The 538,536-nt window shown below is 48.6% G+C and overlaps 166 protein-coding genes and 1 non-coding gene across 167 annotated transcripts; 84 read left to right on the top strand and 83 right to left on the bottom strand.

The window, feature by feature from the left end:
• Positions 1–20,240: 20,240 nt before the first annotated feature.
• On the top strand, positions 20,241–20,429 carry CLUP02_14852 (uncharacterized protein; the record flags this gene model as incomplete). The annotated part of the gene is made up of 1 exon (XM_049293778.1): positions 20,241–20,429. The coding sequence occupies one exon, from the start codon at positions 20,241–20,243 to the stop codon at positions 20,427–20,429; it is 189 nt and encodes a 62-aa protein (XP_049150924.1).
• A 26,718-nt stretch (positions 20,430–47,147) lies between these two features.
• Positions 47,148–56,966, bottom strand: CLUP02_14851 (uncharacterized protein; the record flags this gene model as incomplete). The annotated part of the gene is made up of 2 exons (XM_049293777.1): positions 47,148–47,285; positions 56,949–56,966. 2 exons carry the CDS (start codon positions 56,964–56,966, stop codon positions 47,148–47,150), a joined length of 156 nt encoding a protein of 51 aa, XP_049150923.1.
• A 19,193-nt stretch (positions 56,967–76,159) lies between these two features.
• CLUP02_14850 (uncharacterized protein) lies at positions 76,160–76,300 on the bottom strand (the record flags this gene model as incomplete). The annotated part of the gene is made up of 1 exon (XM_049293776.1): positions 76,160–76,300. A coding segment is annotated over one exon (141 nt), but the record flags the coding sequence as incomplete, so codon positions are not given.
• A 2,156-nt stretch (positions 76,301–78,456) lies between these two features.
• Positions 78,457–81,340, top strand: CLUP02_14849 (sodium/hydrogen exchanger family protein; the record flags this gene model as incomplete). The annotated part of the gene is made up of 5 exons (XM_049293775.1): positions 78,457–78,615; positions 78,693–79,109; positions 79,181–79,280; positions 79,340–79,902; positions 79,973–81,340. The coding sequence occupies 5 exons, from the start codon at positions 78,457–78,459 to the stop codon at positions 81,338–81,340; spliced, it is 2,607 nt and encodes an 868-aa protein (XP_049150921.1).
• A 752-nt stretch (positions 81,341–82,092) lies between these two features.
• On the bottom strand, positions 82,093–83,346 carry CLUP02_14848 (uncharacterized protein; the record flags this gene model as incomplete). Its single annotated transcript, XM_049293774.1, has 1 exon — positions 82,093–83,346. The coding sequence occupies one exon, from the start codon at positions 83,344–83,346 to the stop codon at positions 82,093–82,095; it is 1,254 nt and encodes a 417-aa protein (XP_049150920.1).
• A 380-nt stretch (positions 83,347–83,726) lies between these two features.
• CLUP02_14847 (uncharacterized protein) lies at positions 83,727–84,927 on the bottom strand (the record flags this gene model as incomplete). Its single annotated transcript, XM_049293773.1, has 8 exons — positions 83,727–83,784; positions 83,853–83,946; positions 84,014–84,051; positions 84,124–84,270; positions 84,335–84,470; positions 84,524–84,572; positions 84,661–84,790; positions 84,836–84,927. 8 exons carry the CDS (start codon positions 84,925–84,927, stop codon positions 83,727–83,729), a joined length of 744 nt encoding a protein of 247 aa, XP_049150919.1.
• Positions 84,928–85,020: 93 nt separating this feature from the next.
• Positions 85,021–85,358, top strand: CLUP02_14846 (uncharacterized protein; the record flags this gene model as incomplete). The annotated part of the gene is made up of 2 exons (XM_049293772.1): positions 85,021–85,123; positions 85,168–85,358. 2 exons carry the CDS (start codon positions 85,021–85,023, stop codon positions 85,356–85,358), a joined length of 294 nt encoding a protein of 97 aa, XP_049150918.1.
• An 81-nt stretch (positions 85,359–85,439) lies between these two features.
• On the bottom strand, positions 85,440–86,292 carry CLUP02_14845 (uncharacterized protein; the record flags this gene model as incomplete). Its single annotated transcript, XM_049293771.1, has 3 exons — positions 85,440–85,663; positions 85,994–86,151; positions 86,234–86,292. 3 exons carry the CDS (start codon positions 86,290–86,292, stop codon positions 85,440–85,442), a joined length of 441 nt encoding a protein of 146 aa, XP_049150917.1.
• Positions 86,293–88,413: 2,121 nt separating this feature from the next.
• CLUP02_14844 (uncharacterized protein) lies at positions 88,414–89,823 on the bottom strand (the record flags this gene model as incomplete). The annotated part of the gene is made up of 5 exons (XM_049293770.1): positions 88,414–88,523; positions 88,578–88,756; positions 88,794–89,090; positions 89,130–89,243; positions 89,414–89,823. 5 exons carry the CDS (start codon positions 89,821–89,823, stop codon positions 88,414–88,416), a joined length of 1,110 nt encoding a protein of 369 aa, XP_049150916.1.
• A 7,947-nt stretch (positions 89,824–97,770) lies between these two features.
• CLUP02_14843 (permease) lies at positions 97,771–101,407 on the top strand (the record flags this gene model as incomplete). The annotated part of the gene is made up of 5 exons (XM_049293769.1): positions 97,771–97,969; positions 98,372–98,428; positions 99,312–99,375; positions 99,492–99,597; positions 99,737–101,407. The coding sequence occupies 5 exons, from the start codon at positions 97,771–97,773 to the stop codon at positions 101,405–101,407; spliced, it is 2,097 nt and encodes a 698-aa protein (XP_049150915.1).
• Positions 101,408–101,660: 253 nt separating this feature from the next.
• CLUP02_14842 (tRNA-specific adenosine deaminase subunit TAD2) lies at positions 101,661–108,128 on the bottom strand (the record flags this gene model as incomplete). Its single annotated transcript, XM_049293768.1, has 19 exons — positions 101,661–101,845; positions 101,902–102,631; positions 102,697–103,291; positions 103,365–103,430; positions 103,470–103,598; positions 103,672–103,697; positions 103,777–104,002; positions 104,204–104,350; positions 104,460–104,529; positions 104,595–104,633; positions 104,705–105,560; positions 105,612–107,139; positions 107,186–107,203; positions 107,281–107,327; positions 107,387–107,451; positions 107,512–107,606; positions 107,719–107,827; positions 107,985–108,023; positions 108,071–108,128. 19 exons carry the CDS (start codon positions 108,126–108,128, stop codon positions 101,661–101,663), a joined length of 5,028 nt encoding a protein of 1,675 aa, XP_049150914.1.
• A 55-nt stretch (positions 108,129–108,183) lies between these two features.
• Positions 108,184–110,821, top strand: CLUP02_14841 (uncharacterized protein; the record flags this gene model as incomplete). Its single annotated transcript, XM_049293767.1, has 15 exons — positions 108,184–108,261; positions 108,318–108,362; positions 108,534–108,694; positions 108,781–108,848; positions 108,958–109,056; positions 109,148–109,208; positions 109,264–109,303; positions 109,371–109,445; positions 109,594–109,629; positions 109,712–109,765; positions 109,897–110,014; positions 110,102–110,190; positions 110,289–110,442; positions 110,498–110,618; positions 110,785–110,821. The coding sequence occupies 15 exons, from the start codon at positions 108,184–108,186 to the stop codon at positions 110,819–110,821; spliced, it is 1,236 nt and encodes a 411-aa protein (XP_049150913.1).
• A 147-nt stretch (positions 110,822–110,968) lies between these two features.
• Positions 110,969–113,245, bottom strand: CLUP02_14840 (uncharacterized protein; the record flags this gene model as incomplete). The annotated part of the gene is made up of 1 exon (XM_049293766.1): positions 110,969–113,245. One exon carries the CDS (start codon positions 113,243–113,245, stop codon positions 110,969–110,971), a length of 2,277 nt encoding a protein of 758 aa, XP_049150912.1.
• Positions 113,246–114,681: 1,436 nt separating this feature from the next.
• Positions 114,682–116,949, top strand: CLUP02_14839 (SH3 domain-containing protein; the record flags this gene model as incomplete). Its single annotated transcript, XM_049293765.1, has 4 exons — positions 114,682–114,731; positions 115,328–115,505; positions 115,592–116,023; positions 116,080–116,949. 4 exons carry the CDS (start codon positions 114,682–114,684, stop codon positions 116,947–116,949), a joined length of 1,530 nt encoding a protein of 509 aa, XP_049150911.1.
• Positions 116,950–117,530: 581 nt separating this feature from the next.
• CLUP02_14838 (uncharacterized protein) lies at positions 117,531–118,581 on the bottom strand (the record flags this gene model as incomplete). Its single annotated transcript, XM_049293764.1, has 2 exons — positions 117,531–118,350; positions 118,502–118,581. Coding segments are annotated over 2 exons (900 nt in total), but the record flags the coding sequence as incomplete, so codon positions are not given.
• Positions 118,582–121,944: 3,363 nt separating this feature from the next.
• CLUP02_14837 (uncharacterized protein) lies at positions 121,945–123,269 on the top strand (the record flags this gene model as incomplete). The annotated part of the gene is made up of 5 exons (XM_049293763.1): positions 121,945–122,064; positions 122,151–122,402; positions 122,443–122,521; positions 122,586–123,051; positions 123,188–123,269. 5 exons carry the CDS (start codon positions 121,945–121,947, stop codon positions 123,267–123,269), a joined length of 999 nt encoding a protein of 332 aa, XP_049150909.1.
• A 1,679-nt stretch (positions 123,270–124,948) lies between these two features.
• CLUP02_14836 (uncharacterized protein) lies at positions 124,949–125,985 on the bottom strand (the record flags this gene model as incomplete). The annotated part of the gene is made up of 4 exons (XM_049293762.1): positions 124,949–125,122; positions 125,214–125,357; positions 125,444–125,596; positions 125,935–125,985. 4 exons carry the CDS (start codon positions 125,983–125,985, stop codon positions 124,949–124,951), a joined length of 522 nt encoding a protein of 173 aa, XP_049150908.1.
• Positions 125,986–127,055: 1,070 nt separating this feature from the next.
• On the top strand, positions 127,056–128,466 carry CLUP02_14835 (tyrosine phosphatase; the record flags this gene model as incomplete). The annotated part of the gene is made up of 4 exons (XM_049293761.1): positions 127,056–127,076; positions 127,407–127,820; positions 127,891–128,219; positions 128,280–128,466. The coding sequence occupies 4 exons, from the start codon at positions 127,056–127,058 to the stop codon at positions 128,464–128,466; spliced, it is 951 nt and encodes a 316-aa protein (XP_049150907.1).
• Positions 128,467–128,774: 308 nt separating this feature from the next.
• CLUP02_14834 (uncharacterized protein) lies at positions 128,775–129,980 on the bottom strand (the record flags this gene model as incomplete). The annotated part of the gene is made up of 2 exons (XM_049293760.1): positions 128,775–129,320; positions 129,561–129,980. 2 exons carry the CDS (start codon positions 129,978–129,980, stop codon positions 128,775–128,777), a joined length of 966 nt encoding a protein of 321 aa, XP_049150906.1.
• Positions 129,981–130,216: 236 nt separating this feature from the next.
• On the bottom strand, positions 130,217–130,537 carry CLUP02_14833 (uncharacterized protein; the record flags this gene model as incomplete). The annotated part of the gene is made up of 3 exons (XM_049293759.1): positions 130,217–130,277; positions 130,336–130,412; positions 130,463–130,537. The coding sequence occupies 3 exons, from the start codon at positions 130,535–130,537 to the stop codon at positions 130,217–130,219; spliced, it is 213 nt and encodes a 70-aa protein (XP_049150905.1).
• A 371-nt stretch (positions 130,538–130,908) lies between these two features.
• CLUP02_14832 (response regulator receiver domain-containing protein) lies at positions 130,909–134,069 on the bottom strand (the record flags this gene model as incomplete). The annotated part of the gene is made up of 3 exons (XM_049293758.1): positions 130,909–131,100; positions 131,161–133,875; positions 134,034–134,069. 3 exons carry the CDS (start codon positions 134,067–134,069, stop codon positions 130,909–130,911), a joined length of 2,943 nt encoding a protein of 980 aa, XP_049150904.1.
• Positions 134,070–135,400: 1,331 nt separating this feature from the next.
• Positions 135,401–137,412, top strand: CLUP02_14831 (coiled-coil domain-containing protein; the record flags this gene model as incomplete). The annotated part of the gene is made up of 9 exons (XM_049293757.1): positions 135,401–135,450; positions 135,536–135,603; positions 135,677–135,856; positions 135,967–136,342; positions 136,401–136,528; positions 136,645–136,799; positions 136,840–137,010; positions 137,070–137,197; positions 137,256–137,412. The coding sequence occupies 9 exons, from the start codon at positions 135,401–135,403 to the stop codon at positions 137,410–137,412; spliced, it is 1,413 nt and encodes a 470-aa protein (XP_049150903.1).
• Positions 137,413–137,703: 291 nt separating this feature from the next.
• On the top strand, positions 137,704–138,684 carry CLUP02_14830 (glycosyl hydrolase family 43; the record flags this gene model as incomplete). The annotated part of the gene is made up of 1 exon (XM_049293756.1): positions 137,704–138,684. One exon carries the CDS (start codon positions 137,704–137,706, stop codon positions 138,682–138,684), a length of 981 nt encoding a protein of 326 aa, XP_049150902.1.
• A 413-nt stretch (positions 138,685–139,097) lies between these two features.
• Positions 139,098–142,580, bottom strand: CLUP02_14829 (lipase; the record flags this gene model as incomplete). The annotated part of the gene is made up of 1 exon (XM_049293755.1): positions 139,098–142,580. One exon carries the CDS (start codon positions 142,578–142,580, stop codon positions 139,098–139,100), a length of 3,483 nt encoding a protein of 1,160 aa, XP_049150901.1.
• An 818-nt stretch (positions 142,581–143,398) lies between these two features.
• Positions 143,399–143,695, bottom strand: CLUP02_14828 (uncharacterized protein; the record flags this gene model as incomplete). The annotated part of the gene is made up of 1 exon (XM_049293754.1): positions 143,399–143,695. One exon carries the CDS (start codon positions 143,693–143,695, stop codon positions 143,399–143,401), a length of 297 nt encoding a protein of 98 aa, XP_049150900.1.
• A 6,125-nt stretch (positions 143,696–149,820) lies between these two features.
• Positions 149,821–150,404, bottom strand: CLUP02_14827 (uncharacterized protein; the record flags this gene model as incomplete). Its single annotated transcript, XM_049293753.1, has 5 exons — positions 149,821–149,871; positions 149,918–149,988; positions 150,064–150,155; positions 150,215–150,306; positions 150,357–150,404. 5 exons carry the CDS (start codon positions 150,402–150,404, stop codon positions 149,821–149,823), a joined length of 354 nt encoding a protein of 117 aa, XP_049150899.1.
• A 103-nt stretch (positions 150,405–150,507) lies between these two features.
• Positions 150,508–151,792, top strand: CLUP02_14826 (uncharacterized protein; the record flags this gene model as incomplete). Its single annotated transcript, XM_049293752.1, has 9 exons — positions 150,508–150,650; positions 150,680–150,732; positions 150,788–150,837; positions 150,889–150,913; positions 150,986–151,021; positions 151,085–151,096; positions 151,153–151,222; positions 151,285–151,349; positions 151,401–151,792. 9 exons carry the CDS (start codon positions 150,508–150,510, stop codon positions 151,790–151,792), a joined length of 846 nt encoding a protein of 281 aa, XP_049150898.1.
• Positions 151,793–151,820: 28 nt separating this feature from the next.
• CLUP02_14825 (acetyltransferase) lies at positions 151,821–152,699 on the top strand (the record flags this gene model as incomplete). The annotated part of the gene is made up of 4 exons (XM_049293751.1): positions 151,821–152,101; positions 152,174–152,413; positions 152,476–152,509; positions 152,583–152,699. 4 exons carry the CDS (start codon positions 151,821–151,823, stop codon positions 152,697–152,699), a joined length of 672 nt encoding a protein of 223 aa, XP_049150897.1.
• A 1,188-nt stretch (positions 152,700–153,887) lies between these two features.
• Positions 153,888–154,207, top strand: CLUP02_14824 (uncharacterized protein; the record flags this gene model as incomplete). Its single annotated transcript, XM_049293750.1, has 2 exons — positions 153,888–153,946; positions 154,078–154,207. The coding sequence occupies 2 exons, from the start codon at positions 153,888–153,890 to the stop codon at positions 154,205–154,207; spliced, it is 189 nt and encodes a 62-aa protein (XP_049150896.1).
• A 12-nt stretch (positions 154,208–154,219) lies between these two features.
• CLUP02_14823 (uncharacterized protein) lies at positions 154,220–155,699 on the top strand (the record flags this gene model as incomplete). The annotated part of the gene is made up of 5 exons (XM_049293749.1): positions 154,220–154,351; positions 154,408–154,482; positions 154,538–155,286; positions 155,343–155,475; positions 155,535–155,699. 5 exons carry the CDS (start codon positions 154,220–154,222, stop codon positions 155,697–155,699), a joined length of 1,254 nt encoding a protein of 417 aa, XP_049150895.1.
• Positions 155,700–155,727: 28 nt separating this feature from the next.
• Positions 155,728–156,757, bottom strand: CLUP02_14822 (2-deoxy-D-gluconate 3-dehydrogenase; the record flags this gene model as incomplete). Its single annotated transcript, XM_049293748.1, has 3 exons — positions 155,728–155,731; positions 155,946–156,340; positions 156,422–156,757. 3 exons carry the CDS (start codon positions 156,755–156,757, stop codon positions 155,728–155,730), a joined length of 735 nt encoding a protein of 244 aa, XP_049150894.1.
• A 1,239-nt stretch (positions 156,758–157,996) lies between these two features.
• Positions 157,997–160,549, top strand: CLUP02_14821 (alcohol dehydrogenase GroES-like domain-containing protein; the record flags this gene model as incomplete). Its single annotated transcript, XM_049293747.1, has 10 exons — positions 157,997–158,151; positions 158,232–158,401; positions 158,478–158,511; positions 158,555–158,589; positions 158,692–158,879; positions 159,049–159,156; positions 159,193–159,233; positions 159,258–159,689; positions 159,767–160,172; positions 160,247–160,549. 10 exons carry the CDS (start codon positions 157,997–157,999, stop codon positions 160,547–160,549), a joined length of 1,872 nt encoding a protein of 623 aa, XP_049150893.1.
• A 324-nt stretch (positions 160,550–160,873) lies between these two features.
• On the bottom strand, positions 160,874–162,106 carry CLUP02_14820 (aldo/keto reductase; the record flags this gene model as incomplete). Its single annotated transcript, XM_049293746.1, has 3 exons — positions 160,874–161,479; positions 161,547–161,821; positions 161,914–162,106. The coding sequence occupies 3 exons, from the start codon at positions 162,104–162,106 to the stop codon at positions 160,874–160,876; spliced, it is 1,074 nt and encodes a 357-aa protein (XP_049150892.1).
• Positions 162,107–163,319: 1,213 nt separating this feature from the next.
• On the bottom strand, positions 163,320–164,688 carry CLUP02_14819 (SNARE domain-containing protein; the record flags this gene model as incomplete). The annotated part of the gene is made up of 7 exons (XM_049293745.1): positions 163,320–163,344; positions 163,405–163,436; positions 163,520–163,569; positions 163,641–163,746; positions 163,807–164,040; positions 164,105–164,379; positions 164,451–164,688. The coding sequence occupies 7 exons, from the start codon at positions 164,686–164,688 to the stop codon at positions 163,320–163,322; spliced, it is 960 nt and encodes a 319-aa protein (XP_049150891.1).
• Positions 164,689–167,079: 2,391 nt separating this feature from the next.
• CLUP02_14818 (uncharacterized protein) lies at positions 167,080–176,856 on the top strand (the record flags this gene model as incomplete). Its single annotated transcript, XM_049293744.1, has 3 exons — positions 167,080–167,135; positions 167,262–170,607; positions 170,962–176,856. 3 exons carry the CDS (start codon positions 167,080–167,082, stop codon positions 176,854–176,856), a joined length of 9,297 nt encoding a protein of 3,098 aa, XP_049150890.1.
• A 354-nt stretch (positions 176,857–177,210) lies between these two features.
• On the bottom strand, positions 177,211–177,774 carry CLUP02_14817 (uncharacterized protein; the record flags this gene model as incomplete). Its single annotated transcript, XM_049293743.1, has 1 exon — positions 177,211–177,774. One exon carries the CDS (start codon positions 177,772–177,774, stop codon positions 177,211–177,213), a length of 564 nt encoding a protein of 187 aa, XP_049150889.1.
• Positions 177,775–178,212: 438 nt separating this feature from the next.
• On the bottom strand, positions 178,213–184,199 carry CLUP02_14816 (transient receptor potential ion channel; the record flags this gene model as incomplete). The annotated part of the gene is made up of 15 exons (XM_049293742.1): positions 178,213–178,325; positions 178,358–178,380; positions 178,477–178,645; positions 178,870–178,985; positions 179,070–179,154; positions 179,410–179,603; positions 179,735–182,176; positions 182,227–182,281; positions 182,347–182,367; positions 182,419–182,788; positions 182,866–183,081; positions 183,143–183,307; positions 183,366–183,460; positions 183,545–183,668; positions 183,873–184,199. The coding sequence occupies 15 exons, from the start codon at positions 184,197–184,199 to the stop codon at positions 178,213–178,215; spliced, it is 4,515 nt and encodes a 1,504-aa protein (XP_049150888.1).
• Positions 184,200–184,240: 41 nt separating this feature from the next.
• On the top strand, positions 184,241–187,596 carry CLUP02_14815 (uncharacterized protein; the record flags this gene model as incomplete). The annotated part of the gene is made up of 14 exons (XM_049293741.1): positions 184,241–184,427; positions 184,470–184,556; positions 184,610–184,638; positions 184,813–184,985; positions 185,043–185,553; positions 185,692–185,901; positions 185,971–185,983; positions 186,080–186,209; positions 186,271–186,319; positions 186,376–186,548; positions 186,595–186,658; positions 186,727–186,785; positions 186,830–187,159; positions 187,500–187,596. 14 exons carry the CDS (start codon positions 184,241–184,243, stop codon positions 187,594–187,596), a joined length of 2,112 nt encoding a protein of 703 aa, XP_049150887.1.
• A 43-nt stretch (positions 187,597–187,639) lies between these two features.
• CLUP02_14814 (sulfate adenylyltransferase) lies at positions 187,640–191,518 on the top strand (the record flags this gene model as incomplete). The annotated part of the gene is made up of 16 exons (XM_049293740.1): positions 187,640–187,714; positions 187,747–187,797; positions 187,848–187,972; positions 188,022–188,140; positions 188,193–188,217; positions 188,280–188,436; positions 188,496–188,565; positions 188,619–188,833; positions 188,881–188,905; positions 188,982–189,107; positions 189,165–189,279; positions 189,363–189,653; positions 189,744–189,800; positions 189,867–190,049; positions 190,102–190,250; positions 190,323–191,518. The coding sequence occupies 16 exons, from the start codon at positions 187,640–187,642 to the stop codon at positions 191,516–191,518; spliced, it is 2,979 nt and encodes a 992-aa protein (XP_049150886.1).
• Positions 191,519–194,531: 3,013 nt separating this feature from the next.
• Positions 194,532–197,306, top strand: CLUP02_14813 (uncharacterized protein; the record flags this gene model as incomplete). Its single annotated transcript, XM_049293739.1, has 1 exon — positions 194,532–197,306. The coding sequence occupies one exon, from the start codon at positions 194,532–194,534 to the stop codon at positions 197,304–197,306; it is 2,775 nt and encodes a 924-aa protein (XP_049150885.1).
• A 1,143-nt stretch (positions 197,307–198,449) lies between these two features.
• Positions 198,450–200,000, bottom strand: CLUP02_14812 (uncharacterized protein; the record flags this gene model as incomplete). Its single annotated transcript, XM_049293738.1, has 1 exon — positions 198,450–200,000. The coding sequence occupies one exon, from the start codon at positions 199,998–200,000 to the stop codon at positions 198,450–198,452; it is 1,551 nt and encodes a 516-aa protein (XP_049150884.1).
• A 2,306-nt stretch (positions 200,001–202,306) lies between these two features.
• CLUP02_14811 (uncharacterized protein) lies at positions 202,307–203,338 on the top strand (the record flags this gene model as incomplete). Its single annotated transcript, XM_049293737.1, has 4 exons — positions 202,307–202,473; positions 202,556–202,633; positions 202,711–203,098; positions 203,186–203,338. 4 exons carry the CDS (start codon positions 202,307–202,309, stop codon positions 203,336–203,338), a joined length of 786 nt encoding a protein of 261 aa, XP_049150883.1.
• A 931-nt stretch (positions 203,339–204,269) lies between these two features.
• On the bottom strand, positions 204,270–209,096 carry CLUP02_14810 (importin-beta domain-containing protein; the record flags this gene model as incomplete). The annotated part of the gene is made up of 8 exons (XM_049293736.1): positions 204,270–204,442; positions 204,495–206,665; positions 206,723–206,907; positions 206,972–207,438; positions 207,543–207,621; positions 207,971–208,352; positions 208,940–209,007; positions 209,073–209,096. The coding sequence occupies 8 exons, from the start codon at positions 209,094–209,096 to the stop codon at positions 204,270–204,272; spliced, it is 3,549 nt and encodes a 1,182-aa protein (XP_049150882.1).
• A 168-nt stretch (positions 209,097–209,264) lies between these two features.
• On the top strand, positions 209,265–209,811 carry CLUP02_14809 (uncharacterized protein; the record flags this gene model as incomplete). The annotated part of the gene is made up of 5 exons (XM_049293735.1): positions 209,265–209,316; positions 209,352–209,373; positions 209,471–209,573; positions 209,648–209,671; positions 209,749–209,811. The coding sequence occupies 5 exons, from the start codon at positions 209,265–209,267 to the stop codon at positions 209,809–209,811; spliced, it is 264 nt and encodes an 87-aa protein (XP_049150881.1).
• A 5,007-nt stretch (positions 209,812–214,818) lies between these two features.
• Positions 214,819–216,346, bottom strand: CLUP02_14808 (transcription factor RfeG; the record flags this gene model as incomplete). Its single annotated transcript, XM_049293734.1, has 3 exons — positions 214,819–215,606; positions 215,670–215,751; positions 215,819–216,346. Coding segments are annotated over 3 exons (1,398 nt in total), but the record flags the coding sequence as incomplete, so codon positions are not given.
• Positions 216,347–217,137: 791 nt separating this feature from the next.
• CLUP02_14807 (uncharacterized protein) lies at positions 217,138–217,479 on the bottom strand (the record flags this gene model as incomplete). Its single annotated transcript, XM_049293733.1, has 1 exon — positions 217,138–217,479. A coding segment is annotated over one exon (342 nt), but the record flags the coding sequence as incomplete, so codon positions are not given.
• A 1,678-nt stretch (positions 217,480–219,157) lies between these two features.
• CLUP02_14806 (uncharacterized protein) lies at positions 219,158–219,313 on the bottom strand (the record flags this gene model as incomplete). Its single annotated transcript, XM_049293732.1, has 1 exon — positions 219,158–219,313. One exon carries the CDS (start codon positions 219,311–219,313, stop codon positions 219,158–219,160), a length of 156 nt encoding a protein of 51 aa, XP_049150878.1.
• Positions 219,314–220,550: 1,237 nt separating this feature from the next.
• CLUP02_14805 (impB/mucB/samB family protein) lies at positions 220,551–222,568 on the bottom strand (the record flags this gene model as incomplete). Its single annotated transcript, XM_049293731.1, has 2 exons — positions 220,551–222,303; positions 222,351–222,568. The coding sequence occupies 2 exons, from the start codon at positions 222,566–222,568 to the stop codon at positions 220,551–220,553; spliced, it is 1,971 nt and encodes a 656-aa protein (XP_049150877.1).
• A 1,180-nt stretch (positions 222,569–223,748) lies between these two features.
• Positions 223,749–224,789, bottom strand: CLUP02_14804 (uncharacterized protein; the record flags this gene model as incomplete). Its single annotated transcript, XM_049293730.1, has 4 exons — positions 223,749–223,915; positions 224,061–224,124; positions 224,416–224,574; positions 224,763–224,789. The coding sequence occupies 4 exons, from the start codon at positions 224,787–224,789 to the stop codon at positions 223,749–223,751; spliced, it is 417 nt and encodes a 138-aa protein (XP_049150876.1).
• A 911-nt stretch (positions 224,790–225,700) lies between these two features.
• Positions 225,701–226,251, top strand: CLUP02_14803 (uncharacterized protein; the record flags this gene model as incomplete). Its single annotated transcript, XM_049293729.1, has 3 exons — positions 225,701–225,703; positions 225,919–225,989; positions 226,050–226,251. 3 exons carry the CDS (start codon positions 225,701–225,703, stop codon positions 226,249–226,251), a joined length of 276 nt encoding a protein of 91 aa, XP_049150875.1.
• Positions 226,252–227,312: 1,061 nt separating this feature from the next.
• Positions 227,313–228,625, bottom strand: CLUP02_14802 (DHHC zinc finger protein; the record flags this gene model as incomplete). Its single annotated transcript, XM_049293728.1, has 3 exons — positions 227,313–227,968; positions 228,017–228,457; positions 228,511–228,625. 3 exons carry the CDS (start codon positions 228,623–228,625, stop codon positions 227,313–227,315), a joined length of 1,212 nt encoding a protein of 403 aa, XP_049150874.1.
• A 124-nt stretch (positions 228,626–228,749) lies between these two features.
• CLUP02_14801 (uncharacterized protein) lies at positions 228,750–230,743 on the top strand (the record flags this gene model as incomplete). The annotated part of the gene is made up of 12 exons (XM_049293727.1): positions 228,750–228,843; positions 228,921–228,964; positions 228,994–229,101; positions 229,173–229,265; positions 229,352–229,457; positions 229,516–229,561; positions 229,626–229,727; positions 229,843–229,862; positions 229,953–230,098; positions 230,230–230,372; positions 230,432–230,538; positions 230,649–230,743. The coding sequence occupies 12 exons, from the start codon at positions 228,750–228,752 to the stop codon at positions 230,741–230,743; spliced, it is 1,104 nt and encodes a 367-aa protein (XP_049150873.1).
• Positions 230,744–231,208: 465 nt separating this feature from the next.
• On the top strand, positions 231,209–231,993 carry CLUP02_14800 (uncharacterized protein; the record flags this gene model as incomplete). The annotated part of the gene is made up of 2 exons (XM_049293726.1): positions 231,209–231,477; positions 231,540–231,993. 2 exons carry the CDS (start codon positions 231,209–231,211, stop codon positions 231,991–231,993), a joined length of 723 nt encoding a protein of 240 aa, XP_049150872.1.
• A 24-nt stretch (positions 231,994–232,017) lies between these two features.
• Positions 232,018–233,341, bottom strand: CLUP02_14799 (uncharacterized protein; the record flags this gene model as incomplete). The annotated part of the gene is made up of 7 exons (XM_049293725.1): positions 232,018–232,049; positions 232,113–232,301; positions 232,360–232,528; positions 232,711–232,959; positions 233,029–233,116; positions 233,216–233,257; positions 233,328–233,341. 7 exons carry the CDS (start codon positions 233,339–233,341, stop codon positions 232,018–232,020), a joined length of 783 nt encoding a protein of 260 aa, XP_049150871.1.
• A 2,137-nt stretch (positions 233,342–235,478) lies between these two features.
• Positions 235,479–235,783, top strand: CLUP02_14798 (uncharacterized protein; the record flags this gene model as incomplete). Its single annotated transcript, XM_049293724.1, has 2 exons — positions 235,479–235,586; positions 235,661–235,783. 2 exons carry the CDS (start codon positions 235,479–235,481, stop codon positions 235,781–235,783), a joined length of 231 nt encoding a protein of 76 aa, XP_049150870.1.
• A 1,185-nt stretch (positions 235,784–236,968) lies between these two features.
• Positions 236,969–237,396, top strand: CLUP02_14797 (uncharacterized protein; the record flags this gene model as incomplete). Its single annotated transcript, XM_049293723.1, has 3 exons — positions 236,969–237,014; positions 237,081–237,237; positions 237,324–237,396. The coding sequence occupies 3 exons, from the start codon at positions 236,969–236,971 to the stop codon at positions 237,394–237,396; spliced, it is 276 nt and encodes a 91-aa protein (XP_049150869.1).
• Positions 237,397–239,933: 2,537 nt separating this feature from the next.
• Positions 239,934–242,542, bottom strand: CLUP02_14796 (SET domain-containing protein; the record flags this gene model as incomplete). Its single annotated transcript, XM_049293722.1, has 3 exons — positions 239,934–240,881; positions 240,936–241,315; positions 241,366–242,542. 3 exons carry the CDS (start codon positions 242,540–242,542, stop codon positions 239,934–239,936), a joined length of 2,505 nt encoding a protein of 834 aa, XP_049150868.1.
• Positions 242,543–243,611: 1,069 nt separating this feature from the next.
• Positions 243,612–244,052, bottom strand: CLUP02_14795 (uncharacterized protein; the record flags this gene model as incomplete). Its single annotated transcript, XM_049293721.1, has 1 exon — positions 243,612–244,052. One exon carries the CDS (start codon positions 244,050–244,052, stop codon positions 243,612–243,614), a length of 441 nt encoding a protein of 146 aa, XP_049150867.1.
• Positions 244,053–244,137: 85 nt separating this feature from the next.
• CLUP02_14794 (uncharacterized protein) lies at positions 244,138–246,320 on the top strand (the record flags this gene model as incomplete). The annotated part of the gene is made up of 12 exons (XM_049293720.1): positions 244,138–244,175; positions 244,238–244,266; positions 244,323–244,359; positions 244,411–244,803; positions 244,880–244,927; positions 245,045–245,166; positions 245,229–245,303; positions 245,425–245,462; positions 245,517–245,554; positions 245,634–245,735; positions 245,810–245,895; positions 246,106–246,320. The coding sequence occupies 12 exons, from the start codon at positions 244,138–244,140 to the stop codon at positions 246,318–246,320; spliced, it is 1,221 nt and encodes a 406-aa protein (XP_049150866.1).
• A 33-nt stretch (positions 246,321–246,353) lies between these two features.
• Positions 246,354–247,775, bottom strand: CLUP02_14793 (phosphatidylinositol transfer protein sfh5; the record flags this gene model as incomplete). The annotated part of the gene is made up of 2 exons (XM_049293719.1): positions 246,354–247,074; positions 247,147–247,775. The coding sequence occupies 2 exons, from the start codon at positions 247,773–247,775 to the stop codon at positions 246,354–246,356; spliced, it is 1,350 nt and encodes a 449-aa protein (XP_049150865.1).
• A 2,791-nt stretch (positions 247,776–250,566) lies between these two features.
• Positions 250,567–253,279, bottom strand: CLUP02_14792 (uncharacterized protein; the record flags this gene model as incomplete). The annotated part of the gene is made up of 5 exons (XM_049293718.1): positions 250,567–250,812; positions 250,902–251,288; positions 251,342–251,758; positions 251,814–252,914; positions 252,980–253,279. 5 exons carry the CDS (start codon positions 253,277–253,279, stop codon positions 250,567–250,569), a joined length of 2,451 nt encoding a protein of 816 aa, XP_049150864.1.
• A 1,542-nt stretch (positions 253,280–254,821) lies between these two features.
• On the bottom strand, positions 254,822–256,322 carry CLUP02_14791 (ARP2/3 complex 20 kDa subunit; the record flags this gene model as incomplete). Its single annotated transcript, XM_049293717.1, has 7 exons — positions 254,822–254,864; positions 254,972–255,207; positions 255,331–255,375; positions 255,430–255,555; positions 255,665–255,991; positions 256,049–256,134; positions 256,214–256,322. 7 exons carry the CDS (start codon positions 256,320–256,322, stop codon positions 254,822–254,824), a joined length of 972 nt encoding a protein of 323 aa, XP_049150863.1.
• Positions 256,323–256,807: 485 nt separating this feature from the next.
• CLUP02_14790 (ubiquitin carboxyl-terminal hydrolase) lies at positions 256,808–258,564 on the top strand (the record flags this gene model as incomplete). The annotated part of the gene is made up of 2 exons (XM_049293716.1): positions 256,808–256,823; positions 256,880–258,564. 2 exons carry the CDS (start codon positions 256,808–256,810, stop codon positions 258,562–258,564), a joined length of 1,701 nt encoding a protein of 566 aa, XP_049150862.1.
• Positions 258,565–259,004: 440 nt separating this feature from the next.
• CLUP02_14789 (uncharacterized protein) lies at positions 259,005–260,038 on the bottom strand (the record flags this gene model as incomplete). Its single annotated transcript, XM_049293715.1, has 3 exons — positions 259,005–259,163; positions 259,228–259,304; positions 259,468–260,038. The coding sequence occupies 3 exons, from the start codon at positions 260,036–260,038 to the stop codon at positions 259,005–259,007; spliced, it is 807 nt and encodes a 268-aa protein (XP_049150861.1).
• A 1,523-nt stretch (positions 260,039–261,561) lies between these two features.
• Positions 261,562–262,785, top strand: CLUP02_14788 (phosphoglycerate mutase; the record flags this gene model as incomplete). Its single annotated transcript, XM_049293714.1, has 4 exons — positions 261,562–261,740; positions 261,914–262,177; positions 262,404–262,622; positions 262,707–262,785. 4 exons carry the CDS (start codon positions 261,562–261,564, stop codon positions 262,783–262,785), a joined length of 741 nt encoding a protein of 246 aa, XP_049150860.1.
• Positions 262,786–262,917: 132 nt separating this feature from the next.
• Positions 262,918–265,849, bottom strand: CLUP02_14787 (methyltransferase domain-containing protein; the record flags this gene model as incomplete). Its single annotated transcript, XM_049293713.1, has 4 exons — positions 262,918–263,415; positions 264,727–264,852; positions 265,225–265,435; positions 265,806–265,849. The coding sequence occupies 4 exons, from the start codon at positions 265,847–265,849 to the stop codon at positions 262,918–262,920; spliced, it is 879 nt and encodes a 292-aa protein (XP_049150859.1).
• Positions 265,850–267,320: 1,471 nt separating this feature from the next.
• CLUP02_14786 (uncharacterized protein) lies at positions 267,321–267,974 on the bottom strand (the record flags this gene model as incomplete). Its single annotated transcript, XM_049293712.1, has 1 exon — positions 267,321–267,974. The coding sequence occupies one exon, from the start codon at positions 267,972–267,974 to the stop codon at positions 267,321–267,323; it is 654 nt and encodes a 217-aa protein (XP_049150858.1).
• Positions 267,975–269,743: 1,769 nt separating this feature from the next.
• Positions 269,744–269,872, top strand: CLUP02_14785 (uncharacterized protein; the record flags this gene model as incomplete). Its single annotated transcript, XM_049293711.1, has 1 exon — positions 269,744–269,872. The coding sequence occupies one exon, from the start codon at positions 269,744–269,746 to the stop codon at positions 269,870–269,872; it is 129 nt and encodes a 42-aa protein (XP_049150857.1).
• Positions 269,873–270,136: 264 nt separating this feature from the next.
• Positions 270,137–270,337, bottom strand: CLUP02_14784 (uncharacterized protein; the record flags this gene model as incomplete). The annotated part of the gene is made up of 1 exon (XM_049293710.1): positions 270,137–270,337. The coding sequence occupies one exon, from the start codon at positions 270,335–270,337 to the stop codon at positions 270,137–270,139; it is 201 nt and encodes a 66-aa protein (XP_049150856.1).
• Positions 270,338–271,313: 976 nt separating this feature from the next.
• Positions 271,314–272,987, top strand: CLUP02_14783 (uncharacterized protein; the record flags this gene model as incomplete). Its single annotated transcript, XM_049293709.1, has 7 exons — positions 271,314–271,330; positions 271,568–271,654; positions 271,879–272,039; positions 272,088–272,107; positions 272,150–272,695; positions 272,765–272,782; positions 272,880–272,987. The coding sequence occupies 7 exons, from the start codon at positions 271,314–271,316 to the stop codon at positions 272,985–272,987; spliced, it is 957 nt and encodes a 318-aa protein (XP_049150855.1).
• Positions 272,988–273,271: 284 nt separating this feature from the next.
• CLUP02_14782 (uncharacterized protein) lies at positions 273,272–276,782 on the bottom strand (the record flags this gene model as incomplete). The annotated part of the gene is made up of 15 exons (XM_049293708.1): positions 273,272–273,319; positions 273,383–273,466; positions 273,596–273,657; positions 273,717–273,762; positions 273,867–273,998; positions 274,060–274,281; positions 274,320–274,615; positions 274,685–274,974; positions 275,014–275,318; positions 275,385–275,611; positions 275,686–275,900; positions 275,967–276,227; positions 276,289–276,443; positions 276,520–276,628; positions 276,763–276,782. 15 exons carry the CDS (start codon positions 276,780–276,782, stop codon positions 273,272–273,274), a joined length of 2,472 nt encoding a protein of 823 aa, XP_049150854.1.
• Positions 276,783–277,220: 438 nt separating this feature from the next.
• On the top strand, positions 277,221–279,051 carry CLUP02_14781 (uncharacterized protein; the record flags this gene model as incomplete). The annotated part of the gene is made up of 5 exons (XM_049293707.1): positions 277,221–277,255; positions 277,632–277,746; positions 277,856–277,971; positions 278,024–278,253; positions 278,462–279,051. 5 exons carry the CDS (start codon positions 277,221–277,223, stop codon positions 279,049–279,051), a joined length of 1,086 nt encoding a protein of 361 aa, XP_049150853.1.
• A 585-nt stretch (positions 279,052–279,636) lies between these two features.
• On the top strand, positions 279,637–279,951 carry CLUP02_14780 (uncharacterized protein; the record flags this gene model as incomplete). The annotated part of the gene is made up of 2 exons (XM_049293706.1): positions 279,637–279,815; positions 279,876–279,951. Coding segments are annotated over 2 exons (255 nt in total), but the record flags the coding sequence as incomplete, so codon positions are not given.
• A 432-nt stretch (positions 279,952–280,383) lies between these two features.
• Positions 280,384–280,605, bottom strand: CLUP02_14779 (uncharacterized protein; the record flags this gene model as incomplete). The annotated part of the gene is made up of 1 exon (XM_049293705.1): positions 280,384–280,605. A coding segment is annotated over one exon (222 nt), but the record flags the coding sequence as incomplete, so codon positions are not given.
• A 158-nt stretch (positions 280,606–280,763) lies between these two features.
• Positions 280,764–281,299, top strand: CLUP02_14778 (uncharacterized protein; the record flags this gene model as incomplete). Its single annotated transcript, XM_049293704.1, has 3 exons — positions 280,764–280,878; positions 280,981–281,193; positions 281,262–281,299. The coding sequence occupies 3 exons, from the start codon at positions 280,764–280,766 to the stop codon at positions 281,297–281,299; spliced, it is 366 nt and encodes a 121-aa protein (XP_049150850.1).
• A 3,741-nt stretch (positions 281,300–285,040) lies between these two features.
• On the top strand, positions 285,041–285,520 carry CLUP02_14777 (uncharacterized protein; the record flags this gene model as incomplete). The annotated part of the gene is made up of 1 exon (XM_049293703.1): positions 285,041–285,520. One exon carries the CDS (start codon positions 285,041–285,043, stop codon positions 285,518–285,520), a length of 480 nt encoding a protein of 159 aa, XP_049150849.1.
• Positions 285,521–288,394: 2,874 nt separating this feature from the next.
• On the top strand, positions 288,395–290,029 carry CLUP02_14776 (uncharacterized protein; the record flags this gene model as incomplete). Its single annotated transcript, XM_049293702.1, has 3 exons — positions 288,395–288,419; positions 288,565–289,246; positions 289,339–290,029. The coding sequence occupies 3 exons, from the start codon at positions 288,395–288,397 to the stop codon at positions 290,027–290,029; spliced, it is 1,398 nt and encodes a 465-aa protein (XP_049150848.1).
• Positions 290,030–290,912: 883 nt separating this feature from the next.
• CLUP02_14775 (uncharacterized protein) lies at positions 290,913–291,293 on the top strand (the record flags this gene model as incomplete). Its single annotated transcript, XM_049293701.1, has 1 exon — positions 290,913–291,293. The coding sequence occupies one exon, from the start codon at positions 290,913–290,915 to the stop codon at positions 291,291–291,293; it is 381 nt and encodes a 126-aa protein (XP_049150847.1).
• A 1,299-nt stretch (positions 291,294–292,592) lies between these two features.
• Positions 292,593–292,911, top strand: CLUP02_14774 (uncharacterized protein; the record flags this gene model as incomplete). Its single annotated transcript, XM_049293700.1, has 2 exons — positions 292,593–292,717; positions 292,779–292,911. 2 exons carry the CDS (start codon positions 292,593–292,595, stop codon positions 292,909–292,911), a joined length of 258 nt encoding a protein of 85 aa, XP_049150846.1.
• A 287-nt stretch (positions 292,912–293,198) lies between these two features.
• On the bottom strand, positions 293,199–296,893 carry CLUP02_14773 (uncharacterized protein; the record flags this gene model as incomplete). Its single annotated transcript, XM_049293699.1, has 15 exons — positions 293,199–293,313; positions 293,394–293,519; positions 293,752–293,877; positions 293,934–294,091; positions 294,177–294,191; positions 294,233–294,504; positions 294,528–294,752; positions 294,812–295,009; positions 295,086–295,105; positions 295,168–295,350; positions 295,436–295,680; positions 295,806–296,077; positions 296,107–296,547; positions 296,614–296,683; positions 296,783–296,893. The coding sequence occupies 15 exons, from the start codon at positions 296,891–296,893 to the stop codon at positions 293,199–293,201; spliced, it is 2,577 nt and encodes an 858-aa protein (XP_049150845.1).
• A 93-nt stretch (positions 296,894–296,986) lies between these two features.
• CLUP02_14772 (uncharacterized protein) lies at positions 296,987–300,311 on the top strand (the record flags this gene model as incomplete). The annotated part of the gene is made up of 16 exons (XM_049293698.1): positions 296,987–297,053; positions 297,117–297,212; positions 297,263–297,308; positions 297,371–297,430; positions 297,514–297,645; positions 297,715–297,790; positions 297,845–298,091; positions 298,159–298,245; positions 298,278–298,506; positions 298,568–298,649; positions 298,760–298,966; positions 299,043–299,167; positions 299,281–299,448; positions 299,575–299,779; positions 299,838–300,022; positions 300,092–300,311. The coding sequence occupies 16 exons, from the start codon at positions 296,987–296,989 to the stop codon at positions 300,309–300,311; spliced, it is 2,232 nt and encodes a 743-aa protein (XP_049150844.1).
• A 213-nt stretch (positions 300,312–300,524) lies between these two features.
• Positions 300,525–300,889, bottom strand: CLUP02_14771 (uncharacterized protein; the record flags this gene model as incomplete). Its single annotated transcript, XM_049293697.1, has 2 exons — positions 300,525–300,684; positions 300,756–300,889. The coding sequence occupies 2 exons, from the start codon at positions 300,887–300,889 to the stop codon at positions 300,525–300,527; spliced, it is 294 nt and encodes a 97-aa protein (XP_049150843.1).
• A 210-nt stretch (positions 300,890–301,099) lies between these two features.
• Positions 301,100–302,809, bottom strand: CLUP02_14770 (F-box domain-containing protein; the record flags this gene model as incomplete). The annotated part of the gene is made up of 3 exons (XM_049293696.1): positions 301,100–302,327; positions 302,385–302,638; positions 302,720–302,809. 3 exons carry the CDS (start codon positions 302,807–302,809, stop codon positions 301,100–301,102), a joined length of 1,572 nt encoding a protein of 523 aa, XP_049150842.1.
• Positions 302,810–303,328: 519 nt separating this feature from the next.
• Positions 303,329–303,547, top strand: CLUP02_14769 (uncharacterized protein; the record flags this gene model as incomplete). Its single annotated transcript, XM_049293695.1, has 1 exon — positions 303,329–303,547. One exon carries the CDS (start codon positions 303,329–303,331, stop codon positions 303,545–303,547), a length of 219 nt encoding a protein of 72 aa, XP_049150841.1.
• A 1,989-nt stretch (positions 303,548–305,536) lies between these two features.
• Positions 305,537–305,913, bottom strand: CLUP02_14768 (uncharacterized protein; the record flags this gene model as incomplete). The annotated part of the gene is made up of 2 exons (XM_049293694.1): positions 305,537–305,736; positions 305,787–305,913. The coding sequence occupies 2 exons, from the start codon at positions 305,911–305,913 to the stop codon at positions 305,537–305,539; spliced, it is 327 nt and encodes a 108-aa protein (XP_049150840.1).
• A 3,206-nt stretch (positions 305,914–309,119) lies between these two features.
• Positions 309,120–309,620, top strand: CLUP02_14767 (uncharacterized protein; the record flags this gene model as incomplete). Its single annotated transcript, XM_049293693.1, has 1 exon — positions 309,120–309,620. A coding segment is annotated over one exon (501 nt), but the record flags the coding sequence as incomplete, so codon positions are not given.
• Positions 309,621–310,228: 608 nt separating this feature from the next.
• CLUP02_14766 (uncharacterized protein) lies at positions 310,229–313,588 on the bottom strand (the record flags this gene model as incomplete). Its single annotated transcript, XM_049293692.1, has 1 exon — positions 310,229–313,588. The coding sequence occupies one exon, from the start codon at positions 313,586–313,588 to the stop codon at positions 310,229–310,231; it is 3,360 nt and encodes a 1,119-aa protein (XP_049150838.1).
• A 1,230-nt stretch (positions 313,589–314,818) lies between these two features.
• On the bottom strand, positions 314,819–318,042 carry CLUP02_14765 (GAT domain-containing protein; the record flags this gene model as incomplete). The annotated part of the gene is made up of 8 exons (XM_049293691.1): positions 314,819–315,799; positions 315,860–316,234; positions 316,296–316,331; positions 316,387–316,469; positions 316,550–317,028; positions 317,143–317,469; positions 317,591–317,613; positions 317,686–318,042. 8 exons carry the CDS (start codon positions 318,040–318,042, stop codon positions 314,819–314,821), a joined length of 2,661 nt encoding a protein of 886 aa, XP_049150837.1.
• Positions 318,043–318,109: 67 nt separating this feature from the next.
• On the top strand, positions 318,110–319,038 carry CLUP02_14764 (uncharacterized protein; the record flags this gene model as incomplete). The annotated part of the gene is made up of 4 exons (XM_049293690.1): positions 318,110–318,175; positions 318,236–318,305; positions 318,451–318,745; positions 318,903–319,038. The coding sequence occupies 4 exons, from the start codon at positions 318,110–318,112 to the stop codon at positions 319,036–319,038; spliced, it is 567 nt and encodes a 188-aa protein (XP_049150836.1).
• Positions 319,039–319,067: 29 nt separating this feature from the next.
• Positions 319,068–321,158, bottom strand: CLUP02_14763 (UBX domain-containing protein; the record flags this gene model as incomplete). The annotated part of the gene is made up of 3 exons (XM_049293689.1): positions 319,068–320,492; positions 320,554–320,946; positions 321,057–321,158. The coding sequence occupies 3 exons, from the start codon at positions 321,156–321,158 to the stop codon at positions 319,068–319,070; spliced, it is 1,920 nt and encodes a 639-aa protein (XP_049150835.1).
• Positions 321,159–321,529: 371 nt separating this feature from the next.
• Positions 321,530–322,484, top strand: CLUP02_14762 (uncharacterized protein; the record flags this gene model as incomplete). The annotated part of the gene is made up of 3 exons (XM_049293688.1): positions 321,530–321,591; positions 321,774–321,861; positions 321,942–322,484. The coding sequence occupies 3 exons, from the start codon at positions 321,530–321,532 to the stop codon at positions 322,482–322,484; spliced, it is 693 nt and encodes a 230-aa protein (XP_049150834.1).
• Positions 322,485–322,638: 154 nt separating this feature from the next.
• CLUP02_14761 (uncharacterized protein) lies at positions 322,639–322,929 on the top strand (the record flags this gene model as incomplete). Its single annotated transcript, XM_049293687.1, has 2 exons — positions 322,639–322,741; positions 322,793–322,929. The coding sequence occupies 2 exons, from the start codon at positions 322,639–322,641 to the stop codon at positions 322,927–322,929; spliced, it is 240 nt and encodes a 79-aa protein (XP_049150833.1).
• A 328-nt stretch (positions 322,930–323,257) lies between these two features.
• Positions 323,258–325,523, top strand: CLUP02_14760 (uncharacterized protein; the record flags this gene model as incomplete). Its single annotated transcript, XM_049293686.1, has 7 exons — positions 323,258–323,322; positions 323,461–323,618; positions 323,672–323,775; positions 323,825–324,004; positions 324,057–324,201; positions 324,253–324,405; positions 324,454–325,523. The coding sequence occupies 7 exons, from the start codon at positions 323,258–323,260 to the stop codon at positions 325,521–325,523; spliced, it is 1,875 nt and encodes a 624-aa protein (XP_049150832.1).
• An 834-nt stretch (positions 325,524–326,357) lies between these two features.
• CLUP02_14759 (LSM domain-containing protein) lies at positions 326,358–327,208 on the bottom strand (the record flags this gene model as incomplete). Its single annotated transcript, XM_049293685.1, has 3 exons — positions 326,358–326,488; positions 326,758–326,829; positions 326,983–327,208. 3 exons carry the CDS (start codon positions 327,206–327,208, stop codon positions 326,358–326,360), a joined length of 429 nt encoding a protein of 142 aa, XP_049150831.1.
• A 251-nt stretch (positions 327,209–327,459) lies between these two features.
• On the top strand, positions 327,460–327,846 carry CLUP02_14758 (uncharacterized protein; the record flags this gene model as incomplete). Its single annotated transcript, XM_049293684.1, has 1 exon — positions 327,460–327,846. One exon carries the CDS (start codon positions 327,460–327,462, stop codon positions 327,844–327,846), a length of 387 nt encoding a protein of 128 aa, XP_049150830.1.
• Positions 327,847–330,186: 2,340 nt separating this feature from the next.
• CLUP02_14757 (uncharacterized protein) lies at positions 330,187–330,784 on the bottom strand (the record flags this gene model as incomplete). The annotated part of the gene is made up of 2 exons (XM_049293683.1): positions 330,187–330,468; positions 330,563–330,784. 2 exons carry the CDS (start codon positions 330,782–330,784, stop codon positions 330,187–330,189), a joined length of 504 nt encoding a protein of 167 aa, XP_049150829.1.
• A 522-nt stretch (positions 330,785–331,306) lies between these two features.
• On the top strand, positions 331,307–333,972 carry CLUP02_14756 (uncharacterized protein; the record flags this gene model as incomplete). Its single annotated transcript, XM_049293682.1, has 8 exons — positions 331,307–331,453; positions 331,518–331,720; positions 331,777–331,883; positions 331,979–332,091; positions 332,223–332,527; positions 332,603–332,933; positions 333,062–333,381; positions 333,648–333,972. 8 exons carry the CDS (start codon positions 331,307–331,309, stop codon positions 333,970–333,972), a joined length of 1,851 nt encoding a protein of 616 aa, XP_049150828.1.
• A 258-nt stretch (positions 333,973–334,230) lies between these two features.
• On the top strand, positions 334,231–336,434 carry CLUP02_14755 (uncharacterized protein; the record flags this gene model as incomplete). The annotated part of the gene is made up of 4 exons (XM_049293681.1): positions 334,231–334,338; positions 334,414–334,596; positions 334,864–334,915; positions 334,984–336,434. The coding sequence occupies 4 exons, from the start codon at positions 334,231–334,233 to the stop codon at positions 336,432–336,434; spliced, it is 1,794 nt and encodes a 597-aa protein (XP_049150827.1).
• Positions 336,435–337,332: 898 nt separating this feature from the next.
• On the top strand, positions 337,333–339,242 carry CLUP02_14754 (uncharacterized protein; the record flags this gene model as incomplete). Its single annotated transcript, XM_049293680.1, has 6 exons — positions 337,333–337,532; positions 337,697–338,447; positions 338,533–338,759; positions 338,832–338,889; positions 338,978–339,091; positions 339,177–339,242. 6 exons carry the CDS (start codon positions 337,333–337,335, stop codon positions 339,240–339,242), a joined length of 1,416 nt encoding a protein of 471 aa, XP_049150826.1.
• A 995-nt stretch (positions 339,243–340,237) lies between these two features.
• Positions 340,238–340,345, bottom strand: CLUP02_14753 (uncharacterized protein; the record flags this gene model as incomplete). The annotated part of the gene is made up of 1 exon (XM_049293679.1): positions 340,238–340,345. One exon carries the CDS (start codon positions 340,343–340,345, stop codon positions 340,238–340,240), a length of 108 nt encoding a protein of 35 aa, XP_049150825.1.
• Positions 340,346–340,670: 325 nt separating this feature from the next.
• Positions 340,671–344,494, bottom strand: CLUP02_14751 (uncharacterized protein; the record flags this gene model as incomplete). The annotated part of the gene is made up of 10 exons (XM_049293678.1): positions 340,671–341,004; positions 341,084–341,172; positions 341,208–341,442; positions 341,501–341,565; positions 341,630–341,821; positions 341,888–342,158; positions 342,470–342,573; positions 342,662–342,716; positions 342,839–343,145; positions 343,204–344,494. The coding sequence occupies 10 exons, from the start codon at positions 344,492–344,494 to the stop codon at positions 340,671–340,673; spliced, it is 2,943 nt and encodes a 980-aa protein (XP_049150824.1).
• An 83-nt stretch (positions 344,495–344,577) lies between these two features.
• CLUP02_14750 (uncharacterized protein) lies at positions 344,578–344,810 on the bottom strand (the record flags this gene model as incomplete). Its single annotated transcript, XM_049293677.1, has 3 exons — positions 344,578–344,638; positions 344,685–344,736; positions 344,786–344,810. The coding sequence occupies 3 exons, from the start codon at positions 344,808–344,810 to the stop codon at positions 344,578–344,580; spliced, it is 138 nt and encodes a 45-aa protein (XP_049150823.1).
• A 140-nt stretch (positions 344,811–344,950) lies between these two features.
• CLUP02_14749 (uncharacterized protein) lies at positions 344,951–346,277 on the bottom strand (the record flags this gene model as incomplete). Its single annotated transcript, XM_049293676.1, has 7 exons — positions 344,951–345,110; positions 345,176–345,291; positions 345,352–345,476; positions 345,544–345,619; positions 345,693–345,776; positions 346,138–346,179; positions 346,239–346,277. The coding sequence occupies 7 exons, from the start codon at positions 346,275–346,277 to the stop codon at positions 344,951–344,953; spliced, it is 642 nt and encodes a 213-aa protein (XP_049150822.1).
• A 941-nt stretch (positions 346,278–347,218) lies between these two features.
• On the top strand, positions 347,219–350,407 carry CLUP02_14748 (dolichyl-phosphate-mannose-protein mannosyltransferase; the record flags this gene model as incomplete). Its single annotated transcript, XM_049293675.1, has 4 exons — positions 347,219–347,487; positions 347,555–347,844; positions 347,902–349,655; positions 349,865–350,407. The coding sequence occupies 4 exons, from the start codon at positions 347,219–347,221 to the stop codon at positions 350,405–350,407; spliced, it is 2,856 nt and encodes a 951-aa protein (XP_049150821.1).
• Positions 350,408–350,506: 99 nt separating this feature from the next.
• Positions 350,507–351,279, bottom strand: CLUP02_14747 (uncharacterized protein; the record flags this gene model as incomplete). Its single annotated transcript, XM_049293674.1, has 5 exons — positions 350,507–350,618; positions 350,716–350,788; positions 350,845–351,031; positions 351,085–351,120; positions 351,199–351,279. The coding sequence occupies 5 exons, from the start codon at positions 351,277–351,279 to the stop codon at positions 350,507–350,509; spliced, it is 489 nt and encodes a 162-aa protein (XP_049150820.1).
• Positions 351,280–351,384: 105 nt separating this feature from the next.
• Positions 351,385–353,481, bottom strand: CLUP02_14745 (GDP/GTP exchange factor Sec2p; the record flags this gene model as incomplete). The annotated part of the gene is made up of 1 exon (XM_049293672.1): positions 351,385–353,481. The coding sequence occupies one exon, from the start codon at positions 353,479–353,481 to the stop codon at positions 351,385–351,387; it is 2,097 nt and encodes a 698-aa protein (XP_049150819.1).
• An 866-nt stretch (positions 353,482–354,347) lies between these two features.
• Positions 354,348–354,819, top strand: CLUP02_14746 (uncharacterized protein; the record flags this gene model as incomplete). Its single annotated transcript, XM_049293673.1, has 2 exons — positions 354,348–354,438; positions 354,542–354,819. The coding sequence occupies 2 exons, from the start codon at positions 354,348–354,350 to the stop codon at positions 354,817–354,819; spliced, it is 369 nt and encodes a 122-aa protein (XP_049150818.1).
• A 1,065-nt stretch (positions 354,820–355,884) lies between these two features.
• Positions 355,885–357,992, top strand: CLUP02_14744 (uncharacterized protein; the record flags this gene model as incomplete). The annotated part of the gene is made up of 9 exons (XM_049293671.1): positions 355,885–356,034; positions 356,073–356,204; positions 356,262–356,587; positions 356,628–356,790; positions 356,844–357,060; positions 357,123–357,325; positions 357,445–357,590; positions 357,656–357,713; positions 357,771–357,992. 9 exons carry the CDS (start codon positions 355,885–355,887, stop codon positions 357,990–357,992), a joined length of 1,617 nt encoding a protein of 538 aa, XP_049150817.1.
• A 25-nt stretch (positions 357,993–358,017) lies between these two features.
• CLUP02_14743 (uncharacterized protein) lies at positions 358,018–358,880 on the top strand (the record flags this gene model as incomplete). The annotated part of the gene is made up of 5 exons (XM_049293670.1): positions 358,018–358,055; positions 358,108–358,267; positions 358,321–358,693; positions 358,717–358,759; positions 358,835–358,880. The coding sequence occupies 5 exons, from the start codon at positions 358,018–358,020 to the stop codon at positions 358,878–358,880; spliced, it is 660 nt and encodes a 219-aa protein (XP_049150816.1).
• Positions 358,881–360,753: 1,873 nt separating this feature from the next.
• Positions 360,754–360,999, top strand: CLUP02_14742 (uncharacterized protein; the record flags this gene model as incomplete). The annotated part of the gene is made up of 1 exon (XM_049293669.1): positions 360,754–360,999. The coding sequence occupies one exon, from the start codon at positions 360,754–360,756 to the stop codon at positions 360,997–360,999; it is 246 nt and encodes an 81-aa protein (XP_049150815.1).
• A 1,263-nt stretch (positions 361,000–362,262) lies between these two features.
• On the top strand, positions 362,263–363,234 carry CLUP02_14741 (uncharacterized protein; the record flags this gene model as incomplete). Its single annotated transcript, XM_049293668.1, has 3 exons — positions 362,263–362,759; positions 362,834–362,930; positions 362,992–363,234. The coding sequence occupies 3 exons, from the start codon at positions 362,263–362,265 to the stop codon at positions 363,232–363,234; spliced, it is 837 nt and encodes a 278-aa protein (XP_049150814.1).
• A 283-nt stretch (positions 363,235–363,517) lies between these two features.
• CLUP02_14740 (uncharacterized protein) lies at positions 363,518–366,575 on the bottom strand (the record flags this gene model as incomplete). Its single annotated transcript, XM_049293667.1, has 13 exons — positions 363,518–363,530; positions 363,590–363,670; positions 363,736–363,818; positions 363,851–363,947; positions 364,007–364,786; positions 364,841–365,096; positions 365,166–365,429; positions 365,487–365,587; positions 365,667–365,722; positions 365,750–366,179; positions 366,247–366,315; positions 366,393–366,436; positions 366,558–366,575. The coding sequence occupies 13 exons, from the start codon at positions 366,573–366,575 to the stop codon at positions 363,518–363,520; spliced, it is 2,292 nt and encodes a 763-aa protein (XP_049150813.1).
• Positions 366,576–366,725: 150 nt separating this feature from the next.
• CLUP02_14739 (aspartate-semialdehyde dehydrogenase) lies at positions 366,726–368,042 on the bottom strand (the record flags this gene model as incomplete). Its single annotated transcript, XM_049293666.1, has 3 exons — positions 366,726–367,528; positions 367,626–367,880; positions 368,015–368,042. The coding sequence occupies 3 exons, from the start codon at positions 368,040–368,042 to the stop codon at positions 366,726–366,728; spliced, it is 1,086 nt and encodes a 361-aa protein (XP_049150812.1).
• A 684-nt stretch (positions 368,043–368,726) lies between these two features.
• CLUP02_14738 (trichothecene efflux pump) lies at positions 368,727–371,293 on the bottom strand (the record flags this gene model as incomplete). The annotated part of the gene is made up of 7 exons (XM_049293665.1): positions 368,727–369,298; positions 369,361–369,732; positions 370,154–370,389; positions 370,525–370,583; positions 370,639–370,856; positions 371,166–371,194; positions 371,265–371,293. The coding sequence occupies 7 exons, from the start codon at positions 371,291–371,293 to the stop codon at positions 368,727–368,729; spliced, it is 1,515 nt and encodes a 504-aa protein (XP_049150811.1).
• Positions 371,294–372,146: 853 nt separating this feature from the next.
• Positions 372,147–376,220, top strand: CLUP02_14737 (RNA recognition domain-containing protein; the record flags this gene model as incomplete). The annotated part of the gene is made up of 15 exons (XM_049293664.1): positions 372,147–372,198; positions 372,252–372,294; positions 372,357–372,461; positions 372,530–372,578; positions 372,635–372,769; positions 372,885–373,089; positions 373,126–373,211; positions 373,255–373,763; positions 373,816–373,875; positions 373,929–374,201; positions 374,259–374,388; positions 374,445–374,535; positions 374,588–375,010; positions 375,067–375,137; positions 375,192–376,220. 15 exons carry the CDS (start codon positions 372,147–372,149, stop codon positions 376,218–376,220), a joined length of 3,261 nt encoding a protein of 1,086 aa, XP_049150810.1.
• A 2,767-nt stretch (positions 376,221–378,987) lies between these two features.
• CLUP02_14736 (anaphase-promoting complex protein) lies at positions 378,988–381,470 on the top strand (the record flags this gene model as incomplete). The annotated part of the gene is made up of 2 exons (XM_049293663.1): positions 378,988–379,780; positions 380,011–381,470. The coding sequence occupies 2 exons, from the start codon at positions 378,988–378,990 to the stop codon at positions 381,468–381,470; spliced, it is 2,253 nt and encodes a 750-aa protein (XP_049150809.1).
• Positions 381,471–381,723: 253 nt separating this feature from the next.
• CLUP02_14735 (cytochrome c oxidase subunit VIa) lies at positions 381,724–382,587 on the bottom strand (the record flags this gene model as incomplete). The annotated part of the gene is made up of 4 exons (XM_049293662.1): positions 381,724–381,766; positions 381,868–382,035; positions 382,259–382,283; positions 382,440–382,587. The coding sequence occupies 4 exons, from the start codon at positions 382,585–382,587 to the stop codon at positions 381,724–381,726; spliced, it is 384 nt and encodes a 127-aa protein (XP_049150808.1).
• A 798-nt stretch (positions 382,588–383,385) lies between these two features.
• On the top strand, positions 383,386–385,781 carry CLUP02_14734 (DNA lyase; the record flags this gene model as incomplete). Its single annotated transcript, XM_049293661.1, has 6 exons — positions 383,386–383,413; positions 383,475–383,487; positions 383,540–383,585; positions 383,641–383,773; positions 383,827–385,485; positions 385,654–385,781. The coding sequence occupies 6 exons, from the start codon at positions 383,386–383,388 to the stop codon at positions 385,779–385,781; spliced, it is 2,007 nt and encodes a 668-aa protein (XP_049150807.1).
• Positions 385,782–386,006: 225 nt separating this feature from the next.
• Positions 386,007–387,379, bottom strand: CLUP02_14733 (HMG box protein; the record flags this gene model as incomplete). The annotated part of the gene is made up of 6 exons (XM_049293660.1): positions 386,007–386,197; positions 386,300–386,457; positions 386,505–386,550; positions 386,603–386,746; positions 386,799–387,112; positions 387,183–387,379. 6 exons carry the CDS (start codon positions 387,377–387,379, stop codon positions 386,007–386,009), a joined length of 1,050 nt encoding a protein of 349 aa, XP_049150806.1.
• Positions 387,380–389,624: 2,245 nt separating this feature from the next.
• CLUP02_14732 (uncharacterized protein) lies at positions 389,625–390,730 on the top strand (the record flags this gene model as incomplete). Its single annotated transcript, XM_049293659.1, has 2 exons — positions 389,625–390,012; positions 390,063–390,730. The coding sequence occupies 2 exons, from the start codon at positions 389,625–389,627 to the stop codon at positions 390,728–390,730; spliced, it is 1,056 nt and encodes a 351-aa protein (XP_049150805.1).
• A 1,969-nt stretch (positions 390,731–392,699) lies between these two features.
• Positions 392,700–392,840, bottom strand: CLUP02_14731 (uncharacterized protein; the record flags this gene model as incomplete). The annotated part of the gene is made up of 1 exon (XM_049293658.1): positions 392,700–392,840. The coding sequence occupies one exon, from the start codon at positions 392,838–392,840 to the stop codon at positions 392,700–392,702; it is 141 nt and encodes a 46-aa protein (XP_049150804.1).
• A 2,091-nt stretch (positions 392,841–394,931) lies between these two features.
• Positions 394,932–396,162, bottom strand: CLUP02_14730 (uncharacterized protein; the record flags this gene model as incomplete). The annotated part of the gene is made up of 5 exons (XM_049293657.1): positions 394,932–395,194; positions 395,304–395,668; positions 395,726–395,751; positions 395,811–395,910; positions 395,966–396,162. 5 exons carry the CDS (start codon positions 396,160–396,162, stop codon positions 394,932–394,934), a joined length of 951 nt encoding a protein of 316 aa, XP_049150803.1.
• A 1,360-nt stretch (positions 396,163–397,522) lies between these two features.
• CLUP02_14729 (SLA2) lies at positions 397,523–401,051 on the bottom strand (the record flags this gene model as incomplete). The annotated part of the gene is made up of 5 exons (XM_049293656.1): positions 397,523–397,609; positions 397,776–400,186; positions 400,247–400,728; positions 400,791–400,931; positions 401,020–401,051. The coding sequence occupies 5 exons, from the start codon at positions 401,049–401,051 to the stop codon at positions 397,523–397,525; spliced, it is 3,153 nt and encodes a 1,050-aa protein (XP_049150802.1).
• A 595-nt stretch (positions 401,052–401,646) lies between these two features.
• On the top strand, positions 401,647–402,464 carry CLUP02_14728 (uncharacterized protein; the record flags this gene model as incomplete). Its single annotated transcript, XM_049293655.1, has 5 exons — positions 401,647–401,726; positions 401,783–401,820; positions 401,975–402,085; positions 402,163–402,340; positions 402,443–402,464. The coding sequence occupies 5 exons, from the start codon at positions 401,647–401,649 to the stop codon at positions 402,462–402,464; spliced, it is 429 nt and encodes a 142-aa protein (XP_049150801.1).
• Positions 402,465–402,509: 45 nt separating this feature from the next.
• CLUP02_14727 (ribosomal protein L21e) lies at positions 402,510–403,419 on the bottom strand (the record flags this gene model as incomplete). Its single annotated transcript, XM_049293654.1, has 4 exons — positions 402,510–402,840; positions 402,967–403,082; positions 403,148–403,300; positions 403,414–403,419. The coding sequence occupies 4 exons, from the start codon at positions 403,417–403,419 to the stop codon at positions 402,510–402,512; spliced, it is 606 nt and encodes a 201-aa protein (XP_049150800.1).
• A 101-nt stretch (positions 403,420–403,520) lies between these two features.
• CLUP02_14726 (40S ribosomal protein S9) lies at positions 403,521–404,312 on the top strand (the record flags this gene model as incomplete). Its single annotated transcript, XM_049293653.1, has 3 exons — positions 403,521–403,528; positions 403,593–403,649; positions 403,730–404,312. The coding sequence occupies 3 exons, from the start codon at positions 403,521–403,523 to the stop codon at positions 404,310–404,312; spliced, it is 648 nt and encodes a 215-aa protein (XP_049150799.1).
• Positions 404,313–404,605: 293 nt separating this feature from the next.
• Positions 404,606–405,994, bottom strand: CLUP02_14725 (pre-mRNA-splicing factor SLU7; the record flags this gene model as incomplete). Its single annotated transcript, XM_049293652.1, has 1 exon — positions 404,606–405,994. One exon carries the CDS (start codon positions 405,992–405,994, stop codon positions 404,606–404,608), a length of 1,389 nt encoding a protein of 462 aa, XP_049150798.1.
• A 658-nt stretch (positions 405,995–406,652) lies between these two features.
• Positions 406,653–411,851, top strand: CLUP02_14724 (DNA polymerase family B; the record flags this gene model as incomplete). The annotated part of the gene is made up of 2 exons (XM_049293651.1): positions 406,653–406,887; positions 406,936–411,851. The coding sequence occupies 2 exons, from the start codon at positions 406,653–406,655 to the stop codon at positions 411,849–411,851; spliced, it is 5,151 nt and encodes a 1,716-aa protein (XP_049150797.1).
• A 1,443-nt stretch (positions 411,852–413,294) lies between these two features.
• Positions 413,295–416,359, top strand: CLUP02_14723 (uncharacterized protein; the record flags this gene model as incomplete). Its single annotated transcript, XM_049293650.1, has 2 exons — positions 413,295–413,815; positions 413,881–416,359. The coding sequence occupies 2 exons, from the start codon at positions 413,295–413,297 to the stop codon at positions 416,357–416,359; spliced, it is 3,000 nt and encodes a 999-aa protein (XP_049150796.1).
• A 1,335-nt stretch (positions 416,360–417,694) lies between these two features.
• On the bottom strand, positions 417,695–423,856 carry CLUP02_14722 (PH domain-containing protein; the record flags this gene model as incomplete). Its single annotated transcript, XM_049293649.1, has 4 exons — positions 417,695–417,751; positions 417,983–418,104; positions 418,160–423,356; positions 423,413–423,856. 4 exons carry the CDS (start codon positions 423,854–423,856, stop codon positions 417,695–417,697), a joined length of 5,820 nt encoding a protein of 1,939 aa, XP_049150795.1.
• Positions 423,857–427,161: 3,305 nt separating this feature from the next.
• CLUP02_14721 (uncharacterized protein) lies at positions 427,162–427,676 on the top strand (the record flags this gene model as incomplete). The annotated part of the gene is made up of 2 exons (XM_049293648.1): positions 427,162–427,404; positions 427,560–427,676. The coding sequence occupies 2 exons, from the start codon at positions 427,162–427,164 to the stop codon at positions 427,674–427,676; spliced, it is 360 nt and encodes a 119-aa protein (XP_049150794.1).
• Positions 427,677–428,186: 510 nt separating this feature from the next.
• CLUP02_14720 (autophagy-like protein 3) lies at positions 428,187–431,231 on the top strand (the record flags this gene model as incomplete). Its single annotated transcript, XM_049293647.1, has 6 exons — positions 428,187–428,729; positions 428,783–429,226; positions 429,502–429,530; positions 430,055–430,588; positions 430,649–431,120; positions 431,178–431,231. The coding sequence occupies 6 exons, from the start codon at positions 428,187–428,189 to the stop codon at positions 431,229–431,231; spliced, it is 2,076 nt and encodes a 691-aa protein (XP_049150793.1).
• Positions 431,232–434,302: 3,071 nt separating this feature from the next.
• CLUP02_14719 (uncharacterized protein) lies at positions 434,303–434,509 on the bottom strand (the record flags this gene model as incomplete). The annotated part of the gene is made up of 1 exon (XM_049293646.1): positions 434,303–434,509. A coding segment is annotated over one exon (207 nt), but the record flags the coding sequence as incomplete, so codon positions are not given.
• Positions 434,510–441,151: 6,642 nt separating this feature from the next.
• On the bottom strand, positions 441,152–446,387 carry CLUP02_14718 (uncharacterized protein; the record flags this gene model as incomplete). The annotated part of the gene is made up of 19 exons (XM_049293645.1): positions 441,152–441,531; positions 441,589–441,745; positions 441,803–442,228; positions 442,312–442,730; positions 442,894–442,980; positions 443,039–443,119; positions 443,183–443,337; positions 443,390–443,497; positions 443,640–443,979; positions 444,033–444,264; positions 444,335–444,750; positions 444,800–444,834; positions 444,931–444,985; positions 445,049–445,129; positions 445,178–445,662; positions 445,734–445,798; positions 445,852–445,998; positions 446,056–446,209; positions 446,299–446,387. The coding sequence occupies 19 exons, from the start codon at positions 446,385–446,387 to the stop codon at positions 441,152–441,154; spliced, it is 3,912 nt and encodes a 1,303-aa protein (XP_049150791.1).
• Positions 446,388–447,958: 1,571 nt separating this feature from the next.
• On the top strand, positions 447,959–450,265 carry CLUP02_14717 (uncharacterized protein; the record flags this gene model as incomplete). The annotated part of the gene is made up of 2 exons (XM_049293644.1): positions 447,959–448,019; positions 448,155–450,265. 2 exons carry the CDS (start codon positions 447,959–447,961, stop codon positions 450,263–450,265), a joined length of 2,172 nt encoding a protein of 723 aa, XP_049150790.1.
• Positions 450,266–453,135: 2,870 nt separating this feature from the next.
• Positions 453,136–453,798, bottom strand: CLUP02_14716 (uncharacterized protein; the record flags this gene model as incomplete). The annotated part of the gene is made up of 1 exon (XM_049293643.1): positions 453,136–453,798. One exon carries the CDS (start codon positions 453,796–453,798, stop codon positions 453,136–453,138), a length of 663 nt encoding a protein of 220 aa, XP_049150789.1.
• Positions 453,799–461,679: 7,881 nt separating this feature from the next.
• On the bottom strand, positions 461,680–464,115 carry CLUP02_14715 (uncharacterized protein; the record flags this gene model as incomplete). The annotated part of the gene is made up of 12 exons (XM_049293642.1): positions 461,680–461,798; positions 461,875–462,055; positions 462,137–462,376; positions 462,421–462,550; positions 462,637–462,769; positions 462,826–462,889; positions 462,952–462,992; positions 463,052–463,125; positions 463,168–463,248; positions 463,303–463,712; positions 463,828–463,940; positions 464,004–464,115. 12 exons carry the CDS (start codon positions 464,113–464,115, stop codon positions 461,680–461,682), a joined length of 1,698 nt encoding a protein of 565 aa, XP_049150788.1.
• Positions 464,116–466,730: 2,615 nt separating this feature from the next.
• Positions 466,731–468,596, top strand: CLUP02_14714 (uncharacterized protein; the record flags this gene model as incomplete). The annotated part of the gene is made up of 1 exon (XM_049293641.1): positions 466,731–468,596. The coding sequence occupies one exon, from the start codon at positions 466,731–466,733 to the stop codon at positions 468,594–468,596; it is 1,866 nt and encodes a 621-aa protein (XP_049150787.1).
• A 900-nt stretch (positions 468,597–469,496) lies between these two features.
• Positions 469,497–471,599, bottom strand: CLUP02_14713 (IMP-specific 5'-nucleotidase; the record flags this gene model as incomplete). Its single annotated transcript, XM_049293640.1, has 5 exons — positions 469,497–469,603; positions 469,890–470,915; positions 471,062–471,208; positions 471,478–471,513; positions 471,575–471,599. The coding sequence occupies 5 exons, from the start codon at positions 471,597–471,599 to the stop codon at positions 469,497–469,499; spliced, it is 1,341 nt and encodes a 446-aa protein (XP_049150786.1).
• A 1,300-nt stretch (positions 471,600–472,899) lies between these two features.
• Positions 472,900–472,983, top strand: CLUP02_tRNA288. The gene has a single exon. It is a non-coding gene; the product is annotated as a tRNA-Cys (tRNA).
• Positions 472,984–474,138: 1,155 nt separating this feature from the next.
• On the top strand, positions 474,139–475,984 carry CLUP02_14712 (cytochrome P450; the record flags this gene model as incomplete). The annotated part of the gene is made up of 5 exons (XM_049293639.1): positions 474,139–474,213; positions 474,291–475,136; positions 475,189–475,485; positions 475,568–475,734; positions 475,819–475,984. The coding sequence occupies 5 exons, from the start codon at positions 474,139–474,141 to the stop codon at positions 475,982–475,984; spliced, it is 1,551 nt and encodes a 516-aa protein (XP_049150785.1).
• Positions 475,985–479,852: 3,868 nt separating this feature from the next.
• On the bottom strand, positions 479,853–480,221 carry CLUP02_14711 (uncharacterized protein; the record flags this gene model as incomplete). The annotated part of the gene is made up of 2 exons (XM_049293638.1): positions 479,853–480,026; positions 480,117–480,221. The coding sequence occupies 2 exons, from the start codon at positions 480,219–480,221 to the stop codon at positions 479,853–479,855; spliced, it is 279 nt and encodes a 92-aa protein (XP_049150784.1).
• Positions 480,222–480,328: 107 nt separating this feature from the next.
• Positions 480,329–482,870, bottom strand: CLUP02_14710 (beta-chimaerin; the record flags this gene model as incomplete). Its single annotated transcript, XM_049293637.1, has 5 exons — positions 480,329–480,606; positions 480,656–481,819; positions 481,869–482,481; positions 482,543–482,596; positions 482,652–482,870. The coding sequence occupies 5 exons, from the start codon at positions 482,868–482,870 to the stop codon at positions 480,329–480,331; spliced, it is 2,328 nt and encodes a 775-aa protein (XP_049150783.1).
• Positions 482,871–482,957: 87 nt separating this feature from the next.
• On the bottom strand, positions 482,958–483,732 carry CLUP02_14709 (uncharacterized protein; the record flags this gene model as incomplete). Its single annotated transcript, XM_049293636.1, has 3 exons — positions 482,958–483,388; positions 483,432–483,597; positions 483,724–483,732. The coding sequence occupies 3 exons, from the start codon at positions 483,730–483,732 to the stop codon at positions 482,958–482,960; spliced, it is 606 nt and encodes a 201-aa protein (XP_049150782.1).
• A 143-nt stretch (positions 483,733–483,875) lies between these two features.
• Positions 483,876–485,706, top strand: CLUP02_14708 (uncharacterized protein; the record flags this gene model as incomplete). The annotated part of the gene is made up of 10 exons (XM_049293635.1): positions 483,876–483,953; positions 484,011–484,137; positions 484,198–484,238; positions 484,278–484,332; positions 484,412–484,496; positions 484,573–484,716; positions 484,746–484,938; positions 485,020–485,118; positions 485,183–485,515; positions 485,689–485,706. The coding sequence occupies 10 exons, from the start codon at positions 483,876–483,878 to the stop codon at positions 485,704–485,706; spliced, it is 1,173 nt and encodes a 390-aa protein (XP_049150781.1).
• Positions 485,707–486,612: 906 nt separating this feature from the next.
• On the bottom strand, positions 486,613–488,146 carry CLUP02_14707 (uncharacterized protein; the record flags this gene model as incomplete). Its single annotated transcript, XM_049293634.1, has 5 exons — positions 486,613–486,794; positions 486,946–487,051; positions 487,233–487,456; positions 487,599–487,881; positions 488,138–488,146. The coding sequence occupies 5 exons, from the start codon at positions 488,144–488,146 to the stop codon at positions 486,613–486,615; spliced, it is 804 nt and encodes a 267-aa protein (XP_049150780.1).
• Positions 488,147–488,739: 593 nt separating this feature from the next.
• CLUP02_14706 (uncharacterized protein) lies at positions 488,740–489,063 on the top strand (the record flags this gene model as incomplete). Its single annotated transcript, XM_049293633.1, has 2 exons — positions 488,740–488,795; positions 488,835–489,063. The coding sequence occupies 2 exons, from the start codon at positions 488,740–488,742 to the stop codon at positions 489,061–489,063; spliced, it is 285 nt and encodes a 94-aa protein (XP_049150779.1).
• Positions 489,064–489,404: 341 nt separating this feature from the next.
• Positions 489,405–491,378, top strand: CLUP02_14705 (RNA recognition domain-containing protein; the record flags this gene model as incomplete). The annotated part of the gene is made up of 6 exons (XM_049293632.1): positions 489,405–490,050; positions 490,118–490,472; positions 490,498–490,683; positions 490,762–490,810; positions 490,866–490,979; positions 491,040–491,378. 6 exons carry the CDS (start codon positions 489,405–489,407, stop codon positions 491,376–491,378), a joined length of 1,689 nt encoding a protein of 562 aa, XP_049150778.1.
• A 69-nt stretch (positions 491,379–491,447) lies between these two features.
• CLUP02_14704 (Ras family protein) lies at positions 491,448–492,360 on the bottom strand (the record flags this gene model as incomplete). The annotated part of the gene is made up of 6 exons (XM_049293631.1): positions 491,448–491,511; positions 491,565–491,797; positions 491,862–492,042; positions 492,100–492,158; positions 492,215–492,247; positions 492,331–492,360. The coding sequence occupies 6 exons, from the start codon at positions 492,358–492,360 to the stop codon at positions 491,448–491,450; spliced, it is 600 nt and encodes a 199-aa protein (XP_049150777.1).
• Positions 492,361–498,221: 5,861 nt separating this feature from the next.
• Positions 498,222–499,265, bottom strand: CLUP02_14703 (reductase; the record flags this gene model as incomplete). The annotated part of the gene is made up of 1 exon (XM_049293630.1): positions 498,222–499,265. The coding sequence occupies one exon, from the start codon at positions 499,263–499,265 to the stop codon at positions 498,222–498,224; it is 1,044 nt and encodes a 347-aa protein (XP_049150776.1).
• Positions 499,266–500,764: 1,499 nt separating this feature from the next.
• Positions 500,765–501,088, top strand: CLUP02_14702 (uncharacterized protein; the record flags this gene model as incomplete). The annotated part of the gene is made up of 1 exon (XM_049293629.1): positions 500,765–501,088. One exon carries the CDS (start codon positions 500,765–500,767, stop codon positions 501,086–501,088), a length of 324 nt encoding a protein of 107 aa, XP_049150775.1.
• A 579-nt stretch (positions 501,089–501,667) lies between these two features.
• CLUP02_14701 (uncharacterized protein) lies at positions 501,668–503,519 on the top strand (the record flags this gene model as incomplete). The annotated part of the gene is made up of 3 exons (XM_049293628.1): positions 501,668–502,521; positions 502,586–503,197; positions 503,357–503,519. 3 exons carry the CDS (start codon positions 501,668–501,670, stop codon positions 503,517–503,519), a joined length of 1,629 nt encoding a protein of 542 aa, XP_049150774.1.
• A 68-nt stretch (positions 503,520–503,587) lies between these two features.
• CLUP02_14700 (SURF1 family protein) lies at positions 503,588–504,753 on the bottom strand (the record flags this gene model as incomplete). The annotated part of the gene is made up of 3 exons (XM_049293627.1): positions 503,588–503,687; positions 503,769–503,874; positions 503,979–504,753. The coding sequence occupies 3 exons, from the start codon at positions 504,751–504,753 to the stop codon at positions 503,588–503,590; spliced, it is 981 nt and encodes a 326-aa protein (XP_049150773.1).
• A 639-nt stretch (positions 504,754–505,392) lies between these two features.
• Positions 505,393–507,083, top strand: CLUP02_14699 (UBX domain-containing protein; the record flags this gene model as incomplete). Its single annotated transcript, XM_049293626.1, has 4 exons — positions 505,393–505,471; positions 505,532–505,584; positions 505,646–506,965; positions 507,042–507,083. The coding sequence occupies 4 exons, from the start codon at positions 505,393–505,395 to the stop codon at positions 507,081–507,083; spliced, it is 1,494 nt and encodes a 497-aa protein (XP_049150772.1).
• A 335-nt stretch (positions 507,084–507,418) lies between these two features.
• On the bottom strand, positions 507,419–509,503 carry CLUP02_14698 (Sas10/Utp3/C1D family protein; the record flags this gene model as incomplete). The annotated part of the gene is made up of 6 exons (XM_049293625.1): positions 507,419–507,683; positions 507,840–508,438; positions 508,622–508,748; positions 508,845–509,026; positions 509,094–509,260; positions 509,326–509,503. The coding sequence occupies 6 exons, from the start codon at positions 509,501–509,503 to the stop codon at positions 507,419–507,421; spliced, it is 1,518 nt and encodes a 505-aa protein (XP_049150771.1).
• A 49-nt stretch (positions 509,504–509,552) lies between these two features.
• Positions 509,553–511,507, top strand: CLUP02_14697 (uncharacterized protein; the record flags this gene model as incomplete). The annotated part of the gene is made up of 2 exons (XM_049293624.1): positions 509,553–509,611; positions 510,016–511,507. 2 exons carry the CDS (start codon positions 509,553–509,555, stop codon positions 511,505–511,507), a joined length of 1,551 nt encoding a protein of 516 aa, XP_049150770.1.
• Positions 511,508–511,885: 378 nt separating this feature from the next.
• Positions 511,886–512,528, top strand: CLUP02_14696 (uncharacterized protein; the record flags this gene model as incomplete). Its single annotated transcript, XM_049293623.1, has 3 exons — positions 511,886–511,909; positions 511,978–512,081; positions 512,246–512,528. 3 exons carry the CDS (start codon positions 511,886–511,888, stop codon positions 512,526–512,528), a joined length of 411 nt encoding a protein of 136 aa, XP_049150769.1.
• Positions 512,529–512,851: 323 nt separating this feature from the next.
• Positions 512,852–513,733, bottom strand: CLUP02_14695 (coenzyme Q biosynthesis protein Coq4; the record flags this gene model as incomplete). Its single annotated transcript, XM_049293622.1, has 1 exon — positions 512,852–513,733. One exon carries the CDS (start codon positions 513,731–513,733, stop codon positions 512,852–512,854), a length of 882 nt encoding a protein of 293 aa, XP_049150768.1.
• A 40-nt stretch (positions 513,734–513,773) lies between these two features.
• CLUP02_14694 (uncharacterized protein) lies at positions 513,774–514,479 on the top strand (the record flags this gene model as incomplete). The annotated part of the gene is made up of 4 exons (XM_049293621.1): positions 513,774–513,961; positions 514,048–514,097; positions 514,161–514,373; positions 514,436–514,479. The coding sequence occupies 4 exons, from the start codon at positions 513,774–513,776 to the stop codon at positions 514,477–514,479; spliced, it is 495 nt and encodes a 164-aa protein (XP_049150767.1).
• An 84-nt stretch (positions 514,480–514,563) lies between these two features.
• On the top strand, positions 514,564–515,831 carry CLUP02_14693 (SET domain-containing protein; the record flags this gene model as incomplete). Its single annotated transcript, XM_049293620.1, has 2 exons — positions 514,564–514,683; positions 514,749–515,831. The coding sequence occupies 2 exons, from the start codon at positions 514,564–514,566 to the stop codon at positions 515,829–515,831; spliced, it is 1,203 nt and encodes a 400-aa protein (XP_049150766.1).
• Positions 515,832–516,293: 462 nt separating this feature from the next.
• CLUP02_14692 (RRM domain-containing protein) lies at positions 516,294–517,840 on the bottom strand (the record flags this gene model as incomplete). Its single annotated transcript, XM_049293619.1, has 4 exons — positions 516,294–516,403; positions 516,572–516,865; positions 517,226–517,392; positions 517,449–517,840. 4 exons carry the CDS (start codon positions 517,838–517,840, stop codon positions 516,294–516,296), a joined length of 963 nt encoding a protein of 320 aa, XP_049150765.1.
• A 90-nt stretch (positions 517,841–517,930) lies between these two features.
• Positions 517,931–519,128, top strand: CLUP02_14691 (uncharacterized protein; the record flags this gene model as incomplete). The annotated part of the gene is made up of 8 exons (XM_049293618.1): positions 517,931–518,014; positions 518,065–518,146; positions 518,236–518,343; positions 518,371–518,445; positions 518,523–518,581; positions 518,660–518,758; positions 518,831–518,939; positions 519,010–519,128. 8 exons carry the CDS (start codon positions 517,931–517,933, stop codon positions 519,126–519,128), a joined length of 735 nt encoding a protein of 244 aa, XP_049150764.1.
• A 138-nt stretch (positions 519,129–519,266) lies between these two features.
• Positions 519,267–519,540, top strand: CLUP02_14690 (translocase SEC61 complex gamma subunit; the record flags this gene model as incomplete). Its single annotated transcript, XM_049293617.1, has 2 exons — positions 519,267–519,351; positions 519,413–519,540. The coding sequence occupies 2 exons, from the start codon at positions 519,267–519,269 to the stop codon at positions 519,538–519,540; spliced, it is 213 nt and encodes a 70-aa protein (XP_049150763.1).
• Positions 519,541–519,650: 110 nt separating this feature from the next.
• CLUP02_14689 (WD repeat domain-containing protein) lies at positions 519,651–523,040 on the bottom strand (the record flags this gene model as incomplete). Its single annotated transcript, XM_049293616.1, has 9 exons — positions 519,651–519,707; positions 519,895–520,016; positions 520,067–521,536; positions 521,596–521,724; positions 521,777–522,059; positions 522,109–522,124; positions 522,262–522,290; positions 522,359–522,426; positions 523,010–523,040. 9 exons carry the CDS (start codon positions 523,038–523,040, stop codon positions 519,651–519,653), a joined length of 2,205 nt encoding a protein of 734 aa, XP_049150762.1.
• Positions 523,041–523,082: 42 nt separating this feature from the next.
• CLUP02_14688 (uncharacterized protein) lies at positions 523,083–524,746 on the top strand (the record flags this gene model as incomplete). The annotated part of the gene is made up of 3 exons (XM_049293615.1): positions 523,083–523,691; positions 523,749–524,625; positions 524,676–524,746. 3 exons carry the CDS (start codon positions 523,083–523,085, stop codon positions 524,744–524,746), a joined length of 1,557 nt encoding a protein of 518 aa, XP_049150761.1.
• Positions 524,747–525,777: 1,031 nt separating this feature from the next.
• CLUP02_14687 (uncharacterized protein) lies at positions 525,778–528,397 on the top strand (the record flags this gene model as incomplete). The annotated part of the gene is made up of 2 exons (XM_049293614.1): positions 525,778–526,438; positions 526,494–528,397. 2 exons carry the CDS (start codon positions 525,778–525,780, stop codon positions 528,395–528,397), a joined length of 2,565 nt encoding a protein of 854 aa, XP_049150760.1.
• A 429-nt stretch (positions 528,398–528,826) lies between these two features.
• On the top strand, positions 528,827–530,209 carry CLUP02_14686 (uncharacterized protein; the record flags this gene model as incomplete). Its single annotated transcript, XM_049293613.1, has 2 exons — positions 528,827–528,849; positions 528,901–530,209. The coding sequence occupies 2 exons, from the start codon at positions 528,827–528,829 to the stop codon at positions 530,207–530,209; spliced, it is 1,332 nt and encodes a 443-aa protein (XP_049150759.1).
• Between the last annotated feature and the right edge of the window lie 8,327 nt (positions 530,210–538,536).

Below are 538,536 nucleotides of genomic sequence, written 5' to 3'. Positions count from 1 at the left end.
TATTTATATATACTATATAGAAGTTATTTAAGTACTTTATTAATACGTTATTTATATATTTTTAGTACGTCGTTAGCTTATTATAAAGGCTAAATAGTAATACTTTATATTTATATACTCCGTAATAAATACGGAAAGTTATAAAGTTCTCTAAAGTAAGGTCGAGGCGGATATAATAAAAAGCTTATTTAATATTAAGCTTAGTAAAGACTTTAGCCCGGCTTAGTTATAATAGCGTTTTATTAATTAGAGGCAGGGGGTACTAATCTTTTTTTATAAGCTCGTTTAGCTTTTTAAAATTAATATAGAATTATAAGTCCCTTTGGGGTCCGGTCCGCCTCATTAGGGGCTATTTTCGCCTTTACGGGCAAGCTAGTCTATTAGGGTTAATATCGAGTTTTTATTACGTAATAAACTTTATAATTAATAACAGCTGGCCGTAGCTATTAATACTAACTAAACTTAAGATATTAATAACCCCGCCGCTATAGTATATTAATTACCTTTTTAATAACCAAATACTACCCCTTACTTTCTCTCTTTATTTTATTTAATAATAACCTTTTTTTAATATTCCTATTTAATACGCTCGCCTATACTCTTTTGAAGCTCTTAATTATATTATTAAGTTTAGGCTTATTAATACTTTATTATATTAAGAAAGTATTAATAAGAGTAACGCTTATTATAATATATTTATCCGTCTTTTATAAGTTAATATTATTAATATAATATTTATTAAAGCGGTCTCTTTATAGCTTAGGGTCGTTTAGTATAATACTTATAAAATCGAACTTCTAGCTATTAAAGAAGCCCTAAGGATCGATAAGTTAGCGTCTCGGTATTTTAATAAAGTATACTTAAGGTAGATAGTTAAATAGTAATAGTAATAATAATAATAAAAGAAGCGTTTTTAACTTTAATAAAGGAAACGAGGTAATAAATATATATATATATATAAGTTAAAGTTAAAAGTATAGTAAATATCGTAAGGTCGATATTATTTAACGACGGTAACGAGGGTATCTCCGATTCTATACTATTATAAGCTACTATTACTTAAAAGGGTAGCTAACTTAGCTAGATACGTAGGTTTATAAAATAATAGCGTTGGGTGCCTAATATTACTATTAATAATCCGTAATTATAAACTTTATAAGAGGGAAATTAAGGAAAATCTAAAAAAATAGTTTAGTAAGATAGTATAAATATTTACTAATGCCGTATAGTAATACTATAGAAACGATATTAAGAACCGCCCGAGTAGCTAGTAAAGGTAAAAATAAAAAACAAATAAAAAACAAAAATAAATAGAATTATAAGTTACTATTATACTTCTTAATAAATAATATTAGAGAGGCAAAGGGGGCATTACCTAGCTTAATAAATCCCTTATAAAAGTGCTTTAAAAAGTAAGCTCTAATTACCTCTAGCTCGGGTAATAATTATTTATAAAGAGGGTAGTAAATAAGCTTTTTTTAGCTATCTTTTATAAGTTCTATTTTATAATCGTAGCTACGGTATAGTACTAGTATATTACTAATTATTTTACTAAAAATATCGGTTTAAGGCTATAATATTTTTAAAAGCTTCGTAATAATAAAATCTCGGGTCTTTTAATTATTGTTTTTTAAGGGGTCTTTTTATTTTCGCTTATCCCTAATTATACGGTCTAGCTCGTATAGTAATATAAAGCTTAGCTCTACGTCCTTATGCTTTAAGTTAATTTTAAATACTAAGGCGTTAATAAAAGTAATATTTAGTAAAATATTAGATTTTTTTTACTAAGTAGATGTTTACGTAAGCTTAGTTTTTATTAGGGGGGTTAGTAGCGCGCTAGCAAGCGCGCAGTTTATTTTCTAAATATTTTTAGTATTATTAAAATATTATATATATTAGTTTTATATACCGTAAGGTTAATAAAGTATTTTAATAAGCTTTAATAGCGCTCGCTTCTTTTTCTGCTCCTCGTTGTATTATAATATATCTATTTAAATACTTTTTATTATTGTTTAGTATTAATTTAATACTAAATATCGATAACCTTTAGGGTATATAAGTCTTTTATATCCCTAACGATAATAAGAGGGCTATCTTATAATAATAGCTCCTTGGGTTATATAAAGCGCCTATAGCGCACGTTAAGGTTAACCCTATAATACTTAAACTACTTCTATCTTAAGATTAAGTCGTAGCGCTTTATATTAAATTAAAATAGGGGTATTTTTAAAAAGACCCGACGGTTAATATATAAATTAGTAATTTATACTACCCTAGCGTCTTTTAATCGCTTGCTATTAAATCTAATAATAAGAATAGGGCGTAATAATTTACTAAATAAGGCTATGTAAAATTCTTATAATAATACGGTTACGTAATTATTTATAAGTCCGTACTTATTAGCTCTCGTATTAAGTAAGGCTTTTAAGTAAATTCTATATTTATTAAATATTATTATAAGCTCGATTTTTAGAAGCTACCCTCCTATAAGATTATATAAGTTTACTAAATAAATTATTAATTTTCTATTTTTTTTATACTTATCCTCTAGCTAAGAAGTTGCTTATACTAAGGGGCTTAGTTTTTTAAATTTAAAATATATTATTTATTAATAAAGTCTATAGTAACTATAGTAATAGCCGGCTTCTTAGGATAGTTCTAAGAGATATATTTAAATTTATTATAAACGAAGTAGGTATTACTATCCTTAAGCTTTTAGTATAGGGCTTTAGGGATAGTCTTACGGTTAGTTCGGCTACGGGGGTTTTATTTAGTAATATTACTTTTTTTATTTTTAGTAGGGGTTGCGCGGGCGGGTATAGTATCTTTTAGGGCCCTATTATTAATTAATAGGGGCTATATTATATTAATAAGCTAGGTAACGTACTTAGTATATTTCTAAAAAGTAGTATCCTTATCTAAGTACTTAAAAATAGCTTAGTTTTAAAAGTAAATAAGGAGCTTATTATAGAAGTAGCGTTTTTATTAAGACTTTAAAAGCTTATTAATATAAGCGAGCTCTATAAAAATAGAGCGCTTTTAGTAAATATCCTTAAAAATAATAAAGAGGGTATTTAGCTTATAACTAGCGTCGTTTATAATAATAAGATTAGTATAAGCCGATTTAAGCTTATATAATAATTAGTCCGTAATAATAATTTTATTAAATACTAGTATTAAGTAAATAAATTCTACCGTAATATTACTAATTTTATTAACAACGTATTTTAAGTAATATTTATTAGTACTAAAGTTTACGTTCTTAAGGCGCTTTATAATATACTAAAGCTAGTAAGGGAACTTTAGGCCCTTATTATTATTATTATTAATAAAAGTAAGGACGTTAGGTATTTTAAACTTATAAAAAGGCTAGTATATTAAGGCCGGAGTATTTTTATAGCTACTTTATACCTCGAGTTTAGTAAGGTACTACTCTAGTACGTAATAAGTATTACTATTATACTTATTATTACTTATACTAATTATTAAACTATTCTCGAGCTACTTAACGCGCTTACTAAGTATAGTATTAATATAAAAAGCGTAGTTTAACTACTTTTTAATATTCTAAAGCTTTATAATAGCGGTGCGTATAACTTCTATATTTTCCTTAATTATTTTATAGAGCTGCTTGGTATTATTATTTAGTTACTTAATTATAAAGACTAGTACTTACTCGAGCTAATACTAAGTAATACGTATTTTTAACTAGCTCTTAACCTAGGTATAGAGGGTAGTGCCCTTATTTTAATTATATAAGTCCTAAATAAACTTAAAATTAGCGTCGTATTACTTAGTATTATTAAAGAGTCCTTTGTTATAAATTTAAATAGGGGATACGAGTTTATTAATAACGTAGTAAAAGTACTTAAATTAGTTAGCTTATATAATAGAAGGTAAAAGCTATTTTATAAACTAGTTAAAAAGATCGATCTCGGGGTTAAATATAAAGAGCTTAGTATCCTTATTAGTACTTATAATACTTTAGTATTACTTATATAAGTAACGACCTTATTAAAAGTTATTAATACGAAAAAATATTTATACTCCTTAGCTTTTATCTTAGACTATAGTATTTAATAAAAGGGGTATATATTTAGAGGGTATTAATTGCTTTATATAGTGAGTTAGTTATTACTTAGCGTTACGCTTCTTTTTAATAGGGGTAGCTAATTAATATAGTAGATTAATAAGTTAAGATATTATCGTTTTATTTTTAGAAAATAAGGGTTATAAATAACGTTAAGTAGTATTACGAAAGGGAACTTAAAGTAGGTTAAAACGCTACTTATATTAACTTAATAAATATAACTTAATATAAAAAAGGAAAAAGTAGACTAGTAGGCAGAATCTAGGGCGCTAGGCTTTTAGGTCTAGTAGTTTAGTAATTACGTAACTTATAGGGGGTCCGTTAGGTGCCTAAGGCCTAAGCGCCACAGGGCCCAGTGCCTAGTGCCGTGATACTTAGCTAAATTTTATATTATTAAAAAGTACTTTACTAATCCTTAAGTATATTTATATTAATTATAATAGTTATAGCGTTAAGCTAGCTAAAGAGGGCGCTTAGCCCGAGAGGGGTAGACTTATTAATAGGTATTTTTAAAAGGTTCTAGCTTACTAATTATTAACTATATACTAAGAATAAAATAGGTTCTTATTAAGGTAATAGTTTATATATTAATAGGTTTATTTAGTAAATTTATTTAGTAAATTTATTTAGTAAATTTATTTAGTTTAAATAGAGCTTTAAGTGATATTAAAAGTAATAAGGATAAAATAAATCTTTATAAGCTTTAAAAAGTAATAAATATTAGCCTATTTAGCCCTTTTTTAAAAAACCTCTACGTTATTATTAAAGTTTAAAACCTTTATAGTTAAGGAAGGCCGCTTTTAACTATTATAGCTAATTATTATAGCTAACTATTATAGCCGACCTTTACTATCGACCTTTTTAACTAGCGTTACTATATAAAAAATAACTTACTTATCCCAAATTATATAGCGGTTTTTATATTAAAATTATTATATTACGTTAAGCGCGTACTTAGGGCATATTACGCGTATTATATAGTTAAAAAGTATATTATATTATATAATCTTTTTAAAAGCGTAATCTTATTAAGGTCGATCTTTTATACTTATAAAGCCGGAAAAAAAACTACTATATAGTAAATTTATTTAGTAAATTTATTTAATAAATTTATTTAGTTCAAATAGAGCTTTAAGTAATATTAAAAATAATAAGGATAAAAAAGTCTTTACAAGCTTTAATATAAGTAATAAATATTGACTTATTTAGCCCTTTTTTTAAAAACCTCTACGTCGTTATTAAAGTTTAGAACCTCTATAGTTAAGGGCCGTTTTTAATTATTATAACTAACTATTATAGCTAATTATTATAGTTGACCTCTATTATTAACCTTTTTAACTAGCGCTACTATATAAAAAATAGCTTATTTATCTTAAATTATATAGCGGTTTTTATATTAAAATTATTATGTTATATTAAGTACGTACTTAGGGTATATTATATATATTATATAATTAAAAAGTATACTATATTGTATAATTTAAAAGTATACTATATTATATAATTTTCTTTAAAAACGTAATCCCGTTAAGGTTAATCTTTTGTGCTTATAAAGCTAGAAAAAAACTATTATATATATTATCTCGTTTTTTTTCTTAAAATTAAAAGTACTTCCTTTACTATTTATTATTATTATTATATTATTATTATTATTACTATTTAACTATTTATTTTAAGTTTACTTTATTAAAATACTTAGATCTAACTTATTAACCCTTGGGGCTTTTTTAATAACCAGTTATTTAATTTTATAAGTAGTATACTAAATAACTATAAGTTATAAAAAAACTATCCCCCTCACGGAGCAATTTGCCGGGGCCGTACTATATATTACGTATTAAGGAAAACTAAGTATATTGCGCTCTATACCTAATTACTAACTAAAACTCCTTACTTTCCGCTACTTTTAACTATTTAAAGGGCGAGCTATACTTATTTTAATATATATAAAACCTCTTAATACTAACCTATATAAATAGTTAAATCTTATATAGTAGTTTTTTTCCGGCTTTATAAGCGCAAAAGATCGACCTTAATAAGATTATACTTTTAAAAAAAATTATATAATATAATATACTTTTTAATTACATAATATTTGTTTTTTATTTCTACTTTTACTAGCTACTCGGGCGATTCTCGATATTAGCTATATAGTATTAATACACAGTATTAATAAGTACTCTTATTATCTCGTTAAACTATTTTTTTTAGATTTTCTACCTTTTTAAACTTTCCCTCTTATAAAGTTTATAATTACGGATTAACGGCGATGTTGGGCGCTAATTATATAATATATATAATGAACCCTAAGTATATACTTAATATAATATAATAACTTTAATATAAAAACCGCTATATAATTTAAAATAAATAAGCTACCCTCTTTATTATATAATAGCGCTAGCTAAAAAGGTTAATAATAGAAGTTAGCTATAATAATTAGTTATAATAATCGGTTATAATATCAAAAGCGGCCCTTAACTATAGAGGTTTTAAACTTTAATAGTAACATAGAGGGTTTTAAAAAAAAGGGCTAAATAAGTTAATATTTACTACTTAGAAGTTATAAAAACTCTTTTTATTTTTATTATTTTTAATATTACCTAAAGCTCTATTTAAACTAAATAAATCTATTAAATAAATTTACTAAATAAATTTACTAAATAAATTTACTAAATAAACTTACTAAATAAATTTACTAAATAAATTTACTAAATAAATTTATTAAATAATCTAGCACGTATAGCTTCAACAAAGTAATACGGGATATTCTTATAAAAATATAGAAAGTAAATATTTATATAAAGGTAAGAATATATAAATATAGGGGAAATAAGCGTATGTAAAAGAGGGTTTTATAGTAAAAAGAGTAATATAGTTGAATTACTATATAAGAAGTTACTTACTTAACAAAAGGTCTAGGTAAGTAAATATATGCCTATATATAGGTATTAAAACGCCGTCAATCCGTGATTGTAAACTTTATAGGAGGGAAAGTTTAAAAAGGTAGAAAATCTAAAAAAAGAATAGTTTAATAAGATAGTAGGAGTATTTACTAATACTGTGTGTTAATACTAGGTAGCTGATATTAAGAATTGCCCGAGTAGCTAGCAAAGGTAGAAATAAAAAGTAAAAAACAAATAGGTATAAAAACCTCCTATTAGAATATTCTATTGCTTATTAATTATAATATAATTAATAAGCGTATACGTAAGTAAATACGTAATCGTAGTACGTAATTCCGTCTCGAAAGAATTCTAGCTTATTTAGTTACCTTCTAGTACTTTCTATTGCTTACGTAAGCTTATATAGGCAGTATTGCTTATATAATCAATACCCATAATGATCTATAGAAATCGTAGATTAATATAGTGTATAGTTTACTTACGTAATATTGATAATAAGGCGAATAATAAGGTAAACAAAGTTACCTTCGTAATAAATTTTAATAAAAGAAACGAAGTAATAAATATATATATATATCCCTTTGGGGTCCGGCCCGCCTCATTAGGGGCTAACTTTGCCCTTACGGGTATACTAGTCTATTAAAGTTAATACTAAGTTTTTATTACGTAATAAACTTTATAACTAATAATAGCCAGCCGTGGTTATTAATATAGCTTATCTTATTATTAATAATATAATATATTAATAGCCTTCTAAATAGCTAAAACCTACCTCTTATTTTTTAACTTATTTAATAACTTTAAAATATTCTTTTTAATCTCTTTAAACCTCTTATTTTATTATTATAATATTAAAGTATATTAATAATCCATGGTTGTGAACTTTATAAGAGGGAAAGTTGAAAAGGTAGAAAATCTAAAAAAAAATAGTCTATTGAGACAGTGAGAGTATTTATTAATACTATATATTAATACTATATAAACAATATTAAGAACCGCCCGAGCAGCTAGTAAAAGCAGAATATTAAAATAAATAATATTAAAGTATTAATTATACTCTATAGTTAATTAAGTATTTTATTAAGCCTATATTATATAGTAGTTTTTTTCTGGCTTTATAAGCGTAAAAGATCAACCTTAACGGGATTATACTTTTAAAAAAATTTATATAATACGGTATACTCTTTAACTATTTGTTTTGGTATTCTGCCTTTGCTAGCTGCTTAGGCGATTCTCGATATTGGTTACACGGTATTAATATACGGTATCAGTAGATACTCACACTATCTCGCTAGACTATTTTTCTTTTAGATTTTCTAACTTTTTAACTATATAATATATATAATATACCCTAAGTACGCGCTTAACGTAATATAATAATTTTAATATAAAAACCGCTATATAATTTAAAATAAGTAAGCTATTTTATAATAGCGCTAGCTAAAAAAGTTAAAAATAAAGGTTAGTTATATAGTAGTTTTTTTCCGGCTTTATAAGTATAAAAAATCGATCTTAACAGAATCACGCTTTTAAAAGAAATTATATAATATAATATACTTTTTAATTATGTAATATATATAATAAACCCTAAGTATATACTTGATATAATATAATAATTTTAATATAAAAACTGCTATATAATTTAAAATAAATAAGCTACCCTCTTTATTATATAATAGCGCTAGCTAAAAAGGTTAATAATAGAAGTTAGCTATAATAATTAACTATAATAGTTAGCTATAATAGTTAGAAGCGGCCTTTTTTAACTATAGAAGTTCTAAACTTTAATAGCGACGTAGAGGTTTCTAAAGAAAGGGCTAAATAGGCTAATATTTACTACTCTTTAGAGCTTATAAAAATTCTTTTTATCTTTATCGCTTTTAATATCGCCTAAAACTACTCTCTATTTAAACTAAATAAATTTACTAACTAAATTTACTAAATGAATCTATTAAATAAATCTACTAAATAAATCTACTAAACAAATTTACTAAACAAACCTATTAATATATAAACTACTACTTAGATAGCTAGTTAGATAAGTAGTTAAGAGGTTAGCTAGTTAAAATACTACCTTGACGAGAACTTATATAAAAAAATAGATTATACTAGACCTGGCTGCCCACGCGGGCTAGCACTAGGAGGTCCTGTATGCGTTAGAGTGGGTGAAGCTCGCCCTATAGGCAGCTAGAACTTAGGAGGACTACGGCGGAAGGTTAGGAGCTGTTTTAGTTAGTAGTTAGGTATAGAGCGCATTATACCTAGTTTTCCCCAATGCGTAATACACGGTACGGCCCCGGCGGATTGCTCCGTCGGGGGGAAAGGTTAGTTATAAAGGTTAGAATTAGCCCTTAACTACAGAGGTTCTAAACTTTAATAATAATATAGAGGTTTTTAAAAAAAAAGGGCTAAAAGGGCTAATATCTAATATACTAAAGCTCGTAAAAATTCTTTTTTTTCTTTATTATTTCTAATATTACCTAAAGCTACTCTTTATTTAAACTAAATAAATTTACTAAATAAACTTATTAAATAAACTTATTAATATATAAATTATTACTTTATTAAAGATGCCCCTTAATAAGTCCCCCCCTCTAGGGCTTAATACATTAGGCCCCCTCGACGCCCTAATTATTATAACTAACGTAAGTATACTTAAGGAGTAGTATAATACTTTTTAATAATATAAAATCTAGCTAAGTAATAATATAAATACTACATATAACTAAGTTAATACGGACGTTAAGATTTAATATATCGATATTAATTTAGAAATTATATTTTATAAAACTAAAGATGTCTTTAATACGGGCTATATTATAAATATAAGGGAATATATAAAGGGTCTCTTAACCCTTAATAAAAACGAGTATATAATATAAGATCTAACTACTTATATAAGCTAATATTAAGAGGTTTTATATATATTAAAATAAGTATAGCTCGCCCTTTAAACGGGTAGTAAAAGGTTAGGAGCTATTAATAAAAAGAAGATAACGGTTAAGTTAGTTAATTACTATTTTAATTAGTAGTTAGGTATGGAGCGCAATATACCTAGTTTTCCCTAATACGTAATACATAGTACGGCCCCGGCAGATTGCTCCGTCGGGGGGGTAAAATAAGTATATAAGCTATTAATATTTAATTTTAATCTAAAATACTAACTAAGAAAAATGAACTTAGCGGACGGTCTATTTAAAAAGCTAGATTATATAGAGGGGGAAGTATTTTATAAAAACGTCCTCCCCATATTAATTTAAAAACTATATCTTATTAATAAACTACTATTTAATATTTAATCAAGGATAATTAGTTTAAAAAGAAAGAATAATATTCTTAAGGTATATATTTAAGTAATTAAAGCCTTTTTTTACAATTTTAACTAAATATTAATTAGTTTTAGGGATAGGGAATCCTCTTCCTTATATGAATAACGTATTATAAAGTATAGTAATAATTAAAATTATAGTTATTTTTATAATAACTTAAAGTAAAAAAATAAAAGAGTTTTCAATAAACACTCATTAATAGTTTAGTATAGATAAAAAAGGGTTAAATAGAGCTAGGTTTATTATACTAAAATAGTATATTTTATATCCTATTATAAAAAGGCTTATAAAAAGTAAGATAATATTTACTTCTCGTTTTTTATTAAGAACTAAAGAGCTCTTTAGAGAACCATAAATCAAAAACGAGTTTTATATATTATAATTAATAAGACTTTATATTATAACTAGCGAACTAAGAATATATTTACTTAACGAATAAGGTATACTATTTTTTAAAAAAAACTTATTATTTTTTAAATAAAATCTTTTAAAATAAGAATCCTTTATTAATATTATAATAATTGTAAAGTAAGTTATATAAGAATTATAAAACTTCTCGAGTTAATTTGTTAGTTTCATTAAAAAAATATTTAACGAGATATTTAAGAATACGTTAAGAACTATAAGTATTATTTAAAAGTTATAACCTTAAAATATAAGCCGTATAAGTAGCTATAATTTGTTTTTTGTTTCTACTTTTACTAGCTACTCGGGCAATTCTTAATATCGGTTACATAGTATTAATATATAGTATTAGTAAATACTCCCACTATCTCGTTAAACTATTTTTTAAAAAATATTCTTCTACCTTTTTAAACTTTCCCTTTTATAAAGTTTATGATTATAAATTAATAGTAATATTAAGCGTAATATTACTACCTTATAAGCCGTCTACTTAGCTAAGTTTATAGCTCTCTAAGTAATAATAACTTATAATAATAATATTAGAAATACTATCGTTACTATTATTAAGAATAGCTAGCGCCGACCTTTATAAGTCTTATTACTAATATTTACTACGCTTTTAACTTCGACTCGTATATATATACGTACTTATTACCTCGTTTCCTTTATTAAAGTTAAAAAACGCTTCCTTACTATCTATCGCTATTACCCTATTACTATTACTATTAAATTATTTACCTTAAATACACACTATTAAAATACTAAAATACGTAGTTATTATCGACCCCTAGGGCTTTTTTAATAACTAGAAGTTTAATTTTATAAGTATTATACTAAAGGACCCCGAACCATAATACGGCCGTCTAAAGGAATACGGATTAGATATTATTAATTTAAAAATTAAAAAGATAAATATTGATATAAGTATTACCCTTATTAGTACTTAATTAATATAATATAGCCTGAATAAAATACGTAATCGATTATAGAGTATAATTAATACTTTAGTATTAAAATAATAAAATAAGAGGTTTAAAAAAATTAAAAAGGATATTTTAAAATTATTAAATAAGTTAGAAAATAGGAGGTAGGTTTTAGCTATTTAGAGGGTAATTAATATTTATTTTTTATATTCTACTTTTACTAGCTGCTCGGGCGATTCTTAATATTATTTATATAGTATTAATATACAGTATTAGTAAATACTCATACTATCTTACTAGACTATTTTTTTAAAATTTTCCTTAACTTTCCCTCTTATAAAGTTTATAACTACGGATTATTAACGGCGATAATGGGCGCTACTACTTTATAAACCCGCGTACTTAGCTAAGTTAGCTACCTTTCTAAGTAATAGTAGCTTATAATAGTATAATATCGGAAATGCCCTCGTCGCTACCGTTAAGAATAATACCGACCTCTATAAGCACGATATCTACCCTAATACTTTTAACTTTAACTCGTATATATATACATATTTATTACCTCGTTTCTTTTATTACAGTTAAAAACGCTTCCTTTATTATTACTATTGCTATTATTATCTAACCGTTTACCTGAAGTATACTTTATTAAAATACCGAGACGCTAATAGCTTATCGACCCTTAGGGCTTCCTTAATAACTAGAAGTTTAATTTTATAAGTATTATACTAGACGACCCCGAGCTATAAAAAGACCGCCTTAATAAATACTATATCTATAATATTAACTTATAAAAAACGAATAGATATATTATAATAAGTATTACCCTTATTATTACCCTTTTAATATAATGAAGTAATATAAATAAGCCTAGACTTAATAATATAATTAGGAGCTTAAAAAGAGTATAAGCGAGCGTATTAAATAAGAATATTAATAAGGAGAGGTTATTATTAAATAAAATAAAGGGAGAAAGTAAGGGGTAGTATTTAGCTATTTAGAGGGTAATTAATATATTACGGCGGGATCGTTAGTATTTAGTAACGGCTGCGGCCGGCTATAGTTAGTTATAAAGTTTTATTACGTAATAAAAATACTCGATATTAACCCTAATAGACCAGCTTGCCCGTAAAGGCGAAGATGGCCCCTAATGAGGCGGACCGGACCCCAAAGGGAGGGTAATTAATATATTATAATAGGATTATTAGTATTTAATAATAACTACGGCTAGCTATAGTTAATTATAAAGTTTTACTAAAGTACGTAATTAAGACACTTAATATTAACTTTAATAAACTAGCTTACTTATAAAGGCGCAGATGGCCCCTAATGAGGCGGACCGGACCCCAAAGGGGAGTATAGGATATAAATACTATATTTAATAATTAATAAAAGATCCTAAATAGCTTATAGGCTTTATTTAAACCTATTCTTAATATAAAATGATATAAAAACGGTTTTATAAGGTTATTAAGCTCGATAATATATATAAAACTAACTAGTTTAAGATATTACTATTTTAAATAAGAACTGTTATTTAAGAGACCTCTTTATCTCTCTTAGATTTATTTCTTTTTTTAAAGTATATCTGAATACTTTTTAAATTACTAAGATTATTAATATTAGCTCTTTATATAGTGGTTTTTTTCCGGCTTTATAGGCGTAAAAGATCGACCTTAATAGGATTACGCTTTGAAAAGAAATTATATAATATAGTATACTTTTTAATTATATAATATACGTAATATATCCTAAGTACGGGTTTAATATAATATAGTGATTTTAATACGAAAACCGCTATATAATTTAAGATAAGTAAGCTACTCTTTACGTAGCGGCGCTAGTTAAAAAGGTTAATAATAAAGGTCGGCCGTAATAATTAGTTATAATATTTAGCTATAATAGTTAAAAGTAGCCTTCCTTAACTATAGAGGTTCTAAACTTTAATAATAATATAGAGATTTCTAAAGAAAGGGCTAAATAGGCTAATATTTATTATTTTACTATACTAAAGCTTATAAAAATTCTTTTTATTCTTATTCCTTCTAATATTACCTAAAGCTACTCTTTATTTAAACTAAATAAATCTACTACACAAATTTACTAAATAAATCTACTAACCAAGTTTACTAAACAAACCTATTAATATATAAACTACTACTCTAAGTTAGTAATTAATGGGCTAAAGATACCTATTAATAAGTCTACTCCTCTCGGGCTAAGCACCCTCGGCTAGCTTAACGCTATAGCTATTATAATTAATATAAGTATACTTAAGAAGTAGCGAAGTACTTTTTAGTAGTACGGAATCTAGCTAAGTAATAGTATTTATTTTATTTTTTTATATTCTGTCTTTGCTAGCTGCTCGGGCGATTCTCAGTATCGTTTATACAGTATTAATTTATAGTATTAGTATATACTCTTACTATCTCGATAGACTCTAAGTAATAATATAAATACTATAAATAACTGGGCTAATACGGACGTTAAGATTTAGTATCTTAATACTAACTTAGAAATTATATTTTATAAAGTTAGAAATTCCTTTAATATAGGCTAAATTATAAATATAAAGGAATATATAAGGGGTCTTTTAACCCTTAATAAAAAGGAGTATATAATATAAGATCTAGCTACTTATATAGGCTAGTATTAAGAGGTTTTATATATATTAAAATAAGTATAGCTCGCTTACTAAATAGCTAGAAGTAAGGAAAAGTCGGGAGCTATTAATAAAAAGAAAATAACGGTTAAGTTAGTTAACTTTAATTAGTAATTAGGTATAGAGCGTAATATACCTAGTTTTCCTTTATATATAATATATAGTACGGCCCCGGCGGATTGCTCTATTAAGGGGATTAGCTCTTTATATCACTATACTTTCGGCCTTATTTTAATAAAACGCTACGAGGGCTACGACTTTTTTATTAAGTTTATTAAATTTATTTAAGCTAAAATTAAGAGTTCTGCTAGGGGGGCTGTGTTAGTTAGCTGGGCGGGCTATGTCCTACTTTTCCTAAATTATTTATAAGAGATTAGGCTATAAGCACTTAACTAGCGAGGTTATAATATAAGTATAAGTATATTATAAAACTAAAGCTTCTAAAGTCCTTTATATAAGCTCTACTTCTTAAGAAGTTCTTTTGTAATACGATCTATATACTAGTTACTAAGTTATTAGTATCTTATTACTAACCGTATTTTAAATTTATTATAATTACTCCCCCCTTACGTAACTTTAATCCCTAAAGTTATTATATAATATCTTCTTTTAATACTAATAATAAAACTATTAATATTATTATTTATAATAAATTCCCCAAAGTATTAATAATATCCTTTTTTACTTAGGAATAAGGTATTGCTCCTATCTTATTATTTAACGGATACCTTATTATTATTATTTAGTAATAGCGCGCTAACCGGTTATTAAGTTAATAATACGTATTTATAATAAAGTATTTTAATTATTATAATATATAAGAGCCTACTTAACCTCGCGGTTATTATTATCATTAGGCTATTAAGCGTAATAAAAGATTTTCTCTTATTATTAGTTACGTATTTACTTTTTTCTTCCCCCTTTTTATTTAGTAACTATTTTATAAATTCTTTTTTATATAACTATACTTTTCTTTTTATAATATTCTAATTCTATATTGTTTCCTAATTACGATTCTCTTATTATACTATTATTAAGTATTTATTAATATATTTACTATTTCACGTATTTAAGATATACTTAATATAGAGTATAATTTTAAAAAGGGCTTCTATAGTTTCTATAATAGTACTCTCTATATACGCTACTTAGTTAGTATATACTATAATATTAATAAGCTCGTTTATATTACTAATATTTACGTTACTAAGTATATTATTTATTAAGTTAATAAAAAGAAGTGTTTTACTATAAGTTGTTAAGTCCTCGCTAATCCGTTACTAAAATATTAGGCTAACGATATTCCTTAAGTTCTTAAGGAGTTATATAGTACTACTTAGTTTACTTAGAATACCCTTATGAAGTTACGTAATACTAAGAAGTAGGGTAATTTTAATTCTTATAAGCATAGCCGCGTTCTCTATACCTTTAGTTATATTACTAATACGTCAAAAGAAATTACTACTTATATTACTAACTTATTAATAAGTAATATATAAAAAAAAGGTCTACTTTAAATAGGCTACTCTCTAAGAGCTCGCTATTAATTACGAGTATTTAAACTTATTAATCTGAATTATAATAAGTTGTTAGTAATTATTTAGTAAATTTTCTTTTTATTAACTTAGATTTCTTTTTTTAAGCTAGTATTTTTAATATTAATGATAAAGCTAAAATTATCTCTTACCTTAGTTACTTTTAGCTAGCTTATTTTTATAATAATAACTACGTAATTACTTTATAAAATAACCTTAACGCTCTAGCTTAGTATTATAAAAAGACTCCCTAGGGCGTTATTATTATATATATTTAGGAGTTTTTTAATTTCCCTATTTTTTATAAGCGCGTTACTAAGTACTTGGTAAATAAAGTACTTACTTATACTATTACTATATATAATACTACCCCTATTTCCTATAGTCTTAAAACTTAAACTCTTATTAAAAAGCGTACTCTTATTACTAACTATATTCTTAATAATAATAATAATAAATAAAAAGGTTAGTATTACGCTCTTTCCGCTCTAAATAAAAGCTTTATAATAGCTTAATAAAGCTATTATTTATATTAAGGCTAAAACTACGGATTATAATTAGTAATTTAACGTTAACAAGTTTTTTATAAATATTAATATTACTAAGGTCCCTTAGCTTAGTTAAAACTATAATAGCATTGCTTTAGATAATATCCCCCGTCCCTAACTTATTATTAATAATAATAATATTACGCCCCCTACTTTACTTTTTATTCTACCTCTTATTATAACTCCCGTTATACCTCTTATTAAGGCTCCCGTTATACCTCTTATTAAGGCTCCCGTCATACCTCTTATTATAGCTCCTATTATAGCTCCTATTATAACTCCCGTTATACTTCTTATTATAGTTCTTATTATACTTCTTATTATAGCCCTTAGTAATAACTAAGTAATAAACGCTCTACGAATTACTATTATTAATATATATAATACTTTATATAACTTCGACTACCTCCCTCTTACTTATTATAATATTAATAAAGTTGATAGCTTTATTCTAAGTAATTAACTAAGTATATATATAAAGCCTCCCCGCTTCTCGCTTACTAAGCGAACTATTATTATTAACTATTATATTTTAAAAATATATACTAGAGCCGCTACTATTATTATTAATATTATATAAGTTATTCCCCCTATATAACTAGATCTTAATAATCTCTTAGCGACGTATTACTAAGGGTTATAATACTATATCTTTTTTTAAAAAATTATACTAAGCTAAACAAAAAGGGTTTTATAAAGTATTATTAGCCGTCCGTCAATAATCCGTGGTTATGAACTTTGTAAGAGGGAAAGTTAAGGAAAATCTAAAAGAAATTAGTCTACCGAGATAGTATAAGTATTTACTAATACTATATATTAATACCGTATAATCGATATCGAGAACCGCCCGAGCAGCTAGCAAAGGCAGAAATAAAAATAAATAAAGTATTATTAATTAACTTATTTTTAAGAACTTTTTATTATAAACTTAACGTTTATTATCCTATTTTATATATACTCTTTTCCCCTTAACGGAGCAATCCGCCGGGGCCGTACTATATATTACGTATTAAGGAAAACTAAGTATATTACGCTCTATACCTAATTACTAATTAAAATAGCTCCCAACCTTCCCCTACTTATTTAGAGAGCGAGCTATACTTACTCTAATATATATAAAACCTCTTAGTACTAGCTTACATAAGTAGCTAAATCTTATATTATATATTCCTTTTTATTAAAAATTAAAAGGCCCCTTATATATTCCTTTATATTTATAATATAGCCTATATTAAAGAGATTTTTAACTTTATAAAATATAATTTCTAAGTTAATATTAATATACTAAATCTTAATATTTATATTAGCCCGGTTATTTATAACGTTTATACTATTACTTAGCTAAATTCCGTATTATTAAAAAGTACTTCGCTAATCCTTAGACGTACTTACGTTAATTATAATAACTATAGTATCGAGCTAGTTAAAGAGGGCGCCTAGCCCGAGAGGGGTAGACTTATTAATGGGCATTTTTAGTAGAGTAGTAGTTTATATATTAATAAGTTTATTTAGTAAATTTATTTAGTAGATTTATTTAGTTTAAATAGAGCTTTAAGTAATATTAGAAGTAATAAGGATAAAAAGAATCTTTACGAGCTCTATAAATATTAGCCTATTTAGCCCTTTTTTTAAAAACCTCTACGTTACTATTAAAGTTCAAAACCTCTATAGTTAAGGGCTGCCTCTAACTATTACGGCCGATTATTATAACTAATTATTATAACTAACCTCTATTATTAACCTTTTTAACTAGCGCCGCTGCGTAAAGGGTAGCTTACTTATCCTAAATTATATAATAATTTTCGTATTAAAATTACTATATTACGTTAAGTACGTACTTAGGGTATATTACGTATATTATATAATTAAAAAGTATACCGTATTATATAATTTCTTTTAAAAACGTAATCCCGTTAAGGTCGATCTTTTGCGCCTATAAAGCCGGAAAAAAAACCACTATATATATATACCCTTTTTTATAATATTTGAATCTTTTAACTACTTCTACTACCCTTTTAAAATACATAATAAGCTTTTATATATTATACTTAATAAGTTACCTAACTTATTTAATAAGATATTATAAGTTTTTTCTCTTACTTTACTTCGTAATAATTTCTTTAACTTTCTAAACGTCTTACTTATCCTCTAACTCCGGGAGATTTACTATTTAATTACTAACCGTTCGGTAATTTCTTTATAACTTAAGCTAAAAAACTAGGAAAATATTATATATTTTCTAATACTATTTTAGTAAATATACTTAGTAAGCCTATTTCCTTACCTCTTTAGTTATTAGTATTTTAATATATCTTAGTACTAGCTTATTATTCTTAAATCGTATATTCTTTATTAATAAGCTAATAACCTCCTTATAATTAAACTCCTTTAAAATATTTTTTTTATTATAATAAGCTACTTAGCTCTTAGAAGCTTATACTTACGCTTAGATAGCCTAGCCCCTTAGAGCTCTCCCTACTCTTTTTTTTATAAAAGGGGGATATTTAACATAGTTACTCTAATAATAGATATAACCTCTTTTTACCGTCCTTTTATAACTAGTCGCCGCCCTTTTAATAATTTAATAATTATAATTTATTAACTTTATAAACTATATTATATACTCTCTTAATTAAAACCCTATAATAAATTAGATCGTCCTATAACTAAAATAGTAATTTAAAAAAGAACTAATATACCTTTATTTTTAAATTCTTTATATCTTTTGTACTTAAGTTATAATAAATTACTAACTACTTAGTAAAGAACTAAGTAGGGGTCTAGCCTTTTTTTAACCTCTTTATCCTTAGCTCTTTATAATATTCCTATTTTTAAGTCTCGGGGTCTACGTATTATTAATAAACGAACGCTAAGAAGTCGTTTTAAAAAAGGGGATCCTATAGGCTCTTTTTATAATTATATTATTATATTTATGATAATAAGGATATCTCAAATAGGGCCTATTTAATATACTATTTTATAATACTTTTTATATAAAAATTATTACTTACTTCTATAATAATAATCTAATTTATTACCTAAGTACTTATAAACTCTTTTTTAATTAGTTTATAGTTATAAAAAAAAGGCTTTTTATATTCTTATGAACTTAAATATATTACTAACTACTTAGTAAGCTATTAAACGAGCTCTTCGTATCAACGCTATTCTTAGTTTCGATCTTTAATTATTATTTTTATTATTTTATAAAAATAAGTTATTATTAAGCTTATAGGGTTTATTAAACTACCTATTTTAGTACTACTTACGCCTTTATACGCACCTTAACCTCGTATATTTAGTAATTAATTATTAATAAACGCCCCGTTTATAATAAATAAGGTCCTTAGAGTATTAATAAAGTGATTAGTTTATAAAAGTAATCTACTCTAATTATCTTTTTTATCTAGCTTATTTATAAATACTAATATTTAAATAGGACGTATTTTATAATAAGCTCGTTTTTTTAAATAAAATAGGGTTAAGTAGTTAACTCTAAATAGCTATAGCTCGTTAATACTAACGGCTCTTTATTAATAGCTAAGTATCGCTTTATTAACGTTCCGTTCGTTTTTATAATTTATTATTACTTATATTAGTTATTTTATAAAAATAAAAGCTTTAGAATTATAAGAGATTAGGTTATAAATACTTAACTAGCGAGGCTATAATATAAGTATAAGTATATTATAAAACTAAAACTTATAAAGTCCTTTATATAAGCTCTGCTTTTTAAAAAGTTCTTTTATAATACGATCCGTATATTAGTCGCTAAGTTATCGGCGTCTTATTACCGGCCGTATCCCGAATTTATTATATTAATAAGCTCGATATTAATTATAATGAAGAGGTTATTAAAAATAAAGCTTTTTAGAACTTTAATAATAGGGCCCCGGCTAATAAGACCCTTAGCCTCGGCTAGTAACCTTAAGAAATTCCTGATATACTTACTAACTTTTATTAACTATAGGCTTATATTATATATACTAATACTAAGGACGACTTTAATACTACTTATAACTACTTATTAATAAAGTTTACTAACTAAGAACTATTTTTAATGTATATTATAAATACTTCCCCCCGACGGAGCAATCCGCTAGGGCCGTACTATATATTACGTATTAGGGAAAACTAGGTATATTACGCTATATACCTAACTACTAACTAAAATAGCTCCTAACCTTCTACTACTTATTTAAAGGGCGAGCTATACTTATTTTAATATATATAAAACCTCTTAGTACTAGCTTATATAAGTAGCTAGATTTTATATTATATACTCTTTTTTATTAAGAGTTAGAAGACCTTTTATATATTCCCTTATATTTATAATATAGCCTATATTAAAAGGATTTCTAGCTCTATAAAATATAATTTTTAAATTAATATTACTATATTAAATCCTAATATCTATATTAGTATAGCTATTTATAGTATTTATATTATTATTTAGCTAAATTTTATATTATTAAAAAGTAATACGCTACTCCTTAAGTATACTTATATTGATTATAATAGCTAGGGCGTTAAGGGGGCCTAATTTATTAAGCCCTAGAGGGGGGGACCTATTGAGAGGCATCTTTAGCCCGCTAGTTACTAACTATATACTAAGAAAGGCGACAACGATAGCAATAGCGCAATAATACCAAACGGTAAGAGAAGAATCGTTTTTAACTTTAATAAAAGAAATAAGGTAACGAATATATATATATATATATATATATTAATAAGAAGGTTAGTATTATTCTTAACGACGGTACCGAGGGCATCTCTAATATTACCGTTATAAGCTACTATACTCAAAGAAGTAGCTAACTTAGCTAGGTAGGCGGGCTTATAGAGTAGTAGCGTCGGGTACCTAATATTACTATTAATAATCTATAGTTATTAACTTTATAAGAGGGAAAGTTAAAAAAAAAGGAAAATGTAAAAAACAAAAATAGTTTATTAAAATAGTAAGAGTATTTATTAATACTATATGTTAATACTATATAAACGATATTAAGGATCGCCCGAGTAGCTAGTAAAGGCAGAATATCAAAATATATATACTAAGAGAGTAGGTTCTTAATAAGGTAGTAGTTTATATATTAATAAGTTTATTTAATAAGTTTATTTAGTAAATTTATTTAGTTTAAATAAAACTTTAAGTAATATTAAAAATAATAAGGATAAAAATAATTTTTATAAGCTCCAAGTAGCTAAATATTAGCCTTTTTAGCCCTTTTTTTAAAAAGCCTCTATGTTATTATTAAAGTTTAGAACCTTTATAGTTAAGGGCCGCCTCTAACCTTTACGGCCGACCTCTATTATTAACTTTTTTAGCCGGTGCTACTAGGTAAAAAGTAGCTTACTTATCCTGAATTATATAGTAGTTTTTGTATCGAAATTACTATATTATATTAAGTATATACTTAGGGTATCCCTTTGGGGTCCGGTCCGCCTCATTAGGGGCCATTTTTGCCTTTATAAGTAAGCTGGTCTATTAGGGTTAATATCGAGTATCTTTATTACGTACTTTAATAAAACTTTATAACTAACTATAGCTAGCCGTAGTTATTAACACTAACTAAACTTAAGATACTAATAACCCCGCCGCCGTAGTATATTTAATACCTTCTTAATAACTAAATATTACCCCTTATTTTCTCTTTTTATCTTATTTAATAATAACCTCTCCTTATTAATATTCTTATTTAATATACTTACCTATACTCTTTCTAAGCTCCTAATTATATTATTAAATCTAGGCTTATTTATACTCTATTATATTAAAAAGGCACTAATAAGGGTAACGCCTATAATAATATATCTATCTATTTTCTATAAGTCAATATTATTAATATAGTATTTATTAAAGTAGTCTTTTTATAGCTCGGGGTCGTCTAATATAATACTTATAAGATCGAACTTCTAGCTATTAAGGAAGCCCTAAGGGTTAACGAGCTATTAATATTTTAGTATTTTAATAAAATATACTTAAGTAAATAAACGGTTAAATAGTAATAGTAATAGCGCAATAGCAATAGATAGTAAAGGAAGCGTCTTTTACTTTAATAAAAGAAACGAAGTAACGAATATATATATATATATAAATAAAATTAAAAATATAATAAATATCGTAAAGTCGATATTATTTAATAACGGTAACGAGGGCATCTCCGATACTATTATTATAAGCTACTATTACCTAGCGGGCCGTAAACCTAGCTAAATAAGCGGCTTATAAAGTAGTAATATCGGGCGCCTAATATCGCCGTTAATAATCCGTAGTTATAAACTTTATAAGAGGGAAAGTTAAAAAAGTAAAAAATCTAAAAAGAAAATAATCTATTAAAATAGTAAGAGTATTTATTAATACTATATATTAATACTATATGAACGATATTAAGAATCGCCCGAGTAGCTAGTAAAGGTAGAATATTAAAATAAATACTTAGGGTATATTACGTATATTATATTTTTATCTTAATATTCTGCCTTTACTAGCTAGTCGGGCGGTTCTAAATATCGTTTATATAATATTAATATATAGTATTAATAAATACTCCTACTATTTTAATAGACTATTTTTCTTAGATTTTTTATTTTTTTAACTTTCTCTTTTATAAAGTTTATAACTACGGATTATTAATAGTAATATTAGGTACCCGATATTATTACTTTATAAGCCTACGCTTACTTAGCTAAGTTTATAGCCCTCTAAGTAATAATAATTTATAATAATATAGTATTAAAAATGCCCTCGTTACTATTATTAAATAATATCGACCTTACGATATTTACCTTAATACTTTTAACCTTAACTTATATATATATATTTATATTCGTTACTTCGTTTCTTTTATTAAAGTTAAAGACGTTACTTCCCTTGCTATTTATTACTATCTAACTATCTACTTTAAGTATACTTTATTAAGATGCTAAGACGCTAACTCGTCGACCCTTAGGGCTTCTTTAATAACTAAAAGTTATTCAATTTTATAAGTATTATACTAAATAACCCCGAGCTATAGAAAGACCGCTTTAATTAATATTATATCCGTAATATTAACTTATATAGTGGTTTTCTTCTAGCTTTATAGGCGCAAAAGATCGACCTTAACGGGATTATGCTTTTAGAAAGAATTATATAATACAATATACTTTTTAACTATATAATATATATAATATACCCTAAGTATGCGCTTAACATAATTTAGTAATTTCGATATAAAAACTACTATATAATTTTGGATAAGTAAGCTACCCTTTACGTAGCGGCGCTGGCCGGAAAGGTTAATAGTAGAGGTCGGCCGTAATAATTAGTTATAATAATTAACTATAATAGTTAGAGGCGGCCCTTAATTATAAAGGTTCTAAGCTTTAATAGTAATATAGAGGTTTTAAAAAAGGGCTAAATAGGCTAATATCTATTACTCTTTATACTAGAGCTTAAAAAGATTTTTTTTATCCTTATCGCTTCTAATATTACCCAAAGCTCTATTTAAACTAAATAAATTTACTAAATAAATCCCCTAAATAAACCTATTAATATATAAACTACTACTCTATTCTTAGTATATAGTTAGTAATTAGTAAGCTAGAACTCTCTAAAGATGCCCGTTAATAAGTCTACCCCTCTCGGGCTAAGCGCCCTCGGCTAGCTTAATACTATAGCTATTATAGCTAATATAAGTACGCCCGAGGATTAATAAAGTACTTTTAAATAATATAGAATTTAGTTAAGTAATAGTACGAACGCTATAAATAGCTAGGCTAATATAGATATTAAAATTTAGTATATTAATATTAATTTAGAAATTATATTTTATAAAGTTACAAATCCCTTTTATATAAGTTATATTATCCCCCCGACGGAGCAATCTACCGGGGCCGTACTATATATTATATATTAAGGAAAACTAAATATATTACGCTTTATACCTAATTATTAATTAAAACTCCTAACCTTCTCCTACGTAAAGTCCTCTAAGTTCTAGCTATTTAGAGAGCGAGCTATACTTATTTTAATATATATAAAACCTCTTAGTACTAGCCTACGTAAATAACTAGATCTTATATTATATATATCTTTTTATTAAAGATTAGGGAGCCCCTTATATATTCTCTTATATTTATAATATAACCCGTATTAAAAGGATTTTTAACTCCGTAAAATATAATTTCTAAACTAGTATTAATATACTAAATCTTAACGTTCGTATTAGCTTAGCTATTTATAGTATTCGTATTATTATTTAGCTAAATTCCGTACTATTAAAAAGTACTTTACTAATCTTTAGGCGTACTTACGTTAGTTACGATAGCTATAGCGTTAAGCTAGTTAAAAAGGGCGCCTAGCCCAAGAGGGGTAAACTTATTAATAAGTATTTTTAGAGAGTTCTAACTTACTAATTATTAACTATATACTAAGAATAGAATAGGTTCTTATTAAAGTAATAGTTTATATATTAATAAATTTATTTAGTAAATTTATTTAGTAAATTTATTTAGTAAATTTATTTAGTAAATTTATTTAGTAAATTTATTTAGTAAATTTATTTAGTAAATTTATTTAGTAAATTTATTTAGTTTAAATAGAGCTTTAGGTAATATTAAAAGCAATAAGGATAAAAAGAATCTTTACGAGCTTTAGTACGAGTAATAAATATTAGCTTATTTAGCTCTTTCTTTAAAAACCTTTACGTTATTATTAAAATTTAGAACCTCTATGGTTAAGGGCTACTTTTTATTATTATAGCTTACTATTATAGCTAACTATTATAGCCGACCTCTATTATCGACCTTTTTAACTAGCGTTATTACGTAAGTATATTACTTAGCTTATTATTAATAAGTAATAGGGTAGCTTACTTATCCCGAATTATATAGCGGTTTTTATATTAAAATTACTATATTACGTTAAGCGCGTACTTAGGGTATATTATACGTATTATATAGTTAAAAAGTATACCGTATTATATAATTTTTTTTAAAAGCGTCATCCCGTTAAGGTCGATCTTTTATACCTATAAAGCTAGAAAAAAAACTACTACATAGGTTATATTATAAATATAAAGGAATATATAAGGGGCCCCCTAACTCTTAATAAAAAGGAGTATATAATATAGGATTTCGCTACTTATATAGGCTAGTATTAAGAGGTCTTATATATATTAGAGTAAGTATAGCTCGCCCTTTAGATAGTTAGAAGCGGGGGAAGGTCGGGAGTTAATAAAAAAGAGATAATAGTTAAGTTAGTTAACTATTTTAATTAGTAGTTAGGTATAGAGCGCAATATACCTAGTTTTCCTTAATACGTAATATATAGTACGGCCCCGGCGGATTGCTCCGTCGGGGGGGGGGGGGGGGGGGTAATATTAACTCATAAAAAACGGATAAATATATTATAATAAGTATTACCCTTATTAGCGCCTTTTTAATATAATAAAGGAATATAAATAAGCCTAGACTTAATAATATAATTAGTAACTTAAAAAGAGCATAAGTAAGCGTATTAAATAGGAATATTAAGGAGAAGTTATTATTAAATAAAATAACGAGAGAAAGTAAGGGGTAGTATTCGGTTATTAAGAAGGCGATTAATATACTACGGTAGCGGGGTTATTAGTGTTTACTTAGTAACGGCTGCGGCCGGCTATAGTTAATTATAAAGTTTTATCAAGGTATATAATAAAGACTCGATATTAACCCTAATAGACTAGCTTGCCTGTAAAGGCGAAGATGGCCCCCAATGAGGCGGACCAGACCCCAAAGGGATGCATATTATATAGTTAAAAAGTATACCGTATTATATAATTTCTCTTAAAAACGTAATCCCATTAAGGTCGATCTTTTGCGCCTATAAAGCCGGAAAAAAACTGCTATATATCATAAATACTTACCTCCCCCTATAATATTAATAAGCTAACTACTTTTTTTTATAACGTAAGAACTTCGGTATTAAAACTAATAGTCCTATTAAAACTACTTATAAGGACCTAAAGTTTTATATTATTAATAATAACTCTAACTTATATACTACTACTTGGATAATTAAGGAGATATTACGTAATAAGGCCCGTACTTATAGAGAGAGGGTAATATAATAAAGTCTTATACTTATTATAAATAACTCTACTATAACTAGCTTAGAACCGTCTCTAAGGAGGTAAGTTTAAAATACTAAAGTTAATAAATATTTAGTATTAAAGAGCTCTTCCCTTATTACTAACTAACTAAATTCCTTACCCTCTTAATTTATTACTATACCTTAATAGCTTTAGAAACTAGTACCGTCTCTTATATAATTATAAACTATTCGATTTTATTAAAGCGTAAAGAGCTATTTATAAAAATATATATTTACCTTTATTAGCTATTATATTAGTTATTAATAAGTTTATTTTATCGATTTATAAATTATATTAATTTTATTATTAAATTAAAATATTAGAGATACCCTATTTAATATTAAAGACTTTATTATTATTATTACTCTACGTAAGTACTTAAAAAATAAAAATATTACTTATTATAGTACCTTATTAACTCCCCCCTTTTTAAAAATACTTACTTCCTTGATAATACTAGCCCGGCTAATAGTAAGGGTACCTAAATAACCTCGTAAAGCTTAGAACTTAGTACTATAACTAATTAAATAAAATATATATTATATTAAGTTAGTGTTTAAGTATAATAATAACAACGAATTAGCTTTATAAAGTATATAATTAATAATAATACTAAGTAGAGGTTAAGTAATAAGAATAGAAAAAGCTTAGTAATAAATAATAAAAAGATATAATAAATAACTTTAGCCTCTTCTAGCCTTGTTAATATTAATAAAAGCATAACTTTAGCAACTTATTTAGCTAATTAAAGGCCGTAGTTAAAGAAGTTTTAATTAAAATTAATAATAATCGAGATTTATTAAGATTTCTTAATTATAATAATAAAAGCTGAAGTAATTTTCGAATTATATAAATTTATATAGGTAAGTTCCATACGAAGCTAGTAACTAAAAAAATCGCGATTATCCTATTATTTAAAAAAGGTAGGATATAGCCCGCCTAGCTAACTAATATAACCCCCCTAGTAGAACTTATAGTATTTTTTTTATTATAATATTGAAATAAAATAATTAAATAATAGACTAAACTATAAAAAACTTAGAGCTTTCGAAATTACTAAAAAAGTCTTATTAATTAATTATAAACTAAGATTATTAAATACGATATAATATTACCCCCTTTTTTATATTTTATTATTTAAACTTATATAAAAAAGATTATATAGAAAAGATTATGTTATTATTGAACTAAATTAGTTAGAGTTTAAAGTTGAACTATTTATTAACTATAGAGTTAAGAGTTAAATATAAGAGTTCCTTATTAAATAAAAGGGCTATAAATAAAAAGGAAATATATAAGAACTTATTACGAACTTCTAGAACTCTTAAGAATTCTTTTTAAAATACTAAAATTAAAATTAAAATTAAAATTCTTAATTATTATAATATCCTAGTTAATTACTTTAAAAATATTATTAAAATTACGCCTCTTACGTAATAATTAACTTAATCTTATTAATAATATTATAAAGATTAGGAATTACTTTCCTCTTTTTAAATACTATCCTTTTAAAAAAAAAAAAAAAAAGGATTTAATTTTAATAAAAACTTTTTTTTTTTAGCTTATATACGGCGCAAAGCCTTTACTTATTTTCTAAAAAAAAGCTCTTTTATCTCCTCTTTATATTCTAACCTATCGGCTTTAAATAAAAAACAATCTATTATAAACACGATTAATATAAAAAAAACCAAAAAAAAAAACCCTTATAATTATATATAGTATTAGTAGTTATGTTATAAAAATAACTACGACGTATATACTTATAATACCTTAATTTACCTTTAAATATCCTATATTTTCGCCTTAATAAATAATAAAATAAATAAAGTATTACGATTTCGAATCCTCGCTTTTTAATTTTAAAAATAAGCTTTAATTAATAATATATCGAAGATTTAGTAAATATCTTAGTATTTTTAAAAAAACTACTTAACGAGCCATAACCTAGGCTATAATAACTTAGTTATAGGTTTATAAAGCTAAAACCTTTAAAAAAGAGACCTAATATTACGACTTAATATATATAACTAAGACTAGGGCTCGCCCCGTAGGCTTATAATAGCTATAATGTTCTATATATATCCCTTTAAGGTCCGGCCCGCCTTAATAAGGGCTAACTTTACCCTTATAAGCAAGCTAGTCTACTAGGGTTAATACAAAGTTTTTATTATATAATAAACTTTATAATTAATAATACCCTTTAGGGTCCGGTCCGCCTTATTAGGGGCCATTTTTGCCTTTATAGGCAAGCTAGTCTATTAAGGTTAATATTAAGTATCTTTATTACGTATTTTAATAAAACTTTATAACTAACTATAGCCGGCCGTAGCCGTTACTAAGTAGAATAACCCCGCCGTAATATATTAATCGCCCTCTAAATAGCTAAAAACTACTCCCTACTTTTTACTTTTTTTAATAATACTAAATTCTTTTTTAATCCTTTTTAATTTACTTTTATATAGTAATTTTAAAATATTAATAATACTTAGGAATACTCAAATATTTCGAAGCTATTATATTATATAAACTAGGCGCTAATTATAATAATACCTATGTTAATATTTTTAATTTTTAAGTCGATAGTATTTAATCCGTATTCCTTAAGACGATCGTATTATAGTTCGGGGTCCTTTAGTATAATACTTATAAAATCGAACTTTTAGCCCTTAAAATATCCCTATAGATCGATAAGTTAACGTCTTAGTATTTTAGTAATATGTATTTAAAATAGATAATTTAATAGTAATAGTAATCCCTTTAGGGTCCGGTCCGCCTCATTAGGGGCCATCTTCGCCTTTACGGGTAAGCTAGTCTATTAGGGTTAATATTAAGTTTTTATTACGTAATAAGCTTTATAACTAATAATAGCTAGCCGTAGTTATTAATATTAATTAAACTTAAGATACTAATAACCCCGCTACCGTAGTATATTAATTACTTTCTTAATAGCTAAATACTACCCCTTATTTTCTCTTTTTATTTTATTTAATAATAACCTCTCCTTATTAATATTCCTATTTAATACGCTCGCTTACGCTCTTTCTAAGCTCTTAATTATATTCTTAAGTCTAGGCTTATTGATACTTTATTATATTAAAAGGGCACTAATAAGGACGACGCTTATTATAATATATCTATTTATTTTTTATAAATCGATATTACTAATATAGTATTTATTAAGGTAGTCTCTTTATAGCTCGGGGTCGTTTAGTATAATACTCGTAAGATTAAACTTCTAGCTATTAAGGAAGCCCTAAGGGTTAACGAGTTATTAATAATATCTTAGTATTTTAATGAAGTATACTTAAGGTAGACGGTTAGATAGTAATAGCGATAGTAATAGCGAGGGAAGTAGCGTTTTTAATTTTAATAAAAGAAACGAGCTAATAAATATATATATATATATATATATATAGTAAATATTAATAATAAGAAGGTTAGTATTATTCTTAACAATAGTAATAAGGGTATCTCCGATATTACTATTATAAACTATTATATTTAAAAAAGTAGCTAACTTAGCTAGGTGCGCAGGCTTATAAAGTAGTAATATAGGGCGCTTAATATTACCGTCCGTTAATAATCCGTAGTTATAAACTTTATGAGAGGGAAAGTTAAAAAGGTAGAAAATCTAAAAAAAAATAGTTTATTAAGATAGTATAAGTATATACTAATACCGTATATTAATATTATACAATTAATATCGAGAACCGCCCGAGTAGCTAGTAAAGGCAGAATACTAAAACAAATAGTAATAGTAATAGTAATAGTAATAGTAATAATAATAGTAATAATAATAGTAATGGTAATAGTAATAGTAATGGTAATAGTAATGGTAATGGTAATAGTAATAGTAATAGTAATAGTAATAGTAATAGTAATAGTAATAGTAATAATAATAGTAATGGTAATAGTAATAGTAATAGTAATAGTAATGGTAATAGTAATGGTAATAGTAATAGTAATAGTAATAGTAATAGTAATAGTAATGGTAATAGTAATGGTAATAGTAATAGTAATAGTAATAGTAATAGTAATAGTAATAGTAATAGTAATAGTAATAGTAATAGTAATAGTAATAGTAATATTAATAGTAATAGTAATAGTAATAGTAATAGTAATAGTAATAGTAATAGTAATAGTAATAGTAATAGTAATAGTAATAATAATAGTAATAACGTAATAATAATAAATAGCGAGGGAAATAGCGTTTTTTAATTTTAATAAAAGAAACGAGGTAACGAATATTTATTTTTGTATTCTGCCTTTGCTGGCTGCTCGGGCGATTCTCGATGTTGTTTATACGGTATTAATATACGGTATTAGTGGATACTTACACGAGGTAACGAATATATATATATATATATATAAGTAAAGTTAAAAGTATTAGGGTAGATATAAGGTCGATACTAGCTATTCTTAATAATAATAATAATAATACCTCTAATACTACTATTATAAACTATTATTACCTAGAGGGCTGCAAACTTAGCTAAGTAGACGTAAGCTTATAAAGTAATAATATCGTACTTAATATTATTATTAATCCGTAATTATAAGCTTTATAAAAAGGAAAGTTTAAAAAGGTAAAAGAATATTTAAAAAGAAATAGTCTAACGAGATAGTAGGAGTATTTACTAATATTATATATTAATACCATATAACCGATATTAAGAATCGCCCGAGTAGCTAGTAAAGGTAGAAATAAAAAACAAATAATTAATAATAGCCGGCCGTAGTTATTAATACTGACTAAACTTAAAATATTAATAACCTTATTACTATAATATATTAATTACTTTCTTAATAACCGAATACTACCCTTTACTTTCTTTTTTTATTATATTTAATAATAACCTCCCCTTATTAATTTTTTATTTAATATATTTACTTATACTCTTTTTAAGCTCTTAATTATATTATTAAGTATAAGCTTATTTATTTTATTATATTATATTAAAAAGGCGCTAATAAGAGCGATATTTATAATAATATATTTATTTATTGTTTATAAATTAATATTATCAATATAATACTTATTAAGGTAGTCTTTTTATAGCTCGGGGTTATTTAGTATAATACTTCTAAAATCGAACTTCTAGCTATTTAAGAAGCCCTAAGGGTCGACGAGTTATTAGTAACGTCTTAGTATTTTAATAAAGTATATTTAAGAATGAGTTTTGCTATTAGGGTAGTACCGTTTGGCTATTAGGGTAGTAATCCACTTTTATCCAGCCCGTGCGACCAACTAGAGGCTACTAATTCTTTAGCGTACTCTCCCTAACCTACCTCCTATACTTATCACACGGGCCTGAGCTCAAAATACCTATATCAACTTAGTACGTACTACTACCTTAATTTCTAATTATACTTCTACTTACCTAATTACCTACTTACCTACTTTAACCTACTTCTACTTACGACGTCATTACTACTTCTATTTTTAACCTCTATTATTACGTCGTTACCGTTATATGGTTAATTAATAATAAATCTATTATAACTTTTAATATTAGCGGTTAATTTAAAAAACTCTTATAATACTACTAATATTCTTTTATATATTGAAAACTTATTAAAAAACTATATATTTATTAATTTAATTAACGACTTTATAACTAACCTCTAGTCGTTTACTTATAATTACGGCTTTATAATTATTTATTATAACGGATCTAATTAACTACCTTAATAATAAAGCTACTTACTATATTTTATAATATAATTATAATACTATTCATTAAACCGTACTATTAGCCTCTACTAATTAAAAATATCAAAGTCGGCTATCCTTAATAAGGTATAACTATTACTCGTACTTATAATAAAAAAAGTAAATATTTAGAATTAAAATAGGAGATTATAATTACGGCCTATCCCTATACCCGTCGGTTTACCTTACTTATTATTAACTTTCTTTTAACTAAACCACCCTTCTTAATAGCTTATTTTAATATAATACTATTAAGCCTTATAAAATCTCTATAATAATTTATCATTATATACTTAACGTATTATTATTTGTTTTTTGTTTTTACTTTTGCTAGCTGCTCGGGCGATTCTCGATATTAGTTATATAGTATTAATATATAGTATTAATAGATACTTATACTATCTCGTTAGACTATTTTTTTAGATTTTTTACTTTTTTAAACTTTCCTTTTTATAAAGTTTATAATTACGGATTAATAGTAATATTAAGCGCCCGATACTACTACTTTATAAGCCGCCTACTTAGCTAAGTTTATTACCCTTTAGGTAATAGTTATTTATAATAGTATAGTATTAGAGATACCCTTATTACCGTTATTAAGTATAATACTAACCTTATTAATATTTACTATGTTTTTAAGTTTAATTCGTATATATATATATATTTATTACCTCGTTTTTTTTATTAAAATTAAAAAACGCTACTTCCCTTACTATTTATTATTATTATATTATTACTATTACTATTATTATTATTATTATTAAATTATCTATTTTGAATATTTGTTTTTGTTTTTTATTTCTACCTTTGCTGGCTGCTCGGGCGATTCTCGATATCGGTTACACGGTATTAATACACAATATCAGTGGATACTCACACTGTCTCGTTAGACTATCTTTTTAGATTTTCCACCTTTTTGAACTTTCCCTCCTGCAAAGTTTACAATCACGGATTGACGGCGATCTATTTTGAATATATATTATTAAAATACCGAGATACTAACTTATCGATTTATAGGGATACTTTAAGGGCTAGAAGCTCGATTTTATAAGTATTATACTAAAAAGCCCCGAACTATAATAAGGTCGTCTTAAGGAATACGGATTAGATATTATTAATTTAAAAGTCTAAACTACGTATATTAATAAAAGTATTACCCTTATTAATACCTAACTAATATAATATAGTAGCCTCAAAATACTTAACCGACTCTTAAGTATTATTAATATTTTAGAATCGCTACGTAAGAGTAAATTAAGAAGGATTAAAAAAAGAAATCTAGTATTATTAAAAAAAATAGAAAGTAGGGGGTAGTTTTTAGCTATTTAGAGGGTAATTAATATATTACGGTAGTAAGACTATTAGTATTTTAAGTTTAGTTAGTATTAATAATTAGTAATAGCTATAGCTAGCTATAGTTAGTTATAAAGTTTTATTAAAGTACTCAATAAAAATACTTAATATTAACCTTAATAGACTAGCTTACTTATAAAGGCAAAGATAGCCCCTAATAAGGCGGACCGGACCCTAAAGGGTAACGTACTATTATATTTTAAATAAAAAAACGTTTATAATAAGTAATAGAAATAGCGCCTCGACTACCTTGTTAACAAGACCCCTATTTAAATAGTCTTTTATAATATTTAGACCCGCGGCCTCTATTACCGTATTTTATAAAATAGAAAAAAACCCCGACCTACCTAAGGCTATACTATAGACCTACCAATAATATAAATAAATATAATAGCGCTTTCTATCAGTAATTAGCTTCGATAATATATATAAAATAAATAAGTTTAAAATACCTCTTTTTCAGGTTATTAATATTATAAAAACTAGTTCGCTATTTAACTACGCTTTTATTATTATCTTATTAAAATACCGCAAATTATATAACTTTTTTATCCCCCCGACGGAGTAATCTACCGGGGCCGTACCGTATATTACGTATTAAAAAAAACTAGGTATAATACGCTCTATACCTAACTACTAACTAAAACCGTAATAATAATTAACTAACTCGATTATTATCTCCCTTTTATTAATAGCTCCTAACCTTCCGCTACCCGCCTATAGGGCAAGCTTTACTTATTTTAATATATATAAAACCTCTTTATACTAGCCTATATAAGTAGCTAAGTTTAATATAATCTCTTTCTTTATATAAATATTATCGTCGCCCAGGGGGTCCCATAAGAGCTATTTAAAATATTAGCTTATTACTTTAATTTTATATATTTCTAACCTATTTATTATAATTATTATAACTAGGTTAGTATTAATAAACTAGATTTAAATGCGGTTAAGGGCCGCCTCTAACTATCGCAGCCGACTATTATAACTAACTATTACGGCCGACCTCTACTATTAACCTTCTTAACTAGCGCTACTACGTAAGTATATTACTTAGCTTATTATTAATAAGTAATAGGGTAGCTTACTTATCCTAAATTATATAGTAGTTTTTGTATTAAAATTATTATATTACGTTAAGCGCATACTAAGGGCATATTATATATATTATATATATTATATAGTTAAAAGATATACTATATTATATAATTTTCTTCAAAAGCGTAATCCCGTTAAGGTCGACCTTTTGCGCCTATAACGCCGGAAAAAAACTACTATAAAAAAGTTTCAAATAAATTTAATATTAATAAGGGTGAAAAATCTGTTAAAGCTTTTATATTAGCTTATAAAAATAAAAAGCTACTACCGCTACGCTCTTATATAACTTATAAACTACGGTACTTAATAAAATCTTATATACTAATTTATTATTTATTATTTAATAGCTCGAGGTTATTTAGTTCGAGTATATACCTACGGGCTTTTATTAATTATAAATATACGTATTTTATATAAATTCAAAGGTTAATTTGAATACTGCTTGAAAAAGAGTATAAATAGATTTTACTAACTAAAGTTTAGCTCTCTTATACTTAGTTAATACGTATATCCCCCTCTATCATTGATAAGTTTAATACTTTATTAAGAAATATAAGAATTTTAATATATATACAAAGTCGCTTACTAAGACCGCTTATAAAGACCTAAAGTCTTTTATTATTATTAACTATATAAACCTTTATACCGTTTTTTAAGTAATTAATAAAATATTAGTTGATAAAAAAAGGGGGTACGCCGAGGTTATTATTATTAAAAAGTCTTATATTTATTATAAGCATTTTTACTAAGTATAGCTTAGTAATAGAACTAAATAACCCCCCGATAGAGCAATCCGCCGGGGCCGTACCGTGTATTACGTATTAAGGAAAACTAGGTATATTACGCTCTATACCTAACTACTAATTAAAACTCCCGACCTTTTACTACCTATCTAGAGGGCGAGCTATACTTATTCTAACGTATATAAGACCTCTTAGCCCCCTAACGGAGCAATCCGCCGGGGCCGTACTATATATGATATATTAGGGAAAACTAAGTATATTACGCTCTATACCTAATTATTAATTGAAATAGCTCCTAACCTTCCGCTACCTATTTAGAGAGTAAACTATACCCACTTTAACGTATATAAAACCTCTTAATATTAGCCTATATAAGTAGCTTAATCTTATATTATATACTCTTTTTTATTAAAAATTAAAGAACCCCTTATATACTCTTTTATATTTATAATATAACTTATATTAAAAACTTTTTAATTTTATAAAATACAATTTCTAAACTAGTATTAATATACTAAATCTTAACGTCCGTATTAGCCTAGCTATTTACGGTATTTATATTATTACTTAGCTATGTTCTATATTATTAAAAAATATTATGCTACTCCTTAGGTATATTTATATTAATTATAACAGTTAAAGCGTCGAGGGGGCCTAATTAATCGAGCCCTAGAGGGGGGGACTTGTTAAAGGGCATCTTTAGAGTAGGTTCTTAACGAGGTAGTAGTTTATATATTAATAAGTTAGTTTAATAAGTGTATTTAATAAATTTATTTAGTTTAAATAAAAAGTAGCTTTAAGTAATATTAAAAATAATAGGAATAAAAAGAATCTTTACGAGCTCTAGTATAAGTAGCTAGATATTAGCCCTTTTAGCCCTTTCTTTAAAAACCTCTATATTACTATTAAAGTTTAGAACTTCTATAGTTAAAAAGGCTACTTCTAACCTTTACGGCCGACCTCTATTATTAACCTTTTTAACTAGCGTTACTATATAAGTATATTACTTAGCCTATTACTAGTAAATAGTAAAATAGCTTACTTATCTTAAATTATATAGCGGTTTTCGTATTAAAATTATTATATTATATTAAGCACGTACTTAAAGTATATTACGTATATTATATAATTAAAAAGTATGCCGTATTATATAATTTCTTTTAAAAACGTAATCCCGTTAAGGTCGATCTTTTGTGCCTATAAGGCCGGAAAAAGAAACTACTACATAACTAACTAAATAAGATATAAAGCTCTAAATTTTATAACGTATTAATACCGAATTACTTTTATTATAATACTATTACTTATTAATAAGAACTTACTTAGTCTTTGGCCTTATTATAAGTACTTTACGAACTTATATAAACTACTTTATAACTATAAAATCCTCGAGATCTTAAAAATATTTAAAAATTAGTTAAAGAAGTACGATATTTACTTATATTAATAACTTAAGTAGCCTTTAGTATATCGATCTATTTTATTTATATAATATATACTAACTTCCCTAAGATTTAAATAATATTTTAATACGAATTAAAGATCCTTATATTATAACTAGTTTATATAAATAACTATATAATTAAAAAATTATAAATCTAATATTTATATTTATAAATAATATCTCGTTATTAAATAGCCTCTTATTAAGTAGCTTACCCTTCTTAAATTAAAGACTAAAGGGGACCGTTAGTATTTCGAAGTATAAGTTAATTGTTATAATTACGAGCCCTCTACCGACCTTATTACCTATTCTTCTTATTATAAGTACTTAGTTTAATAAAATAAAGAGATTAGTTAGGCCTTCTAAACTATAACTACGGGTAATTATAAAATTATTATTATAATATCTGAGAGGTATTTAGACTACCTATTTAAATATAAAAATATTAAGAACGATATATAAAAAATATAGTTATAGAGCCTTAGTAAGTATACTCTTACTTAGGCCCTTATTATATTATTCTAAGAGCGTAGTATTAAGTATTTTATATAATAGTTTAACGGCTATATTACTAACCTCTTTTAGATCTACTTTTATTACGAGGTTATATAATAGTTTTTTTCCGGCTTTATAGGCGCAAAAGATCGACCTTAACGGGATTACGCTTTTAAAAGAAATTACACAATATAGTACACTTTTTAACTATATAATTCGCATAACGAGACAGTGAGAGTATGTACTGATACTGTGTATTAATACTGTGTAAACGATACTAAGAATCGCCCGAGCAGCCAGCAAAGGCAGAACACAAAAATAAAAATAAATAAGGAGTTTATAAATTACTCAATTAAGTAATACTATAACCTCGGTATTAGGGTAATTTCTTAAATAAAAAGTAGTTATAAGGAGATTAAAAGCTACCTCTTTAACTTAACTATAGATTTAAAGTTCTTTATAAATCGTATATAATAAATAATTGAAAAGTGATTTACGAGGTCGATCTTATTAAGTAAAGCTCTTATTAGCTCGTTAAGTTTAGTATTAATAATTACTAAAAAGCTTAAATAAGTAATATACGTACTTATTACTTAAAGAAGGCGTTAAGATTTATTATGATATAGTATTACTTAATTTATAAAAGGCTAAAAAAGACCGAATCCGACTTATTTTATATAAAATAATTTATTACTTAGTACGGCCTCTCTTATTTATATACTATTTATTGATATTTCGAGCGGAAGAAGCCTCTCTTATATTTTAATTATAACCGCTATTAGTACCTTAGTTACGACCTTATTATTAATAATATCTTATATTAAATTTTAAATTCCCTTGTTATTATATTACGAGGTCGGCTTTATAATAATAAAGTTAATATCTTTATAGCTATTTGTTTTTTATTTTTACCTTTACTAGCTGCTCCGGCGATTCTTAATATTAGTTATATAGTAGTAATATATAGTATTAGTAAATACTTATACTATCTCGTTAGACTATTTTGTTTTAGATTTTTTACTTTTTTTAACTTTCCCTCTTATAAAGTTTATAACTACGAATTATTAATAGCAATATTAAGTACCTAATATTATTACTTTATAAGCCTATGCTTACTTAGCTGAGCTTATAGCCCTCTAAGTAATAATAACTTATAATAGTAGCATCGGAGATGCCCTCGTTACCGTCGTTAAATAATATCGACCTCTATAAGCACAATATCTACTTTTTAACTTTACTCGCACATATAAATACATTCGTTACCTCGTTAAAAGGGCGATTAATATATTATAGCGGCGGGGTCGTTAGTATTTAGTAACGGCTATAGCCGGCTATAATTAATTATAAAGGTTTATAAAGTACGCAATAAAAATATTTAATATTAACCCTAATAAACTAGCTTATTTATAAAGGCAAAGATAGCCCCTAATAAAGCAAACCGGACCCTAAAGGGATAAAAAAGAGTATATAATATAGGATCTAACTACTTATATAGGCTAATACTAAGAGGTTTTATATATATTAAAATAAGTATAGCTCGCTTTTTAAACGAGCGGGGGAAGGTCGGAAGCTATTTTAATTAGTAATCAGGTATAGAGCGTAATATACTTAGGTTTCCTTAATACGTAATATATAGTACGGCCCTAGCAGATTACTCCGTCGGGGGGTTAATTAACGTTATAATTAGTAAGTATTTAATTAGTTTTTTTTTTTTAGTTTGAGTTTTGCTATTGGGGCAGTACTATTTGGCTATTGGGGCAGTTATTACATAAGGTTAGTTATTAACTTTTCATTAATCTTAATAACTTATATAATGAATAAAAAAATATCATTAAACTATTTTATAATAAGCTAAGTAAGTTATTAAGATTCATTGAAAAAAGAAAAGGGACTAAGCTTTAGTAATATTTTAAAAAGGGTAATATATTAAATAATGTATATTTCTTTTAAGAAATAGTATATAAAGTAAAGTATGAGCTATTTAAACTTTTTATTAAAAGGGAGAGGACTATATATTAATAGAAATTAGAAAATAATAAAAGGCTAAAAAGTATCGGTTTTATTAAGGAATTTTTAATTAAAATAGAGGGTAAGTTTTATTTTAATATATCAATATAAATAATAAAATAGTAATTACGTTATTTATAATAGCTTGAATAAAATATTATTTATTAAGTTATTATATATATAAGGATTACTAACTCTATAGAACTAGTTAATATTAATATAGTTTTTATTTAAAATAAGAGACGATAGTATATTATTATTATTGAAGCGTTAGTATTTTATAAAACGGCTTTAATTATTTAGGCTATTAAATTAAGCTTAGTAATATAGGCTCGGTATATAAGCTATTAAAAAAGCTGTTATAAAATATATAAACTAATATAGGTTTTTAAAAAAAAAGACGTAATACGCGTTAATTATAGTTTTATATAGTGGTTTTTTTCCGGCTTTATAAGTATAAAAGATTAACCTTAACGGGATTACGCTTTTAAAAGAAATCATATAATATAGTATACTTTTTAATCATATAATATATATAATATACCCTAAGTACGCGCTTAATATAATATAATAATTTTAATATAAAAACCGCTATATAATTTAGGATAGGTAAGCTGCTTTATAGTAGCGCTAGCTAAAAAAGTTAATAGTAAAGGTCGGCTATAAAAGTTAGAAATAGCCTTTTTTAACTATGGAGGTTCTAAACTTTAATAATAACGTAGAGGTTTTTTAAAAAAGGGCTAAAAGGGCTGATATTTAGTAAAGTTTATAAAGATTTTTTTTATTCTTATTACTTCTAATATTACCTAAAGCTCTATTTAAACTGAATAAATTTACTAAATAAACTTATTAAACGAACTTATTAATATAGAAACTACTACTTTACTAAAAATACCCCTTAATAAGTCCCCCCCTCTAGGGCTTAATAAATCAGGCCCCCTCGATACCTTAGCTATCGTAATTAACGTAAGTACGCTTAAAAAGTAGTATAATACTTTTTAATAGTATAGAATCTAGCTAGGTAATAATACGAACATTATAAATAGCTAGGCTAATATAGATATTAAAGTCTAATATATTAATATTAGTTTAGAAATCATATTTTATAAAATTAGAAATCTTTTTAATACGGGTTATATTATAAATATAAGGGAATATATAAGGGGTTCTTTAACCCTTAATAAAAAACAGTATATAATACGGAATTTAGCTACTTAATAGGCTAGTACTAAGAGGTCTTATATACGTTAGAGTAAGTATAACTTACCCTCTAAATAACTAAAAATAGTAAAAGGTTAAGAGCTATTAATAAAAGGGAGATAATAGTTAAGTAAGTTAATTTTAATTAGTAATTAAGTATAAAGCGCAATATACTTAGTTTTCTTTAATACGTAATATATAGTACGGCCCCGGCGGATTACTCCGTTAGGGGGGATTATAGCTTTATAATAAAGCTTTTTTAAAGTATAAGTATATAAAAAAGATTATCCCCCCGACGGAGTAATCCGCCGGGGCCGTACCGTGTATTACGTATTAGGGAAAACTGGGTATATTGCGCTCTATACCTAACTACTAATTAAAATAGTAGTTAACCGACTCGACCGTTATTTTCTTTTTATTAACAGCTCCCGACCTTCCCCCGCTTCTAGCCGTCTAGAGGGCGAGCTATACTTACTCTAACGTATATAAGACCTCTTAGTACTAGCCCGCGTAAGTAGCTAGATCCCGTATTATATACTCTTTCTTATTAAGGGTTAGGGGGCCCCTTATATATTCCCTTATATTTATAATATAGCCTATATTAAAGGGATTTTTAGCTCCGTAAAATATAAATTTTAAGCTAGTATTAATATACTGAATGTTAACGTCCGTACTAGCCCGGCTATTTACGGCGTTTATATTATTACTTAGCTAAATTCCGTATTACTAAAAGGTACTTTACTAATCCTTAGGCGTACTTATATTAGCTATAATAGTTATAGTATCGAGCTAGCTAAAGAGGGCGCCTAGCCCGAGAGCGGTAGACTGATTAACGGGTATCTTTAGGTTCTCGTTAAGGTAGTATTTTAACTAGCCAACTTCTTAACTAGTTATTTAACTAGCTATTGAAGTAGTAGTTTATATATTAATAGGTTTATTTAGTAAATTTCTTTAGTAAATTTGTTTAGTTTAAATAGAAAGTAGCTTTGGGCGATATTAAAAGCAATAAGGATAAAAAGAATCTTTGCGAGCTCTAAGTAGTAAATATTAGCCTACTTAGCCCTTTTTTTAAAAACCTTTATATTATTATTAAAGTTTAGAACCTCTATAGTTAAGGGCTGCCTCTAACTATTACGGCCGATTATTATAGCTAATCATTATAGCTAACCTTTATTATTAACCTTTCTAACTAGCGCTACTATAGGGTAGCTTACCTATCCCGAATTAAATAACTGTTTTTATATTAAAATTATTATATTACGTTAAGCGCGTACTTAGGATATATTGCGTATATTATATAGTTAAAAAGTATACTATATCGTATAATTCCCTTTAAAAGCGTAATCCCGTTAAGGTCGATCTTTCATACTTATAAAGCCGGAAAAGAACCACTATATAACTATATAATATAATGATATATAGTTATAAATTAACCTTAATATTTATAAATAAAGATTAAATACTATTATTAATAATAGTATATAAAAAACCTATATCTTATTAAGAATAGTAAATAAACTTAACTTACTATAAGTATATAAAAATAAACTATACTAATTATACATAATAAAAAAAGAACGAGTTAACTATAATTATAAATATCTTAATTTTTAAAAACCCGTATGCGTTTTAATATATATTAATAATTAGTAAAAATAATTATAATATAATATTATAAAACTTAGAAATACCGACGTTATCCTAGGACTCTCGTAGTTATAAAAGTATAATTTATAAATAAATTAGATTACTAGCTAAATCCTCTAAAAAAATCTAATTACTAAACGATTTAAAAAAAAAAAAGGGTTAAATAGATTTTTAAGAACTCCTAAAGAACGAAAATAAATATAATATATAGCTTTTATTAAAATAGGAAAAAGTTATAAAAAGTTTATAATTAGTACTAATAATTAAATATCGTAATAACTCTAGACTATACCTAAGGAGTACTAGATATATATAAAACCATTCCTAAAACCTAAAAAAATAGAATTACTAAAACATAGTAATTAAGATATAAAAATTAAACTTAAAAAAAGAATATAACCTAGGTTCTATTTAATATACCTAATAAATTAAAAAGAATAAAAATACTTTAATAAATATATTAATAAAAAACTTAAAAAAGAATATATTTAACTATTAAATTCTCCTATAAGATTCCCCTTATTTTTTATATTAAATAAGAGTAAAGAATTAAAACCTATTATCGACTATAAAAAACTTGATAAAATTATAAAAAAACATTATTACCCCTTATTACTTATTATTAGATTTGAAAATTTATTTTATAAAACCAACTAGTTTACTACTATAGATCTTAAAAAAGTATTTTATTAAATTTAGATTAAAAAATAAATAAATAAAAAACGGCATTTCGAACTTATAAAAAACTCTTTAAATATCTCGTTATACCCTTCGGACTTATTAATACTCCGGTAACTTTTTAAATACTAATTAACTACGTACTCCGGGAGTACGTTAATATTTTTATTATTATTTATATTAATAATATTCTTATTTTCTCCCCTAACCTTAAAATATATAAAAAATATATTTATATAGTATTTTAAAAACTCTAAAACGCAAGTAATATACTAAACCCTCTAAATACGAGTTTTATATAAAAAAAATAAACTTCCTTAAATATACTATTATACTATAATAAATTCATATATAAGTATTAAAAATAAAAATCATTAGGGACTAGCCTATACTATAGAATATTAAGGACGTATAAAGATTTTTAAGATTTATTAATTTTTATTAATAATGTTTTAAAAACTATATTAATATAATTAGACCTTTCCCTTTGGGGTCCGGTCCGCCTCATTAGGGGCTATCTTTGCCTTTACGGGTAAGCTAGTCTATTAAGGTTAATATTAAGTATCTTTATTACGTAATAAACTTCATAACTAACAACAGCCGGCCGCAGCCGTTATTAAATACTAACGATCCTACTATAACACATTAATCGCCCTCTAGATAAAATAAACGAAGTAACGAATATATATATATATATACGAGTTAAAGTTAAAAGCGTATATTAATAAGGTCGGTATTATTTTTAATAATAATAACAAGGGCTTCTTTAATACTATATTATTATAAGTTACTATTACCTAAAGGGTAGTAAACTTAGCTAAGTAGGCGGCTTATAAAGTAATAGTATTGGGCGCTTAATATCGCTATTAATAATCTATAGTTATAAACTTTATAAGAGGGAAAGTTAAAAAGTTAGAAAATTTAAAACAAAATTAGTTTATTAAGATAGTGGGAGTATTTATTAATACTATATATTAATACTATATAATTAATATCAAGAACCGCCCGAGTAACTAGTAAAGGTAAAATAAAAAAACAAATAATTAGACCTTTTAATAACTTAATATAAAAGGATACCCTATTCATTTAGGATCCTAAGTATAAAGAAGTATTCGTTAAAATTAAAAATATAGTCGTTTTTAAACTAGTTATTATAATCCCGGACCCCTAAAAACCTTTCGAAATCGAGACCGACGCCTTAGACTTTATTATAAAAGTAGTTTTAAAATAACGAGATAAATAAAAAAAGCTTTACTTATACTACTTCTATTTTAAAGCATTTTATAAAACAAAATTAAATTAGTAAATTTATAATAAAGAACTAATAATAATTATTAAAGCATTCTAAGAATAGAGACTATAATTATTTAAAACTAAGTACGAAGTTATAATTTATATAAATTATAAGAACCTTATAAACTTTATAATAAATAAGAACATAAATAAATAATAAATTAGATAGAGCGAATTCTTATTTAAATATAATTTCTAAATTATTTATTAAAAAGGATTAGAAAATAGTAGAATAAACGCTCTTAATAAAAGACCTAATTATAAAGTTACGGTCCCTAAAGAAATATAAGTTATTTTTAAATAAGAAAAGGATAGTAGCTTTATACTAACTACGAAACTTCTTATAATAATTAAAAAGATTAATACTAGCTTAATTAAAAAAATAACCCCTAAGCTTATTATAGAAATTTATAATATACTAGTATATAGTTACTAAAGAGTTATTAAAACGTAAAAACGGATTCGCTAGTATTATCATAAATCCGCTATATATATTAAAATTATAAAAGTAATTAAAGACTGCGTAATTTATAAAAAAAATAAAAATAGCTTATATAAGCCTTATAATAAGCTATAATTATTATAACTATTAATAAAAGTATAATATTTAATTATATAGGACTTTATTATTAAATTACTAAAATCTAAGGAACTATTTATTAAAATATAGTATAATAGTATTTTAGCTATAGTTAACCGACTTACTAAGTTTATATATTTTATTTTTTATAAGGAATTAAGTATTATAAAAGACCCAGTATACGTATTTACTAAAGTTATACTTTCGAACTACGGTTTATTAAAAGAAATTATCTTTAATAGAGATAAGCTATTTATTTTAAAGTTTTAGAAATCCCTAATTTTATAACTTAGTATAAACTATAAACTATCGATATTATTTGATTTATAAATTAATGAATAAATAGAAAGGATTAATTAAATCTTCAAGATATACCTTTATTATTATATAAACTACGACTAAAATAATTAAGTAGTACTTTTCTTAATAGCCTAGTTCGTATATAATAATATAGTTAATAAAAATATAAAAAGATCTCTATTTTACCTTAATTACGGATTCTAACTAATAGTATATAAAATAATATAATAAAGACTATAAGCTATAATAACTATAGTAAATATAAATAAATTTAAAAAGATTTATAAGTAAACCTTACTAAACCTCGAGTTTATATAATAATATATATAAAAAAAACGCGGATAGATTAAGGATTAGAGGACTATTTTTTAAAAAGGGAAATAGCGCCTATCTTCTTTATTATAATATTAAAATAAAATAACTAAGTAATAAGTTAGACTATGAAAAACTTAAACCTTTCGAGATTATTAAAAAAGTTTTATTAGTTAATTATAAATTAAGATTATTAAATATAATATAATATTATCCCGTTTTCTATATCTTACTACTTAAACTTATACTAAGAGGTTTATATATAGAAAATCGTATTATTATTAAACTAAACTAACTAAAGTATAAAATCGAACGAATTATTAATTATAGAGTTAAAAATAAAATATAAGAATTTCTAATTAAATAAAAAAGCTACGGATATAAAAGAAATATATAGGAACTTATTATAAACCTTTAGAATTTTTAAAAATCCTTTTTAAAATATTAAAACTAAAATTAAAATTAGAATTCTTAGCTATTATAATATCCTAGTTAATTATCCTAAAGGTACTATTAAACTACGCCTCTTATATAGCGGCCGACTTATCCTCGTTAATAACGTTAAGAAGATTAGGGATTACCTTTCCCTTCTTAAATACTATCGTTTTTTTTTCTAAAAATAATTTAACTTTAATAAAAACTAATCTATTTTAGCCTATATATAATATAAAACCTCCACTTATTTTTTATATTCTAACCTATTAGCTTTGAATAAAAAACGATCTACTATAAATATAATTAATATAAAGAACCAAAAAAAAAAAAACCCCTTATAATCGCATGTAATATTGATAATTAATTATAAAAACGACTACGATATATATATTTATAGTACCTTAAGTTACCCTCTAATATCTTATATCTTTACCTTAGTAAATAATAAAATAAATAAAGCATTTTAACCTCAAATCCTCGCTCCTTAATTTTAAAAATAAGCTTTAACTAATAATATATTAAAAATCTAGCGGATATTTTAGTATTTCTAAAAAACCACTTAACGAGCCCTAACCTAGGCTATAATAACTTACTTATAAGTCTATAAAGATAAGACCTTTAAAAAAGAGACTTAATATTACGACCTAATATATATAACTAAAACTAGGGCCCGCCCTATAGGCTTATAGCGGCTATAGTATATTATATATATAAAAATACGAGGATATAAAGTAACCTTTATAAAACAAAAGAACTATAAATAAGTTATATATAAATAAGAAGTAGTAATTACGTAATAAAATAATTACTATAATTACTCTAAGTAATCGCTTCTTAATATTTACTAAGTAATTACCTAATGAATAAAAGTAATTATTAATAAAAAATATATTTATAAATAAACTTATATATAATATAAACTTAAGTTAGGCTTAAAAATAGACTTTTATAGCTTTTTTAGTAATTAACTTAGTATTAGATCTTATAATCGTTTTTAATTATCTTTACTAAGAACCCCTTTTAATAAGACTATAATTAATTACTAAAGCCTTATTTATTTTATAACTTATAAATATAGCTTTAGGGAAGCTATTTACGACTACGATACTATTTACTTAGTACTCGTAGCCTTAACTTTTATTAATATACTTATTATAACTAACTAACTACATAGTGGTTTTTTTCCGGCTTTATAGGCGCAAAAGATCGACCTTAATGGGATTACGCTTTTAAAGGAAATTACACGATACGGTATACTTTTTAACTATATAATATACGTAATATGCCCTAAGCACGCGCTTAACGTAATATAGTAATTTCGATACGAAAACCGCTATGTAATTCGGGATGGGTAAGCTGCTGCGGCGGCGCCGGCCGGAAAGGTCGACGGCAGAGGTCGGCCGTAATAGTTGGCTATAATAGTCGGCCGCAATGGTCGGAGGCGGCCTTCCTTAACCGCAGAGGTTCTGAACTTTGATGGTGACGTAGAGGTTTCTAGAGAAAGGGCTAAATGGGCTAATATTTACAGAGCTCGCAAAGATTCTTTCTATCCTCATCGCTTCTAACATCGCCCAAAGCTCCATTCAAACTAAACAAATCCACCAAACAAATCCACTAAAACTAACTAACTATAATATTAACCTTTATATAAAACTTACTTAGATTTAATTTAAAATTATAAAAGTAGCTAGTTATTTAGCCCGGATTCGGATTATTTAAAAATAAATAAAAGAACGGTATATTAAGACTGTTACTTAAAGTATATAAGAGTTAAAAAAAGAGGATCGTATTTTTCTTATATTAAATACTTATAAGTAGTAGGTAATAAGCGATCTTCAAATAGCGGGTATTTTTAATAATATTAATTAGACTTCTTTTCAAATTAGTAACGAGTTTACCTCCTTAGGGCCGTTAATATTAAATACTAACGTTCCTAAGTATTATAATAATCTTATAAGAATTCTTAAAAATATTAAAAGTTCGCAATAGGTTCCTATATATTTTCTTTATATCTATAGTTTTCCTATTTAATTAGGAATTCCCGTATTTTATTCTTAACTCTATAATTAATAATTCGTTTAACTTCGTACTCTAGTTAGTTTAATTTAATAAGAATATAATCTTTTATATATAAACCTCTTAATATAGGTTCCAGTAATAAGATATTTATTTTTATATTCTACCTGTGCTAGCTACTCGGGCAATTCTCGATATCGTTTATATAGTTTTAATATATAGTATTAATAAATACTTATACTATCTCGCTAGACTATTTCTTTTTAGATTTTCTTTAACTTTCCCTCTTATAAAGTTTATAACTACGGATTATTAACGGTAATAATAAGCGCCACTACTTTATAAGCCCGCGCACTTAACTAAGTTAGCTACCCTTTTAAGTATAATAGCTCATAATAATAGTATTAGAGATACCTTTATTACCGTTGTTAAATAATATTAACTTTATAATATTTACTTTTTAACTTTACTTATATATATATATATTCGTTATTTTATTTCTTTTATTAAAGTTAAAAAACGCTTCCCTCGCTATTTATTACTATTATACTATCGCTATCGCTATTTAACCGTTTACCTTAAGCACACTTTATTAAAATACCGAGACGCTACTAACGACTCGTCGACCCTTAGGGCTTCTTTAATAATTAGAAGTTCGATCTTATAAATATTATATTAAACAAACCCGAGCTATAAAAAGACCGCTTTAATAAATATTATATTAATAATATTAACTTATAAAAAATAGATAAATATATTATAATAAGCGTCGCTCTTATTAGCGCCTTTTTAATATAATAAAGTATAAATAAGCCTAGATTTAATAATATAATTAGGAGCTTAGAAAGAGCGTAGGCGAGCGTATTAAATAGGAATATTAGGGAGAGGTTATTATTAAATAAGATAGAAAGAGAAAGTAAGGGGTAGTATTTAATTATTTAGAGGGCGATTAATATATTATAGCGGAATCGTTAGTATTCGGTAACGGCTACGGCCGGCTATAGTTAGTTATAAAGTTTTATTAAAATACGTAATAAAAACACTCGATATTAACCCTAATAAACTAGCTTACCTATAAAAGTAAAAATGGCCCCTAATAAGGCGGACCGGACCCTAAAGGGGAGTAATAAGATATAAAAAACGGAATAGTATTATATCGTATTTAGTAATCTTAATTCGTAATTAATTAGTAGGATTTTTTATTAATTTTAAAAAGTCTAAGCTTTTTATAATTTAATTTATTACTTAGTTACTTTATTTTAATATTATAATAAAGAAGATAAGTACTATCCCCCTTTTTTAAAAATAGTCCTCTAATTTTTAATTTATTTGTTTTTTTGAATTCCTACCTTTACTAGCTACTCGGGCGATTCTTAATATTAGCTATACAGTATTAACACACAGTATTAATAAATACTCCCACTATCTCGTTAAACTATTTTCTTCTAGATTTTCTACCTTTTTAAACTTTCCTTCTTATAAAGTTTATAATCACGGATTAATAGCGATCTTTAATGTATTTATATTCTTTTTTATATATTATTATATAAACTCGAGGTTTAATAAGCCTTATTTATAAACTTTTTTAAGTTTACTTACGTTTATTATAGCTTTTATAGCTTATAATCCTTATTATACTTGTTTATTTATTTTAATATTCTACCTTTACTAGCTATTCGGGCGGTTCTTAATATCGTTTATACAATATTAATACACAGTATTAATAGATACTCTTACTATCTCAATAGACTATTTCTTTTAAATTTTCTACCTTTTCAACTTTCCCTCCCATAAAGTTCATAACTACGGATCAATTATACTTTTTTATATATTATTAATTAGAATTTATAATTAAAATAAAACGGAGATTTTTTCGTACTTTCGCTAACTATATTATTATATACGAACTAAGTTATTAATAAAAGTACTACTTGTTTATCTTAGTTATAGTTTATATAATAATAAAGGTATATCTCGAAGATCTAATTAATCCTTTCTATTTATTTATTAGTTTATAAATAAAATAATATCGATAGTTTATAGTCTATACTAAGTTATAAAATTAGGGATTTTTAAAACTTCAAAATAAATAGCTTATTTTTATTAAAAATAATTTCTTTTAGTAAACTATAGTTCGAAAGTATAACTTTAGTAAATATATATACGAAGTCTTTTATAATACTTAATTCCTCATAAAAAATAAAATATACGAACTTAATAAGTCGATTAACTATAACTAAGATATTATTGTACTATTTATTTTATTTTTATATTCTACTTTTACTAGCTGCTCGGGCGGTTCTCGATATTACTTATACGGTATCAATACATAGTATTAGTAAATACTTATACTATTTCTCCAGACTATTCTTTTCAATTTTCCTTAACTTTCCCTCTTATAAAGTTCATAACTACGGATTATTAATAGTAATATTAAGCGCCCAATATTACTACCTTATAAGTCGCCTACTTAGCTAAGTTTGCGGCCCTCTAGGTAATAATAACTTATAATAGTGGCATTAGAGATACCCTCGTCGCCGTTATTAAATAATATTAACCTTACGATGTCTACCCTAATACTTTTAACTTTAACTCGCATATATATATATATTCGTTACCTCGTTTCCTTTATTAAAGTTCGGTAATAGCTACGGCCGGCTATAGTTAGTTATAAAGTTTTATTAAAGTAGGTAATAAAGACACTCGATATTAACCCTAATAAACCAGCTTGCCCGTGAAGGCGAAGATGGCCCCCAATGAGGCGGACCGGACCCCAAAGGGATTATTATACTATATTTTAGTAAATAATTCTCTAAACTTTAGTAATTTAATAATAAAGTTTTATATAATTAATTATTATATTTTATTAGTAATTATAATAATTATAGCTCGTTATAAAGCTTATATAGGCTATTTTGACCCTTTGGGGTCCGGTCTGCCTTATTAGGGGCTATCTTTACTTTTATAAGTAAGCTAGTTTATTAGGGTTAATATCGAGTGTCTTTATTACGTAATAAACTTTATAACTAATAATAGCTGGCCGTAGCCGTTACCGAATATTAACGATCCTACCGTAATATATTAATCGCCCTCCGAATAGCCAAAAACCACTCCTTTTTACTAACGGCGAGGGAAGCGTTTTTCGATTTTAATAAAGGAAACGAGGTAACGAATATATATATATATATACGAGTCGAAGTTAAAAGCGTATATTAATAAGGTCGGTATTATTCTTAATAATAATAACGAGGGTATCTCTAATACTATATTATTATAAGCTACTATTACTTAGAAGGTAATAAACTTAGCTAAGTAACCGTAAGCTTATAAAGTAGTAGCGTTAGGTACTTAATATCGCTATTAATAATCCGTAGTTATAAACTTTATAAGAGGGAAAGTTCAAAAGTTAAAAAATCTATGAAAAAGAAAGAAAAAAAAATAGTCTAGCGAGATAGTATAAGTATCTACTAATACTATATATTAATACTATATAACTAATATCAAGAATTGCCCGAGTAGCTAGTAAAGGTAGAATACTAAAATAAATTAAGTATATTAATAAGAACCTAGGTTATGTTCTTTTTTTAAGTTCGATTTTTATATTCTAATTACTATGTTCTAATAATCCTATTTCTTTAGGTTTTATAAATAGTTTCGTATATATCTAATACTCTTTAAGTATAGTTTAGAGTTATTACGATCCCTAATTATTAGTATTAATTATAAACTTCCTAGAGCTTTTTACTATTTTAATAAAAACTATATATCGTATTTATTCTCATTCTTTAATAGTTTTTAAAAATCCGTTTGAACCCTTTTTTTTTAAGTCGTTTAGTCACTAGATTTTTTTTAAAAACCTAGCTAGTAATTTAATTTATTTATAAATTATACTTTTATAATTACGAGATTCTTAGGATAATATTAACATTTCCGATCTTTATAATATTATACTATGTAAACTTTGCAGGAGGGAAAGTTTAAAAAGGTAGAAAATCTAAAAAAATAGTCTAACGAGATAGTATAAGTATCTACTGATACTGTGTATTAATACCGTATAACCGATATTGAGAATCGCCCGAGCAGCTAGCAAAGGTAAAAATAAAAAACAAATAATATTATACTATAGTTATTTTTATTAATTATTAATATATATCGAGAGGTATATAGTTTTTTTTTTAATATATTTATAGTTATAATTAACTCGTTCTCCTTTTACTATTTATAGTTAATATAAGTTATTTTTTATATTTATAATAAGTTAAGGTTATTTACTATTTTTAGTAAAATATAAGTCTTTTATATACTACTATTAATAATAAGATTTAGTTTTTATTTATAAATATTAAGGTTAACTCGTAAATGTATATTATTATATTATCTAGTTATAAATAAGAACTTTTTTTTTATTCTCGCTTTTCGTTATTCTTTTATAATTAGCTTCTTTAGTTTTTTATTATACGCTTCTTTTATTAAGTACTTTATTTATATAGTTTTTATTATTCTCTTTATACTTTAACTTTTTTAATATAATAGACTTAGTATTAGTCGTATTTATAGTCTTCTTATTCTATATATTTATTATTAAAGTATTTTATAAAGAAATTAGGGTCTAGGCTAAATATTATTTTATTATTATTATTAAAGCTTAGTAATATTTAACTAAGTAGCTAGTCTTCTACATAGATATTTTTAATAAGTTTATTATTATATTTTTATAAATAGAAACGGCTATTTTATTTATATACGAAATATCGAAAGTATTTATTATTTAAGTACTTTAGTTGAAATAATTCCTTATAAAAGGGGTCTTTGGGGTTAAATAAAGAGTAATTTTTATTTATATAAGGGGTTATTATAACCTTTTTATGTTTTTTAGTTCTATAGAACTAAATAGTTTAGTTATTTCTAAATAAATAAATATACTTATACCGTAGTTCGTTATTATCCTCTTTAGAGCTAATATTATTAATACTAAGTAATACTTTATAATTAATCTCTATTTAAATACGTTATTAAATAATATTACGAAGTTCGTCCGAATTATAAAGTAATTCTATTTTATCAAAATAAAAAGAACTAATTCTTATTTTAATAATTGTTTTTAATTTTAAAATCGATTCTCTTTTTATTTATAATTTTAAAGTAAAGAGTTAGTTTTTTAAGTACTTCGATCTTATTTTTACGTACGGGGTCCTTGAGTTATTCTTTAATTTTATAAATAAATTTTCTATTAGTATTTACCCATTATATTATATAAATAGACTTAATTCCCTTTAGGGTCTAGTCCGCCTTATTAGGGGCTATCTTTACCTTTATAAGTAAGCTAGTTTATTAAGGTTAATATCAAGTATCTTTATTATATAATAAACTTTATAATTAATAATAGCCGGCCGTAGCCGTTACTAAATACTAACGATCCTATTATAATATATTAATTACCCTCTAAATAACTAAAAACTACCCCTTACTTTTTACTTTATTTAATAACTCTAAAATATCCCTTTTAGTCTTTCCTAACCTATTCTTATACTACGTTTTTAAAGTATTAATAATACTTTAGAGTTAGTTAAGTATTTTAAAGTTATTATATTATATAAGCTAGGTACTTATTAGAGTAATAGCTATATCAATATATATCTTTTTAATTTTTAAATTAATAATATTTAATCCGTATTCCTTAAGACGGCCGTATTATAGTTCGGGGTCCTTTAGTATAATATTTATAAGATCGAACTTCTAGTTATTAAAAAAGCCCTAGGGGTCGATAATAACTACGTATCTTAGTATTTTAATAATATTTATTTAAAATAGACGATTCGATAGTAATATCGATAGTAATAGTAATAGGGCAATAGTAATAAGGCAATAGTAACAAATAGCAAGGGAAATAGCGTTTTTTAATTTTAATAAAAGAAACGAGGTAACGAATATATATATATATATACGAGTTAAAGTTAAAAGCGTATATTAGTAAGGTCGGTATTATTCTTAACGACAGTAACGAGGGCATCTCTAATACTATACTATTATAAGCTACTATTACCTAGAGCTTATAAAGTAGTAGCGTCGGGTGCTTAATATCGCCGTTAATAATCCGTAGTTATAAACTTTATAAGAGGGAAAGTTAAAAAGTTAAAAAATTTAAAAAAGAAAGTCTATTGAGATGGTAGGAGTATTTATTAATACTATATATTAATACTATATAATCGATATTAAGAACCGCCCGAGTAATTAGTAAAGGCAGAATAAAAAAACAAATAGACTTAATTAGGGTTCTATTTAAATCAAGTTTCTTAAACTTAGTAAGTTATTTTTAGTTTATATAGTTTTATTATATTATATAAACGAAGCTATTTATAATTTCTTTTATATTAGGTCCTCTTTTTTTAAACTTAAGGAGCTATTCCTTTATCTTAGCTAGGAGTCTTTGCTTAATTTATTCTTTAAATAAGTAAAGTATATTTTTTATAATAGGGTCTATTTTGGCTTTTTCTTTTATATTTTTGTAAATCTAAGAGAGCGTAGTAATATACTCGAAATTAATTTTTTTAAGAGTATAGGGCTAATAAGTAAGTATTTCCTTTTTTTATTTTTTTATTATTAAGGTTTTAATAAAAATAAAGTAATATTATACCTAGATTATTTATTATCCTTAGGTTATTTTAAGTATTATCCTATTTATTCTTTACTATGTTAATAAGTAAAATAGTCGTCGTTATAATAAGCTATTTATAAAAGTTATTTATATGGGACTTCCTTATTTATAATATTAACTTATTTTTTTAGAATAGGTTAATATTAAATATACTTAGGTTATTAATAATCTCTAGCTATATATCCTAGCTTATTATAATTATAGTATTTAAAGTCCTTCTTTTACTATAGTTCTTTATGCTTAGTAATACTAAGGTTTATAGGTCCCCTATATTATTTATAAGTAGTACTTTAGTAATTATTATTCTAGTTATTATAAGGTCGCTAGCTTATTTAGAAGCTACGCTAGGGTTACTATTAATACTTACGTCCTATATTAAATTCCTATTTACGTTCTTTTTTTTCTTTTTTTTTAATAAAGTTAATTATTAAGTTTAATAATAAGTTCGCTATACTAGAGGAAGTTATTTAGCTTATTAAGCAGAACTAATTTATTTTTAACTTCGTCCTTATGTCTTTAGTAGAATATAAATATTTTAGTTTTATTTATAAGGTTTAGTTAAGCGCTAAGATATCTAAACTTAATAAAGTATTCTTTTATTAATTTAGTTTATTATAACTATACTAAGTCGTATTTAGCTTATTATTTTTTATTAATATCCTAAAATAGGGACCTAAGAGCTTTTTTGAATTTATTAAAAATATAATAAATATTACGTACTTTAATAGAGTATTCGTTAAGTATTTCTTTATTAAAGTACTCTTTTTAGATTAATTTAAACTATTTGAGGGCTCGTCCCCTAAGGAAGCTAATAGCGTATATAACTTTCTTAGTTTTATTAATAAAATCTTAGTAATAAAAACTTTAATAATTCTTAACTTAAATCAAAAATCCTTTAAGAGTTCTTAGGGTATTATTATAAGTAATAAGTACGTTAAGCTTAAGTTTTTATTATCCTCTTTAAAGAGGGGTTCTAATAATATTAGTAATAGTTCGGAGGGTATTAACCTCTCCCTAAAGAGCCTAGATATTAGTATTTATTTCTTATTTTCTAAGTTAAATAACTTCGTTTTTTAGATCTTAGATATACTAAGGGTTATTCTTAAGTTACTAAATTATAATTTTAAAGTTCTAAAGCTTATTTATAGTTTTGTTATATATAGTCTATATTTTAGTAATATTTATATCTCTTTTTTTAACTCTTTTTTTAAGTTAGTTATAGGGTTTTTTTTAAAGATAATTTCGTTATCGGAGTTAACGCTTATTAGAGCTATTTCTATTTTTTTAACTAGGCTTTAAATAGGTTATTGAGAGGAGGCAGAGGAGCTTAGAGTAGGTAACTTTATAAAGGCGCGGGAAAATATCGTTCGGACTATTTAATTAGTTTTCGTAAAGTAAACTTACTAAATAGGAGTAATTAAAATATTATAACTAGCTAGTTATAATAAGTATATTAGTAAAAGTTAAGGCTATAAGTATTAATTAAATAGTATCGTAGTTATAAATAGCTTTCCTAAAGCTATATTTATAAGTTATAAAATAAATAAGGCTTTAGTAATTAATTATAGTTTTATTAAAAGAGGTTCTTAATAAAAATAGCTAAAAGTAATTATAAAATCTAATACTAAGTTAATTATTAAAAAGCTATAGGAAGTCTGTCCTTAAGCCTAGCTTAAATCTTAATTATATATAAATCTTATTTCTAAATATATCCTTTATTTATATATTATTCTAATAGGCCCCCGTATCCTAAATATACGGGTTTTATATTTTAAAAGGACGGGGTCTATATCCTTAGTATACGGACCTTTTTATTTTTTATTATTATATAACTTATCCTATAGTTCTTTTATTCCGTAAGAGTTACTTTATATTCTTATATTCTTATATATATAGTATACCATAGCTACTATAAGCCTAAGGGGCGGGCCCTAGTCTTAGTTATGTATATTAGGTCGTAATATACTATTTAACCGTTTATTTTAAATATATATTATTAAAATACTAAGATATTAATAGCTCGTTAATCTTTAGGACTTTTTTAATAACTAAAAATTCGATTTTATAAGTATTATACTAAATAACCCCGAGCTATATAAAAACTGTTTTAATATATACTATATCCGTAATATTAACTTATAAAAAATAATTAAATATATTATAATAAGCGTCGCCCTTATTAATACTCTTTTAATATAATAGAATAGTATAAATAAGCCTAGACTTAATAATATAATTAAGAGCTTAAAAAGAGCATAAGTAAGTATATTAAATAAGAATATTAATAAAGAGAGGTTATTATTAAATTGAATAAAAAGAGAAAGTAAGGGGTAGTATTTAGCTATTTAGAAAGCGATTAATGTAATATATTATTAATAATATTACGGTACTAGGCGCTAGGCCCCTGTGCGCTCGGGCCTTAGGTACCGAGCGGACCCCTTACGGGTTACGTAACTACTAAACCGCTAAGCTTAAAACCATAGTAGCCTAGATTTCGCCTACTAGTTTACTTTTTCCCTTTTTATATTAAGTTACGTTTATTAGGTTAATATAAGTAGCGTTTTAACTTATTTTAAGTTCCCTCTCGTAATATTACTTAACGTTTATTATAATTCTTTTTTTAAAAACGGAATAATAATATCTTAACCTATTTAACTTATTATAATAAATAGCTACTTTTATTAAGAAAAAGCGTAATACTAAGTAATAACTAACTAATTAACTACGTAAAGTAATTAATACTTTTTAAATATATATATACCCCCTTTACTAAACGCTATAATCCGAGATAAGAGCTAGGGAGGATAAATATCCCTCTGTATTAATAACTCTTAATAAGGCCGTTACTTATATAAGTAATACTAAAATATTATTAATATTAATAAGAATGCCGAGCTCCCTATATTTAACCCCGAGGTTAACCTCGCTAACTAGCTTATTAAGTAGCTTTTACTTTTTATTATATAGAACGACTATTTTAACTTCCTTTATTATATTATTAATAGATACGCGTCCCTTATTTAGATTCGTAATAAAGGACTCTTTAGTAATACTAAGTAGTACCTCGTTAATTTCAAGTTTATTTAGGAATTATATTAAAAAAATAATAGTACTACCCTCTATACTTAGGTCGAGAGCTAGTTAAAAATACGTATTATTTAGTACTAGCTTAAGTAAGTACTAATCTTTATAATTAGCTAATTAAATAATAATACCGAGCGGCTTTATAAAATAATTAAAAAAATATTAAGGTCTTTAGTAATACTATTATAGAGCTTTAAAGTACTAAGAAGTAGCTAAATAAGGCTCTTTATATTAACGTTATACTTAATAAGCGCGTTTAGTAATTAGAGAACGGTTCTATATTTAATTAGAATAATAGCGAGTATAATAATGATAATAAGGCTTATTACGTACTTAAGTAGCGTCTTACTTAACTCGAGGTATAAGAAAATTATAAGGGTACCCCGGCCTTAACTTACTAGCCCTTTATTAAATTAAATAAAGTACTTAACATCCCTATTTCTATAAGTAATAACGATAATAAGGGCCTAAAGTTCCCCTATTAGCTCTAGCGTATTATAAAGCGTTTTAAAAATACGAACTTTAATATTAATAGCTACTACTTAGAGTATATTATTAATAAGATTAGTAGCTTTATAACCGAGTTTATTTATCTTATACTAGTTATAAGCGAGATTATTATTACTAACTAGCTATTATATAAGCTTAAGTTAGTATATACTAGCTTAATTATTATAAATGATACTAATTAAAAGCTAAACGCCCTCTCTATTACCCTTAAGGATATTTATTAAAAGCGCTCTATTTTTATAAAGCTTACTCGCCTTAATAAGCTTTTAAAATCTTAATAAAACGCCGCTTTTATAATAAGCTCCCTATTTACTTCTAAAACTAAGCTATCTCTAAGTACTTAAATAAGGATACTACTTTTTAAAAGTATACTAAGTACGTTACCTAGCTTATTAATATTATATAGCCCCTAGTAGTTAGTAATAAGGCTTAAAAGAAATACTATACCTACTTATACTACTCTTATTAAGAATAAAAGTAGCGGTATTACTAAGTAAAATACTTATAGCTAAATTACTAACTATAAGACTATTCTTGAGGCCTTATATTAAAAGCTTAAGGATAGTAATATTAATTTTATTTATAATAAGCTTAGTTACGTCTCTTGGGACTACCCTAAAAAGCCTATTACTAATATAGCTATTATAAATATTATTATTAACGAGTAGCGAGCCTTAAACTTAGAAAACTAAGCCCCTTAATATAAGTAACCTCTTCCCCCTGACGGAGTAATTTGCCGGGGCCGTACTATATATTACATATTAGGGAAAACTAGGTATATTACGCTCTATACCTAATTACTAATTAAAATAGCTCCTAACCTTCCCCCGCCCGTCTAGAGGGCGAGCTATACTTATTTTAATATATATAAAACCTTTTAGTACTAACCTACGTAAGTAGCCAGATCTTATATTATATACTTTTTCTTATTAAGGGTTAGGGGCCCCTTATATATTCCTTTATATTTATAATATAGCCCGTATTAAAAGGATTTTTAGCTCTATAGAATATAATTTCTAAGTTAGTATTAATATACTAAATTTTAATATCCGTATTAGCCTAGCTATTTACGGCGTTCGTACTATTACTTAGCTAAATTCTGTATTATTAAAAAGTACTTTACTAATCCTTGGGCGTACTTACGTTAGTTACAATAGCTATAGCGTCGAGCTAGCTAAGGGTACCTAGCCCGAGAGGGGTAGACTTATTAATAAGTATTTTTAAAGTAAGTTCTCGTTAAGGTAATATTTTAACTAGTTAACCTCTTAACTAGTTATTTAACTAGCTATTTAAGTAGTAGTTTATATATTGATAAGTTTATTTAGTAAATTTATTTAATAAATTTATTTAGTTTAAATAGAGAATAGCTTTGGGTAATATTAAAAATAAAAAAAATAATAAAAAATCTTTACGAGCTCTAAAAGGTAATAAATATTAGCTAATTTAGCCCTTTTTTTAAAAACCTCTATATTACTATTAAAATTTAGAACCTTTATAGTTAAAGGCCGCCTCTAATTATTATAGCCGACTATTACGGCTAATTATTATAGCCGACCTCTATTATTAACCTTTCTAGCCGGCGCTACTATAGGGTAGCTTACTTATTCCGAATTATATAGCGGTTTTTATATTAAAATTATTATATTACGTTAAGCGCGTACTTAGGGTATATTATATATATTATATAATTAAAAAGCATATTATATTATATAATTTCCTTTAAAAACGTAATCCCGTTAAAGTTAATTTTTTGCGCTTATAAAGCCGAAAACAAAACTACTATATAAGTAACCTCTTAGCTAGGGGATAAGTATAAAAAAAATTAAAAATTAGTAATTTATTTAGTAAACCTATAAAATCTTATAAAAGGGTAGCCTCTTAAGATCGAGATTATAATAGTATTTAATAAATATAGAATTTACTTAAAAACCTTACTTAATATAGGAGCTAATAAGTATAGATTTATAAATAATTACGTAACCTTATTATTATTTATTTATTTTTTATTTCTACCTTTACTAGCTACTCGGGCGATTCTTAATATTAGCTATATAATATTAATATATAATATTAATAAATACTCTTACTATCTCGTTAGACTATTTTTTTTTAGATTTTTTATTTTTTTAAACTTTCCTTCTTATAAAGTTTATAATTACGGATTAACGGTAATATTAAGTACGATATTACTATTTTATAAGCCTGTGTTTACTTAGCTAAGTTTACGGCCCTCTAAGTAATAATAGCTTATAATAGTAGTATTAGAGATACTATCGTCGCTATTATTAAGAATAGCTAGCGCCGACCTTACGTCTACTTTTTAACTTTACTCGCATATATATATATATTCGTTACCTCGTTTCTTTTATTAGAATTAAAAAGCGCTACTTCCCTCGCTATTTATTATTATTACGCTATCGCTATTATTATTACTATTAAATTATTTACTTACTTTTAAATATATATTATCGAAATACTAAGACGCTAATAACTCGTCGACCTATAAGGATACCTTAGGGGATATACTTAGTAATTTAATTTTATTAATATTATATTAAAAAACCCCGAACTATAATAAGGTCGTTTTAAAAAATACAGATTAAATACTATCGATTTAAAGATACGAAATACGTATATTAATATAAGTATTACCCTTATTAATACCTAACTAATATAATATAGCCTTAATAAAATACCTAATTAACTATAGAGTATAATTAATACCTTAGTATTATAGTAGTAAAATAAGAGGTTTAGAGAGACTAAAAAGGATATTTTAGAGTTATTAAATAAGTTAGAAAATAAGAGGTAGGTTTCGGCTATTTAGAGGGCGATTAATATATTACGACGGGATTATTAATATTTAGTAACGGCTACGGCCGGCTATAGTTAGTTCTAAAGTTTTATTAAAATACGTAATAGAAACTTAATATTAACCCTAATAGACTAGCTTGCCTATAAAGGCAAAGATAGCCCCTAATAAGGCGGACCGGACCCTAAAGGGAACCTTATTATTATAAAATTTCTATATAGCCCTATTTAATAAATTACTATACCCTATCCTTACTACCGAATTTAATAATAAATAATTAGAAAATACTAATATAATATAAACTATTAACCTATATATTAATTATTAAGTTTTTTTAAAAATACCCCTATTCTAACTTAATATAGGGCGCTACGACCTAATCCTTAAGTAAAAATAGTTCGAGTATTATAGAGTTAACTTAAATATATATTATAAGCGCCTAATATAGCCCGAGGATCTACTATTATAAAATACCCCCTTTACTATTATTAAGGATATAAAAGACCTATATACTCTTAAAATTATTAACGTATAATACTAAATTAATACTAAGTAATAGTAAGAGATATTTAAAATAAATATAGTATAGTACGATTAATAATTATAAAAAAAACGGGTACTACCTAAACTTATTAAAATACTTTATTAACTATAGGGCTCGCGAGACTAATATATATAAGAGTTTAATAATACTAAAAATACTTAAAAAATAGATCGCGCGCTTATTAATACATAGTTAATACTTAAAAAAAAAAAAAACCCCCGCGTAGACCTCTATTAAGTATAAGGGCGCCGATATAATATTAAATATCGCCTTTATTAGCGCCCTAGCGTTCGAACTTAACTTAAGGTAAGAAGATATAGAGCTAAGCTCTATATTACTATATAAACTAGACTATATAATTAAAAATAAGTATAAAAAAAACGACCTCTTAAAGGGTAATAACTAAGAGACCTAGGACCTTATTATTATAAAGCTTTTAAAAGTACTAAGGCCTTAGATAAACGTATTTAGTAAAATAATAAGTAATATACTAATACTATATTACAATTACGATTATAAAATAGAGCTCGTAAAGGGGGGCTAGGATTAGCTTACTTATTACCCCCTTTATAAATAATTAGTACCCAAGCTCAAAATAACTAGAGCCTACTTATTAAAGTACTTTTATAAAAGATTTATCGAGCTTAGTAACACACTTTTTATATTATTAATACTATTTATTAAAAAGTACGATAGTAATTTATAATTTTATATCAATTTTAAAAAGCTAAATAAGATTATAAAAAAGGATCGTTATTTTCTATTTCTAATTAATAAGACGTTAACGTAGCTAAGCTAAGCTAAAGTATTTATTAAACTTAATATTAAATAAGCCTTTTACCGTATTTACTTCAACCCTATTTTAAAAAGCCTTACAACCTTCTATACTTATTATAAAATATATAAATATAAAATACTACCCTTTAGTTTTTATAATAAACTAGTTATATATTAATAATATATAAATAACGTATTAATAAAGTATTTAAACGATTTTTATATTACATATATAAAAAATATTTTAATCTTTTTAAATAACTTATTATAATACTACGAGTACGTTACGAAAGTACTAAATCGCTTATAAAAAGCTAAATTATAGGTTAATATTAAGAAGTACGAGTTTGGCGTTATTATTATAAAATACTTAAGGTTTATAATTAGTATTAATAATATATAGCCTAACGAGGATAAGGTCTCTATTATAAAGAACTAAAAGCCGCTTATATTATTTAAAAATATCTAATTATTCCTTAGCTTTTATAATTTCTATAAAAGGTTTATAAAAGACTATAGGTAGCTAGTTAGATTATTAACGAAGCTAATAAGAAAGGGCGTACTTTTTCAATTTAACACTAATTATAATACTACGTTTGAGGTACTAAAGTTAGCTTTTATAATAGCGCTTATATTTTAATACTTTTAGCCCGAGCTACTTACGTACTTAAAAACTAACGTATTTAACTTAATATACGCTAAAGCCTTAGTTTAATAATAATTAAATAATAGCCTATAGTACCCCGTAATATTCTATTTAAAAACTATAAATAATATAGAACTTAATTATACTATATATAATAAAAAAATACTAATAATAGTTATTTACTTAGAGAAATAGTATACGGAGCTAGTTAGTTATTATTAAAAGTTCGATATTATTACGGACTATTAGCCGCTTCTATTTTTTATAATAAAGCGCCTCCTTAACCTATAATAAGCCTACTAAGCTAGCGCCCTAGCTAACTTTAATTTTTAAATTTAGTACTATTTAAAGTAAAAGAATATACTAACTAACGCCCTATTAAAAAAGAACGAGGATATTAAGACTTAATAAGTACTAAAAAAAGCTAACCGAACCTAAGTCTTATTATTACTAGGGCTACTATTACTAAATACTACTACTAAACTACGAACTCTATTAAAAAACATAGTATAGTAGCCCGAACTTATTATTAGGTCCTTTATACTAAAAGACGAGCTCTAAGGGTACTTATTAATTAAAAAAAATACTAAAGCTTAACTATAATATAATAATAATATTACTCGTCCTAATACGAGCGCTAATAACCGAGGGTTACGAGTACTAAAAGATTTAAAATAATGAATTACTTATAATAAATAATAAGCTAATTATACTTCAAGAGGATAATTTATATATTATAATTATTTATAAAGTTTATAAATAAAAGCTCCTCGCGTACTTAGAGCGTAATAAAATAGTTAAAATAATTAAATAATAGTATTACTAGCCCGGCCTTATAGCGAATATATACTAATATATTAAAAATTACTATATATACTATTAATTTTAAAAACCCCGCAATAGGCCCCCGGGAGAACTAAGATTTCTATTTATACTTAACTACTTATAATAATATATCTTAATAAACTTTATAATAATACCCCCCGATAAAAAGGGCTACGATATAATATACGTTATAGTTAATAAACTAAGTAAAAGGGCTATCTTAGTACCTTATTATAAAACCGCTACTACGCAGGATATAAATAAGATATTTTATAAATAAATAAATATTACTAATCCCTTTGGGGTCCGGTCCGCCTTATTAAGGGCTATTTTCGCCTTTATAAGCAAGCTAGTTTATTAAGGTTAATATCGAGTATTTTTATTATATAATAAACTTTATAATTAATAATAGCCGGCTATAGCCGTTACCGAATACTAATAATCCCATTATAATATATTAATTACCCTCTAAATAACTAAAAACTACCCCCTATTTTTTACTTTATTTAATAACTCTAAAATATCCCTTTTAGTCTTTCCTAACCTATTCTTATACTACGTTTTTAAAGTATTAATAATACTTTAGAGTTAGTTAAGTATTTTAAAGTTATTATATTATATAAGCTAGGTACTTATTAGAGTAATAGCTATATTAATATATATCTTTTTAATTTTTAAATTAATAATATTTAATCCGTATTCCTTAAGATGGCCGTATTATAGTTCGGGGTCCTTTAGTATAATATTTATAAAATCGAACTTTTAATTATTAAAAAAGCCCTAGGGGTCGATAATAACTACGTATCTCGGTATTTCGATAGTATATATTTAAACTAAACGACTTAATAATAATAGTAATAGTAATAGTAATAGGGTAATAGTAATAGGGTAATAGCGATAGGGTAATAGTAATAAATAGTAAGAGAAGTAGCGTTTTTTAATTTTAATAAAGGAAACGAAGTAACGAATATATATATATATATATACGAGTTAAAGTTAAAAGCGTATATTAATAAAGTTAGTATTATTTTTAATAACGGTAACGAGGGTATCTTTAATACTATACTATTATAAACTATTATTACTTAGAGAGTAATAAACTTAGCTAAGTAAGCGTAAGTTTATAAAGTAGTAACGTCGGGCGCTTAATATTACCGTTAATAATCCGTAATTATAAACTTTATAAGAGGGAAAGTTAAAAAGTTAGAAAATCTAAAAAAAAATAGTTTATTAAAATAATAGGAGTATTTATTAATACTATATTTGTTTTGGTATTCTGCCTTTGCTAGCTGCTCGGGCGATTCTCAATATCGGTTATACGGTATTAATATACGGTATTAGTAAATATTTACACTATCTCGCTAGACTATTTTTTTAGATTTTCTAACTTTTTAACTTTCCCTCTTGCAAAGTTTATTAATATTATATATTAATATTATATAATCGATATTAAGAACCGCCCGAGCAACCTATAAAGGCAAAAAAAAAAAAAAAAAAAAATTTTAAACAAAATATTACTAATTTTTAGGCTACTTAAAACTATTATTTTTAACTATAGCCCTTAGTTTATATTAAACTTTTAAAAAGAACTATATAGGCTCTATAACGTTAAGTTATAATTATTAATAATAAACTACCCGTAAATAAATAAATAAATAGAAATCTTAAACTAATATATCCTCTAGTAATTACGGCCCTTAATTAACTATTACTAAAATAACTAAAATAATATACTACTCATAATAAACTTTACTTATATAGCTTAATTTAATAAAACTACGGGGCTATTACTCTATAAAATTAAATTCGGCTACTAGCCCTAACTATTTTTTAACTAAGCCGTTAGAACCTAACGCTTTAACTTAACTAAGAAAAGGCTTAATTATATTAAAGTTTAAAAAATAGCCTAAGGTATTTACGAGGCCTAGGAGATTATTAAAGATAATATAGAGGCTATTTAAATTAGATATTAGAAATATACTAATTATTATTAACGTTTTAATAACTTAAAAATTAATAATAGGGTATTTATAAATATATTTTGTTAAAAAACCTAAAACGCTAATAAGCTATAATAGCCCTAGGCTAGCCCCTAGCTAATTATTAGTACTAGCCTAAGTAGTATATAAATTATAAAATTATTTATCAAGAGTAAAGCCTACTTAGGTTTTTATTTAAATAAGTTACGGAAGGCTATAAAAGACCCCTTATTAAAATAGTATTAAAACCCCCCGCTACTAACTTATTATAGTACTAACGAGCCTAAGTACGACGTTTTATAAATAGTTAAATTATAAGTATAGTACGGTAAGTTATAGTACTAAGTTAATTAAAAGGGGTATAATAACGACCTAACGTAATATAATACTAAGAACTTTTATTACGTTTTAATAACGCTATAGGCCTTTTATAAATAATACCCTACGGCCACGGGACCGCTATAAAACCTCTTATTATAAATAAAAATAGTAATTAATAATAACTTAGCTTTATTATAAATTAATAATAATATTATAATAGCCCTTACGATTTTAATAGCTTATAAGAAGGTAATTATAAAGGATTTAGATAGATAATTAAGTACTACGGATAGTGCCTTTTATACTAAGAGGGGGGGGGGGGGGGGTAATATTATAATACTAAGTATTAGGCCCCTATGCGCTCGGGCCTTAGGTACTAAGCGGACCCCCTACAGGTTACGTAACTACTAAACTACTAAGCCTAAAAGCCTAGTAGCCTAAATTTCGCCTACTAGTCTACTTTTTCCCTCTTTACGTTAAGTTACGTTTATTAAGTTAATATAAATAGCGTTTCCCCTTTAGGGTCCGGTTCGCCTCATTAGGGGCTATCTTCGCCTTTATAAGTAAGCTAGTCTATTAGGGTTAATATTAAGTATTTTTATTACGTACTTTAATAAAACTTTATAACTAACTATAGCCGGCCGTAGCCGTTACTAAGTAGCTATTAATACTAACTAAACTTAAAATATTAATAACCCCGCTACCGTAATATATTAATCGCCTTCTTAATAACTAAATACTACCCCTTACTTTTTCCCTTTATCTTATTTAATAATAACCTCTCCTTAATATTCCTATTTAATACGCTCGCCTACGCTCTTTCTAAGCTCTTAATTATATTATTAAATTTAGGCTTATTTATACTACTTTATTATATTAAAAAGGCGCTAATGAAAGTAGTAGTTATTACAATATATTTATTTATTTTTTATAAGTTAATATTACTAATGTAGTATTTATTAAAACGGTCTTTTTATAGCTTAGGGTCGTTTAGTATAATACTTATAAAATCGAACTTCTAGCTTTTAAAGAAGCCCTAAGGGTCGACGAGCTATTAATATCTTAGTATTTTAATAAAGTATACTTAAGGTAGACGGTTAGATAGTAATAATAATAATAATAGTACGATAGTAATAGTATAATAGTAATAAATAATAAGGGAAGCGTCTTTAACTTTAATAAAGGAAACGAGGTAACGAATATATATATATACGAATAAAGTTAAAAGTATTAGGATAGATGTCGTAAGGTCGATATTATTTAATAATAGTAACGAGGGCATTTTTAATACTATATTATTATAAGCTATTATTACTTAAAAAGGTAGCTAACTTAGCTAGGTACGCGGGCTTATAAAGTAGTAGCGCTTATTATTACTATTAATAATCCGTAGTTATAAACTTTATAGAAGGGAAAGTTAAAAAAGTAGAAAATCTAAAAAAATAGTCTATCGAGATAGTAAGAGTATCTATTAATACTATATATTAATATTATATAATTAATATTAAGAACCGCCCGAGTAGTTAATAAAGGTAAAAAATAAAAATAAATAAGTAGCGTTTCGACCTACCTCGAGTTCCCTCTCGTAATAATAATAGTTAATTTAAGTTAGTAATAGCTACGGCCGGCTTAGTTAGTTATAAAGTCTTATTAAAATACGTAATAAAAACTTAATATTAACTTTAATAAACTAGCTTATTTATAAAAGCAAAAATGGCCTCTAATAAAGCAGACCGGACCCTAAGGGGCTAAGCTTATTTATTTATTTTTTATTTCTACCTTTACTAACTACTCGGGCGACTCTCAATATCGGTTATATAATATTAATATATAGTATTAGTAAATACTCCCACTATCTTATTAAACTACTTTTCTTTAAAAATATTCTTTTACTTTTTTAAACTTTCTTTCTTATAAAGTTTATAATTACGGATTAATAATAATATTAAGCGCAATATTACTACTTTTTAAGCTATTTATTTAACTAAGTTTACGGCCCTCTAAATAATAATAGTTTATAATAATAATATTAAAAATACTATTATTATTATTATTATTAAAAATAGCTAGTACTAACCTTACGTCTACTTTTTAACTTTATTTATATATATATATATATATATTCGTTACCTCGTTTTTTTTTATTGAAATCGAAAACCGCTTCTCTTACTATTTATTTTTTATTTTTACCTTTACTAGCTACTCGGGCAATTCTTAATATTAGCTATATAATAATAATATATCCCCCCAATAGAGCAATCCGCCGGGGCCGTACTATATATTACGTATTAAAAAAAACAAGGTATATTACGCTCTATACTTAATTACTAATTAAAATAATAGTTAACTAACTTAACTATTATCTCCTTTTTATTAATAGCTCCCGACCTTTTATTACCTATTTAAAAAGCAAGCTATACTTATTTTAATATATATAAGACTTCTTAGTATTAGCTTATATAAATAGCTAGATCCCGTATTATATACTCCTTCTTATTAAGGGTTAAAGGACCCCTTATATATTCCCTTATATTTATAATATAGCTTATATTAAAGAGATTTCTAGCTTTATAAAATATAATTTCTAAGCTAATATTAATATATTAGATCTTAATATTTATATTAGCCTAGCTATTTATAATATTTATATTATTACTTAGCTAGATTTCGTATTATTAAAAAATATTATACTACTCCTTAAGTATATTTATATTAGTTACGATAGCTAGCGCGTCGAGGGGGCCTAATCTATCGAGCTCTAGAGGGAGGGACCTATCGAGGGGCATTTTTAAAAAGTCCTAGCCCGCTATTTACTAACTATATATTAAGAAGTTCTTAACGAATAATAGTTTATATGTTAATAAGTTCGTTTAATAAGTTTATTTAGTAGATTTATTTAGTTTAAATAAAGCTTTAAGTAATATTAAAAATAATAAGGATAGAAAAAGTCGCCGTCAATTAGTGTTAGTAAACTTTATAAGAGGGAAAGTTTAAAAGGTAGAAGAAAATCAAAAAAATAGTCTAACGAGATAGTGTGAGTTTTTACTAATACTATATATTAATACCGTATAACCGATAACGAGAATCGCCCGAGTAGCTAGTAAAGGTAGAATAGTAAAATAAATATTAAGGATAAAAAAATCTTTACGAGCTCTAGTACGAAAAGTAGCTAAATATTAGCCTTTTTAGCCCTTTTTTTAAAAACCTTTACGTTACTATTAAAGTTTAGAACCTCTATAATTAAGGGCTACTTCCGACTTTTATAACCGATCTCTATTATTAACTTTTTTAGCCGGCGCTACCACGTAAATATATTACTTAGCTTATTATTAGTAAGTAGTAGGGTAGCTTACCTATCCCGATTTATATAATAGTTTTCGTATCGAAATTATTTTTTATTTTTTATTTCTACTTTTACTAGCTACTCGCGCGATTCTTAATATTAGTTATATAGTATCAATATATAGTATTAATAAATACTTATACTATCTTATTAAACTATTCTTCTAGATTTTTTACTTTTTTAAACTTTTCTTTTTATAAACTTTATAATTACGGATTAATAATAATATTAAGCACCCGACGCTATTACTTTATAAGCCTACGCCCACTTAGCTAAGTTTACTGCCCTCTAAATAATAGTAACTTATAATAGTATAGTATCGGAGATACCCTCGTCGCCGTCGTTAAGTATAATACCGACCTCTATAAGTCTTATTATTAATATCTATTACGCTTTTAACTTCGACTTATATATATATATATATATTCGTTACCTCGTTTCCTTTATTAAAATTAAAAAACGCTTCCCTTATTATTTATCGTTATCGTACTATTACTATTACTATTACTATTACTATTATTATTAAATTATTTACTTATTCTCAAACATATATTATTAAAATACCAAGACGCTAATTTATTAATTTATAGAGATACCTTAAGGGCTAGAAGTTCGATCTTATGAATATTATATTAGAGGACCCCGAACTATAATAAGGTCGTCTTAAAAAATACGAATTAAATATTATTAACTTGAAAATCCGAAATATATATATTAATATAAGTATTATTTTTATTAGTACTTAATTAATATAATATAATAGCTTCGAAATACTTAACTAACTCCTAAGTATTATTAATACTCTAAAATTACTATATAGGAGTAAATTACGAAGGATTAAAAAAAGAATCTAGTATTATTAAAAAAAGTAAAAAATAGGGGGTAGTTTTTAGCTATTTAGAGAACGATTAATATATTACAATAGTAGGGTCGTTAGTATTTTAAGTTTAGTTAGTATTAATAGTTAATAACGGCTATAGCTAGTTATAATTAGTTATAAAGTTTTATTAAAATACGTAATAAAAATACTTAATATTAACCCTAATAAACTAGCTTATTTATAAAGGCAAAAATGGCTCTTAATAAGGCGGGCCGGACCCTAAAGGGATCGAAATTATTATATTACGTTAAGCGCGTACTTAGGGTATATTATATATATTATATAGTTAAAAAGTATACCGTATTATATAATTTCCTCTAAAAGCGTAATCCTATTAAAGTCGATCTTTTACGCCTATAAAGCCGGAAAAAAACCACTACATAATATTAATATATAGTATTAGTAAATATTCTTACTATCTCGTTAAACTATTTCTTTTTTAAATTTTCTACCTTTCTAAACTTTCCCTCTTATAAAGTTTATAATTATAGATTAATAAAAATATTAAGCGCAATATTACTACTTTATAAGCTATTTATTTAACTAAGTTTACGGCTTTTTAAATAATAATAGTTTATAATAGTAGTATTAGAAATAATATTATTACTATTATTAAGAATAGCTAGTACCGACCTTACGTTTACTTTTTAACTTTACTTATATATATATATATATATATTTATTACTTCGTTTTTTCAATAAAATTAAAAAACGCTTCTCTCGCTGTTTATTATTATCGTATTATTACTATTACTATCGCTATTACTATTAAATTATTTACTTATTCTTAAATATATACTATTAAGATACTAAGATATTAATAACTTATCGACTTATAGGGATACTTTGAGGGATATACTTAGTAATTCGATCTTATTAATGTTATATTAAAAAACCCCGAATCATAATAAGGTCGTCTTAAGAATATAGATTAAATATTATCAACTTAAAATTTTAAAATATATATATTAATATAAGTCCCGTTGGGGTCCGGTCCGCCTTATTAGGGGCTATCTTCGCCTTTATAAATAAGCTAGTTTATTAGGGTTAATATCGGGTTTTTATTACGTATTTTAATAAGACTTTATAACTAATTATAGCTAGCTATAGCCGTTACTAACTATTAATACTAACTAAACTTAAGATATTAATAACCCTATTACTATAATATATAGTAGTTTTTTCTTTAGCTTTATAAGTATAAAAGATCGACCTTAACGGGATTACGCTTTTAAAAAAATTTATATAATATAGTATACTTTTTAATTATATAATATACGTAATATATCCTAAGTACGCGCTTAACGTAATATAGTAATTTCGATATAAAAACTGCTATTTAATTTAGGATAGGTAAGCTGCCCTATGGCGGCGCTAGTTAGAAAGGTTAATAATAAAGGTCGGCTATAATAATTAGTTATAATAGTTAGTTATAATAGTTAGAGGCGGCTTTTTTTAACTATAGAGGTTCTAAACTTTAATAGCGACGTAGAGGTTTCTAAAGAAAGGGCTAAATAAGCTAATATTTATAGAACTCGTAAAGATTCTTCTTATCCTTATTGCTTTTAATATTACTTAAAGCTACTCTCTATTTAAACTAAGCAAATCTACTAAATAAATTTACTAAACAAATTTATTAAATAAATCTACTAAATAAATCTACTAAACAAACTTATTAATATATAAACTACTACTTAAATAGCTAGTTAAATAACTAATTAAGAGGTTAGCTAGTTAAAATACTACCTCGACGAGAACCTACTCTATATAAAAGAATAGATTATGCTAGACTTAGCTACCCACGCGGGCTGGTACTAGGAGGTCCTGTGCGCGTTAGAGTAGGTAAAGCTCGCCCTATAAGTAGCTAGAAGCGGCGGAAGGTTAGGAGCTGCTTTTGATAAAAGGGAGATAATAGTCGAGTCGGTTGACTATTGTTTTAGTTAGTAGTTAGGTATAGAGCGCATTATACCTAGTTTTCCCTAATACGTAATATATAGTACGGCCCCGGCGGATTGCTCTATCGGGGGGCTACTACTATAATATATTAATTACTTTTTTAATAGCTAAATACTACCCCTTATTTTCTCCTTTTATTTTATTTAATAATAACCTCTCTCTATTACTATTCTTATTTAATATAATTACTTATGCTCTTTTTAAGCTCCTAATTATATTAATAAGTCTAGGCTTATTTATATTTTATTATATTAAAAGGGTACTAATAAGGGCGACGCTTATTATAATATATTTATTTATTTTCTATAAGTTAATATTATTAATATAGTATTTATTAAAGTAGTCTCTTTATAGTTTAGGGTTATTTAGTAAAATACTCGTAGGATTAAATAACTTCTAGTTATTAAAAAAGCCCTAAGAGTCGATAAGTTATTAGTAGCGTCTCAGTATTTTAATAAAGTATACTTAAGGTAAATGGTTAGATAGTAATAACAATAGTAATAGTAATAGCGAGGGAAATAGCGTTTTCGATTTTAATAAAAAAAACGAGGTAACGAATATATTTATATATATATATATAATAAATATTATAAAGTCAGTATTATTTAATAACGGTAACGAGGGTATTTTTAATATTATTATTATAAGCTACTATACTTAGAAAGGTAGCTAATTTAGCTAGGTACGCGGCAAGCTTATAAAGTAGTAATATTAAGCGCTTGATATTACCGTTAATAATCCGTAGTTATAAACTTTATAAGAGGGAAAGTTAAAAAGGTAGAAAATTTAAAAAAAAATAGTCTATTAAGATAGTAGGAGTATTTATTAATACTATATATTAATACTATATAATCGATGTTAAGAATTACCCGAGTAGCTAGTAAAAGTAGAAATAAAAAACAAATAAGAGTAACTATTAATTAATTATAGCCTTTTATTATTATTTAGTTAATTATTATTATCTCTCTTTTTAAAAAATAACTACCCTAGTATTAACTAATTTTTATAAAGTTAATAATTTTAAAAAGTAGCGCGACCTTATTATTAAGTTCTTAGCTAGTATATTATAAAATATACGACTTTTTATAAATAATTACCTTAATATAAAGCTTATATTATATTTTATTTACTATTTCTCTAAGAGAATAATAAAAACCTAGCGGACTACCCTCTTATAACTTTTTTTAAAATATAACCCCTTTTTCTTTAATAAATAGTTTTAATAACCTTTTTATTTTATAATAAAATAGTTTAGTAATACTCTTTAGTTTATTAAATAGGTTATTAGGACTAATTAATAACTAATAATAATACTATTTTAATAATAAGAATATATCCGTTAATAATAATAAATATAGGGTCCTTAAGTTAACTTATTACCCTATTTACCCCTATAGCTATTTTTTATTTAAAATAAAACGTTTTTTTAAACTATAGTTTTTTATTATACTCTAAGTAACCGATTCTCTTTTCTTTTTATAACCTAAATCTTAAACTTACTAATTCTTAATAATTTAGAATAAACTTATAATACCCTCTTTAACTAAGTTAATAACTTTATAAGAGTTAATAAATTTAGTATTATAAAATAGAATAAGTATAAAGCTCGAGGCTAAATTATTTAATATACTTTTTAATATAATTAGTTTAATAAGCTTAGGCCTATATAAATGCTAATATTTAATAATATAAGCTTTATAAATATAATTATAAATAGTAAGTTATTACCGAGGCTTAAAAAGAGGATAAGTAGCTATTACGTTATTATTTAAACCCCTAGTATAATTAGTATAATTATAGCCCTAGCTTTAAAGCCTTTATATACCCTTTATATTATAAGCTTACTAAAGTAATTAAGGATATTATTAAAATTATAAGCCAACGAGTTAAGATTTAGGCTTATAATATACGTATTATTATTTAAAAGTAGTTTTTAAAGTCCTTATTTATTTAGTAAGATATTTATAATACTAAAGCTTATATAAACTAAGAGAAACTAGCTAAATACTCGCTAATTATAGCGTTAATTAAGCTATTTAATAAGCGAGATATCCTATACGTAATAAAATAAGTAAATAACGAGCTAAACCGGCTTATTAACTTTATTTTAACCTTTCCTTACTATTTTTAAATATAAAAGTAATTCCCTAAGGTAATTAGCTTTAATAATACTTATAATATCGCCGTCAATCCGTGATTATAAACTTTGCAGGAGGGAAAGTTCAAAAAGGTAGAAAATCTAAAAAAATAGTCTAACGAGATAGTGTAAGTATCTACTAATACTATATATTAATACTATATAACCGATATCGAGAATCGCCCGAGTAGCTAGCAAAGGTAGAAATAAAAAACAAAAAAAAACAAATATTAACTTATTAATATTATATAAGATATAATTAGTAATTAAAAGCTACGTTTTTATTAAGCCTATATAAAAACAAAGTACTTATAAGCTAAGAGTATATAAATACTCGCTTCAAGTACCTAAGTAAACTTCGAATAATACTTTTTTTAAAATATCTTATTTTAATTAGGATATAAAGCCGGCTTATAAAAAAAGTAATACTATTTAATAAGAGGCTATTCCTAGAACCCCTTAGATCTTATAATCTAAATTATATTATTTTAATTAAGCTAAATATCTTATACTACTATAAGATCTATTTTAAAATATTAAATTTAGCTATTTTAATAAATAAGAAGTATACCCTTAGTAACGTTTTTAAAAAACGTCTTTTTTAAATCTATATTATTAAATCCTTAATTTTAAGATTATTATATCCCTTTATAATAAGCTACAAAATATAATATAACCTATTTTATTATAATTAGCCTTATTTAAAAAAAGCTAGTTAGTTAATTAAGCCTATACTATTTATAATAACTAAGGTACTAATAATAAAAAATAAGGCCGCTTATTTAAAAATAAAAATAAGTTAATACTAACTAGGCTTATAAAAGAGATAAGTTAACTAAGTTAAAGTTAAATATTAAGCTTATTTTAATAATATATAAGGAGCTAGTTTAGCGTTCTTAATAAAGAGAGGATAATAAGGAATTATATAAATAAACGGCTAATATAGCTTAGTATTTAAAAAAAACGGAGTTAGTAAAAAGTAGTTTATAATAATAATAAATTATTATAACTACGTTAAAAGAGGTAATTAAGTAGATATTATTATAATTTACTTTTTATATATTTTAAATATATAATAAAAAAAAGCTTTATTTATTTAAAATTTATAAAAACTTAGATTACTAACTTATTTAAAATTTATAAATTTTAAATAAGTAATATAGTAGTTCTAAACGAGTACGTAAGTTATAGTAATGTTCTTATTTTTAAAAATCTTAAACTAGAGCTTAAGTTAGAGAGAATAGTAAAAATAGTTATATTAATATAGTTACCCTTACTGCTTTTATAAAAAAGTATTATTTTTTTAAACTAATTAAAAAGTAAAATAGCAATACTTATATAAGAGCGACGCCCGTATATTAATTTACGATACCCGTATATTAATTCTTATAATATAATAATAATAAATAATAAGGAAAGTAGCGTTTTTAATTTTAATAAAAAAAAACGAGGTAATAAATATATATATATATATTAATAATAAGAAGGTTAGGATTATTTTTAATAATAACGACGAGGGCATTTCTAATACTATAGTATTATAAGCTATTATTACTTAAAAAAAATAGCTAACTTAGCTAAGTACGTAGGCTTATAAAGTAGTATCGCTAGGTACTTAATATTATTATTAATAATTTATAATTATAACCTTCATAAGAAGGAAAGTTAAAGAAAATTTTAAAAATAATTTAGTAAGATAGTATAAGTATTTACTAATACTACATATTAATATTATTAAAACGATATTAAGAACTGCCCGAATAAATAGTAAATGTAAAATATAAAATTAAATAATTAATATTAAGAACTGCTTAAGTAATTAGTAAAAGAAAAATATAAAAATAAATATTAAATAAAATATTAAAAATAGGTTATTATTAAAAAAATTAGTCTATCGAGATAGTAGGAGTATCTATTGATACTATATATTAATACTATATAATTAATATCGAGAACCGCCCGAGCAGCTAGTAAAGGTAGAATATAAAAACAAATAAATAAATAAGCGATTAAAAATAGTTATACTTTTAATAATAATTTTAAATAAACGTAGTATTAAAGTGAGTTAACGATAAATGTATTATACGTATAGTCTTATCCTTCCTCTGTATTCCTTTATTAACTGCTTTGATAACTTATAAGGTTTTATAGGTGCGGTCAGGGAGATGCTTTCGTTCCTATCTATATGTATGCGCCATTGAGCGTCACAGCCAAGGCAGCCAAGGCAGCCAAGCCACCATAGTCACACCGGCCGATCACAAGGTCCTGTAATGTGAAGCACTACCCTTGCCTGCGGCTCTAGGTTTGAGTGCGATGGCGTACGCCTGACTCTGAATGTGGCACATCGGATAAGAGATTCATCGAGACGGAGAGATGAACTAGACTTAGCTTTCCCACGTTAGCCCCATAACATTGCAGATGGAGATTCATGTCCCGAAGCTCCATTGGCAGCTTGAGTTCTTGGTAGTCGATATTCGGGACAATATCGAGGTGCATATCAGATGGGACCCAAGTCAATGGATTATTTGTAGTTACCGCTATTACCCGCTCTAAACCTTGAGGTGGTGGTGGCTCAACCCAGCCCCCTGGGCTGGGTATGTGTGCAGCTCAGCTCAGTACCTTAGTGTATCGACATGAATATTGGTGGCCCAATCAGCTGATGATCTCTCGACCCCCGCGTCTCCCCACCTTCTCCAATTCCACGGATAAGTTATCTTTACGAGTACTCCATAAAGACCAACCAATGTCTGGGGGGTTCCCCTCATTACTGGAAGGATACTCCGTAGAATACAATACGAACGCCAATTTCCAGGACTTGCTGCTGAAAACCTGTATACGTATCAGTCCAAGGACTGGCTGTAGACTGGCGGTCAGCATGCAGCGCCATGGAGACGGAGAGACAATCAAGGCCAGGCCTGGACCCTGGTTGGAGTCTTGATCCACTGGGCCCTGCACTACCCACAGCGCACTGTCCACGGTCAGGGCAACATCATGTCAGGTGCCATGGAAGTAAGTGCCAGCTGCAAGTGCGCAACCTAGGTAGGTGATCCTTGAGGTGCCAGAACGTTAACATGCCAGATAAACGAGGTGATATTATACCAGTGTCTTCGTCTCTGTCGGTGTGTTCTCTTGATGTTGATGAGGTGCGGTCAAGGATGGGACGACAGGCGGTGGGATGGATGACTCGTAAGCCCTCGGTTAGCGTATCACGCAAACGTTGTTCCTCTTTCATCCTTTCATTGTTATGAACCTTTCCTCTTACGAAGTGGGGGACTTACAAGAAAGTAACAGAGTAGGAACGAAATAGTAAGTTTTGGGGGGGGAATAAATACCTGGTGTAATATGTTGCATCCAGGCATGCACCCTGCCTAGTAGTACCCCAGGCGTTTGACCTCAGCATCGCAATCATTCTACGATTGACGGTGACAGCCCACATCCTTGGGCCTGACTTCAATCTCGTTCTTGTTTGCATTCCCTTCATATCAGGGTAGACCAATAAATCCGTTTCCCACGCCTGTAGGTCCCACCCCAACCCTGCTTAACTACCGCAGTCACGCAGTGAGGCACCTTAGTCTCACACTTTCTCCCTGCCCACCTCCACAAACCGTTGCTCACTCGCACTCCCCGCCCTCCACATTCCCCCCCTCCAAAACATCTTCACGTGTCGCAAACTAAATCCGCCGGGAAGGCAAATGACCAAAGCCCTTAACTTGCTCCAACACCACCATCTGCCACCCTTTTTTGTACAACCAACCAAAGTGGTCGACTACCAACGATTCCAATTCCCGTGGCAGCTGCGGCCAGGGAGAAAGCAACGTAGGCAAAACAACCCGCGCTCACCATGTCAGATTAGTACATGCAAAGCCTACCGATATCACGGGACCGATTGCTGGCTTGGCCATAGTACCTAAGCCTGCTTCCCCTCCACCCATTGCTAGTGTTCACAGCCTGGACGGTGTCCATCTTCTTGGCAATTCCATTTAAGAAGTGGCTCTTCCGTATTGTCTGCCGTTTCGTCTTATCACGAAAGGCCAAATCGATTCAACTCGGAGAGCGCAGTCGAGCGCTTCCAGACGTCTTTGGTCGCCTCGTCATTCCTTGCTTCGGAAAGTAGCCCGTTCACTGGCAAGGACAGGAATTTGAGCCAATCCGCCAACATGTCGTCTATCACATCGATGCTATCGGCGACGGCTACATCGTCTGCCGCGCCTACTAGCACCGGCGGAAACAGAGCTCCCTCGCAGGGTGGTGTTATCGAGGGCGCAAACCCCTCGCATTACAATCCGAAGGATCCCATCACCATATTCATCATCCAGGTTCGTTTCCTCTGGTTTCGCATTCCACCTTCAGCGCTGCCCAATAAGTCCTAATTCGCGTCGCTCGCTGGATTTAGGCCGGACTCATCATTATAGTCTGCCACCTCCTCCACTGGCCTCTGTCCAAGATCCGGCAACCTCGAGTGATAGCCGAAGTCATTGGTGGCATTGTTCTGGGGCCCTCGGTGCTGGGTCGAATTCCCGGCTTTCGCGCTGCCATCTTCCCTACGGAATCGATCCCCAACTTGACGCTGGTAGCCAATCTCGGTCTTGTTCTCTATCTCTTCCTCATTGGTCTTGAGACAGACGTTCGCTTCCTCGTCAGTAATTGGCGAGTCGCTACTTCAGTAGCATTCGCCGGCTTGGCTCTACCCTTTGCGTTCGGTTGCGCCCTCGCATGGGGTCTCTACAATCAATTCTCTGGTGATGAGGGTGTAATGCACATTGACTTCCCAATCTACATGCTGTTCATCGGTGTTGCTATTGCAATCACAGTAAGTCACACTGGAGAAACGACCTACTCCGTAGTGTTTCGATCACCATCCGACTAATACATCGTATCTAGGCTTTCCCGGTTCTGTGCCGTATCCTGACCGAGTTGAAGCTCCTTGATACCTCTGTCGGTGTTATCGTGCTTTCAGCTGGTGTTGCGAACGACGTTGTTGGTGAGTAACGCTTCGGTGCATCTTCAAACGTCAGGCTGAGTTTTGCTAACATCAACAAGGCTGGATCCTCCTTGCCCTATGTGTCGCTCTCGCCAACGCCGGAACGGGTCTTTCAGCCCTCTGGATTCTTCTCGCGTGTGTCGGTTACATGTTATTCCTGTTCTACCTTGTGAGGCCAGCTTTGGTCTGGCTATTACGTCGAACTGGCAACATTGAGAACGGACCTTCGCAGAGCATGATTGCGCTTATTCTGTTGATCGCCCTGACCTCGGCTTTCTTCACTGGTATCATTGGCGTCCACGCAATTTTCGGAGGTTTCATGGTTGGCCTTATCTTGCCCCGCGAGAACGGCTTTGCTATCAAGGTCACTGAAAAGTTGGAAGATTTGATCGGTGCTCTGTTCTTGCCCTTGTATTTCACGCTCTCTGGGCTGAATACCAATCTGGGTCTTCTTGACAGCGGTATCGCCTGGGGCTACGTTATTGCTGTAACGTTCACCGCCTTTTTGACCAAGGTTATTGGCGCCAGTCTCGCTGCTCGGTTGAACGGACTGGTCTGGAGAGAGTCTTTCTCCATCGGGGCTCTGATGAGTTGCAAAGGTCTCGTCGAGTTGATCGTCCTTGTAAGTAGCTCTTGTTTGAGCACAGCTCCGTGATGACATGGAATGGGGGACGGATGCTGATTGAATACAGAACATCGGTCTACAGGCTAGGATTCTGAGCACCAGGACGTTCACCATTTTCGTTGTCATGGCTCTTCTGACCACCTTCGCAACTACTCCTCTAACCTCCTTCCTGTACCCTCGCTGGTACCAGAAGAAGCTCGAGGCTTGGAAGCGTGGTGAGATTGACTGGGACACTGGTGAACCCATCTCGAGCCACGGCGGATCGACCGATGACCATGAGTTTACCAAGCCGACTAATGATCGTGTCCAGCGCCTGTTAGTGTACCTTCGACTGGACAACATGCCTGCGTTGCTCAACTTGGTCTCCCTGTTTGGAAAGCAGTCTGGTTCGGGAGGCCAATTCGTTGAAAGCGACGAGAAGGGCGGTATGACGTCGCCTACTGTGGCGCTGGGCTCTTCCAATGGTATTAAAGCTGTGCGGGCTCATGGCTTCCGCCTACTCCATCTTACGGATCGTGATTCTTCCGTCATGACCGTGTCTCAGGTGGACGATTTTAGTCGCAATGACCCTGTCGTGAACATCTTCCGTACTGTGGGACAATTGATCAGGGTTGCCGTTTCTGGGGAGGTATCGATCATGCCGGAGACTCGCTTTGCCGAAGCTCTCCTTTCCAAATCCTCCGATATCTCCTCTGACCTTCTTCTCGTCCCCTGGAGCGAGAGTGGTAGCCTGGTCGACACCCAGGTCCTGTCGGCAGACGGTTCCAACAAGCTTGGATCAACATATACCGGTTTCGCAAAGTCCATCCTCGACTCCCCGGAACACAACATTGGCATTTTCTTCCCCAAGGGTAGTGCTACTCAACCTACTTCGGACGGCAGTAGCGACCGCAAGAGGCTATCCCGAGCATACTCATTCAGCGACATCCATCATGATATCCCGACGATTCCCGTCACAAACAAGTCGCATCAGATCTTCATGCCATACTTTGGAGGCAACGATGACAAGCTTGCCCTCAAGCTAGTGCTTCAATTGTGCGAGAAGCACAATGCTCAAGCGACCGTGGTACACTTTGTCGGGACGGCCGGGGGAGACTCTCAATCTCACGAGGGTGACTACTTCGGATTCGTGTCAACGCATGTACCTGCCAATATAGCATCGCGCATCAAGTTTGAGACTTCTTCCTCTTCCAATACCCTGGAGGCTGCTTCAAGCTATGCCGCATCAGGCGTCAGGACAGATACACGAGAAGTCACCTGGCACAACCTGGTTGTGCTTGGTCGCAGGAGTGCTGTAAAAGCGACGGAAGGTAAGGCGTCTGCCAAGGTGTCTGAAGATATCAAGGACTGTCTGGGTATTGCTGCGGGTGTTCTGATTACAGCTGGTGTGAAGGCGGATCTGCTTGTCGTTCAAGCTAAATCTTCAGGTAACTAGTCGAAGCTTAGTACCCTAGTTGTTCATTAATACCATCTATTTCATATATATGATTTAAAGCCACGTCAATCCTGCATGGCTAGTGGTAAGCATGAACAAACTTGCTCATCACATGACACTTGCTGCACTGCGGTGTTGGCTATCAGGTTTGCGCGAGGGTTGCGTTCAGGTGGTATGAACACCCAACGCAATACTGGAACTCAAGTAACTCCCATCGCTTCCATCTTACCTCCTCTTCAAACCCGGCGGGAGTGCCAAAGCTGTTACCTGACATCGCCTTGGCATCTTGTCATATAACTTCTATCGTTTTCCCCCCCCAATCTTCAGTTGATGATAGGGTCGAATGCCAGCATGAATTCGGAGAGATGCATTATTGTTGGTACACATTAAGGGCAGAATAGTCCTGTCGGGGGAGATTTGCAACAGGGTGAGCTTTTCTCATCATCCATGGTATTTTCATTTTCATCGTCATTTGATTCATTGAGACTCGTTACTCGTCTACCGTTAACATGCTGCCATGCCATTTCTAAACTAAGGAAAAATCCGGCCGTCTTGATAGCACTTTGTCCGATAACGCCGCCCCCGTAAAACCAGGGAAAAGCCATACGAAAGAAAGCAGAGGAGAGACTTGGTGTGTTTGGGAAGAGATGAGTCGGGAAGATATAGAACAGGGGGATGGGCATCGCGGAACCCAACCACATGTCAAGTAGCATCTCAAATAAGTCGGACAACACATCGATAATTCGATATGATCAGTGTCGTCTTCTCCCACTGCTGCTCTGACCTCCCCCGCTGCCAGTGCCATGGCCGCCCCAACTGCCACTGCGTCGGGTCGCCGTGTTCACAGTAGGTTGGACGACAAAGTTGCGAATGCCCATCTCACATGCCTGACGCAAAGCTTGATGGCGCATGCCACCCTTCATGCCTGTGGCCTTGTGACCGACAAATGTGTCGACGAGGGCGGCGCCCAGAGCAGCCGTGGCGACCCGCGTCCCTTTCTCGCCTATCCACGGGCCGGGCTCACTCTTCATCTGGAGAGCTGCTTGACTTCCCACTCTAAAGGCTGTCTGAGCGGCTTCACCCAGCGCAGCGTAACCGACAGCTGACTTGGCTCGAGGCCGAGCTGTACCAGAGGTGCCACCTGCTGCACCTTTTCTAGGCATGGACCGTCCTCTGGCAGAGCGTTGCTGACCGCCGCCTGGTTGGCCATACCGCTCAGGCGAGTCATTCATGTAGCGACCGCGGCCACCCTGGCTGTGACCGGCATATCCTCTCGGATTTGAACGGGGATCAGCCTCGTAATCTACATGACGACCGCGGTTTGATTCGCTACCGCCGCGGGGGACGCCCTCGTAGTCAGTGTAGCGCGAACGCCGTCTATCACTCTCGCGTGGCCCATCATTCTTGGAACGGCGCGACTCGTTATTATAGGGATCGACATCATCATAGTCGGCATAACGGGAGCGTCTGTCGGGATAACGAGGCTCGGCATCAAAGTCAGCATACTTGGAGCGCCTCGTGTCGCTCGTCCGGGGCGGGTGATAGGCATGCTGACGCTCCCGGCCGCGACGAGAGGCCGGAGCATATGCGTCGAAGGCGTCGTCGTCGGCACGATGGTGAGCATTGGCGGGGGGTTCCCGGGCGGAGCGGCCGTGGCTCCGTGCCCGTGGTTGATAGGCGTCTTCGTCGTAGTATCGGTTCTTGCGACTCTTGCGATCTTCCCTCTGTTCTGGTTGGGGAGCGTAGGATTCCGGGACGGCGTCCCTGCGTGATTTGCGGCTCTCACGGTGTTCCCGTGGCTGTTCTCTAGGCTCTGGTTCGCGTTGATAGTTGTCATAGGCAGCCGGTGGTGCGGCAGGTTCTGATTTATTGCGGCGACGAGGACCAGGACTGCGTCCACGAGATGGATATTGAGCGTAGGGGTCTGCAGCAGTGTCGTAAGAGCGACCGTAAGGCTCGTAAGAGTCCAGGTCGTAGTCAGGGCCTCTGCGATGAGAGCGTCCCATTATTGTTCGAGATCGTCGGTTGGGAGGCCGGAAGGGGCAGAAGGTGTGCGAGGATGTGAGAGGATGTAAAGGTGGCGCGGGAGATGTGTGCTAGCAGGAGAAGGTGGCAAGGTGGGCAGATATCAAAGCCGGGATTGAGCCATATGTCAAGAATCAGGAGGATGGTGGTGTCGAGGGGGGAGGGAAGAAGAAGGGGAGGTCGGATGGTGTATATAATGGTATATAGTCACAAAGGTGGTCATGATGGGTCGAGGCACAGGGCGGGGGGGAAAGGGCGAGGTGGGTGTCAAGGTGGGTGGGTAGGCTAGGTACGTGCTTAGTCTACCTGGTTTGCTGGTAAAGGAGCAGTATAGGAATAAGGTAGAAGCAAAGACAAGCAATCAAAGAGCGTTGGAAAGACGATAGACGAAAGGAACGAACGACAGCGAAGGGGGCGAACTGCAGGCCGTACTCCGTGGGCAGGCCCGAGATGAGACGAGACTCGAGGGGGATTGGGATAGCGTCACACGCCAGAGAGGATCGGCTGACCGCTGGTGTTTTGCGGGGGGGCTATTGCTGGCGCTGGCAAGTTGGGCCCGGTCCAGTCGCGTGCGTCGTCCACTGGGAGGCAGGAGACAGGTTCCATTGGAACGGGATGCGGGAGGAGGGGGGGCCTCTTTCGCCTCACTGGGAGGTGCCAGCTTGCCAGTGTCTGCGTTTGGGCCACTAAGAAAGAGAAGTCAGGAGCACGCGAGACTTGAAGAGTGGACAGTTGAGATGAGGTATCACGGTATGTACCAAAGTAACTGATGGGGCACGAACTGTCCGAGCAAGGCAACGTGGAGAAATGCGCAGCGCATGAGGAGAAAGAAGGTTAGAAGCATGGGAATGGCGGTTTGGCGGCGGTTCATGGCCAACAATCCAAAAGGGCGAACCAACATTGCCCTTGTTGCAGGAAATGACAATTCAAGACGAATGCAGTGGAACCCTGCCCTGGGCTGAACAAAACAGGGTACCATCGCTACTATGTTTGTTACCGGTAGCCAGCCGTTGGACCGTTGAACTTGAACGGGCCTGCCACACGTCGCGGGAATTATCCATTGTCTTGGTATTATACGGGTTACCGAGTAATACGATGAAATGCCCTAGACATGGAAGGTCGGGTTGCTTTTCTTAGTATACACACCCACACACACACTGCGAAATACACTGCGGGCAGAGTTTCCGTAAGGTACCGCAGCTGAAGGCTGTGAGGCATGGGGAAATGGTGCTAAGCAAGAGAAGGGGACCTTGTCTTGTGTTGAAGAATCACCCGGTCCGGAATTCGAAGCACACAGCACCGGTTCCCAGTACCTCCCAGGCGAGGTCGGGAAGGGGGAGACTGTAGCGCACCTCGGCGGGAAAGAGCGCTGCCGGCGGTGCTAGTCCCCCAAAGATCCAAGGAAGCGTTGTAGTCGTAGTGGGACTTTTTCCAAGCAGCCAATGACGGGCCTTGCTCTTCTCGCTTCACAACTTGGGGCGATATGCAGGGTCCAGCCCGCTGCTCCTCTCCAGTGACGTCAGATGAGGTAAACCTGCAGCTGCGACTCCAACAACTCGCATCGTTGCCCACGTATTACACCTCTTGCTAACGAATCCCCGTCCTCACTCTACATACTCTCCGGACCCCTTTCTCCCACTACTTACCCTGCCAGAATGGCCTGTCGTGTCACACTGCGTCTGTGTATCTTCAGAACCATCATCACCAACAGCACCGCAGCCGGCAGTGCTGCATCCCCCGAGCTGATTCGCAATGCACGTTGCATGAGGTGCATCATACCCTCACGACATGGCCCTACGCAGCATTGATTCTACCGCACTATGACATTGCCATGCTGATGGCCAACTCGCTGCTGTCCGTAATCATCCGGAACGCCTTGAATCAATTCTATTGCCATTTCTCCCTCAGTTACACCGCCAGTCCCAATTGGCCGGGATGCCCAATCCCTCAGCTTACTCCGGCACTGAAAGTCGTGTCACCTACACCTGCTTGATCGATGATGTACAGTACGCATGTTGCCCGCATCACCAGGCGAGAGTGGCTCCTTGATACGCGCTTGATTCCAGAAGGGCCTTCAGAAGCCAGCAACCGATTCGCAACTACTCCGTATGCTGCTGCCAAAGCCAACCTTGCCAAAGACATCTGAATATGCTGGTGGGACCAAAGGGTAGCCATCCGTGCTGCCCGGCGGATCCTCCCCCTGAACCAGCTTGGTTACCTTAGGTTCCGGGCGGTATTCGGCACCAGGACAGTCCCAGCGGCCGTTGCTACCAAACACCCTGCCGGCTGACGTCGGGTCTGCACGGATATCATCGTCACAGTGCTGCTGCTCGCCTCGTCATCTTTCCAGACATTCTACTTGCACCTGAGCCAGTGAAAAGATACTTTTCTGCAATTAATTAGCGCATAGAGCCGACAGGTCAGGGTAAAGCAGACTGCAAATTGAGGACGTGATTCTGCTCCTGACATGGCATCCCCAGAGATCGTCAAGGAGCCGCTGCAGGGCGTCAAATTCTCCGGGCAGGTAGGCACTCTCGCCGTCGTCACATCGTTGGAATAAGGTAAGCATCGTCACATCGACCCACGACAGGGCGCGTGAAAGGCTGAGTGGTTCACTTCGTTACTCACGCGCTAGCGCTGCAGTACATGACTTGGTCGCCGTCGCCCATACGCTCGCAAACCACAAGCGGACGCCTGTACTCTTTGGCGGTGAGGTCCAGTCCACGAAAGGAGCAAGGAGTCTGCGGTGCGTGATAAGCTCCCTGTCCTTGTTGCTGTCTCCGTGTCTGCGCGGGATTGGGTTTCCCCCTAGGTCCCGAGAGATCGGTGACGTCGCGATGCGAATTGAATGTGACCCATCGAGCGCACGGCATCAATATCGCTGGCTCCCTAGGGAGCTGGTGGGCTTGATCGCCTCTGGTGGCCATCTGTGGACTGTGAAAACTCTGGGAGAGGACCAAATTCCGTTCGTGTCATGCAAAAGTAGGGCCAAACAAAGACTGGCGAGTCGCGACCTCGGTCACCCTGGCTGCTCAGGATCACGATGATCTCGCTGATTGTCGATGAGAGTCAAGGAGAGGATTAAGTTCTGTCGTTTCCCCGCACCGGTCCTGGTGCCATTACCGGGGATTGCGGAGGTCGGATGCCGTCCGACGAGAGGGTGGGTGCGATGCTGCCTCGTGTCAATCGCAAACATCGATGCTTTATTTGTCCAACCAGGAGGAAGCAGTTGGCACATTGTTGGCGTTCCTGACGAAGGCTCACATGGGTCTGCCGGCTACGGCTCGACACAGCGAAATTTCGAGCGGTCGGGGTCCCGCACACTTGGTTCTCTAACAAGTGGGCGATTCGATGGGCTGCCTCAACGAACGGCACTAGGCGCAAGCCTGGATGACAAGACGGTTTCCTCCAAATTACCACCCAGTGAAGGCTTTAGCGCCACTCGGCTTGCCTTAATTCACCGTCAGTCTCGAATCAACCGATGGATGACTCGATGAAGCGCGCCCGCCCGGCGAGTCGCGGATACCCCGTCGTCGGCACGGCCCCGCCCGGGCTGGAGGAGGCTGGAGGGGCAGCGAGGAACTCGGCTTCTCCCGTGATCGGTAGCTTGAATTCGTCCGGTAGTGTGGATACCGTTTGTGCCGTCGTTCCGGGATTGCCTTGGGAATACCGCTGCCGTGCTTGCCGCCGTCGTCCCGGAGCCATGGAACGACTGAGTCGACATAGCTTGTTGAGTGGATTGTAGCCATCGGACGAAGTAAATAGTGGTGGTGCGAAACGCCGGTGGTGGTGGTCGTGGGAAGACGGGTGTGTGAGGCTACAAGCAACCTATGGATAATCGATGTGTGTCAGAGACATAAGGTATAGTCCGAATCTGAGAGGTTCTGTACGCCTGGATCCGAGATGGTGGTTTCCAATACCATACCAGTACCAGTATTTGTAGCGACTTCGTGCTTCCTCCATTCTCAATTCTCCGTGCGGTCACGACCGCGAAATGGGGCCAAGGCGAGTTCTTTGACATTAGTTCTTGGAATGTATCCATGGGTCGGATGCATAGATGCAATAGAAATTAGGCATCGAGAAGAAGAGACCCACTCCACGTGCAAGCCTGGCAGCCGTTGCGGAAGTTGCGTTGGCGCGTTGGTCATCGTATCTTCAGCATTTCTGTACATGAAGAAAGATTGGGCCCGGCAGATAAGGAGAAGCAACGAGGCCCGTTTGGGACATGGGTCGTGTGTCTCTTGCGGCCTCACCCAGCTTTCTGGATGCGACGTATTCCAGGTTAGTACCCTCCAACACGCCTATTTCTTCGACAGGCCCATCTGCTTGGCTTGTCACAGTATGTTGATGCCGAATTATGGATCGCAGCAATCGCCCGACTAACATGCGTGGATGCCAAGCGACGCATAACAGAGATGTTGCTGTCATGAGAACTCGTTGTCCTCACATGAACTCTTTGTCTGGTACGGAGTAATACTTCTCGACAATGATTCATCTCGGTGTGATCTAGAACCGTACTGCAAAGGCACACTACGGATTAGGCTGCTCTCGAACCTCGCTTCGAGGTACCATCTCCCACCAGAATGAGCTGAGATGGATTCCCTATTGGAGACTTGTGACCGCAAGCTCGAGACGGCACCGCATCTGTGCTCGGCTAAGATCTCCAGATCAGACGAAGGACAGACCCCCAAGCTCGACTATTGCTGTGATAGAGGAACTCGTACGACGCGGCGCAAGCAGTTTTGTGGGCGCGATGTATATGATCAGATGTCGTGAAGGTAGCCTCTGCCAAGCAGGAGCTGTAACATGTTGTCGTTGGCTTTGCTGGGTCAAAGGCTACCGCCACGGCTTCCAAAGCCTCATGCCCAGCAGCCAGCCACATATAGACAAAGACAAGCCGGCAACCAATGAGACCCTATTGCCGGTCTTTTGCAGAAAGAAGAAAGCACCGATGAAGTAAGGCATGTTGGAATTAAGTTCAACCATGCAAAGGCGGCCTGCACTGGCGATGAAGAAATGCGAGCCATAGTTCCCAGAATGTCTGTCGTCTATGAGACCTTGAAGTCAATGTCTTTGGCGGGTTTTTGCGGGGATGCCGGCCGGGCGGTTCTCCTCAAGTCTGTCAGATGGCGGTGGTGCGTTAGTGCTGTTGTTCCCCCTGTTTGGAAGTCGTGGGGGTGGGCCAAGTCGGATTGGGGGAGGCAATGTCAACGTGAGTCGTAATCAGTGGAAAGCTCGGGGCCTTGGGAAGGGGGGGGGTTCGGGGGATTCCTATCGCCCAGACGGATGGGAGGCACCAGATTGGCTATCTGCTGACGCCAACTGAACGTATCTGACCGATGAATGGAGCAGACCGGTGATCGTGAAAGTGCACTCCTTACTCCGTCCGAACTAGAGTCGTCAAGTCGATGGTGCGGAAGGTCCAGACTTGATAAACCTCGTGGTGGTGGGCAGGTGCGCCGCTGTCCGAGCTGGGCGGCGGCCGAGTGCGCATTTGACTCTCATGAAGAGTTTCGTGGCTGATCGAGAATCAACAAACGGCTCGAAGGTGAGCTTGTGCGAGGCAGCTTGGTTCAGCATAAGGCTAAGGAATGGGAGCGCCAAAAAGTGAGACATTCGATAGGTACAATGTGGTGGACGCGGGTTAGTTGGCTTGGCAGATTTCGATCGTGACATGGGTATCTCGTTGAGCATCAATGAAGTTGACCAAAGAGGCGGGCAGACGCTGTGAATTCGCATACGTGACCATCGTCACTGGACAGACTGGCAGTTCAAGAAGGGCGATGATATTCTGCCACCACCTCCCGATATCCTGCCCCCAAGTGTGGCTGCGGCCGCCACACGACCGCCGGTCTCGGGCACACACGTAAGCTGGGCTCTGCGTAGTCAGCATTCGAACAGATTGAGCTAATCAGAGGCCGTTAATTGACTTGTAGTCGATTAAATTATTTTGGTAAAAAGTACGGCAATCGACGAATTGGCCTAAGTTGACGAATTGGCCTAAATTGACGGAATCGTCGATTTGGCCGAATTGACTGCCTAACTGACTGCTCAATTGACTGCCCAATTGACTGCCCAATTGACCAGCTGCCCAATTGACTCGCTCGAAAGGCTGGCAGCGATCTGCCAGCGGCAGTCTGTAACGAGGTCGAGGATTTGCGACGCTTATTCGGGTGGGTTAACTCTGCGAGGCGTTGCTGCTTTCGATCGCAACGCGGGCTACGAGTATAGCAATAGGTAACGGCAGTTCTACCGGAGGGCTTGTGTTGAACAATTCGGACCGTAAAGCCAGCCTCGTGGGCAGCCTCGTTAAGTGCTGCTCTGGCCTTAGGCAGGCTAGAGAAGCGCTGGCCGTAAAGTGGGTAGTCGTACTCTACGTGACCGTAATCGTCGTAATCGACGGTATGCTGGTAGACGAAGGGATCGTTAACTTCGCGATTAATCTCTTCTTGCGGCATATTGACGTTGGGAATAGCTTCAATTGGCGGCAGCGGCAGCGGCAGCGGCAGCGGCAGCGGCAGCGACGGCGAGGTCGACGAAGTGGTGGTTGTAGGTGGGTAGGTAGGTAGGTAGGTAGGTAGGTAAGTGGGTAGGTAAGTGGGTGGGTATGGGCAGCTGGCCTCCGGGCTCGGAGGCAGGGGCGGTCGCAGCCACACTTGGGGGCGGGATATCGGCAGGCAGGGTTGGGATTTAGTCTAGTCTAGTCTAGTCAGGGGCCTGACTAATACTAGCCTAGTCTAGTCAGGGGGTTGACTAATATTAGCCTAGTTTAGTCAGGGGGTTAACTAATACTAGCCTAGTTTAGTCTAGTTGACTAACTAGTCGACTAAATTAGTTATATATAATAAATAAAAAAAACCTTAAATATATTAAATACTTTAATTAACTATTATAAAAGTAATAATAATAATAATAATAATAATAATAATAATAATAATAATAATAATAATAATAATAATAATAATAATAATAATAATAATAATAATAGTAGTAGTAGTAATAATAATAGTAGTAGTAATAGTAATAATACTTATTTATATATTATATATAATTATAGTTTATTTAAATTATTAAGTATTAAAAGACTTAAAACTAGTAACTAAAGGGGGAATTGAACTCTAGACCTTAAGAAGTAATAAAGTAAAGACTTAAACTACTAAGCTAAATAACTATTATACTATATAGTAAAATCTTTAAAATATTACTTTTATATAGTTAAATAAGTAATAATAGGGGTAATAGTAAGAGTAATAGTAGGAGTAATAATAAGAGTAATAGTAATAAGGATAATAATAAGAGTAATAATAAGGGTAATAAAGAGTAATAATAAAGAAAAAATTTATAATATAAATAAAATAGTAAAATAAAGAAAATAGTAAAATAAATAAAATAGTAAAATAAAGAAAATAGTAAAATAAATAAAATAGTAAAATAAAGAAAATAGTAAAATAAAGAAAATAGTAAAAATATTAATAAATTAAAACTAACTTAAAAACTATAAAAATAATAACTATTCCTCTTCCTCTTCTATAATATTACTATCCTCCTCATTATTTATATAAATATCCTCTAATTCTTTTAAAGTACTAACTTGCTAATACTTTAAAAGAATTAATTTAGATACAGTAGAGGGATGTAGTTTATTTCTATTTTTAGTAATAATATTACTAGAAACAGAAAAAACCCTCTCTACTGAAGCTGAAGTAGCTGGTATAGCTAAATATCTTCTAGCTATAATAGCTAAAATAGGATATTTATAGTTATTATTTTTCTAGTATAATAGTGGGTTAGCCTATTATATATATTAGTAAATAAGTATTTTAAATATTATATAAAAAATACATACCTCTTGAGTTAAAGGGCCTTTATTAAAATAACTAATATACTCTACTTCTATATTAGTATTACTAATATAAAAGTCGTTATCAGAATCTGAGTTATTAAAAGTAGTAGATTTTAATACTTCTTTAGTAATATTAGACCCATACTTTTCTTCTTTAACTCTATAAAGTATATAATTAGTAAAATAGTATAATAATAAATATAATAAAATACTTATAACTTATATTCTTTTTTTAATAACTCTTTTACATCGTTTTTTATATCTTTATAGTGATATAATAAACGATTTCTTTCAAAATGTGTAAGTTTAAATCTAGGATCTAAAATTAAACCTAATATATAAGGTTTATATATATCTAGATCAAATAGACTTAATCTTTTTAGAAAGTAATTAGATAGTTTAACTATTCCTTTAGTTAAACTATTTACTAAAATCGTATAGTATATAGCCTATTAAAATATTGGTATATAATTTAAATATTAAAATATAATAAAATAGTACTTACTAGCTCAGGTAGTTACTCTCTTAAAGTCTTAAACTTTATAACTAAATTATCAAGTTTACTAATATATAGTATATATATATAATAAACCCTTATTAAGGTTAATATATAGTTGAGACTGTAAACGAGTACTAGGTTTTAAAAAAATCTCGAATATAGATTCTAAATCTTTTAAAGCCTTATACTCGCTAGTAGTAAAATAGAGCTTTTTATACTCTAAATTACTAGTATTTCTAAATATATACTCTAAAGCTGGTTTAAGCTCTAAAGTAGTAGATATCATTCTTTAAGTAGAATTCCATCTAGTCTTATTATCTATAATATATTAATATAAACCCTTTATATATATATATATTAGTTAACTTACCTAAAGGAATAATTCTTTTATTAAAATTAAAAGGTAAAGTTTCGTCTCTTTTAGACTTTTCTATACCTTCTAATAATAATCGTTTAATCTCGCTAGTATATTTAACTATAACCGTAATTCTACGGATATGTTTAATAAGACCTATATATATAGTTAATATATATTATATAGTAATATATATAATAAAAGAATACTTACTACTAAGTAAATTCTCAGTAGTTATATCTTCATTAACTGCGAGATTATTATTAATTATACTAATATTATTATTAGTATAATTTAATAATTCTTCTTCTTCAGTAGTATTAGATATATAGTCGGTTAATATATCCTGTACTACTATATTAATAATATAAGCAATACATCTAATATCGTTTTTAAACTCTTTATTTAAAGCTAATTCATAATTAGCTTTAAAAGAATCTAAAAACGTATTATTATTAGATGCATTATCTTTAGTAAAACTATATAAGTTAGTATAATAATATAATATAATTAAGTATAATTACTTACCTAAAGAAGTTATTAATAGTTAAGTTTAGATAAGTAGCTAAACTATCCATAACTTCTTTATATATATAAAGACCCGTATGTGATTCAGTAAGGTCTTTAAATACTATAAATATTAGTTAGTATATATATTAAAATAGGGTTATATATAATAACTTACTAATTAGCTTATAAATAAGCTTAAAATCGCTATTAATATAGCTTATAATAATACCTAAATAGGCATCTTGTGACTTAGAGGTCCATATATCAAAAACAAAGGAAAATTTTCCTAAGTTTTTAATATTTTCAGTTATCTCTAAGTTAATTAAAGAAAGAAATTTACTATACGTAATATCTAGTAAATTCCTAATCTTTTTTCTATTAATAATAGGATTTGACCTATAATATAATATTAGTAAATAATAAAGTATTATAATATAATAATAAAAATATACCTATTATAATAGTTTAAAAGGTTTTTAAAAGAATTAGAATCTATAGTAGAAAATGGTAAGTTATTTTCTACTATAAAATCTAATATCTTTAAATAAGCCTCTTCCTTATTAAAATCGGTAATAGTACTAGTACGAGGTCTTTTATTACTAAAAAAAGACTCTCTTATAGGTACTATATCGGTTTCTATAATACGTTAATTAGTATATATAAATATATAATAATAGTAATATTACTTACTTTTTGCTCAATTTTTTTCAGATTTTTCATTATAAGCAATATTAGGGTAAGATTGCTTATAATGTCTCATAAAGTTAGAGGTTTAGAAATCTTTAACTTTAATAATCCAGTCTTTACTACACCTATAATACTAATTAGTATATTTAAATATATAATAAAAAAGTATATTTACTTACGTAGTACATTTAACTTACATTTCTCTCTCTTTTATATAATTAATAGGTAAAAGAGTTCGAGTAAATAAGTTATTTTTAAAAATATAAGCACTAGATTCGCTATTAGGCTCTAACTTATAGTCCTCTTTATTATATAAAGAGTCTATAAAGCTAGTACTAGTAGTATTACTAGTAGGAATATTACTAGTAGTAGAGATAGGGCTACTAGCTTGAAAAGAGTCTGAAATAAAAGAATCCATTATAATAAGATTCTTATAGAAGAATATAATAATATAATAATAATAAAAAGAGATTAAAAGAGGTTTTTAGTATTAATTATTCTAGCACGTATAGCTTTAACGAGGTAATGCGGGATATTCTTATAAAGAATATGAAAAGTGAATATTCATATAGAAGCAAGAATATATGAATATAGGGGATATAAGCGTATATAAAAGAGGTTTTTGTAGTAAAGAGAGTAATATAGTTGAATTACTATATGAGAAGTTGCTTGCTTAACGAAAGGTCTAGGTAGGCAAATACACGCCTACATATAGGCATAAAAACCTCCTACTAGAATATTCCATTGCTTATTAATTATGATATAATTAATAAGCGTATACGTAAGTGAATGCGTAATCGTAGTACGTAATTCCGCCTCGAGTAAATTCCAGATTATTCAGTTACCTTCCAGTACTTTCCATTGCTCACGTAAGCTTATATAAGCAGTATTGCTTCCATAATCAATCCCTATAATAATCTACAGAAATCGTAGATTAATATGGTATATAGTTTGCTTACGTAATATTGATAATAAGGCGAATAATAAGGTAAACAAAGTTACCTTCGTAACAATTATAGTGTTTAGTAGTATAATTACTTAGTTAAGAAAAGTAAAACTAGACCTTAGGGAGTAAAGTTAAGCTCTTTTTATATTCTTCTTACTTTTCTATAAGATTCTAAAGGTTTCTATTATATTACTAATTATTAGATATAATTAATAATATTATTAATAATAAACTACTCTCTAGAATAATTTAGAATTACTTTATTATTAATTATTACTAATATTATTCTACTTAATTTTACTAAATTCTATTAGATTCTATTAGATTCTAAACGTTTTTATTATTTTTATTTATAATAATTAGTATTATTACTAATTATAAATATACTATATATACTTATATTACTATATAAGTCTTATTATTATAAATAGAATATATAAAAACTTTTAAAATATCGTAGAAACTTTTAGAATATTATAAAAACTTCTAAAATATTATAAAAACTTTTAGAATATCGTAGAAACTTTTAAAATATTATAGAAACTTTTAGAATATAGTAGAAACTTTTAGAATATCGTAAAAACTTTTAAAATATTATAAAAACTTTTAAAATATTATAAAAACTTCTAGAATATTATAAAAACTTTTAAAATATTATAAAAACTTTTAGAATATTGTAAAAACTTTTAGAATATCGTAGAAACTTCTAAAATACTTAAGAAATATATTAATAATATAACTAATTATTATTAAATATAATAATAAAAAGAGTTTTAAAATAAAATACTAATTAGTAATCTATAGAATCTTTTAAAAATCTAACTTAACTATATATACTTCTATTCTTCTTCTTTTAGTTTACTTACTTTTACTTTTTAATAATAATAATAATAACTCTTTTAATATATATATATATATATATATATATACTACTCTTTATACGGGCTTTATTAAAGTAATTATAAGTCCTTAATAATTAGCCTTATAATATAACTATTAGTTATTATAAGTAAATACCTAGGTAAAAATTATTATTTAATTAACATTACTTTAATTAAACTTTAATAAGTACTACGCTTTAATATATATATATATATATATTTTAATATATAGTATTTTTTAAGATTTTTATATAGTATAATACTATTTTTATTATAATTTATTATTATTATTTTAATTTACTAAGAATACTTCTGACTAATTTAGTCGACTAATTAGTTAAGTAAGTCTAACTATAGTTACTTATATAAGCGACTAATACTAGCCTAGTCTAGTCTAGTCAGGATTTTTTAGTGACTATAGTCAGACTATATTAGTCAGACTATGACTATGACTAATGACTAAGTGACTAATTTGCCAACCCTGTCGGCAGGTGCTGGCAGAATATCATCGCCCTTTAAGAAACCTTGCGACCGAGGCAACGGGAAACACGAGGACCTGGTGCCTGCGTGCCTTAGAACGAGATGAGGTCTGGAGATGGTAATTAGCTTATGGATGGAGTGGCTGATAAGGTTGACAGAACTCAGAACCTAGGCAGTTGACAAAGGCCATAACCCCCCGACCAAGGAGGGTCAGGATGCTTATCGCAGATGGCAGATGCGGCCCCGCTCGGCCACGGCCGCTCGCCCCGAGAAGAGCCTAGCTTCGGAGGTGGATCACAGCCACGGCCAATGGCTTCGGATTCAGCAAGAGCCCCGCTTCCGAAGCTGACAATCGGGCGACCGGTTTAGGTAGTTTGGTCGAATCGAGTGAGAGGACAGGTATCTTGCCTTAATTAGCTTTTCCGTCTTTCTAGACCTTTAGAAGGTTGGGTATACCTAGGTACCGTGCTGCAGTAATACGGCGCAGGTATCTGACTCCGTGGCCACGGGAGGAGGAAACTCAATGGAAGGCAAGCTTGTGGGGCAGAGCAGGAGCAGGAGCAAAACTGAACATGTTTGAATACCTAGGTATTCGAACCTCGACACCCGGTACTTTGTTTTTTGTTTTCTGTCTTTTCAATGTGTGTGAGGAAAAGGCGGGGCTGGTTGCCTCGATCACGCACGACGTGCATGTTCTTTCCTATTGTCCCATTGTCTCTCGCTGAGGAAGGAAGAAGAAGAAGAAGAAGAAGAGGGAATGAACAGCGGCAAGGGAAAGGGACGACAGCATTGACAGCGGGAAAGAGCAAACCCCGGGAAAGACCTATACATAGACACCTACATACCTCTCGGGCAACTGCCAACGTGTGCAACACCGCCAACACGTAGTATTCGTAACTTATGGTCCGGAGTACCCTTGGTACGCTACTCCGTATGTATGTGTAAGTGCTAAGGCAGCTGAGATGGAATAAGAAAGGAACCTGTAACGTTGAGCGGCTTCCGCCTTTGCCTGGGTGCAGTAGCACCGGAGCACACTTGCCCGGATAGTATGCAGTCAGGACCTAAGCCAGCTAGGTAGCTGAGGCAAGGTCGCAAGGTCGCATGGATCGGTAAGGCGCAAGTCAGCAGCATGTTCCATTGAGTTTAATCCTGACCTGACCTGACTGACACGCCCGGCGACGTGATGCTGTTGCAACTTGCCACGACTTCCTGTGGTGTTTGTACAGACTCTACAGAGTCCGGAGCACAGGCACAACACATACCTTAATTGAGGTGTGCCACCCTTCACTGGTTCTGAGTCCTGGCAATAGGCAGCGACTGTACTCCGTGCTAAGGTACGAGTATCACAACCAGCGTCAACACTCTGGAGCAGTCACGCAGTAAAGGCGGCTCACTCACCGACCAAAAAGGCCAGTTCCTTGCCTTAGCTCCACAGGTTCGGTCTGTTGAAGCAGGCGGGGTGTATCCGCAATTCATTTAGGTACACTTACACTGCCTTAGCCTCTTCTGATGTAGTGCGCCACTGCCGTCTCTTTATGCTCTTTTGCCGCAGTACCTGTCCGACCTTTCTTGCCAGTTGATTGGGCTGGTCGCGTTGCGCAACTCTCTTCTCTGGGGATCTGGTCGGGTCACTTTATTAAGACTACTCCGTAAGGTACTTTAAGCAAAAAGTTAGGGCAGGCCCGGCGGGGGGGGGGGGGGGGGGGGGGGGGTTCTGCTGGGTGGTCGTGTGGGCGTGTGGGGGTAGGATGCGTGCAGAGTAGGGAGAGGGTGGGGGGGGGGGGGGGGGGGGGGGGGGGGGGGGGGGGGGGGGGGGGGGGGGGGGGGGGGGGGGGGGACGCACGCACTTTTGTTGCGACGCTCATTTTGGCCCCGCCCTCGATTGATATGTGCTAAGATTTTCCACATCTGCTTGTCACTGGCGCATCAAGAACCATGTTTGCCCAGCATACCGCTCTGGACAACCACTACCGACACCAGTCAATACCATCAATCGAATACGCAATACATACGGATACACGACGAGTACAACCCGATTGCAAATGGAACCCCGTCAAAACTTCCAAACAGCCTTCCATTTCCCCATGTAATACGGAGCATCTGCAGCCTGGACTGGCTTGCTTGCCTCGCCTCGCCTTCAGCTACCAATAGCAAATGCCTTCCGCTGCCGTCGGCCCCCGGCCTACATCCATGATACATCTTTCATGCCTAAGCGCCATCTCTTTGTGCTTCGCCATCTCACAGTCACCACAATATCAAAGGCTGTTGTCCTTGTATGGCGTCTCCAATGGCGTCCGACACAGCGCATTATCGATGTGACCTGGCAAAAGGCAGCGCAGCTAGAGAAGCCACCATGCCGACGGCCCAGAGCTTCCCTCATCTGCTATCCGTACAGCCTGTTAGGTACTTCCAATTGATGATGCCGTATCTGGTTAGAAACTCGCAACTTATCACCACATGGCCATCGTTGGTGTCTGAGCTTTTTGGGCCAACTCTACTTACAAAGTAAACATATTCCCTGAATAGCGTGTTGGCTTCGGAATGGGGCAAGCCCGTTCACAATCCAGATAGCTGGAACGCTGCTTTCGGCCTGTCACTTCTTTCATCTTTCGGGTCCGATATCTTGCTCTTTGCCTGTGTGTGCCATTGGACGACATGCCGCGCCGCCGCCGCCGCCATGCCACCTACTCCGTACACCACATGTATCTTTTCGGCGCATCCACAGTCCCACGTTTCACGCCCACATGGAGGAGCTCATGTCAAGGTATTCGGGCCCCATTGACCAGTTTTAAAGCAGACAAGCAGATGCCAGCAAGAAGGCTGTGTCCACAATCCCACAATGGGCTCAGTCTATGGACTCCAGTGAGTCGAGTTGAGCTTCTCCGGCACATGGCTTCGCGCGCTTCGAGGCCGGTGCCGCCATTTCATGCCATGCCACGCCATGCCCGCCGTCCGTGTATGCACCGACTGAGACAAGAACTCGATGAAGTCGTTACGACTGCATGCGAGAAATAAAAACTGGGACCAGGATAAGGGCGTCGCGCTAGTCTTTGGGGAGGTTCGGAAGCTGGGCCCTAGAAGGGGGTGCCGTGACCCTTGGCTTGGCCTCGCCTTCGTCCATCGTCTACGCGGTAACTTGTAGGGTAACTCTCAGGAATCCCACCCCCCGGTTCGTCTCCCATGCCCATCTCTGAGTCCCATCTCACTCTCTTTCTCTCCCATGCCCATCCTAGCTCCCAGTTGCCATCTTGGTCTTGGCAACCTCAGCTATCCGGGCAAAAGTGAAAGTACACAGCTTTTTCTTGATCCACCACGCCTGGGCCCTTGCTATGCTGCCCACCCACCTTTTCGGTGATCCAGCAAATGATAATCCTTTCGCACTAATAAATAATGGCTCGAGATTTTCTTTGATAACGCGACTGGCCGTTGTCGTTCGTCCACAAGAGGAGGGGGGCGCGGTCCGTTGCCTCTATCCTGTTTATGAGCCATTGCCCGTGCCAGTCCTGGCCATTGATAAAAACCATCCACCGTTCCGCCCTCTTGGGTTTGTCGATGTTGTCTCTCTAGGCTCGCCTCCCATCCTCGCCCCCGTCGCTGTCCAGCATCCTCTAATCGGTGCCTCAACGGCCACTCCCGATTCCTATCTCATCTCATCTCATTCCCCCTGCTCTGTCGCAGTTGTCAAGAAAACTAGTTAAGAAGCCCGGCTTCGGCTTGTCTTGCTTTGACTTGCTTTTCTCTACAGCTCAGATCTTCGACATCCGCGCCGCAATCTCACTCGGGCTTTGTCAACATCGATCAGATCTCGGGTCACATTTCTTTTATTTATTAAAGTTCTTGCCGATAATATTTCTTATCTTGGGCACGACTACCTATTCCCAATCGTTTATCGCCATTCGAAACATTGCGGACTGGAAAAGTAAAGAAAGGACGAAAAATTTCGTGCAAAAATGGGGTTCATCCAGAAATGGAACGCCAAGATCGCCGCCGGCCCGGTCGGTCGGTGGTTCCAGCTTGAGGGCTCCGGCCATGTAAGTCGCCAATTCCCCAACTTCCCACCACAACTCCTTCGACATGACCACACGGCCGCCGCTTCTTTGCGCAAAGCGCGCAGGGCAAGGTGTCGCAATGATGATGCGTGACAAGTATGCTAACATGTCATGAAAAAAGCCCCGTGAGCGCAAGGGATCACTCTTCTTCACCGAGATGCGCGCCGGTCTCGTCGCCTTCTTCGCCATGGCTTACATTATCGCCGTCAACTCCTCCATCGTCGCCGATTCCGGCGGTACCTGCGTCTGCCCGCGCAACGCCGACGATTTCACTTGTGACAAGGACCAGGACTACATGCTCTGCGTGGCAGAGGTCAAGCGCGACATCGTTACCGCCACCGCCGCCATCTCGTCCCTGGCTACCTTCTTCATGGGCCTCCTCGCCAACATGCCCGTCGGTTGCGCTCCCGGTATGGGCTTGAACGCCTACTTTGCCTACTCCGTCGTCGGTTACCACGGAACCGGTGCCGTCCCTTACCAGGTCGCCCTTACCGCCATCTTCATCGAGGGCTTCATCTTCTTCGGCCTCGCCCTGCTCGGTCTGCGTCAATGGCTCGCTCGCGCCATCCCCCGCTCCATCAAGCTCGCCACCGGTGTCGGTATCGGTCTCTTCCTCACCCTCATTGGTCTCACCTACAGCGAGGGTATCGGTCTGATTGTCGGCGCCACCTCCACCCCCCTCGAGTTGGCTGGCTGCATCGCGAGCGAGCAGGTTGACGGTCTCTGCCCGTCCTCGACCAAGATGCGCAACCCCACCATGTGGATCGGCATCTTCTGCGGTGGTATCTTCACAGTCATGCTCATGATGTACCGCTTCAAGGGCGCCATCCTGGCCGGAATCATCCTCGTCAGCATCATCTCCTGGCCCCGTAACACCTCTGTCACCTACTTCCCTGACACCGTCATCGGCGACTCCAACTTTGACTTCTTCAAGAAGGTTGTCGACTTCCACCCGATCCAGAGGACCCTCAACGTCCAAGAGTGGAACGTCGGAGGATACAGCGGTGCTTTCGGCCTCGCCCTCATCACCTTCTTGTATGTCGACATCCTCGACTGCACAGGTACCCTCTACTCCATGGCCCGCTTCGCCAATCTCATCGACGAGGAGACTCAGGATTTCGAGGGCTCATCCGTCGCTTATATGGTCGATGCCCTCAGCATCTCTGTTGGTGCCCTTTTCGGTACTCCCCCCGTCACTGCCTTCGTCGAGTCCGGTGCCGGTATTTCTGAGGGGGGCAAGACCGGTCTGACTGCCATGGTCACCGGTATCTGTTTCTTCATCTCCATCTTCTTCGCTCCCATCTTCGCTTCCATTCCCTCGTGGGCCACCGGCTGCGTGTTGGTTCTCGTGGGATCCATGATGGTACGCGCTGTCACTGAGATCAACTGGAGGTACATGGGTGATGCCGTTCCCGCCTTCATCACCCTCGCACTCATGCCCTTCACCTACTCTATTGCCGACGGCCTCATCGGTGGTGTCTGCAGTTACATCCTCATCAACGGCCTTGTCTGGGTCATCGAGAAGGTCTCCGGTGGCCGCATCGTTCCGTATAACAAGAACGAGAAGGACCCCTGGACCTGGCGCATTCCTGGCGGTATCCTGCCGCCTTGGGTCCGCCGCGCGTTCAAGGGAAAGAAGGACTTCTGGCGCTCTGATGAACACCAGCATGCCGCTTCCGAACCCCAGCCCCTGGAGAAGACCATCAGCTCTGAGCAGGGCGGCTCTGTCACCGGCAAGGACAAGGAGATTGGAGAGACCATCACCCCCCATGGTGACAGGTCCTCGTCATGAGCGGAATAAAAGAAGTCTTTTTCGAGGAGTTTTGTGGGATATTAGTCATTTGAGTACCACATTGGGGAATTGGATAGGATACCCGAATGATGATGCATCTTCGTCTATTATTAGTTGCCTTTCGTTGAAAGTACAATAGAACCAATCTAAGATAAATGGTGGATCGTCCCATCAGTGTTGATAACCCCATGTAATGATCAATCCCCGTAGTATGTAATGCGTGCGGCTTTTTTGAAAATACTCAGCGGTGCACTCAAGCTTCGTCCCTCTCTTTACTGCCATTGGAGACGGTTGAAGCACCATTACCAGCGGCACCTTGGTCGTCGCCGTCAGCGACGTCAAAAGCCTCGGATGGCATAGGCGTTCCGCCCTCGCCTCCAGCTTGTTCCATGGCTGCCAACCTAGCAGCGCGGCCTTCTTTCTTGCGCGGCACTGGTGCTAGAGAAGGTGTCAGCTTACAGCTTCTCGATGGCCCCCTTTAATCAACGACTTACCTCTTCCATTCTCCTGCACGTAGAATCTCCGCAGCAAACCGACAGCTTCGTCGCGGCCCCAACCACCTTCTGCTTCGAAACCTGGCTCGACGTTTCCGCCATCGCCACCTCGGCTCGCGGGACGATTGCTGTTGAGGGAACTCTTTCCCGACGCAGAGCTTGCCGGCCTTGGAGCGTTGGATGCATTGATCTGGATCGGCCTGAGAACAGTGACTGGGTTGGGGTCTTGGCGGGTGTCTGTAGAGTTCTTGTGGATGCTGAATACACCGCCAGTTCCACCAAACTTGTCGTTGACAGCGCCAAAGTAGACCTTCTTGATCCCAAGCTGTCTAAGAAGTCCGGCGCACATGACACAGGGCTCGACTGTAACGTAAAGAGTGCACTCTCTGACGATAGAGCGGTCGACCCGAGGATCGAGATGAAGCTTCTGGCCGTAAGGGTAGAGGTGACCTTTCCTGACATACTCGTCGTCATCCGGGAACAGATCCGATTCATCGTCAGGAACATCTACTTTGGAACGTTCGCTGGCCTGTTGGCGAAGCTGAGCCTCGACGGCCTCCTCACTATTGTTGGGTCGGTAGGACAGCAGTGCAGACAATGCCATGAACTCAGCATGGCGGGTACCGTTCCGGGTTACGTTCGTGGCATTCATGCCTCTCGCAATGACCGATCCGTTGTGGACAAGGACACAGCCAACGGGCGTCTCGTTGGTGCGCAGTGCTAGTCGAGCCTGGATACGATATTAGGGGTGTTCCATTGCTATGAGGGGACTTGCTGGTCGGTCTAGCTGCTTACCATATCCAATGCCTGATCCATTAGCATCTGGTGCATAGGCCTTTCGCTGAGAGGTGTGAGCGTGGTCTGGGGGATGGAGGCTGATGATCTCGGCCGACCGAAGGATTCCAGGCTCATACGGCTCAGGGCCGGAGCTGGAACGGAGACCACCGGGGCGCTGGGCTGGTTCTCCTTGTCATCTCCCGAAGCGGGAACGGGAGCCTTGCTGGAGGGATATAGAGGCAGCGCAGGCTCAGTCGACTGACTGTGTCGAGTAAGAACGCCAGCCATCTCTGCGTCTTCTTGCACTGATGTCTGCCCTGCCTGGCTTGGCTGTGCTTGGGCGGTATTTGTTGCTGGTAGTTGGGACGAGGGCGCTAAGGTAGGTGAGGAAGAGGATGGTGATTTGGAGTTGGGGGTGAATGAGGTTTTGAGGCGGCAAAATATGTTTTGCAGGAACTTGCTTGTCGAAGCCCGCTTTCCTCTATCTTTGTCCTGTGTTCCGGTTCGAGGCCCAGACTCAGGCCCAGGTCCACCTGGAGGCGCATCTGAAGAGGCAGGAGCGTTCATGGTGAATTTTTTGGGAAGGAACCAACTTGTTGCATGCCTTTCTACCCTGGGTACCACAGAACCTTCACGGATTCAAGCTACGCAGTACGACTGGCACTAAGGTAAGGTGCAGAGAGCACTTGACGACTTCAGAGATGTAGACAATCGTTGCCTTCCCGAAGAAATGAGAATGGGGGATATTTGCTCTGTGTGTCCCGAGTTAAACCAGAGCCGCAGCAACGGACTGGACTACGGTAGTCTCGTCAAGTAGACAAGAGACCGAGAGGTTCTTGGCCGACGCAAAGTATAGCGTATTTCGATACAGGCCAATGTAGAATGTTGTAAGCTGCCCTTGTATTTGGAGAATCCCTGGCCTACTAGATCAGGTAGACATACACCCGAGGCAAGGTAGGTTCGGGTAAGCTGTGAAGAAGTTGCGTCTCTCACGAGAGCTTCCTTTGTCGCTGCTCTTCCTGTTCGAACAATGAATTGGGTTGTCAAGGGCTTTTGTTGGCACTTGACTGGGAAAGTTTCAAGACTGCAAGAACCGACTTTTCGAGTGTCAGAAGGGTTCTGTATGTTTCCTTGTCTGACTCTATTGCAGAAGTCCAGGGCAAGGCTGTCCTTCAATACTTGTCCTATTGAAACGAAGTGTGGACCAAAGCCTTGAAGAGCACCTGAACTGAAACCACATGCGATACTGGGCGCTTGTTGTTTAAGAATTGCCCTGAACAGGACTTCAAGTAAGTGGCAGAGTGACAAACAAGGATGACTCAGTCTGGCTGTAGTCAGCACACGTCGCTCGAGACAATAAAGCAAATAAAACTATTTGCCTGGCTTGCTACTCACTATGGAAAAGGAGTATTGTTAGTCACGTAAACCCCTAGCTTTTTAGGAGCCAAGGTTGAATCAGTTTTGGCCCCGATCTACCCTATTGCCATGAATGAAGTTTGCATTAGGTGGGAACACATGGTATCACGTGACCCCGCTGTCAAACGGTGGCACTGACCACTTGAACGTATCCTTCTCAGGGTACTCAAGTTCGTGTTGAGATGAAGGACGAATCTGAAGTCCGAGGTCCTTGGCAAGCCCTTCTACAGCTTTGGAATGGTCGTGTCCGTATACACTGAGTGCACGTCGGGCGAAAGTCAACATGAAGAGGTGTGAGCAAGGCAGTTATATTATATCGTACGACGCTACCACCAAATTCAACTAGACTATACAGCAGTTCATACGCAACTGCTCCGTGTCCAGCATACTGGTTCCAGCCTGTACAACAGAACACAACCTTGCCCGATGATATAGCTGACGTGCATGCCATTCGTGAAGAATGCACGTCTCATCAAAAAACAGAGGGGTATCTCAGAAACCAACGCTCCCAATAGACAGCAACAAAAACACTACGACAACTATCATATCCATACAAGCCAGGGCCATTAGCCCAAGCCGCAGGTGGTCGACACAAGATCTCATGAGAGACCTTGCGCGAGGCCCAGAACCTTTATCCGCGCCCCGTTGACCGGGGTTTGTGCGGATTGGTTCTGTCGACAGGTACGTCGTAGTCTCGTGCTGACACGGGAGAGAAGCCTCGCGCCGTCGCTCAAGCCCTGCGGCTTTGACGTGGCGGTCCCAAGATGGCTCTGTTCCGGTCTCGAGTCATAGAGACTTGAGTAAAAGTGGTAGACCTTGTATATCGCTAGGCCAATAGCGAGTTGAATGAATCGGCCGGCGAACGCCTGTACCATGAGGACTTGCGCAACCAACCCGAGTACAGTCGCAAAGAGTGCCACGTATACCAGGCACTGCGACTTGGACAGCCAGTCGACGAGAGAGCGGCGCTTGCATGTCAAGCTACCACCCGCAACCGCCCCCGTCAGAATGCGTACCCCGCCTAGTACAAAGGCGCCAGCAGAGGAACGGGTGACGCTATGTGTGGTGTTGTGACGACTTTCTGACGACTCTGGCGTGGCAAGCTGGAGCTGAGCATCCGGAGAGACGCTGCTGGACATTCCGCTAATAATTGCTCCACGGCCATTGGCGCCATTGATTGTCCTCGTGATATGCGCGTAATAAGACGCCTCCTCGACGGCGGTCGAGGAGCGTGAGGGCGCAATGACTGAGGACGTTGGTAAACGGCCAACTACTCCTGGCAGTACGCCGCCAAATGCGGTGACATGTACTCCCGAAGAATTGACCGCAGCGCGGGACGTGGCATGTGGCAGTGGTAGTAATTGTGGCGAGCTTGGTTGCAGGGCTGGATCCGCAGGTCGTTGTGAGCGTACACTGCGGGATGTTGCATTGACGTCGGATAGGCTCAATTGAGACTCAGACACGGTCTGTTCAAATGTCAGAATAAGTTCAGGTTGTATCGTGTGAGGAATGCTTACCATCAAAGCGCCCGGAACTCCAGCATGTACTGCTACAGACGATGGACGGTGACGGTGACGACAGACCGCGACGCTGGTTCCTCCCAGTGCAGTTCGGTTTACTGGTACTCCGATATCGTCTGCCAAGTAATCATCTGGTGCCGTCGGAGAGCGACCGAGGTGCACTTGTTGCTGAACTGACGACTCGCCGCTTTGAGGTGAGCTGCGGCGCTGAGACACCGTGCTCTGGGCCTTGGTGGTAATAGTAGTACCAATGTCACTGAGCAGTGCAACGTCGTCGTCCAAGAAGCTTGGCTCGGGTGAGTAGAGGTTGAAGTCGACATAGTTGCTGATGCGTGGGGAAGAGTCCAGGTAAGGAAGCGCCGGTGGCCGGACATCGAGCTCGTCGGTAAATGGCTTGCTGACAACCACGTCTTGTAGGCCATCGGAGCCGTTCCGAGACTGGCTGAATACCATCGAGGGAGTAATGGGAGACTGGCTTGACTCGGGAGTGAGGTGTCCCGCAGGGTCGAAGAAGAAGTCGTACTCGAAAGGCGCGACGTTGGCGGGCTCGTCATCGAACTGAACGAAGGACTCCCAAGAATCTGCCATATCGAGCATGTCGAGGTCCGCGAGTGAGGGCTCTGTGAACAATGCTGGTGTTGAAAATGATGTGCTTGGTTGTGGTGACCTTTCGGTTGCTACTGGCGAGTCCCTCTTCGACGTCTTGGCCTTCTTCGCCGACCGCGCTGGAGCCGCGGCCGCACCCTGTGCTTGTGTGGTGGTGCGCTTCTTGTGGCTAGGGTCACACCTGACCTTCTTCTTCTTGCAGGCGTCGCATGCCTTGATGATGCGCATCAGATGCGCGTGATCACGCTGCTCCTTGGTTTTGCAACCGCGAGAAGCAGAGTTTGTGACATCGCGACCATCCTTTGTCATGATCTTCATCCCAGGGAGGTGGGAGAAGTCGTTAGCCTGGGGCTTTGTCACAGAAGATGCGGCCCTCTTGGACGACTTGGAGTACACGGATTCCTGGCTGAGGGACGCGGGAGTAGACGCAGAGGCTGAGCCGGGCGTAGACTGAGACCAAGACCAGTCAGAAATAACAGGGGAGACGAAGTTGGAGCTGCTGCTGGAGTTCTGCATGGGGCTAGATCCGGCAGAGGAGATGGCGGAGCTGCTGGAATCGCTGGCAACGGGATAGTACTTGAAGGTCTCTCCAGTGAGCTGAGAGAATGCAAAGAAGTCCATGGAGACGGTAGCTCGTTTCTCCTGAATGGAGGCAGAGCCGGGGAGGTAGGCGTTGACAAGGTCGTCGAGTTCCTGGGTGCCCATCTCAGGGTAGAACTGCAGAGACGCGCCAAGGAAGGGCTGAGAGATAGAGAAGCCTTGGAAGGCAGCGGTAGACTGGTTTCGTATCACGCCGGACATTGCGTTGATAGTGTTGGCTACGGAAGGTATGCGGCGGAATGTAGAAGATATGGTGACGGGGAATCGGATCCCTGCAGTAACTAAGACCGGATTGTTTCCCAAGTCTGCTGAAAGCTTGCTAATGAGAGTGGGTAAGTAATTGTTTGGCCGGTCTCATATCCTACATCAAGCTGCCCGGAATTCTGTACATGTCGAGTTGAGGTAGGACGATGTTTGGGGGGGGGTTTGTCTGCTTTTACGTGAAAGTGATACAAGATACATCGTGATGGCGAAGTGTCTAAATCCCCAGATCTTCCCACCGAGGAACTACATGCTGCCTTGGGAATCGCTTTGATACACCAAGTCGTATGGAGATTAAAGCTCACCTTGATAGAAAGCTCTCGTTCGAGGCGATTTCCAATATGAATTTGGTGTAAACCGGGTGATGATACTAGGTGGGAGATTGTCTCTGGAGACGAAGCTTGCAAGGGGCAGGCAGTTTGTCAGCAACTTGGATTCCTCCTAAGTTGGCTGATGGGGTGTTGTTGAAGGGAAAAGTTGCGGGACAAGAGACGGATCAAGGGAAGTTCTCCAGCTTTGGAGTAGCTTCACTCGGGTCTGCTAATCGACGTATTCGGCTTTTCAGTATTGAAGATTGGAAAGAGAAGTTCGAGAGGGAAGCGGGTGAGCCAGGCCGGAGTCATGGATGGTATTTCACTGCTGAGGCCGCAACTGGCTGTCCATCGGTACCCCAGCAAGGCGCAGCCGGTGGTTTTGATTGAGCTCGTCGGCGAGATGAAAGCGGTTTAGCTTAGTGCGGACGGTGTCTGGGGATGAGGCCAATGAGAGATGCATATACGGCTTAAGAGGCCCACTTAAAGGAATATGATTGGCTTATATGCCCCACAACTTGTGAGCCGGGCGCTGGGTTTTCGGCGAGTATAATCGTCTCTTATTGGTCAACGACGTCCAATCTCAGGTCACGTGGTCCTGGTGACTCAACCCATAGCCAATGGCGGCCGCCTGAGGCTTCAGACAATCAGTCATAATCCGTCTGAGGTCTGACTGACCTGCTCTCACAAGCTCCTGCCACAAGCAACGACGTACCTGAAGGTATCCCATACACATCCTGTCCCTGTATTATGCACGATGACCCCGGGAGGAAGACGTACGGGTACAGATGATGCCAAAAGTTCCCCGGACGCAGCACAACATACTCTGTTCACTTGAGGAGGCTGATAGGATATCAATGGATCCTGTCGTGATCTTGTAAGCGGGGTGGTGCGCGGTAAACCCCACATACCACGAATCCCTTAGCTGGAAAGAGACAACCTAAGACTCCAGAATGCCAAGTCATGCCAGGTACATGAGGCTTAGAACCTCCAGACGAAGGAAATCAAGGTATCCGTACACAGTACAGAGTACACAAGCTTTATTTTACCTTCCGTTCCGTGCCGGAACCTCACGGGGCTAAGCTTCCAAGGCACCTTTCGAGGCTTTCCACCTCTGGTTTGCCAATGCCACCACACATAGAGCGGAATCTGCCCGGTTGCTGACAAGTGTGTGGCTGGTTTCGCCCAATTGGTTCAAGGCAGCCGGGGTGTGTTACCAGCTAGCACAATACGAATACAGAATGGCTGTCTTCTGCAAATGGGCCAAGCACGGTACTTTTGCTGTGTTATGGGCGTGCCGTTGTAACGCTAGTCTGGTCCTTCGGATTCGAGGGAATCCTTTCGCTCCATTCGGCTCTAGTCCGCAGTCTGTAATGTTCACTACCCAGCCGTGCCAGCTTCGTGCCAGCCGAACCAATTTACCCATGTCGTGAAGTCGGGACGATCGATACCGGAAGTAAGAGGGAAACTATTTCATATAAGTTCCTTCACTCACCTAGATCTGCTTTCTGTATTTACCGTCGCTGAAGAGAACTCGAATGAGTGGACAATATGATGAGACTCAGTTACCACGGAATGGGAGCGATTGCGTGGAACTTTGGTCCCGTATGAATTATCCTACCCATGTCGTAAAGCCGCCCTCACATACCTTACCGAAGGCATTGGTTGAGGACCTGCTGAACCGGAATCACAGCAAACCCCGGTGGCTGAATCTCTATACTTATCGTAGAAGTGATCCATCTGGCACTCACAAAGGTTTCATTCTTTTCGATAACAAGGTACTCAGATCCGCCTGGCACCTGATTCTGCGTAGCAGGTCACTATCACTAGTCACACAATAGCAAATAAAGTTCGGTCCAAAACTGGTCAAGGGTGGTCGACAACTGGGAGGTGCAACACCTGAACGGCCACGTACAATTTCGATATATTTTGCGCAGGATTCTTCATGTCAAGTTTCAGAACTGAACGGATTCTCCAGTATTGCCATAGCTGGATGATGGCTGGCTTGGTCGTTGTAATCAGACTAGGAAAAGGGTGGAAACGGGAAGAGTCGGTGGGAGACTGAGTGTGTTGCTGACCGTGTCTGTACCTCGACCTATGCGACTTTTGCTTCCTGTCCCGAAGGAGTCGCAGTAGTTAAGTGTGTGCTATCTTCGTTACCAAGCTATCCCGGTATATGCGGTCTCGTTCGTTGTGTGCAGAATTGGCGAACCTTCTCGGGAACCTTGATTCTAATTGTAACCGTGTACCGGACTTACAAGGCTGGGATGCTTATAATCATTCGCTCGAATCCCCTAAACGCTAACCACTAGATGCCAGCCACGGCTCGACGATGAGGTGGTTGGGAGCTTGCCGGCCAACAGCCCCAAGCATGTAAGTCGACCTCGAAGACACAGCTCCAGACACCTCTGTGACGAACCGTGATGAACAAGAGAACAGTGAATTGTCACCAAGGCCTGTAAAATAGCGGGGGGAAACGCGAGTGAATTACCCCGCTTGCACAGGTCGCGAGTTTGAGTCTCGTGAAAAACCGCTGCATCGCTACACCTGAGGCTGGTAAGAGATTCCAGGGATTTGCGGAGGTCCCCCGTGAGGGGGCTGAGCTTTTTCATTTTGTTTCGAGTAGGTGAAATATTGCACGGGGCAAGGCAGTTTACGGAAAGGGCTCATAACATCTCATATAGAGGAGGGATGGACATGTCCTGATAGCATCATCTGGCCAATATCTCACTGCCAACCACGTGGTCTCCAACTTCCTCACACCGAGGCATACTCCCCTCCATCGACCGTTATTTGAGGTGAGCTTCACTTCTGCAGCTCGTTCGAATGAACAGTCGATCTATGTAGTATACGTATATCACTTTCATACGGCCGTAGAGGTGTGTGTGCCTTGCAGCATTTGAGTATATTCAACGAAGGACAACTACGTACAAACGTATCGACCAAGAGTCTCACAGGGTCAATCCTTAATAGAGACGAATATTTTCACCAGGACGATGAGCGGCGTTCGCACCTATTGGCGAGCGATGAATTCTGCATTCGTTGTCGGGGTCTGCCCAATCTACAGGCTACTGGACTGTTTATACTCGCCCCCGTTCATCTCAGCTGCTGGAAGGAACCTTCTACTCAGCTCTGACCCGGCTAGTTCCCGCATCCTAGGAGTCTCTGGTGTAATTCATCACTTCGCTGCCACCTGCGGGGGAGGGGGGAACGACTCAGGACTGATGTTGCGGGCAGCATGTTGAGCTCGATCTCGAGAAATAGAGGCGCATCCAGTCCATTTAATGTAGGGATATATAAATTCATTGGATCAATCCAAATTAGGTACTCGCTTTTCGCCGTTCTGTACCTGCGTAGCTTCATACTACAGTACAATGCTGACAGTGACGAAGTCCCGAAGATATCCTCACTTTCCCAGGTCAAGCGTAAGGCGCGTGCGAGATCCTTGAGATCTGTCTCCTAGGAATGCGACATGAAAACCGCGTCTCGAGGGTCGGGATCGAGGGAGTTCCATGATTCCACTTGCCTATCTATATGTTTGTCGAAATTTATCGCCCTGTTCTGTTGCTAGCCTTATCACCCAGGTCTTGTGCATCCTAACAAATCGTGGGCCTCTTTGCTCCAGGGACCTCCGTTTGCCCTTTGAAACCCAGGAAGTTTCTTTTTGGGCTCACCGGCCACCACGCCGACTTCAGCGCTAGTCCTTGCCTCTGATTTATTGCCAACTCTGCCAAGGTTCCTATTGAGAGCTGCGTCGAGGTTGGCCGCCAAGACTGGCTCTGGAACAGCGCCCATAGCATCTGACTTCTGTGCCGCTTTCCGGCCCCTCGTTGCTGGGTTCTCTAACCGAGTCGTTCTGGTAAGCCTTATGGCTTCTGCTTGTCCAATGCCATCCGGTGTTTTAGAAACCGAGGAATTGGCTTCGGAATGACTATTAGTCGTAGCGGGGGCTTCTCTCTGAGGCGCTGCAGTCGCGGCCGAAGTTTCGAGGTATTTGCAAGGCGGTCTTGTGTTGAACGAGCCAATAATTTCCTTACTCTTTACAGTCCTTCGACCTAGAGATGCTAATCGCGGGCCTGGATTGACGTGAACCTCTTCCACGTCGTCTTGCCGGTCCGGGCTACGCCGAGCTTTCCGCGTCCTTAGCGTCCGCGCTGGCTGCAAGGAGTGTCCGGATGATTGACGACGTTCTTCGTCGGAGATTTCAGGCTGAACCAAATCCTCAGCCATCTCCTCGGGTCGTTTGTAGTCTTGCACTCTATCGGCCCTGACATCAACCTTCGGAGCGGCTTCTGTGTAGCCATCATGGGCCGAATTCCCCGGTGAACTTTCTATGGGCAAAACAGGGATCGTTGTAGGAGTAAGTTCCGAAGGAAGGGCATCCGTTATGACCTGTCCATCTGATGTTGACGGGTTTGACCCATTTGCGTGTGAACTCAGTTGCCATTTTTTGGTCTTCGTGGTGGCCTTCCTCGCGACCACCATCAGACCGCGTTTTTCTCTTGTCTTGATGCGAAGTTTGGTCTTTGGCTCTTCTGGATCTTCAGCCTCATCACCTGGTACCAAAGTCCTTTCTGGTACCGACGCTGCTGGTATCAATGAGGTGCTTTCATTCTCCGAGAAGTGTTCGTGTATTCCTGGCGCCTTCCTCTTTGCCGTTGCTTGAGCACGAAGTCGCACAGGTTGAGGCATGGCGCCCTTGTCAGGCCGATCATCTAGTCGGTGTGTAGCAGCTTCTTGTATGCCGTCTTGCGACTTCCTATTGCCTTTTCTTGAGTTTATTTGCTTCGGGGCTTCGAGGCGACTCTCAGATTGATGACTGCTAGGGCCCAGCACCTCTCCAGGCTTCTCGGTGATCTCCACGTCTCTTTCCACGCCTCTTTCCACTGATACATCTCTGCGGACAGGCGTGCTTGGCCTCTTAAAGGGCCTTTGACCTAGCGGGGCTTGTTTTGCTAACGCACGGGTGTTACTTGTAGCCGGAATCTCTGACTCGCATGTTATCGAGGCCGTGACATTTCTCGCTGGCACTGCATCATCGTTGGTCAAATCAACGACTGCAGAAGGCTTTGGCCTGGATGAGTTGACGCCTTTGCTTGGAACAACCGAGCGAGGTGGTGCTTCCACAGAGGGAGCAACGCTTCTCGGTGTCGATGCGGGCTGACTTCGCACCGGGGCGCTCGCCGACCAAGACGATAGATTGAGAGTTGCGCCAAACAAGTTTTGGGCGTAGCCTGACTTGCTGGGCGGCGATATCTCTCTCCTTCTCCGCTTGGTGGGCCTTTGAGTCTCGTCATGGGGACTCGAAGATTGCTGAGCCATCACCCGATCTTCATATGGCGATGTGGTTGGGATCACGGCCCTCCCCTGTGGTCCGCGAGGAGTAGTGAAGACGTCAGACAAATGGCGTTGCCGATATTGGGCTTGGGGGTGCTGGACTGATGGCCGTGTGGGTGGGTGAGGCTGGTTTCCTGTATTTGCGGCAGAGCGAGCATGTCGCTGTTCAACATCCTTGGCTCTCTTGTCGAGGAGCTCAGTCAGGTCTTGGTCCTTGCTACCGATACACTCGGCGACTTGAACTATGACGGCTCCGCGCTCCAAGTTGAATTCTTCGCCTTCACCAAAGTCGAAGTCTTCCCGCCAGTGCATATCGCCGATGAAATTCCCTCTTTCATCGTAGATCATGATGCGCTTGTTGAACGTATGAAATTTCAGGCGACCGTCCTGCCATCTTTTCTGTTTTCTTTTCAGATCGTGGGTGAAGAGGCATATGTATTCCAACACTGGGGCGGCAATCGGGAGACCAGAGCCCATCTGGCTATTCTGGTTGCTGTTAAGGCTGGCGAGAGGCATGGTGATCAAGACGATAGCCGCGGCCCAAGGCAACGAGCCGCATGCTGCTTGTTGTAAAGATAAGTTTAGATAGCGATATGCATGCCGTGCCTACCCACTGTCGAAGGTAGAGGTGAAGCCTGGTAGACGCGACTAAGTTTGGCGCGCGTAAAGGGCCAGGTGAGACGCCAAGTCACATGATTGGCACTTCCGGTCCAGTTGGTCCGGCCAGCCCCTTCCTTGACCGGAGTTGCCTACTTCCTTCTCAATACCTCCGTTGCTAAAATCAAGTGAAGCAAGCAAGAGGGTGCAGCTAAGAGATAATTTCCTAAACTAGAAGTGTATGATGCACTCACCCCGCTCACATCATAATGAGGGTGTGAAAAAGGCGTCAATCTTCAAATGGATGTTGTCCACCGAGCAGGAAATTGACGTGATGTCGTCTGTCAGGGACCCGGTGGGGGGAGGAGTGCTAGGTTCAGACGGTGCCCGCGGCTTCCCTTTCAGTTTTCAGGGCTTCATGGGATCTTCCTGGTTCAGTATGGGTTTAATGTATGGAATAGGTACCTAGCGACGCGCTCAGCACGCGTAAACATTGAGAAAAGAGCTTAGGCAGTTGGGTTGGCGCGATACGTTTTTCCACGTCGTGGCTAGCTTTCTGAATTCTGGTCTGAGAAATCAGCCTGACAGACTTCCGCAATCCTCCAATATGGGAAAGCCAAGGCACGAACATTCACATGTGTTCATGGGCTGCCGATGTCCCCTCATCTGCAAAGTATTCGTACCTTGCCTGACGGATACCTACCTCCCTTTGCCCCTGGGATTTGCTGAGGTAGCTGACACTTCATGGCGGGGCAGCTTAGGTACCGTCAAGTCCCGTCTGAACGCCAAGCGGGCAGGGTGACTGAGACTGGGCCTTGGCTGTCTCCTTATGATGGAAGCCGGGTGGGCTGAAGCAGTGCCGGCAGCCGGCCATAGCTCTGGTACTTCGCTGTACTTTAGCCACCACAGGGTCACGACAAAGCTACCAACTTCGTAGGACTCAAGTCTCACCGCCTGGGGGGCTTGGTTGCCTGCTGGTTCGCACCATGGATTCATCATGGCCTCCAGGGTTTGTATTGCGCGGGTCAAAGGCCAAGTTGATCAGAAAGACGGGAATCTCCTGGTCTCGTCCAAGGCAATCGCGACACGACTCTCAACCAACTTCCATCGATTGGCAGCGACTCGATGTTATTCGGCCTGGGGCTGCTCTGCCATATCTTCGGTCTTGTTCCTTGTTTCAGTCCCCGGACAGTGACACGATACAGGTGGTTCGAAAGATACCTAAATACCTTACCCTGAGCCTAAGGTAGCAGTGGGAGCTGTATTCGTACAGAGCAAATACCCGGCAATGACACATAGCTAAGGTAGAGAATCCATCGACACGAATTAACAGCATGATATCTGTCCACTCCACAATGGCCGAGCTTCGTCTTGCGTATCCTGGGCACTTCCAGAAGCTGACCCGGTTGGTTGGGCTTCCCGTTTGTGCCAAAAAAGATTGGCGTAATTAATCCCGTCCCCCAAATTGCTCGGCTCCCCTCCTTGAAGTGCTAAAAGAACTATCCTTTCCCCGTACTGAGGATTCGTTCGTAACTTTCTCCGCTTCCACGCCCTCCCATCCAGCGTCAGGTCTAGCCAGTCACCAATCCAAAGGTAACCATCCTCCACATCCCGCCTTCACGCAACCGCTACCTCAGCTAACCACACTAGGTAGGGAGCTAAGCACAGCCTTATTCGATGCTCTTCACCCGAGTATCTACCTACCTAGAAGTCCTACCAACCTCACATAGGTAGGCAGGAACATCCCGAGAACACGGCTTGTCGGCAAGCTTGAACCGTTACTACTCGTCTGCCCACCAACGCTCTCTTGCTTGACCTACTCCTCCCAACAATCCAACCCCTCCTCCATTTTCCGACCAGCACTGCGACATAACCTCGCCAAACGCTGCCCATAGGTCACGGCCAACCCCTCGTCGCCATACTTCACCACTTGGTCTAAGGTGTTGGAAAAGTGGTAACATTCGCCTGTCCGTCGCTCCACTTGCGCCTCGCCGAGTGTAGCACTGCACTGTTACTCGTCCCCGAAATCGGAATAGTTGCTGCCTGCGAGCTACTCAGCCTCAGGATGCAGTCGATGCAGAGACAATTCGGCAAGCTCATGAACAAGGGCCCCGGGGACAATGCCAAAATTGCTGCCGTCTTACACGACTATGAAGATGCGGACAAACTGCTAGTCAAGGTACCCTCCTCTCACAATCATCTCAACCCGATGAGGTTCTCACATATGTGTGATATAATCTTAACTCATGGGTCTCGTGTTGCTAGATTATCGAGAACACCAAGACTCTCCGTGAAGCATGGGTCACCATGGCCACTAGCCAGTGGGCTATGGTAAAGGAGTACGAGGGCTTGTACGACCCAATTGTGGGAGCCTCGGAGGGACATAGCCGCCCCAGTGTCCAAACTCCTCAGCTGCAGCTCGATCGCACTTTCAAGCTTAGCGGCGCCTACTCTGACCTCAAGGACGAACTGACCGAAGAAGTGACGGCCATCGATAAGCAGGTCATTGGCCCTGCTACCGAGGCCCATGAGTACATTCAGCCCCTTCGCAAGACTATCAAGCAGCGGGAGAACAAGAGGCTGGACTATGAGAAGGCCCAGGAAAAGGTCAAGAAGCTCCAGAAGAAGCCCGGCAAGACGCCGAAGGAAGATGCTGCTTTGTCAAAGGCCGAGTTCGAGATGACTTGCGCGTCCGAGGTAAGTACTTCATCACGCGGATCTGGGTTTCTGAAATTGACGAACCATGGTCGCAGGAGTTCCAAGTTGCCGACGGTCACATCAGGGAAGCTCTGCCTCCGATCATTGAGGCCGTCTTCACTTTGATTCCTCATATTCTGGCCTCCCATGTTACGATCCAAAACAGGCTTCTCGGGCTGTATTACACTGTACTTCACAACTACTGCGAAGATCACGACTTTCCCTCTCCCCCACCCCCAATGGACAGCGTGATATCAACCTGGGCAGCGTCTTTTGTACCAATTCAGAAGGAGGTGGAGGCTATCAGTTGCATAGCACATGGCAAGAACTGGAGGCAACCAGTAAGGGTAGGGGACGACGGCCAGGGCCGAAAGACATCAACATCGTCACGGAACGGCTTGGGTAGGACGCCTTCTGGCATGAACGAGGGTGCAACACCGACCCCTCGGACCATGCGAATCCCCTCAAACAACGGAGGGAGCCGTCCATCTATGGCGAGGGAGCCGTCACCTCAACCTAGCCCGCAGTCGAGTAGCACGAATGTCTCGCGGTCTCAGCTCGGACTGCCAACCGACTTCACTACCGCCACGTCTCTTGGGAAGACCCAGGGTTCCCCCAACGTGTCGCCATCATACTCACGTACCCAGTCCGAATATTTTGGTCACCAGTCGGGGCTCGTCCCCGGTCAGGGGAGTCTGGCAGGGAAGAAGAAACCACCACCGCCGCCCCCAGCCAAGCGCTTCAAAGCGCCGGAAGAATTTGTCGTCGCCCAATATGACTTCGCAGGGAGCAACGGAGATCTGAGTTTCAACGAGGGAGATATGATCAAAATCATCAAAAAGACAGACACAGATCAGGATTGGTGGGTAGGCGAGATAGGTGGCGTACGGGGCAGTTTCCCTGCCAACTACTGTAAAGCTGCTTGATGCCCGATGATGAGTTCGAAATCTTCACATATCCGGGAGAACGATATCGTTCAAACATATCGGCAAGGGGCATTCATGAAGTACTAAACAAATGTGAAGGTGGAAGTAGTGCCTTGTTCATTTTGTCCTTCCTCCCCATCTAGTCTATCCGCCGCCCTCTCTGTCTCATCTTGAGCGAGGGCGAAAGGTGCGGAGTAGGAAAGAATAACACCGATGCGATGGCCCGCACGAATCTAATCCCGCAACGAGTGTAGAGATAACGCCGCAATCCATGCATGCATTACAGATGGCTGGCTCGGCTTCAGATACATCCTCCGCCGGCATAACCAAACTATACTGTTCCCCCCAATCCTAAATAAGAAAAAAAATTCAGCTTTGCTGTAATAACCAGAGGGTATCATAACCATGAACGATCGTCTTAATCTTGCCGACTCCATTCCGTTTGTCGTTTTTTTCTTCTTTTTGCTGCGTATCTTTCTCCCCTTGCCTTCTGTCGTCCTCATACTGAGGTAATGTGGCCCCAGATGAACCACGCCACCGTGGCTTTGACCGACAAGTACTGGCATCATTTTTTTGCCACTCTAGAAAACTTGCGGACCCGCTTCCACCGCCGGCGAAGTTGCTCCCTCACGGCGGATCCGGTCTTCCTCGGCCCGTAACACGCGGGCAATCTCATCATTGCGACCCCGATCGAGATATCCACTCTGCCCTAATCCTACCTCTAGATCCATCGGCGTCACGGGCCCCGGGCTTCCTAGTGGCAAAAGCCTCGGTGAGATGGGTTTGTGGACGCCGGTGCTTCCGATATGGTGTAAACTCGTCAAGGGTACCCCATTCAAGGTAATAGTGGAGCTAGGAACCGCCGCGGTGACTTGACTTGGTGAACTTCCAAGCACTTCACTCGCCGCCAGTCTCGCCTGGGCGATCATGTCTCGTTGATATTGTTGTAGCTTGCGGCGGACCTCGGAGTCTTGTCGTGAGGATGACCTGAAGGCCTCGCGTGTTGGGATGTGACCTTCTGATCGTGTTGACGATACACGGCTCGGGGGTCCAGAAGGTCCTATGCGGCCATCTTGACTGCTGTTTCGCTCGTAGTTCGAAGGGTAGTACTTGCCCATTGGCAAGGATGTATCGTGAACGCCACTGGGGATATACGAGGTAACGGGTGTGTTGACGCCGGATGAGCCTGAAGGGTCGGCAGTGCTCATAGGAGAGAGATGGATTGATGGCGCCATGGCTGCAGATCGGGAAGCGCCACGGAGGTCGGCTTGAAAAGAGGAGTCGACAGTGAGAGAAGCGGCCTTGTGTCTAGGCAATCGACCCTCGGTTCTGGTTGATTGAGGTTGAGGGCGAGGGCCAGAGGTAGAGCCCTTGGGATCTTCGTGGAACGAAAAGTAACCACTGTGGTTTCAGTGTTAGCACACGGCACTGTATGTTTCACCACCAAAATGCAGTGATTTTGAGAAACAGTTGAGTGGAAGAGTAGAGAGTTAAGGTTGGCTTATTCGGGAAAGACGTTGAGGTGGCGGCGGGAAAGAAAACTAGAACTCACCCAGAGAGGTCGCCACGGGCTGACAAAGGATCGGGAGGTGTGGGCGTGCAGGCAGGTGCCGAGTTTATCTTTCGAAGAGTACTAGTCGTAGGAGACAGGTCAAGAGGAATTGAGCGAGTTCGATTGTATCGTGCAGATTGAAGAGCAGATAGGTCGAGAAGACATGGTGCGGACGATTCGCCTATTAAAAAGAGCCAAAGGGCGGATTAGTCTCGAAGGTATCCTCCTCTTGAGAACCTAAGCAAGGAACATGGATGTGTAAAATTCCGATCAAGCGTCTTGGGCCAAAAAAGGAAAAGAAAAAAAAAAGACTGCGTAAGAGAAAGGAAAACACACTATGTGCATGACGCAACTGTAAGGGTCCCTGGTGGCCATGCGAGACGGGAACGAACTTTCTGGGAGAGGTGAGGAAAAAGGGCTTAGGGCCGGGGGTGACCCCGTCGATAGCAGAAATGAGAGTGAATGATGACGATGTTCTGCCATCTGGCGGGCAGGGTCCGTCCCGGCCGAGTGAACCAAGGCCGCCGCTTAGCAGACCAGTCCCCAAACGGCAACCCAGCGTCCCAGCCCCTCCGGCCCCTCCCCACCACCTCAGCCTGGATGGAAGCATCGCATCCCCATTACTTCACCGCGTCAGTTCCGCTCCTCAGTCTCCAAGAGGGCGCGGACCAGACCGAACGCAGTGGAGGGACCTCATGCTGATACCGACATAGCGTTTGGTGCGTCCAGAAGACAACGTAGTGGCGCGCCATCCCCACTCCCTAATGGCCCCAAAGACACCACCTGATTCCAGTGGCACAGCCCAAAGCTATGGGAACGTCAGGCATGGAAGGCCTTGGGCCTTTTTGCACACAATGCCATAGTTCTCAGGGCTTTGGTGTGAAGTGGTGATCCGTATCTGGTCATGCTGGAGCGAGCAAACGAACCCAACGTAAGCACTACTAGGACCTCATCCTCGCAGTACGCAAGCACTCGCACACGCAGCCATCAGGAGAGTACCTTAACCCAATGGTGGTCATCGGCAAGTCGGCGACTCGGTGTTGCGTTGAATTGAGGTCACTAGTGAGGGGCATTGGCCACTCACTGCTCATCGGAGTCCATCCCGCCTGCTCATCGGGGAGGCCATATCTCCTCTTCTCCGCCCTCCCTCTTGACTGGCTCAGACTGTAGGCTGTACTCTCGGTCCTGTCCCTCTGATTCGATGAACGGAGGGGTTTCCTCTCATCTCGGCAGTTATTGTAACTCCAGGGACAAAAGGTCGTGAGGAAATCCAAGACAACCTAGTCTCCAAGACCAGCTGCGAGCCACGGTGCCACGGTGCACTGCGCCGTCGTCATTTGACCCTAGCCGACTAGCCTTCCTGACTCGCTGTCACAAGTCTAGGGACAAAAGTAGTAAACCGGCTCACTGAAGCATTGGGCAATGGGCGCCAACGTCCGTCCTTGTCGGCGCCGACGTTGCGGTCCACGGGGGGGCATTGACGGCTGGGTGCAGGTACCGGAGTGCATGACAGAGAACAGCGACCGATTGATCAACCGAAATTAACAACACAGGGACAGAACAGCCCACAGCCCCAAGTGCGACAACCAAAGAGCAGACAAACAGGAGACACCTAGGGGCAAGCCTGCAACAGTGAACTGAAAGCCCATGGAATAGGCGGGGGAAAGGTTCAAAGCTGAAGTTGGAGATAAATCAAAAGTGGGAAACTGATAAACTTGAAAAGAGCATAGAATAGTGGCCCGACCTATAGCAGAGAGCTGAAACATACCTTTGGGAGAGCACAACTCGGTGGCCGTTGACATCCTGAACCCATCTTGTCCTGACTTTGGCTTTTCGTACGCTGGCGTATTGAGCCCAGACATGAGCAGGTCATCGGCGTCGGAACGGGATCCTGTCGAGACGACCGAAATATCTGAAGAGTTGGACAAGGTTCTTCCAGTCATTGCAGGTCGGGATCGCGCCCGCAGGTACGCTGGTGGTTTGAACGACCGACCCAGACTCGCCATGGTTGATTCCTCCTTGATGATTCCTGATGATTCCTGGTGCTTGTGACGATTATTGTTCATGCCATGTGCTGTGCCGTGCCGTGCCCCTTGTCGTGTAAGGTGCTTGCCGCAGACTCTGTTTATAAGCAGAGGCGGGAAGGGAAATGGAAGCTTGACTAGATGAGGTTGAGGCTCATGCGGGCGCGGCGTGTCGGCGTCCTCGTCTTCGTCCTTCGTCTAGAATGAGATGTGCGTGCGTTCGTTTTCTTAGCCAACCGAATGAGGTTGGAATCCTGTGCTGGCGGGTATGGGCTTCCAAGGCTCCCTCTTTAACTGCACGTCGCCAGACGGGCGCAGGATCAGACCAGAGAAAGCGGGTAATTTGGTGGATATGTGAGGCCTGTGTGGAGGTGGATATCATGTAAGAGCAAGGGCATGTGTGTGCGGTGAGGGAGACAGTAGTCGCTCTTTCGTCCCCTCCCTCCGTGTTGCAGGTGATGGATTTCGACCTGACAGGGGCCCTGTTGTAATTGCGGAATGAATGGCTGCGATGTGCTTGAACTTGTGCCTCTGGCGTATCCTTTGCCCACTGGCTGTGGTAGGAAACCAGTCGCTGTTGCTGACTTGGAGTTGTTTCGTGTAGAAGGGGCCAAGTTTCGTCGGAGTAGTAGTTGCAGTGTTGTAGTTGAGGAAGGAAGGGTGTTGACGGATTTAAAGGCAGCCGCTATTTTTGGAGTGGAAGGTAAAAGTAATGCTTCGCTCCTTGGAGGCTTTTATTCATCAGGGCTCGGCTTGCATTCAGAAACAGGCTGGTACTCGTGTTGGGCAGACTGCAGGGTCCTCTATGTTCGAGCACAAAAGAGATGATCTTTCTGCAAAGGGTCAAGAGCAATGGATGGCATCGAAGGATCAACGACGAAGGCGCGTGGAAGGGTGTTGGCGTCTGGGTCTTGCTGGGTTTACGGAGTATCTCACATCTCAGAAGGTATCCATTCGAAATGGTGTGTGGGTTTTGGTGGGATGGTGCGAGATGCGGAGACCGACCAAACGGAATGAGGGAGGCAAGGGGGAAACGGTTTCGAGGGTCTTCTGTTGCTAGCTTCCATTGGGTTATTAATAAGGGCCGTTGACTGTTAGGTTGGCCGTTCCACTGCTCCGGGCACCTTATCTTGCTTCGGCCGTTGAGGTGACCGTATTGGAGGGGTCCAAAACCGTCGGACCCGAGTGCCGCAAACGAAATACGTACCTTGATAAAGCCGCGCAAGGTGGAAGGGACCGTACCTTAGGTACTCAGATGTCCGGAGCATTGTGGAATAAGTAACGTCTTTGGAATTTTAGAGTCCGGTCGGCTCAGTATCATAACCAACATGGTTCAATTTGTATCACAAAACCACCTTGTTGTTTGGCTGCACCTAGATATTCCATCTGCGTAAGTGCATTATCAATTCGAGGGTCCACATGGTAGGTATCTCGACAAACGTGCTCTTCGGTTCTCATCTCCAAGATCGAGCAGGCACCGTCTTTCCGCAAGGTGCCTTGGTAAAGTTCCCTCTCACCTGCATTGACTTACGACGTAGAGTGCGTACCTATCTTTGGATCGCACATGCAGCAAGGTACCTTAGTATTCGTGTGGTATCGTCATCAGCATGACAACTACGAGGCAGATGCTAGAGAGCCTCCCCGTGACAACATTCACATGGCAGCTCCTTTTAGCCTGTATACCCTGCGATCTGAGGTTCCTGCTGCGCAAGGAGCTCAGCCGCAAATTTGAGGTTGGCCATTTTCACCGCTTAACCTACACTATCTTGACTTACATCAGGAGCCAAATCATCCAGCTAGCACGGAACTGCTGCCGTCGATCTTTCATGTCGATCATCACCGGGTTTCCAAGCCTGACGAGAACCACACCGAGGCCTGTGACATCCAGTCGGATGAGCCCTCGTACACACACGAAAGAAGGTCGCTCTTATCAATCCTGATACCCATGGCTTAGAGCCTGTGGCTGCGCGAGCGGGCAAGTGGCAATTCCACGCATGTATGCCATGGAGGTAAGACTATTCTCCTACAAGACTATTCTCCTGTCGAGCTGGATGTAATAGTGGCTGCTGATTCAGACTGTCACCATTTGCCACCTGTCTTTAACTACTTGCGGCATCCAACAGCGATCGAAAGCCTTCTCCAGCCCAGCAGCTCCATTGCAAAGGATCCGACTGGGCCACCTGAAAGCCGACCCGCGCTGGACGGAGAGATAAAAGACATTCGGTTCAACGCTTCCGCACTGGCTACCCGGAGCCTGCTCGACAGAAACCGACCGTCGTCCAAACGTGTCGTTCAGCAGTTGTCTCTTTTACCCCTCATGCTTTCTCCTCCACTTGTCGCAGCATATGGACGGCATTGTCTCTGCTACGGTCCAAGTATCCATACAACCCCCTCCGCCTTCAGGCTTTCGGTCCTAGCCGATGAAACCTCCGCATCGTCGGGCGTTTATGACTTTTCACTCCGTCCCGCTGCTACCACTGGCGGGGCCCACGTTGGGAGAGACAGGGAGCGGAGGCTTTCGTCTTAGTGTACATAACGCTAGAGAAGGAACAGAGGCAGAGGTTGAGAGGGTCTTGGGATGCCCACTTGATTCATTCATGGGCCGTGATCCAATCACCCAATGCATGTCCTGGGCTTGACCTTTCAGGCTTTGAATCGGAAGCAGCAAAAACTGTGCTGATCTTGCCGCCGATCGCTTCCGCCTTCTCAAGTTTGAACAGCCGCAAGGCCGCAGATGCTTTTAATGGGTCGATTTCTTGCCCAAGGTTAGAAGCGTGAAAGGATACAGCGGGTGCTAGGCACCGCGAAACGGCGAGTCCTGTCGGCTCACTCCTATACCCTGGGTTTCCCGGCTTTGGTCGATACTGAAGTCTCACTTTGCCGACTGCCGCCTTCACTATCGTCGTTCGCTCTGGGTTTATAACAGGAGACGTCAAAGCGCACCGGCACCCCCCCCCCCCCCCCCCCCCCCCCCCCCCCCCCCCCCCCCCCCCCCCCCCCCCCCCCCCCCCCCGGCGCCCCCCCCCGCCCCCCCCCCACCCTCCCCCCCCCCCCCCCCCCCCCCCCCCCCGGGTCTTCCGTCGCTTACATCCCGCTTGCGGCTCTCCGACGGTGGGATGAAGGTCAAGCCTCAATGATGCCCGCCACCAAATGCCCTCTTAGATCCCGTCACGGACTTATTCCGCTAGTATTTGCGGCCCAAATTTCCAGTCTCTAAAGTGTTGTAACGCGAGGGCCGCTCAGGTGCATTGGGCCTATTCAAGAATGTTTGGCCGGATTTTTCTGAAGCGCGCTACCCTCGCCGATATCTGGTAGAGATAACCAGCGACGAGCGGGCTGTCAGGGTCGCCACAGACACTACGTCACAGCGCAGCGGAGACACGACGTTGCTTAGTGCCTGCGGGGTTGGAAAACATGACCCCTGGACCCCTTGCTTTTCCTATGTAGGACTTTTGAGGCGCCGGGCCTGGCGTGCCTGGCAGTCACGCAGTCAACTGCATCCATCTGGTCCAAAGAGCGGTAGAACGGCTCTGGTACGCTAGATTTAGGAGGAACACCTCCGGGCTGTGCATTGCTAGATGGAGACAGCGTTTTCATGCACCCACCGCACGGTACAGCACTCGGCTCAAGAGTTCCCTGAGGGTTTCTGGGGCCGTCCACGATGGGACGGATGAAAGGGACTTGAGGCGCAGCATTCTTGTAGAGTACCCCTTGGAGACAGACGATCTTGTAGGGAGGATCGAAACTCTAAGGAAGGCAGAAACGCGGGGCCGCTCACCTCCGGCAGGGACAGCTACGCCGGCGCCGACGACGGCGCGGCGTGTACGATTCAGTCGTCAGGGTTTTCGAAGGGGGGACACACGGTCCCCGTGTCAGTACCGGCCGGCCCCGGCTAAGGAAGACGGACGGGCGTCAGGTTGAGCATCGTTTGTTTTTCAGTAATCTATTCGTGACTTGATTCTTTTCAACGCAGGTCTAGTCACCGGTATAATCTCTCTGGCATCTCACGTGGATAACAACTGTTTCTCAAGTCTGGAACATGTTTGCAAGGGATATGGTGACAGTATTATTATGTGCCTATGGTGAGCAAGTAAGTCGGCAACCACGGATTTCTTTTCTCATTAACCTCACAGCCAAATCGGACATCTGGTGTCCGAAGACGGCGGCTGACTCTAGGGTCTCTCGTAGGATTGGAATTGGAAAGAAAGCAAAAAATACAAGATAAACCTCGCCAGGGTTTTGGTATCGTGTTTGCGGCAGAATTAAGATACTCCAGAACACCGGCCTCGTAACAACATTATCACCGGATCCCGAGCGTTCACCTCGACCACACACTCGCACAATGCCCACTTTCATCTACTCAGTAGACGAGCTCTATCACCCCTGGTGAAGTAGGCCACGGTTCGCTTTGAGTATTGTTTGTTTAGACCTTTCCACGGCCAGTGAAGCGGGTGCGGCGCTCGCGGTGTCTCCACCAGTAGGCGGCAGTCGCCAGCGCGCTGATGAGCCAGAGAAGAGCGTTGGCCAAGTCGACCCAAACGGCGTTCTTCATGCGCTGAATGCCGCTGTCGCCCTCTGCGTTCTCCTTGATGTACATCTGGCAGGTCAAAAGTTAGTATGAGTAATTATGGCGAGAGAGGGCAGTGGGTAGGTTTGCATAGGTAGGGAACTGGTTTCGGTGTACGTACATTGCCAAAGAGACCGAACAGGGCGATCCAGAGGATGAAGAGGATGGCATCCCAGATCCAGACAATGGCGAAGCGCAGGATGAAGGGGATGAAGTAGAGCAGAGCCGTTACGGCGGAGAGAGCGCCGACCACGACAGCAAAGACCTGTTTTTTCGGGGCGTTGTTAGTCCTCGTTTCTGCATCCGAGACTCCCTATTTTTTTGTTTTTGGAGCATAGGAGATTTTCTCACCCATTTCCCGTCGGTGTAGCTCCCTTCACTTCTAGCGCGGTTGAGGTCGACGGCGTAGAGGCCGCATACGGTGACGGCCAGAACGAACTGGAAGAAGTGGAGGACGGAGAAGGCGAGGTAGCTCGCTGCCATGCCGAAGAGGCCCATCTCGGACTACGTTTTATCAGTGGTTGACGGCTAGATTGGAGGAGTCGTATGTGTTGGGTAAGAGTTTTTGCGGATTTGGAAGTGTTGGTTTAGCGGAACGATGAGTTGAGGTTGGGATGAGCGATGGTGGCAGCTTCACCAGGGTAGGCTGGAAGGGAGAGGGGGGTCTTATTCAAATTAAGGCTGCTGCGAACGAAGTTTTTTTTTTCTCTTCTACGGGAACAGGCGTAGTGGTGAAGGCAACCTTGGCAGGTAATGATGACACCAACCTAAAGTCGAGCAAGGTGATTTAAGGTGGGCAGGGTCAGATGGAAGGGTAGCAGCGCCAGTTGGTTTAATCACACCACGAGGAGGGCGCTAGGGTGTGGGAAAGACACAAACAGGTTGATCGCCATCTTGCTTGTCTCAAACCGGCCGGATTCCCTCCAAGTCCCCCAACTCCCAGCGCGTCCTCGGTACCTAGGAAAAAAGAGGTCAAGAAAATCTGGGAAGATATGAGTTGGTCCCCTATGACGCAGCACGAGGCCTTTAGCGCGGACGACGAGCCAGTCAGAAACGCGACTACTCCTCTAGGTGGGAGGTTCGCGTAGTTTTGGTGCAGGGGCCCAGGGGGGTGCTGTCATTGCTGTCATTGGATGTGGCCGTCTTCTTAGCCCTGAGAGGTTCCCGGTCTGCTCCTTGAGGTGTTGTTCAGGCCAGGGCTTGAGGGCTCAAGGTCACTGGCTCATGGAGCTATCGACGGGCAGGTGTCAGTCAGAGCAGCTGCCGCAGCTTGGAAACTCTGCACGTTTGCTCTGCTGGCCTGCGTCAGGGGAAGGTGCATCGAGGACGTCAGACCTGTCAGGCACGAGATGAGATGCCTCTACTGTTTGGAACCAAGAAGGAGGAACTCGACCTCATTAACACGATGAGTTGACTAGGTATGCAGTAAGGTAAGGTGGGCATCATCGGCAGCATCTGAGCAGATTAGCAGTCTCACTTCAGCTGTGCCAGACAGTCACCTGGCCCTAGTAGCACAGCGCTTCCATGACACTGGTCGACTGGGCCCTCGGACGATGTGACATGACACTACTATGTAATTTGACCTACATTCTGATGTTTTGAGCACTTCCGACCCAAGTACTCCTCCCTGTTGTCGTTGCTCCTGGACGGCCCGAATCTGGCAGTGTTGGAAACAAACCTCGGACGGCACCTGCCTAATGATGACATTTGTGATCGATCTTTCATGTTTCTCATGTTGCTGACTGGCCATGTTTCTGAGCTGCTGATGAAGACTGCCCGCAAGACTGGGTGAACCGAAGCGCTGGGTTCCTACCAAGGTAGATCAATATACGGACACTCGGTACACCCAGGCGGGCCATTCTTCACCTCGGCAGGTACGAGAGTTAGACTCAGTGTTAGAAGCTATTTCCTGGCATGCTCTACATGTTGCTCTTGCTTCTCCTCACCACATATCCACTTCCACATGCAGGATAAGGACGGAATTGTTAGTCAGTTCTCGGTGAAGAGAGCAACCTGGATTAGTTGACCTTGACTTGATGCTGCTTTCCACTTACGCCCAAAGGCGCGCGCATGTTGGCCCAAAGGTGGGCAGGTCCGAGCCTACCCAACGACATGCCTCGGATGCCGCAATCCTCCCCCGCAGAGGCCACATCCGACGATGCCCATTGCCGCGGTGCACCCATCTACAGAATGCGAATACTCCGTACACACTACCATTAACCAGATCCAGTCCACAACCTTGTTGTTCATCTCATCCGTTCCGCAGCGTAAACGTTGACCTCTCGCTCGTTGACTTCCCCTCCAACTCGTATAGCAACACGAGACAAGCAGAGACAACACAATGACGGAATCACGCCCCAAAGTCGACCTCCCCACGCCCCCCTTCCACCAGATCCCAGGTCTCCCCAACTTCCGCGACGCCGGCGGCTATCCCGTCGATGCCCTCCCGGCCGGCCGCATCGTCAAGCCCGGCATCCTCTTCCGCTCCGCCGAGCCCTCCCGCCTCACCGACGACGGCGTCGCTCGCCTCCAGAACCTCAACATCACCCACGTTTACGACCTCCGCTCCGCCATTGAGCTCGAGCGCCTCGCAAAGGCTGGCACGAGCTGCGACGTCCGCGAGTGGCCCGGCGCCACCCGCATCTTTGTCCCTGTCTTTCGGGACATGGACTACGGCCCCGAAGCTATTGCCTTACGGTACCGGAATTACTCTAGTAACGGGCCCGAGGTGAGTTTCTTCTTCTGCAAGCCACTCTGTGAGATTATGTGTGAAAATTCTAAAACAAACGTTTCCGTAGGGCTTCACAAAGGCCTACACCGACATCCTCCGCGCCGCTTCGGAGGCAGACCACCCCAACGACCCCTTCCACACCATCCTTTCTCACCTCGCCTCCACCGAACCCCCGACTCCGCTGCTCATCCACTGCACCGCTGGCAAGGACAGGACGGGAATCATCTGCGCCCTCATTCTCAGCCTCTGCGGCGTCTCGGACGAGGTCGTGGCCCACGAGTACAGCCTCACCGACATTGGTCTCCAGGATCGGAGGGAGGAGATTATTCAGCACCTTCTCGCTACCGAGGCCATGAAGGGGAACCCCGAGGGGGCTAGGCGCATGATTGGATCTCGGTATGTGCTTGCTCACCATCACTCAATCACCTACTGTACCTATTGCTAAACCCCGCTTAGGAAAGAAAACATGCTTGCAACGCTGGCTGCACTCCGCGAGGAGTACGGTTCGGTCGAGGCGTATGTCCAGAATAGATGTCGTCTCTCGCCAGACGACATCAGCCGTATCAGGTCAAACCTGGTAGCAAGTGCTGATGACGGACGTAAAGTAGTCGACTGGGTCTCACATACAAAATATTTGCTTTGATAGAAAAAAAAAGGGCTTATTGGAAGGAATAAAATGCATTTCTTGCTGGGCTGGATTGAAGCTTCATCCTTTGAAGCACGCCCCTCCGCTTGAGTCCGTCGTCATATAGGGTTACATGTATATAGGTACAGTTGATAGACACAGACGCTTTATCGTAAAGCGTCCACACGAGAACTGAGCCAACATGACTTCAGTTCATCTTCTGATTGGTTTTAGTGGCTGTTTTTGAGCCGCTTCTCCTCCTCCAGCGTGCCGTCGCCGGGTGTGATGTAGTCGGCAATAGGCAGTAAGGTCTGGGTTGGACACGTTCAAGGCACCGATATGGGAATCTTCGTCTCGCCCTTCCTGCGGTCATAGAAGGGGACACCGTATCTCCAGCCGACGCCTCCTCTGCTGCGGCCGTTCTTTCCGACGGTCTCGACATTCATCTCCTTGAATCTGAACTCGAAACGACCGGTATCAACACGCGTCGTCTCCTCCTCGACCTTTTCGAGACGCTTGCGCTCTCTCTCGACCAACCTGTCCTCCTGTGCCCTCGTCTCGGCGCGGAACTTGCGCGTCAGCTCAGCTCTGTCGCCGCCGTTGGCGGCCGCCCTCCTCATGTCAATGAGCTCCTTGTGCGGTGAGCGATCGTCAATCGAAAGCATGTTTCTATGGAAGGCCTTTGCGGCGTCTTCTCTATTGAATTGCCGCGACTCAGACACGGGCACGAAGAGTTGTTGCATCGTGAGCTTGTGGACGTGGATCTCATTCACGGGCTCGTGGGGCCTCTGGTCTCTTCCTGCGTCCGACAGGTAAGTCTGGGGAAGCATGCTCATGATGGCCTGGGCATAAGGTCGAGCTAGTGGTTTGCGCTGCGAAGAAGGTTCCTCAAGTCAGCAAAGACTGTATACGTCTGAAATGATGTGCGAAACATGAGTTGAGAATTTAAAGAGTAGCAAATCAGAGAGGCTCGCAGTGCCAAGGTGTAACCATATGTTGCGTCTTCAAGACTAATCGAATTTTGGAAAGTTGATCATCATGATGCTGGGGTGGGTGGAGGATGAATCCACCGAAGGGGGGATTTGATGGATTAAATGAATGGTTATGCTTACCTCTGTTACCCACTGCTTCTCGATCTCCTTCATCCGCACTACGGCAGCGACGCGGCGAACATCGATACCCAGCTCCGCTGAGACGAGCTTCAGCGACTGCTTGGCCACCGTGACCCTCCGGTAGACCTCGTCCCTCAGCCTCTCGCTCAGCACGGGTTCGCTCCGGAAGAACGGGTTCATCGGGAACGGCTGGTCCCTGGAGCCGCCCAAGTAATAGACACCATTCTCAGAGTCTCTCAGTTTGGCACCTCTACCAAGCTTGAAGAACTCGTGCATCCTGTGCTGCGCCTTGCTCCTTCTCGACTGGACCGGCGTCGTCGAAAAGGCGCATCGCGAGCCCGCATACGCGGCGGCGGACGCATCGCACCACTTGGTCGCGAGGACCAATGGCGACAATGACGAGCCCGCTCGTGCCGACATTGTGTGCAAAGCAAGAAAAAAAAAGGGGGTATTATCTCGACGCAGAAGGTGCGCCGTGGATTGCACCGATTTTACGGCGAAGCAACCATTTGGGAGCTTGAGTAAAACGTGGGTGTGGTTGTTTTGTGAAGAAGGGAGACTTTTTAAAGCTCCGACCAATTTTTCTCTCGTTTTCTTAGGAGAACGCGCACGGACCACATCGCGGATAATTTGCCTTGCTCAATTGGCCTTGTGCCTCAGGACAGAACAGGACCGAAAACCGTCTCCCAAGCTCCGGACTCAGACCCACCTACCGGTCTTCAACATCCGTCTTCCGGTTATCAGATAATCCCGTCTTGTCCCTCCCGTTAAGTACAATCGATAGAACTCAGATAGGGTGAACTCGGGTCTGGTCAGGCACCTCTCGTCATTTTCTTTACCGTGCAAAAGTCTCTAGAGATCACAATTGAGCCATATCCTTCACCTCAATACAGTATACCTACCAGGCCAAACATGAAGTCACGATCAATGCGTGTCATCTCAGCAAAATCCTCTATTATATGCGTTGCTGAATCCATTATGATTATTCTCTCATGCATACGCGCTCTATGGTATCATTCTGCGCGTCCCTCTTCGTATATTCTATGCGGGGCATCTCTTAAACCGAACCGTTGCGTCCATGCAACCAAACGACGAGTAGACTTGGACAAAATGCAGGTCCCTTGCAACAGAGATGAGCACCAAGCCTGCTATAATCATACCTAAGAGCGGAGTCCGTCTGTTGCCGTCATGTTCATTAAGCCAAGTCTCATGAGAGACCATTGGGAAAAAAAGACTCATTAAAGGCTCGCAGTACCACCAATACTGTGGCCTTCAGCAAAAATTGTGGCGAAAGCCGTTGTCGCATAACCACTGTTCCCTGCTAACGCTTCTGGGCGTTATTGCATTTCTATGCTGGCACCGAAGTCATCGACAATCGATTCTTCTTTGCTTTCGTCTTCAATGCGGCCGATTTCTTGGCTTCAGCCTCGTCATTCTGCTGAGAAAAGTCTTTCCATCTCCTCCAGCCATCAAAATCAATGAGTGCTTGCATGCAACCCCATTCCATGACCTTCCTCTCTAGCCAAACGAAGTTCACGGGCTATAGTTATCACGTTAGTATGGTGGACTAGTAGGCATTGAAGTGTAGATGAGTACTAACCTTCGTAAGGAAATCGTTGCAGCCAGCCGCCAAGGCCTCGTGCCTGTCGCTTTGGAGGGAGCTGGCAGTAAGGGCCACGATAATCACCGGACTTTTGAAGAGCTCCATATTGGTCAACTTGTCCTTCTCCTCGGGCTCGCCATTCGGGGCTTCAGGTGCGCTACCTGCCGACGAAGAGAAGACACCAATCGAGTTGACTCTCTCCAATCTGCGGATCTCCCGAGTGGCTTCCAATCCGCTCATGATGGGCAGTTGAATGTCCATCAGAACAAGATGGAAACCTCCGGTCCTCCACATGGTGACGGCATCTCGGCCATTGACCGCCGTTTTCCACCTAACCTTCAGACGCTTGACGAAAGCCTCAAGCAGCTTGAGGTTGATCGGGTTGTCCTCTACGATCAACACGTTGATAGGCGGTACACCGCCATTCAATATGCCAGCGGGCAGAGTTGGATGATCTACCGTTTTCTTCTTTTTAGGCCGAGAACTTGCTGGCCTAGGAGAAGCAATCCTGGGCGGGGGAGTCGCAACTCTCGCAGGCTGTACTTCCGGAGCGGGCGGTGTCGGAAGCGGTGGAGCAGCCGGTTGGGCGTTGGATTGCTCCGAAGTGTTCGACTGCGTCCGAGAAGGCGGTAGGCGTGGGTGGAATGAGTGGGTGGGATGTGCGGCAGCAGCAGCTGCGGCCGCCATGGATTGTGCATTGACTTGGTTCAGTATCGTAGGTGAGGAGGTATGGGTTCTCCCAAGACGAGGGCGTTCTGGGCGTTCCCTGTAAGCACGAGACCTCGTGCCTCCCGGCGAGGGTATTGGCGGTACTTGGCCTGTACCGAGAATTGCGATCGAGTGTTGAGTATGCGCAGTGAGGGCATGCGCTGGATGAACTGGATGGGCAGGATGCGCGGGATGTGTTGCAGGGACGGTAACAGGAGCTACAACCGGCACTGGTAGATTTGGTGACGGCAGAGCAGCCGCATTTGCAACCGGAGGGAAATATCCCTCGCCAGCTTCGGATGGCCGGCCTTCGTCGTTGTAGTAAATTGTTGTAGCATGAGTTGGGGCGCGCGGTGATGGCCTCGGTGTGCGCCGGGCTGGGATATCAATCACCAGAGCCTCTTCGACATTCTGACCACCAGGGAAGTATGCATCGAGTGTACGGCCCACGGGCTCCTCGGGGCCAAGCATACGATCTTGTCTCTGCTCTCGCGGGCATATCCGTAGTGTGAGATCGGGGGAATCGAAATGCCTGCCCAACGAGTTGGCGTACTTTCGTAAAATCATGTCGCGCACGTCATCGACCAGGTCGTCCTCGTTGACAGTGATGAGTGTGGCAGAAGCACCGGGGCGCCTAACCCAGACCTTGCGGGTGACCATGTTTGCGATGTTGGGGAGCAAAGAATCGGCGCTGGCTGGCCTAGCTTCGTTTTCGACACGTCCTTCGAGCAGATTTCGAATCAGAGTGGTTTGACGATTAGGTATAAGACTTTGTCGTCGGGGAGGCGCCTCTGGGCGGGAGGACAAGGGCGAACTCGGTAGGATGGCGGTTGCGAGAGGCGTCGGGGTGCCGAGGGCATGGCTGAGGGGATCGTGTTGATCGTCGTTGAGGTCCTCGGCAGAGACCGCCTGAAGGGTAACGGTGGGAGCTGCGCCAAATTTTGGCGGTAGTGGCTGGTGCGAGTGATCCGACTGCGATAGATGAAGTCTCTGTTTTGGTTCGTCAAATCCGGGTGGGGTTTGGTCCTCGTGGATGCTTGGGAGGTTGTTGAGGGTAGTGGGAGCTGCGGTAGGAGGAGTGGTTGTGGTTGCGGTTGTGGTTGTTGCGGCTGGGCGTAGATCGTTGCTGGCAGTCAGTTCGCTAGCTAAGCGTCCTTGAGACGCGGCGGGCGGCATTGGGGCCAGCGAGTCACGGTCGAGGTCGAGGTCGGGGTGTGGCTTATGAGCGTCCTGATCGTCCCCAGTCCCGGTCGAGTTGTCTCTGACCTTGTTGCTGGCGCTGGCGCTGCTTGCGGGTCTTTGTTCGTTGTTGGTACCCGTAGTAGTTGTGACTATGGGATTCTCTTCCCTTACTAAAACCTCGTCGCTGCTGAGAGGTGCATCATGAAAGTTATTTTCTTCATCACCATGACTGTCGTGATTGATTTGGGGCTCGTGGCGTTGTTTTTGTTGGTGGTCCAATAGATGGGACTTGCTTGAGGACGACGACTGTGGCGGGAGCTGCCCTTCCTCACTGTCGGCTTCACCCTCTGCAGCCCCAGCAGCGGAACCCTCAGCCGTAATTGCCTTCAATTTCGGCTGCAGCAAGTGGTCGCCATGGCTGCTGCCGGGGGGTTGTAGTGTGGTGGACTGTGGCTGTGTCTGAAGGTGATGGTGTGGCTCGTGTGGAGTCGGCGAGCGCGAGGGCAAGGGCGAGATTGGCGTGTGAGGCGGGTGCTGGGAGCTTGCTCTGGACCTTGGAGCCGAAGCGGATGCAACGGCCGAGGATTGCCGTGTGAGACTCGTCCCATCAGTTGCCTGGGAGTTGTGAGCATCGCCGGTGCTCTTGTTGGAAGCTAGAGATGGGGCAGCCGAATTCCTCCGTGAGAACTTTGCCCGGAGACGAGCTCTGATATCCCCAGCAGTACCCATGGGTATGGGAGGGTCACATTCAGCGTGCGAATGGGGGCGAGGCTTTTTTTTCTTCCTTTGGGACGGGACGGTACGGTGTACGACGGTACGTTGCTGAAATGAAATTCGGTGTGGTATCGTGTCTTGCGCGTCTTGTCGCGTGGTCGCCGCCGTTGCCGTGGACGTGATGGCAGCCGTGTGCCGATGGACTTTTGTTCCGGCGGGTCGTCGTTTCCTTGGATGATGGATCAAGTGGACTGAGGTTGAGACACGCCGAGAGGAGGAGGAACGGATGGGACGGGTGGCATGAGAGGTGGGTGAATAAGTGGTATCAGGTGCCTCGTACTGTAGCCTCTCTGACTGCGGCGAAGAAGAGGAAGAGGATGAGGGGGGAAGGGCGATTCTTCCAACGTAGATGGACACGGTGAAATACGGTATGATACGGTGAGGTGAGTTGACAAAAGTGGAATGTAAGTGTGGTAAGTACAGAGTATTAAAGGGGGATGACGGGCACCTGGGGAATTGAGAGGCAAGACAAGACAAGAAAGAAGATGTGATAAATGAGTGAGTGAGATGGGCCTAGGATATCCCAAAAAGGAAGACCGGGCAAAATCTCAGAATGAAAAGACAGAGAGGAATGAGAGGGTAATGGGGTTGAAAACTTGAGATACCCAACTCAGTACTCAGAGACAAGAGGCAGAGACTAAACGGGAAAAAGAAAGACGATGCAACAGAAAACAAGTAGAAATGGTGCAAGATGCCTAGCTTTGCCGTCCACTAAGTCAATGCGAATGGATGTGAACCACCAGATCAAGTCCAGTCAAGCACCAGTGGGCTGGCTGGCTGTCATATCCCGGTGTCGCGCTGGGTTGTAACTTGTAGAGGGAGACTCGAGAGACAGAGACACAAAATCACAGACAACACAGAACATCCAGATATGCCTTGACAGCCCAATATTACCATTCATTCGTAGAGAGACAAAGAGCAAACGACGCGTGGGATGGGATACCCATGCGGCTGCCACGCCTTGCAAAGTGCAAGCCCACATGAATGGTCCATGGATCCGTAGACCATCCGTAAAAAGGCACCTAACCGGCTTCAATGTCCGGCTCAAATCCTGCTTTTTTCCCTCCTTTGTATCTCATTTCCCGTTAACAGCCAACGTTTTTCTCGCCTTCCCCCCTATTAATTGGCCGTATTGCTCTCTGCGCCAGGCCACGTCGATGTGCCTCCGCCCCACCCCCAATAAACAGCCAATTGGCCTGCTTTGAGCAGCCCGACTCTCCCGTCCAAGGTACCTTACTCAAGTGCTCCATACCTCAGTATTGTCACTTATGGAGGATATGGACATCGAAAAAAGCGGACAATTCCACTAAACGCCCTATTAATTCCTTGTGCAAGGACAAGAGCCTGAGGATATCCTCGTTCCCCAGCCACAAACTAAGCTCCCCAGTACCGTGCCCTTCCATCGAGATCTTGCACCCGCCTGGCCCGAAACCAAGGATATATCGGCTGGTAGGCAAAACGTCGATCTTCGACAAGGTGTTCTGCAAGTCGTGGATCCAGTGCTTTCGTGGGGTTCTGCAAGTTATCAAATCGTGCGAGTGCATTTCGTCCTGCAGTCATATTATCCGAAAAGATGTACATCTGGATTTGCGTTCGCACCCAGGAGGGACTTCCTTACTTGAGGTACACAAGTACCCTGTCCCTACCTTTGTCGCGACCCACATTTTAAACAGTGACATCTTTCATTGCTGAAGGTAATTGTAACCAGACACCAACATCTACAGTCTCGTCTAATCCACTTTGGTGCCTTCATCTACGGAACTCAACTAAAGCCAGGTTTCCTCATATCGTATCTGTGATATTATACGCCTACCATTTATACTTGATTCCGAAAGCACCTGGCCTGAAGTGAAGATGCCCTCCTTCACAGAGCCTGAGCATCAGTCGCAAAGTCTGCCCTTCGAGAAGCCGACGCCACGTCCACCCAGGTCGCCAACAGTAGCCAAGAATATCCGGTCTCGAAACCGTCGTCGAGAGTATCTAGAGAGACATCCAAAGTACTTTTCTGACGCTGAACACGAGCTGGCAGGTCCGTCTCTCCGCATACCCTTTCTTCCTTTTTTCTTGAGCGGTCTTGGTGACTTGGACATGCGGGATTTGGTTTCACTTCACTATCAACTTAGCTAATGTTCTTGCCAGACCCCCTACTATATGACAGCTTGGTTCGCAAATTCCAGACACCAGCCGAGCGTGAGGTCGAAGGCAAGGCCAAGGGCTACTCTGGAGTTCTAGAGAGCTCCCTGCTCAGGGGCGAGGCTCGTCTTGCCGACTTGAAATCATCAACTGATGACACTACAACGTCGGAGCCCGCGAGAGATTTCACAACTGAAGCCGATCTTTCCAAAACAAAGACAAAGGAAGAGGGCCTTCAGAGATGGCATGAGTTTCTCACGGAACGTTTTGTCCGAGGCCACGACGAGGATTTCGATTACAGTCTGATCGACGACAACGAAGACTACGACGTCATGGAGAGACGTGATGCCGAGGAAGCCTGGTTCGATGAAGAGGATCCCGAGTGGGCCAGCAATGCAGACGAGGGAGCCCAAACCACACGGGGCCAAACCGGCATTCAGGACTTCTGAACAGCTGCTGCGCGGCTGGTTGAGCCGAACCAGCACTGTCAGCTGTCTGCGCATCAAAGAAAAGACCAAGAGAAGACTGGAACACATGATGGCGAGCCAAAGCGCAGTCATCATTGGCGGTTCTGCATTCAAGCTCCCTTACGAGCCGCACCACTGCCACTGCGCTTCTGAGACTTAGGTTATATCGCCGTGCCTTGATGAATGCTAATGTGCGGCTGACCCTTATTCTCAGCAGTCGGGCGTGAGAGGGAGAACAATATCGATGATCAAGCTTTGGACCCAAAGAGGACGTACCTTCATGTCCTCACTTCAGGCTTCCAGACTTTTCCATCCCACGATGCTGAGCAACCCGTTCGGCCTCCACGAACCTTGCTGACGCCGTGGAGGAAGGTCCATAGGCGAGCAGACCGCAACACTGCCTAATTACAAGTTCATTGAGCCACCTTTGGCTCAGTGGTGCAAGCGACGGCGTATCGTAGCCATGGAGTCACAAAGACTACCAATAAGCTACCGACGGGGTTCGAATCCTACGCTGCCTTGTGATTTCGGCGGTAAAGCTTGGGTAGCGCGGGGTCTCATCCTGAAAGGGGCGAGATTGAGCGTCCAACATTATTTTCTTGAATTTTTTGGTATTTATTTACTATCCGAAACATATCTCAGTCGAAATCAAAATACGATAGAAATCAGGTTGGACGCTCAAAAGAAGTGCCTTACGCCGTCAATATGACTTCACCAGGACCAGCATGGCACACAAGAGATTGGTTTTGCATCTCCCAAGAAAGTCCACGGTAGGCCCACCGCAGCATCATGCACCTGTATTGGATTGCAACTGTCACCAGTGTCCAGGTTCAGTCCTCCAACTCGTGGTGCGGGTGGGGGGTGTGCCCAGGATGGGGTAAACCGGGAAAATGCGCTGGGTAAATTCAAAGGCCGCTGGCTAGTCGTCCCGTGTTCCACTCTACCGGGCCAACATCACCACTTTCACATTCATCCAGACGCCTGAACCCTTTTGACGGTGGAGAATACTCGAGGGCAGCTATTTGGCATATAAATGATCACCTCCCAAGGCTTTTCTTTTGCGCCCCATCGGTCTCTGCAGAATATCCTTGATCGTCTTTGTCTTATTGCAAGTAGGCAATCTGCAACATCGTCCTATCCTATTCTTCAACACACCCAAAGTGGCATGCTTGGTTTCCCCATTTGACCCCAATTTCACCAACAACCACCTTCAACCCCCGCATTCTCTCCCCCGCACTCCCACTTTCTCCCCTCCCCCATCCCACATACATTCACAATGGCGCCCCTCATCAACCACCTCTACACGGCCGACCCTTCAGCCCACGTCTTCAATGGCAAAGTCTACATCTACCCATCTCACGACCGCGAGACCGACATCAAGTTCAACGATAATGGAGACCAATATGACATGGCCGACTACCACGTCTTCAGCACATCATCGCTGGATCCCCTCGAGCCCGTCGTCGACCACGGCGTCGTTCTGAAGACCGAAGACGTACCCTGGGTCTCGAAGCAGCTCTGGGCTCCCGACGCCGCCTACAAGGACGGCAAATACTACCTCTACTTCCCCGCCCGCGACAAGCAGGACGTCTTCCGCATCGGCGTCGCCGTCTCGGATAAGCCCGAGGGCCCCTTCACCCCGGACCCGGAACCCATAAAGGGCAGCTACAGCATCGACCCGGCCAGCTTCGTCGACGACGACGGCCAGGGCTATCTCTACTTTGGTGGTCTCTGGGGCGGCCAGCTGCAGTGCTACCAAAAGGGCAACGAAGTCTTCGAGAAGCAGTGGCTCGGCGCCCAGGAGCCCAGCGGCGAGGGCGTCTACGCGCTCGGCCCGCGCGTGGCCAAGCTGACGGGCGACATGCACCAGTTCGACGGCGAGGTCCAAGAGATTCAGATTCTCGCGCCCGAGACGGGGAAGCCCATCCTCGCCGACGACCACGACCGCCGCTTCTTCGAGGCCGCGTGGCTGCACAAGAGGGACGGGCTGTACTACTTTTCCTACTCGACCGGCGACACGCACTACCTCTGCTACGCCACCAGCGAGAGCCCTCTGGGCCCTTTTACGTACGGGGGACGGATCCTCGAGCCCGTGCTGGGGTGGACGACGCACCACTCCATTGTCGAGTTCAAGGGCCAGTGGTGGCTCTTCCACCACGACTGCGAGCTGAGCAAGGGCGTGGATCACCTGCGGTCTGTCAAGGTCAAGGAGATCTTTCATGACAAGGACGGCAAGATTGTGACGGAAAAGCCGTAGGGGTACGGGCGATGACCAAACTGAAGAACATTCAAAAGAATAAGTAAATAAATCTTGCGTCACTTTGTATCAATAATAAATTTTGGGATACACCTCTGTATTCACAGATGTTCTGAGTTGATTTCATCTATATCCTCATCATCTCTTCACAACCTAGACTCTTTCCCTCGACTTCCTTTCCCAGATCCTTCCGTCCCAAACTTTGCATGTCTTCTTTACATGACCAGGCTAAAATGATAACTCAACATTTGAAGAAATTGTATAATTATCTCACACTCGGGGATGTATGGGGTATATAAGGGTGAATCGGACCATATGTCCGCGACAAAGGAAAATAAAAAGGGGCGTGTTGTGTTCATGTTTGTGTGATTTTCCTCTCACCATAGAAAAGAAATCCCCCCTCATACTGCTTCTCAACTTTCAACAACTCCGAACCGCAGCTTATTCAACGCCTCTTCATACTTGGCCGGGCTGTGGTCAATCAACATGCTCGTCCCGAACCGCACCTCTCTGAAGCGCGACTCGACGTCCCTAACGTACTTGAGCACGATCCGCTGCGCAGGCCGGCCGATAGACTCCTCGTCAGAAACAAGAAAAGCGTCGCGCCTCAGCACACGCTGACTCTCGACGATGAACACCTCGCCGGGAGGCAGCAGCTTCAGGCTCATCATGCTGGAGCGAAGCGTCGTCAGCGCCGATATGCTCCATTTATCCTCGTCGGCGCCGGCGGCCAGGGAGGAGGAGGAGCGGGAGCCGCTGTTGGTGTACCACTTCTCCGCCAGTCCGGACTGGAAAGCCTGCCATATCCGCTGCTTGACCTCGACTTTTGCCTCGTGGTTGTCGCTCTTGAAGGCGAGGGCGACGGCCTGGAAGTCGTGCAGGACGCCGAGGGAGAGGAAGGGGACGAGGTCGCAGCCGTGGACGACGCTGGTGACGAGACCGCGCGTGGCTTTGCGGAGGGCGGGGGACATTGTCCCGGGAGGGCCATAGGCGTAGACATGAATGGGACGGCCCGAGGGGAGGCAGACGTGCGTAGTGTCGGCGTCGAGGAGGCGTCCGTCGCCGAGGAGCCGGCGGTGCGGATCCGAGGTCGTGACGAAGCCCGTGCCCGACGGTGAGGGCTCAGCGAGCATGGTACTCAGCAGCGCCGTGACGCCGCCGCCGAGCGAGTGGCCGCACAGGACGAGGCCGTAGTCGCTAAACTCGTCGAGGGCCTCCTTGAGGGTGTAGAGGACGCGCCCGTCGCCGCCGTAGAGGAGGCGGCGGGCGGAGGCGTGGATGCCCTTGTGAACCTTGTAGGACTTGCCGCGCCAGTAGAGGTTGTCGTAGTCGCAGGCCATGTCAGCCAGGACGTCCTCGAAGCCGAGGGTGCCGCGGCACGCGAGGACAACGGCTTTGGATTCGTGGTCGAGAGATATGTAGTGGACCAAGGGGACGCCGGTGCCGGTCGAGCCGGTGGTGTCGGATCCGCCCTGGGCGTCGACGAAGGAGGCGAGGAGGATGCTTGTGGACTCGGATTCCGTGTGGTGCGCAAAGGAGCGGATCTCGTGATGTGTGTCGTCTAACGCTTTGATCAGGGGCATGTCCTTGGAGATGCCCATGAATTTGAGAAAGTTGGACCCGTACGACGCGGAAGAGAAACGCATGTACCGCGTAATGTTTCGGAGCAGGTGGAATGCCGGGAAAACACCATCCACTGTGCCTGCCCGCCTCAAGGTGTCGATGGCTTCGGAGTCGGTGTATGCGCTCTTCTGATAGTACGATGACAAAACCAGAGACGTCTGGGAGCCGGTGTTGGCGATGCTGTAGAGACTCGGTGTGTTGACGTGGGAACGCGCTCTCCTGGACTTCATCGGCGATGGTGGCTTCTGATCGTTCATGTCCTTCTCTGACCGCGACTTGGGGATGCTGGGCTGGCCCATGCCGTCACGGCGAGTGTACCCCGGAGACTGGGGTCGATATCCGTCGACGGCGTGGAAGGAGTAGGTATCCGTCTGTGACACAATAGAGTCTCGACGTCGCTCGTGCACAGAGATGTAACTGGCTCGCGAAGAGCTGCGAGGTACAGGTGAGGGGTTCTCATAGGCCCGGCCTCTTGAGCTAGAGGCAGCAGTCGGGCCCATGGCCCGAGTCTGGGATGAACGGTTGGGCTGATTAGAGGTACGTGTTGTTCCATCTCTTGTAGAAGTCTTTGACGGCTGCTTGGGCTTCCCCGTGGGCTGCGAACTGCCGGTGCCGGTGCCGGTTCCGTCTCGATGGAAGAGGTTGGAGATGTTTGAGCTGGTACCCCTTTTCAAGGCTTGCCTGATGCCTCCCTTTTTCTCGGTTGTGGGCTTCTCCGATGGTTTGCTACTTGACAAGGACTCGCCTTTGGTTTTCTTGGGCTTGGTGGCTTCGGCGTGCGAGGAGACGGCACTCTCCTGACGTGCCCGCACTGGCAGGGGGCCTAGAGGCGCGCGCTGTCGCTTTTGGTTTGGCGCGTTTTCGGGACTTTGCTTGGGCGTTGGGATCTGAGAGACTCGACTGCCGGGTGAAGTCGAGGGAAAACCAGGACCAACCTTTGCTCGACGTGGGGTCGGGTTGGATGTCGCATCTGACCTCGGAATAGTGGCCGGGGCAGACGTCAGCGCCTTCTTGGGTGGTACGGGGGGCGGTTCGTCCTTTTCGTCATTTCGACCGTATCCATCCGACTCCTCGGTGTCGTCTAGTGATTCCACTTTTCCAGAGTTGTCTTCTGCCTCCTCGAAGCCTTGGATTGTTGTGTTTCGATGTTTGCTCTTGTCGACTCTGTAGACGACCCGGTAAGTCGGGACGTCTTGATGCCTCACCAACTGCTCCTTTGGACCCTCTGAAGATGAAAGAACTTCTCGCTCGACGACCTCGACGCCTGGAGGCGGTGTCAAAGTTGGGGGCTCCGGTCCCGTGAAATCCACAGTGATCATCTTCCTCGTCAACGTCGTTGTCGAGATGGACACGCTTGTATCTGCAGGCATAGACCGCATGATCTGATTCTTCAGGCGAATTTCTGGCAGGTCGTAGTCGTCTTCGTCTTCGCTGGTTTCTCGCTCGCCATGTCGTTCGATAGTCGCTAGTATACCAGGACTCGGTTGATCTCCAGGGATGGAAACCAAAATATCAGGACCTTTGCTTTTGTAGCGGCCTTTGTGCACACCGTACAGGCTGTTTTCGTGAATGTCGACCCGCTCCCCGTCGTTGAGTACAACGACATCCCAAACGATCTCATCGTGCCCAAGTCGTCTTGTCTCTTCGTCGAGGAAACGTCGACATTTGCGCTGCAGGTAGGCCAACGCGCACAAGCCCATGACCAGATCTACAACACCCACACGCTCACCCTCCACACCAGTCGCAGGATTCTGAAACTCGCGGCGAATTAAAGTAATGATGCTCGCAATGGCACGTGAAGAGTCAGTTGAGCCAAAGAATTGGTCGAGAGACGAGAGAAGAAGCTGAGATATCTCTGAAGCGACGGAAATGGTGGTACTCGTCATCTGAAAGCCGGTCGTAGTCCAGAAAACGATTTGCAACATGGCACTATGCAAGTGCTCCAAGCTCCTCTCCAGGACAGTTTCTGCATCTTCTCTGCCCAGATCGCTGTTGGAACGTACGAGCATATCTCTCCCAGACCTGCTTAGAATTCCCTCGAGTATGCCCCTGCTAAGCTCCAGACTGGATAGAGTGGTGAACTTGGCAGCATCGAAGCCGTACGAGCTGATAAGGGTGCCAACACGGATTGCTAAACATGTTGAGCGAGTGGCAAGACTGACGGCCTTGGCTATAGGACTCGGTAGCACAGTTCGTCCTTGGTGAGAGTCGAGAGGGACATGGATGAGGTCGTGAGAGTGTTCGTCCCCGTCCCAGTCGTCGTCCGGATCCATGATCTCTGATGGGCGTATCGGGGCTGATGCCAGTGACGGTCGGAAAGTGGGCGCTCGCATGCGCAGGAGACACGGGTCATTAAGTGACAGACAACGTGGAGTTGGGATAAGGTTCCGGACGTTAAACTCGAAGTGATGCGGGATGTGCAGAAACCATGTTATACTCGAGACCTTGGCCGAGCTCGGTTCCAACAGGGGATGTCGAACGTACACTGAGGGGGATAGAGAAGGGATAGGGAAGCAGGGAATGAAACGTTTAGAGACGCAGAGAAGGTACAAGCTCGTGAGAAGAATCAAAAGAGGGAAGAAGCACAACTAATAGAACTAAGGGTAAGGGAGTAGGACGAGACGAGGTGGTGAAGAAAGGGGCGAATATAGGCTTGCTACCAGCGGTGGCAACATTCAAGCACCTTCAGCGGTAGGAGGGTCAGAGCAGCAGCGTTCAGAAGTACGAGAGGCGTATACTGCGTAGGCTGTGGAACGACCGGAATAGAGTAGACTTGACAGAAGACAAGCATCAATGTACTACCTCGGCCTGGCCTGTCGACATCTGTACCGAAAGTCCCGTCCCGAGTGTAACGGGCGTGGCGATGCCGTGGTTTCCTGTGTTTTCCTGATGACGACAGCCTGGAACGAGGCCGTGAGAAGGGAACAGTACTGTGTATGTAGAGAGAGGTGCGAACCCGCGTTTCTGGGAGCACTTTTGTTTGGTACGGTTAGGTATGGAGTAGTGTACAGTAAGTGGGTGAGTGGCACCGCGTAAGGTGGTTTTTTAGGGTGTCGAGGGTGCGCGGTGGAATGGAATCAGTTGGGGTGTTCTAGCCCAATGTAAGCTCAGGCAAAGAGTGACCGGGTTGACGTGTTGAGCCGCTGTGCCAGGGCTCCAATAGGAGTAAGTGGAACGTTGAGCATCTGCAAGAGTACTTCCTACATAAGGTACACCATGTACTCGGCAGGCTGCGGGTTGTATCCGTACGGATGGGTAGCAAGTATCCGTAGGTGTGGCAGCCATTGGCAGCATGGGTAGCATGTGATTCTGGTGTTAATTTGTGGGGGATGTTCATGCGCGCGACGGCGATGGCGACGGCGTGAGGAAGGATGGGACGGGATGGCATGGCGAGGCCCTGACTTCTGTGGGTGGGCGCGTTTCTCCATCCCGGGGTACTGTGGTCTGTGACTGTGAGTGCCTCTCTCTCTCTCAAGTCTCGGGGTAATACACCACCTACCTAGGTAGAGGAGGCAAAGTACCTGTCTGTATGGAGAAATAACATGCCATCTGGTCTGGCCGACTGGTATGGCGCTAATTGGTAGCGTCTGGGGTGGGATGGGATGAGACGGGATGAGATGAGATGATGGGGATGAAGATGGGGGATTTGCCCGAGCCGATGAAAGTCGAGACTAGTGTTGGGGGCTAGATACACATCGCATAGCTAAGATGGTAGCGTGGACGGTGATTTGAATCGGTCATGCTTACCGGCTTAGTATAGCGATGGACTACGGCAGACTACAAGAGGCACTCCGCCAAAACCGTTCTTTCTAATAAACCTACGGCTACCGTAAATTTTAGGCATTAATAGCGCGACTTTTTTATATATATAAATAAATATTATAATAAATCCCGTATATTATTATAAGGAATTACTTATAACTATAAATAGTAATAGTTACGTAAGGGTAGTTATGCTACTTAGTAAAAGTAAAGTAGCTAGGGGGTATATCCTACTTACTAATTTCTATTACTAATTAATTTCCTTTTTTTTTTAACTAACTTAATATTCCTTAAGTAAAGTAAGTAATTTACTTACGCCCTTATAGTTACTTATTAGCGACTATATTTCGCTTTATTATACTTTATACCCTTTTTTACTTTATTTTTATTATTATTACCTAATTATATACGCAAGTATAAGTATAATATTCGTAATTTACTAATTAGAAATATTAATTAAGTATAATTAAGTAATTTTATACGCAATTACTAATATAATTTTTATTAATTAGTAATTATGCTTCTTCTTAGGCTAATATACGCGCAATTATAAGTATAATTATATATATATACCTATTTATAATTTAATTCTTTTTATTTACTTTTTTCTTTAGTATTAACTATTTACGTATATATACTAATAATTTCATATAGGATACTCTCTTTTTTAATAATTACATATGCTATATAATACTTATAATAAGTATTTAATATAGCGTTCCGGCCCGTATTAAAAGTATATAGCTCCTAACGGTCCCTATATATTAACTTACGTAGTACCCTAACGACTTTATGTTTTATAAAATAACCTCTTACCTCCTTATTAATATATATACCTCTATATAATAGTTTCTTTATTATATAGATTTTTATATTATTTATAAGCTCTTTATCTTCTTTTTTAAAAACTTTTTATTAAATCTATAACCTTAGTATTATATAAGTTAGTATATATTACCCTATACTATTTAATATTACTATACTAACTTATATAATTTAGCCTTAGTATTAAATTAAGCTTAACCCTAAGATTATTAAAAATAGCCGTTATATACCCCCGGATATTACTATAACTCGTACTTAGGTTATTAATACTATTTAAACGACCGTATATAATAACGCTAAGATTAGTACCGAGTCGTGCGCTTATTATAAGGCTAGTAAAGGTATTTTTATTAATTACGTTACTTTTATAAATAAAGGCTATTCTAATTATAATTATATATTTACTATATATAATTATACGCTCGTTATACCTCCCGTTATTACTTATATATTACTTTATACTACCTTATATTTATTTATAATTTACTTATAATTCGTATTAACTCGTAATACGTTTATTAAGGTCGTTAAGTACGGTCGTAATTATAAAAGTTATAATAAAATCTATAATAGCGCTCTACTTAAGTCTCTAAGTACTATCCCCGCTATATACTTTTATATAATAATAAAAGCTCTTAAATAAGTAACTAAATAAGTTAAAAATAATAAAGAGAGTATATATAATAATGTATAGGATTATAAAGAGCGTTATTAACTTATATAAACTCCGAGTAAAGAGTAATTAATTCAATATTTTTATATAGTATAGTATAAGAATTTATATAAATATATATTAAAATATAGTACGGTTAGGCTTAATACTTAAGTAATAAGGCCCTTACAGAGTCGAAGGGTACTTATTAACTATAAACTAAAGTATATATACTTAGTTTAGCTTATAAAAGGCCATAACTAACTATATAAAAGCTCCCCCTAAAGTTTAACGTTTTTAATAAAATTATAAAACTTTTATTTATTATATATTATCGTTATATACTTTTTTAATTTTTTTAGTATTATAGATCCCTATAAGCGTTTATATTTTTATATATATACTTATAAGACTTTATAAATAAAAGAATACCCCTATATATCGCTATAATTATATATAAATATTTACACCTTACTTAAAATTTCTTTTTTAGTTTCTTATTTTATATATTATTACTTTTTTAAAATAGTACGACTATGTATTAATTTTTTATTATATCGAACGATAATTATTATAAAGTTAGAGAGTAATTAGACTTATAATATAATTATTATATATATTTTTATAGTTTTTAATACTAGAATTATAAAGCGAACTTTCGAACGTTAACTTACGAAATAGGACTTATAACGAGAAGAGCGTACGGTCTTTTTTAAGGATTTATTAATTCGTATTTAAGAATTATTCTTTTAATAATATTTAAATAATAAAGATATCTTTTTTTAACTCTAGTCTAAAGGATTTATAATTATAGCTATAGGATCATTAATACTTCGTTAATAAAATTAGCTTTAGTAATAATAAATACTAAAATAGCTCGTAATTATATAATAATAATTAGAAAAGTTCTTTTTTAGTATATTAAAAGTTACTTACCGTATTAAAAGGTCTAGCACGTATAGCTTTAACGAGGTAATGCGGGATATTCTTATAAAGAATATAGAAAGTGAATATTCATATAGAAGCAAGAATATATGAATATAGGGGAAATAAGCGTATATAAAAGAGGTTTTTATAATAAAGAGAGTAATATAGTTAAATTACTATATAAGAAGTTGCTTGCTTAACGAAAGGTCTAGGTAGGTAAATACACGCCTATATATAGGCATAAAAACCTCCTACTAAAATATTCCATTACTTATTAATTATGATATAATTAATAAGCGTATACGTAAGTGAATGCGTAATCGTAGTACGTAATTCCGCCTCGAGAGAATTCCAGCTTATTCAGTTACCTTCCAGTGCTTTCCATTGCTCACGTAAGCTTATATAAGCAGTATTACTTACATAATTAATACCTATAATAATCTACAGAAATCGTAGATTAATATGGTATATAGTTTGCTTACGTAATATTAATAATAAGGCGAATAATAAGGTAAACAAAGTTACCTTCGTAATAAAAGGTACGGTAAAAAGTATCTTTATATATAAGTTTATTAATAAGCTTATATTATTAGCTAAAATAAACTTTATTTTATATATTATAAAACCTTTTTATAATAAGTTTAAAATTAATGAAGTAAAATAAGGTACTATTATAAAGGGTTTATAATTCCTAAACTAAATTATATTTAGTTTTTAAATACGTACGATAAGCTTTTACTATTTAGATTTAAGATCTATACTAATATTAATACTTATTCGTAATTTATTATATAGTTCTATAGAGGGGTTTTTACTTATACGTCCCGGAATATATTTATATAATATTTTATTATTATTTAATAACGGGGATTTACGCTATTACGAGTTCGTTTAGATTAAAAAAAAGAAACTATTCTTATATTTAGTATTTATTACTACTTTTTATAATACTATTTAATAATAAAAAGTTTAATTATATTCCGTAATTACTAAATCTTTAGTAAAAGTATTTATAATATTAAAATTAAAAGTTAGTAAAATAGTCTTTATTAAAATAAATTAGTATATTAATAAGTAAGTAATATATATTTTAATATATATAAATATACTTATGTTTATAAGAATATTTCTAACTACTTAAGTTCTAAGGGCTATTCTATATAAATATACTCTTTAACTAGATTATATTTCTATTTACGTATATACTACTAATTCGTTTTAATTTTATTAACTTTATATAAATTTAGAACTCTTATCGAATTCGTTATTAAAAAGGTCGCCCTTATATTATTTCTAGTTAGCTATAATAACTATATTATTAATTTACGTTATAAACTATATAAGACTTTATATAACTAATTAATTAAAACTAAGTTTAATAATTATTAAATACTATTTAGAATAGTAATAATTTAGATATATATTTTCTTTAAGCTACTTTATAAATTTATATTTTAATTATTAAGGGCTCTCTAACTATATTAGCTAAAAGTACGAAGTTTAGCGAGGCTAATTATTTTAATTTTAAAGCATATTAATATCTTCGTATTTATTTAAAGTAGTATATATATAATAAGCTCTAACTAAAAGTTACTTTACTTAGTAAACTATAGGGCAGTATTATATAAGTTAAATAGAGATTAGAAAACTTTAGAATTAATCTTAGAGTATTAAATAGTTTCGTAATTACGAGTAATACTAAGGATAAAAAGGAATTATAAATATAATTATAGTTTATTCTAAACTATTTACTAACGAGAATACTCGTTTTTATTTTTATAATATACTAAGTTATTTATTATTATAAACTTTATCTTTTTATTAAACTACTATAATCTTATCTTTTTTATTGTTTTTATTTTTTTTAACCTTTTTTTTAGCCTTTACCTCTTTTTTAATAATCTCTTTTTCTTACTTAACTAATAATTCCTCCTTAATCTTTATCGTTAGTTTAATACTAATACTTATTAAAAGCCGTGTTTTTAAAACATTTCTATACGTCGTTTTGCCTAAAGTTTTAATTATAATTAGTTTTATATAACCTTTTCCCTTTTTTATTAGCTAAGGTTTAATAACTAATAACTTAATTTTAGTTTGAAAAATAATAAAAAGTTAGTAATTATCTTTTTTATATAAAATCGTAGTTTTAAAAAGAAATCTCTTTAAACTTATAGCTTCGTACGCTATTTTATAGTATTTTAAAATATTATAAAGATTTTTTATATTAATTAAAAATACTATCTACTTTATTAACAAAATTTACTAATTTATTATAAAATATAAAATAATAAATTATATTATATTTAAATATAAAATAAACGTTAAAAAGCGATTAAACTAAAGTTTTTTAATAAACTTCTTAATAACTTAGATATTAATATAAGTCGTTATTTAGAAACCGTTAAGTTCGTTCTTAAAAAAGGATATGTTATATAATATAATAAAGATATTAATTATTAATAATTACTTTAGCTTTTTATTTATTTATTAAATACTTCGTTCCCGCTCTTTTAAGCTTATAAAAAGAGATTTTATTAATATTAAGGCTTATATATTTATACGTTCTTATTATATAAAAAGGGCAGAGCTTATATAAATATTATTATTAATCAGTCATTTTAAAATAGCTTTATAAGGAGGTATTATAAAGTTAATTAGTTTAATAACGTTTTATATAAAAACTAGAAATTATTATAAATTTATATTATAATATTTATAAGCGAGCTATTAGTTTAATAACTTAAGTAAAAAGTAATTTTTATTTATAAAAGGGTAAAAAGTAGTAATTACTTTTATAATAAAGTTATAAAAAGAAAAAAAACTTTTATATTAGGGTACGATATTATACGATTTTATATATTATTATACGGTTTAATATATTACGAAATTAAAGTATTTTTTAAATTATAAATCTTTATAACCCCTATTTATAAGTTATTATACTAATCTAAACCTTATCCTAAGTAGTAAGGTAACCGTAAAATACGATTTCTACTTTAATATATAAAAAAAGTGTTTTAGCGGAGTGCCTCTTATAGTCTGCTATAATGGACGCTTCAGACTGTTTGGATGTGTACATAAGGCTTGTGATGGTTGGGCCAACACTAGCTGCGTATCTATATTCGGAAGAAATCAGACGGCGAGAGAGGTAAGTTACTATAAAAGTACGCATCAAAGTGTTTCTCAGCAAGCAGGTAAATCCGAAGACGTTCCTTACCATAAAGTAAGGTGTCTGTCCTCCTCCACAACTCTACGATATGCCCCGAAGGAATCACAATCCAAGGCAAAATGAGTCCGCCTTGTGGTGAGGTAAGTAGTTGGTGCTTTATTGAATACTCGAGGCTTCTTTACTTTTGTATCAGTCCAAGGTGAGGGAGGTAGCACGGGGTAGCTGGTGGCTGCCACCACAATGTGAGGTTCGTTATCAGCAGGTGCACGTCTCACTTGTAGCGTCTCATTCTCGGTTGGCATCCAACCGATAAGCTTGTAGCTGCGAGGTTGCCCGTCATCCAAGTCTGACCTGACGTGAGTGGTCTAAAGTACTCGGCAACTGGAGTGTCTACCTACTGTTAGGCAAGGTGGTAAGGTACCAAGGGGACTTGGAGGGACATTGCCGTGTTTGTACATGCACTTGTCTTTGGGAAGACCAGCTGGGACCATGGCATTCCAGACGGGAGGAATGCTGAGGTGATGGGTACATGTACTTTGACTTGTATACCTTCAGGTATGTAAGAGGCAAACAGGGTCAGTGATGCCTCCGTCGTAGTGGGAGGCGGTTCAGGCGGTTGAGGCGCATCCTTCCAATTATCGTCAGTAGGAACGGTCTTTTCCCCCTTTTCACCTTTGCCCGCACTTACAGATATAGCTACCTACCTTACTCTACTGTAGATGTGCATCTCGGTGTGGCTTGACTCCTGAGTATTTCTCTCATCTGTGCGGCACGATTGAGTTTACGACTTCTCAGTGGCTTCTTGAACCATTGCCACGGCTGCCTAAGCAGTACATAGCCTTGCTACCTTATCTATCCGTACATCATGGGCGATATCATGCTGTCCATGGAATATGTAGAGCCGCAGACTGCAGCTTCCAACCCGTACCTCGGCCGGCGGCTGGCCCCGATGGTTGGGACGGACATGCGCCGGGTACCTTGCTGCCTCGGCGATCGACAGGCCCAAAGGTGGGAAGATGTGATGTGATGTGATGCAGGCATTTGGATGAGTGGGATTATGATGGCGTCGAGTCTCTCGAGATGGTCGATGGTTGACTTGCCTTTAAGAGCCAAGGAAGCCTGCCGATGTCTAAGGACTTCTCAAGTTCTCCGACTCTTGAAATTCTCGGGTTGGACTCTCTCAAAGTGGCTTCCCGTATACTATGAATAGCTACACGCAGAAAAGCCTCGAGATCGTCCCGTGCAGGCGGATACGGGCCTGGGAACCGCACGTCAGCTTACCTTAATTAGGGGCCAGCTCCTTTCCCGCAACCAATGAGATGGCACATTTTGACGGAATGCAGAGGCGGAGCAACAGCTCAAGGTCCACGCCTCGACTCGTTCCTGGGACCTGGACTGGACACCCTACGTTGAAAATAATTAGATCTGCTCCCAAACTTCAGACACTATCTACGGTTCTTCAAGCAGTCTTGACGAGGACGGATGGATGGGAGGCCGTGTTGATGACTAGAAGAGGCTGAGAGTGAGCACAATGTAATATCCGCCTACCTTATTCCGTACGGAGTGTACAATAGTGAGATGTGCTCCGCACGTAGGTATGAGTGAACCCCTGATGGGTACAATGTGAACGACGTGGATGCAGATCTGCGATGCCTTGCTGCTGCTACCTCGCTGCCCTGGCACCCTGGGCCCTGAAACCCTGTCCTGGTTGACGCAGGTATTCGTACCTTGCGCAGTAGGGTGTTTACTTGCCGCAAGTTGCCCACTCCGACCGACGGATAAGGAAGGGCAACTCTGCAAACATCGCGCCTACATCAATAACCTATCTACGACAGTGCTTCCTCACTTTCTCTCGCTCTCTGCCACTGACGCTGTCTCTCTTTTCTCCATCGCACCCTCCCTCCGATATCTTCACCGCTTCGCTCTCCATTTTGGCACCTCACCGCATCGCATCCTCTGCAGCTTTTCCCCCAACGAAAGCTTCGCCAGCCAATCGACTAAAGCGCCTCTGTCTGCCGTTCCATCGTAGCGTACCTCAGCGACAGCTCAATCCGACCCGTCCCCAACCAGTCGATCCAATCTTTGTCGAGCCTTCGTCGGCCAAGAAGCTCCGAGAGATCTATCCCGACCGAACAGCTCCCATACCGTAGTTGCAATCGTATCGTAATCGCAGTCGCAATGGCTGAAGCCGGACTCTTCACCGACGACCTCGTCTCCCCCACCGTCGCCGCTGCTCTTCCCGAGGGCTACATCGTGCGTGCTCTTCGTCAATCCGACTACAACACAGGTTTCCTCGACTGCCTGCGTGTCTTGACCACCGTTGGTGAGATTGGCGAGGCCCAATTCGCGGAACGCTACCAATGGCTGTCCAAGAGTGACGGATACTACATTCTTGTCATTGAGGACACAAATACCAAGACCGTTGTCGGAACCGGCGCCTTGATCGTCGAGCGCAAGTTGTCAGTTTGAGCCGCTCGTAATTGGGCATGCCACAAAAGAATCCTACTGACCTTTGCTCTTCCTCCGTACAGCATCCATAACCTTGGTCTCGTCGGCCACATCGAAGACATTGCCGTTGCAAAGGATCAGCAGGGCAAGAAGCTCGGCTTGCGCATCATCCAGGCTCTAGATTTCATCGCAGCCAAGGTCGGTTGCTACAAGAGCATCCTTGACTGTAGCGAGGCCAACGAGGGCTTCTACGTCAAGTGCGGCTTCAGGAGAGCCGGGCTCGAGATGGCCCACTACTACGAGGGAGACAAGAGTAAGGCCCAGTAGCCTTTTGTTTTTTCCGCCTCACCACTCGCCTTTTGGCTGTCGTCCCGTCCCATATCAGACCACCTGATCGGTCCGGGCCCGGGGTCGGCTCCGTTCGTTTTTGTACTACAGGCTCGAATTGCATCAGTGAGCTGCTGATGTTGAGTACTAGGACAGAAGCTCTAGATGCTAGAGACACCAGATGCTAGATCAGACGAGCGCCAAGCTCGCTTCCGAAGAGACAAGAAGAACGACGTAATGAAGAATAGAAACCCATCAACCACCTGCATCCTTCTTCCTTAAGTCCCTGCGACCCATTTCAGGTCCGTCTAGTATTGTTTGACCAACCTCGAAACTTGACGTGTCCGGGCACATCTGCCAGTCCCAATACTTGACTCGAATCTAGACAGCTCTTGACTCACTGCTCGCACACGCCGCAGTTGCTGCTGGTGGCTTGTGTCCATCTCCTTGTTGTTCTGTCGCCAGGCCAACGAGTTCTTGTCCAGCCGCAGTGAGGGTCGCACTGCACCACTGTGTCTACAATGACCACCTTCAGATCACTGCTCACTTGCGTGCGCACCCGAGTGGCTGGCACCCGTGACATACTTTGGCCCTTCTCAAAGCGCCACCATGGGGGAGCCTGTCTGCGGCGCCAGGAGCTTACGGCATGGAAAGGGTCCAGCTGTCTTGCCCGTGGCAGGCCGGTCGGATCGTCAGCCATTGAATCGCGGATCGTCAAGAAGCTGCCCCCCGCGTTTCACATGCTTTGACTGAAATCGGTTTGGTTTCTCTGGCGTCTGGTCACTCGCATTCTCCAATTTAAGCAGTGTGTGACAGGTTAGGTGTCCTTCTCTCGCTGCTCCTGCGATGAATGCTTTGTTTAGTCTGCAGTGGCGCGGGGAGGTGACAAAGAATTATGGCAATCGAGTAAAGTGAGTGAGACCGGATCCAGGTTGTGGCCAAGCCGTACGACCTCCGGCCATCTCCGTCATCGTTGCGGCAAGACCGCATACACGGAGGCCCGCCCTGGCTTCTTCCGCACTTCATCGGAGCTTCCCCCTTCCAAACAATCAGGCGCACCGCAATGTGAGGCAGCTCGGGCAAAATATCAGAGTCAGGGCCATCACTTTGGGTGCCTCGTACGCCTCACAGATCCTTCACATGCGTGGCCAAAGCGCTTCTTTCGTCGCAAATGGCTGACGGGAGCTGACCATGGCGCCGTCGTATAAGACGGCCGGCCACCATGTCCCCTTTTTTCCCCCCCTCTGGCGTGCAGTCGCAAGCGTCTCACGATCGGACAACGGATATCCCCAACTACCACTACCAAAGTCCGACGCAAAAGCACCACGGAACTATATCATAAGTCTGCAAGTCCAACCCTTAGAACTCCGAGCGCGCGTCGTCATTGGATCCATTTGGCGTCTGCAGATCCAGGGTACTTTCATATCATATATAAATTAGCTTCTGCACCGTTGCACTCTGTCTCCCACAATGATCGAGGACCTGCATTCTGCCATTGTTCGCGTGCGAATCGCTTCACTTCAGTCAGAGTAAGTCACCACTGCATTGCTATTCTCCTTTAAACCCACATTGCGCTTCAAGGGTGTGTGAATGCAAATATTGTTTTTGTTGCATTGAATTAGCCTGCCGGATGATGAAAATATACTGATACCGCAAGCAGAGTCTTGAGCAGAACGTCCAGCCGAGAAGTTGTTCGCCGCCGAAGCAGCAGCAAAGTAAAGCCAATACACGTTGCCAAGGGCCGACTGCCATTGTTCACGAAGCAGAGATCCGTTCGGGTCGTCTCCTAAAAACCTTACATCATGTCGCCGCACAAGCTTCCGGAGCAGGAGGATGGCAAGCGGCAGTGGGTGATGGGCACTGAAGCCTTTGAGAGGACCATGCCTCATCACCAGGGTATCAAGGCCCTCTGGGAGACCAAGTGGAAGTTTCCGGTACGTGAGAAAACATGAATCTTTGACGGGGCAGCATGCTGACTGGCACAATATAGTGCACCAAGAGTGTGTATCCCTTCCACGATGGACAGTATGAGGACTTTGAGCCCATTTTCGAACACTTAATCAAGGTTAGCTGCTTTTGAAGAGAGGCAGTGGAGAGAGAAGCGACTGACAATACGCAAGAACAACATCAATGACGGAAACTCCACCGCTTACACGGAGGCTTTCTTCCCCATCGCCGAGTCGCTGACCTCCAAGGGGGACGAGGCGATCATGGCCGGTAACAAGAAGGAGGCAAGCGACCTATACCTCAGAGCCTGCACGGTCTACCGAATCGCCCGGTTCCCCTACATCACGGCCTACCCCGAGATTAGTTGCCAGGTCAAGTGGAAGGCGTGGGAAGCTCAAAAGCGCGCATACATGAAGGCGGCGCAATCCTGGGATTGCCCCATTGACGAGATCGACATCCCGCACGCCCACGCCAAGGGCGGGGACTGGAAATCCATCCCGGCATACGTGAGAGTGCCCCCGAGCGCGTCGCAGAGCAAGCCCAGCCCTGTCGTGATCCTGATGACGGGTCTCGACGGGTACCGGCCCGACAACACCGTCCGCTCCGACGAGTTCCTCGCTCGAGGGTGGGGAAGCGTCATTGTCGAGATCCCCGGCACGGCCGACTGCCCTGCCGACTCGGCCGATCCCGAAAGCCCCGATCGGCTGTGGAGCAGCGTGCTCGACTGGATTGCGGCGGACGGCCGGTTCGACACGAGCCGGGTCATGGTTTGGGGTCTCAGCTCGGGAGGGTACTATGCCATTCGCATCGCGCATACCCACCGCGAGCGCTTGATCGGGTCGATTGCGCAGGGTGCTGGGTGCCATTACTTCTTTGACCCCGAGTGGCTGGAGAAGGCCGATGGTCACGAGTATCCGTTCCTGTGAGTGAAGTCTGTCCAGGGCTGCCAGGAGATCATATCGCTAATGCAACTTGTAGTTTAACGCCCGCCATGGCCATGAAACATGGTTACAAGTCCGTGGAGGAATACAAGGCGGGCGTGCAGAAGAAGTTTTCGCTGTTGGAGACTGGTATCATTGAGAAGCCCTCGACGCGGCTGCTGTTGATTAACGTAAGTCCAACGGCTCTGTTTTTTCTCGCATGGGCGAAGTGACTGACACGCCGATGTAGGGTACTCTGGACGGATTGATGCCTATAGAGGACTCTATGATGCTGTTCGAGTACGGCACGCCCAAGGAGGCCAGGTTCTTCTCGGGGGCATTGCATATGGGATACCCCATGGCTAACGGGTCGGTGTACCCATGGATGGAGAGCGTCATGTCTAGCAAGATCTAGGCTTCGTTGTTGTAATGCAGTATCCATGTTAGCTGTAGTAATGTAGTATGGCTCATGAGATTTGGTGTACTTGTTTCGTGACGATGTCCCTGCAACGTAACTTTGAATAGTCGTTCTTTCTCATTATTTTCGTCTAAGTTTCTGCCGGTGAAGCACTTCTCTCCCGAATCCTTTCGTCTCCCAAAACCCTCTCTTTACCGACCCATCCAGCCACCATCAACAACCAAAACATGCCCACTCACATACCCACTCGCCCGACTCGCAAGGTACACCGACGTGCCCTTGAAATCCTCAGGCGTACCCCAACGTCCCGCGGGGATTCTCGCGCTGATGCTAGCGAGGCGCTCCTTATCGTTCAACAGCGCCGTGTTCATCTCCGTCTCAATGTACCCCGGCGCGATGGCGTTGACGGTGATGCCCTTGGCCGTCCACTCGTTGGCGAAGGACTTTGTCAGCTGGCCGACGGCGCCCTTGGACGCGGCGTAGGCGGGCACGGTGAAGCCGCCTTGGAAGGTGAGGAGGGAGGCGTAGTTGATGACGGAGCCTTTGCGGCCGGTTGTCGGGTGCGGGGCGAGGTTGAGCATGTGGGCTCCTACGTCACGGGTGATTGTGAAGACGGAGTTGAGGTTGACTTGCATGACCTGTTTTGGAGTGTGTCAGTTCAACATTCTTCACTATGCTCGGTACGCGTCTCTATGTAGTAAGTAGTAGCAAAAACTCACGGCGTTAAAGTCCTCATCGGGGAACTTTTCACACGGATGCCTCTTTTGGATACCCGCGCAGTTGACGAGAATGCGAATCTCGTGGCCGTCCTTGAGGACCTTGGGCACCAGCGCGGCGACGCTCTCCTGCGAGCTGAGGTCGGCCGTGTAGATTGTTGCCTTGCGGCCGAGCTTCTCGATGGCCTGCTTTGTGGACTGGGAGGACTCGTCGCGCTGGACGAGGAGGATGTCTGCGCCGGCCTCGGCGAGGCCTACGGCTACGGCGGCGCCGATGCCGCGGGTGCCGCCTGTTACGAGGGCTGTTTGGCCTTCGAGGGAGAAGAAGGAGGAGGCCATTTTGGGGGCAGTTGTGTGTGTAACAATGAGAGAGAAGAGGAGATAGACAGATAGATAGAGACTGTGTGAGTGTGTGAGGTTGTGTCTTGCGGTGGAAGGGTATCACGGGAGTAAGGAGAAGGTACGGGAAGATGGAAAGCTTGGGAAGATGCGCGTGGAGGGAGCTATATGAATGGGGAGCTGTTTGAAGTGAGTGGACTTTGATTGGGCGAGGTCGGAGCAGAAATGTCAAGTCGCAATTCAGTACTTCATGGAGGAACGGATAAAAGATCATCAAGCTTGTAAAGGCACTCCTTTCCCCGGCGAAACGGACAAGCTTTTGGGAGATGGGCAAGCTAAGCTAACCTTCTGTTACCGAATGATCCCCGGTACGAAGCCCGCCTGCAGCGTTTTCTACAGGCCATTGACTTCGGACAGCATGAGACTTCTTGAATCTGATTTGGAACACTTGCTCACGGGACATGCAAAAAAGTGAGGAAAGTAGAAAAATGTACTCCTGACACCGTAGGACAGAAGCCATTGACGCGGGGCAAGGCGCGGCGTGGGAGTCTCACGATTCAAGCTGGATAGAGGTGCGGGGCATTTCCCGTCGTCTCGATTGTACCTTGGTACCTGATGTACTCGATACTTCTTCCTTTTTTACCCCTCCATTGCAAGGGTTCAGGGGCATCTCCAATTGCGGCCATCTGACGTCGTTTTTTCGTGCCTGGGCCATTAAATTCCGACTTTTATGTTTTCTTCAACCAGCCTTTGGCACTCATCGCAATGCCGTGGAAGACTCGAAGAATCCAACTACAGCATGTCACATCTTTTGCAACATGAGAGACCAGGAGTAATTGGCATTGAGGCGTCGAGAATGACTTGGGGGCGAAAGCGAAGGTAATGAATACCTGACAGCAGTAGACTCGGGCCGGTACCCCCACGTAAGAAACGCTAGGTGACGGTAAAGTGGGATTAGTCGCTGGCCTTCTCCCCGCACGTCGGAGAAGAACGAGAAAAAGTCACGATGGGTGGGGAAGAGGAGAAGAACACGAAAGAGAGGAAAAAAGTCTCTGGCTCCAACTGAAAGCATGAGGATAGGAGAGAACCCGAGTCTTCTGCGAATCACCGATGCTGTAATTGTCAATTCTCGATTGCCCTCGGGCTGTCTTGCCATCCCTCTTCGACGGGATTGCCCAGTTGTATCTGTCCCTTTTCTTAGCTTTTTCCGGGGTATAAAAGTTGTAGGTACTCTGCACTATGGAAAGTAGGAGAAAGATACGTAGCGTCCGCCTTAGGACAGAATTGCCGTGTTTGGCCTCCGCGGCCGTTTTCTCCAACCCCGCGACGGGATCCCCTCTGACTTTTCGGCGTGTATTGCCCATATTGGATGGGGGTCACTTTCACCACCACTTGTATGAGTTGAGTAAGGGTCCATAACCCGCGGGTATCATAGGAAGAAACTGAGAGGCTGACTTGACAATTGGCAATTGAGATTGCCCCTCCCCCTCTTTCCACCCGCGCGCCCCCTCCACTCGTTCCATGGTCCATCAAGATTTCATCCCGCAACATCCACCATTGAGCCAATCCACGCCTCGTCTTCGAAGGCGGACGCGGCATTCTTTCCGGGAAAAAGCTCAAACTTGACCATGTATTCGTACTTTCGTAAGTTACCTAGTCATGTTGACCGGTTGCCTTTTCGCTCTAAATCTCCACAACTCCACACGAACCGTGTGTCCAGCAATGCTTTCTCAAAGCAAGAATATCCATTCCGTGTTAGTCTTCCCCCTCTTTTCAGCACTGTCCAACTGTCGCAAGTGTCATCATCTCGTACCTGGTACTCGATACACTTGGTGACTGGCCTGCAACGGCGAGCATCTTAAAAGCTCGCCCCTGAGTCTCCAAGGTTCCAGTAGCTTTGGAGGCTGGCTATGTAACTTGACACTTGAATCTAGAGATGGATATTTCGGCGTACTTGTACTCGAGCCGAGTCGAGAATTCCTCACTCGGCTATAGATCAAAACTAGCAGCTTCCCAGGTCGTCGGCTTGCTTGGTAGGAGTAGCTCGGTGCTTCCCCCCACCGACCAAGTCTCTCTCGTAACCCGCATTTCCGTTTTGCATCACACGCCTCCGCCGATTCGCGTCCACCCCTAGTAGCTTGACTTAAGTCGCGTTTTCCGATCCGTCGATATCGGACTTGTGTTTAACCATACGTACCTTGCCTTGCCTTGACCTGCTCTGCGCTGCTCTGCTCTTGACCAAAAAGTAAAAGCATGCTCATAACTGGCCGTCCTGCCCACTTTCTCAACAGCTTCCAATTTCTTGGAATCACTTTCGCACTTACATACCCCTTGCTCTTAACAACATCGTCGTAGCTTTCTTCTTCCCTCTCCAAATCACTTCTACATCTCACCCAGCAGTAAGAGTACATAGCCCACCATGTCAAGTGTCCAAGTCCAGACCTCCGTCCTTCACGGCGCGAGGGACCTCAAGATCGTAAGTCCAACAACCACTCCTCAGGAAGCTCCGAGAATCCCAGGCAGACGCACCGTCAAACGCAAGATCTAACTCGGAGCGACAGGAACAAAGACAACTCCCCGCCCTCGCGCCAGGCGAAGTCCAAGTCGCCGTAAAGGCCACCGGCCTCTGCGGCTCCGACCTGCACTACTACAACCACTTCCGCAACGGCGACATCCTCGTGCGGGAACCCTTAACCCTCGGTCACGAGTCCAGCGGCGTCGTCACCGCCGTCGCCTCGGACGTCTCTAACCTTGCCGTCGGCGACCACGTCGCCCTCGAGGTCGGCCAGCCCTGCGAGGCCTGCGAACTCTGCGCCGCGGGCCGCTACAACATTTGCAAGGGCATGAAGTTCCGCAGCTCCGCGAAGGCGTTCCCGCATGCCCAGGGCACCCTTCAGGAGCTGGTGAACCACCCGGCAAAGTGGTGTCACAAGTAAGTACCGGCGCAAACTACTTGGAGCTTTCTCGTGAGGTGTAAAGGTATGCTAACCTCTGACCTAAAAAAAACAGGCTCCCCTCAGAAGTCTCCCTCGAATTCGGCGCCCTCGCCGAGCCCCTCTCCGTAGCAATGCACGCCCGCGACCGCGGCAACCTCCCCAGCAACTCGACCGTCCTCGTCTTCGGCGCCGGCGCCGTGGGTCTGCTCTGCGCCGCCGTGAGCAAAGCCGACCAGCAGCGCGTCGTCATCGCCGACATCCAGGCGGACCGCGTGCAGTTCGCGCTCGACAACGGCTTCGCCGACGCCGGCGTCGTCGTCCCCGCGCAGCGCCCGCAGACCATCGAGGACAAGCTTGCGTACGCGCAGAGCGTCGCGGAGCTGGTTAAGAAGGCCGAAATTGGAGGGGCGGCGGTGGGCGAGGTGAATGCGACGTATGAGTGTACCGGCGTCGAGACGTGCATGCAGACTGCCATCTTTGTGAGTCCTTTCTTATTCGCGAGATACCCACTCTCGGAGGCCGAGGTATACATACTGACAAGTGGTTCTTCCAGTCCACACGCCCGGGCGGCAAGATCCTCATCATCGGCATGGGCACCCCGATCCAGACGCTGCCCATCTCGGCGGCGGCGCTGCGCGAGGTTGATTTCGTCGGCGTGTTCCGGTACGCCAACACGTACCCCAAGGCCATCGACCTCATCGCCACGAAACCAAAGGGCCTGCCCGCGCTCGAGAAGCTGTTTACGCACCGGTACAAGGGGTTGAGCACCATCAAGGACGCGTTTGACATGGCGGCCAAAGTTAAGGACGAGAGCGGGAATCTGGTGCTCAAGGTTTTGGTGGATACGTCGAATTAGAGAAATGATAGCGACTGTGAATAAATAAATAAAAAGTGATGATTTTCAGTTACATTTTGGGAGAGCCGTGTTTGAGTGATTGATCGTTGTGTGCAATGTGAAGTTTGGTGTTATTTCACCGAGGCAGTTGGGACATAGAGAACAACCCGGGGCAATGACAAGTACGAACACATCCAACGCAAGCATGTGCCTCACAGAACGCCCGTCATTCAGACAAGTTTTTTTTTCCACCACAATCAGTGGGACAGTTTCTGTAGACGAGAATACGCTTTAAATCATTTCTATTTCTTCGCTCTATTTATCTGGTAAAAAGGACAAAAGAATCTACGACTTATCCGGGAATCCAAAGTCGATGCCAAACGGCGGGTACACGTAGCGCTTCAGCTCCTTCTTGGCCGTCAAATCGTCAGAGTACGCCCGCAGCTCCTTCAGATCCTCATCATCGAGCTTAACAATCTCCAAGTTGGACTTGATCCGGCTCTCCGTCACCGACTTTGCAATCACGGTGCTGCCGCGCGCGACGTGGTAGCTCAACAGGACGGTACCGGCGCTGACGCCGCGCTTCTCGGCAATCTTGACGACGGGCGCCGCGGTCAGCAGGGGACCACCCGTGGAGCCGAGCGGGCTGTAGGCCATGATGTGAATGCCCTTCTCCTTGCAGTAGTCGACGATCTCCTGCTGGGGCAGGCTCGGGTGGTTCTCGATCTGGTTGACGGCGGGCACGACCTTGGCCTGCGGGAGGAGCTCTTCGAGGTATTTGACGCTGTAGTTGCAGACGCCGATGGAGCGGACCTTGCCCGTGTCGAGGAGCTTCTCGACAGACTTCCAGGTGTCGACGTGGGAGTGGCTGTGGATGATGTCGCGGGAGCCGTCGGGCTTGGTGGGGAACCTGTCGTGGTTGCCGTTGGGGTTCATTGCGACGGGCCAGTGCTGTTTGTTGTCAGTCTCTTCTCTCTTCTTGATATGTTAGTCAGGAATGTGAGTGAGGGAAACCTACGACGAGGAAGAGGTCGACGTAGTCGAGACCCAGGCTCTTCAAGCTCTTCTCCAGGCCCTCCTTGACCTTGTCGTCGCCAATGGTGTAGGTGGCCCACAGCTTGGTGACGACAAAGATGTCCTCGCGCTTGACGCCGTTGGCGAAAGCCTCCTTGAGGCCGGCACCGACCTCATCTTCGTTGGCGTAGCAGTAGGCGCCGTCAATGGCCTTGTAGCCGACTGAGAGGGAGTAGGAGACGGCCTTTGTGACCTCGCCGGGGGCGGATTGCCAGGTACCTTTTGTGTTGGACGATGACGTTAGTTGTGGGTTCTTCTCATGGTGTTTCCGTCTAGAAGAATGGGTCTTTTGAGTGACTAGGTTTGCATACCAAGAGCCACAGCGGGGATCTCGTATCCTGAGTTCAACTTGAAAGTCTGGGAAGCCATCTTGACTGTTGCTGAGTGGATGTAATGTCTACTGAGGAGGGGTTGGCGATGTTGATGTTGCGACAACTTCTGGATGAGAATGCGGGGGCGGGGTAACTTGATGTGGGAGAGCGTTCTGGAGAATAGAACAAGCATACAACTCTTGACTCGGGATAAGAAAGGGACGGAGGAGGTGGGTATGTGATCTCGGTATATATATCGACGAAGAGAGCAACAAGAGCCAAGAGGAGAGACTATCAGGGTGATGTGTCGCGATCAGAAAAGGCCGGGTAAATGCTAGACGATGTGTCTCCTCCTCCACCTCCCTCTTCACCTCTGGCCAGAAAAGGTACATAATTACATGGCCAACTACCTGAGGAAGTACAGACGGATCTCGATTTGCCCATCACCTGTGACGCTCCTCCTTTGGTCCTCAGCTCCCTGAAAGTGAAGTAAAGCTCGCCGGCGGGGAAGGGCAAGAGCTGCCTGGGCTGTCCCTCTTTCGTGTGGATTTCCCCAGTTTGTCAAGTCACTGCCAGAAACCCCGTAAACTGTACGGGGTAGGTAATACCTGGTGTTACAACAGTACCGACTACCACAGATCCTACGGGATCCCTTCTCCCATTGGTGGGCCTTGTGTTACCATTTATGGATTAATTCTCTGGGTCGTCGGAGCAGCTCTCGGGTTTTGTTGGGCCGAGTCATGAAAAGTGCCAAGTTTGGTTTGCTTGGAGCGTGTTAGTGACAATAGCGTGGGGAGCCTCTTTTTTTTTTTTCCCCTTTCTCATAGCGGCCGGTTTCCGGCGGGGGGCTGGGACGGTTCAAAGTGCGGGCAAAGTTCCCGGAACCAAGCCCGAGGTCCGGGCGCTTGGCCGCATTACTCTGACCCCGTCCCTCTCCCCCCATTACCTCACCTCACTCAGAGTCTGAGGTACTTTAAGCCGGGGGTTCCTGACGTTAGTCGGCATGCTGCCTATCCTGCCGATTCGTAGGTATCCTGTACCTTCTGCTTGCTCTGCTCCTCCACCCCCACGTTCATCCACACGCTGGTGCAGTGGTGCTGGCGTCCGATTCTATAGCCTGAGGCGAGCCAAGGTACATACTTCGTGGGCCCGCCAATGCTTCGCCGAAGTTAACCTCTTTTGTGATTGATAGATCTAGATTTATGCAAGGAAGAAAGCTCTATAGCTGCGCTGCGTCCGCGTCCGCGTCCGCGTCCATCCCCGTCCCAGCGTCAATGTCATGATACAACTTAAGGGTGCTGATATTACACAACTCAACGCCATCCATCTCCTGCTGAATGAGCACTTTGAGTTCCGCCCCAATCCTCCGAACCGCCGTTCGTTGCCCTCGTTATCGTCGCACACTGCTAACCGGCAATGAGGACCCAAAGTCTGGGAGGTGAGTTAGTGACAAAACCCCCAATCTTGAGGCGAAGCTGATGTGGAACGTACAGGAAGAAAATCATGAGTACACCAAACATTTTCTATCCATTTCTGTCAGTAAACGTGAACAGGATTCGTCGCATCGGAATGTCCATCTCCGACGATGAGGAGGGGCACGACATACAGCAATGAGCCATCTGTTGCTGGAAACACGACCCCAATACTTGAGAAGTTCTGCGGACAAAAGAATTAGATACCCATGCGGACGCCTGTGTGACTGTAGCACGGAGCCTGCGGGAACTCACCTCTTTGTGCTCCTTGCACGTTGTCGACAACGTCTTCCGTGTTTGCATCGATGCGCTGGATCATCTCGCTCTGCTCCGAAACCATCGTCGCCAGCTGACCAAAGATCTGTGTATCCTCCTGTCAGCCCATGCTGTCCTAGTATCGTGCCAAACCACCAAAACTTACAGATCCAAGCTCCGCGATAGTGGATTCGATGCTTTCAATAGCAGCACCTCTCTCCTGGATATATGTGTTTTGCGGTTGCGCCTCTTCCATCATGAGAAGCTGCTGATCTCCTGGCGGATTCAGCGACAGCAGATCTGCGCCTGGGGACGGCGTCCCCCGTTGGGGTGTTCCGTACAGCGGCGATGCTGATTGTTGGAGAGGTGGTTGCGTGTGCTGGGAAACGCTCGAAATGAACTGTAGAGACATAGACTCATATCAGCATAGGTCCATCTCTACGGAAATCAGGACTGGAGCGCACGTTATCAGTCCTGGACCTTGAGGCCTGGATGTTCTTGGTTCTCTCCTCCAGGACATCCTTGAAGTTGGCCGACACGTCCGTCAGCTTGCCTTGCAGCATAAAGACGACATTCTTGTTGTGTTCTCCCTCTTGGTCAGCCTTTGGATGTTGCTGCTTTGTTAGGACCTGAAGGCCTCCAATCTGCTGGTTCAGGGCGCTCAAATCTTGCTTGATGATGTATGTGAGCTCGTTGATCTCGACTGGTCGGTCGTCAAACAGGGTTCTGCGCCGCGCCACTGTGGAAAGAGTTCTTGTCAGCGCCATGCCGTGATTATTGCAGAACATCCCTTGGGACCCAAAGGCATACATGTTGCCAGCTTCTCCAACTTTGCCATTGTGCCCGAAATTCCTCTCCCGATTTGCGCCGCCTGGCGCGCAAAATCGGAGCGCCGGGGTCGCGAGTCGCCATCGCTTGCGGCTTTCTGGGAGTCGGTGAGGAGTGATCGTCGTTGAGCGCCGACCTTGCTGGAAGCCTGTCGACGTTGCGCCTGAGCGAGGACCGATTTGAACTCGGCGGTTCGGTCCTGTATCGATGCGACCGCCATCGTGGAATAGTGTCTGAGACGGGGCCGACTTCGGAATCTGGACTACGAGTTTCTTGGGCGTGGCGGCCGGCGCGTTCGAGATCGTTGAGGGGTTCTTTGAGTGCGGAAGAGTTGTCGTCGAGCTGGGTTTGGCGATAGAGGTGGATAGTCAGGGATGGGAAATGAGCTGTGTCAAATTGACGGACGGGCACTTTTGGGAGCGTGGCAGTGACTGCGGCTGGCAAAGAAAGGCTAAAGTATTGTTGTACAATGCGCGCGAGCGTTGGGTATAGTTGGGAAGATGGATCGATTACAGCGCCGGGTTCTGAAGTTGGCGATAGGGCGAAGAAGTATCGAGGAATCAATCTGAAAAAAAAGTCGAGCTGGAGAGTTGTTAGTTGAGGCAAACGAGCGTCGTGGCCGAGTTCCAGGTCCGGGGCGTCCAGGTCCAAGTCGAGATTCATTGGCGAAGCGCTGCAGTCACTGGACTGGTTCTGCGGGAGCGACGGGGCCAGGGTGTCCGATACCTAGGTACATTTCCCACGGAGAGTAACTTCAACCTGTCCTCCGCCCATCCCTTCAGGAGCGCATTCCATCCCCGGGCCTGGACTGTGGCCATTGTGCAACCGCCAGCGCTGGGAGCTTTGGGGCTTGGGAGTGTGGCTCGTGGTCCGATGTAGAGTTGTGCATGCACCGCCACACCCAAGAGTAGCACACCTCATTACCTGCATATCACCTCTTACTTTCACACAGGTGCGCTGTGAGGCGAGTAAGGTACTTCGAGGTACGTGTACCTGCTTGGAGGAATCCTCGGGTCTGCCCGCGCTGGAGACTCCAGCCGACATCAGCCAACCTGTACTTCGAATCTTACTTCGGATGCCTCGAGGTACATGATGGAGATAGATGCGAACGCAGCAAAGAAGAAACATGTCTTGTGAATGTCACTCGGGAAGTGCTCATCTGAATGCATGACGTGAAGAGCGCAAACATGGGGTATTTCTATCTCGATGTGCCTTTGACTTGTACCTCAAGTGAGGTTATTCCACGTTTAAACCGCAAGCTATGGGTTGTCACTTACAGGAAGAAGGCGCACCTTAATTACCAGGTAACTTGCTGCACTGCGCCGTTGGGAGACGCCAATGGGGCCCGGCTGACTGTGTTCCACAGCATTTCTGATGCATGGTACGGAGCATGGTACCTATTCAAGTTTTCAAGTCAATCAGCTTCAGACCGAGCGCAACTGTAATTGTTACACTCGCATCACTCACCTTAGACTCAATCAAGGCTGCAATGACGAATCTTTGCCTTGTGGTGTACGAGTCTCTTGCATACACAACCTACTCTCTCACAAGGTGTACGAGTCCATTCAAGACGCAGGAGACCGTCACCCACGCACTCAAGCGGACAGCACTTTGAGAAACAATAACTTCCAAGGCTCAAGCCACACCAGCCTGACTAGGCGGCCGTTTACGAAATATCCCTGTTCTTCGTGATCCAGTCGGTGGCATCCTCGAGCTTCCATTGGAAAACACCCCCAGTTCGTTCCCCTCTTTTTCAGCACGTCCAACGGGTCTGTCCTTCAAGGGTGGCATTGGTGGTCAAAGTAGTTTCCCGCCTTTGCGTTGCTGATGATTGACATTCCAATGCGACAGCGCTGGGATAGCCCGGCATGAACTGTGCAGCTCTGCTGATGAGATGTTCCCGCACCGAGAAGGCAGAAACAAAAAAGCACCACAGTCTACCTTAGTGAGTCCATAGGCAAGAAGAGGGCGAGGCACCATACCTAGGCAGTGGTGGCAGTACGAAGTATCGCGTGGGCTGGGGCTGGGTCGCGCTGCTACCTCATCATCATAAGGTACGACAAAAGATACATTAGCCCAAGCCTTCCCCGCCACTACAGCACATGTACCTCATGTCTTTGCGTAGCCCGCCCCAAGCCACGTCCCCCCCGACTTCCCAACTTCCCAAGCCCCCAAATTATCATCCCGTCTTTCTTTAGGTTCCCCGTCGCCCATCACCCATCTCCAGCGAGATTCGGGCCTTGTCAGACTGCCGACCTTCATCATTATCAGCCCAGCTCCTGTCTCTGTGCCCCGACAGAACGTGACGATTCCTTGGCCTCTTAGGACGCGTCTGTCTTCCTTCCAATTCTCGTTGTCGTTTCAACTTGGGAGCTCATCTTCGTGCTCCTCATCCCATCCGAAAGTTCGCACTGGGCCGGAGCCAGCGTCGCAACGTCTCTGGCCACCCGCCTGATCCCATCGGGAACCAACCGCAACCCGCAACCCGCGCGCTTCGCGATACCCAGTTCCGAGTCACCGGCGAAGCTTGGAACGTCCTCAATCGTAGTCAGAGAAACCGAGCAATGAAGCAGTAGACGGTTCCGATACCATCACATAAACGAACGACGCTATGGACGGCTCGTCGTATAATTACGGCTTCAGAGCCCCTCATACCAACTCGCCTTTGTGAGTGATTCGAATTCTTCCAGCCTTGAGCTTTGCTTCTCCTAGATTGTTTCCGCAAAAATATACCACAACTCGGCCTTGTTCCTCTGTAGAATGGTACTGACCACACAATCCTACCTGTAGAAGCCCCGATACCCCGACGAGTGCCTCCTATAAGACCAATGTAAAGAGAACCAAGACCAAGAAATGGGTCGAGGCCAAGACCCAAAACTACGACGGCGATGACTGGGGAAACGATTTTGAAGACGAAGCCGATGATCCCGTTCCCGTGCCGCCGCTGAAGCCCACGGGCTACCGTCAAGCCGGCCAGTCAACCAATACAGCTCTCCCGTCGCACCAGCCGCCAGCTCCGTCAGCTCCCCAGCCGGCCGAGCCTGTGCCTTCAATGCGACCGGCGCAGCCGACGGTGAATGAAGCCAGACCGACGTCCAGCCATCGTCCCACTGCCGGGCTTCCGCCTCTGCAAATTCAGAACTCAGCAAAGCCTACGCCTCCCGTCGTGCAGCAACCTGTGGTGAACGAGGTGAAGCCGCCTGCACCTGTGGCAGAGCCAGCCTCAGTAGGTGCTGCTCCCGAAAGGGCTCCTCAGGAACCGCTCGTGTCACCACCTCCACCCGCCAGCGCTGGACTGCCTTCACGGATGAGCCCAGCACCAGTCCCAGCGCCCGTTCCAGCACCGTTCGCTGGTCGCCCAGAATATCCCAGGGGCACTCCATCTCCTCCTGTGGGAAGCAGACGAACTTCACCGGCACCGGCCCAGACCCAAGCCACCCGCTTCCCTCCTCGTAAGAGCAGCATGGGGCAGCAGGACCGTGATCGCCAGGCTTCCGGTTCTCGGTCGAGCTCCACGCAGCGTCCGTGGATAGACCAACGATCAGCGTCTCCTTCCAATGTCAAATCGCCGGGCACACCGTCCAACACCACAGCAGCGCACTTTATCCGACCCTCGGATATCTATCGCCAGATGGACGACAATAAAGAAAAAGAGGGTGGATTGACGGAGGCGGGAAGGCCAAGCATAGACAGTGCTACTGGCCCTAGGAGCGAATCGTCGGTGTCGGCTGCCAACCCGACAGTTCCGGTAGTCGACGCTGGTGAGCAGCAGCCAATGCGCCGCAGTTTGGACAAAGGCGACGGGCTGGGTGTTGTCGATAATGCCACACGACAACCTATTCTGGCACCGGTGGCGGAGAGAAAAAGCGAGTATGGCTTCGATGGGCTTCTAGCACAACCTCAGGCCCAAGGAGTAGACCGAGGCCGACTGAGCCCTCCAGGAGGCATGCCGGAGAGCAACTTGGGTGTACCAGAGCCGCAGTTGCAGCGCCCGACTGCAGAAGAGTCTGACCAAAACCGCCGCTACTCCACGAGCCCTCGACTGCCCGACCTGGCACGCATGTCCCTTTTCGGAGACGACTTCTTCTCGAACCCAGACAAGTATGCTCACGAGGCGCCTCCGATGCCGAGTTTGCCATCCCAGATCCAGACGCAGCCTTCCGAACCCGCTTCTACGGCAGAGAAGGCGCCAGCTGTGCATAAATCTCCCACTGCTGCGACGCCTGGTGATGTGACGTCTCCACTTCCCACTATCAGCACGACTCCGCAGCCAACCAACTCATCGTTGCCTGCATCTCAACCAGTCAGCAGGGAAAGGTCGCGTTCACCATCCCAAACGCCACCAGCCTTGGAGGAATCCAGCAGATCTCGTCTGCCTTCGCAAACTACTCGACCGTCTATTCCTGGAGGTTGGGTCACCGAAACACGCTCCATTGCCGATTCTCAGTCTACTTCCGCCGTTGCGACACCCGCTGCTACTGCCGATCGGAAGCCCATTCTCGGCGTGGATCCTGGCGAAGTTTCCCCCATCACCGACAACGAAGACGACAAGTTTGGCGCCAGCGGGGTAGCTACGACGAAGGATACAGTATCCATTCCTGTTTCCATCCCCGAAGCTTCGGAGCGGGCCGCTCAGATGGAGGGTCGTGTTGACCAGGATGACGACCCGGAGACTTCGGCTCCTCTGAACCCTCGCGAATCAGGCAGCTCGTCATTGGATTTTGCGGCGCCAGAGAGGCTGCAGCGCGAGTCCACCATGAGCACCATTGCCGACCCATCCCCTGTCAAGGAGAGCGATAAGTTGAGAGAAGAGATTATGCGCAGCCTCAGTCCCGTCCGCCCTACAAGTCACGAACTGAACAACTTCAATAACCATCAGTCGCTGAGTCCGGCCGTCGACAACAGCGGTACTCGTGAGAGCGCCTATCTCGACAGCGTCTACGACGACTATTGGACTGCAGGCGACGACAAGCCCGATGTGCCCAGCTTGCCTTCACAGCAGCCAGAGCAAAAGAGGGCGCTTACCCCCAACAAAGACATCTCTGACGTCCCTCCTTTGAGCCCTCGCAAAGATGCCATGGACAAACCTCCCGCACTTGGTCGACGGTTCTCATGGGAAGCAGGAGGAGAGCAGGTTACGCCAAAGGCCTCTGATGCTCAGAAGGATCCTCTCGCCGAGCCTCACCCCCAACCTGGTGACGCGGGCGAAGACAGCGTGCCCCCTAAACAAGGCGATGATGAGCTGCAGGCTACACAATCAGAGGTGGCCAGCGACTCGGGACGTACGCCGCTCGCTACTGGGTTGGACGATGGGCATATTAGCGTGCCGCAAGACGCGGGCGCGATGTCTCATCAAGTGTCGCAGGTTAGTTCGGCGCCGAGAGATCGCATGGACTCCGAAGTGATCGAACCGCCGTCACCCGTGTCAGTCACGGCTGATAAAAACACTACGTCGGCTGCACCCACCCGCCGACTGTCGCTCGCGGAAGAAAAGTCAATGGCTCGGGTCTCATCAAACCCCGTCTCACCCAGCCCACCGCCCGGCGATCACCCTGCCCTGGCTCAGGTTCAACCCGAGCCTGAGCCCGAGCCAGAGCCAGAGTCGTCCGAGGCTGGCCAGGCACCTGCATCTCCAGCGGCTCCTCAACGCCAGTCGACGCAGCCTGTCAAGATTACAACGTTCAAAGAGATCATGGACCTTTCCAATGCGAAAGACAGGATTCAAAAGTACAATGAGACGCGCTCCCAATTCGCGTCGATGGATTCGGGTCTGAACAACTGGCTGGAAAACTTGAAAGCTCAGCATCCTGAGCACGCCAACGCAACTGCATCATTTGGAGTTGGCGCACCTGGCCCTGGTCAATCGCAGTCATCGCCAACAACTTCTCAGCCGGCTTCTCAACAGCCTTACTATCAGCAGTACCTCAACGCAAGCAACCCAAACCTCGCGGCGGGAGCTTCGGGTCGGCCTCCTGCGGGAAGTGCGCCCACTGGTTCGTCTCATTCGCCTTCAAGTGATTTTAAGCATTCGAGCGGTCAAGTTGGGGCGAAGGGCAAGGGACTATTGCTTGCGGCTGGCAAGGCGGGTAAAGGTCTATTGAGCAAGGGAAAGAACAAACTCCGTGGCACTGGGGACAAGGTATTTCTTTAAACATTCCTCTCAACTGGGATCATCACATCACACAGGGCATGCATTCTTTCTAGCTTGGTTGTCGGGAGGGATCGACAGTCTGATCTGTCCCGAGCAACCCCGTTTCCCCATCGGTCTTTTTCTCTCTTTACTTTTCTTCCTCACTTCTCCCCTTGGTAATCACTTATGAGTTATGTGTCTCCCTTTCTGGCCAGAATGACGGGACTGTATGATTAAGGAATGCTACGAAACTTTTTTCTATTACTGCACCATCATGTAACCCCTGTGGTGATCTCGGACACTCTAAAGTCCAACATGGCATCTTATATGGTGAATCATCTCTAATTGTGTCTTCTCCGACAGAGCGACTCATCTCCCCCGCCGGCTCAACCCAAGACTAGAGCCGAGCGACGTACTTCATGGGGCATAAGCCTCGGATCGCGTTCGTCACCTCGTGCCGACAGCTACGGTCATGCCCACTCACGGTCGCACTCGGGATCCGTGTCAGGCCCAACTCCACAGACCATCCCGGAACATCCGGCATCTCCGACTCCACCGCCTCAACTACCCCAGACCTCACGTACATCCCCATTTGATACCTTGACTCAGGGCAGTGATGATCAAGCTTCGGCTTGGGCCCCACCGCGGCCCCATACGCCGCCCCAGCAGTCTGCCGGACCTCCCGGAGACAGTGATTCGGAGCCGGTATCCCCCGTCTCGGACACGCACTCCATATCGACGACGCCCCGGTTCCAAGCCAAGGACACGCCCGGTGACGACTATTCCGTGGGAGGTGACCTCCAGGTTCCTAGACCCATCAGCAAGACTCAGCCATCATGGGACCCCTTCACGGGCACGCCCTTAGTGGAAGAGGAGGGATTCGAGATGGGACAGTCCACGGATCCAAGCCCTCCTGCGTCTCATGCAGGTCAAGGCCAAGCTCCTCCCCCCTCTTCTCAAGCCACACAAACTGTCGCCGCTGTAAGACCACGTGCAAACACAGCCGATGAACCGTATGACGACTGGGTCGTTGTGTCGCCGCAGTCGCCTCCTTCTGGCCAAATCCACGTGGTACCTCCTCAGTCACCGCCACAGGCGCCGCGGTCATTCGAGCCTACCGAGTCAAGCAGAGAAGTTGATGAGGACGACCACGATTTGACTCATGGTTCTAGTTCAACGGGTCTTTTTATTGTGCGGCCAACTCAGCAGTTGCAGCCGGTTCAGCAGCAGTCGGTCCAGAAGCAGCCGATACAGCAGCCGCAACAGACCATAAATCATCTTCCATCACAGCAGACTTCTCCCCAGCGCCAGTCATCCTTTGTTGGCCTACCGCCCATCAGGCGAAGTTCTACATTCGGTATCAACCTGACCAAGCGGGCGAAGAAACGCTTTCCCTTGGACGAAGACGATGATAACAACTTCGTTTCCTCTCCGGTCAACACGACAACAGACCACTATGGCAACGATGGCGGCTCTTCATCCCGCTTCCAGCAAGGGGAATCCAGCTGGTCTGCACAGTCTGCGCAACCCATGCGCGTCGACACTGGGCCACCACGCTTCCGTAAAGACAGCAACATGTCACATAATGTTCTTTCGGCGACGTCAACGCAGGCGGCTACGCTGGCGACCGAGAGTAGTGGGATGACAGGGCAGGACCTCAGAATTGATGATGAAAAGAGACCTCTTGGGCCGGGGGTAGCAATGAAGGGCGCCGGCCGTGTACCAGAACCCATTGACACAAGAGCAGCGATGCAACAGAATGAGGGTCGAACGAGCGGTCCGCCCTATGGTCCAGGCATGCCTCCTCATCAAGGGATTATGTCTCCAACTTTCGGAGGCAACCCGATCCATCACCTCCCTCCACAAGGCCCATGGAAGCTTGAGGAGTCGCATTTGTCTGAGCCACTGGCAACCAGCAGAAACCGGCAGTCGGGAGGATCGCTATCGCCTCACCAGCAAACCTCCTTCGGGATCGATAAAGAGACTGGTGTGCCTTCAACGGCGGCGCAACGACCCGAGACGCAGTTACCCCCAAGACAAAAGTTCTCTGAAGTGCCTCCTTCATCAGCGCAGCGTTATCCAGGCCTATTCACCCCGCAAGCAGGATATCAAAACCCCAGCTCTCCCACAGGGCCACGAGGCTCAGAAGACCTTGGTCAGCATTTCTACAACCGTGATTCTACCTCGTTGTACAGGACACAAACTGGCGACTCCGAAGTCAGCGGCTTCGATCCCTCCATAGATGAAGAGCGTGGGCGCAAGCGAAGCTCTGGCTTTTTCAAAGAAATCGGAGGTCGCATCTCGCGTCACACCTCGCGGGAACGCCCAGCGTCCAAGGCCGAGAGCGGAGCACCAAGCTACATGGCTGGTCCAGACGTGCGAGGCGATGCCGTGTCCGAGGCTAGCGTTGCCACAGGAGAGCTGCAAGACCGCCAGAGAAGACGTTCAAGCTTCTTCCTCAACTTACGGGGTTCGAAACCTTCGGATGTGGGAGGGCCCCAGGGCCGTGATGGCGGTGAAGGGATTTCGCCATCACCAAAGGCGAGCCCGAACCCGGGCGGCCCGTCCCAGGTCCAGCAACCACCACCGGGAGGGCCCGCGGAGAGAAAACGGTCATTCTTCGGTCCGGGTGCCGATCAATCCGCCAATTTCCCAATGCCCAACCTGTCTCGTTCGTCAACGTCCACTGCTGGATATGAAGTTGCAGGCGGAGCAATGGGCCCTCCTAAGAAGCGGTTCTCCGGCTTTACGAGCAAGGTGTTCCCTCGTAGTTCAAGTCAGCAGGATTTACAGGTGCCACAGAAACCTAGTACATCACATTCCACTACGACTTCGACCATGTTTGGTCGCCCGCCAAGCACGCAGGGAAGTCAACCTGGCAAACCTATCCCCTTGGCCGCGCAGGGGAGAGAGAGGAGTAATACCACTGGCACAAACCAACTTTTTGCACAGGAAACCCTGGTGAATAAGCCGTTGGGCAATGTCGAAGATGACGAACGAGGTAGAAGAAGTTCAGCAGGCGGGTTTTTCTCTGGGCTTTTTGGTAAACGCGCCGCCAACAAGCCGACCGAGACCCAGCATGGATTACCTCAAAGACAGGACCAGAACGCAAGTGTTCCTGCGCAGTTCAGAGTGCAGCAGCATACTGGTCAACAGCTACCGCCGTCAAACCTTGGACCAAGGCGCGAGGATGAAGGCCAGCCGCCTATACGGAGCCCGCCTCAGGGGTTCGGCCAGCAGCAACAGGAGGAGTCGCCTCGCTTCCAAGGCTTTTCCATGCACCCGGGAGCTGGCGCACGAATTCAACCTCAGCCTCAGTCCCAGCCTCAGGGACCTGAACTTCATCAGAGAAAGTCCAACGGGTCTGTCTTGCCCTCTCCTCAACCGTCGCAGCAATTCGCTGCTGTGACAGATCAACAGAGAAGCCTCGCATTGGAAGAAGCGCGAACACGCCCGGTGTCAGACTTGCAGAGCGAACGTCGTGAAGCCCCTATCGCGCCTGGTCATGAAGCGAATGATGAACATGTCTCACGGAGAAAGTCCAGTCAGATGTTGAATATGGAGTCACATCCCTCACAATCGTTTAATGCTCCGGCGCCCCCATCACAGAGAGAACAACCATCGCCGGGACGCCGCCGTCTCACTGAGCAGAGACAGCCTTCTCTTTCATTTCTGCAGGCCGAGGAGCAGCTCTCGCGCCCTGAGCTGTCAGACGACCAGACCGAAACCCACTGGGTTCCTCCCGGATTCTCGGCCGAGCCAACGCCGGAGCCATCGATCAGACACAGCTACGGACGCGAGAACTCGCCGGGGCCCCAGACACCGCCTCTGGGCCAGGGGCAAGGCACCAATCACCAACAGACTCTCGGCGTCCAGAAGCCTGGTCACGCCAGGCGAATCTCGGAGCAATCTGCGTCGCTGTTGTCTCCCTCCTCCAACTTCAGGGCACAATCTCCCAATGGAGTCGTCGGCCAGTCTGATACCTCGCAACAGTCCTCGAAATCGAACTCGCCCAAACCGGCGGCCATTACTCAGATGCCGGCTCCGAGGGCACCTTTGGCATCTGAAAGTCGAGCGCCTCGACAGGACCCGTCTCAGGGGCAGTCGCAGCCTGATCGACCAGCCAACATGCAGGAGCCCTATGGGACGGGTCCGCAAATGACTGGATTGGCTTCTCCAGGACGTCCTCAGCAGCAGCAGCAGCAGCCTCAGCTCTTGCAGCATTCTCTTCAACATCAACATCAACATCAAAACCAACACCAACAACAACAGCACCCACATCCACCTCAGCATCAGCACCAGGGCTTTGATGCTGAAAACAGACCTCCAGCTCAATTTTCTCAAGCGTTTCCCCCACCGAATCAGCGTTCTTCGCTCCCTTTTCCGCAAAGCCAAGACATGCAGTCTAGCGGTCAAGACTCGAGTGTAGATGGTCAACAGAACCCAGTATCAAAGTGGTTCAAGAACAGGACCTCAACACAGCCACAACCTCGGCCTCACTCAGGCCCCCAGAAAGAATCGACAACGAAGTCCATTTTCAGTGCGTTCAAGCGATCATCCAAGCAGCCAGAACCTCGACCTCAACAGCAGATGCCACATCCAAGCCAGGTTCAAGACATGCAGCCGCAACCGCAGCTGCAGCAGTCTCACAAGAGCCAAGGTCAGCAAAGGATGCCGCCAGCTGTTCCGTTATCACAGAGAAATCACCTACCACAACAAGGACCTCATCACATGTACCAAGAACAGCGCCCATCCATGGGTTCCTTTGAGCAAGGACCTCTCCCTCAACACAACATGGCTGGCAGAAGCCCCGAAGCGATGCGGCAAAACAACGGAAGATTCTCAAGCCAACAGGACGTACCTTTCGAACCTGTTATGACTCGGGCAATTCCGAACGGTCCTGGGCCAGGTGGAAGCGTACGCGCCAACCCCCAACCTTACGTTGAACCTCAGTACGACCAAGTCCCTATCCCTCGAGGATATGATGCCGTTCACGGTGAAGGAGGCGTAGCGCCATCTCCCTACGCCCTCTCACGCACCTCGCCACCGGTTCAGTATCCTGCGTACCATTCACCGCAGGTGCCACAATGGGGCCAGCCTCCTGTTACTCAAAGGCATCCGTCTGAAATGTCAATGTACAGCCACCCCAGCCCTCCCATACAGCAAGGACAGCAGCTGCTTCACAGTCATCCACAAGGAGGCGCATGGCCCGAGGGTGACCGGCGCGTGAGCATGGCCTCCCACCAGTCCAACATTTCGCACGCCAGCCATAGCACGCAGGCGGCCCATGTCGGTCCGCAAGGTGATGTGCCAGTTCCCAATCAGCAACATCAGCCACAACAAGACCCGAGAGGAATACGGTTGGTGAACCAAGACGACAGCCGTATCGCGGGTCCGGACTCGCAATTTGGTCAGCAAACCATGCCGCCAAGTCAACAGCCTCAACAGCAACGATACTCCCTAGTCGATACGCCAGCTCCAGTCGCAGCATCTCCCCATATGCATCAAAGTAATAGCAGAGAGGCTCAGAGGAATCAACAGACCAACTCTGCTGAAGGGCAAACGCATGCCAGTAATGTGGTCCGAAGCCCGCATGACAAGCCTCCATCTCCCCATCCTCAGGAGCACGCTCAGCAGACGCAAGGGCTTGCAATCGATGCTGGTAATATCATGGGAAACAACTTCCGTAGTGTTTCCGACGACAAGCAACGGCTGGCGGAGAACATCATATCGTCTGAACCGTCAGTGCCCGCGCCAGCATCAGCACCCACGGCACCTCGCCTCAGCGTCAACGTGCAGCAAGCAAACCAAGAACCCAAAGACAACAATGATCTCTACGAATCCACACCGCTTCTGCCCTCTAATCCTTCTCAGCCGCCGGCAGCAGCACAGCCCATAGTCGCTGCAAACACGGGCCACAGCATGGTCAGCGACAGCTCTGCCGACGAAGCGCCCCGAAATGCCAGTCACGCCAACGGCAGCGCTAGCGCAGGCGCCGCCGCGGCCTCGACGACCCTGGCGAGGGGCAAGAGCACGAGAGCCGAGCTGGAGGATACGGAAGACGAACGTCAGAGGACCATGCGGCGCGAGGCCCAGGAGGAGAAGATTCTGGTCGACCCGTACGAGGAGCTGTCGTCGGGAGGGGTCAAGTACAGAAAGGAAGAGGAGCCGGCGGATGTGCCCCAGATGAGCGCGACGAGTTACCCCGGCCAGGAGTGGAATCCCTACGGAGCTGGCGGGTACGAGGATTGGGATTGAGTCTGAGTCTGAGTCTGAGTCTTCTAAGTATCCCGGCGAACGAACCGTTCTTCTGCTCTACTATACGTGGGACACGGTACAACTAATTACTTCATTTTCAGAGCGACGGTGCAGGGCGTTGGAAGGACTTTTCTCATTTTGTTTTGGATTCACGCTCTACAATACCCAGTGCGAACAATTGCGACAAACAACGTACTACGTATAATTCTCTGTAATATTGTAAAGAACAATATAACCTTTTCCAACACTGTATACATTTGCTACCTGTTACACGCAAACCAAACCCATCAACGTTGTCCACATGACACGCTACAATATCTCCCGCCATATATCCTCCATAAGTCATCCTCTCCCTCAGTTCTTAATCGCCACATCGTAATCCGGCGGCAAGGACCGCCTATTCCCCGCCTGCTCACCGCTCCAGTACGGCGGCGCCTCGGTGACGCCAGAGGTATATCTAGGAGGCAATGTCGCATTCGAAGACGACCTCCTCACGGACTCCCTCCACCGCGAAAACGGACCAGACATGAATGAAACCCTCTTCGAGTCACCCTCTGGAGCCGGAGTAGGGACGGGGGCGGAGGGAGCGGGCGTGCTCTTTTCAACGTCCTTAACGTTCATCTTAATGCCTCCCTTTTCCGGGTCTCTAGTAGCTGGGATGTTTCGAGGAGCGGCGGGAGGATCTCGAAAGGGGTCCTGGGGGACGTTGTCTTGTGGGATGGCGCGCCATCTGCCAAAGGGGGGACCACCACCGCCGCCGTCGCCATAGCCGCCTCCTGATGCCCAGGGCGGACGGAAGGGTGGGCCTCCGGGGCCGGGGCCGAAGTGGCGGGGGCCACCGCAGCCGCGGGGACCGCCTGCGAGGGCGCGTTGTTCAAGCCAGGCTTGGCGGGCTGCGCGGCGTCTTCGGCAACACATTTTTGTTTTTTTTTTTCAGGAAAAGTCTAGAAGGTGTGGCTGTTGGTGAGCGATTGTGATTTGTGGTAGTAGGGGACGTGGTGTCTGCTGTTGTTGTTTGATTCGAAGACTGTGGTCCTAGGGAAGCTGCAGTCAGAGAACGAAGCCGGAAGTCAAGCTTGATATAGACTTGTCAATGTTAACCTGTTTCCAAGGAGGGGTTAGAGATCGGCGTCGGGGTCCGGGGGGCAACACAGGATGATGTGAGCAATGACGATGGGATGCGAAGACATGGGCAACTGAACATAGGCCCCAGCGAATACGACAGCATAGAACAGCAGGGCAGTGTCGAATCGAAATCGGGGGTCCGACATACACCCAAAACTTCAGATGAAGGCGCCGCGGCTCGATGCGAGAAGTATACCACGGTAGGGCATGTGTGTGGCTGGCGAAAGGCTCCTATGGGATGTTTCTGCGACACGCGTTATCGGATAGACTTTCACCCCGCGCCCCTCCATTCGTCTGATATTCGCGAGATGACGACGGGCTCTCGCACTCGACGTCTCTCTTATCTGATATGAATCAAGCCGTCTTTTTTGCACACATTCTTCCACAATATCTCTAATCCTGATTGATAGCAAGGGGCGTACGTGGTAGAGGGTCAGAGTGTAAGTGGCGGCGAGCATACTAAGGTAGGTAGGTACCTAGCCGTTCTAGGTTCACCCGGCTCGCACTCGCATCCGCCTAGTAGTCGAATTCAGAGTTCCGATGGGGTATGGCTGCCCGGTACTAGGTGCCGTCGAGGCGTAGAAGTCAAGGAATGTTCCTCCGTAATTGGTGACTGTGGCGTGGCTAGGCGGCACTGGGATGCCCTCCGTTTCAACGGGTGATACTCAATTGTTCATGATTGAACTCCCCAAACTAATATGTGAAGCCCATTCCTCTAATTATTTCAGTGATCTAGAGAGATGTCTGAAGCTGCACATCCTGAACCTTTTCAGAGCTATCCCGTGCATGTTTGTTTCTTTACGCGCAGCCCAACGTGTCTTGGCCTATAGGAAGGAGACAACCAAAAAAGTAGTAGTATTAGTAGCCATTCTCAGAAAACGATCTCACCAGTCGACAATACCACGCTAGAAAGGTGAAAGCTACATGTACCCCATCTGATAACCATCTCACCAGCTCGAATGCCACTCGCCATCATTCCCCAACTCCGTAACAATCCATCCCATCTTTTGCATCAATTCCGCAGAGCATGAGCCTCAAAACCAAACAAAGCTCTTCGCCACAAGTAGCCTTGCTATCTACCTTGCCACCTTTGAGCACAAATTACCCTTCTCGTGGCGCGGATGAGTTGGGATGAATAAGTGGCGGTGCCACTTACCTTTGTCTCTTTATCTCCTACGATGAATGACAGGCCAAAGATATTCAGAAAGCTCTACATCAACCACCTTGGTCCAATAAGCTTGAAATCTTGAAGAAAGGTAACCAGCGGGAGTTGCGAGTTGTTTTTGTGCATAAAAGGGAATAGCTTATGCCATATTTAAGACGACTCTATGTTAAGACTTGATAGTATTCTCTAGGTCTACCTGCCAACTCAATCTCTATGCTCGGAGCCAGCCACTTTCTTGCTTTTATAAGTGTGTATCCATGTACTGCAGCTCATCCAGAGGCCATACAAATATGTGCACGTTCCAAGATGTGAGCAACGGCCGGAACGGCCGGCCTGTCCTCCACACATTAGTGCCATTACAAAGATAAGGGGTTTCTTCTTCTTCAAATGAGCATTTCCGCTAACGCCCAGTGATTGTTTCTCATGAAAGTTCGTAAAGGTCAAAAATATTGACCGTCTATGCAGTGCAATTCCACAACAAGGAAACCAATGTCGACACAGTTTCGGAATGGAGGCGCTTATGGTGTCAAGGTCTTATGCAGTATGGTTGTGAAACCAGCTCTGATGTTCGTTATGGTAGCTTAGGACTTTTGGGGCTTTTCTTCAACCGGAGAAGCATTCTCCTTCCTGGCTTCATGCTCGTCTTTTTCGTGGATGGGGGAGATGGCGGTATCAGTGTGTTTCGTGCTGGTCTCAGGCTCGGCCATGCTCCCGGGTGTCATTACACTCTCCTCTGGAAGTTCCTCGGTGGGAGTCATGAGACGGCGCAACTCGTTGTTTGTCATCGACACCGATCTTGCAGGCGCCGGCGAGTTGTTGGCGGAGCGTCCGAGGTCAGGTTGTGATCCAGAGTGCGACACTTTGCGCTGATGACCGAAGCTGCTGCGGTGTGCGAGCGATGATCCCGGCCGATCCGCATTATTGTTGGCATCCCATTCAGCAAAATCAGCTGAACTCCATGAAGTGCGGTGTGGTCTGGCGCGGCGCGGCAAACTACCAACAGAGTAGCGCGAGCTGACACTATCTGTCCGGGTTCGTCGGGTGGTGGTAGTACCTGGCGCAAATTGTACTACTGAAGCATTGGCCGGCCGAATGATATCTCCAACCTGGTCTTCTTCGTCATCGTCCTCAATCTTGCGAGTCCGGCGAACATTGTTGACCGAGAAATATGGCTGCGGTGGCTCCCGAGGCTCTTCAATCTTCGGATCTGGTTTCGGTGGTGGCGGCAGGTCAGTGGCTCTAGCCTGGATATGCTCGTAGTACTTGATGCGAATTCCATCCAGCACTTCGGGGAACTGTTCGCGATTTCGGTAAAGCGACATCCATGATGATATGGCACCTAGGACAATAAGAATCAAGACGGCAACAACAAGGAATCCTTGGACGACAATGATGATAATGCCGAAAACCGTAGAGAGGATGCGACCAATGGCGAATGCGGGTAAGAAGGCAATAGAAAATCCTGCAGTGACAATCTTTGTGATGCCCAGCATCCAGATTGCCAAGGAAGTGTTTCTTTGGCCCTCGAAGGGGTTGAGCTTGACAAAGACAACGAAAGCGATGATCTCGAAGACGAATAATCCATAAACTTGGGCAAGGGGGCTTCGTGCTCCGCCACCAATGAAGCAGGCCCGAATGAATTGGTAGCTTAGCCAGCAGGCGAAGAACCACCATCTGGTCCGGCGGTAACGAGCCGATAGCCAACCAAAACGTTTGATGTAAACCTCGTCTTGGTGGACCGTTGTCCGGTTTGGGTCGTCGTCAATAAATCGGATCTTGAAGAACGGGAGGGATCCGTAACGTTTGGCGGTGGTTTCCTTTTCGCCAATTTCGCTGGCACGCGTTGTTGCAACCGCTGGTATTGAACCAAAGAGCTTGCCCTGTTCGAACATGATCGTATCGGGGCCCATTTCATACTTGCCGAGGCGGAGACGGAAGAAACATGCGTAGGCTACAAGGCCGCCAACGCCAATGAGCAAGATGATGAAGATGATCGCGGCGATAGCTGTCGGGCCGGCCGGCGCGCGAATATTGAATTGGAATAGCGCCAGGGTCATCAAGGAGGAGAACGAAATGAGCAGCGTGCGCAGGACACCAACTGCCAGATATCCGCCCAGGTGGTTGCGGAAGTACAAGAAGCGATCCTGTTTGATCAGCTTTGTCCGAGCAAGCAAGTCGAGCATGAACTTGAACGCAGCGATGGAGACGGCAACCAGTCCAATGGCCACCAACCACCAGATAAGACCAAGTGTGAAAGCATCGGCGGCCGGAATGCCCAGGGCAGAAAGGTCTCCGGCGAACCCAATCCACTTGCCCGGTGTAGGCATGCCCGGAGCGACGGGGTCTCCCGCCCAGTAGTATTCGTATGGATTGCTTGTGTTGTAAACCCTAGTCGCTCGCTGTACGAGATTCGGAACGGGCGCTCCATCGCTGGACATCGAGAAAGTGTCGAGCGAGCGGCCATAAATTTGCTGGACGAGGCCACCCCCGGTGTTGATAACGGTCGATCCTGCACCACCTACTTGGCTGGCATTACCAGTCACGCCGGCGAAACCGTCGATCGAGTTGATTACCTTTTCGCTGTATATCATGCCGGCGGCCCATCCAAAATTGCTCCACCAGGCGGGGAGGACGCTAGGCCAGTCGACGGACAAGGCACCCGAGAAGAAAACGGTCTGATAAGTCTCGAAGATGACCAGGACTGACAGAGAATGGGCGTAGTGTGTCCTAATATGAGGCATGCTAACACCATACATGGCGGTTGCTGCAGAAGCCAGGATCGCGGCGAGCGTGAACACGCCCAGTATCGATGAAATCGCGGCCGGGTGGGAGAAGCTATTGCCGTTCCGCATGACGGCTTGGAAACAACCTATCTGCGTCTGACTCGAGTTTGCAAAGATCTGGATGCGCGCAGAACCTTCGAAATCGGGAATATCGAGGGCGATGGAAGGAATGCCGTCGATCTGAGCAGGCGTGAGTCTGAACTCTGCAAATGCAGTGATGGGCTTGCTGGCGTTCAGAGGGCACAGACTGCGGGAAGTTAGCAGACCGTCTTGAGAGGCGTCAGGGCTAGAACGCACCTAGCGATGTTGGCCATGCAGGGGTTAAAGTTCATCTCGAATCTTGTCTCGCCATCTGCCTCAAGTCAGCATACCCCATCTCTGCGTATAGGTTCGTCCCAAGTTTTGAATGTAGCTTACAAGCTTCGACGTTGATATGCACTGCAATATGTGATTAGTACATGGATAAAAGTTCAGATTGGTTCAACCTACTCATTAATGATTCGTTTCTGATATTGGTCGTACCGTCCAAGTGGAACTGGACGGTCATGTTGTCGGCATAGTAGGCGGCATCGAATTTTGTAATGTTGAACAAACTTTGTCCTCCCAGACAGTCGCCAAAATCGCCAGTGAACAGGCCAGGATTGCGATTGACCGCGAGCTGCTTGCTGTTGCCATCTTTATCTGAGCCGGTGATGTAGACAGTTTCCGTGGCTGCCAAGATCGTAGCAAAGAAACTGAACAGAACGATCAGGGTCGCGGCGAGCGAAGTCGAGCCTCCGAATCGGGCCATCGTGGGCGGTTGGCGCAAAGGAGCGACCGGGCGATTCGGAAACTCCTGGGCTGGTATGCCCGAAGGATGCTGATGGGTGTGCACACAAAGACGGCGAATGCGGTTTATGTCGTAGTGGGAGCGGTGATGTCTGGAGGAAATCGAACCAAGTGCTGAGAAGCAATGGCAAAAGACATGTAGGTATTCAGTTGTGTCGCATGCCTTGGCTGGGTCGAAGTTTGGAGGTGGCTCGGAGGACACGGAAGATCGTAAGTGGGCTTCCCGAAGCAGCAGAAAGTGCCTTGATGAATGGTGGAGAGCTCAGGGTCCTGTCCGAGACGAGATGGAGGTGTTTGGGGTGCTTCGACTAGGATGTCGAGCGACTAGTACGTTTCTGCGTGAGGTCGAAGCAATATCCTGCTGGGGCAACGGCACAAAGGGTACGAAGTAATGGAGCCGAGCTGTCGTGAAGATTGCTAGAGAAATTGTTGTTGTTGGATTATCGACTGTGTTTTGACGGCGCGCGTAGAAAAACCTCAGGAGAAGAGCGGCAAGGTAGGGGCGAGAAGGGTCCGTAGTGGCGGGAGGCAAGTGCAAGATAATGGCCGTCTTGCAGGGGTGTTGTCTTTGATGTTCAAGATTGTCCCCAAATCGGCGCAGAACCGACGGCAAGGATGAGCGGACCGGCAGGGCGCTGGTGTGATTCTGGATTTGGGGTGTGATTCAGCCAAACAGGGAAGCCAGACTCCAGTAAGCCGCAGACTGCAATTGTATCCGCAGTGGTGAATCGGGCGCGACAGCGGACACTTGCAGACGGCGGTTGCTCGAACCGGATCGGTTAAGAACAAGGCGAAGGCGGGATCAGGTCAGGGTCCAGAACCGGATACGAATATAGTCTGGGGTAGAAGCTGACGAGTGAGCTGGGAGAGGCAGGAGGAGTATTCTGTAGGAGTAGAAGGGAGGAGAGGGCCTGGAGAAGAGAGGCACAGGCAGGCCGCAGACATGGGTGAACGAATGGACGAGAGTGGATGGTGAGAAAGAGTGAGAAAGGGATATCTCGTATTCATATGATGATTCTACAGCGGTACCGTGTGTGTGCCTGGGCGGGCGGTAACAGAGGTACCTATCTACCTTACCCACCTCAGCACACACTTAGCATTTAGTGTAGGAATACCTGGGCAAGATGTCTGGTTTGGAATGCCATTTCATGGGCCCTGGCCTGGAACCGGCAAACCGTCAACGGACAAGGGCAGATGGAGCACGAATGGGTGGTGGATTGTTTTCCTTTGCAGCTCGACCTGCCCGAAACTGGTCGAAACCGGGATACGGGGACAGGGGTAATGGCGCCGGGATTATGGATGGCATCAGCACGCACGGCGCTGCTTAGCGGTACGAAGACCTGCTCTGGGAGTCTGGTCACTCTGGCCACTGGTATTGGGCATTGCGAGCGATTGAAACCTGTGAAGCATCCCAGGCCATTCATCTTGATCCAAGGCAACATGAGTGAAAAACGTGTGCGAGTAAAACGAACCCGAGAAGACGATGGCGGCAGCATCCGGACCTAGTTTGCTGCAGCACTCGGGCAAGAAAACAAGGTTGATAGCACAATTCCCAATGACACATGTCACTCTCCGCACAAACAACAACCACATACGCAACCTGAGATATGTATCGATTCCTACCAGGCACTTCCATATTCCCTACCTTTCTCCCTGCACTATGGATACACGTAGGTATTCTGGCGATAACCACTGACGTCGAATCCATTGAGCCAGGTCACTGGGTGCGAAGATACCTACAGCTCCCATGCATCAGCTCAGCTTCATCGGAAATCAGGCATGCATAGCGGGTGCATTATGTACCCGGGCGTGATAATCAGGCGATGATACTTGGTGCAACCCTCACATTCAGGCACGTTGAGACCAATTCTTGGAAAGTCGGTATGTTCCCTGTGGAAAAGCCTCTTCGGATCGGTCGGACCGCTAAGATCATTGACCTAACGGAATCTCTATCAATTTCTACCACACTCTAGCCGCTTACGCTCTAGCCACTCTGCTGCCATCTTAACCTTACCTAAGGTAAGGTAGGGAAAAGCAGCTTGCTGTTCTGGGCAGAGCGGTACGTACCTGACTACTCTAATGGGAAGAGCTCTGACCTGGCCGTTGGCCCATGCTTCGGCCGCGCCGCGATCTTCTTTCGCTTCCATCCTCCAGCCATCAATCATCGAAAGACCGAGTCTACATCGGACTCTTCTCTTGCTCCGTATTTCTGCTTCAACTGAGGTTGCGTGGGGCAACTTTCTCTCTTTAGATTGTCAAAATACCGATTTCTCACCCCTACTCAGAAGCTCTGTCCGACCGCAAGCCAATTCCAATGAACTGCATCCATGGTCGACTTGGACTCGTTACAATCATTTCGTCACTCACATATTTGTGCTCGTACGGAGTACACAAAGAGTTCGTCTTGGTCTGAAACCAGCCCCCCAAATCGTCAATGGCGAGCTACCTAGGTATTCAACCACCGCTGATCCGGGACGCTACCGACATAAACGCAGCTTGCGGCTTCCCAAAGCCTCGGCGTCCAAGACAATTCAACCCCGTCTTTGCCGCCTTAGTCCGGAGTGCGGCGTGCCAGGCATATCACGGATCCACGTGCGCATCAGGCCATCTTTGGCATTTTTCAAAGATTACCGCTCCGTTGCCAACGAATATCCGTTCCAAGTACTCTTCAAGAGCAAGACATCAAGAACTATTAGGCGGGAGCAGCGTCTCCCGAATCCTCAACCGTTGCGTTCGCCATTCGAGAAACAAGACCCCATCGTACTCCACCACGGCGGGAAACCCATTCCACTCGACGTCCATCCCCAGCCACGCGAGAAGCTTGCCAACGATGCCCAGCACCAAATCCGCCAATCCAAGCCTTTTCTCTCCCAAACGAGCCGGGATATCCCACCCCCCTGCTGCCAAACGTTTTTAAGCTAACACTCACCGCAGATCTGCGTGTCCATCTCCCGACCACTGGTCTGCAACTCGACTCCATCTCCCTCGTGCTGCATCACCATTGGTCAGAAGTACTTCTGCCACGAGGTCTGGCTACATTCTGAAGCGTCTAAGAGGTGCAAACCTCCGGGGCGGCTTGCCCTAGAGCCGCCTCGAGTCCAGACGGCACACTGCGTCGATACAGCTCCATGGAATGATGGACAGGTCCAGCCGATCTACCCTTTCTGCCACGAAATCCTTCGATGGAAAAAAAGTTGGCATCGAGATTCACAGTCAAGAAATGCTGGTACCGGCTGACTTCTCGGTCGGCAAACCCCCTGCTTAGCAACACCCCATTTGCCTAGCGGTGGCTTTGAGACACAGGAATGTTGAATTCGCGAAGAGACGGCGCGGAACTATGACTTCATCACTTTGCAACAACCCAGACACCATACAAAGAAAATGGCCATTCGCTTAGCCGGCTCTCGAATCTGGTTGAAGGGTATCTGGACGAGCATCGAGTCTCATATACGGTCGAGTCATCCAACGTTCATTCTTTCATGCTAGGCTGCTCTGTCTCTTTTCGAATCACAGGAAGAGGCCGAAGCTTGGGTTTTCGTCGTTCCTGCAATTGCTAGCTCGAGTCCAGATGACCGCTAGGCGACTTGAGAATTCTGGCGAGCAGAACATTTCGTTCAGGAGCTGCACTGCTGCATTGCACCCATTACCAGCACGGCTAAAGCCCGTTGTGTCCAGCAGCCTTATCAATATCGTTCAAGGGGCATCAGGCAGGGCCGCAAACTTGGCCAATTGCCTATATGCTCTGCTTCAATTTGCTCCAATGACAGGAATCCTCTCATAAATGAAGGAGAGTATTCCTCGCCACAGTTGACTGACTGCAAAACCGGTCTCCGCGAGCTTTTACTCGTGGAGCCACGGAGTCGATGGATTGAATATTGATATCGGACTGCATCGCCAGGCGGTATGCGTTCCAAAACCACCAGAAGCATACGAACCCAGATACCATTGACCTCGTTGAAACTACAATAGCCGACTGTTTTGAGAAGGGATTGCGCTGCTCCTTTTCGAAAACTTAACAGCGCCAATATGTGAGCGCCAGGTACCAGTTCGCTCAGTCTGAACACATACTCAGCCGTCGGCATCAATACCATTGCTACCGCCAGAGAAGTCTCATCAATGCTATGGGAATACGTATGAACGCTCCAGCGAAGCGTGATGAGGTCACGACCAATGATGGTTTGATCTTGATTGACGAAATGAGTAATGGCAAGGCATCAAAGAAAGCGAAGAAGCTCGCTCGTCCCTGGTTCGTCGAAGTTCTCGTATCTGGAGGACGGAGAGATCATTCTCGGCATGTGAAACCTCGAACTAGAGCACTTGGACCTGGAGGCGTGCTAGTGGTGTATCCGAAGGTGCTGGCGATCGCGTCAGCGCAAGAATCCTACGTGGAGGCCTTTGTGTGGTGTGATGAAACTTGTCGAAGGACATCTTCACTTAAGGGTATTCTGTCCCTTTGAAAGGCTTGCAAGTGTACAGTTCAAGCTTGGAAGGGTTTTATGGCTAAACGCAGAAGAATAAAAAACGGCACGAGTATTTATTCGGACAGTTGCATCCAATGACCATAAAATCCAATCAGACAACTTCAACGAAACCAAAACTGGGGGGAGAAACGCGAGGTTTTACTAACAGAAATTCCCCAAAGAGGGACAACCTGAACACTGGATCCTTACGAATCTAGCCTCTATCGTACCTCTGGCGTCATAGGATATCCGAGTTTTCACTTCTCGATGATCTACGCTCAGTATTGTGGAATTGAGTGGGCGAAACTCCATGGCGACAAGATTCCGCGAAGAAGAATATCCACCACAACGAATAGCCAATGAAGTTCCGGAGCCATAGATCTTCAGGAACTTAGTCTCGGGAACTTGGCTGGCGGTGGAGCATGGCGGCCAAGGAGTGGACACGGAATGTCATCAATGTCCACGGCATAGAGAAAGAGCTGGAGCAAGGGATCTCGGTGTGTCAAGCGACATCGGGCTAACCCCGCAGCCGGCAGCCGGGGGCCGGCAACCGACAACCGCGCAGCCGATCGACGCGGACGTCGGGGCTACCCCACCACCCTCACCGAGCTGACCGATTGCACTTCGTAGCAAAGAGATCGAAACGGTCCAAGTCGAGACACGATATTCTTGTACGAGATCTACAAGCTTTTAGATAAGCTGCTGTCAAAAGCCTATCCAAAGGATCGGGTCCACGTTGGACTGGCCAGCATACCGTTCTGTAGCACGTTCAATGACTTCTAGTCTGGAACGACATGTGCCAAGAAACACAACGGAAGTTCTGCAAAGAGCGGCATGTCGCCATCGTGACAATCTGAATGGCGCGCAAGAGGCCATCACGGTCTTCTACAATACAGATTTGACATACGTCTCGAGTCTTGGACGTTGATAGGGCGCCAAGAGTAGCCAAGGGCGGAAGACGCTTGGTATTCTCAGCCCTTCTGTTGGCGAGCTCTTCAAGGTGAGGTTACAGGTGTCTAGTCTAAGCCAAGAGGCTGGGCGCCAGCACGCCAGATGAGGCAGGAATTGCAACTTTGACAACGTCTCTGCGGCTTGTCCTGTAGCTTCTGGCACGAAATTGTCTTGCAATGGCGCGTTGTCGGGAGTCGGGACGAGGGTAGAACGTGGCGCAGGGTCCCTGATGATTGATATCGGGGCTTATCAAGCCACATTTGGCGGGGTACTTTGAATTGGCAATCTTTCGTTGCGCCATACCACCGACGAGGACCCTTGACGAAGAACTCATTGCGCTGGTATCGCAAGTTTCTACGCTATTCCAAGAAGCCTCTGCTTTCCTCTTCGACGCAATGTAAACATGGGGTGGTCAGGCTGGGTTGAGGTGTTCTGTCAGACCTGGAGTAGGTTATTACCAATACCCGTCCCGACGCCAAAAAGATGCCGGAACACCGAGCCGCGACATTGCAAAACAGCGACCCCACGGCTTCATGGATCTCCCAGGGTCAGTCTCCGGGTCAGACATGCAACAGCATGGAGAAGAGCAGACTTTTTCCGCGGCTACGCACCGCGACCCAGTCTCTTTTCGGACGGCATGGGATGGGATGGGATGGGACCTTACGGTAACTTATCGTGGCGAACATGACTTAGTCGTGGCTGACTGCGGCAGAGAGGGCTACAAAGAGCCAACATTGGTAATTAAGAGTACATGGCACGCCGCCAAGGAGGGTACATGTGCAAGGTAGCGATCACGTCATTTGAACTAAACAGCCTCCAATTTTTACCTTGGGCAACGGGGTATCCGTACAGCACCAGCAGCGCACCTCAGCAACACACGCAAGGCCGACTTGACGCCGGGAACGAGCGACAATTCTCTCACTTTGTCTCTGTCCTTCTGTCTGTGTGTCTGAGGAGAATAAAAGACACCTTTGCCCTCGCCCGTCTCCTCGCCAGATTCCCTCTCCCGCTTGTTCTCCTGTCTCTTCTACTTCATCCGTGAATCCCCTCCCATCTACCTTTTTATACCCAATATTCCCTTTACAACGAGAAGCTGCAGGCTCAATTCGTTGTGTGTTCTCTCTCTTCCTCTCTAAGCATCGTCTAGAGTGTGTCTTTTGACGATCCCATAATAACCCGCTCCCTATTACAAAGCTTCGCGCTTTCTTCAAAGACATACACAATGGCCAACTCTCCCCACGGCGGTGTCCTCAAGGACCTTTTCGCGCGCGATGCGCCCCGCCAGTCTGAGCTGTTAGCCGAGGCCGACAAGCTCCCTTCTCTCCTGTTGACCGAGCGTCACCTCTGCGATCTTGAGCTGATCCTCAACGGTGGCTTCTCTCCTCTCGAAGGTACGTGGTGTTTACTGCCCGCGTTGTTGCTGCTACTTTCTGCTGGCTGCTGCTGCGGCGGTTGCCCCCCTTCTGCATCCGTTGCGCGACGAGGGTGGTGGGGTTGCGTTGCGGAAACGACCCCGCCATGATTTTTTTTGGAGGGGCAAAGTTCCCCACGATTACGTTGCTCGCCCAAGAACAGCGGGACTGACTGTGGTGGCATCTCTATAGGTTTCATGACCGAGAAGGACTACAATGGGTACGTTGAACATGCGAACAAGGCGTGCTCCCCAGAAGATGCTAGTTGCTAATATGATTGGTGCAGAGTCGTCAAGGACAACCGTCTCGCCGATGGCGCTCTCTTCTCCATGCCCATCACCCTCGATGTCTCCCAGCAGCAGATCGACACCCTCTCCATCAAGCCCGGTGCGCGCATCACCCTCCGCGACCTTAGAGACGACCGCAACCTTGCCATCCTTACCGTTGAGGATGTCTACAAGCCCGACAGGTAGGTCAAACATGTCTCCAGGGAATTGGCATCGGCTGACATGTTTCTCTAGAGTCAAGGAGGCCATTGAGGTCTTTGGCAGCGACGACGACACCCACCCCGGTGTGAAGCACCTCTTCAACAATACCAACGACTTTTACGTTGGCGGTAAGCTCGAGGCTATCCAGCGTCTTGCTCACTACGACTTCCTCGACCTCAGATGTAAGTCCACCATGCCCTTGGCGCATATCAACGCAGCAAACCCACAACATCGAGACTAACGAGTATCAAAAGTCACTCCCGCCGAGTTGAGACAGCACTTTGAGAAGCTCGGCTGGAACAAGGTCGTCGCTTTCCAGACTCGCAACCCCATGCACCGCGCCCACAGAGAGCTCACTGTCCGCGCCGCCCGCTCCCAACAAGCCAACGTCCTTATCCACCCCGTCGTCGGCATGACCAAGCCCGGTGACATTGACCACTTCACCCGTGTCCGCGTTTACAAGGCCCTCCTCCCCAGATACCCCAACGGCATGGCCGCCCTGGCCCTGCTACCCCTGGCCATGCGCATGGGCGGTCCCCGCGAGGCCATCTGGCACGCCATCATCCGCAAGAACCACGGCGCCACGCACTTCATTGTCGGCCGTGACCACGCCGGCCCCGGCAAGAACAAGAACGGCAAGGACCACTACGGCCCGTACGACGCCCAGGTCGCCGTCCAGAAGTACTCTGACGAGCTCGGCATCACCATGGTCGAGTTCCAGGAGATGATTTACATCCCCGACCGCGACGAGTACCAGCCCGCCAACGAGATCGCTCCTGGCACTCACACCGCCAACATCTCTGGTACCGAGCTCCGCAACCGCCTCAAGACCGGCAAGGAGATTCCCGCGTGGTTCTCCTACCCCGAGGTCGTCAAGGTCCTGCGCGAGCAGAACCCCCTCCCCGCCCAAAAGGGCTTCACCATCTTCCTCACCGGCCTGCTCAACAGCGGAAAGGACCAGATCGCAAAGGCCCTTCAAGTCACGCTTAACCAGGGCGGCGGCCGCTCCGTCTCCCTCCTCCTCGGCGAGACTGTCCGCCACGAGCTCTCCTCCGAGCTCGGCTTCAGCCGCGAGGACCGCGACAAGAACGTTGGCCGCATCGCCTTCGTCGCCTCCGAGCTCACCCGCGCCGGCGCCGCCGTCATTGCTGCGCCCATTGCGCCATTCGACGAGGCCCGCCAGAAGGCGCGCGAGCTGGTCGAGAAGGCCGGCCCCTTCTTCCTCGTGCACGTCGCCACCCCGCTCGAGTACGCCGAGAAGACGGACAAGCGCGGCATCTACCAGAAGGCGCGCAACGGCGACATCAAGGGCTTCACCGGTGTTGACGACCCGTACGAGGCGCCCGCCAAGGCCGACCTCGTCGTCAACCTCGAGCAGCAGACGGTCCGCTCCATTGTTCACCAGATTGTCCTGCTCCTCGAGAGCCAGGGTCTCCTGGACCGTTTGTAAACGCAAATGTTTTGTAGACTTTCATCAATGGGCGATATAAGTGTGATTTATACGGCATAGAGCGTACATGCGCGTAGACCTCTTCTCAAAGCGCAAAAAAATTGGGTGGATATATATACATCGGAGTTGAGACTTCAAAGACAGACTTGGGATGAAAAAGTTGTTTGATGATGAATTTTTACGAGTTATTTTTACACAAGAGAGATGGCTATTTGGCACCATATAGTTGGCTAGGGTTGGAGAGTTGGATAACACATTACTCTTACCCAGGTATGGCTGAATAGTGGAATGGAACGATACTTGAATGATACTGCTCCATGGGATCGATCTGTACTGGATGTGACGGTGAAACGAGCGACCATCAAAACGTGGACGGTACCAGATAAGATATGCTTACAAGGACCAACAACTACTCCGTAGACACTTCAAGATCAAGTAGCTACGCCTACCTACCTCAAACAACCTCGGATAATGGCATACAGGTGATGGTGGGTTGATTGATTGATTGATTCATGGTGGTGTGGTGCGCGAGAGAAAAGCACGAGGATGCATGGCCCGGGCGCTTATTCGCTGGGCGGGGCGGTGATTGGTGCGAGAGACAGCTCGACGGGACTCTGCACACATGCGGTTCGTTTGTTGGTGCCCGATGGACGGCGGGTTCGCGCGCCGTTCGTTACAGGAGAGGAGGGGGGGAGGGAAAGGGTGGAAGGGTATCAATACATGGGAGGAGGGGTGGTAAAGTAGTAGTGTAGGTTGGTTGGGCCAGGATGGGGTTTATTTTGGGAAGCATTCTAGTTGCCTTACTCTGCCAGTCTGTCTTTGGGTGCAATATGGATGTTTGATGGTTAGGTTGGTTCATCGAGTTTGTTGGATGGAAAGTGTATCGGCGTAGGTACTTTAGGTACTTTATGTGTTGGTGCTAAAGGTAAGTAAGTGGTACATGTAGGTAGTCCGGCGAGTCTAAGGTAAGATAGTCAGGTACGTGAGACATGGGCATTTCTATTTGAGGCAGCAATGTCTCTCTCACGGAGCACTGTGACGGCGACTTTGTGCGGTATAGGCAGGCATGATCTTGTGCGTTTGCTTTCCGAGATGATGTGAAGCAAGAGACAGTTTTGCAGCTATGACGGAGGAAAAGCGAGGTGCTTCGAGACGAAACTCGGGTCGATAGCGGGCCTATTCAGACCATTCTTGCTCGAGGTTATTCGAGACTAGTTGCGTACCTACCACCGCGACCTTACGTAGAGAAGTGGTTTGATGTTCGACCATTGCTTGAATTGAGACAGTCCAGCCACTTTCTGGTTTATCGTTGAGCCAGGCACTCTAGGCACGCCGCCTGCTTGAGTAGGTGAATACTTTTCCTTACGTCTGTGTACGATGCCGAATGGCTTCGTCCATTTGCACGTCAGCCACGATGCTAAATCCTCGAGGAACGTGCTGGTCTGCCAATCCAAGGTGCCAAGGTAAGGGTAGGCAGATCATGTCCGATGTTTACTATGCGCGGGAGCTGATGGGCAAAGAGGATGTCACACGGTGCGATACCGAGCTCTCGTTCGCTTCTGAAACGGTACGTCTTGCCCGCTTCGCACACTGGTTCTGTACCGTGTGGAGGAACGGTTTCTTGACGGAGGGACACTGGCTGATGGAATCTACCAATGAAAGTGATGGGTGTGGCCCGAGCTTCTGGCAGTGCCCGTTGTGGATCCCCAAGGGACTTCCCTCCCACAGTCCCATTGCGTCGCCGTCCACGTCCAGGCGCAACTCGTTGCAACTCAGCCCGGTGCCACGTCAGGTTCTGGCCACAGGTCTACCTTACCTTACCTTACCTTACGGAATACGTGGGGTGGGTAGGTATTGCATACAATTCAACGTACGGACACCTCCTCACCAAATCACTCATTCGACACCTCTCTCAACTGAATCAGTGCCCGAATAATGCGTTGCAGGAGGACATGTGTCACCGCCTACTCCCCTACTCTAAATCACCCTTCGCCTGCCTTCCCTTGACATCCATCTCCCCGTTATTCTTCTCCACCCCCTCCTTCGCTTTTACGCTGTAAGGCACGCAAGAAGCGGTAGCGTATACCCATAGATGCAGTAACGTAGAGACTCAGGTGTGGGCCGCCCAGCCTACCTGTACCTGTACCCAAAGTACCAACCAACCCGCCGCAGTTCCCTTCAACGCCTTACAGGGGGGGTGCTGCCCCTCTGATCGAATCACATTCGGCTGCGTTGCTCGTCAACTGCTTGCAACCGCCCGTCTTTCCACTCCCGTTACCTTGGACTCATCCCTCCCGCCTGGCCTTGCTTGGCCTGCACTCATGACTTAGGAGGTGAAGTGTGCACCTCACTCATTCACTCCCTCGGTTGGGAGCGTCCATCCATCTCCCGTCTCGTTACTTCTCTCGTCCTTCTTGCATCATTTTCCATTTCCTTCCACGACCCGACGACAACGACGACATCTCGAAAAAGTTAAAGCGCATCATTCCTGACGCTCCAAACATTAGACGCAGCAAACGAAGAGCCAAACGGATCCTCCCCCCGCCACCTACCGTTCGGTCCAGGTCAGGGGTGCGCATTTTTCCAGAAATTCCCCAGTTTTGTAACAACTCCCGCCCTCTTTGCTCAAGACGACGAGGGTCGGTGAGCAAAACCCCAGACCAGGTCCTGCCTGCTTCGGTTCCCTTTTCCTTCTTCCCGCCAGCTTTCTCGACATCTTGGAACTCAAACACACTGAACCATCCCACCCTGGACCTCGAACCACGGTCCGCTTTGCCTTTTGGGCTCCCAGAAACCTTCCTACCCACCACCGCCCTCTTTGGCAAGCTTCGCTGTCGGTCAACTTTCTTGCCTCTTACTCGTTGCGCCGACGGCTTTTCGACTCGACCCCGTCACCGTCACCGTCACCGTCACAGTCAACCTTTCTCTACTGCTACTACGACTCGAAGAAACCTCCGCAGCAAAGCACAAGCAATTCGGCTAGCTCTCTCGGGCTACGCACCCATGCTCCGCCATGTCCTCCCAGGATCGTGACGTCGAGGTCGATGTCGACGCTGATGGCCGAGTAATCTCCCTCCCCGACTTTGGGGATATGCGCCCGCGCAAGGAGGCCGAGAAAAGTGAAAAGGCCGAAAAGAAGGCTTCTCGAAGCAAATCAGAGCGCAGCAGCAGGTCCGACAGAGAAAAGGGAGACAGGGAACACCGATCCCACCGCGTGAGCTCCCGCTCCTCCAAATCGAAAATCGCCGACGGCAGCGGCCTCGGCAGTGACGTCCATTCCCACTCCCACCGCCGCCACCGCACCCGCGAAGAACGAGACCGCGACCGAGAGAGAGACCGCGGACACGACCGCTCCTCTTCCATGACCGACCTCGTTCCCGAAATGTCTCGGACCTCGCTGACTGGTCCGGCGTCGACTGACCGCATCTCGCTTCCCTACCCGACCTTCAGCAAGGCCCACAGCAAGGAGGCCGTCCGCAATAGTCGCGAGGACGTCTCAGGATCAGGTGTCGGTGCTACGAGAAGGGCCGATCCATTCACCCCCGAAGCCACCGATCTGGGCGACAGCGAACTCAAGCGTTCCCAGAGCGTCGATCATTCCGACAAGCAGCGCAAAAGCTCGTCCAAGAAGGAGTCGAGGCCGCCTAGTCCGCCCGAGACCGACTTGTCGGGCAAGAGACGATCTGCCACCCCCGAGGAATCGTCAAAGAAGGTGCGCGAGGAGCGTTCGAGCTCGAGACTTAGCGGCGAGACTGCCAAGAGAGACCGGGAAGACAGGCCAAGCTCGCGTCTCAGTGGTCTTTCGAGATCCGGCTCCAGAGCCGACGATAAGTCCCGGGTGAGCTTCAAGTCAAAGACTAGCAGCCAGGCAACGTACGTCAAGTCGCCGGCGTTCCCACCTGGCGTCCAGGAAAGCTTGAATATCAAGCCGAGCACTTCTAGATCTTCCTCGAAGCGAAGCTCCTCGAGCAAGAAAGGCCGGCGTGCAGAGTATCACGATGGCGACTCGTCTCCCGAAAGCCTGCAGGATTCATCTCCTAGAACCCCTACGCAAGCACCACCATTCCCACCGCCCTTCGCCATGAACGACAAGCCTCCGGGCCCCCCTCCACAGGTTTACCCCGAAAACGACATTACACCATCGGCCACTCCAATGACTGATATGCCTCCTCCAACGGGACCTCCTCCTCCCCCGCCACCACCTCCAGCCCTGGATGTACAGGAAGCACCGCGGGTGGACTACCTTTTACAGAACGGCGGTCTGATCCAGCCAATCCCGAAAACATTCCTCTCTGTCCTACCTCGCCAGAATGGCGCCCGGCCATCTAACCCACCCCTAGTTGGCCCGCAGACTTTGTTCGCACCCTTTTTCAACCTCTTGGATCAGTACAACTCGGTTCTCAACCGCAACGGCTCCGTAGCAGTTGCGACTGGCCACCGATCTGTGGCTCGTCGCCTTCTAGACCGCCTCGAAAACGTCTTTTCCAGAGAGCTTCCAGAGCATGGATGCACTTGTGTCGTGTGTGAAAGAGGCCCCGATATTCAACATCGTGGCCTCGGCTGGGGAGAGGTCCTCGAATGGGTTAGCGGTCGCATCGATCTTCCGCAATGGCCACCGTTTGACCTGGCCAGCTTGGGATCCAATGCTGCCGAAGTGTCAGCTGAGCTGCCACCGCGACCCGACTCGCCGGTCAAGATAGACCCTGATATTGCCGAGGAGTTCCGCGAGCACTACCTCAGACAGTCTAAGAAAGTCAGGGGAGCTGTGGATAAGTGGCTCAACACCTGCGGAGAGACCACTGCGCCGCCGCCACAAGATGTAGACGATGAGACACTCACGTTTGCGATTCTCACCAACATGGACCCGGAAGATCAGCCGTATTTTAATGCGATTCTGGCTGGCTCTAATCACCCGAAGCCGGCAACAAGGGCTCCTACACCCTTGCACCGCGCCCGCCCGGACCTCCTTGTCAGAGCCGGCTTGGCTCTACAGCGTCTTTACCGACTACAACAGGTACCCCGAGACGCAGAGGTTGCCATGTACCTCGTCAAGAACCCCCACACCCACGATCTACTTGTCACCATGTCCGATATCAACACGCAAGAATGGGAGATTTTGACTTCTGGACGATTTGACGGATTCCTCTGGTCCGGAGCTGATGGCGACGATACTCCCACAGCTGAGTCCCGTGGCGCCACCCCTGCGAGCGGTTACTACCCCTCTCGGCCAGGGACCATGAGCCCTAGCGTGCGAGGAACGCCGGGCTTCTCAGCATCTCGCAACACTACACCATTCTCCGCCTACTCTCGCGGCGCTACTCCTGCGTCCTTTGTGAGCAATGCATCATCCGCGGCGGCCAACAAGCAGGCAGTATCACGAGACGAAGAGATGGAAATGGCCGTCTTGGCAGAGGTGGAGCGAGAAATCTACCAGGGCATGGAGGCGTTGGAGGATGCGTTCGAAGCCCTTCACCTAAGGGCCGAAGTCGTCCGCACGGGGTTGCGCAACCGTGGAGCAGGATTGATGCACAGCCTTCAAAGCCGCCGGCGGATCGATGTCCTGCCCAATCCGAGCTCCGGCAACTCACAGTCATCAGGCTACGAACGGCCCAGCTGGGCGCAAGGCGACTACGACGCCAATAGTGACAGCGAATGGGGAGGCGACGACTTTGAGCTGGCCCCCGACGATTCGGCGAGTAACATTAGCAGTTCACGCCATCGACGACCAAAGAGACGTACAGAGCGACGGACACCGGCGCCGATTGAGGAAGATGACGAGGAAAACTGAACTCTACGATAAAAAGGAAAAATAATGAAATGCGTTTTTTTTGATGATCGATTTTTGTTTTCCATGATGGTTTGCTATTAGTGAGCCAGAAAGCTGTTCACGAAAAAGGGGTCGGAGAGAGATGAAACGAAACGATGTCAGAGTCACGAAAGTTTTATTGTTGTTTTGAAAATACCAAGGTGGAATTATGCGATGAAAGCTGCAATGTTGGACCTACCATTCAAGTTGGGACGGACGTTGATGCGATGACCAATGGGTTCGTGAGGGCTTTTGGGGATTAAGGGGACCGCCAGCCAACTTGAGGTTGTCGGAAGGCGGTCGAAGGAAACATGGATGGGAGAACGTTGGCACATCTTCTTTTCTTTCCCCCGACGAATTGGAACCAGACGCAGAATCATCATCGCATGCGTCAGATGGGTTCATTTGAAGGCGTGTCCGTCTCGTTGGGTTGATCGTTCGTGGGAGCGAGCGTTGCTTGCTCACTGCGGGAGCGCGGAGAGTCACGCGCGCGCGCGCGCGAAATTGTCCATGGCCTTTTTTTAATATTTCCTCCGGCTTGCATTGTTCATGGAGTCCTGGGTTTTATTTCTTTTTCCATCGCCGTCGTCACGAGGCGAGAGAGGGGTCTGTTTGGTTCTTCTTACCTTTTGCCCTCGACTCAGCTCAAATTCAAATCGGTTCCAAGCCTCATTGGTTTTGTCTCGTTGATATTGTCGAGTCCTGCTTGTGTCCTTGTCATATCGGCATATCTTGAGACCAGATACTTCTGTGATTGATCCTTGGACCTCGTTTTCGTTGGTTTCGGATACGTCGCTGATATCAGTCACTTCAGTGGTTGGCTGTCACAGCGAAACAGACAAGTGAAGAACCAGGCCATGTGAACCATCGCTGTATATGAGTTACCGAGAAAGCAGAGGTGCGTACCAGCCTATCTAGTTCGATGGACCTAGCTCCACCATGGAAGCCAAATGCTCTGTCTCCAGTCAGATCCTGTTGATGACCCAAAGAGATGATGCATATAGTTCGCCTTTTCATGTGAGTCGGCACCCTCCAAAGTCGTCATATGCTGCAAAAACCATCTCCCAGTTAAAAAAAGTCCCCCCTTCAAACTAAAATACGCCTACCAGCATGCCCAGGACGGTATCAATTCATGTCCATCCTATCGCCCTGGGGTGCCCGCAAAATCTGGCCAAGATTCCGGGTACCTCGCTCCACGGCCTCGGCGTTCCTGCCCGCAGCCTCAAACTCCTCCAATTCCTTTTTGGCTCTCTTGGCGTTTGCCTCGAGTGTTTTCTTATCCCTCTTTGTCGACTTGTGCATGGCATTGACGGCCTGGGCGAGGGGGAATAGCACGTCCTGGAGACATGCCCGTAGGGCCTGGTTGTCATTGCGGAGCTGTGCCAGTGCGAGATCTTGTTTCTTGAGAAAAGTTGTGTGTGCCTCCAGTTCCATGGCAAAGTTGTAGGAATTACTAACCTGCTCTCCAACAGCACGCTCAATGTTATCTAGTCTCTGTGTCTGGGCGAGGAGTTGACCGCCTTGGTCTTCAAGTTGAGTAGAATGTTTGCCCGAGAGAACGCCTAGCTTCTTGACCTTATGCAGAGCTCGTCTAAGGTCCTTTGTGGAAATTCGCTTCCCGCTGTTGGAAGTGGAGGAGGACGACGAGTAAGGGCTCGGGGACCTGTTGGACAAGGAGTTGACGTCTTGATGGACCAAGTTGGCCGACTCCGTCTTCTTCGTCAGCTGTTCGACAGACTTGGCGACGCCACCGATCCTCGATGCCTTCTCGGGTCCGACACTGGGTATGCCTTGGAAATGATGACTGGCAGACGCTGCAGCCTCTGACTCCTCGTTCTGACTGGTAACGACCCGTGGCGGCTTTGGGGGCTGGAAAGACGCTAGCGGCGGCAGAGCCTTCCTGGGACTGGTGATTACAGCTTCTGCAGCAGACGAAGCCTGTCGGGGAGATTGGCCGGAGGACTGAATATCCTCATCTTCGGGATCGTCTATCAGGGTGATGGCCATGTCAAATGAAGAACCCCTCTGTTGCTGCTTAGTTTGTGCCAGAGCAACCTCATCCGAGTCATTTTCTGACTCGGATTCCGGGTCCTTGGAGGAACCCTTCAGATTTGGCGGCACTCTGGCAGACTTCTTCTCGGAGTGTGGCAACGTCGGATCGCAGCATTTGGTCGCATCCCAGCCAGAAATCTCGAGTTTGGTGACGATGTCCTGCGGCAGACTGGCATTGTTAATGAGTCGGATCGACTCCATCATTGGCGCCGAAGGCGGCCGTTGCCTGTACTGGGTTTCCTTCCAGTCCTTCATGAAATCGCCGTATACTTTCTGCTCGCTGAGTGCTTTTGGCTTCTTATTTTCCGAGTCCCAGAGTACCTTGGAGATATGGGTGTTGACGGCCTCGTTACAGGCCGGATACCTGCTGTAAGCGGGATTCTTGTGTCGTTTAGCCCACTTCCTCCAGCCAGTGATCGATTGACCAGTGTATGGCTTGTCCTTCATGATGTCGGGCTTCAAGGAAGTCGCCAATTCCTTCTGAGCAAGCCTCTCTGCTATAAGGCGCTGCATTGAAGCTGTAGTCACCTGCGGCAGGTTGTTGTCTTTGACACTCTTGAGTAAAGGTTGGTTTGGCTTGACTGTCAATTGGCCAACAGACGTAAGTCGAGAGGGGCCAGTCATCTGCGGTGTTCCTCTTTCAGTGGGTTTCAATAGAGAAATCGTCTGCATTCGACCAGCTTCGACGAAGGAGGGTGAAGGCGGGGAAGGCGAATGTCGTACACCCAGAGGAGGTACTGTAATTGTTGTCTGGGGCGTCCTAGGCGTCACAGGCTTGACTTGGCTTTGCTGTGAGGTTATACCTGCGGACATTGATGTAATCGTATTGAGGTGCGGAAGATGATTAGGAGAAGGACCGTTTGCAGAACCCAAAGTCTGGGAAGGGGCAGGAGGAATTTGACTAGGGGCTGTGGAAGAAGGAGCGGTTCCTGGCCGATCCTGCCTTCTGAAGCCTTGTGGGTAAGACCAATTTCGAAACATAGCAATTGGGAGCTTCCTCTTGCGGAGCGGGAAGGAGTTGGGTAGGCTTCTGGAGAAGCTTCAACCTGCTGGTAATTTGCAGTAACTCGAGTCTTGGTGTCAGAGAAGCCAAGTATGGCCGAGGGAAGTTGTAAATCGCGAGTAACTAGGGCGTAATTTTTGTGCTTCCACGGAAATTATGCTTCTGGTGTAGAGGGCAAATATTCGAGCTTCAAGGAAGGGTATTAATGCGAACGGCCAGATACTAACCCTCGACCTAATGAATGTTCTGGTGTGGATGGGTCAGAGTTGGCGAGCTCGCAAGAACGACGTTGTATCTACATGTCGTTTCCGCCAGAACCTTCAGATGTATTCGGAAGGAGCTATTGTCAACTACCTGCCTAATTCGCAGTTGACAGATTTTCTCTCCTCATCACCAACTTCCTTTAGGTTGTCGCATTGTGAGAGGTAATGGGTAGAATGAGAGTAACCAGTGGCGTTGAGAAGAGGTGCGATGGAGAACTTAACCACGAAGCAATACTACTGCCAGATCAACGAGCGAGGAGAGAGTTGAGTGAATACTCGAACAAGGACGGGCCTCCATGAGAAATGAGCAATCAGAGGCCTCGATGGTCAAGATTGCGATTTCTGAACAAAGAAAAAATGAAGTATTCACTAACGCAAGCAGGACTCTTTGGCTTCATTCAACATCTGTTCCACTCAACAAACAAGTATTAGAAGAGTGACTATACGCCTTCACCATGGCTAACATTGAACAGAATGCAAGGTTGAACGACGGATCCACATAGTACAGAAACAAGACTCACCGGTGTCTGCTTCCTAGAGTTCTGCATCTGGAGAAGTGATATCCATCGTTCTCCCCGATTCCCCTTGGTCTGACTTACTCCCGCTCACCAACAACCGACGTCCCATGTTGCTCTTGGGCAGTTTCGACCAAAAGCCAATTACTGGGCAAAAAAAAAAAAAGACCAGATAGTCAGACGTGCCGTGATTGCTCAGGCTCTCGAGTGTGGACATGGACCACATGTTCTATCACCCGCCTGCCACACCCTCGACCCTCTAATTATAACCATTCCCAACCGCGTTCGTAACTACATGCAACCACGCCCACCAGAGATTTCGTGATCCTATCCGATCTATCAGATTCCAGATTTCCGCTACTGCCGCCCTTCATACTTGAACCAGCCGCCTGGTTACGGCTAGCATCTTACCGATTAGACTGGCAGTTCAAGAAAAGCAATACTATTCATTGAAAAGTGACAGATCCCTGGTATCAACGGAGCTACCCAGAGATTGTCACCGCTAGTCGTAGCGTAGTCGATGGGCTGTGTAAAACACCCCGATCCTCCTCGAGCTTAGAGGCTCAAAGCGTCCTGCATCTTGGTGATATTTCACGGCACTTGTCGCACTCGAAGAAGAAATATACTGACTCCGGAATTTGCCGTCGCCACCCAACTGTGAGTTTGAGCTCAAGTATAGGTGTCGCGATACTTGGCATGAACTTAGGGAAGCCCAAACCCAGTGGCCCCTAGAAAGGATCATGATATCATAGTCAGAAAGGTGGCGCACTCCCACAGCGTACTGGTACTTTCAAAGTGTCTCTGCCAGCCATCTATCAATGTAAATCTCGGCCCGGCAGAGCTGAGTAGGTGTGGCTTGAGTTTTTCGATGAACCCGCGATTTGCATCGTGAGAGGGAGGGGGAATTCAGAAAAAAAAGCAAGCAAGTAGCCCTTCAACACCAGTGGACGCCAAGCCCTAGCAGTTTGAAATTTCATGATCGAAATCGCGATGCCACTGCTACTAAACCATCAACGATGCCACCACGAAATAAAAGGTCAAGCATGAGGAAGCCCGCCGCTTGTGCAATTCTCGTCGTCAAGGAGAAGGCTATCGATCATCCCCTGGTAACCTCAGAAACCTCTTTTTCTTTTTCCTTCAATTTCCATCATGCTTGGAAAAAGAGCGTCGGCCTGGGCGTTCGACACCACGGAAACTCCCGCCCTCTACTTTGGCGTCTGCATAGGTTTGCTGGCACTCACCTCTGCAAAAGCCGTCCAGCAGAGTTTCATAATCTATTCGAGGACAAACTCGTTGAAGAATATCTACGCTTGGATGTCAGTCACATATATACCTATGGTCCAAACCAGTACCGCGGTTCAGGAGGGGGTAATTCAGGGACATTGACACAAACTCCAGGGTATGGATTCTCCTCTTCGCCAACGCCACCCAGGCGATTATAGTCTGGTTACTTTTCCGCGGTGACATCTCAATAAAGTAAGCAAAAAGGCCAAACGTCCCCAACTCACTCTTCACCCAGACTGTTTTGCTAAAATGCTGTACTCAACTTTCAGCATCGGCTTCATGATTGCGGACGCCATCAGCTGGGTTCTCCAAACCCAACTGGCCCCCCAGATTCTCGCCAACAGACTCGGTCTCCTCATGCACAACAAGCAACGAGTCAAGTACATGAAGATAGGTCTGGTTGTCTTCATCGGCATCTTCAACCTCGCATACATCGCCCTGTGGATCGTCTTTACAATAAACCCCTCTCAGCTGGCGGTAGTGATCAACAGATACTTGTCGCGGCTGGACATAGTCATCGATCTGCTAGTCAACGTTGTGCTCGATGCGACTTTTCTCATAATCATCAAGCGTGAGCTCATTGCCGGCGGCCTAGTCAAATATCGGCTTTTGTTCAATTGCGGTGTGGCGGCTGTGTGCCTTTCGATATCTTTGGATGTAAGTTGTTTGCGACACAAACGCGGTCTCCAAGTAAACATACGTAACATGGGGCTGACTTTCTCTCTCTCCTCTTTTCTCGAAAAGGTTGTCATGATGATCCTCATGTCTGCACCAAATTCCTATCATTACACCTGCACCCATCCGGTTGCCTACAGCGTCAGGCTCATAATCGAGATGCTGATGGCAGATTTGATTGCAGTGATCGCGCGAACCCCGCATGAGATGAGGGATCTTTGAGTAACGTAGTTAGTATGATCTAGCGCTTCGGATTGCCGCCGGAACCGCCACCTACAGATGGGTCATGCTTAGTTCTGAGACAATCAAATACCTTCTTCCCCAATCATTGCACTCACCTCCCTCCCTGCAACAAGTGAAATGCTTTGAAAGAATTCGCCGAGGTTGACAGAACAATACTCAAAGGAAGACAAGCTTGGAGACGTAGCGTGTCCGTCTGAACAGCCACATTCCTTTACAATCCCTCCACTCCTAGGACAACGTAACCGAGGACCAAAGTGTATATTGAAATGATTTTTGAATTGTTGGGTTTGGGGGAATTTTTAACTACTTACGACTTGGGGCATCATAAGCTATACATCCACACAACACGCGGGCCTCCCGTACGATGCTATGCCTGCCGCCGGTTTGAAATAAAAAGACGGCCAAGACGAAGACAATCGGAACATCCTCTGTGGCGCCCTTTGAAAATCCGAGCAGAAACAACAAGTCCCATCTTTTCCCCTGCCTGCTGCTCACTCCTCCACAACTGCCGACGACAGGGGAAGCTGCGTTTTCTTGTTTTTGGCGGAGGACCACTCAGTCTTTCCATACACCTCCCTCTCATATCCAGCTGGCCTCCGGCCATCGTTTGCACGCTCTATTGCTCTTGAAGATCTTCTTCCTTTTGGACCTCTTGTAATCTTTTAGGAATGGGGTAATCGTAAATCTTTGCCTCATCAGTCTTTCCTGCAGCCGCCCGTCCACATCGACAGTTGGCAGCTTCGAGCCTTATCCACCGACTTTGCGTTGCGGCAGTGGCTCTTCGGATCATCTCGCGTCTCCCTCATAAGCTCTGAGCTGGGGCGGTCAGAGGTCACTATACTCTTGACACGATCCTCACAGCGGGATGAGGGGCCCGGCTCGGTCATCGATGAAATCTCCGGTAGGGCTCTTAGCTAGCACCACCGTTGACAGGGGCGGCACCTTGTTGCTGAGCAAGAGCCAGTTGGGCAGCCTGGGCATTCTCGGTTGCCTTTTGCATGACGCCCTGCAGGGCGGCTTGGTCCTCGGCGGTGAGATGTGACGCAAGGGACTGGTAGAATTGAGGTTGCTCCTCCTCCATCTCTGCTCGGGGGTTAGCATTTGTTCATACAAGACGGCATAGCCTGGAACTTACTCATCAAAGTCGCACTGAAAAGTTGGTAGGGGTCCACCTTGTCCAGGGGAGACTCGAGCAAAACGCTGTCTTCTCCAAGGTCGTCCTCAGACTCAATATCATCAACGCCACGGCTGAACTTTTGAGCCTCCTCGTTCAAGAACTCAAGGTACGCGGTGCTCTCATCGCGACCTTCATTGGTCTCCTCCTCCTCAGGCTCGTCCTCGACGTTCCAGTTAGCCTCGTCCTCAGCCCACTCATCCTCTTCGCCATAGTCATAGGTGCCGGCGTCGAGGTGGTAGTCGTCACGGAGTGCCTCCTCGCGGTTCTTCATAGCGGCAGGCAGCGTCTTGAACAGCTCGGTGACGCCCTGCAGCAAGCGAGGCCATCCAACGGCAATGCTCTGAGGGACCTGGTCCGCCTTGAGGCTGAGCAGAGCCGCAATCGCGACGATGCACAGCTTCTTGTCGTGTACCCGGGTGAAGTTGGACATGCTGCCGAACCACAAGCTGAAGAATCGGTTGGTCCAGCCCTTGGTCTCGAGGATGTGGAGAGTGAGGATAGGGTTGTAGTGAATGGAGTTGATGACCAGCTCCATGAGGTGGATCTTGTAAGCCTTGACCTTGACATCCTGAGCAGTGAGGACAGTCATGGCGAACTCGATGAAACGCAAAACGTAGTTGTCGATGTTGCCGCGAAGGTTCAGCATCATAGCCTCAGCCAACTTGCAAGCACAGATTCTGTCGACGCCTCCAACCTTGTTATCGTTGAACATATCGGAAATCATGGAGAAGAGAGCCTCAATGTACTCGGGCTTCTGCACCAGCTGGCCAGCTCCGTACTGGACAAAGTTGTCCAGGGCGGGCAGCATATCCTCCAGGTAAAGCTCGGCGCCAGCCTTGAAAGTGGCGTGGATGAGCTCGAAGGCCTGCCACATGGTGGGGGAGATGCCCTTGGCAGCAAATGTGCAGCTGTCAATGATCTCAAAGACTTCGTTGTACAGGTCGTACAGCTTGTTCTCAAGAGTAACTTGGATGACAGGCATGAGGACGGCCTCGATGTGGAGCAGAACATCGGGAGTGCTCTCGAGGGTGAGAATGAGAGTGCCGATGGTCTGAAGAACGCCGAGGGCAGTGATGCTCTTCTCGTCAAGGTAGTCGCCAAACTCATCCTCACCATTGTCCTTGTTCTTGTCCAGAACCTCACGGACGATGCGGAGGTAGGTATCTCTCAGCTGCTCGCTCAGGGCAACGGCAAAAGGTGTCAGCTCAGTGGCAAAGACCTCAACGAAATCCTCCATGACGTTGGCAAGGGCATCGATATCGGCCTCGTTGGCGAGCTTAAGCAGCTGCTGCATGATGGTAGGGATGCTCTGCTGCATGCTGGTACGAATGATGTCGTGTCTGATGAGAGGCTGCAGGGCAAGCGCGGCAGTGACACGCACGGGCAGCGCGACGTCTGCCATACAGTCGAGGATGTGGCGGTATATAGTAAGGAGGTTGTTCTGGTCCTGGAAGTTGAGCTGCTCGAACTTCTCGATCGTGTCGCAAGCCCGCGCGCGCAGGTATCCCTGCTGGCTCGTGAATTCGGGGAAAACGTAGCGGACGAGGAAGTACTCGACTTGGTCGGCGATGGGGCTCTTCTTGCCCAGGATGACCGGCGCCAACGTGCCAATCATTCTCAGGGCACCCTCCTTGGCGATGTGGTTCTTCTTGTCCTCCGGCGCCTGCTCGTACTCGTTGACCACGGCGTTGACAAACTTGAGGATCTCAAAGGTCTGCTTTCTTCGGTTCTTCGTTAGGCCGACGAGGAAGTTGGTAGCCGCAACATCGGGGGCCGAGGCCTCTTCGTAGAAATTGAGCTTTCTGTGAAGATATTCATCGGGCTCGTCCTCGAACTTCTCGATATCCTCCTCGGACAGGCAAAGGACGGGGAACACAAAGTGCATCACCAGGTTCTGCAGGTGAGGCTTCAGGTGGTTCCACATCTCCTTGGGGCGTACCGACTCGTCGAGGAAAACCAAAGTGTATGACAGGCAGGGTCTGCTGAGCCAGGCCGTCTTTGCAACCCATTTCTCGATCTCGGCCAAGTAGTGCTTAAGAATCTCGGGCGCAATCGTGGCGGAGAACTCCTTGGCAAAACGAACAGCGTCCTCGTCCTTCGTGTTGGTGACGGATTGGGGGTTGCCGTGTCTATTGCAGCGTTAGCCAGCCCTCGAAATGCTAAAAGGACTGTAGGCCGATGTTTACCTGATGAACAGTCTGTTCAAGTTGAAGTACGCCCACTTCTTAGCCTTCCACCAGTGGTGTTTTTCACGCTCGTATGAATCGTCGGCCATGGCGCTGGCAGGAATAGCCTTTGAAACGGTCTGGAGGAAAACGGTGCACCAGCCAAAGTTGGTTTGCTGGGCGCGAAGGAAAGCAGAGAGTTCGAGCTAGGACGGTGTCAGCCAAAACGTTACAAAGCCAGGCACAACAAGAGGAGGATTTTGTAAATACCCAGGTTGCGTGCTTGTAAGCCTTGAGGGCCAAGTGAAGCATCTCGCCAGCTTCATCGCTCTCTTGCGCGATGAGCTCGTTGCAGATGGCCAAGAGTCTGGGGAAGCTGGCCTCGATAATCTTGTCGAAATGGACTCTGTTATCGCCGTCCGAAGACTTGAATCGGTAGGCGCGGCAGATGGCGAGAAGACATTGAAGACCAGCCAAAACGGAGGCGGCATCGTTCGTGTTCAGGAGCTGCATAGTGTAGTCCATGAAGTTGGGCCACTTCTCGGGGAAATCGAAATGCAGAATACGCTGGAGGACGGGGATCAACTGTTGCCGGACCAGCCCCTGAGAGGCGGCCATGATGGGCAACAGACGGTCGCGGAAGCGCGCCTTCTCATCTTCGGCGATTTGTGTGTCATTCGGGTTGTGGTCCGACTTTTCCCATCCGCGATTTACGCGGTTCTTGATATAGATAACGGCTAAGAGGAGGAACCGTTTAGTATGTGTGCTTGGCTAGGTGAAGCCATACGAGAGCAAGGCAGAGTAGGGGGGCAACGAGGTTCGGAAGGAGCCGTCCACGTACTTGATAGTCGCACACTGTTGTCTTGCTCGTTCTGAAGGACCTCGAGGAGAACGTCCATAAACCCCGGGTGCTCTTCGATCTAAGTGGCAGGAGAAAATATGTCAGCCGGCAAATCCAACATCAAGGGTGAGTCCGCGACTATGCCCCGTGGGACCGGACCCGATGCCGGGCAGCTGGAGCGGGCAGCAGGCCCGTGAGGGTGCGAAGACGTGTTGGCGGTAGGTATGCATCTCGTCCATGTTGTATACGTCTGTATATGTGCGTGCGGTGCGATGTAGTGCGGATCGTCCCTGGCGCAGTCGTAGAGGGGCCATTCGTGGGGGAGGGGGCGGGATCTCTCAGGACACGAGAAGGGGCCAGCAGGAAGCGAGAGCGGGAAAGGAGGACGGGTGGGAAAGGCAAAAAGAGAGAAGTTCTCGTGTTCATACCTGCTTCAGCTGAATCTCAGCCCGCCGTCTCGTGTCGGCATCGGGGTCCAAACTGGCCGCGAGCAGGCCTCGAATCGCCGTGGTGTCCATCTTGGGTGAATTGACGGGGTGATGTCGAGGCGAAGGCGGGATAGGAATTGAGAGGAAGGAAAGCGGTGCGGGTGGTGAAGACAAAATTTTGGGCGGGTCGACTGTGTTGCCTCGAAATGGCGGGGCATGCCACGGCGACGGCGGTACGGCGTGTGTGGGCGTAAGGTACTGGGAGTGGATGTGTGCGTGCGTGTGTGCGGGTGTGGGCGTCGCTGCGTCAAGGTATGTACCAGGCTGCGTAGGTAGACTGCGTGTGCGCTCGCTGGGCTGGGCTGGGCTGGCCTTGCTGTTGCTGCGTGCGAATAAAGGCCAAGTCAGGTCAAGGAGAAACCACGGGGAAGTCAAAAACGCAAGGGTCGACGGTCTGAGGTGAGTGCTGAATGACTGAAAGGACGGTAAGGAAAGTTGGCTGAGATGTGTGTGGTAGGGAGGGGGGGGGGGGTTAAGTGAAGGGTCTAGTAGGAAAAGGGAAAAGGAAGGGGACAGGAACCAAAGTCAAGAGGTACACCGGGTAGGCTAGGCTGGGTACCTCGTGTCGCAACGGGATTCCGGGGCATGGCGAGGTACTGCTGGGTGCTTCCAAGCAGGTTCCATCAGGTACTGCTAAGGCATTGACTGAGCTTACCTGTTCAGGCCTGACGTGTAGCGGGTTGTTTTTGGTGCACAAGGCGTCGGATGGCTCCTAAGTTCTGGGCAGCGGCGGGCTACCTTATTGAACTAACGTAAGACGGGCAGGGGAAGAGGACTCGGGTGAGCTTGCAGCTGGTTGTCTGTCTCTGACTTTTTTTTTTTTTGGCTTTCTGTCTGTTCGTCTGCCTGTCTTCTGTCTTGGGAAGGAAGAAATGTCTGTGTGCGTGTGCGTGTGTGTGTCTGATGTACGTGTCTGATGAGACGGCGCGGCTTCGAAGGTACAAGTCCACGGCGATGTAAACGGTCGAGATGATTGGCTGCCGGCGAGTTTCTCCAGCTCTGAAAGATCACAACAATGGACAATGCCTCCTGTACTGCATACGGAAAGTGTCTCCAACTTTGTCATGAGGAAGTTATGTTGATGCCTGTTTACGAGAAAAGAAGAGTGAGAGCGAGACGTGAAGAGTTTTGTTTGACATTGCCAGGTTTCCTGCCTGATGCTGTCCATCTTTCTGGGCTACGTCCCAAAAAAGCAATACTGACCCTTTATTTTCTTTCGCCTTGTTGATGGCGGATGTCAGACGGCAGTGACAGACAGTCCCGGCTAGGCTGGATTGCGGTGGACCGTAAACCTCTATTCTAATGGTTGCGACGGATTCAGGATTCCAACCTCAGGCCTCTGAGTGCGCAATGCGCTACTCCTTTCTCTATAGTTGACGCAGAGGGGCACTTCGCATTGTGTTACAACGCTACCGTCTACACATGAACCGACAATTGAAGAAAATGGCATCTGCTCATGCTCTTATCACGACGAGAGACGCTTGGGTGGGTGAGAGTATGGCCCATCATCCCAAGACGAAGAAACGCCGTGTCACGATACTGCGTACGTGCTGTTGCTTGTTTTGGCTGTCCACTTCCGCTTTCGAGTAAGATCCATGGGATGCAACCGCGTCTCAGGGAGATAGGGAGCGGCAGGAAAAGGTGTGTGTCTGTGTGGGAATATCGTCCTTTACAAGTCCAAGCAAACAGGGGACTGGCTGCTAACACGAAATCCATAGAATTGGTTGATGCTACATTGCACTTCCCTCCTTCCCACCCACCTTATTCGTGCTGGGCTTTAATTGATTGTGTAAGGATTCATACCTTGGAGTCCCATCTGCAGAATGTTTGCTTCCTTCTTGATTGTTGCAACTGGATCTGCCAAGTAGAGGTAAAACATCTTACTATGTGGTCCCCACGAGAGCAGAGAAATGGAAGTAGCAGTCTAGGAGTGCATTCCGTATATTATGCCCCTCAAACTACCCCATTACCTAAGCTGCCTTACGGAGCAGACGGGCGAACAATGTTTTTTTTTCTGTCGGCAGAAAAGGCAGCAAAGGCCAAAATGCAAGCAAACGCAAAAGTGCGCCGTCCACCGCCTCCACCCGCCCTGAAAGCGGTATGGCATCAGGGCAGCCCGAGGCGTCAACACCACGTTTTGATTGGCTTATCTCGGCCCCGGCCATTATCGGGGTCCCCACTACTCCCAGAGTTACCCCCCTGCACCTTCTGTTTTTTCTCCTTCACCGCCCGTCCCACCGTGCCTGTCGTGCCTGTCAACCCAAAGGGTAGGTCGTCGCCTTCCAGACCCCTCTTCATCCCTTCCCCCTCCCCCTCCATCCCATCCACCTCATCGTTCCTGCCAACCCGACTTCAAGTTTCTACTAAAGGTACCTTTACCGTTAAGATCGCGGATAGTATAGAGCGCTCCTACTATATCGTATTTCCAAGTTTCCGCTACAAACTTCCTCAAAACATGATGTATGATGAGCATTTATCTGCAAATTTTCAAACCCGATTAACAGAGAAAATTTTCAGGGGCCGTTCTTGACCCCTCCATTTCGATCCCCGTACGGACTGGCTTGGTCACCCCGTCCTCGGTGTGGACCGAGTTCCCACTTCGCCGGAGCGCAATCGCCGGGCAAAGCTCCACATATCGAAAAAACCTACGGGACACTTCACCTTGCCCGTTTTCTCATGATCGCTCGAGTCACTTCCGTATTCAGAGAGCCCCTATCTACTCAATTTGATTTTTTTCAAGGCCTTTGTCTCGTTGCCCCTACACACTGCGCGTACGAGAACTAATGGAGAATGTCGTGTGGTTTATCCGCGTCAACCGCGTCTAAGTTGTAGCAGTTAGAAATAAAGGTCACGATCCCGTCTTTTTTGGCATACGCCCCGCAAAAACGCCGGAGTCTGGGGGTGCTAGTCTGTCTCTATGAACTCTCAACATCAAAGGTCTATTACATCCCTCATGCACTTCAGCAATAATACTCTCCATTCTGATGGCCTGACAACTACTCGGCTTTTTCGTTAATAAAGCCTTGTATCTGGGATACAAGCCCTTTTGTTCACCCCTGTTCTGGTCTCTGGTACTCTTATACTGCTCTAGACCTTGGGCAAGACAATAATAAGTCATTCACGGAGCGACAGTTCCCCATGTCGCTGAGTTCCTAAGCTGTTGCCCGCAAGATCTGGTGTCGATTTGTAAGGTCACAAATTCGAAGGAAATCCCCATTGAACCCCTTTCCTTCAAGCCTCCAATAACAAGGTTCATCGCAGCAGCTTTCAAACTTCCAACACCAAGACTCCTACGTACGATGCCAGAGCATCCTTCTTCATCCATCCCATCTTCGTTAAGCATCAATCGTTACCCTCGAAAGTCATAACCGATGGTCCCCCCCTTCTCGATCATGCCAGATCCGAGAGCATACTATCCTCAGCAGCAGCAGGAAGCCCAACAACTTCCCCAGAGCAATCTCTGCGCCTACCTTATGTTCCTATTACGAGCCGAATACCTCAGGTGCCAGATACTCTATTTCGCATACCTGAGCCTTGATGTGACCAGACTTGAAGCATCAGTGAGTGAGAAACTGGCTCTCCATTTCGAGACGTATATCAGGATGGCAGGTTTAAGCCCGCTAACCTTCCTCCTTCTGGTCCGCCGTTGTCTCAAAAACCCATCTGTACGTTTTCTTGCCTCATTCATACCCGCACCCACAGCATCGGCAAACCACTATGTTCCCTCTCTTGACATACATCGTCAAGACTTCCCAGGTCAAGATCAAACCTCACCCATCTCGAGGATGTGAATGTTCTCCTCTCCCTTGTAAATCCCAGGCACTCAACTGCCCAAGCCATCATCCCTACCCCAGCGAGGCATTTCATCCCATGCTCATAAGGGCCGTGGCAAAAAGACACAGCAACCTTGGTGATCCGATCAGTCTTCGCAGGGCAATGAATCAGGTCAAGTTCAGACCTCTGGGGAAGTGGTGTTGGGGGATGGGAGGACCGACCCTGTTGATGAAATTGGGATTGGGAATGGGGGGGGGGGGGGGGGGGGGGGAGGGAGGGGGGGGGGGGGGGGGGGCGTGGGGGGGGGGGGGGGGGCAGGGGGGGGGGGGGGGGGGGGGGGGGGGGGGGGGGCGGGGGGGGGGGGGGGGGGGGGGGGGGGGGGGGGGGGGGGGGGGGGGGGGGGGGGGCAATCCAGGTAGAGGGATTCGAGTCAGTAGATGGAAGTTGGCGTGGTAGGTGACTTGCGAAGAGAGATCTTGGGATGAGCATCGGGGTGTGTTACTTTGGGGTTTCCTGTGGGCATTTGGGAAGAGATTTGTATGTCATATGAGGGTGCTGTTGCTCTTGTTTTGTCTACATATGGCGGATATCTGATATCATGTAGCTGGCCACTTCTCTGGAGACGGAGGTTTGGCTCAGGGGCGTGGAGTATACGAATATCTTGTAGGTGCTAGGTGGACGAAAGGCAGAGTGAGGCCATGTTCGACACCATGGGGAGAGAGGATGCTGAGCACCAAATTAAACTTTTTCCCTTTCGGACTGTTCGTTGTCTTTTGTTGCTAGGTGGCGAGAGACGAAGGAAGTTGAGAATGCATATGAATAGTTCCTGACTGCCCTGCCCTGCCCCCCCGCCCAATCCCTTTTTCCCCGATGGTGAAAGATCAAATCTGTCCCAACAGGATGGGTTGATTGCCTGACAAACTTAAGCTTCATACCACGCAGTCGACACGAGCGGTGCACAACTCGCCAGCAGTGGCGATGAACCTTCCGTACCCGAGGGACGGTAGGTGGACAGGGTGACACTTCACATGACCAGGGTGATGCTGGGCAAGACTGTCCAGATGCGACCTGCCGAGTATCAAGACGCGTCCTCAAGATGACGAATGACGAGGAAATGCCCAAGCTGGGATAAGTGATCATTAATATAATCCAGAAACGTTCAATTCATTATAGAAACTTAGTCATCATTCAATAGCCGATAACCGCTGGTTACCATATGCCCAAACGCCAAATACAACAACAAAAATCGCATAATATAAATCCGGTAGATGTTACCACAACTCCAAAACTTTCCAAAAAAAATCTGGGTCCAAACGTAAACAATCGCCGATATATGCAATACATCAAGTCCGCTCTATTGAGCCACTACTATCCATCCTGGCTACAACATTGTGCGCTTGTTCCCTGTGAAGCCTGCGACGAGCGTGTTAGTTCCCACGTTCGATGTCCCGGCTTGGATAGATATGGTTCCACGATGCGAATAGAAACACAGAACGAATAGAAATAGCGGTGACTAACGAGCTGTTCCGGAAGAGCTGCCAGGAAGGCTCCACGTGATCCAGGAAGTGTTCCGCAAGACTGTGCAGCCGCAGTTCAGGGAGAGTAGACCAGAAAGGTAGGGTTGAGTCGTTTGTACCATGTGCCTAGCCTGGCGCTAGTGAACCTCAACCATGCCTCATCTTCAGGTCACAGTGGGTAGTGGGTACCATGAACCGCCAGACTCGTGTCCCATGGCAGGCTGCATTGATGATCGCAACATGCATCCAAAAAGCAACGGATGTTGTCAGGTGCCAAGGTGTGTTTGACCGGCAAAGGCCACTCATGATCGATGGAATGTCTTGGCCATTGTATCGAAATGGCTGGCAGGCCAGGCCATGTATAACTCACCCACATTGGAGATGTATCTCCTCCCAGTAATTTCTTGATTGAGCTCAGTGAGCTAACTCGAGATCCAAAAGGGTTTGGGAGTCTCGGTTGTGGGGGTCAAGGCCTTTCTTGTCCACGGCCACTGTCCAATGGGTGGTACTTCCACAGGCTGGTCCATGAAGCTTTGATCCGGAATCTCCAAAATATGGAATGAAGTCCATGGTGCGGTGCGAGTGCTTAAGAGCAGATCCGGGTTTGCAAATGGCCAGTTTTGTTTTTCCAGTGGAGAGTAATTTGCGGTGCAAGGAGTCCGGTTGAATGACTGTGACGTTAGGTAAATGAGAGTTCTCAATCATGAGTGTCTCAGATCCTCATGGGGGAAGTTGGCAGAGTATCCTTTCGAAGTTGGTCAAAAAAAATTGGCAATCCGTTAACTCACCTTGCTGTCCAGATGCCGTCGCCACCCATTCTATAACGAAACACCATGATGACCCCGAACTCCAAAAGTCCAAGCAGGAAGAATGAAACCCAGACCAGGAGGAGAGAGTAAAATGACATTACATCCACCGCCAGGACGGCTCCAGACAGCAAAGTGGTCCGTGTAAAAAGTCGTCAAAGTCGACTCGGTTCAAGAAAGTACGTCCTTTTCCGTTCCTGGGTTCCGGGCCATAAACACGTAGTAGCAAGTCATACTTGCGGAAAAGAAAAGGTTGATCGAATAGCAAAAATCGTAAGCCCATCCATATATGCAGTCGTAAAACGTCCAGGGGTATGCGCGGCACAATCCATTCTTGGTGAAATCCAGGTCAAGTCCAGGTGAGATCCGGGCAGGATGTAGTAGAACTCGAGACGTAACGGTCGAGGAAGATATGTAGAGCCAGGGAAACTCCGAGGCCGCGCAGAGCCAAAACGCCAGCAAAGCCAGACAACGGAGAGAGCGAGATGCATACTTGCAACTCACGAGGTGATTTCCACACCTCGAATCCAGGAAAAGGGTCTATCCAGGGAAAACAAATGATAAGGAAGCCGACACCGGGAAACGGGTCCAAGACCCGAGATCATTAGGATCAAGTTCATGACAGCGACTCACAGGACGGGCGTCCTGTGCAGTCGGAGTGGCTACAGTAAATTCCAGTGAAGGTAACGTATTAGCGACGCGGGGGGCGATGGCGGTCGGATTGGTGATGCCTGTCGGAATCCCTTTCGCTGCGGCGAGAGTGCGATGATCCACTACTTGTCGTCTGAGCTTTGGAACTCGATGGAGGAGCAGAACCACGGGGTGCAGGGGGCTTATCATACTGTGATCCTCCTTGGCCAGAGAGAGACGGGTGAGCAACACCACCTGCTGGGGACGCTACATAATTAGATTCGGTCGAAGAAGTTGGGTTGGGGTACAGAGCTGTATACGCACCGCGTCCGTACATCGGATCAGAAGCCACCGGCGTGGAACCGTACGAGGCTGACGTCGAAGGCGGGTAGTAACCTGTGGGATATCCTGCCGGAACCTGTGATCCGGAAGAGTAAGCCGGCCCTCCTGGCGGAGGCGCCATCGAAGTAGGAGTCCGAGAGGGCTGTCCTGCGTAGGGGTCGGCGGGGTAGTTTCTTTGCGCCGCCATGTTCGCGGCCGTAGCAATGTACGGGGGTTCACCGTATCCTTGTCCCATTTGGCTCTGTCCAGCGTACCTGGGGTCGGCTCTTGGGTCTGGCTGTCCAGAGTAGGGATACCCACCACTTGAGTAAGAAGAAGAAGGCTGCTGTTGATAGGAAGGGGTAGATCCAGAGTAGCCCTGGGCAGAGTTCCCCGAGTAACCTGGGGCTTGAGATCCTGGATATCTAGGGGTGCTTTCATAGGAATCACGTCCTACGTCCGGGTAGCCAGTGGAATCCGTGGGACCATAGTGTTGGCGTGCGGAGTGAGTCTCCGACTGGCGGTACCCTGCTGTAGGGGAGTTAGAACGTCTCGACAAAAGAGCCGTCGCGTCTCTTGAGGCAAATGTACCTCCTGAACTATTCCGGGCGGCCTGCTGCCGCCTCTCTGCCTCCCATCGCGCAGAATCGGCCTTCAAGTCGTCGATCATGGCCTACGGAGGCGTTGTATCAGTATACTGGTCGAGCGAAAGGCGACGACAGTGGAGCAAAGCCACTCACTGTTGTTAGGTTTCGGTAGGCGGTGATGTAGTAACCCTGTGAGACTTGTCCGGTCTGGGGGTTCTCGTAGTGACCCGGGCGGACGAGGGCGTCGTTGCCGAGGTAGCGGCAAATATCGGCGGTGATGACCTCGCGATCAATTCCATCTCTCGGAACGAAGTACTCGTTGGAGCGGCCGCTCTGAGGGGCAGACGAAGCCGGAGGGGGGCCACGGGAGGATCTCGACATATTGACGGTTGAAAGCGGGGGTGGTCTGAGTAGGAGGAGGGAGAAGGGTAACCGGTCGAGAGAGAGGGTCGAGCGAGGCGAGGCAACGTGAAGGTGAGAGAGAAAGAGCAGGAGAGGAAAAAAGAGAAAGAGGAGGGGAAGAGAGTAAGAAATGGGATTGTCGAGATGGCGGGAAGAAAAAGAGGAAGAACGGGAAGGCAAAAGCGGGCAGGGAGTGGGTGGTGGGCGCAGAAAAGGAAGAGGCCAGAGTCTGGCTCTTCTCTTGGGGGTGGGGGCTTCTGGTAGGAAAAACCGGGACCTAGCGGGCAGCGGTAAGTGAAGTCACCGACGTGGACCAGTCAACCACTAGGCTCTGCGTCCAGTGACCAGTGTGGTCAGTGTGGTCAGTGAGGCCCGCCTATGACTGGTCACCAATACCCCTCGACCTCACTTTTTAACTGCGGTTCTGAGCCGTTGAGGCGCGAGGTGTACTTGGTATGGAGTACTGCCCTTGTACCTTTCCTTGCCTTATTTCACTGTTGTTGGTAGCAGCAGCCTGAATGTGAGGTAAGGCCGCCTCATGTAGGCAATTCGAATAACCTAAGCCTATACTCCGTAGACTACCTACACTATGTACCTTACTCACACGACACCCACACACACATCCTCTGCCTCAATCGCTTGCCCTCTCTGCCCTTCCATCTTGCTCTTCCACCCCCCGTGAGATGATGAGGTACGTAGGATGGGAGGCCTTACTCTCCTCCTACTTCTGTCAAGTCGAACCTGCTCGGGACCGACCAGGCAAGGAAACCACAGGGCTTGCTGGCACCACGTTGCTGACTGACAGTCCCGTGCGGATTTTCCCTCGCGCTCTACCCAAACCCTGGCAACCTGGCCAATATGCCACTGGATCCCCTTAGTGCACGAGGAGGGGGGGCATCGGGGTGGGTTGTGTTGCGTCTACCTATGGTGTGGCCCAAGTCTAGCCTCTTGCTGGCCAAGCGATGATAGCCTGCTTAGCCCAGCTTGCGCCGCCTAGTTCCCGAGAGGAAGACGGACGGCGGGAGGATGAGAGGTATCCCATTGTACATCTCAAGCTGTACGTCCCAGCCTCAGTCAAGGTACGCACGGTACAGATGGATACGCAACGAATACCTGACCAGCCAGCAGAGGCGGTAAGAGCCACCTGGCGGGACGGTACGCGAAAAGCAGAAACCTGGCGCAAATGCTCCGTACGGATACAGATTGACATTCATACATAGAGAGGCGGAGAGCGGTTGGGCGGCAGCAGGGAAGAATGGGTGGCGGCCGCTCTGAGTGGATGGAGACGGGATGAGGTGCAGGCCTGCAGCTTCGAGAGAGGTTGGGAGGTTGGGTTGACTGATCGCGCTGCCCAAAAGGGTTACCGAGGAACTTCCCTGCGTCGTGCGCGCACTGCCTATGAACAACAAAATCTTACTCACGTCTGTCCAAGTCCAGGACAGCCCCAGGAAACGTCCCGTCCGGGGGCTTTCGATGCTCCGTTTTAGCGCGCACCATGACCACCACTTGGGTGGCCCCGATGACTAGGACCGCATCAAACAGACAACCACGGTGACGTGCGTGAGTACGTCTGGATAGGTACAGTAGTACAGTATTTGCGCTTGTGAGAAGAAGCAAACATGCGAGGGCTGTTGGCGCACACGCACTCGTAATTCGCATCCAAACACTCAGTTGGTATTCGTTGGAATATTGAGGCCTGCCTTTACCTGCTTTTGTCGCCATTGCTGTTCAAACAGACGCACGTAAGACGAACAAAAGGCAATGAAGGCGGGCCAGCTTGGTACATGCTCTCAGGCTGGCCAATAACCCAGCCAGAAAGATGCAGCAGCCAAGCGGTCCTTATACGTGGTATAATGTCGTGTCAAGCTCCAAAAGGGTAGAGATGAGACAGACGGCATGATGGCGAGCTGTTGTGAGATCCAATGCGAAGGTTTGTCCTCCATGTTACAGCAGGCTCGAATTTCGCTGCACCGGGGGGGGTCGGCTCAATGGTGCGCGTATTATTTGTTCCTGCCTCCGCCCCTTAGAAAGTCGAAACTCATCCAATGCGACACGGCATGTCGAGGCCCAATCGAGAGAGTTGCGTGCGGGAGATGCTGTTGAGCCGAAAACGCGAGAAGATTGGCAGCAGCTCAAAGTAGATTGATTCCAATGGCCTATGGTCGTCCTTGGGGTGTCTGAGATCCGCCATTCCCCTTGATTGAGCCCAACCCTTCTCCTAGGACCGGGTATCGTGAGGTCCGGTGCTGTTGCTTGCCTCATGGCCTATAGGGGGTTCGAAAAGGATCCAGACCTTCCGCCCCAAGTATTCTTGTTTGAGAATTTGGCGTAGCTGAGGCTGAATTGCATTCATCGGCTTGGGATGAAGTAGTTTGGAGAAGATGTGGCTCGTGAGTAGTCCCTTCTAGACCGTCGTTCTATGGCGTTTTGGGCTGTTCTTGTCAAGGATGTATCGAGAAGACGTTTGACTACTTTGGCGTAGTGGCGTTTTCCAACATCCGCTAGGCCATTTCCTTGAGCGGCAGTCTGCTTGCCGAGGCTAAAGAAGAAGTGTGTACTCTATTGTGTCTGTGTAACTTTGGAAAGTCGGGCAGGATGCTACGGGAGACCGCTTGGACATTACAATCCGTGTCGATCCCCGTTGAACAAGCTGGGAAACATTCGTGGACTTCAAAGGCTAATTTCTTCTGGAAACAGGTAAGTGTTAAATGCAGAAACCAGTCCGTAAGTGCATGTATAGTCTGCGCGCTTGGAATCCAAGCGTGTGAGACAGTGTCGAAAGTTGCGTTTTCTGGCAGACTTGATTTGGCAATTCCCCAGCAACTCTCCAGCCCCTGATGACCACTTTGCGCTTGCCAAAGGCAAGAATGGTTAGACGATGCAAGCCTGGAGTCTGACTTGTTTTTTTCTTTCTGTCCCTTTCAATTTCCTCAAGTCTGACTGACCGAGCTGTTGGTACCCTACCAGGACGGGATATCCCAGCCTCAGACGGCGACCAGCCGGCGCGCTTTTCAGGGCGCAAAAACTACTTATTCGATGCACGTCCTCATTGACAGTCATGACACCCGCCCCCCCCCCCCTGGCTGACTTCTATGAGAACCCCGTGGCTGTGGAGCGTGGGACGACGGACGTTCGTTTCCTGGGACCCTTGCCCTCGACTGCCGGCCATTTCGCGACTTGACGGCGCAGCATGCCGTTGCTTGCCCTGTCTCTTGATCGTCCGGCGGTTGCTGGCGGTGTCCTCATCAAAAATTGACTTCGCCGTTGCTGCGAACCCACTCGGGGTCGGCGATGTGGCCCCAGTGCATCGCTGCGAAGCGGTGGCCTGTCGCTTCCGACTGCCGGGAATGCCCCGTCTCTTTTCCTTTCCAGTCTCCATTTTGTCCGCGATGGTCCACGGATCAAGACAAGGCGAGTGCGTGTTTTTTTCCCGCAAACGCTGATTTGTGTGGTTAGTACGGATACGGAGACAGAGTAGTGTTGCTAGTCGGGGAGTTGGTAACGGTGCGTCGGTGCCAGGTGGTGGTTGGCAACGTTGGGTATCAATGCCTCGCGCCAAAAATGTGGCCCAACCCACCTTGGCCCAAAAGATGCCTAATTAGCAACCAATCACTTGCAGACGTCATCCGGATTGTGTCAATCCAGACGCAACCAAAACGATGCGTGAACCTCGATCCAACAGTATCACGGAACCGGCCTCGATCAGGGATCCGATGTGCACCGGTCTCCTCCATCCAGAGCACAAACGTACTGGATGCCGTTTTCTTATTCAAGATTTTGTATTCATCTTTGTAAATCGTGTGTCCGAAGCCTTGCTCGCTGGCACTGCTGCCCCTGGCGCTCCCAATATTGGTTCAACCCGTGGGTCATGAGGATCCGGATGCGTCGCGGAAGGCTACAGGCGGGAATTGGAATGACGACACTTGCGGGTAGTTTCGATCCACATGTAGCCATCCAACTCGTCGGTTGCGCCTGCGGAGACGCTCAACCACATGTATGTCCCTGTCCCGTCAGGCCGTTGTGGTTCGCCAAGTTGATCCGTCCTCATGTCTCATATGACCACGACCTCCGATAGACTGTAACCCGGCGCAAGGCCGGAAGCAACGCCCAGGTCCGCGACTGAGTCTACTGTGAGACAGGATTGCTTCCCAAATTGCTGTACCGGGTGCCCAACTGGGCAACAACGGATATCCATACCGGGTCCCGAAGTCATGTCGTCCCTGCCCGGTGGGTACCCTTGTGTAAGACTCGCCTCATAAATCGCTCAGTGAAGCTTGAATTTGGGAAGAAAACGCCCATCAGTGATGATTCCTCAGGTTCGTCGGGGGCTTTGCCGTCAATCTCCTGTACTGCGGTGACCCTTGGACCAGGCCTCAGGGCGTCAAAGTTTACCAACTTCCAAGTCTCGTTGCGTATCAGGCGGCAGGACCCGCTCGACAGACTTTTGGCGTGATGTTGGCAAAGACGGGCATATCACCAGGATTCATCCAAACTTCAGTCTGCTCTGTCCATGCTCGAGCTTGCCGCCGCGGCCTCCCCGCTTTGCCGAAGTTCCTGAAGTCTTTGGGCCAGAGCTGCGGGTGGCAGATGAGTGCTGAGCAAGTGTGGGCTTGCCACGTTCCTGGTCTTGTAGATCTTTGGCAAAATGCCAATCCTCGTGGCTTTGGTGCTCCTCTGGCGTTTCAAACCCCGTGTTGCACCGCGAGCATACGAAGCCCGTGGTTGGCACCTCATGGAAGCCACCATTGCCTTCCTCGTGCGCCAGACTCGTACCTGGAACAGCCATGGAAGGCTCACCTGACTTAGTCTCTTCTCGGGATTTGATATCGCTCTTCGCGGATGCACCGTCGGACGGCATTTCTTCGTCAGTGGAAACGTTACGTGCAAAGAAGCGATGGATCGCCCCTCCCTCCGTCCGACGTTTCTTTGGCGGCTTTTCTTCAGGAATGGGCATATCGCTTGCTTCGCGGCTACTCTGCCTTAGCGCCTGGGCTTCCTCTCCTTTCAGCAAGAAAGCGCCGATGCCCATGTTGCCTGTGATGCCGTCTTCGAAGCCGCCCACGCTTAAGCTGAGGTTGGCGCATGGCCAGACGTTGCCTTCCCCTATTATTTGGTTCAAGAGGTTCTTCGCAAGTTCGAATAAGGCTTGCTCATCTAGTGCTTTGCCCTGGGGTATTGGGCCTTGGCGCGATTTCATTTGGCCGCCATGCCGGTGGTGCAAGTTTATTGTCCTCGGCCTACGCCTATTCTCCAAAACTCCCTCTTCAACCAAGCGGGCGAAGATGTCGGCAGCAAAGATCCTCAGCCAGCGATGGGCTTGTTCCGGGGTGTTGATGTAGGGCCGAAACGATTTTGCCGATAGCATCGACTTGATTTGTGTGCGGGAGTTGACATCACTAGCGTCGATGCCACGAATGGTATTGAAAACCCAGCTTCCGGTGTCCTGACCTAGCTTTGCTTTCATCTGATCCAGAGGGATGGCCAATAGCTCTTCGACGGCGTCAGTGTTGAAGGTTGAGACCACGTTTTCGCCAAGCTTCCCCCCGAGATTGCGTATCTTGGTGAACTTGAAGCCTGACAGAAATTGGGCCACGGCTCGGTTTCGAATGACGGTCTGCTGGTTGGGCTTCTTGTGCCCGGAGCCCAACTTGCTCAACAGCTTATTTTTGGCAATACCTCCGGAGCATGTGTAGTGTAACTTCTCCAGGATCTGTCTTCGGACATCGCGGACAATCTCAGACCCAATAAGGATCGCCACGTCGTCCCAGTCTGGGTCCACGGACTCCTCCTCCTCATTCAGGTCGATGAGAGCATCCGCTTGCCAGTCCAGGGCTGCCACGGACGGGGCTGGAAGATTCTCCGTCGGATCGTCGTAAGGTGGTGGGTTTCTCAGCTCGGGGAAGCGTTCCAGGAGAACTGCATGGACATGTGCGGAGAGGTCAAGGAAAACCTCGTCAATGCTGGCCTTTTCAACCTTTTGCTGATCCGCAGGCAAACTTTCCTTGATGACTGCCAGAATCTTTCTGCACTGAAGGCGGTACGGATCGAGAGAGACTTTGTCGCTCTGGATGTTGGCAGCAGCATCATCACGGTATGCCCACCTGTCGTCGCCTTCTCGCCAAGTTGCTACATGCTGGGCAACCAATTTAGGGCATAGCTTCTTCGCATCCGTCAAAGTGCAATGACGACCGATGCCGTGCTCACGTGCTGGATAATTGACAGCAATTAATCCTTGCCTTAGGGTCGTTAGTTGACAGAATGATCAGACGGAAGGGCCACGTACCATTGCTGGACAGCCAAAGGCTGGTCCTTAGGCACGCCCAAACGAACCATCTCGCATTGTGCATAGAAAGCATCTAGGTCAATGTGGGCTACAACTCGTAAGGGGCACGATGTATTGTAAGTCGCTAGTTGGGACAGTTGTTTGAAGGTGAACTGAGATTTGCGTCTGCCGATGCCGGGAATAGGGGAAGATTCCCGGAAGGGCTGTGAGGACGACATGATATCACGTCGGTTGGGTGCCGCCGAGTCGCCGTCGGTAGGCGTCGTGAGGCCCCCTGCTCGCTTGCCGGATTCTCAACGGCGTATTTCTTGGGTCGACATGGACCGGACGTCGTTGACAGCAAAGTAGATAAACAGAATTCTCCTTCTCGTCCACTTTCGATTAATCCCTCGTTTTCCAACAACACAAAGGCCCAGTGCAGCCGTTTGTCTGGAATCGATGAGATGGTTGATGTGTTGTTGCACGGATAATTCTTATACGCAGAGATTAGCAGGTCGTTGAGGTAAACGCGCCTGCAAACGCGCCTGCCATTTAGTGTCTGTCTAGGTACGTACACTTGCAACAGGTCAGGTTTTGCCGAGAATTCAATTGGTCAGCGGCACTTTAGGGATCCACCTTTAGCCAACGATGACCCGCAGACGTCCGGGCTCACAGCGCTCATCCTTCAACCTCCTGCAACGACATCGGCTCCATCTACTTTAGAGAGGGAAGGCTTCATTACGTCTCAATCTCATCGTCCGACGACATGAGGCTGCATACCACTTGGTTTCGTCAACATGCCATTACTCTGCTTTCTTCGTCGTTGAGTCCCTTGAGGACAACAGTCCATCTTGCACGAACTCATTGGGTGCTCTTAATACTCCTACTTCATCCTCTCGCGATTCGCCATTGAGGAAATTGCTACGCCGCGATGCTGCATCATTCGTCCGCTTATTCAAGCCGCTATCAAGTCTCATCAGGCTCGTGCAAAATCTGCATCTTGGCTGGTTCCCTATCAGGATCGTCTCTGCATCCTTCTTCGTCATTACCCTATATCTAGCTTATAGTTCGGACACGCCGATTCAATTCTTCACGTGTGAACATCATCCTCGCCCTCTCTCAACGTTTGAACTAGTCCTGAGCGGTGCGGTCACACAGCTGCAACCTTCATGATGGTGTGTCGTATGTCAGCTCTTGGAAGACGCAGCCTCGGCCGTGCCAAGAAATACGTTTCAAGACATTCCTAGCTCTAGTGCTCCGTACATTGCGCGCCTTTCCAGCGCCTCATAAGTCTATGAGAAAGGCGCCCATCAGGCAACAGCCGTAAAGACAACACGAGACTGCAAGATCATAATTAAAGCACGCCGCGTGCCGAGCTTTAAAGCATCACAAATACCTCGAGCTGAATCACTGAGTGGATCATGGTCTCTTGTACCTTTGATGCTCTGTCTCAGCCTCCAAGCCGAGAATATTTTGTTTCTGGTCTACCGTCACCAGATGGTCTGAGTTGAAGAGTCCAGCGAGCCTGCTGCGTCTACATCGTTCTATAATCGACCCCAATGATATCAGCAGCAGGCTGCGAGTCACTATTTCGCACATTGTTTATCCAAAGAAGCAGGTGGTACAGAATTCAGAGTCAGTCTATCCAATCTAATTTCCCCATTTCACCTCTGATTATACTAAGCTTCATGACATACCTACCTCATCAAGACGTTCTACCTTCTCACTAACCTGGCAGATCACGGAGATCAACACTCGTCCTCCGGTTCTCAGACTGCATGCCGCGTCTACTGCCCTAGCGTTAGCGTTTAATTGACCAATCTGAAGAGAAGAGAAAAATGAAGAACAGGCTGCATATCTCCTCGCACATGGGGACTGGTCATGACACTGCGCCGGCCGCAAAGCCTCGCTACCGCCGACCACGAGGCACGGCATCCCACCACAAGTAACGGAGGATAAGACACAAATCCGCTTCCATATGTAACCCCACGCTTCACGTAATGCTATGACGATTACTATGCTTCATGCGATGCAGCTAGGCATCCACTCACTTGGTGGTTCGGATCGGGGGTTTCTCGTGTCAAACCTGGGTTCCCGTGATTCCGTTGACCACCGCCCTTCGTAGGAGGCTCGGTTGCACAGAAGTCGACGATATGACATAAGGCTTCTTTCGGAGGGTCTTGCTGGTATAAACTATCAGGCATCCAGTCACCCTGAAACCCACCTTGTGCGGTCCACCGTTCGGCTGGAATGTGGGAATCTCTATTCACTGCAAAATTCACGGAGTGGCTTGTTTGGGGTTCGAACAAGGCGCCGTCCCTTCGCAAAGCTAGTCCGTTTGGACTAAGAGGGGTCTTAGAACGAGTCATTGTTGCTAATAAATAGTAGTATCCCGAAGTCAACATATCGACCCCGCTTCAGCCCTACGTTTACGAGATGGATGGCCTGGATCTCGATCATGACGGACCCCCGGGTTAAGCGCGCGACGTACATGGAAAACCCCTCACTATATTTCGGCAGAGGGGAGTGGTGAAGGAAATCGAAAGCTGCACGGAAGCAGGCCGAGGTGTCTGCGGTACTCGACCATACACAACAGCAGGATTACCTCTGTTGAACTATAAGCTTCAAGGTGAGCCATAAGGCTGCCCTATTGTTAGCGTTTCCTTGTACCGCATTGCCTTATCCTTACAGGTAAGCCACGGCCACGGCCCTATGGTCATCTTTGGGGTCGGCTCCCGGTCTCGTCTCCGTCCCGCGGTATCGCGGCATAGTAGCTGACTGGTTGCCAAACCCAAGTGCCGGCGATGAAGTCGAGAAATTCACCTAATACGGCCCACTCCTATCCCACCGCCTGCAGGATTCGCCCCCATGTTACTAGTTGAAGAGCTCGGTCATCCCGCTGCGGCTCTCGAGACATGCGGCGGGTAGCAGAGCAGGCGTAACCGCATCACCGGCGTCAGCCCAAGAATGTTGATTCCAATGTCGACCTTTGAGACAACCAGTCAGGAACCGCTTTTTTTCCTCTCAGGTCCTTATTTGGAAACCTCTCCGGAGCTGAGATGGCTTCTCCTGGCATTGCGGGTGGGGGTTGGTCTCAGAGCCCTATGCTATACTGGTCGAGATAGAACGACTGACGCAAGATCCAGCACACCCATCGGACGCTGGAACCACGAGCGGGGGCCAAGAACACCTTCTTCTAGGAACGTTTCGTTCGGGAAGAATGTATCATTGCCATTTTGAGCCACGTCCGAGGGAGCTCGGCCATGGGGTAGACCTGCGCAAAGCGATCTAAACCGATTCTCTGATCTGAGACTGGAGTGCTCGTCCTGAAGATGCGGAAGGCAGACGTCCGCCTTCAGTGTCATCTGAACATGGTAGAAATTGATCACATATATAATGAGACTAGAGACCTGTTGCTATGGTTCAAAGAATATACCGAAGCAAATTAGTATTTCTGTCTATCTCATCTTTATCACCTTCTTAGACCTAGATAACTTACATCACTACTCCATATCAAGCTGTATCCAACGATACACGCTCTTTTGAATCTGTTTCTCACCAAACTCGACCTGCTCGACCTGAATCACAGTCAATCTCTCAATCTATCTTGAAGTCTGTCTCCGTGCGTCTCAGATCTTTCAGACTCGAATCATACGATATGTAAGTCAGCGAACTAGGTTTCCTTCTCTCTGAATCATAAACTAACCAGCACTCTCCTAGGTCCGACGATGGGAACGACTCCGACACGTCGGAGCTCCCTCCCAACAGCACAAAGTCCATGCCCGAAGGGTCTTGGAAGTGCTGCGAGTGCAGCGAGAACAACAACAGCGAGCTATGCGGAACGGATGAGAACGACAATATGAAGTGCAACGCAACGCCTTGTAATCACACAAAGTGTGACGACTGTTCAGACCCGGATTGAAGTTCCGATTTCCACGTGTCTGGCTTAGGATATTAGGTATACGAAGGTTCAATTTGATGCAGGATCACAGCAACTGCTACGGCATGGAGGATTTCACGATTGGCAAGGAGGCTGGAGTTTGGAGTTTGAGATCGGTAGTTCGGCATCGACGTGCCATGATAAACGAAGAGGAAATGGCCTGCTTTTGTACTAAGAAGTCCGTCTACAACACGAACGTAGTCTATGAGTGTGAAGATCTCTCCCCTCATTGCACCCTTACTCCACTCGTAGAGTCTTCTACGATCGATTCAAGTGCAGCCAAGAATCTATTGAACGGACACCCAAAGAAGGGTCACAGGGGCACCAGAAAGCTGTATGGCGCCCGTGCCACAAAGTCAAGAGCTACCGCCAACCAACCCCAGCCGATGACATGGAGGATATCGCAACATCGTCACCCACCACAATGACGATATCTTCACCAAAAACGTCAAAAACATACAACACCAGGTATTCGCTGGTCGTCACCGACCCAACTACTAATCCGGCCCTCATTGGCTTATCTATGGGAGAGCGGACGGGATCCCGAGTTTTCCAATGGGTATGGTCGTATGTGACAGGAAGTGCTGTCGAACAAGTCCATGTTGCCTTGGACATAGGGCAGCTACGAGACATCAGATCGGCCCCACCCTTTCCGCCGCCGTTCGGTGGACGCTTCTTCGGCCCGGTGGATCTCCTAGGTCGGCCGGTCCGCGTGAACGTTGAACACGCCTAGAATAAGTCTATAAGGTGGCTGCTGGAGCGCCAGTCGTCCGGATATTCCTATTGAATCTGGCCGTACAGTTGGGCACATCAGAAAGCTGTGGTATAAGACATCCCGGCAACACGTGTAAGCTGGAGCTGATCTGCCCGAGTTTCCATATACTGAATTAATTACTACATAAGAAGGCTTAACGTTAGTTACGTATGTGTGTAGGTGTGTGAATATTGGCACATAAACCGAAATAGATCGCCGCCCCCCTGAATTGCCCAACCCCCTTTAACGCCTAAATGTGCCAAGGCCGCTCGATATGCTCAGGCCTCGGTCAACGATTGCTATCTCTCAGCTCCTGCATCTCCATTCCGCCAGATGAACCACTTGGGCCAGGTAGACCGTGCCGTTCTCTGAGCGTTTGTATGAACGGGCCCATCTCGTAGTCACTCTCCATGCTGTCATGATTGGCGCATGGTGACCCGCGTATGGGCAAAAGCCAGTCGATCAAGGAATACCCCATAATGGACGTCCAGTTTCTAGCGTACCCGAGATCCCACGGGTTTTCATCTGGTTCGGTCCTGACAATGGCAAAGGTGCGCGTAGCTAGTCTATCGCGGGGAGTTTCGCTATCGATGGTGGCGTCGGAGGAGGTAGGTATCCCTTGTGGATACTTTGGTAGAGGATATGTGATCAAGCCGTAGCTATTTCCGGGCCGGGTATCGTTTGGTACCCTGATTGCGAGCTGATGGACCCAGGACTTTCGAAGGGCGTCGATGTTGGTGATATTAAGTAAAATGAACCGCCAAGAAGTCGCAGTCATGAGGAATGTAAAAAGTCCAAAGAAACCTGCGATGGCGACGCCTGAGATCGTTCTCCCGTCCACAGTCCCATCGCGCACCTGTAAAGCTAGACAGTAGGCTGTCTGGCCCAGCGCAACTGCGCAATAACAAGCGCAGTAGAAAGTGAACTGGGCAAAGAACTTAAATGCTGTTTCCTGTCAGTATTGGACCCGTGCCGTAAACGGTATCAACTCACAGGTCTCCGACACCATGCCGCCGACCCAGGGGCAATAGTGATCCATCTTTCGTACGCATCGCTCAACCTCGCTCGAATGATGAGCTCTATCGGGCTTCCAATTGCGGCACTCTGAGCACCATTTCGGCCGTCCGTCACTCTCGCATGTAAATACGTCCTTGCTATAGAATCCTTCCAAGCCGGGGCTGTCCGGGTCCTGATCGGGGCCTGTGAAGTAAGGCTGACTTTCCAAGTCTCCTTCCTTTCTGCGCCTGCTTTTTTTGTTCGATTCTCTTGATGCTTGTTGTGCCTGTGGGCCGAGCGGTACCAAGCCAGGGTCCGCTTTGATTTTTAGGAACGTTCGTAGATAGGCGGCGATCGTAAGGACGTAGAAGAAGAGGTAGAGGGTGATTGTCGAAATGGCGGCGCCATGCTCACCCCTGGTTCTATACAGGTAGTCGACTGCAGCGAAAGATTAGCAGAGAAAAGAAGCCATGTGAACGAGAACAGCTCACCGCCTAGATAGGCCACGACCACGTAGGTAGCATAGCCGCTTGTGCCAGTGATGATGAGGGGGATGATGCGCGTCACCCATCGCGAGGCACATTTCGTGCTGGTGGCTTGGGACATTGCAACGGCGCAATCATTTCCGGCACATGGAAACAAGAAAGAGGACAAATTAAATAAGTCGGCGACCAAAAGAGAGCGTGGAAGTTGCGAGCGACCAGCTGCGAGCTGTAGAGCTGCGCAGACGATGCGACAATACGCAAATGCGCAGGATTGGAGATGGTTGTCGTGCTTTCCGGAAATTGGTGCCGGGGCGACGGACAAGTTCTGGGCGCTCGGAGGTGCGTGCATGGGATGCAGTGTCAATCTCGTTGTACCTTACTGCTAGGTACCTCACCTCCACTGTCAATTTACACAGGGCCGAAAGATAGCGGGTACAGGGAAGACAGGGGCGGTAGCAATGTGTACCTTACGCTGCAGAACATGCGTAGAACAATGGCTCCCTTGTGCTGAAGTGGATCAATAACGAGAACAGTAGCTTTCAGCCCTACAACCGCACCTGCGTGGCGTCACTCTACTTGCGATTTCCCCTTCACCATGTTCTCTCTCTACTGGATCATGCCGATCTGCCATATCCCAAAACATCCAATTGACGACACGCAACTCTCAGCCGCGAGACACTGCCCTTTCGTTCCCCGAGGAGAAGTTCCCCGAGGAGAAGTTCCCACGGAAAATTCACCAGGCAATCCGCAATGCGTGGTTCGTTCGATATCCAATCTCTGATCGCTACCTAGGTACTGCGCCTTCATTTGTCTCACTCTGGTCCAACGAACATGAAGAATCCCCCAGATGAGTGGGCATGCTGATTCATCCCACGACAACACGTCTGTCTGCCAAGTTCCAATGAATGATTCAAATCGCGTATCAAGAAACGAGACAGGTTTCTATTTGATTCGTGAGGCATTACGCGGTAACGTGGCTTGTCGATGTTTTCAGCCGACTTCATTCATCAGCTGACGGTTCATTGGTAACCATCAAGAGCTATAGGTTTCAGCTTCGGTGGCCAAAAGAGGCCCTTTACGCGGTTCAAGTTATAACTACATGCCTTCCCCTCCCCTTGCAGTGTTTACAGATACTCGTGTCCAAGCGATCGGATCTTCAGCCGCGCGTGGGTGGGGGAAAATGCTACACCCTTGACGCCCGACATACTAGGCTGCTACGCCCGGTGACGATGACTCTCTAGAATATATCAACCTACGCAACCCGGATTGAATAAGCCCAGGAACAGCGGGAAAGCCCTCATATACCCCTCCAAGTCTAGCCCTGTCACCAGCCAGCAGGCGCCCGTCTAGGTCGACGGGTCAGGTCAAACTGGCTGGGTAGACCTTGATGATAAGCGTGAGCTCAGTTGACCACCTCATCTTCAAGACCACCACCTACTGAGGGGCAGGCAAACTGCAAATAACACACACCGATGAGAGTCATTTCCAGAGAACAATTACAAAATACTTTCATTCAAAAGTAACACGAAAGCAAGCAGGCTCTTGCACTTTCAACTCAACAGCCCAGTACTATCTAATTGCTGTCCAACTTAAGGTGATCTAAATCCTGGATGATCAGGCCATCAAGATCTTACGACTATACTGGGAGCATCCCTCTATCACGCCGCTGAGGGGACCGGCCTGGGTTACTTGTGCCTGATGGGTATCCAGCACTGAGCCTCAAAGCAAGATGTCAAGGATCATGCACTCGGCATCTTCTTATTCACTCAGCCTGTCTGTCATATATCGCCTATTCCTACTTTGGTCCAACAGCTTGCTACACTCAGGCCTGCCTTGAAGATTGTGCATCTCTTCCACCGACTTCCAAGGTGATGGTCGGTCAGATCATCAGGCTGTGTACGGCACATGGGTCAATAACTCCTCACAGACGCATGACCTGTCCAGGAGAGTTGATGAAGGTGTGGCTCTGCCTAGGCGTTGGCCACCAGGACCATAGATATCAGCCTGAGGATCACAAGATGTCGTCGCATTCGTGTGGCCAGCCGCTTCAAAGAGCCGCATAGCCATAAGTATAAGAAGCTCAACTACCCCCTTTCTTCACCTCTGTCCTTTGTCTGTCGTCGCTGGCATAAATTTCTTGACAGCTGCTGCAACAACACCTGAATGGATGATCACCTACACCGCACTCATGAATATATGGACACCCTCAATGGCACGATTCGACTTGACTACATCTTAGATGGTTCGTTCCCCACGATTCGATCGCGCCAGTCGGAGGACAGACGAGTAATCCTGGCGAATGAAAGGCACGGATAGGATGCTGCATGTTTCCCGCCGACGCTATCCATACAACGACAACGCTGTGTAAGTTTTATTGAGTGTAGTACACTTGGCTGATAGGTCAAGGTCTTTCTATATCTCTATTTTGTTACCTCTCATCTGAGAACAGTAGTCCTAATTCGCTGCTGTACAACCTTTTGTTCATACGTTCGTTTCTATCAACTTTACCTTCACCTATCGCCAACTCAACTTCAAACAATGACCAACTCAGAAGTATATTCCCGGCGGATAATTACTAGAACCTAGCTTCCGAAACTATTCGAAGTTTCTCTTCAGCTTACACTCGTTCTTCTACCAAACGACCTCGAACAACGGCAGATATCAAAGAGAATCACGTGACACATGTTATCTCAATGAACCGAGCATGGAGCCTGCATATCGACAAGACCTCCGCATGCTTACGCAATTCATGCATGTCGATTTCCCCCTCACTCCCACCTCGCTCCAGAACACAATCCGACGCCTTCCCTGTTCCCTCTTCACAAGACTGCTGCCTACCGGCGGTTCGCATCTCACCTCACATCGGAAATTGGCGAGGTCCGGCAAACAATTCTCCCTTGATTACCCCAAGTACCGGTTGTCATTCTCGTCTTGGCGGCATACACACCGCATACGCAACACGCACGCGCACCTGTGGGAGTTAAGGCTGCATCCGATGCCTGGGTCGATGAAGTATAGCTACAACTGGAACGAAGGCATGACTCTATCCCAACTTCGAGGCCAAATCGAAACCGGATTGAGTCGAGCAAGCCCAAGGCCCATCTTGGGCATACGGATGCGGCTCTGCTCCCTTTAGAAATCAGCCTTCAGTTTCAGGTAGGGGAAGGTGGCTGCCTGATTGTCGGTGAGAATCGCGGCATCAGGGCAACATTCCCCTTGCCCTTGTGGAACACACATGCTCAGGGCAGTCCTCGAGTCTATCCTAGTCAACTAACTCCTTCAAAAGTACCGACAAAAGCCGCAGAGCCGCAACAGCAGAGCCTCCTCCGAGAGCCGCAAGCTCGCTTCGTTTTGGGACTTTGGATGGCTTCCCACGTCGTATGCTGGCCCATGGCGTCCTTTTGCCGCCCTCTCCGTACTTTCGGCGCAAGACACAAGGAGTCATATTCTCCTCTTCCCCTCATCACTGGTGGATATTTCCTTGAATAATGTCTGGGCTAATTTTGTTCCAGATCACCCACCGTAGGTGTTCCTATCTGCCTGCACTGGGACATACCGTAGCATCGCCTCGAATCACCGCTCTGGATATCGAAACACCTGTACGGGACCTACTAGGGCAGACGTTACATACCAATCGTCTGGAGGTGTCTTGATAGGCAGGCGCAGTTGTGGTCTTCGACGTCGCGTTATGGAGTGTGAACTCGTCACTGCGCCAACTTTCGCCGAGGCAAGCAGGATGCCTTCTGGAACAGCCACGATGGGCACCAGCTCGACGACAGGAGTCTCCACCAAGACGACTCATTCACGTTGGCCCTGTCACCGATTAAGGCTTCCCGTGAAGAAATGTCTAGTGACTTTTGTACGGTGGCTTGAAACCTCGTTGGTCAACAATTTCATTGCCTTGGCCAGGCTTTCTCGACACAGCCGTCGATTGTAATGTCAGTGGGACTCTGCGGACGATACGCTCGAGGGGACGTGGGACTTGATTTTGAGGTTTTGGAAGTATAAAGAGATGGATTGATTCCTGAGATACAAGTGTCGTCTCATCACACCATCAACGCCTTCAACTTCCTCTTAAGCATCTGCTAGATATACTCATCTAAGAATCTACTACTCTTCTCTCCGATATTTCTAGAAATCTCCCACTTTTTTCCCCAATCTCTTCGCGCGATCACTCAACCCACCACAATGGGATCTAAGACTTACGTCGAGGTCTGGACGTGTGTAAGTCAAAATCAATCCATCATCACTTCTCCCACGCAATGATTGACATTGAGCAGTGCCAGTGCGGTGACTCTGGAATGACCACGAAAATCGACTACTGCCCATCATGCCAAACCAGACGTTGCACCTATTGCCAAGTTCAGACTCGCAGAGTACGATAGTCGCCTTCAGCGATGCTTCGTTCTTTCTCCACGCCAGCGCAGCAGCAGCAGCAGCGGCAAATTCCACCAACTTACCCACGGCACACACAATCATTCGAAAGTACTTTACTTTGAACCCCCTTGGTCAAGCACAATGCACGATGCGGGGAGCAACAGGAGTATTTCCCGGGGTGGTGTAAACCGTTCCGCTCACTCGGAGTTGTGTTTGAGGGTGGATGAAGTTTGGTCTGAAGTTGTCGATTCGCTCCCACTTACTTAGATTTCCTTTGTCTTTCATTGGCTGGATCTACTGCTGTGTCCTTTTTAGTCGCTCTCACCTGACTCACAATACAGGCATGCGACCTGCTAGGGGGCCTAGGCCGGATCGACTGTTTGATTGGGCTTTATCTCTTTTGTTTAGGATACCGACTGGGTACGACGTACAGCTTCCTCGCTCACTACTGTCTTTTCATTGGATGTTTCTCTATGTATTAGAGGGGTCTAGGACGCAAGTCATTTGCTAGATACTAGACTAGAAAGTCTCACGACATATCCTCCTCAATGGACTCATCTCTGTTTTCGTTTTTGCAACGTTACTCGGCCTTTTGAAAGTCTAGAATCTCTTTCGAACCATGCAATGCCGTGAATTCATGGGGTTAAATGCCAAACAGGCAGTGGACAATACCGATTGGAGTGTAAGTTGATCAAGTGTGGCGAAGCCCGACTCCACAGAAACTGCATTGCAGTTACAGGCCACAGACAAGAACAATTCCTTTAAGCTTCACGTAATGAAAAGACAGAGCAACTTGGATGCCTTGTTTGCTTATGGTAATTCGTAACTCGGGTACTGGAAATGTCACATCCGTGGATGAGACTAGACTATAGGCCCGATGTAAGCCAACGCGGTGCCCTTCTGAGCACCGGGCAACGTTTCTATTCAACTACGACCGGTCTCTTCCGAGGTTCACGTGGATATGTCACATGTCACTTGGATTGCCTACATCCAGCGAGCCATGTAGCTGTTGAAATTGTTCATCATACGTTGGCGCAATTCTCTCAGAACAGTGACGAGTAATATCACGTCATTTGCCCGAGAACTTGAAAAACCACTCACTCAAGGCACCCTCGGGAGGGAAGCCAAAATGCCGCCTACCTATTCATCGTGCCAATAGAGCTCCAATGCCAATAGCTTTTTCCATCTCCCTTTAGACATTGTGATGTATGCATACCTCATGACCTCCTATTAGAACACCAATCCGAGCATGGTCCGTCCGATGAGCCACCACAAACACCTCGAGGCCCACCTCAAGGCAGTCTCGTAAAGTAGCCAATGCCCTGAAAGCTTTCAATTCAAAGGACATGATTCGTTCCTCAGTTTGGGGGAACATGTAATGGGGCCTCGTCGAGGCCCGTCGTCACATCAACCTCACAGTAGGATTCGCGGAACCTTGGAAATCACATGAAAGGACCTGCATGCGGCCCAGAGTGCGGTTCAGGGAGACCCATGAAAAGCCCCGTCATCTTTATTGGCTACCAAGGCTTCGGGGCTGTGAGCTTTACGAGTAAGCAAAGGGCGTTGGTTGAAAGGCGGGATAGGGGGGGTGTGTGTCTCTGAGATGCCGCGGCCGTGTCTCGGTACTTGCTGCCTCGCTTCGTGCGCGGTCGACTTTAGAGGGGAAGGGGTGATGGGAGCAAGTTAGGCTCTCTTATGAAAATGCAAAAAAGTCCCTGGGTAGGGGTAAGATACTACGTTGGGGAATGGCGCCAGGGTGCCTCGTGGCGAACGTTGTGCCTCGCGCATACCTTGAGGTCTCCCACCCCGCGGCCTCGGGAGAGGGGTCGTGGTGGTGGTGGTCCGCCATGCAGGCCATGATGCACGACATACACAACGTTCCAACCACCCTTGAAATGAAGGGTGCCTTTTCAACCGGGAACCCGGGAAGGGCGACGTCGGAGGCGGCAGTGACGCCACAGGGGAGGCCAAGAATAACTGTACGCCCCCGGGTCACCGAGTGTAAAGCGAAAAGACCGGCGGTAACACCTCTATTTACCGAACGGTTCTTTCTTTTTATGAGACCATGAGGCCAACTTTGACTTTGCGAGAAATCGGTCCCCATTGTAATACGTTGATTGAAACACCGGGAGGAGATATGAGGAAAATACGTGAGGAAAAAAGAGGCGCGCGAGGCCCACCTTGGGAACGATTGGTATTGAGGAAGAGGAGAACATGTAATTGTCACCGGGGAGGTGGCGCAAGAAGCCAAGCCTCGGAGGAAAATGGTTGAGGAAGAGGAAAATCGAGGATTGCTACTTGCTCATCTGCGATTTGTGACTCTTGATTCAAGGAAATACAGAGGAAGCTAGCTGCGCAACTGCGCGCATTTTGATATTGAGGATGTAAGGATGTGAGGATTTACAAATGCTTCGTTGAGGAAGAGGACCGAATCCGAGGACATAAAAGAAGCTGCTTGCACTCACAAAGCTTCAAGTGATTCCCTCGATACCAGCATCGGTTTTCAGAAACTTCATCAAGCACTACCAATACCACCGCTGCATCACTCTCAGACTTTCAGTCATCTCTTTCAACCACATCAAATATCAGCATCAACAATGGCTCACCACAAGAGCTCAGGCTCCAAGGGCCGCGGCGGCGGAAAGTCCCACGGCAGCAGTCCTAGCAGCAAGAAGCAGTATATCGAGTTCCAGGTCTGGTACTGTGTAAGTGACAGCACCATCCCTGCTCATCTTGGGTCGTCCACGACATGCTCCGACTAACACGCCTCTGCTTCCAGGACCACTGTAGACAAGGACCATACAACCCTGAGATTGTCGTGTTCTGTACCAACCCCGGCTGCGGACACCAATACTGCGGCAATTGCACGGTCGAAATAGTCCGCCAGCGTGTTGATCACTGAGCGGGCGTGATTTGTCTTGGACACGAGTGTCTGCGTGGATGTCTTTTAGCTGTAGGAGACGTGGTGGTAAGGCATGGGAGAGACCGGGTATTGGCATGGGGGGTTTATGGGCACGACGGGGGCAATGCAATATCATGTACATAGACGCCTGAGAACTAGAGCGATCATATGCCATGATCGGCCCAGCAATAGGATTGCAACTGCAAACTGGACTTCGGAAAACGAAACTCTTCGTGCTTGTCGTAGTGTGCCTCGTAATGGTACGTCAGAGTGGCGGCCTCCTCGTGTCGTAATTCGACGTCATGTAAAAGAGAAACTCTCTGCGCAGCACTCTGCGGTCAACCGGGCGTTGCTGCCAGTATGATATGTCAAGATCCGCCTGAGAACATGCCCTTCAAAGCCAGTAATGGTCACTCGATGACATCTTGACTCGAAGCGCCTTCATCCGGTGACTGGGTGACAGGTACTGTGAAACGTCGTCAGACCGACTTCGACAACAGCCAATGTACATTCCATAAAGGGAGAGAGTCCTCAGTCTGTAAGACAGGGCTGTTCCGGTCTGCGTAGCATTGGTAGAAAAGTGAGCTTCGGTCAAGTTTTCTGATACCGACGAGACCAATCGGTGTGGCGGAGTACACCGTAATGTAATGTCTTGTAAGATGAAAGAGAAACGGAAAACGGCCACTCTTACACAGCGAGGCAACTTGGAAGAGTCAAACAGAGATAGGCATTCTTCGGGATGAGGCCAAGGCCAACTTGGAAAACGATTGGAGTGGGAAGCGGAATTCATGAAAGTGTAGGTATACCGAGTTGACGGGGAGGGAGGCGAAGCCGAAAAAAAAAACCCAGCCCCAGAGTGCTCCATTGAGACTTTTCTACGCGAAAAAAGCGTGCAAACCACAAAGATGCTTGATACTCACCGAGGTTTGCGAACTAGGGAATTGGGAAATGCGCACTCGCGCGACTCCTAGCCATGGGACTGTTCCAATTACACTTGCAACTGTTGCCTCAACAGAACAGGTTATAAGCCCATCGAATTCCCTTCATCTCGAAGACGAAACAGAAGAAGCATCATCAACTCAAACATACAAACACATCAGAACCAGGCGCATTACACTAGCACCACAACAGACAGCAGTCAAATCAGCTCATACACTTGCTAAGCTTTCCAAACGCACGCCCATCATGCCCAAGCCCACCACCGTCAAGATCACCGTCTGGTATTGCGTAAGTTCAGAGTCGCACAGCTCTTCGTCACTTGGTCTCGTCCTTTTGCTAACCAACTCTCCTCTCTCAGCACAACTGCTCCTCTGGCCCGCTCAACTGCAAGATCGATGCCTACTGTCCCTACTGCTACCACCAGAAGTGCTCTGGGTGCACGACAACGACGATCAGGACTCCGACTGGTCGATAAGTGAGTCTGAGTCTCTTAACATGGCACTGGCCTTGAAGACGTTTGTCAGAGACTAACAAGTGATCTCGTAGACCAGAACCCTCTCTCGATGGCACTCGTCATACTATGACCTGCTGGATCTGGCAGGACCCCACCCATGACTGGCGCCTTGGACGAAACGTCCTTCAACTTCAACGCCAGCAGTCGCAATAGCGACTAACAGACAAGAAACCTTCAGACAGCAGGAAGGGGAAAAGGTGCCGCTACAAGGACCACAAGGACGAAAAACACGCAAGACGGAGAATGACAGGAAAGGAAAGAAAGGCAGCCGCTGGTCGGGCACAGCCACTCGTTCATTAACAACCACTCAACACACAAGAAGCGACCCCTCCACAGCATCGAGACAATATAGAAATTAGATAGACTTAGCCTCAGGGCGAGAACTCAGGCATAGCGAATGAATCAAGTTTTTGGATTTTTGTAACAAGTTGGAAATGTAAAGCAAAGCATCCGACCAAAAAAGTGGATATCGAAGGTGGCTCGTACCTTTAGCGCTGGTTGCCTCGTGCTTTCGTGTAGAAAAAGTTGCAACTCTGCGGTAGGTATGTCGTGGTAATTGGGAAGGTGAAGCTCAAGGATGACAGTGTCCTCGGCCCCACTTGATCCAGGAGCTAGGCTCCCGGTGAGGGGCTAAAAGGTACTGAGTAGCGCAGCGGCGCATGTTCGTAAGTACGCAGGTGCGGAATTGAGCAACTGAGTGTCAGTTTCAGTGGTCGTGAAGCACCGTCCGCGGTTGCGGAAAGGGAGTCGAAGTCTGCCTTTCCCGAAAGTAGGTAGGTAGTTGAGAAACACACGACGAGTGGAAAGCAATGATCATGGAGGGGTACCAAGGTAGTCAAGGAAATGCGGCTCAAAAAATGCAGAGTGGGTGGCGGAGCAATCCAGCCGTTGTTTGGTTGGGTCAAAGTGGCGCGTATGACCAGATACCTAATTGAGGCTCTTCTTTCCCCATTCCTAAACGGCGAATCGATGACCCCAAAGCAAGAGCGCTACCGGTAGAAGCTGATTGCCCTGGGTTTTTTATTGGCGGGAGAGGAATGACATTGACAAAAGGAACGGAAGAAACACACCGGCCGGGTAAAGTCAGTGTTCGGCGAGCCAAAAGCGTGATCTCCCTTCACCGTCAATCAGGTGTCCCTAACGGCCCCACTTTACAGACGGGCGGGCAGACGGTATGGGGCTCTACTCCCCCTTGCCCGTCATACCTACTTGTACCTACCAATAGGTAAGGTAAGGTAGGTAGGTGGGTTAGCCACAACAAGCCACACCATAAGTGTTTCGCTTCAGCTGTCGTCGGAGTAAGACCCGGCGTGTTGCCGCCACACCTCGTCCTGCCGCCTGCCTGTGATGACCACGTCCGTCTGCCAAGAGTGCAACCCTTTTGCAAGCCAAGTTTAGAGAACAAATAAGCACAGAGAAAACAATAGCCATGTTTAGGAAACCGTAGCGGGCCGCCCGATACCGTCCGACGAGGCAGAAAAGACGGGAACAAGAAACAAGACTCCACCCTAGACCAAGACGCCTTGGTAGTCGAGAGCGAAGTGACTGGCGACGTCCAAAAAGCAAAAAGAAAAGTACAGAATCAGTCACCTCATCCAACTCGTCGCGAAACCGTAGTACCGCGAACGCCAGCGGCCAACCTCATCCCAACGGCTGTTCCCCAGCGCCGTTTGCTGTTTGTCGCTTCGCCACAGCGCCCGAGGTTGCAGTTTCCCAATGCCTATCTAATTAGGCAGGCTTCTGGAACTATTCTCAGCACAGGGCAGCCACAGGCCCGCCCACGACTTTGTCACAGTCTCAGAGCCCAGAGGTCGTAGGCGGAAGGCCAAGGGGAGAAATGGGTCCCGCCGCCCGGGAGTACATAAATAAAAGGTCCATGCAGCGTTCCATTCCAAAGCTACTCGGTACGTACCTTTCTCTCCTGACCGGCGAGTCCACCTCGGTGTGTCTATTGGTCATAAACATCACCCAATCACCGCCTCACCTCTTCGATTCCCTCCCTCACCTTCTTACCCGGATGAAAATACTCGCTCTCTCACCACCCCTCTGACCTCAACCAGCGCGTGCAGCCTGACAGACTAGGCTCGGTCAACGAATTCAACCTCACGCTAGTCACGAAATGCTGGAGAATAAATCCATTGGTTGTCGTTAAAAGTCACACCTCGCGTCATCATCAAACTTAGCGTCTTTTCGCCTACTCGAGAAGCAATGGACGGAAGAAAGTTGTAACATGCCAGTTAAAAATAAAATATGCCTAAAACTGCTGCTGCTGACCACCGTCTGAGGAGGAAAAAAGTAAAAAAAAAGATGATTAGACCCTCTCTGCAACTGGCAATGAAGTCCCCCAGTTCCGATAAAACGTATGCAGCCAGATATCGCAGGGGAGAAGCGAGAATGCCCAACTCTTAGGCAGAGACCGATGTCCGTCCCAGAAGCTTCGACGTCCTTGTCTCTCATTGCCTCCCCCCCCTTTCGTCACTTCTTCGTTCGTCTCTCCCCTGTACCATGTCGTCCTTCCCTCGATTCCCGTAATGTACAATGCCTTGCCTCCGTTTCGCCTGTTGAATGACCGAAAACACCTTGCCAACGCCAAACTCATCCGTGCCGCCCTCGTTTGTCGACGTCAAGATTCAATATGATGAATGAGGCATCGTGAATGCCTCATGCAGTGTGGCTCAGACTTCGCCACAGGTTCGCCTAATCTTGCCGGGCTGTGATCGTGGCCCCCGGGCTCACAAGCTCAGGGCTTACGAGACGGATCGTGGAACCGCGTGAGAGCTCTTCCAGTGCGTTGCGAGATGCCTTGCTAAGACTTCTGTGAAGCTTTTGGCCCTTGCTCTTCTCCGGGGTAAGTTCCTCCTCGTTCTCTGCTCCCGCGGCCACGAACGTCATGCTCGGCGCACGACTGCTCAGCTTCTTGGGCGAGACCTTTCCGTACGTCTTGAGCATCTTTCCGGAGCCCGACTTACGGACTGCGGTAGCTTTGCGCGCGGGGTTGGGAGCCGTGTACTTCTTCGGAGTCGACTTCTTCGGGGTTGCCTTCTTCGCTGTTGTCTTCGCCGGAGTCGCCTTTGTGCCCTTGGCCGACTTCACCGGGGTGCTCGTCTTGCTGGTGCCGCCGAGAATTGCCATGGCCGACACACGTCTCTTAACCGTAGCCGCGCCCTTGGAAGCAGCCTTGGTGAGCAGACCGGTCGAGGATAGTGATCGTCTCACTCCCTTGGCGGCCTTGATCTTGCGCTTCTTTGCGGAGCCGCCGTCTTCTTCGTCGCCAATCATCGTTTCGATCTTTCTCTTGCTCGCCTTGACAGCGCTCTTGACGACAGCCTTGATAGTCGACTTGGGAGGCTTGGGCTGTTTGACTTCCTGAGGCTTAGGCCCTAAGATCCCTCGACAGTTCGGCGCGCCGCAGAGACACTTTTGAACATTCTCGTCGCTGAACGGACTGAAGTTGTAGTCGTAGGTGAGTTCCTCGCCCGTCATAATGGGCTTATCCCCCGCGAACAACGCCATTCTGGGCTGGCCAGAGACAATCCACTTGATCATGCGGCAGTTGGGAGCACATGAGTGGTTGACGAAGCGAGCGATGCTACCGGTCGTGGCGTCGATAATCATGTTCTGATCGAAGCTCATGAGATAGTAACACTGGTGATACGGTTAGCTCTGCTGGGCGTCAAAGTTGACTAGGTCTTTACCCACCTTGTTATCCTTGTACTTGGTTTCCATGCGGTTGTTGCATTCCTCATCAGTAATGATCTCGCCGGTGTACTCCATGACAATCTGGTTCGGCTCGAAGCATCTGTTCGCGCGAATGCCGTAGCCACGGTCTGACGTCTTGATGACCTCGACACCAACGCGATACTTGCCACCACCTGCCTTTCTCTCTTGAAGATCGGCAAAGGCGCGGTTTGTACAGTTTTCCCGGCCCACGTTGCAGTTCTTGTCGTCGCACTCGTACAGCATGATTCGGTTCTGGCAGTCTTCACTGCATCCGTCCTCGGGTTTGCAGACGCACTTGGACTGGTCGATGAAGTGCGGCGTCTTCTTCCACAGGCTCAGAGAATCGCCAACGAAACGATCTGTATCAAGGTCAGTGAGGGGAGTCAGCTAGCGGCGATGGGAATCTAACTCTTTGTCATCTTGCGGAAGTCGTCGGGCTTCGGCTGGCCAGGCGGCAAAGGATTGCAAACATCAAAGGGGAGCTTGAAATCGCGACCGCTGAGCAACAGGCGCAGTCCATTAAACATTGGCAATGGAAGGGCCTTGTTGGGGCGACCGTAGTCCTTGAGCTCCGGTGTTTGCGCAAGCTTTCTCTGCTCAGGTATCGACAGCCCCTTGGTCAAATCAGACGGAGCCGATTGGCCGGCATACAGTCCACGATCGAGATATTTCTTGTGACGCTTCGTCTTCTTGGAGGGGGCGTCGGCAGCCTTCTCGGCCTTCTCCTCTACCTCCTCTTTCTTGGCCTCGAGCGGCTCAGATTTGGCCTTCTTGGCCGGTGGCGCGGGGATGTTGCCATTTTCGTCCAAGATCACGAGCTTTCCATTAGACCAGACCGTTCTGATGACAGGCTTCTCGTCAATGCCGGTGAACTCCTTGGTGTCTTGCAGGCGGCGCAATTCGCGGGGAATCTTGGACATGTTCTTCTCGAAGGTTTTGCGACTCCGCTTGCCGAGATTGGAGACTTTAGTCGCAAGAGTCTCGACAGGGGTTCCGATAAGACGCGCCGTGTGACGAGTAATCCGCGACGTTGCTGCTTTTTCCGTAGTAATCTTCTTCGCACGCGGTGTCTTGAGAGCCCCAACAGACCATTGGAGGTCCAACGCGTCAATGCCGTCGCGGACAAGGTTGCTAGCGACACGCGCCACTTCGTCCGTATTGGCTCCGCCATTGACAAGCGTCTCGCCAGAAATGGTCCGGCGCCGGTCAGCAGCGACAATATCACCCTTGGAGCGGCGGTGACCGCGGTTCGCCGTGCCACTGAGTTTTGAAAGGTTGTATACACCTTTGCCGGAGCAAGACCGACGTGGGCGCGCTGCGGGTTGGGGCTCCGAGGGCGTTTCGGGTGCAGGGTCGGGAGTCGGAATGGCATCCGCAGGGATTTCGATTTGAGCCTCGATTTCGGTCTCGATAATGGTTTCGGTCTCGAGAATGATGGGGATGTCGTCTAATTTGGGGCCCTCTGAGGCCTGGCTGGCAACATCGGATATACTGGTGGGAGGCGTGGAGCTGGAAGACGCGATGTTGGAGGAGGAGTCAGTAGCGAGAGCGGAAAGCAAGCCGCTATCGCTGTGTAGGAGAGACATATTGGGCGAAAATACCCAGTCTCGACGCGATTTTGAACTTTTGCGTCGTTTATGTCGTGTTTGGAGGTCGGTAGAGGGGAGATGCGACGCGTTCCAAAATAGAGTGTGCGTGTGTTGCGAGGTGGGAAGAAAGTTGGGGGTGGGAGGTCCAGAGAAGTTCCAGACACGAAAAAGGCCAAGGAGAGGGATTAGACCGGGGTGTGTGCGGAAACCGTCTCCCCAGGCACGCAGAATTGGCTCGTTCGCTGCCTCTTAGCTCTCACCTTACCGGCCGGGCATTGAGTGGCAATAAGGTGAAGGTAGTTTGCGAGGGTATTTGGCAGACGAAGTACTCTGTGCCGTAGCAAACCAAAGCGCACTTCAGTCGAGTACCTTGACAAGCGGAGGGAGTGTAAAAAGGGGGAAAGATGAGGGAATAAGGGAGCCCGAATAAAAATTGGTTAAGTCAAAAAGTTGTTCCCGAGTTCCGAAGTCTGTATTGGACAATTGGACGATTGGGGTTTGTTGGAAATTCTAAGATGGATTTTCGATATTGCTTTGAATAAGCGCGGTTCAATTCCTGGTAAAAGCGCGTGAGAAGCTGTAGCGCTGGAGGGTGAGTCGTGATAAGCCGGAAAGCAGGAAGTGAGGTGGAGTGTAGTGTGTGTGTGTGTGGTGTGGCAAGGTAAGGTAGGGTGAGATGGAGGGATGAGACAAAGACACGGAGTCTAAGGTAAGTTAGGGTACCTTGCGGTAAGGAAGTAGGTGAAAGGAGGAATTGGTGCGGATGGTGGGATGTGATGGGTTGGCAAAGGAGGATGGCTTTGAGGGAGCTTCCGTCCCGTCAGGTTATCCAGTGTCGTGTTGAGGACACGGGCAGAGCGTGGGGAGTGGGGACGCGACTGATTTGATTGATTTAATGGATGGATCAAGGTGGTTTGACCGGCGGTTGTTGATTGATGGATTTGCTTGCTCTATCGGTCTGGCTGCCGCTGGCTATTCTGCTTGACTTTGCGGCCTGCCTTGGCCACCTAACTCTGAGTACTTGACGAATATGTCCGTTAGGTTTCGGCTCTGTCGACTCTCCTCTTCACCGTTTGCGGAGACAGAGAGCGATAGGATTGACTGAATTGCAAAAAGTCAACACAGGGAAGGTGTAAGAGAAATCGAACCCAGTAGTTCGGGCTTGGATTTGTATGAGACGTAGTCGAGAGAGCCAACGCACGCAAATGCTGGAAAATGAGAGGGCAAAAAAGAGATAGAGACGGGGAAGACGGGAGCAAGAGGCGAGAGAGGTGCTTCTGGATAAACGAGAGACGCTGAGGTGAGGAACGGGGCCTTGCTGACCTTTGTACCCCTTGTGAAAGAACCAGCGCGGGAAGGCTTGCCTTGGTGTGTTGGGCCAGCATACGCCGCCGCGCTTCTTCACTTCTGCTTTAGTTTGTGCGTCTCTTGTCTGACTTTGGTCGGTCTCGACTGGCGCTGGTCTTGCGTAGATTTGGTGACTTTCAATATCATAGAGTGTGTACATGAGACATGTACACAATCTACCGAGAATATGGGAAGTGGATGTGATTCAGACGGAGAGGGGCAAATAACAGTGAGAGAGTAAGAACATGGAGATTCCGTCGTCTCTGGATGCGGATGGATGGACGTGACCTGGCCTCTCTTCGGGCCTCGTTCGTTTTGGGCTGGGGAACCTCTAAAGGTAAACAGAACCCTGTTCGGTCCGTGTTGTGTTGCGTGTGCGTACACGGGACTCTCTCTGTGTGTGTGTCTCCTCTCTTCTCCATTCATCCAGTCCTATTCTCACTCTCGTCTTTGCCTCTCCTCCACTTGTACATACTCCCTGAACATCGGATCATTCATCCTGCTGACTTACGGTCTAGTCAACTACACGGCCGGATAAGCCGAAACAACCAAAGTCGGCTCCATCACAATCTTACAACCTCCAGCAACCAATCCATCGATTTACGGTTTTGCAAAATTGAGCTTGCTCATGATCCTCGTGTCGTTGAAAACGCAAGGTTCAAGTGTCATCTGGTTGTGTTGCTTGTATCTTCTCGGACCAACTCCTGCGTTTTGCCTCAATCGCCGGCGCCACCGCCGTACTGCTGCTCTGAGCCTCGCCCCGATACAGGCATGATGGGCAACACCACACCATACTTGCATCCTCCTCCTCGTCTCGACCACTCGCCATATTGGGACACCCATGTGGATTCGACTGGTTGGGGTCCGCAAGCAAACACTCCTAACATGGACTCTAGCTCTGGCCATAAGATGTATCTGACTAACAAACAACAATGACTTGCTTATGGTACTAATGATTACCATTTATGATAACTTTCAAAGATGAAGCTATCAGTCTGCCTTATATACGGTCAGGTTCATCATCATGAACTCTGAGTGGCAGGCTCAAATGGTGAGATAGGCATAGTAGGATTCCCGAATCACGTCACACTTGGGAACCACTCGGGGCTAATCTATTTCGGATCTACAACCAAAACGACACTATCATGACAGTGTAGACAACCTTGAAGAGTTATTTTCGAGTGATTGTATGCTTCTCAGTCACTATTTCTTGAGAATTACTCTCGGAAAGGGCAGCTCTACTGTTGATTCTAACATCGAGGCTCGGAACGTCCGTTGGTGACCAAGGCGCCAATGCCCTCACGGGGCATGAAATGCAAACCGACATCACGCATAGATCAGAAAGATGAAGAAATATATGGTGCAGTAAGCAGTTTACAAATTGCTTGGTTTGGTTCGCGCTGGATTGAGAGTAGGTCTGCTAGTGGTGCTGCACTCAATAGCATCCTATTGGAAACATACAATTCAAACAACAATGCCCGCGACGATAACCGCACTCATCGACGAATGAGATCAATTTGACAGGACATGAGCACCGCTAAATAACTGCGGTCAGAACCTCGCAAAATTCGTGAGATAGACTACAATACCGTTTGGCACTTCGAGGACTCATGACCGAGTTCAGATCCCCATCATTTGGTACTGCGCACCTTTCGAGGTGAAGTAGAACCGGTCGAATATTCATCTGGAAAGACTCGTCGAAGGTGCTTCCCAACGTGGGCTGAAAACCATATAACCGTAGTGTTCTGCAGTTAAGCATCGCGGAATACGTGAGTGTGCTACTTGCTACCTTGCTTGAAATGCCGCTGCTTAAACCCCCCGGGATGCGGGTCGAACAAGGCAGGTAGGTGCGCAAACCACCCGGCGGCACAATCACCACACTCTTCGAGGATAGGTATCCATGCACTCGGCCGACAGGCTGCCAAACATGCAAGACGAAGAAGCAGAAGGGGGCAAGGGAAAGCTGTGCGGTTTCACTCTAGATGGAGCTCTCCTTTCTTCGAGTCAGTCGGTCTTTGCACATTTCTAACACCCTCAAGTTTCCCGCAGGTTTGAACTGTCGAATTTGATTTTATTCTTCTTCCTAACCTAGGTATTAAAGAGGAGACATTCCCATCCTTTCCTGCTAGTCTCTCTGTTCTGATCCTTCTTTCCTTCCTGTCTTCGATCGAAAAAATTGAATTCGAATTGACAACGCCACAAACACACACTAGAAGGGTATTATGGCATGAACGCAAGGAGAAAACGCAGTGGGCAAACCAAGGACTCTGCCATGCCTCTACTGGGGATGGAGCGAACAAACCATGGATGCCTAGAAACCCAATGGATCTCTTGCGACAACATCATTCTCATGTTCTCGCGAAAACCACCCGAGGTTCAGCCCGCAGATTCAAAGGCATGTAACAAAAGGAAAAAAAGCCACGAATAGAGAATCAAACCATGCAAGCCATCAAGTTATCCTTTAGGCAGCAACAGTCTTGGCCTCCTCCTTAGCCTCAGTCTTGTCATTGATGCTCAAGTCGGCGACGGTGGGCACCTCGGTCTTCTCAGCCTCAGCGGCCGCAGGAGCAGCCTTGACGGGCTCAGAAGCGACGGCAGGCTCGCTGACAGCGACTGCGGGAGCGGGGGTCTCAGCGGTGACAGCCGCGGGAGCCTCGGCGGTAGGCTGGGTCTCAGTTGCAACAGGCGCGGCGACGACGGGAGCAGCAGTAGCATCAGCCGCGGGCTTCTCGACAGGGGCCTCAGCCTCTGCGAACTTGACGGTCTGGCCGGTGGTCTTGATGCTCTCAGCGTTTCCACCGTAGTCCTTGGGGAGCGAGTCCTTGTAGGCCGGGAGCTCTCCGCCCAATTCGGAACCATAGCCGAGAGGGTGGAACTTGGCGATGGTCTTGGGAGCGAGGAAGACCTTCATCGCCTTGAAGACCCAGCCCATGAGCGCGGGGATGTTGACGAAGTACTTATGGACGAGAAGCTCAGGGTAGGCCATGGCAAAGATTCTAATCGTCTCAGAGGAGGCGGCCTTGACGGCAGGGTCTATGCGAAGGAAGCTGACGTTGAGGTAGTCGTGAACCTGGATCATCTGGTAGGGGTCCTCGCCGCCATCGGGGATGGCGGTCTGGACCTTGTCGAGATTAAGCTTGCGGACGCTGAGCTCCATAAGGGCAGCGCGCCACTTGATGAACCTATTCAGTTGTGTAAGTCGAACGTTACTTCATGCGATACAGGGAATCTCATTTTCTCGGGCTATCACTCACTCATCGACGTTGCCAAAGGTGGCCTTCTTGTCCTTGACGGCCCCGTAGATGTTCCAGGTGATGATCATCTCCTTGCCCTGGGCGTCCTTGTGGGTGGTGACATAGCCGAGATCGCCAAACTTGTTTGCATCGAAGGAGACTTCATCAAGAAGCTTGCCGGGGTTAGTGTCACGACGCCAAATCAAGGCCTTCTGGAGCTGGTCAGCAGCCTTGGAGACATCATCGTCGTTGGCGCGAAGGAACTTCTGCAGGACGACGGTGGTGGGAACGTGAGTGTCGTCGGAGAGCTGCACACCCCACATCTCGTTGTGCTTGGCCTCAGCCAAGATGGTGGGAAGCTTCTCAAAGAGCGAAGACAGGGGAGTCTGGGCCTTCTCAACGGGCTTCTCGGCAGCAGGAGCGCCGGCCTTCTCATCAGCTTTGTCCTCCGTCTTCTCAGCAGCAGCAGCAGCGGGCTGCTCAGTCTTCTGCTCCTGCTTGACCTCAGGGGTGGCATCAGCAACGGCGGCGGGCGCGGGAGCGTCGACCGAAGTCGGCTCTACGGCAGGTGCAGCGACGGCCGGCTGCGCCTCAGCAGCAACAGCAGGGGCAGGCGCCGCGACGGGCGTGTCGGTGGTCTGAGCAGACATGATGGGGATCAGAAAATTCCGTGAGTGAGATGAGTCTGAGAGTGAAAGTGAAAGTGAGAGGGTGTCAAGGAATGACTGTGGGAAGTGAAGGGTGAAATTTCCGAGAGTGACAGCTCCTGGCTGGCGTCTTTTCGCTCGGAAAAATAAGATGATAAGAAAAAAAGTTCAGGCCGGTTTTTCTGCCCCAGCCCCTCTTGCTGCAAAGTCGCGTCAAGTTGCCTCAGGTGTGTGCGAGAGTGTGTGTAAGGTAAGGTAGCGTGCGGGTGTGCGCGTGTGTGGTATCTGTCCCGGTCTGTTGGGGTGACTAGGTATTATTTTTTCCCCTTTGAAAGTGAATGTATTGTTGGATGATCAGGCAGGTAGGCAGGCAGGCCAGGCGGTAGGTATAATATGTAGGTACGATGAGAGAGAGGGAGAGAGAGTTTGGGAATATGAAAGGGAAGGTACGCAGGAATTGCAAATGGAAGGAAGGTACGAGGTGCGCTCGGGTACTAAAAGCAATTGAATCTGGTGGGAGACGGAAAGTGGCAGCAGCAAACAGACCACACACACCACACGAAGCGGCAACGACAAGTTGTGGCAGCAACGGCAACGGGAAAGAGCAATGGAACCCAAAATGAACCTTCCTTGCCTCGGGAAGGTACCTTGGCCAGTCACCCAGTCCACCTCATGTTCCAAGAACCAAGGGTCACTCTCATCCTTACTCCCATCATCATCTAAGGTAAGGTAGGTAGTACCTTCCCTTGGGTTATTTACAAGTTCAGCCCTGGTACCTACCTTATTCTACCTAAGAGTGAGGCACCTGTCATGGTTCACGCCAGGCCGTTGCCATTCACCCGTCTTGAGTGCTCCGTGCGTTGCTTCCGGGGAAACTCGAGGTATCAACCCATCCAGCCAGTGATGTTTTCTTGATGAAGATGATGCCGCCGCTACTGCCACTCACTACGTAGTAAGGTAGGTATTCGTACTCCAGACTCGCATCTCCAGAAACAATCTCAGCTGGGCTGGGCTTCAGTCCTGGCCAGTGCAGACGGGAGAGTGGAGTGGAGATGGACCCCCTTTTTCACAGGTGATTTGCGCCCTCTGTTTCGACGGAGCTTGGATGGGGTCACAGTCCTGACATGTAAACTCCTTGTCCAGAACTTCCTTGTTCCTAGTTGTTTCTTCCTTTTTCCAAGTCTTGTCCCGTCCAACGAAGCTTCGTCACTCGTGAACTAAGTAAGGCACTTGTTGTTGTTGGTTTTTACGTTTGATACCGATTTTCCTCGTTGGAAACTTGCAAAATTGAGCAAGGACCACTGCCTTGACAAGCCATCCCTACTGTACACCACGCCGCAAGTTTACACTACTCGAGTCACTCAACCTCATCAATGATCGATGGACCGATGTAACCTCAAAGTCTGTGGTGCTTCGATATGCTGTGATATGGATTGAGCAGAAAGAGCATTACCTGGGCCACAAGACGGCTGGTCGAGTTCAAGGCAGCACGATCGATGCGAAGCCTCTCCATCAACACGGATATCTCATTAAACCCTTTACCCCCCAGGGCTCCCAATTACCTCCGATCTTCCAACCTCCGGTACCAATGTGCCCCGCCATAATCAGCCGCCGCCGAATGCCGTTAAGCCAGCTGTCCGCCCGCGTCGTCAAAATGTTTCAGGGGCTTTTTTTGGTCTTTTGTCCTTCTTGTCCTTGCCGCAGACCATTGAGTCGGGTTTTCCAAGTTAGTGCAAGCGTCAGGCCCCAAGAAAATACTACGAATATCTCCTCGGTGATCTCCCAAACGACCCTCCGGTACCGTCCAAATAACGAACCTTGCGAAAGGAAGGCACGACGGAGAAAATAGAAAGGGCTCCGCTCCGCTGGTCCGTGCCTCAGGTGAGGTAGGTGCTTTCCCGCCAACAAAACTGCCAAAATGCGCACTGAGCGGTCGCCCTATCGAACTCCCCTGGGGCAGGGCAGGTTGCGCTGCCGCGTGCAGGACTGATGGACCAGCTGCCGCACGATGCTGGGCGATGCCGCTCCAGGTCTAGGCGGTACCTGCAGCTTTTAGTGCACTCTTTCTCCACTCCCCCTTCGCGGTACTGTGACTGGCCCATCAGCCCAAGAGTCCCCGTGTCTGGGATAGGCTGACTAAGGCGCCCCACTCGCCAACTTCAACCTCAACTGCACGAACGGGACGTTTAAGTTGCCATCACCCAGTCAGCTCTTTAACGCCATTACGCCGTCTGCGCGCCACGCGAAATTTACGCCAGCCTATCCGACGTTGTGCCCCAACGACGGTTTTGACGGGAATGTTTCAATCCGTCAAGAACAAAGAAAACAACAAAAGGAGTGACAACGGCTGTGTACCAATAAGTTATAGAGAACTGCTCTAGAGGTCTTATTGATCGGGTATAGAGAATTTCAACCACTCGAACCCCTATCTCACTAAGGTAATTTCAGAAGCCCATCCCCCATCTGTGAAAGAAACCCAGAAACATCCATAGTTTCCAGATGTCAGCGTGCGACAAACCAACGGACACCATCCTGATTTTCCGAGCCCTCCATCCTGTCCTTGACTCGTCCAAACTCCCAAGGATAGAAAGCCAAAGAAACAAAAGGCATGATGCAAAAACCATGGGGGCGAAATGGCTCACTTCTTCAAGCCAAGTGCCGTAAACGTGAAAGTGCAGATAAGCAGAGCTAAAAGGAGAAGTTCCGAAGCCATGTGCCAACTTTCATCAGTTGAAGCCATCTCAGCACCCCATTTTTGCCTTGCCTTGTTTCCCAGGTCTGTTGTATGTCGACATTAGTGACCGATAGAAGGAGTCAGGGCGCGGCGGATGATCGTCTCGAGTGTCTGGTATTCGTGCATGGCAAGAGTTGCAAGAGAAATGTGGTCGAATTCAGGTCCAACACGAAGGTTCAACTCGCGCCAGAAGAAGCCAAAGTATCCGTCAGTGGCCTCGCCGATGGTGCACGTCTTGCACTTTTCCTGGAAAGACTGCATCTCCAGGTAGCGAATAGTCTCCTCGCGGATGAGGGCAATGTACCACTGCGAGAGATGACTGATTAGCTCCAGACTCTCTCATTCCCATACCATCATTCCAATGTGAAGATAAGCGGAATAGGGATATAACTTACCTCGATGACATCCAAGGGGACGCCATTCTTGGGAACCAGGACATAGAGGTGGCGCCAGCTCTCGGCAAAGCGCGGCTGGCCAAAGGAACGCTGCTCCATCTCACTCATTTTGACAATGAAGGCAATATCGTCCTTCTGGGCAATCGAGAAGCCCTCGCAGCGCATTGCCGCAGCGACGACTCGCTTGCACAGACGATGAGTAAGGTTGACCTCGTCGCGCTTGTCGCGAATGTTGCCCACGAGGATGCGGAGGAGATCGCAGGTGGCCTTGTACATGGCATGACGCTGCTGAACAGTGACGTGGCCCTTCATCTGCCAAGGGAACTTGGTCAGGGTGCTGATGAGGCACTCGAACGGACGCTGCGGGCACTCCTTCGAAAAGGGTGACTTTAGAATAGTTAGCCACAGGCTCATGAGCACGTCAAGATGAAGAGACTTACACGGTGGGGAACCTCGACATGCTTGACCAGCATGGTCATCTCTTCGTTGGACACGAAGCCCTTGAAGTTGTCCCAAGGCTCCTGGTCGTTGTCAGGGAGGACATGGGGGTGAAGACCGGCCCAGAACACACCCCTGGCGTTGGGGAACAGGTCCTTCATGAGAGCAGCTTGGCTGGAAAGCTCGATCTCGACAGGGCGCTGGCCAATGCGAGTGACACGACCACGGTCAAGGTTCTGATGATGCTTCTCAACGGCCTTGGAAGCATCCTCCAGGGTGTGAAACTCGACGTAAGCGTCAGTGGTCTTGCCAGTGACACGCTCCATGATGATATGAACAGGCTCATCAGTGTCATTGAGCATACGGGAGTTGCGACCCAGGATCGCAATGATCTCGGAGCGGTTAGTGACGAAAGGAATCTGGTTATGTGTCAGTGCCAATGATAACGATGAGTAGGATATTGGGTGAACGAACGTTGCCAATCTTGATGACGCCGCGAACCATGAAGTGGGAAGCACGGGGGGGAGGCTCAACGAACGGGAAGTTCACTTGATGCATAGCCTCATTCGAGGTAGGTCGACCCGTGGGACCGCCGGTGAGGCGGTTCAGCTGCGTCGATCGCTGAGCGCGGATGTAGTCAGAAACAGCGTCACCATAAGTCGCGACTGTTTCCTGGAGCTGGTAACCACGCTGGAAAGTATCCTGATGAGAAGCCTGATGAGAAGCCTGATGAGAAGCCTGATGAGAAGCCTGATAAGGAACGATTGCCGCACTGTTCCCGGCAAGAGGAAGGGCCTGAGGAGGCTGCGGCAGAGACAATCCCACCGGCCGGGCAGGCACGTTCTGAACGTTGGCAGCATGTCCTCCGTTGGTTGAGTTGAGCTGAGGAATCTGGCTGTTGATATCGTTCTGGATGGACGGTTCATCGTCATCGCGAGGGAGATTGTCGAAGTGCAGAGTGTCGCCTGTCGCGGCAGGGAAAGGGATCTGACCAGTCGCAAGCAAGTGGGTAGTGTCAATCTGCGAGCCAAACACAGGCACAGACGGCTGAATAGCGCCAACTTGCGAAGCGGAAGACACGAAAGGGTCTTGAGTGACCAAAGCAGGGGCATCGGCGCCGTTGTTGATCTTGATCAAGTTGAACTTGGGAGGCGCTCCAAGGTGGTTCATGGTACGTGGAGCGAAGTTGCGCGGCTCCGTCATGAGACCACTGTTACCAACACCCTTTGCCTTGGGAGTATCGCTGCCGGAACTAATATCATCACCAGTCAGATCGATGACTTCCTTGTCGCCATGGCCATAGAGCAATCCACCAATGTCCTGGCGGACAGGGATCTGGATACCCAAACTGCCCATGGAGGAGCTGCCGGTGAGCTGGCCGTGGTTCGCCTGGATAGCCATCTTCGGGAGAGCAACGCGATAGTTGTTTCCGACTGTTCCACTCAAGTATGAAACTGCACCATTCGAGCTGGATCCAAAGTTCTGAGCGGGAATCGATGAACGGCCCTGGATCTTGCCGTTGGCGCCAATATACTGAGGAGTACCGTCAAGCTCAGCGATCTCGGGCTGATCAATCTGGATGTGAGTGTTAGATCGAAACAAGGCTGATAAGAGAGTTTCGAGATGTTTAGTATATATACCTTGCTAGTGGTCTGTTGAGCCTGAGAGGAGTTGGGAACCCAAGGCGAGGAAGAAGGGTTGAGGCTGGAGCTGGCTAAGATATGATTCTGGCCCTGCTGGTTGCGACCGAAAGGATCAGTATCGAGGCGGGCACCACCAGGCTCACTGTCGTGGTCGCCATTCTCCATGGCAGTCTCTGTCTCAACAACAGTCTCCGGCACGGCGCGAGGCCTGAACGCAAACTGGAGGACGCTGTTACGCACTCGACGCTGCTGCTGTCTCTCCTTGCCCTTCATACTAGGTACCTGAGAGTAGACCATGATGAGCAACACTTAGGCGTAATCCTTGCTGAGAACAGGAAGAACAAGAATGATGCTAGTGAGGGGTACTGATGGCAGTATATGTGGTGAATGCGTGTGATAACAGTAAGTGCTCTAGAAGTATGCGATTAGTGATTGCGCAGCCAATGTGAGTAGCGTTGAGAACCGACGCCAGGTGAAAGTATGAAAAGAGGCGAGTAGGACCTGGGGATGAGAGACAAGGCAAGAACAAGTGACTTGTAGAGGTGAGAGCAGAGAGCGCCAGGAAAGGCAAGGGCACACGAGGTGAAGAGAGTGAGGTGGTGAACGCAGAACCAAGTCTCGCAAATTTGGCAAGCTGGGAGAAATTGGCAGAAGCAAAGCGAGTGAGTCTCTCATCGATGATGAGAGTGACTTCTCAAGGATCCCGAAAGAGTGTAAGCGTTTTTGCCTAGGAAAGCCTTCGTCGCTTCTCTGAGCTCAATCTACAGCTCAGGAACAGACGAAAAAGACCAGAAGAAACCTCATCGTCAAGAAAGAAGTGCGATGAAGATCCGACGGATGGTGGAATGCGCTGGATATGCAGAGAAGGAAACAACTCACTCTTACTGCTGGGAGGCAGACCGGCCCAAGAAAGCAGCTGAAAATCACCGTACAGTGACTGATGGAAATCTGTCGATGGGAGGTTGTCAGAAAGAAAGGTGTGGAAAGATGAAAGGAATAAGGCTTGGGCGGTGAAGGAAAAGAAATCAAGACCTCACTCTCGAGCAAAGCCTGAAGGGGCTGAAGGAGGGAGGATGAGGGTGAGGTGGGACGCTGAACAACCAAAATAAGGTAAAAAGCTCAGTGCTGCCAGGTCGCTGCTTCCGAAAATGAGAGTCGCGGCAAGCAGAAGGCCGAGGGACAGAAAAGAATGAAAGAGAAGGCTTACCAGAGACCGAACGAGTATCGTGAGAAGCAGGTAGCCTAAACAAGGCAGAGCTAAGAACTGAGGGTATTTTCAGTTGTCTCGACGATGCGCGTAGGTCAATAAAACCAGCAGACCTGGAGGCTTTGTCGAGTCTTGAGTACGATATTGTACTTGAGACCTAGAGTATTTGTTGTGATGGGGCGGAAAGGAATTGTTGTTTGAGTGTATGAGGTGTGTGGGAAGGGGGAGAGAAATTTGAGTTGAAGTGGAGAGAAGTACGGAAGGAGGGAGGAAGATGTGAAGGAAGAAGGGGCTTTTGATTTAAGGCATAGAGGGACTCCGAGGCGGCAGTAGAATGAATAGGTGGTTGTGTATTCCATCGTAGCATGATGGGGTGGAGGTGAGTATTAGGCCGATAGTTGTATGACAAGTCAGGACGACAACAATGGCAAGACTTGGTTGGGTTGCCTGAATGCGCAAAAACGCTTGTTGTGGTAGAATGATATAAAGCGCCAAGAGGTTCTCCAGGTAAACTGATTCCATCCACACTGAACAACCAGCATAAACTCAATCACACGAGAGCGAGGAAGATGAAGAGGGTAACGTCGTGGTCGTCGTGATGGCAAGAGTTATTCAGCATTTAAGATCAATTATCAGCTGTTTCTCGCCGCAGAATGGCTTCGACCTCGTTGTATCCTACGACGTCACATCACATCTCGCAATGTTTAGATGGACGTTCCAACAATCTTCAACGCTCTCATAAGGTAAGCAGAGCGAAAGAGTTACATCAGAAAACGCCTCACTGATATGCAACACTTGATTTGGAGAGAAAGTTGTGTTCATAACTGTAATTGTTTATCAAAATGGAGGCTCCATGTCGTCGTTCCCACTCGGCCCCGGATTTGCGGACCAATATCAAGGTTGGAACCATAGTGGATCCCGGTTTTCCGGGAGCGCTCGAGCCAACATCCAACTCCAACTCATGATTTTGGTCCATGACTTCAACGTGGTGCGAGATTCTCGTCCCAACTACACGATTCTGGCCGTGCAGATTTGAAGCTGAACTCCTGGCGTTCGCGACGCTTGTTATAGGGTATTTTAATCGAACTAAGGGGGGCATTAGTTGTGTCCGGTTGGCGCTGCAATAGCGAGTATGACTTACGGGAGTCAAGAAAGATTCGGCAACGAATCTAGCTCTCGCATTCAACTGTGTGCTGTCAGAAACTGCCATGGCAGAAGGATCAACAGTGAGGGGACATACGAAGAGCTTCATTTCCGAAATCTCCTTGTCAACCTCCTCCATGAATTGGATAATAAAGTCGACCAGCTTGTGCTTCAGCATCTCCTCGGTGTGGAAGTTCGTAATCAAGAATGAAATGTCGTATCCCTAGTGCAATAGTAAGTCAGTGTCGTCGTTCGCGTTGCCAGTTGTAAGCCACGTGGCATTGTAGCCCCTGAAAGCTCCGCCAAACACTTCCGTGATGTGTATCTCATACCTTAATTGGCTTTCTTCTCAAGATGAAGAACGATTCGGCTCTCTGCGTCAGGAAACGAGTAAACTTGTGGACGAGGATGTGCTCGATCTCGTCGGCCTGCTTGATCTTGATGGATATCCGCACGGAATTGATACTCGGTTCGATCAGAACTCGCTCGTTTTCGTTTCGGGCAATCGTTAGGGGCGTCAGGAGGACTTCAGGTGATGTTTGAGCCTCGATCTCTGGGACATTGTGACGTTCGGCGGTCTGGGAAGCGAAATTGGAGAGCGTCAGGGCGGATGTCAGACTGCTCCGGACGGCTTGGAGATAGGGTCGCAGTGATTGAGACTATGTTTCCAATTGTTAGCAAAGACACAGCTCATCCAACCACAAGAGTTCACTGACCATGATGGCGAGACGTGGCCGCGTCCAACCTTTGGTGATGCTGAGAGGTTGGAGTTGGATCTTGACCGCGGGGCTCGTGAGGTTGGCTCAGCCGGAAGCCTGACGTTTCGTAGTGGGGCTGGTAGCACCGCCGTACCTTAGCTCCACATCATGCGTAGCTGTCACCGCACTTCGCTGATTCAGCCGGAAGCTTTCTCACGTGATCCTGGAGCTCTTTCCTTAGTGGCGATCCCCCGCTTGTACCCTTTACATGCATACTACGGTGCTTGACCATTCCGAAAACCGAATAATAACGTACCCAGGAACTAGGCACATTATTTTATGCTCCCAGATAGACTATGATGATGAGGGCAACTATTCCATTTTCTAGCATTGAAGTACATGACACAAATACCATAAGCTTTGCAGATTATCTCGAGCCTCCTTTCCCCGAAGATGCTGGAAGACTGTCGAATGCATGCGGAAGTGCTAGGGACAAGGGCATATTGCCATAAGCGAATCGGTAGCTGAAACGGACCCTGCAGGTACACCGCTTCCCCGCTATCTTGCCGTGTAGTCCTTTGTACTACCTTGCCTCCCTTACTGCCCGCCCACCTCAAGGTTCCATGCTTGGTAGGTACTGACGCAACCCACCTGGTGCCTTCAACAAACTTGTCCTTCAACAGCCCGTTTCGCAACGAGGTTTTAATCTCAACGCACTGAAAATACCAGCTACTCCAGAATTTTGCAGCAAGGCCGACCTGAATCACAGACACAACGATGGCGTCAATACCCGGTAAGCAGCATTACTCAATCAATGCGTTGCCTGCTGTTGTCTGACTTGTCAAATAGTCACCGTTAGCCACCAAGGCACAAAGTACCAAGTCGAGATCGATACCTCGTCCAATGGCGAAACCTTCAAGTATCAGCTCTACAGTCTGACCGGCGTTGAACCCGAGCGACAAAAGATTCTTGTCAAGGGCAGGCAAGTCAAGGATGACGACGACATGGCCAAGTTCGGCCTTAAGGCCGGCGCCACACTGATGATGATGGGCAAGCCTTCCGGCGAGAACGCAGATCTCGCTCGACCCAAGGAAGCAGTCAAGTTTGTTGAGGACATGACCGAAGCCGAAGCAGCCCAGCAGGAAGGAGCCACTCCCGCAGGCCTCACCAATCTGGGCAACACCTGCTACCTTAACTCGACCCTCCAGACCCTCCGATCGATCCCCGAACTCCAGACGGCCCTGACCACGCACAAGTCGGGTAGCGGTGGTGCCGGCAGTAGCTTTGGCCTCACTTCGACTGATATCGCCACTCAACTTACCGATCTCTACAAGAACATGTCGGAAACACAGGGCGCCATTCCCCCGCTGACTTTCCTGAGTACACTCCGCATGGTCTACCCCCAATTCGCCGAGAAGTCCAAGACCGGAGCCGGATATGCTCAGCAGGATGCCGAGGAGGCCTGGTCTCAGATCATTTCCCAGTTGAAGCAGAAGCTCTCCGAGTCTGAGGGTTCTTCGTTTATCGACAGGTACATGGCTGGAGAGCTTCAGTCAACTCTCGAGGCCGATGAGCAGGCTGCCAGGGATGGTGGAGAGGAGCCTGTCAAGTCAAGCGAATCTTTCCTCAAGCTCAACTGCCACATTGATGCCTCAATCAACCACCTTCGCGACGGTATTATGGCTGCTTTGACTGAGAAGTTGGAGAAGAAGTCTTCCGTTCTGGATAGAGACACGACTTACACGAAGAAGTCGCAAATTTCACGGCTCCCCAAGTATCTTACGGTCCATTTTGTGCGATTCTTCTGGAAGCGAGAAGTGCAGAAGAAGGCCAAGATCATGCGCAAGGTCACTTTCCCCCACGAACTTGACGTTGTTGAGTTCTGCACCGATGAGCTCAAGAAGGCTCTTATTCCCGTGCGCGACAAGGTTCGCGAGATTCGCAAAGACGAAGAGGATATTGAGCGTGCTCGCAAGAGACGCAAGATCAACCCTGTCGACCGAGGCGATGTTGCTGGAGCGTCTGGAGGCCCCGAGGGCAAGACAGCTTTGGAGAAGGCCAACGATAAGAAGGCCGAGAGAGCTGGAAAGCCCGTGGCCAGCACTTCTGATGGCGATACAGAGATGACTGAGACTTTCAAGACTGACGCTGAGGTCGAAGCCGAGAAAGATGCGGCTCTCACTGTTGCCAAGAAGGAGCTCTATGCTCTGGTGAACCAGGACCTGGCCAAGGACGAAGGCGCCAACCAGTCCGGAATCTACGAGCTGCGTGGCGTCGTCACTCACCAGGGAGCAAGTGCCGATAGCGGTCACTACACTGCCTATGTCAAGAAGACGGCCCCTGTCGACCCCAAGACCGGTAAGAAGGGCGAGGAGGACGGCAACTGGTGGTGGTTCAATGACGACAAGGTGTCCGAGGTTACCCCTGACAAGATTGATGCCTTGGCGGGCGGTGGCGAGTCGCACTCTGCCCTCATCTGTCTCTACCGGGCCATCCCTCTTCCGACGATTGATAATGAAGGCAAGACCGAGTAGGAAAATCCAGCTGCTCAGAGCTCTTAAGGGCATCGACTTGGCGTTTTCGAGCGATAACGAGGTTATGGGAGGCATGCAAAACGAGCCGGTGACAAAGGGATAAATCACTGTAGGGCATAGATAGACGGATTGATGATTGTAATGGATGCCGTTCATTACGCAAAGTGGTGATCGCTACAATTATTCTTTACTCTCGTGTACAGCTTGCGAATGGCCTTTGATCGACTTTACTATACAAAATTACCCATGGCGCCCACAAGGCTCTACGCGTGGGCTGGTCGCTTTTGCGCCGCCGCTGATCGTGGTCTTTTGCCTCGTTCTTCGCGGATCCATTGGAAGCAGCATTCCTTATCCTACTTGGATGTGCCTACTGCTTGAGGCCGAACTCTTGTTGGCCATGACAGAACATCACCATATCAGACTTTTCATAGCGTCCGTTGTTATCCTTCTGGCTTCTTAGCCTCCCCCTCTTTTATCCTCTCATCCAGATACTCGAGCTTTCTTTCCCACTTCCGGCGCTCTGTAACTAACCGGCCACGCTGGCCCTGCAGGAGAGAAATTTGCTCATCGTATGGAGACTCCCAGAAGCTTTGTCGTTCCTGACGAGGAAGAATTCGTTAGTTTCTCGCGATGCGACTTCCTCTATCAGAAATGCTCTCTCACCTCTTTCCATTCCTTTTGTGTCTTCAAGCCTGCGCCATAGGTGGCGCCTGTGAAAATGATGGCAGCGCAGCCGGCGGCTGTAAGGCCAGCGCGAAATTTGGTGAAGCCGCTCATATTTCCCCAGTCTTTGCTTTGATTTTTTCTCCCCCTCCTCTTTTACAACGAAACTTTGGTTCCCTGTTGCTAGGTCTACGAAGGCGCTTCACCAATATTCCCTCCAGACTTCTCTCGATTTTTTACTCCTTTTATCGTCTACGCCGTTGAATCGTCGGTTCACGGTGGTCAATTCGTCGGTCGTGGAAGAGAACGGGTTCCAACGGGAGCGCGAAGATACCGATGAGAAGGATGAAGAGGAAGAATCGTTTGAAGAAGTGGTGGTCGTTGAGTCGAGAGAGTTAGCTCGCCTGTGGCCTTGTGGTCTCTCGAGTGGCGTTGATGGAGAATGCCGCCGCCGGGTCGTTGTCCCAAAGGGGTCGTACTCGCAATCGCAACTAGGAGAACAGCAATCGCTTGTCGTCGGCGTCGATGATCTCGGCGTCGATGATCTCGGCGTTGACGGGTCTGTGGCGGGGGCGGCGGGCGCAGCAGAGTACGGCCAAGCGATGAGCTCCAGCGCGTTCGCGTCGGTGGTGTCGGTGTCGTTGTCGGTAGTCTCGGTGGCAGTCCAGCCGGAAGTGGAAACGCCGCGGCGGTGGAGGCCCCGCTGCAGACGTTGGCGCCGAGGAAGAAGAGGAGACGAAGGGAGCCCCAGCGCTCTTAGTAATCGTCCTGTCAGAGCCGGGGTTGGCGTGACGTCGTCGCTTCGGGTCATTACTGATGTTGAGCGGATAATTCAATCAGGTTAAGAGGGAAGGAAAAAAGACTCATAAGAGGCGAGTTCGTGCAACCCTTGAGATAGAGAGAGGAGTTGCCAAATAGTCAAAAAGGCAGTCAAACGAGCAAAGAGTGTGTGGGAGACATTGACCTTTTTGTCGATTGCGCCATTACGAACTTCCGAAGCGAGCAAGAAGGATTAAGAGATAAGAGACGTCGAGTAAGAACCACCTAGGACCCCCAACTGCCTTTTTTTTCGCTGCCCAGGGCATCCTCAAAGGGCTTATTCATTCCCACTTCTACTGGTGCGTTGAAACAAACTTCGTGAGAGCATCTCTCTTTCTCCATCCTCTTCTCCTTCCCCTCAGCATTCATCCCTACTCCGTACACCAGAGCAACGTCCACCCTCCTTTCCACGGGTCTTCTGACCTCACATTCGCCACGACCTTATCGGATCCCCTATCCTCTTTTCTCGCCTATTCACTCCCCGTCGAGCAACGGAAAGTCGCCGCAACATTCACTTTCGAGCAAGTGATCACGACCAGGTAGTTCTTGCCCGTGTGGGGTTCTGGTGCGACCCCCTGCTCGTTACAGCCCTTGCTGAAACCTTTCTCATGGCGCACTACTACTGAGGATCTCCCTCTCTGCTACAAGCCCAAAAAGCCTTTCTCACATTTCCCACCCGTCCCCCATCCTGACCTATCCTGGACCGCATAAAACCAGACAGATGTCACAAAGCCGGATGACGACGGGGGGAGATGGGACGCAGCCTGCGGCAAGTGCACGCGAGAAGCGACGAAGTGCTACCGTTACGATGGCCGATGCTGGGGCTAGGAGAAGATGCGATACAGGGGCCAGTAAGAGGGGACAAAAGGCTTGTCTTCTCGCTTGTCATTGTCGGGGAGATCAGAAGAAACATTGGACACACGATACGGCAAAGATTTTGAAGAAAGAGACTCAGCACTACCGCCCCCGCCTGGCCTTGGCTCGAGTTGGCAGATGTCGTTGGGTCTTGGCCTGAGCCGTGGATGAGTTCATCGGCCAAAGTTGGCACTTGCAGAAAACAAACCGTTGGTGAACTGTGTCAAGGGTCATGGCAAGCGCCGTTACGGTTTACACGAGATCTCAAAAGGCTATGCACAGAATTGAGATGAAGTGCGCAGACAGGAAGAGCGGGACAGCTGGAAAGCCAAACTGGGCAAAAGCAGAAGCGTCACGCCAAGCCCATCCGTCTCAAGTTGCTCTCATTCACAACTCACCATTTCACAGCAGACTCCGGGCTCTCTTCATGCATTAAACGTCACAAGCACATATACCCACGTCAAGATCTCGCTGCTGCTGTGTGTGACAGGACCAAAAGCTGACTCGGGGGCGTCCCTGCGCCGCCCTCCATTAGACCCCCGAAGAACACTTAGACATCGATAGAGATCGCATAATATTTCCTACACACCAACTCCCGTTGCGAGGTTACATCCGCTGTCAAATCGGCTTCCGCGAGACGGATTTGTTGCACCCGCCGCCATGACGACTCCCCGTGCCTTTGTCATCCGCCACGGCGAGACGGAATGGTCTCTGAACGGCCGGCATACCGGCAGCACCGATATCCCGCTCACAGCCAACGGCGAGAAGCGTGTGCGCGCCACCGGCCGCGCCCTGGTTGGGAGTGACCGCCTCATTGTACCCAAACGAATCTCTCACATGTGAGTTGCGTGCAATTGTTGTGCCACGTGAGGAGGATAATGAGGTCTTCCGCCTCAGGGGTCCAGACTTGCTCTCAAGCACAACCAGGTACATCAAGTGATGTCACCTAGCACTCATCATTGGCCTCAATCTCAATCCCCTTGGCCACGAGCTGCTGCTAAAGGCAAATCAGTTACGTCTCCCCTCGCAAACGTGCCCAGCGCACATTTGAACTGCTGAACCTCGGCATCAACGACAATCTCCCCTGGAAGGAACACGGCGAGATTGAGGGCAACGGCCCGCACTGCAACGCCTGCGTCGAGGTCACCGAGGACATTCGCGAATGGGACTATGGCGACTACGAGGGCATCACATCGCCCGAGATCCGCCGCATCCGCAAGGAGCAGGGCCTTTCTGAGAACTGGGACATTTGGCGCGACGGCTGCCCAGGCGGCGAGTAAGTCTTTCTCTTCCACCTCTGATGCCTTTCTCTCTCCTTCCATGCCTGTCAGGCCGTGCTGTCTCCCAGGAAAGCGTCGTCGGTGATCTAGCCACCGATGCGGTCAGAACCTTCATAGGTGCCGTTTCGGGGAGACGCTCATAGGTCATCGACGTGGCGTGAAGCCTCATAAACAGCCAGCGGAAATTTCACCACTCAGAAAATCTTGCTGATACCCGCACAGGAGCCCCCAAGACGTGACGGAACGTCTGGACCGCCTGATCAAAGACATCCGCGACAGGTGGCACAGCCCCGTCATCGGCAACAAGGACGCGCCCAACGGAGACGTCCTGGTCGTCGCCCACGGCCACATCTTCCGCGCCTTTGCCATGCGCTGGGCCGGCAAGACGCTGCAGGACGGACCGGCGTTCCTGCTCGAGGCCGGTGGCGTGGGTACTTTGAGGTGAGTTTTTTTCTTCTTGTTCGATAGAAAGAGTGTATCCCCATGTAGAGCGAGACAAGACTGATACGTGAGAAACTACGTTAGTTACGAGCACCACAGCATCGAGGAACCTGCTATTCTGCTTGGAGGTGCTTTTGCTGTTGATGTCATTGATAAGGAATAGTAGGTACGGGAGTTTCGGTAGAACGGGAGGCATGGTCTTTCCGAGTGTGTTCCGCTCGTCTTCAACCAAAGAGGTTCAAGCCTGAGTTCCAAATCTGAAGATTCATGATATCTTTAGCTCACTGATATCTACCTACGCCTTTGTTCCCCGCGCCAAGAACACCCGCCTCTTCATCCCCTGTCCCGAGCCATGGCCATGATCATGTTCCTTTTCCTCCCCATGCCCGTGTCCATGACCGTCTCCATGTCCATGCCCATGCCCCCCAAAAACAACACCACTCCCAAGCTCCTCCATCCTGAAATCCCCGCCCGCACCAGCCCGCTCAAAGATACTCCTCATCCTCTCCTCCGAAAACCCGTGATGCATAACCGTATGCGCAGCAGGCAACGCGTGATCCATCTTCTCGTGCGGCAGGAAATCGAGAATGATGAACACCCCGCCCGGCCTCAGCCTCTCCACCAGCCGGCGGGCCGAGAGCTCCGGGTCCTCAAAGTGGTGGAACCCGAGACCGACACCGGCAACGTCAAAGTCGCGGAAGCGGCCGTCGTCGGAAGCGAACGCCGCGGGGGCCGGGTCGGAAGGGTCCGTGAGGTTGCCTTGGTAGGCGTGCATTTCGTCGGCGGTGAGGCCCTGAGGGGGGTGTGGGTGGTCATGTCAGTCACCGGGTTCAGCTGAAGCTTGCCGCTTCTATCCGCCGTTTCTTTTTTTTTCCCGGCCTTTCCCGTCTTTTCTCTTTCATGTCGTCCATGTATCATGTCTCATGTACCTTTGCGGCATCTTTGCGCAGGGGGGGGGGGGGGGGGGCTTGGGGCCCGCACATTTCCTCCCCCGCGCGCGCCCCCCCCCCCAGGGCACGGTCGTCTCGGTGGTGCAGCCCCCGTGGGGGGGGGGGGGGGGGGGGGGGGGGGGGGCTTCTGGTCACGCAATATCTTCCCCGTGCGCCGAGCCGCCCGCACAGGCTTGGTTCGGTCTACGGCCGAGCACTCGGAGGAAGAAGGGAGAAGGGGGAGGGGTAGGAGGGTTAGGAGTGCGGGTGTGCTCGCCCGAGACGGCAACTTTGCCATCAAAAAGATGGGATGAGATGAGATTCTTGTGAGATTCAGGGAGGGGTGGGTAGGGTGAGGTGAGAGAGAGAGAGAGATCTAGGTAAGGCTGTCCAGAGGAGAGAAAGGGGGGGAGGGGTCGGATCGAAAACCGCCAAAAGAGAGTGCGAGAGTTTTCTAGTTTGGGCAAATGTCCACGTCATGTCATGGCGGGGATCGAAAAGGTCTGAAGGTCAGCAGGGCTGAGATGAGACCAACATGAGGTGTGTGTGTGTGTGAGAGAGAGCGGGAGCAAAGAGGGAGAGAGAGAAGAAAGTGACTCGTGGAGAGAACGGACCCGTCCGTCATTTCATCGTGAACGTGACGACGGAAAACGCTCAGACGAGGGTTTCTGACTTTCTTTCCCTTGACCTTGCTCTACACACAGCCACGACAAGCCTTTCCAAGCCCTCTTCCTTTCCACTTCCCAAGAAGATTGTCTGTGCTCTCTTCTTTTGCCGAAACGAGTCCGTGAGCAGGTAACCGTGTGAGGCGAACGATCCCATCTTTTTCTTGCTCTTGTCTGGAGTCGAGCCGAGTCTGGGAGCGGCTGGCCCCATGGTCTCGTCTTTTTTTTTTGCGTCTGGTGTCTGGTGTCTGGTGTCTGGTGTGCGTGTACACACACCTTTCCTTCGAAACTCTCCCTCCGCCCTCCCAGCTCTCCCTCTCTCTTCTGTCACTTTCCACTTGGATGCCCGGTCTGTACGTCGTGTGTGGGCAGAACTATCTGGCCAAAAGCGAGGTGACGAAGATGAGGAGAAGGTGTGTATGTAGAGGACGACAAGCGGAAGTCTGAATGGGGAAACCGAGCTATTTTGGACTCATCTCTCTCTGTCGCCTTGTTTTGACTGCCACCAACTTGAACCAGACAAAAATCAGAATCGTCTTTCCAACGTACCTGGTTCTCGGCCCGGGCGTTGTAGGCCGCCACCATGTTTTCCGAAATGTCTATGCCGACGCAATGCGTCGTGAACTGCGCGAGGGCCTGTTGTTATTTTTGGTGTCAGTCAACTTTGTCCCGGATCTAAGTCTACAGCCCGAGTCTCCGTTTCTACATGCTAAAGTGTTCTGGAGCCCTCAAAGTAGAAAGGACCAACGAGGAGTCGCACAAATGCTGTGTAAATGACAAAGAAAATAAGTAACACGAATTTGGTGTACACGACATCTGAAAAAAGAGCAAACAAACTTGCGTGACGGACGGGAGAAGATCTCATCCATGCTCTCTCGAGTACTTGCACGAGGGAAGTGATATGCTACTCGCAACCATGACAAAGGTAACAGGTAATTAGAACATAATCATATCGTCTTCAAAAGAAGAAGAAAATACGATAGGAACAAAAGTTACAAAACAACTCACCCTCGATATCAAACCCGTTCCACAAGCGTAATCAAGAAGTCTCACAGACCGACCATTCGCCGCCGTCGACTGTGCTGCGCTCTCGCTGTCATCATCATCGTCATCGTCAATCACCCAATCTGCGCCGATGAAGTCCTTGCGCTTGCGAATCTCCTTTTCAAGCTGCAGAATAGTCTTTTCGTACTTCGTGTCGTACTCGGCAGCCAGCTTACTACTCAAGGAGTTAGTTCGTGTAAGTCAACTCCATGGGCCTCTCCTTTTGACTTCTATTTGCTCGAATATGTCCAAATGCGAAAATGCAGTTCAGAAAAGGAGGAAGAAGTTTGAACGAGGAATTCTGTCAGGGTCGGATGATATTCGGAAAAGAGGGAGGGGGTTGAGGCAAGTACACCTCAAAATTGTGAAGAGTCTCGAAAGGCGGGTTGTGTTTGTGATGTGTGTACATCGGCAGGAACCCGGGGACGGTATGAACGCGGACAAAATTGGATGTTACTCGGTATCATCCCGTTACGGCGTTCCTCCATCCCCCATCAGGGAAATGTGGGGGAACGACGTGTGAAAATGTAGGAATGTATACGTACTTGAAGTAAGCCTTGTTGGCGCTGGCAGTTCCATTCTCAGCCATGGTTGTCGACGGGGATATATTCGGTGAATGGAACGTCGGCGGTAATTTCCCCGGGCAAAACTCGAGCTGTCGTCTCGGTGTGTAAGGTGAGGAGGTACTTGGTATACGTCCAGGGTTATCGATATCTTGGGGGGTTCGGAAATGTCGTCTTCTTTTCGTTTGTCAACCCCTCTTTGGACTTCTTCGTCTTTCGATTGGAGGAGAAAAGAGAAAGAAAAAGGGAAGATACGAGGACTACTCGTCTGCAAGTGCCTTACTCAGCCGTCACAAAGTGAGTTGCAAAAAATAGCAAGACCAATATGTCAGAGTTTCTTGATCTTCAACGTGTACCGTAGCTCGCTGGATGCTGCAACCACTCGACGTTGCTTTTAATCCTTTTTCGCACGGAGAGTTTTCGGTCACTTCGTAGCTGTACTGGTAGGTCCAGGTCCGCGGAAATGATCCGGGCGGGAAGGGGTCCAGTGCCTGTGCTATCTAAGGTAGGGTTAAGAAACTCGGCGATGGGGAAAAAAAAATCTCCAGTCCACATAAAGGCGCCGGGAGGTTAGTCCCCGATTGGAATGATGGAAGGAACCATACAAGAAAAGGAGTACCTGCCGGAGCGGGGAATGGGATAATTGTGGAGGCACCGCTACGAGAATTCACCTATCCGTCCTCCGTACACAGTACTGCGGACCATGGAGTAAGGTATTCGTACCCGGCACGGGCGGGCAGCGAGGAAGGGTGAAGTGACGCCTGAGATTCATGGCCTTAGGTAAGGCAAGGAAAGCCCCCCGCTTTCAACAGCTTAACAGCAGCCTCTACATCACGTGACTTGATATGTGGGAGACCGGGATGGCACGGGGGCGTGGAGAATTTCGGGGTAGGTTCAGCGTTGTGGATTCCTTCTCCCCCGTCCGGTTCTGGCAGGAGTTCGGTCAAAGTACCTGAATCCAAGGCGGAGGGGGGAAGGGGGTCAGCGTGGTAAACGAAGAACGGCGAACTAATAGAGATCTGTCCCGTTCCCCCCTTCCTCTTCCTTCCCATCCCGACCCGGCCTTGCCTTGTCTTCCTAGCGAACTTGAAGGGTACCTACCTACCTTACCTCGCACCGCGTCTGGACAAGAAGGTCGTGGCCGCGGCGCTCCAGGTCTCTCGGGGAACCGGAGGAGGGAAGAGGGGGGTTGGCCTGGTGGAACCTTGACAATTGGAGTCCCCTACCTTTACGAATTCCTTACCTTGTGGAGGAGCAAAGAAGGAGACCGTCATCCTGCACGTCTGCGGCTGCCTCGTTATCCCCCCTTCCAACTTCCAAGGGCTCGCTCCCAGGAGTCAGGAGTCAGCGCTGGTAGCCATGGCACGCCGCACATCCATTGGCAAATCCACCATGGATCATGGCCGAAACCCTGGGGCCGCCGCTTTTTGCGGCGCGCCTTTCGTAGCCCACCGAAGCGACCTCGGGCGGGATGCGAAGACGCACCCGGGGCCCAAATCAGGTTACAGCCGCGGGCCCGGCAAGGAAAAGAGAGGGGGGGATGGAATGGGATGCCCGTCCGAAAAACCCACTGCAAGCGTGGCAGGTTGGACGGCAGGACCTGGCTTGACTAGCATTTTCCTCTTCCGTCCTCCGTGAGTTCATGGTGCGTGGGCACGCACATGCACACTCACACACACACCAACACCCATCGCTTCGCAACCCGAGCGGCGTTACCTGCCGCCGTCGAGTCATACAGACAGGTACATGACCCGGCACTGAAAGCAACGCAGAGTGACCAGAGCTGCCTTGACAAGCCAGAACCGGCCGTAAGCATGCCTGAAGAGGTTTGTGTTCCCTTGCACCGACGAGTCCTTCATACCACAGTACCTGCCCCGTACATGATACGGCAGCGCGAAAAATAAATGTGTATCCAGCCACCAAACAAGGATTGCAAAAGCAAAGACAAACTCTGAATGAAGCCCGAGAGGCAAATGCCGGGGGAGGACAACACGGGGCGTGACCGTGACGGGGTCGACTTGACGGTGTGTGACCGACCGGGGCTGACGGGGGGCCACCGCCGGGTGTTGGGAAACAGACAGGTGCCGTGGACAGGTTTTTCTGGTGGTAAAAAAACAAGCGGATCGACGCCGATCCTGCTGCAGGCCGCATCGGTCCGCAGCTTGTGACTGCAGCACCATGCGGGCGGTGACGGGCCCAAGCGGCCATGCAGCAGCACCAAAGGTCTCAAGGTCGCACGAATATCTTCGGAGGCCGTCTAAGTGGTTCGAGCCCACCCCCTTGGGTGCTACCTGTCATGCAGCTGGCCCGAAAGAGCGCCATCAGGAGCCTGGATAGCCTGGGAGCCCGTCCTGAATGTCCCAGTCGAAGAAGGGGTGGGCGACGTGGTCCATTGTATGTATGCCCGGCTGCCTGGGGGCTGGGCGCCGATGGGTGGTGAGTGACCCAAGCCTAGGTAGATGAGCCAAAAAGAACCAAAGTACTGTACATGATGCATCGCCAATGGACTGCTACCGCAGATGGGTTGGGGCGAACTTTTCTTGTTGGTCTGCAACTCTGCTGCAAGGTATCGGCGGCCACGGACGCGAGCCGGGGGAAGACATGTCAATTTGTTTTGGTGATGGGTGGTGAGCAAGCGGGGAGACGGCGGACGAGGTGAGATGGTGGGTGAGGAGCTGGTCGCCCGTATGACTACCTAGGCGAAGAGAAAATGGTAAATAAAAAAAAACTAAATTGAAAAGGAAAGAAAGAAAGCAAGAAGAAGCAACCCCTCACTGCCACTCCTACCATACTGTCAGAAAGTCAGACCAAAGAAAGAAACCCTCACGACCCCTCGTCAAGCGCTTGCTTTTTGCCGTTTCGGCTGCCTTGCTGAGATGGATTGCACGCATTGAAGAGTCAGAGTCAGGGACCCCTAGAAAGAAGCCGCCCACGATGTGTGCATCCCGGAATCGTGCTCGGTATCCGTATGGGTTGTTGGTTGATACGTGCTCCCATCTGCTTCCCATAGTATCCGAGTTCATTCGTACCACCGGCCGCCGCCGCTGCCGCCGCGTGGCTTGCGACGACGCAGCTGTCAGATCTGACAGGTCATCTCCGCCTCGTTTGTCGACCAACAACACTCACGGTATCGCATGACAGAATCGTCGCCTGGACCCATGAGCTGCATCCCGTAGACTGTAGTCGAGCGCGATCCCATCGAGAGCGAAGGTCAGCGAGAAGACCGACCAAGAAAGAAAGAAATATCTCTTCCTTCTCCGGTCCGAAACTCGGCTGAACGTCAATACATTGACGTGATGGCGAGTGACAACGGGCGGGTCGAGTACGGGATGAACGGACCCGAGCCGCCCAGGACGGAGCGTAGGTCAGTGCCAACACCGCAATGAGCAGGTCAGATATTCTGCTCACCGCTGCTTTGCCGCTGTGGTGCAGTGTGCCTTTCCTGCCCCAACCATCCATATGCCTGCTTCTCTTAGCCAGCCCATCCTCGTTGCCCTCCTCTGGGCTCGAGGGCCCCATATAGCTCTCCCCACCATCTCATGTAGCTGGTGTGCCGCTCACTCAGCAGTCAGCACGCTCATAGGCAGTGTAGTCCTCAGTGGGCAACGTGAATCTCGTGCAGTAGCGTGCTTGAGACGCTGCCACGTTCCTCGAATCGGCGCCCATCCATCAGTGTGTTCAGTCGGCCGATGGAGGTATTCGAGTGCTCTCACACAGGGCTTCTTGCAGGCCAGTCTTTTGTAACGAGACAGTATGACACAAAATCAGGGAAAGGTCATGCTTCAAGAAAAGCTAGGAAAGTTTTCATTCGGATCGCTGGTGGGCCGAAGCTGATTGCAGTCCGTTCGATACACTACACGTCCCGCGGACGGGCTGGTTAGCTTGCACGACCTTAGTGCGGCGCGTCCTGTACCTCAGCCATGGTGTGCCGCAGCGTACAATCGCCGCCGTTGAACGCGGAGCTGGCCCAGTCTGCTTCATTTACGTACCGAACGACGATACAAGGAAGGGCTGGGGACGGACTACATGCGCAGCGGGAAGTCTGTTGAGCAACCGTCACTTGTCCATCCGGCATGGATCCTAGCCTATGGTCTCGCCTTTGGGCTGCTATGTCTCATGTGGCCGAGGTCCCGTGAGAAACAGTTGATGTGGCTGGGCATCCAGAAGCAGCAGCTATGCATCTGTCTGCATGGCGACGGTCATGGACATTGTAGCTTCTGGCATCCTGCCAGCCCACGTAGCCTGGACCTGGGCCATCGATCAGTGGCATCGCTGGCACGCCTGACGTGCTGCTATTCGGATTGCCAGCACGGCTAACTGGGCGAGTAGCTCTGGCGGCGCACTTGGGGGGGGGGGGAGCGCGTCCGGCGAGGGTAGTGGCCGTACGAAGCTTTTGATGGTGGAGGGTTGGCGGCCGGAATCTTGCTGGCAACAGCCCTGTTTGAGCTCATTCCTCGAAGACGCGTCTCAATCATGAAGCTTTCACCGCATTCGGCCGTCCAGCCTTCGTCCATGGGTTTGTCCTCTTTCTTCGTCTGATATCCGTCGATCGGAGCCTCAGTCTATTGCTGTTCGCAATTTCCACCCCATGGGCTTGTCGCTTGACTCGACCTGGTCAAATCTCCCTGCTAATTCGATCTGGGCTGCTTTGCCAGGTTTGCCCAAATGGCGGGCTGCGGCAGTGTCGCAGCATGTGCAGACATATGTGTACGCACTGTGTAGACAAGTCACTTCTCCTCCCATCATGGTCTCTGGTGCAGAGCGAACTGTGCAGAGTCTTGGTGCTATTATTCCTTGTCGCCGCCCATCCCCACTGGAAGTGATTAAGAACGGGCGGCTTGTCTCGGTAGAAGAGCTGATCGGATTGTTCCCCACGCGCCATCAAGATCCAGTTGGATGCTGAGGTGGGAGTACATGACACGTCGTCGTCGTCGCCGCGTCCATCGCAGGCGCTAGGTTGAGTGTCTACAGGTGTAATATGCTTTCGCCGCATAATGGGAATGTCTTTGATTAATCTCGGGGCGTACAAAGCACAGGGACAGAAACCCCTTGCTTCCAATCCCACCCTTGGTCTCCAAGTCGGTCGTCTGCCTTGCCACCGACCTCTCCGGTGAGAGGGGGTAAAAAATGGTCACAATGGCCCCCATCCATTATTGCACCGCTAGTCACCGTTAACGTGTCCAAAGGTCAAGCCGACAAAGCTGGGGCAGGGACCAGGTATCAAGAGAGCTGTCAAGGTCTAGGAGGTCATTTGGACCAGGATGAAAAGTTTCCATGTGCTGTATTGAAAGGAGGTCCGTGATGCTAGATCAAGCGACGAGGCTCGATGGGCCCAGCGGGTGTGCCTCGAGGTTTTCTTTTCGGACGGAATGAAGGGGTAGGCAAGGTCGTAGGTAAGGTAAAGAGAAAAGGGGGGGAGGGGGTGGTTGTGTGAGGCACGAATATCGAAATGGTTGAGGATGCACCGTAGGGGTAGAGGTTCCACACACAATGGATTGGGAGGTGAAGTGAGTTGAGGTTTGCGTGGTTTGGTCCGGTCAAGGTCTCTGGAAAAGGAGTGTGTGAATGGGAGGGTGGTTGTCGTGGCGGGCCGTGGAGAGCCTGAGCAAGGGAATCGAAGGTAAAAAATGGGGAACGTCGCGGGAACGACGGCTGCATGCATACGCTTTTCGTCACGTGATGTCCCTAAACCCAATGTCCCCCGATCTGTCCAATGACCTTTGACAATCAGAGAACACCCCTAGCGCCACCAAAACACGATTGCCTGTTGATAGCGGCCCAGTCGCTTGGATGCTCCTCCTCGCCAGACAAGTACCGGTACCAGAAGCCAGGTAGGTGCTTTGGTAGACAGGGTAAGAAAAACGAACGAAAAAAAGAGCGAATCCTGGGCTGAGAGACTCTCAAGGTTAGCCCATCGATTGGTTGGTTGGCTGCCGCTTGGTTGTTCTGTTAATAGAGATTTGTCGTGACGTTTTTGAGGTATCTTGGGTATCGTCAGGCTGCGACAATCACCCACCGGTCCTCGCCAGACATGGCTTTGAACCTACGTTGACAGATTCTTTGTTGCGAAAAATGTACGCTTTCATTTCGCCCAATATCTCAAGGTGAACCTGGCCTGGGAAAGGTATGCATCATCAACAACATTACGCCTTGCTAGCCCAACCAACCGCAAGGTCAAAACGCCAGACCCGGGGGGCAAAAAGGTGGACTTATTCGGTGAACGCGGGCCAGCCGGCGGCAAGCGTGCATTTGGCTGACATGCAGGACGTATTGGTTGTCGAATAGTGAACCAGGCCGTTGAGATAACCGGACTGACAAGCTAGCAGCACGCCTCCCTTACCTTGTCTGGCACGAGCGTCAACAAAGTTGGGCTGGTGGCTAACATGGGACCATCTTCTGCCACTCTGTCGCTTTCAAGCGAATCTCAGGGCGTGCAGACGGCGGAAGCTATCCTCGAGCGCTGCCATCATCTTCCCCGACACTGCGAGTTACGCGATACGGCTCCACGAGGCCCGGCCCGCCTCTCAAAATGGTGCTTTTCGTCCCACTTGGGATGCCTCACCACGGCACAGACTAATGTTGCCGCAACGAGCTATTCGAAAAACTTGTCGGCTGAGATTTTTCTTCCGTCTCTCTTCAAGAGCGGCGAACTACTGGCACTATTTGCTTGCTGCCTGGGCCTCGCACCGCCAAGTGAGACCGAGCAAAGTCGCGGAAAGAGCGACAATAAAACCGTTCCTGGTAATGATCATAGATCCATGTCGTTGTCGGGAAATGGACGAGCGCAATGGGGCATGGCGCTTGGATCAGGCTCAAGCAGTCCGTGGAAGAAAATGAAGTTCGGATATGGTTTGGGAGAGCTGCAATTACAAGTAAGCAAGATGGAACCAAAAACTTAAGGCAAAAATTAGCACTGTCCAATTCTTGAGACTTGAATACAGATCGCAGGCTTGAGATGGGTGAGCCTGGTTATACACTTCACGTGTGGATAAAACCCTGTCTTTGTCCGTCAACGTGACTGGCGAAACCCGGCGGCACGCCCCTGTCGCCGCGTAGCCTTGGGTTTGCGTCGTCAAAGTCGACCACTGGGGCCGAGGGAGGCAGACGTCATCACCCGTCTTGTATGGAATATCAAAGTTCGAGTTGTCAGGCGGTTTGAGTTAAGAGCATGGCGTTTAGCTGGAATTGAGAGACTCGTACGTAGCGGTGTGCAATGTACTGCGCGGCTGATCGATCTCTTGTTGATTTCCAGATACTATGAATCCGCTCATTAGTGTTGATATTGGTTGTGTTACATGCACGATGTCACTGTGCTGTGATGCGATCCGCTTGGTGAGCCGATGGGTGTCTTTGCAGATTCGTTTAAAGGCGGCAAAATTGTGTAGTTAAGCCACACTTGGAGCTTTCCTGACCATTTCTATGCCCACTTCGATGTAAAAGCACGACAATTAGATGAACTGTTCGTGAAACGTCTGAAGCGAGGCGAATGTTTGCTGCTGGCAAAGAAAGTCAGCAAGGTATTCGCTGCTAAGCTCTTTTTTCAATTCCTCTTCCATCACGTTTTCAACTTGGTTCTGGCAATTATAAGGTTTAAAGGCGTGAAAGGGGCCGATGAAGGTTGATGCGATACGGTGTACGGCGTACTAGCGAAACAGTGGTCAATTCGGAATTTGTGGAAGCATCTGGACCAGTAATGCCATCCGTATCAAGAGAAGGTGTGGGAAGGTTTTCCCCATCATGTTGGAGGAAACGATACATCTAACCTAAGTCACCAGCGACGAGGAATCGAACAACAGGAAGTTCCAAACCTTCTCGGAATATTTTGAGGCGGTGTCTGATGCAATGCCAATGCTGATTAGTCAATAGACCACCATCGTGGGCTGGCGATTGAACCGCCAGTGTTGGAATTCATTCTACATGCGACGGCTTGGAACCCCTGCTATGTCATTCAATGGTCAGTCTGGTAATAGTCATCGGTCCCTGCAGGCCGAAATCGCCGTGATGATGCTCCGTGTTGGGAGCGTAAACCAAACGAGGCAGGACAAAATCTTGGAATATTGGCTGTAAGCGGATTTTCAGACCGAACAGGCAAGCTGAGGGTTGTACCATGCGTGTTGGTGAGATACCTGGTCTCGCGCCACACAGGAATGACATGACGCTGCAGCTGTAATCGAACTGGGTTAGGAGCAGATGCAAGTGCATCCCAGCAGAGGACGTATTACTGCATCAAGCAGACCTCCCTTTGTGGTTCTGCAACCTGCCCAGAGGTGGTGCACAGACATGAAGGCATTGGTCTCGCGGTGAGATAGATTGCCGTAGGGCCATCCGTATTGGCGAAGGTGATGGATATGCGGGATATGTACGACGAAACGGCAGAAACGGGAGTATCCTTTAGGGAGCGGGCGGCGCGGCGTTGCATGGCCGGCAGCCCCCGGTCCTTGCGCAAGCCCCCGGTTCCCTTTGCGTTAGCGTGACTAGGGGTAGGACCAAGTGAACCCCAATCTCGTCCGCTCTCTCGCTTGCTCGCCAGTCCTCGGGATCCCCTGGCGGTACATCATCGGAACTGTCCCTCAAGCCAGTGCAGCCTGCCATGAATTGATTTGAAACCGGAGTGCTGGAGGCAGCGGATAGAAAGATCTGACGGGCGCGATTCATCAACGCTACTTGATCTAAGGTGCGTCGAGAGCTGCGCAAGACAAAGGGAGGCGGGGCTGTCTCTGCCCGACCCATGAAGTCGGTACGAAGTATCTGTTTGTACCGGATACACGAAGATTGTGGGTACCGGCAAGCTCCTAAGAAGAACCCATGAGCCCGGTGGAACTGGGGGGTAGCCCCTCCCGCCAGAATGGACCGCTAAGAACGGAAAAAGAAAGTCTGACAGGCGATTGGGTCTGCCTTAGTCGCCCATGGCCCGACGACGGCGCTGTCAGCACAAGCCTCTGGGACTGGACCGAATCCAGCTGCTGGTGCTGTTGCCGGTGGGGGTGTGGACGGGCGTCGCGTTATCGCTTTGTGTCTCTGGGGCAGCCGACAGGGCGCACATCGGACAAGTTGATCAGTCAAGTGATCATCCGTAGGTGTGGGTGGGTAGCGGGAGAACAAAGGCAGGTTCTTCACCAATATTTGTCCAATTGACGCGATGCGTCGCTCTCTGGAATCGGGGTTGGAAACGCAGTCGCACCATCTTCACGTCTCGCACTGGTAGGAATTGGTTTGCAGGAATGTTTGCACCGCCAGTAGTGGAGGATGCGCGGCTGCTTCGAGTTCGTCATTGTCGACCGTGATCAAACCATGCCCAGAGGATGAGACTCTCTTGGTGAGGGGGAGAAGGCGGCACGGGCGGGTGTTCTGTTTCGCACGCGCGCGCTGCAGGGTATGCTTAAACCCACCGAGGAGCAGTACTTGCCCACGTCTGATCATCGTAGATCTGTTGGAAACCGTACCTTGGTTGGTTAAGAACGCCAGGCCTAGTGCCTGCTGGGCTATGACAGAGTGCTGGGTTGCGTGCAGATGGGATGAATAGGTAGGTAATTTATCCGTAGGCGTGCGCGGTGAGTGGACTGCAGGTTTGGTGCGCTGGATGGCATCGTGTCGGTCGCCCGTCATGCCAGAGTGAAGGCTTCCCAACATCAGACCGTATTTAGCGGGTCTGCTAGCCGGTAGTTGGCGGACGGATAGTCGGCGTTCCATCAGCTCGGTTCGCGTCAAGAGAATGACGCCGGAGGCGATAGTTTGAACAGTTGCGCCACAATCATAGCGGCGGAACGGGTGCAAGACATGACATTGGCCTGGCATGGCAGGGTAGGTTGACAGGAGTGTCGAATGATTGGCGAATGGCGCGCAGGCACTGGTAGGGTGTTACCGCCGGTACGGAGCAGGAAGCCATTTCTGATGCGGCTGGTCTGCGGGCAGGCTGAGTGATGGGTCAGGACATAGGACTCGAGAATGGGTGGTGAAAGAAGATTGGAAGAACGTGCGCCGATTTGCTCCCGCAGACCAGCAGAATTGAGAGTGTAGCTCGTGAGCCCCCCTGTCACAGCGTGTTGGACCAAGGATGTCGGCTTCGCATTCAAATAACTCGTCGATGGGTCACAGCCGAGCTCCAGATGGGGTAAAATGGCAAGACCCAATCATTGGTGGTACCGGGGCTGCTTCGGTCGACCCAGAATTGGGGCATCGCGGCCGCGTGGTAGTTTTGCGTTTGTCGGAGGGGCAGAGGGGCGGAGTGAGGGAGAAATTGAGGGGCACGAAGAAGCGTCGTCCGGAGTATGGCCTTGAGGTTGATCGAAGTGAGTGTGGAGGGGGATCGGAGGAATGGCGCAGCCCAGTGCCAAAGAAATGGTGTTAGAGGGGAAGAGAATATCGATGCTCACCGATCTAGATGCAATGACGCAGGGCAGGACCCTGAGGTGGGAAAAGCAAGATGAGGAAGGATTCCCTGGAAGGCTGGAACAACCGTTGAGACAGGGACTGGACACAACGGGCGGCGATGAGGATGGCCCGATGAGAGCCCTGGAGAATGATGGAAAAGAAGCTGAGAAAGTTAAAGCGACGTGATCTAATGTGGAGGAGGGGGGAAGATGGAAGAAGGAGCCTCAGAGGAGGGTGGGAGGGATCTCTCTCACCAAAACGTGTAGGGGGGAAAACGGAAGGAGGGAAGGGGGGAGAAAAGGAAAAAAAAAAAGGAAAGGGAAACAGGGATCCCAAGGCAAATTTCACCACTACCCAAACGCCTATTCGCTGAGAAGACGGGGCCAGCTCCGAAGAAGACGGGCAAAGAACCCCGATCGACGCGACGCTCCCGCCTTCACCCAGTCCTATGGGAAGGTACCCTACCTGTCACGCCTGCGCCCGGTATCTGGGCAGGTACCAACGGCTTTGCCTTGTCCTCCTACCTTCCCTTGTTGTGCGCCTTAATCGATGAACGGAAGGAGCTCACGATGCGGAAAAGAGTTTCATGATTCGTGGTACCTTACCTTAATTGAGGCGATCGCGCTATCCAAGTCGCTTATTTGGAAGGCGAGGATGGCAGCAATGTCTACCAAGGTATGTGCCCAGTGATGCACACCTACCTTACCTGCCTTGCCTTACCTTGCCTTCTATTCACCGTCCCGGCCACGGAATACTCCGACTAGCCATGCGCCCGCGCCTGTTTGATTTGATGATGATCCTCTCTGAGTTCCTAGGATAACCCGAACTTGAAGGTCCTGACGGATAGTAAGGTACTTACGTTATGTATCCGTATCTCATTCTTCTTTCTTGGATAAAGTAGGCGGGTACTTTAGGCAGGCACGTTGAGCATGCACCGACTCATCCGCCGTGTTCCTTCCCTTCCCGAGATCTGGCAATGAAGAGGAGACCCGCCGCATTCAATCTCGATTCAAAGGCAGGCTCATCATGGAAGGCACCAACCTATCCGAGGACGAAGGAAGGTAAGTAAGAAGGCAACTCCAAGGCCCCTTCTAGTTGGTCGATACCAGAGGAGGGCAAGCACCTCCCCAGGTCTTTCTTGTCCGAGTCTGCCAAGGTACCTGTCCTACTTCTCCTCCGACTCAGTCTACAGATGCCTTGCGCATGTGTCGGGGAGAACTAATATCTCGCATCCATCTCCAATGTCAACGCTTTCTCTTCCGCTACGACGATATCTGACCGCCGAAACTCATCTCACCTCAGTACCAGATAGCTGTTGCTTGCCTTCTTGATTGGTACTTAACAAGTGTCGTGGATTTGGCTAATTTCTCTCGCACACCAGCACCATGCCCCGCCCCGCCTTCTATCGTGGCTATAATATCGTCAAAACCTCACAAGTCAGCAGGGCCCGACGGACCAGGCTGATCCTTGCATGTCAAAGCCAAGCGCCAAAACCGTTGACGCGCTCTCGGCCGACATGGTGCATGGCTGGCCACAAGCACATGGCATCGCTGTGGGAGTTCCCGCCCGTCCCATCTGCTTCACGTATCACCCCTTCAAGGCCTCAGCCCCGCTGTGTATCATGCACCAGGTCACACCGTCACACACTTTACACACTTTAGCGTCGCATCGATTTCATCTGTTCAGACACATGGACAAACAGACAGGGTATCCCGACCGCCTTTAACTTCAACTTTACCAACCACACCAACTGTGACGGAACAGCAGGGGATCACCTGTGGGTTGGCTCGGATGTGATGGGACGGGACACTGGTGGACGCACTCGCTAGCCCCCAAACATCAAATGCCACTGTGCGCAACCACGAGGCACAGCAATATACCCTTTGGGAACATCGAGCCACAGCTATCGCGGCTCGCCGTCTTCTTTATGGTTGTCCACAATCGACATATCCACCCCTTCAATTCGTTTCGCGACTTGCCGCCGAGGTTAACAGAACGATCGAGCAGGACGAGAAGAATGGAAGTGGGCGGACGTTCGTAGCAGCAACTCGGCTAGCAGGTACGCCAGACATGCCGTGCCCGTCCTGTCCAGGTTTCCTACCTGCCCGTCAAGATACCAGATGTTTCGATCTCTAGGAGATCGCTTTGAAGTGCGGAATGATACACAGGCTGGCTGCCATTCCTCGACAATTTATAAAACCATGTGGTGAGTCCGCGCACGCCAGGGCTATATTTGAACATGATGCCAATGCTAATGCCTCATTTAGCCTGCTTGCTTCCTGATAACGCACTTCATTGGCCCATGTTCGACGTGATTCAGAGCAAACTGGAGATTTCGGGCGAGCAAGACAGTGAGCCTAGTTGGGGAGCTCAGAGCCGTTCCCGTACCAGTGGCGCAAGTGTTTCCAAGAGCCCGTTATCCTGGGAGCCTTTGGGCCATTCCACGTCGGCCGCGCGGTTCCACACACTCTATACCTGCTCCACCAGGACTTGGGGTAGGAACAGCTTTCGCTGTCAGATTACCGCCAGTTCCCGTCCCAGTTCTGGGTCACCGACCAGCCCGGAAGAGCGACTACAAGTGCGGGCACACCAGCCAGGGCAGACAGAGCAGGGGGGGCTGGCAGGCATCATGGGGGGGCAGGGACATGGCTCCATTCGCACGCGGCCTGGAAGCAACACAGGCCCAGACAAGAGCTCAGGAGAGGGTACCCGGGCGGCATCTCAGTGGTGCAGGATGGGTGCCCTGGCCCATTACCCCCTGGGCTTACTGAGGGGCGAACCTGCTGACCGGCCCATCATCATCCATTGCCATGATATTCGCCGGAAGCTTGCAGAGCAGTGGGCCAAACGGGCATGATCAATCCAAAGAAACAGAGCCAGCCGAGAGCTGAAGACAAGGTCAACGACAAACGCGCATCATCACGACAGCGTCAGCCAACGAGAACAGTTAAAGAAGAGAGTTCTGCCAAGGGCACGGTCTTGATGCGAACATGATCCGCTGATTAATCTGTCGAGTTGTACTGTGCAAGTTCGGCCAACAGCTCGCTGATTATCGTCATTGGTGTGGAGGCATGGCATTTATCTCCCAAGTAGTCGTCAGCAGCAACACGTTCTGACAACAGACGGCTCTGTCAAGCGATCCACCAGGCTGAGAAGAAGAAATTCTCCCCTTTGGACGAAGCACAGTACGAAATTGAAAACGACTATCGATCATTCACGTTGGCAAGTACATTTGCGCCGTTGCACAGTGATCCTTGGACAGGATAAGGACAAGCGATCACTGGTAGACGCAAATTGGGGCCCACCCTTTTGAGAATCTCACAGCAGTCGCAAATTGGCTATCTCGGACCAAGGCAAAGGACATTAGAGATTTGCGACATCGCTCGGTCGTTTGACTCTGGAAAATAATCAGAAGGTATTCGATCGCGAATGGCGCGGTATCTTTTTTTCTTCTTCTTTTCTTTTTACCTTCCTCCTGGCATCATCGAACTCCAGCTATTCTTCTTTCAGCCTTGGCGTCTTTGGCCAGAAATTGCTTCTTCCGGCTCAGTTTGGGCACCTCGCACTATTGAATCAGACACCACGCCGAGGCCTACTGAAGCTTGCCGTTTCTTTCCCTAGGTAATCATGAGCCATACAAAAGAGTATGATTATCAACAACGCCCCTGACGAGAGGAACAGATCGAGTGCAACGGTTTCTGTTTGGCTCCTACAGCCGAACGCGGGCCATCGCGCGACCTGCCGAAAGATAAGGTAGGCTTCAGCCATTCACGGCCGAAGCGACGACGCAGTCTGGCAGAGCGAGTTCAGCACCCTGGACTCGATTTTGCTACAACTCAACAACTTTTTGCTATAGGAATATTGGGCGTCGAACGGTCATCCTAGCCCACCTCATCGCACTGAATCGGAACGCTCCTGGTTGGCTTGATTCTCAGTCATTCGTTGATAAAGGACTCGATAAAATACGCCGTCTGGTATATGTGAAACCCGATTACCGCAGATTTCCCGCCCGGGTTACTGTGGAGTTGATGATGCCGACAAGGGCATGATGGTTTGAGTGGTTTTGGGGTTTCGGGAGCCTGGCATACCACTACGCTCACAGTTCACTTGTCGTAGAGCGCTAGCTGCCATTCGTTTGGCAGAAGAAGCCCAGGATGCATACCACCTTACACATGGATTCCTCAGCGTCTCAGCCCACCTGAGTGGACGGGGGTCCGTTCCGATCGAGACCCGTTGGTTGATCTATTCCGTTGCTGCCCACAAACAAGCATGGAGCGGCGAGGCGCAGGGAGAAGACATCACAGGACCACGAAGCGCTGTGACGCAGGCTCACGCAGCTAGCAGTCAGGCAGGGATTTGTTACCAGTGCTACTGCTGCTACTGCTGCTGCTGCTGCTGCTGTGGTGGTGGTACCCGTACGGAGACTCAGTACCTACCCTACTCGACATTGCAGTCCCCTTGTATACGTACCGATCACAATCAGCCACGGATACGTCTGCGCAACAACAGTGTTGTTGGGGTCATCGCGTCTGCATATTCACATCTCAATCAGTCTCTGACTCTCTACGGATGCAGAGTACCATCACCCCAACCGCAACATCGCGACCCGCGTCCTCCAGGCCCATCCCACTGGATCCGGTCTTCCAACGTCAGCTGGGCCGTGCCTTGAGACGCGACTCAACGCGTTCGTATGATCGTACCCGAAATTGGGATGCCCAGTCGACTTTGCATCAAACTGGGTTCTTTTTTATTGCACAAAATGAGAGCTCCCCTGGGTTCCTCCCAGGTTTGCCCTGTGCCTTTGCCTCCGCACCGCCGTTATCATTCGTACACTCTACTGCGACGGAGTTCACGGGCTTCGAGGCAACGAGACCCCGGCTACGGCACCCAGAAGCTCGCCTCCCGTCGGCGTTCCACGGCAAGATCCGCAACACGGAGAAACGCGGGCATGCCAAGGTTTGCCCGTCCGCGCGTGTGCTGCGGTCCTCCCGCGAAACCCGTGAGAGTTGGGCAGCTGTTCTGCTTCATGACTGGACTGACTTAGCCTGACATTTCCGCTCAACCTAGTCTCCTCGACCTTTAAGTACGGCTACGTGATTCCTTAAGCTCGGTCCGGTCATGCTTGCCGTCAGTCTAGCAAAATGCGTGGTCACTGCGGCTCAGTATTGAGCCCACGCTACGTATACAGACTCATTTCACGCCCACTGCAAGTGCAGTAGCTGGTGACAAACAGCCCTCAGCCAGGCTAAGACTGTTGCGTCAGAGGTTTTTACTGCGTGGGCGTACAGAGATCGAGCATCACAAAGACTTAGGCGAGGCGTGAGGAGCGTCCCGCGCTGAGACACCTCCTAGAAATACAAGACACCAGGATCTAATTTGCGTGGTAGGAACAGAGACCCTACCAAGGCAACAGATGGGATGCGTGGGCTGGCATTCCAACCCTCGTGTTCTCTCCACAGAACAACACCCTAGATTCAATGTCGCGCAGAAGATTTCGTCGCACCTTGTCATTTCGACTTAAGACAACCATCGCAGCTCCACAATGTATGTAGTAGGGCAGTTTCTCGTCTTTGAGGGCATGAAACAGGTCATTTGCATTTCATCTGAAGCCAAGATGAATGTACGAATGAGGTACTCTCGGATGATGCTGACTCCCAGTTCCAAGCAGGCAGGCAGGGTAGGGGTGGCGGAGGCACCGCAGGTGTCAGACAATGGCGCACACAGCAGCAGCCAGCGACTGAATTTGGGCAGCTTCTTCGGCCAGGATCGGTATCCGAGGTGCTGCTGTATCCTCCCCTTGAGTAGTCGTGGCTGGTCTTCAAACAGCAAGCCAAAATATCCGCACACACACACACTGCTCGCCTTGCCTGCGGCCAGATCTGCGACCGCCGCCCGGGCTGGTGGGTTCAGACACGGGATTAGACGCGGCCAGTCAAGCCAAGGCGCACGTTTTCCCTGTTTGGTGCGGTACTCCACATCTTCCACCACTTTCTTCCACGTCGCCCGCCCACGGACAACACCGGCGAGGGCCGTACCTAAGATACCCTGTACTGCCAGCCGCCAATAGGGCAGACCCAGAACTGGGGGCGCGAGCTACCGAGGGAGGGCTGTACGAGTCAACCTGGACTACAGTTAAGCCAAAGGAAGTAAGGGGCATGCGAATGAACAAATGGAGTTACGACATTCGGAAATGGTAACTCAGTTGATGTTCTCGAGGCAGAGAAATTCGACACTCTGAGCCACTGCGCTGTTTGTTCTGCCTATCTATCAGAGTCCTCGAGGCTACGGCCCCTTGTTCGATATGTGACGAAAGGCGATTCCATCCCACAGCGTGCACCAACAGTGGCTGCCCAGACGAGGCACAGCCTGCTGTACTACTATCAGCGACCTGGACAGGAAAAGGCTTTCAGCAACATAGATACAACGGAACCCGCCTTCGCGACACGGAGTGCCAGTTTGCCATTGCATACGGATACACCAAGAGCGATTTCAATGATACATGCTTGTACGCTGTTTTTCGAGATGGCTCCTTGCAAAATATCTCCCCGTTTTGACCACCCTCTGACCATCTGCCCACCCATGACGGACAGAGCACACGGTCTAACTCGGACAACACCCGAAGTTTTAGGCCCTGGGCGACGGAGCATTACTTCAGAGTGAAGTGACAACAGACTCACGGCAACGAATTTGAATCAACAGAGGGGCCAATTCAACGGACCCTTACCTTCTTGTGCTAATTGATCTTCCAAGCCACGAAGACCTGGGCCTGCGGTCCCAGTACGAGCCGCCGGCCGCAGGTACGCAGCCGATCCTTTGTTCTGTTCCTCTTGATACGTTTTTGCCGGAACCCCAGACTGCGCTCCTTCTTTGTCACGAGGTCATCCGAATTCAACAATCCGGCGCGAGCCGGAGCCATGCTAGGTATGACGAAGGAGGAAGAAGGGGGGCGGGGGGCGGAGCGCCATCCGTCGTTCTCTCGGGTACCCAAGTGATAGCATTGACGGCGAGGGCCCGCAATAACCGTCATGGCTCAGAAGTATTTCCCACCACCGGTGGGCAAACAAAAATGGCTATTGGGTTTGGAGAGACGAGGGACTCTTCTTGTTTTTGTGCCACTTTCTCTTTGTCTCACCGTACCTCTCTGTTCAACCATGCCGTACTCTCCTTTATCTCTCCTACCTATGCAACCATCTTCGGTGGTCTTGTATGATTTTGCCAGTGCCTGTTTCGGCTTCTTGGCTGGATATTTATTGAGATGTTACGACTGGCGAGGGAAAGCTGCAGAGGACTATTTTGCGAATTTGGCATGGCAGCATACCTACCCCAAAGAAGACAGGTTAAGACAGAAAAGCTGCATATCAGGAGTCGCTGAGAATCGGTTACGCACTTATCTCAAGACTCGCCTCGTTGTTTGCCATTGTACAGTCTTTGGAAGTTGTTTTTTTTAGTTTTTTTTCTTTTTTTTTTGGGGGGGGGGCTTCGCATGGGCATTGGAGATCTGGGGTGACATGGGACATTACACGCTGAACTGTGTGTTTGGGGCAGAGCACCCATCCCTTGGGACACTACAGCCGGGCTCAATGAGGAACCAAGAAATTTTCTTCTCGGGCCGTTTTGTTTGCCTCCAGCGTCGTAACGTGCCGTCCTACGTCTGGAAAAAGGTGATTATTTCGCCCTCGGTCCTTGGACGGAAAAGACACTGAAACAGATACAGGTGAAGCGAGCAAAGAGCCCAGAGCAGAACAGAAGCCGAGTCTCGAAATCTTGGTCTGGTTGGCTAACGCCGAGGAGGGCCAGCTGGACTTGTTCAAGTCTAGATACCTAGCTGCGCGCACTAGTGTCGAGTTAAGCCGGTGTTGTGTAGCTGACGTTACCTCGATGGGTTGGCTTGTTGTCGGCAGGCGAGAAGGGAGAGGGACAAGGGCCTAATGCCCGGCCGTTTTCTTTCCACCCCGCCGGCGGTACCTTTCGTCTTGTCTTGCCTTGCACCTTGGTATCTTGACTTTCTGACTTTGGTAGGAGGGGTTGTGGTGGTGGTAGTAGTGGTGGTAGTAGTGGTAGTGGTAGTAGTAGTGGTGGCAGCTCAGCTTCTGCCCTTCAATTGTCGGGTCCTTGCGTGTTTTTTTTTTCCCTTTCCTCCTCCTCCTCCTCCTCCTCTCCCTTCTTTTTGTCTGCTAACATGTTAATTTCTGCAAATGGGCGGCATGGTGTGGGCTCTTGGAGGCGGTGGATGATGGCAGGGTATCGTATCCGTAACTGCACAGTACGGCGTAGGTGGTGCTGCAAAAAAAATCGATCATTTTACCGACAATATCTTACTACGGGCTCTCAGTACGTACCTGGTAACGGGGAACTAAAGGCAGGCAGCTCCCCAGCTGGAGGCGGCGCCGATGTTGGAGCAAGACCACGGCCCCTAGGTAGAAGAAGGGGACCTAAGGGGAAGGGAGGGGATACTCCCGCCCACGATAAAGTCACCCATTGGGCGGTGCGACATGATCCGTCCGCTGTGCCATTCCCGCTCGGGTCCACTTTGCGCCATCCACACTCTGAATGTGTGGTGGGAGCAGGGGGTGTATGTACGGAAACTAGAACCTGGAGCACATGCGCAGTACATACGGCGAGCAAGAGACGGGTGAAAGGGGGGGCAGAGGGAGAGCGGAAGCAGATCGATGATGAGAGAGAGAGAAAGAGAGACAGAGAGCGAGAGCCATGGGGAGGGGTGTGTGTGTGTCTGTCTGTCTTGGTACCTGGGTGTATATGTGTGTGTGTGTGTGTGTGCGGTAGGAGTGAGTGACAGCAGATTCCCATCCCATTCCCATCTGGTGCAGCTTGCAGGTATAGGTAGAATGGCGCAAGGGCTTTCGGGTTGGCAAAATAGGAGCAGCAGCGACAAGGTAAGAAATGCAAAGGCACCAGGAGAAGGAGGAGCAAGGAGTAGGACCAGGAACAAGAAGAGAATGTCGTGGTCAATTGCATCTCACTGGTACCAGGTGACCATTTGTCTTGCGCGCCGACGAGTTTTGTTGCAGACGCCCACACTCTTTGATATACCTTACCTTTCTGCTGGCCAAGAGATTGATTCTCTTCGCGGCCGTCTTCATCCTCTCCATGTTCAGGACTGCTACACCCAGGTATGGATACTGTCGTCATCGCCACCATCAGCGGAAGTTCTTCAGACTTCATCTACTTTACCTTACTGCACCCCAAGCCGCATTACCAACCCTTCCATCCAGATCCCATCATCTAACCACCTATCCGCACCCGCACCGCACACTGCCGTCTTCCAAGGTACCCGAGGTTTGGCACCCTGTTTGCCTCGTACCTGAACCTGGGCCCGGGCCCGGACCCGGGCCTACATCTTCTACACCCTGCGTGTTCTGAGCCCTGCCCGGACAGCGTGCCTTTTGTCTGAGGGTGGTTGCTTCAGGATGATTCCCCTCTCTCCTCTCCAGCTATCGCCGTCACTCAGCCGTACTATTCCCTACCAATATCTCATCCCATCTTCGACAGTGCGCTGCCTAACTCCAGTAGAGGCAAACTCCCCGGGTGGAGTGGCCAAGGTTGCATCCAGGAGTAGTATCATGGAACGACTGCCATTTTACCTCCATCTCGCATACAACCGCCCGTGTTTATTGCACACCGCACGCTGGACCAAGACATGAGAACAGGACAAAACAGGAGCACTGCAACTCAATCTCGAATAGACAACAAGCGACCGGCAATAAGGCTGCAACTTTGATGTGGCTCCTCGCGGTCGGTACCTCAAGGTCTTCGTGTCATATGGTCTCCGAGTACCTTACTTACCATCCAAAGTTCCTAAGAGACCCTTTATGGTCCGCAACATCAGTCAAGGAAGAAATCGAGTCGAGTGCCTACAGTCGTCCTTTGACTATCGCCAACCTCACTACCAAACAACACCTTGAGGGGCCAAGAGAGTGAAGGCACACCAAAAAAAAAGACCCAAGAAGAAAAGACAAAGAAAAAAAATTACTTCGCCCCCCAACACCAGGTTTTGGCCATCTGAGCGACGTTACTCAGATTCGACGCGCATGCCGTCCGATTCCCTGCGCAGCGGCAACGGGACTGTCGAGGAGGTTACGGTGCGGCACGCTTCCTTGCCTTACACTGCCTTTGCCTCACCACACTTCAGCATCCGCCAGGTCGTCTGGCGTATCCGGCGTGTGGGCATTTGAAGAGCATAGGTGCGGGGTCTTTTCGTACCTCGCTATACCGTCTGGCATACGCAGCATTATCTCAATAGTAGGTCAGTGGTTGTGAGATGTGAGATGTGTGTGAGTGAGTATGTGGGAGGAAGCGCAAAAGCAAATAAGAGTAAGCATAGGGTCAGAATGAGTGAGTGAGCAAGTGAGGTGAGCGAGATGAGAGAGCAAGAGAGACAGTGTGAGTTTGCAGGTTGTGTGAGTGTCCGCATATCTGCCCTGCCGCTGTCTCTCTCTCTCTCTGCTTCCGTTACTACACTACTGTTGTGGCCCTGCTGTTGGGTGCCCTTCCGCCATCCTGTTCCCATGCTCTCTTCATCAATCCATCAGGTATTGTTCCTCCACCACACACACACCCCTGGGCCGGGGGGAGGGGTGGAAGAAGGGGAAGGGGAAGGTGAGCCACACCCATCTCACACGCCAAAGGGTAGAAAGATACGTACCTGGCAGAGGAGACTCGAGGCTGGCACCCCATGTACACGACACATGCAGTACGTACCTGCCTTACCCTCTTGGTTCCCATCCCAGGGCAGTGTCCCAGTGTCCACACTTCAGCGCACGCCTTTTTTCCCTGGCTTGACTCTTGAGACCTTTGGGACCTTGGGACCTTGGGTGGGATCCATGAGATCCTTGGGACATGGACATGGGTACCTGTACCGTGTCTTCCCTGGCACTTTCGTCCCAGAAAGTGGATGAGAGGGTACCATGCTGCGGTACCTCCCCTTCCCTTTCCCTTTTCCCTCCCTTCCCTTCCCCTTCCCTTCCCCTACCCTTACCCCCCGTACCGACCGCACCGCACCGCTCCATGCCCATCCAAGTCCCAAGGTCCCAAGTTCCCAGAGTACGGATGCTGGTCCCATGGTCCAAGGTCCAAGGTGGTCTACTGTCTACACAGCAAGGTAGCTAGATACGGAGTACGGTACGGTACGGTAGAGGCGGTACGGGGTACTCGTCAAAGGTACGGATACTTCTACCTCACGCAGTAGCGCCTCTTTCTTCTCTTGGTTTCTTACATCTTTGGCACAATCCCTCTCCTGCCACTCCACCGCCAACCTGGGCCTTACCTACCCTTTTTACATTACTTTACCCGCCTTTGCGCCTGCTCTGCCTCGCCTGCCTTACCTCACCTTTCTCTCTTACCTCTCTTTCCGTTTACAAACCTTCCAACCTCACCTCGAGCTGTCTGCGCCTGTCGCTCCTTGTCTTTCTGACTTGGCTCTCTCTGCCCTTTCAACCTGCCGACCGACCGCGCATACAATCCTCATCCATCATTCTATCTCATCGGAACAGCATCGCAAACCCCCTCCTCTCGCTTTTAGGTTCTCTGCCGTCGCAAGGAAGGAGAAACTGAATAGGGAAAGGAAGAAAGAAGCCATTAAAAAGGAGAAAGAAGAAGAAGAGGGAAAACAGGGACCGCAACATCGTCCTCGTCACCATCGACACCTTCATCCTAAGAAGCTTCACCGTCTGCACAATCAATTGCTTGCTGCCGTTGCTGCTGCTCCTGCAACTGTTGTCTCTCACCGGCAAAACACAAGTCGCCGACACTCCGGGATTGTCTCCTACTTAGTAGTACCTGACTTACTCGGTTTGATGATCCCAGCCTGACCTCACTTTCATTCCTCGACAACAGCGACACTACTCAAAGACGCATTCACTCACGTTTATTCGGCTATCATCTTTGTGAGAGTCGGATCATTGCCAAATCCGCCGCCACTTTTAAAATTAATCATTCCAGCCACGCGGTCCAACATCCGTACCGCCCCGTTGTCGAATCTCACCGTACTTACCTTTCACGCACCGAGCTGCCGCTGCTTACTCTTGCGCCCGCGCTCTCCGACGGCTTATACGACACCCGCTATCTGTACTTGACTCCAAAAATCCCCCCACCACCGCCACCATTCTGTGTGCGCGTGCGCTTCTCGAGTCAACCGACTTGGCTGGTCGCGCCCTCTTCTATCCGCCACAGCCCGCTTGGTCATGATTCTTGCCCTTCCCGTGCTTGGTCGGAATTATTTGATAGCAGGGTTCAACAGATAGGCCAACCTAACGCGCAGGCCATTATCGCATCTCGCCTCAAGGGCCCCTTTCAACCACACCACTAACTACAAACACCACTCCACGACACCCACTGCTCGCCAACACGATAGCATCGCGCGGCGACGAGAGTGCAGGTTCAGTCGCGGCATCCGGGTGGACTCGCCGCAACCAGAGCATGGCAGAGGAGCAAGGACGAGGGCCGCCTTCTACACACCGAGAAGACGAAGGTCGACACCAACTTCCCCCCGTGGGAGCACCCGAAGACCCAAGATACCACGACGACAGACATCATAGACCCAACATGGCCGCACCAGTAACACTTCCCTCCATTCAGGATCCCCACGGCGCCTACGGCCAACCAGCCTACCCGAGGTCCTACCCTGGCGATCCACGGGGTGACCCGCGCGCCGATCCGCGCGCCAGCAATTACAGCGCCTCCCCGAATTCCGTTAACGGCTACCCGCCGCCGCAACCGGGCGGTCATGCGCCGCAACTGCCGCCGTTGCAACCCCCGGGTGACCCCAGATCTCCCACTTATCCTCCCCCGCCGGATGGAAGGGACGACTACTACAGAAATCGCCAGCCTCCGCCGCAGTATGGCGACCCCTACTATCAGGAGTATCACAACCGCCAAGGCCCGCCTCCTCCGGGTCGCTACGCCGACTACCCTCCGCCTGGCCCTGGTGGTCCACGATACGACTACCCACCAGGCGCACCGAGATACGACTACGGTCAAGGAGGCCCTCCCATGCAGCAAGCTGCCCCAAGACAACGAACCTCTATAGCTTGCAGGTACTGCAGAAAGAGAAAGGTACTTCTCCCCCAGTGCGATGCGACAAAGTAATTCTTTGAGACTAATTTGGAATGCTTCAGATTCGGTGCAGCGGCTATCAGAGTGCGCCTGGTGGCAAATGCGTAAACTGCAGCAGGATGAACCAGGAGTGCATATTCCAGCCCGTATCTTCGTCTAGCTCGACTGCATTTGTGCCCGTGTCGGCCATCCAGGGAGGTGTTCCACCGGGAACGCCGCTCTATGGGGCTTACGGGCAGCCTCTACCTCCGGGTTCGCTGCCTCCGCCACCGGGCCCCCAGGGTTATCCCCCTCAGCCTGGCAACGGCGGTTACTACCAACAACCACTCCCTTCTCCAACGGGCGGCTACTCGCCCTACGACGCGCAGCGTGGAAGGCGGCGGCCGAGGGACGATGAAGTTGACGAGCTCCGACCTCCGCCACCCGATCCGAACTCTGCAGACGATCCTCGACGTCGCTCGCCAGCCTCGAGCTCGAATCACAGCAGCCCGGGAGGCTACATGGGCTACTCGCAAGGCGGTCATCCCGGATATGACCCAAGAGCGCCTCCGGCTAGACATAGCCCTGGACAGCCGGCGGCAGTACCTCACCCGCAGACGGGAGACGAGCGAGCCGCGGCAGCGACCCAGCGACAAAGCAATTCCTCCACACCAGCAGCATCCTCGAGCTCGGTTATGAGCCTGAATAACTTGGTGGACACGACTCCAAATGACATTGACAGGAACATGCTGGGAAGGCTGAACCGTCCTCCAGTGAGAAAGTGAGGAGATGAGGCGCATGGAGGGGGAGAGAGCGTGATCCTTCGTCTTCAGGGGAACCTAATTATTCCGCGGATATCGACCGCCTCAGTCCGACGCAAATAGGAATGGATCTGCTGGCCAGGTACTCTCTTCGCTTTGGAAAATCTCTCAACACGACAACCTTGGAGACTACGCTTCCACCTCGATTATTGCGAGCGATGCCGGCGAAAGCGGCAACGACGTCAAGAGATCCATGCGATTTAACTCAGGTTGCATACATTACAAAGTTCATGGGAAACGCATATCGGTCTTTGACAGGCATAGGCAGGCAGGCATGAGCTTCTGTAGCAAGTGAGTTTCCATGTTGGAGGGGGGAATTGGTGGGAACGGCTTCCAGGATCAGCCAAAAAAAAAAAATTCCACGGTCAGCATCGTCTTGATTTTCGATTTTTTGGTGTTTGCTGGGGGCTGGCTGAGGTTGGGAAATGGTGGGAGGTTTTTTGCTTGAGCATACCACATACGCGGGTTTCCCGAGATCCGGGAAACTGGTCCTTGCATTCTTATTTGCTTTGTTCTACACCTTTTCTTTTCGTACACAGTCATTTCCCAAAGGAACGGAAAGGGTTAAGATTGGTCTGCCTCACGGCACACGTCTGTTTTTGATTTTCTGTCCTGCCTTTTTACTCATTTTAGTACCCATTGTCCGACACGCCACACATGCTGGAGTGTTATATTTTTCATGTCAAAACCGCTGCGTACCTTGTTTTTTTTTTTCATTTTATCTTATCTTTACTAGTATCCCAAACGTTGAGAGAGTATTACGAAGGCGAAATCGCGCAAGCGATGCAAAGGAACTGGGCGGCAAAGATATCACACAATAACCTTATCATTTTTATCTACATCCCACATGAATCGGATGCGTTTTATTGTTTTCCCTCCCCACCCCCCATCATGTCATGTTGTGTTTTTCGTTCTGCAGAAGTCAGAAGTTGGCAGCACCGCGAGGGCTACAAAAGATTCCGAGGTTATTTTTTTCTACTACTACTTCATTCCAACGATTCTCTCTACTCATGATTGTCATGTTCTCCCTCTCTCACATAGCAACACACCCACACAACCCGACAAGGTGTGGTGTGCGGTTTGGAAAGAAAGTAATGAAACAGAAAAACACTTTTTTACGAAGCCAAGCGTAGCATTGCCACTATTGTCACCATTGTCTGTGGTTATTTCCTGTTTCTTGCTTGTAAGAGGTCTTACAAGCCAAAAAGAACAAAGCAAGGAAGAATAAGTTTTGTGCCAAAGCTTCAACGTTGTTTGCTGAAGATCTTTTTGACTCTTTTGCTGTCGTTACTCGCCTGTCTTCAAGTCCGTAATCCCGAGGGAACAGAAAAAATAATGTGTGTCCCACCCCCCATCTATATGTGACACGTCATATTGATCCGACGGTTGAAAAGGGCTAAAGGTAAGGGAAAGGAAAGGCCACAGAGGCGACTAATGCTTTGAAGGGAGAGAAGCACGGACAGATCTTCCGCTTTAGCAGGACATAATAAGGAAGTCGAGACCAGTAGTTTCCCCGTCCTTTAATATCAGATCAAAGCTTCTTCTGATATCGATAAACGTGCGTTCGCGCGCTTGGTGGAGGGGAAGGGAGGGGGGGGGGGATGGGGGGGAAGCTTTGTTTTTTCAGCACTGATGTTTTTTTTTTAATGATTGGTGACGGGAACCTACCTACCTAAAGCAGGGAGGGGAGAAGAGAAGGGTAAGGGGAAACGGGAACGGGGGAAGAGGGAAAGAAGATGAGGAGCCACCACCGCTTGTTGCCGCGGCCGCCGGTGCCGCCGCCGAGTTTACCTTTGCGGCACGGTACTTTCCCCCCTCTCTTCCACTTCCACTTCGGACCTCCAATGGACCCCCTCACTTAGACTCACGAGTAAGAAAAGAAGAAGAAAAAGAAGGGAAAAAGGAAAATGTGTTGTTTGCTGTACGCATACAAAAAGAGTCCTGGGGGCCGGACCGCCGATGCTGTCTAGCTCGGGGACCTAGCCTGCCTTTGCCTGCGTCCTTTCCTACAACCAAGCCTCATTCTATCCTCCTACTCCGCAGAACCCAGGCACACGGGGAACAGCGGCATCAAGCATGGGGAGGGGGGGGGGATGGAAAGGCAACCGTTTCGGCCGCCCGTCCGCGGCGCGTTCCTTGGGTTCCTTTTTTTTTTTTGTTATTGCGGGAAGGAATAGAACCAAACGTAAGTGTTCAGTGGTCGAAGTAGGTTTCCACTTCATGGGGACGCGGCGGCCGGCGGCAATGGCACGGCACGTAACGAACGGGTTTGTCGGTGGTCCAAAAGCGTATAGTGAACTGGCGGCGACGCTGTTGGGGACTTTTTCGGGTTCCGGAAAGGCATTTGCCAGATGGGGGGGGCCAGAGTAAAAGTGATGGAACTGCCGGTGTGTGTGAGGTGTGAAATTGTTCATTCCTCTTAGTTTGAGGTTCTGAGTAAGGTGGCTTGGGCCATGGTATGCCGGTCTTTCTTTCTTTTCCGTTTTCTTCATTGTGTTGGCTCTCTTTCTCCTCGTCAGCTATTTTCATGAGCAATACTGTTTTCCAAGAGCTTGGTCGTGAGGTTTTGAGTATGGCTGGCGGCTTGGTATCATCCCTCAAAGCTCAAGCGTCGGCAGAGAAGGAGAAAAGAGTCAACGTCACCGCGGACAAGTACCCCCCCCCCCCCCCAAACAAAAAAAAAGTTGATACTAAAAAGTTCAGAAATAACAAGCAAACTAAAGACACCTTCGCTTGTTGTTTTCCATGGTTTCTTCTTCTCGTTCTTTGTTCTTTACGTCTGCGCCTGGGCTGGTGTCTTTCGGTACTTGGGAAAACGAACCAACACAAAGGGGGATGGATCCTAACCAACCAACCTAAACTGCCCCCTCGGGCCCCCCATCTGCGCCCCCTTCTCCCCTCAGGAACAAAGGAGGAAGAACAAAGAGTAGCCTGTCATGGAGAATCACGAGGGAAGAAAACAATTTTCCAACAAGGACGGAACTTGAGGGGGAGGAAACGAGAGCTTCAATACAACAGCACAATAGAAGCAAAGGACCTTTTTTTTTCCCCTCCAGATCTGCAATGTTCAAATTTTACTCTGGGGGGTCCACTAAACCTGAAAGACACGATTGTTCGTTCCCACATGGCGTCTCTATCGATATGTCTCCCGTGTCTGGTCACTGGTGTCTGTATGGGTGGTTTGTATGGCGTGCGCGGTGTGCGGTGCGGGAGGAGGCGAAGAGGGGAGGAGGGGAGGGGCAGCCAGCCTGCCAGCCTGCCAGCCCAGAGGAGAGAAGCAGAAGAAGAACAGGCGCCGTTCGAGGCGAGCCGGGTTCAAGCTAGGTACATTTCGGGGGCCAGTGGACGAGGTGTACGAGTGGACGAGAGAGAAACTTCGAGTTCCTCTTTGACAGGCCCCTCGTTGCCGCCAATCCATTTGTCGAGAGGGAAGAGCTTTCGGGGACCCTTGGCGCTAGTCCCGGGTCTCCTCTCTTGTGCTCTCTCTCTCTCTCTCCTCGCCGCTTCACCTCAGTTCTCTCCTCTTACTCGACGAGTCGCCTGCCTTTTTTTTTTTTTTTTTTTTCCGTTCCCCGCGCGGCGGCGGGCCAAAACGAACGAGAGAAAGAGAGAAGGGGAAGGGATGAGCCCATGAGTGGTGTCCGGGCTTCGGTTGGCCCCTCTCCGCAATCAACGCTCATGGGGACCTTGGATTGGGTTGATCCTGGTTACACAAACCTGCGCGCGAGCGAGAGCCAAAGGGGGTGGTGTATACACGCCTGTCTCTCAGGCAGGGGAGGGGCAAGGAGAATGCCGTTCGCCAATATCGAGCACTGTGGTCCGAGGAACCGACCAGGTACACTCGAGTCACACACAATACAATACACACGCCATCCTTGACATAGGCATCCAAACCACGACGCCAAAAGAGAGCCAGAATCGGAAGATGACTCGACGAGGTTGAAGGAATATGGAAAATTCACTCGTGACGACGAGACAAACCAAGCGGAAGCCGCGAGCGTGCATAACACACGTACACTCACGCGTCTGCCTCGTTGCACCGTCGCCGAGAAGGAACAGTACATAGGGCAGGCAGGATTCGAACCGGTCAAGAGAGCAGACGGCCGCTTACGGCGGTACCCATGGACTAGGCGTTGTCTGGGGTTTGTATGGCAGCTAATTACTCACATGAAGTCTGTGCTTGATAGATGCAGGCCAGGCGAGGTCGGAGCGCAGCAATGAGATGTCAGACTCCAAGTGTCTTTGCGTCCGTTGGTAAGCGTGTAAGCGTGTGTCCGAGCCTTTGCATCTTTTGCAGCTTTTGCGGCCTCTTCCCAACGGCGAGCCCCAAGAGTACATGATGCCGATTCTTTGCAGCAACGCTAGGGATTTTGGGCCGTCGGGCTTGCGCGACATTGGGCGGAGGAGGAGGCGGAGAGAGTGCGCGGCGACCCAATGTACTAACGCAAGACAGGGAACATACCACCATTGATGAGGTCCCTGAATGCCTCGTAGCCCAGATAGGTGCCTTGGCTCAAGATCCAAGTTCCTTGCCCGGGCGGCCAGTAGGCCGGTTGGCGGAGAAAGGAGTTGCCTGCCTGCCTTCTAACAGTAGGCACCGGCCGTTGATGGGGCCGAGGGGTAGACGGGGCACGGTGAACAAGCCAGCTGAAGGGAGATAAGCCGCCGGCAAGAGAGATGAGGTGGGCTCGTCGGTGTCATGTCCCTCCTTGTTACGTGAAATTCATACACTTTCTGGCCCGCGACCCCTGCGGGACTCTTGTACCTCGCACTCTGACGGGCTGCGAAAAGAGAACACCTCTTGTCCTGGAGGATATGGAGTCCGCAAACACATGGTTGGATCGACATAAAGACACTCCTGGTAGCTAAGCGCATGGCCTTCGTTTGCGTGGAGAAGAGGAGATAGATGGAGGGCCAGGGGGGGGCTGAGAAGTACCAAGCAGACTATTGGCGCAGCGTTGCAAAATTATACTTGCAAAGAGGGATGAGGACTCGATGCTCAGAGGCCTAGGCTCTGTACAAGCGTTCATGGCGTTGGACCTGTGATGTGATGAATGCTAATTTTCAGCAGCCCACACCCGTTGTCCTAGGTAGATTTCAACGGAAGAGAAGGGAGTGGCTTGCCGAGCGCTGTCAAGACAAAGGCAAAAAACAGGCTAGAGAAGGCTTCGTGGGTAGTAGAGCGCCCGTCGGCCGACCACCAGGCTCCTGGGACACTCGGGAGGGATGGCGGCGGTGACGATGGGCCAAGCGGCTGGCTAGCGAGGTTCAAAATGAGAAAGAGGCTAGAGTTGAGTTCGATCGAGGCACCCTATCTGACGGTACGGAGCGGGCTGGAGGAGATGGCCTGATTTGGCGAGGGCCCAGCACTAGTATTCATAGATCATGGTGTTCAGTGGCTCTGCTTGATCCGGAGAAAAGGGGGCTGATCTTGGCGATGTGAGGAGTGAAATATACGGTGTGCAATGTCCAAGACGACAGGGGAAGTAGCGAGAGAGGAGCGGAGAAGGTATGGAAGTAGTAGGATGCAGAGGCATAGGGAGTGGGATATTGCGGTTGCGCACACCGACATGGAGGAGGGGCAGGGAGGGGGAACCGAAAGAGAAGTGATGGATCTGGTCGTTTTCACTGGCAAGTACCTATACCTTAGAGGAGGCGGAAGATACCAAGCGACAGCCAGCGGTGACGGTCCGGGACCACCGAAGGAGAAAAAGAGGGGGAAATGTCCCTATTCACAAACAGAGACGATGGGCGGGTCAGGGGGCGTGGACGCTGCAAGTTCGTCTGGCCTTGAGATGCTCGGATAGACCTTTGGGTTACATCCTGACGTGCAGCAATCTTGCAGGGCGACTGTCCATCCGGAAGCATCAAGGTACGTCCGTTCCAGCCCTGCCTGGATCGCCGAGTTCGAAAAGGTCGAGATGCAGTATGCCCTGACCGTAAACACAACGGGGTGTGATATAAACTGCCGTCCTAGTCCATCATTCCCAATTCTCTGGTTTGGTTTGAGGGCTTGTGTGAGGCGGTTCGGAAAATGTCACATGGTCTCAGAGTCATGCGGCCGTCAGCGCCTCCATCCATGGATGGGTTTTGCATATGCCGTTGACCGTATACGAACTGATATTCCGGGACAAGCCGGCGATCTGACATGCGTCGCGCTGATCCAGGGACTGTGCGGCTTCGTACAGTCAAACTGAACACGGTGAGGGTGTCTACTGTAGGAAAACCTGGGGAGCCCGAGACAGAGATGAGAGTAAGAATGGGAGGAAGAGGAGATACGAATGCGGAGGTCAGACGGTGTACCAGAAAAGATGACGGCAGGACAGGAACGTGGGAAGGGGGCGTGAGGGGAGAGTGGTTAGGACACGGCGTGCTGACCGAAAACGGCGACGCTTCTGCGTACCTGACTTTGTCCGATTTTCCAGCCCGTCCTTCCCGTGCTGCGCAAAGGTAAGATGTACATTGAGGCTTTCCCGAACCGGCTGAATGGCGTGTCGTTGTGGAAAGTACGAACGTTTGAGGCGCGCCGGATCAAGAACGAAACAGACGAACGGCCGTGGAGGAAGGCGGGAGAGCGAGGACTACCGAGGAATGGGAAGCCTGGTAATAGTACGACAGCTTAGGAGCAGGTCAATGTGCTGGCTGGGAACGGAAAATCGACTGCGCTGAGCTCGTGGTGCTGCTTCTTTCTATCGGTTTATGCGACGAGAAACAAACCTTGGTGCTCGGCTCGTGACAAGTATTATTTTCAAGCTTTTCTCCAATGTGCAGGCAGCCCATTGTACGCTCCCGATTTCGCCTGTCCTTTTCTGGTAGCAGAATGGTCATTATTCAATTATTCCTAGTGTTGTTTTCGTCTCCTGGTATCGTCTGGAGTGGAGTGTGGTGTTGTTTCCAACTCGACCTATCCCTGACATCAACATGACGTTGGTATTCAAACGCGTCAAGGCCCCTTTCCAAGGCGAGCTTCCGTCCTGCACGAATCTTGGTCAGCGTAGTTCGAGCAGAAGCCTTCGAATGTTGGTGGACACCGACATACTTCAATGGTCAGTCAAACATTCCTCAAGTCTTGTACAACAAAAGCCCGGCAAGAAGGTCCTGCTTCGTTCCTTGATCCCGTCTCATCAGCTCCCTAGTCTCCAATCAGGTTCCAAACAAGCAACAGGTTTATAGAGAGACAGCTGACGGTGCTGACAGTTGAGACATGTCTGATGTTGCTACACGCGTGTCTCTGCATCTATCTGTATCGACCGGGAAGCATACCCGCACGTATATACGAACTGAATCACATCGACGCCTATCCAGCACCGACGGGACGTTTGTGCAGCTGCAAACAGGCGGAAAGAAGAGACAAGCAGCCACAATGTCTCTCCCTCCCCATCGATCTACCCCATCGCCGTTAGCCCTTTCTGACCTCCTCCCTTGAATGCCTCTCGTCAGGTTGCCAGGGAACGTTTGCCGATCCCAATTGATCTCCAGTCATTGTTTGTCATTCCTATCGAAACGTCAAATTCTTGTTCACTGTTCGACAAAACCTCATTCTATCCTTCGACAAAAGCGAATCGAGAATATGACGAAAAGTAGACCCATACCTACTACCGAGCTTCTGCGCCTACAGCATCCCCGAGACCAAACATGATGGTGGGCAGCTCTAGGAAGCTATCAGGGAACACAACTCTAGGGCGAACATTCCAGAGAGAGAGACCTGCTAATTACCATCAGGCTGTCAACCGTCTCAAGCCAGCTGAGGGAGCCGGAGCACCCTGCTGACTAGGTCAGCCATCCGAGTCTTGCGAAACCTTCCTGCCGTTCCGCGACCCGACATGCCGGGCCCTAACAATCCGAGGAATGACGCTCGGCCACTACTTGAAGAACCCTTGGGGAACTATCGAGTTGTCGTGGCCACATACATTCCATGCCATCTGCGCAGCGTGTAGAGAAGCAAGAAGATTCGGGACGGCCCAGATCCGCGCTCAGCCAGCCCAAGGCATTACCAGGCTCGCCAATCCAGTTACGGTCTTGACAGGTCTTCAGTCTTGAACTAAAAGGGCTGGAACTGTAGAGAACAAAAGGGAACATCTCCGACGATACAGGTAATCGAGTTGAGACTTTGCCGTGGAAGAGCCTCGAGATTCATTGTTCACCCCTCTGCATCCACCTTTTTCGTCATACGACTCAGGGTTAGGGTTGCTTGTACTGACAGCGAAAACAGAGTTCTCGGCCAGCAAAGCCTTGCACGAAATCGCACGGTGGAGACTATGCAGGCATCTTATCCGCAGGATCATTCGGGCTGGAATACACTCCAGAGGGCTAAGCGAGGGCGGCGCGGCTGGAACATGTCTTACAAGTCATTTTGGTGTGCCCCTGGCGGAAGCTAGTCCACCACTCGACCAGATTCCCGGGAATCATGTCTCGTTCCTCTACACGGACGGCCCGGTGGCGTGCGTACCTCGCACTCAAACACCCCCTCTAGATGTAAGACACAGAGACGATTTCAGCCAGCCACGGGAAACTTCCGGCCTTGGCTGATTTTACAATGGCACGCGATGTCTCGCCATATATGATTTCGGAAAGCGATAGCCATGTTTGACCATCAATCTGTCACGGGACCAGGTAGCTTCACACGGTGTGGAGCCATGGCCTCGCAAGTTACAAGGCTTTCGAACGATCACTCTCTGATGACAATACTTTCAGTACAGGATCTCGATCGACGGATGGCAGGCACCCGAGAGAGACAGAGAGAGGGAGAAACTGAGATTCGAGCAAGCGAGTGCTTGCGTTTGCACAGGGAACTCTTTCGCGGTTCTAACGCAGCCTTGGCGGATTGGAAAAAAGCATCCACCTTGGGGATATTTGGTGGCTTCTCTGCTGGATATGGTCAAACCACGACGTTCCTCTTTGGTAATCTTGGCCACACAGATTCTGCAGAGCTGCGACCGACATATCTAAAGGAGACTTTTTGGCATGTTATGCCTAGACTATCAAGCGTGCTGTTTTCGTTCATGGTCAATTAGCCAACCTCTCGACATGCATAGGCAAGTTTGTCTTCCGGATGTTTGATATCACGTTTCTACACGTTTCAACCCTCATTTACAACTGCAAGTAGCATCACTCAAACGAGGCCACGATAAATGCCCCAGTGTCAGTAGCAATTCCTTCCCTTCTCGGCTAAACACTACGACGCGCAAATCAGCTGCTTGATATTAGCCTCTCAGGAGCCGTGGTGCAAAGGAACGAGCTCAAGTGCCGATAGTAGCTAAGCAGGACTATTTGGGAGACGCCCGGTACCCAGTTCGGGACGCTCTGGTGCTCTATCCGCGGAACATGGCTTCAGGCCCTTCGAGACATAAATGTGTTAACATTTTCCTGGTTTCGGACTTCTGGTACCAAAGCTTGAGAGCCACGAGATCTTAGATCAGCCCCAAGTTAACTATACATGAATCACTTTGATCGAACAGAGGTACTACAGGCATATGAATGCCCGTACGAGCTCGCCCACCCCTCGTCAGGGTAGCTACATACCTGGCAGCAAATTGCGTTTTACCCGCAATACATTTAGCTACATTACCACCATATCAACCACCACAGGGTCAGGGAGCGAAGATGAAATACACAGTACACGTCTTCGAGACTCGTAGCATCTACTGGAACATTAAAATCTACTCGTTCTTTTTTTCTGCCCACGTCTCCTCTCGCGCACCTCCACCTCTCGGTGTGAGCAAGGTGTGAAGCAAGGTGAGGTCGCGATCTTGCATCTCTCACCGAGGTGAAGAAAGAGAGGGTCTGTGCTTCGGTAAGAGATAGAGTTCACCTGACAGGCCCATTCGGTGTGATGCTACTGCGAAAATTGCGGGGAAAACGGAGCGGAACGGGGGAGGGCCGGGGTGGGGAGGACCTTCCCGACCCTCCCGCAAAACCCCCCTGGCGCACCCGAAAGGAGCGTGTAATCTCGGGTTTGTCCGTGCCTAGATTTGGCCAAGAGGTCCGGGGTGGGGATGAGTAATTGGAGATGTTCCCGACTCTTAGGTTTGGTTCGAATCATCTAATTGAGGTTATGCATCACGCGATTGATGTGATCCCATATCCGTCGGTTCATGTCCGCCGGGTCGTTATTCGAGGGTATCTTGAACCATCGCTGTATCGCTTAGGGGACCCTTCGTCCAGCGTCCAGACCACGATTCCATGGTCCAACGAATATCCTGACACCAGACCAGTCGAGATGGAATCATTCAGAACCAAGAGGTGACGATGCCTCTCTCAGCACCCTCGCACCAAAACCGCCATAATCTACCGCTACTACTTACTGCCTTACTTCGGAATCCTCTATGCCCCCCCCCCTTCACGATCGCAAACAACCGCATTCACAAACGTCCGTCAAGCCCTCACGTACGGATCCTTACTCTTTCAACGACTCACCTCACCTCACTCAAAACCCCGCTCCTGGCCAACGCGGGTTCACCTAGCTGCCCCGTGCTTCACGAAGGCCAAGTCGCGAACGATACCCGATTGGAGATGGGATTACTATTCCTGGGGCGGGGATGGAAAGGAGATTGGGGCACTCGGGGAAGGGGTCCTGACACGTCACGGGTGATGAACTCTGGTACCCGATTGTGGTTCGGCTGAGCGTTGCGTTCAGCGTTCTGCGTCTGCGTTCTGGATACCCGATCCAGGGCTTCGAGTACGCACGCACGCATGCGCCCACGTCCCCGTTTTGGAGCCATGGCGAATTGCATTAAGCACTGCGGCAGAGACGTGCAAGAGCTGCAGGAACATGCACTCGTGATGCGATGAGTAGATAGGCCAGAGGTGCATGGTCATGAACATCGTTGGTATCATTAAGATTAGAGTGCTGACGTCGCCAGTCTCCTCCATCTATATGCTAGTGCCTCCCAGTAGTTTTTCTGCCTTCCTGCTGTAGTCTTTTTGTCCCTCCTGGTATCTCATGCGAATCTCTCTCTCTCGCTCTCTTTCTGTATGTTTTTTTGGCTCTCGTTCCTCGCTCCACGAACGTAGGCCGTACCTTTCTCGGCCTTATTAGTCGTAATCGGTATCCATGTTCGGCGTCGGAGGATCGGGCGTTGGTGTTGCTGAGCGGCCTTCGATGCTCATTTCTTCTCGATATGCCATTTGACCGTTGTCGGCTCTCTCTAGCACAAAACACCGCTCGGCGTACACACCGTTTTCATTTTGACGGCGCCAGGCAGCGCTGAAGCGACGGACCATGACCTTGCGCCATCCGCCTACATTAATTGTGATTTGCTTCCAGGGCACGTCGGGCGTCGCGAGCTGCTTCTCTCGTAGCAGAAACTGGAAAGTGCGTAAGGCCGCATCGTAGTCGCGGTCCATTCCCGGGTGAACAACCTCGAGCGCGTGAAGAACGGTCTGGACGTGTAGTGTGATAGTTTGAAGGCTGCGGAAGCTGCATAGAGCGCGGAGGAACTCGGTCGGGTCGCACATGGCCACGTCCATGTCCAGCTCCAGCGTGTGCACGTGTGGGAGACCTTGCGCCAAAATAGCGATATCCTCACCCCAGAGCGTTGGGCACCGTCGGTCCTCCTCTCCAAAGCCCATGTGATCACGGAACTTGAGCACTTGGAGGGATTCGCCATGTCTCAAAATGCCATCCAGTGGGAACAGACGGGTGTGGCACGTCACATTGAGGGTCTGCAAAGCCCGAATGTGATTAGCCACCAGTAAGTATAAACCGCCCGTTGCTTCCTCTCGTTTATCAACTAGGTGGGCGCTGAAGTCTTCGCAGTGTAGATGTCGCAAGCCTGCCAAGTCGGGGAAATCCACAGTCGACAGGAAGTTGAAGACGGGCACGTACTTCAGGTCGAGCGATTCGAGCTGAGAAAAGTCCCAATGGGCGCGGGTGTCCTCCTTCGAATGGTTCCAGTCGTATGACTTGAGAGCCAAGTCTTTCAGCGGGGGTATGCGCTCTCCTTGGGCGAACTTGAAGTTCGTCCCCTGCCCACGGTCTTCGTAGTGAAATGTCTCCAGGCGGCGGGAGAGCAGGAGCAGCTGTTTTAGGGAATTCAATCGTGTCGTGAGCGGCGGGGCGGGACTCGCAAGCTTGAGCGAGACAAGAAGGTCTGTGGGAATCGCTCGGACGTAGGTGTCTCGTAGTTGTCCCTCGAATTCTCGCAGGGGCAAGTCCTCGACGAACAGTTTCGTGCCGTTAAATCGTGTCTGCTGGGGGTTGAGCACGTCTGACGGAAGCCAGAGTCGTCCTGATCGGAATTCAGCATCGACATAGTGCCATCTGCGAGTATCGTCAGAAAATCACTTCCAAAAGCTGTGAAGACCACTGTCAGCATACCGCACAGTCTTTAGCCTTTGGACCCTGTCCAGCACCCGCCGAATGCCGTCAGGGTCTAGGTCGCTCCGTGTGACGACGTGGTTCGTATAGGACGACACATTGCGCAAGAGATTAGGATACCGCGATTCGGCGTCTGGAGCAACAATGCGCTCGTTGAGGCAAATCGTACGGTAGGTGACGGGAGTTGCGATAGCCTCAAAGCGCCTGGACAAGCACCGCGCAGCAGCAAGGGCGCGCTCGTCTATCTCTCGGAGCTGGAAAATCTTGGTAAGCAATTGCGGGATAGGAGGAGTGGCGTAGCCATTGAAGCATTGTCAACCGCTCAAAAAACCTACCTGCTCGAAAATGAGAGCCAGCAGCTCGGAGCTGAGGTCATTCAGAGACCATTTCTGTGGCGCTGCACGGAGGGAGGATGCGGTAGCCATTCGCCGACATGTGGCGCTTCCACATGTAGGAGCAGGAGAGAGTCAGGGGAGGGGAGAGGTATCGAGGAAAGGTAGCAGGTGAAGAGACCTCGTGGTTGGCACAGAGGGGGGAAGTAAGGGTCTTATCAACGGTTCCATCAAATTCGAAGGTGTTGTGCTGTTGAAGAGAGCTAGGATGGTCCGAAGTCATGATCCGCCAGTTGACAGACGGGGCTAATCTGTTTGCGGACAATGTCACGAGCGGGTACAGTTAGATGACCCAAGTAAGCCAGCAGCAGCTAGCTAGCTAGCCGTGTGGCGACTGCGGGACGGAAGCGACTAGAGGAACGCCGACAACGAGGAGCAGATGGCGTAGTGAAGATGAGGAGGTACCGGTGGAGGAGAGTGGTCGGATCGAGGGCCGGGATGGGCTGGATGGGGATATGATGGGGTCAACGGGGGCCCATCTACATTAACTCGCAGAAGCCGTCTGCAAGAAGAAGACAAGGTGAGGTGCAGAAGGATGCTTGCTGGGTACGTATGTACGCATGTGTATATGTATGTGTATGGGTATCCGTATGTGCGTGTATGGGGCTGATGTGTCGAGGTGTACGTACGGTACAACGCAATGTACCTTGGATCGAAATAGTATGGGGGAAGGAAACCCACGAGAATGGAGTCGCAATATTGGCCCGACGCGGACCGGCCAACTCAGATATGATGATGACAGCAGGGCAAGGCAAGGCAAGGGTTAAGTGAGACAAGACTAGTAGCCCCCGGACTTAAAAAAAAAAACAGATTGGGAATGGACAGAAAAGAACAAAAATAAGAATAAAATACGCCCAGGCGATATGATTAGACAGGATAAGGCCAAGGGAACGGGAAGAAGAGCAGATGAGGGATGGGGAACTTGGAAGGACAGACCATCTGCAGAGAGGAAGGGTGGAGGGAAGAGACTTTTCAAGGCTAACATTCGGCACGACAAAACTGGACGGGTCAGGTTTGGAAAGGAAAGCTGAGACAGGCCAGCCATTGTATCAACTACCATCCGTAACAGCTCCAGCTGACTGAGGAAAGCAGAGAGACAAGCTGGAAAGAGAAGACTCGCGCGAGTACCTGGCACACACCTCACACCTCACACCCACACTCACAGAGCTACGTCTTGGAGACACTTGCGTGTGTCAAGCCGCGAAGGCGAGGGCAAGGTACTTGCTGCGATTACTAGCAGCAGAGTAGCGAGGAGAGAGCAGGTAAGGATTGGATAGTCAGTCAGTCAGTCAGTCCTGAGGCACCGGGCAGAAAGAAGACTGAGTGGATAATACACAGTAGAACATGTTTCAATTCAGTTGATCCGCCCAGAGACGAGGGCCCCTTGTACCTTGGGTACACCGTAGGAGGGCAGGGGAGAGATATGAACGACATGACGATGGAGAAAGGGGCAGGTAACTTGTAAGGAAGGACTCGGAGGTGGCCGTGAAGGTCAGAGAAGGAGGAGACGGAGATGGATCATGGGACCGGGGTGAGGAGGGGGCTTGAATGGTGGAATGGAGCTAGCAGAAACTCGAGAAGGTACAAGTTGCATGTCTTGTCTGAGAAAAAAGCTGTCACGGCGTTCGTTTGGTTTGTGAGAGAAGAGTTGAAGACAGGACAGGTGTAAGGAGCGAGGCACGAGGTGAGGTGAGAAGTGTGAGGAAAGGGACTTGGATGGGATGAGGAGAAAGAGGAGGTCAAGGGACGTTTCGCAAGAATGTCCCAAAAGGGAAACGCAGGTTCAAGCAACATGGGAGGATCCCAGCAGGGTCTAGAAGAGGGCCCCCTGGTCAATGCGGGGGTTGAAGTAAACCGAAGATCGCTGCCGTCTAGATGCATGTGCCTCTATGTACGTGTGCATGTATGATGTAAGTGCATATGCTGCGAGAAACGTGCCTTCTTCCACTTCACCCTGACTTCCTTCCTCACTTCGAATTCTGCAGTCATCCCATACATTGCGCCCATTTTCACCCGCCGTACTGGCGGCAGATAAGGAAACACACAACTCTGACATAATTGTGAACAAGCGTATACCATACCTTGCCGAGAACCGTACGAGATAATATCCGTCCACAGCACCACCGGCGGGACCACACACGGGTCTTCCCACTCCACTTCGCTCCTCTAACCCGAAAGGCACCGCTTCCCTGTCGTTGGGACTGTCGTCTCCTCCCGTCTCTCGTCAAGACAAGAAATCTTCCGCTTTTCCCCTCCGGATGGAACCACGATCTCAGATGCAGGAAAGTACCGCTCCCCCACCACTTAGGTTCCCAGCATAATGGAACCCGGTTTGCCGTTTGATGGACGTGGATCAAGCCAGACAGTACGGATACACTATGGAATATACTACAGGCACACGGTCACATACCTTGAGCCTGCGGAAGATGAATCCCAACTTTTTTTTTTTCCTTTAGACAATGTTACGCTGCCGCGCCTAACCATCCCATCATCATTTCCCACGGTCCCGGTGGATTGGCAAGCGATGGAACTTACCGTTCGGAGCACATGGATGATGAAGAAACACATCATGGCTAGCTGCACTGAACCTTCTCCAACTACTTGAACAATATCCTCTTTTCCTTCACCCCCAACCACCCAGCTGTCATGGCTTCGGATGACGCGAAATGAGATCAGCTTGACAGTTGCCGAAAGACGCTGCTGCGTTGCAGTTCCAGAGACGACGCCCGGCTGCTTTCACCACCTGTCCCTATCTTATTTTTAGGCAGGCCAGGAGACTTCCAACCGCGCATGCGACTCTCCTCCGGGGCATGAGAAAAGTTCAAATTTTTTCGAGATAACCGGCCGTTGTCGGCGGTTCGCAGCCTGTCGCCGTTTTATTCGGATCCCACCGGCAAGGTCAGACTCGTTCTCGGCTCTCTGTACGAAAACCTCACGAATAGGCCTGTATCGGCGGCTTTCTGGGCATGAAAATCGATGGTATGTCATGCCAGCGAGCAGAGCTTGTTACTTACTCGAGTCAACCTCATCCACACACTTGCTGCACCTGTCAACCAGCTCATAATCCAATCGCGAACCGCGCCGGAACGGACGTGCAGCTGGGTGCGGGAGACAGACTTGGCGGCGAAGCAAACCATGCAGGGGCTCACCACAAGCTTCAATCTCAGGATCCAATCGGTTGCGAAAGACGACGATAAACAAAGCTGACTTTAGGCTCAGAATGCCCATGTCAAGTCAACGGTCTCAACCCTCTTCAGACCTTCACATTGACGACTGAAGGTGACCCTTTGAACTGTGACGCTCAGATTCCCGCCGTCAAGCTAGGAGCCCCTGTTCGACAACTTCCGTGCACCCTGCGACTCTCGGCCCGCAAAGTCGTTTGGGATTGGGATGAGACTGGCTTGGAAAGGATTGGAGACTGGTTGGAGAACTGGCTGGAGAGTTGGGAACTTGGACTGAACGTCTCCTAGTGCTCCACACAACTCTGACGATCCAACCGGGAGACCCATAAACCAGAGGGGACTCTGTAATCGGCAATATTCCATTATCCGGGCTGCTGGCCAGCAAATGGATGCGATTTGCTCGTCTGGTTTTCCATCCAACTCCCTGTCCGCGTCCGTTGTCGAACAGGGACCCCCGGATCTGCTGCGCTGCACTGAATCCGGCACGCTCAGATTCTGTGCTTGAAATTTTCTTTTTCTTGTTCGATTTGTTTCTCGCCTACCTGAGGGTCACCGCTTCGATTCTGCACCGTTGCTGCGCATTCGATGCGTCGATGCGGCGCGACTCCCCAGACAAAATACACAACAAGAATGTCACCAGCAACCGGTACGGATACTACGCTATCCACGTCAGCTTCGAACACGGTCCTTTACGCACGTACAACATGATGCAAATTGAGGGGCGTACAGGACGGGACGTGATGTGTGCATGCGCCGTTCAAACAGCAAACCATCGATATCCACGTCACCAGAGGGCAGATGTCAGAATATGCCGCGTCAAGTCTCTTACTGCGGTATGCTACGAGGGCATAGATAGTGGCGCCTGGCTGCACTGCAGGGCATCGCTACGTGCCGCACTATTCATGTGCGGATAAATGTACATACATATGCATGCATATGTTGACGAGCGAACCGCATTGGGCTCGAGTCGCGACGTCGGTACCAAGGAAACGTTGACCGGCCGCATTCGACATGCATGGCGGCAGCGGCTCCCATGTCGTTTAGGTGAATTAGTGCCGCCACCAGCCCAACCACACACCAACCCAGACCTGCCAAAAGGTGAGCAATTGCTTCCTGCATACCACTAGTACAATTCCATGGGAAACTTGGGAAGGAATACATGATCAGTCACTTACGCTTGCCATCTAGCCAACGAGCCGGTGAATCAATCACACTCAAAACTGGAAACTGTCGTCGCCTGCGCCTGTCATTGCACTCGACAGTGAGACCATCGAGTGCCTGCAACTGCCCTACCTGCACTGATCAGCAATGCCGTTCCGGCCCGCGGCTGGTCATATCGTATTGTCTCGTACCATTGGTTTTCCATCCATCCTTCACGACCCGCCTCCAATAAGGAACCACAGACAGCCCGACCTTCGATGTCCGTCGGTACCGGATGACATTGACAGTTCACATATCCACGTCCATCATTCCAACATTCCAAAATTCAAACCCTCTTCTCTCGGCGGCAAACCATGGCTGGTGGCCTTAATTCCCGAACATAGTTGCGAACTCTAATTCCGGCCCGCCTACAACGATATGAAGTGGGCTTGTCAATGTCACCCACTCTCAGACTCCCCAGTCCGAGAGACTCGCTGCGATTCAACGTGTCGTTCTTCCAGAACGAACAGGACGCCTTCCCTGGTCGACGCACATAGGCTAAAGCCCGTGGACGGTGGGCGACTACACTAGCTCAGGCTGGAGGAGCGGTCGATCTCTGTTCCATCAGCCGCATCGTCTGATCTCCGCCCAAAGATTCCAGAGATGCGAGTGGTCCGTCGAACCCTTGTACAGTTCCCTGCACAGCCCGCACTAGGTTTTTCCCACGTTGCATCCTGGCCTACCAGCCCTTGACGACTTTCTTCACCAATCCTCTCATTCACCAACCGCCTCTATGGAGACTCTGCTAGGTCTTTCCTCCTTGCTTTCACCACGTCTTTGAATAAGCTAACACAGACGCGTCTACTTATCAATGATTAGTTTCCTCAGGCAAACTTCTATCCATCGAAACATCGAACCCGCTTTCCCGCAGACGCACATACCAGGCATGGTCATGATTGCCATGGTGGACTTGATTCAGGACGACCACCCGCGGCGTCGTGATCGAGCATGTAGGCCGCTCCTCCTAAGTCCTGCGTTCCGCATCCTACGTCTGGCTCCTGGCAGCCGCTGGCCCAAGCGGGGTGGAAAGGCGTTGAACTCCATCAGGCCAGCTCGCCGTCTGCTATGCCTCCCAGTCAACATCGTCGCTGCTTCTCTTTGATAGGGCGTCGTTGAAACAAGGCTGGCGCGGGAGGGTTCCGAGCACTTCCCCTCAGATGGTAGCACTACCAATGTTCAGACCAGGTCGACCTGGGATGGTCTAACGCTCTAAGGGAACGCGGTCGCCTTGAGGCGATGAAGCTATGGGACGTTAGGTAAGGAAAGGGGCCTGCACTGACCTTACAAGAGCTTCATATGCCGAGACGGGTCATGTTTGCAGCACGTCCCGTCGTCTCCAGGCGTTTCCCGCCTAGCCTTGCCCTAAAACGCCGCCATTGGTTCTCAGGAAGGGAGCCGATTGCCGATACTTGGTCAGATCAGACAGTGCTTGCGGCTTGCAGGTGAGGGGTTGTGGCTTCAAGCGCTTCAAGCGTTGCGATTGGATTGGGAGGCACTCTTCCCAGCATTTGTGCCCGTCTGCAGCTGTGCTAGTGCGTTGCGGCTCGAGGGAAACGCCTTTCTGGGCGCACGCTAGCCAACGAGCACATTTGCAGGTGGCCTTGGTGTTGGGTATGTGAGGGCACGAACGGCCGTAATCCCCATATTCGCCATCCACTTCATGCTTCGTTCTGAGAACAGGCCGCGTCGCCCAATTTTGGATGTGCCAGGCATACCTCATGCAGCAGACCGGCCTCGAACAGGTCAAGCCCGAGCCAGCGAAGCAAGACGCTCAGCTCAGCATGATGCTGTGGCACATTCAGGGCTTTCGAATCACTCGGTTCTTTCTATTTTCAAATTGCGAGACTGTCATCTGATGCGCCCCCTTCGTCGACTGACCGGGCGCCGCAGAAAGAGGGGATTTTGACAGTTCGCTCGTCAACGTTGCAGTCTGATAGACCATTCGTCCAAAGGTTACGCCTTTGAAGGATTGGGGAGAAAGTTATTCTGTCGTGTTCCATACCCGAGACAAGGGTACCAGTCGCTCGTCGGTTGTTGCCGTCCAACCCGGGGCCAGCAAAGCTCCTAAGAAGCAAAGCAGAGTTTTGTGTGGTTTCTCCCCTGCCCCTCCCCTCCCCTACTTGTCTCCTAGAAGGGAGACGAGCAGAATCCCAAATGTTACGCTGGCTTGCTCCTTTCGTCCAAGTGGTTGGCTGTGGCAGTGGCTGTCAAGAGAGATGCAAGATCTCGCGATATATGGCATATACACTATCCGATTCGCTCGATGCTTTTACTCCGGGCAACGCGCCGAGACAGCCGGATACCACCACCGACCAACCGCCGCTTGGTTTCCGAAGATGGTGGTGTGCGTGTATGTGTGTCGTGGTTGCAGCCCTTCTTCTCCCCCGGCTTCTGAGGGCTGGCTAGTAATACGATTTGTCACGCGGAAAGGCCAATATCCTCCGTGTGTCCCGTATTCTTGAGGACGCTATCCCGTACTATGGTTGGTACGACCGCTCACCCCCGGGGGCGCGAGGGGCGAGAGCCGGTAAATCCGGTGAAGTGTATGTGTGTGTATGTGTGCCGGCCGGCCGTCAGCCAACGGAGGGCAGGGCTTGGGGGTTGCTCTTCGAGACGGTTTGCTTCCTCCGTTTTCGCCGTTTCGTAGTTTGGAGGGTATTCGAAGACTAGTGCCTGCTGTTGACAATCTTAGCCTTTCAGTGGTCTTTTGAGATTTGTGAACGGGCAAAAGGATCGTTGTATGTTTGGGGCTGGGACAACGAGGATTTCTCTCAAACCTGCTACTCAGTGCGTTTGTTTTCCAAGCTCTAGCACATACGACCATACCCATTGGAAAACTCGGGATCCCGTCCGCTCTCCCATAGATAAGCCAATGAGGGCCGGATTAGTAGTTGGGTCGGTGACGACCAGCGAATACCTAGTGTTGTATGTTTTTGCCTTTTGGTCATGTTAATTGACTTTGGTTACCATCCTTGCTTTTTTGTCGCTTGTCTTCTTTCAAACGTGCCCGTGACTTGCTGCTCATCACCCGTGTACGTCTTTTTGTTGCAAGTCTCAGGTTGCCTCAAGACTAGATGAAGGCGTATTCCTGCATGGGCAGGTCCATTATTTGCCACATTCCCTTCACCTTATCCAACACTCTGTACGAAGTTGGGTCGGCAGATTCCGTGTTTGAGGCTATTCCCAGATCACCAGCGTCGGGTGTAGAGGGTGAGTGCTCAGGTTCCTTCCCCTTGCCGCCTACCATAAAATCATGAGTGTTAGATGTAAAAGGCATGCGTTCAGATTCCTTGCCTTTGCCGCCGATTATGAGTTGCTCTTCATCGACAGCGGCGCTCTGCTTCCCATGGCTCTCTGACTTGGCCTTCTCCACCGGTTCAACCACCCAGCAGATACTCATACTTCTGATATCAGGACGAGGCAGCACTTCCCAGTCTGAGTTGAAGACGGTAGCAACGAGGCAAGGTCCATCCACGTCGAAGATCGATATGAGCTGCTGCGTCCGAGCTTGCTCTGCCTCTGCCGTGAAGAGGTCTCGCTTGAGAGCTTCTGCGAACCAAGCCAGACTGGACGGGACGATCCTGGTTTCGTGATCCTCGAGGGCGTCGAAATTTCCTTCGAGCCCAGAACTGTAGAGCGTTGCCAGGACTCGTCGCTGGAATTGCCGTTGGATAATGTTGTCTGGAACTTTGCCATCATTCTGCCGACTTGGGCCTTCCCCTGGATCGCGGCTCGGCCTAGGATCCACTCCCACCAGCGGGACATTGGAAGCGCAATTATACCTGCCGACGAAGAGGACACCCTCATGCATGATCCGGTCCACGATCCAGGCTTGATAGTAGCCGCCGCCTCGATCCTTATCCAGCTGAAGCGTTCGGAAAGGGTCCACAAGAACGTCTTCGTGTGAAAAAAGCTGCTCACCCACTAAGTCTGGCATCTCTGGCCTACGTGTATAGACGGCATCCGTGCGAATCGATTGCCAGATGCTGTTCGCGGCGCCTAGAGACTGAGTGGTACAGAGGCCGTGCAAGTATCGCAAGATGGCGAAGAAGATCTCCGCCACGATCTTCTGCATCTCGGGCTCCGCTTCTACGCGGTAGGCGTCAAGGTATGCTTTGACCTGGACCCCCCTCGCATCTAGGCCTTCCCAAACACTCGAGTCAGCAGCGATGACACCATGGTGAAAGATTTCCGATTTCGCCCGGTCTCTGACGTAGTTCTTTGAGAAATGTTGGGTAATTAAACCCTTTCGCCTAGCGAATTCATCGACGGATTCCTCCTTTTGAGGGTCCATGATGATGCGCAAGCACTTCATCCTATGCCAGATCTCGGCGAATTGGTATTTCAGAGGGCTGAGATCGAGAGTATCGTCGACTGTCCAGAGATATGCACACAGATGGAGTCCTTTCCTCTTACCCCCAAAACTATGTTTGTACACGGCAGGGTTGACGAGCTTGCCGTCTTGTACTGCGTAGCTACTGATCCCTTTGGAGTCCGTGTCAAAAGGTGACAGAAGGCTCCCCACGCGGCGATCCATAGAAGGGTCTGGCTCTCCGTCTTCGTCGCCAGGGAAGTCATAGACCTCAGGCACCAGGAGGGACGTGTCTCCATTCAGCAGCGTGATGGCCAAAATACCGATTCGAAGCGAATCACATTCCTTCGCTACTCTCATAGGGTCTAAGCGAATCTCGTAACTGCACATGTTTGCCAGGATAGTCAGACGATCTTGAACATCGCGACAGTGACGACTCTTCAGCAGCGTCAGAGCCGTGGCGGCGTTCACCTTTTGACGGCCACCGTAGACTTTGCCTCCGTACACGTGGACACCGGCCACATGCTGGCGCACTGTGATCTTTGGATGAAGGGACTCGGCGACGGAGAGGATCGGGATGGCATTCTTGCCGGTGCTGGTTCGAATTAGAGCCTGCCCCATAACCTGAAAACGTTGTTCCAGCAGAGACTTGCAGGTTTCGACAAGGACCCTAAAGAGGCCTACAGGAATGCAGATAATCTCTGACTTGAGAGTTCGCCTCTCCGAGTCCAGTGGATGTCGAGGAGTCGAATACTTCTTCTGATCGGCACGAAGCTTGGACGTGTAGACAACACCGGGACCTCGTCTGAACACAAGAACCAAGCCGTCGCCGGCACTGATCGCTTCTTGAATAACCCACGCTCGTGTATACCATTTGTCTGCTTGGACCATGTACAAGAAATCCAGAGCATACTGGAACAGCTGTGGACGGAGGCTCAAATAACGCAGTTCTTCAGTTTCGTGGTCTATCAAGAATTGAACCGCGCTCATCTCAGTCTTGCTGATAGTTGATTCGTGTAGGCCAGCTGTAACGATAGCCCTGTTGTAGACTATGTCCAGTGCCTGTACCCCGAGTCGCTGGTACGCCTTGTCTTCCTCTGAACCATCTTCTTTCGGTTGCGGAAGGCATTCCTGGTCGATCCAAATCATGCGAAGCCCGGCGGAATTAGCAAAGTCGACAGCACGGTCGAGAACATCGTCAAGTGCCCGAGCAGCACGTGGCTTACCGTTGAGATCTCGGACCTTTGATTCGATGATAGGAGGAACGGTGTTTCCATACTCGTCTTTGATTTCCTCAGGCCAGCAGTACGATACTGCAACATAATGGACACATACGTCGACGCTGCTTGGCCGTTCCGTGACGAGATGCGGAAACTCGTCCGCTGGTTTGAAAAGGCGGAAGTTCCGCGTCTTTTTGTCGTGGGGAAACGTGGGTAGCTTCGAGCAAATTCTGCATTCGAAGACGTCTTCATCTTCGTCTGTGTTGGCAACAGAGGGCCCGGATTCTGCTGAAATTGGTGCGTTGCCAGACTCGCCGTCACTCATCAATGACAGACGGATGGCCTCTTGAAGCTCTGGATCATCCATGTTCTCGTCTTCGGGGGTCTTTTTACATGCTGTAGATGATCCAGCAATCAGCCTCGAAGGATCCGCCGTAATTGGTCCGTCGCTGGATTCATCGTCACTCATCAACGACATGCGAATGGCCTCTTGAAGATCTGGATCGTCCATGTCGTCGTCTTCTGGAGGATACTCAAATGCCGCAGCTGGCCCGGCTTCCGAGTGCGGTTGCTTCAAATATGAGATGATTGCTTGCTTGAACATGGGATCTTCGTCGCCATCTCCAAGGGTTTGTGGTGCAACAGATGAATCATGATCGGAACTCGTCGGCATGAACTTGGGAGGCCTCTCGAAGATCGCGGTGTTTTCGCTGGTCTTGCCTGTCTTCGAGTCGCCCTCGTCCGCGTCGGCGGTGTCATCATACACTAGGAACTTGATATCCCGATAAGCCCAAGTCTGTGCCTTGACACGTTGTACCTGAAACTTCCAAAGCCCTTGGACCTTTTCGAGTTCCCCAGGCCTGATAGCCGACGTAATGTGGCCCGTATCGTCTTGCATGTTGTCCGTTCGGCGATGTGGTCGGGGATTACTGTGCCCTCTGAATCTTCTTGTGAATGGTGATAAGTAGACTCGGCTGATCAGCAGAAAGAGAGGGGGCCAAGAGTTTATACTCATCTGAGCAGACAAGTACATCACCTTCTGAAGCAGTGGTATAGGATAGCCTGTCGTCACGACGGAAATTAGATGCTTATTGTAAGCTCGGCTGCCTCCCCAGAACGCCTCGCAGCCTGCTTTACAACTTCTCTGACGTATTCCTGCGAGCTGATATATGACGTAGATCTGAAATCGTCGCTGATGATTGGAGTATACTTTGGGGTCCGGCACGTCCAGTTGCCTCATGACTGCTTCGCCACGAAAGGAGCTTCGGCGCCTAGTAGAAGCTGAGAGTAATCCTTCCTTGAGCGAGGCAACGCCGCTCAACTGCAGTGTAGCAGCCAGCGTCGCATTGAGGCGGGAAGGCCGTATACAGTATTGGGGGAATGAAGGTGGAGTACCAGGACTTACACCCTTGGGTGATGGCTCTCATGGCATTCCTCCGCAAAGCATACCGGGGTGAATGAAGACTCGAGTGCATCGAGCTAGATAGCCGTGGCATCGCTCTCGCTTCTACAGTCGCGTTAGTGCCATGCCGATCGCTGCGTCTCAGGGGCGTCTTATTTCTCTCAACAGCTACGAAGACCTTGCTGTCCTGGCTGGACCGTGAGCAAAAAACAATCGGAGGGGCGCAGAGATGATCTGTGACGTTCTGTAGGAGGGGGGAACGAGAGGAAAATGGCAAAGTGTAGACCACATGTTCGGAACCACGTTGGAGACTGCCTACAACTTAGTACGTAGCGAAACGTCTCTTTCTGATCCCACTTTCCCTCTCGACAGCACCAGAAGCAGCTCCCCCTGTACCATTGCCTCATCACTTCCTCTGGTCAATGGCGACGACAAAAGAGCATTGTCACTTCCCTGAGGATAAAAAGGTCTGATTTCATAGAGGTAAACTCGTAAGCCAGGCGCCGTGCTTTGCTAATGCCTATAATCGACAACTGTGTTCGCTCATCAAGAGCGGCAAATTTCATCTGCCTTGGGTGAAATGAGAACACCACCACAAGATACCCAATTTCTCCCTTGCGAGAACTCTAAAGCAATATGCGCAGGGAAAACAACCCCCCTTTTCTGATCAACAAAATATGGCAGGATACATCACCTCCTCACTCAATTGAGCTTCCGCCACCCAATCTAGTACCTGTACACCGGGTCCTTCTTCTTGGAACTCTTCGGGGTTGATTCGTAAAGGTCATCATCCGAGTCCTCATGCAGTGTCTCTTGCCTGTTCCTGAGGTCGACAGTCTGAATCGGGTTACCGCTGAGAGGTCCAGGCGTAGTGGCTTCGTCGGCGCCATGCATCGTGATTTTGCCAAGAGCGCTGTCTTGTCTTCCAAGGTAGCTTGGAGTGGGGTTGAAGCCTGGATGGAATGGCTCATGAGCCAGCCGCGGCTCCTCGCCCGGTAGTTCCACCGCACCACCGGACCCTCCGGGTCTGCTCGATGAAGAGTAGTGGATCTCCGGCTGGGGGTCTCTGAATGGGTCCTCGGCCCCGTATTGCGGTTGCGCTTTCGGGGGCGGTCCCGGGGGTGGGGCGAAGGTTTCTGATGCCTTGCCCTTTCCGCTTCCTTCGGACGGCCTTGTCGGCAGAGGAGGGGTCGAACTAGAAGATGACGACTGGGCCTGGGCTTGCGTCCATTCTTGGGTCCGACTCGCTTGCTGAGACTCGGCCGTCTGGGGGCTCACGGGGCTAGCATTATCTGACCTCGGGTCGATTCCGAGCTGCTTCCGAGCGCCCAGAACGGCTCTCTGATGCTGGTTGAGCGCTGATTGTAGTTGCTCGTTCGTATCAATCAGGTGCTCCATAGTCTCATTGTCGGGAGACGGGTTTTCGGCAGTCATGTACAATTGTATACTTCTCGAAGCACTCTGGCATCTGTCCGCGAACTCCTTGATCAGGTCATTGTTGATGACCTCCTGGGGAGGGGTGTTGACGACAACCTGAGAAAGTAACTTTGCAGATGTTCTCGCCTCCTCTAACCTACTTGCAAGCTCAACGGGGGTAGGCAAGCTTCGATTGGTGTGATTTCTTGCAAAATAATTCTGCGAGTGGGGATTGAATGGCGGCGCATTCATAGTCCGAGGATCGGGGCCAGCCATAGACTGTCTGGGATTCTATGGGGATATGTCAGTTCGGTAAGGACGGAATCGACTGCTTTTTTTAGGAGCCCTTACGCCATATTGCTTGTAGCTTCGTTCCTTTTCCTTCTTCCACATAGAGATCAACTCGCCCAGACCCTGATCGTCAAACTTGGTAGCCTCGAAAGTATCCAATGTCTCGGATAGCATCTGTCTGACACTGGGATCGTGCGTAGTACGGTATAACTCCTTGACGGTATCGGCGAACTTCTTGTCCATATTCCGCGTGAACGTGGGGCCGGGATTGTCGGTAAGGATGCGAATCAGCATGATGGCATTGTACTGCCACGAGGCTTTGGCGTGGTTATCCTTGGCTAGGTATTTCCGGATGATGCGCGCGCATTCGGCGGCCGCGGCCGGAGAAGACTCAGCGGCATCGACAATGGGCGGGAGGTAGAGGACTTCGTCGCCCTGTATATTCTATTAGCAGGAAGCTCACCGCGAGCACAAATTGTCGCGACTAAGCATATACCTGAGCATTGGGGCCTCCAGATTCGCAAAATTGTTTCTGAGCACTACGTCAGCTGTGATCATTGGCGTAGGGAAGGCCAGGTCTTGCATACCACGCTACGCGCAGCCGTAGCTTCGGGCGTCTCGTTCTGCGGGTCTACTGGCGATGCCGACACTTGGCTGGATCCACTGAAGTCTTGCGGGGAGAGATATCGATCAGCACTTCCTTCGGGATCACTCTAGATGGAGTTAGGGTGTATGGTGGTTTCAACTCACTATTCGTCGTTCGCTTCTTGAGCGTACTCATCATCCGATTCACACTAAGCCCCTTCATGGCCTTCATCTTTGCGGTCGCGGAACCTGCGGACGGAGGAGCGCTGAGCCGCGAGGGGACGAGAGACTTGCGTCGGAAGCACGGATCTAGGGGTCCTATGACGGACAAAGGGGGAAAGCGCCCGAGTCGAAGCGGAGTGGTCGGATGTCCAGAAGAGACGCTGATATGAACGTCGCAAGATATCGCAAAGCGGCCGTGAACGACTGAAGTGAATGGACGATGGGCGGATTGTCTGTGGAAAAGAGTTAAGGTTCGGTGAATGGAATGACAGCAATGCGGGAAGCTGTGCGCGTATGTTTCGGGGGGCAAGCGGCGGGAGTTTGGAAGAAATAGGTACGGATGCGCAGGGCCTAGTTGAGCTGCAGCCTGGAAGTGACGCTCGGAGGGGAAGGGTAAGGCAAGGTCGGACGGGCCAGACGAACTGGGGGTTATTTTAAATTAAACCTCAGCCCGGCGTCCCGCTGGTCCACCGTCCACGGGGTCCTTTTAAGCGTGTGCTGTAATGGTGCGTAGTGCGGTATCTGGTCTGTTGGACCGTTGGAGAAGTTTTGGCGGGGTGATTGGAACGCCCCAAGTATCGAGCGTCTCGGCGTGTGAGAGGAGGGAGACGGCGGCGCCTGGCAAGGGTTCGGGTCGAGTGGGCTTGTCTGCGCCTCTCCGAGTGCGTGGTGCGAGGAGAGTTACTGACCGCGGTACGGAGTCGAGGTCACGTAGCGGCGGCGGTAGTCTTTGGCCTTGCGAATGCCGGACGTTGCCGGTGGCTTTGATTAACCTTGATACTCTGCTGGTAGCGCTTCTTGGAGATCTATCTCGCGGAGGATGGCGCAAATGAGTGTGGCTGTTCGTCGGTTTGTTTTCGGGCCTGGGCAGATGCTTCGTTTGTTAAGAGGGGGGGAAAGCCAAGGAGCCTTTTTGTTTATTGGCATTTGGTGTTAACGAGGAACGATAATAATGGACGAAGGGAAGATATCAGTGTTTCTGACAAGTTGTTAGAGACCCTTGCAATCTTGTCGTTGTTGGTTGGAGCGAATCATGTCAGATCAGGATGAAGGTAAGTATGCGAACGACGAGAAGAAACGAAAGGCGGTGGAAAGGGTCCTCGATTTGCGTTGGGCCGATGAAGGTATGCTCGTCGGTCCTTTTGCTGCGGCGAGTTGTTCAGACCAGGTACAAGTGTCGCGGCGTTGATTCTGGAGCAGGCATGACGACGACTTGGATGGCAAAAAGTGATGCGCAAGAGGCCCAGAGCCCCCAGAGAAGACGGCAGTGCCTGGGGAGACCTTGCACCGATCTCCAGTACGTATCTCACAGCTCGTTGATGGTGGGGACCTCGAAACCACCAAACTTTGGTTTTGGGTCTTTCCTCCTCTGTATCCGTCCAGACGGGAGTAATCCTCCTCATCAGATCCCATCCATCTGTCTGTGTCTTTCTCATGTTATTCGGACCTTACCTTACCCGAGACGAATTTTCAAGACTTTAGCATTCTCAGCATAGCTGCCACATGTGCTTCAAATCTACACAACCCATCACGCTCTACTGGAATGTTTATTCATCCTCCTTCTTTTTGGTTTGGGTTCTACTTTATTTGGAGAGGACCACGTCAAAAATTGGGGGTCGCATTGACTAGAGACATCCCCCCATTTTGACGTATGCAGGCGGGTACGACGGTCCAGTCTACGTTCATGCCATAATTCAGGGTCTTCCTCCCGCACATGATCGGATGGCAAATCTGCTCCTTTAACAATACAGCAACTCGTATTAACATAAACCTCGAGCTAGACAAACAACCTGTCTTGATGTTGTTGTTTTCCATCGCGATTAAAATCCGACCATGATGATCAGCCCTCTTCTTCACTTCGCAGCCGAGCTACACAAACTTTCAACTGCCAAACCCCACGGCCCGGCAAGCCAAGTATTGGTCTGCACAGCCTCACTCATCCACGCAAGCAGCAACATCCTCAACACGTACGTGTATGGCCAAACAGCGCCACGGGACCTGCCACCTACATCGCGTGCGGTGTACATTACACACTTTTCCCTTCGGCCTCCCGTCGTCTAGTGGGGAACTCCCAAGACGCCAGACAAAAGAGGCCACGCAAATCAACCCCTCTTTAGCATTCACTTACAGATACCTGCGGTGAGATATGTACATCATCAGGTTGCCTCCCGCGCCAATGTCGTTACCCTCTTTTGAACTTCACGGCCTCGTGCGATGGGCTACCTTGGCTTGCCCAAGATGGACAGACGGCTCCCGCGGCTAGCTTTAGGCGATAAGAAGCTATTGTATCCTGCAGCTTGCTGACAACGTTCTTCAATGCTCGCGACAATGTCTGGAATGGTTGCTATTGGGTGCCCGCGCACTGCGCGTACACAATGGCGCGGTTTTCTACCAATGCTTGCTCTGCCTTGCGCCATTCTACACTTGCTTGATCAGATGCCCTGGGTCGTACCATCTCCATCTACGACGAGTATTCTTCGCCGGAGTCTGACTCGCCGTCGGCCGACACTTCCTCCACGATCAGATTCCCTGACCGCCCAATCTTCTGCCCCATCGTTTCCTCCTTGCTGGGTTCGTACACCACCCGGGGCATCACAGATGCAATGCGGAACTGATACTCGTGCTCGTAGCCCTCGGGCTTGACAGCCGCCTTCTCTGACACTTCCTCTGATGCCGTCAACACATCGTAACACTCCACGAAAGCGTATAGCGTTTCCATCGTTGTGTCGTTGCGGAACCGGCGCACGATTCTTCCAGCCCCAGACGACTCGGGCATCTTCAGCGCAATCCGTACCACATCCTTGTTGCTGGCTGGTGGCTCGTCTTCCATAGTCGTCGCCCGCCAGCGCTTCCACTTATCGCCAAGCTCCTCGCGCCTCGCTGCCGCTTCGGCTTCTTCCTCGGCTTTGCGTGCAGCTTCTGCCGCGGCCTTTTCCGCCTCGCGCCGCTGTCGCGCTCTCTCCCTGTCCTTGGCCAACGATCGTTCGTAGGCCGTATCTTGCTCAGTTCGCAGACTGCGTGCCACCTCTTGTGCTGTCCTCTCTGCTCGGACACCTGCTAGATCTGGTGCGTATTTGTTGATGGCAATCTGAGCTTCCGCAAGGTACGCAGTAGCCGGCATCGGGCCAGCAAGCCGCTTGATGATGCTCATTCTAGTGCTTCCTTCCTTGGGCGTGAGGCAGATGATCGCCGAAAATGGGTACTTTGTGCAGTTGTATTCCTGGGCGACCTGGTACGCTTCAGAGTCCAGGATGTTGCCGCCCCACAAGATAACATTGTTCGCCGGGTCATTGATGAAGCTGACAACATCTGGGTTCAATAAAGTTTCCCTCGTGAAAGATTCGGTATCGTCGTGTTCGGGCGACATGAGAACAACAAGTAAGAACTTGAGGTCCTTCTTGGCCAGGTCTTGTGCCTGGGCAATACCGCCCTCGAACCAGGGCAATTCGGTGCTTCCATATTCTTCCTCGAATTCACGCTTGAAACGTGCGGCCGTGTCTCGGGGCATGAGCATCCGGCGCCCATTGGTACTCCGCAGCCCATTCCCCGGCCCGCTCGTGATGGCCCGTGGCCGGATCTGTCGGGGAAGAAAACTGAGCAGGTAGAAGACGGTCCGAAACACCTTAGATGCGATGCTGTAACCGATGCTGAAGGGTGCCAGGAGCAACCCGATCAGGAATGGTGGACGGTGGACTGTATTCGGTTGAGGAACGATTCGCGGCGCGGGGTCGGGTCGATCTCTCCGAGGAGCCGGTGGACGAGCTGCAGAGGCAAGCAGACTCTCTTGAAGGTTCTCGTGCCGCGCTTCTGTCCGGGGGATGTCCTGTGCCATTGCCTCTGCGACAGGATCAGGGCCTTCGCCGTCGAAGAACTTGGCGATGGCGATCTGTACCCAGATCAGTCAGTATAATTCACAAGCTGGCCAGTGCCGCATTGCAAAAGTTTACCTGGACGTTCCATTGCGATCGCTGCAACAGCGGTACCGCATCCTTGAGCTCCTGATTTGTGACACTTGTGTATTGCTGGAGGGACTCTTGCTGACTTGCAGACAGCTGTCCCAAATCTACGTCTCCGCTCTCCGCCATGCTGTCGTTGGGTGCTGCACACAAGTCAAGATTGGCGAGTATGTCGAAGCGACGATGGGTATAGTCCAAAGGCAGATTTAGTGGTCCATGGAAATAGGTGAATGCGCAGGTTGACGTTGTGAAAGGAGTCAGGCCTAGGGCGGAAGTGGGCTGGTCACAGCGAAGAGCAACGTGGCTAAGCAAGGCAGCGGAGAAGGACCCTTCCGCGGTAGTTGCAGCAGCCTGCCAAAGTCGTGATAAATTGGCAAAGGTCGGCTATTTGACCGTGAAATAAGAAAAATAATACAGCTGGATGCGTGGGAGAGACAGAGGAACAAGTTCAAGAATCAAAGGAGCGGCTTTGGGCTTTGATGCAGCTCATTGACGAGAGGCTGGATGCGTTGGTAGCAAATGACCGGGTGTCTGAGATGGTCCGCTAGTCGCAGCTGATTGTCGAGAGTGTCTTGCCCGGTGACGACACTTGTCATTGGGCGGAGTGCGGATGTTCAAGGGCTTGGCAAGGTACATGAAGTAAGGTAAGGTACGGAGTACCTACTGCTGGCGTCTGCGCGACGAATCGCGTTCGTGACGCCATAAAATTAAAGAGTATGTTTTATCGCTTATCTGGACACATGGCAATTGCATCTGTCCGATGAGGGGAGACGTGTCGGATAGGTACATAGCCCCGCTGCGATGTGAAGGATGAGTGGACACCTACATGATCTTTCCTCAGCTACAAACACTACGGGGAAGTGCTAGAATTCTTAGAAATCATCAGGATATCTAATAGATGATACGGATAGCGTTTTCCATAATGTGCCTTGTATCCTTAATTGACGTGACTTGCTACCTACCTGGGATGAACATGAATGCCAATACGGCTATCATTCCCACATCAAGTATCGATTTTCACAAGGTTGGGTAACAGCAAGCCAGTATTCATGCAATGTATATGAGCTGAGTCGTGTGAGAGTGACATCCACCTCATTATGCACCAAGTGAAGGCCGCTTCGACCTAGATGTTATTATCGCTCGGATATTGTGGAAATGACATACTTTCACGGCCAAATCCAGCACGTTTACCCACGAATGTTGATTAATAGTGCGAGAGCATTGACTTTAAGCGGTTTTCATGTCGCGAGGGTGTGTCACTGTCCCCCCTCTCAGTACCTACTGGACACAACCTACGCTGTAAGTTGGTTTGACTTGGTTGGTTCCATTCCCACCACGCCTAACCTCCGCTCGCACCGCCAACTCCCGCTCCTGTGTAGGTTTGGGTATTCCCTGGCCGCGCGGTAGCAAATCTGACCTCTCTGTCTTCCCACCCACATAAACCGCCTACCTCACTGGACTGCTCCGCCGCCCGTCGCGCCGTTGTCGCCGGTCCCTGTTTTCCCCTCTGTCCTTCCTGGTCCCTCCCGCCTTTCCTGCGCTGGGCTGCATATCCGTACGCATCCTTCCAAGAAAAGATACGGTGCGCGCATCGGTGCTTTACTTCTACCTTGCCTTACCTAAGGTACTATCTCGACACGACCTTATTCCGACTTCATTCCGTTGCCTTGCATCATCCGCCAAATTCATCTGCCGTCAACCTCGACCCTCGCCTGGTGCACGGCATCGTGTCCATGATCGAGACACCTACCCCACCAAACGTGTTCGAGCCATGGCAAATGTCTGCAAGGATCAAGTGCGTCTGCCCAAAAATGTCCTCTGCCCCCAGTCCGGCTTCGCGCCAGGCCCCACGCGAGCTCCAGTCCTTCTTCTCTGCCCGCCTTTGTCTTCTCTCCACCCCGCTCAGACAGCCCAAGTCCTGAATTCCCCCCCGTCCACACCCAGCGCGCGCGCGTCCATACCATGAAAACGACCTCGACGACAACTCGATCATGGGCTTTGGATTTGGCTGACTCTGTGCAGACGTCGTAACGTCGACCAAGGGGGCCAAACTTTCTTCCACCGAAACTACTGATCATGGCCACCTCGCGATACCCCCAGTCCGACCTCCGTCGACAAGTTGGGTCGCCGAAACCCAAAATCCGAGGCGAGTCAACGCGCATGATGCCCTTCCGACCACGTTGCCGTCACAGGATTGCTGACGCCTTGTCAATTGGCTTAGAAAACAAAGAGACCTTATGCCGAAACGTAATGATATACGGACACTGTCGATACGAGAACACCGGTTGCGCCTTCAACCACGACCAGAATCGTTCCAACTCGGTCCAGAATAGTCCCGGAGGACAGAGCAACCAATCTGATTTGTAGGTCACAGTCCAGATCCGCTTCGCTATCGTGACCGACTTCCATGGCCCAAAGAACCGTCCGAAATGCTCGAGAACTGTCGACGTTTGCTATCGAGACCTGATGCTCCTCTACTAGAGGAAAAGGAGGCGCCTCGATTGTAGAGGCCTTGGCATAGGATCAGCAGCGGTGCTAGACTCTGGCGATACATGTGCCTGACGAGCTTTGTTGCGGACTAAAGTTCTCGACATTGAGGCCTACTTCGCATAGAAGGAGGAGGTGGATCTTGGAATCGCAGTCCTGGATGAAGTCCCGCCGATCGGCTTTGGCATACATCGCGATATGCAGCAAGATGTCCGTGGATCTCGGACTGGTCACCCTATGGTCGATGTGGACTAAAGCTGTGGCCAAAGAAATGTGAATGAAATTTGGATAGCGCCATGGAGGATGAGGTGTAGACTACTAACTTGTAGAGCGAGCATTGACGATGACGGGAAATAATCAAACCTAACGACAAACAATGATAGTAGAAAGCTAACAGTTGGGTTTTAATAGCGCGAGAAAGGCCCTCAATGTCGACTCGCCTTCATTCACACCCGCCGGTCTGCCCTCGGTGGCATCACCGAGTGCAAATACGATAGCGGGCTCCAAGAAATCGACATTTTCCTCCCAGGCTGCGAGTGCAGCCGTTTTTACTCCCAGAGGAGCAGGCTGTACGTCTTGAGCCATGTTGTATCACGGACTATCTCATCTAACTTCTTCACAGCTGCGACGCCAGCCGCCGCTCCAGATGGAGAAGCCGCGTCGACAGTATTTAACCCTGCTACATTTCGAGAATTTACTCCATCAAACTTTGAGTTGAGTACTGGCGTATGGATGACCATGCCTAACAGCTTATTTGAGACTAACATCGAAAAAGATTACTGCCAATGGCCCAGCTTCCGACACAGGGCTCTCATTTGACCCCTTTGCTATGCCCAATGTTGCCCAGCCATTACCGGCCACACCTTTCAACCCTTATGCCGATGATCCTACCGGACTCGCTGGCTCAGGGGCCTACTTCCAACATCAAAATGCTTACACAGCTCCGCTTCAACCGGTGAGAGGACGCGAACTAGATATTTTTCTATGGCAAAACTGACGTCCGGCAGCTTCAATACCATCTGTACGCACCGGTTGGGCCGTATCGAGATGATTTGATGCCGTTCCAAAGGCAAATTCACGACTTCTTCTTACCTGAGAAGATGCGCGAAGAGATGCAACGCAAGTCCGAGGCCTTGCAGCAGGTCATGCCAAGTAAGCTGCACAATGAACAACAGGTACTATAGATTTCTAACGCTGTTGAAGACTCGACACTACCTCCGTTAGACAACTACTACTCCCTCGTTCCCCTTGATACCAGTCATCGGAAGAGTTCCAGTGTCTTTGGCTACACCACATGGGTGTACAAGGCTACATCCTCGAAGAACGGCAAAACATACTGTCTCAGACGGCTTGAGGGTATGCTCTCCGGCAATGCCTATCCTCGACATTACTAATGCAGAACAGGGTACCGACTCACCAACGAGCAAGCTATTCGCTCTGTCAAGGAGTGGCGAAGGCTCAACAACGGCAATGTGGTGGGAATACATGACGCCTTCACCACGAGAGCATTTGGCGACAGTTCCCTGTTCTTCGTACAAGACTACCATCCCCTCTCCAAGACACTCGCCGAACTTCACTTTTCTCAACCGGCTTCCACCCACGGCACCCGCTTCAGCGCAAAGAACCCCATAACCGAAAGCGTGCTATGGGGCTATATTTCCCAGATAGCCAATGCCTTGAAGGCTATCCACACATTGAATCTGGCTGCCAGATGCCTTGATATGAGCAAGGTCATTGTGACGGACAAGAATCGCATCCGGCTGAGTGCCTGCTCCATTTTGGATGTCGTTCAGTTCGACAACCGTCGGCCCGTTCAGGAGCTGCAACAAGAGGACTTGATTCAATTCGGGAAACTCATTTTATCACTAGCTACTAACACGCCGCCGAACCAGCTCACGAACCTCAAAGGGTCGATGGAACAGATGAGCAGGGTTTACTCGAAAGAAATCACGGATACTGTCTTGTGGCTTCTGACTCCCTCTCAGGTTGGTGCCACGCCCAAGGGTATAGAAGAATTTGTCCGGGGCATCGCAGTCCATATGGTTGCCACGCTAGATGCCAGTTTACAGGAAGCGGACGCCCTGAAGTCGGACCTGTTCCGCGAACTAGAAAACGGCCGCATAGTGCGCCTTATGGCCAAGCTTGGTGCCGTCAACGAACGGCAGGAATTCGACGGCGACAGGAACTGGTCAGAAAACGGCGAGCGATACATGCTCAAACTATTCCGGGACTACGTATTCCACCAAGTCGACGCGAACGGAAATCCCGTAGTAGACATGGGCCACATTATCCGATGCCTCAACAGGCTGGACGCCGGTAGCGACGACCGAATCTGCCTCACGAGTCGAGACGAGCAGACGAGCTTTGTCGTCAGCTATAAGGAGCTGAAGAAACAGCTCGGCAATGCTTTCGGGGAGCTTCTCAAGGCAGGGAAACAGACGTCGAACCGAGGGTTCCAGGGCACCTCTCACTAGAACGGGGAGGGTTGGGATTGCCACGGTTACGACAAGGATCGAGATCACGGTCACGAAAGGATGGGGAACGAGGCTTCGACGTACTTGGATTGCAATGCACGGGGCTGCGTTTCGAATGATGCGAGAAACCACTACGGAGTGTGATGACTGACATAGCGTTGGTTTTGAGACGTTGGACCAAGGATGAACGAACGGTGGGAACGGCGCGTGAGACGACAAGTGGACGCAATGTGTTCACTCGCTTGCTTGCCAGGTTTGAACGTATAAGAGGAGCGTATAGGAGCCTTCGGATTGAGCGGAGAAGGAATAGAGAAAGGGGAGTGAGCGGTCTCGCTGACTATGGTGAGATGCAGTTAGATGGGAGAGTACGAATGCGGGTAAAGAACAGTAACGAAATAAATCTCTTTTTCATTCATGTTTGTCGTGCACGAGGAGGTGAGGCCGGGGGACCGGCAAAGGCCCTCACTCATGCTGCTCTTCCCGCCATGATATTTGTGCCATACCTTCCCACCAACCCCCCCTCCCCCCTTTTTCTTTTTCGTTGGTCTTTCTATCTGGTGGATCTTTTTGATATGCCATCGTCATATTCATGTCCTCATGCTGATGTATGCTGCATGCCTACGACACGCAAGCAACATTACCGTCTCGCGTTTACCCAGACGTCCAGCCCCAAGTCGCATCCCATCTCGCAGGGCACATTAAACCATGCCTTATCGATGAGTGTCGCTGGATGGGCCCCCACTTCCCTTGCCTTCCTTTTCTGCCTCACACACACAGCTGGGATATCAAGTCGAATTCAGCCCCCTGACTCCCCCCCTCCTTTCTCGGGTTTATTCACTCCTCCTCGGGCTGCGCAAACGGGTTCGCTATGGGCTCGCTTCCGTCGACGGGGCTGACGAGGACGAGGAGGGTTCCGCGGGCGACGATGAGGCCTAGGGACCTGGTCGTTTCGTTTCCTTCTTCGTCTGTTTGAGTTGTTTGTTTCTTGTCAGCCGCGAAGCCATATTGAGAGCTCCCCCGTCTCTGGGTGCGGGGGTGGGGGGTGTGGGGGGGGTGTCCGGGGCGGCCGAGTGGGTGCTGGGCCTCGTGGTTTTTTGTTTTTTCTCTTTGTTTTTGGTTTGTTTTTTTTCGTTGGCCCCCGGCGCACAATTGGGAGCCCCCCCCCCCCCCCCCCCGGTCCCCTTTCTGGTTTACGCCAAGGATGGGGCAAAGGCAAAGGTAGAGACACACGTACCTCTCATGACTTCCTGGACCTCGTCCAGCACCAGGTTCATCAGCGCATCGTATCCCTTCAACGTTCCGGTGACTGTGGTTTCCTAACGTCAGCAACCGATACACGCATGATTCCCACACACACACACACACACAGCCCCTCCCCCTCCCCCTTCGCAAGAACCATGGGAGGGGGGGCAAGAAGGAAAAGGGAAAAAAGGAAAAAGGGGGACAAGATACAACGCACCTTCGCGCCCGCCGTTGAACTTGACAGTAATCTGCTTGTCCACATACTTTGACAAGTCGAGGATGTTCTCCTTCTTGGGCCTCTCGCGATCGCCGCCCGAGCCCTGGGCTCCGCCTCGGTCGCCGCCGCCGCCGCCGCCGCGACCTCCTCCCCTTCCGCCGCGGTAGTTTCCTCCTCCTCCGCCTCCGCCTCGGCCGCCGCCTCTGTGTGAGCCTCTATCCGCCATTGCGCCGCTGGGTTGTGTCCTGGTGTGTCGTGGCGTTTGTTTGTCTGTTTGTAGGAGGGGCTTAGGTCCTATGGTCTTGCTTTGGAGGTCCGTTATCGGGGCCTGGTTACCAATTCGACAAATGTCCCTCGATATTTGGTTACGGATTTTTCGCTTTGTCGCGGGGTGACGTCGTTGAGAGATCGTGGGTGTGTTTTTTGGCGGCTGGGATGTTTGGCCGAGAAGGCTAGGGTGAGAGGTTCGGTGGGAAAATGAGCTTGAGCTTGGTCCGGGCTTCTTCCATGGTGGGGCGGGTTCTGGTCTGCGTCCTTTCCCCTTCGCCCCTCCCCGCCGTTCAGAGGCCCGGGCTCCGTGATTGGCGGGGCGCGGGCTTTTCGTTCAATCGAAACCTGGAGGACGGGACGGGAATAGTTGAGGTACGGGTCCCTCACCGAGTTTACCATACCAAGAGGGAACCCCAAGAACTTGCGAATAGTGACTGTATATCGCCAAGGATGGAATTGATGATTACTTCGCAGCTTCAGGATTTCTACATACAAGTGTACAGATCCGATGTTTCAAAAGGTTCTCACATGGCAAAAATAAGGCAGCCTGGCATGGCGGTCCGCGTGATACCATTACTTCAATATTGCGCATAGCCACTGTTTTCTCGGTTCATGAAATACTTTATTTTCATTGTTCGCCGATTCGGGGTCTCTTGTCTTTGATCACGCGACGCAACTTCCTTACCGTTCACCAACACTTCCTCAGCAATGAGCAAGTAGCCGAAGAAGGCTTTTTATGCGGAAAGCTTGTCTTGCCGTCGCCAGACAACAGGAGGACATCACCAAATGTCAGTCAATTCAGTATCCGTACGGAATGGTGAAAGAGACATATCGAGTCCCAGATACTCCGTAATGACAAAGAATAAACATCGATCGTTCGACTAAGGCCACATAGCCGTGTTACCGAGAAAATAAAGTTTCGGTAACGGGGAGGAAATACTGCTGCCTATCCACGTACTGGCACCATGAAAAAAAAAAAGTTCCAATAACCATCACCATGAGCCAGTGAAGAAACAGAAAATCTAATTTCGGATTTTTGCTTCCTTCTGGGATCGGCGTGAAGACCGATGACTTTGCAGCAACGACGCGCAACGGTCAAGCCAAAACGTCTTGGCGATGATGAAGCCAGAGCGCGTCGTCGTTGAAATACGACTATGAGCTAGCTCGCCCCGTGTAAGTGACGACACACTATGATGTGTAAACCGCGGTACTCTGTATACCAAGGCTCACGGAACCGGTAAGCTAGGCTGTGCAGCCTCTTCTTTCCTTCTTGACTGATTTGACGAAGCCGGGGAAGGAGATGGAATTATCGGACCGGGGTTGGGAGGCTGGGAAACGTACTGTGTAGGTGAGCGATATACTTCATACTGGCTCGCGTGAGTGGTGTTAGTTCCTGTAAGAGAAGTAATCCTGGCGCGTGTTCCGTTGGTGATTTCCAAAATGTCTTGGCACTGCCCTCTGCGCCACCCCCGATGATATTGATGGGCACCAAGAGCACCACCCAAAAAGCGGGAAACAACGCATCATTACGCCGCTACATTAGACCTTTAGGTCAGTGCCATAAAGTGGGCATCGGGGAGTCCAGAGTTGATCTGGCGAATTCCCGAGGTTGTTGAGATCGCGCCTCTACTATCTCATTCGTCCTCCTTGTCCGGACATTTGGCCGGCCTTCTCTTGCAGATTGGAGGGGCCACGTACCGTGGTTACGAAGCCTAGTCAGCACTTCTGACCACTCTATCTCCCTGCAAAGTCCCTGTGATGTAAACACAAGTTAAGCAAAACCAAAGTGAGAAAATCTCGGAGTTAACGGGCTGCGAGGAACGTTTCCATATCAACCCAACCAACTTGAGAGGAGTGTTGTATCCGTATAGCAAAGTGTGTGTGACATTCAAGGTATACCCCCCTTTCCCACTCTTCAAGGGCGAAAGGGAAACCAAACCGATCAGCGAAAGCGAGCGAGCGGAGAGGGGTCGCTGGCCAGTGGCAACTGCTGCTCGATTTCATTCCAAAACATTGACAGGCCCAAAAATAAGGTAGTCGTTTTGCCCATCAGTGTCGGAGCGAGTTACATCCCAGCTGGTCGTCCGTCCCTGGAATTTCTGCACGTGCGTCGCGTGGGAAGGAGGGGGCAACACGGTAAGTGGTTCATGCCACATGGGAGGGATGGAGCTGCTAAGTCGGGAAACGTTTGGCTTGGTTTGGTTTTATAACGACGTGAAGTGATGTTTGAGGGTGAGGGAGGCGATCAACCATGCCATGTGCGATTAGACATAATTAGAAGCGTTGTGGGCAGATGAGACTGCGGTTGACGATGATCTCACTCATTGGCCTTTTAGAGTTGGTTTGCGCGGGCCCCCGAGTGCCGGCCGGCGCGAGATGCATATTCGCACCTAGTCCAGGACTCCAGAGGCATGCAAGGTATGTAGGTAGGTACTCGAGTACATACTCGAGCGGGGTGCGAAAGTCATGTTTCTGTGATGCTGAGGGTCCGCTTGAGTCGCCCCGAAACAAGACGGGGTTGGCTTGTTGGACAGGCATCCTGGGTGGTGAGGATGAAGGCAGTTCATAGATTGGCGATACTTTGGGTCCCCGACCTCAAGTCTTGATCAACGTCGGTACCTTTTCCCATGGTGTACAGAGCGGCAATGGCGTAGGTTTCTCGAGTAGGTAATGCGTTCCTCGCGTTCCGCTCCGTCCGAAAGGGATCAAAGCTTCCCAATTGTCGGGTCTCCGTGTTTCCTCTCTATCCCACCCACCGTCGTCCCTTGTCTGGATTTCTGTTCAGCATTAGCACTGTCTTTCTAGAAAGGTTCCATCTAAGGATGGGCCGCCTACCTGTGCCAGGTACTACATACCGCGTACGGGTAGAGGGGGCACGCCCGCGGTGCCATGGCCCCGGGCGCGCAACTTGACCAGCGGGCGCGCGGGTTCCCTCTATCTAGTTCGTCTTGGGTAACGTCGTACCTTGCTAAGGACTAAGAGGGCCTTGCTCCGCCCCTCCACCCCGTCCGCCGTCGAACTATGGCAGGCTTGTTCCCCTAGGCAAGGTAGCGACTCGCTTGCCGTCTGGCTGTCAAGTGCTGTATGATGTGCGTGCGCCGTGGCCGTCACGTCGCGCGGTGTAAGTCGGGACACACCAGGGTAAGACGGCAATTCAGAAAGATGGGATGTTTTAACGAGACGTGCCGGTTCGCCGGGGGCGGGAAGTATTGGATACTAGGCACGAGGTCAGGGTCAGATCACAGATGCGATGCAACGGAGAAGAAAGGGGCGGTGGTGGTTGTCAGTGGTGCGGCGTGCCTCTTCTTGTCTCGTTTCTGTGTCTTGTTTCTTGTCGTCCTCGTTTCTGTTCCTTTTCTGTACGGAGTAGGTAGGTAGGTAGGGTGTCTCTGTCAGGATTCAGTGGTATTCTTAGAGAAGTGAGAGGTACAGTAATGGAACGTACCTTCCTCTCGGTGTCCCGGCAAGGTAGTTGGGCAGGTGAGGATCTACGGTGCGCTCCTCCCTCCGAGATTCCCACCCGGCAGCCCATATTTCCGACCGAGTCTCATGTTCAGCGCGGGCGGTGTCTCAAGCTTGTTATTCGCATGTCCATCCATCCATTCCTCCTTGGACAACTCACTTTGTCATTCATCAATCACTCTACAGTAGTCTTGAGTCTCTCACAGTCGCAGGCTCACCAGTCTCACACAGATGGTGCCCCCCTTCTTCCCGCCCGCTACTCCTCTCCTCTCCAAACACTCAAAGCCGACTGGCCGGTTGGCTCCTCCATTTCCCCAGTTTCCAGGCTGTGCACTGCACCAGGCTGGAGCCGGCTCTTTGGGGCCCAAAGACCATGGGCCTTGATCGAGAGAAGCAGACAGCTTGTTCCCCGCTCGTATTAATTGTGTTCGGCGTCCAGTATCCTGCATCGACCATCTCCCGGCATCGAGAAGTTCTTCTAACTCTATGTCGCGGGCCGACGATAGGCACCTCGGTCTTAAGAGACAGGTCCCCTTTTTTTTGCTTAAATTTTGCAAATCAAACCTTGCCGCTTTGCCGACCCCTTGGGCGCATGATTTGCTTCTTAGCTTGGATATCATTCTCCCCGAACCCGACACGTTCGGCTCCCAGAGCCGGACTGTTCAGCTTCCAAGCCTTCATAGGGCTGCCAGTCTTACATAAGGATACCGACGACAAGCGGGAAACGGCCTGCTTTTTTGTTCCATCTTACCTCATATTAGTCGCTCAATTGCTTTATACGACATCTCTGCGCCGGGTCCCAGCGCCACCCCCGTACACAGTTCGCCGTCATCCGTTTTGAAATTTCCCACTTTGCTCGTATAGGACAAGCTGCGTTTATCGACGGGTCAAGTACCAAGGAACTCAAGAGGCAATTAAAGAACGGCGGGGAGAAGGAAGAAGAAAAAATCGAAAAAAGGACTCACCAAGAAAAAACCGCATCGCTGGGGACTCTCCCTATTACGCCGTCTTACATGGGCTGAAATTCTGAACCGCGGAGACTGCACAAGCACAGGCACACAGGATAGCTTCTGCTGCTGCTTCTTCTTCAACGGACAGAGACGGACAGAGACAGACGGCCTGTCTCTGCACACAGCCCCGGGTCCAGTCCAGTCCAAACCAGCCCGCTGGTGTGGCCCCCACCAGAATTGCTTGGTTGTCGATTTTGTTGCTCTTTTGGGGCTTTTCGCGTGTTTGGGGGGCCGGGGCGGGCTGCGTTTCTGAGAGCTGGCGCCGGCGCGCACCCTAGTCCATATACTCATCATCACCACATTCCGCTGCCTTGGCTTGGCGTTTCTTTCAGGTAACCTCAACTCACTCTATCTCACCTGCCTCAAGGTAACCACAGCCCTTTTTACGGAATACACAGTTCGGATTTTAGATTTTAGTCGGGTATCTCTCGATTGATCTATCGCCTGCCCACCTCATCTTGTCTTGCACCTTTGATGCCACGCTAGGAGCTGCTGTAGCTTCCTGCCTACTTCCCGGCAGCCGTTGGCTCTGCGCTGCTTCCCGCTCAAGTTCCACCAATCCTCCTCATCTCAATCTCACTTACACACGCCTCGTGCCTCACGCCTCACGCCTCACACTTCACACCTCACACCTCACACTTCACACCTCACACCTCACACTTTACACCCAAAAGGGGGACCCTGCCCTGCCCTGGCCCTCCTTCCTTGCCTTGCCTTGCCTTGCCTTTCTCTCACTTATCCATCCATTCACTCACTCATCCTCTCTATCTGTACTGCGTACCTTCCACAGTACTCCATACTGAGTCCAGTCCCTTTTAGACTCTCCGTACTTGGGAAAACTGAGGTGTCCTCGGGCTCCGTCAGTCCAAGCTTTTTAGGCTCCCTCCCTTCCCGACGAACGAAAAAAGAAGGACGCCGGGTCCCCTCTCCCACCCCCGGCCCCATCCGTTTAGTGGAACTCCCCTCCGCCCTTGCTGCACCGCATCTTTGCTTTCCATTGCGGTCCTGCACTGCATTTTCCCAGCCGTCTACCGCACACACACACACACTCTCACACTCACACTCACATACCATACCTTCCTTCCACACTTCCACACACCTCGCCTCGCGCTGGGCTGCCTTACCGCTCACTTGCTTCACACTAGCATCCCAACCCGCCTCTCGCCCTCTCTCTCTCTCTCTCAATCTCACTCTCACTCATTGACTTGGGTACTCACTCTCATACACACACATACTCGCCCGCCTGACTCATACGGGTGCCGCCGCACCTCTCCCCCCCGTCGCGAAAAAAAGGGAACCCACTCTTCAACACTCCCGTTCCGTCGTGTCTCTCCTAGTTCCTAAAGGCTCATTCCGGGTCTCACATCCAGAGGTACGGTACTCTTTCTCACTCTCTCTATTTCACTCACCTCACTTTCATACCGACACACGACATAACCAATTTGGGACTTTGCGGCTTTGCGGTGGGAACTCGGCACCCGCTTGCCCCTGTCATTGGGCAATTGGCCCGTAAACTCGCCTCTGCAGCTGCACCCGCCGTCCGCTCTTGTTTCCCTCTTCTCTCCTCCTCTCTCCCCGTCCCGTCCCCCAAGCAGTCCGTCCCATCTCCATCACTTTCACTTACCTACCAACCCACCAACCCTGCCTTACTCTACATGTCTTCTTATTCTCTCTCACGCCCACGGCGCGAGCACACACTTGCTTGAGTGATTTCTCTCTCTTTTCATCCCATCCAACTGCACATCGGCCCTCTACCTGCTTGTGCTTGTAAGTACTTTGCCTACCTTACGTTACGTTAAGGTACCCCAAGTTCCCTTGTCTCGCCCTACCTTACTTTGCCTCTCTCCTACCTTAAGGTACTTTACCTTACGCCTATTTCCTACAAGTACCTTGCCTTACTCCTCCTCCCGAGTTCCGCCCCAGTTCCCAGCCAGCCCCCGTCCTGTGGCCCCGACCACGTCCCCCGTTTCCCCCCGTACAAATCCTGAACGAAACCCCGATTCCAACCCTCCTCCTCTCCCCCCGTCTTTTCTTGGCTCTCCGGCCTCATTCACTCCTCCCCCCCTTCGATCAACAAAATCTCTCGTCCCTCTTTCGTTCGAAAGCTTGCTTGCTCCATCCCAAGCCCCTCCAACTCTCATCTGTTCTGTTACCTGAGGCATTCCCTCCTCACTTCACTGGGGCCCTGTCTGCTGGGTTGCCACCACCTCAAAAGGTGCTGCTCCGCCATGAACTAACCAACTCCTAGATTTCAGGATCCCTCTTATTACGCCCCGGGGCCCTTTGGCCTTCTCACACACACACACATACTTTACACCACTCCACTCAAATCGCCATTCGTCTCACACACGCACCCGGCCTTTGGTTTTTACAGTTGATCTTACTCTAGAGGGAAGAAACAAAGGGCCACAACGAGGAAGGGTGGAAAAAAGAGAAGAAGAAAAGACAACTTGCTCTCGCGGGATCCTCCCGTCTGTTGCCCGCGGTGACAATTTCACTATGGCGCATGCCCAGGATTCCCAAGAGCCCCATAAACGGAAACGGGACGCAGACGACGGCGGCGCTCAGCCAGCTCACTCTGATCGCATTCCCCAGCCTCCTCCGCCTCAGTCAGGTATGTGTGGTGCGCCAGTGTGTGTGTGATCCAAGAGTCGAAGTCTCCAGCAAGAAAACCAAAATCCAAAAAAAGAGAGCAAGAGAGCAAGCATGTCGCGATGCGCTGAAGGACTATGAGCCGTCGATCTCAGCCTTCAGCTGCATCTCGTCGTTGTCGTCGTCGCGCCCGGAGGCAATCGAGGTTAGACTCGCCATTGATCCCTCGCCCCGGCCTGCCTGCCAGCGCCGCCCGCACCTTGTTTTCTACCTCTTCATTGTTTCCCCAAACTTCATCCCTCCCGTCTCCATCTTCGTCTCTTCTCCAGCCCAGGCTTTCTCTCTCCATCTGCATCGCGCTTGTTCCAAGCCCCTTGGCAATGCTTAATTGACCTGTGCCATGGAATCTTGCCCCATAGGCCATACCCGCTTGCGCTGCATCTCATCTCGTCCCATGAACTAGTACTAATTGTCAACTCAAAAAGGCAATGCATCCATCATCAACTACCTATCCAAAGCCAGTACTGGTAGACTCCAGCTCATTCAGGGAGAGCCTGACACATTCTCGGATGTGCTTGGTTTATTAAATCAGTACGAAGGTACGGGTTTCCCCTTTTCTCTTGTCTGTGGGGTATTATGGATTATCATGCTCAACGGTCAACAATAGGAGTCCTCAATAGACATGAGAGTCTCGCGGCAAACTTGGGCGCCAAGCTCACGGGGCCCCGTCTGCTGAAAGCTATGGAGGGAGCTTTTGAAGGTCCCATCATTACCAACCCACCGCCTCCATACGGCGCGGCACCCGTGAGCTGGCTCGATATTGTCACCTTTGCCAAGACAAATCCTGAGAAATTTGTTCTCACCACCGGACACGATGGCGAGCGCACGTGTCAGTTCTACCTGAACGGCATCCAGACCCAAATTCTTGAAGATGACTGGCGGCTCATTATCAACGGTGCCTTGGACAGGTTCTCCGTGGTGTCCACGGCTCCCCTGGAAGAGGATGAGACGGCCGAAGTCGCGACACTGGAAATTGTGGAGCAGCGACTACAGGTTCTCATCAAGAAAGCCGATGAGATCGCCAAGAGGGCACGACAGCTCAACTACCACTTGAGCGGCCGCAGAGCCGGAATCAACTCACGTCATGGCGGACAGCAAGGAAGCAGCTCGGCCTTTCAGTCCGTCAACCACTCCAGAGGCCACGTTGCCCACGGAGCTGGATACGACCTTCATGCAGACCTGCTCCAGCAGTTCCTGTCATCTTCCCAAGCCTACCCTCCTCGAGTGCCCTCCAGCGCCGGCCTCGAGCAGGCCCATTCGACGGGCCAACACACGCCGCCCGCGACGAATCCTCATCCGCACTCACTACCCTTGCAGGGACGTCCAGTTGTCGTGCATGCGCCACCGGTCATGCCACAGAGAGATCCGTCGTATGACCCGTCGTCGCCGCACCGGGCCATCATCACCGCAAGGATAGAAAAGTTGAACAAGGGAGACCAGATTTGGCCGCCGTGCGACCGCTGCCGCAGGCTCAAGTCGCCGTGCATCAAGCACCTGACGGCTTGTCAGGGCTGCACGAAGAAGCACGCCAAGTGCGGGTGGAAAACGATTACCGAGGAAGAGATTGTCTGGCTCAACCGCGAGGCCAGCAGCAGTGCCGACGAAGCGCCGCAGGTGGAACCGAGCCCGGTTCAGCCGGCGCCGGTGAGGACTTTACGATATGATCCAACACAGGACGACGGCCGAACCCACGAGCCGCCGCCGCAGCCTCAGCCGCCTACGTCGTCTTCCGCCAATCTTATGCCGGGAGGAGGAGACGTATCTCGGCCGGCTAGCAGGGGCCAGCCGGACCATCGCCAGCGGTCGCCGTTAGACCCTGGATCTCGAAGCAGGACGAGTAGCTTCATGGACGTAGAGCATGAACCACCCCCGCCGATGAATCACAAGCCCTGGATGCCGGAGCCGCACCCGCACCGCGGGGAGCAGCAGCATCAGAACCAACTGCCCAGTCTGAAGAACGATCATATGCTGCTCAGCCACATGGCGTCGGCTGCGACTGCGGCCGCTGATGCGCGGGATGCTACCTCGACCCCGGCGAGCAGCATGGTTGGACGATGAGCTAGGAAAGGACACCATTTGCGGCAGATGACTTGTCTTATCCGTGGAACATGGAACAGGCCGCCCTAGGAACAACACCATGCTCTTATTCAGAGGGATAGGATGGGTCAAACAGGATTCGAAAAGAGCGTACCGAGTGTGTGTTTGTGTGCGCAATGTGTGTAGTGCGTATAGTGCGTATGTGCGAGTGCATTGCGAGGTGCGAACCAAGGAAACAAAAGCAAAAAATCAGATAAACTCATAATGATATACAGTAAGCTCACTACAGTGCTGTGTCCAATTACTCGGTGGTGACGTCTAACTGGCTTACACTTCCATGTCCGTGGTGTTTGGGTCTCAACACGTTAGGTAAGCATTGTACGGAGTACCTCAAGCCGTAAGACGAGGGAAGGTAAGGTAGCAGGGGGCAGTTACTTTGACGAATGACCGCGACTGGAAAGCCACATGAAGCAGGGGCCACACTTTCACAGTGGTGACAGCCGGCACGCCGGGTAAAGTGGGCCGCACAGATTGAAATCTGAGCGTGGCGCGTCGTTCCATCCGTATCTCAGCACGCTAAAGCAAATGGTGGACGGGGATAAGAAAAAAAAAGTTGCCCAGCTCCTATCCTACCTTAGATTCCCGTCCCGTCATCAAGGACGAGCCGTTCCCTCGCATCCAACCTAACCTCCCGCGACATGATATCGACGTAACGGTGCCTCCTTCGATATCAACCATCGCCACCACTTTCTTTAACCTCCCATGATCCGAGGCTCGCCACATAGAATACTGAATTCCTCTTACATCTTATAATCGACTTTTCGTCTTCCTACTAGCCGAAGCTATCCTGCTCAAGCAACTGGAATCGCCTTTTCCCCCCGAATCGCCACACACTTTCTTCCTCCTCTCTACCGCCTGAATGGCTCACGCTCCCGCCTCCGCCGAATTCATGTCTGCAAGAGGCGACCGGCCGGCTGCGCGCCGCGCCCCGGATACGACTTCGTACCCGACGTCCCGCGAGACGGGTGATATCATCCCCGACACAAAACAGAACCCGGCTGTGGGGGGCGAGAAGGAATCACCATTCGCAAAGTCATGGGTACATTTCGTTGCTGGAGGGTACGTCTGAAGCATATCTGTTCTTCTCTTCCCTCGTTATGCTCCGTCCATTCCCTTTTCGTTGGACAAAACGGTTGAAAGGGGGTTCTTGGGATAGGAAAGAAATTTTGCATAGGGGGGCGCGCCACAAGAGAAAGCTAACAAGACTTCTTCAACCCTTACAGAGTCGGAGGTATGACGGCCGCAACACTCACAGCACCACTCGACGTCCTCAAAACCCGCCTCCAATCCGACTTTTATCAAGCCCAGCTCCGCGCCTCCCACGCCGCTCGCGCTCAGGCTGTAGGCACCCTCTCCCCCTACCGCGCCGCCCTTTTCCACCTCCGCGAGACCTTCCAGATCCTGGGCTCCGTCTACAAGATTGAGGGTCCCCGCGCGCTCTTCAAGGGCCTCGGACCGAATCTCATTGGCGTCATCCCCGCGAGGAGCATAAACTTTTACACCTACGGCAACGGCAAGCGCCTCATTGCAGAATATATCAACGGCGGCGAGGAAGGGGCGGGCGTCCACCTCGCAGCGGGCGTGCTGGCCGGCGTGACGACGAGCACGGCGACGAACCCCATCTGGCTCGTAAAGACCCGCCTGCAGCTCGACAAGAACGTGGCGGAGAAGAGCGGCGGCGTGCAGCAGAGGCAGTACCGCAACAGCTGGGACTGCATCAAGCAGGTGCTGCGGACCGAGGGCGTCCGGGGCATGTACAAGGGCATGAGCGCGAGTTACCTGGGCGTGGCGGAGAGCACGCTGCAGTGGGTTTTGTATGAGAACCTCAAGAACAGGCTGGCGGCGCGCGAGGAGCGCATCGTCGCGAGCGGGAGGGAGAAGACGTTTTGGGACCAAACGGTGGATTGGATGGGGAATGCTGGTGCTGCTGGCGGTGCCAAGCTGGTTGCTGCCATTCTTGCTTACCCTCACGAGGTATGATTTACACGATACTCTCTCTCCGATGATGGCTTTTCGTCATCGGGCCACTTGTGACATACTCACTGACACTACCTACTAGGTTGCGCGAACCAGACTACGACAGGCGCCCCTGGCCAACGGACAGCTCAAGTACACTGGCCTCTGGCAGTGCTTCCGCGTCGTCTGGATCGAGGAGGGCTTCATGGGCCTGTACGGCGGTCTTACGCCGCACCTGATGCGCACCGTCCCCAGCGCGGCCATCATGTTTGGCATGTACGAGGGTATACTACGCCTCTTTGGCGCCTCCAGCAAGGCTAGCGCGAGCTTGTGAGAAGCCCCGTCATGCCCTGCCGATGGGGGGTTCCCGACCAACGACCACCAACACTACCACCAAACGAGTTCTCACTACACGCCAGCGACGATTACACCAGACCTGCGCCCGAACTCCTCTTTAGATGTAACAACCTATTGTACTATAATACACATCAACACACACACACACCAACCCTCACGACCAAAACGATCGACGCAAAAAACCATCGCAGCTCTGGGAAATAAACGGAACGGATCGGGACTCAACGGATCAAGGGGACGAAGGGCTTTTCGACGATTCTCTTCTCATCCCCCTCTTTGACGGCTGTTTGACGAAAAGTTTGAGGGTCTCTTCATGTACGATACGAGCTGAAGGCGAAACGATCCCTAGACTTTCTTGGTCTGAAAGGACGACCCCTTTTTGATCCATAGGGGTGGATGCAGCTCTTTCACGAGAAGCGTGATTTGAGCCCCCGCATGATTCACCTCACTGGTTAACACTATTCTTCTAGGGGGAGAACGAAGGGCATAAGAAGGCGTTTTGGGGGGGGGGGGGAGTGGGAAACTCCCTCTATTGTATAAAAACGGTTTTAAAGAAATAGAGCCCATGAGGTTTCATCTTCACTAGATGGCAGACGGTAAACATCTGTGTATCATAATGTAAAAAAAGAGAAAAAAGGAGCAATTTCAACCCGTCAAGCAGTCCATTACGATTATGTGCTCTGCAGTGATTCACGTAGTACGTGCAGTCGAGACATCGCAACAGACCATTGAATTGGATGAGTGAGAGATGTCTGGCGAGGAGGGATTCCACCCGTCTTTTTTCTTCACGGCCTCTTTGAGACAAACACCCAGGTCTGATGTCTGATGTCTGAACTCCCCTCTCAGCTCTCGAAGCTCGGTAATTCGATGCTAGAGGGTTCCTTCCTTCCTTCCTTCACCAATGCAAATTTCACCGCCACGTACCCTAGAGCTCGCTGCTTTCCAACATTTCAATCTCGAAAAATGTAGAAAAAAAGGAAACAAGACTCCTCCCGCTGTCAGGTCACCCTCTAAGAGTTACAGAAAATTAACCTTCAAAAGAAAGCATGAACCGAGTCGCTTGCAATCCTCTTCCTGCACGGAAACGGGATCACCAGGCAACGACAGTCTCTGCACTACACCCGGTCATACGTGTATAATCCGTTACCGGGTATGGGTCGTTTTGTCAACAGTCATGATTCTCAAATTTTTCTTCATTTTTTTTGCTTGATAATGCCCTGCCCAGCCTCTCCCTCCTCCTCCACTTCCACTTCCTCTTCCTCTTCCCATATCGAGGAGATAAGCAACGCTGATGCTGTCCGCCTCGGCGGGATTTCGTGCTCGGCGCAAAGAAAAAAAAAGGGGGGGGAGGTGAAGAACCCAAGCTTCTTTTAGGGGGGGGGGACGAAAGCTGTTTTTGATGGGATAAAGCTGAACATCAACAAGCAATAAACACTACGATAAGGAAGAAACTAGAAAAAGAAGAAGGAGAAAACTCGCACACCAATGGCCGTAGACATTGACTGAACCCCCCATTTGCTTTTATACCACCCTTCAATTTTTGTCCAATCCACACGCATCCCAGGGTCCACCCACGTCCCAGGTTCCAAACAATAACCCAGGCGTTCAAAAGGGGCTCATTCATAAGAGATGGAGCTCTTCGCAGTCAGCCCTTCTTCGAGCTGCGTGTCGGTGCGATGGTGCTTGGGCGGCCTCTTGCGCAGTTTATTCGGTGATCGCGAAACAGACGAGGAGAAGCTGACGCGGAGCTTCAGTCACCACGCGTTGCGGTCCCAGTTGGGATCTGTCCCAAAATCACGTCAGTTCATGCCTTCTACGCCTCGATATCGTTGCAATCCACCCCGATAGCCAAGCGCAGCATCACCAAAGACTGTGCGTAGATAATCACAAGCCAGAAAGCCAGCCCTTACCTTGAACAAAAGCGGCCAAGACCTTGCTGCCCGTCTGCAGAAGCGGGTGTCCGACGACGATGCGCAAGAACTTTTCGAGGCCGGCGCGGCGGCCCTCGATGACGTCGTCGCTGAAGCGGTTCGTAAACACCTTGCCGGGCAAGGGCGGGATGGTGACGCGGGCGCTCTCGCGCTCGAGGATGTCGCGGAAGTACTCAAAGTCGGAGTAGCGGCGGCGCACGCTCGAGGCGCGGAGCTTGAAGGCGGGGATGTTGGTGCGGCAGACAATCTCGTAGTCGGTGTACATGCTGCGGCCCATGCCGTGGGTTCTGGGGTTGCGGACCTGGAGGGGAAAGGAGGTTTGTTAGATTGTGTGAACTAGATCCCTTGCTTTTGGGCGCATGCGACAATGGCCGGGCAGGCGAGCTGTGGGAAGGGTGAATAGAGAGCATTGGAGAGGCATTATCGTGACAGGCTAGAGAGGACCGGGGGTTGCGCTGCAGCTGTGGAAAGCTTGCTGGACGTTTCTCACCTCGATCTCGAGAAAGTTCTCCGGCGGGCCGTAGATTTCGTCAAAAGACTGTTGTCGGTTATCCGGCATTGCCTGCATGATGGGCCGGTGAAAGCGCGGCGAGGCCTGTGATCCGGTCGGGGAGGTGGGAGAAGTGGGCTCAGCGCTGGGAGCGCGAGCGGCGTTCTGGCTTCCGGAATCCGTTTTGGCGGCTTTGTCCTCGGTGGGAAGAGGGGAGTTGCGGTCGGCGAGGCGGCTGTTTCTTTCTCACGTTCTTTCGCGCGAGGGATGGGCGGGGGAGAGGGCGTGGAGACTGTCGTCGAGGTACGGTATGCGCAAGCGCCGCGATATCGGGTTCGGTGGGAACGGCTGCTCTCTTCTGTGCTGACTGCTGTTCCGGGATACCCTGCTCCTTCTCTTTCCCTGTAGCTATTGTCTGCTACGAACCGGTGAGACTTGTCGTGTGACTGGGACCTTTGTTCCGAGGCGAGGCGATGTGAGGTGAAGTTGGGTTGTTCGTTGTGGGAAAAAATGTCGAGGTGGGAGGGAGGTGGGGGAATCAAGGCGGGTGCGAAGTGCAGCCGATTACGACAAAAATGGGTGGCAGCAATCAAGCAGTGTGCGGCGTGGTTTACCTTGGTCCTTGGGTGCCTGTCACCTTACTGTAGCTGGTGGAATTGCGGGGGAGCGATATGACGAACGCCAGTCCCGGCCGCTGCCGCAACAGACCGGTTTGCTTGATTATTGGGAGGAGGAGGCTGAGCCGATGCGCCTTCTGAGGGTACGAGGTGGGGGGCACTTCCTCGTAACTGTGAGCGGTACGGACAGCGGTACGGGGTAGCGCTGCCCAATTGAGCAGGTGGGGGTGCCTTGTGGACCGGGACGTATTTCTGGAGTTCCCAAGTACAGTTATACACCACTTTCACTTTGATTGAACGGGTCTGGGTGTGTAGCAAGGAAAGTAAGACTGGACTGTTGGTTCAATGGTCTTCCTTTCTTTCCTCGCATTTTATAAGTTTCACAGGACTCCCTGGGTTCCAACCAAATCTCAAGCTGCTGTTGGAATTAAGGTTGGATTCGCGTTGCTGAAATAGATATCTTTTACCCCATTCAGCAGAACCCCAACTTTTCGGAACTACCTTTCTTTCTGCAGATCGCCCTCATTGTATCTTAGCCTCGTGTGCCATATTCGTCCACTCCTCGATGCTAGCATACAAATACATTCATTGACCACCAGCAGGTGCAGTGTGTATGTTGGACCACTGCTAAGGCACCCTGCTCACGTCTCGCGGCCAGTGGGCCTCAACCATTCCAGTCTTCCGGCATCGGGATCACACTGCTCGCCGCAGCAGACGCCATAGACCGGTGGTAAATGGGTAGGATGATGCTGGGGCGACATGAGTCCTCTGAAAATAAGCAACCAGTAAACGCCGAGTTCTCACCTCCAAGCCAATCCTCTATTCGTGTTTGTACACTGAATCCGCCACGTTCCCGGAGCCTGGTTCTGACAGCTTCAGCTTCAGTAACCTCCTCCAGCCGAAGGAGTTCACGCCGTCATTTCATGTCCGAAATGCTCACGACCTCAGACTTCGGCATCTGAGACGTGCGTCTTGCCCGATCGATCCAGCCATCGTTGGCCCCTACCCGCTCACTTCTTGTCCGCAAATCTCTGGTGAATAGCACGGATCTGCTCCTCGACATTCAGGTTGTGCAGGTGGTTGATGTGAGCCTGGCTCTTGCCATCAGGATTACCATCGAAACTATGAATCGTGGCCTTTTTGCGCCGAGCAGCCTCTTCTTCCGACAGGGGTTGGCCGGTGACGCCGTCAAAGACGTCGCTTCTCTGACTGGCAAGTCGCTTCAAGTTGTTTGCGACATCCGCCGTGGACAAGTTGGTCGTGGAGTATCTAGCTTCTGCCTTTGCCTTTTGGTCCTTCCATTGAGGGTCCAGCAGTTCAACTACAGAAACTGTTAGCAATATTCAACTTTCATTCTGCAAGGCAGCTGTCAGGCTTACTCCTCATATGATCCTGCAGCTCATCCATGGGAATTTGCTGCTTGCAGTTCGGGCATAGCGCCATCTGGACACTCTGTTTGTTGGCCGCTCGTTGGAGTGCGCGGGGCACGTAGTTCTCTTTAATCTTCATCGGAGCAGTTCCGCCACGAGCTTCAGCGCGTGCTTGTTGTTCCCGGGCACGTGCCTCTGTCCTCTCCTGGATCCTCCGCTCTTCCTCCTCCTCTTCTGCTGATCGTCGCGGTGTGCCGTCTGGATATCCTTGGAAGCCTACTGGGGCTTGCGCCTGGAATTGCTGCTGCTGCTGCTGCTGAGGCGCATAGCCAGTGTGAACTGGTAACGTCTGAGAGGTCTGGGGGTAGGCGTTGTACGAGGTTTCCTCATCGGGCATGGCCTCCTCAATGCGAAGATTGGTTAATGATGCCTTGTTCCTCTCCTCAAGGGAAGCGTATTGCAGTTCGGAAAGATTCGTCGGAGGCGGCAGGTTCGCGGACTCGTCGGCATCTGTAAAGACAATAGTCTCGACAACCACAAAGTCGTTCCAGTCGATCCGGGCAAACTCAAGCTTCTTCTTCTCGTCTTCCTCCTCTTTCTTTACCTTCTCAACTTCCTGGAACTTTGAGTACTCGGCACGTTGCTTCGCGCGGCTCAGAACATGGTACTTGTCGTCGATGTTTTGCTGGATATGGTTGATCCTCTCTTGCTCAATCTTGCCGCCTTCGCCACCCAAGCCGCTGGCTCTCAATAACGCTGTGTACTGGTCGACCTGATGTTGGAAAAAGTTGTGGAACGTGTGGTTCGGAATGAGGAATTGGAACTGGGGGTTTCCGGCCTCGCGTTGGGCAAGCTGGGTCATAAACTGGCGACCATTCTTCGCGACAAATAGGGCGGTCAATCGGATGACCTCGAGATCCTTCTGATTGATGCGCGGCATGCGGGCCGAGAACTGGAAATCGGGAGGCTTCGGCGGGCCTTGGGGCTTCTGCTCGACGGGTGCTGCTGCTTCGTTGGCGCGTCCTGCTGCGATGGCGGTGCCGCGGCCGGCCTTGATCTCATCAAGGCGCCACTGATAGAATGCATGGTATGCGTCGGTATTGTTAAGGAAACTGAATTTGGGGTTGGAGCGCTCCTTTTCGCGAATCCTGTCCTCAAAGATGAGACCGTTTCGCGCAACGTAACCTGCCGTCTTTTCGAGAACATTACGAATCTCCCGAGGCGGCAGAACAACACCGGTAGGAGGCTTGAGTTCGTCCAACACGGCGGCGGCGTCGCCGTTGGTCGCAGTCGAGGCCATGTTGTGTGAGGAGGGCGCTCGCAGTTCGGAATGATGTCGTCAGGAGGCGGCGCGTTGGGTGGAAGTCGAAACGAAGGCAAAGCTCACCAGCCGCGTTCGCTAACTTTTTTCGGAGGTTCCCAGGCAACCTCGACGCCGAACCGGCTCGCAAGTATCTTAGTCAGCCGATTTTTGGGAGGACGCGGTGCACGGGCCATACTGGTTTCCACCTGCATATTCGTCGCATTTGGCCATCTTGGGTCCTGTGAACAACCTCAGGTGGCAGGTGGTTCTCCATGACACCTATCTTACCTTCATAGTGAACAATGTTGCTCATTATCATCACCAATGCCCATGGCGTGGCGGGTAATGTCCTCGTTTGAATTGCCCCGCTCCCATGGGTCACGAGTTCGAGTCTCGTGAAAAATCGCTAGTATCGTTATAGGTTACAACTGAGGAATAGTACGTAACAATGGTCTAGTGATTTTCGTAGGCTCCCCGTGAGGGGGGCTGAGCTTTTGCATCTTTCTTCCAATGAATGATGGATGATGATATCTTTTGGTCTAGACTCTTCTTATCGACGTGGAAGTAAGTAGGTAAGTCTGTTGGTCCTCGGAGTGCCGTCAAGCTTCTCTCACTTACACCACGGCAGTGCGTTAACCACTTCTTCCGAATCCCCGGCCTTTCAAGAGTTTGGTTGACATCTTTTGCAGGAACCAAAACCGATGGTCTTGAGTAGGGTCTGAGCCAATCATGATTTCTGCTTCTAGGAGTTGTCTCAAAGCGGGAAGCAAGGGATTGTCATCAGAGGCATATGTCTAAGAATGAAGGGATGCCGTTGAAGCTGCATTCCGATATCCCAAATTCCACCTGCTCACATACCTTGGCGAGGCATTGAACAGCCACTCAACGCGTGCCACTCGCTCTCCAGCCCTTTGAGGCTCGAGCAAGGTGGCTTTATGATGTCTCGAGGCTGGCCAGTTATTCACCAGAGGCAGAAAGGCTAGTTGGTGGCCATGGCCATGTTTTCATCGCGTTCTGCATATGGGGGCTAAAATCGATGTCGAAACCTCCATATGCGGTGCGTAACACTACTGCAATGGAAATAGATTGTGGGGCCATTTGGTGCAGTTGAGAAGGATAGGCCTAGGTGAAGTTGTGTGAGGTAGAGTTGCCTTACGTACGCCGTCTCTTTTTCAGCCGCATTGTACCGGTGCACAGGCCAGCGTCCATCAATAGTGGACATGGAGAGCATGGATGGGGTCCATCGCGCCAGTGCGTCTACGCCTAGGCGGATGAAAAGCTGAACTCTGTCAGTACCTAGTTGGGATAGGTACCTTAGGTATTTGAGGCCGGGCGCAGAAAGAACAATGGGCAGCCACAGCACGTCTCCCGCCGTCTACATTTGGCGCTAGAGGAGCACGGGTACGCGGCCGGAGCTAAGATAACACAGCTCCAACCTAAGCAGGTACTCCAAGACATTGGACGGGCTAAAATTTATTTTATCTCCAAGGTACGTTTATGGATAGCTCTCTCGTGTTAAGGACACTTGTCCAACAACAACAACCGTGTCTTCTTGTACGTTAGATCGAGGACAAGATCAATGGAGAGTATTGCGCTCTGACGGTTATGTGGGAGGAACATCTAACCAATACCTACCTTACGGTGTAGGTATGAGTAGTTGGGGTCCAGGGCTCTGCTACCACCTCACATGCTGATTGACAATCAATCGGTACCACCGTGAAGCGCGTAAAGTGCTTCTTACCTCAGATTGGCAAACTTCCAAAGGTAACCCCCGGCGCATCGGTGGGGTGTAAGGTGGTCCAAATATACGCGTCCACGGGTCCCCCCCTTACCCGAGCTTTTTAGGGATCACGTTCACTGTCAATTCGAGCAGCACGTCGGTGTACCTCACGGACTACTTTGACCACTGACATGATTCTATTCCTTTCATAAGTGAGATGGTAGTGTAATGGAGGTAGTGAGCGCCCAAAAGAGAAGCGTCTGCCCTGCTTGTCCGCACGTCTACTCCGTACTGAGTGCCCGTACTATCTACTGTCTAAGGGGTCGACCCAGCCGTAGGGAATCGTGGGAAGGGGGGCGTGGATGGACTCAAGGGGGGAGGGGGATCACTGGATGGAGCCAGGAAGGTCCTAGGCAGGCCCTAGCTTCAACCAATTGCTGGCTGTCAAACCACATGGGATGAGGCCACTTAAGCTACAACTCCGACCCTGACCCCCTTATCCTCCCTTCCAGCCTGGCCTCCCCCCCAGCTGTCATCAGCTTCCGCGGTGTAAACTTTCCGCCAGGCAGTGAACCCAGATTCTACCTTAACAGTTACTTCGTTTCTCTACGGATACCTGCCCCTGCTCCCTTTTTCTTCCATCTACCTTACTCCAACCAGGAAGAAAAAGCATCCTCCTTTTTTTTTTTCTTCTTGTTCCATTGAGGGCATTCTTCTACTGAGCCCGTCATTCACCTTTGCTAAATGACGGCCTTTTAATCCACCTCTTCCCTTCTCGACTTTCGTTGAACCTTTTCCCACTTCCCTGCCACTCGATCGACGCGAGAAAACCTCGCCTACCATTCTCACCTTGCTAGGTGCTGACGACCGCTCTCCGCCTTCGTCGTCCACGTCGCCCGCTACCAAGTCGTAGCTGCCGTCGACGTTGAGTGGACGACATTTGCGCCCGCCCCGAATAGTCCGACCCTCCCCCCGCGAATCGATACTCCTTCTCTGCGAACATGGCTGCCACCAAGCCAGTTCGCTCTCCGAGCCCCAAGCTCGAGAAGCAGGCCAACGGTGTCAACGGCATCAATGGCAACGGCAATGGCCATAGCAAACTCCCCGTCAAGCGCGAGTCAAGCTACAAGTCCGACGGTGTTGAGGACAACGATGTCTTCCTCCTGCCTGTTTCCGACTACCAGATCATGTTTGGCTTGACCATCCTCGCCGCCATCGTTCGCCTGTTCCGTATCTACCAGCCCACCAGTGTCGTCTTTGACGAGGTCCAGTAAGCACACATATACCCTCTTGCCTCCCTTTCCGCGCGCATTGTCGCTGACGCCTTCGCTCTACAGTTTCGGTGGCTTCGCTTCGAAATACATCAAGGGCAAATTCTTCATGGATGTCCACCCTCCTCTGGCCAAGATGCTCATCGCTCTCACCGGTTGGTTGGCTGGTTTCAACGGCGACTTCGACTTCAAGGACATTGGCAAGGACTACCTTGAGCCCGGCGTTCCCTACGTCGCCATGCGCATGTTTCCGGCCATTTGCGGTATCCTGCTTGCCCCTCTCATGTTTCTGACTCTCAAGACCACCGGATGCCGCACCACTACGGCTCTGATGGGCTCCAGTCTGATCATCTTCGGTAAGTGCAAAGTGCCTCCTCACGCATATACGAACCACTGACCAACACTCCTTCCAGAGAACGGCCTTCTTACCCAAGCTCGTCTCATTCTCCTCGACTCTCCTCTCATGGTCGCAACCGCCTTTACCGCCCTCTCCTTCCAGTCCTTCACGAACCAGCATGAGCAGGGACCCGAGAAAGCTTTCCAGTTGAGCTGGTGGTTCTGGCTCCTGATGACTGGCCTGGGACTGGGTACCACCGTCAGCATCAAATGGGTTGGTCTATTCACCATTGCCTGGGTTGGAAGCTTGACCCTCGTCCAGCTTTGGGTTCTCCTTGGAGACACCAAGAACGTTACGCCGCGCATCTGGGCCAAGCACTTCATGGCTCGCGCCTTCGCCCTTGTCATCATCCCCGTCGGCTTCTACATGGCCATGTTTGCCATTCACTTCCTTTGCCTGGTCAACCCTGGTGACGGCGACGGCTTCATGAGCTCAGAGTTCCAGTCTACTCTCAACTCCAAGGGCATGCAAGATGTGGCCGCCGACGTCGCTTTCGGTAGCCGTGTCAGCATCAGACACGCCAACACACAGGGCGGCTACCTGCACTCCCATCCCCTCATGTACCCCACCGGTAGCAAGCAGCAGCAGATCACTCTCTACCCCCACAAGGATGAGAATAACCTTTGGCTCCTCGAGAACCAGACCCAGCCTCTTGGAATCAACGGCGAGCAGATCAACGGAACTCAAGCCTGGGACAACCTCCCCGAGCCTGTCTTTATCAAGGATGGCGATGTCGTTCGCCTTTACCACACTCCCACATTCCGTCGTCTTCACTCCCACGACGTCAGACCCCCTGTGACGGAGGCTGATTGGCAGAACGAGGTGTCCGCTTACGGCTACGAGGGCTTCGAGGGCGACGCCAACGACTTGTTCAAGATTGAGATTATCAAAAAGCAGTCCCTCAGCGCCGCTTCCAAGGAGCGTCTTCGCACTATCGAGACCAAGTTCAGATTGGTTCACATCATGACTGGCTGTGTACTCTTCTCCCACAAGGTCAAGCTCCCTGAGTGGGCCTCTGAGCAACAGGAGGTCACTTGCGCAAAGGGAGGTACCCTTCCCAATAGCTTGTGGTATGTCGAGTACAACGAGCACCCGCAACTCACCGGCGACAATGTCGAGAAGGTCAACTACCGTCACCCTGGCTTCTTTGGCAAGTTCTGGGAGCTTCAAAAGGTCATGTGGAAGACCAACGCCGGCTTGGTCGAGTCTCACGCCTGGGACTCGCGTCCTGACTCGTGGCCCTTCCTCAAGCGCGGTATCAACTTCTGGGGCAAGGATCACCGCCAGATCTACCTGATGGGCAACCCCATCGTGTGGTGGAGCTCTACCCTTGCTGTCGTTATCTACGTTCTCTTCAAGGGCATCGCGACTCTCCGCTGGCAGCGCAGCTGCAACGACTACTCCAACACCACGTTCAAGCGATTCGACTACGAGATCGGCACTGCGGTTCTGGGCTGGGCTTTCCACTACTTCCCGTTCTACCTCATGGACCGTCAGCTGTTCCTTCACCACTACTTCCCCGCCCTCTACTTCGCAGTCATGGCATTCTGCTCCATCTTTGACTTCGCCACCGCTCGAGTCTCGCTTGCTGGTATCCGCAAGAACCCTGCCATCAACCGCGTCAGCGCTGTTGCCTTCTTGGCGCTCACGATCGTCGCTTTCGTGCTCTTCTCTCCTTTGGCTTATGGTAACGCTTGGACCAAGTCTGAGTGCAGCCGGCTCAAGGTTGTTGGCACATGGGATTTCGACTGCAACAACTTCTTTGACGACGTAAGTAACACTACTGCTTTCATTCCGAGTAGAGGGGTACCGGATAGGGGGTTGTAAGAGCCAGCGATGAGATGAGACAAATCGCGGCTCAGGCGGGATCGATGTTGAGAAACGGTTGATAGCCAATTGAAACGAGATTTGTCAAAGCATCTTTGGTAGGGCTTGTGAATCTGATGGAATGAGGCTAACATCACGTTCTGGCATTACAGTACTCTCAATACACTGAGCTCCTCACTCGCACTTCCGCCGCTGTTGGAGCCACGCCGACGCCTATCAAATCTGAGGCTCCCGCCGCCCCTGTAGGTGGTCAAGTCGGTCAGATTCCCATTGGCGAGGCTCAGAAGGAGCAGGCTGAGCCGGCCGTCTCGGGAGCCCCTGGACAGAAGGTTCTGTCCCGCGAAGAGAAGGTTGAGTACCGGGACCAGGACGGCAACCTCCTCGACGAGGCGCAGGTGAAGGCGTTGGAGGGCAAGGTCGAGTTCAAGACGAAGTACGAGACGCGGACACGCGTCGTTGACGCAAGTGGAAACGAGGTGCAGATGCCCGAGGGCGGTTTGCCCCAAGAGCAGAACGTCGCTCCTCCTCACCCTGACGTTCAAGGCGTCGGCCAAGAGACCAAGTCCAAGGCCGACGACTCAGCCGCGGCGCCCAAGGTCGCCGAGAGCGTCCAGGGCCAGAGGGAGGCCGAGCAGAAGAAGGCCAAGCCCGCAAGTGATGGCGGCAAGGAGGCTACTGCTCAGGAGGAGCTCTGAACTCTAAACTTGAAGAAAAAGAAGGTGACGAAAAAATCCGGGGCTGGACTGTAATGGCCTGATGAGAGGGGAAAGTTTGATCAAATTCATCTTTTGATCTCACGGATTTTCTCGCTTTCTGCGTCGCAATTCGCCCCGTTGTATACCAGCCGTGAATGGGAGCGGACAAGACGGGATGGTGGAAATGGGGGTCGGCCACAAAACGCCGAAGCTTTGTGTTTTTTTTTCCATTTGTTAATGTAAGATTCCAAAAGGAAATGACATGTCCAATAAATGCTGCTCCTAGGTGACTTGCCAAAGATACTCACCCGGAACCTTGATGTGTCTCTTGTATCTCGACGATGGAGCCTACGTCGGTCACTGAGTTGGAATAAGATGCGTCTTATTCAACGGTAGTCATTATACCTTTCACCATAGGAATGAAAAGGCTCTCTCACAGTTCAAGTTGCAATGCAGATAGACAGGTTTTGAAGGTTCATCCAATGCTCGAGGCATCATCATCTTTGGCATTAATAAGAAGGCATTACGATGCAGTAACCTTGTGTCTGTGATCCCCCCTCCCATCCCCCTTTGTTCCTGTTGTTTGTCTAGCAACTTTGCCTGCTTTAATCCAGCCTTCTTCTCCTGCTCCCATGACGGCAACTGTTTGCTTGTCCTCCCTTTTTTCGGAATGGGACACAGTTTTTGCTCTCCAAAACGCCAATGCCCCCTTCCTAAATGGATGCCCAGAACGAAGAAGGAAAAAAAAAAAAATAGGTGAATTTTGCACCCTCTGTCCATCCTATTGTCACGGTTCCGTGAATTCGCTCTGCCTCTTCCTTGACTTCCCCCATGTTGTTCTCCCGTTTGGTCTTCATTATGAGCCCCGGCATTTCTGCAATGGTGGCGTAGGGTGTAATTAATACAGTATCGAAGATTAAGTGTATGTGGTGCGTATCAGAAATCGGGGATCGATCGTTACGATAAGTCGCTCATGATTATGCTGTGGCTTCGACCTTTTCCTCGGTTGTCGCAACGATAATTTGCTGCTCCTCTTGGATGGGAATATTGATAGACAGTCGTTTCTCGCCGTCCTTCTCTGCAATAGAGCCCTTCTCTGGCGAAGACGACAGTGTTGAGTTTCGATTACTCGGGCAAGGCGTCTCTGGTCTTGCTAATGACTCCTCGGCATCCAGCTGGCTGGCCGTCTCCTCGAGGGGAGTGGCAAAGGGAGTAGCGTCATCATTGATGTTCTCCGAAGGCGTCACTGCCACCTCTGGTCCAATGTCTCTAGACTCGCTATCATGGCTAGTCCGAGGGCTCTTCTCCAGGGGTAGTGAGTGATGATGACTGGCCGGGACGACGCCACCACCGATTCGGGACCAAAACATCTGTTCCCGCAGGCGAACGCTTTCCTCCCAGGCAGCCTTCTCTGCGTCTTCGTCCTCCGCTCGCCAGTGCCCGTCTTTTACGATACGCAAAAAGTTGAGGAAATCGCACGTTGATCTCACACGACCTAAGCAATATTTGCAAAGAGGGTATCTCTGAGCTGATTCAGACTCGCTGGTTCGGAAACGGTATGTTCGCAGGTGCTCTTCATCCTTCCGTGCGTCGCCACACAGGGAACAGGGGTAGAACTGCGGCTTGACAATTGAGGCAAAGGGCGCATTGGCAGGAATTGGCTCCACCACGATTGAGCCATCGCTCATGGCATTCAAAACGCTGCGACGCGCAAGCCAGGACAGGCCCGGGGCGATATCCAGTCGGAGTGTCGGCTCAACATCCTCTGCCAGGACACGCTTGAAAAACTTGGTTTCCTTGAGAGCCGGCGGGGGCGGGCCCACGTTGGCTGAGGCCGTGCTTGAGACAGAAGCTGGGGTATTCGGGGTCTGCGGCGATGACGTAGCCGGAGTCCCAGCCGTGGATAGGGAAGCAGTTGATGCATTGGAAGGGTGAGCGCTTGAGGTGCTGCCGCCCATGCCGAGACCCAACCCACTCAGACCGTTATATGAGCCAGACGAAACACGGCTACCAGCGCGATTCCTGGACAGCTTTGTGAGGCTAAGAAAGTCCTCGTAAGCTCCCAGATCAGTCCTAAGAACTGGCTGAATGAGATGCGTCAAGCTAGTAGGGTACGTCGGCGAAGACGGATCCAAGAGAGGCGAAGCGACGAGGCCTTCTGAGCGATCATCATCTTTCGTGATATCGGGTTTACTAAAGCCGGGAGAGGAGGGAGCTGTGCCGGTTGTAGCATCATCTCTTTCGAGCATCATCTGCTCCATGACGTGCTTTAGGTCTGCTAGTTGCTGTTGTTGAGAGGTCAGCAAGGCCTCCATATCGCCAAGCTGAGATCTCAGATTGTCGTTCTTTCGTTGGATGGCCTCCTGCTCTACCCTCGCCTCCTCTTTCGCAGTGATGACCATGTTGTTGGCCTCCTCGAATAAAGCCGTGGAAAGACTCTCCAACTCTTGTTCAATCCTCTTTTGCTCCTTCTCGGCATCCTCTCGGAGTTTCTTCTCTTGGTTCACACGGAGCATGATGGTCTTCTTTTCTTCCTCTGCGGTCTTGCGACGAATCCAAATATCGCCCGCAAGCATCTCTCTTTGAGATTCGTTCTGTTCTTCTAAATGCTTGATTTTCTCGCGTGCTCTTTCCAACTCTTGTCTTGTGGCGGATAATGTGTCGTCGAGGGTTGTCTGGTGGTTGATGGCGTTTATTAACTTGGCGCTCAGGGTTGCGACTTCGTCATTCAGCTCGGGATGCTGAGCAGCATCGGCTTCACTAGCGGGACTCATAGCCCGGCTGCGGGGGTCAGGTAGTGTACTCAGCTCGCCGTCATCGTCTGGAGGTGTCACTGTTGTCGTGGGTCGAAGTGCCGGCGAGGATGCTACTGAGGAAGACATGATGGGCATGTCGACAACGGAAGGTGCTTGACTCGTCGTTTTGGTGGCTCGGGGGCTTGGTGACGGAGATCGAGCTATTGAAGAGAGAGATCGAAAATGGCCAAAAGGTCTTCCACCGGGTTGAGGGCTGGTATGTTGTGCCCAGCCAGCGACGGCGATAAAGCTGTGCCACACAAGATTAGTTACAGCCATTTGACGGCGCTGAGTGTAAAGTGCAAGCCGGTGCTGATCGCGACTTTCTCGAGCTGACCGGGCAGAGACAAGAGAAAGAACACGAGAGGCATGGCCCGGTTATTGAAGGATGAGAGACATACGAATCCATTCCCTCTGAATTTGCCAGCCCGCTTGGGACGAGAGACAGAAGCTACCAAGTATGTACTTGGGTAATTGGGGTTGTTGGATGGTGAGACAATGCGTTGGCAAGAGCTGGCACCACCTTAGATGAGATGGGTCTAACAGCAGGCGCGAGGCGTATGACAAGCAGCAAGCGACTGGCAGGCGGAATGCACGGTAGCCAATGCCGATTGATTGGTGCTAGCAATCAAACTGGGGCCGAAGTGGAAGGGCCGGAATGGGGGCGTTGGCCTTTAGATATCGCAAGAGACCATGGCGGTGCGAGCTATGGAGGTTGAGATGCGGATTCTCCTCTCTGGTTATGTGCAAAGATGGCGTGTGGGTGTGTATCTGTGTGAGGATGGGTCGGGATTAGGCGTGGTCGGTGAGGCAGTTCGTGATCGTGAGAGATTGGCGGACGAGGCGGGTCGCTGTAGGTTGTAGTAAGTAGTAGGAAAGGTGAGGGGGTTGTTGGGATAGTTAGGAATAGGAAGGAAGAGGAGAAGAAGAGGCGAGGTGACAGGTCGAAACCGAGCAGCGGAGCAGCCTTGGACTTTGAGTGTTTTCGGCGTGGTTGGCAGGAGCCGAATAAGCAGGCGGGAAGTAAGGTGGTAAGGTAGCAGTGGTGGCAGAGCAAAAGAGCCCAGGCGGCGGCGGCAAAGTGAAAAGAGCACCAGCCAGCGAGAGAGAATAGGATGAGAGAAAGACTGGGGACCCGAGAGGCCATGACCAGTGACAGGGACCAGGACTGGAACTGGGCGGGTGACATGGGTGGTATTGGACGGGTCGAGCGTGAGGAGCACGGCGTGGACGGTGGTGAGCAGCGCGCGACAGGGACCAGATGTCGAACTTGCGCTTGCCAACTTCCATTGTGGGTGGCAGGTGCGGAGCGCAGACCAGACTTCACCCGGACAGGCAGGCAGACAGGCAGGCACTGGCCAGCAGCGTCAGTCGGTCCTGCCACAAGACGGGAGACGGGCACAACGGGCAAGAGAGAGAGAGAGAGAGAAAGAAAGAACCTCCAGCGCCTTCCCAGTGCCTCCTTGGGACTGGACCGGGCGGGGCGGGACCGGACTGGACAGGCGTGGGATCGTGGTTGTGGATGCATCGAATAGCAAGGAGGGTGTGGGTCTGCGCAAGAGCAGGGGTGGGGGCGGTGCAATCGCTGGGACTGGGACGGGCCCGAAAGGGTTCTAGGTTAAAGTACCTGCAGTCTCGATGCTCACTCCCCTCAGCTTTCAATACAGCGGTTATTCTCAAATGCGGTCATGTCATTTACTCATGTTGTTTTGACAAGTATGCAAGCTAGAGGTTTCCAGTGTTTGCCCTGTCGTGCAGCCCAAACTGCATTTTGTCTCAAGCTCCTTCATGTAGGTGCCTTGATAGTAGGTATTGATCTTACTCAGCTCCAGATGTTCCCCTCACCAGCCATCCGTCATTGATACACCACACTAATACTCGGTAGACATAACCAAGTTGTGCACGAGCAGGGGTTAGGAGGTCGGCCATGAGGTAGCGGCCTGGTGGCAGGTGAGCTAGCCGAGTGTGACGACGTGACGACAACGAGACAGAAGCGATTGACATGATGGACACGATTGAATACCACTTCCACACTTCGTACAGCTGCACATGTCTTCCATCTCATCGCGTGTTCAACACCGGGGCTGTCGGTCGGTCGGTCGGTCTTTCGGTACAGAAGACGCTAAGGCAAGACAGAAAGCTGCAAATGATCTCGCGGTGGGGAACTGGGGCCATCGGTTTGGTCGGGAGCACCTGGTCACAATGTTCAAGACAAGTTCGCCATTCAACTGTCATTGTGGACCTTGCTTTTTTGGCCGTTAGCTAGCCTTGAACATGACACTCACGATTCTCGCATCTTTTCGCACGTCTTGCACCGGGGGTCGGTCAGTTGCCAATGTGGGCAGACAGACCTTGGCCGCTGGAGATGACGACCACCTTTTCAAAGTAGTGATTCGCTTTCGCCCCCTTTGCGCGCTTTTTCCCACGGGCCAAGCTCTCTCAATCCCGTCACAGCCACAACTCAATTAAAAAAAAAAAACCACCCAGCTCCGTCATTACACCTCTAGTCCCTGATTTCCATCGGCGCTGCTGCCGACAGGCCCGCACGTCCAACACTTACGCAGCAAGGTAGTTCGTACCGATGCGATGCGAGCTGAGCTGGATCACACACTCGTCACTGACTATTGGATCTACTACACGGCATGCGACGATCAAAAAGCGATTTAAGGCGCGGGCGCGCGCATGAATCGGAAGACGATTTCAAATGGCGTTGTGTGCGAGTGCGAGACTGGCTTTTTAATCACCCTCCATGTAAACCAAATACCCAGGAAAAAAACAATTCCTTATTTGAGAAAACAGAAAGCAAGTCTACCAATCAGCGAGTCGGTGGTAGTGAGTTAGGTATGGCAATGAGATGAAAACGTCTCAAGTTCCTCCCGCAAGTAATCCAATTTAATTCACCTCGGGTTTACTTCAATTCGGCCAAATTCCTCAGCGCATTCCCCTTCGCTCCCTCTCTCGCTGCCCGCCTTATGCAAACGACGGGAGTGATGGGAACCTTGGTAGGCACTTTCATTACCTAGGTACCTCGCACCACTTGAGTTCAATGATTGTTGCAGCACGTGGTTTCCCTTAGCACGTGGTTTTTCGTTCCCAAAGGTACCTGCCTCACTTCTAGGTACTTCCTCTTCGTCTTCCCGCTGTGCCGAGTGGCTGCAGCTTTTGGCAGCAGCGAAGAGCAGAGAGACAAGAAAGAAGGCAAAAAAAGGGAAAGAGCACGGACGCTGGGCTGGTCTCAGCTGGGCAGGTATCTTCAAGTGGTCAAAGTTATGAACGCCTGTCGTTTATACGGCTACTCTTTCCCAGTGTTTATGCATGGATTGTCCATCTTATGTACCTTAGTCAGCCGCCAGAATCCCTCCTTCCCAGTAGGCAAGGATCCCACGTTCCTTTCCATTTCGTTTCCGCGGACCACAGAGACCCAGAGTTTCCAGAATCGCGAGAGCCAAGACTCAAAGAAAAGGTGAACCTGGTCCTCCCGCCGTCTCCCAGAGTCCCTCCACCCAGAACCCAGGGCTCAACAGCCTCAAGGTTTCCTCAACTCCCTACCCTTTTGCATTTACCTGCCGCTCGCCTGCACATGCAAACGTTGGCCCCACCGAATTGAATCCTCGCTTTATTACTTCGGTACGCCGCACTAGGCACAGCCCGTTCAAACGGACCCCGAACCTGACGCGCACGCCTTGCTCCTGTACAAGTTGGAACACGACACGGGTCACCCCAGCCAACATCGTGTCCGCTGCTCTCAACTCATATTTTACGAATATCGTCTATCCGTATCTTCATCCCTTACGAGACCCCGGTCTACACTAAAACACCCTCCAAAGCTGATTAGTCGCATTTTGTCACTATTTCTCTGTATCGGCTCGCCCCTAACTACACTAGGTAAGCATCCCTGATACCTGAGATCTATCGTTGAGCCTCCGAGGATACGGATACAGACTACCTTACGTACGGTCTATGCAATCGATACGAGTATCGCACGATCAACAGCCTCCCCATATTCCGTCTATATTTCCTACTCTCGCATATTCTGTCGCCTAAGAAATGCTGCAACATTGGCCCAGCTAGTTTCAGGTCACGAACGATCAGCAAAGACCATTGCACATCCCGTCATCACCTAGTCCTATTCTTAGTTCTACGACTCCCCTATGTCGATTTGATTTTCCTACTTCATACCTCCGAATCAAAGACAACGAGTCAACAAGAGCCACCCCCTAAGTCAGTTCTTGACCGCATCAGGGGCTCGAATTGCATCCGCTCTCGCATATCTGCATTTGCATTTGCATCGGCATCGGTATGAGAGCCCCGGTAGCACCAAGCCCGGGCTCCTGGCATCTCAATCCCTTGGACCCGACTACCACTGTGCCACTTCACCCTGTCACCCCGTGCCCACTTCAACCCTCAAAGTCTGAAGTCTGAAGCATGCTGAAGGGACTGCGGTGTGCCTCAGCTTCACAATGCCTGCGCCCATCTTCATGCTTGTGCGGCGGCATCTACCGAATGGCCTGGTCATTATCCAACTCTACACAATCCAATCCGAGTGCTACCATCAACAGACGAATTAGTGTTCCATCCAAGCTTCCGGTACAGAGTACGGATACCCTTCACTAACACCGCCGCCGCGGCAAAGCCATGTTCTGGACTATGCAGACCGGGGGGTCCGGCCCCAGGACCCTGGCAATGTTCAATTGTCAGCTGCACGCCGGAATCTCAATCGCTCCGCAAACTTGACTGCCGCCGCCCGTCGCCCTTCCAAACCCGGCGCATTGCTTTTGCGTCTGCACTGACGCGCCTGATCGCCTAATTACCACCATGCTTCCTGGCCACTTTGCCTCCTCGTTGGAAAACTCGTGACTATTGACCTGGACCAAGTCGTCGATACCACCGTTTGCGGCTCTACAGAGATACAATTTCTTTGAGCTTTGTCGACAGCCCCAAAAACCCGGCAGTTGAAGGTCGTTGCGCTCTAAAGGCTGGGCCCTCGTGCCTCTCCGCCTGGCTAGACCAACCTAACGCGTTTGGTCATCGCTCGCCTTGTCTATCGATTTCATCTCCGCCATCCGTTACACTCTGTTCAGCCTCGTGGACTATCGTCCTCTGCCCTTTGTGACCTAGGACAAACAGAATCCCGGTTTGGACTTGGCCAAGACTGTCGGGCCGCCCGCTATCTCAGCAATCGCTGTCGCTCGCCTCCTCCCGATTCAGCCCACCTTGGCTGATGGTGGTTGGCGTCCGGAGCCTGCCTGGCCCTCCCTCGCCTCCGTGTCCGTGGGCTCTTCCGGGTCTCAGAACGCCCAGCGGCGCCTCTTCACGCTGTCGTTTGCTTCTTCAGACCGTCTGCTTCCAAATTCACCTCGCGACCCAGACCCCGCGAACCAAACGGCCGACGCCTCGCTCTTGACACCTGAACATCAGTGCTTTGCAACCCCTGTGTGTCCGTCCGTTCAGGTCAATCCTCTCTTCGTCCCATCTCCCCCGGATCCCGAATGTGTGTTTCACACGGACGCCTAGTTGGGCTGGCAGCCCCCGTCCCAGCTTATTTCAAGTTCTTCTGGTAGCATTGCTTATTCTTTACCCATGAGCTTTTCGATGCTGACGCGTCGGATCTGTCTTGCTACGTCGCAAGCAGTATGCTCTCGTCTGATGAGCCTCACATCAAGAAACTACGACGCTGAAAGCTGAACCCCTGAACCTGATTGAACAAGCACTCGCCTCTCCCTGGTCCTCTCAACTTGGCATCTAATATTTTATTGAGATACCCATTTCTTTTTGACTTTCGGGAGCTGCGTCGGGTTTTTGCATGTCTCGACCCTTTCTGGCTGTGTCTGTCTCTTGCATAGATCCGCACCATTGAAAACCCACAGAGAAGATGTTTCGCCTTTGATTGAGCTGCAGTAGACGATACAACATAGCCTCAGCGTCAAGCGGGCACTGCATATCAAATAACAAAGACGGAGAAGGGGGAAACGTCATCAGGCCGCAGGCTGTAAACATGCACGCACCGGCTTGGGCCGAGAACTGCAGAAGAAGCTCGCCGACTCCCCCGCACATGACACCCCTCTCACCCCCGAAACTGGCTGCCGGGATCAGTCCGTGCTTCGGCCGCGACGACGAACGGCACACGCATAACGTCGTCCCATGTCACGCACCGGCCGCCGACGTCCATCCGCATTTCCGATCTTCTTCTTTGAAACGTAAAACAGACTTTAGGCCGAGAGACGAGGGGGGAAGCAGGCGGCCATATATAGCTCCCCGCGACTTCTCGCGTCTCGCTCTGCACCTATCCGGATTTGTGCTGCCAACCAGCGCCCTTCCCGCGGTCTTGCTCCTGCATCGCATGGTTGTTTCACTTGCAGGTTTCCATCTTGAGTGTTTCTCTATATCCCTTCATATAGGCGAAATCTCCCGCGCGGCCCAGGACATATTTCTCCCCGACTAGGACCAAGCTCTGGAGCTTTGCACCACTTACGCAGCACAACAAGCAACTAACTATCAACAGACGAGAACGCTGGTGTGCTCCCCTGAGAAGCTTCTGCAGTTCGCCGAGCATCGATGTAGTATGCAAATGTATGATTAACAGCGCTATCCCGGCGTGCCATTGTTTGGTGTTTTGGCAGCTCGCGACTTTGTGAGGAAAGTCGTGACCGGCACCAAACACTGTTCAGTTCGCAACCCGTCCTAGATACAGTCAATCTGTGCGGCCCGGCTTGGCGCTTGATGGAGAAGTATTCGTGGCCTTTCACAGGCGAACGTATATGGGTGTCGTCTGCTGCGTTGGGTTCTGCCGCGGCTTATGATTTTCCGTCTCGCTTTTCTAGATCCCTCTGATACGACGCCCCAGCTCATCACGGGTCTTAGTAAATGAGTTCCATGGCTTCAGCAAAACCACCAGGCCGGTGTTGCCGCTTCATTGATCTGCTGTTCTTCCCTACACCGAAAGTAAAGTCACGATGTTATACGTTTCCTCGGCTTAGAGAACCAAGCCACACCTAGCCAAGCACGGAAGGTAAGGGAACCCATGCGCACGAGACCTCAACAGAGTTCGTCTCGACTGTCCAGTTCCCACTCGGCCCATCTTCTCCACACCCCTCCTCGCATTCTCCATCTCTGCCTCTCTTTCTTCAGGGTATTACTCGTTTGGAAAGGGGAAGCAAAGGTTCGAGGTGCCTGCGAAGGGACGTCTATGGGCTGCGCCACGGGAGGGCTTCTTGCGAGGCTTTTTTTCCTTACTCGATGGGTGACTTGGCACGTTTGCGAAGCTTAAAAGTGTTCATGTGGCAGTCTCGCAGCCGCCTCATGATCATGTTTGAAAATCCCGTTGTCGGTTTCCGTTAGGATTTTTGTCCTTGGCTTTTTCATCTTGCCCTTTTTACTCATCTCTTCCAAGACTTGGACAGTCAGTATTAGGTTTTAACTAGTCGCCGTAGTCCAAAGGGTCCAGGGGACCTATCTAACGCGCACGATAAACATCCCATTAGACTAAACCGACTGATTCTTCTTTACTCTCTACTCTCTGCTCAAGGTTACAAACCTTGCTTTACGTACCGGATGGGAAAACATAATACGCGAGGAAGCGTGTGTGGCGAGGTTTTGTTTGCTTTGTTGCAAGGGGTCCATCTCGGTTTGGGTGAGGCTCCGAGGGAAACCTTGACTCGGCCGACACCGTTGTGCTGCGTGTGCGAGTTCGGGGGAGCAGAGGGAGGTTGGGTATTGAGTGTTATTACTTTTCGTCTTATCTTACCGAGCCGAGGCACCTACCCAACTTCGGCATCCATCCCATGGCATTTGCCGTGACCTTGTTTGATCGCATTTTGTTGTTTGCGGGTTCATATCGGTCAACGGAGAGTGGACTTTCCGGACCTCGGAGGTCTAAAGGCTTCTTTCAATCGGGGATTTCAGCTTCATGTTCGATTCGACGCTGGTGATTATCAGTGTTACAGTTGTTATTGATCGTACCAAAGTGGCCAGGGTGACGCGAGGAGACAGCTACCTCGAGGCAGAAGCATACCAATGGTAGAGCTGATTCCGATGATCTACTTGCTTTTTGATACCAATGTGTTTTAGTTCGTTGCTGGATGGGTACCCTTTGATGTCGTGAACCGGGGTCGGGTAAGATGCATATTTGTTGAAGTATGGATTGTGCCTATCATAATACTCTATTGATTCACTGACTCCTTCAAAAGCCATGTCTTTCTGATAGATTGCGCATAGGCTTAGTGTTTGCTACACTTTGCCACATCGTGTCTTGGAACTGTTGAGTATTCAAAGTCAAGTCGATGCCACGTTGCCTCATTCGACTGCCAGAAACTACACAGAAACGGCACCCAGAGAAGATACCCCAGAGCCGAACGCGACGACCTGCTCTCCATCAGGGGTGTTCATTGTCACCAAACACTCAAAGGATTCCGTTGCTTTAACTACGGCATCCTAATTGAGGCGGGAAAGACTGCGAGAGGCTTCCCACAACCTCTTTCCTGCCACGACTGCGGTTGCGAAATTACCTACCTTGAATGGGTTCCAGAGCTACCAGCTAGGAGGCATATGAATTCGATGGAACAGACGAACTGGCAGTGTCTGAAACGCAACTCTGGCCATCCCGTACCCCTCTGAGTCTTCGATCACGCACCGAGGGGCGTCAGCAGGTTATGAATCAGGGTAGATGGAAAGAAACCTCGCTAGACACTAACCGAATTTATTTTTCTCTGAAATAGGGGTAGAGAAGTCTATACAATTTACGAATATGGTTATTCATCCTCACCTGTGGAACGGATCTGGCCATTGCCGGTGCCACTGTTTTGAGACGCGGGAACCGATCGAACCAGCTGTCCACCAACGGGCAACAAGATAAGCTCTCTCAATGAAGGAGCAGGCGAAGGGATTCCTCTTCATATGTCTCGTCTAACAAAGCTTAGCAACAAGTTCCTGAGATGAAGTCGGCCCCGCATGCACCCACGTTGGTGCCTAGTATAAGTATGGACACCCCGTTCCCTCCCCAGTGAAGAGCTCCTTTGTTGGTTCATCTCTCGGCACAAAGATATTCCTCCTCGCTCCCTCCGAATGGCGGAACCTTCATACTCGAGGAACGAGCTCGTCTCGGAGCTCACATCGTACCATGAATTCCTCACGCGGCTCTTCCTACCGCCAGAGGTCGTCCAACACCCTCCCGAGGGCGGCTGGGAGCACATCACGCCCGACTTCATCAAATCTCTCTGCCTCGGCAAGAACGACACCGTGGCGGACCTGATGAGGCATATCCCCTACGTCAGCCGTACCAAGGAGGACCACTGGGATCCGTGGATGGTCTACGAGGGCGCCACCGCTGTCGGTTTCACCGGCGACGTCGTCCTGAGCCTGCCCACCAGTACGCCGACGAGTGGCTCTTCGAGCCTTACGAAGGCAATATCTCGGCCGCACCCCTTCCGCCCCATGTGTTTGTTTACGCGACCATACCGTCCGGCCGCGACGGTCATTCTATCCTCATCGACACGGAGCGCGGCACGATCGTTCTTGCGGATCCCCAGACTGGTCCGGAGCCGACCAGGTTATCGGATCCTGTAAGTCTCCCGGAGATGCTGACTTATTCAAGCTTTTCCATGTCTGAATACGCTCCTAATCTTGCGTAATACAGCAAGCACCGGACGGAGAAGCCTGGCGCAGATTTCAAACCTACACAGTTCACGAGTTTTTTCGCCATGGCCAAGGAAAACATCAAAAAGTTTGAGATGGTATGCGCAATCCCCATGATTCAAACGCTACTATTACTTCTTGATGCTCATTACAACACAGACTGCCATGAATAGAAGACAAATATATGATACCACCCGGGACACGCCGCACGCGCAGATACACCGCGAGGAGGGCGTTTTCACGAAACGGTATGACAGGGAGAGGTGCATGAACAGGCTGGACGAGTACCAGGAGCAGAAAGATCGGGCGAATAGGCAGAATCGGGGGGAAGAAGAGCCCGCCAGTGTCTCCGCCGAGAGACATATCCACGATGTGAGCGTCTCTTCGGGAGCTGTATCCTGATATCAGATTTGTTGACGACAAAAGCCCCGACATGCTGGAAAAAGATATTGAGTGGCCGTAGAAAAGAATAGATGGATGACAAGAAACATTACTACCACTATCTACAATCTCTTGTAACATTCAATCTGCCTGTCAGCTTCTTTATACCTCGAGGCACAAGTCTTGCGCCCTTAGATTCACTGCCGAGTAAAGACAAATCTGTCTATTGATTTCGGCTTCACTACGTCCCCGTACGAGAAGACTTAGCCCAAATGATAACTAAGTAGATGTTTGCCATGCCCGTTTAGATCCTGTCTCTTGTACAATCGCGGCTTGTTTGTTTGAAATTCTCTCTTGCTCTAATAATGCGCCATACGTCCATTCTGTGTACATCCGTTGGGTATACCACTCTATCTGACCTGACCTGCCTGGGAAATCTCGACTCTTGAGAATGTATCTTATTTCACCATGTCACAATGAGAAGTACGATAGATTTGATAGAGGTACAAAAGATATGAGCACGACCAAGCCTTGTTGACATTAATGCTTGAGGCAGGACAGTATATATGAATTGGGTATGACCCCTGAGGAGCCTTCGCGTCCTTCTAGCAGAGACTCGCAACATAGGTTGTCTCACAAAGGCAACGAAGCCAGTCGACGATACCGACGATATATCTCGGTCCCCGTTGATCTTTTCTCCCCATGACATCGTCCACGGCTCGTGAGCTTCTAAACTAGAAGCTCTCGTTTCTCAACCCGCCCCAAGTAATCAATAGATAGAGTACCGACTCACGAGTACAAACGACCACAAACCGGGACCGAGACTGGCTCAGAATAAAAAGAACAGTGCCCGACGGTAGATGAGTCCACTACGCCCCATCTCAGAGTCTTCTCCCACATCTTTCCCTCGTCCGAGTCAGGGTGACACGCAGCAGGGGTAGCCGCGCTGCAGCTGCCCGCCAAGGACATGACCCCGAATCGCAAAGGACATCTCTCCGTGACAATGAGAAATCCCATCATGAAGATAATTACCACGAGAACACAAAAAACCCCGAGTGGCGACCACCCGCAGGCTGTCACACCGGCAAACGAGTTCCCCTCTACTAGTCGTACCATAGACCTGCCATCAGCTGAAGGGACATATACCTCCAGGTTGACGAGGAAGAAGCTCCGAGAAATGAGCCAGTGAAGTCCCCCTGAAAATGTTACAAGAGGGAACGAGTAGCGGTACGGCAGTTGAAGAAAGTAGGTATCTCGCTGAGCTCCTCTGCGTGTAGACGAGACGCGAAGACTCTTTGCCTCCTTCTCGTTGCCAAACCTGTCCCATTCAGCAATCAAGGATATACTGGTGTACTGGGCATTGTAAGTGGAGTAAATGAGTGACAGAATAATTTGAGGCGTGTTGACAAGCAGAAGATTAGCAAGTATAGATCCTTGACTCATGTCATCCGTGTTCAGGATGGTCTTGGTCTGCATGGCGCCGAGACCAAGCTTTGTGATATCGCCGCCACCTAACATGTGATTCAGGCCTCCAACCAGCAAACTTGCACAGGCGATGATGAGTCCAAAGTACCTGGTGGCGTTGTCAGCATGTAGATATAATGAAAGGAGGGAAACACAAGCATACAACAAGAAGCAAAGAAACCAAGCCGCTGGGCCAATGGCGACAGACTTCCGTTGCGGTTTGAGATCACATTGTATTGGACCTTTGGACCAATGTTGGGCAACAAAGTGGTCCTTGGACTTGAGGCACATATCCGCAGTCGACTCATCCTGATCTTCAAGGAAAGAGGTCACTGCATCTCCAATGGTCATCAGAGGATCTTCTTCGCCCATTCCGAAGGCGACGAAGAGCATCAAGACGCCTTTGGCAAAGTTAAACGCTGTCACAGTCCAGCAGAAAGTGCTGCTGAAGAGGAGCTTGCAATGCTATCCGGTCTTCTGGCTGTAACATTCCTTGACGCTTGATCCCAGAGGCTTCCAGCCTCCCGACGTAGTTCGCAATTCGACCAGATAGTCCTCGCATGTCGAGTTACCAGCGGGTATGCCGGCAATTCTTTCACCTGATTGGCCGCACATCCAAAGATATGGGTATCCCGAAATATCGAAGACCTCAGCCGTACGATTTTCTTCCTTCTTATCATCAGATACATGGAGTAAGTTTCCTCGTGAGGACAGGAAAGCGACTCGGTGGGCGTCGATGCATCGTGTTGCATCTATTTCCTCGACGTTACCGCCAAGAAAATTTAAGTACATGCTCTTCTAGTCGGCACTGTCGAGTGCGCCTTCGGTCTTGTTCCTTGAAATGTACGCATTCGTATTCAAGACGCTGTAGTCGTTCACTGATGTCGAGCTGAAGATGATGGAGTTGTATCTGATTGTTGATCAGTAAGGGCTCCGAGGGGGGAGAAACAGTAAAAGAGAAGATGAGGAAGTGTAATAACCATACTTACACCAGACGTAATGGAAGGGATGAAGCTGCAATCAATAGCCAGAAAATCTTCTTCTTCTATGTGATGTTCCAAAAGTTTCGAACACTGGCGACCCCAATGTCGAGCCATTGTTGTCTGGCGTGTGCATCGTCAATCTCTGGTCGGTTTGGTGCCATTAAGCCTTGCGTACAGTAATTACTACCCGCAAGAAGAATTATATCGAGGACGTTGATCAGAATATGGATCCCGATATTTAGTATTCGGATGGTTGAACAGTCCGTATCAAGCAGAATACCGACACCGTCACTTATCGTGTCACGTTTCTGGATGCTCGCCCATGGTGTGAATACAAAGTTGATGAAAAAAGTTGAGAAGGCTGCCACGGCGAAGTAAAACGCAGCTTGTCGCCATCGACTTTGGGAGAACTTGGGTCTACCCATCGTGATGGTTATCGGCGACGTTGATCGGAGAATACGCAGAAGAGCATGTTGGAATAGAAGAACATGAGCCAAGGCGAGATGGGAGATAAAAGACCTATGATAGAATTGCAGACACAGGGAATGTCTTTCTTCGATGCAGCTTGATCTTTAATTAGCCATACCGAGCGATTGAAGGCTGGTTCGGGATGCAGCATGCCTGCCCAGGTTCACCTCCGTGTAGGATTTGCTGACTGCAGCCGCAGTAGTATGCATACGCCTTCCACTCAACGAGGCAGCCTCTCAAACCCGAGAAACCTACCTAAGGTACCTCAGGTAGGATCCCGTTTCCAGCATAAAATACGCCAGTAGTGACTGCCGACAAAACTGTCACTCAAACGCCCGTCACTCTCATTTCGCACTCAGGTAAGGCCTCAAGACATTTTAAAGCGGGAAATCCATCGCAATCGGTATACCTACTTTTCATCTACCGTACGTCCAGATTCTCCTTCATGCTGTTTCAATTGTGATATTTCCGTGCCGTAAATGCGACCAACCGTGCACCCATACACCAATATTTTTGTGATCCCTCATGATAAATACCCGGCCATCCTCAAATCTTATCCGTTTCCACTTGTTCGTTTCCTCTCCATCTCAAAGATGCTTAAACGAAGCCCTTGAGCACAGCAGCCTCAGCATTGAGGATCGACGAGCCAGCAGCGCCAATGACAGTGTTGTGGCTAAGCGCAACAAACTTGATATCAAAGATTCCGCTCTCATCCTCCCGGACACGGCCAACGCTGACGGTGTACCCCCTACCGAGGTCGCGATCGAGTCTCGGCTGCGGCCGGTCAGGCTCGTCGTGCACGAGGATAGGGCTCTCGGGCGCGGAAGGGCACCCAAGCTTCTGCGCCTCAGAGACGTACTCGCGCAGCGCCTTCTTGACCTCCTCGGCCGAGGGCGCGGGGCGGCGCGCAAACTTGAGCGAGACGCAGGCTGTGTGGCCGTCGAGCACGGGCACGCGGTTGCACGCCGCGCTGACCTTGAGCTGGCTCTGGTCCTCGAACGCGGTGAGGTCCGAGGTGATGGTGCCGAGGATCTTTTGCGCCTCCGTCTCGAGCTTGTCCTCCTCGCCCGAGATGAAGGGGACGACGTTGTCAATCATGTCCATGGACGAGACGCCCGGGTAGCCGGCGCCTGAGACGGCCTGCATGGTGACGACGGAGACCTGGTCGACGGGGCCGAAGACGGCTTGCAGGGCCGCGAAGGGAATGACGAGGCCGATGACGGCGCAGTTGGAGTTGCAGACGAGGAAGCCCTTTTCGAGGTTGTGCTGCTTGCGCTGGTGGGGGATCAGGTCGAGATGGGGGAGGTTGACGGTGGGGACGACGAGGGGCACGAGGGGGTCGCGGCGGTAGTTCTTTGCGTTGGAGAAGACGGCGAGGTTGGCCTTGAGGAATTCCATCTCTGTTTTGGCCGTGGTGGTTAGCCATTGTTTCTCAATCTAGGCGAGTGCAGTCCTTCCTTCGCAGGCGTTGGAATAGCAGCACTTGGGAATACTCACCAATCTGGCCGGCAACGTCAGAGTCGAGACCGCTGAAGATGACGTCGCAGTCGCTGAACTCAGAGGCCTTGCACTCGCGGACGACGAGGTCGGCGACGGCGCCCATGGGCGAGGCCTGCTTCCACCTCACGGCATCGCGGTATTTCTTGCCGGCGGAGCGGGACGAGGCGCCGACAGCGACGAGCTTGAGGTACGGGTGCTGCGACAGAAGCAGGATGAAGCGCTGGCCGACGGAGCCGGTGCAGCCGAGAACGCCTTGAGGTGGACTCTGAATTAGCTTTGGATTGTTGGATACATCTTGAAAGGCGCCAAAGTTTGCAATCTGCCGATGTCGAGGTTTCCCGATGGCGGAAGGGCGGCAATGGCGGGGTGGAGGGGCTAAAACGTACCGCACTTCTTGACGGGGAATTCGCCCATTGTGAAAGATGACGAAGGGGTATCGAGGGTATCAATTGTCGAAAAGGAGGAATTGGACTGAATCAGCGAGGGCCACAGCTTGGAGATAAATAGAGAAATTGGGCGGGTTGGCAATGTGAGTCAAGGGGAGAGTGGCATGTCGCGGGCGGTGCCCCGGCCCAATAATTTTTGGGGTGAGCGACCGACGTCGGTTGCACCCCGCCATGCCCCGCCATCGGAGCTTTGGCTGTCGATGGACAAGATATTTCCCACTTCCATTGACAAACTTCAGTCTCCACACCCCACCACCTCAGCCAACGATCCAATGATCGTCAATCCAAAGACCGGCCGGGATCTGACGAACATCGATTGCAGCATCCGGTGAATAAGAACCTGGTCTCATTGGTCTCGCAACAGCTGTTATCATCGTCTGTCACCATCCCAGTCGTTCGATATGAGGCAATCCCCGGATTCCGTCGAATTACTACGCTCTCCCGTACCTGAACCCTTTGTGCCGCCTGCAATTCGCGAAACAACTCATGAGCGGATCTAGAAAACGCCTTTTGCGGAAACAGTTCATGCGTTTATTGTCTTTCCTCCTCTAACACTAAAGCAATGCTGGTCGAAAACAATCCGATGTGACCCAACCCCCAATGACCCAGCATCCTACTAAGCCGCCGTCAACAAAAAAACACTTGAGACAGATCAAATCACATCTGCGGCTGACACAGGCCGACCAAGCATCGACAACTCAAGTCCTGGTTCTTCGGCCGCTTCTTCATCATTCTGTGGGGCGTTTCCATCAGGGCCTTGCAATCTTCTTGCAACTTTCAGAGTATTGAACTGGTCCAGATTTGGAACGAAGCAAGCGGCGATCAGGAGAATAGCGGAGAAAGGGATGATGGCAAGGAAGATCGATCGAAGCGAATAACTGTATCCGGCTTGAATTGCGTTGGTAATTGCAAACCTGGAGAGTATGCTCACTGATGTGAACGCCGTCAAGTTGGTTTTCCCGTTCATTGTTGCTTGCTCTCGGATGGTGGTGGCCAGTTGTTTCAAAATGGGGCCGGGCAGGATAGCGTCCAAGACAACTGGCGTGACGGACTTGGTCAGCTCCTCCTCCAGCTTTTTCCTCAATAACAAGGTAACTAATGCCCTTGCGAAGGCACAGCCCAAGCTACACATTGAGCCGAGGACTCCTGATGCGAGGCCGATATCTTGCGGTTCCCACACAAGGGTGACACCAGTGATGGCAACGGCAACAATGTGGCCAAGAGCTAAGACGTATGTATCAGTCAAAAACTCTCAGGCAACGCCTGGCGATCGCCGCAAGACTTACCAAAAGACGCACATATGCCCGCCAGAACAATTAGTCCATGGCGGATGTCAAACCATATTGTGCATAATGGAGCCATGAGAGCCAGAGCAACACCTGACGCTACCATACACTGTTTTCTGAAGCGTTCACCACGTAGTGACGGAACAGCTGTCAAGGCTATTCCGAGTGTGGCACCAAAGGGTAGCAATGAGGCAGACCAAGCAACCGTGTGCGAGTCCTTGTTGAAAACCTTTCCGATAACAAATGGCCAGAGGACGGTGAGGGCATAAAAAACCATCGAGGAGAAAGTTGCACAAGCAACGAGACTTGCGAACTGGACATTCTTGAACATCTTTGGAGGCATGAGAGGCTGTTCGGCGGTGGAAAATGCTTCTGCGATACGTTAGAAGATATGTCAGAATATTCGAATGCGATCCAACCTTACCGTATATTACAAACAAGACAAGCGCTGAGAAACCACCGACTAGGGTTCCAATGATCTCTTTGCTGACAGAAGGGTACGAGGAGATTCCCAAACAGAACCCGAGTGGCAACAAAACGCAGCCAGAGACGTAAAGGAAGATGCCGACAAAGTCCAAATGCTTGATCATCTCAAGCTTGGTCTTCCCAGCCACATTGAGCTGCTAGAACGAAGGTGGGCGATAGAGTCCCAGATACAAGAGAAAGGAGACGAAAGCCAGAAAGGCTCCCGTGTAATAGCCCCAACGCCATTGCACCGGGCTGCCATCGTCCAACAATGATGGGATTATGGCAGAGCCCAAACCAGCAACAAGGAATGGCAGTACTAAAGTACCGGCAACTGTTCTTGCTCTGTCCTTGTTCGGCACGAGTTCGGCTACAGCAACTCCAAGAGGTAGCTGGGCGGCAGCAGCCATTCCGTTGCAGATATTGGCGGCGATGAGCATCTCGGCGTTGAGCGCAAAGGAGCCGAGGAGGCAGCCGACGACTCCCAGAAGGGAGGTTCCGACAATGAAGTGCCTCCGTCCGTACAGGTCTGAAAGCCGACCGAGGAGGAGAAATCCGATGGAGCTTCCCATGAACTACATGATTGGCGTCCAATGCACCTTGTCTGTCTGAGGTAGGTCTGTATGGAACAGCACACTATTGTTTGTCATTAGTATGAGCCAAGGGAGGCCGTATTGTGTTCATGATCACAGCACGTACCTCGTGTTTCCGGGTGCTACCCAACCCAGAAACGCAGCTGTGATGGCCAATGATTGGGCCTGGAGTGTATCAGTCAGATTTAATAACAACAACAAGATGGAATGGATTACTTACCAACATCAATAGCCAGATTCTGCCACTTTCTGACGAGATGGTAGTGCCGAGAGCGTCCCTGTCCACATTCCGGACGGTCCCACCGATGTGTGTTACCTGGAGATGGCTTCCCATGTTTTCGAAGTCCCAGCAGTCGTCATTTATGACGGCTTCTCCTCGAGAAGCTTGTTGCGTTTGCGGGTTTCGGACCACCCTGACTACACCGTCGTCGACCATGTCTGTAGATTTTGTTTGAACTTGAGTGTCTGGTATTGAATAGTTCAAGCGAAGTGCCAAGAAAAGAATAGCTGTGATTATGCCTGCGGGTGATGATGTGTTGGTGTGATGTAGCTCGGAAATAGAAAGGAGACGTGGGAGAGGCAGACATGCCCTTATGTCCTCGCCGATCGTCGTCTTCCTTCCACCCACTACTACTTTATTGGAGGAAGTTTCTACCTTCCAACCTGCCTAAGGTACCACAGAGATCTCAGATTTATCAGGCAGGTGTTGTGTTGGGCGAAGATCGCGAAGACGAACTGGACGGTAACCGTCCTTGCCCGATGAAGCTTTTGAGTATCTGGGAAGTAGCGCTCTAGAGCTGCGCGAGGATCCAAGTAGGTACCTCACAGGCCCCTGTGTCAACTCACATAGATTCTGGAGTGGAAGGTTCAGCCATGTCGTATTCAGTCTTGCTAATGCACATACCTGGGCCTGAATCGGGATACTGAGAGACAAGATAAGGCCAAGAGTGCCCTGAGGTAAGAATGGGAGACGCCAAGGGCCTTCCCGCTTACAGAATCTTTCGTGTGCTGTTCAGCAGAAGATGTACTCGAGTACCTTCTTCAAGGAGTATTGGCGTGACCTCAATTGCCCTGCCCTCTCAGCCCGCAATGAGATGCGTTCTTGAATGCTGAGATTCATCATTGTCGATCTTTCCCTCTTGGAAGCAGTGCGATGTTTGCAACCTGGGAAACCTAAGCTACCTAACTTGAACCAAACGATGATGAAGTATCATCATCGACGAGTCCCCCAATAATCAGGCATGAGCTCTACTGACTGGACTTGGATAATTGAGGACACATTATATACACATTTAATGTGTAAGCCTATTCCATATCGAATCAATTCTTCAGTATGATTGTCATTACATCTTCCAAAGGGCACATTCCACAAACCATGAGGCTAGAAGAAAATAGGAAATCAAAGTGATTTTTTGAAGGGGGAACAGACGATGGACGAAATAACTGAAGAAACATAAGAAAAAAGAGACTGTTCAAGTTGCCTGTGTGGAAGAGGTGTGGAGGGAGAGTGTAGGAGGATGAGCAGGAACCAATGCTCCGCAAGGCATTTTCATCACCATATTCTCGACAAAGAATATTGTACTTCAGCTTACACTTTCATTTGTTTAGAAAAAAATCCATAAATCTCATGATGTCATTGTCTTGCTGTCTCTTTCAGCGGTAATATTAGCGATGAAGTGAGTAAAGCTCGTGTTCGTCTTACAGCTCATCTTCGTCTTAGAACCCTCAATGCCTCATCCCTCACTGGTGAAACTTGACCGCAATATTTGGTCACCTTCATGTAACGTAGATGCATCAGACGGAAGGCAGGAGCAACCCTCATGATGGGTTGAGTATCGCCTGAGGCAGGAGTCTTCAACTTGTACCTGCCATATTCGTCAGTCGTATTCTGCCTGCTTCCCAGATTTCCCCGGGTGAACAAAGTCTCTCCACTTGGAGCGCACAAACTCCTTCTCAACTTGTTCTCACCCACATCAGACGAGAGCTGCCGTCCCAAAATCGCGATGAGGGCAGCCCATCTCATCGCCGCACAAGAAACGATGAGTGGGCTGGTGAGAGCATCCCATACCTATTCTTTCAATCGGAATTCTGATAACTGACTTGCTGAACAGCTCTCTCGATATTTTGCTTCAAAACTACAACAATCTGCTTCAAAAACTTGTTCGAAAAATCTGCTCGAAAATTTGCTCGAATAACTCGCTCAAACAATACTGCAGGAGCAGGCAGAGCCCCTTGTTTACAAGGGTGCTCTCGCCCTCCTTGCAATCACCTGTCGGGTCATGACCTCACCTCACGAAGGGCGGGAGCAAGCTATCATCGACAAGGCTGCTCCTGCCCACCCTGCAACTATCGTGAGTGAGGTCACAAACACCTCACAAAGGGGTGAGAGCAGACAAGCCTGTCACTCATGAGGCTGCTCTCTGCCCTACCCTTTGTGATTTAAGGTCATGATCTCACAAAGGGCAGGAACAGGTGAGAGCTCTCGTTCATGAGGCTGCTCTCGCCTCTTCTGTGAGATTATGGCCTTTCATCGCAAAGGGCGGGAACAGACGAGGCTGCTCTCGCCTTTTTGCAACTCTCGTGAGTGAGGTCATGACCTCACAGAAGGCGGGAGCAGGCCGGGCATCAGCCCATGAGGCTGCTCCCGCCCTCTCAGCAACTATTGCGAGAGGTGAGTGACCCACGATAGCCTCATTTCAAGCCCTAGCCTTGCCCTGTGGGTTGAATCTGAATCCCACGATCTCTCTATCCTCTGGATTCCTCTACCTCTCGGAAATTCACCCACCCTTTGCTGTTTGTTTACCTTCTTCAACCTCCACAACTCACACATCAGCAGTCAAAATATCTACACTTCTCTTCACACAACAACCCATACCCACAACCCATACCCATTCCCATCTCAAGCTTCCACTGCTTCTTGCCTACATCACTTTCTCATATCCAATCTCATCATTCTCGAAGCTCTCAATCCTCGAAACCGTCGTTTGCGAAATTAACAACTTCAGCATACACATTCGCGATGGCTTCAATGAGCGATCTCCTGGCTGACCCGGCTGACAGAGCCATGTTCATGGAGCGCCTTGAGCAGCTGGGAATCCAGCACGACCGTGAGCAGGCGCTCCGCGTTGCTGCGATGGCCTCGCAGAATGCTGGCCAGGCTGGCGACCGCAATGGTCGCAAGTCCACCGGAAAGTCCTCCTCCTCCTCGGAGGATGGTGAGACTGGCGGCGGCGTCCGCCTTACCAACGAGTACCTCGCGGGTAACCCGTACGGCTTGCTCGCGTCTCTTGAGACAGCTGAGAGCTCGGCGCAGTTGAACACTTCTTCTCTGAGAGGCAGTCCTTCGTAAGTGACATCTGTTCTACGGCATTTTCTCATCACCACTGACATTTGATAGTCGTTCTTCCAAGGATGCCGCCAAGGCGCTGCGTCCTACTTCGTCCGCCACAGCCGCTGTGTAAGTTTGGAATTTCCATCACGTTCTGGACATAATCTGACTTTGTTTCATAGGGGTGGCAGCCGCTCCACCATCCCTGAGACCACCGCTAGCGACGTCTTCACCGAGACCGCGTCTGGCTCAGGCAAGGATCCCGTGGTCACGGCCTTGTCTTACACCCTCGGTCAGAGCAACCTCCAGACCTCGGAGATTGGTGCCAATGGCATGTCTCAGCGCAATGAGTATGTCGGTGGCTCTCCCAGCAAGGGCATCTCTTCCTTCGTGCGCAATGTCGCCGATACCTCTCAGTTCGGCTTCCCTACTGGTTCTTGCATCTTCGTTGCCAAGTAAGTTCTAATCTCGAGAGAAGCTCATCAGTGCTCAACACTAATTTATCATATCAGCCTCCCTGAGTACAAGGATGACATTACTCTCGAGGCCGCTGTGATCAGCGAGTTCGACCGCTTCGGCGTTGTCTTCGTCAAGATTCGTCGCGATGGAAGCGGCATGCCCTACGCCTTCGTTCAATTCAATGTAAGCAGCTTTCCAAATGGTATTCACTCTCGACAGCCTCGCTAACACAATCACAGACGAAGGAGGATGCCGAGAATGCCCGCATCCAGGGCAGAGGAAGCTTGATTCTTGGTCGCCCGTGCCGCACCGAGACTGTTCGCGCCAACCGTGAGTTCGTTCTCCTTACGTTCTCGTGATTGAAGCTGACATTCTGACATAGGCACCTACATCATCTACCGCCATGATCGAGTTAATATGACGGTTGAGGAGGCCCAGGAGCTCTTGACTCCATTCGGCGCCCTTGACAGAATCAACCTTTTGGACAAGGAGATTCAAGAGAAGCTCGGACTTCCGGTCACTGTTCGTGTCCAGTTCGCTGTTCATGATCCCTCTCAGCAGGTGCTTCGGGCTTTCCGCATGAACCACACATACAGGGTTGAGTCGTACGACTTCAAGAAGGCCATGCAGATCCGCGCTCGCATGCCTCACCGTCCTCCCATGGAGAACAACACTGCAGAGCGTGACGGCCGTTCCATCTTCATGGGTGATCTCCCCCTCGGTTTCACCGAGGACAAGATTCGCAACCTCATGGATCAAATTGGAGGTGTGGTTGCCGTTCATACCCAGCAGTGCGCTTACGAGGGTGAGTCTCAATCAATACCTCCTATGCTTATGTGAACGAAACTGACAGCTGCACAGACGGTCCCAAGCAGATTGCTTTTGTTGAGTTCACCAACGTCAGCTATGCCCGGTCTGCCATTGAGCGTTTCGTAAGTCTTACTTGACTGAAGTGTGAAGAACCTTCAAGCTGACTTGCTCACTAGAATGACTCCCTCGTCGAGGACCACATCATCCGCGTTCAACAGCGTATGGATAGACGTCGTCGCTACGGCGGCTTCAACGGCGGCGGCAGCAACCGCGCCTTTCAGAACAACAGCTACCATGGCAGTGTCGCTTCTACTCCTGCTCGTCTTAGCCATGTTCAGCAGCGCCTGACCAGCCTGGCCATCGAGGCTGCTCCCTCCTCCGAGGCTGCCCAGGGCACCTTGACTGTCATGCCACCTAGCTATCCTCTCAACCCCAGACATGGCCTGATGGTTGGCACGCAGTCGCTGCAGGCTCCGCAGAATGGCGATTACATGCAGCAGAACACCCAGCAGAGCGTGCAGCAGAACATGCAGCAGAACATGCAGAGCATCCAGACTCAGACTCAGATGCACCCACAGATCAACAGCAACCAGGGCATGCAGATCCAGACTCAGCAGCCCTTGAACAACCAGATCGTTTCGCAGATGCAGATGCAGCCTGGCCCGATGCAGCAGGTTCAGCCTGCTATGCACTCTCCTATGCACATGCAGCCCATGAGCAACCAGATGAGCACCCATATGAACAACCAGATCGCTCAGCAGTCTCCCATGAATGCGCAGCCCATGGGTCACAACATGAACCAGCAGATGATTCAGCAGGCTCCCATGAACGCGCAGCCCATGGGTCAGCAGATCAGCCAGCCCATGGCCCAGGGAATGCCCATGCAGCAGACTCCGGTCCAGTACCCCATGGCCCCTCCCCCCGTTCCTTCTCAGATGGGAACTCCTATGCACAACAACAACAATGGCATGCCGTACTACGCTCAGGGTGGCCCCGTCCAGACCCCTGTTCAGCAGTCTCCCGTTGGCTTCTGGGGCTACGGCCACGGCACTCCTCTCTGGACTCCGTTCACTCGCGATTTCGCGCCGCACTCTTCCCCGGCCCACCACCCTCAGATGCCCTTCACTGGTCTGATGCAGTCCGAGCCTGTCATGAGTGATGTCAACCAGGCCTTCGTCACTGACGGCTCCGACCGTTCCAACTAGACTCCGGACTTCTCTTGGTTCATTCCAAATCTTTCTTTCGAATCCTCTTTGGGTTCCAAATAGTGTGTTTACCCTTCTTCGAATCTTGTGTTTTACTACAAGATTTTCCTCTTCAACAAAAGTTTGGTGGTTTTTTTCTTCAGATACGGTGGGAACTTGAAAGCATTGGAGGGGTTCAAATATGCCAGGACCTTGGTCTTGTACTCGAATGATCGGAATGACTCGGTTATAGAGAACAGGAATTGGGGATCATAGATGAACTTGGGTTTTGTGCAGAAAGCACCGTTGTCTACTCGAGGTGTAAGGACATTCACTACCATTACGGATAGATTAGTCAGGAATGCACGCTTGAGTAGACCTTTTTGAGCCTCCCACTTCGCATGTGATTGTGACATACTGAACGTCATACACTTGTAGTGGACATGGAGTAAATCGACTGTCTTGTTCAGAGACGGGGTCAGTGGTGCTGGCGCGTGATAATGCTCCCCAAGTCGGCTGAAAGTTTACAGAGGCAATAGAGGTTCACGGGCAATCGGTTTGTTAAAGGTTTGAGGGAGTTTTGAACTCAGCAGTGTAACGAATTGAACGGATCAGACTGTAAAAACCCAGTAGTGTAATCCTGGACAGCTTTGCGCATTTTCCACGGCAAGGCCTAGACTATGATGACCTCCAATGAATGGTGGTTGTAGGGAATGGGAGATGAGGTGTCGTTGAAGGCGGAACACGGTCTTTCTTTCCCCCGCATGGAAGCTCGAGCTCGTTGTACTGGTACCCATGTACCTTACATTGGTGCCGAAAGCTCCAAGACAAGCAACCGGGAATATTACTCTGAGCAACAGTTGACGATCGTAACCGGAGAGCTAAACTTGCCAAATTTCCCGCCAAAACGGGACACGGAGAGAGGCACGGAGGTCAATTGCCAATCGCCGCCCACAGACTCGACAGCACCACGGGCGCATCGCGCGAGCGAGCTTCGAATCCGAACAGCCGAAAAATCACTTACAAAGCTAACCTGTCGGCGGCGCCGGCGAAACGACCGCAAAGATGCGCGCGACGCCCTCACTGATGGCCAAGGGCATATTCTCCCGAACCATGGACGAGTTCAAGCGTCGCGCAAGTATTGGTAAGTTCCGACTATACACTAGTTACCCTTACCTGGATTGTACGGGTCAAGAAAGCTAACGTAACATTGCGACAGTCGCAAAAGCCGAAGGCATCAAGGGCCCCTCGGGTCCCTACATCCTCCAAGACTTCCGCGCACCGGGCTCGACCGACGACTGCAAACTCATGTCCGACCAAGAGATTGGCGGCTTCTCCCACAGCGCCCTCGAATGGGTCTCCTCCACCCCCTCCTCGACAGCGACGACAAGATCACCACAAAGCACGCCGACGACAAGCGCAGGCCACGCCCGCTTCCACGGTACAATATCAACAGACCTCCCCAAAAACGACCCCAAAATTCAACGCACAGGCTTCGCGGCATGGCGGACGCCAGACCAGAAGCCCACGCTCTTCGGCAAGGCCGTCTGGGACATTGACCCGTACTCCTACCTCGCGATGCGCGTGAAGTCGGACGGCCGGAGCTACTTTATCAACCTGCAGACGGACTCGGTGGTACCGACGGATTTGCACCAGCACAGGCTGTTCGCCAAGCGGCCCGGGGAGTGGGAGACGGTGTTTGTCAAGTGGAACGAGTTCGTAAGGACGAATCACGGCTTCGTTATTGAGCCGCAGACGGAGATGCTAAGGTCCAAGGTCACGACGGTTGGCGTGGGGCTTACGGATCGGGTGCCGGGGCCATTTGAGCTCTGCATCGAGAGGATTTGGGCAACGAATGATGTTGATGAAGTTGATGGGGGCAGTGAGAGTGATATTTTGGCTGCGGATGAGGCGAGAGAGGCGCGGGAGAGCGAGTTGAGGAATCGGCAGGGGGAGAGCATTCGTTGGAAAGAGACGTGAGAAAATCGGAGAAGTTTTGAACAGATGCTGACTTCGAAATCGGGAGTGCCGGTCTGGGAATGCATCACAAGCTCCTGAACAGAGCAGGTTCGCTAGAGGTCACATGCTGGCTTGGGAGAGAATTTGAGTTCAACAGCCGGCCCGGCCGAAGACCTCAGCCCATCATCAAATATTGTAAGAATATCTGTAAGATAAGGTACAAATGTAATGCATCATGTCAAGAACCAGGTGCAACGCTTTGGGGAAGAGATGACATCGTTCCACGTAACACCTCAGAATAAATCTTCTTTGGTTGAATCGCTACTGTGATTTTGAAGATTTGCCACTCAATTAGAATCAATCGTCTTTGAGAAAAAAATACAACTTCGACGTATAATACTCGACAGCGATGTGTGTCGTGAAGGTAGTCGCGAAACAGACGTTCATGAGCCATACAAGCATTGGTGACCAATCACATTTCTCGCTGGCTGCTGTGGGGACGCGCAACATCACAGAAACCTCACTGTCAACATCGAGACTAACAAACAGGACAGCTCTAGCCGCCAGGATTTCGGACGTTGTTTCGTGCTTTGTAATCACTTCTCGCCCGGCTGACATCTCCTGGTTGAAATTTGGTTGCTACGGGACCTTCAGTTGACGCAGGCGCGACGCGCCATGCTGCTTGACCTCACCTAGCTCAAGTGACATGGTCAACCACGACGCCCACGGGTTCACCGTTCACGCCAAACTGATGAGCTTCCGGGCAAGCCAACCTCATTGGGACTGAATATCTGACGAAGCTGCGTAACTTCCGCGAGCAGAGCCCATAATGGCTCGATACCTCACGCCTGCCAAGATTGGCCTCCTCGCTCTCATCGAGCTGTACACGGACGAACATGTCCCCGCCACGGCAATCATCCCCGTGCTCTCCTTCATCACATCACATCTCCTCGACCCAGACCCTCAGTCCTTCACCAACACCGCCAGCAAGGACACGCGTTGGAGGAAAGCCGAGAGCACCGTCAGCCTCGTCATCGGCATCAAGGACTTTGAGAAGCTGCTGAGCGCCCACTCCGTCGTTGTCGGCCTGCCGGGGCGGAAGCTATGGGACACGTTCCTCGCCAAGCTGTGGGGGATCAACTCTCTCGATCTGCTCCACGACTTCTTCGCGCGCCAGTCGCAGTGTCTGGCCAAGACGAAGGAAGAGCTGCTGCGGGCGGCGGGCGGCGACGAGACCATTGCCGCGCAGCTGTTGCAGGAGCAGCAACAGAAGCCTGGGATCACACTGTCAAGAAACTCGCCGCTGGGTCAGTTTGTGCGGCGGTGCCAGCTCGAGTTCACAAGGCTGCTGTTCCACGATGCGACGCAGCTCTGGACGGGTTTCGTGCAGTATCGGCAGCCTACGGCGGGGTACCTCCGGAAGAGGAACCCTTCCTTTGGCCGGCTCAGCTTCGACAATGTTCTCATGACGGGCGAGCAATCGGAGTGGGACTTGGAGGGTGTTGCGGCGCTCACATCTGTCGTCTATGGCGATATGGTGAGGAACGGTACTCCTGCTGCTGTGCCGGTGAGCACAGACGACATTGAGCTTTTGCTGGAGTTCCAGATCGAGCAGATGCAGAGTGAGCAAATCTTTCTAGGTTTTCAGGATCCAAAGCTGACAAGAGTAGAATTCGGCAACCGAATACCATTGGAACTGAGGAACCAGTTTCATGATCTTCTTGGCGACAGTTTTCTCGTGCCTAGCTTGAGGCATTATCTAAGGCAACTCACTCCGACCGTTGTTGATGAACACTTTTGCTAATATTCTGCAGTTTCCTCGATGCTTGGAGATCAGGCGACTATCCTACAGCATTTGATTTCCTCCATCAATACTTTGACTACACGATGCAGAACCGAGACAGACTATTCTATCAATACGCCTTGATGAACCTGGCAGTTTTGCAAGCAGACTTTGGGTGCTACAGAGAAGCCGTCGCAGCCATGCTCGAAACCGTATCAACGGCCCGCGAGAACCGCGACATGACCTGCTTAAACTTTGCACTTAGCTGGCTTTTCCATTTTGGCAGAGCACACCCGGACCTTGTGAGAGACCTGGAGGCAGACAGTCTCCTCGGCACAGCCAAGGAGAGTCTTTCCTACCTGCGAGTCAAGGCGAAGGAGACGGGAATGTGGACATTGTGGGCGTCAGTGCTGCTCAGTGAAGCGAAGCTTGGCCTGGCAAACGGCGAGAGCGTGGCGACATCGGTCGAACTTGTGGTTCGCAGCTCTCACCTCATTGTCGAGCGGAACATGAAGAATATGTTTGGCGCCCAGCTGTCCATCCTGATTGCTCTGTGGGATAGGCTGGGGCTGTCGCAGCTCTCGGCCATGGACTGTGAGATTTTCTTACGGTGTCACGCGAGACATTCGATATTCGACGACGAGCTCAAGGTCACATCTCGTTTGGCGTCGCAGCTCGCGGCGAGAGGCAAGTTTGACGAGGCGTTGCAGAAACTGGAGGCCCTCGACGAGAACGCCCTGCGATCATGGAAACCGAGCCAATACTGGTACAAGTACCGGGGCATCATCAAACTGAAGCGGGACCTGCACCACAACAACCTCGACGGTGCAGAGCAGCTGCTCTCGCAGCTTTTGCAGTCCAAAAAGGACGACTTGGAACCGGACATGGCCTTTGTCGTCGACTTACTCCACATCGACTGCCTCACGCGGCGGGGTGACCTACAGGCGGCTTTCAACAAGGTCGAAGACATGCTGGCGGCGATTCGCGACGATAAGAGAGACATTTCGCTCCGCGTGCGGCTCATGCTGATCAAGGTTCACCTTTATGACAAGTGCGGGCGTCCGCAGCGGGGCTTCACCATCGCCATGCGCGCCGCGAGCATGGCATGGAGGGCGAGGCTGGTCTCCTGCCTGTGGCAGGCCATCGGCGCCGTTGCGAATATCCTGACGTCGCTGGGCGAGTTCGACGCCTCGGTGCAGCTCCTCACGGCCGTCCTGCCGCGGAGTCTCGAGTGCGATTCCGCAGCGCTGAGCGGGCAGCTGTACTCGTACCTAGCCGACGCCAACATGGGCATCGCGGGGACGATGGCACCGCAGTCGGCCAAGAGGCGGGAGTACCTGACCCGGGCTACGGGTGCCATACAAAAGGCGTTCGATCATTATTCGAGTATCGGGGATATCACAAGGCAGTGTGAGATGATGGCCAAGAAGGCAACCATCATGAAGGTTGCGGGGGATAAGGTGCTGGCAGCGGATTACGCGGCTGCGTATGTAGCCCTGCGCAAAGAGGCGGCAGCACTTGCGATATGACATGTTAGCAACCCCCGGAATACCTGCAGAGGGATATGATAAGCAGCAAGTTCACATAGCACAACGCATCAATACCCTTCACGATGACACTCCTGAAGTTTTTGAAAAAGGCCGCATCTCTCGATTGCTGTGACATAGGGAAAATGTACAGGATAGTCTACCCCCTCAGCAGGCGTGTCACACCCCGAGTCTATGGATCGCTCCTTCGTCTCCTGAATTCAGCGATATCACGTTCAAACTAGACAGGCTTAATTTAAGCCTTGTCGGGGTTGTGGTAGTTGACGTTGTCGTTCCAGCTGTTTTCAGTGTTAGTCTCTCCCACAAATTCACTTCCTCGTCCCGCCGCGTGCATAAAATTGAGCGGGGAGGGAACCGGAGGAGAATGATGAAAACGTACAAGATGGTCTTGTCACCGTTGCCCCATTGGTAGTTCTTGGTGCGGATGTTCTGGTAAGAGTACTCGACGCGCTCCTCCAGAGGGGGCATGTGGCTCCAGTGGTCCCAGTGCTCGTTCCAGAGGACGTAGGCGTTGGCGGCAGCGAGGCCGAGGGCGGGGATGCAGGCGCTGTGAAGGTGAGGAGCATCGGGTCAGCATTTGCACTCTTGATATTAGTCTCCCATGTCTCCCCAGCAGTTCCCGAATCAAATCCCGCGCTCTTTTCCGGCTGTTCCGTGATACTCAATTATAGCGGCATTGGCTGAGGTGGCCGGGCAGATATCGGGCGGGACGACAGATTCGGTGCTTGAGGAGACCTCGACTGAGATTTCTGGAGGGGTGGTGTGCATACTAGATGGAGATCTTGCGCCAGAGGCCTAGTCAATATGTTAGCATCTCATGTTTTTTCCCTCCTTTTTGTATCTAGTCCGGGTCCTCCCTTCGCCGCTCGATGGGTCAATTGAGCCCAATTGGCTCCCCAAAACTCGAAACATTGAAGCATGTCGGACTCGAACAGGGCGGAGAGAACGAACCGGTGGTTTGCGCGGCGTGGTGCTTGGCAGCCTCACGCTCCTTGATGAAGGCGTTCTCGGTGGTGCTGGCGAAGCGGCGCTGGACGGTGGAGCGGACGGCCGGGGCGCGGGCGGCACGCGCGGCGGCGGAGAGAAGCTGGCGCTGCATCTTTGTGTTTGGAAGATATCGGTGGAGGGGAGAGGTTTCGATTTCGGCCGGGTGGGCGTTGGTGGTGGATTTCGAGGTTTTGTGAAGTCGGGAGTCGGAGGATCAGGTCATTCTCTATCCAGAGCTCGGCTAGCGGGAACGTTCACGGCCTTGCAAGTGCCTGGATTGTAAGGCCTAAAGATGGCTTTTGGGGATGACTAAATGATGTCAGGTCATTTGCGGAGAAAGCAGGAAGGGAGGGCCCGGGTTCGGTACGTACCTCAACCAACACCAGATGCTCGTCTCGGCTTACCTTCCTGACTTCGACTCAGATACCTGACTTCTTCATGTTGAATGATCAAAAAAGAATTAGTGCAATAATTCTAGGAAATTTATTTGCACTGAGAGACACATGATTAAGATAGCAGAATATGTCGCGTTCATGTGTTGCAGCAACTTGCAGTATGTCGCATTTGGTCACGTGCGTAGGCAATCACGGGACACCGCGCAAACCGTCGCGTTCAACACTTCAATGACGGCAGCTACGTCGCGTTGACCAGGGCTTGACAGTTTAATTGAGGCGTCCCAGCGTCGGTTCTCATGCAACTTGATTCTTTTGAAATTCAACTCGCAATTTTGATACCCTAGTCATCCATTTCCACAATTGGAAGCGAAGATAGCACTTGAACCTCTGGGCTTGATGCAGCAACCCAACCTTTGACATCTCGGGCATGGGCATGAAAGCGACGTGATCTCGGCGTTTGTGAATTCGAGTCTTTTCCAATCGTGATATCAGGAGCAAGCAAATCACCGGCCAGGATGGGGTTGCGTATTGTGACATGGAATGGTGAGTTGGGTCCCCATCATTTGACAAATGTTCCCGCTCGCTCACGATCCTTGTATCACAGTCAACGGCATCAGGTATGTCTTCTTCAACTGAGAATATCCATGTACTTCAATTGACACTACCGAGAAATCCGTTTGGGTACCAGCCATGGAGCACACAACGAACATTTCAGGTCCGTTATCCTCTTTCCTCGCGGGTTCCCACTTGTTACTGACAAAAGCTTATAGGCAATGTTCGAAACCCTCGAGGCGGACATTGTAGTCATGCAGGAGACGAAAATTCAACGCAAAGACCTCAAAGATGACATGGTACTAGTACCTGGTTGGGATGTATTCTTCAGCCTACCAAAGTACAAGAAGGGTGAGCTCACAGCGGTCATCGTCCCTCAGTATGTTTCTCACCTCTCACCCCAGGATATTCCGGTGTCGCGATATATACCCGGAACGCAACATGCTGCCCCATCCGCGCCGAAGAAGGCATCACAGGCGTCCTTCCAGTTCCAAACTCAACTACCAGCTTTCGCGACCTGCCTGAAGACCAGCAGATCGGCGGCTACCCGCGCGCGAGCCAGCTCTCCAGCGAAGTAGATGAGGCGACGCTCGACTCGGAAGGCCGGTGCGTCATCCTCGAGTTCCCGGCCTTTGTGCTCATCGGCACCTACAGCCCCGCCACCCGCGACTCGTCTCGCGACGACTTCCGACTGGGTTACCTCGGCGCCCTCGATGCACGCGTGAGGAATCTTGTCGCGGCCGGGAAGCAGGTCATCTTGACGGGTGACCTCAACGTCATTCGCGAGGAGATGGACACCTGCAACCTCAGGGAGACGCTCCGCAAGGAGGGCATGACTGTGGAAGAGTGGATGCAGGGGCCAAGCCGTCGTTTCATCAACCAGCTTGTCGTCGGTGGCCAGGTCGTCGGTGAACGCGACGAAGGAAAGGAGAAGCCCGTCCTCCATGACTTGACGCGCATCTTCCACCCCACCAGGCAGAGCATGTTCACTTGCTGGGACACAAAGAGGAATACCCGCCCAGCGAACAACGGCAGCCGGATAGACTATATCCTATGTTCGTCGGGCATCAAGGACTGGTTCACGGACTCAAATATTCAGGAGGGGCTGATGGGATCGGACCACTGCCCCGTATTCGCAGTCATGAATGACGTCGTCACAACGGACGGTAAGGAGTCACCCGTACTCGACGTGATCAACCCCAGTGGTATGTTCCACGACGGTAAACGGCTGAGGGAATGGTCACAAAAGGATCTTCTTCCCCTATCCGCGAAGCTCATCCCCGAGTTCGACCGAAGACGCAACATCCGCGACATGTTCATGAAGAAGCCCATCCCAAAGCCCGCACCAAGCCCCGGATCGACTCCTCTCGAGTTACACAGTCTTCCAACCGAAGATGGTGGCGACTACCCCGTGACGACTCAAGAGACGCAAGACCCTGAAGCCTCGCAGGCAACCACGACGACCGAAGACATGCCCGCTGCCTCACAGGCATCCATGCAGTCCAACACGGCAAGGTCACCACCCCCCAAGTCGACACTCTCCTCGTCACAAAGCACCAACCCGCTCGTAAAACGACCAGCCGAATCGGCAGCATCAGCTAAACGAGCCCCCAAGAAGTCGAAAACCAACGAATCCGACGGTAAGGCCCAGAGCACCCTCATAGGCTTCTTCAAGCCAAAGAACCCGCCACAACCACCACCAACCCAGTCTTCGCCCACTCAAGCAGACGCGGCAAAGACCAATCATCCACCGTCGCCCTTCACCAAGAACAAAGCCGCAAGTGATGGTGGTGCTGCTGCTGGACCTATCCGTTCCCTATCGGGACTATCAGAAGCGGTGGGCACGGTAGAACAACCCGGCAGCAACGGCGGCGGCAAAGAACCCACGCCTCCTTCATCCTCCGCGAAGCCATTCGAGACGGCGACGTCGGAAAAGGTCTTTGACCCCATTGAAGTCAAGGAGTCTTGGTCAAAGTTCAACCTGGGAAAGAGGGTCGTGCCAAAGTGCGAGCACGGTGAGCCCTGCATCAGCTTCCAGACCAAGAAGCCGGGCGTCAACTGTGGTAAGTCTAAACCCAACCACACCACACACACGCCTTACCCCCTTCTTACTCGTTTATGCGTCCACCGAGGCCTCTGTCCTACCCTCCTCTCTCTCGTCCCCCGACATATCCCGATCTTTCTGCCCCCGCCCCCCCTCGACCCCCATTCATAGCTGATGATCCACATAGGCAGGTCGTTTTTCATCTGCGCCCGTCCTCTGGGGAAATCCGGAGAAAAGGAAAAGGGGACGGAGTGGAGGTGCGGTACTTTTATATGGAGCAGTGATTGGAAAAAGAGCCAGTCTCAAGCGTCGTAGTCTATACATTTCTAAGGGGCGATGTGGAGTCACGCGAGATTCGACGAACAGTGTGACGAGCTGTAACCGTTACTATCGAAAAGAGACAGCTAGGTAGTTTAGTCGTGCAGAAGAAGAAGATTAAGGCAATGAGACATGAACATTATGATTCCATTATCGTTTTAGTAAATCTATCAAGCATTCTATATCGGTCTTGTGGTGGCTCATCTTCGCATCATGGCAGAGTTAGACATCCGATTCTTCGGCAGCGACGACGCGAATTGCTCTATCCTTTCGAGTCTTGCTCTGCTTGAAGTAGCTCACTCTTTGCTTGAACCCCATCAAGAGCGTCGCCACCGTCTCCGCCCAATGATGCGTCCGGAATTCGCCCATCTTGTGAGTAGAGCAGGTAAAACTCCACGAAGTGGCTTTGGAGCCTTACACGAATTCGAGCCTTTCCTGGTCTCGACAGGCCCCTAAGTTAGCAGAAGAAGTCTCTTTTGCTCCGGCTGAGCATGGTAAGGGTGAGTGCCGGGCACGGCATGTCTGCTTAGTTCTGGCCCAAACATCAAGTGTTGGTGTTTTTTCGACTTTCTCGGCGCGAGCTGGGACATGGCTCTGAGGGAAGACGAGGCATACTCGGCCTAAGGCAGCAGACGAAGGTGCTCCTTCGCGGCAACTTGTAGTCGCGAAAATTCTTGCACAGTCATTGAGACCTAGCATGGTAGGAACTAATGCAGCGACGTTGTGATGGATCGCTTCTTGCTCCTACGATCCTTGATCTCCATCTCTAGAACGGGGTGGCAGGGACGATTAGGCTGAAGTGCTCCTCCGGTTGCGACGACGCTTCTCGGAAGGCTTGCGTGGCGTGTACCGATAGTCAGGGTGCATCTTGTTGTGGCGCTCCTTGTAGGCTTTCGCGAGAGCCTTGTATCTTTCGCGGACTTCATGAGACTCATTATTCCAAGCTTTTCCTAGGATTCCGGCTTTTCAAAGGTCAGCGAGATGGTGTAGGGCTGTTGAAATTCAGTCACCTACAGATATCATTGTTCTGGAGTTGAGGGTTCATCTGTTTGATTTGGGCTTGGTAGTCGCTGCGGTAGAGGATGAAGGCGTTGGGAGGTCGTGTGATCTTGACTCTTCGTTCAGGAGCGTTGACGAACTGGGTGGTTGCACCGGGTGCTTCCTCGAGGAGTTGTGGTGGTGGTCGAGGGACGACGACAGCAATACCGTTGACGGAGACAATCATGTGTGGACCGGCAATGAACCTCTCACAAGGCCCAAGAACCCATCTATCAACGCTAGAATGCATTCCGTCCTTGACCCACATGACGGGCTGGCCCAATATGCGCCTGTGATGAATGTTAGAGACTTTATGAAAGAGTGGTATTAGACAGGCACAAAGTAGATATGGACGCGTACCCCATCTGCAATGCCATGAAGAGCCGACCCTCCTCGCCAAAAGCAAAGTAATCTCTTGCAGAGACAGCTATGGTGGACTCGAATGTGTTGAGGCGAAGGTCCAAGATCTCTGTCACAATCTTTAGGATCTCAGGGTGCACATGGGTAGGATCAATGTCACGAGCAACGATGTTGCCAGGGTTGAATGTCAACGCCATGATGAATGTAAATGGCGGTGTAAGGTGGAATGCCGTATCAATAGGTTGTTAGGGGGTGTCTTGCGTGTCTTGTGTCTCTTGGAGATATTGAGTAACAAATCAAATAAGGTTCTGATAAAGTGGTGACTTTTTTCTGGGCTGTGATGGAAGAATCTTGATTTGAAGCTGGCTGTGCCGATGGTCATAAATAAGAGATCAGATCAAGCGGAATCCAACGTGGATGCGGATGGCAACGGATGATATCCGGGACTTATGGCGGGAGAGATTTGAGGGAGACAACATGGTCCGCACCAGGATGTTTCTGGAGTAGCCCATGGAGGTGGAAGGAAGTCCTAAATTGGGGGAGAAAGCGCCACCTTCCCCTCAGGAAGCGACGAAGTCACCTCATAGAATTGGCCGAGGACGGTTGGTTGTGGTGTGGAAGGCCTAGTAATTTTTGTGGGACGATGTCTTGAGGAGGAGGAAGGAGGAGGTGAAAGCTGCAGGGGGGGGGGGGGTGTACGTGGGTGTACGTAGGTGTAGGTACGTGTGTGGGTGTGTGTAAGTGCGCGTGTGGTGGTTGCTTCCCACTCCAGGTCTGGCCAGACACTACCTTAGACTTGCCGGGGTTGTCTTTCCTCTTCGGATGGGGGTGGGTGAAAGCTCTGGGGGTGTGAGAATACCCAGGTACTTGTCATACCTTACCTCTCGTCACCTTACCTTACTTTACTCACCTTCCTTACCAACGTGCCTGCCTTACCAAACCCATCTGTGCCAACCTCGAATTTGGAGATGGGGACCTCCACGATCGGATCCCGGTTTGGGACACGGTATCTCTCACACTGTGCACACTTGTATCCTTCGAGGGGCCTGTCTCTCTTCAATCACCATAGGTATCCAGGAGGCTCCCCTCTGATAGAACGGTACTTTGTCTGGATCACGGCCCGAAGATGCAGGTACCTCGGCCTGGCTCAAGCAACAGAAGCCAGGCTCACCTTACCTCACCGCGAGCCCACGCAGCAAGCCTCCGGCTGTCATCTACCTTACCTTGTCAACGGCCGCCGACGGTCCCTTGGCGAATCTTTGTGCTCCTCCGTCCTCGGCACTGCCAGCTGCAGCCTCCCTTCGCTACCACTACCTTGGCTTACCTCACAGATACCTGCGGCAGTCTCTATTCAAGGATATCCCCTCTTCCCGCATATGCTTGACCTGCTGCTGATTTATACCAGAAGTCAAGAACCACCGCTTTGTGTCCTCTCCGCGTTGGCGATCCTCCAGCCGTGCGCGAGTACTATGATGCTGAAGCCGTCCCGAAACCGCGTCCTAAAGGGCCCAGAAAGTCTGGGAACTGTATCGTATCAACGCTGGGGGCACGAGGGGATGTAGCGAGCAAGCTAAAGCCTTCTATCACACGTTACTTGAGCGTACGTGTTTGTACAATTCAGATCGCCGACTCGGTGATCATTCTCTCAGCATCACGTCTACGGCTCAACTCGATCACTCGCTCTCATGCTGATAACTCCCTTGTGTCCCTGTCGCCTGCGCGCTTAGCGGGCTGTGCATACGAGTTGAAAGAAACCAACGACGCACACAACGTTTTCTCTCGCGTATAATTCCCTTCGACGGCGGAAGCAACACCAACAGCCCGGTTGAGAATCAAGCAGAAAGCATATGTGCGGCGGTCAGTGCAAGGAACATGCCAGGCTGGCTTCGACACAAAACGATTGCCCGCCAACTTGAGAATTCAGCATCCTGGATGAGAGTATGGCATCGCCCGTACTCGATGACATGTACCTGCATCTCAATCAAAGTCGTAAGCCAACGTATCACAGCCCCAGATTTTCACAAGCTGTCCAAACTGCTTTTACGAAGTTTTGACGACGAGATGGGACACTTGTCGGGGACGAGGCAACAGTTGACTTGTAGCCTCTTTTCGAGAATTTCCTGCCGCACCACATTGTGCAAATTCTGCTAGCTCAATAAGGCTTAGGCGAATAGGCGAGGTGTAATTTCTTGGATTGGTTTGTTCCTGCCACGCTTGTCTCCAAGATACTCCAGTGTTTGGGCCAGCCTTTCCCCTAAAGTCTCCGTCAGATGTTATCGCGAGCGCTGCATTCGGTCAAGGGTCATTTTTGGCTTATACAACCTGGTGCTGTCTCTTCTTTCTTTTCTCATCGCACCCCCAAAAAGCTATTTTGACCTCATCTTCTTACCAGGTTCCTACCATCATTTCTCTTTTGTACTTGAGACTCCCCACCATCCCTACATGCATTTACACCACACTTACCGCCACTATCCGCTCACCACACTTACCGCTTCGCCTTCGCCAACAATCTTGTGCCCGTTCTTCCAAGGCACAATGTCTCACAACGAGGAATCATCACCGACGGAATCCCGTGTTGTTTTGAGGACCCAGGGTATGAACGAAGTCTTACCGCGTCATGATCTCGACATGTTCACGTCTGCTGGAACGTACCCGCACGGGAGTTGGGAGCTCTCTGAGGTCGGTCAGCCTCACCAATTCCAGGCCGCTTACTGCGTGCGAGATGCCCAGGGGCAAAAAGTACGCGCGCCAATACCACTGGTCAGCCTCTCCGCAGTGACAAATCAAGAAGAAATTTATCAGCACTGCACAGTCTATCACTATGATCCGAGTGAGTTGCGCGATTGGTAAAATGACTTTTCAAAAGCTGATCTTGAGCAGCATGCCAGAGCCGACGTAACACAGATCACCACCAGACAGCTTCCGCCTTTGGCCAGCAGCAACACCATCTCAACAATGCTCTGCTACAGGAGCAAAGCAGTTACCAACCGACAGCATTGGATGTCCAGGTGATGGATCAACAGCACATTCCTTTCGACGTCCCGGCCGATGATTTTTCTCGGGGTAGTGCTGCCCTCCTTTCTAGTCCGCCAGCATATTCATCAATAGCGGCACAGCGCGCGAGTCCCGTGGAAAAAGACAGGGGAATGACGCGAATATCGACACATGGCTCAAATATTATCTGCTTTCCATCGGATAACGCCACTAGTGAATATTCACGTCGGGAGGATTCGCTGGTTGTCAATACTTCCCACAGTAACTCATACCATGAGGCACTTCAGCATTCCGCGGCAGACAATCTCAGTGGGCTTGGGCTATTCACTCCTCAAGAATCACTCGACACGGGCGTCCACGGAGAGAATTTCACGATGAATGACTCTTTCACAACCATGACGCTTTCGCCCCAGACATTGTCACTGGATGAACAGGCATTCGACGAGCTTTTTCGCCAGAGGCACGATGCCAGCTACGACTTTGACGAAACCAATGTAAGAGGCAATCCAAACGAGGTGGGAGATGGTTCAGCCACGGCCAAGAAGGAACGATGAAACTTTGCCTTGCTCGTTTTTTAAATTTTCTATTTGTCGGGTTTAGGCATGGGAGGCAAATTGAGGACAGTAAAGAAGGAAAGTTGGGGGCCATTTTCTGCAATGGGGCTACTATGACGGAGTTCAGGATAGGTGGAAAGGGCAAACGACCATTTCTTCATTCTTCTGAAACAGTAGAGGCCGACTCAAAGGAGCTAGCTGCTGATCTTCAGCAATGAGTTGACCGCCTCTCCAGGCGCAAACCTACTACAGTCTGGCTTTGGAAAGGCGGTGGGGAGCAAAGGCAGGGACTAGGATTTGGTGATGGCCATACCCTTTCTTGTGCCAGTTGCCATCATTTCACGTGGCTGGATCACTTTAGGATAGGCGTGTTGATCAAGAATAATGAAAGAAGCAATTTGGGCAAAAGAATTCAGACAGAGTACTTGCATATTTACCCTTCACGCGTCTGCCCCTGTCAGATTATGCGGAGAGGTCGATGACCACGCACGCCAATGGAGACAGCCGGAGCAAACCAGAGCCATGTGATGCTGGAAGAGGCCTGGAAGAGGGCTGTAGGAGGGAGCAAACAACAAAGGAACCTTGATGTTCCAACGGTGGTTTTCGTGAAGGCCATTATGATTGGTTACCGAGAGATGCAAGAAGGAGCAAACGTTGGCATGTTGGCTGCATGATTGGGGGGTTAGACGAGGGACGTCGAGATTAGCAGCCGGACTAAACCCTATTGGTTCAGCCTCAGCCATGCTATGGACATGGGTACCTTGTCGCCCTTTCCTGCCCGCCCTGTGTGCCTGTGGGTACATGGCCAAGGACGCACAGATCGTCCCATCTGGCACTTACCCACTCTGTCACCCACTGCTGCGTTTCACGGGCCCATTTCTTTCCCCGAAGCTCAATCTGCTGTCTCACCCTTCAAATATGCGGGAGAGCTATCGCAAGACATCACCACATCATCACGGAACAAGGGGAAAAGGAGCAGAAGAAGAACAGCTTCCAAGTACACTAGGAGAATTACCACCCACACCTGCCACGCCTCACTCGTATTGCAACTCACATCGAGCCTGATGTGGTGGGCACATCCCTCCAACTTCCAATGCAAGACAACCTGACCGCAAGAACAAAGCCACCAATGCCATACTCCATAGCCGCGCCAGCAAACATCTCCCCGCATTGGTCGAGATCGACGCCTGGATCTAGCACTCTGATGGACCCGAGTTTCTTGCAACGCCAATGATGATGTTGAGACAGGGAGAAGGCTGCGCTGCGCTTCAAGTGAGCGAGAGAGAGAGAGAGAGAGAGAGAGAGAGAGAGCGTTGGTTGACTGGGGGGCGCCTTTTGGTTAAGCCACTACCTCGGACTCAAGATGTGCGGGCGGTCCGCTCAGTCTGCATCAACGCAGTACCTACTGTCGTTCATCCCTGCCTTCGCTTCATGCAACGCATGCTGGCTCAAGAAGGTATAGTTGGTTGCGGCCTTACTAGCCTCTTCCCTGCTCCCCCTTCTTTCTCTCTCTTTTCTTCCAAGCTTTGCCTTCATCGACGAGAGCAAAGAAATGGAAAGAGACATTGTTACTAGTCCAGCCTTCTCCATCGGGATCCAGACACTCTGTGGCATCTGTACGCATCAGCCACCTGCCCTGACTTGCGACATCCCGCAGTCTGCAGCCACAGCCCCGGCAACGGGGGGCAGTCGGAGTCATTCACGGGTTTACCCTCCTTCAGATTAATCGAAGTGTATGCTACTTATTTTTAATTCCATCGCGGCAGGTCAGGCCACCTCACTCACCGACATCATCTGTCGAGTAAAACGAAGGCTTAGACCGCAACTGTCGACTGATACTTCCAAGATATGCACACGGCTCATTCCGGTTCCTTCAACCCGCCTATACGTCCGATTTCGACAAAGTGATTAGCAAACTGTACGTATCGAGGGCAAGAAACCGTCACCGCCTCGAACAGACTTGAAGACCCTAGGATCGGCAAGAACTGTCCGTCCTGGCCGCCGCCATGACGACCACTGACACCATACACGAGAGAAACGCCTGAGAAATATCCGCAGATAAGCAGGGAGGAAACAAGAACAGATTCGCCTGTACCCCACCAGGCAACATCCGACGGATCCCGCAAGACGTTTATGACCAACTAGCGGTACCTGGTTTCCGTCCGACGGATCATCCTCAGGGTCAGCGTTGACATTCCTACCGAAAGCCACATCGACGGCCCCCCAACTTTCATGAACCCGGTACTTGACCCTATACTGCTATTCCTCGCCAAGATAGGCGGCCGCCCTGGGGCTGTGACAGTCATGCGCTGCGTGACTGGAGCGCCCTCGGACCCCACTACCAGACTAGGATCCCGCCGTGGCTATGGTCCGATGTTCTCTCTACTTCTCTGTCCTAGTGGAATTTCAACTTCGCTGGCTGGATTGAAGTTTTGAGTGCCTTCAGCTGTTTCCTTCTACCTGGTTCGCGTCTTGGCTCGCAAGGGTTGCCGATACGAACGCAGTCGATAGTAGTGGTCCTTGGCTGTTTACCATCAACCACTAAGAAGAAGGAAGTCGAGACCAGAGGAGCAGATCTGAAGCGTCAGTCTTGTTTGTTGCGGGAAGGAATCGACAAGATTACTCACTGCACCGATTCTAACATTAGAGCAAGATGCTTGACATAGAGCAACGGTCGAGACAGGGATTATTTGAAATTCCAGTCTGCTTTAGCCTAGTAGGAGACAAGACGGAGGCAGAGTCGCCGATCACTTTATTTCAGGGCAGCAGTCAGTATCCCATGAGGAAGCGCAAAGAGTTGGCAGTGACAGGTAAGAGATTGGCCCTAGGCGCGCGTTCGATGATGTGACTGTACACAAGCTGGCTACTCTTAGCCGACATGGCGTACTACGCCGCCCTCAGGATACGAATGGAGACTACGTTACGTGGGGAATTTATCGCGCGAAGATGCTGCCATACGTGCTGTACAGGCGCCTTCTATGAGGCAGGACCATTGGCGACTTATACGGCCGCGCTTCGGTGGCTCTTGGTCGAAGAATGGATCATTTACGTGTGGTCACACAACTCTTTTGTCACAAAGATCGTGAATCCGTGACAGGCTGCGATCCGAGCCTTCCAGCAGCCATTTTCGACGTGGCTGCGAGCAACCCCTGGACTGCCCCGCCCCAAGTCTTTTGGTCGCCGTTCATAAACTCAAGGATGCGTCCTAATCGGATTGCTTGCAGGCTCACTTCAACGCTTCCCCCTAGCCCTGTCCATCACCTGTACTTCCTTGTTTGTGTGGACACCTCTTGTCCGGCTCGACTTCGGGACCGAACCTTCATCTCGTGGCCTCCGAGCAGGGCTGAGCGACCGGGATCAAAGGGAGCAAGGCAAGACGTCTCGGCCAGGGAGTAGACGACTCAACTTTCATCAAACCGTGCCAATAACGTAAAGCAAACGGTTTCTCTGGGACTAACATGGCGTCTCACCTAACCTTGGCGTCTCGGCAACATGGCACAATCTTGAGCAGGATGAAGGCGCCAAAGCTTGCGCTAACTCAACAAAAGAAGCCATTCTTCACCAGGAACCCGGTAGCCATCTCCTCCTGGTCGCCTTCAGCGGGTTCCCGCCAATGTGAAGGCTCTTTTACCGAGTCTGCTTCCCTGGCGACGAAGGGCGACTGAAATGAACCGGGCGAGAGCACGTACCGCCATCAATCAAAAAAGCCTTATCGGCCCTCAAGAGGCCACAGTAGGGATGATGCCCGCCTTGCAGTCGATCCTTTTACGGAGAATCTTAATTGATTGTAAATACAGAGTCTTTTTGCAGGCAAAATAAACGAGCTAGAATACTCGAAATTCGCTGACTGGGCGAGCTTTCGACGCTCAAACCTCTTTTGCTGACTACCAAACTAGGTCATCCTAGGTTGCCCTGTATTTTCAGACTCTGGGGTAACCTGACGGACGAAGACTAGGTGAACGTTTGATGAACGGAATAGGAAAATGCTTTGGTTCTCGATCGTTCTCATAGCGTCAGTGCGGTCGACCTGGAATCAGTCTCTTCTCCGCCTGGATCATTCACAGAGATACGTCGTAGAGGGGTCGAAAACAAGCGCATTGCTGCTTACCGACTAGCGTCCGATGGGAATATAGCTACATGCTATCTTCTTTCTTCTGGAAGACACCACGAGAGGACAGCAACGAGAGGAGTCGATGTGTGATTAGGTGGGCATCTTCCGACGAAGGGGGGGAGTGCGCGTTCCTCTCAAGCCGTCGAAGCCACGGGCCCCGCTGATGAAGTTGGAAGCCTCGACTTCGGACGGACAGCGGAGACCCCGGGAACCTTCGGGAGGTGGACTCGCGCTTGAAGCCTGAAGAGGGCCCGCGCCAGATCTCGGGGAGCCGGGCCCTTCTCCGAAGCAGCGGGAGGCTTGGTGCCGGCACGGGAACTCTAGTGTCTGAGTCAACGCGGGATCTCGGACGGCTTAGACCTGAGTCAAGTGTCTGAGAGAGAGAGATTTGGGTAGACTGCAGAGCCCAGCACTACTACTACCTTACTTCCCGTCGTTGGGCTGGCTGGATGGCTCGCTTACACGGCTTCGGTTGCGGAGAAATACCAAGGCCAAGCCGCGTGCCGCATCGACGCAAAACGTCAAGCTCGACCGCAGGAGACCAACTTGTTTCGTTGCGTGCCGTGGGATTTTTCTTCTTCGCCAATGAATTCTTTTTCGACAGTGACAGCTGGAACGACGGCGATTGGGTCGGGGAGGAATGATCTAGGGAGGGTGCTAGAGCTGCCCAGGCGGGTCGGACGGCTTTCACGGGACAATTGGACAGGGCATGTTGGATATACGCCCTTTCTTGCGTAAAACATAGAATGAAGGGGTAACGCGCGTATCCGACTGTTGTGAATGATTTACGGTGACGCCGATGAGAGTCTATCTTTTTGATACGGTCGCTTGGATGTCAATGCCTCGAAGAGCGTGAGATGTTTGCTGCTGTTTGACATGATTACTTCTGAAGACCCAAGGAAATGAGAAACTGTAGCGAATTTCGAAGAAACCATGAGATTCTCCTAGGTAGATTGGGCCTCAGTGAACCATATCTAACACAGGTTCAGAGAAACATGGAGAGAAATATCTATGTTCCTCGTCGTGGGGTAGCTTCTCCAACACCTCCAAGACAACTAGTGTAACACAACTTTACATTTCATATGATGATGATATGAGAAGGAGACAACATGACATCGTCATACTTCATTCTCTCCAAAATTCTAACCGGGCCATCTTCCCGGTAATCCCGCAAGACGCAGAGAAAATGATTCCAAAAATGCCACAGTGCTAACCGAATTCCAGGGACCGATTCAAGAGTCTCGCTGGGCGTGCTAGGGAAGCTTGGGATCTTCATGAGAGGGGAGGGTACCTCAACCGTCGTCTCGAGATACTTGTTCATATTTCACTCTTCACTCTCCTCTCATTCTCTCTAGAGGCTTTTCCCGGTTAGGCTTCAGAGGGAGGGGTGGACTTTGCAAACGCCACAGGTGTGACGATGATACAACGATGCCATCCACAGCCTAGCTTTGGCTTTTCGTTTTTCTCCTCACGTCTCCGAGAACCGGGTTGACAGGGCAAACCATCTTCTCACGGGTTCTGATTGTGTTCCTAGGGTAGGTGCTTAGTAGGTGGGGGATGGAGGGAATGGCTTCAAGCCACGCGCAACCCCTCCGGAATAAACCCGCTGCAAAATCCCAAGGCACCAGGTCTGTAAGGCAAGGCAGGGTGGGAGGATGTATAATGCCGCTCAATCGGACGTGTTCCCTCTACCGGACTATCAAAAGGGGAGGGGGTGAAAGCTTAGGGTGCGCGAGAAAAGAGGCGTCCAAAGATTACACATTTAGGCTTCTTCTTAGCCTGGGTCAACTTCCAACGGAGGGGCTTGACAAGGGAACATAAAAAAGGCTGGAGGAGTTTTGTTGTCCCCCTTTTCCACCCCTCATCCCTCCTTCGTCCGTTTTCAGCCTTGCCTTGCCATGCGTGGTCCGCTACTAGCGACAACCGAACCCGCGCACCGCCGATTCGCATGAACCAGTGCAGGATAGATGGTCCGGAGCATGAACCCTGAATCCGTCGTGGTTCCGGGTACGCCATCACGGGGTGTGGAGGAAGTACGATAGGTAGGAAATTTGGGTGCAAGCCTCGCATAGCCATGTGAGGAAAGCCGAGAAAAAAGCCACGCTTGACTTACCAGGCACTTTTTGAACGGGAGACGAGATCTGGGACTAGATCCGGAGATAGATCCGGAGACCCGAAGACCGGGTTAAGGGTTAAGGGTTGAGGTAACGAGGCTTGAATGTACCGTAGAGTTTCCCTCAGAACATCGTCACATCTGCTAGTCGCCCTGCTCTGGGTAAACGCTCAAGCAGATTCAACACAGCCGGCACAAGAAAGGGAGGTTCAACAAAAAACTTGTATCAAATAGATGACCTATGCTCCCATCACCTCACACGAGAAGAGATCTTCGCCCCACTCCGGATTTATCTACCGGGAATGGAGGAGAGATAGATCTTCAATGAAGAAGCATGTTCAAATGATAAACAAACACCTCCCCTCCAGTCCTTTTGCGAAGAAGAAACGACCGAAGTACACCGAGGTACGATGATTCCAGATAGAACTGCGAGAAGAAGGCGACCCCGTAATCCACAAAAGATTCGCGCTCCTTCTCCCTCTCGTCGGAGTCCAACTCCGGGCCGTGGAACGTAAAAAATGACTGCCGCTACGGATACTGTGGCTCACTTTGTCGGCGCGGCAACCCCCTAGTCCTCCTGGTAAGAGATCTTGCGCATCTCTCCTAGCCTGTGTCTTGCGGCCGAGAGGGAGTTCTCCAACTGCAGAATCTCGACCTAAAAGTGGTAGCGCCGCACGCGTCAGCATTTCTCTTTTCTCTTTCGGTCGCCAAGCAAGGCACTAGCCGCAAATGACGAGGATGGCTGCGACGGAGTTGTCTCCGGCCACCGGCGTTATACGGCAGTTGGCATAGTTCACGATGCGCGAATCAATTAAACGTACCTGTTGCTCCATCTCCCGGACCTTGAACTCGTGGGCTCCGAGCTTGGAGTAGTCGACCGCCTCGTCCTCCGCGTTGCGGTCCTTGATCATGTTCTGCACCTGGCGCACGAGCGCCCTGCATGCAGCACCGACAGCCTTGCTGGCCTGCTCGAGGTTCTCTTGGCTCTTGGACATGAAGCCAGCCTTGACTCTGCTGGCGGCGACGAGCTGAGCCGTGGAGGCTGCCACGTCGTTGGATGCCACAATGAGCTGCTCGGGGCTGTTGCGGTTCGACAAGACGCCGTCTGCGGTCTCGATCAGGGTGTTGGTGGAGGACGCCACGGCCTTGGCGGCTGAAATAAGACCCTCGGTCCATCTGTTGTTCTTCTTGTAGAAGGCGGTTCTCGAGGACGAACCTCGGCCTGCCTGAACAATCTCCTGCTGCGTCACCGTGGCGGCCTTGATCAGCTGCGCAATGGCGTTGGTGATGGCCATGGCGGCATCGAGAATGCCGTCGTGGACCTTGAGCTCGTAGGTAGAGTACCCTTCGCGAGGCTTGTTCTTCAGCTTGGCGAGGCGAGCAGCAGCGGCCGCGATGGCATCGGCCGCCTTGCTGAGTTCGGAATCGACAATATCGCCCAAGTCGCCCTTGCCCGCGAGCTTGCCAGTGTTGGGCGCGAATGTCTCGACAAGCTTGTTCAGCTTCTGAAGGTTCATCTGCACCTCGTTATTGCTGTTGATGACAACGTCGGTCTTCTGGATGGGATCCATGCCCTCCAGGCGGAAGCTCTGAAGGCCGCGGAAGAATTTGACGGTGGAAGAAGCGGACTGCCGGGTGCCGTTCATCAGAGCATCGCTCTTCTTCTCGTCGGTTGCCAGACGGGTGATACCCTTGGCGTTGCTGCAGACATCCGCAAGAGCACCAGCAAAGACGTTGATGGCCTTGATAAGCTCGGCGTGTGTCGCGTTGGGGCCGTCGGCGATGAAGTTGTTGAATGCGGTAGCAAACTCCATGGCGCTGGACGAGGCCTTCTCAATCTGCGAGAGCACGTAGGATGGAGAAGCGTTCTGGTTTCCTGCCTGCATCGTTGAATCCAACTCGTAAAGCGCATCATCTACTCTCTGCACACCGGATTGCAGCACAGAGTCGATGATGTCGTTGATCTTGTCCAGGTTGGCCATGATCAAGGCATCAATCTGTCCGTCAATAACGGTGTCGGTATCGCCTTGGTTCAACTTCAGCTCGTTGAGCTCGATAAGTGTCTGATCCATGCCGGCCTTGTAGACTTCCAACTCCTCCTCCTTGTCGCGAAGAAGCTGTTCAAGGTCAGAGTCTCCATTCCTGATCTTGGCCTGGGCGTCGTCCAGAGCGCGAGACTTGAGTCGCAGGGCCTCCTCGAGATCGGCCATCTCACGGTTGTACTTAGACAACATTGTTGAGAGCTCGTTTCCTTTGCTTCTCTCGATGTTATCGGCACGATCCAGGGCCATGCGGAGCTCTCGCTTGAGCTTTTCGAGCTCATCCTTGTTGGCGCCCTGCAGGCGGTCCTTGTCATGGAGCGCGCGGTCCCTCTCTCTGATCATATCAGCGAGCTCAAGGTTCTTCGTCTTGATCTCGCGTTCAAGCTTCTCTCGCCGCTCAATGGCCTCCTGAGCCGAGGCAGCCTTGAGCTGCACAGACTTGAACTTTTGGAGCAGATCCAAGTGCTCGTGGCGAAGCTGGGAGTACAGCTTTGCGAGCGCTTCGTACTTCGTCCGCCACGTGTTAACCTGCTCCTGTAGAGCTCTGATTTGCTCATCTTTGCTCGTGATCTGTTGGCCGTAATGTCCCTGGATCTGTGCAAGCTCATTCTCCAGACCCTTGACCCTCTGGTCGTATTGCTGGAGCATAAGCTGGTCACGCTCATACTGGGCTCTCGCATTGAAGTTCTCCTGTTCTAACTCTGCAAGCCGACCCTGGGTCTGATACTGCATTTGCTGCTGCATCAGGGCCTCCTGCTCCCTGCGCTGCTGCTCCGCCAACTGTCGCTGCTGCTCCTCAAAGTCCCGTTGTGCCTGCTGCTGCGCCTGTTGCTGCATCAACATCTGCTGACGCTGTTGTTCCTCGAGGACTCTCTGCTGCTCTTCGTACTCTCGGTTCTGGCGCTCCAGCTCGTTCTTCCAGAATTCGGAAATATCATCTGGCTCCTGTGATTTCGGTTCAGGGGGTGGAGTGGGGCGTCTCTCAATTTCCTGCTTCGGGCGCGCCGGAAGTGCGGGTGCCTCGTCGTCTTCCGCCAACAGGTTGGGAGGGTCTTGCGGCAGCTTGGGGATCGTTATCAAGCTGGTCAGATAGCGCAGGTTGGAGCACTCGTAGTAGAACTTGACGAGGCGGTAATGTTGGGCATCGTATCGTTCTCGTAGGGGCGAAAGCGCCTCGACGTCGCCGGTGGCTGTGCCCGATTAGCGAAATCACCCTTGCCCGCCTAGGGGGGGGTTCCGATGCAACTTACTCGAGTGCATGGCGCGAAGCATGCTTGTGATAAACTTGTAAATACCGTAGCTCTCCTGCACGAGGGGCACAAGAGAGGAAATACGACACTCGTTATTTCCAACGTGACGGAAGTGTGAGAAGATCAACTTCTGGAACTGCTCAATCTTATCTTGCAGTGTCATCAAGTCTGTGATTGTCTCATACCCCTCATTGGGGTCGTTGATGGCCTTCAAGCTGAGGTACTCCTCGTATTCGAAGGTTCCGTTAAACTCGGGATGCTGCTGGTGGAAAGAAAGCTTCGCCAGGAGGTAGTAAACGTATTCCCGGATCAAAGGGCTGTATCCGCGCACTCCCTCTCCTCCCATGCCGCGATTCAAGCTGTCGATCCAACCTCTCTGCGCCATGGCCTCCCTCAGCGTGTTCGGGTGTCCTTCTTGGAGGACTTTGTGGACCGTAATCAGAGCTTTGAAAGTCTGAACTTCGTCGGCAAGAATGGGTTGCCTACAACGCGGCGCCGTCTGTCAGCGATCGGGCCATCTCCCGACTTACAACAGTTCACTTACACCTTCATCCCAGCCCAGAAGGCCTGAGAAGACCGGTGGTCCCATGTGTACACAATGCAGCTGCGCACATGTTTCCGCTTCGGCGCCGTCTCGTCGGGGTTCGTGGCCTTCTTGATGTTGATCGCCAACTCCTGGTCGGTCCTTCATAGAGTGTCAGTGCACAGTCGCAAAGTCGGGGAGGCTGCCACGATTGGGCCACAAAGTCTCAAGATGGTTGAGGATTACGGACTTAGTATGCCTGGTATCGGGCACGGCAGCCATGATGGGCGATCCTTCGTGCGCGGGGTCGTTGGTGGTGGTCGGAGGTGAAGGGCGCTTAATGGGGGTTTCGGATGGTTCGAGGAAATGACGTCTCCCGACGGTTTAAGGAGACAGCTCCACGTGCACGCAATGATGCCCAAGAATCTCAGCGAAGCCCAGTGAAAGATGCAGAGGGAGAAGAATTCGCAGGAATCGGAGGGGAAGAAGATATTGTGAGCGACTTCCGTGCCAAGTGGGAGAGGCGGGAAAGAGTCGTCAGCGTTGACCAAGCTCTCAAGATGTCTAAAGCAGCTCGAGTGTGGCTGGGTTCTGCAACATGCGCAAGCTCCGGGGATTGCGCCAAGCCGTCGTCGTTGCGATCCTCCACTGGGTTTAGGTTGGGCATGAAATCTGGAACAATGCTAATCCGGCGGACGCAGCGGTGTCAGTGTCACCCCTCCAGCGTCCCAGCGCAGGCAAAGCACCTGAAGCCACAGGCGAATGCCTGTCCGATCTAATCCCATGACGATAATGGTGGGGTTCATGCCACCAAAGTTGGTTCAAAAGGCCCCTGCGCTCACAGCAAACAATCGTTGGATTCCATTAGAACCTAACGATGGCAGAACATGGCATGGCTTTAGTATCAGACTACTCGACGAGTAATCAGAAATCAGCTTTGGGAAAATCCAGTGATTGGTAGGTGCATAGCAACTGGTATGTGAGAGAGGCCACTGATATGGTTTTGCGTCTAGGTGGAACGTAGCCACAAAAGCGCATTTGCGTGTATCAGGTCTGAACTAATAAGCTCCTGTCAGTAACTAGGTAGGATTGAGCCCGACAATACGAGGTTGTGCTTTTGATACTTCTGGATGACGAGAATAGTGCAAGAGCAGAAAGTATAGCTCAATTATACCACGTCTGCTTTATAGTTAACCGATGTTGAGAGCCGCAGGTTGGCATTTCGCTGGCTAGCAGCTCACAGAGTAGCTATAGCTCATACTCACTCAAGGAATTGGCCGCGTACGAGCTTGATACTTTGCCTGTCCAAGCGACATGTGAGTTCACAATGACATAGTTGCACTTGAGAAATGATCATAGGTCGTGTTCTTCATTTGACTGAGGGTATCATGAGGGCCCGGCGGGCAGCAGGGCCAACTATTCGCCTGCCTTTCACAGGCATCTCTCATTGACCTTGTTCCCCACGAGCACACAACACCATACACTAGAACCTGTGCCAATGCCTCCGACCTGACAATGGCAGGACCCGAGGCATCGCGGCAGGATCGCAAAAGGACCAACGGGTCTCACAGGTAGCATTTCCTCGTGTAGGTGTGAACGATGAAGTGTCATTGGTCTTTTTTTTTCCCATTCCCTATGGACGTTGCCGAAAACGTGATGCCGTTCCATGCTAGAATTCTTCCGTTCCTCACGTAAACACCACATGCAAAAGAAGAACCCGCAAACCACCCAAAAGACACTCTAAATCGTCGTCTCGTAGGGGAGAGGGGTGACCGTCTGGGGCTTGTTCTCCTTGAAGTCGACGGTGCGGGCCTCACGGGGCATGAGGGGGAGGCGCTTGAGGGTGAGGGCCTTGCCCTCGGCCTGGGCCTTCTTCTTCAGGGCGGCGTTCTCCTTGACACGGCGGATGAAGTCGTCTCTCGAACGGGAGGGGGAGATGTGCTCGACGCGGATGTTGATGCGCTTCTCGATGTAGCGGTGCTTCACCTTCTTGTAGATGATGATACCGACGGCGGACTTGGTGACGTTGTAGATGACACCGGTCTTGCCGTGGTAGACCTTGTGAGGCATACTGTAATCCAACAAGTCAGCCCTCTGCTCCTGCACGCATTATGCCTATTTTCGCAATTCCTCCCAACTAAGACCTCGAGTCTCCCAATTGTCGCAATTCGTGTTCGAGGGTGGGTTGTTCGCTTACCCCTTCTGGACGGCACCGTTGGTCTTGATGTCGACGATATCTCCGACTCTGTACTGGCGAAGGTACGTGGAGAGCTTGATCATACCCTTCTCACGGAAGTTTCTGCTGAACGCATACTGCAAGCTAACCGTCAGCAATCCGGCCGCAATCTCGAGATGATTCGTAGCTGGGCAATACGTACGCGCGTTCCCGCGCGAAGACCCGCTGGGTGACCCATTTTGCCGGAGTGGTTGTCGTAGAGGGCGGAATTTGGTGATGGTGTTGTCGGGTCTTGGAAAAGATCACGAAGTTCCAGACACAACGGGCAAGGCAAAAAATCGGCGACGTGTGTGTGCTTTGCTGACTCAGTCCCGTAATTCTTTTTTCGTTGTGAAAAGGGCACTGCACGTGATCGTAGGCGAACAGGACCCACAATTTGACAGGCGCTAGTCAGCCCTCGCTCCCCACAGCCATTTTTCGCATTGAGTGTTGCAAGTTTCACGAGAGGCTCTTCTTTTTTTCCTTTTCGTTTTCTTCGTCAACCACAATTCGAAGGATATCGACGAGTCGGCAAGATGGCGCCGTAAGTAGACCGAATCGCAGTCGCACCGCCAAATTCAATATGCTAATTCGATTTCGCGCAACAGCCTCACCTACTCCAAGACCTCCAAGGTCCCCAACCGTCCCTTCGAGGCCGCCCGTCTGTCAGTATTCTCCGGCCACTGAACAAGAGCTTGCTCTGTTTAAGTCGTGAATCACACCACTGACTTCGATACGATAATAGTGACTCCGAGCTTAAGCTCGTTGGCGAGTACGGTCTCCGCAACAAGCGTGAGGTCTGGCGTGTCCAGCTTACCCTCTCCAAGATTCGTCGTGCTGCCCGGTATGTGATTTCGGCTCTGTCGCAAAACGGTCGCGTGAGGAACACCCTCTTGGCTAACAACCACCACAGTCAGCTTTTGACCCTCGACGAGAAGGACCCCAAGCGTCTGTTCGAAGGCAATGCCCTCATTCGCCGTCTCGTGCGCGTCGGTGTCCTCGATGAGTCCCGCATGAAGCTCGATTACGTCCTGGCCCTGAAGGTCGAGGATTTCCTTGAGCGCCGCCTCCAGACTTGCGTCTACAAGCTCGGTCTCGCCAAGTCCATCCACCACGCCCGTGTCCTCATTCGCCAGCGTCACATCCGCGTCGGCAAACAGATCGTCAACGTTCCCTCCTTCATCGTCCGTCTCGACTCCCAGAAGCACATTGACTTCGCCCTTACCTCGCCCTTCGGTGGTGGCCGTCCCGGCCGTGTCCGCAGAAAGAAGGCTGCTGCCGCCGAGTCCAAGGGTGACGGTGGTGACGACGAGGAGGATGACGAGTAAATGCACCGCCATTTATGCTAAGGATTGGTCAAAAAAACTCTGGGAATGGTTGGCACACCAAAATCCAACCATTGGGATCATCGGGGTGTTAATAGTCACGGCGTTCGCCAGAGGCAAAATGGAATGATTGCATCAAATACGGATACCACGAATGAATGTTACACAAAAGTCTTTTTCTTGTTCAGTTCAGGGCACCTCGAGGCACCGTCTTGTATGCGAACGTTTGACAGGGAAATGGGTATCATGTTTGTCCAATGCAATGCTCATAAGCCATGCCTAAATACCTAGGTAGTCTAGACCAATTCATCCTTGCCCAGGAACTTAGCCATCGGGTCGTTCGCCGCTGTCCTCTTTCTCCTGTACTCCTCCATCTCTTCCTCAGTGACACCGCCCATCATCTCTTCCGCTGTCCGCTTTGTCGCCGGCTTGTTCACCGGAGTATCATCCGCCTTTGGAATCTCTGCTTGTTGCTCCATCTGCAGCGCCAACGAAGCACCAGTCCGTTGCCGTTCAGACGCTTCCCAAGCCAACTTGCCCTCCTCACCCGTGCAGTAACTGTTCTTGACCACCGAGTGACAGCATTCGTAGCCCCATTGAAAATTTGACCACCAGCTGCCCCAGATAGATGTGTGATTGTGGATGTACACGTCCTCGGGGTACTTTGACTTGGCGATAACCTTGGGCGCGCCCTTGATGAGGCCGCTCTCGTCATACTCGACATATTTCTCCGACTCGGTTATGACATTCTTCAACTCATCGGGCATGGTGTATTGCGAGTTATCGCCGTAGAGTTCCTTGAGCTTCTTCTCCCGCTCCGCACGTTTCTTCTCGGCCTCTTCCTTCTCCTTCTTCCTGTAGAACTCTCCAGCTGTGGGGTTGGCTTGCAAATGTTTTGTGGTGTCACCACTCTTCTCCTGGGCCTCCCAAGCGTATCTCTGTGCTTGCTCGAACTCGCCGGCGTCGCCTGAGCCGCGCATGAAGCCTTCCTCTGCAAAGAGATTCGCGGCTTTGTCCACCGTTGCGCCGCCGTCCACGAGGGATCTCGTCTTTGGGTCGTACTTTGCGGATTCCAAGTCCAGGTTGACCAGGTACTTTGCCGTATCCTCTCGTATTCTCAGCTGGCGTGTAGCTGTGCTCTGATGCTTGCTCATGTCGTTTTCCTCTGCGTACTTATCGCCATCGTCCTGCTCCTCCTCCTCCGTCTCGCCCTTGGCAAGCGCCTGCTTCCTTAGCTTCTCCATCTCGTTGAACTCCTCGACGACGTTTCGATACTCCTTAGGGTCGTATCCATTCCAGCGATCGCGTTTGGCATCCCAGCCAAGCTTGACGTCCTGAACGACCTCGTCGGCCTGAATGTCCCTGCCAGTCCACTTTGCGCCTTTCGCCCTTGGCCGGCTGAGGCAGTCTTTGGCTTTGTGCGTCATGGCGCCGCAGTTTTCGCATGCGCCTTTCCGATACTTTGTGGCTGCCGGGCCAGCCTTGCGACCGCGATCGTACCATTGTGACTGCTCGTTTTTCTTCTGAATACGCTGATGCTCAAGGTAGTCGGTCTGGTCATCGCCTTCTTCGCCGGCATAAAAGGGACGTTTACTGATGAAAGAGGGAATGTAGATATTCTCCTCCTTTGCGGCAGCGGACGCCTTGGGGTCGGTCTTTCTCGGCGGCGGTGGCGGCGGCGGCATCTTGGCGGTTGGTGAGGGTATGAGAGGGTTGTTGCTAGAGAAAGTTTGGGCGGCGGCGCATTCACGTCGTGAATTTGGGTCGGGAAAAGCACAGGTGTTGCGGCTCCTTATGTAAGCAGTCACTCTCAGATTTCATGCATGGCTAAGGTATTGATACAAAATGGCCTAGATTTACGCATCCAATTCTCTTTTGGTTCTGTCTTGAATAAGCACGCTATATTCTTGTGGAATTGAAAATCTCGATTAATCCAACATCAAAGCTTCAAGTGTATCCGCCAGCAAGTTCATGGCTGAATCAATGATGAATGGCGACCCTATAGTGAAGTAGAAGGTGCTTAAGCCTGCTTCAGTGAGATGTGCTGGAAAATGCCCCACACCAAGGCACTTTGCTTTAGTGGATGATGGCCAGGCAGGATGGCGTCCCGAAGGAGCAAACTGTCACGCGTGTTGCCACATGACTGCGCGGACCCTGGGCGTTTTCTCTTGGCCCAGCACGCGTCGGATTCTGCATCAACATGACCTTGTCGCGTCGTGAATTCGCTGCTTAGTGTCATTGAACCCGTCTTACCATGCACCAAGCCGACCGCTGCTCTTCCTTATCATGACATTGTTCTCCGTCCTACCATCTCATCCTCCATGAGTGTTTACAGCCTCCACCATGGACCTCTTCCGCGTTCGGTTGAACTGCATAGACCACTACCAGGCGACGCCGACGCATTACGATCCCCAATTACGGAACGATGTCGGTCCTGCACAGGCGAAGAAAGGCCCCAAGGTTCCGGTCGTGAGGGTTTTCGGGTCGACCGAAACGGGGCAGAAAGTCTGCGCTCACATACACGGCGCTTTCCCATACGTCTACGTCGAGTATCGTGGCAGTTTAGAGCCCGAGGATGGTACATAAGTCCTCGAACCATATAATGGACCTTGCTAACTGCTAAAAGTGGGCGCGTACATCTATCGACTTCATCTCTCTATTGACCATGCCTTGGCTGTCAGCTACCGACGTGATCAATTCGGAGAAAATGCAAAGTTCGTCGCCCGCATCACCCTTGTCAAAGGAGTGCCATTCTACGGTTTCCACGTTGGGTACCGCTTCTTTCTGAAGATCTACATGTTCAATCCCATCGTCATGACAAGGTTATCCGATCTGCTCCAACAGGGCGTTATTCTTAAGCAGAAGTTCCAACCTTACGAAGCCCACCTCCAGTACCTGCTACAGTTCATGACCGACTACAACCTGTACGGGTGTGGCTACTTGGATGTATCTGATGTATACTTCAGAGGCCCTATCCCTTCATTTGATCAAGAGGGGAACTCTCAACACCTTTGGCATGACCGGACGATTCCTAAGACTCGAGTCCTCGACGATCTGACTCTGCCGAGGGTCAGCCACTGCTCTATCGAGGTAGACATTTGCGTTCAACACATCACCAATCGGCGAATGGTGAAGGAGCGTCGGCTGCACCACGACTTTGTTGAGCGTGTTAAACCTATCCCAGCAGATATCAAGCTTGTTTACAGTATGGCTGGTCTATGGAAAGACGAGACGCGTCGCCGCAAAATGAAAATACCCAATGCGGACCCAGGAAGCAGCCCTTTTCCTGCAGAAGTTTTGGTCTCAATGTCTGCGAATAAACGTGACTCGCAACCGCAAGGATGGATCCACGAGGAAGAGTACAGAGAAGAAGTCGCAAAACTCATTGAAATCGAAAAGGGGTTGGAAGATTCCGCGCCGCCGAGCTTTGAGACTTTCGTGGAGCGTTCGCCGCTTGAGGCTGCCGTCAAGACTGCGCTCCAGTCAGTAGAAGATTTGTATCCCGCCAACCTGCTACCGGCTCTTGGACTGCCGTCGAACCACGCTCCAGCAAACAAGAATCCAACCAGCAGCATCGAAGTTGACGAAAAGGGCGTACTCGATCTCGGTGTTGACGATTACGACCCTTATCCAGCCGATTCTGACGAAGAGGATCTCTTTCAGATGGGCGAGCCGAAGGCAAGACAGGATGACCAAATCAATAGCACTGGTATTAACGGAAAGCCATCAGTCACTAGTGGTACTGGTTCAAGAAGCGAACCCGTCGCTGGCGATCTGACAGTCAGGAAGACCGTCAACGGGCTGGGATCTATATACGAAGGCGTCTGTGCCAGCAGGTTGAAGACTGGGAACCCACCAACGGTGCCGGTTTGGGACGATCTGCTCGATATGGCCGAGGAGGAAGGGCTTGTGTCAAAATTGGGCGACCCATCAAGCCTAGGTCATCGCCGTACGGAATCTGTCAAGCGATCGATATCACCGCATGCGATAGCGTCTTCTACCAAACGTCCGAGAACCGAGCCTCCAGTAGCTCCGGCGTCCGATGCAGTAGTGCCCAAACCGTCACTCAAAGGCATCCTAAGTAATAGCACAGCCTCTGAGAAGCATCAGGTCACGATGTTGCCGCCAAACTCCCAAGACAAGCCACGATCGTCTCAAAATGCAGGCTCGAAATCTGCGGCCAATCAGTTATTGGGATTTCCAGTAGTCAAAAGCCAGGAGGACCCGGGCACGAAACTTCGATTGAGCCAGATGAACCCGCCTCGAGCCTCGCAACAAGCTGAAAAGGATTCTCAAAAACGTGTTTGCTTCAATTTAGCATCGGAGGAGACACGTAGCAAGCCCAGTCCGGTCACTCCAGCAAAGAAGGTTCGAATTGCCACTCCTACAACGGATTCACCAGGGACCGAAGCAGGAACAGAAACAATTCTTCATCGGATACAGACAGCAATCGGATCCTTTTCCGCAAAACGCCAGTGTGTGATCGGCGTCCTGCCTCCCGCGCCAAAACTTATCATGTCGACAATGAAGGAGCTGCAGATTCCCGATATGATTTACCAAGATGCCTACTACAGCAAAGAGAAGGATGTCCCGGCTCGTCCCAGGGAGTATGCCGGTCGGGAATTTCGGCTCGAGAGTAATACTCTACCGTTCCTGGCGGAGTTTGATCCAACTGGGACATCTGCCGCCAGCATCGGCATCAAATCGGACACACCCATTGACAAGGCCAAGAACGACGTGCGTTATGAGGCCCAAGCAAGCTTATGTTCATACCGAAGCTGGGAGATAGCTCAACCACCTCCAAGCGCTAAGGAAGTTCAAGATTGGTGGAACAAGAAGCATGTCCTGCAGAAAGCGCAAAAGAATGTCACTGCAAAGATCACGGGCACTCCTCAATCTACAAGGCGCGACCTCTCCCAGATTGACGGACCTACCCCAAAAAACAAGCATGGCTTCAAATACTCGCCCAAGAAAAAGTCGACCAGTGTCAAGCATGAAGCGCAATACATGAGTACTATGGCCCTCGAGGTTCACGTCAACACGAGGGGCAAGTTTGTTCCTAATCCTGACGAGGATGAGGTCCAGTGCATATTCTGGTCTATCAAAGCAGATGGCACCGCTAGCAGTAGTCAGGAAGCTTCAGGGGGGATCATTGCTGGTGTCGTTGTCCTATCGCCAGACGGTTCCCTCGCCCAGAGGATGCGGCGCTATGTTTCTGCAGAGGTTATCGAGGAATCGTCCGAGCTCGATGTCATGGTTCGCATGGTGCAAATCGTCAGAGACCACGACCCTGATATCCTTACAGGCTATGAGGTTCACGGCAGCTCATGGGGCTATCTCATCGAGCGCGCCCGAGTAAAGTACGACTACGATCTGTGCGATGAGTTTTCACGTATGAAGAGTAACTCTCACGGCCGTATCGGAAAGGAGAATGATCGGTGGGGCTTCAACACAACGTCGACGATCCGCGTGACTGGCAGACACATGATCAACATTTGGCGAGCCATGAGGGGAGAATTGAACCTGCTTCAATATACGATGGAGAATGTCGTCTGGCACGTTCTGCACCGCCGCATACCTCACTACTCCTGGAGAACCCTGACACAATGGTACAACAGCAGTAGGCAGAGGGACCTCGACAAACTGACGCGCTACTACCTCACACGAACGAGGATTGATATTCAGATATTGGAGTCAAACGAGCTCATTCCGAGAACAAGTGAGCAAGCCAGACTGTTGGGAGTGGACTTCTTCTCGGTCTTTTCCCGCGGTTCACAGTTCAAGGTCGAGTCCATTATGTTCAGAATTGCAAAACCCGAGAACTTTATGCTAGTTTCCCCCAGTCGGAAGCAAGTCGGCGGCCAAAACGCATTGGAATGTCTCCCGCTGGTAATGGAACCCCAAAGCGACTTCTACAACAGCCCGCTGTTGGTGCTCGACTTTCAGAGTCTGTATCCCAGTGTCATGATTGCCTATAATTTGTGCTACTCGACATTCCTAGGCAGGATTGTCAATTGGCGGGGGATGAACAAGATGGGCTTCACCGAGTATCAGAGGCACAAGAGGCTACTAGAGCTCCTAAAGGATCACATCAACATCACGCCCAATGGAATGATGTACGTCCGGCCCGAGATTCGGAAATCTCTCCTCGCAAAGATGCTTTGTGAGATTTTGGAGACCCGAGTCATGGTCAAGAGCGGGATGAAGCAAGACAAGGACGACAAAACGCTGCAGGCGCTGCTGAATAACAGGCAGTTGGCGCTGAAGCTTTTGGCTAACGTTACCTACGGATACACATCAGCATCTTTCTCTGGTCGTATGCCTTGCTCGGAGATTGCCGACAGTATAGTTCAAACAGGCCGCGAGACGCTCGAGCGAGCGATCGCGTTTATTCACTCACAGGAGCAATGGGGAGCGGAAGTCGTCTACGGCGACACGGACAGTCTGTTCGTGTATCTCAAGGGCCGAACCAAGGACCAGGCGTTCGACATTGGCAACGAAATTGCCAAAGCCATCACCGATATGAACCCCAGGCCGATCAAGCTCAAGTTTGAAAAGGTCTATCACCCGTGTGTTCTCCTGGCGAAGAAGCGCTACGTGGGTTACAAGTACGAGAGCAAGGATCAGGTCACGCCTGAGTTCGACGCCAAAGGCATCGAGACGGTGAGGCGTGACGGGACGCCGGCGGAGCAAAAGATTGAAGAGAAAGCTCTCAAGCTCCTCTTCGAGACGGCGAACCTCAGCGAGGTCAAAGCCTACTTCCAGAAACAGTGCGAAAAGATTATGCGCGGGTCCGTCTCGGTGCAAGACTTTTGCTACGCGAGGGAGGTGAAGCTCGGCACATATAGCGACAAGGGCCCGCCGCCACCGGGTGCGCTCATCAGCACCAAGAAGATGCTCGAAGACGCGCGCGCCGAGCCGCAGTACGGAGAACGGGTGCCGTACGTCGTTATCACGGGTGCTCCCGGGGCGCGTCTGATCGATCGGTGCGTAGCGCCCGAAGACCTGCTCAACGACTCGCACTCGCAGCTGGACGCGGAGTACTACATTTCCAAGAACCTGATCCCACCACTGGAGAGGATCTTTAACCTGGTTGGCGCCAATGTCCGGCAGTGGTACGACGAGATGCCTAAAGTGCAGCGAATCCGGCGGGTAGATCAGACACTTGGGGCGGCCGGTGGGCTCGGCAGCAAGAAGACGTTGGAGTCGTACCTCAAGTCGGCGTCGTGCATCTCATGTAATATCAAGATGCAGGTGGAGGGCGTATTATGTGGGAGGTGCCAGCAAGACGCGCCGAGTTCGCTATTTAACCTGCAGACGCGACTCAAGGACGAGGAGAGGAAGTACATGGACGTGTTGAGGATTTGTCGAAGCTGTTCAGCGCTCCCGGCGGCGGACGAGGTGCCGTGCGACAGCAAGGACTGTCCCGTGTTTTACTCGCGGGTCAAGCAGAGCGCGCGACTGAAGACGGAGAAGAGCGCGCTGGAGCCTGTCATTCGGGAGCTGGTTGCGAAGGCTGGGAGGGCCGCGTTGGAGTGGTGATTTTGTACGATTGTGAACGGATCACGATTTTTGTTACGGGTGTTATGGGTGTGGCCATTGTCATTTTGGGTGTTTGGCTGGATAATACCATGGAGGCTGGATATCTTACACAGTGGGGATGAAGTCGGTGTTGGTGATCGGTCTAAAGATGATGGGGCGGGTATAGCGCTACGGCCCTCTCGCAGATAGAATGATTGATAAGGAGGTTATGATGTCACGGCAAGGGCAGGCCACTGTTTTGAGTAAGGTGGGTGGAAGGGATTGGACGGACACGGCTCCGTCCGATTCGGTGTACATAGAATGGAGTACTGGTAGAGGCGACAGACAAGCACATACTTATCAGACGCACGCACTAAGGGTAGAGATGGCGGTTTATTGACTGGCTGATGACATCGTGAGGAGATGGGGAAAAGCGATCCAAGAGCCGAACTATTTCAGTGCTACTTCGTACGAGCTACTGCTGCTTAGTGACCTCACTGTTCGCCAGGGGTCCCCTCTCCTTGTTTCTCGCGGGGTAAAAGGTTAGCTACCTAGGAAAGATGAGGTGCAGGGATGCTCATTACCGGCTCGACCGTACCTTAGATTGGGGCCAGAGCCACAACCCACAGGGCAGTTGGAGTCTTGGGGGCTTGCCCAGAGAGGGTAGGGAACAGCGGTCTGCGGGTCACTCGGAACCCTCAACTTAGTGGTTACCGCTTCACTTTCCACCTTCCACTCTCCACATTCGGGCAATCTGGAAAGCGAAGGCACACCGTAAGGCCACTTCATACTTTCTCTTCAACAGCTTCTAGGTCGCCTTGGCTCTCGATCCGCCCTGAACCATCTCCTGTCTTCCATTAACATTTGGTCTGCTGAGTAGTGCTGCAACCCTCTCTCCGTCCGTCCCATCCATTCGCTTGCTGCTGCCAGCTTTCACAAGGGACGCCGCAAAGCTACCATTACCATCACATGACGGCGTCAGAGCGGCCTATTGGACGTCCACCCCAAAGGTTCCCAGTGACCTGCATCTCTCTCCATTGTCTTACCTGATCCATTTTATCGATCCAGAAACGCCCTGTGGCCAAGACCCAGATCCATGAGAGCTATCTTGTCCACTTTCTGTTGTCCACCACACACAAAAAAAGTTACCGAATAGTTGCGCCTCCAAGCAGCAAGCACACCAAGCTTCCGTTGACTTGCCCATCCTGAAACAAAGAGCTTCCATCTCTCTCCACAAGCACCACCACCAACCGCCGCCTCACGCTGCCGATCCAATACGACTCTCCCCCGCCCGAACACTCTTCGTTCTCGTAAACGACCTAAGCGCCGATGGTCCCGCCTATCTCTCCTCTCTGTCTGCTGTCCTTCCGTTAGCAGCACTGCTACAGGTGCCGCGCGAATAGTGAGGAGTTCAGACAAAGTGCGAGAGGGAATCAAACCGGCAAAGGCTCCGGGAATTGCGCGATGGGGGGCTGGACCGGCTTCCTCATCACTTACCTCCTAGGAGGCCTGACCTTCCTGCCTTTGGTGATTCTCACCGTCTTCGCTCACGCCTACTTCACTCTCCCATACCGACAGGATGCCGACACGAATCGCGATCCAGTTGTCGACGCCGCTACCGCTACCGGCGGTCCGGGCTCCATCGTCCAAGCCGGCGACGACCTCACCGCTCTCGAGGCCGTGAAGGCCGCGGCAAAGGACGATGCCACTGCGGCAGCTACGAAGCGCTCGGCGCAGGATAACGACGTCGCGGCGGGGTACTTTGCCGTGTGTAGAGAGTACACTCCCATGGGCATCAACGCGAAGCCCATCGAGAGGTCCACCCCGACCGGCCCAACCACCGTCGCCGCGCCGAGCCAGAGCGTCTATCAGACCATGTACAAGAGCATATTCGAGCGGAAACCGACGCCACGACCCTTGGATAACAGAAATGGGCTGAGCCAGCGTCCCAAGAATGCTGGTAATGTCTTCTATGTCGTACTGAGGTTTGCGACCCCCCTCGCGATCCGTTTGCAACTGCTCGTCTACTCCAGAGACTAACTTGCCACAGACACGGGCATCTAATGCTCTTCGACGACGACGAACAAATCGAGGTCCGGCACGTAGTCTCTCTGTTGCACCACGACATTAGCATATACTCGGGAGGAGATGTCACACCAGAAGGCGAGCTTTACATCAAGAGGAATGCGCTGTGTTTATCGAGGAGGTCAGATGGCCCCGAGGTCGGACCGGACAGCCAGCTATCCAAGCCGTTCTACCTCTTCTCAGAGAATTGTTCCGCCAAGGAGGACTTTTACTTTGCCATGCTCCGTAACCAGGAGCAAAACTTTGGCGCTGAGAGGAAAGCACCCAGGCCGAAACAATTCGAGGTCAAGAACATCATTGCGTTGGTACAGAAGCTGCACTCATCCGAGGAGCACCTATCCACGAGGTGGTTGAATGCCATGATTGGTCGTGTGTTCCTGGGCATCTACAGGACGACGGACCTCGAGCACTTGATCCGTGAGAAGCTCACCAAAAAGATTGCCCGTGTCAAGCGCCCTTCGTTCCTCACCAACATTGCAATTCGCCGCATCGACACCGGCGAGTCTGCACCTATAATCACAAACCCGCGTCACAAAGATTTAAACGTCGAGGGAGAATGCGTAATGGAGGCCGATGTGCGGTACACGGGCAATTTCCGAATGGAGGTTGCCGCTACAGCCCGCATCGACTTGGGCGCACGCTTCAAAGTCCGCGAGGTCGATCTCGTTCTCGCAGTGGTCATCAAGAAGCTCGAGGGCCACATGCTATTCAAAATCAAGCCCCCGCCGAGTAACAGAATATGGTTGTCATTCCACAGCATGCCAAAGATTGAAATGACAATCGAGCCAATTGTGAGCGCGAGGCAGATTACGTACACCATTATTTTACGACAGATTGAGAACCGGATCAAGGAGGTTATCGCCGAGACTCTGGTACAGCCCTTCTGGGACGACATGCCCTTCTTCAACACGGAGCACAAGAAATGGCGGGGCGGAATCTGGGATGACGACGATGCGGTTGTCAGCTCACTGAGCGCGGAGACCAACGTGGCTGGAGAGGGCGACGTGGAGGGTGTCGATCACCTCGAAGAGACGGGCGATGTGCAAAGCGACATGAGACCGATCGAAAAGAGCCACAGTATGCCGATCGTTGAGAACACACCGCCGACGGGCCTGTTCGGCAGGAAGATACAGAACAAGGGGCCAAACAGCCCTTTGAATAGCTCTTCTACTAGCGTTGATGCCATGGGCTCACCTAGTACCGCGACGCCGATACCTAAGCCGTTCAGGTCGCCATCGATATCTAGCCCAGCAAACCCCGTGGTCGGCACCGATGCTGCGCACGCAGACGTGTTCAAGCCTTCTTCGTCACCACCAGATCATGCATACAGCATGATGGCAGCGCTGTCTGCAAGGTCAACGCCGGTGACGACGCCCTCCGAGACACCCGCCAGACCACCACCCGTCGCAAAGGCGCCGAGCCAGTCCTCCGCATCCTCGCGCGAAGCCACAGATAACGAGAACGAGACGGATCGCACGCCGATGGCCAAGGAACGCCGTGGCACAGCTTCGTCTTCGGAATCGATGCGCAATAACGAATCGACTGACCCAAACTCACCCACCACATCTTCAAGAGCCTCAGTCAGAAGCGCTACGGGCTCCATCTCCAAGGGCCTCTTCCGGAGAGAGAACACTGGCAGTACGAACTCGACTGCATCGACAAACGGCGAGGGAAAGCGCACGACGCTCGCTGCCGTTGCCAACGCTGCGGTCACGGCGAGACAGTGGGGATGGAACGCGATACAGAAACACAAGGACGCCAAGAACGGCGCCTCGACGGAGCAGAATCCCCCGCTCGACCTCAACCAGCCGATGGGCAGGGGTCAGCCTCTGCCTCCACCAGGTACGCCGTTGCCCCCGCCTGTCAGAGGCTCCAAGGTGACGACAATCCCCGTGCCGAAGCGCAAGCCCATCGCGCCGCCGAATCTCCCTGAACGGCCTCACTCGGCGGCAACGTCGGAGGCAAAATCGGAGCGCAGACCCGTGCCGCCCCCGCCCCTGCCCTCGCGGCGTCATCTGGACACGAGAAAGAACGCGGACGGCGGTGGCGAGAGTTTGTTGGTTGTGGAAGCGCCGCTCGACTCGGAACCCTCGACGCCCATGGAGGAGAGTATGCCTCCGCCGGCGTACGTTCAGCCCTGGGCCGAGGACGTCTCTGACAGCGAAAGGGATACCGGGGCTCGGGAAGAAAGGACGAGGGGTCGAGATCGCATCGTGGTCGACGAGAAGAAGGGGCACGGAAATGAAGAGGAGGCGGAGAGCAAGAGCAGGACGCCACCGCCGTTACCGCAGCGTCGGGATACGAAGCTTGACGATCCTATTGTGGCTAAACCGGTGGATGTCTCTGGTGTCGACGAGGACAACGACGATTATTCCGCGTGGATGGATGAGCAGGATGAGGGTGTCGTCAGCGTGGACGGGAGGCCGAGCGTCGAGGTGAAGTAATGATTCTTGGCGGAGTGTCTGCGTTTGTTCCGGATGGGTTTTGTTGGAGTTGGGCATCATGACATCAGGCGTGAGCATATGGCATTCATTGATTATGGGATGGGATCGGGGGTTTAGGGAATCGGGAGAAGCGGATCATGGAGTTTGAACTATTTATTCTTCCCAAGAGTGTAGGATACCAGATTCTGATCCGTATACATTGCGTACATATATACATACACATACACACACGTCTTTGCTCTACTCCAGCGTGTACGGAAAATCCATGCTTTTTCTCGCTTTGTAACAGAATCACTCGCGATGGCGGTGATGGTCTCATGCCAAGTAAGCTCATCAAAACACCCCCCAACTGGGGTCAACGACCTGTGCTGAGCGGGTGATCCCAGTCATGTCTGAACACGAACAACGAAACCAATATAACGCGCCTGATCCGTATCCGTCACATTTCATTAGCCGTAGCGGAAAAAAGGGACGGAGATTGAACGTCCCGTGCAAAACGATCCACACCCAGAACGCGCAAATGTTGCCGTGTTTCTTACCCTCGCGTTTGACTCTGGGCACTTTCTTCGTTCCCGAGAACGCGCCAGACGGACTCGGACAGTCCCGTCAAAAGTCTCACCTACCCGCAACATGGGCCGCACATCAATCCTCACACAGTCGCTATCAATGCGGGTTGGGAATGAGCAACATCAGGTCAGGGCAAAATAGGGCAATTCAAGTAACTACATCTACAATAGTGTCCCCAAAAACTCCTCCCGGGTCTCCCCGGGCTAGGCATTTTTGCCTGGTTGACCCCTGAAAAAAAAAGGAGCTACTGAACATGAATTAAAAAAAAAAACAGACTTTGACGTTCCCAAAGAAAAGTAAAGCCGAAGAAAAAGGTGTACATAGAAAAAGTTGGGTGGTTGGTTGTTGTTTTTTTGTGGTTTCCCATTTCGGGTGGTGTTTGTTTGCCTGCCGTGGCCAATCCAACAAGAGAGACAAGAAGAACACGAAGCAAGACTGGACTCCATTACAGCTGGTAGTACAATACTCCAATGTTTCTGTTCTCTCTTCCCTGAAAGGGGGGGACCCCATTCTTAATTTCCTTCCCAAGTTCGCCGGTGCCATGAAACAATTAAAACCATGACAAGGTCGCTCCCGGCAAAAAACAGCGGAAAAACAGAGTCGGACAGGACAAAGCATGGATAGCAATTATCCGGGGGTATTCGGATGTTGGCTGGCAGTAGTCGAGCAATGGTGTTTTGATAATCGAGACAGGCCATGTGAGGCAGGACGCGTTTAATGAAATTTGGTCGTAGGACGCCAGGGTCCTGGATGCAGTCGTAAGCTATATTAGGTCGAAACCGGAAGGAGAATGGGGCCTGGGCTCTTGCGGGACGGCGGGGCATCCTAGGCAAAGACGACAAGGAGATGGTTGTCATAGACGTCGTGATCCGTTGCGTGGGAGCGAATTGATCATGAGTGGGGAAGGTGTTCCCACGGGGAGGGCCAGTTTCTTGGCGTAGCGAGTGGATTTGAAGGATGCTTCATTGGTTTATATTACGATAGACTGCTCAACAGCCGCATGTAGACAGATATTCAAGGGCAACGTTGGCAGCGACTTCATGATCGCGCCCTTACGGTGCTCATGGGTGTGGCAGACGTTGATGGTCCAGACTGGGAGTGAGAGTGAGAGTGAGAATGGGCGCCAGAAGGCCGACCCCTCTTAGGGTGGTGGTGAAGAGTACCAACATCGTGCTTGCCTAGTCATTGTTAGCAACGTAAATCCATTCCAACACAAATGTAAGGGCAACTCACCATCACAGCAGGCGCGCACGTTCTCGAGCCTGTCGGCGTCCCGATCTTGTCTCTCAATAATCTCCCGGAGGTCTTCGGCGCTGTCGTGCACCTCGCTAGCCTCGTAGATGCTTGGGGTCGGGGCCGCAGCGGAGCGGCTCCTCAGACTCGAGAAGGTGCCAAAGTAGCCACTAATCCTACCAGCCATGGTGGGTCTCTGAGCCTGAGCAATCGAGTGCTTGTTCGGGGTAAGCGTAGGCACGTTCATTGACATGTCGACTGCCGGAGACTGGTTACGAGTTGTCCGTGAATTGTATGATGACAGAGACGGAGGCGGCCTGGGACGGGCCGTGGAGTTGGTGCGACGGCCAAATTGCGGGTTGAACTCGTCTACGTCGGCCTGAGTGATGGCGCCGGCCATCTCCTCGACATCGGACTGGCCCTCGTCGGTTGTGCGAAGCAGTAGATACGACAAGGCGTTGAACCACGTCTCATGGCGCTGGCCAGTCGTGCAGGTAAACTTGATCGTTCTGCCGGGAGAAATGACGATCAAACTCTTGCGGTGTAGGCCGGGTGGCATTGGGTTGTCGTCGGTGACCACACGAACGGCCTCGATGGGAACGCTCTTGCCACGGAGCTCAGAACGACCAGCAGTGGCCGGGTCGCGATCACTCCAGTACAGAGTCCGAGTATACGGGTGAACCCAAAAGTAGCGTCTGTGTCTGTTGTCGGACATTTCTCCCCTGCCGGCCTTGCGGGTGTACTTCCAGAGGTACTCGCCAATCATGGTCTGTGTGATGGCCTGGATCATGCGGGGATCGGTGTTAGGACCGAAGCCTGTTGCGGCAGCCAGCTCAGCCTGAGGGTTGAAACGGTGGTCAATCTCAGAAACAAACGACGACACCGAAGAGTGTCTGCTCATAGTAGACAACTTAGTCGGCGAGTGAACCTCAGCGGTGCCGTACGCTGAACCAGCGCGCGTGCCGCGAGCAACAGGAGTTGCCTTCATTGATGTCGAGATCGACAGCGGTGACTGCGGTCTGGCGGCGCCGTTGGGAGTCTGTGGTCGCTGGTTTCTCATGGCAGAGGCAGGCCACAAGGGAGGGCCCATAACCGCACTATGCGACGATCCAGTTCTCGCAGCCTCAATGGCTTCCTTGTGGTTGGGCGGGAGAGGAGGTAGCGGTTGAGTAGGGGCGAGGTTGCTGTTGGCACTTCCTGGCCTTCTGAATGCTGTATCCATCTTGTTCTCGGTGGAGAAACTGCTGAGGCTGTCGTGAGAAGGACGGCGAATGCGAACGGTGCCAGGAGTGCTCGGGGTGCCGAAGCTCGACAATGACTTGTCGGACGTGGCCTTGGTCTTTGCGAGGAGCATCTCATCGATCGCATCAGCGGTTAGGGAAGTCTGGGCGCCTGAATCAGACATGGGAACGATGACCTTGGGTGCAGGGCGGCCGGTGGCGTTAGTTGAAATCTCCTTGAACGGCCGTTGGGACTCGGGAGTCTCGGACAGACGTTCGTCGCTAGGCGATTGCCGAGTATCGTCCTCTGCAATAATAAGGCTGTCGGAGGCCTTGTTCTTTCCCCGACCAAAGACGGAGCTCATCAGAGCATTCTTGGAGGGCGTCCTTGGCGCATCCTTCTCATCGAATGGCGAATCCATGTCGCGGGGAAGAATAAAAGCATCCCGCTTCGGGCTTCTGGGCGAAATGGGTTGCGTCTCAATTGACTCGATCGTGGAGAAACCGAAATTGTGCTTGGGCGCCGCGGTTTCTGGCGCAATGGTGGGCTCTACGTGCTGAGATAACACCGATGAGAAGTCCAGAACAGGCTGAGGAGCAGCGCGAGGCTCGACGTGCTCAGATGAGATCGCCGAGTACGCGAGGAGTGCGGGCGGAGGAGCTGGAACCTCGGGCTCTGCCTTGGGCTCAATGTTCTCCGATGAGATGGAAGAGAGGGTGAGGGCTGGGGGCAATGGTGGCAACACCGCGGGCTCTGCGATAGGTTCGATGTTTGCGAATGAGATCGAAGACATGGTAAGAGCTGGCGCAGGCTCGGCCTTGGGCTCGATGTTCTCGGAAGAAATCGATGTGAGGCTGAGTACTGGAGCGGGCACAATCACCTCAGGCTCCGCCTTTGGCTCAATGTTCTCAGCTGCAATAGACGAGAACGAGAGCGCCGGTACTTCCGGAATGATCTCGGGCTCGGCCTTAGGCTCGACATCCTCGGCCACGATGGACGACAGGCTGAGAGCGGGAGGCAACACCTCGGGTTCTGCTTGAGGTTCCAGGTTGTGAGAGTATAGCGCTGAGAGGCTGAGGGTAGGCGCCGGTAAGACGACTTCAGGCTCTGCCTTGGGCTCGACATGCTCAGTGGCGATTGCTGAAAGACTGAGCGTGGGCACAACGACGGGGACTTCGGGCTCTTCTCGCGGCTCCACGTTCTCGGACGCAATCGACGATAGAGTGAGGGTTGGCGCCGGTGCTGAGATTGGCACGGGGATGGGAGCAGGGATCGCCGCGAGAGATCTGGACGTCTCAGGCTCCTCCTTGGGCTCAATGTGCTCGGACAAGAGAGCCGACAAGGTAAGGTCTGGCACCGGGATCACGACCTCCGGCTCCGCGACGGGTTCGAGGTTGTGTGCGTGCAAAGCAGAGAGGCTGAGAGCCGGAGGAGGAATCTCAGGCTCAGCTACCGGCTCCAGGTCGTAGGCGTGCAGCGCCGACAGGCTAAGAGCAGGAGCTGGCGCCTCAGGCTCTGCAACAGGCTCAAGGTTATGAGCATGCAAGGCCGACAGTGAGAGCGTCGGCGGGGGAGTCTCGGGCTCGGCCACGGGCTCAAGGTTGTGGGCATGAAGAGCCGACAGACTCAAGACCGGAGGCGGCACCTCAGGTTCGGCCACTGGCTCGACCGCTTCTGAGAGATATGTCGAGATACTCAGGGTCGGAGGCAGGATCGGGGATTCAGCCTTCGGCTCGACAATCTCCGAGACAAGCGAAGTGAAGGCCAAGACAGGAGCCGGAATCTCGGGCTCTGCAACGGGCTCGACGATTTCTGACACGAGAGATGTCATGGTCAGAGGAGCTGGAGCAGGAGGTGGCGTCACGGGCTCAACAACTGGCTCGATATCCTGAGTGTCAATGGATGACAAACTGAGCTCGGGAGGCGGCGGCAGGACAAAGTGCTGCGGGCTAGATGGCGGCATTGGGAATTGTGCCAGCTTAGCCTCCATATCCCGATCATACTGAGCACCAGAGTCACTGTACGAAAGCGTAGACAACGGTCTGGAGCGCACTCCGTCCGTGGCATCATCTTGGGACAAGTGACGGGCGAGCTGGCTGGCGGCCATCATAGATCCCAAGGACTCGGCCTTCTCGTCGTGAACAACACTAACAGGGGACAACGGAGGCGACTCAATCATGGGCTCTGTCATCATACCAGAGTCGACCATCAAGGGCCTCGAAGCTGCGGCCGCTCTCTTAACAGGGTCCGTCATGCTACCGGTATTGACTGAATCGTGCGACAGAGTGGGCACTGCCGGAGTGGATGTCGAATCGGCGGTTGCGGATCTAGCACGGCTTGGTGTCTCTTCAATGCTCTCAGCATCACTGTTCTCGAGCTCGCCGAGCTCTGCGAACAAGCTTTGGCCCTCTGTAGGCTGTGGTGTTCCTGTAGCGCTGCCTGTAGCAGCACTGGCGGGGCTGCTCTGGAAGTTTGGCTCTTCGCTGACCTGCCTAGAACGGCGGTTCATCAATCCTCGTCCAAGTCTGACGCGCATGCGCTGGTTGTTGTACTGCGATGTTGGCGTCCTGTACTCGATGTACTCTTCATCCTCATCGGCTGAGGTTGACGCAGTGCTGTCGTACGAGTTTCGGCCTCCTCCCATTGCAAGAGTCTGGGGACGCAGCTCACGGCCCTTAGACGGGCTTTCTGTCTCAGTCTCGGTGTCGTCGCCTCCAGAGAAGTCCTCCACGCCGGTCTGGAAGTCCTCCGTCTCCGTGCCACGCTCGTTGGCAGTCTCAAAGGCAGCGTCGCTAGTCTCGTTGGCAGTCTCGAAAGCGTCACTGACGTCGGTGAATTGGGGTCTGTAGCTGCTACCGGGTCGGCTGCCGGGTCTGCGGACGGCGGAGTTGGAGCGAAGGGTGGGTGAAGTTCTCGGGCTACCAATTTCAGTGGCCTCTTCCCATTCGTTGTCGTCCTGGTAGACCTCGTTCCTGCTGCTACGGTGACCGCCGAGCAAGCCGCGGGACGGCTTCTTGAACTCTCGCGACTCAACCTTGCGGGTGCGACGAGCAGGGGCCGGGGCGGCGTCAGTACGAAGCTTCTCCAACTCATCGCGCGTGTCCTGGAGGAGTCGCTTAAGCTCGAGCTTCTCGGTCTTTTCACGGTGAATGACAGTCTTTTGGCTCTGGATGGTTCGCTGGGCATGCAACAGAGAGCTCTTGAGAGTCTCGGACTCGAGCATAGCATGGCGAGGAGTACCCTTGATGGGCGATGGCGGCGGTGAGTGCTCGGGGGTGAAACCGTCCGTCGCAGTCTCAAAGTCCTCGTCGCTAACGCCACGAACAAAGTCGCGATCGGACATGCGGCCGCGCTGGACTGAAATAGCCTTGGCGAGCTCCGTGTTCTGGCTCATCAAGTCGTCAACCTTTCTTCGCAAGGCGTTTCTCTCGGTTTCCGCCGTGGCCGCATTTCGCTTGGCGGTGGTCAAGTCGAGGTCCAGGTGCTTCACAGCTCGCTCATGCTCCTCGGCGAGCTTGGCAAGTGAGACTTTAGCATCATCAAGCTCCTTCTGCGCCGAGTTCTTCTCCACCTGGAGAACATTGAGGCTTTGCGTGAGCTTCTTCTCTCGATCCGCGGCGTCCTTTTGCGAAGCGATCAAATCATGGATCTGAGTCTCGAGGTTCCAGTTCTCGTCCTTGTACCGATTCTCGCTTTCGTCCAGAGTCTTAACGCGTTGTTGAAAGTTCTCGTTCTCGATTTCAAGTTTGGACTTGTCGACCTTGATGTCGCGAAGCTCCTCATCCTTTTCGGATAGGAGTGATTGAAGGTTGCGAACCTGGGCAATCAAGGATGTGCTGATTTCGGCGGCAAATTCGATATCGTGGATGCGATTGGCGGGCTGGTTTCTAACTTTGCGGTTCGGGACACTGAGCTTACTAGGCGATCCGGTGGCCTGAATCTCGAGCTTCTCAAATTTGGATGGACTGACGGAGCGCTATTACATGGTTAGCCGGAACAGACATGCGCCACATGTATTCGGCGCAGACTTACTCTTCCTATTCTTCCATCAGGGACGTAGGGTGAGCCTCCAGCGGCTTCATTGCTGGGAACTCTCTGCTTGGGCAAGAAAGCCCTGGCAGTCTCTCGAGCAACATCATTGTACTCCTTTTCGATATCGGCGAGCTTGGCGCGCAACTCGGGAGCGAGTTCGCCTTCTGTCTCCTGCTCTTCCACTTCCTTCAATCGTTCTGCAAGTTCCTTGCGCTGGTGGACCAGTGCAGTTCCTAGCTTTCCGGCTTCGTCAAGTCGTCGTTCAGTATCTGCAATATGTGCTTGTAGTGCGCGCTTCGCCTGGCCTGGCGACGAGCTGAAGGATTGGCTGTCGTAGGTAGAGTAGCGATTGTGGGCTGGGCCAGGCGGGGATACGAAAGGATCATTCATATCCGCTTCAACAGGCGGCAGATGGGGTTTATCGACGGCGAGTGAGGTAGCCATGTTGGGTGGAAACGATGGGGGATGCCGCCGTCAGATACGTTGTGGCGACATCCAGTGCACGTATCCGCGGAGCAGCGATGTTGTTGTCGTCTCGTAGGCCTTGATTGCTGGTGGTGCGGTTGTAGACAGAGAGTTGTGCTGTCGCAATTATCGGCTGAGTCAAGCAAGCTTAGGGAAATAGCCGGTACCGAACGGGGGATAGGGCGACCTGAGGTAATGAGCTGCAACACAAGCGCGGGGCGTGCAGAGCCGGCTGCCGTGTGCAGAAGGGGAAGATGTCGTCACCCACGTGGGAGAGAAAACCCGAGAGGAGGAGAGGAATAAACGAGGGAAGGTAGAAAAGAGTTGAAAGCCGAGGAATTGAAGGCGCAAGTCGGGGCTGGTCGCAAAGGGAAGTAGGTGGAAGAGAGTGGTGTTTACTGGGGGTGCGTGATGTTTTTTGTTGACGTTGACGGGGGGCTTTGTTGTTTGTGTTCCCCCTCCCACAGCTGACCTGAGAAGGACAGAGGACAGCGATTGCGGTGCGATGAATTGTTGTGTTGTTGACTGGAATGCGGTCCCCAGTGGTTCCTTACGCAGGCGCAGGCGCTGGCGGGTTGTGTGTGGTGGTCCTATGGAGCGATGGTCAGGGCCTGCAGAAAAAAATGCGCTACGCGACCAGTAGAAGCAAGGCAGTGCCTGTCTGCTTTGTTGTTTGGCCTTGAGTATCTGCACGGAGGATGCAGCTAAGAGGATGGGACGGGGTGGTGGGATGAGCTAGGCGCGCCCGCACCTTTTCCTTTCCTTGTGGTTGCTCTTGTTTTCTTGCGCCAGAACTTCAGGTCGGCGTTGTGTTTTTTGGGGGTCTATTTTTTTTTTCTCTTGTCTTTTTCGTCCCTTTTTTTTGGTTCTCTTCCCCTTCTCGACACACAGACACTTTTACGTACCTTTTTAGAAAGCCGCAGGATCCGATGGGCAGAAGAAAGAACCAGACGGCGGAAGGTTAAGAACCTAAAAGCGGTTGGTGCTTTGGAGACGGCAACGAACGACCGGGGGGTTGTTGGCGTGTGTTGCGTGACTGTGTGCAGTGCAAGAGCGGCCTATGTCCGGGGAAAGGGACAGTGAGAAACAAAAAAAAACGGCGGCAAAGAATAAGACAATGGGATTATTACGGAAACGTCTGCCGTTTCCCGTGAGTGTCGGCGGATAGAAGCGAAAGATGCCAGGGGAGAAAAAGTAAATGAGCTGGCGTTTTCGAAGAGCGCTGAGGTCTCAGTTGAGACTATTCTGCAGATGATTACGGGCCGGTAATACGAGGCGACCACGCGCGGCGGTGAACAGTGAGGTGACGAGATAGGACCGTTGGGGGTGTCCCTCTGACTCTCCTAAGGTAGCTAGATCTACCTATACGGTAAGGTAAGGTAAAGTAGCACCAGGTGGTATTGGCTTGAGCAGAGTCGCAAACCGATCGGTCGGGAAGATTGACGTATAGCGGAACGCGGAGGTGGCGGCGGCAGCGGCAGACGGAGGAAGGCGCGAAGAGTCGGACCAAAAACTAGGTCAGAAAGAACGGAACGGGTATTGGCCCGTAGAAAGATAGCGAAGGAATAAGGTCGGGTAGCTGCAGGTAAGATACCTGTTCGTTTTTAGGGCGATTGTAGGGAAGGTGGGAGTAACTAGTAACAAAAGCTTGAATAGAAAAAAGGCAGTATAAATTAGAACGAGAAAAAAAAAAAGGTGGAAAGAAAGATGGGATGCCCCCGAACCAGCACGGAAAGCAGGAGAAAGAGAGAGTCCAAGTCGCGATGATCAAGACGATAGACAATTACGTCCTCGTCTTTATTCGGCAACAAGGTTCTTCTTTCCTGTGACGCTATTTGTTGCTGGTCTTGTGTCTTTTTCTCCTGGCGCGATGCTCCAAACTGAAGGGGAGACTCGAGGTCGCAAAGGAACAACGAGGTCGATGCCCGTCTGAGTAGAGTGACGCGACTGGATGGAAGCACAAGAAGGAAGGACGGAGGCGACGGTCGGCGGGTGTCGGCGTCGGCAAAAGGAAAGAGATAGACACACGACGGACGACGAGGAGGGGAAAGGGAGGAGAAGGAGGGATGGAGGGAGAGAACGTGGAAGGGGTTAGTAATTAATTTGGGAAAGGGCAAAGTCGCGAAAGAGAGAAGGAGGAGAGTGGAAAGAGGAAGGCACGAGGGGATCCTCTCTCACTTTCAAGTATCCTCAAATTGTTCCTTCATACCTTCCTTACACAATCCACACTTCCATAATACAGTACACAGCACTGCGTAGAGCATGAGAATATTCCCAACAAGGGCATTGTTATTCACCACCAGTGATGCGCTTCTCCCCCTTCACGCGTTACGGCATGCGTGCACAACCACTGTGTAAGGAGTATATGGATGGATACAAGTGATTTTAGACCAGGTGGCCAGGAGTCCAGGACCCAGATGGAGTGTGGTTTAGACGAGAGTTGTGCTCCCCCCGTCTCCTGACTGGGAATAGCAACAGGCGAGACCCATCTCAACGACTATCCATTTTATTCCTGTTCCTGAGCCTGAGCCTGAGCCTGTGCCTGTGCCTGTCAATTCCACCCCTCATGCCTGTCCAGAACGCAGGGTGCTTGCCAGGTCTCGCTGTCTTTTGGGTTCCACCGTGGAGCTGCAGAATGCCTGCACCTATGACTGTGCAACTGCACAACTTCGGGTACCTGACAGTTTGCCTTGCGACAGCCCCATTCGTGCCATTTGCATCCGTTCGCGGACTGGGTGGATAATGGCCTTCTTGTTGTACGAATAACGGGTGCTTATCGATAATGTGCTATGATCCCTAGCTGTGGCGTGCAAGCCGGCCATCAACTGACAGCAGCTCAACAACACATCATCACACTAGCAGTGACTTAAGCCGCACCTCTCTCCATATTCCCGTCGTTATCCATGATCTGCCGTACTACTATCTACCCGTCTTATGTATGTAAATTGACCTTGGTTGGGTCAAGTACCTAGGATCCTACCTTAGTTACCCAGGCGAACAGCTAGTCATCTGCCCATCATCGTCATCATCGTCGCCCAGCTCAGCTCTAAGCATTCATCTGAAAGCCCTCAATTTCAACATGCCTTAGCGAAGACCATTGGGATCCATTCATCGAGACGTAGCAAAGCCACTGGGGCGGCATTTGCAGGGACGAGAAAATGGGGACATCAGCTCAAGATTGCGGGCAATGCATAGCATGGGGGGCTCTGCCACTCTACCTAGGAAACAAATGCAGGAGGTGAGTTTATTCAGTCAGCTACCTGGAACAGGCAGCTACCTACTGCATGCAGAAGGTCAGCTTTGCAACCCAAAATCAACTCATGGCTTCAACATGCAGTTGTTTTGTTGTTTTACCATGGCCTCATGCACCACCCAGGAGACGTCTCCATTCGATCGTCCAATGCCGTTGCCTCTCGCAGACAGACGATCCGTGTGGCTGCCGCTGCTACAGCCGCATCCGTAGCCAATCCAGACAGCCCATTCCAACAACATGGCAGCATTCTCTCACGCGCACGGCAGACAGCACAGTGAGTGAGACCGCGAGAGAGTTCACAAGAACAGCATCCATCCCGGCCCCACCAAAGAATACCGCTTCCCAGCTAGTACGGATACATGTGCTCATGCAAGCAATCAGTCATGTCAGATCGCAGGGCATGGCATGGCATGGCATGGCATCGACAAGGCATCGGCCATCCATCGTCGCCCATCTATGGGCTCTTCCCCGCCAATCCATACCGCCATATCGCATCGCTTCAAAACAATGCCCGTGAAGACGCGCCCAGATGTTTCCTTGGGGTAAACTCGTTTTGGTCGCATAACTTTGGCCAATCTTAGCTCGCATCCACCATGAGCCAGCTCTAACCCAGCTGGGAAGCTCATCCCTGCAACCTTCTGTGTACTAGTCTCTTCTATTTCTGACCAATCGGTCCCTGGTCTTCCAGCCTCCCGATTTTCCTGACTGGCAGCTGGACTCGGCACCGCCCCAGAACGCTAAGCCGTATCAGTCCAGGCACCTGATTGGTTTCGCCCCTCCATATGGGTCTTTCGCTCAAGCCACGAAATTTGTCAGCCCTGTGGCTTGACCTGATCATTCTAGAAGGTATTCTTGAACCCGAGTGTTGATGATCGCCATCAAAGCTAAAGTTGACCAAGGGTAACCCCAAACTTCTCTCTCAACTACCGACGTTGCCTAGCCTTAGCTGCGGATCATCAAAGACTCACTAGAAAATCTATATCAACGAAATCAGAATATTCCGTCCATCTTCAAAAACCGACGTACACTCGCGATCGAGGCCCAGACCCATCAAACATGGCCGACAGCGCCCCAGCAACAGATGCGCCGGTGGCCATCTTCAAGCGGCGCGGCGCAAAGGGCAAAGCCAACATCCGCAAAAGACCCGCAACACCGCCGCCCGTGAACAGCGACTCCGACTCCGACTACTCATCCTCCGAAGACGAAGCAGGCCAGCGGGTCAAGAGGCGAAAGACAAAGGCAGGCGCCATCACGGCCTCGTCCAAGGACATCGCCAAGTCGAAACAAGACCTTTCCGCCACAGTATTTACCGCCGATCGCAGCGTGCCCATATCAGACTCCAACGATGCCACGAAACAAAGCAACTGGTACGACGAGGATGGCAAGGACGCTCTTTCATCAAAAAACCTACTAGGCAGCTCGCGAGCTGTCGCAAAGACATCGCAGGCCCCCGACGGAACATACAAGGGGCTGGCGAACCAGACTTCGTTCATCACGAAGAACCCAGACGCCCCAAACAAGACAGTTGGCCCCATCAAGGCGCCCACCAACATCAGGACAATCACAGTCACCGATTTCGCACCAGACGTTTGCAAAGACGTAAGTTGCCCATCACGTTACCTCCTCAAATCATAGATACTAACAATCTTTAGTACAAACAAACCGGTTTCTGTGGCTTCGGCGATAACTGCAAGTACCTCCACGCCAGAGAAGACTATAAGCAAGGATGGCAGCTCGACAAGGAGTGGGAGAACGTCACAAAGGGGAAGAAGAACATTGCGGGAACCGTCGTTGCCAGCGCGGACCGCACCAAGGCCGACGACGATGATGACGACGAGGAGGCCATGTTGGAGAATATCCCGTTCGCCTGTATCATATGCAGGGAGCCTTACAAGGCGCCGATCATCACGAGGTGTGGTCACTACTTTTGCGAGCCTTGCGCGTTGAAGAGGTACAGGAAGGACCCCACATGCGCCGCGTGCGGGTCAGGGACGAACGGCGTCTTCAATGGTGCTTCGAGGTTGAAGAAGTTGCTGGATCGAAAGAGGGAGCGCGCAGCGAAGCGGCGGCAGGAGGCCATAGAAGCAGGGGAGGAAGTTAGTAGTGAGGAGGAGGAATAGGATGCTAGGACTCAAAGATACCACAAATCCTGTCGCGGCTGAATACCATTCGTCTCTGGGCATGTTGTCCAGTCCAAGTGAAGCTTCCATGACACTGACTCTGGTCCAAATCGCATAACCGAGATGGCGAGGACCACCCTCGAGATGAGAATGCCAAGCTACATGTTAGATGTTCCCTTGTTCTCCGGCTTTCGACAGCTTTGTCTAGCTAGTTTCGAGATCAAAAGCTGAGGAACACACTTCCAATGTAGTCAAAGGGCAACTCATCAGCCACCCAGGCGTAAGTTTCAGGCTACATCAGTATCAGCCTATGCTGCAGCAAAACAGCTCGAACCAGCGCGATCCGTGCCCTTCCACCGGTTTCAATGGCGCAACTGTGTTGAGGAAGCTGTTGTCTGTCGTACCTAAGCGGATTAGTACCTACAGTAGGTAGCTTCCAACGGCCGATAAGATAAGCAGATCCCCCAGCACTAGCGCAGGCAGGCGGCAACCCCGCCACCATCTTCCCTGTCCAATCGTGAGACAACCCCGCCATCCATGTGATCGCCCTGAACAGCTGCCACGAGCTTGACTCCCAGTCATCGACATCAGGCGGAACTACGACAAACTACATCATTCTCAGAGTCGGCGGAGGACTAGGCTGTCTTTCTTACCCTTACCAACAACATCCTTCTCATCAGCAAGAAGGACACCACTGAAGACGATCGCATCACCACAAAGCAACTATACACTTAGAGACCATCGATACCATTCAACACACGGCGTCACCGACTCGATATACCGAAGCTTGCCTATACGACACAGACCGACGTCAACGATGAATCTTCTTTATTCGACCGTCAACACACTCCGCGACCGGTACACGCCGGTATCGCACAAGTCCACCTTCCGCCAGACGGGCCAAATCACCCCCGAAGAGTTCGTCGCCGCGGGCGACTACCTCGTCTACAAGTTCCCGACCTGGTCCTGGGGCGACGCCGACGCCGACAGCCGCCGCGTCAGCTACCTGCCTCCTGGGAAGCAGTTCCTCGTCACGCGCAACGTCCCCTGCAACCGCCGACTCGACGACGACTTCGCCGGCGATGCGGGCCACGAGGAGGCCGTTGTGGAGGGCGGCAAGAGCTCCGGGACCGGCGACGACGATGAAGACGGCTGGCTTCGCACGGGCGGGCTGGCGAGCTCGCAGCCGCTCAAGGTGAAGGAGGTGCGGACGGTGGACGACTCGGGAAATGTGGGAGACCGGGAGGTTGTGGAGGATGACGATGAGATTCCGGATATGGAGGATGAAGATGACGACGAGGCCATCATCCGCGATGCAGGAGACAATGGAAAGAACAGGTACTGATCGTGTAGAGGCTTCTTCTTGAGAAGACATTGCTAACCTCTCGCGCTTTATAGCGGCCGGCGGACATACACCCTCTACATCATGTACTCAACGTATTACCGCACACCCCGCCTATACCTCTCGGGCTACTCGCCCAACGGCCAGCCGCTACCGCCGCACGCCATGATGGACGACATTGTGGGCGACTACAAGGACAAGACGGTGACGCTCGAGGACTTCCCCTTCTTCGCCAACAACATCAAGATGGCGAGCGTGCACCCGTGCAAGCACGCGTCCGTGATGAAGACGATGCTCGACCGCGCCGACGGGGCCCTGCGCATCCGGCGCGAGAAGCTGCGCGCCGGCAAGGCCGTCGGTGGGGACCAGGGCATGGAGGGACTCGTTGACGAGCTGGGCAAGCTGGATGTCAAGGATGTTCAGGCCGCTGCCGATAAGGACGGCGAGTGGGAGGAGGTTGAGCAGAGCGAGGTTGACGAGCAGGAGGTTGCGATCCGGGTGGATCAGTATCTGGTTGTTTTCCTCAAGGTATTTTCTGATGTGGGCGAAGTTTGCGAGGGTAATGACGATGCTAACTTGCTGTAGTTCATGGCCAGCGTCACGCCTGGTATCGAGCACGATTTCACAATGGGAGTATAGTCGGGCGGATCATTCATCTGCTCCTCTCTCGGTTTTGCTTTTCCTTTTTCTCATGGGAACGTTTTTGGGCAACGGGTGTGTCAGGGCGACGATGGGCTTTCTTTCCTATGTCATTGGATTACGGGGACTTAGATTATGGAACTTTGACAAATGGCGACTTACGAGAATTCAGTAGACTACAAAGTCGAGACGGTATAAAATCCGCATTATCTCTATCCAAGTCAGGGTGTGTATACACCACTCATGAGTCCTATCTTTTTGATATGTGAGAATCATGACGGAATGTGTAATGAGAAGCGCGACGGGCGTTCTTTCGACCGACATCTCTATCGTTCACCCTGGTGCGTAGCAGACAAGATCTCATGTTGGAAACTTTGCCGGTGCTTCGTTGAGAGATTGGTATGATTTTGGTATTCCTATGTAGATAGGATGGTACTTACCTGACGGTAGTTCTGAGCCTTGATGGAGTGATAAGCGCCTCGCGTTATTGGAATAGGCCCTTTGGCTGCTGGAGATGCGCTGGAGACTGTACTGCTTGTGCCAAACGATGCGAGACGTGGTTGGAGTTCAGGCTCGGGCAGAGCTCACTTGTGAAGGAAATCGGTTTGAGGTGAGGGAGTAGCAGGCTTATCATCAACAAGATATCCCCATTGTGCTCGCCAGATTGATGTTCTACCTATCTTGGACGCGAAAGGGGAAATGTGAAGTTGTCTCGGGGAATCGGGGGTGCCGCCTTCAACGGGTGTGAAATCTACCTACGAGAGACTTCTCCGACTCTTTTACCTTGCGGAACGCCAAGGATTCTTCTCTGAAGCTTATGGGTTTTGTCTGTTCATGAGGCTGAGGTTATGAAAGGTATCTCGAGAGCATGGTATTGACTGGAGTAGTCTGTGAGGCAATTAGCGACTAGGGAACTAGACATAGGCAAGGCAGACATGGAAGAAATTCCTGGAACGCAGAAGAGCTTACACTCGAGCGTGTGATGATATACTTTTTTTTTTTTTTTTTTGAGATGTCCTCATGGAAGTAAAGTGATGAAATCCGTACACCTGAAGGCCCCCAGTCTTTCTTTTCCGGGTTGCCGGATTTTGAGCCGTCTCAATCACTCAGAAAATAGGGACTCCATGAGAAACACTTCCATCACGAGAGGGGTATCACTAGGCTTTGCTCCAAGGGTAGGCTGACCCGAGTATTGTAGTGCCTATCTTCGCAATATCCCCCTTTACAGTTCATATTCTGGGACTTTAGGCCAATATGGAATGGAACTCGAGCCGTCTCAACGCGAGAATGGTATAAATACAGTTCTGCCACGTCAGATTCTAGACTACAGCAGTGTGATTGGCTTATCACGGTGATGTCGGGGCCATGATATAGTGATGGAGAGCAGCCCCCCGCGATGACATTGGGGCGTGGGTCGTCTACCTTGGTACTCTCGCTTCCACATGCCAGGAGGTGGGCGTTCAGGCTCTCTGCTCTGTCCAGCTTTAAGTGTCACTGCCCGGAGTATCTTCGATAGTTTTCAAACGACGGGGAGGTGCAGAATAGATGCTTGAGGCCGTGACTTTGCGAATCTAAGCGCAGCGGAGAGGCAGGCAGAGGAGGATGCCAAGAGATCGCAACTGAGGGCTTCTACCGGCGCGCTCCCGGTCCATATCTATCCGAGTGCTAAGCAGTCGTACAACGAGATGGTTGGGATGGTGTAGTAGTGATAACTGCCGTCTGTTAAAGGATCGCTTCTTTCTTAACCCGAGGGAAGATTCGGAGACCCTCGAGCATTTATTACATGAATGTAGATTTTCTGATTATGTTTTCGTCAAAGGCGTGATCTTCCCCTGTGCCTTGACGGAACTCCATATCGCACCGGAAAGTGTATCTGGGCTACTGATAACCTTGTCGATATACGTATGGTCTACTTACAAGTCAGTGGTTAGAGAAGGCTCTTAATTACGCTGCCCAAGTCTCATCATCACTACCTGAAGTATATTCCATATGCATTCATCATCGGGGAGGAGAGACACGGCTAATCTGGTCTTTACCTTGGATTTCTGTACCAGAGTCTATGAAAGAAGAATTTACGCGCTTGGGTGTGGGGTTAACCAGAAGTAGCCTCCCTCCCATTCCCGTTGATCACAGATGACACTGTCGAATGTGAGTATAGAGCCAGTCAAGTATCACGCTGTCGCGGGGAAGATCCTAATGAGCTCTCGCGACCTGTCTTGTCTGTGATGATCAATTTTCCCACGTGGCTGATAGGTTTCTCCGATAGAGCCTGGTCATCACTTGCCCCAGAATCCGCTGCCCAGGCGGAAACTGAATCGATCTCGAGAGTTCAGACAAATGGGTCTTGCGTTTGGCCTACAATTGTAAAATGATGATTGTAACAATGCCAAAGTGCGTGATTCAGATGCTCGCTCCAAGGATGAACTATTATACGCCCCTCGAAACAAACACATGTTTGCTATCACAGGTTAGAACCCTTGGAAAGGCAGGAAAGCAAAACCAACGGGAGCTAGCTGAGATTCAAACGTAAGGGTATGGAAAACTGCCGAGCGTGATGCGCCAATCAACATGTTCTTCACGGCTGTGGAACACGCTCGATTGCCACGCCAATAACTTCAATGAAAGTAGAAAGACTGCCGAATTCCTCGTGATGTAAGGTGCCATTGTGAATAGAGGCAAATCGAAATTGGATTGCTGAATGGCTATCAAGTCGAGGCTTAATTCCAATATGGTTGAAGACCGTTTACAATTCGGATGATATTGATATCAGCATATCAAATCTTTGACGGAGCGAAGAGACATACTGAGAAGCGTCTGAACGTGAGTCCACCTCACAGTCGCTGCAGAAGCCCGCATCTAACTCCCCTTTACCTCGTAGACTAGACAGACCTGCTCATGACGGCTTCCATCCATATCACGCATCAAGACTCTATACAAGAAAGAGGCGATGCCCTGATAACAGGACAACCATATGCGCCGATAGAGCACGTCTCAATGCCTTCAACCTCACTCACGGGTCAAGAAGCTCTTCGTAACCAGGGGACATGACCCACGTGATAGCTTACCTTCACTCACATCCCAATGTCGTTGAGTCCTGTAACCGTGACACCTTGACGCCACTCAGATACTTCATGGTCCCGTGAACTCTCGCGACGACCACCGCATTGCCGGAATGATGTCCAAGATCCAGTCAGCGCGGTATCAACAACGACATCGTATCCAAATAATACAGTGGCAACCAGCAAACACAATCGTGAGAGTGGATCTCTTGATACGTATGTACCTCGTCAGAAACTCAAACTTCCAAGCCTCGCTGTGTATTTCTTCTCGTCGAGGATAAGCTTGCAGAAAGTGATGAACAGCCATTCTTTCTATAACAACCCATCAAGTATAACGCAAACTCTTACCATCACAGCGTACACACAAATAAGGACCCCCTCCATCCGTCAAGCAATCTCATGTCCTCTCCCAGACCACACAACGTCCCTCACTCACAAAAGCTCTCACGAGGGAAGCTATCGACCTGCCACGAAATACCAACCTACGCACAAGACACATCCATCACCGACCCGGGACCTCACTCCACTAGAGCCTGGTTCCACGCCCACCCTCCTCCGCCCAGGCCTCCGGATGTCTCCCTCACGAGGCCATAGAGAAGGAAAGGTACGGTGAACACACTCATCGAGAAAGCCTTACATGCCACAACGACCACCAAATGCCCCTTTCTTACCCCATCACCTTGTCCCGTAACATGTTTACACTCCAAATCGCACATTTAACAAAAAAAAAACCTAAACCGCAGAGTTCATCGCCCGCAGAACGCCACGTCAAAGTTTCAACTCCTCGTCTCCGGAGAGAAACCCGCAGCGGTCCCGACTAAGAACTCTCTCAGCAGCCCTGTTGTCTGTGAATCGAGTAACCATAATAGCTTCTGCCACGAAGGAAGGTTTTGTAAAAGGTACGCCTTCGTTGTCTATTTTCAACTCCGAGCATAGTAGTCTTGCCAGCTACAGCTACAAGCAGCAGCCACATACACATATATAGGCAGATTTGAAACCTCAAGCTACGGCTCACTCTAAAGCTACACCTCCCAGACGACATCCGCGCTCAACCTTCCTTCCAACCCCAAGATCACCGTGCGAGACAGACAGCCACCTGAATCTCTCGAAAACACAAAAAGAATCAAAAGGCGCGAGGACATGTACGACCGGAAGCCGTACTCGGATGCTGAACATGCACATCCGTCCTCCTCCCGTCCTCAACAAACACCCGCAGCAAAAAGAAGCTCCGGCAACCGGGGTGACGTTCCCCGGTCTGCGCGTCCTCCCACCCCTCAACCGCGCACAGTCCGCGATCAGCCCGCTCGCCGCACGTTGAGCGCGGCGGCTTCCTCGCTCTCGATTCCTCCGATCGTTTCCCCTCTGACCACCTACCTTGGGCCTCCGTCCGAACTACGGGGGGCACGGAGGGGGGAGATCTCTTCCAGGGGACGTCCATGTAGATTCACCAGATTAAGCAGCCCATATTCGGATGAGGTATGGGATTGCTGATCTCCTCAAATCGACGTCGGACTTACCGTGCTACCTCACTCAACCAACATGCCAAAACGTGCCAGCAGGTACTTTAACGCATCGCAGTGGGTGGACTTTTTTTGGTTGCCATGACTTTGGATCTACCAAAGGCTACAGGCAGATCATAACAGAAACGGACACGCAATTGAGTGTCCTTAGGCAAAGCAAACGAAAACTTTAAAATACGTTTGGCTTGGCACACTTCCCACCACCACGACGAAGAATCGTCCTGTCAAGCAATGGGAATCGCCGAACAAGCCAAGCCAAACCCCAAAAATGATGGAGTGCCCAGTTGCAGGCATATTTCAACACAAGCCCGTCTCCCAGTCGGGCTTTCCCCTCAGCTGGGCACGCCAGGGACAGGCTCGACGGACCATGAATGGTCAATGGTGGCATTTTTTGGCAGAACGCCAAGCGTCGCCCATCAAGGACTGAGCTGCTTCCTTCTCTCTGGGCATTCGATCATCGTCGGAGGGGGCCAGACTACCCACTAGGGATGCAGATGTCGCCGACTCGGGCTTGGGGTTTGGAGAACCCTTCTAGAAGATCTGGGCCCCAGGGCGATCACTCTTCGCCACATGAGAGGAGAGATAAGCTCTCGCGCTCTCTCTCGTTCGGCATGGCCACCAAAAAAAAGTTTGATCATGTCGGAAGCTGTAGACCAATACCCCACCTGGCGATGGCAACCTCCATGCAGATGGAAAATTCTGACGATAACGAAATCATCAAATGGCTAGTTGTACCGTGTTGGCCGTAGACCCAAAGGTTCAATATATGCCACGTCCGTGTCCGTGTGTCCGAAACCCATCGACCGAGTATTGAGCCGCAGAGCTTTGCGACGGCGGGATGGTGTACAGCATGGACAGACTGAACTGACCATCAATGCCAAAGTATCTGGTACGAATACAGCAAAGGGCCTGACTGCGAGGATGATTGGCAAATCACGAGTATTCGTACATAAACAAGGTCGTCATCCTCACCATCCTCCATAATGGTGCATACCAGCCATGAGGGATTTTTCGAGATGCCGCATGTATGGAGAGTGTGAGAATGGCCTGTTCCCTCCCACCCATCCGGGATAGAGTTCCGGGGGGGGGGGTGATTGCCTCCAGGACAAAGGATCGTATCGATGTATCGTGACTGTAAGCCACTTGTACCCCGCGAACCCCAGATTAATACCATCTTCCCGCCCATGTCGGGGCATCTCGTTGACCCGAGTTGTCTTCGGAGAAGTAGACGCCTGCACAACGCGGCTGACCGTCTGCCGTGGAACAAGGGCGCTGGACAGGACATGCCTACAGACGCGTTTGACGGTCTGCAGCTCGGAAAGCTGCGGTGAATCGCAATGGCACTTCAGGTTCAGAAACAGAAGGCAGTCGCATGAGCTTCCCCAGGATCAAGCTGGTGGAAGCTCCAATAGGTCGTTTGCATCTCCAGCTTGAGGATGCAGCAAGCATTGAAGCGAGATTTCCAGCCCCTTTTACCAGCAGCGGCGGCGGTAGCAGCTGTCGACTCACACTACATTTGCTGGCACCGCAGGGCCTAGCTAGCCCTGTCAAGCATGCCGCAAAAGACCCGAGAGGTGAATGCACCCAGTGAGGGGCTGCTGTAGACGGGGATTAGAGTGAAGCGAAGGGAAGGGCGAGGGACGAGCTCCAGGGCTCTCGGGGGCCTTTAGCTCACCGCCACTTGGCTTGGCGGGAGCCCGTTGTCGAGGGCTCGAGCGGGCGGAAGGGCAACGGGGCCAAGTTCGGGGGAGAGACCCAGAGATGGAGACTGGAGAGGCTGGTGACGATGTTGGCGGTGGTGGATTGCCAAAGGAGGAGCTTCGATTGGAGGAACAAGCCCGTTTTGACATACTTTCCCGTACGGTGAATCCCGTCCGAAACTGACTCCACGGCGTGGCTTGGCTAGTTAGCCAGCCACGTCCCCAGCTGTCAGAAATCCCATGAGGTACTCAACCCATTCCAGCCCAGCATCGACACAGCTTCTTCGCCTCAACTAACAGACTGTGATAATATGGCAGATTTCAAGATGAGGAGACTCCGCTCCCCACATTTTAGTTGAGGTATCGGTATCTGTACAAAGAGCAGTTGAATAGGGACAACTTCGAAAGGCAAAAACCCATCATTCGGACCATTAATTGTTGAGAGTCGAGAATCGATAATCACATTAATAACCCGGCAGATCTCCTTGGCTGTCCATTTTGAGAGGAGGCGTGAACATGTTTTGCTGATTTTGACATGCCAAACTTCGTCGATACACTCCCCTGGTATCAGGTGCAGTGCTAGGTAATCCGTAAGAAAACTGCAAGGTGCGCCTTGAGCCAGCGCGAGACATGGAATAAGCCACGAACGAGACGCGTCTTCTCTACCATCGGCCAAGTCTAGACCTGCTGCTCACTGTTCCAGGTGGTATTTCAACGCGACAACCGCCTCGTATGTCTGTAGATCCGTGTCCAATCCGATGTGCGCTCCTGAGGGTATCATTTTTTGAGTTTCAGCGACGCCATCCCAACAACTTCCCATCCCCAGGGATGGGGGCAAGTTGGGGGTTGAAAACGGCAGTTGCGAGAGACTTCTAGTTCAGCCAAGCCAACGATGTGTAGCAGGGTCAAACAAGCCGCTAGAAACATCGAGGCTCGAGCAAGGCGCCGTTGTCTTGGTATATGTCCAAATACCACACCGACGAAGACGTACTCGATGGAAGAATGGACGGAAGACAGGACGGAAGACAGCCCTCCAATATCGCGAGGTTCGTTCCTCCCGGTTCCGCCCTGGCCGTCAAACATCTTTCAACTTTCAAGTCGCCCGGTTTTGCCTCTTTGAGACGTGTGCCCACTGGCGGCTCAAGCACCGCCGGCTAAGAAGCACATATCAGCCTCTGGAGCCGACTGTCGGACTGTCGGTCACTGACACAAGATTCCGGGTCTCATTTCGGAGCATCTCGGTCGCCAAGTCCTCCGCGAGGATCAGAACATGTGCTCGCTCGGGTTGGTACGGTCGACTGACAGGATCCATGATCCGTCCGTCCTCCCCTTTTCCCACAATCCACTCCTCTCCTCCGCACGGCGTAGCAGCACCAGCGCCAAGGCCTGGCTCACTTCGCTATGTGTTAAACATCTCTTTCGGGCCACCTGCAGTAGTGTAATAAGCGAGCCATTCACCGTCTCTCCTTGAGGGGTGCAGCAGTCACGACAAGCGTGGGGGAACAATACCAGTCTCGAATGTCTGCTGAAACAGGTCGTTGGCTAACAGGACTGTCATCAAGCCTTTGGAGCACACCCTCACCTCCCGTGATATGCCGCTTTGCTTGATCCCGATCCAAGCGAACAGCACTGATGGCTGGGTACGACGCGGGCGACTAAGAAGTGTGATGGGTTGACAGAAGCGGTGGCAGTTAGTCAATTTGACGACTTGTGCCGCTGTTGGCGAGCCCATCTGAAGCCTGGAACACAACCTGAGCAAGAGGGGGGGCAACCTGCCACACTGGCGATGATCTTTGGTCCCTCTCCCATTGCGCTGGAGTTCGTAGTGGCCGGAGGTGATTTTGGCGATTCTGAATTCTTCAACACAGAATGGTGAAGGTAGGTCAAGCTTAGTCCAGGGGAACGAGCCATGGACGAAAACAGAGTTCGGCCGACAGGATGCGAGTTTGCAGGGCGACAAGCAGCTTGGCATACGCAACATGCCTACCGCTCGACCACTAGATTTGGCGCGCCGAGCCTGCGGTACTCAGAGCCGTGTTGCTTCTCAAGTCCGTTCCATGTAAGGCACAGATTACGGCTGAGCCTTGTTGCTGCGTATCAGCTGCTAGAGTGGCCCGCTTGATATGCTGTCAAAACTCAACGGCATGGGCCGGAACCTCGTTCATGGCGATCGCCAAATGCATACATGACAGCCACCAGTGAAACAACAACACTGTCCTGAACAAGTGGCTAGCCCAGATTGATGAGACAGTGCTTGGAGCTAGATATGTTCCAATATCTGGGTATGCTTATCCCGGTGCCGTTGAAGAATCCCGGAAGCACGCCGCCGCCAAAGGGCACAGACAACGAACCACCGTCTGCATGTATCCGATAGGATGTTGGTCTTGAACCCCATTCGACTGATGGTGATGCATCGCGTTTGATAGCTTCTAGAGGGGTTGCTGCATGCTGGCTACCTGCTCGTGATGCTGTAAAGCATCATTCTCAAATGTTGTGAAAGCAACTTAGAAAGCAAGAGTCGACATGCATCATGCTTAGATACAGCGTTTACTGCTTGCGCTCGGCGCCAGTGCTGGAAATTGAGTTGCTCGGCGCACGCTTTGCTCCCAATTGCCAAGGGAATTCTGACGATCTCTACAGCCTTATTTCGGCTTATTGAGCAAGCGAGCTTAGATATTGACAATATCCCGGGGGCAGAAGCTTTTGCCGCGTCAAAGTCTCATACGGGCCAGTGCCAGTAGCAGTTGCGCCGCTCGGTATATTTTGCTCAGGGCTGTGACGAAGCGCGCCTGAGACTTGTGTGTTTTTGGCGAGTACAACCTCCTGGAACATCTTGTCCCATTCCGAAGTAATTTCGTGGTAGCAAACACATTGGTGGTGAAGCACCGCCAAGGGCGGCTGCGCAGTGCCCGTGCTAGTGGTGAGCGAGAGGTAGAGCATCAGACGGTGGCATAGCCCGCTACAATCTGTCTTGTCATCTCAACAACGGTGAGACCAAGGAATTTGCCGTCTGTTTGGGTAAGACAACTCAACACCCGTTCAAAGTCTCCTCATGATCATGTGAAAATCTCGATCACTGTGTCTATCCCGGAGTAATGGCCATGATGCATCTGCCAACAGCGGCCAGCGGATGATTATCGCGGTTCGGAGAAAGGTGAGGCGAGGCGGTAAGCAGGTGAAGACGGTAATGGATATCATGTGTCGTCCAAGGCGATGTTTCCAATGCCCGGCATTGGTGCGACCGACTTGAACATATCCACCATGGTCTGGGGAGCATGACGCACTTGCATCGTGAGTATATCCCTGTCATCTATACTTCATGTTCAAGGGAGGCGGCTGGAGTATCGGAGAGTCGGCAACCCGTTGAGCGATCCCAGCTGGTATCCATTTTTGCTAGAATGCCGCTTTACGCGCTTGTGGTATCAAGGGTTCTTCGCGTCTTTCGAGTTTTCTCTTCTTCAACTTCAGTCAATATCGCACGTGGCGGTTCGGAGCAGATCACGCGGTCGAGACGCATTATTTTGCGTTTCGTAACAACAGGTGACCGTCGCCTGTAGCACATAAAGAAGAAGGCCAATCGACGCAATGCTTGGAGTAATGTGAGAGATGAGTTCCGAGGACGGACGAAAGAGGGTACGTATTCAGAGTGCTCTGTACTCCCTGAGGACTCGAGGCAAACAGTGTACGGAGATGCTGGGGCTTTGCGCAGGGTTCATATTAGGGCCGTTTATCTTCAAACCAGGAACCCCTAGCAAGTTGCGATAGCGTTTATCGAATGGCGATCCATAAACAATTGGGGACCTGGACCAGTCAACGCGGTCTTGGCTACGAGAGTGAGTAGTAACCTGGCAGAAAGGCCGATCGGTCAACCAAGACTCGAGAGCAGACTGAATCCTCCTCTCAACGCCGTCGTCCGCGAGATGCAGAATCATGACACCAGACAGCAAGCCAAGACCGAGATGACGACTGGTGGTGATGGTTGCTGAGGTGTACAGCGGTAGGAGCTTGAAGCGAACACAGACTGATTGAGAGTTCAGCAAGCACCCTTCGAGTTCCATTGACTTTTCGGCCCTTCAACAAGGCTCGACCAGATCTGGGGGTTGGTAAAGTCTATCGGGATTCGGGGTGGCTCTTGTCACTTGGGCCAGTACAAGCGAGAGCGACAACGAAAAGTCTAGTCTGTAGTCAAGAATCCTCAGCCGAATAACCACTGACAAGGATGTGGCGTCCGGGTGCTAGACTGTTCCTGGCGGTGACAAGATGATGGACGATGCAAGGCGTTCCTAGTAGACGCTCGAGTATTTGGACTGCCGTCGCGTGTATTGCCATAGCGAACCTGGGAGGGTTTCAAGGTGATGCTTTCGACGCAAATGCCGCTGTGGTGAAAACCGGTGCTTCACCGATCTTTCCTCTGCTTTCCAGCGAAACCATGGCATCTGATAGATTGATGTGACACGATCGCTCCTCGTAAACTGCCTGACCAGTAACTTTGCTTCATCTTGCTTCGTGTACCTGTTGCTGTACATACTTGGTGAGGCACCACGTGAATCGAGGTGCTTGATAGACAACGACACAAGCATCCTCAAGGCGAGGGCGTCATGTTGTGCCGGGTCTGCCGAGCGTTTGGTGTGCTGAGTGATCGGAAGAGGCCCTCCTGTTTTCGCGCCGTAGCAGCCGACGAGCAGGATGCCAGTCGGCCCTGTCGGCCCTTTGGGGCGCTGTTATTATCGGAGAGACTCCGTCGCTTCGACCACTGACCATCGAGGTCCCGACACCACAGCGGGCCTAGGGGATCGCTCACCGTATTCGATCTGCTGTCTGCTGGGTCTCGAGTGCCCAGTGACGGTGTGGCTGCCCCTCCGGCCTGAACAGCGCTCCGAGGAAGAGCCCTGACAGGCCCACTAGGCCACCTGGAGAATTGCGGCTGGTTGGACGGATTGGGTCTCTCTTGGATTGAAGGGTTGCGTGTGGGTGATAGTAACAATGGGCGGAATCGCGGATTCGGGGTGGTGGAGGTGGAGGAGCCTAGGAGGAAGAGGGAGGGCAGAACTGGAGGAGCCCGTCGAATGGATAGCTTGGAACAATGGAGAATGGCAGAAGAAGAGGGCCTTTGGTCACCTAACGTTCTGGGATCTTCCCATGACTGTAGGTATGACAGAGGGGGTGGAGGGGAGCGTGGACCCCTTCGCCTGCCGTCTGATTCTTGTTTCTCGTTGTTTCCTGCTTTCGCGATAGCAAGTATTCGTTAGTGTGCGATACGCAAGCCCGAGATATTTCCATTCCTTGCCTCCTCTTTCCTTCTCTCGAGTCTCACGCAAACATGGGAAGGCAGCCAATCTTTCTTACCTCAGCAGGCTCAGCCGTCATCTCGAACCGCACGAACCGCCATACCGCTGCTGTGTACGTACCGTGTCTGAGGCATGCACTCCGTACCTACTGAACCTCCATTGTATCGGCGTACCACTGTGCCCTGTGTAAAGTTGGTCAAGTAAATCTAGCTGAATCTTTAGTTAATGATCACGACTCACTGGCAGCCCCCGAACGAGATATCTCGACGGCGTGAAGCCCTGAGCTTACGTTGTTTTGTAACGGATTCGACCAGTAGCAAACTGTAATTACATGTTTGGCTACATTTCATGGCTACTACATAACCAAGGTGTCTGCCTCAGTACTTGCTTCGCACTCATCTTCGTCAGCTGGAGGCTTTCGAAATGCGCCTCTGAGACACGAACTGACAGGCAGGGCATTTTTCGACATCCAAATCCATGTGGAAAGCGCAGCCGCAGCCGCAATCGCACTTGTCCGCAGCCTCTGACTGCGGTGCGGCCTAGGGACCCAGGGGCAATGGCAATGTCAACCAGGGTCGGCCAAGACAAGACATTGTCAGGTTGACGGATTCCGCTCCTCCACCTCCGCATGTGCTCCAGTTGTTTCTCTGATCCTGGAATGAGTAAGACGAAACATTGGGTTGGTAGATGACAATGAGTCTAAGGCGGTGGAAGGCGTCAATGGTAATGGTCAGTCACAGCCAAGGAAAAGCCAAGGACAACAAATGACCACATCGTTAGTCTTGCAGTGTAGATTCAGGTAAGGCCACTGAGGTAAGAAGATCCAAATGAAAACGGAGACCGTCCTCCAAGATGCCTCGGCAGGACTAGGTCATATTGTAATGTCATTATGTTGATCCGTTCGTTGGGCCTAGTCCCCATGATCCATTTGGTGGATAGATATCCGTACACGGATAGAAACACGGGAATACGGATATTGTGCGGGTCAGGGTCACGATATGGGCTCCTCCCCCCTTCCCCCAGGAGTCCACGACCCAAAGGAAGCAAAGAACCCATCCGTGCCATCGTCATTATCGGGTTCGGCATGGATGTGCAGGGTGGATTGCATATGCGGATGCCGTTATGTGTAGCGCGTGCTGTGGATTCGAGTACCTGGAGCGGATGCGGCCAATGCTTTCGCGCTGGATTCGCCGCCTCAGCCCTCAACTCCCAGATAACTGATGAATTGCCGCACCGTCGTTGGCTGGGCAAGATGTGAGGGGACCGGCGGCGGAGGTTAGTGAGGCACACGACAAGAGAAATACACGGAGAGAAAACCAGCAAGACAGAAGGCCTAGATGGGCTCCTGCGGCGCTACGCAGATACGCGAGGGCAAACTCATTCCGCATTTCCTTTTCTCCAGAGACCAAGCCATAGGCGGTTCCAGAGAAAAGCAGGGACGAGGAAGGGAACCACTTGGACCAGTCCTGTTGAGTGAAAAGGTGGTTCTCCCGCACAGAAGCCAGCCAAGCAAATATCGCATCATTCACCCCACACAACCTCCAGCGGTGTCTCATTCGTCCGTCTGTGAATGAACGAGTCGGAGTTGGAACCCCCATGCTCCTGTTCCAAGGACCCCCGTTCACGCCCTCTGATCTTGTCTCGTCTGTCAACCCCGTGGTGGTGCTGGCGTTGTGCTGTACTGTGCTGTATCAATTGGGATTGATCATTGACTGTAGTCACGACACACGTTGGGGCCGGCGGCGCATCCACGAATACGCCCCCCCTCATCCGTACCCGCAGCAAGCCCAGCAGTTCAGGGCACTTCAGACTCGCAGGCCGTAGGCGGCATATGAGAGGATACTGCTCTGAATTGGTACCCGTACGCTGGCAATACCTATGGTATTTACTGTGGAATAAGACATGGATGGTCAAGAATGAAGCTGCCAGCCTGCTTGTGTTGCTCGCCAATGCTTGTCAGTCAGTGACGAGCGCCACGCCGCCAGTGCCAATAATACACACGAGGCACTACGTGAATGCTAATGCCAACACCGACGCTTGTTTGTCATGACAGTTGCTGTTACAGATACATGTCCAGTGTGTACGTACTAGATTGGCCAAGACGATGTCTCCTAGGAAGTCTTCTGGGAGACATTGGTGTTTCTTTGGTCTCCGTACAGTCTCCGTACCCGCTCATGTTGATCGTTGCTTGTCATGGTTGGCAATTTGACACCGTCGGCTTGTCGAGCAGAAAAAAACACGTAGTTGGACATTTCTTCATGTTCCATTGGGGCTTCTTTCCGGGTTCCACGACCCGCGGTTTCGGGCGATTCTTGTTCGCCCTGGTGGCCACTTCATGGTTGTGTTCCTGGCAGGATCCGCGGTCTCTGAATTAATCACTTTTCTCCTCGGCCAGGTCCGGACCACGAGGTGGTGAAGCCTTGGCCTTGGGCGAATGGCAGAGGAGGGAGTATTGCATACTGCTTAAGGACTGCATGGTGCGAAGTCGCAGGGTGATGCTCCAGTCTTGTGCAGCAGCCGATGATAGGCACAGAATGCCGTCCCGTCTGATGTGCTTTGGTGCGCGGGTTGAGGTGCAGTGCAAGCTAGACGCACAGAGCACCAGACCAAAAATGGAGGGGTGGACAGGATCCGGATGGCAGGGTAGGGCAGGGCTCGTCGGTGTTGGCCCTTGGGTGACAAGGGCCGATGAGGGACCGTAGCCTGTACTTTGTACTGTGCAGGTGAACCGTGAGCTTAGGTTTGAGAAGCATGGGAGAGAGAGAGACTGGTGAGGTAAACCGGGACTGAGCAGTGAGAGTGAGAGTGAGAGAGTGGTGAGAGTGAGCGAGCCAGGTGGGTGAGAATTTGTGAGATGAGGGTGTCTTGTCAGTCGGGTGGGTCCCTCAGATGGGTGCATGGAAGCCCCAAGTGCCCCCAGAGAAACGGTCCCCACTCGAGGGCGTTCTCCGGTCCCATCCCATCATTCATGCTGTGTACGGAGTACTGGGTACGGAGTATCTGTAGACAAACGTGAGCTAAGATAGAGATTACTGCGTAGTGCGTACGGATACTGAGTGACAATTTGTTGCTGGTAACGCTTCGTGCTCTTTTGTGTCTATGGTCGTTTCTTGGCTGCGCACCGTCTTGGCCGCAACCTTCGCGAATACGGCTTGCTGAATGGACGTGGGATATTGGACACTGGCGTAGTCTGGGCTTGGCTAGAACTTGTGGACAGAAACTGCTGCGTAGGTTGTATTATTGTTGCTTCCGTTGACGCTTGTCGAGAGGACGGAGGATGCCAAGCGTTGCTCTTCATTTTGCTGCATCGCCCAGAATGCCGTCGATGAGATTAACGCAGTGGCATGTGTGTACGGAGCATGTATTCCAGAGGAAGCAGTGTAGATGTGAGGGAAAGGTATCCGTACTTGCCTTGGCTTCCATCTTTCATGTAAAAGGTAAGGTAGGTACTTACTTTTTTGTTGGTTGCTCTTGCCTGCCTCCCTTTTGCCTGCGTGCACTTGCCGTTTTTATTTCTGTTTTCCAAGAAGGCCTCAGGAGGAAGGAAAGCATGCCGCCACCAGAACCCCTCCGTCCCATTGGATGCCATTTTCTAATTGCTGTGAGTGTATCGGAGTATCCCTTCTCAGTCTCACCACCAAAGGATCCAGTACCTACCGTCTAAGGTATCGTGATTATCCGTACATCGTTTCTTCGAGGTTCCCAACCGGGTCTGGCCGCAGAGTGGTGAGCGAGTGCCAGAAAACAACAAAAGTAAAAGATACATGGCGTTTCTTCCACCCGCGCTTTCGTACCCCGTACCTGACTGACCTTGACCTGTCTGCACCTGCACATCTGCAACTGTAACTGCAGACCCTCCACTCTCACTTTCTTCCCCCGGTCCACAGTCCCTAGTCCTCCAACTTGGTGCACCCAACTTTTTCCCCCATCCACTTTCATACAGTACAATCTTCCACTCCCACACCCGGCCGAAGCGGAAAATAGCTCTCTCTCTCTCTTGAGCGTCTTTTTTTTCTCCCTCTTTCCAACTCCCACGCCCCTCTAAGCGCAGCGGCGGGGTCCTTCTTCGAGCTTGTCTTCATCCAAATCGAGAACCCGTTCCATCCCTCCTACTACCGCGACTTATGTTCCCCTGCGAGACGATTCAAAACTCGCAGCCTTCCCACCTCCCAAGACCAGGACGGAATAAGGATGGACGCCTGAATTATTTTCATGCCCTCTTCTCCTCTCTTTCTACTCTTCCTCTGACCTAATCCTCGACTAATATCCATCCCAAACACCTCAAACTTTTACCTCATCACGGTCGTTTACCTTGGTCAATACCAAGACAACATTCACCAAGGAAAAAGACATCGATCGGCAATTCACTTTGCTTTTCTACATATACCTCCTCTGGCACCTGCAGTCTTCTACAAACCAAACGCAAGTCACTCTGATACCAAGACGAATTCCTTCGACAAGGACCTGGACCCGACTTTCACCTTGCCTGCTTCTCCCAACACCTTACACCAAGAACCGCATACGCTCGCGTGCGCAGACACGTACAGCTTCCCGTTCGACAAGGACGTATACACGGATCACAGAGCCAGTCTAGCTATTCTGATTTTGCAGTCGCTTCTGTACTCGAAAAAGCCTCGTCGTGGTTCTGATTCGACACAGAAATCCACCAACGCCGGACAACATCCCGACACAGAATAAACGCATGCAGCAGCCTCAAGCAATGGGATAAAGACCAAGAAACCCCAACTCTCTTGTTTTCCCTTTCCTTTGCGTCTTCGGATTTTGGCCTACAAGCCTCCCGATTTCTCCTACAATAAACCCACCTCGCCAGCTTTGGACTCGACTTATCGCTTAGTTCGACTTTCACGTTGGTGCTTCAGGACCGATAATTGGGGGACACACTGCTCGCACGTCGCCCAACCAAACCCCCCCTCCATTCGTCAAGGCCCAGGCCAAAGAATTGGAGACCCCTCGGAAACGCCGCGGACTATACTACCTACCGACTTGGCCCTCCCAGAAACCAACTGGTACCGATACCAGCACCAGCACCAAGCGTTCTCTCTCGGTGGTGTGTGGCCCAATTACGTATTGGCCCATCCTTGATCAGAGCACCCTCCTCCGCTGTTATCCTTGTGCCCACCGGCCACACTCCGAACAGCGATGGCGACCGTCCTCACCAGCACCAGCATGGCGGTGCCCCAGCCCACTCCCATCCCCCAAGGTACGTTCACACACGTCTGATGGTCATTGCACCCTGGCTGCACCTCCGTCATTCAGCAGCTGTTTCCAACCCGCCCTGTTTCCGTCCGCAGCACCCTTGAAGGCGTCCGTCGCTAATAAACGCTTGCGATTCTAGACAAGCAACATTCCGCCGAGCAACAAAACTCGAGTAGCCTGTCCTCGTCTCCCCGTCAATTTCCTACCGATCTTACTTCTCCCATCCTCGAAGAAGCCGATGAGTCCGAAAGCGAGTCTCCGAATGAACCTGTGACCCCCATCAGCAGTGGGAGACAATCCCAAGAGTTTACCACCCGCCCTAGTCAGGACCATCACGACATCAATCTCACCGCTGCCCACCAGGTGCAGACCACTCCGAAGCCTCTCTTGGTTGACACCGCACCCACACCTTCGGTTTCGCCTGCAAAGTCAGACCTCACACCGAAAGCTACCACTGCTATTAACCCTTCAACTGCAGCCGAATCTGCTGCTGACCAAGAACCGCCACCAACTCCGCTGTCAAGACGGCCCACTCGCGGCTCGACTTCAAGCTTTAAGCGGACAATGTCCAGCATCTTTCGACGATCCAACTCATCCCAAAACAGACCAGATCTCGGATTTACCTTGGACCAGTCCAACGACGTCTCCTCCGAGAGTGCATTGATTGACACAGCACCCTCAAATCGTAGACGATTCTCAATGAACAAGTCACACACTACCACGAGGTCTAACTCACCTCCGTCTCCAGGTTCTCCTGTAGACACCATTTCTTCCTACAAGCAGTCTTCGCACATGCCTACTCAAGATGACTTCAAGAAGAAGAACAGGGCTTCCACCGGCCTTAACCTACGAGGACGCGCTGTCAACTTCGTCGGCGCCAATGTTTCCGGACGGGAAAAGCACGCCGAGAAGGTCAAGCCTGTCTTGGGCAGAAGACGAGCCAGCAGTTTCGAGGGCCGCGTGAAGAGCCGTCATCTAGCGTCTGCACCCAATCCTCACTCAGATAACCCTGTTCTTCCCTTGGAGGGATCGTCTCCATGGGCTCAGATGCCTGACGCTGGTGTTGGTGTCAAGGCTCGACGCATGAGCTTGAGTCTCCCGGACGACTTCCAAGTCGATGTCGCCGACCTCCTTGCGGAATTTGAGTACCTATCCAAGTTTGGCCGCCATGGCAAACATCTCGGAAAGGGTGCCACTTCCAAGGTCACTATGATGAGCCGAAAGGGGTGCCCTAATGAGCTCTATGCGGTCAAGGAGTTCAGAGCCAAGAGAAAGCAAGAGACGCAAGAAGAATACGAGAAGAAGATTAAGTCTGAGTACAGCATCGCCAAGAGCTTGCACCACCCCAACGTTGTCGAGACGATCCGGCTTTGCACCGATCACGGTCGTTGGAACCACATTATGGAGTATTGCTCGGAGGGTGATCTCTTTGGATTGATTGCAAAGAAGTACCTCCAAGATCCAGCGAGACTTCCTGATCGCCTCTGCCTGTTCAAGCAACTTGTCCAGGGAATCAACTATCTTCACAGCAACGGTATTGCTCACCGTGACATCAAACTCGAGAACCTTCTCATCACCAAAGACAGCAAGCTCAAGATCACCGACTTTGGTGTCTCAGAAGTCTTCACTGGCCACCACCCCGGCTTCAGAGAAGCTGGCGGCCAGTGTGGCAAGGGCATGTGCGCCGAAATCCGTCTGTGCAAGCCTGGCATGTGTGGCAGCGAGCCGTACACGGCACCTGAGGTGCTTCTGAAGGAGACCGAGTATGACCCGCGAGGTCTCGATGTGTGGAGCGCGGCGATTGTCATGATTTACGTGACTTTCGGAGGAAATATCTGGAGTAAGGCCGAGGTTAAGGGAAACCCTCAATACGCTGAGCTGCTCAAGGGATGGCAGAAGTGGGAAGCCAAGCACCCTGAGCCTGGATCGCGCATTACCGAGTCGGACTACCCATTCTTCAATGCCTTTGATGGATTCGTCTCCCCGCCAGCACTTCGTCGTGTGCTCCTCTCAATGCTCAACCCCAACCCCGCAAAGCGCGCCACCATCTCGGAAATCGCCAACCATCGTTGGGTCAAGAACATTGAGTGCTGCCAGCTTGAGAACTACGACGACCCAGCTCTTCTCATTGACGCTACCAAGAAGGGCAGTGCACAGCTCAACACCAAGAGGGTGTTTTGCCACAACCATCTGCCACTGGAGAGCCACGGCCACTCACTTGGAAAGATGCCAGGCCAGTCGGGTTATTGACTGCACCCGGACACGACTGTACGACTCATTACGTGTTTGTTTTTCTGCATAGCTGCGGTTCTATCCTTTGGAATCGGTTCCAGCATATGAGCATGCAGAAAGACTTTTTTTTTTTCAACTTTTACAATTGGCGTTCACAAAGGCTCCAGGAAAAGGGCCCAATAAGGCGTGGAAAGGATCGGCCTTGATTTGTGTTTGAATACAGCCCATAATTACCTGGGAAAAGCAACATCGGCTATGATATGCCGTGTTGCGAGTTTACAAAGATGCCTGTGTGTGTGTGTGTGTGTGCATGCACACCAGAAACAAGAACGGCCATCTCTGGCTCTAGAAGAGGCCCAGGGGTGGTGCATCGACGTACATAATCAAATTACCTTCTTTGATACTATGCGCGCGCCAGACACAAGCGAAGCTCAATGGTGATGTGCGCCCGTGTAGTGCAGGGAACGGGACTACAAGGGATTGGCGGACCACGTCCCGAGGGGAGGCACAACGAACCAGAGAAATGGGGAGGATACGTTCTTTGACAGTCGGTCACGGGATGGATCAAAAGCACTCCTAGAAAGAAGCTCCTTGCAGTTTACAATGCAAACAAAAGTTAACTTGAATGTGTGGTATACCTACTCTTGCGTGCGTGAAATCGGAGGAACTCGTGTCTACGAGACCCAAGACTCTCTGGCTTTCATTGAAGGATTCGCCAAGTTTGTCTCGATACGACCTGGAGGAGAGGGGGAGAGGATGGGATCAAACTCGGACGAACTTCCAATGCCTCCCCCCGCAGATGCGCAACGTCTCTAGAAATACGGAGTACCTCGAAGCATAATCATCTTACTTCTTCCTGACGTACTTGACCTCATCCTCCCCCCTTCATCCCCAGCGGCGCAGACAACCAACAGCGGCAGCCAATGTCGCGGGAGAAGTAAACTCGGAAGCTAGGATGGGCAAGGGAGAAAGGTCAGCAGCAGCAGCAGCAGCAGGCTCAGCTGAGGAAGAGGCGGAGAGGGGTGAATGAAACGGTACCCAGCGCAAGGAAACACAACAACCCGAGCACGACGTTTTCTTCTCTTGCTACGTCCGTCACCACCGTCACCGATCCGTTGCCAAGCTGCTGGAATCAGCCGAGCTGGGAAAACATGTTGTATGCGGATGTGTATGCGATCCAATCAGCCGGCTGGCGGATCCAATGGATCTTGATTTTCCCCGCCTTTTTCTCGATATCCTCGTTCCTTTTAGAGTCTACTGTGTAGGTACGATGAGCTGCCCGGATGACTGGAAGTACTGTACCGTCATCTCTTAGCCTAGGTCGCCGCGGAAAGCCTGTTTGGGAATCCTGGGACGGGCGACGACGACCCGACCCCTCGGCAAGTGATTGCTGCTAACCTGCGGGCTGCTAGGGGGAATGAAAATGGGCGACTGGCTGACTGATGTAGAGCTACGTTACGACCAGCCGATGGCCGACAAAGCCCGTCAGCCCAGCCCTGTGTGCATCCCACGTCTCAGGTTTCCAGTCTCACAGCTAGCAAGAGTGATTCGACGGCGTCTCTTCCCGCGGTATTCTCTCGTTGGATGGAGGGTTTTCCGTGTGTCTGGTTTGTCTGTCGTTAGTGTGGGTACACGCCCCCTCCCTTCCCTTTCTCCCGGTACCCCTCCTCGGATTCCTAGTCTTGAATAGTGAGTTTATCTCGCTGTTGATATTGTAGCAGCAGTAGCAGCTTGTGGTGCTGCTGGCTTCCGTCAATACCACGCTGGGAAGGCCGCGACCGCAACCGACTGGCAAAGAGAGGCCATGCGCGATTATGCACGCGCTTCAAGGGGTCGGTCTGATGCGGGAAATATGGGATTCAGCAACGATCGATGGGCATCCCTTCCCGAGTGTTGCGCGTGAGTTGGCGATGGAACAGCGAGAGATGAAGCGGCGCTTCTTAGCTGCTGCACCGAGTGACCCCGTCATCCTCCTTCTTCATTCCACCTCAGCGGTCAGGTTAGTATAGCGTCGCATAAGAAAGGGAATCAAGAATGCATGTGCTGTAGTGTTGTGGGTAACTAGAAAGGCCAACTACCCCAGGACATCCGTTTTAGTCCATGACCGTCACACACTGCGAGATCGAGAGACGCGGGACCGAAAACTGATGACAGTCTTGGCAACGGGTATTTCCCCTTGCCCATCATGGCCGGGAGTTTGCGCGGGCGGCGGCGGTGTGTGGATCATTTCCGCGTACTTGTGTGCTGCTTTGCAGGTGCAGGACCATGCCCGCGACGGCGCGGAGACGTCATTCCTCCGGTGTTCTTGTGGCGAGCGTGAGCCGCGCCAAGTCGGCGTCGTTATGCCTCGGGGCTTGCTGAGCCTGCTGGTACCCCCTCTCCTCATGTTCTTCCTTCTGACGGCAAACACGGATATACCGGGGTTTGACCCCCATCTGGGAATCCCATTTGAGGATGGTAACGGTGACTGGATTCGGAGCCCACCTTTTGGAGAGTTGCCCGCCAGGCAGGTGGCTACAGCATTTCACACCGTCTCTCTGTCGGTCCGAAAACGGGCATCCTTAATCGGGTCCGATGAGCCGGAGGAAAAGACGAGCCGGAAGACGTGATAGAGGCCTTGCGCGGTCCCAGGAGAAGAAGCCGACATTGAGTCAAGCATTTGCCAAGACGGCGGTGGAAGCGGGTAGGTCGGCAGCAGGCAGCAGGAGGGAGGCCTGTCATGCGGGTTCCTCCTTCGCGCTGGGATACTCGAGATGCGCCGTCGCTTCTTGCTGGTTGGGTCAGACAATGCGTTGTCTTTCTTCTCGCGCTCGCTTTTTGGGGGTGGGGGGTTGTATAAGATGTGACCCAGCTGGACCTGATGGGCGGTGCTTAAGTCTCGGTCGGCATTAGCTCTTCTCTAATCTGGCGCGCGTGATGGCGGCGGTTGGTTTGGTAACTTTGGTCTTGTTAGTGGGATCCAAGGGACGCGTGGCATGGACGAATCGCAGAGGAGAGTGGGCGGTGGGGAGAAGGAGAAAAGATAAAGCATTTGTGAGAGCGGTTGCTAAGTGTATCAGGTACTTTGGCTTTCTGAATGGGGGTTTCTTGCATGGCTGAGGTAACAGACCTTGCGTTGGTGCGTGGGACAAGCTGGACGCAGGCCACCTTATGCTGTTGGGATGTTGTGTGATGAAGACGGCATATCGTAGGGCGGCCGATGGGATGGGGAGGATGATGGGAATACAACGGATTTGCAGGAGCTGGTACTCTGCGGACCGTACATGAGGCAGGACATCCGCCGCAGGAGGAGCAATCTGCACTATGCCTGCCGTGCTGGCCGTGGCTTCGGTGTCCGCAAGGGCAAGTCGTGCCGTCAGACAAGGCAGACGGTGAGTTGGGAAGGGGTATCCGGCTATCGACCAGCCAACGGCGCACCAGCGCCGTCCTATGACGGAGCTTGACCGGTGTTCTTTCCCCGCAAGTGCCAGACGCTGTGTTCCGCGGTGGCTGCGATGCCGCATGCTGGTATCCGTGGTCGATGTGTGCTGGGCAGGTGTTGTGGATGTCATATTTGATGCCTGCTCTACTCTGTTGATGCTGCCACATATGCCGTGCTTCGGGAGGGACTACATCCGGCTCGACCTTCGATTCGTGTAAGTCGCTGGATTTCTTGCTCACTCGAGACTACTTGTTCTACACCGTTCATTGCCTAGTGACGGACCTTCGGATCAAGTTGTTGCTGCTCGGCATGTTCAACCCGAGAGCCCATGACTGATGCCCTGTTGTTGGGGAGGTATTCTGGACATGTCGAAATACGAGGTGGGAGTAAGCCCTATCGGTAGCCTGGTGAGCCCTGAAGTGTGATGAGCAAATCGCCAGTGACGCAAAAGGAAATCAAGTTCAATTGAGCAAGAGAGAATGTCTCTCCCTCCCGCCTCCTGAGTACATCACTGGAAACATGGCAGGTGCCTAGCTGCGTGTGCTTTCCCATCGATCAGTGTGGCGTTTGAAGACTTGCAAGAGCAGCCCATGCCAGCCCAAGGTGTTCAGTTGAGGCGGGCAGGCAATTCATCAGGCAAGAGCTGTCTTCCAATGTGGTTGAACATCTTGGAATGTCCTGTGGAGAGCCGCTTAACGCTTTCTTCGTGACAATCATCTGCTGCCGAGTCATGGCCCAGCACTGGTTCGGGTCTGCAGAGAAGTGAAGATAGATGAATGAGTTATCACCGACTAAAGAGAAACCAGTATATCAGAAGCTTATGGGACAGGCCTGGCAATTGTATCAAGGAGCACCCATTGTCATCTGCTTCTGGTCCGATAGCATGGCACTACCTGCGGGCGCTCAGTCAGTCATTGGGCTTGTCTCCAAAACGGATATGGTGATGAGCTTCTTGCCACAATCCTCTTTTGGAATGAAGACCAAGTGAAAGCACTCGACTGTCTGGAGCATTTCTCGCCCTTCAATTTGTCGCTTACAATTCTTGGGGTTTGTACGGTTCAACGCCTCTGCATAATTTGTACAGGTGCTTAGCACCCCAAACTTAACGCCCCTGACGAGAAGTCGGGATATCTCAAGTTGAAGTGCTGAATAAGCGCAAATCATGCAATAAGGGCATCAAAGCTAGGTTATAGTGACCTACGCGATCAAGGCGAACCCACGCTTAGCAAGAGAAGAATACCATGCCGCTTGCTTGAAACAAATCACAGACTTCTAGACTCACAAACGACGAGCCAGCAAGTTCGAACTTACAAGCCAGTGTCTTTGTATACACGTAAGATCCTCCTTCAATCCGAGCAACAACTTGTCCACGGAGCGTAATTAACTGAGACAGGCCGCTTCTGCATATCGTATACTCCAAGCGTGCTAGTCAAACCTCATCAAACATCTACACAATGCTGGCTCTGTCTTAGCCCCACGGTAGAGAACTTGATCTCTTTCACGATCCTTTGAGTGAGTTCTGAAACGATGATGGTAGTGCTCATCTAGCATGCTCCTCCCCACGCATGTTCCTGAGTTGACCAAACGATCACAAAACTTCAACTTCATGTCGACTTCCTCATACGGATACGGTCGTCAGTCCGACTCACACTTGACTTACGTGACTCTCTCAAACTTAAAGCCCCTGACAACATGGAAAACTTCCCAACAACTTGATAACAGTGAATACATTGTGTTCCTTCCAAAGACAGCAGACAATAAAAGGAAGACTACGCTTTCCGTAAGAGGGAAGGCGGGGACGGGTTTTCATGCGTCGCTCGTGTAAGTGGATGACCTCAAGTAAACAGACTTTGAAGACTGACTTGACATGACCGGGTCTCAACATTCAGCACATCTCAGGATAAACCATGAGTGGATATCGCTCTGGCTCATTTCAATGATTTTCGAGTCTTGCCAACGAAGTCCCCTGATCAACTCCAAGAACAAACGCTCACATATGTGAATCTTCTCATGCAATCAGTACTGATGTTCCCCGAGGTATGTCCACATTAGTCGATTAGTATAGGCGTGTGGTACAATTGCCTGGAAAGAAACGATTTGACTTCTGCTCCACGACCGGCTTCGACATGGTTTCCTGCCTTCCCGCGTCACCCCTGACTTTGATCTGCAACAATCGGAGCCCTTCAATGCGTTGACACTTCTGAATCTGCCGCTGGCCGGGACTTGGTGCCCTTAATGTGGTGTCCGAATGAGCCGCCAAAAGAGCGTATCGTCATCGTCAAGTACTTGACCCGAGGGCATCGCCTCACATACCGACATGATGGTTTTCCCAGGACAGGAACTCGAGGGCATACAGGTCTCCTCAGATATGGCTCCTCCGTCATTGTGTTTACAGGCTGTTTCGGGTCGAAACGCGGCATTATCTTCAAGCTTTCGCTCGGCGTGATAGGCATAAGATCACGGTGGCCACGGTTGCGTAAAGTAGCTGGTGAAGCCTTTTGTACTGTTCCAGAAGACGCCGAGGGCTGAGCATATCCAACATGTGCAGCTCGTTCGATTGTCTTCGAGGTCGTTGCAGAGCTCCTTGTTGATTGCCCTACCGTCCCTTTTAGCGTTCAGGTACTCGTGTATCTCGCAAACCGCCGAGACAGCTCAAAGGATAGAAGGTCTTCATGACCAGGGCCCTGACCCGGCAGCTTGGGGAAATAGCTCGGAATCAATAAACGATAGCTCAGAGGCCCCTGTCCTCAGTGTTTAATACATGAAGAATACTCTCTCAGCAGTAAAAAGGGGAGAGAAACAAAGTGGATTCTCGAATTGAACTTAGGACGCGTGGCTGATGATGGATTTCGGGTGGAAATTTTGACTAGGAGACAAGTGAATGCGAAGAGCTCAGTCTATGAGTTCAAGTAGTATTCAAATTCAGAAAGACTTTGCTGCGAAGACTAAAAGAAATCGACCCAAGGTTCTGGATTTTGTGTTCACGAGCCTATCTACCATTTAGGATAAATACGGATCGACCTTTAACGGTGGTAGGTCTAAGGAGCATATCGCGGCAGACGAGCTAGAGACGGACAAAGCTCTTGACGTGACTTCAACAAGTGTTTTGGTCGAATCGCCAACCTGCCTTGATTCGTTACCACATATAAGAAAGCTTGATTCGAAGAACGACAGACTATAGTTGACCGGCAACAGAACCGGGCCAATTTGCTAGATATATCAAGAGTTTCAACGAAATTAGTGCGTACGATCAAGTCACTTCAGAGTACTTGAACAGCCTAGAGCCGGCTGCAGGTCTCGACTTCAACCAGCACTCTCCGTACGGTTCGTTTCTTTGTAGTTGATACGAAGCAGTTTGGCATCATCCATGCAGGTGAGAGGCTATAAGGGGCTCAGAAGAGGTAGCAGGCACGGCGCTCGGGATACGCGCAGGAAGATCGAAGTCGTTGCTATGAAGTTCAGGGGCCGGCTGGTAAGTGAATATTCAAACGTCTAAGTGCTAGGGTCGCTGGCTAAGGTGGCTCGCCAAGGTGTCTGCCTTTGCGGTGGGCTTCTTCACGAGTTGAATAGCTCGCTCATTGATGACCTGCTTCATCAGTTGTTCGGCATGGTGGACCATGAAGTAACGAAGTCGGTTCTTCTGATTCATGCCTCGTTAGTCAGTTCAGTTTACGTAACTCTTTTTGATCACCGCCTGCTGATAGCTATCTCTCGTCGTACTATACAAGTACCGAATTGAATACTCTAAGGGGAGAGGAAGACCAACGGGGGTATGAGGTTAACTATATAATGCCCACCGTAGGTCTGAAGAGCACACATTATCACTAATCGAGAGGTTAGGGAAGCCAGAATGTTCTCTTAGGTAGTGTAGCTTCTGGACTCACGTTGGGCCCTAGGCTAAGTCGCTTGGTCGATTTGGGTGCCATAAATAGAGGTATATTGGCAATAGATAATCAAGCGCTATAGACGAAGGAGGAAGGCACAGAGCTCCTTCCCGTTGTGCAACGGCATAAATCCAGAACTAACTCGCTGTCATGAGGCTCTTAATGCCATGAATGAAGCCGAGAGATTATAAGATCTAGGTCTCGGCCAACGGACGAGCAACATTCATGGGCGCTCGGTAGACTGGCAATATCGAAGAGACCTCGTGGTAGACCTCATCACGTAAGGGGTTTTGTATCCCACCTCTGAGACCGTTGCCTCGGTCAAGGGTTTCTATCTTCAATTGAAGGCGTTCTCTACTTCTACCTCTCTGCTCGGGGAGCCGGAGGCATAAGATCACCTGGTCGTCAGCCAGCACACGGCGCTACTTCATCAAGTATGGGAGGAACTTTTACCTGTACAAGTGAGGGCTATTTCTACCCATGTTTCATCGGGAAAAGTCACGTATCTATTGGGCGTTCACTTCGCTTCACTTTGAGTCTGGATCTAAAGCCTACCGTGACTCATCTCTAGATCACAGCGAGGGATAGTCCTATCAATGTCAGCTTGCCCCGGATTGACACCGATTCAACAGAATCTCGAAAATGAGCACAACCTATACGCTAGAAGCCTAGATCGCTAGGGGAAACGAGAGGACCCGAAAACCAGCCCTCTCAAAGAAGCGGTCTCGGTAAGTACAACATACAAAGAAAGCAATTGACCCTCGTGTTCTCTTCCTCGCCCAGAGTTAAGACATGTCTGGGCATAACTTCCATCGGAGGAGCCCATCAACGCCGTTGGTAAAGTCTAGCAAACTCAGAATACGATTCGAGATCCTTTCCACACCATACCAAGGACCGCTGAAATAAGCGTCAGTTGTGCCCGACGAGCCAGTCAACACCCTCTTCAGACCCCAAACTCCGCACTGAACCTCAATACCAAGATTTACGTCCTCTCTGGCTTAGCCTCGTCACTGAAAGACTGCAAACTTGTCAACCGTCGCCAACATTCAAGCTCAGAATTGACGACCGAGCCGATGGTTACGAGAAACACGTCCAGAAACAACCTCATAAAGCCAATACCATCAAAAGTCTGTTTCATCGAAGCTGCCACGCGGCGAAAAACATCGGCGAGAAGTGTGCAAGTCTCTGAGACATAGAAATCCCACCTCCGCCATACAACCAGAGATCTAGCGCTCAAACATTTCCATTCTGCTTCTGCAGTACTCCATCTCCTAGGTCTACAATAACATTATCGAGACGACATGGCCATATAGAGCCCAACTCGATATTAGACCAGTGACTTTCAACCTAGGCCAACAAGGCATCGCCACAAAGGTCACCTTCAACTCATGGAACCTGCAGCTTCCCTCCTCCCAGCTCGTTCCTGAACCCATCCTTACGCAATCACATCAACATCATAGGACAATCACATAAGACCAGAAGGGTGAACGGGAGTACGTGGTATTCTTCGTCATGTCTCTATACATATAAATATCGCCAAGGAACAGCACACGCGTAAACAACTTCGTAAAAAGGGCATCTGCTCCCCCATCTTCGACGTGGAAAGGGAGTCATCGAAAACCCATAATGCGAGCTCAGAGGATACCACACAACTCGAGATATGTTCACCCATGTTCCCAGTTCTCACATCACAAGACTATGAGCAATGGCCAATACCATACCACAAACATCGCACCTCCGAGTAGAATCCACGAGAACACCAACATCCCAAGCGGCGAGCGAATATCCCACGATGAGGAGTAAAGTAAACACACCCTCACCGGTTCAACTCATCCTCTATCAGCATGCACGTAACGACTCACCGCCTTCCTCTTGAAATGGTTCAACAGCAAAGCCTTAAAGTTCCAAATCGACCGGTCAACATTGCTGCCCGAACGAACTCTCACCTTCCAAAACCGCCAAAAAGTCACGAGAGGTGTGTGAATTCAGGCTTATGAACTAAAGCCTCTACGGCATAAGAGCTGGTCGACAAGACGGTCAAACAACAAGTGTGCTGGCGCCGGTAAAGCGGGGCTTTCACAATGCAGGCCTGGAACAGCAGGCCCTGCTGGAGAGTCTTGGGTGGGAGGTTGGTTAGAGGGGCTAGGATTTTGAGATTAGTCGGTGAAGCAGAGAACCGGTCGGTCGACTTTTCTCCCCTCACGCGCCCGTTCTACCCCACCACGTTCATTTCTTTGGTCAGTGAAGGCCGCTGCGATTCGGGCAGCAGCGCCAAAAACCTGTGCATGGGCGAAGTTGTCCGGCCAGTCGTTTGGCCCTGCGTTAGTGCCGTATGATATGCAATGCCATGGGTCACGATATCCGACGGGCATCTCTGAGAATCCCACCCGAAAACCTTCGAGGTTGGGATGGCAAAGTAGCCTTCGAGGGTGGGAGAAATGACATCAAGCCAGATATCCACGAACAGAAAGGAATATCGCTCGCGGTTTTCTCTCTCTCGGCAGGCATTGTTGACGTCAACCGGGCAGTTAACGGCGGTATTCTGAAAAAAAGTGATGCCAGCACCACACTTGCGGCTCGGCTGACGAATGACATTTCCGCCGAGCGACTAAATAGAGGAAGCTCCTCAACAGGGACGAGCAGGGCTTGATAAGCCAGGGCTAAGACGTATCTGCAGTCTAAAAGTTTCTGTCTAAAGCAGACTCGCCGAGTATGACGCGAGCAGTACAGGGAGTGGGTTCGACAGCAATTGTCTGAACTCCTGAGAGCTAGACACGCCAGAGCAAGACGGCGTCGCAGAAAATGTTCTAGGTGGGCTCTAGAAGGGGACCACATTTCGCAGATCCTCTTCCATCAGATGAGTCTCTGACAAGGCAATAGTGGGACCCGAGATGCCACCGGATTGAGGAAAATAGGGCCGACAGACTGCCGTGGTTGCCGAGGCGTCCTACCGCCTGCGTTCCGGAGCAGAGACAGAGAGATAAGGGCCGGCGACGGTTCGGGGTCCAGAATTCGGGGGTGAAAGCCCGGAGGCGTCCCGTTACGAAGAGCGGAAGCCATCGGACTTAACGAGTCAGGAATGCCGTCAGTGAGGCAACTGTGATGACATGCTGGCCCACAGCTCTGGTCACTCTCTTGCGGTCCGCGGGTGAGAATCCTTCTCTGGCGGTGATTATTTATGTTGCCCCCGCGCCACTTATTCTTGAATCATTCGCTCCAGGCGTGGCTGGTGATTGGGACCAAGTCACCAAATAAAGGCTCGAAGGGTTGACAGGTTGGGTCATGTCCACTCGAGGTAAGTCAGCTAGTCGCTAGTCGGCCAGTGACCAGTAACGGATTTTGATCAAGCAAAGTACCCCGTACCGTTATCGTGAAAACTCAGCCTCAAGGCAAAAAATAGCAACGAGGGTGAAGGGGCGTGGGACGATTGCGGCGTCTCGCAGCTAGGAGACCGCGCTAGAATTAGATTGATGCTTGAAACCGGAGGCTTCCACCCTTTTCTTCAACAAGAACGGGTACACCGCAGAACAACTTGACCAGAGCCTCTACAACGGAAAATTGTTAAGCTGGCGTGGCTGGTTCGCTGCCTTCTGTATCAGTAGTCGAGGTGGGCATGAAGACGGTGGATCGAGCAGTTCGGAAAAGGCCCGATCGATTGAGCGAGGGAAAATGTTCCGACAAACGCATCGATTGGCCCGTCAGCGGTGTGGTCCTGGACTGGAACCTGACCGAGAATAAGCTCTCGCTCGTCAAAGGGCTTACACCGCCCCCAATCGTCTCAGGGCCTCAATAGTCAAGCCCAACTGGCCAAGAGGCGCGGGTGACAGCTGACAGCGCCAGCAAACCATGTGGTTTCTGCAGTCCAATCCAGATCCGGCGGCGTTGACGGGCGATGGGAGGGCTGATAATTCAGGCACAAGAGCGAAGACTGGCCAACGTGGCAGTTGGGTGTCACCGATATTATTGGGACCTGCAGTCACCCTCCGTGGTCCGCCGCAGTGTGTGGGCTGTGGGATTCTTTCAGATTTTCTGGAACGAAACGTGAGGTGGTACCCGTAGACGGGTTGCTGTTGGGGTGATCCGTCGACGGACCATCACACACGGTAGAGATCGATGTAGGGCGTGGATTAGGCGGCAGAGATGCCGTTCCCGCTCCCGTTCCCGTTCCCGCTGCCGTCCGTTTCGTCGCAAGTCTCGAGCAAGCGATCCGGCTTCGAGTGCAACACCATGTTAAGGCCCGCGAGATCTCAGAGTGTTTTTGCAATGTGTGGCAAGTCGTTTACTGGCGTTTGTGAGTCATGGTACGAAATCTGAGCAGAAACCGCAAGCAGAATACGCCCTCAGGTTTCCACTTGCTGCTTGCATCGACTGCGTGTCACCGTTGTTGCTATCAGTCTCCGCTATGTTGTTACTGTAAAGCTCTCGCAAGTCGCAACTGCATTGCCAACTCAGCAACCCCAGGCTCCATGTGCCACGAGCTGCAGTTTCTCGTCTCGACCGTCCCTGTCAGGGATCGGTCCGCCCGTTACTTTCTCGCATCTCGCGTATAGGAGAGAGGGAGAGCGCATTGTCTGGGAATCGGACTGTGCCATCTTGCCCTTGGGCGAGCAATTTTGACCAGCCTGGACCCCGGGGCTCTGAGTGAAACTGAGGGTGTCGCCCAGTGCTGCGTGCGTGGCTCCCGTCCCCTTTGTCGCGGCCAGGCAAGGCCGGGTAAACGGAGAAGATGGCCCGTAGCGTCGGCATGGGATTAGTGAGTTTCTGGATCCCTAAGAATTGTCTAGCCAGGACCATGTTGGGATTAGCCCTGGAAGAGCTGGGAAGCTGGAGTCAGCACAGGGCGAGAGGGTCAATGTTTGTCCTTAAACAGGTTGTAGACGAGTTGTGCTTGTGGCCAAGATTTTCTCTGCCAGATGTTTGTTCTTAACGGCAGAGGTGACGGAGAGATACGCGTCCTGGCAGTCCTTGGCCAAAATACGATGACGAGGAATGATCAAGCTGTTTCCCGGTGAAGAGAGAGTTCACCGGTGTGCCTGTGAAGATGACAGTTAGACGGTCTTCTGTTCACTATTGGAACTTGGAACATTACTGCGTACGGAGTACACCACTTTCGATGATGGACAGGCACGACCCTCCGCCCCTCAGCGGGCAAGTCGAATAAGGCCGATCCAATAGGAAGCGATCCAATAATTGCAAACCAGAAAGACGGGTCGGCATCTTATCGCCCCGGACAGACGTCTCGAGGGAACAGCCAGGTACGGATAGGTACGTACCTCGATCATCTAGCACCTGAGGGCAGAGAGCGACGGTAGGAGCATCAGGAACGGTTCCGCGTCCCTGGCACAATGGTCCGTCAGGCAGGGCAGACATCTCATAGGTCAGGACCTCCATATACGTACCTCCTTCCTCAATCTGGTGTCGCCGTATGTATCTTTGTTGCCTCGATGGGTGTCGAAGTGCTGCCGGACAATGAAGCAGGTACATACGTCCGAGCTGAACCGGACTGCGACCACATGCTGCCAAACAATTCAGGTAGACGCAGATCAGGGCAGCTCCCGTTCAGTCGTTTCGAGCTAACAATGTCAGTCTCTAATGGAAGACCAAAAGGTACGTACTGCGAGCAGATAATTGACGGTGCATTGAGTGGCACGGGTATCAAGGGAAGGACACAAAGCAGACAAACGCTCGCCGGTCCCCTTTCACGTGTCAAAAAAAGGGGGGAGAGTCAAGAAGAGAGGGGAGAGAGAGACAGAGAGAGCAGAAACGGCGTTGATGCGCCCGTTTCCATCATCCTCTTTGGCTTTTGGGTTCTTTGTACTCCGTACCTCAATCTGAAGCATAGCTCCGGCGCAACGTGGACATGGTCTGGGGCGTTGAAAGGAGGGCGAAGAAGAGACCAAGAGTCAGTCGAATCATCAGTCAAACCTCGCGGCCCGAAGCCGTCCCTCTCCGATTGGAACCCAAACCACAGCTCGATCCAATGCTGCGCCCTGGAAAAGCTTCCCCTGCATCCTGTGCTGAGCTGGGTTTGGGACGACAGCACCAGCAACGTGTACTTGAATCTTTGGTGTGGTGTGGTGTGGTGAGGTGTCCCGGGATATTGGTATCTGAGCGGTGCTCTAGACGACCGTCTTGTGCTCAGCGCGCCACGATCTGGTGGCTATTGACTGTAGATGATGCGCTTCAGAGACAAATAGCTCAAGGCCATGTAATCCAAGAATCCTTATCTTTTGGTTGTATACTCCCTTTGTGGTATTCGACCGAGAATTTCAGACAGCATGTAAGACAACTACTGGTAGAATTGGTGAAAACGGATACATGTGGACAGCCCTACTCATGGGAGTGACTTGTACCGTTTGAGCGACTGAGATGCAAAAGATGAAACGAGCTTGGGATGTTTGGCAGGCAGGCAGGCGGTACCTTGCTTGTTTGCGAATCCTGAGGCACACACTTCTGTCGTCTTTCCTCATCTCCCGTCCCTTCCACAGGCAAGTTGAGAGCTCAAAAGATACTTTCCGAGTTGTAAAGGTAAAGTAAGGCAGGTACGGGCTGCCCTTGGACATCTTGGAAAGTGCAGGGGAGGGGGCTGGTGGGAAATGGGTGTGGAGGACCCTGAGATGGGCAAGGTGCTACCCGACTCGGCACACGTGTACACAGTAAAGGTAGGGAACATGGCCATCAGGAGTGTGCAATGCCGCAATTCCCATCGGAGCTCATGTAAGGGAAAGAAAAAGGCTAACACGTCCGAGCCTCCAAGGGATCAAATGAGGTTCCATTGCGAATATCCGTACCTAGAATACCAAAGTGCTATTGCTCGGGTTATCCCGTTTAGCCTGATCCCCTTCTGCCCTTTCCTTCCAAGCGTCGGCCTGAACTTTGAATCAAGGATAGTACCTCCAGAGTCAGAAAGGTAGAGAGTCTAGAGTCCTGCATCTTGCATTGTTTCTCTGCCTTTGACGGCCATGTGATTCCCTCTCTTGTTCTGGGCCATTCTCTTTGTTGCCTTGGGCTTCCCTTCCCGCCTTCTTTTCCCGCGTGCTTCACGACGGTTGCTTACGGATACACCAACCTTCCGCGGTTACTCCATCTTCCCCTCAACTCTCCAATTCCCGCTTTACCGAACCGACAACCCGAAATTGTGTCTTCACCTTCCTTCTTCTCGTCTAGAGCTTGCCTAGAACATTTCTTGGTCCAAGTCCATCTCTTCCCCCACCGCCAAAAGTCCTACGGTCTACGGATACCTTAGGAGACCAAGAAGACCAAGGGGGATATTGCCACCAATTAAGCACGACCCTTTCCTCCGCGTTGGCGCGCTTTCCCCCAACTTTGCCTGCATCCCGTCCCTTTGCTGTCCCGTTCCCCTGTCAGATGGTCATTCGTCCTCCTGCACTCTGAGCTGTCAAATCTCGCCTGCTGTGCCGACGGACAAATTCAGCACCACAGCTCTCTCTCTCTATCCCGCATCGGGTCTCTTGAGGCTTCAGGGTCCAGCTGAAAAGGAACAGGCGCAGGTTGCAGGAACAGGGGCATTCGGCTTCGAGGCAATCACTTCCGTTTGGCGACGGCTGCACATCCCGCCTCCCTCACGACTCTCACTCAGGGAGATCTTTCATTGGTATTCTTCAAGCTCAAGGACGGACAGCCACTCAAGAACAAGCATCCGAAGGCTCGAGGGAACGCCAGACGCAGTCCGAACTCGTCCATTCCCATCTGCTTTCTCCTCTTCTTCCGCCCCCAAACCAACCCGGGCCCTTGATCTGCTTGCTGCCCGCCTATGCTTCCACGCTTCTTCGTGCGAATACCCACACACACGCACACAGACACCCGACAACCCCTTCTCCCCCGGCTGATCGCGTGTCACGAGAGCGACAGACATTGGAGACGGAGAGAATAAAAGGCGGATCGAGCATGGGAGTTACCGCTGGCGCCGCCCTACCGAAGCAATTGAATTGCTGAATTTCCCCATTATTACCCTGCTGCCCCCAGTCGCCAAAATCCACAGTTCCACACTTGCGCACCTCTCACCTACAACTACGTACTCGGTAGTACCCAAGGCAGGCAGTCCAGCCCAACCTCTGTACCAAAAGCACCTTAGGTTCCCTACGGATACCTCACCGTAATAATTAGGTACAACAGAGTCACAGACCGCACCTCAGTATTTGTACCCGCAATACGGTGCGGTAAGGTACCGATTACTCTCACCTCACCGGCACATCCACCCAAAAACCCCTTCTGAAATCGGTCACTGGTTGGTATGGGTACCTTGCCCACCCGTTACTAGACTACCTCCGAAATTCACATCTGTCCGGCTGACCATCAAGTACCTTGTAGCGCTTGCCCCAAGGTTCCCTTTTTCGTCGCCCTGGTCACCTCTTGCTCCCCGTCCTCACTGCGTCTCCGTTAGGTCTGCCTCTCCGCAGTGGTGCACCTGAGGTACGAAGTCCACACATCCATAGGAGACGACTCATCCCATTTTACAATAACCACCCCATCGCCGCCGTCATTTCTCCCGTTCTCCGTCTTCTATCCTCTCCCTCGCGACTCAAAAAGCTCCCAACAAGGAAACAACTTTCATGCGTCGGGCTAGTCATGCCGTGACCTGGATCGCGACTTCGACTCACCACCAAGTCTCGTCTCTCCCTCGACACAGAGCTGGACGCTATTGAACCGGTACCGTACAAGTAAACACACATACACAACTACACACTCACCTACGAATACAACATCCGCACCAGTGGAGCATACCTGATTCACCCAAGGAACGGACGACTCTACGCCACCAAATCAAATTACCAGACCACAACCTTTGCGCGAATCTTTACATTTCGACATTCTCCCCAGGGCGGATTTCCGACGAATCGATTGCTAGGTAAATTCCAATTCGGCTTCACTCTTTGGCATACCTCGCTGTGGAATTCACCATACCCCAAGAAGTTCCCACGACCGAGGTATCCCCAAGACCAAGGCACAAAGAGGCGCTCGCCCTGAGAGAGAGCAATTGCGCTAATAAGCCATCCAACAGCTTTTGCGTCATCCCTCCTGCACGCACGCTGCAACTGCGCATCGCTCACTCCCTGCCGGCAAGCCCCCCCAAGACATCCATCCCACCACCGGTGTCGATGCTCCTTGCCTGGGTCTCAAACCCCAGCTGCCTCCTTCTTTCTCAAGAGTCTTAATCATGTTCGCCTCCGACTCTTTTCTGCCATCGGCCTTTACCGACCACGATCCCAATATGCCGCCCTCTGCCGTCATCTCTCCGCTGTCACTCAATCGAATGGCGAGCTCCTGTTATTTCGACAATAGATCGACGACGACGACGACGAGCGCCACGGGCAACTCCATTTACTCTCCCCAATCATCCGGCGCTGTGCGCTATCCGCCGCAAACGCAAAGCCTTCTTTCACCCCATTTACACCCCAACGGCGTCAACGGCACAAACGGCTACAGAGAGACGATTTCGAACGACCAAGTACCACGAGTCGTCTCGCCGAGTCATTTCGAACAATTGAACGGCCACAACCCCTCTGCGTTTTCGTCGACGGCCAGAGTCTCCCCAAACGGAATGCCTCACCCACGATCAGTATCTGCCGATGCAGCCTCGGCTCCTCCGTCAGCACAGATAATTAGACGCCTCGCTCAGCAGAATGCGCGGATTCGGGAGGCCTGGGAAGCCGAGCGCAAGTACATGGAAGCCAACCGCGAACGTGTCGAGGAAGTGTACAAGGAGGAGCGGATGATTATGGAAGACGAACGTCTTGCATGGGAAGCCGAAAAGAACGACCTGACGGAGCAGATCCGCCGCCTCAAAGAGCAAGTTGCAGCGATCGACAATGACAAGATTCGGCTGCAAGGTGCGTTGCAAAGAGCCGAGCTAGAGAAGGCGGGCAAAGTCGCCGGCGTCACTGTTGCAATTCCAGGAACAGGAACGCGAGGTGGGGCCGACGGCTCCACTGAACTTTCTTTCCCAGGATTCTCCTCGCAACCCAATGACGCGCGGTTCGGCCTCTCGAACGGCACTGCACAGCGGAGGCCGACTAATGGCTCTTCCTCAGCCTCCGTCTCGCCAGCCCAGATCCGATCTCACTTTATTAGTCCTGGTAGTTCCCGGATTTCTCCTTCCAGGCAACCAGAGTCTTCGCCATTCATCCCACTCAACCCCAACATGCAGCCCACTACCGCAGATCCCGTCGACTTCCTCGGCTCTCCCAAGGACGAGGAGCCTGTCCCCATTGTCGACATTCAAATTATCAACCCTCAGCTTGAGGGCGTCCCCCTCAAGGCACCCGCTATTCAAAAGAGCACATTCATCGACTCCGGCATGACTCCGGAAAACTCAAAGAACTCCTCCAGAGCCGTCTCTCCGCCTGGAGAGTCCGGCAAGTCTAGGCGAAGCCCTACTCAGGAACACACCCTCGAGGTGCTCGCCGCTCCCGAGCCTGCTAGGCTCGTCATGCACGCTGGCCACACGCCCAGCCATTCCCTCTCCGTTCTGGGAACAGCTCCTGGCACAGAAGTTCCGACAGTCGCTGACGGTAGTGGAGGCTCTACACCGACTTTGGCACCGACAGACATGAGCTCGAACCCGGCAACGCTGTATGATGTCAGGGCTAGAGCAGACTCATCCGATCTTCAGGATGACGCTTATCGCGGTACCGATGAGCCCCTCCCCACGTTGGAGGCGGCAGACGACGTTGCCCTGAAGGGCCCCTTGATGGTTCGCAACATCCCTGCTCATGACGAAATCTTCTTCAAGCGTTTGTCCGAAAAACTTGAAGACGTGAGCAGCGGCGCCGACGCCGTTCCCACTTGCATGAAGGCGCCAACTCCGGAACTCGTCGGAGAGCCTTTGGAGGCGAAAGAGAATCTCTACGTAGCGAAGGCGGACACAGATGCCGCCAGCGACAAGGGTTCGACCAGCGACAGAGCTTCTTCCTCGGATAGAGACGACGTCTCCGAGTCGCAGAGCAAGCTCGAGGAAATTGACATTCCCCTCAAGCTCAAGCAGAGCACCAACTTTGGAGCTCCGTTGGGCGCTATGTTCTAAACGTCGCAGAACCAAGTCAACACTGCTCTTTTTCGCAGGAGCCAGTTCTCCTCATCACTACAGCCGAAACCCGCGCATAGATTTTTCATAATTTCCGATCCCATTCAGCACATACGATCCGCCTCTCTGTACAAAGTTGTGGACCTTCTACACTCACTTGGCTTTGGCTTTTCACAATAGACCAGCCCCTTTCACCTCTTTTCCTATGTATATTCCCACACGGTGGGCGGCTTGCTTTTCAATTCCCCGGCGATAGACAGGATGACTGGAAGGGTTCCCTCAGTGCTCCACGGAGCAGCATCACTCGATTTTTCTCATGGCACGGATTTCACGGTGTTTACACAAAAATGCACAATACCCCCCGGAGGATTGGAATTCCTTCTCACGAATTGGCTTGGTTTTTTTTTTTTCCCAATGGATACGGTGTCAATGGAGGCGCAGACGCCTAGGTAGGGGAAGAAGTGGTAGCAAGGACGAATCGACGCGACAGACGTCGTGGAAGGGAGGCATATGAAACTTTGTTCCTAGGCTGATCCATCAGCACATTGGCAATGCAACAACTAGATAGACGGCCGGTGCGTGATGTCTGGAGGTTGGTTGCAAGAAGCGATGTATAGGCATAGCCGAACAAGAATAAACATTGCTACCACGGTCATTGACCGTTATTTGTCAACGCATACATTGTTCACATTCTCATGCCTGTGATTGCAAGCTGGTGTGATCAAATCGTCACAGGGAGTGAGTTCGCGTGTAAGAAGCCAACTGATTCAATCTTCAATGTCAAAACATTGGTATTAAAATTGATATTGATATAGCTCGTAATATGCATGTTCCCCCCCTCTTATCCCTTTCCCTTCCCCCGTTCTCTATAGCTGCAGGCCAGCAATTCCCCTTTCGGAGTTACGCCTTGCTGATGAACCTGCTACTGAAACTCGTCTGGTCGTCTTCTACGTCGGCAGTCCCGTGTCCTCTCTCCCTTCTGGCCCTTTCCCTGTCCTTGACGAATACTACTTCGAGACTGGCAAAGCTATTCTTTCGACGTCGTTTGCATGGCCTCAAGGTCTCGTGGGGGATCGGGTTATCGGTGGCTGGTGTCACGCAGCCAGAGAAGGGAGGGAGGAGAACGTTGTCCGAGGTAAATCATTACCATGCCTCCTCTGTTACTCTCTCTCTCTCTCTCTCTCTCTTTCTTCTTTCTTTCCGTGTCTCGCTCTTTTTGTCTTCAAATCCTCGCGATCAAATCATCCAAAAGCTCGCCCGTCTCCCCGGGACTCGCGATCCACGCAGTGGTACCCACGCTCCGGGCCTTGAAGTCGTTGCTGCCGGCGCTGAGGAACTGGTCGCCAATGTGCAGCGTCTTCTCGCCGGCGATGGGGGTCTCTGGGTGTCCCGCCTTGGCGGCGAACCAGCGCTGGCAGACGGTCACGCCCCACGACTTGTCGCCAATGTCGACGAAGACGTCGCGGCCGCCGTTGAAGGCGCAGAAGGGGACGCGGCGGCGAACAGCAGTCGGTTCAGTGGAAGAGGCAGGGGCAGAGGGCGCGATTGTGCTGTGGCCGGCTGCTTGGGCGGGTGATCCCAGCGCGGAGAGCTCGAGGATTTTCTGGACGACGAGGACGGTTTCCTCGAGGGACTCGCGCGGGATGCGGACGGCCGGGTCGGTTGCCACGATGCCGACGGCGCGGTCTTTGCGGAGGAGGGTGGCGGGGAGGTTGAGGGTGCGGATGCACTCGAGCAGGGCGCCCTCGGCGACGTCGAGGAGCGCGGAGATGTCGGCGTCGGACCAGGATGCCATCTCGGGCGTGAGCCACTGCTCCTGCGGGACGGGGGCCAGGAGGTGCGGAGAGGACGGGTCGTATTCGAAGAGGTAGTTTGCTTCGCCGCCCATGATGACGATGGAGGCCTTTTGGATCGGGGATAGGTCGGGCGCGGCGGCGATGGCGTCGAGGAGGCCGTGGAGGCGGTCGTAGTAGCGGTCTGCTGTTGTGTAGCCTGCTGCTGTGACGATGCCGATTTTGATGTCGCGGCGGAGGAGGGAGAGGAGGCGGGGAATGAGGGGGGAGGTGGGAAGGAGGGATTCGCCGTCGTCGTAGAGGGTTACGTCTCCGTCAAAGGTTGCGAGTTGGAGAGAGGTGACGGTGGTGGTGGTGGATGGGTTTGGACTGGGGCTGGGACTGGTGACGGCGAGGATTTGGGCGGCGTTGAGGATGAGGCGGACGTCGTTGAAGGAGGGGGAGACGTAGCGGCGGGAGGAGATGAGGCGTTTTGCGTCCATGAGGGTGAAGGCTGCTTCGAGGGGGAGGCGGGTGAAGAAGGGCCCTGCTGAGGGGACGAGCATTTTCAGTTTTGAGGGGAGGTCTTCGTCTTGACGGGTTACTGTGGGTGTGTTAACTTTGACAACTCGGTTCAAAGGGGAGAGAAGTGAATGAGCTAAAGTCAGCGAGATGAGACTGGAGGAAGCTTACTGTGGTCGTCTATCATGTGCTCGACGTCGCGAAAGATTTCGGCGTAGCGGCGGTGGGATTCCTCTGCCATGCGGGCTATGCTCGTCGCTCTCGTGTCGAAGACGCCGGTGGGCTGGGAGTAGAGGACAAAGGGGACTGCCAGGAGACCTTTAATCCATTCTGGAGGTGAGGGTTAGCTAGTTGCCGGCTAAGAGACAGCTTGATCGTGAGGCATTGGACATTGCGGTGATCGTAAGGTGGCTGACGATGATAAGCTGGGGAGACAATGGGACAGCGACTTCGCTGCTGGCTAGATTCTTGACGATCTTCTCTCCTCCAGCTGTCACTTGACTAAGAGAGCCGTTATGGCGCAGCTTCGAGGTGAGTCTCTAGACACTTGTCACGAGACTCGATGAGCTTGGCGGATGCTGCCGTACCTATGAACTGGTCTCGTCTGTGGGTCTTGAGAGCATCTGTACAAGCGTTAGTTGGTGAGGTTATCTCAATGGAGAGTTGGCATTTTGATTTGCTTACACTCTACTCTGTATCTTGTCGTCATGATGGGCTACCTTCGGATTCGAGGTCAGGGTTGAGTGAGAGTGAGGTTGAAGATGGCGGGGTGGGGAGGGGTAACGGCTCTTGGAGGGGTACCCGATTCGTGTCGCTATCTTCCTGTCTGGTATCAAATCTATGAGATTACGCGACTCCCAATGACGAAGTGAAGCTTTACAAGTTGTGTATGAGGAAGAAGGTTGAAGCAGTATCGATGAGCAGAAGGAGAAAGGTTGTAAGAAGGAATGTAGTCAGAGCCTCCGTGGTGCGTAACGAAGTGATGTTGAATTCCACCGCCCCATGGAGCTCGTCGGGTCCACTTTTCCCCAACTGAGGAGTCTAAGGTGCAGGGCCCCGTGTGGTCGGGTGGTCCAGATTCGGGGGAGAGCTGCACCTGTCGCAGGCGGAATGCACCAGTGCCAGGGGTGCGCTGCAACGCTAACATCTACCGGAGGCCGCCGCTACCCGGCTGGCTCAGTTGTAGATGTTCAGGGTTCCCTGGGAGAGATTGGGGAAACGCAAGCTGCTATGACCCCGCTTTGGAGGTGCATTCGTATTTCCCCGTTTGTGTTTGTGACTCTTGTGGTCGTTGTTTACCTAATAGTTAGATTTGGAGTATCATAGAGCATGGAGTCTGGACGAGAGACTGTGAGATTGATAGCGTGCTTCGCCAGCTTCATTTACCTCGCTCTGGCTTTCTTTAATGGGGGCATCCACACAATGAGTAGTGAGTCACTGATAGACTGGCGAGGCCTTGTGCGTATGCCGTACGGATAGTGTAAGCTTCGTTGCTTCAACCATCAAAGTCGCCAAGAGCTTGTCAGAATATACCTGCTCTCACTACTGTAGTCACAAGTGCTCAGTTCTTGCTATAGGTAAACTATGATAATCTCTTGGGCGCTGAAGGTCAAATTGCAAAGTCAAAATTGGGCACCAAAAAAAGAAGGGATGAGACACAGTGCCCCATTATCACCTCAAATAAGATCAACATCAACTTCGACAATCACCACTGTTGTTTGGATGAAAGCACAAGTCCAGATTAACACATATTCCTCGCCTCTCCATCTTCATGTGGCATCATGAGGTGGACTTTGCACAACATCGATGGCAGAGCACCTTCAACTAGAGATCATCTGAAGTACTCGGCTCATATGGCGCCTTCCAAGGCCAACAAATTGATCAAACTAGGGATGCCTCTCAAGAGGAAAGCTGTGACCTGAATGGAGGCTCCGAACGAGATGTAAGAGCAGCGGAGACTGCTGGGTTGTTATACGCGCGGAGTCCCATTTTTGGTCATCATCTGAGTAGGATCGATAGCTCAGTGGTAGAGCGAGAGATTGCAGTTCCACGCAGTTATCTCTAGGCCCCGCGTTCGAACCGCGGTCGGTCCTTTCCTTTTGCCAAAAAACGAATATCTAATTCCTTTTTATCTTGACATGCGCAGAAATGATTGATTAATCTCTTCCACGCTCAGCGGGCCAGGAATCCAAGCTAGTTGGTGTGATTGTTGGATTTCGTCGAGCCAGGACGAGTAAAGTTCATCCAGTCTAATTAATCCTGGTTTGGCACGCATCACCAGCACACATCCGGACACACTTATGTTGGTATAAGCCTTTTACCTGGCGAAACCTTCGTCGTTTACAAAACGGCAGCGACATCTTTTCACAGCGAATTCTGTCATGTTCACACAAGTATTATACCAAAACCTCATTAACAGCCTACAACTCAGTCTGAGTCGTGTTCATGAAGCCTATGTGTGAGCCCAGAATACGAGGCAGTGGATGGAACGCTCATTCACCCTCGCAATATGCCTGAGACGATATCGGAATAGGGACTGGAATCGCCCTAACGCTGAGTACAAAGCTTCGAAAGATGCTGAGTTAATTCAATGATGTGTCGCTCTACGCCCCAACAACCCGAAAGTGTCTTCAAGGTTTACCGGGATACGAGATACGCAAGACGATTGAATTCGAGGCTTCTTTTGGAGACCAACCCAATCACAAGTGACCACTTGTGTAGTTTTCTGACATGAATGGGACCGAAGAAGAGACGAACGTCGTCAATGAGAAGACGGGCCAATCTTTTCGGCCCCGGAGCTCACAGAACGGCCGCCCGAAAGCACGTTCCGCAACGGAGTAGTCCGCTCCTGCATGGAGCTGGCGGAGTTCGGGCACCGCAATTTTGGTCAAAGTCAGGGGGAGGAGAATCACGGCCGGGCGATCAACGTTATCGAGTTTGAAATTTGGGAGATCTTGAATCAGTGCAGCGGGTTTACGGTTACATGGAGCTAAGGACCTTGTGTGTTCTGTGACGAATAAGAGGGGTTCGCTTGGTAATTGGGACGGAATCAGGGATGCGGGCGAGTGAAAGCCGATGAAACGGCTTCGAGGAGACGTGAAAAGGGTGTGTGTAGTGATATCACATTTGAATGGAAGCGCAAAAGAGTAAAGGGTTCTTTTTTATAAAGAGCCTGCTTGATCGATCTCGGGACGCTACTGGACATCAACTACTGACACCCAAGCCCCTCTTCAGATCAAGGAAACGATATGTTGCAATCCTTCAGCCTCGACGAGGCCCGGTGGTCTTTGATGCTGATTATGCCAATCGCGGTGCTCTGTACTGTAAGCCAAACCTTTCTATCCTGTTATGAATCCCCATAAGCACATTCAGGCGGACCGAACACTCACCCCTCACACAGCTCCTCGCATACTTCATAGGATACGCCATCTACCAGCTCTACCTCAACCCCCTGCGCAAATTCCCCGGCCCAAAATCATGGTCAATCTCCTCCATCCCCTACGTCCGCGAATTCATCGCCGGCACCTGTCACCTCACGATCCTCCAACTCCATCAAAAGTACGGCCCCATCGTCCGGGTAGGCCCCAACCACCTCTCCGTCAACCACCCGGACGGCATGGCAGAGATCCGAGGCCACCGCAAGAGCTTCACCGGCGAGAACGGCAAAGACCCCGTCAACGCCCTGCCGAACCGCGACAACATCATCGGCGCCGACCGCGGGGACCACAGCCGCTTCCGCAGGGCGCTGGCGCACGGGTTCTCGGCGCAGTCTATGCTCGCGCAGCAGCCAATTATCAAGGGGTACGTCGATACCCTCTTTGAGAAGCTGCGGGAGGCATCGCGGGGTGGCGAGCAGACGGTGGATGTGGAGAAGTGGTTCAACTTTACCACGTTTGACGTTATTGGCGACTTGGCGTTTGGAGAACCCTTTGGGTGTCTTGAGGATAGCACGTATCACCCTTGGGTCGACCTCATATTTAAGAGTATCAAGAACATGGCCATGTTGACGAGTTTCCGGCGTCTGCCGTGGCTGAAGCCGCTTCTCATGTTGACGCTTCCTAGGGAGCTAATGGGTAAGTATGCTCAGAACCGGGAGCTGTCGAGGGAGAAGTTGCGGAAGAGGCTGGAGCTTGGGAAGAGCCGGCCTGATTTCGTGGATGCAATGGTCAGGAAGTCAGAATCAGCAGGACAGGTGAGTGCCGCCACTTTAGTCAGAATATCCCAGAAGAGGTCGATCTTCTGCCAGGTACCGTTAGCCGGTTGCCAACATATCAATCCAGGCCATGTCGTTCGAAGAGATGACCTCCAACGCCATGGTCCTCATCGTCGCCGGGTCGGAAACGACAGCCACGCTGCTGACTGCGACAACGTACTTCCTCGCAACCAACCCACACGTGTTAGCCAAGCTCAACGACGAGGTCCGATCGGCATTCACGACGGAGGATGAGATCGATATGCTCAGCGTGCAAAACCTGCCGTACCTCCTGGCCGTCTTGGACGAGAGCTTGCGGATGTTCCCGCCGGTACCTGGTCCCAGCCCGCGAGCCATTGGCGAAGGGGGCGATACGATTCTCGGCGAATTTATTCCGCAAGGTGTCAGTTACTTCCCCGCGGTGTCTTATTCATGGTGTTATGGGGGGCTATGTGCGCGCTGACTTCGAGAATCGTGCGTTCTAGACTGTAGTGGATACCTGGCATTGGTCAGTCTACCATAACCCCGACCACTTCGCAATGCCGGAGGAGTTCATCCCGGAGCGATTCTTGGGGGACCCGCGGTTTGAAAATGATGCCAAGCAGGCTCTGCAACCGTTTTCCATCGGTCCTCGCAACTGCATTGGGAAGAAGTGAGCAGCCCTCAAGACGTTCTCCATGGCTCAGACGATGGAGTCGGCACCGTTGGGGATCCCCGCTGACAGGTAATCATCTAGTCTTGCCTATGCCGAGATGAGGTTGATTCTCGCGAGACTGATCTGGAACTTCGATATCCGCTCAGCAGCGGAGTCAGCGAACTGGTACGCTGAGACAAAGGTCTACATTCTATGGGAGAAGGGCGGCTTGGACGTCCATCTGACACCCCGGGGTTTGAAAGGCTGAATGAGAGGTACCCGATATCAGATGAAGGGCCTATTTGCAGGCATAGGATGGAATCTTTTGTGCCTCTATGAAGTTGGGACATAGAAGAAAATGTAAGGGATGAAGCACCTTCATCATGTCCCATCTCATGCATCGCCCATCATCCTGAAGATCGAAAATGCTTTGTCTTTTCCGAACAAAACACTGAGGTAGTTTCTGACCACGGAGCCTATCTCTTCTCAGCCATGCGGCATCAATAATGAGAGAATCAATGAGAAGCTCATTGCACCCCATGTTCCACCCACCTAAGCAAAATGCTGAAGCGTGCATTGAGTGCTCGGTTGCTGGAAAGCTCCGGAATTGATCCGGACTCATCTCCGCTACGGCAGCTCCTTCGTCTGTGCTCTTTCATTGGCCTATCCCCAAAGCTCCACCCTTGCACGGAAGCGAAATGGTGGCCTCAGCCCGCAAGGTCCCCATGTGAATGCCTATATAAGGCCGACCTCCTCCTCCCCTTTGCTGGTTGACCCTTCTTCTCTTCTTCATACTTACCTTCATGGGCGGTCTGGGGATCAAGAAATCCGGACCGCAGAGAGGGATGCCTGCATTGCACATCGCGGAGTAGACCTCTCTCGATTGTCCTTCGGGGCCATCGCTGTGGCAATTTTTGATTTTCACACCTTCACATTTTCATTGTATCCATCCGCTGCGTGCGATGGTATGAAGAAGATGCGCGGCCTCTCCAGCTCAGGTCAGGAAAAAAGCACCTTGATGGCCAGGTGACAAGGCTGCCACCCCATATAGGCCCCTTCAACTCCAATCCTGTCACCAGCACAGCAGGCGCCCCCTAGGTCGGGGGTCAGGTCAAACTGTGGCGTGGGTGGTGGAATGGTTAATGGTCACCAATTATTCACGCCAACCAGCCTACTCGACGACAGGCTTAGCGATCGAGTTCGAGTCCCAGCATGAGCACCAAGAGATGTAGCCCCCAAATCGGCACCGGGGGGGTGAACTCTTTTGCCATTTGGAGTGATTGTTTTGATGATGGTTTCTAAGTGCCTTGGTGATGCTTTCTGGTGTTTTGATATCGCGATCCTCAATCTCATATGCTTAGTCATCAATTTTGGAGCCCGAGGCATCCCTCAACATCTTTACTCCGTAAATTACAATAAGATGGATTGTCATGCCTCGCGCCAGATCACTGCAGATGCACCAAATGATTTCGTAGAGTGTCGTGACTGCCTCATGACTTCTAGCGCTAGCTAACAAGTAAATGGCATCCTGCCCTGACCCTTGGGGTCGAACCTCGCATGACTAAGCTTGTGGACGGGTCTAGTTCCACGCATCCTCTGAAGCAAAAGTCCTAGGCTACAGTATCGGATACATCTCTGTAGAACCTGTCTGACCTGACTCTTTGAGGCGTGTATTGTAACAAACCTAGAATTTCTGAATTCGTTTGCTCGATGGCCCTATCCCATGGCCATACGAGTGAGCGTGCCTGGCGGAAATCTGCCAACGAGCCTCTAACCTCAATCACACCATTCATTCAGTCGGAAGAACCCAAGGAGTAACAAGATCCTGTCTGTGTATCTAGAAAGGGTCGACGAACCCAGTACCTCGTTCGGTTCTGTTTGGCCTTGGATGTCTTTCCTCCTTTAAGTCAGGAGTACGGACACAATCAGGCAGTTGGTCTTTGGCAGAAATTCGCTAAAGGGCCATGAAGCCAGGTGGGAGGGGGGCGCGGTTGGTATAAAGACAGTCAGGGTGCCAAGTAGGCTCGTGATAATGCTCATCGACCTGCGACTTCCTGAACGCCTAGGCTGAGAGCATGCATGTTGGTACCACCCAGATCACATGTCTTTACACCCACCTTAAGAGACATCAAAGGAAAGTAAGAAAGGACCAAACCCCCATTACGCTCTTCATCTAGCTCGTGCTCACGTCTTATGCTAGTGTGTCTATACCCGGCAGTAAGATCTAGAACCACTACCTCCGAGATCACTAAGGAGAGACCGGAACTTCCGTGACGCCAAGAAATTCCCTGCCGTCTCTTGACTGGGGTGCTCGCACCAACCGCTTCTTATGCGCCTTTGCTGATTAGCAAGATGCGAGGCCAAATGTGGGTTTCCTAGCTGGAGCAGCCAGATGAGTGTCCCAACGTCCGCAAAGCACTGCGTCAGCTGTGTCTTCAGCCATAGTTTGCCTCATGCCAACGGGATCAGGAACCCCAGTGGCTAGAACAGGGCCTGTTTTGGGAAAAGATAAAGGGACCAAGGTGAAATGGCCCTTATCAAGCTAGAGGAGGACTTGATGAAAGGCGGCGGTATTTCAAGAGATCAAGTAGAAGATTGAACACCAAGGGGGGTCACCTGCCCAGCTTCAGCTTGAGATTCCATTTCGTGGCACATAAAGAATGTCCCCCCAAAGTGGATATGGAGTTTTTCGGTCTCTACTATTTTTACCTCCCTTGTCTTTTACACACGAGTGATCCCATCAGGTCCAAATGGGTGAGGTCAGCTCATCCCTCCAATCTATGCTCGAAGCTCAGGGTACCGGTTTGGAGGGCAAAGTATGCTCTGAGCCCGTGGTGCCGTCTAGTGGGATTAGAATATGACACCGAACTAATGAAATGTCACATGAGATCTCTGTCCTTGTAAGAGCCTCGTCACTGAACCATTACTTCCTGCTTCGTACGGATAGGAAGATATTCTCGGTGGTGTCTACGGCATCTTATATCAGAGCAAACAAGAGATTCCTCACAAGCCTATGTAAATCAATCACATAGATCCATATAAGACGCGCTCTGGCAAGCCTAGAACAGACCGAGCGATCGTATTTGTCCGCTATAATAACAGAGAGAGATTCAAAAGACTCCCAAGTTCCTTTCTTATTCCTCTCTCTCTCTCTCTCTCTCTCTCTCTCTCTCTCTCCTTAACCCTTTTAGCAACCCCCTAATTCTTTTACTAACAAAAAGACCTAAAGCCTATCACAGCCACGTTCTCTTTTCTAGATCCCGCTTCACTAACGTATTCGTCACCCCGAACGGCGGGACGATAAACGAGGATAAACACCCGTGGTCTTTAAAAATGTCTACCTTACTCTGTCCCTAGGTCCTATCGCATCGACTCCAACATTGTAAAAGGCAGCTCCTCTCCCTCGACTATTCAAGCTCGACTAGCTTCTACTGTGATCACTTCTTCGATGTGATTTGTAATGGCCTCTCATGAGTATTAGAACGCGGCACCTTATATTATTTAGTATAAAGCACCGAGGCAGGAGTACGAGAATGATGAGCATGCTTTATTAGTTCCAAGTCTGGTGGAGTTGACTTCGCTCCTTCGATGGACCGAGAGACCCGTTGCCCGCTGCCGTCATCTCTCCCATTCATGATGCGATTAAGACTCTTTCTGCTTACAGCTCCTCCTTGACTTAGACAAGGGAGCGGGCTCGCTCTTGGCTTAGGGATACTTCCGACCTTTACCGTGAACGCACTAACTTAGCAGAGTGCGGGTTAAAAGAGTTATAAAACAGCCTTACGTTCTAGGGGTCATTATCCTGTATTACAAAGGCAACGAATACGAGCGTGATACACGACGATACAAAACGAGCGCGTTACTACTGAGAGATGAGTATCTGAGTCATAGTAACCGAACGGAGCTGCCTTCTACGCACCAGAAACACCTTCCGCGGCCCTCTCGAGCATTCGTTCCTTAGCCCACCAATGTGACACAAGTCAGCCGTGCCCTCGAGTCGTGGGCGAGAACGAGGCAACCTTGTAACCACAATCACAACGATAGACACATGTACACCACATCATGGCCTTTCTAAAATATATGCCAACATTCACGCAAAGGCACAAAGCAAAACATCACATGAACGAATTGAATGCTCATATTTTCCGCTCATCCCCTTCATCCAGGTTGCTACATAATCCTACGGCACCCTTCCATTCGATGTTTCCCAGGCCGCCCCGGCAGTCGTCCGACAAAAGGACCACATGAGGAAGGAAGGAGAGAGCTGCAAAGAGAAGAAGAGAAATCAAAAGAGGACGCTGAACGCGACGCTGTGCTGTGATGTGCTACAGAACCCTGGTATCCCTGAAATTTGAAAAGAAAAAGGATGGAGTTCTGAACCCCCAAACGCCACCCCTTACGCTCTGCCGAAACCCGTTGAATCCAGACCATTTTGTGAACATCCATGCCTTTGAACCGATCTTGAAAGACCTGTTGCCGGCGGATGATTCCTCGCCTGAATACATGGGCGATTGTATGTACGTTTCGGCCCAATCTAACCTAGATCAGGAGACCTGCGAATTTTTGAGGACTTGAAACAGGGACGCTAGAACGAGTGCAAGCCATGCCGCAATCATTCGTCGTCAAAGATCTCGTAGGTGTTTTGTAGAATTGTATCGACAACCTTGATCTGCCATCCGGCGTCGGCGATGCTAGTTGCCGGATCGGTGCCCATGACCGTGGGGCCAAAGATGACGGAAAGGTTGTGGGAGTTCATCCGGTTGACATGGGAGTTCTCCATGACGCGGTGGAGGTGGAGGGTCAGCGAGCGCAGAGTGGCGTAGTTGGGATCGGGGAGGCTGTTGATGATGGCGTGGAGGGAGTCTCGGCGAATGATGTCATCTTCTTGTTCTGGGGAGGGTTAGTGATAGTCAAAATCAATCAAGAAAGGACAACGTACTGGCTGCCTCGATCAACTCGCTGTGATGCTCTGTAGTGAGCAGGGGGTTGGGGAGATCACGCAAGAACTGCTTTAACAGGCCAGTAACACTATTGACGTCATGGTAAAAGTTCTCGGGATTTCTGAAATCCAACGCTGGGTTGCTCGAGTCGGTGTCGAACATGGTCTTGAGCTTGTTGATATGCGTCAATGAGCCGGACTGTCGGTAGATACCCTCGACGCCAAGTCCGTAGAGGTCCACTGCCTGGATACACTGATAGACGACCATGGGCACAGGCAAGCCGTCTCGCTCATACAAGCGAGGCAGGCTTAGCCCGAATGTGGGCCTCGCGGCATTGGGCGACGGCCCGGAAGGACCGCCGAGAGGAGGGGATTGTCTGTTCTGTTGAGGGTATCCTCCTGCACCTGGTGGTGGTCCTTGAGGAGGATACTGTTGTGCCGGTGGAGCCTGGTGCTGCTGAGGAGGCTGGTACTGGCTTTGTGGCGGCGGCGCTCGTTGCTGGGGCTGCTGCTGCGGCGGCGGAGGCGACTGCGATGTCTGGAATGGCAATGCTCCTAGCTGTGGCGGTCCTTGAGAGGACATGCCGCCACTATTGTACGTTGGCGCTACAACACCAGAGTTGCGGTTCGACTGGAATTGCTGCTGTTGGCTGGGCTGATTCAGCATGTTGTTAGTACTGAAGCTACGGCCGTGCTGCTGCGCTTGAGGAGAAGGGTGCTGCTGCTGAGACGATGGCCTTGGCTGTTGAGCAGCCGGCATATTAGGCGGCGCAAAGCTTTGGGGAGAGTCGGCTGGCGGTTGGAAATTGCTGGGTCTAGCAGGAGGTGGCATATCTCGTTGCTGTTGCTGGTTTGATCCTCCTGGTGGCCCAGAGAACGATCCGGATGGCGCGGCCTGCGGTACGTTTGATACCGAAGCATTGGGCTGGTGGCCCATTGCTTGCTGGCGGGCGGTTGCCAAGATCGGGTTCTTCTCGTATTTGACCTCGCCGTTATTGTTGGCAACCTTCGAGTGGTGAGACGTCAGGTAATCGTGAAGGTCCTTTTCGTTGTTAATGGCCAGAACAGCTTCGCGAAGACTGCGCGGTCCTCCACCAGAACCTTGGCCCTTGATGGGGCTGATGCTAAGACCGTTACTCAAGAGCAGCTTCTCGTTGAAGGAGGCTGCGACTGCGTTAGCTCAGGTTCTCTAAGAAGCGATGCGTTGACCAACCAAACTTCTGCATTTGCAGCGCCAGACCAGAGTCGGTCTCCTTGACCAAGTCCTGCAGAGCAGAGATGGCCTCCGGTCTCGTCCTCGCAATCAATTCGGCCTTCTCACTCTGCAGTGTCTGCACCTTGGCCTGGTAATCCTGATCGGCGCCTTGGGCTTTGCGCAAGAGATCCTCCTCATGCTGGGGGCCAGACTTGGACTTCAAGCTGAACATTTTGCCGCTGTTCCTGCTGGTGTCGCCAGTGCGCGCGCGGTCGTACTCCTCAGCCAAACTGTCGTATTTGGCCTTGGACTTGCGCATCGCGGCCTCCAATTCTGCCACCCTGTGTTCCGCCGCCAAGCCGTTGGCCTTCCATCCTTTTCTGCTACGCTCGGCCACGGCGGCAAGCTCGAGCAGGTCGTCGTGCATCTGTTGTAGTGAGAGGGCGAATTGCGTTCCGTTTTCGGCCATGCGCTCGTGGATGTACATCATTTCGCTGTAGGCCTGCGCAAAAGAGCCTTGCCTGTGGTCGGGCTGGTGCATTGTTTCCTGGCTTATACGGGACAACTTCTTGAGTGAGGAGGCGTGGCTTTCTTCGATGTGTGATCGCTTCTTGAGGAAGAGTGCGAATTCCTAGAGTCTCCGTCAGCAGCTGTCATCCTCGTCGGGAAATGGGGTCGGGCTTCGGTCTCACCTTTGCGGAAGCGATACTCGCCTTGAGCTGGTTGAGCATGGTTGCGACACCAATCTGGGCCATTGTCAGTATTCGGGTGGTCCGGAGAGAGAGCAGACTGCCTCCTTACGTCTGATGATAGCACTTCCTGGACCTGGCGCGAGACCTCAGAAGTAGGCGCTGAGCCCGTGTCGGTACCGGCGGGCGGGCCGCCGTTTGCCGTTGCGGCTCCCCCATTCTGTGAGGGAGCTGCGGTTTCTGTGTTTCCTAGCGACATGCTGCTTGCTCTGTCGCGCTGTTCGTTGTGGGAGGGTAGGTTGTCGTCGGATGGGGAGCGGAGGTCGGCCATTTTGAGAGGTCGGGGGGGAGTTGAGCGATGCGGCGCAAGTCTAGTCAGGTAATACGAGATGGAGGCTCGGGCTCAGGTGGCGGCAGGCTACTTGCGAAGACGGGACGGGACAAGGAAGAAGCCAGGACAGGCGTGGTTTCGTGGCGTGGAGGAGTGAGGTGAGTGAGGGCGCGAGCTTTGCGGATTTGCGGCTTTGCCGTGGTGAGAGGTAGATTCCCGGTGCGACGGTGGTGGTGACCGTGAGCGAGGAGAGTTGGGGGATGTGTTTAGGTGGAGAGGCAGGGGGTGAAACGGAGGTAATTCATGCGAGAGGCTCGATGATGGGTTCGTGGGAGGATGGGTCGTCCAATGTGACCGGTCGGACGGGGAAGTGATGGGTATCGTGCGGATGAAATGTGGCCTTGGATACACGGATGGGCGCGGGACGGCGATGGAGGAGGTGGTTGAGGTGGTGGTAGTGGTGGTGTGCTGCACAATGGAAGATGGGCGTCGCTTGTGCGTGGGTACCTGGGCAGCTGCTGATGGACCGGGGAGCACACGGAGAACGGATTAACGTGGGACGAGTGAGGGACCACGACCTGGAGCAAATCGACGAAGACGGGCGAAAGTGGTACGTCAGGGACCTGTCTACCTTTGGTAAGGTAGGTGGCTGAAGATAGGATAGTGGACGTTTAACGGCGTTGACGCGTGGAATTGGAGCTTGAAGAGACTTTGATCTGGAATATTGCTGGAACCGACAATGGAATGGATGTCTCGGGCTATTTTTTTTTTCTTTAACTCTCGAATTTCTTGGGACGAGACTACGAAGGTACAGTGCCGTGGTCTTAGCGTACGTAAGGTATGTACGCAGTACATTAGGCATGGAAGCCGGGCCGCAGGTGCAGAACTGAAGGAAGGAAGGAAGGAACCTAAGGTGGTGAGCACACGGGGTCCTTGGGTCGCGGCGGAAGGAAGCTGCGAGGTGGAGAAAAGCGACGGGATAGAAAGAGCGAGAGAGGTAGAGAAATGTCTGAAATCGGCAAGCGACAGCTGGAAGCAACGCCCTCGTCGCACGGCCTTGCTTTTCGTTTACATTATTCGTTTGTACCTTATTGTTACAACCTACGTTTATGTACTTGATTTTGATACCCGACACGAAAGATGCAAACAGAGCACGAGGCCAAAGCAATTCGTCCTCGACGCCGGCAGTGTTTGCGATACTTTGCGATTCAGAGGCACAAGACCATCTACATGACGAGTGCCACTGCTATGCGCCCCAGAGGCAGACGTAAGTCAGGACGTGATGGACAACCACACCTCACCTCAGTTCTTGACTGCAGATGGTAAGTGAGTTCCCCTACACTCTACGGATGTCTTGAGGACGATTCGGTTGGATGCTATGAATAGCGACACTGATGTCTACTGTAGCGCAATCAGATCGAGACCCCAGTGACAGCCGACTACCTTAATCTCCTCCCCTCCAGTACCATCAAATGGTCTCTTTCGCTGAGGCGTCCCTCTCTCCACTATCGGGGCTAAAACGAATAAACTGGAGCCCCCAGCCTCCCACCCCTCTTCAACTCCATTCGCAAATCACACAGACCTCGCACCGCCCGCCACCGCCGCCCCAATCGACAAAACGGGCACGTAGTCTCTTTCGAGCTTAGCCTCCCTCAGTTGAAAGCTGAGCACTGCCCTGCCGTGCCTGCCCACCCGTGCTCAGCGTTGAAGAACAACGAAAGTCACCCTCCAACGCGGCATGTCTCTCGATTTGTTCTGGTATCGAGGCACGAGGTAGCAGTTCACGGCAACCTGAAGCATCAAAACAGCAGATCATCTTAGACCCACGGGAGGCAACATCAGCCCAGTGACACATCGCTAAAGAGTACCAAGTAGCCATCGCGCAGGTTTAATTCAACTCGGATACGAAATGGATACACCATCACACCTTTTGAACGGATACGTTGAGCTCTGGAGACGCCTCAAGTGGCCCGCCGATCCAGGACATGCCCTGTTTCGTGGTGCTCGTATCTTCATCTGGTCACTTCCAGCTCGACCGTCGCTATTAACCAGCGACAGCTGTAGGAAAGTCTGTCAAATAGTCGTACTGGAACTTTCGAGCTAGCCAAGGGTTTGATTCCTTCAACGTTCGACAATGGAATGTTTCGAGTTCCCAATTTCTTCCATTGTCGAGGCGTCGATAGATTCCACTTACAATTCAACGAGGTTTTATTGCTACAAGTCAAGCAACAATACAGCTTCCTCCATTGTTCACACTCACACATGTTGCCTTTCGCATAATCACATCCATCTACCGACTAAAGATTTGACAGCAATTGACAATCGACCCCTTGGACATCCCATGTTCGGCCTGTCCCCATCCTCTTGTCATCCCAAAACCGTCCCCTCGACGTCGATCTCGTACAAAGTGTATCAAGCCTGCCGTCCCCTGTCCCAGACACCACGGCACGAATTCGACTTGGCATCCCGAGTCCGATAACTGCGACAGAAGATCTTCAAACCCGCCCAGTTCTGGACGTTCTCTTCAACTGCCATTCATCCCAAACCCCCAGTTTGATTTTGCTTGGCCGTTCCCCCCTTCCATTGCAACAGTCACCTTGACCGTCGGCGTCCCTCGCCTATTTCGATCCATGCCCCGCGGCTGCGTTCGTCTAGTCTAGGCTTATATTTAAAGTGACGGGTCGAAAACACAAAGGGCCCCTGGTACCGGAGGTGTGGGCTCGAATTGTCACCTCAAACGCTTGCCGAGCCGACTTCAACTCTACGCAGGCGATCCCTACCTTCTAGACTTTGGCGGGGAACATCTGACTGACTTCAGACCGCCAAGCTTCACTGATTCTGTTGATATCGGGGTGTAATATATCACCACCACCTTCAGTCAATGGTCCAGTGTCAGCAACTGCATAAGATGTATCCCATTATGCATAGAGCACCATCTCGCAGACTTTCATGGAGACAAAGTGGGGGAGAAGATGCCATCCAATGCGTCGTCCACTCTTGCCGTCATAAGGCAAGTGGACTGTGAATGAACAAAACTCTCATGATGCCGTAGGAGGAATACAACCAATCCCATCCGCGTACGATAGTCCAAGGACCTTGTCTTGGTTCATCGTACATGTCGGAACGGGCATGACAGACGTCAGCGTTTCAAGCTCTCTCCCGCGATAGTAGTCTTTCCACCAGGCGCTGTACCGGATGTGCCGGACTCGGGGCAGACCCAGCTTCAAGTATTGAGTGCCGGATGCGAATCACTCGGTGTCAAATGCTCTCTACGCCTTCCTCTTGACCAGAGACCGTGACCGTGATCTGCCGGCGTACCTAGTCCCAGGTGAAGCTGAGTAACAAACGCTTCCCTCGTTCCCTTCCAAATCATCCCAAGACATGCGAGACTGGACGAAGACGGGGCGTGACATCTGAACAAGTACCGGCTGTCGCCGTAGATTCCGATTTGTCTCCTTGACCCGCGTCTTAACGCGCCTATTCTATGATATGGGGCCAGCAAGCTCCCAGCAAGCCTTTTCTATGCCCTTCATCAGATGCTCTTTCCCCGCCATCGTCACCCCGGCAGTACTGTACCGAGACGGCATCCATCACAACCGTCTCTCTACGTCCCTTCTTCCGAGAACTTCGCACCTCTCCTCTACTACCTCGCCATGCTTTTTACTTCAGAACGTCTCCCAGCTCCCACCTATACACGATGGCGATCCCGCAGCCATCGTCACCACCCTTTCTTCATAGCTCCCTAATAAAAAATCAAATCCAAAGGCTTCTGCTCGTCCCCGTACCGCTCCTTAAACTCCTTCCTCGACAACCACCGCGCGAGCGGGAGCATCGTGTCCTTCATGTCCATGATGCCGCGCTTCTTTTGATCAATGTGCGAGGCGTCGACCACGAGGCGCTGGAGTTTGTCTAGTTTTAGGGCTCCTGGGTTTGCAAAGTTAGTTTGCTGTGTCTTCTGGGCCATGTATATTCTGTGAATGTTCTCCGTGTCTCTCATGTTGTGGCTATTTGGAGGTCCATAACCGCAGTGATGTGCGTAAAGGGGGGGGGGGGGGACTTAGTTTACGGTACTCACCATTGTCTACCAACTCCATGAGTCTGGCGGGCGTTCCGACCGCGATGCCCGTTCTTGTCTTTTGCAGAAACTGGACTTGCTCGTCTACCTTCATGTGCTTTGCAAACTATGAATGTACCCACGTTAGCCTTCTTCCCATCTTCGCCCCTCAAACCGGATACCGGTCTGAACAAACGTCCCCCCCTCAATACTCGAATCTCAAAAGAGTGATGGGATTCAAGGTAAACAGAATATTCAAAGCGTGAAAAAGCGACTGGGAGAAGAAGAGGAGATGATTGAAAACTCACCAGCTTGGAAACGGTACTCTCCTTCCCCTGAAACTTCCTCACGGCCCTCACGACGTCCGCCGCCCTCAAGCCCGCAGCAGCGACGATGATGGTGTGCGGCGCGCCCTTGACCTTGGGCGCCGTGAAGAGCCTGTCGGGCCTCTCTGCAAAGTTCTCGAGGAAGGCGGGGAGGTTGTCCAGGGCGCGGGGCCGCGTCCAGGATGTCGTGTCCTTGATGGCGTTTGCTTGTTTGTGTCAGTACGATTTTCATTTATTTGTTCTCCAAAGTATCCTCTTCTCTTTACGGGAGTAGGATCATACGTATGAAAAAAACGAGGTAATTGGGAAAATAGTAATAAAAAAAACGACGAGGTGCCAAAAACTCACCAGAGATGGACAGATCCGAAAGCTCAACCGGACTCAGATCCGTACCGAAGCGGGAAATCTTTTGCGCCGTGTAGTCTGCGAGGAGCTGGTTGTCCATGACGGCAAAGGACTCGTTGATGCCCAGCTCGGCGTTGAGAAGCGTCTCGTCGACCTGGTAGGCCGACTTCTTCTTCTGCTTCTTTGCCTTTTGGCCGCCCTCGCCGCCTTCTTGGCTGGGCGCCGCTCTCTTTTTCGTGTTGGACATTGCTGTGTGTCGACGTGTGGGGTTTGCGTTCTGGGAAGTCTTGGTTTACTGGTTGATGCCTGAATGAAGTGAGTTTCCGGGGTGTTGGACGTATTTCAGGGAAAGACTTTTTGGTGGTTTACAAGTTTCGGTGAGGATTTTGGTGTAGTTGATATGAGAACTGGGCTGCGTATGAAAAATTTCGATGTTGAGAAGGAAAATTTCAGTCTCGCACTGTACATACGAGAGGTAGGCCCCTTGAGTGACACCTGGGGAGAGATCCGTTAGGTGCTTGGGCCCGCACTGGAGCACTCACAGTGCGCATGTTTCCGTCTGCTAAAGCACACCTCCAGACGGGCAGTTGTCGACGGACTGACCGAGGGGAGTGACGGACTTTGTGAAGAAGGAACCTTTTCATTATCTGTGTGTACACTACCTGATACTCATTGAACAAGCTTGCAAAGGCAAAAGGGGGTTCATATTATTTTCCCTTTTACTATGAGACTGGGCAATAGCAGCCGAGTGGTCGCAGGAAGGGGGGCCTTTGAGGTTCCGCAGCTGTTATGCTCTCCATTCACCTCCGTCAAGTACCCTAGAAGAGAGGATAGCCTTCATAACCTGCAATCGTTACTGGGTAAGGTAGGCAACCCATTCGACACATGTGTGGCTTTTCTTACATCTCCTAACAGATGACGTAAAATACTGCCGAGCAACTTGTACTTAGACTGTGTTCGCTTTTGCTGGGCGCCAAGTAGTACCCGAAGACCACTCTTCAACACACCCCATACAGTCGCAAAGGAAGAAAGGCAGATGATGATCGTACCATCCACAACAGTAGTGGTTTTGCACGCAGATACCCGCAATCCCTAACCATCTGTCAAATGAGGAGGAAAACATCTCTTTCTCTCCAAGTGGCTCATGGCTCTCACTGAAAAGCCAAGTCAGCCAAATGCCGTTAAAATCAAGAGCAACTTGTTCACACAGCCTCTGTGGCTTACATGAACATCGTGAAGCCAGCAGCCTTACCTTCTAGAGACGAGTCACTTCGCTTTCCCAAGCACCAGCAAGTCAAGCCAAATCTCATCAGCACAGAAACCATACAAACCGAGCCAGAAGAGAACGAATCACTCCAATGCCGAAATCCAAATGTCCGTCCCATACTCCCCTCTCCCTGCCCGAGATCCCGCCTCCGATAGAATCGTATCCCACAGGCCGGCCGCATGTATACCGGTGTACGAGTGAGCGCGCGCCAGCCAAGCACGGTCACTCAGTCCCATAAAAGTTTTCTAATCGCTGCCCGCCGCTCCTTATCCTTCCTTATCGCTCGCGCGCCCCCACACCGAAACTTTTTTTTTGGTCCCCCGAAGTTCGTAGGTAGTCTCTGGGCAACAATTTTCAAAGGGGAAATATTTCGAACCGAGTCCCCCCTTCTTGACCGCGTCGTTTCTTGCTCCACAGTACGGTGACCGCTACGGGACCCTTTCCAATTATAATCCCAAACTTTGTTGTTCTCGTTCAATTCGACACTCCACACCAACGATCTCGAATCTTTCCTCGAGTCCAAGGCCCCGGCATCAGCAACAATGGCCTCTGCAGAACTCTCCAAGAAGCGCAAGCGCGCCGAGCCCACGGCCGACGCCGCCGCCGTCGCAGACGGGTCCTCGACGAAGAAGTCCAAATCCGAAAAGAAGGAGAAGAAGGAAAAGAAGGAAAAGAAGGCCGCCGCCGAATCCGCACCCGAAGGCGGAGAATTCATCGCCCTCGAGGAATCAAAGGCCGAAAAGAAGGAACGCAAGCGCAAGGAAAAGGAAGCGCGTAAAGCCGCCGAGGCCGCCGTAGAGGACGCATCAGCAGACGCCGACGCAATGGACGTTGACCCGCCCGCGCAAGAGAAGAAGGTCAAGAAGAGCAAGAAGGAAGATTTGGATGTCAAGACGGAGAAGAAGGAGAAGAAGGATAAGAAGGACAAGAAAGAGAAGAAGGATAAGAAGAAGAAGGAGGCCGCTGCAGAGACCGAGACTGAGGCCAATGGTGTAGAGACTGCTGTCGCCGAGGAAAAGACGGAGAAGACGGAGAAGAAGGAAAAAAAGTCAAAGAAGGCGAAGAAGGCAAAGGACGAGGCTGCGCCGGCGGCAGCGGCCCCTGTCGAAGAAGCAGCGGCTGAGCCAGCAGCTCAAGAAGAAGAGACCGCCGAGGGAGGAAAGAGGGAAAAGTACATTGTTTTCGTCGGTGAGTCCAGCCTACATCCCTCCCATCACCATCACCACCCTCAAACCCACCAAATATGGACGCCCAGCTAATCATTCCCTCAACCCCCCAGGAAACCTCCCCTACACGGCAAACAAGGACTCCATCAACGCCCACTTCGCAGCCTACAAGCCCTCGGCCATCCGCTGCCTCCACAAGGACGGCAACCCCAACGTCTGCCGCGGCATCGCCTTTCTCGAGTTCTCCAACGGCTCCAACATGCGCACCTGCCTCGACAAGATGCACCACACCTCGTTCGACGACGGCCTCTCGCCCGCGCGCCAGATCAACCTCGAGCTTTCGTACGTTTGCGTCCCGTATTGCTTCACCCCCAGCCCTCACCATCCTACCCTGATCCCAACCCTCCTTCTACCTCTCCTAAACCAACCCCTGCCTCCCCTGATGTAAACTTCAGCTAACAAACAACAGCGCCGGCGGCGGAGGCAAGAGCAAGTTCCGCAAGGACAAGATCAAGGAGCGCAACGTCCAGCTCGACGAGAACCGCCACAGGCGCATGCAAAAGGAGGAGGAGTACAAGAAGGAGAGGGCCAAGCAGGGTGGGGCCAACTCCCAGCAGGATAGCATCCACCCCAGTCGCTTGGCCATGATGTATCAGTAGACGGAAGGATGGACGAACGGGCATGTATGTTGGAAAGGTGTAATTTAGTCGTTGTTGGACTGATGAACAAAAAGCTGGATCTGGATATATATACACCTCTGGATCAAGGAACCAGGAGTTGTGGTATAGAAAAAAGGGAGATCAATAGAGCCATCAAAGCATTGCAAGCAACATCAAGATTCTCACGCATCCAATACCCAAGTGCATTTGCAATGGCAGTCAATTCTCAAGACGAAGCTCATCCCTTCCTGACCCAGTGTCTAAATTCCTCCATGAAAAAAGTAGTGTCTTTGTGAGAGTGAGTGCTATCTACAGAAAACGTGGGATATCCTTGTGTTGTTGTGTTGCAAAGCATGCCTGCTACCAACGATGCCCCATTGTGTCTGTCATTCTCTTCTTCGCCTTTTGCTCCCGGAAACGGGACAAAAGAGCAATAACGAAAGCACTGATCCTGCTCAACTGCCATGGCCGATTCCAGAGACACCACGAGTGTCATTCACAAATTCGGTGTGGCAGGTGGGCGAAATCTGATATTTGGGGGTTTGTTGCGATCTTCGCAGGCTGTGCTCAGCGGGGGGCTCTCGAATGGGGTTGTGCCTCTGAAAATAAGTGTCTCTTCTCGTTGGATAAGCGTGAGGCACCGGGTTGTGCAACATGGTTGAGCCCTGACGAAAAGGCAGCAGAGAACTAGGCGTGTTATACACTGCCGAACGCCAATCCAAATGTTAACCCGCAACGCTTGAGGTCAAGTCAAAGGCGTTTACAAAATCGTGCACTTGGACTTCTTCTTCTGCGTAGCGACCGGGCGAGGGTTCAAGACGGCACTAATTCCAGGTTAGCTATTTACTCTGACACATTGGCACTGAAGAATCCTCACCGAATAGCCTCATCGAAAACGCTCTTCAGATTTCTCTGTGTCAGGGCAGAGCACTCTAGGTACTTGTGTGCCTTGATCTCCTTGGCGCAAACCAAGGCCTGATCGTAGGAAACGGGCTCCATGCGCTTTTGGCGGAGGGACTCGAGGGTGTTGGGGTCCTCTCTCAAATCCAACTTGGTGCCGACGAGGATGATGGGAATGTTTGGCGCATGGTGGTCGATCTCGGGGTACCACTGCATCAAATTAGTGCTGATCTCCATGTGGTGGTGGTGGTCGTCGTGGTGCAGGATGCCGTACCTTGGCCTTGACGTTGTCAAATGACGGCGGGCTGACAATGGAGAAGCAAATGAGGAAGACGTCGGTCTGGGGGTATGAAAGCGGCCGCAGTCTGTCGTAATCTTCCTGACCAGCAGTATCCCAAAGTCCCAGGCTGATCGGCTTTCCATCAACCATCACACTCGCCGAGTAGTTGTCGAAGCTAGAAGCTCGAGGTCAGATTGGAACTCCATCATCAATCGACATGCAGAATGCTTACACGGTAGGAATGTACTCGCCGGGGAAGGCGTTCGTTGTGTAGGAAATAAGCAGGCATGTCTACAAGATGGATTAGTCGCGAGATGCCGAGGGGTATGATGATGGGAGCAGCTTACTTTTCCGACAGCACCGTCACCTGTCACCACGCACTGCAAGATCACAACACCATTAGCGATTCGCTCCTTCCCAACTATCGATATCAGGATGATGGGTGTCGCCAAGCGCGACGCACCTTCAATGACTGGACTCCTGGCTGAGCCATTTCTGTGATATTCTGAACGATGTGTAGTTGGATTCCACGACAGTCGTTGATGCGAATAGAGTTCGCAGGTTGGGTTAGGAGAAGCGGCGGCGAATTGGAAATCGATCCGAAATGGGATTCTGCAAAGTCAAGTGTGACACCAGGTTGGAGGGACAAGGAGAATTGGCGAGCGTTTGGATTAGGCGGTGGTTGCTCAGATGTGTGTTTGGTCCTGAGGAATCGCAATTATGGGTGTGGTATAGAGAGCTTTGGTATAGTATGGTACGATGTGGGCGGCCTGGGCTGGCGACAAGCGTCGTATCGTGTCGCGTCGTGTCGAACAGACAAAGCGGCAAAAGAGATTCAGGTTCCAGGTAGCAGGAGCGGAAGGAACGAGGCGAGAGCAGGAGGGTCTAGACGACGAGTCTCTGTTTGACGGCAAGGTTAGGGTCGGATACAGAGCGAGGTAAGGTAGGCGAGAGAAAGAGTCAAAGGGTATGAGAGTGTGAGGTGAGAGTTTGGGACTTGGGTATCCGTACAGATGGAAGTGAGCAGAGTTGGCGTAAGGTGGCAGAAGAAAGCGAAGCAGGCACACTGCGCGGCAGCAGCAAAAGACGACTGGAGATGGGGAGTCTGAGCTCTGGTGGGTTCCGATGGCTGCATAAAAAGTCGAGGTCAGAAATGTTTTGACACAGCGGAAGGGATTAGTGCCGCAGGAGGTGAAGCTGGAAGGGTGATAACGGTACCCTGTATATCTAACCTTCTTCTCAGGCAAAGAAAGTGGGGATGGGGGCAATTGGGAAACCTGAGGGAAGGGAAGTGGAGGGGGTCGGGGTGGGCACTGGGCACACTGGCGCTGGGCAGGCGGTTTAGAGTAGCAGTACGGTAGGGTCGTCGTAAGGTCCAGGGAATGGAAGGAAAGGTATGAGGTGAGGTGGTGAGGTAAGGGCAAGGCAAGGTGAGGAGAGCCCGAGAGCAGTGCTGAGGTGGAATGGGAATGGCTACGTAGGTAGTTAGGTAGGTACCTTTTGGTACGGGGTCTGTCTGGTCTTGGGACAGGGCAAGGGGGGAGAAGCCGACGGGGGTGTGTAGAAGGTGGTGGGAAAGGGAAAGCGTTGGACAACGGGAGAGGAGTCTGAGGAGACGAGTATCCATCCGTACGGATGGGAGGAGAAGGATGAGAGAAGAGGAGCGAGCCCGAGGACAGCCCAGACCAAGCAGGACAAAACACTCACCAGGATAAGGTAAGATGCAATGAGAGACAGTCACCAAGGCAGTGTGCTGTACGCAGTATTGGTACTGGACGGATCCAGATTAGAGCAGCAAGGAAGTCACTGCTGATGGGATAGGGATTCAATGTTTCGAGGTTGGCGGCTACCTTACTTTTGCTGTCAGAAGTGGGAGTGTGCCCCAGCCGCAGCAAGCTACAAAGAGTGTTGAAGAGAACCTGAAGACGGGATGGGATGTTGGGTTGTCACGTTGTGTGAGTTGTGACTTTGAACAACAAAGAAGACAAGAGGGCGGTGGCAGTGGAAGCAGCCGGCCGTGGCAGTGAGCGATATCGAGGCAAAGCACGATTGACTGGAGATTTCAAGAGATTGGTTATAGTGGATTGGGAGAAGATGGCGGGTATTGCCAACGATGGATGATGGATAGGTACAGAGAAAGCACACAACGGCTAGGTAGGTAAGGTACAAACACAAAGTGACGAACAAGCAATAGAAGTCAAGGCAACGGAAGGCAAAGGTTTGGCAAGATACGAGGCGAGTGAGGTGAGGATGAGGCAAGAAGCGCTGAAAACCAAGGTACCTTTGGTTAGGGAATGTAAGGTAAGGTACCTTGCTCCCCCGACGTAGGTAGAGAGCGGTAGAGAGGTACTTACACAGATAACCAGGCGCGGGCTTGGGAAGGAGGGGAAGCAGAGGGGGGCATATGGGTGGCACGTACCGGTGTGCGGTCTGCGATGCGATGCGATGCGCTGCAGTGCGTCGCGGGCAGCAAGGAGCTCCTGGCTGCAACAGTTTCGGCGTCAACGTGCTTTACCTTGTAACGACCTATTGACCAGTGATCCCAATCCAATGGGAAAGCGGCGGCAAAGAGGGCAAAGAGTTACAGGTTCGCAATATCTGAGTTTGGGGGTCCTAGGTAGAGTTGCCAATGGAGAATGGAAGCAATGCGTCGCGACCAGACGAAGACTGACGGACTCATTACTGGACGGTAGTAGACCCAGGTAAGTTTGGCATAGCAGATGATTGATTTGATTGACTGGATGGATCTGATGGTGTGCAAGGTGAGGCGAGAAGGATGAGACCAGCCGGGCGCGTGTGGGAGGTCACTGGCGGTTCACAGGCCCAAGGGAGAGAACTTGAGGCTTGCACGAAGTACCTTAGGTAAGGCACCGTGCAAGGTACCAGTGGACGCTGCACTGCGTTTGAAGGTGTTTGAAGGCGCGGGATGGATTTGGGACTTGGGAAGGAGGACAGGCTGGATTGGGTGGTCAAGATCCGGCAGGCGGGCACGGCGCAGGCCAGTCAGCGGCGGAATTCTTCGGGGGGTGGACGGTGGACGGTAGGTAAGATGTGGGTTCTGAATTTCTGGTGGTCAATATTGGTCGGGTCCCGTCTGAGGACGAAGGTGAAGATGCGAGCGAGATGGAGTATCTTGTCCTTCCATTGTAGGTGTTAACCTTTGAAATCATGCGGAGATTGTCTGCCGACAGACACTAAGGTAGATGGTCGGCGATGATGTACGAGGTGCTTTCCCACGCTTGCTTGCTTCCTTCCTTGGAGGCGGAAACCGAGTTAAGGAAACGGGAGGCAAGAGCAAGTTCTTACTCTCAAGGAAAGAGAGGCTGGTGTTGGGTCCCGGACTGGGTCTGGATCTGGATCTGTCTGGATGGATGGATCCAATACCTACCGATACTTGTGGTTGGCGGCGGTGTGGGTGGTCCGTGTTGACCTCCCACCTCCGTCGTCGGTGGTTGGTGCTGCGATTGGCGCTTTGCTGTCGGCGGGGTTTTTGAGACGGGCCACTGGCAGATGAGGTACTCAGAGGTACGTGCAACAAACACCAACCACTAAGAGCGGCTCATGACGATGCCAATGTCGTACCTCGAGGAATGAACCGAACTCGACCTGGACTCTGCCTGGGATCGTCACGGGAATGAGACGTTGATAGGGAAACAAGAAAACTGTTCAACCTTTACGGACACCTAGGTAGCTAAGCGATGGCGCCGCTACTTTGGAACCAGAACTTCACTCTGGAAACGCGATGACCTTGGCTAGGGATGCTATCCCAAGAAACCAACCCAGACGAATGGCGATGCCTGAACAAGAGCGCAAATGTGTCAAGCGCTAAACAAACGTCAAATCCATGGCGCATCGTGTTACCTACTTGATGAGATTGGGTGCCGCTGGGACCTGCTCACTATCATGTCGACTCGACACGACTCCTCTCATCCGATCAGTCGTTCAGGTATGACGATGACGATATCTCCAACATGGAGGCGCGTATGTACCGATCTGATGTATACGAAAACTCTACTGGTCCATTTCACGATGTTAACCAGGAGTTCTAGCCGCCATTTCATATCACGGTCACAACGGGGTAATGCAGAAGTCACTCATCAACTCTAACATCCGCTCGCTTTGTCAAAAGCTCCATCCATCTCTCTCATGGCTTGAACAGTGAGGTAAGGTAAGCTCGGAAGGGAAATCAAGGTAGGTATGTACCTCGAATGTCACCACTGACGGTTCGTGATGAGCCAGAGCTAAAAAGTAGCGCGCACAGGGAGCTCTCGCGGCATCCCAGGGGAGCCTTGGTTAATCCCTGAGGGCCCCGTCAATGTCCAATATTCAATAATCGCACCGGCCGACCGTCCATTTTCTCACTTTGCAATTTGGATCATCGCATCGGCCATCTTTCCCTCCTTGGGACTGTTCAGGAGTAAATCATCAGAAAATCAGGTCAGTCCGGCCTATTACACCGTCAGGTACGGATACAGATACAGCGGACCCCCTTTCCTTCCCTCACGAGCAACTTCTTGCCGTTCTCCTCGATGGACCCATGCTTTCCTGAAGAAACGGAAGGCTCTCTCATTTCAACGTCACCTCACTGAACAGGCAATAGGAAACTGAAAGGGAAGGAGACACAGTCAAGGGGTGGAAAGGCCTTCGACTGTAAAAGTGGATACGTACTCTCAAAACAGCTTAGCCCCGGCCCGTCCATCGAACTGGGAGGCTTTGCGAAACTTGCCAGGGGCCGGGCCACGATATCTGTCAATCGCGGCAGCCTCTAGGAATCCAGTTAGCCACTGCCAACCTGGAGACAACTCTCCTGCCCCCCACCACCAAAGGTCTTTGCTACAGACTACGGATACTGAACCACGGGAGTAGGTCGCTCCCCAAGACGCGACCTGAGGTACCTACGCAGGCGTTGTTTCCGTTTCCTTTGTGACGATGAGTCGGGTCACGCCTCCTTTGTTTCCTGTCAATCTCCATCTAACCGTCTCCATCACCAGTCTCGTCTCGCCTTTCTGCCGCGTTGTGGCTAAAGTATTCCACAATCCACACACACTCACTCACACACTAATACGCAGTACGGAGTACGGGATACACACACTCACACATGCAAGAGAAACGTCCGTCCCCTTCGCCGCCCGCCCGCCCGCTCGCTCGCCCCAGAATGAGAGTTCAGGCGCCACTTGACGCACGTCTTGTAACAAACTTCTGCCTCTGATGGAACACTTGAAGGAACGTTTTGAAGCTCCTTCTTTTCGCCTTCCAACCCGTCCACCCGACCTTGCCGACTCGAACTCTCACAAGGAGTACCCGGCTCTGGCGCTGATCCATCTAACTGGACATGCGCATTCTCACTCACATCCACATCTTCAAATCCATATTGTCATGTCACACGCTACAGATTATGGAGTATCCGTATTACTGCTCCGCGATATTGAGATTGACGAGTTCGAGGCGAAAAGGCGCCTAGTCTGATTCGCCGAGATTGAACGGCCTAGCGCTGGCATTGAATTCGGCGACCTATTAGTTCACATCATCTACCCTCGCCCTGACGTCAAAGGCCACAGATATTGAGCCGTCTTAAATCACCATCCTCGAGGGCTTCTACCGTGAGGAAATGTCCACTTGCCAAGTGACTCGCCGTTCGACGTTCCAACAGACCCACTGGCATAGGCCTTTCAGGACCATCAGACCAGAGCTATCCATATGTTCTACATTGACTGACTTTTTCTGATCTCTATCACACTAACCCGTCCTATCTCTTCCTTGTCAGACACCTCCTGTCAAGTCAAGGAAACACGGGTCAGATCATTGACTTCCTTGGCGACGAGTACTTTCAACCCATCAACTCTTGCGTTGCGGCCATTCTTAATATGCTGAGGAAGAGACCCTCCGGACCTTCAACCCGGCAAGGCATATAAGTCGCTGGCTCTTGAAGAACATTCGTCGAAACGCTCGACAAGTGTCGCTTGTTTCCCGTCACAAACCCGGTCCAATCCGCCGCACGTCGCACAGATCGCTTCTTCACATGTAACCGTACCCGTTTCCCCATCGTGCCCGGTTACGCTCTCTAGCACACGGACGCCATCACATCACCTTGTCAGATAGCTTGACGCACGGGATCGCCGGCAAGGGCGAGCTGGGTCTGTCTTCACCTCACCCAGTCGCAGGTGAGGCTGTGAGCTTCAAGATACCCGTCGACTGTATCTGTTCCTTGGATCCGGTTTGAGACTTGGAATGCAACACGACCTTTCCCCTCTCAAGAGCCTAGAGGAACATAGCCTCGTCTCGTTTGATACAGGGTTAACAACCAGTAAGACAACCATGGACTGCTGCACATGCTAGTCTTCCAAAAGGTTAGGACTAGTTCGCAACAAGCTGCGAGAACTGGCCTGCTACATCCCTCACCATGTCTTCCCCGCTTGCAAACTTACGGCCAAGCAGTCTTTCGCCCTCGGAAGCATCCGTCGGTACGCTGATAGTCGGTTGACTGCCGTCCGCGCTATAGACGCCATCCGCAAACGCCTGGGGAAAGTTCTCCATTGCGATGGCCCTGGCTTCCTCCATGGCTACATGCCTGCCCAAGAGGAAACTCTGCTTGCCGGATACCGATGGGGACAATGCATTTACGTGTGCCGCAGCAACGTCGTCGACGGAGATGAAGCTGGAGAGGATGGGCGTGTCGCTCTTTCTGCCTCGTAAGTACTCGAGCAGCACGCTGTTTGACCCCGAAAGGAGCGACTCGGCTGTCGTCGATAGCTCGTCGCGGCCCCAGATCCACGCCGGGATGACGGAGATGAGGTCGAAGTTGGTACTTGTAGCGTGCTCCTTCACCCAGGCCTCCGAAGCACTCAGGGCGGCGATTTTGCTCGCGCGATAGGCTCCGAATCCGGATCCGAACGGGGCGACCGGTGTCGCCACCCGGGATTCTCCATCAATGGCCGGCCGGTCTAGGCCCTGGCCCATGAAGCACTCCATCGGAATGACGGCCACGATCGAGCTCGTGACGACTACGCGCGTGAGGGTGTTTGTCGCGTGACGTTTGGCGCTCTCGAGGAGACCGAGGACGCCGGCGACGGCGGGTTTGACGTACACCTCCTCTTCCGTTCCAACGCGCTCGTCTTTGCCGAAGGTGGGCACGGGGGACGCGCAGTGAATAATGTACGTCACGCCCTGGACGGCCTCGTTGTATGCACCTGGGTGGGAGATGTCGGGTACAATTGTCCAGGAGAGCTGGTCTTTTGATGGGTTGTTGCTTTTGATGCTCGGCGCCGCTAGGATCTTGTCGATGCCGGCTCTGGATCTCACGGCGCAGCGGACGCGGAAGCCGGCCTCGAGGGCGGTGATGAGGGTTTTGTAGCCTACGAAGCCTGTTGCGCCGGTTAAGAGGATGAGGTTGTCCGTCATAGTGTGCGTTTGATTGTTGGGCGCTATGATGTGAGGTGATTGTTAGGTGGATTCTAGTTGGTGATGTAGTTCATCGCAGGCCGCATTCATTGCCTTCGGCGACGGATCACGTTGATCTTATATCTCTCTTATCTCGCGATGTTTGGAGAGATGACCTCCGCAATCTAGACAATCTATAAACGTTCTCCACCTCGGTAGACAGGCTGAATGCGAGGTCGGAAGTTCCGTGATAGAGCGGGTGAGCATTATCCAGACACCAGTCGGGATTTGGAAGGCCTAGTTCGAGCAGACCCTGGACTGCCAAAGGACGATCATCGACCTCAGTATTCTGCCTCAATGACAATCGAGATTGAAGGCTCCCGCAATGATCCGCAGATAGCATGTGAGGGTTGAACAGGTAAAGCAGGCCCTGCACTCCGACTCTCTAAGATACGTAATGCAGCACTTCATCGAAAACATCGATTAGGTCCTTGGGAGCAGATGCTTCCTTGCAGCGAAGCAGCCCTGGTTATGAGAGCATAGGCGAGGGCGTATATGACCAAGCCCGCCGACGCTTCTACACTAGCAATAAAAGGGTCATCTGTACTCGTGGTCCGAAGGTAAGACAACTGTCGTTGGTTTGGATTCCCAGATCTTACCGTTCGCAGGCAAAAGGAAGAAAGAAATACGTTTGGTGGGGATGAACGAAAGCTCTCCTACGCGTTCGTGAGCCTGTACGACATATGCTGATCACGGAGGTCATAATAGCATTCAAATAATGCCTCGCACTTTTGTGAGTATATTCTTGGATGAATATTTGAGCTGTGACTAGTGGTAATTTAAGAGCGTTGGTTGGGGTTAATAAAGAGCGTGGGCTGGTAGTCATCTTGTTATGAGATATTAGGAAATGATGCCCAAAGTATTGACTCTAGATAGAAATTTGTCGTCACATAACGTCCCTAGTACAAACATCTCATATTCAATGACTTCTATATACCATCTCCATCCTTTGTTAATGAAAAATTTTAATTCCTACCCAAGCAAGTGCCTCGATGTGGATAAACACTTTGCTATGGTGTCATGTTGTACCTAGTGTCGATTTTACAAGGAGGGAAATAGTTCCAGGCTCTAACTCTAGCTCCCGCCGCCATTGCAACTCGGTATCCCAGTGGTGATGGGCGCTAGTCTGAGCTTTTCTTAAATGAAGAAAAGGGCGGTCACTGTTTCAAGAAGGGAGCGTATTGATAGACTTATCCCGAGATTATTCATCGAGGAAGCTACAAGTAACAGAGAAGCTGAGGAGAGGAAGGAGAGAACTATGAATTGTCCGAGGTGAGATAATTGAATGCGGGCTCTGCTCATGGAACAGACACCCGCGAAACCATCTTATATTAGAAGATCTGAGAAGCGAAAGTTGCTGCTCAAGGTCGTTGCTCGGTGGATGCCTTGCTAGGGACACCACGAGAGAAGGCCCTGGTGAGGACGGCCACAGTGAAGGCTCCAGAGGAAAGCAGAGACAAATGTCAGGCAGACAAGCGTCCCTCAGGAATGCATACAATCATCACGATCGGAACTCGGCTGAGGGCAAGGCCGGGAGGAGACCAAGAACCCTGTTGCCAATCAAGGTGACCATCGAGTATGATATTCAACCTTTCAGTATTGGTGAGACTCTGCGAGACACAGCATTGAGCATGACGGTGTTGCAGCTCCTATTGATCAGTACCACGGCGAGGGCCGAGACAGAATTTCCCATGCAAGTTGATTCTTACAAAGCCGTCAAGACAAAGAAGAAGGAAATGGCATACGCCGCGGATTCAGGCGCCGTGGAGATCATGGGCTCTTAGGGATGGAATTGCCTTATATAGGAGACCAAAAGCCAACACTCTTGTGGACATGGCCTGCGAGAATCAATGCTCTTTTTTGAAATCCTCAAGTGGCAGGACTCGTCGATGAGGTTTATTTTTGGCCGTCTTTCCTGTGGACAGTGTAGCTGTAGGAACCCCCGTGTCCCGTTGAAGAACCGGCGAAGTGGGGCCGATATACCGGATATCTAAAATGGTCTGTGCGCCAATCTGCCTTTTTGATGACATCCGCCGCTCCTCAGTAGGCGCGTCGAGAGTCGCGTCTTCCCAAGGTAAAGTTCCGAGACAGTGGGGGGCACCTTGACGCCGCGCCCACCTCATATCACCGTCGACAAACTCCACACCACCCGTTGTCTCTTCCGATCGCTTTTGCGACAGATTAACGTCGGCACACTGCAAGCCCGTCCGGCGACCTGATTGTCTCGCGACAGGACGATCACGTCCCGACCATCACCACGTCCTCCCAACGCAGATCCATACCAACACCCTGAGCTTTCCGAGAGCACAAACACCACAACCACACCGGCGCACAGCGACCCCCTCGCCAGCCAAACCCACACGATGTCCTCCTCACCATCATTCACAACCCCCCTCAACCCGCGCCTCGCAGCAGCCGCCGGCGCAGAAGACGACGACCCCCTCTTCTCTTCCGCCCTCGACACCGTAACCCCGAACCGCCGCGCCCTCAGCCTCGACCCCCCCTCCAGCCGCGCCTCCCTCCTCCCACGCACGCCCTCCAACAACAACAGCAACAACCCGCTACGCTCCTCCCTACGCAGCTCAGCCGGCGGCTACCGAGGCCTCTCCGCCTCGGGCCGCCGCTCCCTCGCCGCGACGCCCCACGCCCGCGCAGCATACCGCACAATCGACCAGCGTCGCGCCGCTGCGCTGACGCCCGGCGGGAACAAGCGCCGCGAGAGCTTCCGGCCGCGGAGGGAGTCGCTGCACGATGTCCTGCGCGGGTTGAGTCGCGTGGTGAAGCACACCACGCAGCCCATCTCGTCGTCCTCGTCGCCCAGCGATGTCGGATCGAGAGCAACGGGGCCGAGCGCGAGTTTGCCGATACGGACGGTGAATCGGAGGGGCACGGTGTACGATGACGACGACGACGATGACGAGCTTCCGATCGATAGGCCGCGGTTGTCGTTACCGCTCGACGTTGAGGACGACGACGAGGACGAACTTGTTGCGCCTGAGTTGTCGCAGATTGATGAGAATGCGACGATTGAGTTCCCGCGGCGGGCGTATGTGGATCAGCCGTCGCGCATGTCGTTGGGGAGCGCGAGGTTGAGCGAGTTTAGGAATTACGGGGGCCTCGACGACGACGATGATGATCGCGGGGAGGGGTTCTTTCCTGCGTTTGAGGTTGGGGCGTTGGACGAGGAGGGGAGGGAGCCGGAGGATACGTTGGACAGGTGAGTCTTGCGGCTATATCTTAGCGGTGGCGAGGGTTCATTACTGACGGAGTGGGAACAACAGAGTTGAGGAGGAAGACTTGAGGCGGCAGACTCTGGCTTCAGCGCGGGACAGCGATTTCGGGTTCGAGGTGCCTGTTGACGCGGATAACCAGACGACATTCATGATGGCGGTGGACGGGCAGAGCTCGCCGGCACGACCGCTGCCCGAAATCACAGACGAACAGCCGTCGCTTAACATTGCGCCGGTAGACGACGAGCCAGCGGCCCCGCTGGACGAGGACCTGGGTTTCGGCAACTCGTACTACGACATGCGCAGCTCGACGCCCATCGAACCCGCCGAAGCGATGCAAGGAGACTTGGACGGACAGACGGAGGTAAGCGCCGCGCAGCAGGAGCATGAGCAGAGGCCGCGCAAGACGAAGCGCGGCGTAAAGTTGTCAAAGTACAACGTGGAGTACCCGTCTCTGCCGCCCGCTGTGGTGAAGTGGCTGGCCAACACATTTGCCAAGTCGAGCGGCATCGGCAAGACCAAGATTAGCCCGGACACGCTGGCCGAGATCCAGAGGGCGTCGGACTGGTTTTTTGAGCAGCTGGGCGACGATTTGTCTGCGTACGCGAAGCATGCCAAGCGCAAGACTATTGACGAGAGTGATATGCTCACTCTCATGCGACGGTATGTCTTTTCTGCTTTTGAAGTTCTCGCTATTCGAACTTTGCAGGCTCCAATTCAGGGGTATCGACAGTCTTTTGAGGGCAAGGGGGTTTCCCTTTTTATATCCACAAGCTTTTTGTTCTTTTGGTACAAATACAATGGTGTCTAATATCCTTACAGACAGCGCCAGACTAGCTCGACGACGACCCCCTTTTCACTGGCACACAGACACCTGCCCCGAGAGCTGTTGCAGGAGTTGAGGATGCCCAAGCCGCTGCCACCGGCGGAGCCGAGGAAGAAGCGCCGTCGCGTGACCGACAGCGGACAGGAGGAAGTGACTTGAACAGGTCGACTTGCTCCCACTACGACTGCGATGTTGGTCCCTCCAATGAGGGAAAACCGAGCAAATCCTTACCAATGCTTATTCATGCGCACCTTTCGCGCGGTGTCGGTTGGGGGTTTCTTTACGACCATCCACAACATGATTGAGGTGGCGAATGCGAGACCGTACCTGTCGGATGTCAGTACCGACTGTGGTAGAGGCATCACGGAGGGATGAATGATATACGAAGCAGGGATTGGTCGGACTTACCATGTGAAGATGTACTGGGCATGGTTGTTCCGCAGATTCACCTCCGCGGCTCTGCCAATAGGGATACCCTTAGACTTGAGGTCCACGATGCGGAAGAACTCGTGCTCTATGAAGAAAGTCAGTATGAGTATGAGCTTTGTATCTTGTAGAGCAAGCCCCCAAGAAGGCAGCTCAGATTCCAGGGAAACAAGGAAACAGGCCACAACATACCTATAGTAGCCTCAATCCAAACAGGCTGACTCCCCGTCAGCTGCGCCATCTGGTGCACATCAGGAAAGAAAAACTCCCAGCGATCAGGTCTATTCTCAGGCGTGAACATGTTCTTCTTCCACGGCTCCCGCAGCAACCCCTCAACCGTGACCTCCCCCCTGGGCAGCGCGCCAGGCCTCCGCCGCTGATCCGCCATCTCCTTGCTGATCCACCCGCGATTCACCAGCACCGTCGTGCCCTCCCCCTCCCTCTCGAGCGGCGTCACGACCATGTACCCCTGCTCGCCCTCCCACATGCGCGGGCCGATGAGCATCTCTTTATCGTGGCGGAAGTGGCCCGTGGCGTAGACGCGGCGGTAGTCGAAATCGGCCACGGCATCCGGGTCGATCTTGGGCGGGAGCGGGAGGGGGTCGCGGACGAGACGGTCTTCGAATTTGGCGATGAGGTCCGTCTTCCAGCCGAGGCGCTGGACCTGCCATGTGCCGAGGGCGAAGGCTGTGATGGGGATCAGGGCGAGGATGATGAGGCCTGGGCCGTGGCGGTTTCCTGCGCGGACGAGTTCGGGGGGGTTGTCGACTATGGAGTGGAAGTCGGGGGCTGGTTCGGAGGCGCGGGCGCGGGAAGTGGTGTGGAATTTACGGGTCGTTGGTGCGCGTGGTGATGATGGTGATGATTGCGCTGAAGGGAATGTTCTCGGACGGGCGATTGAGCGTAGGCAGGTTTGCGCCGCGGGGCCTGGGGCCCGGAAGAGCGCTCGTGGTAAAGGAGGCGGCATTGCGAGGTTCGGGGCTGGTTGATTGGTGGTTCCCCCGGTGGTGATGCGGGTGGGAGGCCTTCTCAAGTGAGAGCTTGCCGGCACGGATGATGAGGTCAGGATATTTCGGTTTTTTGGGGTCCGGCCGGCCCGTTCTAGGGTACCTGAGCAGCGAGAAATGCAAAGCGCATGAGCTGGGAGCTCCAAAAGCTGCGGAAGCAACAGGACGTACCTCAGTGTGGAGTGGCGTGGAAAAGGTGGGGGCGACGCCAATAGGGTGGCTCACTGTCCGCCCCCGGAAGAGAGGGATACATTGGACTAAGGCAAGGTCCCCTGGCGCCGTTCGCAGCTACACGGACGACACTTGTTCCTTCGTCATCTTTGAGCTCCTGGATATTCATCAGACGACAAGGCAATATCGCTCAATATCGAAACGAAGAGCGGCCGTGGAAAAATCGAGAATAGGCTATAATTGACATCTTGAAAGCTTTGGTGGTTAATCTCAAATCTAGGTTCAGCATCGTCCAAGATTGAGCTCCACAGCGTCCGTATCCCTCTTCTTCTCAGGGCAACACTCAACCCTAAACTTACAGGCTTTCTAGACTCAACCCAGAGAGAGATTGTTAGAGACTTACATATATCCTCATCATCATCATCATCATGTTCTTCACGGGAGGTCTGCAAGAGGGTATTGCCACTGCACTTCAGCAGAGCAAATGCGTCTTTTGCTTTGTCACAGGTAAGCTCACATCTCACAGCTCATGCGCATGCCATAAGACCTTTTACTGATGAGACGTAGATGAGGAAGCCGAGAGCCAGACTTGGGAGGATGAGTATCTGACAGAGAGCTCGGTACGTGTTTGAGCTTCCCACGATGAAGACACCTCGCCGCAGGGGCTAATGACTGGACCAGATTGCGACTCTACTTCAAGACGAAGCCGTTGCGCTGCGCCTGAAGAAGGGATCGGAAGAGGCGGGCTACCTGGCCGCCATCTTTCCTCTGCCCAACACACCTACCGTCGTCGTGATCAAGAATGGCGACCTCAAGGAGTACATCGTGGCCGGCACCAGCAAGGATGAGTTCGTCAGGCGCATCACAACCGCATTCCGCGGCGCTCAGGGCCAATCACCAGCCGCAGCAGCTCAGCCCGCGGCAGCCACTCCAGCACCAGTCTCAGCTCCCGCACCGGTCGCCCAATCCACCGACGACCTCTACGACGAGACCCCGTACAACCCTCCCCGCGCCGCCGTAGCCGGACCCGTCACCACGGACCAGCAACCCGCGCCGCCCGGCACCTCCTCCTCCAGCCCGCGCGGCTCCGCCACCCCAACCCAAGAGGAAGACAACGCCGCCACCCTCCGCGCCGTTCTCGCAGAGCGCGGCGCCCGCCTGGAAGCCCAGCGCCTCGAGTCCGAAAAGAAGGCAAAAGCAGCCCGCGCCGCGGCGGCGGAGAAGGCCGAGACGGACAACTCCAAGCAGGCGGAGCAGACGCGCAACCACAAGGAGGCCCTGAAGAAAGCGCGCCAGGAGGCGGCCGACGAAAAGGCGCGCATCCTGAGGAAGATTGAGGACGACCGCGCCGAGAGGAGGGCGAAAGCCGCGGAGCGCGCTGCGCTTAGGACCCAGGCTGCGTCGCCTAAGTTGGGGGAGGTCGCGGCCGCGCTGACGAGGTCTGAGTCGAGTTCGCTTGCGCCGTCGAGCTCGGCTGCGAGCGGGATGACGGCGCTGCAGGTCCGGCTTCTGGACGGGTCGACGATCCGGTCGCGGTTTCCTAGCGGGAAGACGCTTGGCGGGGAGGTGCGCAAGTGGGTTGAGAGCGAGGTCACAGGTAGCGGGAACGGCGGGGAGCCGTTCCGGTTCAAGGTTGTGCTTGCGCCGCGGCCGAGCAGGCTTATCGACGACACGGAGGAGGGCAAGAGCCTCGCGGAGCTGGGGCTGTCGCCGTCATCGACGCTCGTGCTGGCGCCTGTTGGCGCGCATGTTGGCGCGTATGCGGGGGGTTCGTCGTTTGGGGAGATGGCTGTGACGTTTCTGTTGCTGCCGTTGACTTTGCTGCAGTGGCTTTGGGGGCTGGTCTCTGGTGTGTTTTCTGGGCTGGGCGCGAGGCGGGCGGCGGCTGAGGAGCAGGGCGCGGAGCCGGTTACGGTGAGGGAGCAGAGGAAGGGCAAGTTTTCGCAGTTTGCGAATCCCGACGATCGGAGGGGTGATCATCAGCTTTACAATGGCAATTCGGTAAGTTTCTTTCCTGTCTTTCCCTGGAAGAGGGGCGGGGGATGATGCTTGAGGTGTTCATGCTGACATATGATAGCTCAACTTTGAACCGCGGCCGGATGAGAAGAAGGACGAGTAAGGGGGCCGGGCTGTATTGCAACCATGTTCAACATCACAACGCATGAGATGAAGCGCAAAGGTGGTTTAACGAGTGGGAATGTCATGTATTGTACACCGTCGGGAGATGTAGTTCTTCCTCAATGGCCCATCTTTCAATGCTTCCGCCAATGCAAAAATGCCGTTTGAATCCCATGAAAGCTCCATACCCCAAGTTTGTTTCTTTTGTTTTGCTTTCCCATTTTCCCGTTTTTGACTATTAAGTTACACATAACACCACCCCTACTGATCGTTCAGTCAGAGGTGGCTCTTCAACACGCCGCGACGACGCCCTTCTCAGACGGAGAAAAGGAGCGTCTAGTACTGGCTGGCAGCAGCCTGGCAGGCCTTGAGCTGCTCGAGGTACCAGTTGCAGATCTGCATGTTGCCGCCGTGCTCGTCCATGCACTTTGTGAACTGCTGGGTGGCGCCGGCGCAGTTGTTGCCCCACTGCTGGGTGGTCGAGGACTCGCCCGAGGCGACGGGGGAGTTGTTCTGGGGCGCGGCCTCGGCGGGCGCGGAGGAGCCGCCGCCGAACATGCCGCCGATGGCGTGGCCGATGGAGGAGCCGATTGCGACGCCGCTGTTGAGAGAACAATCACGTTAGCTTCTGGTTCTTTCTTTGAGATTTCTCTTTTGAGGGGATGATTGTCGAGGAAGGCGGAGAGTTCCTTGAGCTAGGGGAAGTCGAGATGTCTCCTTCTGCGGGTGTAGGTCTTTTGTAGGATGGGGTACGTACGCAGCGGTGCTAGCCATCTGGCCAAAGAGGCCGGGGCCCTGGGAGGGCGCAGCGGCGGCGGGAGCAGCGGGTGCCGCGGCCGGGGGAGCGGCGTGCTGTTGGGGGGGAGCGGCCATGGTCGTTGCCGGGCGAGTCTGGGTGGGAGCGGGCTTCGCGGCCGAGACGGTAGGGCGCGAGGGGGCGCTGGGGCGGCCGGCGGAGCGTTGGCGAGGCATCTTGGTAGGGTTTGTGTGTGTGTGTGTAAAGGACTCGGGTGAGATGAGGTGGTGTGGTTGGTAGCGTTGATCGTGACTTCGTGAGGTGAAGGAGCGGGTGGTGTTTTGAAGAGAGCAGAAATGCCGGGTGGATGAGGAGGGAAGTCGGCAGAAGTTATGCGCCCCGGGGTTAAGGTAACAAAAGCTGTAGAGGTGCCTTTCGGCGTGAGTTGCAAAGCTCGGCGGGCCGGGGATGGGTGGCGAGGTGTGGCCAATCAGGGGAGGGCGAATTTGGTCGTGGTCAGGAATTGGGGAAGGGGTCCTTTTCTGGTTAGGTGGATATTTTGCTGGGGCGTCGCGGAGGATAAGATATATGTAGTAAAGGGGGCGTGCGCAGTAGTTAGCCTGGCGATGTTGTGGTCTACTTCTAAAGGCGAATTTAACGTAGACAATGTTTACGAGGGATTGAAAAGTCTGTGTTCATTACTTGGTATTCATATCTATCTCGGGGGTATCCTTTTTCCCAGTGTGCAAAATAATACTGCCACTCCAGTCCATGAGGGTAATCTCTAGCCAATGTCGACCTACTTCCGTGTCAGGGTGCAGTAAGGTCGGCTGTGATCTTAATGTGCCTAACATGGTATCAGACAGCCATGCAAACCTCAAACTCGCAGCATCTCTCGTGGCTCGGAGGCGTCTAACTGTTTCGGCGATTCTTCCTTCATGTCCTGTGACAGCCAAAGGAAAATCTCTTTTGTAAGCGGCATGGTGGACGCTCATCAAGGTCTTCACGGAAGTCCGCTCTCAAGACTTGTTCTTGTTGGAGCTCTTCCTTCTTGAGTTCCTCTGCTTCTTCTCCGGGCCAGAGGAGCTGGCGGACGGCGACTCAGGAGCCGGCCTCTTGGTCTTCTGCATCGAGTTGAGCAGCGCCTTGGCGCGCTCCTCGGCCAGCTTCTCCTCCAGCCTCTTCTTCAGCGTCTGGTCGTTGCTTCCCTATGGCGGTTGGTCAGTCTTGCTTGCTCAGGTCCGGACCTTCTCCCCCCCGGCAAATGCGACTTACAAGGTCCGCTTTTAGAATGCGCGTCGCGGCTTCCGTGTTGACCGTCGTTGTGCGCTGCGCGGGTGTCTCCTCTGCGCCCTTGATCTTTCCAAAGTACTGTTGCACGCGCTTCAGTTCTGTCATGACCTGGTGGTCCTTGGCGTCGACGCCTTGAAGACGGAGTGATGCTGTTATCACGGTTAGTCAGGGGGACAACGAGAAGGATATATGTTTGCTGTATTAAGGTACTCACAGAAGAGAAGAGTCTCAATGGCGTAGGCAGTAAGAGCGTACATCTTGGCCTTGTCGAGCAGGGGAAGCTCGTTGGCCATCTCGGGAAGGTTGTCAATCAGGGGCTTGAGTGCATCCTCAAGAGAGTCGATGTGAGAATCGAGCTTCTTCAGGTCGGAGGTCATGTCCTTGAGCGCCATGACGGTTGATGTCGATGTAGTTGCGGAAAAATGAAAATTGATAAGCCTGATGTGGACAATGGACGTCGTTCTTGGTGAAAAGCAACAATTGAGAGGGGTGCGATGGATGTAAGTGAGTGCCCGTTGCTAGCTCCTTCTCATCGATGAGACTGGTCGTTGAAAATTCAGAAATCCGAGCGTTGAAGGATTTGCATGCATTTAACGAGGCGCAGGGATCGCCGCGAGCTCGGTGGGTCGGGTTCCTGCCGGCCGGGATTCTACGGCTACCACCTACCACGCGCCAAATTTTGAGAGAGAATCTAACGAGTGTCCCCGTCATCCACACGCATCTCAACGCCTCCTTCTTGCGACAAAGACAAGGCCACACGCTCATTAACCACGAAAAAGAACGCCTGTAATACCCGAAAACCATCCCCAACAATTCCGACGACGTACTACACTATTATCGAGTCGTTACAGCTATAACCGCTTGAGACCGCGCCTCAACCCTCCCCTTAATGAGCATTGCGCAGTGATTTGCGCCGAACCCTCGAAGCCTTCATCGTGGCAGGCACTCTGGCAAGCCTCCCGAGACCGCGGCTCTCCGCGCGGATACCCAACACACATACGATATGGAGGACCGGTAGCGCCTCCACGGGCCGGGGAGCCATTAGATGTGTGTCGATCGATAACAGACTCGGTCTTGGGACGGGAGCAGCGCCGCCGCAGGGCATCGCCCCTGGAAGGGTGGCACCTAAAGAGATGGCAGCTACGGTTCCTGGAGGCACAACTCTGGGTGTGCCGGGCCAGACGAAGCAAAAATTCAATAAAGTACTGGGTCTACAACCCGAGCAAAACGAAAAGGAGCTATACGCCATCTTCAGGGCGGATTCAACGTCACGATTCTATGTGCCGGCCGTCATGATGGGTCACAACTCGACGCCGCCACCTTCCTCGCGTACGGTTCACGTTCTCGGAAACGACGAGCGATCGCTATTTCTGTCACACGCTCTGCACGGCATTTACGACTCAGTGAAGACGCTAGACATACCGGCCAACACACCATATCGGGGCATTGCCGGAAACCTAGGCACCAGGAAGAATCCAAAAGGCTGGATCGAACCGAATGCCGCATTAGAGACGTCGCCAGAAGTAGAGAAGGACGACACACATATCAGCAACCTCGTTGTGGCCGGGAGACCGAGCGAGAGCATTAAGCTGCTCGAAAAGGTTAAGCACCGGATCGACGACCGGACGGCCGTCTGCTATGTTCAAGACGGACTCGGCGTCGCGGAGGCGGCCACGAACCGAGTCTTTCCGGAGAAAGATAAGCGCCCGTCGATTATGCTCGGACACATGACGCACTCCCTGGCATTTGATCGAAAGGCAAAGTCTGTCAAGGTGATGACGCCCAAATACGAGACGGCGCTCGCTGGTGTGCGGCCCTACTACGGCCCCAAAAAGTCTAAGCACCTCTCGACAGATAGCTGGCTGCGGACACAAGGGATGATGAAGCAGTTTGCGTCGTCGGACCTCCTTAAGGCGAAAGGTCTGGCCCTCGACAGTTGGATGAACGTCAAGATCCCGTCGCTCATGTTCTCGGCCGTCTGCGACCCTATTTGCGTCATGCTGGACTACCGCTACAATGAGCTCATCTACAACCCGACGGCCAATAAGCTCATCAATCAGCTCCTGAACGAGATCGCCGACGTGGTTGCGCGCATGCCCGAGGTCAAGAATTCGCCCGAGCTGCAGAGCGTCTTGCGGGGGGAGGGCATGCGCAAGGAGATTATGGGGAAGCTTAGAGGGAAGGGGTCAGCGCCGAGCAAGATGGCGTTGCAGATCCAGCGGGGCATGTTGACGGATATTGACTATTTGAACGGCTTCTTTATTGAGAGGGGCCGTAGGCTGGGCGTGAAGCTGCCGGCGAATGAGATGGTTGTGGGCATGGTCAAGGCAAAGCATAAGGCGCAAGTGGAGAAGAACCGGTCGTACATGCCCTTAGAGCTGACCTCGAGGAGATGAATGAAGCGGTCGACGGCTGTACGACTGGACGTCTGTGTGTATTTTACTTGATGGGCGGTTTTAGCATTGTATGACTACATTCAAGCACAGAATCTAGACATTTTAAATATTTTATCACATATATTGAAGATTGGCATAAATACTTATGTTAAAATGAAGGATAAGTTGATCTCTTGTGCTGGTCTCCATGGTTAATATTTGGTACTGCACGTCGTCATGAAATTTGTAAGGCGCCCAAAAAAAGACCCCAAGCTCCCACCCCGCCAAAAACTTGGACGTCAGGCAGATCAGAAAGAGCCCCGCGTTTCTCTGACCCAAACAACCTAACCTCCACCAAACCACTCCGCGCAAACATACGCAGACTAGATACCCGCAATCATGGACGACTCCGAACTGGAACAAGTACGCAAATCATACCCTTTCTATCGACAGAACGCTTGAACATCGGGGACTGACGCAAGCGACTACAGATCCGCAAGGCCCGCCTCGAACAGCTCAAGGCGCAAGGCGGCGCGGCAGGCAGCTCCGGCGGCGGCGGCGGCTCGAACAAGCAGCAGCAGCAAGAACAGCGCCAGTATGTTGTCCTTGCCCCTCATCTCCCTTCTCAAGGCACCTAGATCCCCTCAATCGCGACCGACTCCCGTACCATCCCGACCATACACACTCTCTCCCCTCTTTCCTCCGCCCACCACGAAGAAAGAAAGACAAAGATATCAGCTAACCCGGCGTCCGCCGCAGACAACAAGAACAAGAAGCCCGCCAGCAGATCCTCAACCAGATCCTCCACCCGGAAGCGGCGGACCGCCTGGGCCGCATCCGCCTCGTCAAGGAGCAGCGCGCGCAGGACGTGGAGAACAGGCTCATTATGCTCGCGCAGAGCGGGCAGCTGCGCAGCAAAGTCACCGAGACGCAGCTCAAGGAGCTGCTCGAGGCCGTGGCGGGGACGAAGGAGGAGGAGAAGATCGTGGTGAGCAGGCGTAAGGGGTGGGATGATGACGACGATGACTTGTTGGATTTGTAGGTGCAGTCTGCAGAGTCATCAGGGTAAAGGGTGGTCCATTCTAAGCATGAGTGTTCTGTTCGCAGTGTGTAGGGGGTCTCTCGAAGATATTCGCTGCCTCGATTTTGAGTCCTCTGGCGCGGAAACTATGAACCTACGTCTGCTGGAGGGGATACCATGCCGGCGTTGAAGGGCGTTTATAATGCATTACTGCAAAATGTAGCAGATTGGCTTCTGTCCGAGTGGGATTTCCACCAGGACTCTAGGTTACCAAAAAAAATCAAACAAAAACTATACAATATCTGTACAAACCCAGTGTCTATACACAATACACCACCCCCTTCTCAAACCCCATTCAAACCCTCTTGCGCCCTCCTCCTCTCCTCTCTCTCTTTCTTCCGAATCTCCCTCATATTAGGCGGCCTCTCAATCCCCAACTCAGCCCTCAACTCATCAACATCCCTCTCCAGCTGCTCCTCCCAGTAGACGTTAATCACCTCCTTCGCCTTCATCCCATTCTTCACCGCCCACGGCCCATAAATCTCCCTAAACCGCTTCCTCTCGCCCGCCTTCATCGTCGCGTAACTCAGGACCGCGAACCCCGTCATCGGGATCAGCGTATTCGCAAACTCGAACGCCTTGAGCGCCACCTCGCCCTCCCTCACAATCGGCAAACCCGTCAGCGCGTGGAAGAAGTCGTGGCACTCGCGGTACCGCTGCATCACGTACGCGCACTCCGGGTCGTCGATGTACCGCACCGCGGGCCTCGTGTCCGGGCTCACGCCCTCGGCGTCCAGCCAGGCGACGTAGGCGCGCCCGACGCTGTTGTCCGGCATGGCGCGCAGGCGGGCCAGGTTGAGCGAGGTGGATGTGATGCGCGGCCTGTCGCGGAGGATACGGCGGCCCGTAGGGTCGGACAGCATTGCGTCGCGGAGGCGGTAGATGAAGTAGGGCGTCGCGGTGGTCTCGCCTACGGCGGCGATGAGGTCGGCTCGGTAGGGGCTCAGGAGGGACCAGATGCCTGCGCCGAGGCCGAGGGCGGCGCGTTCGATTCTGGTGAGGGGGACGTGGCCTGGGTAGTTTGGCGGTGGGCGGTTCAGGACGGAGAAGGGGCGGCGCGAGGGGTGGGAGGAGGAAGAGGAGGGCGTCGTTGATGTGCAGGCGGCGCAGATGGCGGGGAGGGCGCGGCGGGTTTGGGCCGCGGGGAGGGTTGTGAGGGCTTTCATTTTGCTGGTTTGTTTGGTTTATGATCTTTGTATTCGTGGCATGCCGTTGGATGTCGTCGGGAGGTTGAAGATTGTGGACGAGGGAGCTGTTGAGAGCTGTCGTGAGCTATTGCCTCAGTTCGGAGTTGAAAGTGGTTCGATGACCGGAACACTTTTTGGAAGCTCGGGGCAGCTCCATTACCTCACCTCGGCGACGGTCCCCCGAGAATTTGGACAGCCAGGGGCCCCGTAGGTCGGATCGGGGAGTCGGTGGATACTAGCGCCGACCTTTCCAATTGGCAATTGCTGCCCGCTGCTGTACATTTGTTCGGCAGCGATTTAGGTGAGCATTTTGGTGGTGGGACAGGGCCTGCTGTTCCAGATCGTTGGAATCGCACCCCGGCGCATTTGATTCGTCCCTTCAGCTTTAAGGTGAAATTCATCTAAGCTTCGTCCGTCCCATCAAACTTGACGCTTTCACAACAACAACACTCTGCTGCCAACCTTGTATCGTCTTATTCTGAGGTATCTAGGTTTGAGCGCAACCCCGAATTCTCTCAGAAGCAGAGATACTCAAAATCCGGGCCTTCAGGACTTGCATATCTCAGTCTCATTCAAACCTGTCGATGGTTCACGAATGAGAGAATCGCTCACCCTGCCGGTATAAGACTAAAGGACTACACCTCATGAGGTAATTGCTCCTTGATCAACCTTTTCTCACAGAGACTGCATTTGACTACCAAGTTGTCAAGTCGTACTTGAATTAGCTTTCATCACTTTTCTAAAATACCCTTACCTTTGCCTGAACCTCCACCATCTTATCCAATCTCGAGTTCTGAACAAAACACCAAATGGACGCCATCGAGAACCTCCTATCCTGGGCCCAAACCCAAGGAATAACAGTATCGAACGTTGGTCCCCGTGCCCTCCCAGGAAGAGGCATAGGAATCGTCGTGACATCACCTCTCAAAGTAAGCCACACATGTCACAACCATCATATACCCTCATCTCACTAACACCACCACCACCACCCCAGAAAGACGACACAATCCTAGACGTCCCAATCCCCTGCCTAAAAGCAATCGCAACAATCCCAAAACCCCTAACCCGCCCCTTCCCAAAAGAAACACACGTCCACGCCCTCCTGGCCCTGGACATCGCCCTCGACGCATCCCCCTCCTTCAAAACCTGGTCCGCCGTCTTCCCAACACCAAAAGACCTCTCCTCCTGCCCGCTAACCTGGTCCTCCTCCTCGCCAATCCTCGCCTCCCTCCTCCCCTCCCAAGCCCTCACCCTCCTCAAAGCCCAGCGCGAGAAATTCGAATCCCACTGGTCCCTCGTCTCCTCCACCCCTCTCCCAAACCCGCTGCCCCAGGATGACGAGCACCAGTACAACTACCCAGAACGCAGCGACGGCAAACTCACGTACGAATCCTACCTCCACGCCTGGCTCCTCGTAAACTCGCGCACATTCTACCACGTCACCCCCAAAACCGCAAAACGCCACCGCGACGACCACATGGTCCTCCAACCCGTCGCCGACCTCCTCAACCACGCCTCCCGCGGCTGCTCCGTCGCCTTTGACAAGCACTCCTTCACTATCAAGGCCGACCGCGCCTACGTCCCCGGCGAGGAGATCCACATCTGCTACGGCCGCCACAGCAACGATTTCCTCCTCGTCGAGTACGGCTTCATCATGGCCCAGGGCGAAAACGAGTGGGATGAGGTCTGTATCGACGATGTGCTGCTGCCGCGCCTGGGCGCCGCGCACAGGCGGCGGTTGGAGGAGAGGGGGTTTCTCGGGAACTATGTCATTGACGCGGAGACGGTGTGTTACCGTACGCAGGTGGCGCTGCGGACGCTCGTGTTGCCGGCGAGACGGTGGGCGCAGTTCGTGGATGGGTTTGCGGACGGAGAGGCGGAGCAGCCCGAGGTCGATGCGTTACTGCGAGAAATGTTGTCGGCGTACGACGAGGAGATTCAGTCCAAGATTAAGACAGTGCGTGGCCTGGATGAAGGTCAGCAGTCTCAGCGGGACATGGTAGTGGCTCGCTGGAAGCAGATACAGCTGCTCGTACGCGGCACGATAGAAAAGTTGAACGTCTCCAATACACAATAATCTACCGGTTTCTGCAAAGGAAAGAGCAACGAGGCGTGAAATGACGAAACGCAGTCGTAGATTGTGCTTTTCAGGTCTGAACTGTAACGCCGTAACCGAGGTGCTAGGGATCGTTCCCATGCAGCCATATTCTAATAGTACACATACAATAACTCAAAGCAAACATCTTGCATTTTGGTGGTTGCTATCATCCATCCGTAGCAACTATGAGCTTCGTGACGTCGCAGCCAATATACCCGTCACTCATCTGAAGACTAGAGGCCTTGATCAACTGATTCTCTCTGTGAAGCGCGAAGAGATTTCGTCGATAAGAGAGTCCTCGTCGAAGGAATGAACCCAAACTGTGATGCGGTGAGGAGGTTGTGACCGAAAGCTCTACGACGCGGTGACAACTGGATCGCGCTGCGATAAGCCGATCCGGCCATTACCTCAAAATCGCGCAAACTGCCTTGGCCGGTAGTCCTACTCGGGTCGAGGTCGCTTAGCACCGTGAGGGTTGCCCCAGTCGTTACCACCACCCTGGTTACCGCCGAAGAATGCAGGGTTGAATTGTTGAGGCATGCCTTGGAATCCTGGGAACGAGTCAGCTTGAGTGTTCTCTGACGAAGAACAAACGAGAACGCAAACAGCAGAGAAATCAGTCAAGAACATTCAGCGAGGAGCCTAGCGGTGAGGCGGCATCCTCGAGCCGAACCGAGTAGCTGCAGGGGGTTGAGGGGCAACGATGTTAAACTGCAAACCGTGCTCCTTTGTCCATCGGCCGACCTCTGGTGCAATTACAGGCTTTGGGTGTTCAGGTACATGCTTTGGTTGCATCTTCTGCCGTTTGGTGCTCGAAGGGATCTCGTCTCGGCCGGTGTTGGCAGCTTTGCCCTTTCGCCGACCAGAGTGCTTGCGCTTCTGGGTTGAACCAGAGGCAAGTTGAGATATTGGGGGGTTGTGACTTCGCTGAGGAGATTTAAAAGCAAGGGGAGTCGTACCAGGCATTCCACCGCCCATCATGCCCATGTTAGGCATACCCATGTTGGGCATGCCTCCCATCGGGCCCATGTTCATACCGCCCATCGGGTTGTGCATACCGCCTCGTCCACCACGCATGCCGGGGCCGCCGCGCATGCCACCACCGAAGCCGCCGCCCCGCTGGAAACCGCCGCCGCCGAAATTTCCGCCGCCCATGCCGTTGTTGAAGCCGCCGCCTCCCATGTTGTTATTGTTGAAGCCACCTCCCATACCGCCCGAGAAGTTGCGGTTGAACCCGCCCTGGTTCATGCCACCACGAGGACCATTGAAGCCCCCACGACCACGGTAGCCGTTTCCACGGAAATCGCCGCCACCCATCGAGGAACCCTGGTTGTTGTAGTTGTTGTTGTTTGGTCGGCTGCCCTGGTCTTTACCAGCGCGGTTCGGTGCATCCTTAGGCAGCGTGCGGAACGGGTTGACGTGGGGGTTTGAGTAAGTGACCTGGTATTTCTTCGGTACGCCTTGAGCGCTGTCTGTCGACTCAAAAGCGTGCTTGGCGGCCGTGGCAGCTTGCTGCGATGTGAACTCAATGTAGGCTTGTCTGCGGGCGGAGTCAGCAATAGTACATGCAAATCTACCTCACACCACGAATCGTACCCCTTGCTCTTTCCGTTCACCTTGTGTTCACTGAAAGTGATATCCTTCAGCTCGTCCTCGCAATGGCCTGCTCTGGCGTATCCTCTGATGTCGTCGTCCGTGTTCCACCAGTTTAGATCCGAAACCATCAAAGCTGTGGTTGCGCCTGGATCGATCGGCCGGTCGTCGCCCTTTCTCTTGACACCCTGCTGGGGCGCAGGCGCCTCTTGCTGATCGTGATATTCTTCCTGCTGGTCGTGCTTCTGCTGATCGTCGTGGTGCTCCTGCTGGTCATGCTGTTCCTGGTGGTTGTCCGCATGACCGTTGGCTCCGTCGTAGGTCTCGGCGTTTCCGTCTTGGTGATCTTGGGGCGCATCGCCGTAGATATCGATCTCGAATTCCTCCTCAGCCATGGTGACGTTATTATCTGGTAGCCGTGAGTTGGGGCAGTGAGCTTGGTTGTAGTTGGAAAAGGGTTGTTATTAGTCTGCGAGATACAGGATATGTCTGCAGTCTTGAACATGATCATCAGCCGCTGCCAATACAGGGTCATTGCCAAAGTCTGGAGCCAAAAGACAAACTCGAACGTAGGATAGAAAACAGAGAACATCTGATACGTACACTCCTCGTTCCGTAGACAGGATGGAAGAGGTTGGATGGAAATTGCCAAGCCAATATAATCCTCTCCTTTAGCCAAATAAAAATGAAGACGAAGCTCTGTGCCCCGGTCTTCCCCAATGGCGACGTGACCGTAGTTCTTTCCTTGTTCGGCCCAGAAGCCTTAGGTACAGGGAACAAGATGATGTAGTTGGGATGAGCGAGAATGGAAACAGGATCCCAAGATTCCAGAGACTGTTTGCTCGTTCTGCCACCGCCTTTGGCCGACGCTCCAACCGCGTTCCTGCCCGCTCACTATGTGGGCGATGCTGTTAGCCGTGATGAGTTAGTGGTCAAAGAAGCCCAATGAAGGTTTCCGGCGGGTTCGCGAGTAAGCTGCGGCTGCGCGTCGCTTCGCTGAGTATGTGGCGTTTATCGCGATGCCCGAAAGACCGACGCGTAGGATAGCTTGGGTAGAGCTGTGATATTGTCGTGCAGCTCAGGTATGGACGTCTCGGTTTGATGTTGACGCGAAGACAGAGATGCAGTCGACGAAGGTGAGTGGAGGAACGTTTGGGAAGGGAAAGAAAACTGGGGGGAGCTCTTTCAGGAGCTTAGGTCGCATCTTGAGCCAGGCGGGAACCGACAAGGGCCATGGCCGCCAGGCTGCGGCAGGCACAGACTCCGCCAGTGGATGCCCGTATGGGGCTCGCGACTGCCCGCTGAGCCGATACGTACCTTACTTCCTCTCCCTGTCATGTGCCTGAATGCGCTGAACTGTGGCTGGTCAAAATGGCCCAGACCAGACCCTCTCTGCCCACCAGCGGGGGAATCCAGGGGGTCTTCCTCCACTGAAGGGGAGCACCAAGGGGACTCCTATCATCCTAACCTTAGATAAGCAATCTGTCCAGTGGCGTGCGCCTCGGCGGCCGGCGCATAATTCCTCCATGCCTCCTTAATGGCAATCTGGCTCTTCCTTCCACAGCGGGAGCTTGTCCCGAAATTTTGGGACCAGTTGGTGACAGCGCGCTCAATTTAACACATCTCCCTTCTACCCATTCGAACCTCTCGAATCTTCCACCTCCCCGACCTACAACGCCTTAACTACACGTCGTCGCGCCTTTCCTTCATCGACTTTGCAGTTTCCTGTTACCCTGCGGCCCATTGGGATTTCCTTTGCGACTTTCATCAAGTTACCCACCCCCTTCTCTTCTCCGCATCCCACGCGCGCTTCTATCCACAATGGCCGACCAAGTCAAGGAGATCCTCGAGGTTCCCTCCGAGTTCGCTCAGGAAGGTGTTCAGTTCATGAGAAGGTGCACCAAGCGTACGTTGCGCCCTCGTGCTGCATTGCCCGTTCGTTATTCGAATACTAACGTGTCCTTTAGCCGACAAGCTCGAGTTCCTGAAGCTCTGCCAGGCCGTCGGTGTCGGTTTCCTCATCATGGGTGCTGTCGGCTACATCGTCAAGCTGATTCACATCCCCCTTAACAACATCCTTGTCGGAGGCGCATAAACGCCATGTATTTACCTTCAATGGAAGCACCGATATATCGGGCCAGCTTCTCGAACACGTTCACGTCGACACGTGACGACCAAACATGATTTCAAACGCAGGGATGGGTCTCAAAAGCATTGCACGGGCAGATTGCAGAAGCGGCGCAGCAACACTTGGAAGAGGTTCTGTGCGGGAGTGATGAGAGATACCCCGAGACCAAAGAGGCTTCATCGATCATGTATCATTGCCAAAAGAGGGGTGGGACATGTGTGGAAGATGTACAAAATAATTGAAATAATCATCCCACAGCGCTTTCTCAAAAGTGAACCGGTTCCTGACGAGAAGTAACTAGCTTTGGAATGATTCGCCAACGGGGCGCAGCTTCTCGTCGACATTGCGACCCATTGGCGGCTCTGCCTCGTCATCTTCGGCTTCGTTGTACGAATGCAGCGTGCAGGTCCCATGAGCCATGTTGAATCCGTTCCATGCAGACGCTGAAAGACGTTAGCTACAGCCCGAAACTCGCATAATATGAAGGACTTACCAGCGAGGACTGGCGCATTGGGATGCCAGCTCACGTCACGCACACACGTGTTCCAACCGGGGAAGTCGTCGCCGTGATATATACGGTATCTGCGCTCCAGTGGCCGCGAGTTCTTGGTGGCCTTCCTCACGTCGATGGTACCAGCGAGCGTGGCGTCCATGTTCCAAATGTAAACCTTGCCATCCTGACTACCAGAGTAGACGTACCGCGAATTGGTACTTGATGGCGGTGAAAAGTGGCATCGAATCAGCGTGCGCATTACACGATGTCCTCTGAACGTCACCAATGAGTTATCGTTGGGGTGCGGGAACCAGTCTTCGTCCCTATATGTTCCCCACCGGTAATCGAAGTCGCTGTTGCTGGTTAACCTAGTGGGGTTGACCTCGTCGTACTTGGCCGTGGACATGACCATTCTCAAGTCCCAAAGTTTCATCGTCTGGTCCTTGCCGTTACTTAGAATGTATCGACCGTCGCCTTTACTGTCAATGTACGTGAGACCTTCGACGTGGCCCACGAAAGCGCCAGCTGGCCGGCCGTCTCCCATGCTACGTCGATCCCAGACTTTGATGGTGGCATCGTCTGATCCAGAGTAGAGAATGTGCGGAGAAGACTTGTCTGCAAAGCACACAGCGTTCACGTCGTCTTCGTGGCCGACGACATTGTGTAACACAGTGCGCGATTCAATATCATAGACGACGATCGACTGCATGTTGGTGCCGGCCACGAGCTCACGACCATCTCCCGAAAATCTAACAGACCAAATACCAAAGGAATGTCTCGATCGCCATCCTGCGTGTCGAGTTCCCGCACTCCTCTCTGCCAGATCCAATGTGTATGGATCTCCCGTGTCGTTGGGATCCGTAGGTGCCAGACAAACGTTGCTTTGGATTGATGTATAAGCGAGCCAGCGGTTGTCAGGACTTAAGGATGCGTCGGTCAATGTCCACTGTCCCCAGGGGTAATTGACCGTCTTGTAATATTTCCAATTGTACGGATTCGAGGTGTCGTACATGCGGACCTTGAAGTCGTGACCGCAGGCGTAAAAGAAATTACCGTCGTCGGAGAACTGGCCGGAATACACTGGGTCGTCGTAGTGCACAATCATTTCGGGGTTCGTCGAGGGTATCATGCCCTGGGCCATGAGATCTTGGTTCTGCTTCCGGTCGCGCCTATCCCCCAGACCAAGCTCACGGTCTAATATCCTGCGTGCCAGTTGCTTCTTCTTCGTGACTCGGTAATCGTTTGCGCCGAAAACGCCAGAGTGCATCAACTTCGTGCCCTCTTCGCTCGGTACTTTAGGGAACCGATTCGGCTCCCGTGCGCGAGGCCGTCTGCGTCTTCTTCCCCATCCAATATCTTCGTCATCGTCTTCTTCGTCGTGAGTGGTGCGTAATGTCACTTCGCCACTTTGAATGAGGCCTAGCAGCTGTGCTCGTGTAAGAAACCCTGTTCCGTTGCCCGCAGCACCGGCTGTATGTAGATTAGCGAGGTTGGCACACAGTTTTACTCGAGCCTAAGTTTCGACTCACTGATGAGAGTCATGAGTCTCGATATTGGCATAGCGGCCATGCCGTCTTCCTCAGCATCATCGTCGTCCTCGTCGCCAGCACCCATGAACACTTCCACCTCTACGTTGCTGTCCTCGCCGTCCTCAGCATCTGCGCATGGTAAGTTTCTACATGGTTCAACGTGAAAAAGAGGTATTGCTACCGTGATACTCATCATCATCGTCTCCGTCTTCTTCCTCTGGCTCGTCTTGAAAGTCGGGGTCGTACTCATCGTCGTCGTCCATTCCTTCGGCATCTTCCGGATCATAGGTATAAGTCCAGGCAGGCTCATCATCCTCTTCAATCAAATTCATGCTTGCTGATGGCGATCGAATGCTGTCTCCAGAGTCTTCCATTTTGGCTTTGGGTTCACACGGAAGTTCGGATTGATGCTTAGTGATACAACGGAGCTCGGATTTGAGACGGCCGACGTGTGATGGAGGGTCCTATGGAAGAATGTCCGTGACAATCGTTCAGATGCCGAGCTATATGTACGTGGTGCGTTCTAAGGCTGACGTGCAGGAGAGCAAGACGATTAAAGTGATCAGGATAGACAATAGGACGCAACGCTCAGATTATGTTTCATGAAGAAGTGGTCGTTCGTGACGACATTCATTCAGTCCCCGGGGGAGGTGGGGTGTCCTGGACCAAACGGCGGAGATAAGATAGCACAGCTGCTGTAAGCTCCGGCAAGTCAGTGGCGCCAGCTGTTGAAGCTCTCCTCGGGCACTTTAGAGATACGTACCTTTTTCGGGTCGAGCCAAGCATCTTCTTGGAATTCTGTCAGCAAATCTGGGGTCGCCTGGATGCAACCTGGTCAAATGCGAGTCAAACGTAACGCAGCACACATTTGAGTGTCGTGTGTCTTCGAGTACACCAACCGGTTTACGAAATGATGGCAAAGGGTTCAGCGAGGACGTTCCTATCTATTAATTTAGCTGTTATACATATGTACGGCGGCATTAAAAGTTTGTTTTACACCCTACGCATGCATGAACAGTCGATTGTCTGCAGTTCAACTGTTTAATACGCCTATATGTCTTAAGCCGTTATCCGACATTCCAACTGTCCTCTATGTAAATATCCCCCTCAGAGCCTCTCTGGCGGAAACATTCTAGGGGTTCCATGATCCCCAATGTCGCTCCCTGTGGGGCGCCTCAAGGGATTCGGAACATGGGGGGCCGCGACGGGCGGCAGCGCGTCCAGTTCTTCCCACCTCACGTCCCAGGTACCCTCAGGTACTTGCTTACCCCGTGGACGTGCAGCAAAAGATACGTAACAATTTTAGAACCCGTGGCTGAGCAGTCGCATTGCCAGAGTCAATCAGAAACTACCAAAACATCCTTCCTTTTCTTTTTCCCCCTTAGCAGAGGAGCAGAATATTTCTCGAGCTTACTTGCAAACTCTCCTTTACATTTCACATCCATTGTCCAGATACCAGCGAGGCTTGACAGCCCGAACGAGTCATCATGAGGCTGCGCACTCGACCCTCCCCTTTGCTCCTCCTCCTCATCCCATCCCTCGTCGCTGGTCTCGCCGTCGAAACCAAGGACAAGAATGGCGGCAAGGCCGTAGCTTCCACCGAAAAGGCCACCGACTCGACCGTCACCTCTGGCATCAAGACTAGATACGGCACTGATCACGCGCCTGTCGATGGCAAAGATGGCATGCCCCACGAGGGTCCCTTCGTTGACCAGACCCGAGAGACCAAGAAAGAGAGTGCCGAGACAGATGGCAAGAAGGGATTGCCTCCCTTGAAGGGACGTCCGTCCGACCCAACTGTTGTCGATGGCAAGAAGATCCCCGAGACCAACGATGGTGTCATGAACGACAAGACACGCCAGAAGCCCAAGGAGGGAACCACGGGCACCGAAGGAGGTGTCAGCGAAAAGGATAAGGCGCGCAAGGCAGCCGAGGGCCGTACTGGCGAAAAGGCCGACAACAAGCCCGAGGCCCCCAAGGAGAAGCCCCCTCTGCCGCACAGTGAACAGGAGAAGCTTTCGAGCGAGAAGGACACCACCACTGGCAAAGAACACGATCACGATCACCACACTGCCGACGAGGTTGCGGGGCTCGAGGTGAGTTTCTTGGTTGCCATCCCATTGGTTGAGACGTGAAATGCTGACATGCAACAGAAACCGGCCGGCCTCCCTGACAAGCTCGACGACAAGCCCAACCCGCTCCCCAACTCGGCGCACAAGGACCACTTGGATCTTTCAAAGTCCAAGGGCAAGTCTTCTTCCAGCCTCGACGACGAAGCTGAGGGTGTTATTCAACCCTTCCACTCCTTCGTCCTGTCTCTCACCATGATTCTCGTCTCCGAAGTTGGCGACAAGACCTTCCTTGTGGCTGCCCTCATGGCCATGAAACATGATCGGATGGTCGTTTTCTCAGCCGCCTTTGGTGCTCTTTTGGTTATGACGGTCCTATCGGCCGTTCTCGGTCACGCTGTCCCGACTTTGATCCCCAAGCGTGTCACCAGCTTCCTCGCTGCTGGTCTGTTCTTCGTCTTTGGCGCCAAGCTCCTTCGTGAAGGTTTGGGCATGGACCCTAATGAGGGTGTGACTGCCGAGCTACACGAGGTTGAGCGCGAGTTGGCTGAGAAGGAGAAGGAGGGTAAGAGGCGGGGCTCTGCGGTGTCTCCCTACGCGCTGGAAATGGGCCTTAACGGCAGCAGGAAGTCTAGGTCTAAGAGCCGTTTCCCCTCGCCCCCGCGCTCGCCTTCATCTTCGCCGCCTCGCAGCCCTTCTCCTGGTTCCGGTGGCATCAGAGGCTCTCTTAACGGTCTGAACAACCTCCTCGGTCTTCTCCTCAGCCCTGCTTGGGTCCAAACGTTTGTCATGACTTTCCTGGGTGAATGGGGCGACCGGAGTCAGATCGCAACGATTGCCATGGCTGCAGGACAGGACTACTGGTGGGTTATTCTTGGTGCCATGGTCGGCCACTGCATCTGCACAGGTGCTGCCGTTATTGGCGGCCGCGCCATCGCAGGCCGTGTCAGTCTCAAAGTTGGTAAGTTGTCATGACATCTACGCCACAAGCTCCTAGCTAACATATCACAGTCACGGTTGGTGGCGCTGTTGCTTTCCTGGTGTTCGGATTCATCTACTTCTTCGAGGCTTTCTATGCATGATCAACGAAGCCAATGTCTACTACGCGGTTCATTTCCTATAACCTTCTTACATGTATAGAATACGTCTTTCCTCGTATCTCATCACCCTTCAGTGATGTGCAGCATTACAGCACACTCCACGTTCGTTACCTACAAATTATTAATTACAAGTGTGTGGTCTTCCAGCCGGTCTATGACCCTGATACAGGATGGGGACTAAGGGTCTGGAAGACTACACGCAGCAGACCGTCTCCTACACTGTCTGGCCATGTATACGAAATTAACGGTAAAGGGGAAAGGGATTCTCCTTGGAAAACTCAGTACGCAATCCATGGGTTGCAGCGGAAAGTCGAAAAAAGAAACAGAGCGTGGAGATGTCGAATTATGTACAATAGGAAGGTCGCTGGCCATGGGGCATAGGGTGGGAGTTCAACGGAATGCAAGAGGTCTATCTTTGGGCTTGCCATGCTGTCGAAGAGGCCTTGACTCGGTTGTTCATCGTATATGATTGTTTGTCTTCAGTCCACCCTCCGGTGTCCTCCTCTTCCGTGCAAAATGCTCCGACGTTTACTCAGCCGATTCCACACCGACCGAATGAACCACCATTGCCAATTAGTATACATTCGCGTATGTCGATTGATTTTAATCACTTTGCCTTCGCTAAGACGAGACAAGCACGTCGTCATGGTTGATTTAGTCTCAAGCTAAGGTAGTAGCGGAATCAGCGCCATCTTGGTCAGCAAACCGAAATCCCATTTGGTAGCTCAGGAAACAGCAGACCCCACACTTTCTCGCTCAGATGTACAAAACGATTCCATCATCACCAACATCCTCTTGGAACACTCTTAAACATTGTGCCTTTGTCTTATACAACTGTTGCAACTCCAACGAAATCAAGCCTTATCATTTAAATTCTTCTCACACTCTGAAGTGGTAACTTTCGCACCATTCAGCATATGCCAACATAAGCCTTTGTTGCGGCACCATCTCCTCTCCACTAACGAACGTTCGCCTGATCCGAATATCGTCAACTTCGATCTCCAATCTATTGAATGCTCCCAAGAACCAAGAGACCCGAAGCCGTCTCATTCGGGGGCCTCGCCTCCGCCACCAACCTCCCACGCGTCGCGCAGCTCGTACAGAAGCGCAGACAGACCAACCCCAACCCACGACTATGTGAGCGGTGCCAGGATTGGGACGTCCCCGACTTTGCTGCCGGCCTGGGTTCCAAGGCACACCACTACCTCTCTTTGGAGAACATCTCACTTCGATCGTCAAATTGTCTCTTTTGCTGCGCGATCGCCGCGGCTGTCGAGGCGCGCCGGCGGGAAGATGACTGGTTACATGACTGCTCCGAAGCCTGCTTGTTCGTTACAGTCCAGGGCCCTTTCTTCCTTGACTCGGGATTAGCTGAGGACCAGAAGTATCGGTTGTTCGCCTCTTCCGATGATGAAGTTTCTGTCAGGTTGTTTCTGGAATTGACTCTGAGTGCCGTGCCAGACAAGTCGAAGCTGGGGGCTTTGGGTTCGCTCCCATCTCCTTTTGCGGTCACGCCTCAGTTTCTCTTCAGATACTCGACAGATGAACCTCAGAGGCTACAGGCAATTGAAATTTGGGAGGCTGAACATTTTGACGTTCAGACCTTGAAGGTTTGGATTGATGGCTGCGAGATTCTTCACGGCCACCACTGCGTGAGCAAGTACAAGTCGATTGGTATGTGGCCATGGGTAGCTCGACTCTGTGCGCATGGACTCTGACAGGACAACAGATCATCTACCCATCGGGTTCAGGGTCATTGATGTCCACGAAATGAAAATTGTCAAGCCGTTAAGGCCTATCCGCTTCGTTGCTCTCAGCTATATGTGGGAAGCTTCCGAGGCACCGGGACATGCCCAACTGGAGACGACAAACGCAGAGGACCTGGAAGTTCCGGGGAGCCTCAAGTCTGTCAAGCTACCACGCATCATTCTGGACGCGATTTCTCTTTGCAGAGATCTTGGAGAGGGCTATCTATGGGTGGACCGTCTTTGTATCGTCCAGGATGACGAGCGATCGAAGCCCGACCAAATTGACGGGATGGACCGGATCTACCAGTCTGCGTCTTTCTCAATCCTGGCCGCGCTCAACGATAGACAGGGAAATGGGTTTCCTGGATATGCTGGCAACCCTAGGAGGCCTCGCGCCTCCTTATGGTGCCCGCCGCGGAACCGGAACGTTGGGAAGGGTATTGACCCGAACGGCCTGCAAACAGTAGTCGACGCATCCCTGTGGAACCGAAGAGGATGGACATTCCAAGAGAGGCTACTTTCCAGGCGCAGCATCTTCATCACGGAGCACCAGGTCCTGTTCCAATGCTGTCGGGGTCACGCCGCCGAGGAACTTACTTGGGGACGAGGACGACATGAAGTTCCTACAAACGTGTTCAGTAAGGAAGCAGATACACCCCAAGCGGAAGAGTCCATCAATGAACACGATTCAGAAGCCCATCATACAGCTCAAGAAGACATCGACGAATCAAAGACCGAGAAGAAACCGTTCCGCATGCCCAGCATCCCCGGCTTCTATCGCCGAGCGCTTCACAGCAAAGACGCACCAGTCAAGTTACGCGGCCAAGTATCACTAGCAAACTATTGCCAATGGGTCGAAGATTATACCTCGCGACAGCTCTCCCGCGAAACAGACATCCTCAACGCCTTCGCGGGCGTCGGCAACGCCGTAGGCGAATCCATGCGCACAAAGATGACGTTCGGCCTGCCGGACATGTACCTCCCTCAAACGCTCATGTGGAGCCACACGGGCGCCGTACGCCGTCGAGATGACGCGGGTTTGAATATCCCGAGTTGGAGTTGGGCGGCGTGGTCGTCGGTCGAGGGAGGTAGCGCCGCTAGTTATCGGTGGATTCACGGTAATGCGCGACTGTACGATACCAAGCTCGTGCGGATCGTGACGATGGTGCAATTTCACGTACATGATGCCAGACGCGTCTCCTCAAGGCATGAAGACGACGGGAATGGACTGCGTAAAGTCAAGGTGACGGAGAGGTGGCTGGGCAGCTGTATGCAACTGGCCAGGATGAGCGGGATCGAGAAGCTGCCGCCCTTGCAGAGGAAGATGGCCGGCGGCAAGTTCAATGTCTCCGAGGAGACGAACGAGAAGTACGTCGCCATGTGGCGGGAGTGTCCGCACAGCCCTTGGGAGGCTCTCGCGCACGTGGAGCTCGATCCGGAGGCCATCGAGGTAGCCGCTGGCTTACCGGGGGCGCTGGTGTTCAACACGACTGTTGCCTCGCTCCGAGTCGGGAGGGATCGGAGGATGATGGGCGCGAGGAGGGGTGACTGTGAGGATGCAGAGATTCTGGATATGATGGGGAGACATGTTGGGTATCTGGATAAGATGGACACCCGTTGGATTTCAGGACGAAAAGGAGCGAGGGATCGGAGGATGTTGCTCGATTTCATCGTCATTAGTGCTTCTGTTGACACTGAGGTTAGCGAGAGCAATGAGTGGGCGTTTATCGAGGGGCAGTTTCATGAGATGTGGCGGTTTAATGTCATGCTTGTTGAGAGGGTGCCATGCATGCCGTTTGTTGCGAGGAGGGTTGGGGTGGGATATGTGTGGCTTAGCCAGTGGAGGGACTGTAACCCTCGTTGGGAGACTGTGGTTCTTTGCTGAGAAGAGCGTGCCAAGTCCGTACAGGGAGCAAGCGTGAATACTTTCAAAGGAAAGTGCTTCTTTGCTTCCATATTCTCTTGCCAGAGTGTACATACTTAGGTTCTGTATAAGTCGCAGTCCAAAACACCTTTGAGATCTCCAATACCTACCTACTTTAAACACAATCCAGTTACCAAAGGAGAATAAATTCGTGGTGTGCGGGGCTTAGCCTATCAATTTGAGAATCAGAAGTTGGTGCAGCTTGACTGCATGAGTGGTTGGTAACCCAGCCCAAGGCAGACCAGCTAGGCTCTCAGCCTGGATGCCCAACAGTGACCTAGCCGTTACTTTGAGTACATATGACGTGCTAAAGGCCATCAGGCTCAGATTGTAAATGGCATCCGGAGATTCTAAAGCCAAGACCAACTTGATGGCACTTATTCCAACATCATGGAAAACCAGAACCCTTACAAGTGAGGAGATAATGTATCTGAGATGAAAGTCGTATACTGACATACCTTAAGAGAACTAGATCGAGGTGACTCCCCTCAAATTCGTTTACTCAAGATCGAATCAGCAAAGAGCAACGACGAAGTTATAAAAGTCAATCTCTACACCAAGAGCTTGGATAAATCGCCTCCTTTCAAAGCTCTTTCATACGCATGGGGCGATAGCAAACATACCTCACGTATCCTTCTCAATGGTATTCCTTTCGGCGTTACCTGGAATCTCTACGATGCCCTGGAAGTTTTACGATCGAGGTCGAACGAGTACTTTCTATGGGTAGACGCACTATGCGTGAACCAGAAAGACGCTTCCGAAAAGGGTCATCAGGTTTCGCTGATGACACGCATCTACTCTCAGGCTCATGAAGTCTTGTGCTGGCTCGGGCCGTCTACGGATGACGGTTCAGTTTTGCCGTTTTTACATAAGTGCGCAGAAATGGGTCGCGCACAAGAAGTACCCTTGCCTACTCCAGACATCTTGACAGCTTTCGCATCTAAGTCGAACGCGATTCGCAGCATACTTCACCGGCAGTACTGGTACAGAGTGTGGGTGGTTCAAGAAAACGCATTAGCCAGGAAACGCCTCTATTTATGTGGAAGTCATGAAATTAGCAGCGACGATCTTTATTGGGGCTTGGCACAGATAAAAGATTCTCTCTTTCTGGCACCGAAATGGCTTTGCAATGAGTCGTTTTTGCAAGCAGCCGACGACGTCCACAACTTCCACCGCTACAAGATGCTAGCCAACACTCTCATAGCACCTCGCAAGCTCTATAACCATACAACATCAGAGTCTCTTTCCCTATTAAACAAAGTAATGATGGATACCGCTCGGCTTATGGCTACGGATCCCCGGGACCATCTCTACGGCATCCTAGGTCTGTTTCCTGACCTGACTCACCTGATCAAGCTGGATTACAACAAGAGCCCGGATGCCACTTTCTTGGATTTCGCCCTACTAACTCTGAAGGAGAATTCCAGGCTCATAGCGCGTTCTGGAATTGGACACAGGTTTTGTACTCGGGGGCGTAGGTCTTGCGACAATCTGCCGTCGTGGGTCCCAAATCATAGCGGGCCTTTTGTTGAGAGTTATGCCGGTATCAGCCTTTGGACGAAGAACAGATATCTCGAATTTGAGGCCGGAACTGTCTTTCCACAGGAGCTGAAATGGCATGTTGAACCAGTTACCCTGGTTCTTCGTGCCAGTGGTGTAGAGTTGGGCAGGATTACTTCTGTTTCAAGCCCGAACATGCTATTTAACAAGAGAATGGTCGAGTGGGACTCCTGCGCGGCAACCAATGCCACAAATCATGCCTACAGTACTTAGAGGTGGGCATTTTGCCGTACGATTTTAATAGTATTAGTATCCCTATTATAAGGTAGTTAGTTCGAACCGTAGTTAACAAAGAGATTAATTAAACTATATAAATATTTACGTAAGTATAAAAAAGAGGTTCTAACCGTAGGTTAGGCTAGCTATAATAATCGTAAATAGGGCCCCTAATTAGCCCCTATATAGTCGGCCGTATACCATAATTAAATTAGATTTCTAATTTAATACTAACTTTTTTTATATATTTATTTATTTATTATAGTTAGAAATATAATTCGACCTCGGGTCCGTTTATTAAGTCGTCTTTTTTTACCCCTTTTTTTTATTCTTTTTATATAACCTATTTTTTTATTTATATATTAACTTTTTTATTACTTATAAATTATTCTAACTTCTTATTAAGTATTACTTTTATAAACGTATTAAGAAAGTTATTATTATTATTAATTTAATAAATTTTAAATATCTCGCGCCTTTTATATAATTAGTTAAAGGCTATAATATTAATTATAAGCCTCTTTTTTTTATCGTCCCTAATTTAATAAAGTATTTATATAGTAAGTAAGAATTAATATAAATAACCGTTAGGATCGGTAAAAAGCTAAGTCGATCGGTAATCTTTTTTAGTATTATTAAAATTACGTAAAAGAAGTTAACGTTATTAATTATATTATAAACCTCTAATATTAATATATTTCTTATTACTTACTTATTTTTAATTAATAAATAATAGATTATATTATTATAAATAGTAAATTCGCTCTTATTTATACTCTCGTTAATTAGGATAATAATATACCCTAATTACGAAATAAGGTTATTATTATTTATAAATAACTTATTAATAAAAACGTAAAGCTTACTAATTATAAAGTTAATTAAGTAATAAACGAGGCCTTAATTAAGATTTATTTATTACTATTTAAGCTATTTATTAAGTACCTCGACGTTTTATTTAATTAAATTTATAGTTTATATTACCTTAGTATAATTAAAAATTACTTCGGGTTAATAAATACTTATAATATATACCCCTCGTACGAGCTTAGCTTTATACTACTTTTTAATATTAATTACGTTCGGATTAACGAGGTTAATTTTCTCGTTCTACCCCTTTTATTAAAAAATAACGATTTCTTTTTTAATAATAAAAATCCTATTATTAAATATTAAAGGAGTATTTATTATAAAGACCTTTTTTAACTTCGCTATAAAGCCTGCTTTTTAAAGCTCTTTATCCTCTTTTTTTATAAAATTAATATTAAATAAGTTTAATATATCGTTAGTTTATATTTTAATAATCTTAAATTAGTTACTTTCGTACTTAGAGATTAATAAGTACGGGTTATATATAAATATAATTATTAATAATTAATTAATATAAAAGTTATAATAAGTAGCTTATTAATAAGTACCCGATTTTACGAGCCTATATAATAGCTTAAGTACTTTAATAATCATACTTTCTAAGTACTTACTAGCTATTTTTTTTAGTAAATAAGCTAGGATTTTCTTTATAAGCCCTATAGCTAATTAAGTATAAGCTTAAGTAATATTATAGCTCTAAATTTTATATCCCTTTTTCCGTAATAATATTATTAATATTATTATTAATTATTAGCTATAGCGCTATATAATAAGTAATTATATAAGTAGCGTTGCCTTTTTAACGTTACTATATTTTTAAATTATATATTTAGACTTCTCGTATAGCTAGAGTATTCTTTTCCCTTTAATCTTACGAACTATTTATAATTTAAATATATAGAAGTTTATATACTTTTCTAAGTTATAAAGGATAAATCGATAAACCTTTTAATTATAAAGAATATTTATTTTAATAAGATCTAATCCCTTATATAGCTTTTTAATAATTATAATCATACCTTTTTTACGTAGTTTAACCACTAGTTCAAAGTTGGCTTTCTTTTTTATTATATAAAAAGTATTAATTACCTCGTTATTAATAATAAATTATTATATTAGGGCTTATTATCGTAATTTTTTATAACGTCTTATTAATAATATTAGTACCCTTTTAGTAATTTTCTTTTTATTATTTATTAATATTATTATAACGATCTCGTTAAGGATAATTTTTTATATTTTTATTATAGGTTATATAGTTTCCCCTAGCTTTTTTTTTTTATAAGTTAGAAATTATTTTACTAAGATTTATATAATATAGTTTAATTACCGTAATTAATACCTCAAAGGGCTAGTTACGATCCCTCGTAATTATATAAGAGCGCTTATTAATAAAGATTAATTTATATAGCTTAGCTTATTATTAAGTAGTTTCGTACTATATTTATATATCCGAATTTAGTAATATATCTAAATTACCCCCTATATCGGGCCTATTATATATAATAATTACTTTATTAATTTACCTTTTTATACTTACTTTACGTAGTACTTATATAATTTTTTTAATTACTTAGGCTCGTTAATTTATATTTAGTAATAATAGCGAGGCTAAAGTCGTTTTTAAATATACCCTAAATATTAATAATATTAATATAAGCCCGTTAAGTCCTATTATATTATTATAATATTTAAGTACTATCTAGAGGCATTTATCGTTAATAAAATCGGGATTTTCTTTTTTAATAATTCTAAACGCCCTTTTTAATTACTAATATACCCTTTTTACTTTTTTAATACTATAGTACGCTTTAATAAGTATAATTTGTAGCTATATACTATAAGCCGTTATATTTTCTCTAAATTTTACTAACTTAAAACTAATATTAGTATTAGTTCTAATACTATTTAGCGATCCTTAATATATATTAATTTAGCTTTTTTATAAAGCTATTTAAACTATATTTATTTATAGATCCTAGAGGAATTACCCTATTTAAAAAGATATAGCTACGTCGATTATATATAAGACTAGCTAACTATTTAAATAGAAAATATTAATAATAATTTCCTAATTAAAATTAAGCTTATTACGCAATTTAAATTTAAATCTGCGTAAGCTTTGCGTATTTATTTAGTATTAATAATATACTTTTATTAATTATTCTAGCGCCCCTATTTCGATATTATTATTACTTAATTATTTTAAGAGGTTATATAGCTTCGTAACTAACGGGTATCCGAATTTTTAGTATAGCTATTTAAGCTTATTTTTTATTAAGTAATTAATTAACTTTATATTATTAATAAGCCTTATAAACGTATACCCCTATTATCGTTCAACTATTTCGAAATACTTACTATTAGAAATTCTATTCTTCGTATTATTAAATATAATACCTAGTCGATTTATATTTTTTAGATATAAAAGAAATAGGGTATTAATAAGTAAAATATAAAAAGTTATTATTCCGAAGTACGTCTCTATTTTTATTATACTTAGGGTAACGATTTTTTTACTTAAGCTAAAGCTAATTATTACAATACCTTAGTATTTAAAATAATCCCTTAGAAATTATCTAAGCTATACTTTTTACTTACGTAAAATATTTATACGAGCTTAGTATTTAAATAATTTAAGTAGTATAAAAAGGACCCCTCTAGCTACCTCTAGATTTACTTAGTACTATATTCTTTTTTTTTAAATATTAAAAAAAGTAGCGTCTTTTTTTTAAGTATTAAGAGAATAGGCTTTAGCCTTATTAAATTCGCCTTTTTAATTACTTCTATATTTATTATTTAAGGGACCTTTTTTTATTATTTATAAATAAAAGCCTATTTATTAAGAGATTTTATTACTTTTTATTTATTTAGTTTTATATATTTTTTAAAGGTTAATAGAGCAAGAAAAAAGTAATTAATATCGTCGATTTTATTATAATTTAATATTTTCTAAATTTCTTATAAGGGGCGGATATTCTAGGCCGCTACTTTAGTTACTTTTATTAAGTTCCGTACCCCCAGATTTATTTTTATATATAATAAAGAATTAGCTAAACTAACGAGGGCTAGTTTTATTATTTATTACCCTCAACTTTTTATATTATTTATATAATTTAATACGCTCTTTTTTAAAATAGTTACTTAATTAATATTTATCCTTTTTATAAATATAATATTACTTTTTTTATTACTTTATTTATAAATTAAATCTCGGCTTATTTAATAAATCTAGGCCTCTTTATTAATAATTACCGTATTTAGCCTCTTTTCTTTTCTTATTATATATTTAATTAACTTAATATTATTAATAAGGGCCGTTATATACTAAGAGATAAGTTTAGTATATAGTAGTTTTTTTCCGGCTTTATAAGCATAAAAGATCGACCTTAACGGGATTACGCTTTTAAAAGAAATTATATAATATAGTATACTTTTTAATTATATAATATACGCAATATACCCTAAGTATATACTTAACGTAATATAATAATTCTAATATAAAAACCGCTATATAATTTAAAATAAATAAGCTACCTTTTTTAGTAGCAGTACTAATTAAAAAAGTTAACGATAGAAGTCGGCCGTAATAATTAGTTATAATAATCGGCTATAATAGTTAGAGGCGGCCTTCCTTAACTATAGAGGTTCTAAACTTTAATAATAATATAGAGGTTTTTAAAAAAAGGGCTAAATAAGCTAATATTTACTACTTTTTAAAGCTCGTAAAGATTTTTTTTATCCTTATCGCTTTTAATATTACCTAAAGCTCTATTTAAACTAAATAAATCTATTAAATAAATCTATTAAATAAACCTATTAATATATAAACTACTACCTCGATAAGAACCTATTTTGAAAATACTCGTTAATAATTCTACTCCTCTTAGGCTAGGCGCCCTTAGCTAGCTCGATGCTATAACTATCGTAGTTAATATAAGCACGCCCGAGGATTAGTAAAGTACCTTTTAATAATACGGAATTTAGCTAAGTAATAATACGAACGCTATAAATAGCTAGGCTAATATAAACGTTAAGATTTAATATATTAATACTAATTTAAAAATTATATTTTATAAAGCTAAAAATCCCTTTAATATAGGTTATATTATAAATATAAAGGAATATATAAGGGGCCCTTTAACCCTTAATAAAAAGGAGTATATAATATAAAATCTAATTACTTATGCAAGCTAGTATTAAGAGGTTTTATATATATTAAAATAAGTATAGCTCGCCCTTTAAATAGCTAGAAGCGGGGGAAGGTCGGGAGCTATTTTAATTAGTAATTAAGTATAGAGCGTAATATACTTAGTTTTCTTTAATATGTAATATACGGTACGGCCCCGGCGGATTGCTCTGTCGGGGGGGATAAGTTTAGTATAGTATTTTTATTTTAATATTAAAACTAGATCTTAGCCTTAAGTAGAGCGTTTTGTAATTTTTAAGTACTTAGTATAAAGTTATTTTTATTTTTAATACGTATTAAATTACGGTATAAAAATATCTAACTTTTTATTCGTTAGTTCCCTTATTTAGCTAGGTTTTTATTAGTTTATTAATTTAATTAATAAGTTCTTTAAGGATTTTTATTCGTAATTTACCTTTTATTATCTTAGTTATAAATATAAAAAAAATCGCTCGTAACTTAAATAAGAGCTCTAGGTTCTTATTATAAGTCTCGAAGTAGCTTTAAATTATATTAATAATACTAAAAAAGTTATTTTAATTAAAATTACGTACCGCTTTATAATAATAATTAGAGGCTTTATTTATAAATATAATATTAATTACTAAATAATATTAGTATTCCCTAATCCCGACCTTTTTATAATAATTATAAAATATTATTAAGGTTTTTTATAAAATCTTATACTTCCCCTTAAAGTATAATTTCTCTTTTAAAAAGATTGTTTTAAAGTTTATAAATTACTTCGTATTTATTATTATATTTTTAGTATTTATATACGATCCCTACGTCGCTACGTACTATTAATAATTTCGGGTCGTTTACTTCTTTTTATATTAACTAATTAGTACCGAATTTCGTATTAATAATAGTAACGACTTATAGATTAAAATAAGTAGAATCGTTAATTACTATATTTCTAATACTATATTTTACTTCTATATATCCTTTTATAATAATAAATTACCGTTAGTAATTATAGAGAGGAAATCTATATCGTTTACCCTTTTTTTAAATTTATTAAAATAATTATACGCCTTATTATTATAACCTAATATATATAACTAAGACTAGGGCCCGCCCCGCAGGCTTATAGCAGCTATAGTATACTATATATATAAAAATATAAGAATATAAAATAACTCTTACGGAATAAAAAAACTATAGATAAGTTACGTATAAATAAAAAGTAATAATTACGTAATAAGGTAATTACTATAATTACTCTAAGTAATCGCTTATTAATATTTATTTAGTAATTACTTAACGAATAAGAGTAATTATTAATAAAGGATATATTTACGGGCGGACTTATATATAGTATAAACTTAAGCTGGGCTTAAGGATAGACTTCTTATAGCTCTTTAATAATTAACTTAGTATTAAATTTTATAATTATTTTTAGCTATTTTTATTAAGAACCCTTTTTAATAAGACTACGATTAATTACTAAAGCCTTACTTATTTTATAATTTATAAATATAGCTTTAGGGAAGCTATTTATAATTATAATACTATTTACTTAGTACTTATAACCTTAACCTTTATTAGTATACTTATTATAATTAACTAGCTGTAATACTTTAATTACTCCTATTTAATGAGTTTATTTTTTAAAAAATTAACTAAATAGTACGAATATATTAACCGTTAGTAATAATAATACGGCGCAGCTTATTAGAATAATTATACTTATTATTTAATAATTATATAATATAATACTTAAACTTAAAAATAAGAACGAATAACTTTATACTTAGTTTATAGCGCCCCGATTACTTTTAATATTTAGAACTAAGTACCCTAAACTAAAACTTTATAATAAGTCCCCGGATATTCTTTAAAAATTCTATATTTAAACTAAGGCCTATTTATATTATTATAGGACCTCTTTTATTATTAAAGCGGATAAGGTTTATTATATAGTTTTATTTTTTAAAAAAGATACCCTTATTTAGTTCGAACTCTTTATAAGAAATTACTTTAAAAACGAACGTAATATTTAGAATTAAAATATTAAGAAAATCTTTAATAATTATAATAAGTTTAAAAAAAAACTTAAAGAAACCTTTAGTAACCTTAATAAAGAACGAATTACTAAATGAAAACTTATAACCTTTATATAAAAAGGGTTAATTAATAAGTATATATTTAAATTTAAATAAATTATTTCTAAGCTCGATTAAGGTAACGAAGTACCTATAATAACTTTTTATTATAATTTAAAGAAAAAAGTTAAAAATAACTTCTCTTATTAAGACCGACTTAATAAACTCTATAATTATATTAATATAATAGTTAAGATTAATAATCGACTTTACGAACGATACCTCGAACGTAAAAAATAAAACGCTTAAAATAACCGATCTAAGCTTAATAATAAACGTAAGTATAAATTAACGACTATTATAACTAGGCATTATAGCGGATTAATAAACCTTAGTATTATTAAAAAAAATTAACTTTAATAAGAAAAGGACCTTAAATATTATAACTATAATAAGCTAGGATATATAGTTAGAAATTACTAATAACCTAAGCGTATTTAATACTAACCTATTTTAAAAAAGCGAGCTAATATTACGAATAAAGAAGTTTTTTATAAATAACTCTTATAAATAGCCTATTATAATAATAGCTACCTTACTTACTAAAATAATAAAAAATAAATAGGATAGTACCCTAAATAACCTAAAAGTAATAAACGATCTATTTTATTACTTATTAAAACTCTAGTAATAATAATAAGGAAAAAAAAGATATTTACTTATTAACCCTATATTTTTAAAAAGAATAATTTCGAATATATTACTATACTCTCTTAGATTTATAAAAATATAAAAAGAAAGGGTAAAACGGACCCTATTATAAAGAACACGCTTAACTTTTTTAAAAAACGAATTAAATAAAAACTCCTAGTTAATATAAAAGAGTAGCTCCTTAAGTTTAAAAAAAAAGGACCCGATATAAAAAAGATTATAAGTAATTTTATATATATAGTATAATAAGATAATATAAACTAAAAATAACTTATTAAGTTTTAAAAAAACTTAATTTAAATAAAATATTAACTAAGTCTATTTATATAATACGACAAGTAAATATTAATAAAAGATTTATTTACAAAATTAAGGAATAGCTTAAGGACCTCGTATATAAAAATAAGATTAAAATATTTAAAAAACTAACTCTGAACTTCGGAATTACTAATAAAAAAAGAATTAACTTTAAAATTAAAATTAAAAAATCGAAATAAGAACTAGTT

This window comes from Colletotrichum lupini, chromosome 8, assembly GCF_023278565.1.
Source record: "Colletotrichum lupini chromosome 8, complete sequence".
NCBI classification, from domain to species: domain Eukaryota; kingdom Fungi; phylum Ascomycota; class Sordariomycetes; order Glomerellales; family Glomerellaceae; genus Colletotrichum; species Colletotrichum lupini.
The sequence above is the reverse complement of the archived record's forward strand: the minus strand, read 5'-3'. Positions and strand labels throughout refer to the sequence as shown.